Source organism: Delphinus delphis, chromosome X, assembly GCF_949987515.2.
Source record: "Delphinus delphis chromosome X, mDelDel1.2, whole genome shotgun sequence".
Lineage (NCBI taxonomy): Eukaryota > Metazoa > Chordata > Mammalia > Artiodactyla > Delphinidae > Delphinus > Delphinus delphis.
The window spans coordinates 69,336,251-69,912,966 of NC_082704.1; the positions used below are offsets into that span (position 1 = coordinate 69,336,251).

General features: G+C 40.1%; 3 protein-coding genes and 2 pseudogenes across 11 annotated transcripts in view; 3 read left to right on the forward strand and 2 right to left on the reverse strand.

Moving 5' to 3' along the window:
* The window catches only part of AWAT2 (acyl-CoA wax alcohol acyltransferase 2), a 16,081-nt gene extending 1,699 nt beyond the window's left edge, over positions 1-14,382 (forward strand). The window contains 8 exon segments of the mRNA XM_060002047.1: positions 11,851-11,958; positions 12,324-12,394; positions 12,635-12,839; positions 13,059-13,233; positions 13,816-13,964; positions 13,967-14,014; positions 14,232-14,324; positions 14,327-14,382. Of these exon segments, the coding sequence (XP_059858030.1) occupies positions 11,851-11,958; positions 12,324-12,394; positions 12,635-12,839; positions 13,059-13,233; positions 13,816-13,964; positions 13,967-14,014; positions 14,232-14,324; positions 14,327-14,382 (905 nt within the window).
* A 5,249-nt stretch (positions 14,383-19,631) lies between these two features.
* On the reverse strand, positions 19,632-385,555 carry EDA (ectodysplasin A). 9 transcript variants are annotated; one of them, XM_060001674.1, is made up of 8 exons: positions 384,995-385,555; positions 116,533-116,638; positions 32,379-32,402; positions 26,656-26,835; positions 25,635-25,669; positions 24,658-24,709; positions 21,680-21,795; positions 19,632-19,883 (listed from the first exon to the last, which is right to left on the reverse strand). In XM_060001674.1, the coding sequence occupies exons 1-8, from the start codon at positions 385,388-385,390 to the stop codon at positions 19,632-19,634; spliced, it is 1,161 nt and encodes a 386-aa protein (XP_059857657.1). In that variant the 5' UTR covers positions 385,391-385,555. The 9 variants fall into 9 exon arrangements, with proteins under 9 accessions (XP_059857657.1, XP_059857656.1, XP_059857658.1 ...); XM_060001673.1 differs by having other exon boundaries at positions 21,674-21,795; XM_060001675.1 differs by having other exon boundaries at positions 21,716-21,804.
* On the forward strand, positions 45,193-45,935 carry LOC132418421 (general transcription factor IIF subunit 2 pseudogene; annotated as a pseudogene).
* Positions 385,556-473,905: 88,350 nt separating the features above from the next.
* On the forward strand, positions 473,906-474,565 carry LOC132418392 (THO complex subunit 7 homolog pseudogene; annotated as a pseudogene).
* Positions 474,566-499,088: 24,523 nt separating this feature from the next.
* NALF2 (NALCN channel auxiliary factor 2) lies at positions 499,089-526,257 on the reverse strand. Its single transcript, XM_060002880.1, has 3 exons — positions 525,351-526,257; positions 501,476-501,647; positions 499,089-501,071 (listed from the first exon to the last, which is right to left on the reverse strand). The coding sequence occupies exons 1-3, from the start codon at positions 526,209-526,211 to the stop codon at positions 500,686-500,688; spliced, it is 1,419 nt and encodes a 472-aa protein (XP_059858863.1). The 5' UTR covers positions 526,212-526,257; the 3' UTR covers positions 499,089-500,685.
* Positions 526,258-576,716: the final 50,459 nt, after the last annotated feature.

Consider the following 576,716-nt stretch of genomic DNA (forward strand, 5'->3'; position numbering starts at 1 on the left):
CTGCTCTCTCCCTCCATGCAGCCCAGGCCTTGGGGCCCTCTCCTCAGTGAGAGCTGAGTTCCCTTTCTTGAGCTCTTGTCCTATCTCCACAGACTTGCCTCATTACCACTGCCTCCCCTCACTGCCACCATGTTCCCATGAGAGAGAAGAGTCCCCAAGGCCTAGGAGCTGACACTGCGTTGAGGGAGAAGTATGACCATTATGGACGGCCAGCCCAGGCCAGGCCCACGTTGGGGCCTGGAGCCTTTAGACTGGTAGTTCCCCTTCCTCAGTCTTGTCCAGAATGTTGCTCCTCAGAGGTAACCACTGTTAATAGTTTGTGTGTATGTAGCCAGAGATTATGGATATAAAAATATATATATTTCACCACATGCATGCGTGTGCATGCACATACACATATAGCCAAGGGGCAGAAAAATATGGATGTTAAAAACACAGTCTTGGGCTTCCCTGGTGGCGCAGTGGTTGAGAGTCCACCTGCCGATGCAAGGGACACGGGTTCGTGCCCTGATCCGGGAAGATCCCACATGCCGCGGAGGGGCGAGGCCCGTGAGCCATGGCTGCTGAGCCTGCGTGTCCGGAGCCTGTGCTCCGCAATGGGAGAGGCCACAACAGTGAGAGGCCCGTGTACCACAAAAAACAAAAAAAACCAAACAAAAAAACCCAACACAGTCTTTGAGCCAGACTGCCTGTGTTCAAATTCCAGCTCTACTCCTTACTATCTGTGTTCCTTTAGCAGGTTATTGATTTTCTCTGAATCTTGTTTTCTTCATTTGTAAAATGAAGTGTGAGTGTATTAATTGGGCTGGCCCATGTACGCTGTGTAACCAAGTAATGTGGAGATCTCAGCAGCTTAACTCAACAAATGCTTATTTCTTGCTCATGTTAAACACCCAACACAGGTTGGTGGGAATCTCTGCTCTCTGTGGACACAAATGTTCAGGCTGATGGAGGCCCCGCCAAATTGTGAGGCTGCAAAATGCAGCTTCAGAGATGACCACCAAGTTGGCAGGAAAGGGAACAGAGGCCTCATGCACACTCCTTTCTGCCACCAGCAGAACGGCAGGTGTAAACAACAATGAGCCTTATTCTGAACCTCATTAATTATGAGGTTGAGATCTTTTCATGTATTTATCAGCAATTAGTATTTCTTTTTCTGTTAAGGGCCCATTCATGACCTTTGTCCATTTTTCTATTAAATTTCAGTTGACTCTTAGAGGACAAATAAGAAATAAATGAAGAAGGAAGAGTGTTCAGGGCAGAGACCGGGCAACAGCTGACAAGGCTGGGATGAGGGGAGAGCATAAAGCATTCAAGAAGTAGCCAGTGGTTAAGTGGGATGAGGGGGTAAGAGGCACAGAACTGACGCTCAATACATAGTGAATGAATGAATGGGAGAGAGAAGACAGAGGAGACTGGCAAAAGAGGCAGGGGACAGATGGTGTAGGCCATTGTCAACCATGGAAAAGTGTTTGGACTTTTTCCATGTGGAGCCATAACTGGGCTGGGCACAGGGCAACAGCATCAGATTGGTGTTTTTGAGAGATCACTACAGTTATTTCTGGGTAGCAAACTGATTTTTTTTAATTAATTAATTTTTTTACATCTTTATTGGAGTATAATTGCTCTACAATGGTGTGCTGGCTTCTGCGCCACAACAAAGTGAATCAGCTATACATAAACACACGTTCCCATATCTCCTCCCTCCTGTGTCTCCCTCCTTCCCACCCTCCCCATCCCACCCCTCCAGGCGGTCAGAAAGCACTGAGCTGATCTCCCTGTGCCACGCGGCTGCCTCCCACCAGCCATCAACTTCACGTCCGGTAGTGTATACATGTCCATGCCTCTCTCTCGCCCTGTCACAGCCCACCCCTCCCCCTCCCCATATCCCCAAGTCCATTCCCTAGTAGGTCTGTGTCTTTATTCCTGTCTTACCCCTAGGCTCCTCATGATATTTTTTTTCTTAAATTCCATACATATGTGTTAGCATACGGTATTTGTCCATCTCTTTCCGTCTTACTTCACTCTGTATGACAGACTCTAGGTCCATCCACCTCATTACAAATAGCTCAATTTCGTTTCTGTTTATGGCTGAGTAATATTCCATTGTATATATGTTCCACATCTTCTTTATCCATTCAACCAATGATGGACACTTAGGTTGTTTCCATCTCTGGGCTATTGTAAATAGAGCTGCAATGAACATTTTGGTACATGACTCTTTTTGAATTATGGTTTTCTCAGGGTATATGCCCAGTAGTGGGATTGCTGGGTTATATGGTAGTTCTATTTGTAGTTTGTTAAGGAACCTCCATACTGTTCTCCATAGTGGCTGTACCAATTCACATTCCCACCAGCAGTGCAAGAGTGTTGTCTTTTCTCCATACCCTCTCCAGCATTTATTGTTTCTAGATTTTTTGATGATGGCCATTCTGATTGGTGTGAGATGATATCTCATTGTAGTTTTGATTCACATTTCTCTAATGATTAATGATGTTGAGCATTCTTTCATGTGTTTGTTGGCAGTCTGTATATTTTCCTTGGAGAAATGTCTGTTTAGGTCTTCTGCCCATTTTTGGATTGAGTTGTTTGTTTTTTTGTTATTGAGCTGCATGAGCTGCTTATAAATTTTGGAGATTAATCCTTTGTCAGTTGCTTCATTTGAAAATATTTTCTCCCATTCTGAGGGCTGTCTTTTGGTCTTGTTTATGGTTTCTTTGCTGTGTAAAAGTTTCGACGTTTCATTAGGTCCCAATTGTTTATTTTTGTTTTTATTTCCATTTCTCTAGGAGGTGGGTCAAAAAGGATCTTGCTGTGATTTATGTCATAGAGTGTTCTGCCTATGTTTTCCTCTAAGAGTTTGAAAGTTTCTGCCCTTACATTTAGGTCGTTAATCCATTTTGAGCTTATTTTTGTGTATGGTGTTAGGGAGTGATCTAATCTCGTACTTTTACATATACCTGTCCAGTTTTCCCAGCAACACTTATTGAAGAGGGCTGTCCTTTCTCAACTGTACGTTCCTGCCTCCTTTATCAAAGATAAGGTGACCATATGTGCGTGGGTTTATCTCTGGGCTTTCTATCCTGTTCCATTGATCTATCTTTTTGTTTTTGTGCCAGTACCATACTGCCTTGATTACTGTAGCTTTGTAGTATAGTCTGAAGTCAGGAAGCCTGATTCCTCCAGCTCCATTTTTCGTTCTCAAGATTGCTTTGGCTATTCGGGGTCTTTTGTGTTTCCATACAAATTGTGAAATTTTTTGTTCTAGTTCTCTGAAAAATGCCAGTGGTAGTTTGATAGGGATTGCATTGAATCTGTAGATTGCTTTGGGTAGTAGAGTCATTTTCACAATGTTGATTCTCCCAATCCAAGAACATGGTATATCTCTCCATCTATTTGTATCATCTTTAATTTCTTTCATCAGTGTCTTATAATTTTCTGCATACAGGTCTTTTGTCTCCTTAGGTAGGTTTATTCCTAGATATTTTATTCTTTTTGTTGCAATGGTAAATGGGAGTGCTTTCTTGATTTCACTTTCAGATTTTTCATCATTAGTGTATAGGAATGCCAGAAATTTCTGTGCATTAGTTTTGTATCCTGCTACTTTACCAAATTCATTGATTAGCTCTAGTAGTTTTCTGGTAGCATCTTTAGGATTCTCTATGTATAGTATCATGTCACCTGCAAAGAGTGACAGCTTTACTTCTTCTCTTCCGATTTGGATTCATTTTATTTCTTTTTCTTCTCTGATTGCTGTAGCTAAAACTTCCAAAACTTTGTTGAATAAGAGTGGTGAGAGTGGGCAACCTTGTCTTGTTCCTGATCTTAGTGGAAATGCTTTCAGTTTTTCACCATTGAGGACGATGTTGGCTGTGGGTTTGTCATATATGGCCTTTATTATGTTGAGGAAAGTTCTCTCTATGCCTACTTTCTGCAGGGTTTCTATCATAAATGGGTGTTGAATTTTTTCAAAAGCTTTTTCTGCATCTATTGATATGATCATATGGTTTTTCTCCTTCAATTTGTTAATATGGTGTATCACGTTGATTGATTTGCGTATATTGAAGAATCCTTGCATTCCTGGAATAAACACCACTTGATCATGGTGTATCATCCTTTTAATGTGCTGTTGGATTCTGTTTGCTAGTATTTTGTTGAGGATTTTTGCATCTATGTTCATCAGTGTTATTGGCCTGTAGTTTTCTTTCCTTGTGACATCCTTGTCTGGTTTTGTTATCAGGGTGATGGTGGCCTCATAGAATGAGTTTGGGAGTGTTCCTCCCTCTGCTATATTTTGGAAGAGTTTGAGAAGGATAGGTGTTATTTCTTCTCTAAATGTTTGATAGAATTTGCCTGTGAAGCCATCTGGTCCTGAGCTTTGTTTGTTGGAAGATTTTAATCACAGTTTCATTTTCAGTGCTTGTGATTGGTCTGTTCATATTTTCTATTTCTTTCTGGTTCAGTCTTGGCAGGTTGTGCATTTCGAAGAATTTATCCATTTCTTCCAGGTTGTCCATTTTATTGGCATAGAGTTGCTTGTAGTAATCTCTCATGATCTTTTGTATTTCTGCAGTGTCAGTTGTTACTTCTTTTTCATTTCTAATTCTATTGATTTGGGTATTATCCCTTTTTTTCTTGATGAGTCTGGCTAATGGTTTATCAATTTTGTTTATCTTCTCAGAGAACTAGCTTTTAGTTTTATTAATCTTTGTTATCATTTCCTTCATTTCTTTTTCATTTATTTCTGATCTGATCTTTATGATTTCTTTTCTTCTGCTAACTTTGGGATTTTTTTGTTCTTCTTTCTCTAATTCCTTTAGGTGCAAGGTTAGGTTGTTTATTCGAGATGTTTCCTGTTTCTTAAGGTGGGATTGTATTGCTATAAACTTCCATCTTAGAACTGCTTTTGCTGCATCCCATAGGTTTTGGGTTGTCGTGTCTCCATTGTCATTTGTTTCTAGGTATTTTTTATTTCCCCTTTGATTTCTTCAGTGATCACTTCATTATTAAGTAGTGTATTGTTTAGCCTTCATGTGTTTGTATTTTTTTACAGATCTTTCCTGTAATTGATATCTAGTCTCATAGCGTTGTGGTCAGAAAAGGTACTTGATACAATTTCAATTTTCTTCAATTTACCAAGGCTTGATTTGTGACCCAAGATATGATATATCCTGGAGAATGTTCCATGGGCACTTGAAAAAAAAGTGTATTCTGTTGTTTTTGGATGGAATGTCCTATAAATATCAATTAAGTCCATCTTGTTTAACGTATCATTTAAAGCTTGTGATTCCTTATTTATTTTCATTTTGCATGATCTGTCCATTGGTGAAAGTGGGGCTATGAATGTGTTACTGTCGATTTCCCCCTTTTATGGCTGTTAGCATTTGCCTTATGTATTGAGGTGCTCCTATTTTGGGTGCATAAATACTTACAATTGTTATATCTTCTTCTTGGATCGATCCCTTGATCATTATGTAGTGTCCTTCTCTGTCTCTTCTAATAGTCTTTATTTTAAAGTCTCTTTTGTCTGATATGAGAATTGCTACTCCAGCTTTCCTTTGGTTTCCATTTGCATGGAATATCTTTTTCCATCCCCTTACTTTCAGTCTGTATGTGTCTCTAGTTCTGAAGTGGGTTTCTTGTAGACAGCATATATATGGGTCTTGCTTTTGTATCCATTCAGCCAACCTGTGTCTTTTGCCGGAAGCATTTAGTCCGTTTACATTTAAGGTAATTATCGATATGTATGTTCCTATTCTCATTTTCTTAATTGTTTTGGGTTTGTTATTGTAGGTCTTTTCCTTCTCTTGTGTTTCCTGCCTAGAGCAGTTCCTTTAGCATTTGTTTTAAAGCTTGTTTGGTGGTGCTGAACTCTTTCAGCTTTTGCTTGTCTGTAAAGGTTTTAATTTCTCCATCAAACTGAATGATATCCTTGCTGGGTAGAGTAATCTTGGTTGCAGGTTTTTCTCCTTCATCACTTTACATATGTCTTGCCAGTCCCTTCTGGCTTGCAGAGTTTCTGCTGAAAGATCAGCTGTTAACCTTATGGGGATTCCCTTGTGTGTTATTTGTTGTTTTTCCCTTGCTGCTTTTAATCTGTTTTCTTTGTAGTTAATTTTTGACAGTTTGATTAATATGTGTCTTGGCGTATTTCTCCTTGGATTTACCCTGTATGGGACTCTGTGCTTCCTGGACTTGATTAACTATTTCCTTCCCCATATTAGGGAAGTTTTCAACTATAATCTCTTCAAATATTTTCTCAGTCCCTTTCTTTTTCTCTTCTTCTTCTAGGACCCCTATAATTCGAATGTTGGTGCATTTAATGTTGTCCCAGAAGTCTCTGAGACTGTCCTCAGTTCTTTTCTTTCTTTTTTCTTTATTCTGCTCTGCAGTAGTTATTTCCACTATTTTATCTTCCAGGTCACTTATCCGTTTTTCTTCCAGGTCACTTATCCGTTTTTCAGTTATTCTGGTATTGATCCCATCTAGAGTATTTTAAATTTCATTTATTGTGTTGTTCATCCTTGCTTGTTTCATCTTTAGTTCTTCTAGGTCCTTGTGAAATGATTCTTGCATTTTGTCTATTCTATTTCCAAGATTTTGGAACATCTTTACTATCGTTATTCTGGATTCTTTTTCAGGTAGACTGCGTATTTCCTCTTCATTTGTTACATCTGGTGGGTTTTTATCTTGCTCCTTCATCTGCTGTGTGTTTTTCTGTCTTCTCATTTTGCTTATCTTACTGTGTTTGGGGTCTCCTTTTGGTAGGCTGCAGGTTCGTAGTTCCCGTTGTCTTTGGTGTCTGTCCCCAGTGGCTAAAGTTGGTTCAGTGTGTTGTGTAGGCTTCCTGGTGGAGGGGACTAGTGCCTGTGTTCTGGTGGATGAGGCTGGATCTTGTCTTTCCAGTGGGCAGGTCCACATCTGGTGGTGTGTTTTGGGGTGTCTGTGGACTTATGATTTAGGCAGCCTCTCTGCTAATGGGTTGTGTTGTGTTCCTGTCTTGCTAGTTGTTTGGTATAGGGTGTCCAGCACTGTAGCTTGCTGGTCGTTGAGTGAAGCTGGGTGCTGGTGTTGAGATGGAGGTCTCTGGGAGATTTTCGCCATTTGATATTATGTGGAGCTGGGAGGTCTCTTGTGGACCTGTGTCCAGAAGTTGGCTCTCCCACCTCAGAGGCACAGCACTGACTCCTGGCTACAGCACCAAGAGCCTTTCATCCACACGACTCAGAATAAAAGGGAGAAAAAGCAGAAAGGAACAAAGAAAGGAAGAAAGAAAGAAAGAAAGAAAGAAAGACGAAAGGAAGAAAGAAAGAAAGGAAGAAAGAAGGAGGGAGGGAGGAAGGAAGGAAGGGAGGGAGGGAAGGAAAGAAAGAAAGAAAGAAAGAAGATAAATTAAAATAAGATAAAATAAAATAAAGTTATTAAAATAAAAAATAATTATTAAAAAACAAAATTTTTTTAAAAAAGAAAGAAAGAAAAAAAGAAAATGGACAGATAGAACCCTAGGACAAATGGTGAGAGCAAAGCTATACAGACAAAATCTCACACAGAAGCATGCACTAACACACTCACAAAAAGAGGAAAAGGGAAAAAATCATAAATCTTGCTCTCAAAGTCCACCTCCTTAATTTGGTATGATTCATTGTCTATTCATATATTCCACAGATGCAGGGTACATCAAGTTGATTGTGGAGCTTTAGTCCGCTGTTCCTGAGGCTGGTGGGAGAGATTGCCCTTTCTCTTCTTTGTTGTCACAGCTCCCGGGGCTCAGCTTTGGATTTGGCCCTGCCTCTGCGTGTAGGTCGTCGAAGGGCGTTTGTTTTTCGCTCAGACAGGACGGGGTTAAAGCAGCCGCTGATTCGGGGGCTCTGGCTCACTCAGACCTGGGGGAGGGAGGGGCATGGAGTGCGGGGCGAGCCTGCGGCGGCAGAGGCCAGCGTGACGTTGCACCAGCCTGAGGTGCGCCGTGCGTTCTCCCGGGGAAGTTGTCCCTGGATCCCGGGACCGTGGCAGTGGCGGGCTGCACAGGCTCCCCGGAAGGTGGGTGTGGATAGTGACCTGTGCTCGCACACAGGATTCTTGGTGGTGGCAGCAGCAGCCTTAGCGTCTCATGCCCGTCTCTGGGGTCCACGCTTTTAGCCTTGGCTCGCGCCCGTCTCTGGAACTCCTTTAAGCAGCGTTCTTAATCCCCTCTCCTTGAGCACTAGGAAACAAAGAGGGAAGAAAAAGTCTCTTGCCTCTTCGGCAGGTCCAGACTTTTCCCCGGACTCCCTCCCGGCTAGCTGTGGTGCACTAGCCCCCTTCAGGCTGTGTTCACACAGCCAACCTCAGTCCTTTCCCTGGGATCTGACCTCCGAAGCCCGAGCCTCAGCTCCCAGCCCCTGCCCGTCCCGGCGGGTGAGCAGACAAGCCTCTTGGGCTGGTGAGTGCAGGTTGGCAACGATCCTCTGTGCAGGAATCTCTCCGCTTTGCGCTCTGCACCCCTGTTGCTGCGCTCTCCTCCGTGGCTCCGAAGCTTCCCCCCACTCCACCCCCGTCTCCGTCAGTGAAGGGTCTTCCTAGTGTGTGGAAACCTTTCCTCCTTCACAGCTCCCTCCCACTGGTGCAGGTCCCGTCCCTATTCTTTTGTCTCTGTTTATTCTTTTTTCTTTTGCCCTACCCAGGTACCTGGGGAGTTTCTTGCCTTTTGCACGGTCTGAGGTCTTCTTCCAGCGTTCAGTAGGTGTTCTGTAGGAGCTGTTCCACATGTAGATGTATTTCTGATATATTTGTGGGGAGGAAGGTGATCTCCTTACTCTTCCGCCATCTTCCCCTTGTCCCACAAACTGATTATAGGATGCGGCTGTCGCTCTAGTTCAGGTCAGAGATTGTGGTGATTTCAGCCAGCTCAGAAGTAATTGTGAAGGGGAGAAGAGCAGAGATTCAAGAAATTGGAGTAGAATTAGAAGGACTTGATGATCAGAAGATGTGGGAGAGAGAAAGAGAGGAGGCGAGACTGAGAGTTCAGGTGTATGTGTGAGTTGGACGAGGGGCAGATGGAGCAGAGAAGGAGAGTGGCTGAAAGAGGGGTGAGGACGGAGAAGTGTCCCCGAGGCCTCTTTAATAGAGCTCGACTTTGGGCTGTATGGAGAGGTAACCTGGAGCAGGCAGAAGAGCGCTGGGCCTGGGCTCCCAGGAGGTGACAGTTGCAGGGTTTGTCCCTCAGAGCCTTCCCAGCTCTTCACCCTACGAGTTTGCAATGGAATCGTATCCGTTTGGACCCTAATGGCCTTGAGAGAAGACCCTCGCACGTAGTCTGTGAGAAAGATAAGGTGGAAGCTTATCCCCACTTGGCTGGTGAAGCTCAACGGCTTGTCTGTGGTCACACTCATGCTAAGGGGCAGATCCAGGATTTGTGTCACCACAGGGCACCCCTCCTGAGGCCACACTGCCTCCCAAGATGTCCCCAACTCTGTCTGGGTTCAAGCAAAACCTGAAAGATACATGGAACAAATCCATGCGTCCCTTTATTTCTTGAAAAAGTCAAGTCCCAACTTTGTTCCTTTTTATGGCTGAGTAATATTCCATTGTACATATGTACTACACATCTTCTTTATCCATTCCTCTGTCAATGGACATTTAGGTTGCTTCCATGTCTTGGCTATTGTAAATAGAGCTGCAATGAACATTGGGGTGCATGTATCCTTTCAGACCATGTTTTTCTCTGCATATATGCCCAGGAGTAGGGTTACTGGATCAAATGGCAGTTCTATTTTTAGTTTTTTAAGTAATCTCCATACTGTTCTCCATACTGTCCTATGTACTGTACTGTACAGTCTCTGTACTGTAAATCGGTACATAGTGGTTGTACGAATTTACTTTCCCACCAGCAGTGTAGGGGGGTTCATTTTCTCCACACCCTGTCCAGCATTTATTGTTTGTATATATTTTGATGATGGCCCTTCTGAGTGGTGGGAGGTGATACCTCATTGTAGCTTTGATTTGCATTTCTCTAATAATTAGCGGACTTGAGCATCTTTTCATGTGCTTTTTGGCCATCTGTATGTCTTCTTTGGAGAAATGTCTAGGTCTTCTGTACATTTTTTGATTGGGATAATTGCTTCATTTTAAATTTCTTTAGTTATCTCTTAGATATCTATCAGTTGTCACTAATTCATACCCAAACTCTCCACAAACACATCAAGAATCTGGAAGTCTCGTCTGCTCCACCCCCACCGTTTTTAAAATTTCCTTGAGGACCTCGCTGCTGGAGCCCAGCATCCTCCTGTTACAGTCCGATCTCATGCATCGCTGTCACCTCCAGGGCCCGTGAGGCACCTTGGGTACACAATCTAAGAAGGTATTCATTCTCAGGGTTGCACAAGTGTTGGATCAGTACTTGCCTGACCCTGAGAGTGAATGTCTCCTTGAATTTTGTGCCCTAGGCGCCTTGCTCTCCTCACCTTAGTCCTGGCCCTGCTCACTTCCATCTTTTGTTGGATTTCTTTACCTGAATCCCATACCATCCTGTTTTGCTTTATACTCCCTCATTATGGTGAGCACATCCTCCAGCTGTTTCCTGAGAAAGGAACATGGGAGACAAACTCTCTGAGACTATATGTCTGAGATTGTCTTTATTCTCCCTTCATACTTGATTAATAATTTGGCTGCATATAGAATATCTTAGCTGTGTCCAGTGTAAGTATCTGAGTTTAGTGTCTCTTTGGTTCATTTTTTCAAGAATTATCCTCCCATCACCCAGCTGTGTAGCGGAGGGAAAGGGGTCTGGGGTTTTAACTACTTCTTTGATAGACTTTCAATCAAGCCCTGTGCCCCACATCTGCTTTTTGTGACATCTGGTTGTTCCAAATTCTGCGTCTTTCCTAGATTCTCCAGCGGAAACAGGCTTGCTCTTGTGCGCATACCCCTTGCAGGTAACTACATTTCAACTTTCTGGTTCTCAGTTAATCCCTCTTCCGTCCGCTGTCCAGCACGCAAACATTTTGCTGCTAGCTCTCACCCACAGTTAGCGTCTCTCTGATTCTCCTTTTCCTTGCAGAATCTCTATCTTTTAAAACATCCTTGTGGTAATTTTCATGAGGCTCCAGCAAGGAGTCACGATAAAAACGTGTGTTTATTCTGCCACATTCAGTTAGGAGTATTTTCTGTCTTTTCTAAACTTTCTTTTGACCCACTTTCTCTCACACAGTCTTATTCACAGCTGTTTTAAAAACTGAGTCCAGTAAGAATCCTGAGCATGGCTCCCTGTGACTCATCTCCATGAAGTCTGTCCTAACTACTCTAACCTACATTGTTCCTGCCTTGTTGGAGCTTAACATGGTCCATACCTTATTCTAGCCCAGCGTGGGTTCTCCTTTGTTTCTTGTTTGCCAACTCGTGTGCTCCAAACCTGGCTGAAGTTGGGTATCCTCTTTCTCTGGTGTTCCCTCCACTGATGCCTTGCAGAGATGTGGAGAGGGAAATGTGAGTTGGAGGAAGACTATTCCTGGCTCTGTCTTTCCAGGACTCCCAACCTTTGGTGGCCAAATCAGCGTGACCCACCGCTGGCTCCCTGTCACTGAATGCAGCCCAGAGTGGTGCTGGAGCAGGTCCTGGGGGGAGAGGGCTAACTGCATCGAGCAAAGTGGGGGAGGAAAACACCTTGCCTTCTAGACCTAAAACAGGTTCCCAAGGCCGGAGCGGGGATGCTGGTGCCACAGGCATGCAGGCCATGTGCTGGGTGAGGAGGTAAGAGTGTCGCGTGAGCCTGGCTGAGGGGGTGTGTGACCTTGGGGTGGACAGAGCCCCAGAGGGCGGGCAAGTGTGAGGGACTGTTCACAGTTCATTGACTCTGGCCTGGGCTTCCTCCAGTAAGCACTGTGATCCTTGTCAATCTCTACCTGGTAGTGTTCACACCATACTGGCCTGTCACTGTGCTGCTCACATGGCTGGCTTTTGACTGGAAGATCCCTGAGCGAGGTGAGGGCCCTGCGAGGGCTGTGTTGCCACCCGCCACATGCTCTTTCTTTCTCTTCTTATACTGTGGCCAATTCCGGGCAGTCCTTCAGCCTGACCTTGTCTGGGCTGGAGAAGGTGAGGGAAGGGGTCTTTTCAAGGCACCAGCGAGGCCCAGATAGGAACTGGAGTAGGCTAGGGGAGGGGCGGCTAGTACAGGAGAGAGCTAGGCCTGTCCTAAACTGGCCCAGATGTTCATTCCCAGCCTGGGTGTTACTTAAGAGGGCAGGAAACAGCAGGGGGTGAGGGCACCCTGAGGCAGGCCTTAAAGGGCTCTGAAGGAGACAACGGAGGTGGCCCAAGCTCAGCTACACTGGCTGTGTTCTCAGGTGGCTGCCGGTTTACCTGCGTAAGGCACTGGTGCCTGTGGAAACAGTACTGTGATTACTTCCCACTCAAGGTGAGGAGCTGCAGATCTCCACTTGGGCCCCAGGCCCAGCCCCGACTCCAGTGGCAGTGGCTGGGTCAGGGTAGGGCATCATTCACATCGAGGCCCATGGGGATGACGCTCCCCGGAGCTGTGTATTATCCTACCGGCATGGCCAGCCAGACACGACAGCCCTTTCCTTTCTAGGTCTCTGGCCAGAAGAGGCGTCCTCTACCCTGGCTATACCCCTCTTGACTCCACGTTCCTCCACAGCTTTTGAAGACTCACAATCTCTCCCCTAGCCTCAACTACATCCTCGCCTGCCATCCTCATGGGCTCATGTCCCACTCATGCTTTGGCCACTTTGCCACAGAGAAGTCAGGCTTCTCCAAGATCCTTCCTGGCATCACTCCTTATGTCCTCACACTGGGGGCCTTTTTCTGGGGGCCTTTCCTCAGAGAATATGTCATGTCTACAGGTGAGTTGGCTCCTAGGATGTAAAGCCAAAGAAATAAATGGCTCCCCCAGAAAGAGGTGTTGGGTGAGTGGGTGAGAACAAGGCCAATTCTGATTCCCTCTGGTCTGAAAAGCTACCATAGGTTCAGCTGCCTTATGTGAGGCTCTTTGAAGAGGTAGGGAGGAAAGTTAGCAGGTTTGGGAGATTACCAATGATCTTTTGTTTTTTTCTGCCCACCAGGGGCCTGCTCTGTGAGCCAGTCCTCCATGGACTTCCTGCTTACCCGTAGAGGCACAGGCAACATGCTGATCGTGGTGGTCAGTGGCCTGGCTGAGTGCAGATACAGCCTGCCAGGATCTGCCACCTTGGTCTTGAAGAACCTCACCGGCTTTGTACGCACGGCCCTTCGGCATGGGTAAGGACACTTCTGGTCCTGACTGGGGAGAGGGGTTCCAAAAGCCCAGTGGGGAAGGAGGAAGAGGTTTTGAGGAAATGATATATAAAGAGGGAGGGGGAAAGCCGCTTCTGTGGTGGAGTAGAGCCTGGGTCACGTTCTAGAGGCATTTCTGCTTCTGAAGAAAGGCCAGCAGGCCAACTGGAACCTGATCTGCCTCAGACTAGCATCTCATCTGGACCAGTCCCTTTGTGAAAGGTGACTGGCTGCAACCCTATCTCAGAGAAAGCCAAAATTACCGTGTGGGCTGAAGGGAAGAAACCGCAAATAAATGGTCCTTGGGTCTTAGCTTCCAGTGTTTCAGACCTTGTGGGTTTACAGGAGGGTCTGGGACTCGCTTCCCTTAGCTTGCTGCTACTTTGCCCCCAGAGGCAGCTTGGGGTGGACCACGAGGCCCTCCCACCTAGCCTGGACCTGGGCCCAGCTGGGTTAGGGGCTGAGGAGCTTACAGGGAGACCCAGGGACCACTAGTGGTCAGCGTGTCTGGCTTTCAGCAGGGTCCCTACCTTTCTGGCCATCAGAGATCATGCTTTTCCTCTGCAGGGTGGCTCTAATCCTTGCCTATGCCTTTGGGGAGACAGAACTCTACATAAAGCAGATTTTCACTCCCGGGGGCTTCGTTAATCGCTTCCAAAAGTGGTTCCAGAGTATGGTACACATCTACCCTTGTGCCTTCTACGGGCATGGCTTCATTGGAACTCCTGGGGCCTTCTGCCCTACGCTCGGCCTGTAACCACCATTGGTGAGTTGGCCCTTGTGCTGGCGGCCTCATCTGGTACACAGGATCCAGTTCCAAGGCTGAACCTTGGCTCTGGCCATGTCCAGAGGCAGGTCACTGGCCAGGATGAGCGCTGGGGTGGGGGAAGCGTGGGGAGAACCCGGGCTCGAGGGCTGAGGCCTGTTCTGAAGAGTGAGCCATCCTGATGCTTTCCCTTTCCCTTCTCCGTCTCCCCTGGCAGTTGGGAAGCCTCTACCACTGCCCAAGATTGAGAACCCGAGCAAGGAGACGGTGGTAAAATACCATGTGGTCTATATCGATGCCCTGCACAAACTGGCCAGCACAAGACCAAGTTTGGCTTCGCAGAGACCCAGGAGCTGGTGCTAACTTGACAGACATCCCCCCGAGGTCTCTCAGCCTGGTTGGAAGGAGCGAAACAGGTGAACAGGAGGACAAAAGTCCTGATTCGGCCAGTCCTCACTGTGACAGGTACGTGCGTGTGGGTGCCTGTTGGGCTGTTTTCTGGATCCCTCTTCCTCCATTTCTCTCCTTCTAGCTCTTCTCTGCCTTTTCCTCGGCGTTACAAGGAGACGGCCCCAAAGCCAGGGAAGGCCCTAGGGGAGAGGGGTCCTGAAAGCTCCCTCACACATGCCCACTCAGCATCAGCACTGAGGAAAACAAGGCACAGAACAAAAAGCCCACCTTCTGATACTGCCTGGCCCCACCCAGCCTGTTCTGAGGGCCTAGTATCCCTGCACTTGTCTCTTCTTCTCCAGCTCTTAAGCAGCCCCATCTTCTGGCATCAAGGCTCCTCCAGGACTGGCGGCCTTGAGGTCCAGTAGGCTTTGAGTTTAGGCCCCTCCACCTTCATGCCCTGTGACTTGGATCAGTCTTCTCTGAGCCTGTTTCCTCATCTGTAAAATGGGACAAATAGTCCCTCCCCTGCTTACCTCAAAGGCTGGCGGGATGATGATATCGAATGTGATTGAACTTTGTAAACTGGAGAGCTACACAAAATTATTCTCCACCAACCATTTTGCCCACTTCCTGTCCCTGAGCAAGCAATGCCCTAAACTTCATGGCATCTCAATGTTTAAAAGAAAGTTTATCCAATTAAAAAAACATTCTAATCTATTCTTATTTTTTAAAGTTTGTCTTTTGATTTTATTTTTTGGCCGTGCAGCACATGGGATCTTAGTTCCCCAACCGGGGATTGAACCCGTGCCCCCTGCGTTGGAAGCATGGGGAATTAACCACTGGACTGCCAAGGAAATCCCTAATCTATTTTTTAAAAAAGATAGTTTACAGTGTAGGATCTTGTCAACAGTTGTTTGAAAGTTTAAGTAACCTTTCTAGTTGGGTGACCTTGGGGGAGCTACTTAAACTCTTTAATGTTGGTCCCCTCATCTGCAAAATGGGACGATACATCATGGGGAGCTGGAGGCAGGATCTACCAAAGCTGTTTTAGGCTGAGGCCTGAAGAATGTTATAGATGCTGTGGTCTCAAGCTGAGGGTGACTCCCTGCTGTGTCTCTGCCTCAGGACAATGTTCCTTTTTGCAGGACCTCTAGCCTATCAGACATGCGGTTACAGGAAAAGACCTAGGTGATGGGGATGGGTGCGTGTGAGCTGGGGCGCAGAGAAGATGCGGGATGTTCTGACAGGAAATTCAGACCACCTTCCTCCTGCTGCCCCTTCTGAAATGGGTGCCTCGGTCCTTCCCCAAGCTCATGTGTGGTGTCAAAGAAACACCTAGTGGGAATTCCTTCACGGTCCAGTGGTTAGGATTCTGGGCTTTCCCTGCTGAGGGTACAGGTTCAATCCTGGTCGGGGAACTAAGATCCCCCAAGCCACAGGGCACGGCCAACCGCCAGGACCACCACCAGAACAACAGCAAAAAAAAAGAAGCAGCACCTAGCAGGTAGGAAGTGCTTAAGCTATCTTAAGAACAAGGGGAAAAAGCTTTATTTGCAAAGAATAAACCATTAATTTACACAAACTTACATCCCAGTTTATATACATTATGTATAGTTTATATACACAGTATCTCACACTGAATGCTGACCCCCAAAGCAGCACTGGGCCTGCTTCAGGCCATCCTCACCACAAAGCCCACCCCCACACTCCAGCTGGAAGCTTTTTGACTAAAGAAATGACATACCCCAACTCTACTTGGAGAGCCCTGAAAAGAATTACCAAAAAAAAAAAAAAAAAAAAACCTCCAGTTCCATCTTTGTGCTCACATGGCCTAGGGAAGCCTCCAGGCAGGGACGGCGCCTGAGGCAGCGCCAGAGTGGCCTCAGGACTCCGTGGCGTTGGGCCCATCTGGAGCCTTCCATCCAGAGGCAGAAGCTGGGAGAGTGCCCTGGGGAAGGAAGCACTCTGACCAAAGCTGTGGCTATGCTTTCCCCGCCTGGCCGGGCTCCTGATGGGGGCCAAGAACTTCCAGCCTCGAGTCTGTGGGTGGTAGAAATAAGGGGGTTGTGTGGGACATGGACTGTTCCCCCCTCACCCTGCTGAGCCTGGAGGTTGGGGCTCCTTCACCTCGGGCTGCTCGCCTTCCATCTCTGGGCCTCAGTTTCCACATGAGTAACATGGGGTAGAACGTAGGTTGGGCTAGACTCCCTCTAAGGGCCTCTCAAACTCTGTTTCTCTGAATCTATTTGCATCCACCACAAGTTACATAAAACACACATACTCACACGTGGCTCAAAGTCTTTGTTCACCTTCAGGGTCCCTAGCCCTTTACTGCTCATCAAAAGAAATTTGGCTCAGGGTGGATGAAGGGGGAAATAAGGCAAAGACAACATTTTCTGAGGAACCAGTAGCTGAACAGCCCTCCATAGCTGCCTTTTGTGTCAGCTTTGGCTGCTGAAGCCGAAGCAGCTGGCAAAGCCCCCGCCATGCAATTCTCCTTCAAACCTCTGTCGTCCACTTGCTCACAAATGCCCTCATCCCATTCTCTATGCTAGCTTTGGCCTTCTGGAAAAGCCACATCTGTGTAATTCCAAGGTGGGAATCTAGTTCCACATTCTCTCAAGAGTAACCTGCTTCAATAACCTTGCAGCAATAGGGCTACTTCTTGCTTCCCTCATCACCCCTCTCCCTCCAGGGTTCCTTTTGAGGGGTGGCAATGAATAAAGGAGTCCTGTGCGAATCCTACTTCCCCTCTAATCCCCTCCGTATCCGGAGAATAGGGTGGATGTCAGAATGTTCCTTTAGGGGAACAGTTAAGAAGCCTTTTCCTTCCTTCATCTCACACCCTTTTGGCTTTAGAAGCAGACCTCTCTCAGGTCTTCCCTGCATCCCTGAGAGATCCTGGTAGTACAGAGGTCTTTGTGGTATGGCAGAAAGAGATAAGGAGTCACTTAGTAGCTGCAGGAAGTGGCTAGTTCCTATAACCTGGCTGAAGGGTAACCAGAGGAGGTCCTTGTCCACAGTTGGGGCTCCATACACAGTGGTTGGTTGGTTTATTGGGTGGATGAAAGAACATGAGGGGCATCCATTCTGTGGGTACTGGAGGCTTCCTGCTTGGACATGGTACCAAGGGGATTCTTCTGAACACAAGAGCTCTAAGGCTGATGGGTATTTTCCAAAGAAATTGCCTACTCTTTTGCCCCAGAGCCCCTGGCAGCCAAGAGAAGAGGCGTTACCATCAAGGAATGAAAACTAGCCTCTTTGGGTTTCTCCCTAGGTCCCTCAAGGATTTGAGCTCCATATTACCATTTTTATTGGTTCTCTCTAGATTCCAAATTCAACACAATGCTGGGGCAGAACAGAATAGCTTTGTAATCAGACCTGGTTGAAAGCCCCAGGTTTGTGACTTAAGCTGGTCAAAGCACTTAACCTCTCTGAGCCTCGTCTAAACAATGGGATTGGTAATATTATCAAAGGAGATACGAGAGAAAGCACTTTACAGACTTTAAGGAGACGTTCTCATCAGATCCTGCTATAACTGAGGACTGTCTAAGGCACTTTCTAGGAGCTAGGGCCAAACACATGCCTCAAGTTTGCCTCAGCTGGGATGGCCAGGCTATCACTAGCAACCAGACGATGGTGGCGTAGCTCACCCCCTCTAGCCCTGACCCTTGAAGGGTCAAGCAGTGTACTTGCTTAGAAAGGGAAGGCACAGCAGAGAGATGAGTACCTCTTGTTCTTGGTGGATTTCAGCTGCCTGAAGGAGCTTATTCCCTCTCTCCTCAAAAGGAAACGTTTCAGGAGTAAGAGTAGCAGATTCTACAAGACTGGCCCTCCCAGCTTTGGGTTAGACTCAGCACCTAGACTGGGCCCAGGCAGTTAGAAATAAGGCCCTTGAATGATCTTGTCATATGATTCGATGGGAAGCTTGGGGTTGTGGAGGCAGGTGTCTTTGGGCCTGACTAGAGGGCAGAGCCCTGCCCCGTGCCTAGACGCTGCCTCCTGCTGAGCCTGGATTCAGGGGAGCAGCCCTGGAGTCTATGGTGACTCTGCTGTGCTGTGGTTTTCCGGAGCCAGAGAGAAGAAAGGGGAATGTGGTTAGTAGGGCATCAGCTGCTGTCCTTTCGGACAAGGCCTGGGCTAATGACCACTTGGGTTGCAACACACTTGAAGAAAACCCTGTCCTAGCCTCAGCTCTTACCCTTTCCAGGTCAGGTAGAAAAGCTCTGTCTTGCCGAGGCCCAGGGTCAGTCTAGGGTTTGGGAATGTTAGCAGGCTAGCCTGGCAGCTGCCTAAATATTAGAATTTGAAGGAACTTCTGGAGGTCATCCAGTCCAACCCTTTGCCCCCAGACACGACTCGACTAGATGAATATTTGTGTTGCTTAATAAATGGAAAATTTTCTTTGTGCCCAGGTAATCTAAAGAGTATCCCAGACTCACATAAACCCAGGTCCCAGGATAGGCACCTGTCTCAGACAGAGGTAGGCTCTGGGGAGGAAGAAAACGGAGGTTCTCGCCAGGTTGGGAAGGGGACAATTGCGGGGGGACCCAAGGAGTCTTCTGAGCTTGGAGCACAGCTGTAAACAAAGTGAAAGACATGTGGCCCCAAGCACGGCCTCTGTTTCTTATGCAGGCAGGTTTCTGGCCATGCCCTGCAATTGCTCCAAGGAAAAGCAAACCTCCTGTCCTCAAAGCCCTGCCAGCCGCCGGGACGCGGCTCAGTGAGAGTGGGAAAACCATCTGGCAGGTTTCTCCCCTGGGCTCTGCCACAAGCACCTGCCTTTCCGTCCCTGCCCCTCTCTTTAGGTTGCAATGCTCCCCTCCTGCCCCGCCCCCGCCCCGCCCTTCGGGGTCAGAGGCTTGCCCCACAGTCTGGGCTGCACCTTTGCTAATTCTCGCCTGCTGCCTGAGCCCCTCACTTTAGTGCAACAAAATGACACCCGGGACCTCGAGGTTGAAGAGTCATGCCGGAAGCAGTCAACACGGAGCCAAGGAGGAAGGTTCTGCTTCATGTCCTGTTCACTCAAGGTCATTCTGGAAAGTCAAGCAGACCTTGTCATCCTGAAGTCACCGGGGAATAAATAGCACTAGGGCATTTTTCTCTGTGGCTGCTACACCCACACACCTCACTCCACAGCAGCACTTAGGTTCTGGAAGTCCCGGCTCCCTAACCTGGGGTAGGAGCACGGGCAGGGGCAAAACGGGATTGGGGGGGGGGAAATCTAGGATGCAGGGGCCTCGCCCAGCCTGATGGCCCCGAAGAAGGTGGTGTGCTTGCTCATGTTGATGGAGATGTCGGCGTGCACCATCTTCACGGCGATCTTCTGCCGCGCTTTGAGAAGGCAGACGCCCGCCGTGTAACACGTGTTGTAGTTGGTTTTGCCTGTCTCGATGCTGCGGGTGCACTGCAGGAAGGGCTTCTCGTCCACCACCACCTCATAGCTGGCAAAGTCAGTGAAGTTGATGTAGTATACCTGGGGGAGAGGCAACGAGAAGGGATTGGGGGCGAGCGGAAGGAGAGGGTGGGCCCTCCCCGGTGACCAGCAGACGCGACCTGCTCACGCGAGCTGCCACTGCACCTCTTGAAGGCACGCTAGCCGGCCAGCAGGACGGGCGGGGCGACAGGCTTATTCGCTGTCCTGCCTCCCCTCGACTGGGCTCAGGGGGTTAAGCAAACCTCTTTCAACAGCACACGGGTGGGAGACTCTGCAAGAGCCAGAACCATGCCTCATTCACCCCTTTACCTCCCCCAGCGCCCCCTCCCTGCCCCCTGCCCTCCAGCACAGTTCTCGGCACACATTAGGTGCTGGATCAGTGCTACAGACACAAACAAAGGCGAATCAATTTCCAATTTCCAGCCCCAGGGACCATTTGTAGATAAACTTAGCAGTTACTGATTCCCCAGAGAGGGCACAGGAACAATCTGCGAGTTCTTCAGTTCTCTCCGCTTACACCCTGCTCCCCTGCGGCTGAATTTCTCTCACTGATTCTCCCAGTGCCCCTTGGCGCTCTCGTCTGATGATTGAGGAAACAGATGCAGAGGGATGGAGAACTATCCATCACAAATGAGATAAAGAATGTGGAAGGGCAAAACTAACTTCGTGGCCAGAAGGAAGTGCTAAGCTGTGTTCAGTGGCATGATGTCCAGGGCATTTCCCCAGTTTGCGTGGGGTACAAGGCCTGAGGCCACTCCCAGTTCTATACCAGGCCCAGAAAATTAATTTTTCTCTTCTTCACTACCCTTATCCTTCACACCCCACTCCCAGCTTTGATCCCCACCCCCACCAAATGGCACTTAGGACGTTGGGATCATACCCCTGGGGACTGGGACACTCATCTGTTGCCCTAACTCACTTTGTGGAAGGCTGTTCCCACCACAGCCTGTTCAGGAGGCTGCAGTGTATTCAGACGCCATACAGTTTCTTGGGTCAGGACCCAAGCTGTGCCAAGATGCTCAGTAGGCTCAGCAAATGCTCGTGAACCCACCTTCTCCGGCCACTCTCCTGGGAGACCCTTCTGCCGGCTCCAGCGTCCTTCTGTCCATCCACCTGCTTGCTGCCCGCCCCTCAGAAGCCCCGGCCTCAAGGCTCGCCCACCGCTCGCTCTGAGGAGCCACCCCATTGGAGACAAACAACAGGGGTGGAAGTGGATGGGCATTGGTTGACCTGGGGAGTGGGCCCTGGGCCAGGACGAGGACAAAAACAGAGGGCGAAAAGGGCTTGGAGAACGACAGCAGGGGGAAGGCAAGAATGACAGAGAAGCAGAAAGGTAGAGAAACAAATGGGAGAAAGAAGAAGGAAAGACAGAAATCTTTTTGAGGTGGAGAGAAGGTCCGGAGGGGCACTCTCAGTCTTCATTATAAAGCCAGTAGTGTGGGAGGAAGGGGTCCTCAGCAGCCCTGGAACTGACTTGCAAAGAATATATACTAAGGCAGAGTTCAAGTTTGGCAGTAGAACCAAACAACTCAGTGGGGAAACTAGGGCCTGGGGCTCCGTAGGAGGGAATCAGATGGCAGGGCGTGGGATGGGCCTCTTTTCAGTTTTTCAGTCATATCTGGCTAGGAAAAAACCCCAGACAGCCCCCTCTCTCTTTCCTCCCTCTTTTCAACTCCCTCCCAGTGCGCCCTCCCCGCTCCCCTCCCTCCCTCGCCAAAGCAGGACGTTAGCCATTGGCTGGGCTGGGCTGGCTCCACAGTGCCCCCCTGTGGCCTGCACGAGATCTGCATTCTGGATATAAGAAGAGTTAGGCCTGAGACCGTACTCACTTCTACCTGACTATAGATGAAGTAGGTGCCGTCCACCAGTACCTCCAACTCCCCACTGCGGGGGTGTAGCTTAAACACCTTGGGGTTCATGGTGATCCGAGACCAATCATTGAGCACTCCACCTGAAAGATCTCAGTATGAGAGAAGGGCAGTCACTCAGTACATGTCAGAACTATCTGGGCAATAAACACAAGAAATATCAAGCCATACACAACCCCCAGCCCCATCCCAATACAACCTGGATAGCCCAGGATGCCAAGCTTTAAGAACAGCATCTGGAAGCAGAGAAAGCAGTCTGTTTGTAAAGTGGCAGCTAGGCCTGCCTCAGGCCCGTGGGGTCTGCCTGTCCTTCTTCTTCTCTCCTTTCCTGACCCCTCTGTCTGGAACGATATTTAACCAACATCTTCTAGCTGGAATTGGGGGGGAGGTAAGAAGAGGGCGGGCACGCTGCCCTATTTTCTTTGTTGTTCTGGGGCCTGCACAGGCAAAATCCAGACACTGAGGGGCAGGCTAGGTCTTATTATTCCATTTCATCTCACCAGCTATAGCTCCTGAATCCCTCTCCTGTCTTATAGGTTCATGGGTTTTCTCCTTGTCCTTAAGAGATTCCTTTCTATAGTACCTCCACACCCACTCCTTTCTGGAAAGCCTCGCTGGGCCCCCAGGAAACCACTCAGCCCAAGGAACTGTCTACCCGGAGAACCTTAGGGATCAGGTGTGAGTCAGACTTCATGGCAGCCGGAGCAAGTGACCACCAGTAATAAAGCCCTGTAGGGGAGAGGGATCCTTACGAGAGTGAGGGATAGACCGCAACGCAGCACTAGAACCAACCAAAGGGATGGAGAGGGTGTCTGGGCACTGAGGCACCCCAGCAAAGCATGTCTCTCAGTAATACACCATATGGGGTGGAGGGTCAGTCACTCCACCTTGGCTGGACGGTGGGGGCTGGCATGTGAGGGAGGAGGAAAAGCTTCCCTTTCCATCCTGCAGCAAGGGGGATGTTCCTTCCCACCTCAAGAGGAGGGAGTCCAGGCCTAAGGAGCCTTCTAGCCTCAAAACCATCCATTCTTCATTCACGAAAATATGTTTTGAAAGTCCATCCTTGGCTAGTCTCAGGAGGTCTGCCTTTCTGAGGTGTAAGGAAACTGGCCTTCTAGAAAAGGTGCCCGTCTTCCCTTAAGGTGATAAGCAGATGGGATAGGAGTTTGGAGGAGATGCCCTGGCTCTGCCCCTCACGGAGGACCGCTCTGCATGGTATCTTGCTACCCCTGATGCCCTCACTCTTTATTTTAAATTTTAATTTATTTAGTTTCGGCTGTGTTGGGTCTTTGTTGCTGCGCGCGAGCTTTCTCTAGTTGCGGCGAGCGGGGGCTACTCTTTTTTGTGTTGCGGTGCGTGGGCTTCTCATTGCGGTGGCTTCTCTTGTTGCGGAGCACAGGCTCTAGGCACACAGGCTTCAGCAGTTGTGGCGCACGGGCTTAGTTGCTCCACAGCATGTGGGATCTTCCCGGACCAGGGCTCGAACCCGTGTCCCCTGCATTGGCAGGTGGATTTTTAATCACTGAGCCACCAGGGAAGCCCTGATGCTCTCACTCTTGCTTCTGTTGGAACTAAAGATCAGCATATACTACTAGGGATTGGCCCAGAAGGGTTGGAACCAGTCTTGTTATGTGGTGGGAGCAAAATCAGTAGCTTCTGGCATAACATTGAGGCCACCCATCGAGACACCCAAACAAATCTATTTCCTGCCTGTCTCACCCTTCTCTGGACAGATGGTGATCATGGCCCATCCAGGGCCTTGGGGCCCAAGGTACTTGGTCCCAGCAGGACTGCTTAGGTTTTGGTGCCATTCTGTTCCTACTTATATTTCTGAGGTGATTGAGTCAGGCATTCTGGTGGCACTCCAGGATGTAGCCAAGCCCGATCATTAAGGAAGCAGAGCACAGCCAGTTCAGGACTGACTGGGCTCTTAGAAGCTGTCCCCATGCAGCAGGTTTCTGAACCTTCATTTACTGTTTCTGTACTCACAGCCCCTCCCAGTAAGCGTCTGGCATCTTGGCTGGCTTGCTGCTTCCCGAGGCTCCTGGGGGTTCACGCATTTTAGGCTTTGTGCACCCTGGGGACCGGACATTATTTCAAAGCGCCGTTCTTTAATGAACGTTCATGTCTCTTTGAGGAAGAAAATGAAGCTAATCATTCAGTGGAGTATACACACACATCTCTGAAGTGGCATAGTGCGGTGGAGAGAGTCAAACAGATGTGGTTTTGAATCCCAGCTCCTACACTTAACGGAAACCTTGGGCCAGTTAATTAACTTCTCTGAGCTTCAGTTTCTGTCTCTGTAAAAAGGAGCTAATGCCTACCTTTGTCGTGAGGATCAAATCAAATCAAAGACAAAGAAAGTATGTTGAAAACTCTAAAGTACCATACAGATATAAGGCAGTAGATTTAGTATGGTGTTGTCCAATTTGTCTGGCACTCTGTTTCCCCACCTTTTAAATGCAGGGATTACACTAAATTAGGGTTTCTAACCTCCTGAAATCCACCCCCCTTTTTCATAGACACTAGCATCTCAACATGCCCCCCACTTCCCTGAGAGAAATGCCTCCTCCACCCATTTTCTGTGTAGACCCATCAGACAAGAAGATTCGATTTTATGTCGTTCTACTTTCTCTAATTTGTATTGTGAAAATGGTGATAAAACTACACATATCCCCAAGGGTGACTCTGATTCAGCCTCCACCTCGCAAGAATCCCTGGTTTAGACAATGTCTCAAGTCCCTTTCAGCTTCCTCATCAGCGATTCTAAATGCAATTTGTAGCAACCTTAGGGCAAGCAATTACTCAGGACAGCCAGCAGAGGGCAAAATGGAGTAGAGAATGGCCCCTAATGTCAAGGGTACCTCAGGGGCCTGGGAGGAACAAGGCTGGGGGTAAGGGGAGGAGAAACTCTCCTTAGGGAGAGAGCCTACTTTGACTCTTACCATTCTTGACTTGGATTGCTGACCCTTGGCCCTGTAGATGCACCACGGCTGGCTGGGAGGATAAGAAGGACAGAGAGAGTAGTCACTGTGAGAAATGGCTGCTTGCTCAGCCACCAGTTGCCAGGATTCCACCTCTGGTTTCTAGTCTTCATTTGTATCCCAATTCTGATCCCTCTCCCCTTTCTTGGGATGCGAGTGGCCACATTTCTACTAGAGGGTAATATGATTTTGTAGCTCTGCCACTTCATAGCTGTGTGACCTCGGCCAAATGTTATGCCTCTGAGCCTCATTTCGCTAACTGTGAAATGGGGATCATGAGAATCTCTGTCTGACCTCTCTCACAGGGATGTCTGAAGATCAACTGAGGTGATGAATATAAAATGCCCTGCAAGCCGTCAAGCACCGTGCAACTGTGTAGATTGATCGCCGTGACCAAACAGCTGTAGTGAGGGAGGCTGAGATGAGACAAGGCGAGGCGGCGGAACCTGCCAGTAGAGACGGATCAGGAAGCTCAGAGACTAGGGAGGAGTCCTTCAGGCCGTGAAGGCAGAAGTCTAGGCTGGGCTTGACCCAGAGCTGGTTGGCTGATTTTCAAGGACATACTCTTAAACTTCTAAGCTGCTGATGTCAGGTGGTCTGAGGGCCGACAAGGTGTCTGGGGTGGCCGGGGAGGCAGAGATCCAGGTGAATAGGCCTGACTGGCAGCTGACTATTGGGTTTGGCAATGGTGACCCTCTGTCTCCTGGGGAATGGGGAAAAATGGCCATGACAAGACTCAGTTCCCTTGCTAAAGGCAGGCCCTGGGGCAAAGCTTTTCTATTCATAGAGATGGAGGAGGCTGTGAATGAAGAACCTCAGAACCTCCAGGGTCTCCTCACAAGATAAAGCCTCAGCAAATTGAGTAGGGAGCAAACTCAAGGGTGGCTCTAGCCTGTGGTCTTCCCTCCTCTCCAGCAAGAGAGCAATTCCCAGCCAACCTGGTTTTCTCGAGTTCCAGCTTTATCAGCAGCACCTGCAAAATAGGACAGGCCAGTCAGAGGGCGTCTCTTTCTACTTCCTTTACTCCTCACCTAGGCAGCCAGTGGCACTGAGCTTTTGCTCCCTGTAGTGAAGCCCTGTCTGAGTGTTATTTTCCAGGGCTCAGAAATGGAGGGAGAGTCAGGGTGTGATGCAGGGCACTGGGGTAGGAGAGGACACTCCTTCCTTCTCTTACTTGCTCCCGACCTGCATCTTCAGTGGGCCTAGCAACCAGCAGGGAAACTGGCCTCTCACCAACGCTGGTCTAAGGGAAGTACCACCGAGCACCTATGGAGACAGAGAAGAGTGTTTTCCTGCCACCACGTGACCCCGAGACGACGGTGCTCGCTTCTTTAACCTTTTGCTCCCTTTCTATTAATTTCCTTCACAGAGCGCATTGCCATTTGTAAATACCTTGCTTCTTTACTTGTCTCTCTCCTCCTGTAGGACATAAATTCCACGAGAACAGGGACCACTTATCAATATATCTCTTGCACATAGAAAGTGCTCAATTAATATTTGTGGAAAGATTGGATGGGAAAAAAAACCCTAACTGCATCTCTTGGGGCCACGGTGACACGGATTAGCCCTGTTTGAACTATGAGTCAAAGAATCTGAGTCTTGTGGCAGTAAAGACCCAGAGAAATCAGCCGTAAAGACTCCATTTCTGTAAAGCCCCAAGATACAAGAGGGGAATAGGAGAAGGAAATAACAACTGACCTAAGCCCAGGTAGTCTGACTCCTGTCAACTTCAATTAGGCAGGTTTGGATCTGGATCTATATCTTTTGGATGCCCTTCTGGGCCCAAAGGGAAAGATGCAAAGAGATTAAATGCTCTTCAAATGGGCAATGTGGTGGGGGGAAGGATATAGTGCACACCAGTGTACACCACCATTTGAAAATGCTCTTGGGATCACCCACTCTTGCTCTATTAGAGAACTTTTAAGGAGCCTAGGAGGGTGGAGAGATGGAAGAACTCACCAGAAGGTCCCTGGAGACCAGGGGGTCCTTGAGGACCAGGAGGACCTGGAGGGCCAGGTGGTCCCATAACAGTTGTTCCTGGAATTCCAGGAATCCCTGGAATCCCTGGGGGTCCTTGGGGTCCTGGAGGTCCTGGAGGTCCTGGGGGGCCATTGGGCCCAGGAGGTCCTGCCTTCTTTCCTGAAAGACAAGATTAGGTATTACATTTGTAGTTATTGACTGAGAATGTACTGTCAGGAGTTCCTCAGCCTTCTAATGACACAAAGTCGGCCCTCTGGGAGTTCCTGCTCTTAAAGAGGTGGATACTTTTATCATACGTCATACACACACACACACACACACACACACACACACACACACACACACTCCCTACCCTGTTTCATGAATAATCATTTACAGGTTGGGTTTGCAGATATAATGGCCCTCAAGGAGCTCAGTCTAGTGGGGAAACAGACACAGTCACACGATAGTAGAAGTGCTGCATTAGTGGTAGGGACAAAATGCTGGAGAGGTCAGGGAAGGCTTCAAAAAGGAGGTTACAGTTCGGCTAAGTCCAAAGGATCAGAATTGCCAAGTGGCTAGACCTATGGGTCACTTTTTAGAATTGAGAACTGGGCTATTGTTGAAGAGTGTGGCTTTCACATTTATTGTCCAGGCCTGACCTTAGGAAGAATATTGGCTCCAGGAAGGTTTCCTATAGGAGTCGGGATGTACAGGGACTTGGGCTTGGGATGGAGGTGGGAATGTGGGATTGGAAGGAGTCTGGGAGATGAGAGGTGGGGGAGGGGAGGGCGAGGGAGGGAAGGGGGGGGAGAGAGAGAGAGTGAGAGAGAGACAGAGAGGGCTCGAGCACCATAAGGAAAGAAGGGGCAGTGGAGAGCACAGAGCTGAGCTGAGGAGGAAGCAGCAGGCAGGTTTTTGCTTTCTCAGCTGACCCCTCTAAACCCTAGTTTTAAAGATCTCTGGGAAAGGAAATTCTTCAAACTCCCTTGGTAACATGTTCCAATGTTTATTACTCCCTCACTGTTAGGAAGTTCTTCTGTATATTGAACTGAAATTCCTCCTGTGGCAGTTTAAGCTCTTCTTCTATTGTTTGTATAGATAGAGAAGAATAGCTACCATCATGCACACAATAACCCTCATGTGCTCAAAGACGTTAAGTCATCTATCAACCTCTATTTTTATAGGCTAAATAATCTGGCTTCCCAAAGTCTTTTCTCAGAGGCCCTATTCTTGAATGTATTATTAATCAAGCCACCAGATCCTCCCCGTTTCCTCCTCGCTATCCTTTCAGAGCAGTCTCAGCCTTCTTATTCCATATTCCAGTCCTTCCCACATCCCCGCCAGAATGTAGCTATGTTAACAGAGTCATAACTGTGGTTTTGAACCAAACCCTCCAGTTCCTCCTGTTTAACCTCCTCTGCTCCATGCAGTCCAATTCAAGCACTGCAGGTGGTCACAGGTGGGTGACTGCTTCCTCCCTTCCCCGCTTTTTCACAATCTTGTGGAAGTCTCAGGAATGGGAGCCTTTCCCCAGACTCCATCATGGTGTCTTCACCTGTGATTCTTTCTTCCTTTTTAAATATAACCCTGTCAAGTCTCATTTAAATACCTCCTTCCTGACTCTGCCTCCTGGCTCCCTGGGCTCTCAGGGAGGAGAATCCTGTTCTGATTTATCAGGTCCTCTTTTAAGAAGAATGCCGCGTGCTCAAGAAACCCAGTCCTCATGGCAATGCCACTCAAGAGGTCACTTGTCCATGTCTAACCACATCTGCATTTGCAATGAAACAACAGGGTCATTGCGGGGCCCCTTCCCCAGGGAGGAAAGTAAGGAAGGTCCATAGAGCTTCTCTCTCACGGAGAGACAGGAGTCTTAGCGTTTTCCCTGCACTTAGCAGCAGAAGACTGAATCTGCCCAGTTTCGAGATCTAGCAAATTTTAAGATGCCGAACAGGAAAGCCATCTCCCTTCAGATTTGGGCAGCTTCCAAGTCAGGCTTATTCAGCGCCCAAGTTTCAATTCCGGCTAGTGTAGTGGAGAGAACAAGGAATCTGTAGTCAGGAGATAAGGCTGTAAGCCTCAGCTCTGCCACGGATGTATACTTCGGGTAAATCCCTTCCTCTCCTTGAGCCTTAGTTTCTCCATTGGTAAAACGAGGAGCTTGGCCTCAATGATTTCTCTAAGTTTCCTCCCAAGACTGAGGTTCCATAAGGAGGATTGACGTACCCCTGGCAGTCAGGAAACTTCCCTAGCCTGGTTATAAAGTCTGCTTCTCTCTCATTCTTCTCTGAGTGGCACAGACACAGGGGATGGTGCATAGTAGGCTGTCCTCTGTCCCAGAATGTCCAGGCCTAACAGTGATTTTTGAGCTAGAGGGGCTTCTGTGGGTAGTGTGAACTTTAGTGTCAAGATTGTGAGTCTCCTGTGATTGTTAATGTAATTTTGGAAGAATTAGAGCCAGAAACTCCTGCAGTGAAAGTGAATAATGGTTGCAGTGTAAACAGAGAATGTTCACTTATGAAAATGCTAGAAGGCATCTGAGAACAAGCTCCTGCTGGGATCTAGTTCTGCAGCTGGTCCTCTTTGCTCCTCTGCAACCAGGTTTAAGTAACTGTGCTTGTCATCCTTGCATCCTTACAGAAAGTTGGCCCACAGAGGAGCATGTACAAAATGGCCCCTGGACCAAGAAGATGACTTTAGAGGACTGTATTCCTTCTCTGGATTTCCTTACTCTAACAGAGTACCCCACGATACAAAAGCCCAGAGACTTTTGTACTTATCAAGTTACCCTGTGTAGTCTTAGATGCAAGAATACACACGTTCTTTTAGAGAAGCTCAAATTGTTGAAAGAATGAACTAAAAGCAAGAGATGGGGGTGGAGGGAGAGAGAGAGAGAGAGAGGGAGAGAAAGTTATGGGAGGGGGAAAATTCCATTAAAGGATGGAAATTAAATGAACAACTCAATTACCTCTTCAGGCATGTGTCTATTCACTGTGTCCATGGAAATCAGTATTAAATGGCTTCTAAATCGCTTTCAGCCAAGGCAAATGTTTAAAGCCTATGTGCATTCTCTTCCCAATAGTGGCCCACATACAAGGTAGCAGTGCTGGGCAGTGATCCAAGTCACTACCAGAGGCACTGGGATCTCTTGAGTTTGTAATTTCAGAGCTTCTCGCCTAGAAAGCTGCCTTCCATTACCACCAGCAAGTGTGTTCTCTCGGTGCTCACCCCTTGGATGACACTTCAAATGGGTGCTGCTCCCCACCACACACATGCCCTATATTTGGGTAAATCACTAGCCTACTTGCTGTTCCCCCAGACATGACATGTTCTTTCATGCCTCTGAGAGATTTCAGTATGTAGTTTTCTTTGCTGGAATATTCTTCCCCTTCTTTTTGCCTCATCCTTCAAAGTCTAGGTTAGATAATGTTTTCTCTGAGATGTGGGACCAAGCATGGGAAGCTCATGCTTCTATAATTGCACTTTTTAAAATACTGTACTTCAATTATTTGTGTGTGTTTCCATGACTCCAACTATACCGGGAGATTTTGGAGGGCAGTAACCATTTTTCTTCATCTCTGTATCTCTCTTCCTGACAATTACAAGATGCTTATTCACTGTCTAGTGAATGAGTGAGTGGAAAAAAAAACTTAGTAGCTGTCATTAGAAAGTGCTCTCAAGTCTACCTATTAAGAAAGAAAGGAAGGGGACTTCCCTGGTGGTGCAGTGGTTAAGAATCCACCTGCCAGTGCAAGGGACACAGGTTCGATCCCTGGTCCGGGAAGATCCCACATGCCATGGAGCAACTAAGCCAGTGCACCACAACTACTGAGCCCGCATGCCACAACTACTGAAGCCTGCGTGTCACAGCTACTGAAGCCCGCATGCCTAGAGCCCATGCTCTGCAACAAGAGAAGCCACTGCAATAAGAGGTACACGCACTGCAACGAAGAATAGCCCCCGCTCGCTGCAATTAGAGAAAGCCTGCGTGCAGCAACGAAGACCCAATGCAGCCAGAAATAAATAAATAAATAAATAAATAAATAAATTTATTAAAAAAAAGCAAGAAATAAAGGAAGTCATCCCTGGGCTTGTGCTAGGAGCAGAGAGTGTCCTTGTCCAGGCCAGGGGAGCTTTCTAGGTTTGTTAAAATTTCTGTCTTAAAGGGATGTGATAAGAACAGAAAACTACACACTTGAAAGTCAAATTTGGGCTTCCCTGGTGGCGCAGTGTTTAAGAATCCGCCTGCCAATACAGGGGACATGGCTTCGAACCCTGGTCCGGGAAGTTCCCACATGCCGCGGAGCAACTAAGCCCCGTGCGCCACAACTACTGAGCCTGCGCTCTAGATCCTGCAAGCCACAACTACTGAAGCCCGCGTGCCTAGAGCCCATGCTCTGCAACAAGAGAAGCCACCGCAATGAGAAACCCGTGCACCGCAACGAAGAGTAGCCCCCACTCGCTGCAACTAGAGAAAGCCCGTGCGCAGCAACAAAGACCCAACACAGCTAAAAATAAATAAATAAATTTATTTTTTAAAAAAGTCACATTTACTTTCTTAAAAGACAGAATAGCTTGGTGAATGCCCAGGCTCCACAAAGAAAGGTTTCCTCACTGACTCCAGTTCTCTGGCTATTTTCCAATTTTGCTCAGCTCAGGTCCTTAGGGGCCAGGCCATTCTTCAGCTTCTTTACAACAGGGACACAGGTTTCCCATGTGGTCCACGGCATCTCAAGCCACCAGAGTACCCTAGTACTCAGAGAAGTGGCAGGAGGCAGCTGAAGCCAGTCTTTCGGGCCTAGTCTGGGATTGATAATCTACTCTGTAAAGCTCCGGAAATGTTAACAGACAGAATCATTTCGCTTAGAGCATTTTAATGAAAACTCATGAATTTCACTCTATTTTCCTCCCAGGTCAGAACACAGAAAAAAATAGGTACTTAAAATACTCGTTTCGTGGTTGGTTCTTTTAGTCCTAAGGAGTGGACCACATTCCCTGGTCCTGTCTTTTGGAACGTGTTCTGTCTTTGGTTTCTCCTCTTCAGGCAGGCAAGCACTTGTACAAACTCGTGGGCCATTCCCATTGCAAGTACACTGGAGACTTACAGACCCAACAACGGCACAATGGATCCACTCAACTAGGAGGTTCTTGGAAAAGACTAAATGATCAGGGTACTACGACAGCTGAGGTTTTTCCATCACAGAGAAAATGATATTGAAACCCCAGAGCAAGAAATACCTTCCCTGACTCTCTGAGAAATAGGAGAGGGATAGCTTTTAGGCCAAAAAATAGGGTACTGACATCTCTCAAGAGGTAGTATACCTAGTCCCTACAAGCAGTCTCAGGACTTCATTCATACCTGGCCACTGATTTGATAAAGGAGGGGGAAAAAAGGAGAAAGGAGAAGGGCAGGGGAAAGAGTAAGGAAGAATGAAGGAAAGAGATGTAAAATGAATTGTATGGAAGAGGGAACAAGGAAGAAAAGCAAAAACAACTTTCACATGTTGCTAGGAAGCAATTCTATCTTTCATGGATCATCACTGAAAAATGATATATATTTCTTATTCCTTGGAAGCTACAATACTCAAGAAGATCACACATGATTGAGTAAAATAATGGACATCCAGCATTGAACGAATATAAAAATCCTTCTCCCTTGATTTTTTCTTCTAATTTTAGAAAAGACATGACAGCAATTTTACAAAATCAGGAGCTTGACTTACCCTTTTTCTTGTTTTTAACTGGACCTGTTAAAAAGAGAAAATGGAAAACTAAGTCACTGGAAATTAACATAAAGTGTTTATTCTTCAAGACAGTCACAGGAGGAATCCCCAAGACACTGCAAATTTGAGGGAGCCCCATGCTAAGGGTCAGGTTATTGGCAAGGTATCGCCCAACTATCAAACCTCCCCAATCTGTCTCTGACTGTTGTAACAATAAAGTTACAAGGAAGATTCTTCCCTAGGAAGAAAAATATTTCAGGCTTAGTCTTTGGAGTGAGGGAATGGGTACTTCGCCATAAAGATGAAATGCCCAGAAATGCAGAACTCAACAACCTTAGGACGGCATTCCATTAATTATGCAAGTCCTGAGATTGAAGAGTCACGCATTCAGGTCAGGAAGTGATGTGAAGTCTCATGTGTTGAAGCTGGAAGGAGAAAAGGGTCATTTTCATGGAAGGAGCAGAGCAGCGGCAGTTTACTTTTTAGTCACTTCCTTATCGTTATTCAAATCGTTAGTTATTAAAACAGTGCAACCATAATACATTCATCTGGGGGCCACATGCATTCCCACTGTAATTTAACATAAGTTAACAGACACTTTAAAAGAAGTGCCAACAGTTTCATTGACAATGAAATCACAAGCATTTTCTGGGGAATTACTTCTAAAGAAAACATTTCTAATCAGTTGAGGGCACTCAGAAAACCCAAGGCTTTTCTCATATAGTTAGGTAACAATCACTCCTCAGACATACACAATTTAGGTGTCTCCCAGACATGCAGGCATGTTTTTCCCTACTGGGGACTCAATTCACTTCATTCTGTAGGTGGATTTGATTTTCTTTAGGCGCACATATTTAAAAATCTGTTCCAAACTCCCATGAAGACCCTACTGGACAACAATAAACCCCTGTCAGTGCCCTCAGGAGCTCACAAAAAGACCAGCATTTGTATACTGTTTTTTTTGCGGTATGCGGGCCTCTCACTGTTGTGGCCTCACCCGTTGCGGAGCACAGGCTCCGGACGCGCAGGCCCAAGCGGCCATGGCTCACGGGCCCAGCCGCTCCGCGGCATGTGGGATCTTCCCGGATCGGGGCACGAACCCGTGTTCTCTGCATCAGCAGGCAGACTCTCAACCACTGCGCCACCAGGGAAGCCCCTGTATACTCTTTTATAGACTAAAAAATCTATTTCCATTTATCATCTCATTTTATTCTTGCAACAAGCTTGGAATGGTCTTTACCTATAAGAGCAGGCTCTATCAAAGATTCTGTCTGAGCAGACTTCAATCAGAAGTCAGTAAAGTCTCTAACTTGGAGGGCTGCCAGCGTGGCCATCAGAGCTTGCACAGGTCCCTTGAAAACCAATGTCTGTGTAGACTTCCCTGGCAAAGTAATTTCACGTGCAACAGTAGGTATTATTATGCGCAGGGGATGTTTATGGTTGGGTTAAGCAACCTGCTGCACTTAAGGTCATGATCCTCCACTCTTTTATCCTCATTTTTTTCTCTCTTTCTCTCCTCCCAGTTCTTGGTCTTCTTTCTTTACTGCCGATCTTGTATGTTTTTAACAACATTGAGAGCTCCTGAGAATGTACACAGAGGTTCTGGCAAGGAAGCACAGCTACACAGATACTACTGACTAAGAGACAGCCTGAGAAGGGCCACCTCCTTGAACCAGAAAGCTGTCTGGGGAAGGATTTACACAGAAAGGCCTACAACCCCATCAACCAGCTACCAGCCAACCAGTCAGCCACCTCAGCCTGGGAAAGCAGTGAGATGACAGCCATTGCAGCCACTGGCCTCACAGACAGATTGTGTTAGCCCTGGCCAAGTTGCTGACCATTTCAGCTGGTTAAAGGGTAAGTACTATTACATCAGACTTCAAAGCAGGCTTTGAGGAAATCAGACGATCACCATGCACCTAGTCCTTATTGAGCACACCTAGGGAAGGCACAGTAAATAATGAAACACAACTCTATCCTCAGAGAACTTACAGTTGAATAGGAAAGTACTAAAGGGGGGAGACTTAAGGAATTATACTGGCTAGTTGAGGAAAAATAAATTCCTGGAGGAAGTCTGACCTATATCTACAAGGGAAGTTTGACCTATATCTACAAGGGAAAAGAGGGAAAGGGAAGTTAAACATTTTTCGTTAACTTTTATGAGATGGATGGACCTAGAGTCTGTCATACAGAGTGAAGTAAGTCAGAAAGAGGAAAACAAATACCATATGCTAACACATATATATGGAGTCTAAACAGAAAATGGTTCTGATGAACCTAGGGGCAGGACAGGAATAAAAACGCAAACGTAGATAATGGACTTGAGGACACGGGGAGGGGAAAGGGTAAGCTGGGATGAAGTGAGAGAGTGGCATGGACATATATACACTACCAAATGTAAAATAGATAGCTAGTGGGAATCAGCCGTATAGCACAGGGAGATCAGCTCAGTGGTTTGTGACCACCTAGAGGGGTGGGTTAGGGAGGGTGCGTGGGAGGGAGCTGCAAGAGGGCAGAGGTGTGGGAACATATGTATATGTGTAAATGATTCACTTTTTTATAAAGCAGAAACTAACACACCATTGTAAAGCAATTATACTGCAATAAAGATGTTAAAAAAATTTTGTTAACTTTTATTATTTTTATACCAGAAATACTACTCATTATACATACTTAAATGCATGCACACCTACATACATAGAAAAGGGGAGCAAAAAGAAAAAAAATAGCTTAAAAAAACTACTCACAAATAACCACTATTAACATTTTCTGCATATCTAGAAATTTCCTATGCATATAAATATGTATTTTTACAAAATGTGATCAAATAAAAATGTTGTTTGATAACTTTCTTCTATGTCAATAGCTACATTTCTACATTATCATTTTAAATTTGGATACAACAGCATTATATAGGTAGTTCTTTATATTTTTTTCTAGTTCTTTCATGATTTCATTTTTCATATTTAAATCTTTAATTAATCTGGTATAGATTTGGTATACAGCGGGAGGCAAGGAGCTAACTAAAATTTTTATCTTTATTTTCCAAAATGGCCATGCCATGAAGAGTGCTGAGAATAACAGGGGCTCAAAGCCCTATCTTCCACTTCTTCTTGTGTCACAGAAGGGCTCCCAGGGAGCTTCCATCTATTCGGTGGACATTTGGCATATCCCTCAGAAAAAAATGAGGATGAAAAAATATGGACAAGATTATCCTTAAATTGTATCGCACTTCCCATAGGGGCTAGTGAGTACATCATCTCAGCAGTATAGGAATTCTAGCTCCCTGGTATTTTCTCTCTAGAAGATGGAAAACCACCATGGCCAGTAAATAATTCTTATGAGTTTCAGCATGGTCCTCTAAGCCCTGGTTCTATATCCGCCATTCTCATTTCTTTTGCTTGAGGCCATTGTGGTTTCCCGTCTTCTAGAGAGAAAATATCAGGGAGCTAGAACTCTCCCATATTAGATATGAGCATCTTGACCAGAGCAAAAGCAGTAACATCTGCTGAGTTCTATAACATTTTAGATACATTGATTTATTTTCTCTATATGCTTCAGAACCTTTTTCATACCTACTCAGGGCACTACCACTGTCACATGTCTGTTTCCGTGGTAACAGGCTACATTTTTCTATCATTCTAATACCCTCTATTTGTAATCATCATGCTTTCTGCAGGCAAACCCCACAAATACATCAGGGTGGGACAGATGTGCAGTCCCTGGGACTGCTTTTATAGTAGTAAATTTGAGATCTGACAGGTTTTGATCTATGTGGCCAGGCTGTTTGCTATCTGATATTAAGAAAAGGGGTCTTGTAATAGCATCAGGGCCATGGAAGCCAGCAGCAGTCCTAGTCTGAGTCTGGTCCTGACTCAGTCACAAACTGACAATAAGGCAAGTAGGCCATTTTCTTCTGATTCTTCATCTTCTAAATTAGGGAATACTTTGTACACTTTGTCTCTATTCAAGCCTAGGGTTCTGATGAAGATAAATGACACCATAACTAAAGCTAACATTTATTGAATATATATGAGCCATGCACTGTGCTAGATGCTTTACATATCTCATTTAGGTCTTAAACAATCCAGCAAAGTAGTTATTATTATGCTTATTTTATAGATGAAGAGATGGATTAAATTGCACAAAGCCACACAGCCTGTAAATATTTTCAGGTAAGCTGAAACTTCAGAAAGATTCATGTTTTTCTAGATGTGTTTTGAAAATTAAAAAATAAATGTATATACTTCCAATTTCTGGCTTCATGTGTCAAGCGCTTGAAAGCCATCACTCCCATACTCACAATAAGAAAAAAGCTGAGCAAACTTAAAATCACTTCTTAGATCCATCAGAGAACTGAGGTCACAAGGCAAACTGCTGTTCTGTAATATGGAGAGACAGACCGGTGGATATGGAGACTCATAGCAGACTGGGTGAAGAAGCCTGAAGCTGAAGCCAGTATCAGTAAGACTTTAAAACTGTAATTGACAAATTGCTAGATGCTCAGTGTGGACTAGCTCAAGGGCTAAAAATCCCCAGTGGGCCCAGCCTTAGGGGGTTCTCCACACGTTCATGCATTTTACCTTCAAGAGCGCTACCAGGTTCTCACAGTGAAGATGGGAGAAAAATTCTCTTGTCCTTCTAGTAAGGGGAGAGGAAAAGCAGCCATTTTGAAATATATCCAGACCTCTCTATTCTCTTTAACAAGGCCTGCCCTCAAGGAAAACTTTTATCAGAGCCTAACTGACTGGGGTTTTACCAGAGCTGAACTGACCTGGGGGATAGGAAATACCCAACTCAGGCACACTAAAAGATTGAGAATTAATCATAAGACTCATGAATGCTTCCATTCTACCCACACTTTATCACCACATTAACAGCACTCCTGTATAACGGCATTACAGCTAAAAACACTGCCAGAGCTTTATTTACAATAGCCAGGACATGAAATCAACTTAAGTGCCCATCAACAGATAAATGGATAAAGAAGAGGTGGCACATATATACAATGGAATATTACTCAGCCATAAAAAGAAACTAAATTGAGTTATTTGTAGTGAGGTGGATGGACCTAGAGTCTGTCATACAGAGTGAAGTAAGTCAGAAAGAGAAAAACAAATACCGTATGCTAACACATGTATATGGAATCCAAAAAAAGAAAAGAAAAGGTTCTGAAGAACCTAGGGGCAGGACTGGAATAAAGACGCAAATGTAGAGAGAATGGACTTGAGGACACGGGGAGGGGTAAGGGTAAGTTGGGATGAAGTGAGAGAGTGGCATGGACATATATACACCAACAAATGTAAAACAGATAGCTAGTGGGAAGCAGCCGCATAGCACAGGGAGATTAGTTCAGTGATTTGTGACCACCTAGAGGGGTGGGATAGGGAGGATGGGAGGGAAACGCAAGAGGGAGGAGATATGGGGACATATGTATATATATAGCTGATTCACTTTGTTATAAAGCAGAAACTAACACACCATTATAAAGCAATTATACTCCATTAAAGATGTTAAACAAACAAAAACAAACAAACAAAAACACTGCAAGTCTCAGACCCTACTTAAGAAGTTTCCAGGGACATCCAAAGACCACATGAAGAGACTAAGACAAGAACTATGGAGACAATTTTAGCCTCTGACACCACATTTACAGCAAACAGTAAACACAGCTTAACTCTTAGATGAGCATAAAACCTTACATTACTGGCCTACCTACCTCAGTTACTTTTACCCAGTATATCATGTCTAGTTTTCAGCCAAAAATTACAAGGCATATTAAAAGGCTAGAAATACAGTCTGGAGAGATAAACCAAGCATCAGAACCAGACTCAGAAATGAAAGAGGAGATATTACAGCTGATACCTCAGAAACACAAAAGGATCTTAAGAGACTACAATTACGTGCCAACAATTTGGACAACCTAGAAGAAATGAGTGAATTCCTAGAAACATACAACGTATTAAGACTGAATAATGATAAAATAGAAAATCTGAACAGACCGATTACTAGAAGGAAATTAAATCAGTAATCAAAAACCTCCCAACAAACAAAAGTCCAGGAACAGAAGGCTTAACTGGTGAATTCTACCAAACATTCAAAGATAATTGAATTAATAGCTATCCTTCTCAAACTCTTCCAAAAATTTGAAGAGGAAGGAACTCTCCCAAACTCATTTTACGAGGCAAGCATTACCCTGATATCCAAGTCACATGAGGATGCCATAAGAAAAAAAAAAACAAGACAATATTCCTTATGAACATAGATGCAAAAGTCCTCAACAAAATAATAGGAAACCAGTCAACAATACATTAAAAAGATCATATACACTATGATCAAGTGAGAATTATTCCAGGAATGCAAGGATGATTCAACATTTGCAAGTCAGTCAATGTGATATGCCACATTACCAAAATGAGCAATAAAAACCATATGATCATCTCAATAGATGAAGAAAAAAATTTTGACAAAATTCAACATCCATTCATGATAAAACTCTCAAAAAGTGTGTTACCTCAACTTAATAAAGGCCATATTAGCTGACAAGTTAGCTGACAAGTCCACAGCTAACTTCATACTCAATGGTGAAAAGCTGGAAGCTTTTCCTCTAAAATCAGGAAAAAGACAAGGATGCCCACTCTTGCTACTTTTATTCAACACAGTATTGGAAGTCCTAGCCACAGTAATTAGGCAAAATAAATAAATAAATAAAAGGCATCCAAATTGGAAAGGAAGAAGCAGCACTATCACTATTTGTACATGATATGATATTATATATAGAAAACCCTGAAGACTCCATCAAAAAACTCTTAGAGCTAATAAAGTTGCGGGATACAAAAATCAATACACAAAAATCACTTCTGTTTCTATACACTAATAATGAACTATCAGAAAGAGAAATTTAGAAAACAATTCCATTTAAAATTGCACTAAAAAGAATAAAATACCTAAAAATAAGTTAAAACAAGGAGGTGGTGACTCACTCAGAAGGCTCAGATGGTGGTTAGCATTTTTCAGCAATAAAGTATTTTTTCATTTAAAAAAACCCAAGGAGGGCTTCCCTGGTGGCGCAGTGGTTGAGAGTCCGCCTGCCGATGCAGGGGACGTGGGTTCCTGCCCCGGCCCGGGAGGATCCCACGTGCTGCAGAGCGGCTGGGCCCGTGAGCCATGGCCGCTGGGGCTGTGCATCTGGAGCCTGTGCTCCACAACGGGAGAGGCTGCAACAGTGAGAAGGCCGCATACCACAAAAATAAACAAACAAACCCAAGGAGGTGAAAGACCTGTATGTTGAAAACTAAAAGACATTAATGAAAGAAAATGAAGACACAAATAAATGGAAAGAGATTCCGTGCTCATGGATTGGAAGAATTAATATTGTTAAAATGTCCATACCGCCCAAAGAAATATAAGATTCAGTGCAATCCTTATCACAATTTCAATGGCATTTTTTCCACAGAAATAGGACAAGCAACCTCAAAATTTGTATGGAACCATAAAAGACTCCAAATAGCCAAAGCAATGTTGAGAAAGAAGAAAAAAGCTGGAGGCATCGTACTCCCTGATTTCAAACTATATTGCAAAATTATAGTAATTAAAACAGTATGGTATTGCATAACAATGGACACATAGCTCAATGGAACAGAATAGAGAGCCTAGAAATAAACCCACACATATGTGGTCAATTAATTTATGACAATGGAGCCAAGAATACGCAATGGGAAAAGGATAGTCTCTTCAATAAATAGTGTTGGTATAATTGAACAATCACATGCAAAAGAATGAAACCAGAGCACTATCTTACATCATACACAAAAATTAATTCAAAATGGATTAAAGACTTGAAAGCCTGAAACCATAAAACTCCTAGAAGAAAACATAGGTAGTAAGCTACTTGACATAAGTCTTGGTGACAATTTTTTGAATCTGACACCAAAAGAAAATGAAACAAAAGCAAAAATAAACAAGTGGGACTACATCAAACTAAAAAGCTGCTACACAGCAAAGGAAACCATCAACAAAATGAAAAGGCAGCCTATTGAATGGGAGAAAATATTTTCAAGTCATATATTTGATAAGGGCTAACATCCAAAATATATGAAGAACTCATCCAACTCAATGGCAAAATACCCAAACAACCCAATTTAAAAATGGGCAGGACATCTGAATAGGCATTTTTTTCCAAAGACATCCAGATGGCCAAGCAGTGCATGAAAAGATGCTTTACATCATTTATCATCAGGGAAATGTAAATCAAAACCACAATGAAATACCACCTCACACTTGTTAGAATGGCTATTATCAAAAAGACAAGAAATAACAGGTGTTGGCGAGGATGTGGAGAAAAGGGAACATTTGTGCACTGTTGATGGGAATATAAATTGGTGCAGCCACCATGGAAAAGAGTATGGAGGTCCCTCAAGAGATTAAAAATAGAACTACCAATTAATCCAGCAATTCCACTCCTGGCTATTTATCTGAAGAAAAAGAAAACACTAACATATATATATATATATACACACACACACACACCCATGTTCATTGGAGCATTACTGATGATAGCCAAGATGTGGAAACAACCTAAATGTCCATCAATAGATGAATGGATAAAGAAGATGTGGTATAACATATACAATGGAATATTACTCAGCCATAAAAAAGAATGGAATCTTGTCAGTTTCAACAACATAGATGGACCTTGAGGGCATTATTCTAAGTGAAATAAGTCAGACAGAGAAAGTCAAATACCATGTGTATGATCTCTCTTATATGCAGAATTTAAAAAGGTAGATAGATAAACAAACAAACAAACCAAGCTCACAGATACAGAGAACAGACTGGTGGCTGCCAGAGGTGAGGGTTGGGGGGTGGGAGAAATGGGTGAACTTTTTTAAAGTTTAAATACATTGAATTAAAAGATAAAAAGTTGGCTATCAAAAAAAACCCAACGCACTATAAAAGAATGCCTTTGATGGTAAAGAATTAGTGAGCTTGAAGATGTCAACAGAAACTTTATACATGAAATGCAAAGATTGAAAAAAAAGAATGAAAAAGATGGAACAGAATGTCCAAAGATTGTGGTACAATTACAAATGAGGTTATATACACGTAATGGGAATACCAGAAGAAGAAAGAGAGGAAGGAACAAAGGAAATATCTGAAGTAATATCAAATAAGAGTTTTCTAAAAGTAATGACAGACACCAAACTTCAGATACAGGAAGCTCAGAGAATATCAAGTAGGACAAATACCAAAAAGTTGACCCCTAGGCATATCATATTCAAACTGCAGAAAATCAAAGACAAAGAGACAATCTTTAAAGAAGCTAGAGGGGGGTAAAAGGATAAAAATTACATTGGTTTCTCTTCAGAAAACATTCAAGCAAGAAGAGGGTGCAGTGAAATATTTAAAGTGTTAAAAGAAAAAAACACCAAGCTAGGATTCTGTATCCAGCAAAATTATTCTTCAAAAATGAAGTTGAAATAAAGACTTTCTCAGACAAACAAAAATTGATTGAATTTGTTGCCAGGAGACCTGCCTTATAAAAAATGTTAAAAGAAGTTCTTCAGAAAAGGAAAATGATATAGGTCAGAAACTTGGATCTACATAAAGAAAGGACGAGCATTAGAGAAGGAATTCATGAAAGTAAAATCAAATCTTTTATTTTACTTATTCTTAATTGATTTAATAGATAATAGTTTACTTAAAATAATAATAGCAAAGATGTATTCAGTGATTATAGCTTATGGATAAGTAAAACAAATAACAGCAATGCTATAAGGGATGGGGGGAGGAATTGGGAATACTCTGCTATAAGGTACTTGCACTACCTCTGAAGTGGTATAATGTTATTTGAAAGCAAAGTTGAATAAGTCATAAATGTGTATTTCAAACTCTAGGGCAACCACTAAAAATTTTTAAAAGTATAACTGATATAAGAGAGGAAAGAAAATGGAATCATATAAAATGCTTGATTAAAACCAGAGAAGGCAGAAAGAGTGGAAGACAGAAAAAGAAACAAAGAAATGGACAATGAATAGAAAACAGTTACAAATATAGTAGATATTAATCCAACTATGTCAATAATCACTTTAAATGTGAATGGTATAAATACACCAATTAAAAGACAGAAACTGCCAGAGTGGATAAAAAAGCAATAACCAACTATATGTTATCTGTAAGAAACACACTTTAAATATAAAGATAAAGGTAGATTAAAAGTAAAGGAATGGTGAAAGATATACCATACTAACACTAATCAAAAGCAAGCTAATTTCAGACAAAGCTGACTTCAGAGGAAGGAAAATGATCAGGAAGGAAGAGAGGCATTATATAGTGATAGAGGTGTCAATTCTCCAAGACATAAGATCCTTTAATGTGTATGTGGCTAACAACAGAGTGTCACAAAATTGAGGCAAAATCTGATGAACCCACGATTATAGAGACTTCAACATCCCTGAATCAGTAATTGAAATATCCAGCAGGCATAAAATCAGTAAGGATATATTGAGCTGAATAGCACCATCAATCAACTAGATCTAATTGACATTTATAAAATACTTCATCCAACAATAGCAGGATATACAGTCTTCTCAAGTTCACATGGAATATTCACTAAGATAAACATTATGTGTCATAAAACATACCTTAGCAAATTTAAAAGCATAGGTATCATACAAACTATATACTCACATTACAATGGAATTAAAATAGAAATCAATAACAGAAAGTAGCTGGAAAATCATATATATTACAACAGGAAAAAGATCTAAATGATTTTGGAAAATATTTAATCTAAGCTTCCACTTCAGGAAACTAGAAAAAGAAGAGCAAATTAAATTCATAGTAAGCCCAAGAGAAGAAACAATTAGAATCAGAGCAAATATAATTGAAATTGAAAACAGGAAAGCAATAGAAAAAAAATCAATGAAACGAAAAGCTGGTTCTTTGAAAAGATGAATAAAATTGATAAACCCTTACCCAGGCTAACCAAGAAAGGGAGTGAGAAGACACAGATTACTAATATCAGAAATAAAAGAAGGGCCATTACTACTGATCTCATGTACATTAAAAGGATAATAAAATAATATTATGAATAAAACAAATCTGCCCACAAATTTGATAACTTAGATGAAATTGGCTAATTATGTGAAAGATACAATCTATCAAAACTCATATATATATATGAGAAGAAATATATAATCTGTATATATAATATGTAAAGGATAACTTGTTTATATATTAAAGAAATTGACTATATAATCTGAATAGGCCTATAAAGAAATTGAATCAACAGTTAATAACCTTCTAAAATAGAAAGTACCAGGCCCAGATGGTTTCACTGGTGAATTTTACCAAACATTTAGGGAAGAAATTATACCAATTGTCTACAACCTCTTGCAGAAAACAGAAGCAGATGGAACACTTCCTCACTCATTCCATGAAACTAGCAGTACCCTAATGCCAAAGCCAAAGACATTATAAGAAAGGAAAACTACAGACCAACATCTCATTGAAAATAGTTGCAAAAACCCTCAACAAAATATTAGCAAGTCAAATTCAACAATGTTAAAAGAATTATACACCGCGACCAAGTGGAATTTATTCCTGGTGCACAAGGCTGATTCAATATTCAAAAATAAATTAACTTAATCCATCATAGAGCAACAGGCTTAAGAAGAAAAATCATATGATTGTATCAATAGATGCAGAAAAATCATTTGACAGAATCCAAGATCCATTCATGATAATAGCTCTCATCACACTGGAGCTCCTAGCTAAGGCAATAAGGTAAGACAAGAAAAGAAAAGGCATACAGATTGGGAAGAAAGAAATAAAACTGTCTTTGTTTGCAGATGACATGATTTTCTATGTGAAAAATACCAGAGCGTTGACCAAAAAGCTCCTGGAACTAATAAGCAAATATAATAAGGCTGTGAGATACAAGCCCAATATACAAAAGTCAATTATTTTCCTATACTAACAACGAATGACTGGAATTTGAAATAAAAAAAAAACACTTTAGCACCAAAAAAAGGAGAAATATTTATGCATAAATCAAACAGAATATGTACAAGATCTATATGAGGAAAACTCTGATGAAAGAAATAAAAGCCTAAATAAATGGAATGATATTCTGTGTTCATGGATAGGAAGACTCAGTATTGTTAAATGTCATTTCTTTTTAACTTGATCTATAGACTCAATGTAACCCCAAGTAAAACTCCCAGCAAGTTATTTTGTGGATACAAAAACCTCTGATTCTATATTTTATATGGAAAGGAAAAAGACTCACAATATTTAACACAATATTGAAGAATAAGAACAAAGTTGGAGGGCTAAAACTACCTCATTCAAAATTTAGCATAAAGCTATGGCAACCAAGATAGTGTGGTATTGGTGGAATAATAGACATATAGATTAATGGACCAGAATAGGGAGCCCAGAAATAGACCCAAACAAATATAGTCAACTGATTTTTGACAAAGGAGCAAAGGCAATCTAATGGAGAAAGAATAGTTTTTTCGACAAATGGTGTTGGAACAAGTGGACATGCCCATGCAAAAAAGAATCTAGACACTGTCCTTATAACTTCCACAAAAATAAACTCAAAATGGATCACAGAACTCAATGTAAAACAGAAAACTCTAAAATTCCTAGAAGGCCCCCGGGCTCCCAGCATCTGAGCAGGTGGACCCCGGCTCTTCACAATCAGCTCCCGGCCAGGGCTTGCCCTGTGCTCTGGTCCCTTGCCCCGTAGCCCCCCAGCTCCTGGGGCCGCTGCTGTGGCCTGCACGCCTCCGTTGATGACAGACCCATGGAGGAAAGAGGGGAACTCAGCCTGACCGGCGCCAAACAGAACACCAGAGTGTGGCTGGTGAAGGTTCCTAAATATTTGTCACAGCAATGGGCTAAAGGTCCTGGAAGAGGTGAAGTTGGGAAACTGTGGATTGCCAAAAATCAAGGAAGGATGGAGGTGTCATTTACTTTGAATGAGGCCCTTGCAAATATTCATGATATTGGCGGAAAATCAGCTTCAGGCAGTGCTCCTAGAGTACATATATTTGTCTTGCAAAGTGTTGGGGGACAGGCATTAACAGTGTCTAATAAGAGCTCATCGGATAAGCTTTCACTGGAAGGAATAGTGGTACAAAGAGTTGAATGTTGACCCACTGCGAGTGAAAAGTACATGAGATTAAAGAGATTACAAATAGAAGAATCTTCCAAACCTGTAAGGCTATTACAGCAACTGAACAAAGCTGTGACAACCAATTACAAACCTGTTGTTAATCATCAGTACAATATTGAATATGAAAGGAAAAAGAAAGATGGAAAACGAGCTCGAGCTGATAACACATTTTAGACATGCTGTTTTCAGCTTTTGAGAAACATCAATATTATAATCTTAAGGACTTGGTGGACATCACAAAACAGCCTGTGTCGTACCTGAAGGAAATCTTAAAAGAAATTGGTATTCAAAATGTAAAAGGGCTCCACAAAAACACATGAGAGCTGAAGCCAGAGTACAGACATTATCAAGGAGGAGAAAAGAATGATTAAGCACATTCAAAGCCTGCCTGCTAACAGAACAACTAAAGTGTGATGAGATAAGCAAATGGCCTTGATACGTGAATCCTTGAGCACCATCTGTTACAGGGGGAAAATGAATGGTACTTTAATTTCTCTAGGTAAATTTTTAAAACAATACTTCTTTTTCTTTTTAACAGTTGAAATGAAATTTTATTATTTTTTAAATTAAATTTTATTTTTTTTATACAGCAGGTTCTTATTAGTCATCCATTTTATACACCTCAGTGTATACATGTCAAACCCAATCTCCCAATTCATCAACTGCCACCCTCACCCCATGCTGCTTTCCCCCCTTGGTGTCCATGTGTTTTTTCTCTACTACTGTGTCTCAATTTCTGCTCTGGAAACCGGTTCATCTGTACCATTTTCTAGGTTCCACATATATGCGTTAATATACGATATTTGTTTTTCTCTTTCTGACTTACTTCACTCTGTAAGAGAGTCTCTAGATGCATCCATGTCTCTACAAATGACCCAATTTCGTTCCTTTGTATGGCTGAGTAATATTCCATTGTATATATGTACCACATCTTCTTTATCCATTCATCTGTCGATGGGCATTTAGGTTGCTTCCACGACCTGGCTATTGTAAATAGTGCTGCAATGAACATTGGGGTGCATGTGCCTTTTTGAATTATGGTTTTCTCTGGGTATATGCCCAGTAGTGGGATTGCTGGGGCGTATGACAGTTCTATTATTAGTTTTTTAAGGAACCTCCATACTGTTCTCCATAGTGGCTGTATCAGTTTACATTCCCACCAACAGTGCAAGAGGGCTCTCTTTTCTCCACACCCACATTTGTTCTTTGTAGATTTCCTGATGATGCCCATTCTAACTGGTGTGAGGTGATACCTCACTGTAGTTTTGATTTGCATTTCTCTAATAATTAGTGATGTTGAGCAGCTTTTCATGTGCTTCTTGGCCATCTGTATGTCTTCTTTGGAGGAATGTCTATTCAGGTCTTCTGCCCATTTTTGGATTGGGTTGTTTGTTTTTTTTAATATTGAGCGGCAGGAGCTGATTATATATCCTGGAGATTAAATCCTTTATCCAATGATTCATTTGCAAATATTTTCTCCCATTCTGAGAGTTGTCTTTTCATCTTGTTTATGGTTTCCTTTGCTGTGCAAAAGCTTTTAAGTTTCATTAGGTCCCATTTGTTTATTTTTGTTTTTACTTCCATTACTCTAGGAGGTGGATCAAAAAATATCTTACTGTGATTTATGTCAAAGAGTGTTCTTCCTATGTTTTCCTCTAAGAGTTTTATAGTGCCCGGACTTACATTTAAGTCTCTAATCCATTTTGAGTTTATTTTTGTGTATGATGTTAGGGAGTGTTCTAATTTCATTCTTTTACATGTAGCTGTCCAGTTTTCCCAGCACCACTTATTGAAGAGACTGTCTTTTCTCCATTGTATATCCTTGCCTCCTTTGTCATAGATTAGTTGACCACAGGTGCGTGGGTTTATCTCTGGGCTTTCTATCTTGTTCCATTGATCTATATTTCTGTTTTTGTGCCAGTACCATATTGTCTTGTTTGCTGTAGTTTTGTAGTATGCTCTGAAGCCAGGGAGTCTGATTCCTTCAGCTCCGTTATTTTCCTTCAGGACTGCTTTGGCTATTTGGGGTCTTCTGTTTCTCCATACAAATTTTAAGATTTTTTGTTCTAGTTCTATAAAAACTGCCATTGGTAATTTGATAGGGATTGCATTGAATCTGTATATTGCTCTGGGTAGTATAGTCATTTACAATATTTATTCTTCCAGTAGAGGAACATGGTATATCTCTCCATCTGTTTGTATCATCTTTAATTTCTTTCATCAGTGTGTTATAGTTTTCTGCATACAGGTCTTTTGTCTCCTTAGGTAGGTTTATTCCTAGGTATTTTATTTTTTTATTGCAATGGTAAATGGGAGAGTTTCCTTAATTTCTCTTGCAGATGTTTCATCATTAGTGTATAGGAATGCAAGAGATTTCTGTGCATTAATTTTGTATCCTGCAACTTTATCAAATTCATTGATTACCTCTAGTAGTTTTCTGGTGGCATCTTTAGGATTCTCTATGTATAGTATCATGTCATCTGCAAACAGCGACAGTTTTACTTCTTCTTTTCCAGTTTGTATTCCTTTCCTTTCTTTCTCTTCTCTGATTGCCGTGGATAGGACTTCCAAAACTATGTTGAATAATAGTGGTGAGAGTTGATGTCCTTGTCTTGTTCCTGATCTTAGAGGAAATGCTTTCAGTTTTTCAGCATTGAGAATGATGTTTGCTGTGGGTTTGTCATATATGGCCTTTATTATGTTGAGGTAGGTTCCCTCTATGCCCACTTTCTGGAGAGTTTTTATCATAAATGGGTGTTGAATTTTGTCAAAAGCTTTTTCTGCATCTATTGAGATGATCATATGGTTTTTCTCCTTCAGTTTGTTAATATGGTGTATCACACTGATTGATTTGCATATATTGAAGAATCCTTGCATCTCTGAGATAAATCCCACTTGATCTTGGTGTATGATCCTTTTAATGTGTTGTTGGTTTCTGTTTGCTAGTATTTTGTTGAGGATTTTTGTATCTATATTCATCAGTGATATTGGTCTGTAATTTTCTTTTTTTGTAGTATCTCTGTCTGCTTTTGGTATCAGCGTGATGGTGGTCTCACAGAATGAGTTTGGGAGTTTTCCTTCCTCTGCAAATTTTTGGAAGAGTTTGAGAAGGATGGGTGTTAGCTCTTCTCTAAATGTTTTTTTTCCTTAATAGATTTATTTATTTTTACCTGCGTTGGGTCTTCATTTCTGCTTGCGGGCTTTCTCTAGTTGAGGCAAGCGGGAGCTGCTCTTCACTGTAGTGTGCGGGCTTCTCATTGGGGTGGCTTCTCTTGTTGCGGAGCACAGGCTCTAGGCACGTGGGCTTCAGTAGTTGTGGCACACGGGCTCAGTAGTTGTGGCTTGTGTGCTGTAGAGCACAGGCTCAGTAGTTGTTGTGGTGCACGGGCTAAGTTGCTCCGCGGCATGTGGGATCTTCCTGAACCAGGGCTCAAACCCGTGTCTCCTTCTTTAGCAGGCAGATTCTTAACCACTGCGCCACCAGGGAAGTCCCAAAGATTGCATCTCTTCTCTAAATGTTTGATAGAATTCACCTGTGAAACCTCTGGTCCTGGAGTTTTGTTTGTTGGAAGATTTTTTTTTTTTTTTGCGGTACATGGGCCTCTCACTGTTGTGGCCTCTCCTGATGTGGAACACAGGCTCTGGATGTGCAGGCTCAGTAGCCATGGCTCATGGGCCCAGCTGCTCCATGGCATGCAGGATCCTCCCAGAGCGGGGCACGAACCTGTGTCCCCTGCATCGGCAGGCGGACACTCAACCACTGCGCCACCAGGGAAGACCTTGTTTGAAGATTTTTAATCACAGTCAATTTCATTACTTGTGATTGGTCTGTTCATATTTTCTATTTCTTCCTGATTCAGTCTTGGAAGGTTATGCCTTTCTAAGAATTTGTCCATTTCTTCCAGGTTGTCCATTTTATCAGCATAGAGTTGCTTGTAGTAGTCTCTTAGGGTGCTTTGTATTTCTGCGGTGTCTGTTTTAACTTGTCCTTTTTCATTTCTAATTTTATTAAAACAGTAATTCTTGTATAGTTGTTTAAGTGATTTTTGAGGAAAAAGAACACATTTATTTATAGACTTAACTTGTATTAAACCAGATTACTCATGATGGGCTTAGGGGTTGGGGTTGAAGAAGGTTTTTCTTTTTAAATATTAACTTTTAAAATGTAAAATTAGGAAATGGGGCTTCCCTGGTGCTGCAGTGGTTGAAAGTCCGCCTGCCGATGCAGGGGACACGGGTTCGTGCCCCGGTCCGGGAAGATTCCACATGCCGTGGAGCGGCTAGGCCCGTGAGCCATGACTACTGAGCCTGTGTGTCTGAAGCCTTTGCTCCACAATGGGAGAGGCTACAACAGTGAGAGGCCCGAGTACCGCAAAAAAAAAAAAAAAAAAAATTAGGAAATGTTTTCTAAATGAGGACTCCCTGTCCTTTTTCTCTCTGAGGAATTGAGGTAATACAGATTCAAAGTGAATGGCATAGCAGGAAAAAAGTAGTCAACTACAGAAACTCTCAAAAGGAATGAAAAAGCCAAAGTTCCTTATTCTTGAAACAAAACACAAAACAAAACAAAAAACCTCCTAGAAAATAACATATGAAAAAAATCTACCTGACCTTGGGTTTGGCAGTAGATTTTCAGGTAAAGCTCCCAAAGCACAATCCATGAAAGAAAAAAATTGTTAATCCTGGACTTCATTAAAATTAAACAATTCTGCTCTGAGAAAGATACTGTTAAGTAAATGAAAACACAAGCCACAGACTGGGAGAGATTATTTGCAAAACACATATCTGGTAAAGGACTGGTATCCAGTATATAAAAAGAAGACTTAAAACTCAACAATCAGAAAACGAATAATCCAATTAAGAAATGGGCAAAAGATTGAAACAGACACCTCACCAAAGAAGATATATAGATTAAAAATAAGCATATGATGCTCAACATCATATGTCATTAGGGAAATGCAAATTAAGCATGAGCTAGCACTACACACCTACTAGAATCGCTAAAATCCAAAATACTGACAACACTAATTGCTGGCAAGGATGCAGGGCAACAGGAACTCTCATTCATTGTGGGTGGGAATGCAAAATAGTATAGGCACATTGAAAGAAAGTTTGGCAGTTTCTTACAAAGCTAAAAATAGTCTAACCATACAATCCAGTAATCATACTCCTAGGTTTGCCCAAATTTGTTGAAAACTTATATTCAAACAAAACCCTGCATATGAATGTTTATAGCAGCTTCATTCATGATTGCCAAAAATGGGAAGCAATTAAAATATCATTCAATAGGTGAATGGATAGGGGCTTCCCCGGTGGCACAGTGGTTGAGAATCTGCCTGCCAATGCAGGGGACACGGGTTCGAGCCCTGGTCTGGGAGGATCCCACATGTCGTGGAGCAACTAGGCCCATGAGCCACAGCTACTGAGCGTGCGCGTCTGGAGCCTGTGCTCCGCAACGGGGGGGCCGCGACAGTGAGAGGCCCGCGCACCGCGATGAAGAGTGGCCCACGCTCGCCACAACTGGAGAAAGCCCTCGCACAGAAACGAAGACCCAACACAGCCAAAAATAAATATATAAATTTAATAAAAAGAAAAAAATAGGTGAATGGATAAACAAACTGGTCCATCGTACAATGGAATATTATTCAGCAGTCAATAGAAATAAGCTATCAAACCACACAAGGACATGGAGGAACTTTAAATGCATATTGCTAAGTAAAAGAGGCCAGTCTGTGAAGGCTACATACTGCATGATTCCAACTGTGTGACATTCTGGAAAAGGCAAAACTGTGGAGACAGTAAAAAGATAAGTGGTTGCAAAGGGTTGGGGGAGAGAGAGTATATGGGGACTATTTCTGCTCAATTTTCCTATAAACCTAAAACTGCTCTAAAACATAGTCTATTAACTATGAAAATAAATTTATAAAACATCCACTAGTTTAAAAGCAACACCAAACTGCATATAGTTCAACATAGACCTCTAAGCCCTGGCTCTATATCCACTATGCCCCCTCCCTACCCTCTTCCATACACCTCTTGCCTCTGTACCTTCCTTCATGCCATACCCTCTGCCTAAAGTGCCCTTCTTCAGTCCATCTTTTTCTCAGTGCCTACTCATTCTTTAAGACTCAGCTCAGGCCACAATTCCTTTGTGTTCCCCTAATAAACTATTGCACCCATCAAATTATAATTTTCTGATTATGTGATTGTTCAATTTACTAAATTTTTAACTCCTTGAGGGCAAGGGCTATGCCTTATTCATCTCTGTATCTCCAGCACATAAAGCATATCTTTTATAGTAAGTGCTCAGTACAATGTTTGTTGAATGAATAATTGAACAACTGAAGGAAGTGGACAAAGATTCTTCTGACTCCAAGTTCATTGTACTTTCTACTGAATCATAGTCATGCTAAGAATACCAATAACAGCATCAAAAATTGCCAGTCAATTTACAGAGTTGTTTTGCAGACTAAATAAGTGAAAGTGATGTGCTCATAGTAGGTACTCAATAAACGTTAATTTAATTTGTTCTTTCGTTATATAGGTAGTAGGCTCCCCACTTTCATGCTTCCCTCCCTTTATATAGAGAGCTACACCAGAGAACTGGACATGGCCAAGATTTCTACAGTGATAAGCAATAAGGAGGAAAGTAAGGACAATGGCTGGCAGATGAGGATTGGTAATTTTTATTAAGAAAAAAAAAAAAAGAAAAACAACCTTCAACATACTCTGTATCTTCAAATCTTATAACCTTAAGAGCTTACTTCATGTTCTATCTCACGCCATAAGAATTGTAAACAGAGAGAATGCACAAATACATGTGGCAAGTTCAATACATTTGAAGAAGATGGAAGCCATTAGCTTCAAAGAAGAGTGAGAATTTTGAATGAGCACCACATGGAATGCCCATGTTCAGAGCCCAGATTACAGTTCCAACATCTGCTCTAAGCATGACAAAAAGCCAAGAAAAGGTAGGGCTGTGCAAATTGATTCCCACCCCACCCCATCACATCCCAATCTCTAAAGTATTTCCGATGTGAGAAGGCTTGCATTCTTCATCCAAGGATTTCCTCTCTAGCCTTTGCAGCAGAGGCTCATGCTTGAGGCCTCAGGCTCCACAAAGCAATTGACTCCATGAGTTAAGTTATGATCAGCTGTGAAACTTTTCTGGCTCAGTTCTGGTTTGGTTTGGGAAAGACTCAAAAATATTGTCAAGAATATCAAAATATTACTGTGGTTCAGGCAACACTAAAACAGTCACACTAACTGCTGACATTTTAGATGCCTAATGGTCTCTCAAAGTTCCATGAAGTATAGATTCCTTCATGTCACCAGAGATGTTCCCAAAGTGACAAACGTATGTTTTTGGTAAAGAAATATTTTGCGACATCAAGTCTTTGTCACTTTCATGGTTAGGATGAAAATGCCAGGTCCAAGAGCAGCAGTCTGTGAGGAGGATTGTAAAGATAAATGGAATGGATTGTGTCGTCTAGTGCAGTGTTTTTACACTACGTTCCAGACAGTACCAGGGTCCGGTGTGATATTAACAGATGTCCTCAGGAAAAGGATGCTTTGATCAAAAAGAGTTTGGGAAAAAATAGGGTTAAGGAACAATAAACAGATTTCTTCACTGAAGACTTCTCAAATCTTTTAATACACGAACGAGAAATGTGACTCTCCAGAATGCAATATGAAATGCAGCATTTCCCAAACCTATTTGGCCAGAGAACGTTTTTCGAAAAAGACCTATCTATCTCTTGTTGAATTAATGTTCTGGATTATACTGTTTGGTAAATACTAAAATTGTGGAAAGAGCTTGAGCTTTGTTATTCTTTCATAACTGGGCTGGAATTCTAGTTCTAACATTCAATGCCTGTGTGATCTTGGGCAAGTTACTTCACTTCTTTGAATTTTTTCATTTATGAAAACTGGGACAATTATATCTACCTCAAAAGAAATGTCAGGAGGATTAAGTGAGATAATGCACAGTACTTAGCACAATGCCTGGAATGTATAGGTACTCAAGAAATAGCTATAATCATCACATTCATTTCTCATCACCATTATTATCAAGCCACATCTGTGCCTGACAGGCGTACCAAACAGCTTCAAAATAGGTCGGGCCTGAGGACACAAATGGCTATATTTCTGACTGCTTTGGGAACTGAGTGTAAGAAGAGAACTGGACTAGTTGCCTGGAGATATAGCTCCATGACTTATTTGCTGTCTGACATTGGGCAAAGCACTTCACCTGTTTGCATTTCTCTCTCCTTCTGCCAAATATAGGAATGGACTAGGTGACCTCTTACTCTAAAATCCTGTGAACCTCAGCTCTAAAATGCTGTATAAGAGATTTATAAATTTATTGTTGAAGAAATCTGTGATACAGGTTAAATCCAATTATAAAGTATGGTCCTGTATAACAAAGCTATTTTTATGATCCAGCAGATGGCTGGCAGAAACAGTGCTTTGCCAATCTGGTTACAATGAACTCTGTATAGTGAATAATTCTAACAATTGCTTTCTCTGATCCTTGACCCCATAATCGTCACGCTCTAACATTGCTCTAATCAACTAAAGAACTTGATTATGTGTTGTTTTCTTTGTAGATACAGAGAGGGGAGCCGAGTTAAGCTAAGCTATAGAATTTCTAGCTGAGACGTTTATGTCCAATTTCATTATTTTAGAGCCGAGGAAACAGGACAGGAGAGGTTAAGTAACTTGTCAGGGGTCACACAGCCAGTAAGTAGCAGAGCTTTGAATGGGTGTTTGGACTAAATGATTCATCATCTAAGAACTTAGACATATCACTGCAAACTCTCATTCAGACCATATATTAAAATGTTAAATGAAACCAGAAATAGCTATTATAGAAACTCTACTGTTTATGCTTCCCAACCAAGTAAGATGTGTGCTTGTCATTACCCTTTATCCCTGCATTCAAGCCCTCTTCATAGGATGGCCCCTCTAATTGCATGGTGCATGGTGACACAACTTAAAGCATGATAACCTTTGCTGCAGAGCTTCAATTAAAGTTTTTTTAATGTCTAAATACATTACACCCTTAGTTACCTTTGGATACATGCACAGTTCCTTCCACAAAGGCCTCTATTAGTCAAGTATGTCTTTTTCATTTTGAAACCACATGGCTGAAAAAAAATTTTTAAACTAGGTTAACAGAGAAATCTTACTATGAATAGCAAAGGTTAGCCTTCAGGCTCTTGCTTTTCTCTACTTATATACTCTCTCATGAGTATATTTATTTCCAGGGCTTCAACACTTATGGAGAATCATACTTCCTAAATCACAGCCCATGTCTCCAACTACCATTGTGACATTGCCTCTTGAACACATTCCTGTTTCTTGGAACTCACATGCTTCAGATTGAACTCATCTTCTAAGTTAGTGGTTCTCAAATCTGGCTGTACATTGAAATCACCTGGGAAACTTCAAAAACCCTCAATGCCTGGACCCCACCCCTAGAGATTCTGATGCAACTGGTTTGGAGCTGGACACGGACATGAGAATTTTGAAAAGCGCCTGGGGTGATTCTAATGTGTGGCCAAGCTTGAGAATCAGTGCTCTAGGTAAAGCCTTGAGTGCCATTTCCTTCATTTCTGTTAACGGTAGCACCATTCTCCTCTTCACTTGGGCTTGAAATCTGGGGCATTCAACCTTCAGCTCTGGGGATAAATGAGATAGAAACAGAATCAAATTTTTGAAAGTGTGAGGTGCTAAGAAAATGCAAGAAATTGTTGTATGCAGTATGCACATGAATCATATGGATTGCTTTAGCAGTTGAGATGTGTTAACTCATTAAACATGTTAAAGGTTATACTGACAATTTATCATCCTAACCTTTTCGTTTGGCAAAGCAGAGGAATGAGAGAGAATCTGATCTGGTGGCATGACATAAATCATCAGAGCTATCCTATCCTCCTGTGGGCAGGTCAACCTCATCAATGGGCCCAGATGGCTGGTGCCATGTGCTATCCCCAGAAGTAATTTTGTCAGCGTTGCTAAGGGTGGGCGGGTGGTCCTCTGGTTCTCTTTCACTGGGGAGGAGTGCAGCCGTGACAGCTGACCAGCCAAACCACACATAGCAGTTACATTGAGAACCACACGTATGCAACATGGCTCTTGACTGTGTCCCAGAATAGTCCGAGATGGCTAGATGCTGTCCTGCTGTGCATATACTGTCCCTTTAATCAGAGACAAGGCTCAACCTGAGTCACATTGGATTCTTCTTATAACAGGACAAACTGGGAACTTCCAATGCTCAGTTTGTGTACACTCTCTGGTCATTTACATTAGTACCTGCCCTAGGATGGAAGTGCTGCTCAATACTTTAATTTAGGAAGAGCCAATTCAATTTTATTTTTTTCCCAAAAAGGGTATACCTATCTGGCTTCACCTGAGGTTATCCTTCAACATGGAAAATGTGAGCTTGCTTTTCTATTTTCAGTATTGCCACCCCAATTGTGCATGCCATGTTCTACACATTGTATTCTGCAGAACTTTATTCCAGGAAATACATTTTCCTTTGCAGGGATATTGGATACATTATTGTAAGCCACAGAATTGCATTCAAGCTCCAGCTCCACCACTTACTAAGTGCTGTAATGACACAGAGAAAATTGCTTCATCCCTGAGTGCACCCTCATTTGTAAAATGGGGATACTACTACTTACCTTAGAGAGTTTTAAGGATTATAAAAGATAACATAAATAACATGTACAAGACATTCTTTAGGCACACAATAAATATAAGTTCGTTGCAAAATTTCATAAGCATATAAATTTAATTCATCCCCAAACCAAGAAAACAGAAAGCTCAAATAACCAAGACTTTAATCTAAAAAAATTAGTGTTCAGAGTGAAAATCCTAAGGCACAGCAACATTATGAAATGGTGTTGAAGGATTCAGCTTCCTGTAGAAAGTTCTTTTCTTTTCAGTTAATTCTTTCAATTATATTCAACTCATAAATGTTGTTTGAACACAAGATGTTTAACACTATATTTGTACTACATGAAACAGACAATATAAGACCTGGCCACCTTGGTGATCTCTCAAATTTGTCTTATCTTTTCGATCAACTATCTTGGGTTTTCTAGCTATAGAATCATATCTGTAAAAATAATGATAGCTTGTATAATTGCTCAATAGTTAACACTTCTTATTTCAGTTTCTTGCCTCATTGCATTGGCTACCACTTCAAGAATAATGTTGAAGGGAATTCCCTGGCGGTCCAGTGGTTAGGATTCCATGCTTCTACTGCAGGGGGCCCGGGTGCAATCCCTGGTTGGGGAACTAAGAATCCAAAGCTGTGTGGTGTGGCCAAATACATAAATAAATTAATTTTAAAAAGAGAATTAAAAAAAAGAATAATTTGAACATCAGAAGTTATAATGAGCATCTTTGATTTGATTTGATTTTGGCAGGAAAGTCTCTAATATATTTGCCAGTAAGTACTATGCTATTTCTTATAAAGCACAAGAAATTCTTTATCATATTAAATAATACCCCTTTATTTTATTTTATTCCTAGTTTACTAAGAATTATCAGAAAACGGTGTTAAATTTTTATCAAATCTATCTGAACTGATCATATAACATATCCTTTGAGCCAATGATGTAATGTGATATTAAGAGATTTCCTATTATTGAACCATCTTTGCTTTCCTAAGACAAACCCTACTTGGTCATGACATGTTATACTTTAAATATTTTGCAGGGTTTGATTTGGTAGTAGTTTATTTAGGATTTTTTTATGTGAGACAACTTTAGTTTTCTTTTTGGTGCTGCTTTTTGGAAGGGTTTGTTATCAAGGTTATACCAATTTCATTAACTGTATTTGAGAAGTATTCCTTCTCTTTGTTTACTTTGCAGGTTTATAGAGCAAGGGAAGTATCAGTGCTATAATATCTTGATTTGGGCCTAACTCCTTTTATTCCCTAAGATGTCATTGGGTGGTTTTTCTCCGTGGTGGAAAAAAATGTACAATAGCTTTCATTTAAAACATTTACAGCTACTCCTGGTTTGTAGCACTTGCTGAGGGACAACTGATATATAGTCTCAGTTTTTTTGTAACAGCTTACCCAACACACTAACTTAGAAAAAAGTCTATTGATCTCTTCTTACCTGTTTTCTGTGTATTTTCATTTCAGGTACCAATGTCATTGCCTTTAGAGGGAAAGATGAGAGATATGTGGAAGGAAGAAGGAGATGGATTGGCTCAAGGAGCATGAGAAATGAAGTCTGGGAGGTTTTCTCTGGGAAGGTTTGCTTTATGGTAGAGATGAGCTTAAATTGATCTTTGGAGGAGGGCTAGTTGCCAGCCAAGATGACTAATTGAGGAGTTGGAGAAATAAATATAATTTCAGTATGTATCACCATCAATTCATATTTGCAGAATAATTGGCACGCCTTCACTTTTTAACACACAACTGTAACTGAAACACAGTTTTTTTTGGAAAGGATTCTATTCTTATTTTTTGTAAAAAACATCTTTATTGGAGTATAACTGCTTTACAATGGTGTGTTACTTTGTTTTATAACAAAGTGAATCATTTATACATATACATATGTCCCCACATCTCTCACGTCTTGCATCTCCCTCCCTCCCACTTTCCCTATTCCACTCCTCTAGGTGATCACAAACCACCAAGCTGATCTCCCTGTGCTATGCGGCTGCTTCCCACTAGCTATCTATTTTACATTTGGTAGTATATATAAGTCCATGCCACTCTCTCACTTTGTCCCAGCTTTCCCTTCCCCCAGCCGTATCCATAAGTCCATTCTCTAGTAGGTCTGCGTCTTTATTTCCACCTTGCCCCTAGGTTCTTCATAACCATTTTTTTTCTTCTTTTTTTTAGATTCCATATATATGTGTCAACATATGGTATTTACTTTTCTCTTTCTGACTTACTTCACTCTGTATGACAGACTCTAGGTCCATCCACCTCACTACAAATAACTCAATTTTGTTTCCTTTTATGGCTGAGTAATATTCCATTGTATATATGTGCCACCTCTTCTTTATCCATTCATCTGTTGATGGACACTTAGGTTGCTTCCACGTCCTGGCTATTGTAAATAGAGCTGCCATGAACATTTTGGTACATGACTCTTTTTGAATTATGATTTTCTCTGGGTATATGTCCAGTAGTGGGATTGCTGGGGAGTATGGTAGTTCTATTTTTAGTTTTTTAAGGAAACTCCATACTGTTCTCCATAGTGGCTGTATCAATTTACATTCCCACCAACAGTGCAAGAGGGTTCCCTTTTCTCCACACCCTCTCCAGCATTTACTGTTTGTAGATTTTTTGATTATGGTCATTCTGACCAGTGTGAGATGATATCTCATTGTAGTTTTGATTTGCATTTCTCTAATGATTAATGATGTTGAGCATTCTTTCATGTGCTTCTTGGCAAGCTGTATATTTTCTTTGGAGAAACGTCTATTTAGGTCTTCTGCCCATTTTTCGATTGGGTTGTTTGTTTTTTTGATATTGAGCTGCATGAGCTGCTTATAAATTTGGGAGATTAATCCTTTGTCAGCTGCTTCATTTGCAAATATTTTCTTCCATTCAGAGGGTTGTCTTTTCGTCTTCTTTATGGTTTCCTTTGCTGTGCAAAAGCTTTGAAGTCTCATTAGGTCCCATTTGTTTATTTTTGTTTTTATTTCCATTTCTCTAGGAGGTGGGTCAAAAAGGATCTTGCTGTGATTTCTGTCAGAGTGTTCTGCCTATGTTTTTCTCTAAGAGTTTGATAGTGTCTGGCCTTATATTTAGGTCTTTAATCCATTCTGAGTTTATTTTTGTGTATGGTGTTAGGGAGTTTTATAATTTCATTCTTTTACATGTAGCTGTCCAGTTTTCCCAGCACCACATATTGAAGTGGCTGTCTTTTCTCCACTGTATATTCCTGCATCCTTTATCAAAGATAAGGTGACCATATGTGCGTTGGTTTATCTCTGAGCTTTCTATCCTGTTCCATTGAGATATATTTTGGTTTTTGTACCATACTGTCTTGATAACTGTAGCTTTGTAGTATAGTCTGAAGTCAGGAAGCCTGATTCCTACAGCTCCGTTTTTCTTTCTGAACATTGCTTTGGCTATTCGGGGTCTTTTGTGTTTCCATACAAGTTGTGAGATTTTCTAGTTGTACTTCTGTCAAACATGCCAGATTATGTATAAATGAAACATGTAGATTGCTTTGGGTAGTAGAGTCATTTTCACAATGTTGATTCTTCCAATCCAAGAAAATGGTATATCTCTCCATCTATTTGTATCATCTTTAATTTCTTTAATCAGTGTGTTATAATTTTCTGCATACAGGTCTTTTGTCTCCTTAGGTAGGTTTATTCCTAGGTATTTTATTCTTTTTGTTGCAATGGTAAATGGGAGTGTTTTCTTAAATTCACTTTCAGATTTTTCATCATTAGTGCATAGGAATGCAAGAGATTTCTGTGCATTACTTTTGTATCCCGCTACTTAACAAAATTCATTGATTAGCTCTAGTAGTTTTCTGGTGGCATCTTTAGGATTCTCTATGAATAGTATCATGCCATCTGCAAACAGTGACAGCTTTACTTCTTCTTTTCCGATTTGGATTCTTTTATTTCCTTTTCTTCTCTGATTGCTGTGGCTAAAACTTCCAGAACTATGTTGAATAAGAGTGGTGAGAGTGGGCAACCTTGTCTTGTCCTGATCTTAGTGGAAATGGTTTCAGTTTTTCACCATTGAGCATGATGTTGGCTGTGGGTTTGTCATATATGGCCTTTATTATGTTGAGGAAAGTCCCCTCTAACCCTACTCTATGCAGGGTTTTTATCATAAATGGGTGTTGAATTTTGTCGAAAGCTTTCTCTGCATCTATTGAGATGATCATATGGTTTTTCTCCTTCAATTTGTTAATATGGTTTATCACATTAATTGATTTGTGTATATTGAAGAATCGTTGCATTCCTGGGATAAACCCCACTTGATCATGGTGTAGGATCCTTTTAATGTGATGTTGGATTCTGTTTGTTAGTATTTTGTTGAGGATTTTTGCATGTATGTTCATCAGTCATATTGGCCTGTAGTTTTCTTTCTTTGTGACATCCTTGTCTGGTTTTGGTATCAAGGTGATGGTGGCCTCGCAGAATGAGTTTGGGAGTGTCCTACCTCTGCTATATTTTGCAAGAGTTTGAGAAGGATAGGTGTTAGCTCTTCTCTAAACGTTTGATAGAATTCGCCTGTGAAGCCATGTGGTCCTGGGCTTTTGTTTGTTGGAAGATTTTTAATCACAGTTTCAATTTCAGTGCTTGTGATTGGCCTGCTCATATTGCTATTTCTTCCTGGTTCAGTCTCAGAAGGTTGTGCATTTCTAAGAATTTGTCCATTTCTTTCAGGTTGTCCATTTTATTGGCATATAGTTGCTTGTAATAATCTCTCATGATCCTTTGTATTTCTGCAGTAACAGTTGTTACTTCTTTTTCATTTCTAATTCTATTGATTTGAGTCTTCTCCCTTTTATTCTTAATGACTCCGGCTAATCGTTGATCAATCTTGTTTATCTTCTCGAAGAACTAGCATTTAGTTTTACTGATCTTTGCTTTCGTTTCCTTCATTTCTTTCTCATTTATTTCTGATGTGATCTTTATGATTTCTTTCCTTCTACTAACTTTGGGGTTTCTTTTGTTCTTCTTTCTCTAATTGCTTTAGGTGTAAGGTTAGGTTGTTTATTTGAGATGTTTCTTGTTTCTTAAGGTAGGATTGTATGGTTATAAACTTCCCTCTTAGAACTGCTTTTGCTGCATCCCATAGGTTTTGGGTCGTCGTGTTTGCATTGCCATTTGTTTCTAGGTATTTTGTGATTTCCTCTTTGATTTGTTCAGTGATCTCTTGGTTATTCAGTAGTGTATTGTTGAGCCTCCATGTGTTTGTATTTTTTACAGATTTTCCTGTAATTGATATCTAGTCTTATAGCATTGTGGTCAGAAAAGATACTTGATATGATTTCAGTTTTCCTAAATTAATGAAGGCTCGATTTGTGACCCAAGATATGATCTAACCTGGAGAACATTCCCTGAGCACTTGAGAAGAATGTGTATTCTGTTGTTTTTGGATGGAATGTCCTATAAATATCAAGTAAGTCCATCTTGTTTAATGTATCATTTAAAGCTTGTGTTTCCCTATTTATTTTCATTTTGGATGATCTGTCCATTGGTGAAAGTGGGGTGTTAATGTCCCCTACTACGATCGTGTTACTGTCAATTTCCCCTCTTATGGCTATTAGCATTTGCCTTATGTATTGAGGTGCTCCTATGTTGGGTGCATAAATATTTACAATTTTTATGTCTTCTCCTTGGACTGATCCCTTGATCATTATTATGTAGTGTCCTTTCTTGTCTCTTGTGATAGCCTTTATTTTAAAGTCTATTTTGTCTGTGATGAGACTCGCTACACTAGCTTTCTTTTGATTTCCATTTGCATGGAATATCTTTTTCTATCCTCTCACTTTCAATCTGTATGTGTCCTTAGGTCTGAGGTGGGTCTCTTATAGACAGCATATATATGTGTCTTGTTTTTGTATCCATTCAGCCAGTCTATGTCTTTTGGTTGGAGCATTTAATCCATTTACATTTAAGGTGATTATCGGTATGTATGTTCCTATTACCATTTTCTTAGATGTTTTGGGTTGGTTATTGTAGGTCTTTTCTTTCTTTTGTTTTTCCTGCCTAGACAAGTTTCTTTAGCATTTGTTGTAAAGCTGGTTTTGTGGTGCTGAACTCTCTCAGCTTTTGCTTTTCTGTAAAGGATTTAATTTCTCCATGAAATCTGAATGAGAACCTTGCTGGGTAGAGTAATCTTGGTTGTAGGTTTTTCTCCTTCATCACTTTAAATATGTCCTGCCAGTCTCTTCCGGCTTGCAGAGTTTCTGCCAAAAGATCAGCTGTTAACCTTATGGGGATTCCCTTGTGTGTTATTTGTTGTTTTGCCCTTGCTGCTTTTAATATGTTTTCTTTGCATTTAATTTTTGACAGTTTGATTAATATGTGTCTTGGCATGTTTCTCCTTGGATTTATCCTGTATGGGACTTTCTGTGCTTCCTGGAGTTGATTAACTATTTCCTTTCCCATATTAAGGAAGTTTTCAACTATAATCTCTTCAAATATTTTCTCTGTCTCTTTATTTTTCTCTTCTTCCTCTGGGACCCGTATAATTCGCATGTTGGTGTGTTTAGTGTTGTCCCAGAGGTCTCTGAGACTGTCCTCAATTCTTTTCAATCTTTTACCTTTATTCTGCTCTGCAGTAGTTATTTCCACTATTTTATCTTCCAGGTCACTTATCCGTTCTTCTGCCTCAGTTATTCAGCTATTGATCCCTTCTAGAGAATTTTTAATTTCATTTATTGTGTTGTTCATCAGTGTTTGTTTGCTCTTTAGTTCTTCTAGGTCCTTGTTAAACGTTTCTTGTATTTTCTCCATTCTGTTTACAAGATTTTGGATCATCTTTACTATCATTATTCTGAATTCTTTTTCAGGTAGACTGCATATTTCATCTTCATTTGTTAGGTCTGGTGGGTTTTTGCCCTGCTCCTTCATCTGCTGTGTGTTTTTCTGTCTTCTCATTTTGCTTAACTTACTGTGTTTTGGGTCTCCTTTTCGCAGGCTGCAGGTTCGTGGTTCCCGTTGTTTTTGGTGTCTGTCCCCAGTGGCTAAGTTTGGTTCAGTGGGTTGCATAGGCTTCCTGGTGGAGGGGACTAGTGCCTGTGTTCTGGTGGATGAGGCTGGATCTTGTCTTTCTGGTGGGCAGGTCCACATCTGATGGTGTGTTTTGGGTTGTTTGTGGCCTTATTACGGTTTTAGGCAGCCTCTCTGCTAATGGACGGGGTTGTGTTCCTGTCTTGCCAAATGTTTGGCATAGGGTGTCCAGCACTGTAGGTTGCTAGTTGTTGAGTGGAGCTGGGTCTTGGCGTTGAGATGGAGATCTCTGAGAGATTTTCGCTGTTTGATATTATGTGGAGCTGGGAGGTCTCTTGTAGACCAGTGCCCTGAACTTGGCTCTCCTACCCAAGAGGCAGAGCCTTGACGCCTGGCTGGAGCACCAAGAGCCTGTCATCCACACAGCTCAGAATAAAAGGGAGAAAAAAGAGAAAGAAAGAAGAAGATACAATAAAATAAAATAGAATAAAATAAAGTAAAATAAAATAGTTATTAAAATAAAAAATAACTCTTAAAAATTATTTTTAAAAAGTAATGAAAATATTAAAAAAGAAAGAACAGAGCAACCAAACCAAGAAACAAATCCACCAATAATAACAATTGCTAAAAACTATACTAAGAAAAAAAAAAAACAAAACGGACAGACAGAACCCTAGGACAAATGGTAAAAGCAAAGCTATACAGACAATATCACACACAGAAGCATGCACATACACACTCACAAAAAGAGAAAAAGGGAAAAAATATATATCGTTGCTCCCAAAGTCCACCTCCTCAATTTGGGATGATTCGTTGTCTATTCAGGTATTCCACAGATGCAGGGTACATCAAGTTGATTGTGGGGATTTAATCCACTGCTCCTGAGGCTTCTGGGAGAAATTTCTCTTTCTCTTCTTTGTTCACATAGCTCCTGGGGTTCAGCTTTGTATTTGGACCCACCTCTGTGTGTAGGTCGCCTCAGGTGCCTGTTCTTCGCTCAGACAGGACGGGGTTAATGAAGCAGCTGATTTGGGGCTTCTGGCTCACTCAGGCCAGGGGCAGGGAGGGGTACGGAGTGCGGGACGAGCCTGTAGCAGCAGAGGCCAGCCTGACGTTGCACCAGCCTGAGGCACTGTGTGTTCTCCCGGGGAAGTTGTCCCTGGATCATGGGACCCTGGCAGTGGTGGGCTGCACAGACTCCCGAGAGGGGAGGTGTGGATAGTGACCTGTGCTTGCACACAGGCTTCTTGGTGGCGGCAGCAGCAGCCTTAGCGTCTCATGCCCGTCTCTGGGTCCGCATTGATAGCCGCGCCTCGCGCCCGTCTCTGGAGCTCCTTTAAGTGGTGCTCTTAATCCCCCCTCCTCGCGCACCAGGAAACAAAGAGGCAAGAAAAAGTCTCTTGCCTTTTCGGCAGCTCCAGACTTTTTACCGGATTCCCTCCCGGCTAGGTGTGGCGCACTAGCCCCCTTCAGCCTGTTTTCATGCAGCCAACCCCACTCTCCCTGCGATCCGACTGAAGCCCGAGCCGCAGCTCCCAGCCCCCGTCCGCCCCCGCGGGTGAGCGGACAAGCCTCTCGGGCTGGTGAGTGCCGGTCGCACCGATCCTCTGTGCGGAAATCTGTCCGCTTTGCCCTCTGCACCCCTGTTGCTGCGCTCTCCTCTGTGGCTCCGAAGCTTCCCGCCCGTCCACTCCCCCATCTTGGCCCACGAAGGTGCTTCCTAGTGTGTGGAAACTTTTCCTCCTTCACAGCTTCCTCCCACTGGTGCAGGTCCTGCCCCTGTTCTTTTGTCTCTGTTTTTCTTTTTGCCCTACCCAAGTACGTGGGGAGTTTCTTGCCTTTTGGGAGGTCTGAGGTCTTCTGCCAGCGTTCAGTAGGTGTTCTGTAGGAGTTGTTCCACATGTAGATGTATTTCTGATGTATTTGTGGGGAGGAAGGTGATCTCCATGTTTTACTCTTCTGCCATCTTGAAGCTTCCACGAAACAGACTTCTTCTGGGAATGTAGTGATTAAACTTACAAATTACAGATGCTGAGCTCTGATGATAAGTACCTTATATTTCCTTGTGATGCTGTTTGTGGAAAGTTCTTTGCCTTTTGTCTAGGAAAGTAGCTCTTTGTAGCTTCTTACCTTAGGATGCTCACTTTCTGTATAGACACAAACAGAAGCAAAGAGCACACTAGAACATGTGGGCTGTGACTCAAAGGCCTGGTTATAGGTGTCATAAATTTCAATTATTCCTAATTATTTGAGAAGTCAGTGCTCAGGAGCTGCCCTACAACTGGAACAGGAATAACCTGGAAAGCCCATTCTCCTGAGCAAGTTTGGATTGCTTCAAACTGCATCTTTCTAACTGGTCCACTCTTTTCCTCTACCCTTTCCTTCTCTAGCAATGTTCCCACTTGCCTAATTTGCTGAGAGCATCTGGGTCAGTAACTTTCCTTGAGCACTTAAGTTTATTTCTTCTGAGCTCCAGGGCTGTTATAAAACGCTTGTTGAAATCTAGGCTGTGATTCAGTGGGGTCCGATACGGAGCCTAGATTTAGCATCTGGAAAACCCCAAATTTCACCCTTTTATACCCAAATCTGTCACACTATAAAAAAACAACTGGATGGAAGTGTTTTTGCTCTGTGAGGACTCTGTTCCTTCTGGCCTAGTTGTTGCCCCTTCTGTATTTGAGGAATGAGTCTAACAAAAAACTGTAACAAATTAGATTTGCCTTTTTATAGAAATTCATAAAAAGTTGAACACATTATTTAAGAAAACTATTTTTAAACAAAGCCCTTCCCTCCATTTTACCCTAGCAGTCTACTGCTCGCTCTTCCCATTCCAATGAATGAGGTCATGCTTTATGGGAGACATCTGCTTCTGAGGATATTACTATCCTGAGCACAGAACATGACTTCATTAGAGGGAACAGTGGACCAGAGAGATTCAACAGGAGACTTACATATGTGACAGCAAAAATAAAAAGAGCCAACTGAGTTTCTCCTCAAGTCTCTAGCCTTCAGGATAGACCGAAGATCTGGTGATTTCACTCTCATATGATTTCCTTTTGCTTTAAAATCATGAACTATGTATGAAAACTTCCAGAAAACTGTAACTCATAGCAACACCACCTGTATTTGTAAATAGAAAAGCTGTCTTCTCTCAAGGGATTGGCTGGATTACATTCTGGGAAGAGACCAGGTGTTTGAAACTTTGGGGTTGCTACTGAATGCACACCCACACAGAGTAAACTCTGTTTCAAAGAAGCATTGTTTCAAACAGTGCTGCAGATATATACGATGTCATCTTTCAGTTCTGAAAAGCAAATTCAGAACATTAGCAGGGATTCTGGCTTTCCAGGAAGATGATTTCCAGAGCAGTTTTATAAGATTTTTGACATATGTTGTTTATAACCTTAATTTAAAAAATGAGCAAGTCCAATAAATCTGTTACCTACTTAACCAAGCTCTGGTCCAGTTGCATCTGTTCCCATTTTATTTGATACTGTGAATAAGTTTCAATAGACAGCTAAATATTTTGGTGTTATTCATAGTCTTATGTTCCTATTGACTAAGACTTTTCAAAGAAAACTCTTAAAATCACTAGCATTTAAAAGGCAATAATTGCTAGTTTAATTTACTTTGCTTGTAAGGACTCATGATGTAGCTGGAATCACAGAAGTGGAAGGGAATGTTAAGAGATCATGTGGCTAGGTCCCCTTTGACCTAGGAGGGGTAGGAGTTTGAAACATTATGGATGGCTAGTTTGCAACATGTTGCTGTAATCTGCTTTAACCCTGAATCCCACCCAGGGTCAATAAATTCTTCCTGATATATAATGGAAGTTGCTCTTGCTATCATTTACACATATTGTCTATTGTTTAGTTCATTCCACAAATGGAGAACAACTTGTCTGAGTCTTCAAAATAACTCACCGTGGAATAGAAAACAGCCATGAAATGTCTCCCTTTCTTTGGTCTCATATACTCTAGCTCCTTTCTCCTCTCTTTCTAAGATCCAACTTCTTTTTAGTCATATGGATTTCTCTTTTCCAGAATTTCTTTAATTTAATAATGATTTTCTGACTGTCTGCCATATGCAAGGTATGGTGCTAAGTGTTTCAGACAAAGTGGGTCTCATAACTGGCTGTGTCTGAAGAATTGTCTGGAGAGAATTTTAGAAATACAGAGTTTAAGAAATCTGGGGCTTCCCTGGTGGCACAGTGGTTGAGAGTCCGCCTGCCAATGCAGGGGACACGGGTTCGTGCCCCGGTCCGGGAGGATGCCACATGCCGTGGAGTGGCTGGGCCTGTGAGCCATGGCCACTAAGCCTGCGCGTCCGGAGCCTGTGCTCTGCAATGGCAGAGGCCGCAACAGTGAGAGGCCTGCGTACTGCAAAAAAAAAAAATCTGGGCCTCATCTCAGATCTACTAAATAAAATCTGGGGGTAGAGCGAGGGAATCTGTATTTCAAAAGCAAGCCCTAGATGATTCTTATGTAGTCAGCCTGGCACCAGTCCAAGGATTAGAATTTAAGAACAAGAGCTTTAGGGTTGGCACAATAAGGTCATCTAGTGGGGTGCTCATGGTACAGAGATGACAAGAACAGAAATGATTACAGAGAACAGCAGATAAGTTAGAAAAGTGCCACCCCCTTTCCATATCATTTTACAAAGTGAATTTGCAATTATTTTTTGACTTAATCTTTCCATTAACTGTGGGTGGGTGGCAGTAGGTCCATTTTACAAGGAATACAATAGAAACTCAAGGAAGAGAAGATCACTTGTCTAGTATCCCACAGTCAAAGGCAGAATCAAGACTCAAACTTGGGTTATTTGATGCCAAATCTTTCATTTTTGCCACTTGTTACAACTTTCTTTGTAACAGTCTTGGAAAGCAATAGATATTGGGTTCAAAGCAGGGAAAAAAATGATAGTTCAATAAGAAACAAACATCCAGTGGTGGCAATATGATAAAAATCACACAAAGGCAGATATCACATCAGCATCACATTAGGGAGCTTTAAAATATGAAATCCATTCCTATACGAAGTGTTTCCTGTCCCTTCAATGAATGGCAGAAGATGAATCAAGGTCAGGAATTCCTAAACCTCTACCTGGTGGCAAAGACCCATACAGAATCTGTATTTCCTGCTATTCTACCTGGCAGCATAAGGCAGCCCAGTTAGGTGATTTCTTCCTCTGTAGGCACCAGGAGGGATGAAGTGAAGAGTCCACCAGCACCGGCTGTCCAGAGAACAGGCAAGGGAAAACACTCTTTGCCCTACAGTTCTGGCATTCCTGGCCTTCTACCTAATGACACTGGGTGGGCCATAGAAGCACCTTCTGCTCCCATAGGTGGCAACAGTGGAGACCAAGCAGGAGCTGAAATTGAGCTAGATCATGAAGCAGACCAGAGTAGCACTGTAAGCCCTCAGAAAATGAAATTGTTGTTGAAATTATAGCTCACAGTAGTAGGCCAAAATGAACACATTACACCTAACCAGGCATGATACCTGCTAAAATAGAAGATTTAAATAGGACCAAGAGTCTTCTCATATAACATCCAAGGATATAATAAAATAACTCATCATACCAAAACCCATAAACATCACAATATGAGTGAGAAAAGAAAATCAACTGATATAATACTGAGATGAATCAGATTGTTGAAACTGTCTGACACAGGTTTTAAATCAGCCACCATAAAGTTGTCTCAACAATTAATTACAAATTCCTTTGAAACAAATGAAAAAAACAAAAAACCTCAGCAAAGAAAAGTTATAAAAAAGAATGAAATGGGAATTATAAAACTAAAAATTAAAATAACTAAAATAAGAACCTTACTCTTTTAAAGAGGCTCAACAGTAGAGTGGAGATGACAGAAGATAGCAACAATGAATTTGAGGACAGATGAGTAGAGTTTATTCAATCTGCACACAGTTTATTCAATCTGACCAATGCATTGATAAGAGTGAAGAGAGCCTCAAGGACCTGTAGAACAACAAAATGGCTAAAGTTAATATCAATGGAGGCCCAGAAGGAGAGGAGAAAGAGTGGAACTGAAAATGTATTCAAACATATAATGGCTGACAACTCCCCATATCTTGGTGAAAGATTTAAACATACTGATTCAACAAACTGAATGAACATCAAGTAAGATATATCCAAAGACACCCACACCAATAAACATCATAATTAAACTTCTGAAAACTAAAAACAATGAAATTATTTTGAAAGCAACTAGAGAGAATCAAAGCATTACCTTTAAAGGAACACAGATCAGAGGGTAAACAAATTTCCTATCTGAAAGCATGGAGGTTAGAAGGATGTGGCGCAACATTATTTATATACTGAAAGAAAAGAACTGTTAACCATGGGTTCTATATCCAGCAAACCTAACATAACCTTTCAGTCTGTGTGTGTCTAAATCTTCAGTGAGTCTCTTGTAAGCATCATATATATGGGTATTATTTGTGTATCCATTCAGCCACTCTTTTGATTGCAGCATTTAGTCCATTTACATTCAAAGTAATTATTGATAGGTATGTACTAATTGCCATTTTGTTAATTGTTTTTGTAGTTCTTTTTTATTCATTTTTTCTTCTTTTGCTGTCTTCTCTTGTGATTTGATGACTATCTTTAGTGTTATATTTGGATTCCTTTCTTTTTTTGTGTATCTATCATAGATTTTTGGTTTGTGGTTATCATGAGGTTTATATATATGTATACACAATCTATATGTATATGTGATTTAAAAAAATTATTGGAGTATAGTTGATTTACAATGTGTTAATTTCAGGTGTACAGCAAAGTGAATCAGTTATACAAATACATATATCCACTCTTTTTTAGATTCTTTTCCCATATAGGCCATTACAGAGTATCAAGTAGTTCCCTGTGCTATACAGTAGGTCCTTATTATTTTTATACATAGTAGTGTGCATATGTCAATCCCAATCTCCCAATTTATCCACCCCCTTACCCCCTGGTAACTATAAGTTTGTTTTCTACATCTGTGACTCTATTTTTGCTTTGTAAATAAGTTCATTTGTACCCTTTTTTTGGATTCCATATACAAGCAATATTATATGATATTTGTCTTTCTCTGTCTGACTTACTTCACTCAGTATGACCATCTCTAGGACCAGCCATGTTGCTGCAAAAGGCATTATTTTGTTCTTTTTTATGGCAGAGTAATATTCCATTGTATGTATGTACCACATTTTCTTTATCCATTCCTCTGTTGATGGACATTTAGGTTGCTTCTGTGTCCTAGCTATTGTAAACAGTGCTGCAATGAACATTGGAGTGCATGTATCTTTTTGAATTATGTTTTTTCTCTGATATAAGTGAATATTTTAAGTTGCTGATCTCTTAAATTCAAATGCATTTTTACTCTCCCCACCCCCCTTTATTGTTTTTAGCATCATATTTTACGTCTTTTTGTTCTGTGTTTCCCTTAACTACATATTGGGGATATAGAAGATTTTACTACTTTTGTCTTTTAACCTTTCTACTAGCTTTATATATGGTTGTTTAGTACCTTTACTGTATATTTGCCCTTACTCATGAGACTTTTACTTTTGTAATTTTCATATTTCTAGTTATGGCCTTTTCTTTATTGCTTAGAGAAGTCCCTTTAACATTTCTTGTAAAGATGGTTTGGTTGGTGCTAAAGTCTTTTAGCTTTTGCTTGTCTGTAAAACTTTTGATCTCTCTATCAAATCTGAATGAAAGCCTTGCCAGGTAGAGTATTCTTGGTTGTAGGTTTTTTTTTTTTTGGGGGGGGGTACATGGGCCTCTCACTGTTGTGGCCTCTCCCGTTGCAGAGCACAGGCTCCGGACGCGCAGGCTCAGCGGCCACAGCTCACGAGCCTAGCCGCTCCGTGGCATGTGGGATCTTCCCAGACCGGGGCACGAACCCGTGTCCCCTGCATCGGCAGGCGGACTCTCAACCATTGAGCCACCAGGGAAGCCCGGTTGTAGGTTTTTACCTTTCATCACTTTAAATATATTGTGCCATCCCCCTGTGGTCTGCTGAAAAGTTAGCTGTTAGCCTTATGGGAGTTCCCTTGTATGTAACTTGTTGCTTTTCCCTTGCTGCCTTTAATATTCTCTATCATTTTGGCCACTTTAATTACAATGTGTCTTGGTGTGGAAAGAGGTGTGGACCTCTTTCGGTTCTTCCTGTTTGGGACTTTCTGTGCTTCTTGGACTTGGATGTATGTTTCTTTTCCCAGATTAAGGATATTTTCAGTTAATATTTCTTCAGATATGTTCTCTGCCCCTTTCTCTCTTCTCCTTCTGTGACCCTTACAATGAGAATGTTAGTATGCTTGATGCTGTACCAGAGGTCTCTTAATCTGTCCCCATTTCTTTTTATTCTTTTTTGTTTTTCTGCTCAGCTTCAGTGATTTCCACTACTCTGTCTTCCAAGTCTCTGATCTGTTCCTCTGTATCATCTAATCTAATGTTGATTCCTTCCAGTGTATTTTTTATTTGTTATTGTATTCTTCATCTCTGTTTGGTCTTTTTTTATATTTCTAAGTCTTCATTAAAAGCTTCTAACTTCTTGCTTTGTTCATCCAACTTTCTCCAGAGTTCTTTAAACATCTTTATGATCATTACCTTGAACACTTTACTGAGTAGATTGCTTATCTCCACTTCACTTAGTACTTCGTTGGGGATTTTATCTTCTTCCTTCTTTTGGAGCATATTCCTCTGTTGCTTCATTTAGTCTAATTTGCTGTTTTTATTTCTATGTATTCAGTATGTTGGTTACATTTCTCAGCCTTGGAGAAATGGCCTTGTGTAGGAGCTGTCCTTTCCGTCCCAGCAGTGCACTCCCCTCTGGTCACCAGAACTATCTGCTCTGTGGGTGTTTCCTATGTGGGCTGCATGAGTACTTCTTTTATGGGGGGATGACTACTGTGGGTGTCTGGTAGGTGTGGCTGGCATCCAGTCTGGTAAATTTTTAGTTTCTGCCTTGTGCAGAGGCGGCTGGCTGCTGGTTGGTTGGGCAAGGTCATGAGGTGGCTGGCTATGGAGCCCTGTGGGTTTCATGGCTAGTGCTGGCCCAGTAGTGGGTGGAGCCTGGATCCAGGGTGGGTGTTTGTGGAGCTGGGGATCTCAGATGTAGTGCCAGCCTGCTGGTGGGTGGGACCAGTTCCTGACATGGCCCATGTGGTCTGGGGTGTCCCAAACTTGGTATTGGCCACTTTTAGTCAACATAGTATTGGAAGTCCTAGACGTAGCAGTCAGAAAAGAAAAAGAAATAAAAGGAATCCAAATTGGACAGGAAGAAGAAAAACTGTCCCTATTTGAAGATGACATAATACTATACATAGAAAATCCTACAGACACCACCAAAAAACTACTAGAACTCATCAGTGAATTCAGTAAAGTTGCACAATACAAAATTAACATACAGAAATCTGTAGCATTTCTATACACCAACAATGAACCATTAGAAACATAAATTAAGAAAACAATGCAATTTACAATCACATCAAAAAGAATACAATACATACACATAAATTTAACTAAGGAGGTAGAAGACCTATACTCGAAAGCTGTAAGACACTGATGAAAGAAACTGAAGGCAACACAAACAGATGGAAAGATATACCGTGTTCATGGACTGGAAGAATTAATAGTGTTAAAATGATCATACTACACAAGGCAATCTACAGATTCAATGCAATCCCTCTCAAAATACCAATGGCATTTTTCACAGAACTAAAACAAATAAGTTTAAAATTTGTATGGAAACACAAAAGACCCCAAATAGCCAAAACAATCTTGAGAAAGAAGAACAGAAGACAAGGAAAAAGCTCTAACAAAATCCTCCACTCTGAGCCCGAGTACCAGGAAAGGAGCAATCTAAGAAAGAAAAATTTTAGATAATAACCTCTTTACTCCAGACAAACACTACAGAAAAATACCTACAGCCCCACCCTCCACCACACCATCGAAGTCCAAGTGGAACCCTAGAATTTTTCCCTCACGAAGTTATAACAAGGTGCCCCAGACCCCTGCTCATGTGGTGTCAGAGAATGTCTAATAGGGAGCTGGAGCTTTCATCCCTGCCAGCAGGTAACTAGACTCCCCACCTGCAGGGTCAGAAGAGACTGAGCATGTGGTAAGTTGGAACTCCCATCCCTGCCCAGAAGTAACGAGAAGCCCCTTCGCTCTCAGGTGTGAAAGGATGGGACCTGCACTTCTACTTCTACCTTGCAGTAATGAGGTGGCAACCCCCTCTTCCCCTGACAGAACAGTGTCACAAAAACACAGTTAAAGAAGACGGTTAAAATAAAATCCACAGCATTAAAACAAAATGCAAAATGTCATGGTTTCAATGAAAAAAAACCAATCGTCATACCAAAAACCAAGAATAAATATCTCAAACTGAATAAAAAATGATATTCAACTGAAGTCAACAGTGAGATGGTAGAGATGATAGGACTTTATGATAAAGATTTTTAAAGTAGCCATCTTAAGAATGCTTCAATGAGTAATTATAAACATGCTTGAAACAAATGAAAAAATTGGAAGCCTCACAAAGAAATAAAGTCTCAGCAAAGAAACGGAAGCTATAAAGGGGAACCAAATGGTAATATATGAAGTGAAAAAGGAAAGGTGAAATAAAAGGCTCAGGTGATGGGCTCAACAGAAGTCACATCAAATCATACTTCTGAAAACTAAAGACAAAGGAAAAACATTTGCAGTCAGTAAAAAATTGAAAATTTTCCTATGGGGGAAAAACAATTCAAACGGCAGTGGATTTCTTATAAGAAACAAGGAGGGCCAGAAGGAAGTGATGCAACATTTTTCAAGTGCTGAAAGAAGAGAACTGTCAAACACTGAGTCCTATATCCAGTGAAAATATTGTTCAGGAATTAAAGGGAAATCAATACATCTCAGATGAAGGAAAACTAACAGAGTTTGTCACCAGCATACCTAACCTAAAATAATGGCTAAAGGAAGTTCTGAAAGAGAAAGGAGGTGATAAAAGAAGGAATCTTGGAACATCAGGAAGGAAGAAAGACAAAAGAAAAGAGTAAAAATAAGGTAAAAATACAATAGACTTTGTCCTCTTGAATTTTCTGAATTACCTTTGAAAATTGAATCAAAAGTTATAACAGTGTCTTATAAGGTTCACATTATATGCCAAGGAATATTTAAGACAATTATATTATATATGGCGGGGTGGGGAGAGTAAAGGGACTTCAAGAGAGGTAAGGTTTCTACAGTTTACTGGTAGAATGTCAAGACCAGTAGACTGATAAGTTATGTACACATAATGTAATGTCAAGAGCAACCACTAAACAATCTACACAAAGAGATATATTCAAATGCACTATTAAAATGGAATCCTAATAACTGTCAAGCACCCCAGAGGAAAGCAGAAAAAAAGTAAGACAAAAATCAGAGAAAAAAGAGAAAACAGAAAATAATGGCAGATTTAATCCTCAACATATCAATAAATACCTTAAATGTAAATCACCTAAATGCACCAATTAAAAGACAGATTCGCAGAGTGGATTGAAAAACATGACTCCCTAGAAATTATCATACTAAGTGAAGTAAGTCAGATAGAGAAAGACAAATATAATATTATATTACTTATATGTGGAATCTAAAAAAATGCTGCAAATGAACTTATTTACAAAAGAGAAACAGACTCACAGACATAGAGAACAGACTTGTGGATTGGGAGTTTGTGATTAAAAGATACACACTATTGGGAGAAGGGGAAGATGGCGGAACAGTAACACGTGGAGATCACCTTCCTCCCTACAGATACACCAGAAATACATCTACATGTGGAACAACTCCTAAAGAACACCTACTGAACGCTGGCAGAAGACCTCAGACCTCCCAAAAGGCAAGAAACTCCCTACGTACCTGGGTAGGATAAAAGAAAAAAGAATAAACAGAGACAAAAGAATAGGGATGGGACCTGCACCAGTGGGAGGGAGCTGTGAAGGAGGAAAGGTTTCCACACACTAGGAAGCCCCTTCACGGGCAGAGATGGCAGGTGGCGGAGGGGGTAAGATTCGGAGCCGCGGAGGAGAGCACAGCAACAGAGGTGCAGAGGGCAAAGCGGAGATATTCCCGCACAGAGGGTCGGTGCCGACCGGCACTCACCAGCCCAAGAGGCTTGTCTGCTCACCCGCCGGGGCAGGCGGGGCTGGGAGCTGAGGCTCGGGCTTCGGTCAGAGCACAGGGAGAAGACTGGGGTTGGCGGTCTGAACACAGCCTGCAGCGGGTTAGTGCACCATGGCTAGCCGGGAGGGAGTCCGGGGAAAAGTCTGGACCTGCCGGAGAGGCAAGAGACTTTTTCTTCCCTCTTTGTTTCCTGGCGCGCCAGGAGAGGAGATTAAGAGTGTTGTTTAAAGGAGCTCCAGAGATGGGCGTGAGCTGCGGCTAACAGCGCGGACCACAGAGACGGGCATGAGATACTAAGGCTGCTGCTGACGCCACGAAGCCTGTGTGCGAGCACAGGTCACTATCCACACCTGCATTCCGGGGAGCCTGTGCAGCCTGCCACTGCCAGGGTCCCAGGATCGAGGGACAAATTTCCTGGGGGATTGCATGGCGCGCCTCAGGCTGTGCAACGTCTTGCTGGCCTCTGCCGCCGCAGGCTTGCTCTGCATCTGCACCCCTCCCTCCCCCCGGCCTGAGTGAGCCAGAGCCCCAGAAGCAGCTGCTCCTTTAACCCCGTCTTATCTGAGCGAAGAACAGACGCCCTCCGGCGACCTACATGCAGAGCCGGGGCCAAATCCAAAGTTGAGCCCCGGGAGCCGTGTGAACAAAGAAGAGAAAGGGAAATCTCTCCCAGCAGCCTCAGAAGCAGCGGATTAAGTCTTCACAATCAACTTGATGTACCCTGCATCTGTGGAATACATGAATATACAACGAGTCAACCCAAACCAAGGAGGAGGACTTTGAGAGAAAGATTTCTTTTTTCCCCTTTTCCTCTTTTTGTGAGTGTGTATGCTTCTGTGTGAGATTTTGTCAGTATAGGTTTGTTTTCACCATTTGTCCTAGGGTTCTATCCATCGTTTTTTGTTTTTTTCCTTAAAAAAATTTTTTTTCCTAAAAATTTTTTATTTTGAAAACTTTATTTTATTTTACCTTGCTTTATTTTTTTATCCTCTTTCTTTCTTCCTTCCTTCCTTTCTCTCTCTCTCTCTCTCTCTCTTTCTCTTTCTTTCTTTCCCTTTCTCTCTCTCTCTCTCATTCTTTCTACTTTTTCTCCCGTTTATTCTGAGCTGTGTGGGTGAAAGGCTCTTGGTGCTGCAGCCAGGAGTCAGTGCTGTGCCTCTGAGGTAGGAGAGCCAACTTCAGGACAGTGGTCCACAAGAGACCTCCCAGCCCCACATAATATCGAATGGCAAAAATCTCCCAGAGATCTCCATCTCAACACCAAGATCCAGCTTCACTCAATGACCAGCAAGCTACAGTGCTGGACACGCTATGCCAAAGAACTAGCAAGACAGGAATACAACACCACCCATTAGCAGAGAGGCTGCCTAAAATCATAAGTCCACAAAAACTCCAAAACACACCACCAGACGTGGACCTGCCCACCAGAAAGACAAGATCCAGCCTCATACACCAGAACACAGGTACTAGTCCCCTCCACCAGGAAGCCAACACAACCCACTGAACCAACTTTAGCCACTGGGGACAGATAACAAAAACAACGGGAACTACGAACCTGCAGCCTGCAAAAAGGAGACCCGAAACACAGTAAGATAAGCAAAATGAGAAGACAGAAAAACACACAGCAGATAAAGGAGCAAGATAAAAACAGACCAGTCGTAACAAATGAAGAGGAAATAGGCAGTCTACCTGAAAAAGAATTCAGAATAATAATAGTACAGATGATCCAAAATCTTGGAAATAGAACAGACAAAATGCAAGAAACATTTAACAAGGACCTAAAAGAACTAAAGATGAAACAACCAACGATGAACAATACAATAAATGAAATTAAAAATACTGTAGATGAAAAGATATACAGACTGCCAACAAACACATGAAAGAATGCTCAACATCATTAATCATTATAGAAATGCAAGTCAAAAGTACAATGAGATATCATCTCACACCAGTCAGAATGGCCATCATCAAAAAATCTAGAAACAATAAATGCTGGAGAGGGTGTGGAGAAAAGGGAACACTCTTGCATTGCTGGTGGGAATGTGAATTGGTTCAGCCACTATGGAGAACAGTATGGAGGTTCCTTAAAAAACTACAAATAGAACTACCATACGACCCAGCAATCCCACTACTGGGCATATACCCTGAGAAAACCAAAATTCAAAAAGAGTCATGTACCAAAATGTTCATTGCAGCTCTATTTACAATAGCCCGGAGATGGAAACAACCTAAGTGCCCATCATCGGATGAATGGATAAAGAAGATGTGGCACATATATACAATGGAATATAACTCAGCCATAAAAAGAAACGAAATTGAGCTATTTGTAATGAGGTGGATGGACCTAGAGTCTGTCATACAGAGTGAAGTAAGTCAGAAAGAGAAAGACAAACAGTGTATGCTAACACATATATATGGAATTTAAGAAAAAAAAATGTCATGAAGAACCTAGGGGTAAGACAGGAATAAAGACACAGACCTACTGCAGAAAGGACTTGAGGATATGGGGAGCGGGAAGGGTGAGCTGTGACAAAGCGAGAGAGAGGCATGGACATATATACACTAACAAACATAAGGTACATAGCTAGTGGGAAGCAGCCGTATAGCACAGGGATATCAGCTCGGTGCTTTGTGACCGCCTGGAGGGGTGGGATAGGGAGGGTGGGCGGGAGGGAGAGGCAAGAGGGAAGAGATATGGGAACATATATATATGTATAACTGATTCACTTTGTTATAAAGCAGAAACTAACACACCATTGTAAAGCAATTATACCCCAGTAAAGATGTTAAAACAAAAACACTCTAGATGGGATCAACGGCAGAATAACTGAGGCAGAAGAATGGATAAGTGATCTCGACGATAAAATAGTGGAAATAACTACTGCAGAGCAGAATAAAGAAAAAAGAATGAAAAGAACTGAGGACAGTCTTAGAGACCTCTGGGACAACATTAAACACACCAACATTCGAATTATAAGGGTTCTAGAAGAAGAAGAGAAAAATAAAGGGACTGAGAAAATATTTGAAGAGATTACAGTTGAAAACTTCTCTTATATTGGAAAAGAAATAGTTAATCAAGTCCAGGAAGCACAGAGAGTCCCATACAGGATAAATCCAAGGAGAAACACGCCAAGACACATATTAATCAACCTGTCAAAAATTAAATACAGGACTTCCCTGGTGGCGCAGTGGTTGAGCGTCCGCCTGCCGATGCAGGGGATGTGGGTTTGTTCCCCAGTCCGGGAAGATACCACATGCTGCGGAGCAGCTGGGCCCGTGGCCCATGGCCGCTGAGCCTGCGCCTCTGTAGCCTGTGCTCCACAATGGGAGAAGCCACAACAGTGAGAGGCCTGCATAGCGCAAAAACAAAAACAAAAACAAAAAACAAAAAAAACTTAAATACAAAGAAATCATTAAAAGCAGCAAGGGAAAAACAACAAATAACACACAAGGGAATCCCCATAAGGATAACAGCTGATCTTTCAGCAGAAACGCTGCAAGCCAGAAGGGACTGGCAGGGCATATTTAAAGTGATGAAGGAGAAAAATCTACAACCAAGATAACTCTACCCAGCAAGGATGTCATTCAGATTTGATGGAGAAATTAAAACCTTTACAGACAAGCAAAAGCTGAGAGTTCAGCACCACCAAACCAGCTCTACAACAAATGCTAAAGGAACTTGTGTACGCAAGAAATACAAGAGAAGGAAAAGACCTACAATAACAAACCCAAAACAATTAAAAAAAATGGGAATAGGAACATACAAATCGATAATTACCTTAAATGTAAATGGATTAAATGCTCCCATCAAATGACACAGACTGGCTGAATGGATACGAAAACAAGACCCATATATATGCGGTCTACAAGAGACCCACTTTAGACCTAGAGACCCATACAGACTGAAAGTAAGGGGATAAAGATATTCCATGCAAATGGAAAGCAAAAAAAAGCTGGAGTAGCAATTCTCATATCAGACAAAAGAGTCTTTAAAATAAAGACTATTAGAAGAGATAAAGAAGGACACTACATAATGATCAAGGGATCAAACCAAGAAGAAGATATAACAATTGTAAATATTTACGCACCCAGCATAGGAGCTCCTCAGTACATAAGGCAAATACTAACAGCCATAAAAGGGGAAATTGACAGTAACACATTCATAGTAGGGGACTTTAACACCTCACTTTCACCAATGGAGAGATCATCCAAAATGAAAATATATAAGGAAACACAAGCTTTAAATGATACATTACACAAGATGGACTTAATTGATATTTATAGGACATTCCATCCAAAAACAACAGAATACATATTTTTCTCAAGTGTTCATGGAACATTCTCCAGGATAGATCATATCTTGGGTACAAATCAAACTTGGTAAATTTAAGAAAACTGAAATTCTATCAAGTATCTTTTCCGACCACAACACTATGAGACTAGATATCAATTACAGGAAAAGATCTGTAAAACATACAAACACATGGAGGCTAAACAATACACTACTTAATAACGAAGTGATGACTGAAGAAATGAAAAGGAAATCCAAAAATTCTTGGAAACAAATGACAATGGAGACACAACGACCCAAAACCTATGGGAGGCAGCAAAAGCAGTTCTAAGGGGGAAGTTTATAGCAATACAATCCTATCTTAAGAAACAGGAAACATCTCGAATAAGCAACCTAACTTTGCACCTAATGCAATTAGAGAAAGAAGAACAAAAAAACCCCAAAGTTAGCAGAAGGAAAGGAATCATAAACAACCAATCAGAAATAAATGAAAAAGAAATGAAGGAAACGATATCATAGATCAATAAAAGTAAAAGCTGGTTCCTTGAAAAGATAAACAAAATTGATAAACCATTAGCCAGAGTCATCAGAAAAATAAGGGAGGACACTCATATCAACAGAATTAGAAATGAAAAAGGAGAAGTAACAACTGACACTGCAGAAATACAAAGGATCATGAGAGATTACTACAAGCAAAGCTATGCCAATAAGATGGACAACCTGGAAGAAATGGACAAATTCTTCGAAATGCACAATCTGGCAAGACTGAATCAGGAAGAAATAGAAAATATGAACAGACCAATCACAAGCACTGAAATTGAAACTGTGATTATAAATCTTCCAACAAAGAAAAGCCCAGGACCAGACGGCTTCACAGGCAAATTCTATCAAACATTTAGAGAAGAGCTAACACCTATCCTTCTCAAACACTTCCAAAATGTGGCAGAGGGAGGAACACTCCCAAATTCATTCTACGAGGCCACCATCACCCTGATACCAAAACGAGACAAGGATGTAACAAAGAGAGAAAACTACCGACCAATATCACTGATGAACATACATGCAAAAATCCTCAACAAAATACTAGGAGACAGAATCCAACAGATCATTAAAAGGATCATACACCATGATCAAGTGGTGTTTATTCCAGGAATGCAAGGATTCTTCAATATACGGAAATCAATCAATGTGATACACCATATTAACAAATTGAAGGAGTAAAACCATATGATCATCTCAATAGTTGCAGAGAAAGCTTTCGGCTTCAACACCCATTTATGATAAAAACTCTGCAGAAAGTAGGCATAGAGGGAACTTTCCTCAACATAATACAGGCCATGTATGACAAACCCACAGCCAACATCGTCCTCAATGGTGAAAAACTGAAAGCATTTCCACTAAGATTAGGAACAAGACAAGTTTGCTCACTCTCACCACTCTTATTCATCATAGTTTTGCAAGTTTTAGCCACAGCAATCAGAGAAGAAAAGGAAATAAAAGGAATCCAAACCGGAAAAGAAGAAGTAAAGCTGTCACTCTTTGCAGATGACATGATACTATACATAGAGAATCCTAAAGATGCTACCAGAAAACTACTAGAGCTAATCAATGAATTTGGTAAAGTAGTAGGATAGAAAATTAATGCACAGAAGTCTCTGGCATTCCTATATACTAATAATGAAAAATCTGAAAGTGAAATTAAGAAAACACTCCCATTTACCATTGCAACAAAAAGAATAAAATATCTAGGAATAAACCTACCTAAGGAAAGAAAAGACCTTTATGGAGAAAATTATAAGACACTGATGAAAGAAATTAAAGATGATACACATATTTGGAGAGATATACCATGTTCTTGGATTGGAAGAATCAACATTGTGAAAATGACTCTACTACCCAAAGCAATATACAGATTCAATGCAATCGCTATCAAACTACCAATGGCATTTTTCAGAGAACTAGAACTAAACATTACACAATTTGTATGGAAAGACAAAAGACCCCGAATAGCCAAAACAATTTTGAGAACAAAAAACGGAGCTGGAGCAATCAGGCTCACTGACTTCAGACTATACTGCAAAGCTACAGTAATCAAGATAGTATGGTACTGGCACAAAAACAGAAAGATATATCAATGGAACAGGACAGAAAGCCCAGAGATAAACCCATGCACATATGGTCACCTTATCTTTGATAAAGGAGGCAGGAATGTACAGTGGAGAAAGGACAGCCTCTTCAATAAGTGGTGCTGGGAAAACTGGACAGGTACATGTATGAGTATGAGATTAGATCACTCCATAACACCATACACAAAAATAATCTCAAAATGGATTAAAGACCTTAATATAAGGATAGAAACTATCAAACTCTTAGAGGAAAACATAGGCAGAACACTCTATGACATAAATCACAGCAAGATCCTTTTTGACCCACCTCCTAGAGAAATGGAAATAAAAAGAAAAATAAGCAAATGGGACCTAATGAAACTTCAATGCTTTTGCAAAGCAAAGGAAACCATAAACAAGACCAAAAGACAACCCTCAGAATGGGAGAAAATATTTGCAAATGAAGCAACTGACAAAGGATTAATCTCCAAAATTTATAAGCAGCTCATGCAGCTCAATAACAAAAAAACAAACAACCCAATCGAAAAATGGGCAGAAGACCTAAATAGACATTTCTGCAAAGAAGATATACAGATTGCCAACAAACATATGAAAGAATGCTCAACATCATTAATCATTAGAGAAATGCAAATCAAAACTACAATGAGATATCATCTCACACCAGTCAGAATGGCCATCATCAAAAAATCTAGAAACAATAAATGCTGGAGAGGGTGTGGAGAAAAGGGAACACTCTTGCACTGCTGTTGGGAATGTGAATTGGTACAGCCACTATGGAGAACAGTATGGAGGTTCCTTAACAAACTACAAATAGAACTACTATATGACCCAGCAATCCCACTACTGGCCATATACCCAGAGAAAACCATAATTCAAAAAGAGTCATGTACCAAAATATTCATTGCAGCTCTATTTACAATAGTCAGGAGATGGAAACAACCTAAGTGTCTATCATCGGATGAATGGATAAAGAAGATGTGGCACATATATGGAATGGAATATTACTCAGCCATAAAAAGAAATGAAATTGAATTATTTGTAGTGAGGTGGATGGACCTAGAGTCTGTCATACAGAGTGAAGTAAGTCAGAAAGAGAAAGACAAATACCGTATGCTAACACATATATATGGAATCTAAGAAAAAAAATGTCATGAAGAACCTAGGGATAAGATGAGAATAAAGACGCAGACCTACTAGAGAATGGACTTGAGGATATGGGGTTGGGGAAGGGTAAGCTGTGACAAAGTGAGAGAGTGGCATGGACATATATACACTACCAAACGTAAAATAGATAGCTAGTGGGAAGCAGCCGCATAGCACAGGGAGAACAGCTCGGTGCTTTGTGACCACCTGGATGTGTGGGATAGGGAGGGTGGGAGGGAGGGAGACGCAAGAGGGAGGAGATACGGGAACATATGTATATGTATATGTATAACTGACTCACTTTGTTATAAAGCAGAAACTAACACACCATTGTAAAGCAATTATACTCCAATAAAGATGTAAAAAAAAAAAAGATACACACTATTATATATAAAATAAACAACAAGGACCGACTGTATAGCACAGAGAAATACATTAAGTACCTTTTAATAATCTATAATGAAAAATAATCTGAAAATAATATATATTACTGAATCATTTTGCTGTACATCTGAAATATTGTAAATCAACTATACTTCAATTAAAAAAACACATGATTCAACTACAGCTGTCTACAAGAAACTCACTTTAAATATGACAAGAATACACAGAAATGTAATTGAATTTCGCATTGTGATCTTGTAGTCCTAGAGTTTGCTAAACTCATGTATTAGTTCTAAGATTATTTTTTGGTAGATACCCTGGGAGTTTCTAAATAGATGATTATATCATCTGCAAACAGAAATAGTTTTATTTCTTTTTTCTGATCAGTAGGACTTTTTGGCAAGAAAAAAAACTTCCAGTACTACGTTGCATAAAAATGGTGAGAACATATATATATATTCTTGTCTTCTTCCAATTTAGGAGTAAAACATTCATCCTTGTACCATAAAGCATGATGTTAGGTGTAGCTTTTTTGTAGATGCTTTTGATCAATTTGAGGAAGTGCCCCTCTTTTTTGCAGAGGGTTTGAATCATGAATGCATGTTGGATTTTGTGAAGTATTTTTTTCAGTGTCAATTGATATAATCATATAATTTTTCTTGTTTAGCCTGTCAATATGTGGGGCTAAATGTATTGATTTCTGAATGTTGAACAAGCCTTAAATAATGGCTGGAAGAAATCCCACTTAGTCATGGTGCTTAACTGTTTTATACATCATGGCATTTGATTTGCTAATATTTTGTTGAGGATTTTTGCATTTAATTTGATGAGAGATATTGGTCTTTAGGTTTCCTTTTTAGTGTTGTTTTGTCTGGTTTTTGTATTAAGGTGATAGTGGTCTCATAAAATAAGTTGGGAAATGATTCTGTATCTCCTATTTTCTGAAAGAGATTGTGTAAAATTGGTGCTAATTCTTAAAATATGTGGTAGTTATTCAGTGAAACCATCTGGACTTGGAGATTTCTTGATGGGGAGATTTTAATTACATTGAGCTCTATGTATTTTTAAACTTCCTTTGAGACTTCATCTTAGACCTGTGGATTATTTTGAGGCATGCTATTTAATTTCTAAGTATTTGGAGACTTTCCTGTTGTTTTTTTCTGTTATTCATTTCTAGTTTGATTCCATTATGATCAGAGAACATACTCTATTATTACGTTTCTCTTAAATTTGATGAGGCTTATTCCATGGCCCCGGATAGATTTTTATCTTGATAAATGTTCCATGGGTGCTTACAAAATGTGTACTCTGGTGTTGTTGGGAGTAGGGCTCTATATACATCAATTATGTTTTGTGGGTTCATCGTGTTGTTCAGTTCTTCTATATAGTTGTTGATTTTCCATCCAGTAGTTCTATCAATTGTTGCAAGTTGTTGAAGTCCCCAATTATATTTGTAGATATTTCTATTTCTTCTTTGTTTCATGTATTTTGACTCTCTGTTGTTTGGTGTGTACACATTTAGGATCGTTAGGTCACCCTGATGGATTTTTCCTTTATCATATCCATGTTCCTTCTGTCTCCAGTAGTTTTCTTTGCTTGGAATTGCATGTTATCTTATATTCACATACCACTCTTGCTTCTTTTTCATTAATTTTTGCATGGTGTATTCTTTTGCATTCTTACTTTCAACCTGCCTATTTTGTTGTATTTGAAATGAGTTTTTTGTAGACAGCATATAGTTGGGTGATATTTTATAATCCACTCTGTTAATCCCTGTCTTTTAATTGGTATATTTAGACCATTTACACTTAATGTAATTAGTGATCTATTAGTACTTAAGTCTGCCATTTTACACTTTGTTTTCTGTTTGTTTCCTGTGCTTATAATTCCCTTTTTCTCTTTCCTGCCTTATTGTGGGTAATTTGAAGATTTATAAAGGATTCTGTCTTTATGTTTTTGAGTATTTCATTCAGTATAGTGGTTCTTAGTGGTTGCTCTACGTAACTTACATACGTAAGTTATGACAGTCTACTGGTGTCAGTGATTTAGCACTTCAAGTGAAGTGTAGAAACTTTACTTCTCTTTAGGTCCATTTACGCTCCTCAGTTTTTTTTTAAAAAAAAGTTCTATGGAGATATAATTCATATGTCATACAATATATCCATTTAATATGTACAATTCAATGGTTCTTAGACTTCTGCAAACATCACCACAATCAATTTTAGAACATTTTCATCATCCCGAAAAGAAATCCTGTACCCTTTAGCAGTTCACCTCTAATTTCTGTCCAAGTCTCCCCACCCCCAAGAAACCACTAATTTACTTTCTGTCTTTATGGATTTGCCTATTCTGGGCATTTCATATAAACTGAATAAAAAAATATGTTACTGGCTTCTTTCACTTAGCATATTTTCAGGATTCATCCATGCTGTACAACACAACAGTAGTATTTCCAAATAATGCTCCATTGTATTAATGTGCCACAGTTTATTTATCCACCCAACAGGTGATGGATACTTGGGTTGTTTCCAGTTTTTGGCCATTATACATGATGCTGTTATGAACATTGATGTACAAGTCTTTGCTTGAATATCTGTTTGAAGTTTTTGGTTATATACTTGGGAGCAGAAGTGTTGGTTCATATGGTAACTGTATGTTTAGCATTTTGAGGAACTGCCAGATTGTATTTTTCCAAAAGGGCTGCATCATTTTACATTCTCACCAGCAGTGTATGATAGTTCCAAATTCTCCATGTCCTTGTCAACTCTTGTTATATCATCTATCTTGTTGAGTAGTCACCCTAGTGGGTGTGAAATTGTATCTCACCCTGGTTTTGAGCTACATATCCCCAATGGCTAATAATTTTGAGTATCCTCTCCACTTTTTCAATATAAGTACGTCTTAATAGTCTTAAGTATTTCCTGTACATACAGGAAATTGGACACTATATCAGATGGTGTTATAATTTTTGCTTCAACTATCAGAAATGATTTAAGAAGCTCATGAGAACAAACACAGCCTATGGTATTTACCCCTATTTTCACCATTGTAGTGTAGTTCTTTCCTTTCTGAAGTTCCAAGCCTTCAGCTGTTATCATTTCTGTTTATAGAACTTCTTTTAGCCCATCATTAAGTATAGGTTTGCTAGCAACAACAAATACTCTTCGTCTGAAAATTCCTTTGTTTTCCCCTAACTTCTGAAGGGATTCTCTTGATGTAGATCTGTGGTTGACATTTTTCTTTCAGCATTTGAAAAATGTTGTACCATTTCCTCCTGGCTGCTATGCTTTCAAATATGAAATCTGTTGACAGTTGAATTGGTGTTTCTCTATAAGTAATAACTTTTTTTTTTCTTGGCTCTTCTCAAGATTTTTTCATTATCTTTAGTTTTCATAAGTCTATGTTGTGTCTTGGCATGGATTTATTATATTTGGGCTTCACTCAGCTTCTTGAATCTGTAGCTTTATTTATTTTGCCAAATTTGGGAAGTTTTCAGCCATTATTTCTTTTTTTTAAATTAAAACATTGTGGTAAAATACACATAACATAAAATTTACCATTTTAACCATTTTAAGTGTACAGTTCAGTAGTGTTAAATACCTCCACATTGTTGTGCAATCTCCAAAACTCTTTCCATCTTGCAAAACAAAAACTTTATAACTATGAAACAACAACTCCCCATTCCCTTCTAACCCCAGCTCCTGTCAGTCATCATTATTCTTTTTCTCTCTATGAATTTGACTACTCTCAATACCTCATATAAGTGGAACCATACAGTATTTGTCTTTTTGTGACTGGCCTATTTCACTTAGTATAATGTCCTCAAGATTCATCCCTGTCGGAGCATGTGTCAGAATTTCTTTCCTTTTTAAGTCAGCCATTATTTCTTCAAGTCCTCTTTCAGTACTTCTTTCTCTCTGCTTTCCTTTTGGACACTGATGATATGAATGCTGGATCTTTTGTTACTGTCCCACAGATTGCCTGAGGCTCTGTTCTTTTTTTCCAGTCTATTTTCTCTCTGTTGTTCAGATTGAGTAAATTCTGCTGCTCTGACCTCAAGTTCACTGATTCTATCTTCTGTTATCTCCACTCTCTTATTGAGCCCATCCACTAAGTTTATTTCGTTTATTGTATTTTTCAGTTCTATAATTTCTATTTGCTTATTTTTTATGTAACTTTTTCATCTTTGCTGAGATTTTACATGTCTTTATTTGTTTTGAGAGAATCTGTAATTACTTTTTGGATCATTTTTATTATGGATGCTTCATAATTCTTGTCAGATAAAATCTGATTCATCACAGCGTTGGTGTCTATTCTCATTCATGAATGATTTTTGGCTGTAAACTGGAGCTTTTTGTATACTACACTGTGACACTCTGGAACCTATTTATTCTTCTTTTTAAAGCAGGCAGTCCCTGTAATGACGTATACTGTGAGGGCTGGATACTTGTGTATGTTCCTGCTGCATCCCACTGACACGACCCTGGCAAAAGTGGGGCATTGAGTCATACTTCCTTATTGCAAATGGGTAGAGTGGAAGTTCAGCTACCTCCTTGGCTCTGCTGACACTATCCCAGTGAAAGTGGCACACTGACCCACAGGGCTCTCTGGCTTCTGTTATTTTTGAATGGGACTGTAAGCTCAGCTCCCCGGTGGGCCCTGCTGACACCAGGGGAAGGGGGGAGTAGCAAAGAACCAACTACCTCCACCTTTTACCACCTTGTTAAGCCTCACTCATGCTGACTGGGGGTGGAGGCTCAGTTCCACACTGTGCCACACTGATACCAGGGGAGGGGGGATAAGTGTGCTGACCAACCCTGCCTGACACTGCCTCTTTCAGTCTCATTGCTGCCAGGTGGGTGTGGAGGTTCAGCTTCCCACTGGACCTCCCTGACACAAGGGTGGGGGGAAAAGTGGAGTGCTTACTAGCCCTGACATGTATCCTTCTGCTCAGTCTTTTTGATGTGGAGGGAGTGGAAGCTCAGCCTCCCTGTTGGACCCCACTGACATGGAGATGGAGATGAAGTCCAGTGATGACTAGCCCTGCACTGCACCAAGTTGTTAAGTCTCCTTGCTTCTGGGTGAGTGTGGCAACTTAGGTTGCTACTGTACTGGGCTGACACTACTTTGGAAGGAGCATAAGAGCACTGTCTCTTTCTGCCAAATGATGGATTAGGACTGCCTGCTCAGTTCTGTCAACACTACCCCAGCAGTGGAATAGGAGCATACCACTTTTTTTTTTTTGTGGCAAGGAACGGAGTGGAAGATTAACTTCTCACTAGGCTCCATTGAAGCTGTGGGGCAGTTGGGAGGGTGCATTTTTTCTTTTCCATTAGTGTTTTGTTGGAGTAGGGCAGGTATTGCCAAAAAGGCTTTCTGTTGTTAGGTGATCCTTTCTCTATTTCCTTTAAGTGTGAGGTTCAGGCTTTTCTTAGAGCTCTTTTTGTCTGTGCCTGTTGGCAGTTATGGCTTGGAGGCTTCTGCAGTGCCTTGTCTGGGATATACAGGAGGCAAAAAGGAAACCAAAGGAGCCCACTGCTGTACTGTTTCTTAAGTTCTGAGGCATTCTGCCTTGCTCTTTCCACCTTTCAGTCTTATTTGTTGTGTTATGTTCAGGAGTTTTGGGTTGAAAGAGGGAGGACCTAGAAGAAATGGAGTTTCTTCACCTTGGCAATAATGTAAGTCCTCTTAAATTCTTTTTTAAGAAAAAAATCGGCAGAGCACACAACATCCTCAAAAATGGATTTTTTAATATCTAAGGGGATTTCTGATAGCAGTAATGATTTAAGGAATAAACCACAGTGAAAGAGTATCTGGGAAAACTTAAAGAGGTGGAGATTTACTAGGTTTGGAAAGCCATGCAAAATACCTTTCCTAATTTCACTGGAACTTTGTGGAATATTAAACTGATTACTCTTGGTGTGGCCCAAGTTCTCTTTCTTTTTTTTTTTTTTTTCCTGCGGTACGCGGGTCTCTCACTGTTGTGGCCTCTCCCGTTGCGGAGCACAGGCTCCGGACGCGCAGGCTCAGTGGCCATGGCTCACGGGCCCAGCTGCTCCGCAGCATGTGGAATCTTCCCAGACTGGGGCACGAACCCGTGTCCCCTGCATCGGCAGGTGGACTCTCAACCACTGCGCCATCAGGGAAGCCCCCAAGTTCTCCTTCTATACAATGATCCTTTGTGGGTTTGTAAAGCTCTTTGTGTTTTGCGGGGGAAAAGATGTGAGTGGCAGGGAAACTTTGGCTCCTTGTATATATAAAACAAGATATGACATTCACAGTTACTGTTAAGTAAAATTAAAACGGTGGTAGAAGTAGGGTCCCATAGGAGGTTGCAATAGCAGCTGCTTTAAGTCTCAAAAGTAATGGCAGCAACATTTTTCTATACTCACGTTTCCAACTCTAAGTACTAGTGACTTTTACTTGTTGGGATTCTTGCTATAAAGGATACAATTTAAAATTCATCATTTCAGAAGAGGCCCATATCTTCATTTTACAACTCCTGTCTTAGATGCCATTTTCTGGTCCTTAAACACTCCTCTCCCCCCAAAATCAGTACGCTTCAGATGCTGCTGCATTACTAGTACCACAGTGATTACAGCATTGGATATTACAGGGAAAAAGCAAGTGTCTGAGCCCGCTAAGTCACTTGGAGGCAGCACAGTTGAAAGAACTTTGGAGTCAAAAAGACCTTGGAGATCAATTCTTGCATTTGACACTAACTAGCTGTATGGCTTTGGGAAAATTACATAATCTTTTTGAGCTACAGTTTGTTCATCTGTAAAATGGGAATAATGCCCAATTTACAAGATTGTTGTGAAAATTCAATGACATAATGCACATAAAGTGAGGGCCCAAAGTTGGTGCTCAACAACTCTGAAAAAGCTTCTAGAGAACATGACCAATCTGACAGTTATATCTATATTCATCTAATATTTCTCCCGTTTGACCATGCTTCTGTTTCCTGCTTCTCCCATGACTTAAATTCAATCTCTGTGCTTATGTATGCTACAGCTTATGGGACAAAGAGCCATAATTCATTTAGAACAGACAAGATTGATATGCTCATTTTACCCTGATATTTATAATTACTTAATATCTCTAGTCTCCAGAGTAGAAGCCCAAGATGCTCGAAGAAAGGAAAAAAACAATAAAAACTTAAAAAAATTTCAATGCAACCTGAATATTTCATGCTCAATTCTCTTCTATTTTATAGTACAGATTTGTTTCTATAGTACAAGATTGTTTTTCTGGTGTAGAAATGGGAGAATTGAACTTAAATTTTGAGTTTTAATGGTATATTAATGATACTGTACCTCACTGGCAATAATGTCCAACATTCTATCCAACCAACCTAAAAGGATTTAGTGGTAAAGAGAGATGGACATCACCAAAACAGCAGTTTGCTGGTGGGTCTACATCGTGTGGCTTTACTAAGATTTTAAACTTTCATTCAAAAAATTCAGTTTTAGGGCTTTCCTGGTGGCACAGTGGTTGAGAGTCTGCCTGCCGATGCAGGGGACACGGGTTCGTGCCCCGATCCAGGAAGATCCCACATGCCACGGAGCGGCTGGGCCCGTGAGCCATGGCCGTTGAGCCTGCGCGTCCGGAGCCTGTGCTCCACAACGGGAGAGGCCACAACACAACAGTGAGAGGCCCATGTACCGCAAAAAAAAAAAAAAAAAATTCAGTTTTAGCTTTTTCCACCCAGAGACAGTAAGGCAAGCTGATGCCCTGTAACCCCAGTGGAATGCTTATGGCTAGAAAAACCTTCCAGCCAAGCAGCTCTAAAGAAAGCCCAGCCTGCTCAAGATTCAGGCAAAAGAAGATCAATATGAATACTTTAAGATTAGGTCTAGAAACATCAAAAAGGCAAAATGAACACCTGCCCAGAGGAGCAAACTAAGACAAGGAAGACTTTATTTTTGTTCTTATTTTTCTCACCACCAGTAACTTCTGCTCAAATTATTTAACATTCCTGAGGTTGATGTAAAATATGCATGTAAAAGGAAAATAACCTCTATTTCATGTGCAGGGATGATATGAAGATTAGAATGCCTAGCACAGGGCTGGAAACATAGTAGGGATGCAATAATTTTTATGCAATAATTTCAACTCTGCTTAAAATTAATATAATTTCACAGCTGAAAGTCATCCAAGTTTTTTTTCTTTAAATGTGTAAGAGTTTTATTCTGGCAGAAATTTGATCTCATAAAGAAATCAGCTCAGACAAGTTCTTTTGCTGAGCTTTTCTGTAACTAAGCTCATCAGAAAAAGTACATATTGCAAGAGACTAACAGCTAACGTCATAGTTAAGTGTTACAGGATATTTACTATAGTAGGTCTTTGAAGGCAAAATTCAGTCAATTATTGAGACACCTATAGGTTGGTTACATGTTAAGGCACAGATATATCTATACAACTATAATCTCACTCTATTTCTGGCAACAACAAGACAGGAAGGATCAGTCCTTACAGAATGGTGAAGGAGAGTAAATACTGACTCCTTGTCTCGTGGTTTAGACAACCAGTTCTGCAGAAAAACTAAGATGGTAAAGGTAGATTACCATTGTCAAAAACGCTACGAAGACCTAAAATCATAGTAAAAACAGAGATACTTGTACTGTGACCGAATATCAAATCACATGGGGAGTCAAAACATATCCTGGATTTTTCTTTTCTAAGTTGTAACAAAAGCAATTAAAAAAATGAGGAACACAAATGACAAAAGAAAAAATAGATAAATCGGACTTCATAAAAATTAAAAACTTCTGTGCTATGAATGATACCAACAAGAAAGTAAAAAGACTACCCACAGAATGGGAGAAAATATTTGCAAATGATATAACTTATGAGAATTGAATCCAGAATATATAAAAAGTCAGTATTAAAAAGTCAACCCACTTGAAAAATGGGCAAAGTATCGGTATAGACATTTCTCCAAAGATGATATACAAATAGCCAATAAGCACATGAAAAGATGCTCAACATCACTAATTATTGGAGAAATGCAAATCAAAACCACAATGAGGCATCGCCTCACACTGGTCAGAATGACTATCATCAAAAAGTCTACAAATAATAAATGCTGGAGAGGGTGTGGAGAGAGGGAACCCTCCTACACTGTTGGTGGGAATGTAAATTGGTGCAGCCACTATGGAAAACAATATGGAGGTTCCTTAAAAAATTAAAAATAGAGCTACCATATGATCCAGCAATCCCACTCCTGGGTATATATCTGGAAAAAATGAAAACTCTGATTCGAAAAGATACAAGTACCCCAATGTTCATAGCAGCACTATTTACAATAGCCAAGATATGGAAACAACCCAAGTGCCCATCGACAGATGATTAGCTTAAGAAGATGTCACACACACACAATCTAATAATACTCAGCCATAAGAAAGAATGAAATATTGCCATTTGCAGCAACATGGATGGACCTAGAGAATATTATACTTAGTGAAGTAAGTCAGACAAAGACAAATATTATATCACTTATATGTGGAATCTGAAAAATAATATAAATGAATCTATACAGAAACAGATTCACAGACATAGAAAACAAACTTATGGTTAACAAAGGGGAAAGGGGGGAGGGATAAATTAGGAGTATGAGATCAACAAACTACGTAAACTGGATAAGGAACAAGGATTTACTGCTTAGTACAGGGACTTCCTTGGAGGTCCAGTGGTTAAGACTCTGTGCTTCCACTGCAGGGGGCACAGGTTGGATCCCTGGTCGGAGAACTAAGACCCTACATGCCACGCAGCACGGCCAAAAAATAAAAAAGTAAATACTGTTTAGCACAGAAAGCTATATTCAATATCTTGTAATAAACTATAATGGAAAATAACTTGAAAAATATATATAACTGAATCACTTTGCTGTATACCTGAAAGTAAAACAATTTTGTAAATCAACTATAATTTAAAAAAAAAAAACAGTGAGAGATCACCTCACACCCACTATAGATGGCTATAAACAAAAAGGCAGATAATAACAAGTGTTGATGAGGATATAGAGAAATTGGAACCCTAATATACTCTAGTGGGAGTATAAAATGGTGCAGCTGCTTTGGAAAACAGTCTGAAGGTTCTTAAAAGCTAAAACATTGAGTTACCACTTGACCCAGAAATTCTACTTCTGGGTATGTACTTAAGAAAGCTGAAAACACATTTTCATTAAAAACGTGTGCGTGGATGCTCATAGCAGCATTATTCATAACAACCCAGAGTGTAATCAACTCAAGTGTCCATCAACTGATGAATGGATAAAATATGGTATATCCACGCAATGGAATATTATTCATCCATAAAAGGAATGAAGTACTGATATATGATTCAACATGGATGAACTTTGAAGTCACTATGCTAATTGAAACAAGCCAGATACAAAAGGACAAATATTCCATTTATATGAGGTACCTAGAGTTGTCAAATTCACAGAGACAGAAAAAATAGTGGTTACCAGGTACTGGTGGGAGTGGAGAAGGGGGAGTAGTAGTTTAATGAATACAGAGTTTCTCTTTGAGAGGATGAAAAAGTTTTGGAAATACAGAATGGTGATGGTTGCACAACATTGTTAATGTACTTTATGCCACTGAATTGTATCCTTAAAAATGGTTAGGGGTTTCCCTGGTGGCGCAGTGGTTGAGAGTCTGCCTGCCGATGCAGGGGACACGGGTTCGTGCCCCGGTCCGGGAGGATCCCACATGACGTGGAGCGGCTAGGCCCGTGAGCCATGGCCGCTTAGCCTGCGCGTCTGGAGCCTGTGCTCCGCAATGGGAGAGGCCACAACAGTGAGAGGCCTGCGTACCGCAAAAAAAAAAAAGTTAAGATGGTAAATTATATGTTATATATATTTTACCACAATAAAAAAGGAATGAAGTCTTTATACATGCTACAAAATGGATGAACTTTGCAAACATTATGCTAAGAGAAAGTCGAACACAAAGGACCACATACTTTATGAGTCCACTGATATGAAATGTCCATAACAGGTATATCTATTGAGATAGAAAGTGGATTAGTGGTTGCCTAGGGCTGAGAGAGGGCATGGAGGAGTTGGGGAATGACAGCTAAGGGTTTCTTTTGTGGTGTTAAAAATGTTCTAAAATTGATTTTGGCGGTTGTTGTGCAACTTTGTGAACATTTTAAAAACTACCTGGTTGTACACGTTAAATGGATGAATTATATAGTATGTGAATTATATCTCAATTTAAGCTGCTTTTTAAAAAATGAGGATTATAACAGTCAATGATTAGTGAACAATGTATTACTTAGGTGCGTTGGGATTTTGCTATGAACGTTATCATATGTAATATATGTATATTACTATGTTTAGCTATTTTAATAAATGTTCTATTTTAATTTTTTAAAAAGATAAAAGTGAGCTACTATCATTTTCTCAAATAAATTCCATCTGTGTCTAAAGGCTGGCAGTTTTGACTATACTGATAAAGGTCAAAGTACCTTGTCACTATATCTGCAAACTACAAAAGAAGCCAACAGGAAATGAATGTTCTTCTGAACATTGGAATTGCAAATAAAATCACATCTTAAGAACCTCATATTTACATGGTGTTTAATTTACAAAGCACTTTCTGATATATTTCTGATGTACTGATCCTGTTAATATCCTTGTGAGGTGATCAGGATGGGTGTTAGGCCATCACTTTCCCTTGCCCAAGAAATTAAACAGAGGTTTGATCCACCCAAGTCCCATAGCTTGTTAGTGGCTGAACTAGATCTGAATACTAAATCTAGTTTCAACCAATGCTCTGCCTAATCTACCATTCTATTCAATAAACTAGATCACACAGTGCTCCATAAACAGGAAGCATTTCTATATAGCAAAAGCAAATTAAAAATGTGAAAAATATATAAATAGGCCATTAACATAAAGAACTCTCACAAGTTGTCCATTTGTGTTTCTAACTCCAATTTATCTTTTTGTGATCTCTGAACAAGTGCACTATTTTATGTGCACTTACGGCTTTTAAACAAGGCATGAATAGCATAAGACAAACTCAGACAGGGTTTCGGGCACATGGGTTCTAGGTAATAATTTTGTTGTTAAGCATTTTCTGAACATGTGCATTGTATTACTTTGGAATTAGACCTAGACATGGTCTCTTACTTCACGGAACTGCCAATGTAATGGGAGGAGGCGGCAAGACAAAACCAAGTAAGTGACCAATAAAGAAACGAATAAATTTGAATTGAAGAGTAAAGAGAGTCAGGTTAGAAGAAAAATGATAATGCGCTGGAGGGTAGATAGGATGGCTCTGAACAATGACAGAGAGAATTTCAGAAAAGTCTTGATTGGAATGCCTAGTTCAAGCCTGCCATTTCACTGTAAAAGGGAGAGGAAAGAGATCCTAATCAGCACAGCAGTAGGAGTGCAGTTTGCATTTATTTTTCTCATGCAGGTCTCAACAAATGCAAGGACTGGAATTATACAGAATATGATTTAAAAATTCATTGGTATGTTTCCTAAGAATATGATGTTGAATGAATTTATTTCATTGAATGGACAACGAGGAAAAATGTCAAATTATTTGATGTTTGTTCCAAGAAATGCATCCAAAATCTTTGAACTTGTCAATCAATAATGTGAAGAAAGAAGATAGCTTCTGTAATCTCCATGGCACTTAGCCTAACCTAGGGGAAAAAAAAACCCCTTATTCCTTTATCAATGATTTTTATATAGTGCCTTAGGCAATCTGGAAAGAATATTTTCAAGATCACACACATAATCCAACTAAGTCTGACCTTTGGATTCTTTTTCCCCCTTATAACTACCTCCATTAAACTGTTTCCTAAGAATAGAGAGAAATCTATGATTAAAGAAAAATGGATTCATCTTGTTTTCTCCAGATCATTACATGCCTATCAGAATCCTGCTTCATAGCCACTGGGAGAAATGATCAGGTACTTTGTTGGAGATCGATACACTGAAACAGTGATTCTTAGTTCTCGTTTTACAATATCCCACTGGGACTCTGACGTTTTTTCCAGGGGTATTAGGAAATTCTTGAAACATTAATTTCAGTTCACTTTAGCTTTTAGTATAAATATATGCCAAATGGCACTTCTCTGGGGGAGGAGAAGGAGTCTTGGCCAGGAGAAGAAATCCAAAATCCAGCTAACAATAGAGTATTGTAACTCCAGGGGTGGGAATTGCAGCTTTAGCTCTCTGCTTGGCACGGACATCAAGCCATGACCCTCCATTGCTTCTCTGGTGTCAGAGAAAGGGAAAAAGAAGAGGCATAACTTTGACGCTCACATTTTAAAACCTTAAAAACACATATATCTAGAAATTCTATAATACTTAATTGTTAATAGTGGCTACGTCTGGGAACTGAGGTGTGGTGTTACTTTCCCTGTGTTACATCATAAATTCCTCTAATGCTTTAACTTGATTTTAGAAGGAGCACGTATTGCTCTTGTACTCATTAAAACTTTCAACTGAGGTTTCAGAAGCCAAAAATAAAATAAATCAGAATTATTAAGCCAAAAAAGACAAACTAAATAGCTTTAATTCTGAAAACAGCTGGTTATAATATAAAGACTAGTGCTACAGAATTCTTATACCACCAGTGTCCAATAGAAATGTAAGCCACAAATTTGAGCCACATATATAATTTAAAATTTCTATTAGCCATTTTACAAAAGTAAAAAAAAAAAACAGGTGAAATTAATGTTACACTTTAACTCAATATATCCAAAATATTGCTTTTTTGAGTACTAAGTCTGAAATCTGCTAGGTATTTTACATTTACAGTATATCTTAATTCACATTGGCTATGTGTATCTTTATTTATTTAGTTTTTAAAAACAATGTAATAAGCACCTGGGAACTAATCACCCAAAACAAAAGCTAGGACTTTGTAAACAACATACATCTGATTACATGTTTCCTTCTTATTCTCATTTCCCTACCTCTTTCCTCCATCCTTTATCCCAAACCTTGTGTTCATCATTTCCTCAATCTCCTTCTCATATAATTGCATCACGTTGATATGAACTCCTAAAAGAGAATTAGCTGTTTATAACTTCATATAAAAATTATTAGGCTGTGTTTAATATTTTGGGAATTACTTTTTTTTCAGTATTCAATTAGGTTTGTCATTATTATAGGCCCAAGGTGACTTGTTTCTTAATTGCATTTAATACATACACGGGTTTTTCAATTTTTTCCGGTTTTATTGAGGTATAATTGACCTATAACATTGTATTCAGTTAAGGTGTACAATACAATGATTTGATATATGTATAAAGTATGAAATAATTACCACAATGTTTAGTAAACATCCATCTCCACAATTACAATTTTTCTTCTTGTGATGAGAACTTTTAAGATCTACTCTTAGCAATTTTCAAATACACAACACAACACAACATTGTTAACTATAGTCACTATGCTGTGCATTAAATCCCCAGGATTTATTTATCTTGTAACTGGAAGTTTGTACCTCTTGACCACCTTCACCCATTTTCCCCACTACCTAGCCATGGCCTCTGGCCAATCTCTTCTCTGTTTCTTTGAATTTGGTTTTCTTAGATTCCAAATATGAGTGAGATTATACAGTACTTGTCTTTCTCTGTCTGACTCATTTCACTTAGCATAATGCCCTCAAGGTCCATCCATGCTGCTGCAAATGGCAAGATTTCTTTCTATTTTATGGCTGAATAATATTCCATTATATATACATATATGTGTGTGTGTGTGTGTATACACATACATATATACACCACATTTTCTTTCTTCATTCATCCGTTGCTGGACACTTACGTTGTTTCTATGTCTTGGCTATTGTAAACAGTGCTGCTGTAAATATGGGGGTGCAGATAGCTCTTCGAGATAGGGATTTCGTTTCCTTTGGATATATACCTAGAACATATATAGGTTTTTTTGTGACAACTTCAACATAAGGAACTTACTTTTTATAAGCTTAAAATACATTGGTAAGATTCATCCATACCTCTAAGTGTTGCTAGAGTTCATTGGTTTGACTGCTGTCTAATATTTCATTGTATGAGTATATCACAGTTTATCCATACACTATCTTGTTGATGGGCATTTAGGTTGTTATATTTTTGTCTGCATATTCTTGTCTAAATCTACTATTGTATACACGTAACAGTTTCTTTTGGGTAGAGATCTAGGAATTCACAATTCTTACCGAAATGAAACAGCTATATAGCGGATGAGGGAGCAGGCAGACAGAGATCAGCCAGAGAGAGTTCCAGTATGGGTTAGAACCAGTAGGAAGAGCAACTGGTAGGGATGGTGTTGCTCGTGGAGGCCCCAGAAACGTTGTGAGTGGCAGTTGGTTCTAGTTTTCCAGTCTTACTTTGCTCTACTGGGCTGCACCATGTGCAGTTAAAGCTTTGAACAGTAGCAGTGAGTAAAGCCAGGCCCTACTGATAAAGGTTCCCATACAAATTTTGGCAATGCCAACACATCTAGAGAACTTGGGTCCTGTGTTCCCAAACTCTCCACCCTTGTCCGGTTCTTGGTGGTCAGTCTCTTTCCTCTGCATCCCTTAAATTGTCTTTCTGCACTGGGCTATGTGCAGGTATATACTGGAGGTACTGGCGAGGTAAGACAAAAACTTGACTTTTGGTGTATATGAAAGCATTCTCTGAGAGTGGGGGAAAGATGGAAAATTCTAAAATAGAGTTATTTTTCTGTCCTAGACTGCATTAAATTCATCCCTATGAGCACAGTAAAAAATAACCTCTAGGAGTTAGGGCTTAGCATAGCTGGTTCTAATGGAAAAACATGAATCTGGGATTGGTAGCTGGATCAGCTACAAGGGACTGATTCTGAAGGAAGAGGGGCTGAGGAATTTATATAAAGTTAGGAATGAGAAACAGCAGTAGGAAGTTTAAGGCCTAAGCCAGGGGCCTGGTAATGAAGAAAGGGGGAATTACACAGGTGCATATGGGGATACAGAACTCAGATTTGCTCAGGACTTTACATTTTGAAAAGCGCTTTTCAAATCACACTATATTTAATCCTCGCAGTAATCCAGTGAAGTAGGTATTACCATTATGCCACTTTATAGGAACTGAGGCTGAAAGATTAATATGCATGTTCACAAAGTTTCATAGCAAGTAAGTAGCAGACCTGCAACTTGAACCCAGGTCCCTAAACACAAAACCAAGGACTGTTTTATTGCTCCAGTGATTTACAGCTCAGGTATTAAAGTGTGTTGCTAATGCTTTGCTGCTAAGTACTGAAGTAATGATTTACTTAAATAAAAACTGGAATAGATTTAATGGTGTTTCTGTAATAGTGCCACTCTCATTTGCATTCTGATAGGTTTTCTTGAGCAGGAAAGAAAGGAACCTAGTTATAGCCAGCATGCTAGAAAAATGCGTAGAACTCCAGGGACCCCAGGAAGGGAGTCTCGCATGTCTATTCAAGCTCTGAATTACGCTGATAAAAGGTCAAGATCCGCCACACTATATACCACAGTAGTCAGAGAAGTAATCTAATTTGGTGAATGAAAGGTGAAATAATAAATATATACAATGTAATTTTTATTTCTTCATTTTTGTTTAACTTTGAGAATGGAACATTGTGTACATTGCCCAAAATTGCCCTTTGAAGAAGCTGTTTGTGCAGGAATAGAACTGGAAAGGACCCACAAGTTGCTCTCTCATGAACAAATTTTTATAACAACTCCTTCCCTCAATCTCTCAATGACTTACCAAGTATTTGTTATTATATACAACTCCTGTGGCTTCACAGATATGTGTATTGTCCACTGCCTGTCTCTTAAGATCTTTCTAATGCAGTTTTCTCGATTCAAAGAGGGGAATGCTTTAGCATGGACCTGTAGTATGTTTTCTTTCAATCTGCAAACATTCATTAACTACTTGACTGTTTGCTTGTCCTAGCTAGTTGCCATGCTGAGGTAGAAGGAATCCCTAACCTCTTGTGACTTATCATCTAGCTGGGAAGATGAGAGAAGTACATGAAAGAGATCTAGAAAATGTAAGTGTTTCAAGCATGTACATGGAAGAATGTAAACTAAGGAGATAAAGCTATCTGGCTGGAGGTTCATTAAAGCCATGAAGCTTTAGAACTGGATCCTGAAAGGATGGATAAGGATTAGAAGGAAGTAAGAAGGTAGTCCAGGAAGGGGATTGATTTAGTAAAATCAAGAGGCCGTAACCAGCAAGATCTGGTGAAAAAGGTAAGACCACTTACATTGCTGCTATGGTTGCCACCATGCCAATGTTATACGATACACTAAGCATAAGTAGACCTTTCATTTTCTTGGAATTCCCTATTTCTTTGAAATCCCCAAACCAATAAACTCTTATAAACTATGTTGCTTTATGTGTTCAACTTTTATGAGAAGTAACAATTCATATCTGTACATCACTGTATAGTTTATATAATATCTGCATATACATCATTTTGTTTGACCCTTACAGCAATCCTGTGTAATGACATGGAGGCTGACTTGCTACAAGTTAGAGGACCAGCAAGTGCAGAGCTCAGGACGTCAGTCCAGATCAGATTCAGTCCAATCATTAACATTTACATGTTGTTTTGACCAATAATTGATATTCATAAATGATATTCTTTTTTTTTTTTTTTTGCGGTACGCGGGCCTCTCACTGTTGTGGCCTCTCCCGTTGCGAAGCAGAGGCTCTGGACGCGCAGGCTCAGCAGCCATGACTCATGGGCCCAGCCGCTCTGCGGCATGTGGGATCTTCCCGGACCGGGGCACGAACCCATGTCTCCTGCATTGGCAGGTGGACTCTCAACGACTGCGCCACCAGGGAAGCCCATAAATGATATTCTTAAGGTCCTAAGATTCTGATGTATATCTTGCATCAGGAATTATTAAATTATGCCTTGGGTCATTTTTTTATGTTTAGCATATTTGGTTGTTATTCAAGATTTTTTAAACTCGTATGCAATATTTTAGAACATATAATCTTTAAGATGGCTACTAGTAGAGTTGGTTGAATACTGTCCTTCAGATTTCTTTTCAATTACAATGCTATACAGTCCTCACTTGGCGGCTTCATGCACAGTGAACACCTCACTTACTTGGCACCACATAAGAGGTTCCACAGAAGTGAGTTTTCTGGGTAACTAAAGCTTACTCCACTGACAGCAAACTTTGAGATCTGGCAGAAAACTTTCTAATATATTTTGAGACTTCCCCGTCTTGTCATGTTAGAGTTGTCTATTACAGGATAAGCATCACTATGAAAATCCCCTATTGGACCATACAGTGAGGTGCTCAGTGTCTTACCAAGGCATACAGGGAAGTTTGAACCCCTACATTAATAGTCCCAAGTGACTTCACTTTTCTGGTTATTCCGTTTTTAGAATTCTTATTTTCTTCATGCTGCTAACTGTGCCTTCTTAGGGTATCAGTTTTCTCACATCTGGTAGACCCCTTTTCCCATTCTCATTGGTCATCAGACAACTAAACTCAGTACATCAGTAAGTAACCTTTATTTTATTTTTTGTGGTACGCGGGCCTCTCACTGTTGTGGCCTCTCCCGTTGTGGAGCACAGGCTCCGGACGCGCAGGCTCAGCGGCCATGGCTCGCGGGCCCAGCCGCCCCGCGGCACGTGCGATCTTCCCGGACCGGGGCACGAACCCGTGTCCCCTGCATCGGCAGGCGGACTCTCAACCACTGCGTCACCAGGGAGGCCCAGTAACCTTTATTTTATATACAATGCTAAACCAAAAGGCTTAGTGAGGTTGTTGCCACCCTTCTCTCACAGGTGTAGAGTAAGAGGCCTCAGTGGATTGAGATTTTGTTCCCAGATCATTGGGTTTCATTATCTCTCCTTTTGGGGTTTTAGGTTGTGTTCTGGATTTTGGAGGTTGCTAAATAAAAGAGCTCTGACTTATCAGGGTATATTGAGAATAATTATATTTTGTTTACAAAACTCACATTGTGTATATTTCTCCAAGATGGACAAAAGCAGATGTAACTTAAACTATCAGTAGTAATAGCAGCTTGTGATATCCAATTTTTAATTCTTAATTCATTGGTGGGAGAAGAAAAAGAGCACTCTTAAGACAAACCTTATTGAAAACAAATACTCTACCTGAATCTTTAACACAGCTTTATATTTTTCTAAGTGCTTTAGCATGTATTATCTCTTTGATCATCACAATCCTGTGAAATAAACAGGATAGCTTCTTCTCTCAACTATAAAAGTGGCTAAGAGATTGTGATATTTGATAAAAAGCATTCTCATTTTTCTACCCCAAACTTGAGAAATAGATGGATTAGTACTATTCTCATTTTACAGTTGACACTAATAATTACTAACTATTGAGTATCTGTAAGTGCCAGCATTGAGTTAGGCATTTTACTTTATCTTTAGTCCTTTTAGCATTAAAGGAAGGAAGTATTATTACTATATTTAGGTCATGAGAAAACTTAGGTTATATGACTTGACCAAGGCCACAAAGCTAAAAGTAGTAGAGCTAGAATTTGAAATTAGGTCTCTGTGATTTTAAATTTTAAATCAGGTATATGTGGCTTTAAATTCTATGCTCTTTCCTTACCCCAAGCTATCTGAGAGAGAGAAACCAAGGGTCAGAAAGGTTGCATCTTGATATCAATAGAGTATTTCTTTCTTGTATATATGATTTCTTCCAGGCACCTGGAGCTTTACTGTACTACGTTTGGGTTTTGTTTCTGATAGCTTCTGGATTTTGCATACTATGCTAGGGGGTAGGAAGAACAGATTATATTCAAACCGCTGAACTGAAACTTGAAAACAACCTCTGAGATAAAATATTTGTACCACAAATATACTCCCTTCTCCTTTAAATAGGTGACAATGTAAACATGTGCTTTTAAAGAGCTTTGGAGATGACTTGCAAAGATAATGTACTATTATGGATCAATGACTTTATGACTCCGGTAAGAAATTTGTTGCTTCTTTTGAACAAAATAGAGATTTAAATGTGTGACCTGAAATATAAAATTTCATCTTTGGAAGCTATGCAATTCATACTTTAAAATTTGATCATTTCAGTGTAGTCTTTTTTTAAAGAGTGATGAAACATATCTGAAATTCGAGGAATCAAATTGCTGTATTTACAATAACTGAACATCCTCTCAGCAGATACCATGAAGCTATCATGAGAAACACATTCTTTTTCCACTTCCTTTTTAAGAAATCATATTTCTAAACAGATTAGGATCAAAACATAGTGAATTACCAAGTCAATCTTCTTCCCGCTCTTCTGGCATAATGTAAGATAATGATGAGCTGAATTTCATTTATAAAGATGACACTACTAACTTTCTGGCAGCAGGCCAGGCCCATGAGTTGTTTTGCTATAGGGAGAATAGATCTGCACAAAGTCACCTTCTTCCTAGTATACCACTTGCCAAATAGCACAGATTGGTTAGACCCCTGAGTTGGGGTATATAGAACTGCAGTGAGGCTACACCCTAAACAACTGACCTAATGCATCACAGTACTAAGTTCATTAAAGGGGGTGTATACTGGAAGCAGTGGTAAAATGCAGCTAAGATTCATAAGCCCACAGCAAAGCATCCTTGGTATGTCACCATTTCAAAAATAGCTTTCACTAAAGTTCTCAACATGTTAATGGCATGGGATCTATGTCTTCTAAGTCAGTTTGAAGTCCTCAACAAGAAAGAGAGTAGGATCGGATCAGTCACTGTTTCTAAATTACACTGAGGGTCTAAATGGTGCTACTTTGCACCAGAGATTAGGAAGTAGAAGATCAGGAAAATTAAAACTGCTACCAAAGTTAAGAACAATCATACATGTCTTACCTTTAGTAAACAAGGAAGAATTATATTTGCCTTGCTAATATTTACTTCTCAAGTGTATGGAGGGTAGGGGAGAGATGCAGTAAGATGGGTAAGATGCCAAAATAATTTGGGATTAAAATACCATTGATCAAATGCTTGAGTGAGCATTGGAAAGCCCTGAGGTGGTTCTGGGCTCTAGTCACACTTTCTCTGCTCAAAGGTTCTGGCTTTCCTCAGTCCTTCCTCCAAGTCTCCTATGTTACATATCAGGTTTCCTAAGCCAAGAGGAGAGCCAAAAAATGCAGGGGATTGGTTAGCTTTGCACCTGCTGCTTCCTTTGTCAGAAATGCACCTTCTACTTTTCTTCATCAAAGTCTCATTCATCCTCCAAAATCCAATTCAAATGTCACTTCATTCATTCATATATGCATGCCTAGTATGTGCCAGCCATTGTGCACTTCTCCTTGGAGATGTATTTAATATATTTGGCCATTCTGTGGCCCCTTTCCCTGTGCTTCCACTGCAATCTTATCAAACCTCCATATAAGTACTTATCGCCTCTGGAAAGTATTTATAAGGTTCTCTCTTATGAAAACAATGTGCTTCCAGAACTAAGGAACCTTATCTTACCCATTTGTGTATCCCTGGGTGCAATATAATACAGTGCCTTGCACATAGTAGATGGTTAATAAATCTCTAGCTATTCTCTCCCTCCCTTTCATTTATATTTGCTATTTTCTACTTACTCTTGTGACTTGATTCTCAATCCTTCGGCCCCTATTACTTTACTCAGACTTCCCTGACCAGTGTTGCCAACAACAAACTTCTTACTGAATTCAATGGATGGACAAGACACACTTCTTCCATTAGGCTTGCTAAATTGGTAAAATGTAAGCCTAGAGCTGCTAGTAGCTATTTCTGCCACCTTATAGGGAGAACCTGCCTGAAGAATAAGGCCAATATAAAGGGAAGCAGAACTGAGAAAGTCCTGATGACATCATTTGAGCTCCAAGATGAAGCCATGTTTTAAGACAACTTTGTCAGAGACTTTATAGTTAGAAATGAGCCAATAAATCCTATGCCCTCTTTAAAACAAAACAAAACCAGAAAACAAAAAAAACCCCCTTAATCCAGTTTAGGCCAGCTATCTGTCACCTGTAACTGAGAGAGTCTTAACATAGCTCATGATCTCCATATCTATATTTCCAGACCAGATATTCTTCCTGAGCTTCAGATACATATCTCCAACTGTTTATAGGTTTTCTCCTCTTGAATTGCCCATAGGGACCTGACACTTGACCTGTCTAAAAACACTCATTTTCCTACTCGGATCATTATCGCAGTAAATAGTACAGCACCTTGCCAGAAACCTGGGTGGCTTCCTTGGCTCCTCTTTTTCTCCCCTCAGTCAAATTTTTAATTTTTTAATTAAAAATTAAAATTTTTTCACTTAATTTTTTCTACCTACTAACTAAATCTGTCTACGTCAGTCTCCATTGCAGCTATGTTAATCTAGCCACCGCCATCTCTTATGTGTATCATTGCATCAGCCTTCTAACTGCCTTCTTTGTCTCCCTCATGCCCCTTCCAGTCCATTTTTCTCCCCAGTTTATACAATTTTTCCTGTTACATTTAAAAAATAAATTACAGTAGCACAAGCTTACTGTAACAAGTCAAACAATTCAGAACTGTACAAACAATCACTAAACAGTTCTCGCTTTCCTATCCAACCTCCTTCTACCTGAGGTAATCATTAATTCACTTGGTGCCTCTGCTTCCCACCACTGTTTCTACGTAATTATATATCTATAGCTATAACTATATAGTTATAAACATTCTTAGGGTTTAAAAATCTTTGTCTCTTTTTTTACATCTTTATTGGAATATAATTGCTTTGCAACATTGTGTTAGTTTCTGCTGCACAACAAAGTGAATCAGCTATATGTATACATATATCCCCATATCCCCTCCCTTTTGAGCCTCCCTCCCACCCTCCCTATCCCACCCCTCTAGGTCGTCACAAAGCATTGAGCTGATCTCCTTGCTGATGGCCCACTAGCCATCCATTTTATATTTGGTAGCGTATATACATCAATGCTACTCTCTCACTTTGTCCCAGCTTCCCCTCCCTCCCTGTGTCCTCAAGTCTGTTCTCTACATCTGTGTCTTTATTCCTGCCCTGCTACTAGGTTCATCAGTACCGTTTTTTTTTAGATTCCATATATATGCATTAGCATATGGTATTGGTTTTTCTCTTTCTGACTTACTTCACTCTGTATGACACTCTCTAGGTCCATCCACTTCATTACAAATAACTCAACTTCGTTCCTTTTTATGGCTGAGTAATATTCCATTGTATATATGTGCCACATCTTCTTCATCCATTCATCTGTCGATGTACATTTAGGTTGCTTCCATGTCCTGGCTATTGTAAATAGTGCTGCAATGAACACTGTGGTGCATGTATCTTTTTGACCTATGGTTTTCTCAGGATATATGCCCAGTAGTGGGATTGCTGGGTCATATGGTAAAAATCTTTCCCTTTTCAATGAAAATGTGATAGTATTATACATATTACTCTGAAACTTGCAGCAAAAGAATATGCCTATTCTTTCAGATGCATCTATAAAACTCTAACTCATTCCTTTTAATACCTGTATAATATTCAATATTATGGCTATGTCACAATTTAGTCAATCAACCTTTTCCTTATTCATAGAGATTAGGGTTATCCCTCTCTTGCCACTAAAACAGTGCTATAATAAACATCCTTATATATATTTGACCTATGTAGTATTGTTATACATGTAGGATAAATTCCCAAAACTGTATCAAAGGTATTCTAATGTTTAATTTTACTAGAAAGTTGGATTAATATCCAAAAATGGGTGAAACAACTTATATTCTCAAATGTGATACATCACATTAACAGAATGAAAGATAAAAATCATATGATCATCTCTAAAGATGCAGAAAGCATTTGACAAAAGTCAACATCTTTTCTGATAAAAAAACTCTTCACAAATTAGGTATAGAAGGAATGCATCTCAACTTAATAAGGGCCATATACAACAAGCCCACAGCTAAAATCATATTTAACAGTGAAAAGTTGAAAGCCTTTCCTCTAAGATCAGGAACAAGATAGGATGGCCATTCTCAACGCAGTACTTGAAGTCCTATAGTCAGAGCAATTAGGCAAGAAAAAGAAATAAAAGACATCCAAATTGTAAAGAAAAAAGAAAAATTGATTCTGTTTGCAGATGGTATGTTCCTATATATAGAAAACCCTAGACTCCACCAAAAACCTGTTAGAAATAATAAACGAGTTCAGTAAAGTTGCAGGATACAAAATAAAAATACAAAAATCAATTGTGTTTCTACACACTAACAAGGAATTATCCAAAAAAAGAAATCAAGACAAAGATCCCATTTACAATAGCATCAAAAAGAATGAAATACTTACGAATAAATTTAGCCAAGGAAGTGAAATAGCTGTACACTAAAAAGTACAAAACACTGATGAAAGAAATTGAAAAAGACACACAAAAAATGGATTAGAAGAATTGGTATTGTTAAAATGTCCATATTACCCAAATCCATTTTTAGATTCAATACAATCCCTATCAAAACTCCAATGACATTTTCCACAGAAATAGAAAAAAACAATCATAAAATTTATATGGAACCACAAAAGACCCCAAATAGCCCAAGCAATCTTAAGCAAAAAGAACAAAGCTGGAGGCACTACATGTACTGATTTCAAAGTACATTACAAATTTATAGTACTCAAAACAGTATGGGCCTGGCAAAAAAGAAGGCATATACACCAATGGAACAGAATAGAGAGCTCGGAAATAAATCCACGCATTTATGGGCTATTGATTTTCGACAAGGGTGCCAAGAGCACAGAAGGGAGAAAGAATAGTCTCTTCAATAAGTGGTGCTGGGAAAACTGGACATCACATGCAGAAGAATGAAATTGGACCCTTATCTCATAGCATATACAACAAAACCCCTCAAACTGGATTAAAGACTTAAATACAGATGTGGAATTGTAAAACTACTAGAAGAAAATACAGGGGAAAAACTTCTTGACATTGGTCTGGGCAATGAGTTTTTGGATATGACCTCAAAACCACAGGCAGAGCTTCCCTAGTGGCGCAGAGGTTAAGAATCCGCCTGCCAATGCAGGGGACAAAGGTGTGAGCCCTAGTCCGGGAAGATCCCACATGCTGCGGAGCAACTAAGCCCGTGAGCCACAACTACTGAGCCTGTATTCTAGAGCCCACGAGGCACAACTACTGAGCCCGTGTGCTACAACTACTGAGGTCCACGCACCTAGGGCCTGTGCTCTGCAACAAGAGAAGCTACCGCAATGAGAAGGCCAGGCACAGGAATGAAGACCCAATGAAGCCAAAAATAAATAAATAAAAAAAATAAATTTATTAAAAAAAAACCCACAGGCAACAAAAACAAGACAAGTGGGATAGCATCAAACTAAAATCTTCCGCACAAAAAAGGAAACAATCAACAGAGTGAAGACACCACCTATAGAATGGGAGAAAATATTTGCAAACCACATATTTGATAAGGGGTTAGTATCCAAAATATGTAAGGAATTCAAACAACCCAACAGCAAATACATACATACATACACACATACATACATACATACATACCTGATTAAAATATGGGCACAGGATCTGAATAGATGGTTTTCTAATGAAGACATACAAATAGCTAACTGATATATGAGAAGATGCTCAACATTTATTATCAAGGAAATGTAAGTCAAAAATCACAATGAGATGTCACCTCATATCTGTTAGGATGGCTATTATCAAAAGGACAAGAGACAACAAGTGTTGATGAGGGTGGGGAGAAAAGGGACCCCTTGTACATTGTTGACAGGAATGTAAATCAGTATAGCCATTATGCAAAACAGAGTGCATGTTCCTCAAAAATTAAAAATAGAAATGCCATATGATCCAGCAATCCTACTTCTGAGTGTATATATAAAGGAAATGAAATTAGTATCTTGAAGAGATATCTGTACTCTCATATTCATTGCAGCATTACTCTCAATAGCCAAGATATGGAAACAATGTAAGTATCCATCAACAGATGAATGAAGAAAGAAAATGTGATAAACACACACACACACACACACACACAGAAGAGGTGGTTGCCAGGAGCTTGGGGGTAGAGGAAATGGTGGGGGGGGGGGTTGTTGATCAAATGGTACAAAGATTCAGTTACGCAGGTGAGTAAGTTCTGAAGAGCGAATGCATAGCATGGTGACTATAGTTAATAATACTCTATTCTATACCTGAAATTTGCTACGAGACTAGGTGTTCTCACCACAAAAAAAGGGGAATTATGTCAGGTGATGGAAATGTTAATTAGCTTGATTGTGGTAACTATTTCACAATGTATATGTGTATCAAAATATCACATCGTTGAGGGCAGACAGCAGAAACAAGAAGAACTAACTTAATAACCAACAGGGAGGGAAGCCAGCCCCACCCATCAACAGTCAAGCGGATTAAAGTTTTACTGAGCTCTGCCCACCACAGCAACAGTCAGCTCTACCCAGCACCAGTCCCTCACATCAGGAAACTTACACAAGCCTCTTAGATAGCCTCATCCACCAGAGGGCAGACAGCAGAAGCAAGAAGAACTACAATCCGGCAGCCTGTGGAACAAAAACCACATTCACAGAAAGATAGACAAGATGAAAAGGCAGAGGGCTCCAGAGTGTTGTGCTGTAGGTACTTAAGCTGTTGGCTTCCATGACCAGTAGGCAACCTTGGGGAATGCACAGCTGAAATCAACAATCCTCTTCAAGTCTACACACATGGTAAACCCACAAAACCTTTAATTTTGTCTTGTGAACAAGCCCTTGACACTCCATCTGTTCTCAAAACGATTTTCATCTCTCTCATTTGATAATAGCACAGTGATGGCTCACTAAAAAGCAGTAAATACAAGAGCAGTACTAGAATGAGGGCACTTCTTAACTCTAGTTAATATTTGTATAGGCAGAAGTCTGTTTCTCTGAGATCATAGTCTTTCATTTTCATCTGTATCAACTTAATGCTGGCTAAGTCTTATTCCATTATTATTTTTAAGAAACGAAGGACAAAGGATATATTTCAATCTTATTTGTTTTTTCCCTTTACTCTTTTATTATACCAAAAATGAATACTAAGTTTTTCTTGATCTGTCCAAAGGTAAAGAAAACTACAAAGAAGAGATACTGAAAAAAGAGACACATATACACAGCCAGCCAGCCAGAGTAAGAGAGTGACATGGAAGTGTACAGATGTGATCATTTCTTGTGATGAGGTAGGCCATAACTTGAGGCTTGGAGTCTTCTTTCTATGGGCTTCGATAGTATCTGTGAGTACAAAAAAGGACAGTCTGTCTGAAAGAGAGTACCTCTGTAGACATTAGAGTGGTTATTCATAAATTAATGAATATGAGTGCCTAAAATGCCTCGGAGACCATGCTACTATGTTCATTTTCCAGACAGAATTTACTAATAGCTGCTAACTTCTGAAGCTTTTGCATACATTAACACTTTTGATTATTATAATGACTGCATTAGGTAAGCAAGCCTAATTATTCCCATTTATAGCTAAGGAAACTGAGGCTCAGAGGGATGTCACTCCTCTAAGGTCACATGCCTGATAAGGTGGCAGTAACATCAGGATCAGGATCCAGAAATTGTGACTCAATCTAATACCTTTTCTATTACACAATGCTGCACTTTTATTTTTATTCTCTTACTAGGACAGAAATATGGGGGGATGGTAGGTATGGAGAGATATTAATATTGTGCTTGATTTCTAAAAATGCTCCTACAGAAGAGAACAGATGGTTTTACAATAATATTTATAAAATATGGACACTATCTCTGTGGAAATTCTGGATTCACTTATCTGCTTCTAAGACCTCCTGACCCTCTGAATATATTCTACATTTCATTCTAACTAGAAAATTACGTTCTGCAGATTTCTGGAGTACCCAGCAAGAGATGTTTAAGCAAGCCACCTAGAACTATTATTATTTCAGAAACATATCACAAAGATGGATCTCAGCAGGAAATCCTGGCACAGATTTTTGTAACTGTCGTGACTCACAACACCTTCAATGAAGGGATCATGCTTTCCTTGCAGAACAACAATAAGCGAAAGGCCTCATATAATTAGCAAAAATGAACTTAAAGCTGATATCAATTACTTTTGGCCAACTCAAAACAGGAGCAGTAAATTTAAGATAGAGATGTAGTAAAGAAAAAGATCTCACGCATTTTCTTTAAGTTATAAAGTGCCACGATTTATACTGGAGGAAAACTAACCCTGTGTTTGGGACTCCCGCTTCCTAGTCAATGCCTTCATTTATAGAGTGATCCAAAGGAATAAAATGAGATGAATCCAATCATTTCTTGAATGGTGGGTCAGAAAGATTGGGTATGACCTGGATATAGCCACTGACATTTTTTTAAGGCAAGATCGACTGTGTGTTATGGTTGCCAAAGGGGAAATGTGGGGGGAGGGATAAATTAGGAATTTGGGAGTAACATATACACACTACTATGTATACATAACATAGATAAAAGACAAGGACTTACTGTATAGCACAGGGAACTATACTGAATTTTTTTTTTTTTTTAGGTACGCGGGCCTCTCACTGTTGTGGCCTCTCCCGTTGCAGAGCACAGGCTCCGGACGCGCAGGCTCAGCGGCCATGGCTCACGGGCCCAGCCACTCCGCGGCATGTGGGATCTTCCCGGACCAGGGCACGAACCCGTGTCCCCTGCATCGGCAGGCGGACTCTCAACCACTGCGCCACCAGGGAAGCCCTATACTGAATATTTTGTAATAACCTATATGGGAAAAGAATCTGCAAAAGAGTATATACATATGTGTGTATAAATATTATTTATATATGTATATAAATATCACATATATATATATAAAACTAGATCACTTTGCTGTACACCTGAAACTAACACAACATTGTAAATCAACTATACCTCAATAAAATATAAATTAAAAAAAGGTAGACTATGTCTATGTTATGCCCCTAAGCAACTAGTTTAGCAGTCTGGTGAAAACAGGAAAACAGTCTGATTTATTCTTGGTGAACCTATGCAGGCTCTTAAGGATCCCGACGTCCCTTGCTTTTCCTAAGTGTAAATGAACCATTTGTTAAGACTTTTTTTCTCCCACAGGGATTAGTGAAGATCATCAAGCTTAATGCCTATAGTTCCTAGACAGAAAAAAATCTAGACTCCTTCCACCCCCTGTCCATTTTCTTGTTTGGTTATTCATTTAACAAATGTTTGAGTGTCTTCTATGTACTGTGTAAGGTAAAACTCTAGGACTCAACTTCACCCTACCTTTGCTTAATTTTTACCTGTTGCCAATAAATGTATCTGCTCCCTCCTTAAAATGTAAGCTTCTCTGAGGGTCTTATTCATCTTTATACTTCTGGTAGTGCCTAGAAGTCTTGTTAAATGACAATAAAATAAAGTTTTGAGAAGTGAAATTAAAGGATAGTAACATCAAAAATTATACAAGGAATTAGAACTGATTTTCCTGCTCTCTTTTTAAACTTATCTCTATTTTTGACCTTTGAAAAATGTTTTCTTCCTGAAATCCCTGTCAGGCTCTTAAATGTTCAAGGTAAATGACTTTTTTTTTTTTGATATTTGTGATGCAAACCTGAGCTGCATAGGTAAATTTTTTTTAAAATAAATTTATTTATTTATTTTTGGCTGTGTTGGGTCTTCATTGCTGCACACGGTCTTTCTCTAGTGGTGAGCGGGGGCTACTCTTCGTTGCAGTGTGCGGGCTTCTCATCGCTGTGGCTTCTCTTTTTGCGGAGCAGGGGCTCTAGGTGTGCAGGCTTCAGTAGTTGTGGCTCGTGGGCTCTAGAGCACAGGCTCAGTAGTTGTGGCACACGGGCTTAGTTGCTCCGCGGCATGTGGGATCTTCCCAGACCCGGGCTCGAACCCGTGTACCCTGCATTGGCAGGCGGATTCTTAACCACTGCGCCACCAGGGAAGTCCCTGGATAGCTAACTTTTTATTATAATATATCAAGTAACTTGTGGATTTAGAAACAACACCTAATAGGCTTTTTTTTTGTCCTTAACTCACCCCCCTCTGATTTACCTATCCCATCCAACCTCTTACTCTGTTCATATGGTTTACAGACTGACTCACTTCTTCAATGAGAAGTTCTTTATTCTTTTAAGAGTCAGCTCATTGTCTTGAGACACGTTGTCTTGATATACGGTGTAGATTTATATACCCAGCTGCCTCTTTAACATATATACTTAGTGCCTAGTAGACACCTCAAACTTAGCATGCCTAACTGAATTCTTGATTCCTTCTTTACATCCCTTTACATTCCTCTTCTCCTGTTTCTCCGTCTCAGAAATGGCAAATCCACTAGTCTAGTTCCTTAGGTTCAAAACTGTGGGGTCGTCCTTGGTTTTCTCTTTCATACCCCTTATCTAGTGAACCTCCAAATCTTGTCAGCTATTCCTTCAAAGATCTGCCCACAATCTGACCACTCCTCCCCACCCACCCCCATTGCCTCCATCCTGGTCTAAACTACAATCATCTCTCACCTGGGTTATTGTTACACTCCACTACACATCTTTCTGCTTCTGTTCTTTCTCCCTACAGTAGCCAGAGGGATTCTCTTACAACATAAGTCAGGCCCTGTCATGCCTCTGCTCAAAATTCTCCAATGGTTCCCCATCTCATGCAGGGTGAAGGTCAGAGTCCTTAGCTTGGCCTACAACAAGGCTCTAAGTTTGATTTTCCCCCCTCTGATCTCATCTGCTTCCTTCTCCTTCTTGCTCACTCTGCTCCCAGCCACACTGATCTTTCTGGAACATATCAAGCATTCTTCTACTTCAGAGCATTTGTATTTACTGCTTCTTCTCTCCTTCTTTCCCTGCACCCGGTCCAGATATTCACATGGCTCACACCTTCATTTCATTCAGGTCTCTTCTCAGATGTTCCCTTATTAGAGGGACCTTCCCTGATCACCTTACAGCACACTTCATCACGTTCTCTCCCTCTTGCCCTGGTATATTTTTCTCCACAACACTTACCACCACCAATTTTGTTTATTATCTGTCTCTTTACACTGGAAGTTAAGCTTTTTGAGGGCAACAAGAAATATTTATTGAGGGTCTACTATGCGCCGGGTCCTTTCCTGGGCAATGAGGATGTAAAAGTAAATAAACACGATTATCCTTATGGCATTTTCATTCTAGTATTATAGAAACTGCTGTATTTTCTCAGTAAATATTTGAAGAATGTTTTGAATAAATATACCATACACTCAGCAGAGTAAGAGGAATGGTTCAAAAGTAAAGGAGATTTGGATTGGCTTGTCACCCTCTAAATCACTGGAGCACCCACCACATCTAAAGAAGTGGTGCTATAGCCTCCCAGGTGAAAGGTTGGAAATCTAATCAAATCCCAGAACCCCCAAGCATTCTATTCTCCTAACTCTAAGGGGCTCTTGGATTCCTCCCTGCTATACTGTTTAAAGAAAATATCTGGGATTGTATGAGAAGTTAGGCACTGGCACACAGTGACTAGTGTCTAGTGACTGACAAGAGTATCAGACCAGGAGGAAATTAGATAAGAAGTACTAAAAATTAATGATATGCTTTGGCCTTCAACAGAGGGAAAAACTATTTTGTATCAAAACAGAATAAACACTGTAAGGAAAATCAATAGCAGAGATGCTAGTAGCCAGATCCAGATAAAGTGGTTTGGGAAAGTGAAGGAAGCTGCCTTCTTTACGAGAAAACTTGGAAGGCCAGATGAAGACGTAAACTTTAGAAGCTATTGGACCTCCCCTGTGGAGAGGAAGGGAAGACCATGCCCACTACAGAAGGTGATATTGCTCTTACCACCTCTCTTTTCTCTTCCTTAGCAATCAGGGAATATGAAAGATTTTGTGGTACTGGGAATAGTTCAGGGGAAGAGTCAAAGGTGGAAAGACCCACATGCATCAAAGAGTAAGATGATAAGGAGAGGAAAGGGACCTTGATTCTCAGTTCTCAGTTTCTACATAGCTTTCTGAAGACTTCCAGGAAACTGGCAGCAAGCAGTATATGAATAATGGGTGCCTATTACTTCATGGACCACATTTCCTAGGCTTGAACTTGGTCATGAATTGTATGCAAAGTATCTGCTCTAGAGAATGGCCCCGCTGGTCCATTTCTCAATTGAAGGGCTCAAAGCTGCCACCTCCATTGACTAAAAACAGCCTACTTATTTCTGACTCTCTTTTATTACAGGTCCTTCTTCTGAGCTCTTTTTCAGACTTCATCCAGTTTTACCTCTTTTTGTTCCAAATGACAAAGTCCTGGCCCCATTGCTTCAATTGCTCATGCGGTCTGGAACTGCTTCCATCGCTGGCCCTTACTTACACTGACAAATGTCAGCTTTAAAAAAATCTGATTTTCACCTTCATAAAGTCATATTGCTTTGTAACCCTCCAGAACATATATCTTTGGCAGATTTAGCCAGCCACGTGCTGTCTTTGAATCCAGATGGCTTTACAACAGCCCATAGCTATGCATTCTACAAACTCCTACTCTAAAGAGGTAGCATTCTGTCAACTGACAGAATGATGTTAAAATAGAGCGATTCAAAGACCCTGCCCAGGAGCTAGCTCAACATTTTGTTATGCCCCACAAAATGCATTGTTAGTTAACTCAAATCTGTTTCACCTTCAATAGGGATGGTTTTCAGGGCACATCATAACCCAGCTGAAGGGGCAATCAACATTACCAACTTACATTACAAACACCAACAATTTGCTAGATACTAGGCTAGATTCTGGAGCTTTACAAAGAGAAATGAATCCCTGCCCTCAAGGAACTTACAGATGAGTTCTAGAGGCATGGTAGCTGACACCAACAGTGACATAATTATCACTGGATTTAACATATCATGTAAGTGCCACCATGGCACAGTACTCTGTCATTCCAAGAATAGGACTGAATCCTCTTGGTGGCCTTAGTTGATATAGGATGTCCCCAGGAGAGATGAAGTCCTTATGGAGGGTGATCTTGAGAGGTACAAATGCTACCATGGCTATCAGACATACTGTGAAAGGACTAAAGGTACTGGGGTTGGAGGAGACAGGATCCTTGTACAGTCAATTCTATGTCAAAAGAGTAGGTTAGGTAGGTTAAGCTAGAAAAACCTTCTGTGACCTTGCGTCTGTGGAAAATATAGGAGATGGTGAAGTACACTTGAAAAGGTAGTTCTCAGAATGGTACTCTCATCAACTGATATGTGATAAAGGATCACCCAAATAGACTTACCATCTGCTCCTTCACTGCTTTTACTTCTTTTATTGCGGCGAACACGCCTACTCTCCTCTTCAGAGTATGACTTTTCTTCAGGGATGAAGAAATTCAGAAGGGCCACCTGAAAAATAACAAGTAGATAAGTCAAAGGTTGACCCCAGTCAACTATAGCCAACATAAAAAACTGGCTTTCTGTAGACAGTCTACCTTCACCTTAAATTCAGAGTGTTTAAGATGAATGGATAAAGATGTAGTGTGTATATATATATACATATACTATATATATGGAATGGAATATACAATGGAATATTAATCATAAAAAATGAAACGTTGCCATTTGCAGAAACATGGATGGACATAGAGATTATCATACTAAGTGAAGTAAGCTAGACAAAGATAAATATCATATAATATTGCTTATATGTGGAATATAAAAAAAAGATACAAATGAACTTATTTACAAACCAGAAATAGACCCACAGACATAGAAAACAAATTTATGGTTACCAAAGGGGAAAGAGGGGGAGGGATAAATTAGGAGTTTGGGATTAACATATACTCACTACTGTGTATAGAATAGGTAAACAACACGGACCTACTGTATAGCACAGAGAACTATAAATATCTTTTAATAACCTATAAGGGAAAAGAGTTTGAAAACGAATATGTATATATATATTTTTCCATCTGAATCACTGTGCTGTACACCTGAAACTAACACAACATTGTAAATCAACTATACTTCCAATAAAAAAAATTCAGAGTGTCTAAATCCTGAGCCCATCCTCCCCTCCACTGCACAAATTCTTTTATTTTTAATAACATTATTATCCCAAAAATGTAGGCATGAAATTTTGGTTAATCTCTTCTGCCCCCCTCTCATCTGCCCCAAATACCTAATGAGTAATCATTCAGTCCTACTTGTCAGCATAGTTCTGGGGTTCAGAGAGCCCAGTCATAGATTTTTAAGTTCCCTTATATACTACTGATGTCTGCCCAGAATTAGACTTGGGCTTGCTACTCCCTCTTGAACTTCATTATTATACATCCATGATTTTTCCACATTTCTATTTATGCTGAACTTTTGGCTTGTTCCCAGAATGCTGTGTATCCAATTATGATTGGATGGTACCATTTATGCCAACGCTCTTCTGGGAGTTAATAATAATAAAGCACACAATTATTCTCTCCCTTTCCTAGATCCCAACAGAACGCTTACAGCATTTTGGTACTTAGTCCTCTACTGTCAAATGATGGTCTCTCATAATAATACAACATATTTCATATGTGAATGGGCCTGGTATCACTAGTGGTAATTACAGCTTAAATATATACTTGCTGAATTGAATCATAATTTTTCAGCATGAGTGCTTACTTGTGGTTAAAAAAATGTGCCTGAGGTAAACAGTGGACAGAGTAGTAGGACTGAAAGTGATTCCAAACCCGACTCTGCCACTTATAGCTGTGTAACCTTGGGCAAGGTCCTTAAGCTTTAATTTCCTCATCTGTAAATAGGGACAATAATAGTACTTTGCTCATAAAGTAGCTGGGTTTGCACAGTACCCAGCATGTAATATGCACTCAATAAATGTTAGCTATTATTGTAATTAAAATTAATATTAAAAATAGACTGGTTAGATAGTTTGGAGGTTAAAAAGAAGAAATGAATCTGCATTTTCACCCTATTGTTGGTTCAAAAAATAAACAATTCCAGAATATCCTCATGTCTGTTGCATCTGTGATTAACTGGAAAAAAGATGGGTAGAACTCAAGTAAGCCTTAACATTCTACACAAACTTTCTTAAAAATCCTGTAATTTACTGTTTATGTAAAACAATTATACCCAATAGCCTTAATATACAAAATTAGCATCTTATAGAATATATTCATGTATTAAATACATAATTAACAATCTCCAACTTGCCATAGGGTTGTATTTAAAAATATTTAGGTTGAATCACATGAAACTGCCATTTTAGTATGTCAAAAATGGTTGAATATCAGCAATTTCACATGGTTCAACTGAGCAGTGTTTTTGTCACTTGACTGGAATGTAAAATGCACTTTCCCGTAGAATCAACGTAATAAAGTCTGGCTAGGTTTCCAGATAAAGCCCATAGAAAGTTACTTAACCCACAATATAAATAAGCTATCATACTAGTAATAATATAATACCAAACTGCTATTTACACTAAAATCTCAATCATTTGCAACTATAGAAGAACAAGTAATTCTGGATAGAAGAGTTTTCATGATAAATTTGAGTGCTTAAACTCACGTCAGCTATTTTGGATAGAAATTAAGTCTACAATATATGATTTCACTCAGGGTTTACTGAATATGTAAGACTATTTGCCTGTACATTAAATGGCACCAGTCCACTATGGTTTTCAGGGTTTTTTAAAGTTACACTTAACATTACAGAGCAATACATGCTTTGTTAGAGAGAAGCATAAAGTTCTCTGGGAGGAAGAGGGAAAGTACCTAATACAGACTGGGAGTGGAAAAGGCTTTTTGGAGGAGGTGCTACCTCTGTGAGTCCTGAAGGATATTGAGGATTTAGTGATGAATGAGAAAATGAAAAGGAATTCCAGGCAAAGGGAGCATTGTGCTTCAAGGTTCAGAGGAAATAGACAGAGAAGCAGTTTTTGGAAATACAAGTAGCATAAAGTAAGTGGTAGGAGTTGGAGAGGAATGGTAAGGAATGAGTCAAGAGACATTAAACAAAGGCCAGATCATGTTAAGGAGTTAAGATTTTACCCTGTAGCAGGGGGGGTCCTCTGAAGGATTTTCTCCCTTTGTAAATTATGTACTTTATGAAAATTTTAGCTAAAATTTACATACAATAAAGTGCACACATTTTAAGCATACAGTTTGAAAAATACACACCTTTGTAACCACCACCCAAATCAAGATATGGAACAATTCCATCACCCCAGAATTTTCCCTTGTGTCCCTTCCAGTCATTCTTCAGTGCTACTCCAACCTCAGGCAGCCACTGTTCTGATTCTATCACCATAGCTTAGTTTTCCCCATTCTAGAACCTCACATAAATGGGATCATACAATATGTTTATATGATTTTTGTGTTGCTTCTTTCCCTCAGCACAATGTCTGTGAGACTCATCCACGTTGTTGTGAGTATCAGTAGTTCATTCCTTTTTCTTCCTGAGTAGTATTTAATTGTATGGATATACTATAACTTATTAATGCATTTGCCTTTTGAGGGACATTTGGGTTATTTCCAGTTTGGGGCTATTATGAATAAAGCTGATATGAGTATGAGGCTTTGAGGGGATATATGTCTTCATTTTTCTTGGGTAAACACCTAGGAGTGGAACCTCTGGGCTATATGGTAACTATTTACTGTAAGGGAACTGTCAAACTATTTTCCAGTGACTGTACCTTTTCCTACTCCCACTGGTAATGTGTGAGCAATCCACTGCTCTGCATTTTCACTACGTTTGGTGTTGTCAATTTTTCATTTTAGCCATGCTTGTGATGTGAAGGAGTTTTTCATTGTGGTTGGCTTTTGAGTTCTTAAACTTCTTTTTAATGCTTTTTCGGTCTCTTACCTTGCTGTCAACTATCATATTTCACTTCATCTACTTATAACATTTTTCCAGTCTCTTCAAATTTGCTGCTTATAACCTCCTATAGGCTTGACATCTCACATCTCATTAAAACTAATTAGAATCATGTACAAACAGAATAAATAGGCAATCAGTGGGTTTTTGAATGGCTTTTCCAATAAGTAAGATGCATATACTCTGGCGGCTGAGAGGCCATTTGTTTACTGCTTATTCTTGGCTGTGGTCTGGATAAGTGAGTCAGAAAACTCAGTTTTACATAGGTATGTTATTATAGTATAATGCTATTTCTAGCGGAAAGGAATTTTGAAGCACAAATGGAGAACCTCCCTACCATCACCAACCAGAATTCCAGAATTTTCTTTATACTCTTTGTGTTCCTTCATGGGCTCAGCTCCTATGGGGATTCTTCGCACGGTCACCAGCACCTTCCTGTGTCCTGGCAGCAGCAGTAGGAGAATGTGCTCACATGTTAATTGTTCCAAAAGGTCTGATGGGAGCTTATGAGAACTCAGGCTCCCAGAAGAGGAGAGCTGAGGGAGAAACCAACTCCTGCAGATGGAAGAAACAACTCCAGCTTCCATGGGTAGTAGGAGTAGCTTAAAGTCCTTTCAGAGAGGCTGTTGATGAGTATGGGACATTCATAAGTCAAGTGTACATTAGAAGGGGACTGCCTGTATATGAAAATGCTTTGAACAGAACATAGTTTCTATTTTCTCATTGAAAAAACACAAAACACTGCTTAAACTGAAAGAGGATCCCTACTCACAATGATCTTATTTGTCTCAATTAGAGATAGGAGGGAAAACTAACCTTTGTGTAGTATAACGGTAAAGACAAAAATCAGTGACTGGGGGAGACCTTCAAGATGGTGGAGGAGTAAGACGTGGAGATCACCTTCCTTCCCACAGGTACATCAGAAATACATCCACATGTGGAACAACTCCTACAGAACACCTACTGAATGCTGGCAGAAGACTTCAGACTTCCCACAAGATATACATATTTTTTTCCTTTTTCTCTTTTTGTGAGTTTGTATGTGTTTGCTTCTTTGTGTGATTTTGTCTGAAGAGCTTTGCTTTTACCATTTGTCCTAGGGTTCCGTCTGACCATTTTTTTCTCCTTTTTAAAAAATTACTTAAAATTATTACTTATTTTTAATAATTTATTTTTTATTTTAATAACTTTACCTTATTTTATTTTTTTCTTTCTTTCCTTCTTTTTTTTATCCCTTTTCTTCTGAGCCGTGTGGATGACAGGCTGTTGGTGCTCCGGCCGGTGTCAGGCCTGTGCCTCTGAGGTGGAAGAGCTGAGTTCAGGACATTGGTCCATCAGAGACCTCCTGGCTCCACGTAATATCAAAAAGCGAAAGTTCTCCAAGAGATGGAGATGGTCAATGCTAAGACCCAGCTCCACCCAACGACCAGCAAGCTATAGTGCTGGACACCCTATGCCAAACAACTAGCAAGACAGGAACACAACCCCACCTATCAGCAGAGAGGCTGCCTAAAATCATAATAAGGTCACAGGCACCCCACAACACACCACAAGACGCGGTCCTGCCCATCAGAAAGAAAAGATCTAGCTTTATCCACCAGAACACAGGCACCAGTCCCCTCCACCAGGAAGCCTACACAACCCACTGAACCAACCATACACACTGGGGGCAGACACCAAAAACAACAGGAAACTATGAACCTGAAGCCTGTGAAAAGGAGACCACAAACACAGTAAGTCAAGCAAAGTGAGAAGACAGAGAAACACACAGCAGATGAAAGAGCAAGGTACAAACCCATCAGACCAAACAAATGAAGAGGAAAGAGGCAGTCTACCTGAAAAAGAATTCAGAGTAAGGATAGTAAAGATGATACGAACTCTTGGAAATAGACTGGAGAAAATACAAGGGAAGTTTAACAAGGACATAGAAGAACTAAAGAGCAAACAAACAATGATGAACAACACAATAAATGAAATTAAAATTTCTCTAGAAGGAATCAATAGCAGAATAACTGAGGCAGAAGACGGATAAGTGACCTGGAAGATAAAATAGTGGAAGTAACTACTGCAGAGCAGAATAAAGAAAAAAGAATGAAAAGAATTGAGGACACTCTTAGAGACCTCTGGGACAACATTAAATGCACCAACACTCGAATTATAGGGGTCCCAGAAGAAGAAGAGAAAAAAAAAGGGACTGAGAAAATATTTGAAGAGATTATAGTTGAAAATTTCCCTAATATGGGAAAGGAAATAGTTAATCAAGTCCAGGAAGCACAGAGAGTCCCATACAGGATAAATCCAAGGAGAAACATGCCAAGACACATACTAAACAAACTATGAAAAATTAAATACAAACAAAAAATATTAAAAGCAGCAACGGAAAAACAACAAATAACATACAGGGAATCCCCATAAGGCTAACAGCTGATCTTTCAGCAAAAATTCTGCAAGCCAGAAGGGAGTGGCAGGAAATATTTAAAGCGATGAAAGGGAAAACCTGCAACCAAGATTACTCTACTCAGCAAGGAACTCATGCAGAATCGACAGAGAAATTAAAAACTTTACAGACAAGTAAAAGCTAAGAGAATTCAGCACCACCAAACCAGCTTTACAACAAATGCTAAAGGAACTTCTCTGGACAGGAAACACAAGAGAAGGAAAAGGAGGACTTCCCTGGTGGTGCAGTGGTTATGAGTCCACCTGCCAGTGCAGGGGACATGGGTCTGAGCCCTGGTCCAGGGAGATCCCACATGGCGTGGAGCAAATAAGCCCATGCACCACAACTATTGAGCCTGCGCTATAGAGCCTGTGAGCCACAACTACAGAAGCTCGAGGGCCTAGGGACCATACTCCACAGCAAGAGAAGGAACCACAATGAGGAGACTGTGCACTGAATCAAGAGTAGCCCCCACTCACCATCAATAGAGAAAGCCGGCATGCAGCAACAAAGACCCAATGCAGCCAAAAAAATAAATAAATAAATATTTTTAAGAAGAGAAGGAAAAGACCTACAATAACAAACCCAAAACAATTAAGAAAATAGTAATAAGAACATATATATCCATAATTACCTTAAATGTAAATGGATTGAATACTGCAACCAAAAGACATAGACTGGCTGAATGCATACAAAAACAAGGCCCATATATATGCTGTCTACAAGAGACCCACTTCAGACTTACGGTCACATACAGACTCAAACTGAGGGGATGGAAAAAGATATTCCATGCAAATGGAAATCAAAAGAAAGCTGGAGTAGCAATTCTCATATCAGACAAAATAGATTTTAAAATAAAGACAATTACGAGAGACAAAGAAGGACATTACATGATGATCAAGAGATCAATCCAAGAAGAAGACATAAAAATTGTAAATATTTATGCACTCAACATAGGAGCACCTCAATACATAAGGCAAATGCTAACAGCCATAAAAGGGGAAATTGACAGTAACAGAATCATAGTAGGGGACTTTAACACCTCACTTTCACCAATGGACAGATCATCCAAAATGAAAATAAATAAGGAAACACAAGCTTTAAATGATACATTAAACAAGATGGACTTAATTGATATTTATAGGACATTCCATTCAAAACCAACAGAATACACATTCTTCTCAACTGCTCATGGAACATTCTCCAGGATAGATCATATCTTGGGTCACAAATAAAGCCTTGGTAAATTTAAGAAAATTGAAATCGTATCAAGTATCTTTTCCGACCAAAACGCTATGAAACTAGAAATCAATTACAGGACAAAATCTGTAAAAATCACAAACACAGAGAGGAACCAAGATGGCGGAGTAGAAGGATGTGCTCACACTCCCTCTTGCGATAACACCAGAATCACAACTAGCTGCTGGACAGTCATCGACAGTAAGACACTGGAACTCACCAAATAAGATACCCCACATCCAAAGACAAAGGAGAAGCCACAATAAGACGGTAGGAGGGGTGCAATCACAGTAAAATCAATTCCCGTAACTGCTGGTTGGGTGACTCACAGACTGGAGAACACATACCACAGAAGTCCACCCACTGGAGTGAAGGTTCTGAGCCCCACGTCAGGTTTCCCAACCTGGGGGTCTGGCAACGGGAGGAGTAATTTGTAGAGAATCAGACTTTGAAGCCTAGTGGGAATTGATTGCAGGACTTTGGAAGGACTGAGGGAAACAGAGACTCCATTCTTGGAGGGCACACACAAAGTAATGTGTGTGTCGGGACACAGGGGAAGGAGCAGTGACGCCACAGGAGGCTGAACCAGACCTACCTGCTAGTGTTGAAGAGTCTCCTGCAGAGGTGGGGGCTGGCTGTGGCTCACTGTCGGGAAAATGAAACTGGCAGCAGAAGTTCTGCAAAGTACTCCTTGGCGTGAGCCCTCCCAGAGGCTGTCATTAGCCCCAACAAAGAGCCCAGGTAGGCTGCAGTGTCGGGTCGGCTCAGGCCAAACAACCAACAGGGAGGGAACCCAGCCCCACCCATCAACAGTCAAGCTGATTAAAGTTTTACTGAGCTCTACCCACCAGAGCAATAGTCAGTTCTACCCACCACCAGTCCCTCACATCAGGAAACTTACATAAGCCTCTTAGACAGCCTCATCCACCAGAGGGCAGACAGCAGAAGCAAGAAGAACTACAATCCGGCAGCCTGTGTAACAAAAACCACATTCACAGAAAGACAGAGAAGATGAAAAGGCAGAGGGCTATGTACCAGACGAAGGAACATGATAAAACCCCAGAAAAACAACTAAATGAAGTGGAGATAGGCAACCTTCTAGAAAAAGAATTCAGAATAATGATAGTGAAGATGATCCAGGACCTGGGAAAAAGAATGGAGGCAAAGATCGAGAAGATGCAAAAAATGTTTAACAAAGACCTAGAAGAATTAAAGAACAAACAAACAGAGATGAACAATACAATAACTGAAACGAAAACTACAATAGAAGGAATTAATAGCATAATAACTGAGGCAGAAGAACAGATAAATGACCTGGAAGACAGAATGGTGGAATTCACTGCTGCGGAAGAGAATAAAGAAAAACGAATGAAAAGAAATGAAGACAGCCTAAGAGACTTCTGGGACAACATTAAATGCAACAACATATGCCTTATAGGGGTCCCAGAAGGAGAAAAGAGAGAAAGGACTAGAGAAAATATTTGAAGAGATTATAGTCAAAAACTTTCCTAACATGGGAAAGGAAATAGCCACCCAAGTCCAGGAAGCATAGCGAGTCCCATACAGGAGAAACCTAAGGAGAAACACGCCGAGACACATAAGTAATCAAATAGGCAAAAATTAAAGACAAAGAAAAATTATTGAAAACAGCAAGTGAAAAACGACAAATAACATACAAGGGAACTCCCATAAGGTTAACAGCTGATTTCTCAGCAGAAACTCTACAAGCCAGAAGGGAGTGGCATGATATACTTAAAGCGATGAAAGGGAAGAACCTACAACCAAGATTACTCTACCCGACAAGGATCTCATTCAGATTCGATGGAGAAATCAAAAGCTTTACAGACGAGCAAAAGCTAAGAGCATTCAGCACCACCAAACCAGCTCTACAACAAATGCTAAAGGAACTTCTCTGAGTGGGAAACACAAGAGAAGAAAAGGACCTACAAAAACAAACCCAAAACAATTAAGAAAATGGTCATAGGAACATACATATCGATAATTACCTTAATGTGAATGGACTGACTGCTCCAACCAAAAGACACAGGCTTGCTGAATGGATACAAAAACAAGACCCATATATATGCTGTCTACAGGAGACCCACTTCAGACCTAGGGACACATACAGACTGAAAGTAAGGGGATGGAAAAAGATATTCCATGCAAGTGGAAATCAAAAGAAAGCTGGAGTAGCTATACTCATATCAGATAAAATAGACTTTAAAATAAAGAATGTTACAAGAGACAAGGAAGGACACTACATAATGATCAAGGGACCAATCCAAGAAGAAGATATAACAATTATAAATATATATGCACCCAACATAGGAGCACCTCAATATATAAGGCAACTGCTAACAGCTATAAAAGAGGAAATCGACAGTAACACAATAATAGTGGGGGACTTTAACACCTCACTTACACCAATGGACAGATCATCCAAAATGAAAATAAATAAGGAAAGAGAAGCTTTAAATGACACAATTGACCAGATAGATTTAATTGATATTTATAGGACATTCCATCTAAAAACAGCAGATTTCCGTGTGCACTTTCTTCTCAAGTGCACACGGAACATTCTCAAGGATAGATCACATCTTGGGTCACAAATCAAGCCTCAGTAAATTTAAGAAAATTGAAATCACATCAAGCATCTTTTCTGACCACAGCGTTCTGAGATTAGAAATGACTTACAGGGAAAAAACCTTAAAAAACACAAACACATGGAGGGTAAACAATACGCTATTAAATAACCAAGAGATCACTGAAGAAATCAAAGAGGACATCAAAAAATACCTAGAGACAAATGACAATGAAAACACGATGACCCAAAACCTTTGGGATGCAGCAAAAGCACTTCTAAGAGGGAAGTTTATACAATAAACTTACAATACAAGCCTACCTCAAGAAACAGGAAAATTCTGAAATAAACAATCTCACCTTACACCTAAAGGAAGTAGAGAAAGAAGAACAAACAAAACACAAAGTTAGCAGAAAGAAAGAAATCATAAAGATTAGAGCAGAAATAAATCAAAAAGGAACAAAGAAAACAATAGAGCAAAGATCAATAAAACTAAAATCTGGTTCTTTGAGAAGATAAACAAAATTGATAAACTATTAGGCAGACTCATTAAGAAAAAGAGCAAGGGGACTCAAATCAATAAAATTAGAAATGAAAAAGAAGAAGTTACAACAGACAACGCAGAAATACAAACCATCATAAGAGACTACTGCAAGCAACTCTGTGCCAATAAAATGGACAATCTGGAAGAAATGGACAAATTTTTAGAAAGGTATAACCTTCGAAGACTGAACCAGGAAAGAATAGAAAATATGAACAGACCAATCACAAGTAATGAAATTGAAACTGTGATTAAAAATCTTCCAAACAACAAAAGCCCAACACCAGATGGCTTCACAGGTGAATTCTATCAAACATGTAGAGAGGAGCTAACAGCCATGCTTCTCAAATTCTTCCAAAAAATGCAGAGGAAGGAACACTCCCAAACTCTTTCTATGAGGCCACCATCACCCTGATACCAAAAACAGGCAAAGATACTACAAAAAAAGGAAATTACAGTCCAAGATCACTGATGAATATAGATGCAAAAATCCTCAACAAAATACTAGCAAACAGGATCCAACAAGACATTAAAAGGATCATACACCATGATTAACTGGGATTTATCCCAGGGATACAAGGATTCTTCAATATACACAAATCAATCAATGTGATAACCATATTAACGAACTGAACAATAAAAACCATATGATCATCTCAAGAGATGCAGAAAAAGCTTTTGACAAAATTCAACACCCATTTATGATAAAAACTCTCCAGATAGTGGGCATAGAGGGAACCTAGCTCAACATAATAAAAGCCATAAACGACAAACCCAAAGCAAACATCATTCTCAATGGTGAAAAACTGAAAGCATTTCCTCTAAGATCAGGAACGAGACAAGGATGTGCACTCTCACAACTATTATTCAACATAGTATTCAAAGTTCTAGCCACAGCAATCTGAGAAGAAAAAGAAATAAAAGGAATTGAAATCAGAAAAGAAGTAAAGCTGTCACTGTTTGCAGATGACATGATACTATACATAGAGAATCCTAAAGATGCTACCAGAAAACTACTAGAGCTAATCAATGAATTTGGTAAAGTAGCAGGATACAAAATTAATGCACAGAAATCTCTTGCATTCCTATACACTAATGATGAAAAATCTGAAAGTGAAATTAAGGAAACAGTCCCATTTACCATTGCAACAAAAAGAATAAAATACCCAGGAGTAAACGTAGCTAAGGAGACAAAGACCTGTATGCAGAAAACTATAAGACACTGATGAAAGAAATTAAAAATGATACGAACAGATGGAGAGATATACCATGTTCTTGGATTGGAGGAATCAACATAGTGAAAATGACTATACTACCTAAAGAAATCTACAGATTCAATGCAATCCTTATCAAACTAACAATGGCACAAAGTAGAACAAAAAATTTCACAATTTGTATGGAAACACAAAAGACCCCGAATAGCCAAAGCAATCTTGAGAAAGAAAAACGGAGCTGGAGGAATCAGGCTCCCTACCTTCAGACTATACTACAAAGCTACAGTAATCAAGACAGTATGGTACTGGCACAAAAACAGAAATACAGATTAATGCAACAGGATAGAAAGCCCACAGATAAACCCACGCACATACGGTCACCTTATTTTTGATAAAGGAGGCAAGAATATATGATGGAGGAAGCACAGCCTCTTCCCTAAGTGGTGCTGGTGAAACTGGACAGCTACTTATAAAAGAATGAAATTAGAACACTTCCTAACACCATACACAAAAATAAACTCAAAATGGGTTAAAGATCTAAATGTAAGTCTAGACACTATAAAACTCTTAGAGGAAAACATTGGCAGATCACACTGTATGACATACATCACAGCAAGATCATTTTTGACACACCTCCTAGAGAAATGGAAATAAAAACAAAAATAAACAAATGGGAACTAATGAAACTTAAAAGCTTTTGCACAGCAAAGGAAACCATAAACAAGACTACAAGAGAACCCTCAGAATGGGAGAAAATATTTGCAAATAAAGCAACTGACAAAGGATTAATCTCCCAAATTTACAAGCAGCTCATGCAGCTCAATATCAAAATAACAAACAACCCAATCCAAAAATGGGCAGAAGATAAGACCTAAATAGACATTTCTCCAAAGAAGATATACAGATTGCCAACAAACACATGAAAGAATGCTCAACATCAGTAATCATTAGAGAAATGCAAATCAGAACTACAATGAGATATCACCTCACACCAGTCAGAATGGCCATCATGAAAAAAATCTGCAAACAATAAATGCTGGAGAGGGTGTGGAGAAAAGGGAACCCTCTTGCACTGTTGGTGGGAATGTAAATTTATACAGCTACTATGGAGGTTCCTTAAAAAACTAAAAATAGAACTACCATACGACCCAGCAATCCCACTACTGGGCACATACCCTGGGAAAACCATAATTAAAAAAGAGTCATGTACCACAGTGTTCACTGCATCTCTATTTACAATAGCCAGGGCATGGAAGCAACCTAAGTGTCCATCTACAGATGAATGGATAAAGAAGAAACGAAATTGAGTTATTTGTAGTGAGGTGGATGGACCTAGAGTCTGTCATACAGAGTGAAATAAGTCAGAAAGAGAAAAACAAACACCATATGCTAACATATATATATGGAATCTAAAAAAAAAAAGGTTCTGAAGAACTAAGCGGCAAGACAGGAGTAAACACGCAGTAAACACGCAGTAAACATGGTAAGCTGGGACGAAGTGAGAGAGTGCCATGGACTTATATATACTACCAAATGTAAAATAGATAGCTAGTGGGAAGCAGCTGCATAGCACAGGGAGGTCACCTCGGTGCTTTGTGACTACCTAGAGGGGTTGGAGTGGGAGGGTGGGAGGGAGATGCAAGAAGGAGGAGATATGGGGATATATGTATACGTATAGCTGATTCACTTTGTTATAAAGCAGAAACTAACACACCATTGGAAAGCAATTATACTCCAATAAGTAGGTTAAATATAAATAAACGAACAATCAAACAAATAAATAATAAAATCATTTAAGGAAAAAAAATCAGTGGCTGCTGGGACTTCCCTGGTGGTCCAGTGGATAAGACTCTTCGCTCCCCATGCAGGGGGCCCAGGTTCGATCCCTGGTTGGAACTAGATTCCACATGCTGCAACTAAGAGTTTGCATGGAGCAACTAAGAAGTCCATATGCCACAACTACGAAGTCACATGCCGCAACTATGAACCCACATGCTGCAAGTAAAAGATCCCACGTGTCACAGCTAAGACCTGGCGCAGCCAATTTTAATAATAATTATTATTATTAGTAGTAGTAGTAGTATAATAATTAAAATAACTATTAAAAAAACAGTGGCTGCTCACAGAAAATCTCTGGAATTCTAGCTTGAGTGTTGCATTCATTAGCATGGCCTCCAGAGGCAAGCTGCAGAATATGAAGGAAACAGCTTTCTCTCTTCAAATATTCCTTACCTATTGCACAAGGGAAAAGGCATCAGGAATGTTGGCTACAGCCAGGCATTTTGCTCAAGGGGAAAAAAATCTAATTCTTTACACTTTATTAACTGATTACACCGTTGTTTCCTATGGTAAAATTACATGGTAAACAGCACCTGCAGATGACAGGGTTGTAAGCTGGAAAAAATTCATTAATAGTGAGACATAAGGGATACATCCATTATTTCTAAAGAATCTCCAGATATTGCTACAAAAATATTTTTTGTCTAATATCTCAACCGGCAAAATTATTGGCCACTTTTGTTTCATTTTACCATGACATAGAATAAATTTGATTCATTTTATATTTCATGGTAATGCATGTGATTGTATTAGATGATCCATAGGAAATTACTCATAAGATTTTTGAGGGTAGAGGCCACATTTTGTCCCTTTTTGTAACCCTACTGCCTAGCTCTGTACCTAGCCATAGTAGGCCCCTAATAAGTATCTATCTGTCAAAAGAACTATAGATAGATAGAACTATCAGTAATCCATTGTGTAAAGCCAGGATTTTATTTGACTTGAATTAGACCACATTTCCTAGGATCAACCATGGCTAGGTAGACTAAGGACATGTAACAATACTGGCAGTAATCAAATCAAATAGATCTTAAGAGTGTGAGATTCTGAAGGTCAGTGGCTCTCAAACTTTGGTGTGCATCAGAGTCAGTAGGCATGAGTGTTAAAATATAGAATTCCCGGCCTTCGCTTCCTCAAAGTTAGATTGAGTAAGCTGAAGTGAGACATGAGAATCTGGCTTTTCAACTAGCTCACTATGGGATTCTGATGCAGGTAGCTCTGGAAACACATTTTGAGAAACTGCTATATTATTCATTCCTCAACTGATTCATTATCTGGAGACTAAAAAGATGAAGTCCTCTTTTGCCACTGGTAAAATAGGGCTCTCACATAGATAGTGGTTTTTTTGCCTTTTATTCTGTCACTCCTGGAGTTAATCTGTTTATAGAAATTGGAACTTCATCTCCCTCAAGAGGAAGCATACCAGGTTTTCTAATATTGGCAATTCACCTGCTTTTTTAAAAAAAAGATTTCTCTTTCAATGTTCTTGAATAAATCTATTTTTTCTTATTGCAATCACTACCACCACATCAGCAATCAGCTGGGACCTTCAAATAAAATAAAATAAAAACATTTACACCCTGGGATATTTAACAAAATCTCCAAGTGATTCCACCACAGCAATATGTGAGCATCCCAGTACCAATAAGTGAAGTAGGGTTGCCCAAATTAGTTTGAAGGGTATGTCATGGATATAAAATGAATATAGGAGCTGGCATTGAATATACGTTCAATCTTAAAGGAACTCTTAATTTCATATGCTTTGATTTTCAACAAAAGATCTGGAGAGGGTCACTCAGGTGTGTATGCTGAACAAACACTGAGTATTTACCACATAGAGGGCAGTGAACACTATTTTAACACACACGAACAACATCCAAATAATCCTGAGTTGCTTTGCCGTGCCTGATACCACTACATAGCAGGAGGTAGTAAGGTTTTAAAAGCAGTGTGACAAGAAGGGAAGCACAGTATGTGCTGTTGCCAAATGGAGTGTGCCAGCTCCTGAAAGAGAGCAAACAAGAACACTCAACACTGATCACAGCATCCCATTGGAGCTGCCACCACTGGGGTCAGGGTAGAGGTGGCAGCAATCAGCCCAAATGCCAAAGGAAATTGGCAACCTGGACATCTCTGGTGTGAATGCTGGGGATTACTATCCCCTACTGTAAATATATCTGATGATGACTGAAATTATATAGTAAATTAAACATGGAAACTAAAGAGAAGAAACATTTTTCACATAGAGCTAAAAGCAGTCACTGGATTCTGCTCTCTAGGACATTTGACTTAAAAATTACTGCCCAACAATGCAAGTGACTGCAAAGTAGAAAGCAAAATAAAAAAGAATAGTATCTTAGAATGGAGCCCATATTTCTGCAGAGCTGGAACACCCGGCTTGGGGTATCTTCTCTCCGCCGTCACGGAACTGCCCCGGAGCCCAAGGGGAGGGTGGCCTCACTGAGGCTGCCGGCTCTAGAGGGTCCCCAGCGGCCAAAGCCGCGACAGTCGTGGGGACGGCGGGCTGGTACAATTATAGATACATCAGAAATACAACTACATGTGGAACAACTCCTACAGAACACCCACTAAACGCTGGCAGAAGACCTCACACCTCCCAAAAGGCAAGAAACTCCCCACGTACCTGGGTAGGGCAAAAGAAAAAAGAATAAACAGAGACAAAAGAATAGGGACGGGACCTGCACCAGTGGGAGGGAGCTGTGAAGGAGGAAAGGTTGCCACACACTAGGAAGTCCCTTCGTGGGTGGAGACTGCAGTTAGCAGGGGGGAAAGCTTCGGAGCCACGGAGGAGAGCACAGCAACAGGGGTGCGGAGAGCAAAGCGGAGAGATTCCCACACAGAGGATCAGTGCCGACCAGCACTCACCAGCCCAAGAGGCTTGTCTGCTCACCCGCCGGGGCGGGCAGGGCTGGGAGCTGAGGCTCGGGCTTCAGTGGCAGTCCAGGGAGAGGACTGGGGTTGGTGGCGTGAACACAGCCTGCAGGGGGTTAGTGCACCACAGCTAGCCGGGAGGGAGTCCAGGGAAAAGTCTGGACCTGCCGAAGAGGCAAGAGACTTTTTCTTCTCTCTTTGTTTCCTGGTGCACGAGGAGAGGGGATTAAGAGTGCTGCTTAAATGAGCTCCAGAGACGGGCGCGAGCTGTGGCTATCAGTGCGGACCCCAGAGACGGGCATGAGACGCTAAGGCTGCTGCTGCCGCCAACAAGAAGCATGTGTGCGAGCACAGGTCACTATCCACAACTCCTCTCCAAGGAGCCTGTGCAGCCCGCCAATGCCAGAGTCCCGTGATCCAGGGACAACCTCGCCGGGAGCATGCACGGCGCGCCTCAGGCTGGTGCAATGTCACGCCCGCCTCTGCTGCCGCAGGCTCGCCCCGCACTCCGTGCCCCTCACTCCTCCCAAGCCTGAGTGAACCAGAGCCCCCGAAGCAGCTGGTCCTTTAATCCCGTCCTGTCTAAGCGAAGAACAGATGCCCTCAGGCGACCTACACCCAGAGGTGGGGCCAAATCCAAAGCTGAACCCCAGGAGTTGTGCGAACAAAGAAGAGAAAGGAAAATTTCTCCCAGCAGCCTCAGGAGCAGTGGATTAAATCTCCACAATCAACTTGATGTACCCTGCATCACTGGAATACCTGAATAGAAAACGAATCATCCCAAATTGAGGAGGTGGACTTTAAGAGCAAGATATATTATTTTCTCCCCTTTTCCTCTTTTTGTGAGTGTGTATGTGTATGCTTCTGTATGAGATTTTGTCTGTATAGATTTGCTTTCACCATTTGTCCTAGTGTTCTGTCCATCCATTTGTTTTTGTTTGTTTCTCCATTTGTTTTTAGTATATTTTACTTAAAAAATAAACTTTTTTTCTTAATAATTCTTTTATATTTTTAATTTTAATAACTTTATTTTATTTTATCTTACTTTATTTTATTTTATTTTATCCTTTCTTTTTCTCTCCCTCTCTCTCGCTCCCCTTCCTTCCTTCCTTCCTTCCTTCCTTCCTTCTTTCCTTCTTTTCTTCTTTCCTTCTTTCTTTCTTTCTTTCTTTCTACTTTTTCTCCCTTTTATTCTGAGCCATGTACATGAAAGCCTCTTGGTGCTGCAGCCAGGAGTCAGTGCTGTGCCTCTGAGGTGGGAGAGCCTACTTCAGGACACTGGTCCACAAGAGACCTCCCAGCTCCACGTAATAACAAATGGCGAAAATCTCCAAGAGATCTCCATCTCAATACCAACACCCAGCTTCACTCAACGACCAGCAAGCTACAGTACTGGACACGCTATGCCAAACAACTAGCAAGACAGGAACACAACCCCACCCATTAGCAGAGAGGCTGCCTAAAACCATAATAAGGCCACAGACACCCCAAAACACACCACCAGACATGGACCTGCCCACCAGAAAGACAAGATCCAGCCTCATCTGCCAGAACACAAGCACTAGTCCCCTGCACCAAGAAGCCTACACAACCCACTGCACCAACCTTAGCCACTGGGGGCAGACACCAAAAACAACGGGAACTAAGACACTGCAGCCTGCGAAAAAGAGACCCCAAACACAGTAAGATGAGCAAAATGAGAAGACAGAGAAACACACAGCAGATGAAGGAGCAAGATATAAACTCACCAGACCTAACAAATGAAGAGGAAATAGGCAGTCTACCTGAAAAAGAATTCAGAATAATGATAGTAAGGATGATCCGAAATCTTGGAAATAGAATGGACAAAATGCAAGAAACATTTAACAAGGACCTAGAAGAACTAAAGGTGAAACAAGCAACGATGAATAACACAATAAATGAAATTAAAAACACTCTAGAAGGGACCAATAGCAGAATAACTGAGGCAGAAGAACGGATAAGTGACCTGGAAGATAAAATGGTGGAAATAATTACTGCAGAGCAGAATAATGAAAAAGGAATGAAAAGAACTGAGGACAGTCTCAGAGACCTCTGCGACGACATTAAACACACCAACATTCGAATTATAGGGGTCCCAGGAGAAGAAGAGAAAAAGAAAGGGACTGAGAAAATATTTCAAGAGATTATAGTTGAAAACTTCCCTAATATGGGAAAGGAAACAGTTAATCAAGTACAGGAAGCACAGAGAGTCCCATACAGGATAAATCTGAGGAGAAACATGCCAAGACACATATTAATCAAACAATCAAAAATTAAATACACAGAAAACAAATTAAAAGCAGCAAGGGGACTTCCCTGGTGGCGCAGTGGTTGAGAGTCCGCCTGCCGAGGCAGGGGACATGGGTTCGTGCCCCGGTCCGGGAGGATCCCACATGCCGTGGAGTGGCTGGGCCCATGAGCCATGGCCGCTGAGCCCCTGCATCCGGAGCCTGTGCTCTGCGACGGGAGAGGCCACAACAGTGAGAGGCCCGCGTACCGCAAAAAAAAAAAAAAAAAAGCAGCAAGGGAAAAACAACAAATAACACACAAGGGAATCTCCATAAGGTTAACAGCTGATCTTTCAGCAGAAACTCTGCAAGCCAGTAGGGAGTGGCAGGACATATTTAAAGTGATGAAGGAGAAAAACCTACAACCAAGATTGCTCTACCCAGCAAGGATCTCATTCAGATTTGAAGGAGAAATTAAAACCTTTACAGACAAGCAAAAGCTGAGAGAGTTCAGCACCACCAAACCAGCTTTACAACAAATGCTAAAGGAACTTCTCTAGGCAAGAAACACAAGAGAAGGAAAAGACCTAGAATAACAAACAATTAAGAAAATGGCAATAGGAACATACATATCGATAATTACCTTAAATGTAAGTGCATTAAATGCTCCCACTGAAAGACAGAGACTGGCTGAACGGATACAAAAACAAGACCCATATATATGCTGTCTACAAGAGACCCACTTCAGACCTAGGGACACATACAGACTGAAAGTGAGGGGATGGAAAAATATATTCCATGCAAATGGAAATCAAAAGAAAGCTGGAGTACCAATTCTCATATCAGACAAAATAGACTTTAAAATAAAGACTATTAGAAGAGATAAAGAAGGACACTACATAATGATCAAGGGATCGAACCAAGAAGAAGATATAACAATTGTAAATATTTATGCACCCCACATAGAAGCACCTCAGTACATAAGGCAGATACTAACAGCCATAAAAGGGGAAATCGAGAGTAATACATTCATAGTAGGAGACGTTAACACCCCACTTTCACCAATGGACAGATCATCAAAAATGAAAATAAATAAGGAAACAGAAGTTTTAAATGATACATTAAACAAGATGAACTTAATTGATCTTTATAGGACATTCCATCCAACAACAGCAGAATACACATTTTTCTCAAGTGCTCATGGAACATTCTCCAGGATAGATCATATCTTGGGTCACAAATCTAGCCTTGGTAAATTTAAGAAAATTGAAATTGCATCATGTATCTTTTCCTACCACAATGCTATGAGACTAGATATCAATTACAGGAAAAGATCTGTAAAAAATACAAACACATGGAGGCTAAACAATACACTGCTTAATAAAGAAGTGATCACTTAAGAAGTCAAAGACGAAATCAAAAAATACCTAGAAACAAATGAAATGGAGACATGATGACCCAAAACCTATGGGATGCAGCAAAAGCAGTTCTAAGAGGGAAGTTTATAGCAATACAATCCTACCTTAAGAAACAAGACATATCTCGAATAAACAACCTAACCTTGCACCTAAAGCAATTAGAGAAGGAAGAACAAAAAACCCCCAAAGTTAGCAGAAGGAAAGAAATCATAAATATCAGATCAGAAATAAATGAAAAAGAAATGAAGGAAATGATAGTAAAGATCAATAAAACTAAAAGTCGGTTCTTTGAGAAGATAAACAAAATTGATAAACCATTACCCAGACTCATCAAGAATAAAAGGGAGAAGAGTCAAATGAATAGAATTAGAAATGAAAAAAGAGAAGTAACAATTGACACTGCAGAAATACAGAAGATCATGAGAGATTACTACAAGCAACTCTATGCCAATAAAATGAACAACCTGGAAGAAATGGACAAATTCTTAGAAATGCACAACCTGCCAAGACAGAATCAGGAAGAAATAGAAAACATGAACAGACCAATCACAAGCACTGAAATTGAAACTGTGATTAAAAATCTACCAACAAACAAAAGCCCAGGACCAGATGGCTTCACAGGAGAATTCTATCAAACATTTAGAGAAGAGCTAACACCTATCCTTCTCAAGCTCTTCCAAAGTATAGCAGAGGGAGGAACACTCCCAAACTCATTCTACGAGGCCACCAGAGAAAGATGTCACAAAGAAAGAAAACTACAGGCCAATATCACTGATGAACATAGATGCAAAAATCCTCAAAAAAATACTAGCAAACAGAATCCAGCACATTGAAAGGATCATACACGATGATCAAGTGGTGTTTATTCCAGGAATGCAAGGATTCTTCAATATATGCAAATCAATCAACGTGATACACCATATTAACAAATAGAAGGAGAAAAACCATATGATCATCTCAAGAGTTGCAGAGAAAGCTTTTGACAGAATTCAACACCCATTTATGATAAAAACCCTGGAGAAAGTATGCATAGAGGGAACTTTCCTCAACATAATGAAGGCCATATATCACAAACCCACAGCCAACATTGTCCTCAATGGTGAAAAACTGAAAGCATTTCCACTAAGATCAGGAACAAGACAAGGTTGCCCACTCTCACCACTCCTATTCAACATAGTTTTGGAAGTTTTAGCCACAGCAATCAGAGAAGAACAGGAAATAAAAGGAATCCAAATTGGAAAAGAAGAAGTAAAGCTGTCATTGTTTGCAGATGACATGATACTATACATAGAGAATCCTAAAGATGCTACCAGAAAACTACTAGAGCTAATCAATGAATTTGGTAAAGTAGCAGGATACCAAATTAATGCACATAAATCGTTGGCCGTCTTATACACTAATGATGAAAAATTTGAAAGTAAAATTAAGAAAACACTTCCATTTACCATTGCAACAAGAAGAATAAAATATCTCGGAATAAACCTACCTAAGGAGGCAAAAAATTAATGCACAGGGCTTCCCTGGTGGCGCAGTGGTTGAGAGTCCGCCTGCCAATGCAGGGGACACGGGTTCGTACCCCGGTCTGGGAAGATCCCACATGCCATGGAGCGGCTGGGCCCGTGAGCCATGGCTGCTGACCCTGCGCGTCCGGAGCCTGTGCTCCGCAATGGGAGAGGCCACAACAGTGAGAGGCCCGCGTACCGCAAAAACAAAAGAAAACAAAACAAATCAAAACAAAACAAAATTAATGCACAGAAATCTCTGGCATTCCTATACACTATTGATGAAAAATCTGATAGTGAAATCAAGAAAACACTCCCATTTACCATTGCAAGAAAAAGAATAAAATATCTAGGAATAAACCTACCTAAGGAGACAAAAGACCTGTATGCAGAAAATTATAAGACACTGATGAAAGAAATTAAAGATGATACAAATAGATGGAGAGATATACCATGTTCTTGGATTGGAAGAATCAACATTGTGAAAATGACTCTACTACTCAAAGCAATCTACAGATTCAATGCAATCCCTACCAAACTACCAGTGGCATTTTTCACAGAGCTAGAACAAAAACATTCACAATTTGTATGGAAACACAAAAGAGCCCGAATAGCAAAAGCAATCTTGAGAACGAAAAATGGAGCTGGAGGAATCAGGCTCCCTGACTTCACATTATACTACAAAGCTACAGTAACCAAGACAGTATGGTACAGGCACAAAAACAGAAAGATAGATCAATGGAACAAGATAGAAAGCCCAGAGATAAACCCATGCACATATGGTCACCTTATCTTTGATAAAGGAGGCAGGAATGTACAGTGGAGAAAGGACAGCCTCTTAAATGAGTGGTGCTGGGAAAACTGGACAGGTACATATAAAAGTATGAGATTATATCACTCCCTAACACCATACACAAAAATAAGTTCAAAATGGATTAAAGACCTAAATGTAAGGTGAGAAACTATCAAACTCTTAGAGGAAAACATAGGCAGAACACTATGACATAAATCACAGCAAGGTCCTTTTTGACCCACTTCCTAGAGAAATGGAAATAAAAACAAAAATAAACAAATGGGAACTAATGAAACTTTGAATCTTTTGCACAGCAAAGGAAACCATAAACAAGACCAAAAGACAACCCTTAGAATGGGAGAAAATATTTGCAAAGAAAGCAATTGACAAAGGATTAATCTCCAAAATTTACATGCAGCTCAACAACAAAAAACCAAAAAACCCAATCCGAAAATGGGCAGAAGACCTAAATAGACATTTCTCCAAAGAAGACATACAGATTGCCAAGAAACGCATGAAAGAATGCTCAACATCATTAATCATTAGAGAAATTCAAATCAAAACTACAATCAGATATCACCTCACACCAGTCAGAATGGCCATCATCAAAAAATCTAGAAATAATAAATGCTGGAGAGGGTGTGGAGAAAAGGGAACCCTCTTGCACTGCTGGTGGGAATGTGAATTGGTACAGCCACTATGGAGAACTGTATGGAGGTTCCTTAAAAAACTACAAATAGAACTACCATATGACCCAGCAATCCCACTACTGGGCATATACCCTGAGAAAACCATAATTCAAAGAGTCATGTACCAAAATGTTCATCGCAGCTCTATTTACAATAGCCAGGAGATGGAAACAACCTAAATGTCCATCATTGGATGAATGGATAAAGAAGATATGGCACATATATACAATGGAATATTACTCACCCATAAAAAGAAACGAAATTGATGTACTTGGAATGATGTGGATGGACCTAGAAACTGTCATACAGAGTGAAGTAAGGCAGAAAGAGAAAGATAAATACCATATGCTAACACATATATATGGAATTCAAGAAAAAAAGTCATGAAGAACCTAGGGGTAAGACAGGAATAAAGACACAGACCTATTAGAGAATGGACTTGAGGATATGGGGAGGGGGAAGGGTAAGCTGTGACAAAGTGAGAGAGTGGCATGGACATATATACACTACCAAACGTAAAGTGGATAGCTAGTGGGAAGCAGCTGCATAGCGCAGGGAGATCAGCTTGGTGCTTTGTGACTGCCTGGAGGGGTGGGATGGGGAGGGTGGGAGGGAGGGAGATGCAAGAGGGAAGAGATATGGGAACATATGTGTATGTAGAGCTGATTCACTTTGTTATAAAGCAGAAACTAACACAGCATTGTAAAGCAATTATACTCCAATAAAGATGTAAAAAAAAAAAAAAGAAAAGGGAACACTCTTGCACTGCTGGTGGGAATGTGAATTCGTACAGCCACTATGGAGAACAGTATGGAGGTTCCTTAAAAATCTACAAATAGAACTACCATATGACCCAGCAATCCCACTACTGGGCATATACGCTGAGAAAACCATAATTCACAAATAGTCATGTACCAAAATGTTCACTGCAGCTCTATTTACAATAGCCAGGACATGGAAGCAACCTAAGTGTCCATCATCAGATGAATCGATAAAGAAGATGTGGCACATATATACAATGGAATATTACTCAGCCATAAAATAAACGAAATTTAGTTATTTGTAGTGAGGTGGATGGACCTAGTGTCTGTCATACAGAGTGAAGTAAGTCAGAAAGAGAAAGACAAATACCGTATGCTAACACATATATATGGAATCTAAGGAAAAAAATGTGTTGAAGAACCTAGGGGTAAGACGGGAATAAAGACACAGTCCTACTATAGCATGAACTTGGGGATATGGGGAGGGGGAAGTGTAAGCTGTGACAAAGTGAGAGAGTGGCATGGACATATATACACTAACAAACGTAAAATAGATAGCTAGTGGGAAGTAGCTGCATAGCATAGGGAGATCAACTCGGTGCTTTGTGACCACCTAGAGGGGTGGGATAGGGAGTGTGGGAGGGAGGGAGAGGCAAGAGGGAAGAGATATGGGAACATATGTATATGTATAACTTATTCACTTTGTTATAAAATAGAAACTAACACACCATTGTAAAGCAATTATACTCCAATAAAGATGTAAAAAACATAAAGTACAATTATAATTAAAAAAAAAGAGTAGTATCTTTTTTTGAAGAGATTGCCATAGTGTGGCAATGGAAAATTATACTAAAGACCTGTTCAGTCTCTGGCTTTTCTCACCTCCCATTTTTAGGCTCTAAAGATTATTTAACACATCAAATAATGCCTTATATATTTTTAATACAAAATTTTCTTTCCCCCATTGGTAGTAAACTCCTCAAAGTAGCTATACTTGTAGGTTCAGAGCCTGTGTGGACTTGTCCTCTGGATAAGATGAAATCAAAGATGAGTTATTTTAAATATAATACTACTAATGCAAAGGGGGAAAATGGACTCCTGCTCTGATCATGTGTTTCCTAGGTTTGGCCCTATTCCTAACATTCAGAACAGAGCTGAAGAACAGACTATTATGGAATTGATTCTCATCAATGGACAATGCAAGTTGTGTCTAGCTTTTGTATGACTTTGAAATTCACACCTGCCAAAGATGGCACATCTACTTCGTTGAACTCTTTTATTGTCAGAGTTGGAGTCATGCTTAATGTGAAATAGCAAGAGAGGACCACCACTACTGAGATTCTGTAAGTCAGCTAGTCTATGAGCATTAAAACAATGTTCACTGCTGACATGTGCAGAGATGCAAAGACAGAATATGCAAAGCATATTCGGTATGGTGAGCTTTATGGCATACCCATAAGCAGGACTGGCATAAGAAATACTCTAAAGGATGCACTGAACCATAGCTTCAAATAACATGACATAGTTGTGGGCTGCTTGGGAAAACAGCAGCCGAGACCAGCTTGGAATGCAATAGTACAGAATTTGGAAACTTTCTGAGCAAAGTCTTTTTTTAGCTGAACACAAGTTGAACACAGAAATACAGACAGTGACAGGCTCTACAAATAGCAGCTGCAGCCACAAATCAAAAAGCAGTGTGTATGTATGTCATATAGAAAGGACTTTTGGTTGAAGATTTAGTCTTTGCTCCCTACAAGTGTGGGTGAAATCAGAAGTGACATGTTTGAATAAGAAGGAAAGCAAAATATATTGGATGTGACTGCCTTCCCTTGGGAGAATCTGCTTATTTAATATGTATAATGATTCCCCATACTCCTAAAGTGAAAGGCACTTAGACACATAAGGAGAAAAACATACACTTCCACTTGTAATATCTGGAAATCACTTAAGGCTATCATTTGTGAATAGGATCAGTTTATACATTAGAATGTACCTATAGAACTTATTATATAAGCGCCAGGATAAAACCATCTCAGCCAATACTGAGCTTGGGATTCAGAAAATATTAGCTTTAATACATTCTCTTAATTATGAATTCTTAAATGGCTCTTGAAAATTTTATAACAATGTTGCAATTTATCTTTACAAAACTGGACTAACGTAGGATAGAGGCACATTATGACTAAAAGGAGACTGCCTGTGCAAGTGTGAACTAGGATTTTTTCCCTTGTCCAAAATTTCACTATGAAATCGCTTCTCATTCCCAGTGGAGACCTAAACGTCATAAACTACCTCTAAATCATGTTGTCCACAACATTCAAGATCAAGTATGGAGGAAGGGTAAGAGTGAGGTAGCTAGTGAAAAGAGAGTTGTAACGGTCCGAACTTGAGGGGGAGGGGAATAGGACACAGGTAAGGAGCAAATTAAGAAACAGATGGCTATCATTTCTAAGAGGGCAAAAATGTTCTAACCATTGTGGAAAAACTAAGCTGTGAGAAGGATTTTAGGGAAAGATGAATCATATTCTGTTTAAGCTGATGCTGAAATACGTTTTATACAAAAGTTCAACTATTATAGGTAGGACTCATAATGAAAGAAAGGCTAGAAACAATGATCCAAACATACCCATGGGGTTGGGCAGATACCAAGGATATGAACATAGGTATGTGGCCAGTGGACCATTAATCTAGGACTGGCTCACAAGAATTTGAGTACAGTAAGCGAATCTCAAAGGGAAAAGTTCAGGCAGGATAGGGTGTAAGTACTGTAAAACTGAATTCAATACAAGTATGTTAGGGGCAAGGAGGTAATCAGTGGTCACAATCAGCAGAGATTCAGCCTGCAATAAATATGCGTGAAGCACAAACCTGAGGATTGGGGAAAAAAGGAAAGGACTGGGACACAAGTCCAGAACTTTAAACAATGTAAAACTCAATCACCAAGGGCAGAAAAGGACTGGTAATAAAACTGCAAGGCCAGGAAGACCATTGCACTGTGAGATTAGATAAATCTAAAGTTGTAATGCTGTCCTTAGATAACTTGTCATTTTAGTACCTCCTATATCCAAGTGTGGACAGGGCCTCGCTAGAAGTAAATACAAAACTGGTCATGTGACATAATGGTAGACCAATACTGCTTCAGTAGCTGTAAAACTGAGGGAAAAAAACAAAAAAATTTAAAATATGGATGTTGATTAGAATTCAGCATTAGGGTGTTTCTATGAAAATCTTCTTTTCTCAGAGGAAAATTCCTGACTCTTGCTTACGATCATGACAGTGAGTGAAGGAAACCTCATGCTGAGTATTGTCTCATAAATCACTTCTACAGCATCTCAACAGAGCTACCCACTCAAAAAGAAATTAGGATAAAATATAAACAAATGAAATGAAGTATAGCAAAATACTCTATTCATTAAAGTAAATTTTATGCATATCCATTAACTGTTAGTTTAGGGACTAAAGTCTTTTTTCCATGGAGCAATGGAGAATTAGATTTCATTGCTATCTACTGGTCTCTCTCACAGAGCTTTAACCCCAGTGAGTCCTCTAATTTCTATTAATGGGTAAACAATACAGGCCTGTACAATTTAGAGCTAATTGCTCCTAATTACAAGTATCTCCTCAATCATTAAAAGCTTATAAACTTTAAAATTTGACAAGCACATAGACATCTGGATCAAGGTGGCTGACTGACCAAACAATTTTAGCTCCTCTCTTTCCCATGATCCTATTAAGCAAGTAAAAAAATGATATAATGAAAAGACTAAAAGGGGGAATCAGCAGTAAAGAGATTTCAATATATTTCAGAAGGACAGAAAGTGGATAGTATGTTGACTGATAAAGAAGGGCCGAGAAAGTGACAGAGGGGGCTTACAGCCTGGAGGATGCTGATCTGCCCTGTAGGACCACAGAGAAATCTGAAACTTGGAAATGGCAAGTAAGGGAAAGGGTGAGAATGAAATGTGAGAAATTCACTGAAAGCGTGTGTACTGAATAATCATCTCCTGCCCCAGAGTATAGATACCCTAGTATTCAGGCATTTATCCTTAAGACAAAAAAAAAAAAAAAATTTAAATCAGAACATTCTTCTCTAAAGATATTGTCATCTAAGAACAATTGAACAATTGAAGTATCTAGTATGGGCATTTGCTCTGGGAAGCAAAGACATCCACATTCTGGGATTTAGAGGTCCCCCCCTAACATAATGGCTCTGTGTACATGGGTGGGGCTTACAGGCTTCATATTTGGAGCATCCAGCCATTTTGCTCAACCCCTAGACACATTATGATATTTCAGAACATCAAAGATTAAAAAATAAGAAACCGAAAGCTCCCAGAGATAAAAAACATTAACAGTTAAAGGAAGAAGAATTGGAATAGATTGGTAACCTCAACAGCAATTTGAGAGTGCAATTTTCGAACGCCCATTTCCTGAGTGTTCGAAAAAACAATGGAGAAATGCCTTCAAGGCTCTTAGGGAAACTTATTTCGAACCTACAGTTTTATTTGTAGCCAACTATAAATTGAACATGATAGTTAAAAAAAAAAGACATTTCCAGATTGCAAAGGTTCAAATTTCACCTCTCACCCCTTTCTTAGGAAGTTCCTTAGGCATATACTTCAGCAAAATGAGAAAGACAAATAAGTAAAGAAAGACAGAGATACACACTGGATTCTGGAAACAGTGAACTTAAAACTAGAGACTAACAGGGGAGACCTTCAAGATGGCAGAGGAGTAAGACGTAGAGATCACCGTCCTCCCCACAAATACATCAGAAATACATCTACATGTGGAACAACTCTTACAGAACACCTACTGAATGCTGGCAGAAGACTTTAGACTTCCCAAAAGGCAAGAAACTCCCCATGTACCTGGGTAGAGCAAAAGAAAAAATAGAGACAAAAGAATAGGGATGGGACCTGCACCAGTGGGAGGGAGCTGAGAAGGAGGAAAAGTTTCCACAAACTAGGAAACTCCTTCACTGGCGGAGACCGGGGTGGGTGGGCGGGCGGGAATTTCGGAGACACGGAGGAGAGCTCAGCAACAAGGGTATAGAGGGCAAAGCAGAGAGGTTTCCTCACAGATGATCGGTGTCAACCAGCACTCACCAACCTGAGGGGCTTGTCTGCTCACCTGCTGGGACGGGTGGGGGCTGGGAGCTGAGGCTGGGGAGTCAGAGGTCAGATCCCAGGGAGAGGACTGGGGTTGGCTGCATGAACACAGCCTGAAGGGGTCTAGTGCACGACAGCTAGCCAGGAGGGAGTACGGGAAAAAGTCTGGACCTGCCTAAGAGGCAAGAGACCATTGTTTCGGGGTGCATGAGGAGAGGGGATTCAGAGCACTGTCTAAACGAACTGCAGACAGGCATGGGCTGCAGCTATCAGTGTGGACACCAGAGACAGGCATGGAATGCTAAGGCTGCTGCTGCAGCCACCAAGAAGCCTGTGTGCAAGCACAGGTCACTATCCACACCTCCCCTCCCGGGAGCCTGTGCAGCCCACCACTGCCAGGGTTCCGATATCCAGGGACAACTTCCCTGGGAGAACACATGGCATGCCTCAGGCTGGTGCAATGTCATGTTGGCCTCTGCCGCCAAAGGACTTGCCCCGAATTCCACACCCCTCCCTCCCCCCGGCCTGAGTGTGCCAGAGCCCCCTAATCAGCTGCTCCTTTAACCCTGTCCTGTCTGAGCGAAGAACAGATGCCCTCAGGCGACCTACACCCAGAGGTGGGGCCAAATCCAAAGCTGAACCCCAGGAGTTGTGCGAACAAAGAAGAGAAAGGAAAATTTCTCCCAACAGCCTCAGGAACAGCAGATTAAATCTCCACAATCAACTTGATGTACCCTGTATCTGTGGAATACCTGAATAAAAAACGAAACATCCCAAAATTGAGGCAGTGGACTTTGGGAGCAATTGTAGACATGGGGTTTGCTTTCAGCATCCAATTTGTTTCCTGTTTTACGATTATCTTAATTTAGTATTTAGAGTTCATTATCATTGGTAGATTTGTTTATTGATTTGGTTGCTCTCTTCCTCCAATTTCTTTGTAGATATATATACATATATATATATTTTTTCGTTTTTATCTTTAGGTGAATGTGTATGTGTTTGCTTCTTTGTGTGATTTTGTCTGCACAGCTTTGCTTTTACCATTTGTCCTAGGGTTCTGTTCTTTTCTTTTTTTTTAGTGTAGTTTTTAGCACTTGTTATCATGAGTGGATTTGTTTTTTAGTTTGCTTGCTCTCGTTTTTCTTTGTATCCTTTTTTTTAAACTTTTTTGTTTTTGATAATTATATTTTATTATAATTATTTTATTTATTTATTTATTTATTTATTTATGTCTCCCTTTTCTTCTGAGCCGTGTGGCTGACAGGGTCTTTGTGCTCCGGCCGGGTGTCAGGCCTGTGCCTCTGAGGTGGGAGAGCTGATTTCAGGACATTGGTCCACCAGAGACCTCCCGGTTCCATGTAATATCAAACAGCAAAAGCTCTCCCAGAAATCTCCATCTCAATGCTAAGACCGAGCTACACTCAATGACCAGCAATCCACAGTGCTGGAAACCCTACGCCAAACAACTAGCAAGACAGGAACACAACCCCATGCATTAGCAGACAGGCTGTCTAAAATCATAATAAGGTCACAGACACTGCAAAACACACCACCAGATGCAATCCTGTCCAACAGAAAGACAAAATCCAGCCTCATCCACCAGAACACAAGCACTAGTCCCATCCACCAAGAAGCCCACACAACCCACTGAACCAACCTTACCCACTGGGGGCAGACACCAAAAACAATGGGAACTACAAAGCTGTAGCCTGTGAAAAGGAGACCCAAACACAGTAAATTAAGCAAAATGAGAAGACAGAGAAACATACAGCAGATGAAGGAGCAAGGTAAAAACCAACCAGACCAAACAAATGAAGAGGAAATAGGCAGTCTACCTGAAAAAGAATTCAGAGTAAGGATAGTAAAGATGATACAAACTCTTGGAAATAGAATGGAAAAAATACAAGGGAAGTTTAACAAGGATGTAGAAGAACTAAAGAGCAAACAAACAATGATGAACAACACAATAAATGAAATTAAAAATTCTCCAGAAGGGATCAATAGCAGAATAACTGAGGCAGAAGAACGGATAAGTGACCTGGAAGACAAAGTAGTGGAAATAACTACTGCAGAGCAGAATAATGAAAAAAGAATGAAAAGAATTGAGGACACTCTTAGAGACCTCTGGGACAAGATTAAATGTAACAACATTTGAATTATAGGGGTCCCAGGAGAAGAAGAGAAAAAGAAAGGGACTGAGAAATTATCAGAAGGGATTATACTTGAAAATTTCCCTAATGGGAAAGGAAACAGTAAATCAAGTCCAGGAAGCACAGAGAGTCCCATACAGGATAAATCAAAGGAGAAACATGCCAAGACACATATTAATCAAATTAACAAAAATTAAAAACAGAGACAAAATATTAAAAGCAGCAAGGGACATTTAGAGAAGAGCTATCACCTATCCTTCTCAAACTCTTCCAAAATATAGCAGAGGGAGGAACACTCCCCAACTCATTCTACGAGGCCACCATCACCCAGATACCAAAACCAGACAAGGATGTCACAAAGAAAGAAAACTACAGGCCAATATCACTGATGAACGTAGATGCAAAAATCCTCAACAAAATACTAGCAAACAGATTCCAACAGCACATTAAACGGATCATACACCATGATCAAGTGGGGTTTAGTCCACGAATGCAAGGATTCTTCAGTATACGCAAATCAATCAACGTGATACACCATATTAACAAATTGAAGGAGAAAAACCATATGATCATCTCAATAGATGCAGAGAAAGCTTTTGACAAAATTCAACACCCATTTATGATAAAAACCCTGCAGAAAGTAGGCATAGAGGGAACTTTCCTCAACATAATAAAGGCTGTATATATATATAAAAAAAACCAGAATACACTTTCTTCTCAAGTGCTCATGGAACATATTCCAGGATAGATCATATCTTGGGTCACAAATCAAGCCTTGGTAAATTTAAGAAAATTGAAATTGTATCAAGTATCTTTTCTGACCACAATGCTAAGACACTATATATCAATTACAGGGAAAATCTGTAAAAAAAATACAAACAAATAGAGGCTAAACAGTACACTACTTAATAACCAAGAGATCACTGGAGAAATGAAAGAGGAAATCAAAAAATACCTAGAATCAAATAACAATGAAAACACGACGACCCAAAACCTCTGGGATGCAGCAAAAGCATTCTAAGAGGGAAGTTTATAGCAATACAATCCTACCTCAAGAAACGAAAAACATCTCAAAGAAACAACCTAACCTCACAACTAAAGCAATTAGAGAAAGAAGATTAAAAAAACCCCATGTAAGCAGAAGGAAAGAAATCGTAAAGATCAGATCAGAAATAAATGAAAAAGAAATGAAGGAAACAATAGCAAAGATCAATTAAATTAAAAGCTGGTTCTTTCAGAAGATAAACAAAACTGATAAACCATTAGCCAGACTCATCAAGAAAAAAAGGGAGAGGACTCAAATCAATAGAACTAGAAATGAAAAAGGAGAAGTACCAACTCACACTGCAGAAATACAAAGGATCATGAGAGGTTACTACAAGCAACTATATGCCAATAAAATGGACAATCTGGAAGAAATGGGCAAATTCTTAGAAAAGCACAACCTTCCGAGACTGAACCAGGAAGAAATACAAAACATAAACAGACCAATTGCAAGAACTGAAATTGAAACTGTGATTAAAAATCTTCCAACAAACAAAAGCCCAGGATCAGATAGCTTCACAGGCAAATTCTATCAAACGTTTAGAGAAGACCTAACATTTATCTCTCTCAAACTCTTCCAAAATATAGCAGAGTGAGGAACACTTCCAAACTCATTCTACGAGGCCATCATCACCCTGATACCAAAACCAGACAATGATGTCACCAAGAAATAAAACTACAGGCCAATACCGTTGAAGAACATAGATGCAAAAATCCTCAACAAAATACTAGCAAACAGAAACCAACATCACATTAAAAGGATCATACACCATGATTAAGTGCAGTTTATCCCAGGAATGCAAGAATTCTTCAATATATGCAAATCAATCAATGTGATAAAACATATTAACAAATTGAAGGAGAGAAAACATATGATTATCTCAATAGAGGTAGAAAAAGCTTTCAACAAAATTCAACACCCATTTATGATAAAAACCCCGCAGAAAGTAGGCATAGAGGGAACTTACCTCAACATAATAAAGGCCATATATGACAAACCCACAGCCAACATCATTCTCATGGTGAAAAAATGAAACCATATCCTCTAAGACCAGGAACAGGACAAGGTTTTCCACTCTCACCACTATTATTCAACACAGTATTGAAAGTTTTAGCCACAGCAACCAGAGAAGAAAAAGAAATAAAAGGAAACCAAATCGCAAAAGAAGAAGTAAAGCTGTCACTCTTTGCAGATGACATGAAACTATACATAGAGAATCCTAAGATGCTACCGGAAAACTACTCGAGATAATGAATTTGGTAAAGTAGCAGGATACAAAAGTAATGCACAGAAATACCTTGCATTCCTATATACTAATGATGAAAAATCTGAAATAGAAATTAAGGAAACACTCCCATTGCAACAAAAAGAATAAAATACCTAGGAATAAACCTACCTAAGGAGAAAAAAGATCTGTATGCAGAAAACTATAAGACACTGATGAAAGAAATTAAAGATGATACAAACAGAGGGAGAGATATACCACATTCTTGGATTAGAAGAATCAACATTGTGAAAATGACTATACTACCCAAAGCAATCTACAGATTCAATGCAATCACTATCAAACTACCAATGGCATTTTTCACAGAACTAGAACAAAAAATTCCACAATTTGTATGGAAACACAAAAGACCCCGAATAGCCAAAGCAATCTTGAGAAAGAAAAACGGAGCTTGAGGAATCAGGCTCCCGGACTTCAGACTACAGTACAAGGTACAGTAATCTAGACAGTGTGGTACTGGCACAGAAACAGAAAATAAAGATCCATGGAACAGGATTGAAAGCCCAGAGATAAACCGACGTACATACGGTCATCTTATTTTTGATAAAGGAGGCAAGAATATACAATGGAGAAAGGACAGCCTCTTCAATAACTGGTGCTGGGAAAACTGGACAGCTACATGGAAAAGAACGAAATTAGAACATTTCTTAACACCATACACAAAAGTAAACTCAAAATGGAAAAAAAAACCTAAATGTAAGGCCAGACGCTATAAAACTGTTAGAGGAAAATATAGGAAGAACACTGTATGACATACGTCACAGCAAGATCGTTTTTGACCCACCTCCTACAGAAATGGAAATAAAAACAAAAATAAAGAAATGGGACCTAATGAAACTTAAAAGCTTTTGCACAGCAAAGGAAACCATAAACAAGACGAAAGACAACCCTCAGAATGGGAGGAAATATTTGCAAATGAAGCAACTGACAAAGGATTAATCTCTAAACTTTACAAGCAGCTCATGCAGCTCAATATTAAAAAAATACCCCAATCCAAAAATGGGTAGAAGACCTAAGTAGACATTTCTCCAAAGAAGATATATAGATTGCCAACAAACACATGAAAGGATGCTCTACATCACTAATCATTAGAGAAATTCAAATCAAAACTACAGTGAGCTATCACCTCATACCAGTCAGATTGGACATCATCAAAAAATCCACAAACAATAAATGCTGGAGACGGTGTGGAGAAAAGGGAACCCTCTTTCACTGTTGGTGGGAATGTAGATTAATAGAGCCACTATGGAGAACAGTATGGAGGTTCCTTAAAAAACTACAAATAGAACTACCATATGACCCAGCAATCCCACTACTGGGCATATACCCTGAGAAAACCATAATTCAAAGAGTCATGTATCAAAATGTTCATTGCAGCTCTATTTACAATAGCCCGGAGATGGAAACAACCTAAGTGTCCATCATCGGATGAATGGATAAAGAAGATGTGGCACATATATACAATGGAATATTATTCAGCCATAAAAATAAACGAAATTGAGCTATTTGTAATGAGGTGGATGGACCTAGAGTCTGTCATACAGAGTGAAGTAAGTCAGAAAGAGAAAGACAAATACCGTATGCTAACACATATATTTGGAATTTAAGAAAAAAAAATGTCATGAAGAACCTAGGGGTAAGACAGGAATAAAGACACAGACCTACTAGAGAATGGACTTGAGGATATAGGGAGGGGGAAGGGTAAGCTGTGACAAAGCAAGAGAGTGGCATGGATATATGTACACTACCAAATGTAAAATAGATAGCTAGTGGGAAGCAGCCACATAGCACAGGGAGATCAGCTCGGTGGTTTGTGACAAACTAGAGGGGTGGGATAGGGCGGGTGAGAGGGAGGGATTCACAAGAGGGGAGAGATATGGGAACATATGTATATGTATAACTGATTCACTCTGTTATAAAGCAGAAACTAACACACCGTTGTAAAGCAGTTATACTCCAATAAAGACGTAAAAAAAACAACAACTAAAAACTAAAAATAGAACTACCATACTACCCAGCAATCCCACTACTGGGTTATACCCTGAGAAAACCATAATTCAAAAAGAGTCATGTACCACAATGTTCATTGCAGCACTATTTACAATAGCCAGGACATGGAAGCAACCTAAGTGCCCATTGACCAATGTTGGATAAAGAAGATGTGGCACACATATACAATGGAATATTACCTAGTCATAAGAAGAAACGAAATTGAGTTATTTGTAGTGAGGTGGATGGACCTAGAGTCTGTCATACAGAGTTAAGTAAGTCTGAGAGAAAAACAAATACCATTTGCTAACACATATATATGGTATAAAAAAAAATGATTTTGAAGAACCTAGGGGCAGGACAGGAATAAAGAGGCAGACGCAGAGAATGGACTTGAGGACACAGGGAGCAGGACGGGTAGGCTTGGAGAAAGTGAGAGTGGCATGGACTTATATGTAGTACCAAATGTAAAATAGGTAGCTAGTGGGAAGCAGCCACATAGCACAGGGAGATCACCTCGGTGCTTTGTGACCACCTAGATGGGTGGGATAGGAAGTGTAGGAGGGAGACGCAAGAGGGAAGAGATACGGTGATATAGGTATATGTATAGCTGATTCACTTTGTTATAAAGCAAAAACTAACATACCATTGTAAAGCAAGTATACTCCAATAAAGATGTTAACAAAATAAATTTAAAAATACCCCACAAAACAAAAAAAAACTAGAGACTAATAAAAGTAAGACCAAGGATGACAGCTACACAACAGGCCTAAGGAGCATTCATTCAGAATGGAAGTAAGGAGGCCTCCAGGAGGGAAGAATCCAGAAAATAAGAGGAGGGAGGTGCTCAAGATACTACTCACCTTTTAGAAATTAGAGAAGCTGTGGATGCTGCAGATAATGTGGTAAAAAATAAAGGCAATTTAAAAATCCAGAAAAAATAAAACATCATATGGATTAAGAAATGTTAAATCTCTCATAACCCTTGACAGAAAAGAGGAAAATTTTAAATAGCCACAATAGTATAAACACTGCATACTGATTTTCAACTTTCACAAGTAACCAATTACAAAAGCACAGGATAACTTAATTATAGAGATACTTAATTATAGATAAAGAACAAAACATATATGTTACCCCTCTTGGCAATGTGAAAAGTAAAAGTACAAATGGCAAGAATTAGTAGATAGAAAAGATGAGAGATAAAGGGAAGAACTAATGGCTTCATCTTACAAATAAGAGTTAAATACTGTCCACAGTTTATGGAACAAGAAATAAAGGTCTAAGTATATTTCTCTAACAAACAAACAGAGGGACTAAAAGGCACGGTAACTACATTAGGACGAGAGGTAGAATAATTGAGGTAAAGACTCATTTATCACTGTAGAAAATTAATAAAGTCTAAAAGAGGTAAATCAAGTAGTACAGCTGTATATATGGAGGCAATCACAGAAGAACTAAACAAACAGTTAATAGAGTTAAAAGTAATAATCTCAGAGGACTGGAACTGGGAGTACAGAGGGTTAGAACAGTGAAATGTTGCTTACATTATAAGCCTTTATGTACAAAGTTCATATTTTTAAAAACCACATGCATGTACTACGTGGCTACTCCAAAACCAACCAGGAAGTTTGAAACAGGAAACTTTTGCCACTACTAAACTCAAACCAGCCTCTGAGACTCCTCACCTGAAAAAGAGTGCTGGCAAGGGGCCATCTAAGCATAGCTCCTGTCTCTCATTCCATCTGTCTCTTTCCCCCAACCCCTGCCCCAAAGCCTATGTTCCTTCTCTCAACACGAACTATAGATTAAGTTACAACCAGCTTCATTCTCGGCCACGAAGATTACTTTTGTTTTATAGGGATACAATAAACTGTACATATTTAAGGGTACAACTTAAGTTTTGACATATGTATGTACATATGTATACCTGTGAAACCATCATCACAATCAAAAGAATGAAGATATCCACCCGCCCCCTCCCCCAGATTTTCCCCATACCCCTTGGTATTCCCTTCCCACTAAGCCACATCTCTGATGCCCCTGTTCATTCCCAGGCAACCACTGATAAGCTTTCTGGCACTATTGACTAGTTTTCATCTTCTAGAATTTTATATAAATAGAATCATACAATGTGTACTTTTTTGGAGGTCTGATTTCTTTCACTCAGCTTAATTATTTTAAGATGCATCCATGTAATAACATATATCAAATATATATCAGCAGTTCATTCCTTTTTATTGATAAGTAGTATTCCACGGTATGGATGTAACAGAATTTGTTTATGCATTCACCTGCTCATGGACATCATGGGTTGTTTCCAGTTTTTAGTTACTACAAATAAAACTGTTACATACATTGGTGTGCAAGTCTTCGTATGGACATATGCTTTCCTTTCTCATAGGACATCAGAGTGGAACTCTTTGTTTTCTTATAAGCATATGTTATAAGAAACTATCAAACTGTTTTCTAAAGTGAATGTGCCATTTTATATTCCCACCAACAATGTATGAAGAGTTGCAGTTTCTCACATCCTCATCAAAATTTGGTATGGTCAGTCTTTTTAAGTTTAGTTATTCTAATATGTGTGTAGTACCCTTTCACTGTGGTTTTAATCTGCTTATCCCGAATGACTAATGATGTTGGGCATCTTTTCATATATCTTCTTTGAAATATGTGTTCATATCTTTCACCCATTAAAAAGATTGAGTCGTCATTAGTTTTAGAATTGAGTCTGATAGTTTTAGAATTTACATTTAAGTCTATGACCCATTTTGACTTATTTTTTTGTAGAGTGTGAGATATTAATCAAGGTTTTTAAAAATAATGATGTCCAAATGTTCCAGCATGATTATAATTAGAAAGACTATCTATGCTTTCTCCACTGAATTGCTTTACACCTTTGTTAAAGATTAATTGACCATATATGTGCGGGTCTATTTCTGGACTCAGTATTCTGCTCCTTGATCTACCATCTATCGTCATATGAAAAACACTGTGTCTTGATAACTGCTGGTTTCTAATGAGCTTTGAGATCAGGTAGTCCTCCAAGTTTGTTTTTTTCCAAAGTTGTTTTGTTTCAAAGTCCTTTGCCTTTCCAAAAAAGTTTAGAATCGAAGTGTCAATTTCTACAAATAAAAATAGGATAGATGAAGTTGGGGAAAACTGACATCTTAACATTATTTCATATATTTGATGCCATTATGAAATATATATTTTTAAAGTGTCAATTTCTGATTGTTTATTGCTGGTATACATGAATATAATTGATTTTTCAAATAGTAAGTCTGTGTCCTGTGAACTTGTTATATTCACTTACTAGTTTCTAGTGGTTGTTTTGTAGATTTTGTATGATTTTCTACAAAGATGATCACATTGCATATAAAGACAGTTGAATTTTCTTTCAAAACTGGTTGCTTGTTATTTTTTTCTTTCCTTATTGCACTGGTTAGAACCTCCAGCACAGTGCTGACTAGAAATGATGTGAGTAAACATCCTTACCTTGTTCTTAATCTTAGAAGGAAAGCATTCATTCTTTCACCATAAAGTATGATGTTAGCTCTAGGGTTTTTGAGGAAGGTCCCCTCTACTCCTAGTTTTTTGAGAATTTTTATCATGGATTTGTATTGGATTTTGGTAACCATTTTATCTGCATTGATTGATATGATGATACGATTTTCCTTCCTGAGTCTTTTAATAGGGTTAATCACATTGATTTTCCCCCCATTTAAAAAAAATTAAAGTGTAACTGACATACAAGTTGAAAACTACCCAGTGGAAATCTGGTTCTATATTCAGAGGCCTCAACTAAAACATTAGGAGAGGAGCTCAAGATCTTGTTCAGGTGGGCAGACATTCGTGAATGGACATTTTCCTGTCTGTCTGGCGTATCATCCATCCATCCATTCACCCATCCATCTATCCATCCACTGTTTGCTAGGCACTTGTTCTAGTCAAAGAGTGTGCAAGGCACTGGAGATATAATGAACCTTGTAGACCTTGTTCTTCTGAGGCTTACAATCTACCTAGTGAGGAAATAAACAGCTAATCACATTCATGGGATGAATGCCACAGTAAGGTCATGGAGGAAAGTCAATGAAATCATAGAGGAGGGAGTTATTCTGCTTGGGGTAAGGAAGCTGGGGCGGATGCCTTTTGAGCTGGCATTTGAAAAGTAAGCAGGAGATTTCTAGACTGAGATGAGTGAGAAGGGCATTCCAGAGAAGTGGCTATAATTAGGGCAGTGCTTTAGAAAATTTTCCATACTTCCAATGCCTTCCCTACTCATTTTAGAGAAGTTTTGCATTCTTTTACTATATATACATATATATATATATATATATATATATATATATATATATCCAATATATATTTGTTTAAATATAATGAAGTGCTTTTCTATAAACGAGAGTAGAATCTATGCTCCAGGAAGACACATGTTGGACCCTGGCAGATCACTGCCAGTTTGTGAGGCCTAGCTCTGTGTGAAGGAGCTGAGGGTCACTGGTAAACAATCAGAAACTAGGAGCAGCTTCTTGGAGTAGTCGTCTAACCTCAATCATGCCAATCAAACATTAGGCATGCAATTAGGCAAACATACAAGCTTTGAAGCTAGAGTATTTCTAAGGACCTAAATTACCATTTGCTCACTCTCTGATTACCCCAGCTCCATGATGAGCCAAGCTCTACCTAGCACTGACAAAAAATAGCAAGAATGCTTTTAGTTGCTTTAAACAAGTCTTCAAATTTCTTTGGCAAATCAAGTCAGCAGTACAGTGTCTTGCTGGGGTCTTCAGTTGACATTGAACTGGGGTTGTGCAGAGCCCAGTTCTAAGAAATAAATAATGTGATGAATTATGTTAGTACTGAGATCTCTGAGCACCCGACAGTCACAATTTTTGACTTGTACTAATAGTATCTGTTGAAATAGTAATCAGAGACCTCATCTCTCATCAGCTGATACCTAGATGTATGGAAAGTGTTGCCATATCCTGCTTGAGAGTTGATCAGAAATGTTTTGCATTACTTCTTGCCAATAAAGGTCAAATTCTGTTAAAACACATACCTTTAACATATAATGGAAGGTTTTGTAGAATGAAGAAACTTCAAAGTGTAAGTTGGTGGCACATTTATTTCCAGCAGCATTCAGTACAATAGAGCTCAAGATAACCAAAGATTTGAATCACCAAGGAGTTTCCTTTTTGTAAAGAATATTAGGCTACCAAAACTTTTCTGAGTTCCTACTGTAGCATTTTTCAACTATTTAAAAATTTAATCTATGCCCACTTTAATAAGTGTTTAATACTTTATGTAGTTCCTGTTTCTGATGGCAACCAGTTTCCCAAGGAAGTATCCCTGATTTACAATTATCTGCTGTGTATCTGCACCAGCTAAATAGAATTAATCAGACTACTTTTTATACTAGACAGTTATTTTGATTGATTTTTGGAAACAAAAATGATAAGCATCCTCTTCATTCCAAAAATCATTGCCACAGTGTTTACATGGTTTATACCATGTGTTTACACAGTTATCACCACCTTGTACTTCAGCTACTCCCCAAAGATTAAGCAGTTATCTGAATAAATTTGCTCAAACGGTTCTAAATCTACCCACCCAGTGCAACACAAAAAACCCCTGCATTTCCATAAAACTCCAACTCATTCATTTAATAAACACTTATTGATAAAATACTGTGGAATGCAAGATACTATGCAATGTAATAGGGATACAAATAAAGTAAGATATGGCCTTTGCTTTCTACATAGTCACTGGTTAGCATGACGGATCTTTTTTTTTTTTTGATTTGGGCAATAAGAATTTATTTTAAAAATCCTTTGTACAACTTTACCACATTATGGTTCTGTGAAGGTATTTCGAGATTTTGTAGTTATAGTATGAATAAGCTAAAATGGGAGAGGAAATATTCTCATATAGCATGATGGACCTTAACCAGGGCCAAGTATCAGAATTACTTGGAGAGTCTTTCCAAAATTGACCTGGGCAGTGCTGAGACCACCACCTAGGGAAGAAAGATCTGAAGTGCCTTCTGAAGGTTTGGTAGTTTGATAAATAGAAATAGAACTAAAGGGGCATCCTAGGTAGAGGGAATAGCATGTATAAACCTATTAAAGCATGCTACTTAGCTCTAAATTTTCTTATCTACAAAATGGGATAATAATCACCTCATGGGATTGTTACGGGAATGAAATGAGAACACGTATGAAAGTGCCTGGTGTATTGTAGATGTTCAATCAACATTGTGTTCTTTGCCCTAACATTTAAAATAAAATTGATTTAAGAAATTAATTTTTCCTCCTCCCCGTGTCCTCAAGTCCTTTCTCTATGTCTGCATCTTTATTCCTGTCCTGCCCCTAGGTTCATCAGAACCATTTTTTTTTATATTCCATATATATGTGTTAGCATATGGTATTTGTTTTCCTCTTTCTGACTTACTTCACTCTGTATAACAGTCTCTAGGTCCATCCACCTCATTACAAATAACTCAATTTCGTTTCTTTTTATGGCTGAGTAATATTCCATTGTATATATGTGCCACATCTTCTTTATCCATTCATCTGTTGATGGAAACTTAGTTTGCTTCCATGTCCTGGCTATTGTAAATAGTGCTGCAATGAAAACTGTGGTACATGACTCTTTTTTTTTTTTTTTTTTTGCGGTACGCGGGCCTCTCACTGTTGTGGCCTCTCCCGTTGCAGAGCACAGTCTCCGGACGCGCAGGCCCAGTGGCCATGGCTCACGGGCCCAGCCACTCCGCGGCATGTGGGATCTTCCTGGACCAGGGCATGAACCCATGTCCCCTGCATCGGCAGGTGGACTCTCAACCACTGTGCCACCAGGGAAGCCCCGTGACTCTTTTTGAATTATGGTTTTCTCAGGGTATATACCCAGTAGTGGGATTGCTGGGTCATATGGTAGTTCTATTTTTGGTTTTTTAAGGAGCCTCCATACTGTTCTCCATCGTAGCTGTATCAATTTACATATTATTCAGCCATAAAAAGAAACGAAATTGAGTTATTTTTAGTGAGGTGGATGGACCTAGAGTCTGTTATACAGAGTGAAGTAAGTCAGAAAGAGAAAGACAAATACTGTATGCTGACACATATATATGGAATCTAAAAAAAAAAAAAAAAGGTTCTGACGAACCTAGGGGCAGGACAGGAATAAAGACGCAGACGTAGAGAATGGACTTGAGGACACGGGGAGCGGGAAGGGTACGCTGGGACGGAGTGAGAGAGTAGCATTGACGTATATACACTACCAAATATAAAATAGATAGCTAGTGGGAAGCAGCTGCATCGCACAGGGAGATCAGGTCGGTGCTTTGTGACCACCTAGAGGGGTGGGATAGGGAGGGTGGGAGGGAGACGCAAGAGGGAGGGCATATGGGGATATATGTATACATATAGTTGATTCACTTTGTTATACAGCAGAAATTAATACAACACTGTAAAGCAATTATACTCCAATAAAGATGTTTAAAAAATAAATAAATAAAATCAGAAAAAAAAGAAATTAATTTTTCCACCAAGTGTGACCCTGAAGAAATGACACATAGAATGGATAAGATGTAATCACGATTAAAAGGGGAAAGACAAGTTTGCAGCTTGGAAGAGATAGGGGCAACATGGCAGTACTGGCTGGGCATAACCAGAGAGGGAGGCTAAGTTAGGGTTACAGGGTAATCAAAATCAGATGCATCTAAGAGTTTTAGAAGAAATTATATATCTGCGAGTCATACTGTGATGGGAAAATGAACTAAAGTCACTCTGGTTAGCTGGTCCTAAAGCGAGAAATTATGCTTCATATGTATTCTGAGTACATTTTAGTCTTTCCTGCTACTATTTCCATGTTCAGGAGGCGAGGATAAAAAGTAGAGTGTGTGTGTGTGTGTGTGTGTGTGTGGGCGCACGCACGTGTGTGCGTGGGCGCGTGTGTGGTAATGGTAGTGAGGGAAGGGAGAATAAAGGGAAGCTCTGGATATATCCAGAAATACAATTATCTTATAGGCATCTTGCTTACCAATAAAACTCCTCTACTTTCGGCACAGTTATCACATTGGATTGATTCTCTGCCACCAGTAACTTAACACTCACTTTAGCAGATGCTTCCTTTGCCTATGTTGTAGCTAATTAATACAGAAGCACAAAATCTACACATTTATAAAATGGTAGTAGCTTGAATTTTAAACACTTTTTTCCAATATTAATAAAGCCTAACATTTTATAAGCATTTGTTCCCTCAATTCCAATAAAGGGAGAATTGGTCAGTAAAACAGAAACTATTGTTTAAAACATTCATAGATTGTAACCAATCAAAAGTGGGTAAGTTTGTCACTAGTGAAATGCAAATTAAAGCAACAATTAGGTACAACTACACACCAATTTGAAAAGATAAAAATTTTAAAAAGGGGGCTTCCCTGGTGGCGCAGTGGTTGAGAGTCCGCCTGCTGATGCAGGGGACATGGGTTCGTGCTCCGGTCCGGGAAGATACCACATGCCGCAGAGTGGCTGGGCCCGTGAGCCATGGCCGCTGAGCCTGCGCGTCCGGAGCCTGTGCTCCACAACGGGAGAGGCCACAGCAGTGAGAGGCCCGCATACCGCAAAAACACACAAAACACACACACACACAAATAAATAAATAAATAAAAAGAACTGACAATACCAGTTGCGGGCAAGGATGCAAAGCAATAGGGACTCTCGTTCATTGCCAGTGAGAAGGCAAAATGGTACAGCTGCTTTAGAAGACAGTTTAGAAGTTTCTTACAAAGCTCTTAACATACAACACAGCAACTGCACTGCTAAAGATTTACCCAACTGATTTCAAACTTATTTTCACACAAAAAGTAGCATTCAGATATTTATAGCAGCTTTGTTCACAATCACAAAACACTAGAAAAAAATCAAGATTTCCTTCAATACATAAATGGATAAACAAACTTTATACATACATATAGTGGAATACTATTCCGTGATAAAAAAAGGAATAAGCTATTAAGCCACACAAAGATGTGGATGAATCTAAAATATATATTGCTAAGTGAAAGAAACCAGTTGGAAAGGCTACATACTGCATGATTCCGTTTATATAACACTTTGGAAAAGACGAAACTATAGAGATCTTAGGTAAGTAAATGACTAGTGGTTGGTTGCCAGAGGTTTGAGGAGGAGGCAAGGCTGAATACGTGAAGCACAGGTTTTTTGTTTGTTTGTTTTTGTTTTTAAGGGTGTGAAACTATTTTGTATGACACTGTAATGGTAGATGCATGACACTATGCATTTTTCAAAACCCCTAGGACCTTACAGCACAAAGAGTGAATCTTATGTATGCAAAAGTAAAAAAGTCATTTAAGAAGTCATCAGGAGATTGATCTCAGGATGGAATGGAGAATGTGACAAAAAACTAATTATATTACATAGGTATGAAACAATCTCACTGAAGGGCGTGGGGAGAAAAAGAGCTGACCTAAGTAACTTTGGAAATCAGTAGCTTTGTCAGACTAAGGACAAAAGGAAATATAGATAAGCATGTACTCCATTTGATAAAGTTGTCCCCATGGAGGTGTGGGTTAACAATTCTGAAACCACTGTTGGGTACTGGAATTGGATGATGAAGTGGATGGTGGATGGGAGTGGGAGGTTATAGGCAAGCAGGAGAGAAGGCTAGAATAACCCATATGGTAATGGATTAGAGTTGGAGACATCAGTATGAACTCACGTTTAGCTTAATATAGGTAAAAATGGTTACGTATAGAAATGTTTATAGATATGTGCGTAAATACTGGCTAGTATATACACGTTTCTTTCTTCTGTCAGCTGAGAAGTCCTAGAAATAATGACACCTCAGTAGGAACAAGCACTCAGATCTTGTTTTTTAACACCATTTTTCAGTAAGAAGAACCAGAGATCCTTGGAGAATTGGTTAATGACAGGACTGCCAGAAGTAGGAAATATACATATGAGCCTTTAGCATCTTGTAGTTCCATAAAGAAATATTTAGTAAAAGTCCACATGGATGGTGGCACGTCAGATGGACATAGGAGCCAACTGAAAGAGCTCTCGGTAGCCAAAGCTTGAACAGTTTGAGCAACAAAATAAAGTAGTATTAGGGCTTCCCTGGTGGCACAGTGGTTAAGAATCCGCCTGTCAATGCAGGGGACACGGGTTCGAGCCCTGGTCCCAGAAGATGCCACATGCCGCGGAACAACTAAGCCCGTGCGCCACAACTACTGAGCCCGCGTGCTGCAACTACTAAAGCCCACCCGCCTAGAGCCCGTGCTCTGCAACGAGAGAAGCCACCGCAGTGAGAAGCCTGTGCACTGCAACAAAAAGTAGCCCCTGCTCAGCAAAACTAGAGAAAGCCCATGTGCAGCAATGAAGACCCAACACAGCCAAAAATAAATGAATAAAATAATTAAAAAAATAATTAAGTAGTATTAGGATATTACCCAAAGTATAAAATAAATATCCTTATGTCTATATTTATATAAACTAATGATGAAGCAAACAAATAGCTGGGTGACAAATCGACCATATACAAGATTCCCAAATAATTTATGTAGATCTTTCACCCTCAAGAAGGTGGATCATAACTCTCCACTCCTTAAGCTGGGCTGCACACCATGACTTTCAAAGGGTACCGCATGAAAAGGGGGAAAGTAATAATTTTACAGTGGAGAAACCCAGTGAACACAAGCTCAGCCAGGTGACCAAGATTAACATCAACGGTGATGTCATGTTAATAGTATCTACCTTTAATATAAGTTGAGAAGGGTATTTTATCTCTGTGGTCTTCCTCCAAACCTTATAACCCCAATCTAATCATGAGAAAAACATCAGACAAACTCCAGTTGAGGGAGATTCTACAAAATAGCTGACCAGTGCCCCTCAAAACTGTTAAGGTCATTGAAAACAAGGGAAGTCTGAGAAATTGCCATTGGCAAGAGAAGACTCATGGTGTACATTATGACATCCTGTATGGGACCTTGTAAGAGAAAAAGGACATTAGATAGAAACTAAGGAAATGTGTATAAACTATGAATTTTAGTTAATAGTAACATATTGGTATTAGTTCATCTGTTGTGACAAATGTACCATACTAATGTAATAGGGGATACTGGGATACAGTATACAGGAAATCTGTACTATCTTTGCAATGTTTCTGTAAATCTAAAGCTACTTTAAAATAGAAAGTTTATTTTAAAAACTTTATTTAAAATACTGCATTAAGGGACTTCCCTAGTGGTCCAGAGGTTAGGACTCTGCTCTTCCAGTGCAGGGGGCACGGGTTGGATCCCTGGTCAGGGAACTAAGATCCTACATGCCGCAGCGTGACCAAAAAGTAAAAAATAAAATAAAATAAATAAAATAAAATATTGCATTAAGATATTATTTATCTAGGAAAAAACTGGACAAATATATAACCTAAAATAAACAGAAGACCTTGTCAAAGCAACGGGTGAAGAAGAAGGAAAAGATATTTCCAGAGTGGGATCACCCTACGAAGATTCCCAGCACAAAGGAAAAGAAGGAGAAAAGTATGCATACAAAAAAAGCTGCTTTCACTGCAGTGACATGCAAAATCTCACCTGGCAAGGTTAAATAGCAGTGCTCTGGAATGTCATGATAGCACAATAGGAATTAGCCAAAGAACTTAGCCTGCAGTTACCCACAGACTAATTTGTTTTCTGAAGAACCACATTCCAAAGTTTACACAAATCATGAAGCCTACAAAGATTTATTTTGTGTCTGTTTTTTTCTTTCAGATAATGATAAAATTGAACTTTATTAAGACATGGAATACAATTTGAAAGTTCGTTATTTGAGATTCCAAACAAAAACACTATGACTTCTGATTTGTTTACAATTCCAAGCAGAATCCAAGATTTTCTCACCTCCAGATTTGATCTTTACCAGTGAATTCACGGTACGTCCAAAAAGAAGGGCTCTTCTATGGCTACTATTAGAATTGAACTTTGAAAGAACCACCAGCACCAATACAGACAAAATTGTGTAGACCTGTGTACTACACTGGACTTGAAGTAACCATAATAAAATGGAAAAAGCAAGGCCGTTGGAGAGGGTGAGGAGAGGCAGGAGCTCAATGGCATCAGATGATTATTTCACATCACATATACTTGTTAATCTGGATGAGACTAGGGTTGTAAGTGTCTGCGACTGTCTCCTTGAGAAACAAGTTGGCAGTCTTATGGTTCTGAGTTTCCCTGAAATATTTATTCTATTATTCCTTTGGGTAATTATAGCTTATTAGCCCTAGTTACATTCTCATGTTGCATAGTAAATTATTCTCGTCTCTCCTTGGTGTTTTCACCCTTCAGACAGTTGTGTTCCCACCCCTTTCCCCCTTAGTCATCACTCAGCTAAATTGTAGAGATAAAATTCTTTTAATCTTTTCTCATAAATCAATCCCTCTGGCCCCTTAATCATTTCTTTTTTTTTTTTTCCCTTAATCATTTCTGTTACTCTTCTCTGAACTCTCTCCAATTAATCTATATCTTTTCAGTTAATGAGTTTTGAGAAGCTGAAGAGCCCAGGTGTGATCCTAGTTATGTTTGGTGTCTATGTATTTGTAAATGCACCCAAGGGTCTTTTGTAATAGGGACCAAAAAATGTAATAAATTAACAGTGGCTTTTTTGCTTTTTATAGTACTCAGAAATGGTTAATTATCTTTCAGCTATGGGTTTTTATCATCAATGGCCATTTTTCAAGTTCAACTTCTGTTAGACTATTATAGTCCTGCTGTTAACCAGTCACAAATACTTCAAGTATCTGTCAAAAATAAATCTATTTAGATTGACTCCAACCAGTTATTTTCAAAAGAACCTTATGTTTAATTCTTCCAGAGATTATTTTGCAAGCCAGTCTGTGTATACAGACACCACCAGAGTTGAGTGCCTTCATTGAAGAAAACTAAGATGAAGTTTAGAGATGGTTTTGAAAAAATGGAAAGGAAATTAACCTACTGGACTGCTAAAGGAATGAAGGTTATTTTTGTAGGAAAAAGGTAATACTTTTAGAGAACTGTCACTTCATGGTAAAAGCAGACTATTTCAGAATAATGATTTCTTTCCAGAGAGTTCAACTTACCTTCCACTTTCAATAGGTATTCAGCTCCCTTTAGCAGAAGTGATGGGTTAGTCTACTCTTAATTTCAGGAAGTAATTCAGTTTGGGGGTAATTCATCCCCATGAGTACTTACCATCGTTAATTCCCTTCCATTTCCTTCCTGCTGACATTTCTTTGCCTTTTTTAGTGTAGTTACACCCACAAGAAGGTATATAGTTAGTTAACAGATGGTTACTAAGCCTCTACATTGTGCAAAAATTTTAAATTACCAGAGGTTACAGAAGACGATATATATGAAAAGAGAACCTCAAAATACATTTCATATTTGCATAGGGGTTGGTGCTCTTTTGGGGGTAGTAAAACACAGGCATATAAAAACCTGACACTGACTTAAAACATTGCATCAAAAATGCTATTATTAAAAAATAGAAAACTAAAGTGGCAGGGGAATTAGGAGTAAAGGAGTGATTAGCATAAAATAGAGTTAATCTGGGATGACTTGATGGAGAAAATGAAAGTGAAATTAGATAATTTTCCTCCTCTGGCATGTAGTTTCTTTTTTTTTCTTTTTCTTTTTTGGCGGTACGCGGGCTTCTCACTGTTGTGGCCTCTCCCGTTGCGGAGCGCAGGCTCAGCGGCCATGGCTCATGGGCCCAGCCACTCCGCGGCATGTGGGATCCTCCCAGACCGGGGCACGAACCCGTGTCCCCTGCATTGGCAGGCGGACTCTCAACCACTGCACCACCAGGAAAGCCCTGGCATGTAGTTTCTGATGAGAAAATGTGTACAAACAATAGCTAAAGGAAGGTTTGAGGATTATCTGTGGATCATATTTATCCATGATATGATATTCCTTTGCCTATTAGCACAAACACTAGAAATTGGGCTTTATAAGCTTACTGTGGTTCTGAAATATTCTTTTAGTTTGGAGTTCAAACACCTTAATCTATATGAGATCAAATATACAAATGGAAATATAGCCCAGTGGGGAAAAGGCAACACATTTTCTGTAAGTAGAAATCATATCTTGATTCATTTACAAGAGTTCTTTGAGGAGGCAAATAAGGATGTGGCCATTGGGAAACCAATGGATGCCATTTACTTGGGTTTTCAATACTTTTTTTTCAAGATCATACACCAAAGATTGCATAAAAATATAAATGAGTTCACACAGAAGTTGTGGGAGGACAACTTTAAGGATATTAAACAAAGGGGACTGCTTTAGAAAAAATGTAAATGATGAGCACTCTCCAGATCTGTACTGACTCTGATGACCATCATTTATTGAGTTCTCATTATGCACCAGGCACCATTCTAGGTATTTTCACAAAGTGCTTCTCAAAATTTTTCTATGAAAGTAGGCTTAAGAGCAGAAGAGATTAACGCTACTAATGTCTGGGAGTATGTACTAAAATAGAAAATTCCTTTGGTTTATCTTATAAATTCACATAAACTTTGTACTCTACTTCATAATGAATATGTTTTACTAGAAAAATAATGCTTTAAACTATTTACCATTAATTAAAACAGTCACAGAAGGAAAATGGTGCATGTTTATCCTATAACCTTTCTGTAATCCCAGACTTGTATGTCTGATCTCATTTAATTCTCACATTAGCTTCCTGAAGTAGTTGTTATTCCCATTTTGTAGATGTGGAACTTGGGTCTCAGAAAGATTATTAAACTCAGGTGTATCTGCCTTCAAAGTCTACTTATGGGATCGTACATCACTTGAGATTGAAGAATTAACTAATTAGAAAAGATGATGAAGACTCTCTTGCCCAACAACTTTATTTTACTCACAGGAAAACTGAGGCCAAAAGAGGAGATATGACAAGGAAGCCACACAAGTTAGAACTGAGATCAGAATCTAAGTCGTCACTTTATCTGCCCTCCCCCAACCCAGCCAGGTAAGGTGCTACTATTATGAGCACCCATCACGACTACACTTCTCCAGCACTCAGCAAAGTGACAAGTGCAGAGTAGGCACTCAGAAAATAGTTGTTACATGTATATACACTTGCTGTAATGCTCTTTTTACTCATTACACCACACAGTCTATTTTAACATTTTTGCTAGTGATCTGGAAGAGTGTGGGTTTAAGACTGTAGATGACTCAAAGTTCCCTCCATATAAGATGCTTTAACAACAGGGAAATATTACAAAAAGAAAGACCTAACAAGACTCATGAGAGGGTATAAAAGGTAAAATTTCCCATTAGGGTGAGTAGAGTAACATATTTAGGAGGAAGAAGAATAATTTGAATCATGTAAGATGACAGTCACTGAGCTTCTACTTTTAACACAGAAGTGATATTTAAGAGCCCCGTAAACTATTCCATGAAGACGTTGCTAAGACATCATTCAGAAAAGTCACTAGAAAGGCAAAAGTAACTTTCTTCCTCTTATGCAATGAAACCTACTGATGGAGTATGGTAGGAACGTAAAAGAGATTAGCAGGAAGCTGGAAAATGTTTAATGGACATCTACAGGAAAAATTAATTAAGGTGATGGGAACATTAGGTATTATGTGAAGAGGCAAGAGACAGGATTCACCCATCTGGGAGTAACAGTAGTGCTGATATTTAAAAGTAACATATAGAGATGCTCTGGATTTGGATCCAGAAAACCTATATTTAAGCTATAGTTTTATTACTTTCTAGCCAGGTAATGTTGGGAAGGTCACTTATCTTTTCTGAGTCTCAGAGTCTCAGTCTCCTCTTCTAAAATGTCTGAGTAGATACACTGCAGGATGGTTCCACTGCTGGTAATAACCAAGTAAGCTCCTGTCAGACCAACCCTCCTGCAGATAGGTTGGTTTACAAGTGTAAATTCTGGATAAAATAGAAAACGGAAACCACCTGAAAGCACTGGGGAATAAAATAAAAAGCAGGTAGATGGCAGATATGGGGAGTATTGATATTTAAAAAGAGAGAAATGGAGTGAGCTTCCCATTTTGAAAAATGGTTTTTAGCACCTTATGGGGTGGTTACAACTCATATGGCTTGAAGAACTAGAGGACCAAGTTCAAGGGCAACCACAGCCACTGGGAAATGAGACGAAATCCTGCAAAGGAGAGAGACAGAGGGGTACCCTGAATTCTGCTTAATAATTCTCTCTGAATCTCTTACAGACCCCTGAATTGTATATGTGCAGAGCAGACTACAAACAGCCCAGCAAAACCTAAAAGTATGGGACTTAGGCTTGAGCTATATCTCATTGCAGAGGAGATAGGGTTTACAGTTTGAATTCAGCCAAGTTAAATGCTTACTTAAAAAAAAAATACTCTTGTAGAGGAACATAACAGAATCCAAAGCCTCTATAATGTAATCTTCCCTAATATCCAGCATACAATCCAAAATTATTTAACATATTATAAAAACTAGAAAATGTGATCCATTCTCAAGAGAAAAGACAATCAAAAGAGACCAACTCTGAAATGATACACACATTTGAAATCAGGAAACAAGATTTTTAAAGCAGCTATTTTAACTATGCTTTGGGATATAAAGGAAAATATACTTGTCATGAATGAAGATAGAAAATCTCAACAAAGAAATAGTAACATATAAAAAATAACCAAATGACAATTGCAAAACAGAAAAATTCAACAGCTGAAATAAAAATTCACTCTATGCACTTAACAGCAGTCAATGAAAATGACAAAATAGTCAGTGATCTTGATGATAGACTCAGAAAAATTGTCCAATCTGAACAATATAGAGAAAAAAGATTGGAAAAAATAAGCAGAGCCTCACTGACCTGTGAGATACCAAATAGCCTAACATATATGTAATTGAAATCCTAGGAGAGGAGAGAAAATTGAGGGAGAAAAAATTTGAAGAAATGGTCACAATTTTCACAAATTTGGGCAGATATAAATTTATAGATTTAAAGATTCAAGAGTACAGTAAACCCCTAGCAAGATTCTCTCTCTCGCGCGCTCTCTCACACACACACATGCATACACACAAACTACCTAGGCACATCATAGACAACCTGCTGAAAAAACAAAGTTAAAACTAATGCCATCTGGGCCCTGAACCAAGATGGCGCAGTAGAAGGAGGTGCTCTCACTCCTTGTGAGAAAACCAGAATCACAACTAACTGCTGAACAATCATCAACAGGAAGACACTGGAACTCACCAAGAAAGATACCCCACATCGAAAGACAAAGGAGAGGCCACAGTGAGACAGTAGGAGGGGCGCAATCACAATAAAATCTAATACCATAACTGTGCGGTGGGTGACTCACAAACTGGAGAACACGTATACCACAGAAGTCTACCCACTGGAGTGAAGATTCTGAGACCCACGTCAGGCTTCCAAACCTGGGGGTCTGGCAGTGGGAGGAGGAATTCCTAGAGAATCAGACTTTGAAGGCTGGCCGGATTTGATTGCAGGACTCTGACAGGACTGGGGGAAACAGAGACTCCACTCTTGCAGGGCACACACAAAGTAGTGTGTGCATCGGGACCCAGGGGAAGGAGCCGTGACCCCATAGGAGACTGAATCAGACCTACCTGCTAGTGTTGGAGGGTCTCCGGAAGAGGCGGGAGGCAGCTGTGGATCACCAAGGGACAAGGACACTGGCAGTAGAAGTTCACCGTGGCGTGAGCCCTCCCAGAGTCCGCTATTAGCCCCACCAAAGAGCACTGGTAGGCTCCAGTGTTGGGTTGCCTCACGCCAAACAACCAACAAGGAGGGAAACTAGCCCCACCCATTAGCAGACAAGTGGAATAAAGTTTTACTGACATCTGCCAACCAGAGCAACAGCCAGCTCTACCCTCCACCAGTCCCTCATATCAGGAAACTTACACAAGCCTATTAGATAGCCTCATCCACAAGAGGGCAGATAGCAGAAGCAAGAAGAACTGCAGCCTGTGGAACAAAAACCACATTCACAGAAAGACAGACAAGATGAAAAGGCAGAGGGCTATGTACCAGATGAAGGAACAAGATAAAACCCCAGAAAAACAACTAAATGAAGTGGAGATAGGCAACCTTCTAGAAAAAGAATTCAGAATAATGATAGTGAAGATGATCCAGGACCTCGGAAAAAGAATGGAGGCAAAAATCAAGAAGATGCAAAAAATATTTTAAAAAGATGTAGAAGAATTAAAGAACAAACAAACAGAGATGAACAATACAATAAGTGAAATGAAAATGACACTACAAGGAATCAGTAGCAAAATAACTGAGGCAGAAGAAAGGATAAGTGACCTGGAAGACAGAATGGTGGAACTGACTGCTGCAGAACAGAATTAAAAAAAAGAATGAAAACAAATGAAGACAGCCTAAGAGACCTATGGGACAACATTAAACACAACAACATTCGCATCATAGGGGTCCCAGAAGGAGAATAGAGAGAGAAAGGACTCAAGAAAATATTTGAAGAGATTATAGTTGAAAAGTTCCCTAACATGGGACAGGAAATAGCCACCCAAGTCCAGGAAGCACAGCGAGTCCCAGACAGGATAAACACAAAGAAAAACACGCCAAGACAAATAGTAATCAAATTGGTAAATTAAAGACAAAGAAAAATTATTGAAAGCAGCAAGTGAAAAACGACAAATAACATACAAGGGAACTCCCATAAGGTTAACAGCTGATTTCTCAGCAGAAACTCTACAAGTCAGAAGGGAGTGGCATGATATACTTAAAGTGATGAAAGGGAAGAACCTACAACCAAGATTACTCTATCCGACAAGGATCTCATTCAGATTCGATGGAGAAATCAAAAGCTTTACAGACAAGCAAAAGCTAAGACCATGCAGCACCACCAAACCAGCTCTACAACAAATGCTAAAGGAACTTCTTTAAGTGGGAATCACAAGAGAAGAAAAGGACCTACAAAAACAAATGCAAAACAATTAAGAAAATGGTCATAGGAATACACATATCAATAATTACCTTAAACATAAATGGATTAAATGCTCCAACCAAAAGACACAGGGTTGCTGAATGGATACAAAAAACAAGACTCATATATATGCTGTCTACAAGAGACACACCTCAGACCTAGGGACACATAGAGACTGCAAGTGAGGGGATGGAGAACGATATTCCATGAAAATGGAAATCAAAAGGAACACAGAGTAGCAATACTCATATCAAATAAAATAGACTTTAAAATAAAGAATGTTACAAGAGACAAGGAAGGACACTACATAACGATCAAGGGACCAATCCAAGAAGATGTAACAATTATAAATATATATGCACACCACATAGAAGCACCACAATATGTAAGGCAACTGCTAACAGCTATAAAAGAGGAAATTGACAGTAACACAAAAACAGTGGGGGACCTTAACACCTCACTTACACCAATGGACAGATCATCCAAAATGAAAATAAAAAAGGAAACAGAAGCCTTAAATGACAAAATTGACCAGATAGATTTAATTGATATTTATAGGACCGTTCACCCAAAAACAGCAGATTACACTTTCTTCTCACGTGCGCACGGAACATTCTCCAGGATAGATCACATCTTGAGTCACAAATCTAGCCTCAGTAAATTTAAGAAAACTGAAATTATACCAAGCATCTTTTCTGACCACAACGTTATGAGGTTAGAAATGAATTACAGGGGAAAAAAACGTAAAAAACACAAACACATGGAAGCAAAACAATATGCTACTAAATAACCAAGAGATCACTGAATAAATCAAAAAGGAAATTTAAAAATACCTAGATACAAATGGCAATGAAAACACAATGATCCAAAACGTATGGGATGCAGCAAAAGCAGTTCTAAGAGGGAAGTTTATAGCTATATAAGCCTACCTCACGAAACAAGAAAAATCTCAAATAAACAATCTAACCTTACACCTAAAGGAACTAGAGAAAGAACAACAAACAAAACCCAAAGTTAGCAGAAGGAAAGGAAACATAAAGATCAGGGCAGAAATAAATGAAATAGAAAGAAAGCAATAGCAAAGATCAATAAAATTAAAAGCTGGTTCTTTGAGAAGATAAACAAAATTGATAAACCATTAGCCAGAGTCATCAAGAAAAAGAGGGAGAGGACTCAAATTAATAAAATTAGAAATGGAAAGGGAGATGTTACAACAGGCACTGCAGAAATACAAAGCATCTTAAGAGACTACTTGTCCAATAAAATGGACAACCTGGAAGAAATGGACACATTCTTAGAAAGGTATAACCTTCCAAGACTGAACCAGGAAGAAATAGAAAATATGAACAGACCAATCAGAAGTAATGAAATTGAAACTGTGATTAAGAATCTTCCAACAAACAAAAGTTCAGGAGCAGATGGCTTCACAGGTGAATTCTATCAAACATTTAGAGAAGAGCTAACACCCATCCTTCTCAAACTCTTACAAAAAATTGCAGAGGAAGGAACAGTCCCAAACTCATTCTATGAGGCCACCATCACCCTGATACCAAAACCAGACAAAGATACTACAAAAAACAGAAAATTACAGACCAATAGCGCTCATGAATATAGATGCAAAAATCCTCGACAAAATACTAGCAAAGAGAATCCAACACACATTAAAAAGATCATACACCATGATCTACTGGGATTTGTCCCAGGGATGCAAGCATTCTTCAATATATGTAAATCAATCAATGCGATACACCATATTAAGAAATTGAAGAATAAAACCCATATGATCATCTCAACAGATGCAGAAAAAGCTTTTGACAAAATTCAACACCCATTTATGATAAAAACTCTCCAGAAAGTGGGCATAGAGGGAACCTACCTCAACATAATTAAGGCCATATACAAAAAACCCACAGCAAACATCATTCTCAACGGTGAAAAACTGAAAGCATTTCCTCTAAGATCAGGAACAAGACAAGGTTGCCCACTCTCACCACTATTATTCAACATAGTTTTGGAAGTCCTAGCCATGGCAATCAGAGAAGAAAAAGAAATAAAATAAAACAAATTGGAAAAGAAGAAGTAAAACTGTCACTGTTTGCAGATGACATAATACTATACTTAGAGAATCCTAAAGATGCCACCAGAAGACTACTAGAGTTAATCAATGAATTTGGTGAAGTTGCAGGGTACAAAATTAATGAACAGAAATCTCTTGCATTCCTATACACTAATGATGAAATATCTGAAAGAGAAATTAAGGAAACACTCCCATTTACCACTGCAACAAAAAGAATAAAATACCTAGGAATAAACCTACCTAGAGAGACAGGAGACCTGCATACAGAAAACTATAGAACACTGATGAAAGAAATTAAAGATGGTACCAAGAGATGGAGAGATATACCATGTTCTTGGATTGGAAGAATCAATCTTGCGAAAATGACTATACTACCCAAAGCAATCTACAGATTCAATGGAATCCCTAACAAATTACCCGTGGCATTTTTTACGGAATTAGAAGAAAAAATCGTAAAATTTGTATAGACACACAAAAGACCCCGAATAGCCAAAGCAGTCTTGAGGGAAAAAAATGGATTTGGAGGAATCAGACACCCTGACTTCAGACTATACCACAAAGCTACAGTAATCAAGGCAATGTGGTATTGGCACAAAAACGGAAACATAGATCAATGGAACAAGATAGAAAGCCCAGAGATAAACCCACGCACCTATGGTCAACTAATCTATGACAAAGAAGGCAAGGATATACAATGGAGAAAAGACAGCCTCTTCATAAGTGGTGCTGGGAAAACTGGGCAGCTACATGTAAAAGAATGAAATTAAAACACTCCCTAACACCATACACAAAAATAAACTCAAAATGGATTAGAGACCTATATGTAAGACCAGACACTATAAAACTCTTAGAGGAAAACATAGGAAGAACACTCTGACATAAATCACAGCAAGATCAGTTTTGATCTACCTCCTAGAGTAATGGAAATATAAACAAAAATAAACAAATGGGACCTAATGAAACTTAAAAGCTTTTGCACAGCAAAGGAAACCATAAACAAGATGAAAAGACAACCCTCAGGATGGGAGAATATATTTGCAAATGAATCAACGGACAAAGGATTAATCTCCAAAATATATAAACAGCTCATGTAGCTCGATATTAAAAAAACAAACAACCCAATCCAAAAATTGGCAGAAGACCTAAATAGACATGTCTCCAAAGAAGACATACAGAGGCCAAGAAGCACATGAAAAGCTGCTCAACATCACTAATTATTAGAGAAATGCAAGTCAAAACTACAATGAGGTATCAACTGACACCAGTTAGAATGGGCATCATCAGAAAATCTACAAACAACAAATGCTACAGAGGGTGTGGAGAAAAGGGAACCCTCTTGCACTGTTGGTGGGAATGTAAATTGATACAGCCACTGTGGAGAACAGTATGGAGGTTCCTTAAAAAACTAAACATAGAATTACCATATGATCCAGCATTCCCACTAGTGGGCGTATACCAAGAGAAAACCATAATTCAAAAAGACACATGCACCCCAATGTTCATTGCAGCACTATTTACAATAGCCAGGTCATGGAAGCAACCTAAATACCCAGTGACAGATGAATGGATAAAGAAGGTGCGGTACATATATACAATGGAATATTACTCAGCCATAGAAAGGAATGAAATTGGGTCATTTGTTTAGACGTGGATGGACCTAGAGACTGTCATACAGAGTGAAGTAAGTCAGAAAGAGAAAAACGAATATATGTGGAACCTAGAAAAATGGTAAAGATGAACCAGTTTGCAGGGCAGAATTTGAGACACAGATGTAGAGGACAAATGTATGGACACTAAGGGGAGAAAGCGACGGGGTGGGCGTGGTGGTGTGATGAATTGGGCGATTAGGGTTGAAATGTATACACTGATGTGTATAAAATTGATGACTAATAAGAATATGCTGTATAAAAAATAAATAAAATAAAATTCAAAACTTCAAAATTTTTTTTCTAAAAAAAAAAAACGAATGCCATCTACATCACAAGCACTTTCTAAAAGGAACTAAGATAATGGGTATGAAACTGCCTAGCACATGGGCAATAACTGGCACATAGCTCAATACTGTTGAACTACTCACCTGAGAGAGATATGCAACAATACTAAACATTTGTGCCAAATAAGATACATTCTACTTAACCCAAGGCTTGTGAATTTATTATCATTATTATACTAAAAATGATTTATACTGACAATAGAAGTGTGCTTAGAAAAGGTTCAAGAGAAGTTATATACATTTGTAGACAAGAGGTAATCCATAGTGGTTTAATAGGGGATTCTAGAATGCTTGCACTGTATCCTTAATCTTCTCAGGTAATATTCTAAATTACAGAACAGTGCTTGATACATCTCTAAGATAGAATACTTTACTGTATTGATGGTGGAGACACTTCTACAAAATAATTATCGACTTATTCCTTTAAAAGTGTAGTTGTGACTTTTTTTCCTCAAACACATACATACAAAAGACAAGAGCAAGCACATTTATAGTTTGTTTTGATGACACAAACAATCTTTTGTACAAATCAGCAGGGTTCTGATTATCACTATGAGTTTGTTACTAATTTAGTGTATCTTTAAGTTGGTATATGGGAAGGAAAGAAAGGAGGAAAGATATGAGAAGAGGGAAAATATTCAGGGAAAAAAAGTTTTATAGAGATCTGTAACATGGCTTTCGGAATGACTGAGTTTCCCCTTAAAAATTACGATAGAAGCAGTTGTTCACAAAGAAAACTGCTAATACAGACAGTATCATAGGACCTCAGAGTTGGGACTTTAGAACTCATCTTGTGTAAATTTTCTTCCAATGAAAGAATTATCTTACCAGTCCAAAAGATAGTCATCTAGTTTCTGCTTGAGTTCCTATATTGACAGAGAGGGAGCTCACTACCTTACTAGACAGACCATTGCAATGTTAAATAGGTAAAACTGTTAGAAAATTTGTCTTAAGCTAAGCTAAAATCTTCCTTCCTATACTTCCTCCAATTGGTCTCAATTGTTTCCTCATTCTTCTAATTTCTCCTACGTACAACAGTTTTTCAAATATTTAAAGACCACTACCATGTCCAACTAAAGTCTCATTCTCCAGACTGAAAAAAAAAAGACCAAAATTATTCTTCATTGGACATGTTTTCCAGACTCTAAGTAAATCATCCTCCAGATGCAATATTTTCCAATGATTCTTGAAGAATGGTACCCAGACTTGGTTAACACCAGACTAGCCAATGAAGAGTAGAGTTGACCCTTTGCATGGGTCCACTCGTACATGGGATTTTTTCAATAAATGCATACTACGGTACTACACCATCCATGGTTGGTTGAATCCACAGATGTGGAACCGCGGATACAAAGGGCCAACTGTAAAGTTATATGTGGATCTTTGGCTCCATGGAGGGTCGGCACCTCTAACCCCTGTGTTGATCAAGAGTTAACTGTACATGGCAACTGTGACTTTAATCTTGTTGGCTAAAATTGAAGCCTTTCTTAATCCTCTGAGTCCTGATTTTGTCATGCACATATTAGCTATTGATTCTAGCTTTATGTGATCCAAAAATTTAATATGTATACCTTCTATATCTTTGTCCAAGTTATTGATAAAATGTCAAAAAGGATAGAGCTCTACAGTAAGCCATCGCATAATAATCTCAAGGTTGAAATCATTAACATGGAGCTCAACTAACTATAAATTCCCCTAACTGCTATTAAACTTCTCTTATGCCCTCTTTTTCACAAAGATAACACAAGATATAGGGTTAATTGTCTTACTGGATCCCTATTTTATGATGTCTTTCCTTTAAAGTCTAATTTTGCAATACTATCAAGAAATGACACATAAATATTCTTTTCTTAGCAAAACAACTTGGAGATCTTGATGACCATTATTTTCTTTACTGAATGTCTGATAAACTTCAGACTTTAATAAACTATTTGATTGAAAATCAACTTTAGAATTATGCTGGGAATAATTGTTAGATTTCCAGATGCATAGTTTCAGCAAATCACTCCCACCACCACCACTCCCACCACCCCCCTTTTGAGAAAATCAGAGCGTTTATTTGTCCATCTCTAGTCTTATGAAACTTGCCCTCTATGATGCCTCAAAAACTGGTAATAGTAGTTTTGTGATTACTTCTGCAGATGTTTTCAGTGCCCATAGATCCAGTTTTTCTGGGACTGGAGACTTAAACTACTCAAAGGGAATAGATGCATATTTTCCAATTTTTCATCTACCTTGAGATTCAAATTCCTTCTTAACCATGTTCCATCCACGTTTTTTTTTTTTTGTTTGAACATCATTCCCATTGACAGAGAAGTCTGAGTGAATAGTTCTGTCAGCTGTTACTTTTCATAGCATGCCAAGCAGGCCTAGCTCTTGGCCTTGTACTTGCTCTAAATAAAACTAAATATATGCACACATTTAGGGGTCTTTAGCATATTTTACAAGGCTCTGGCCTTCCTGACACTGTTCTTAAAATTGCCTTTCTCTGCAATGTGTACTTGGATCTATGCTCTTCCAATTATCATGTCACATCTGATCTTATCCAAGAACTTCCTCCATACTGTTTTCCACAGTAGCTGCACCAATTTACATTCCCACCAACAGTGTACAAGTGCTCCCTTTCTTTTACATCCTTGCCAACATTTGTTCCAAGGATGTATTGTACAACGTGGGGAATATAGGCAATATTTTGTAACAACCATAAATGGAAAGTAACCTTTAAAAATTGTATAGGGCTTCCCTGGTGGCGCAGTGGTTGAGAATCTGCCTGCCAATGCAGGGGATATGGGTTCGAGCCCTGGTCTGGGAAGATCCCACATGCCGCGGAGCAAGTGGGCCCGTGAGCCACAACTACTGAGCCTGTGCATCTGGAGCCTGTGCTCCGCAACAAGAGAGGCCGCGATAGTGAGAAGCCCGCGCACCACGATGAAGAGTGGCCCCTGCTTGCCACAACTAGAGAAAGCCCTCGCACAGAAACGAAGACCCAACACAGCCATAAATAAAGAAATTAATTAATTAATTTTTAAAAATTGAATAAAAAAAGAAAAAAAAGAACCTTCTGTGTGGTCACACAGATCAATGGTGCTGTGTAGGAACTAGGGAAGGGAGAATGCCCTTTTGGGTGGGGTTTCAAACTACAGGCTGGCCTCTGTATCCACGGGTTCCACATCCATAGATTTAACCAACCACGGATCAAAAAATATATGAAAAAACAAATTCCAGAGAGTTCTAAAAAGCGAAAGTTGAATTTGCTATCTGCTGGCAACTACATACCATTTACATTGTATTAGGTATTATAAGTAAGCTAGAGATGATTTGAAGTATATAGGAGGGTGTGCCTAGGTTATATAAAAATACTAAGCTATTTTATATAAGGGACTTGAGCATTGTGGATTTCACTACTAGAGGGGGTCCTAAAACCAATCCCCTGTGGATACCGAAGGATGACTGTATACATTCTTCTCTACAAATTGTGATGTATGTTCTTGTAGCTTCTGGAGTGAGCACTATTACTAGCTATATGTCATGTCCCTTCCGGTGTGTGTCCCTTTTGTTGCATTGAGGCATAATGAAGGTTGAGCATGACTGTTTTAGGTATTTCTTTCCCTTCTTTATTGCCCAGAAATTGGGAGTTTCTGATTTTGAGAATCTCTCATCATTTAAAAAAATGTAGTATGTCACGACAATGGGGACATATGTATCTTTTATTCCCCTAATTTTTGAAATATGATTTTCTAAAGCCTATAATAGATGTGGGACCATAAACAACATTTCCTTCCTTCATTACTACAAATTCTAAGATGAGAAATTCACTTTATCCCAAGATTCCTATCACCACTATGTTACCAGCCAGCTCTTCCTTCCCGTTCAGAATTATGACCACAGTAGCAATTCCTTGCTTGAATTATTCTACAACCTGAGAAATGGAAGTGTTATCAAGGCAACAATTTTAACTTTGCCATATACTTACTGAATACCTTCTATGTTCTCAGCTATGTGTTGTAATACAGAAATGACAAGACATAATTAGCTAAAAGTACTTCTTTTTTCTTCTACATAAATGCTGTAGAACTCATACTCTAGCAATCTGTGGGATTTGTTTTTTCCCCCAGTAAGCCTGACTTCACGGTACTGCTGTCAATTTGCATCGATGATTGGGAATACAGACAGAACCTCTGTAATATCATCCCATCATCCTGGCTCTCAGGAGGGAACAACAGAAAGACATTCTGAATGCCACAGCATTCCATGTCACCATTCCCAATTTGACAGCTTCACAAAATCCCATTTGAATGGCAGACGTGTCAGTATGATATCCAGAGAAGAGAAGAGGAAGGCAGACACTTGAAAATTTAACTTTGGGAAAGTACTTTAACACCATCACTTCAATGTGATATTTTAAAAATTGCCTTAAAAGAATGGAATTACCCTGCTTCTATGTGTCTTTGTGCTCAAAAGATACCCCCCCACTGTTTGTGAGTTGGGGTAGCCCTTCTTCAGGGTAGAAAGGAGTAGGCCCTTTTTATGCGAATAAAAGTATAAATGTACATTTGTGCTCTGTAGGACATCAAGCAGGAGACTGTGAGGATGGCACACTGTATGAAATGTTTTGAGTCCAGGCAATCTTCAAAAAACAGTGCACAATAAAAAAAAAAGGAAAGAATGAGTCGAAAGGAAAGTGGATAGTTAGTTACGAGAGAAATTTGTTGTGAGAAAGGGGCACTTTAAGAGTTTCAAGAGTGGGTGATCAGAGAAATATTGCCATTAGAACTAAGAAGGTAGTTGAGGGTTGCTGGGGTGTAGTCTATACTCAAAGATAAACAGAGAGCCATAAAGGACCTTGTTTCAATAACTAGGCAGAGTTCAGCCAGAAGACTCTATCTAGGCTGGTGGTAGAAGCAAATACAAGAACTAAGATAACACTATTGGCCTCAGTTCAGTCAATAAATATTTATTGAGTGTTCTATGTGCCATGTATTATGTTAGTCATACGACATATACAGACTTATACCCGTGAATCAGACAGACTGGGTAGTCTCCTCCTTCATGTAGTTTACAGTCTGGTGAAGTCAAGAGAAAAGAAAAAACACTTGGGCTGGGAATGGTGAAGATGGGTGAACACTAGCAGAAAGGGGCAGACTCAGTAAAACTGATCCAGGCAAGAACAGGTTCTAACATTATACTGTGTACATCTGATTTTCCAACTACCATAATTCATATTTTGAAATTCCTCACATGGTAGCAGTCTCTGAAATTTTCAATGACTGAGTGTTAGCTATTGAAAATGGATGCCAAGAATAAAATAGTCCAGAAAGCCCAAAGAAGAGACTGACCTTAAGCCCAGTGAAGTGGCACAAAAAATGACCAGTAGACAAACTTGTGAGCTTCATTTGGAAATTTCTGGATTTTAAGCACTTTTTTTAAATTTCAGAAGAGGAACCAGACAGTTGAATTAGTAGTTGGTTCCGTTTCTCAAAAAATGTTTTTGATAGTAATATACAAGTATAAAGTATATATGTATAAAGGCTTAAGTATAAGGTCTTATATTCCTAGTGTTTGGAAGAGAGGGTAAAGGCAAGAAAAGATAATGGGTAGCTGAATAATACACCTAGTTGCTTAAGTCCACTTCTCCCCAACCGTCTTAGCCAGTGCCCCCTTTGTCAAGCAGTTGGCTGGTCCTTTCATTTAACCTTTGATTATCCCTGTCAAGGGTAAAGCATGTCCTGCAAAAGGAAGCCTCTTCTTGCAGTGCTGCTTCAAAGCAGGAAAATAAATGTTTAGGAGATTTGTTTTCATCTCCTCAAAATGTATGCTATGGGGTGGGTGGTGGTGGTGAGGGAGTGTAAAGAAAGTTTAGAAGAGAAAATGTAAAAGTTAGTGCCATTGGTTTTAGCGTGTAGGATACAAAACTCCAAGAACCATGCCTCCTGAAGCAAATTACTTTGGACTGCGTTCACCATGTAAGCATTTAATAAACATTTCTTAATGGGAAAAATTCAAAGGATATATAACAAAAGAGCAAAGACGTGGGCTCAACCAGCCCCCCTTTTATTAATGAATATAAGTTAAAACATTTAGAAGGGGCTAGATTAGATGATCTCAGAAGACACTTTCATCTTTGAATATAAGTAGTTTGGTTCAGAGAATTCAAATGGCTAGATGCATACGTAGAAGTAGCATGCCAACAAAGTATTCTATTTGATCCTGGAAGAATATGAATAGACAAAAATGAAGTAATACCCTAGGAGATTGTGAGTTGACTGAGTTTTTCTTGTTAACACATCTTATAATTGCACATTTATCTGAGTTAAGAGGGACTTAAAAATAACACCCAGGGGCTTCCCTGGTGGCGCAGTGGTTGAGAGTCCGCCTGCCAATGCAGGGGACACGGGTTCGTGCCCCGGTCTGGGAAGATCCCACGTGCTGCGGAGTGGCTGGGCCCGTAAGCCATGGCCGCTGAGCCTGCGAGTCCGGAGCCTGTGCTCCGCAACGGGAGAGGCCACAACAGTGAGAGGCCTGCGTACTGCAAAAACAAACAAACAAACAAAAAAAACACCCAGAATAGAATGACCTCAATCTCTTCCAAAGGAACATAGAAAGCTGATCTTGAAGGTACAACAATTATTTAAAACTGATTCAGAGGGGCTTCCCTGGTGGTCCAGTGGTTAAGACTTCGCCTTCCAATGCAGGGGGTGTGGGTTTGATCCCTGGTCCAGGAGCTGGAATCCCACATGCCCCACGGCCAAAAAACCAAAACATAAAACAGAAGCAATATTGTAACAATTTCAATAAAAGACTTTAAAATTGGTTCACATCAAAAAAACCCATAAAAGATAAAACAAAATAAAATAGATTCAGAACAAAACAATAAAACTACTTATGAATTAAATTTAACTAAGGAGGTGAAAGATCTCTATTCTTAAAACTATAGGACATTGATGAAAGAAATTGAAGAAGACACAAATAAATGGAAAAGTATCCTGTGTATATGGATTGGAAGAACTAATATTGTTGAAATATCAACACCATCAAAAGTCATCTATAGATTCAATGCAAACCCCATCAAGACTCCAATGGCATTTTTTTATGGAAATAGAGAAAAAAACACTCCTAAAGTTTATATGGAGCCACAAAAGACCCCAAATAGCCAAAGAGATCATGAGAAAGAAGAACAAAGTAGTGGCATCACACTTCCTGATTTCAAGCTATACTCTACAGCTATAGTCATCAAAACAGTATGGTACTGGCATAAAAACAGACAAATAGACCAATGGAACAGGATTGAGAGTCTAGAAATAAACCCAAGCATATATGGTCAACTATTATTTAACCAGGGAGCCAGGAAGACTCAATGGGGAAAAGATAGTCTTCAATAAATGGTGGTAGGATAATTGGATATTTATATGTAAAATAATGAAACTGGAGCCATATCTTAACACCAGTCACAAAAATAAACTCAAAATGGGTTTCAGACTTAAATGTAAGACCTGAAACCATGAAACTCCTAGAAGAAAACAGGAACAAAGCTCCTTGATATGGGTCTTGGTAATGATTACTTGGATACAACACATAAAGCACAAGCAACAAAATAAAAAAATAAACAAGTAGGACTACATCAAACTAGATAGCTTCTGCACAGCAAAAAAAAGCCATCAACAAAGTGAAAAGAAAACCTACAGAATGGGGAAAACATTTGCAAACCACATATCTGATAAGGGGTTAAATATCCAAAATATATGAAGAAACCATACAACTCAATACCACTCCCACAAAAAATAGCCCAATTAAAAAAATGGGCAAAGGACCTGAATACACATTTCTCCAAAGAAGATATATGAAAGGCCAAGAGGTATATAAAAAGATGCTCAACATCACTAGTCATTAGGGAAATGTAAAATAAAACCACAATGAGATATCACCTCACATCTGTTAGAATGACCATCATCAAAAAAACAAGAAGACTCACAGACATAGAGAACAGACTTGTAGTTGCCAAGGGGGAGGGGTGTGGGGGAGGTATGGAATGAGAGTTTGGGATTAGCAGTTGCAAACTATTATGTATAGAATGGATAAACAACAAGGTCCTACTGTATAGCACAGGGGAAAAGAATATGAAACAGAATGTATATATATTATGTATAACTGAATCACTTTGCTGTACAGCTGAAATTAACACAACATTGTAAATCAACTATACTTCAATAAAATAAATTTTCAAAAAAGACAGATAACAAATGCTGGCATGGATGTGAAGAAAAGGGAACCCTTGTGCACTGTTGATGTGATTGTTAATTAGTACAGCCACTATGGAAAACAGTACGGAGGATCCTCAAAAAATTAAAAATACAATTGCGATATGATCCAGCAATTCCACATCTGAGAATATATATAAAGGAAACAAAAACACTAACTTGAAAAGATATCTGCACCCTCATGTTCATAGCAGCATTATTTACAATAGCCAAGACATGGAAACAACTTAAATGTCGATCAATAAATGAATGTATAAAGAAGTTGTGGTGTATATATACAATGGAATATTAGCCATAAAAACAAGGAAATACTACCATTTGTGACAACATGGACGGAAATTAAAGGCATTATGCTAAGTGAAATAAGTCAGAGAAAGACAAATACTGTATGATCTCGTATATGTGGGTATGTGGGATCTAAAACAAAAACAAAAACAAAACAAAACAAAAAAAACAAAACTCCTAGATAAAAAGACCAGACTTGTGGTTACCAAATGCTGAGGGGAAATTGGAGGAAGGTTGTCAAAAGGTACATATATATCTTAGTTATAAGATAAATAGTTATATATCTTGGTTGTAAGATAAATAAGTACTAGGCATGTAATATACAACACGATGACTATAGGTAACACTGCTGTATAATATATTTGAAAGTTGCTGACAGTAAATCTTATGAGTTCTCCCCAGAAGGAGAAAAATATTTTTGTTTTCTTTTTTCTTTCTTTTCTATATGAGAAGATGGATGTTAGCTGAACCTATTGATAATCATTTCACAATACATGTAAATCAAACCATCATGCTATATGCCTTAATCTTACACAGTGGTGTATGTCAATTATTTCTCAATAAACTGGGGGAAAAATTGATTCAGAACCATAAATGATTGCTAGCCCCATGGGAAAAGATGCCTCCTCAGCAAAAGGGAAATTGCCAAGTTTCTCAGCAGGGTCTTAAATTACCAGCTCCAGTAATTACTGGATTTTACTCCAAGATCCTGCAATGGTAACTTACTGGGCAAAGTGATGGCTAATATTGACATTCCTTCAGAGTAAAATAAAAATAAACCTAGAAATGTAGATGAAATCCTTTAAAGAAGCAATTAAAACATCAAGAGTTGTTAAACCGCCAGATCAAATAACTCTGAATATCAAACAGAATTTTTTTTAATGTTATAGCTTTAGAGGAAAAGGAAATCTGCCTTTGCCCCAACATGCAATATTTAAAATTGGGAGCAGCTTATTTTTTCATTACAGACTGTTCTCCATGGTTCAGCATGTGGTTTGTCTCCAGCAGGAATGAATCAGGGAAGGGGTCAGATGAACAAAAGCAAAGAGGAAGACAAAGAATCAATAGTCAAACCTCTTCGGAACGAGCATGATGCTTTGTGTTCCTGAGGGAAGCTATAAAGTAAAATGTGTGTCTCCAAAGAGCTTTGTCAATCAGGGAGCCTCCAAAGTTCCATGTACAGAGTGTTTGCAAATTCCGTTTGGCCAGATTCTGCTCCAAGGGAGGGAGATTAGAGAAATAAAGGCTGAATAAAGGTGTCACCCATGAAATGGAGAGAAGAGGATATGTCTATAACCAAACAGAGATGATTTATGTGTGAATTCTCAGTTCTCTATTTGGAATATTGCAAGTCAGAATTCAGCTCTGGCAAATACTAGTATTATGTACCACCTGCAAGTTGAGGGTAGAGTTTTACAGCCTTTTAATGCCCTGGTCAAATAAAAACGAAACAGTTTCAGCTTTGAGATCACATCTAATTTCATTTCAACATACAATGTGTTATACACCTACTACGTGCTAGGTATTATTGGCAGCAGAGTGATGGATAAGAAATCATTTCTCCCTCCAAGAGGTGGTCTAGCAGAGGAGAGAGGACATATATGAAGAACTACAGTATAGGAAGAATGTTTGAGTAGAAATTTAAAAGGTGCTGGGGTATCATGGAAAGCATCTCACTTCTTTCTTTCCATTGGGATCCTGTGTACGAGCTGAGCTCCCACTTCTCTTCTTCCATCATTCATAGTGGTTCATCAACTCCACCTTACAATCACGTTCTCTCATGGACCAAAAATGCCCCTTTAAATCTTTCTTCCTTCCCCTCTCTTTTGCCCAGTTACTTCAAGATAACCTCTCTCTCAGTAAATTTGTTCTATTTGTGAACCCCAAATGACCATAATCATGGCTGGATAGTTGTAAGAGCACTGTTAGTAGGATACCTGTATCAAGGAAAAGGAAAGCCATCTTTTCTGAAGTGAAATTACACATAAAACCTATGCCATCAACTTCCAATGTCCATTGAAAGTACCCAGAAGTGCTCTTCAGAAACAATCTCCCAAAGCCTCCATCTATCTCCTCAACCTGTAGTTAACTCTGCTATTCTCATGCTTTAGCATTCAAGGTGCTACTTCTTACTCAATTATATTTTTGCTTTAATTACTAGTACTGAGACAGCACTCTTGCACATGATTTATGAACTGCATGTACAATATTTCAACCATATCACAGGTTAAATCCAATTTTGTGGGCTAATCTGGGATCTTCCCCACCATAATATCATTATTTTTTTACAAGAAAACATGCAATTGCCCAACAACCTACCTAAAAATGATCTTTTAGAATAAAATCATCCCATAAACTGAGGGTTTACTTGTGAAGCTGTGCATAGGAACCCTCTGAGTGCTTAACAAATGGGGTCTAGCAAAGTTACTTCTCAAGAAACTGCTAAGTATATCTCATTTTCCAATTGACTTGTAGTATAGTACTGGAAAAAAATTCAACCTAGAAACATTTTTTGTCTCTAAATATAATAATACCACACTGCCTTCCCAGTATAGGCTCATTCAACTATAAGCTGGAAACTATAGATCACAGCTAAGCAGCAGACAGAAAAGAGGGTGATGGGGAAGTTATTTCTTACTCTTGCTAAAATAATTTCTCTAGGCTCTAGAATTTCACTTGGAAGGCCACTCAGTAATAGAACCAGATCTCCAGTGAATGCTCATTTCACCACACCACACTGATTGACCAAAAATAACTTTTATATGACAAATACATTCCTACTGAAGAACTGCCATGACAACCAAACCACTGGCTTGTGTGATTAGACTATAGAGAACTGATGAATTACATATGCCACATACAATACACAACTGCCATACAGACACTTTGTGGGGTTGAGTTTGCAGCCAAGATATTAAGAATAAGGCAAGTGGGGGTTCTATGCATCGAGCATTGGGCTAAGCATGTTACATGGATTAACTCATTTAATAGTCATAGCAGCCTTCCTTGTGTGACTAGCATTTTATGTATGAAGAAACTGAAAATTATTTGAGGACACAGGGCGGAAAGGGGAAGCTGGGACGAAGTGAGAGTAGCATTGACACATACACACTACCAAATGTAAAATGGATGGCTAGTGGGAAGCTGCTGCATAGCACAGGGAGATCAGCTTGATGCTTTGTGACCACTAGAGGGGTGGGATAGGGAGGGTGGGAGGGAGATACCAGAGGGAGGGCATATGGGGATATATGGATACATATAGCTGATTCACTTTGTTATACAGCAGAAACTAACACAACATTGTAATGCAATTATACTCCAATAAAGATATAAAAAAAAGAAACTGAGGCACAGAGCACTGAAGTAACTTGTCCAAAGTCACACAGTTGGTCAGTGGTGGAGTCTGGATTTGAATCCAGGAAGTCTGTGTTAAACGAATGAGATCTTAACCACCATGCTATGCAATAATGCTGTTGCTGCTCATAACAAGGATGATAATAATAAAAGTAATGATGGCAAAAAATGCTAATATAACATTGACTATTCAAATCACTGTTCTAAGTACTTTCCACATCTCAACTCATTTAATCCTCACAACAGTCCTATGAGGTAGGTACCATTATCACTCCCATTTATCAAATGAGAAAAGTTTAGCACAGAGAGGTTTAATGACTTATCTAAGGTCACATCACTAGGAAGTAAATGACATGCAATTCAAATGCAGGCAGTCTGGCTCTATTATAACACACTACCTCTGTAACAAAGATAGGTGGGGTGTAATAGACAAAAGTAGTAGGCTAGGAATTTAGAAAAAGAATTCAGGACCAATTATTTCCTAGCTCTGAAATCTTACAACATATGTTACCTCTCTTAACCTCACTTCTTTTATCTATAAAATAGAGAGTAATTTTAAACTCACAGATATAGTGTAAAGATTAAACAAGAATGTATGGGAAACTATTTTGGAGAATGTAAAGTGCTATATAATTGTATGGAATTAATGAATAGAGTACATAGGAACAGTTAAGAAATTTTATGTGTATATATGTAAACTGTAATAATTGGAACATCAAATACTCAGAAATTATGACTTCCCTCCTATTAGCACATGGTTTCTTAGAATTTTAGGCCACACTACTCGAAATAATGTATTTCTGACAATCTCTCAGGTCTGCTAAACAGATCTGAGGTCTGCACTTAGGCAAAGGACAGTTCACTACCAAACAAAGACGGCTGCAAACGGCAAACTGGAGCAATGGTAAAGCCACGGATGGTTGCTACGATTAATATGAACCAGTTGATGAGGCCACTGCAGCAAATCTAGCCCACCAGATGTCCCCACATTGTGTGTCTTTCACAGAACTAGTTCTATCCCTGTGAATGAGCAGTAGTGCTGGAGAAGAATAGAAGTGGTTCTCAAATATTTCCCTCCAATACATTCCTCTGTGGCTTGCTCAAAGGTATGCTCTCACAAAAGAACCATCCACTAGAGCTCAACACTTCTATTCCCACTACACAATATCTCTTCTTCAGGACCATACTTAATAACAGAGGAAAAGGTTTTTTGGCCTGAGGCAACCCAGCACTGGAAGCTACAGGCTCTCTGGTGGGGCTACTGGTGGACTCTGGGAGGGCTCATGCCAAGGAGTGCTTCCCAGACTTCTGCTGCCAGTGTCCTTCTCTCCATGACGAGCCACAGATGCCCCCTGCCTCTGCAGGAGACCCTGCAACACTAGCAGCCGTGTGGATGACAGAGTCCTGGTGCTCTGGCCGGGTGTCAGGCTTGTGCCTCTGAGAGGGGAGAGCAGAGTTCAGGACATTGGTCCACAAGAGACCTCGCAGCTCCACATAATATCAACTGGCGGAAATCTCCCAGAGATCTCCATCTCAATGCCAAGACCCAGCTCCAATCAATGATGAGCAAACTACAGTGCTGGACACCCCAAGCCAAACAACTAGCAAGACAGAAAGACAACACCACCGACTAGCAGAAAGGCTGCCTAAAATCAAAATAAGGTCACAGACACATGAAAACACACCACTGGATGCAGAATTGCCCACCAAAAAGACAAGATCCAGCCTCATCCACCAGAACACAGGCACTAGTCCCCTCCACCAAGAAGCCTACACAACCCACTGAACCAACCGTACCCACTGGGGGCAGACACCAAAAACAACGGGAACTACGAACATGCAGCCTGCAGAAAGGAGACCCTCGAAACACAGAAAGTTAAGCAAAATGCAAAGACAGAGAAACAAACAGCAGATGAAGGAGCAAGGTAAAAACCCACAAGACCAAACAAATGAAGAGGAAATAGGCAGTCTACCTGAAAAACAAATCAGGTAATGATAGTAAAAATGATCAAAAATCTTGGAAATAAAATGGAGAAAATACAAGAAACGTTTAACAAGGACCTACAAGAACTAAAGAGCAAACAAACAATGATGAACAACACAATAAATGAAATTAAAAACTTTCTAGAAGGAATCAATAGCAGAATAACTGAGGCAGAAGACGGATAAGTGACCTGGAAGATAAAATAGTGGAAATAACTACTGCAGAGCAGAATAAAGAAAAAAGAAGGAAAAGTATTGATGACAGTCTCACAGACCTCTAGGACAACATTAAAAGCACCAACATTCGAATTATAGGGGTCCCAGAAGAAGAAGAGAAAAAGAAAGGGACTGAGAAAATATTTGAAGAGATTATAGTTGAAAAATTCCCTAATATGGGAAAGGAAATAGTTAATCAAGTCCAGGAAGCACAGAGAGTCCCATATAGGATAAATCCAAGGAGAAACATGCCAAGACATATATTAATCAAACTATCAAAAATTAAATACAAAGAAAAAATATTAAAAGCAGCAAGGGAAAGCCCACAAATAACATACAAGGGAATCCCCACATAAGGTTAACAGCTGATCTTTCAGCAGAAACTGCAAGCCAGAAGGGAGTGGCAGGACATATTTAAAGTGATGAAAGGGAAAAACCTACAACAAACATTACTCTACCCAGCAAGGATCTCATTCAGATTTGATGGAGAAATTAAAACCTTTACAGACAAGCAAAAGCTAAGAGAACTCAGCACCACCAAACCAGCTTTACAACAAATACTAAAGGAACTTCTCTGGGCAGGAAACACAAGAGAAGGAAAAGACCTACAATAACAAACCCAAAACAATTAATAAAATGGCAATAGGAGCATACATATCAATAATTACCTTAAATGTAAATGGATTAAATGCTCCAACCAAAAGACACAGACTGGCAGGATGGATACAAAAACAAGACCCATATATATGCTGTCTACAAGAGACCCACTTCAGACCAAGGGACACATACAGACTGAAAGTGAGGGGATGGAAAAAGACATTCCATGCAAATGGAAATTGAAAGAAAGCTGGAATAGCAGTTCTCCTATCAGACAAAATTGACTTTAAAACAAAGACTATTACAAGAGACAAGAAGAACACTACATAATGATCATGAGATCAATCCAAGAAGAAGATATAACGATTGGAAATATTTATGCACCCAACATAGGAGAACCCCAATACATAAGGCAAATGCTAACAGACATAAAAGGGGAAATCCACAGTAACACAATCATAGTAGGGGACTTTAACACCCCACATTCAACAATGGACAGATCATCCAAAATGAAAATAAAAAAGGAAACACAAGTTTTAAGTGATACATTAAAAAGATGGACTTAGGGACTTCCCTGGTGGCGCAGTGGTTAAGACTCTGGGCTCCCAACGCAGGAGGCCCAGGTTCGCTCCCTGGTCAGGGAACTAGATCCCACATGCATGCCGCAAATAAGAGTTTGCATGCCATAACTAAGGACCCTGCCTGCTGCAACCAAGACCTGGTGCAACCAAATAAATAAGTAAATATTTTTTTTAAAAAAGATGGACTTAATTGATATTTATAGGACTTTCCATCAAAAAACAACAGAATACACTTTCTTCTCAAGTGCTCATGGAACATCAAGGATAGATCATATCTTGGGTCACAAATCAAGCCTCAATAAATTTAAGAAAATTGAAATCATATCAAGTATCTTTTCCGAACACAATGCTATAAGATTAGATATCAATTACAGGGAAAATCTGTAAAAAAAATACAAACACATAGAGGCTAAACAATACACTAATTAATAATGAAGGGATCACAGAACAACTCAAAGAGGAAATCAAAAAATACCTAGAAACAAATGACAATGAAAACACGACAACACAAAGCCTATGGGATACATCAAAAGCAGTTCTAAGAAGGAAGTTTATAGCAATACAATCCTACCATAAGAAACAAGAAACATCTCAAATAAACAACCTAACCTTATATCTAAAGCAATTAGAGAAATAAGAACACAAAACCCCCAGTGTAAGCAGAAGGAAAGAAATGATAAAGATCAGATCAGAAATAAATGAAAAAGAAATGAAGGAAACAATAGCAAAGGTCAATAAAACTAAAAGCTGGTTCTTTGAGAAGATAAACAAAATTGATAAACCATTAGTCACACTCATCAAGAAAAAAGGGAGAGGACTCAAATCAATAGAATTAGAAAAGAAAAAGGAGAAGTACCAACTGACACTGCAGAAATACAAAGGATCATGAGCGGTTACTACAAGCAACTATATGCGAATAAAATGGACAACCTGGAAGAAATCGACAAATTCTTAGAAAAGCACAACCTTCTGAGACTGAACCAGGAAGAAATAGAAAATATAAAGAGACCAATTACAAGTACTGAAAATGAAACTGTGATTAAAAATCTTCCAACAAACAAAAGCCCGGGATCAGATGGCTTCACAGGCGAATTCTATCAAACATTTAGAGAAGAGTTAACACCCATCCTTCTCAAACCCTTCCAAAATATACCAGAGGAAGGAACACTTCCAAACTCATTCTACAAGGCCACCATCACCCTGATACCAAAACCAGACAAAGATGTCACAAAGAAAGAAAACTAAGGACAATATCACTGATGAACGTAGATGCAAAACTCCTCAACAAAATACTAGCAAAGAGAATCCAACAGCACGGTAAAAGGATCATATAACAGGATCAAGTGGGGTTTATCCTAAGAATGCAGGGATTCTTCAATATATGCAAATAAATCAATGTGATACACCATATTAACAAGTTGAAGAAGAAAAACCATATGATCATCTCAATAGATGCAGAATAAGCTTTTGACAACATTCAACACCCATTTATGATTAAAAAAACCCTCCAGAAAGTAGACTTACAGGGAACTTACCACAACATAATAAAGGCCATATATGACAAACCCACAGCCAACATCATTCTCAATGGTGAAAAACTGAAACCATTCCCTCTAAGATCAGGAACAAGACAAGGTTGTCCACTCTCACCACTAATGTTCAACATAGTTTTGGAAGTTTTAGCCACAGCAATCAGAGAAAAAAAAGAAATAAAAGGAATCCAAATCATAAAAGAAGAAGTAAAGCTGTCACTGTTTGCAGCTGACATGATACCATACATGGAGAATTCTAAAGATGCTACCAGAAAACTACTAGAGCTAATCAATGAATTTGGTAAAGTAGTGGGATACAAAAGTAATGCATAGAAATCTCTTACATTCCTATACACTAATAATGAAAAATCTGAAGAGAAATTAAGGAAACACTCCCATTTACCACTGCAACAAAAAGAATAAAATACCGAGGAATAAACCTACCTAAGGAGACAAAAGACCTGTATGCAGAAAACTATAAGACACTGATGAAAGAAATTAAAAATGATACGAACAGATGGAGAGATATACCCTGTTTTTGGATTGGATGAATCAACATTGTGAAAATGACTATACTACCTAAAGCAATCTACAGATTCAATGCAATCCCTTTCAAACTACCACTGGCATTTTTCACAGAACTAGAACAAAAAATTTCACAATTTGTATGGAAACATAAAAGACCCTGAATAGCCAAAGCAGTCTTGAGAAAGGAGAACAGAGCTGGAGGAATCAGGCTCCCTGACTTCAGACTATACTACAAAGCTACAGTAATCAAGACAGTATGGTACTGGAACAAAAACAGAAACATCAATCAATGGAACAGGATAGAAAGCCCAGAGATAAACCCACACACATATGGTCACCTTATTTTTGATAAAGGAGGCAAAAATATACAATGGAGAAAAGACAGCCTCTTCAATTAGTGTTGCTGGAAAAACTGGACAGCTACATGGAAAAGAATGAAATTAGAACACTCCCTAACACCATACACAAAAATAAACTCAAAATGGATTAAATACCTAAATGCAAGGCCAGACAGTATAAAACTCTTAGAGGAAAACATAGGCAGAACACTCTATGACATAAATCACAGCAAGATCCTTTTTGACCCACGTCCTACAGAAATGGAAATTAAAACCAAAATAAAGAAATGGGACCTAATGAAACTTAAAAGCTTTTTCACAGCAAAGGAAACCATAAACAAGACGAAACGACAACCTTCAAAGTGGGAGAAAATATTTGCAAATGAAGCAACTGACAAAGGACTAATCTCCAAAATTTACAAGCAGCTCATGCAGCTCAATATCAAAAAAATAAACAACCCAATCCAAAAATGGGCAGAAGACCTAAATAGACATTCCTCCAAAGAAGATATAGAGATTGCCAACAAACACATGAAATGATGCTCAACATCACAAATCATTAGACAAACGCAAATCAAAACTACACAGAGGTATCACCTCAAACCAGTCAGAAAGGCCATCATCAAAAAATCTACAAGCAGTAAATGCTGGAGTGGGTGTGGGGAAAAGGGAACCCTCTTGCACTGTTGGTGGGAATGTAAATTGATACAGCCACTATGGAGAACAGTATGGAGGTTCCTTAGAAAACTAAAAATAGAACTACCATGCGACCCAGCAATCCCACTACTGGGCATATACCCTGAGAAAACCATAATTCAAAAAGAGTTATGTACCACAATGTTCACTGCAGCACTATTTACAATAGCCAGGTCATGGAAGCAACCTAAGTGTCCTTTGACAGATGAATGGATAAAGAAGATGTGGCACATGTATACGATGGAATATTATTCAGCCATAAAAGGAAACCAGTTGAGTTATTTGTAGTGAGGTGGATGGACCTAGAGACTGTTATACAGAATGAAGTAAGTCAGAATGAGAAAAACAAATACCATATGCTAACATGTATATATGGAATCTAAAAAAAAAAATGTTCATGAAGAATCTAGGGGCAGGACGGGAATAAAGACGCAGACCTACTAGAGAATGGACTTGAGGACAGAGGGAGGGAGAAGGGTAAGCTGGGACAAAGTGAGAGTGGCATGGACATATATACACTACCAAACGTAAAATAGATAGCTAGTGGGAAGCAGCCGCATAGCACAGGGAGTTCAGCTCGGTGCTTTGTGACCACCTGGAAGGGTGGGATAGGGAGGGTGGGAGGGAGGGAGATGCAACAGGGAAGAGATATGGGATATATGTATATGTATAGCTGATTCACTTTGTTATAAAGCAGAAACTAACACACCATTGTAAAGCAATTATACTCCAATAAGATGTTAGAAAAGTAATAATAATAGAGGAAAACACTTAAAAATCATAGTAAGAGTGGCAGCCACTAAAGTACACGGGTGCAAATGTCTGCGGAAAGCCTTAATAATTGCAAAGAGAAGAAAGCAAGAGAACTCTGTTTCTGTCAGAGCCTGGCTCCAGATACATCAGACATCATAATGGCACTTGTTATTCCGACTGCTGAAAATAAGAACGGGGAAAGGCTGATGATGAATGTGAATTGTCACTCTGGGAAGGAAACTTGTTCAATAGGTACAGCAAAAGCAGGGCAGTTCCAATTTTATTGTTTTCAGTAAAAAAATATTTAAGGATATAACACTACTCAGTTTTGTTTTATATACCTAAGATTTTTAATATAAATATATTAAAAAATCGGGAAGAAATTGTCTCCCATAGTACACTAGAACATTTTTTAGAGGGTGAGAAATTTTTGTTCAAATAAACTATTAAACAGAAACTAAAATTTTAAAACATAAAATGTGGAACTTTATATTAAATATTTTTTGAACCACACCCACTTTATACACACACACACACACACACATAAAATGGAAAAGTCCAGTTGAAATGACTTCAATAGGGGAAGGACTAGAGCCATGTAGCCAAACCCCACCCCCCCCAAATCAGGAATTTCTAGAATACTGTTTGAAAAAGAAATTGCTGCTCTATTATCTCATGTTGTCCACATTGTTTATTAAATAATATGATCCTGTGCTTATTTTCACCCCAACATTCATGTCCAGTCTGAGAACATGCCAGTCCAATTTAATCTATGTTCCTACCTCCTGGAGAGTCAAAATCATTAAGGCTGTGGTACCACACATATCTGCTTGGAAGACGTGGATTTAATTTTTTTTGTACCTCAATGGCACAGGCATCTATACTGTCTTAGTGCCTTCCAGTGTTTCCGTCTATACTAAGTGGGCAATAGGATCGAGCTCTGACACATCGCAGTAGAGGCAATAAGGGATGAATCCCTGCCCTCTAATGTCTTCACAGGGGATGACTTAACCAGATGAGTCCTTTAGTAATCTGCAGGGAAAGAGAGGGGCAGCATGGGGGCTATGTTACCCCAAGGGACTCATGTGAAGAAAGGCTTTTTGTCATTAAACACCTATCTCTCAAGAAGCAAATAACTGGGGATTTAGAGACAGTAAAGTGTTCTCTGGTCCACTGAGGTAACTAACTGACCATTGAGAACAAATAGTTTCTGCCAGTAATTTAAGTAAAATTAAACCCCTCAAGGATTAAATGGAAGAGTACACCTAACTTTAATAAATCTTTGAAAGCTCAGATCCTGCACTTTATAACTCAAATTTTCTCTTATTTCTCTCTTGAGATTTCATTCTCAAAAGGCAGAGTGGAGAAGATTTACAAGTGAAGAAAAGGTACATTTGCATTCAGAATTTTCTTTCCTATCAGGTTCTGAGGTTTGAACTTAATTACCTCGGGCTAAAGGAAGAACAATTGGGCAGTTTTTACAACACCAGTTCAATGTTGATATTTATTGTCTTGGAAGGGGTAGGGGTATGAATGAGAGTGGAGAAGAGGGATGCATATATATATCAAGGTTTCTAGAATCCTTGACTTCCTGCTGTAAGGAATAAGGACAGGTAAACAGAAACGGGAGAAGCAGAGGTTTATGCTAATCTTCTTTCTTTACCTCAGATCTCAGAAGGTAGAAAAAAGCTGAGGCCGCTTTGATTTTAGTCCTTTGTCTAACCAGGCTAGGACAAGTTCATTTACCTTGAAAAAAAATCCAGTTATTTCAAAGCAAGGATGAAAAATGTACATATAAAATGAAAAAGTGATAAGAAATTAAGCAGAAAATTCCTTAATTTTTTTCTTTTCCAAAGGTGAGCTGTAGAGGGTAGAAAGTATAGGAAAATAAAAGTAACATTGTAAAAACAACTATACCCCAATTTAAAAAAAAGTAAACATAGTTTTGAAAACAACTAATTATATATTTTTGTCAAGTCTATCACAAATAGTCAGGGGAGAGAGAGAGAGAGAGAGAGAGGTTAAAGGCAACATGGTATGGTGGAAAGGGCATGGAACTTGGAGCCAGGAGACCTGATTTCTAGTCCTGCCTCTGCCATTAACTCCATGTGGCTTGCCATAGGCAAGTGTTGTAACCTCCCTGTGCCCCAGTCTCCACCCACTGCAAAATGAGGGGACCATACTAAAGTTTCTAAATTCCCTTCTAACTATAATATTTCAAAATGTGTGAAATAATATCGTATATGTTATGGGTTGAATTGTGCCTCCCTTCCCTCCCCCGCAAATTCATGTGTTGAAGCCCTAAACCCCTCTAGTACCTCAGAATGTGACTTTACTTGGAGATAGGGTCTTTAAAGGGGCAATTAAATTAAAATAAGGCTGTCAGCATAGGCCAAAATCCAATATGACTGGTGTCCTTATAAAAAGAGGAGATTATGACACATAGAGAGACACTAGGGATGAGTGCACAGAGAAAAGACCATGTGAAACGGCAGCAAGAAGGTGGCCATCCACATTAATACAATGGAATATTACTCAGCCATAAAAAGAAATGAAATTGAGTTGTTTTTAGTGAGATGGATGGACCTAGAGTCAGTCATACAGAGTGAAGGAAGTCAGAAGGAGAAAAACAAATACCATATGCTAACACATATATATGAAATCTAAAAAAAAAAAAAAAAAGGTTCTGATGAACCTAGGGGCAGGACAGGAATAAAGACGCAAATGTAGAGAATGGACTTGAGCACACGGGGAAGGGGAAGGGGAAGCTGGGACAAAGTGAGAGAGTGGCATGGACATATATACACTACCAAATGTAAAAGAGATAGCTAGTGGGAAGCAGCCGCATAGCACAGGGAGATCAGCTCTGTGTTTGTGACCACCTAGAGGGGTGGGATAGGGAGGGTGGGCGGGAGATGCAAGATGGAGGTGATATGGGGATATATGTATACATATAGCTGATTCTCTTTGTTATACAGCAGAAACTAACACACCATTGTAAAGGAATTATACTCCAATAAAGATGTTAAAAAAAAAAAAGAAGGTGGCCGTCTCCAAGCCAAGGAGAGAGACCTCAAAAAAACCCATGTGGCTGACACCTTGATCTCAGACTTCCAGTCTCTAAAACTGTAAGAATATTAACCTCTGTTTTTAAGCAACCCAGTTTGTAGTAGCTTGTATAGCAGCCCTAGCAAACTAACACACTGCATCATTTGAGTAAAAACTCAAGTAATTTATTCCAAAAGGAATAAACTTCTACATCTCAGGTAATGAATTGTAAAGGGTGATTTTGCTGGAGGTTCAAATTTCTTAGCTCCTCATCCCAGAACTTGTAGGTTTCCCAAACTAGACACAGAACAAATGATAATTGCCATTGTGGAAGGTTGTAGCCTATAAAGTCAAGTGTCAAGGGGACAGAAACCTTAGAGTACAATGAAGAGAAACCAGGGTGAGAACAGTTTATCATAACAACATTTTATTTTTACTCTTTTACCGAACTTACAATGAAAATGGCATTTATTTTTGGCTTCAAGATAGTGTTAATGTGTCTAAAATCAGGGTTTGATACCTTGGTCTGCCAGTCGGCTTGTTCTTCAATGGCTATACTGGGGCAGGAAGATGATGATAGGGCTTGTGCATCAGTGTGTCTCTGTGTGTGTAAGTCAGAGAGGGCTACAAAGAGAGGGTGGGTGGAGGATATGGAAGGTTCAGTCCAAATCCACTCTCACCACTGAAAACTAAACTTAAGGTACCCCCAACAAAATAGGGGTGGCAGTAGAATAGATTTTATCTACTGGAAACTACTCTTACCACTAGCTTAGCCAGATAATTGAACCTCAAAGTGGCTGGCTAACCACATTCAGAATAATTCCACAAAAACAGAATTCCACAGGAATATAGTCAATAACTCCATAATATCTTTGTATGGTGACATATCATAACTAGACTTACCGTGGTGATCATTTTGAAATCTATATGTGACTTCTAAAGGTCTCCATCAGGCAAAATAACAAACAAAATGGCAAAGCAATAGAGATAGAGGCAACTTATTATTTCTGTTTATTCTCTATTTATTTGGAAGATAAACTGATGAGAAGTAAAGCAGCAGCATAGGATGGAAGAAAGGACTTTTTAGAGTCAGTAGACTAGGGTTCTTGAATCAACTCTGCATCATAAACTAGCTGTATGATTTTGAATGAGTTACTTAACCTATCTTGGATTCAGTTTTCTTATCTGTACAATGGGGGTGTGGTGGGTTGAACAGTAGCCCCCAAAAGAGTCCTAACCCCTGGAACAAGAGAATATGGCCTTATTTGGAGAAAGGGTCTTTACAGATATAATTAAGAATCTTGAGATTAGATCATCTTGGATTTAGGGTGGGTTCCCCAAATCTAATGACAGGTATTTTTATAGAAAAAAGGCAGAGGGAGATTTGAGACAATCAAACACAGATAAGAAAGTGATGCGAAGACAGATGTAGAGATTGGAATGATGGGTCTACAAGCCAAGGAATGCCAAGAATTGCCTGTAGCCACCAGAGGCTAAGAGAGAGGCATGGAACAGATACTCTCTCAGAGCCTCCAGAAAGAGCCAAACCTGCTAACATCTTGATTTTGGACTTCTAATCTCCTGAAGTATGAGAAAATAAGTTTTTGTTATTTTAAGCCACCAAGTTTATGGTAATTTGTTATGACAGGCTTAGGAAAATACACTTGGGTGAGTATGGATCAGGTGTAAAGGTCCAGGCAGGTAACATAAATGACTGAAATGGGCTGCTACATGAAACACAAGTGTAAGTGTAATAATTAATAGAAATGAAACAAGCATCTTAGTGTCAGAGAGACCTATCATTACTACTGGGGAATGCAGACCCAGTATTGCCAGAGGGTTTAGATTTCAAGGAAAATTTAAAGTTCAATCTTTTATACGAAATCTCTCTATTTAAAAAAAAAAAGAAGGGGGCTTCCCTGGTGGCGCAGTGGTTGAGAGTCCGCCTGCCAATGCAGGGGACATGGGTTCGTGCCCCGGTCCGGGAAGATCCCACATGCCACGGAGCAGCTGGGCCTGTGAGCCATGGCCGCTGAGCCTGCGCCCCGCAATGGGAGAGGCCACAACAGTGAGAGGCCCGCGTACCGCCAAAAAAAAAAAAAAAAAGTAAACTAATTTTAATTTTTAAAACACTATGTGTCAAACAAACTAAATTTGAGGGCTAAATATTAGATGGTCTTTAATGATCTTATGGCTTTGGTCTTCTATGTTTCAATTGGTTCATCCTAGCATTGTAATACGTTATGAGAGCTGGAAAATTTTTTGTTCACTAGCATTGTTGGGACAATAGTAGCTGTGATCAGAGCATAAGTATGACATTTTTGTCAGTTCATGTGTAAAAGAGAAGTCGTGGTAAACACTTCTTTTCTGGGATTATTTAAAATTGATGGGTCAGAAACTTTTCCCATTAAAACACACCACAGGAAGTGTGATATATAGCTGCATCATTTCCATTTACTAAAAGCCTTATTGGGTATGAACAAAAATTGAAAGAGAATGTAATATTAATTTATATTTGGCAAAAGACATTTATACCTGAATCTATCCTGTTCAGCAGAAAATGCATTTAAAAACTCAGTTAACTTTCTGTATACTCATATTTGCAAGTACTTATCCAAGAAGCATACATGTGGCTTATACTTGCAAATGAAAAAGTTAAACCCATTCTGAAAATGTGAAATGCACCCTCCAAGACTTTGTTGTGAAACAGTATCTTATTAAGTTCATTATCAGACTGTACTCAAAAGAAACGTGAATATTTAACTTGCTTAAAGTTTAGCTTCTGAAGACCACCACACACAAATTTTTCCTCCCTCACCTTTTCTAACAACCCATACACCTTGTGCACTCACTTTGAATTAAATAAAAGGGAAGAGAATGCCTAGACAGGTCAATGAGGAAAGAACAGTCTTTTGAAAAAATGGTACTGGGGGACTTCCCTGGCGGTCCTTGAACAGTTTCAAAAGAACAGTCTTTTGAAAAAATGGTACTGGGGGGCTTCCCCTGCAGTGGAAGCTCAATTTGGAGCTTCCACTGCAGGGGCCGTGGGTTCGATTGCTGATTGGGGAACTAAGATCCTGGCATGCCATGTAGCGCGGCCGAAAAAAAAAAAAAAAGAAGAGATATTGGGACAACTGAATATCCACATGCAAAAGAATGAAGTTGGACCCCTATGTCATACAATAAACAAAAATTAACTCGAAGTAGATCAGAGACCTAAATGAAAGAGCTATATATAAAACTGCTAAAACAAAACAGAAATAACTCTTCATGACTTTGGGCTAGGGATGGATTTTTAGATACAATACTAAAAGCACAAACAACAGCAAAAAGAGAGATAAATTAGACTTCGTCAGAAGTAAAATCTTTTGTGCATCAAGAACACAATAAGAAAGTAAACTGAAAACCCACAGAATGGGAGAAAATATTTACAGTCACATACTTGATAGGGGGCTTGTATCCAAAATATACAAAGTACTTTTACAAATCAGTAATAAAAAACACGAAATTAAAGATTGGACAAAGGATCTGAGTAGATGTTTCTCCAAAGAATATACACAAACAGCCAATAAAAGCACATGAAAAGATGCTGAATATCACTAATCATTAGGGAGATGCAAATCAAAACTACAATGAGATACCACTTCAGATCCATTAGGTTAACTATTATTAAAACAAAACGAAACAAAAGAAGAAAATAACAACTGTTGGCAAAGATGTGGAGAAATTGGATATTAATACATGCATGTTTATATCAATATTATTCATAATAGCCAAAAGGTGAAAGCAATCATCAGTGGATGAATGGATAAACAAATGTGGTATATATATATATAAGGGAATATTATTCAGCTTTAAAAAGGAAGGATATTTTGATATATGCTACATTAATGAACTTTGAAGACAGTATGCAAAGTGAAATAAACCAGTCGCAAAAGGACAAATATTTTAAGGTTCCATTAATATGAGGTACATAGAGTAGTCAAATATAGAGAGACAGAAAGTAGAACTGTAATTGTCAAGGGCTGAGGTGAAGGAGGACAGAGAGTTAGTGTTTAATGGGTATAGAGTTTCAGTTTGGGAAGGTGAAAAAGTTCTGGAGATGGGTAGTGGTGATGGGTGTACAACAATGTGAACGTACTTACTGTACTTTAAAGTCTCAGAACTATTTAAAAAGGTTAAAATAGTAACTTTTATGTTGTATATATTTTGCCATAATAAAAAAGACAAGTAAACCAATTAAAATTGGGCAAAGGATTTGAACAGATGTTTCTTCAAAGATATACAAGGAGCAAATGTGCACCTGAAATGATGCTTAACATCATTAGTCATTAGGAAAATGCAAGTCAAAACCACAAGGAGGTATCACTTTACACCCATTAGGATAGCTTTAATAGAAAAGAGAGAAAAAAATAAATCTTGGTGATGATGTGGAGAAATTAGAATCTTCAAACATTGCTGGTGGGAAAGGAAGATGTTGCAACCACTTTGGAAAACAGCTTGACAGTTCCTCAAAAAGTTAAACATAGAGCAATCACAAAAACCAGAAATTCTACTCCTAGATATATACCCAAGAAAATTGAAAACAGATATTCAAACAAAAACTTGTACACAAATGTTCATAGCATCACTATTCACAACAGCCAAAAGGTGAAAACAACCCAGATGTCTATCAACTAATGAATGGATAAACAAAAGGTGGAATGCCCATACACTGGATTATTTTTAGGCAATACAATTGAATGAAGTACTGATACATGCTATGACCTGGATAAACCTTGAAGATACTATGCTAAATGAAAGAAGCCAATCACAAAAGACAACATTTTATATGATTCCATTTATAGGAAATATCCAGAACAGGCAAATCTACTGAATAGATTAATGGTTGCCTACAGTTGGGGGGAGGGAGGTGTGGGAATGTGGAATGACAACTAATAGGCACGGAGTTTCCTGTTGGGGAGATAAAAATGTTTTAAAATTAGATTTTAGTGATGGCTGCACAACTCAGTGAACATACAAAAAAACAATGAACAGTATACTTTTAATGGATGAATTATTTCTCAATTCTGAAAGAGCAAAGAGAAAATTCATGTATGTATCTCTCAACTTAGCATTTTTTGAATTTATTCTGTTTCAAATATTAAGTATAACAGCTAAGGCCAAGAAATTATCTCAGCAAAGATGTCACTTTGCAATTAGTTATTCCTCACCACAGCTACCATTATCTTTACTACCATATATAAACAATTTACTTTGACACTGTAAGTTCTGTGGTCAAGTTATATTGAAGTAAAATAAATGTGAAACAGTCATGATTCTTTAAGATTAGCCAAGCAAAGTACAGAAACGCAAGCCTTCAACAGAAGTAGTTCTATATAATTTCACAATGCCTGTGGCAAAAATTTAAATCTTTAATTATACTAAGTGAAATAGTGAACATAAAGATGACTGTCATTTTTTAAGATGATGATTGTTTATGTCAATATCTATTGCCCTACAGACAAGTCTGCCATCAATCAAAGATTATGAGATGTGCACACACACACACACACACACACACACAGAGAGAGAAGAAAACAACCCATTGTTAAGAGACAAAACAATTAATAGAACCAGGCTCTGACAGGGAATTTAAAACAATTACAATAAATATGTTAAAGACTTTACTGAAAAAGGTGGACAGCATGCAAAGACACATGGGTAATTTCAGCAAAGATGGAAACTATAAGAACGAATGAAATTGATATGTAATTTAAAACACAGTAAAATATCTGTCCTACAATATGTTGAGATAAATTCCTTCTATAAATAGTTTGAGAGTCTTTATCACAAAAGGGTGGTAAATTTTGTGAAATGCTTTCTTTCCATCTATTGAGAGGATCATGTTGATTTTTATCCTTCATTTTGTTAGTGTGGTGGATCACATTAATTGATTTGGGTATGTTAAATCATCTTTTCATTCCAGGGATAAATCTTACTTGGTCATGATGTATGATCCTTTTAATGTGCTATTGAATTTGGTTTGTTAGTATTTTGTTGAGGATTTTTGCATCTATGATTAAGTCCTAGAGATCTGTGAAACCTGTGTCTATAGTTAATAATACTGTATTGTGCACTTAAACATTTAAGAGGGTAGATCTCTTGGTAAGTGTCTTACCACAATCGAAAAAGGAAATATTTTTTCACCTTTGTAAATTAACCTATCTTACCATAGTATTAAAATTGTATGTAAAATTTTAAATGATATCTCAGGCATTAAGAAAAAAACCCCATAGTAACAGAAATGAAGAATGCCTTTAACTGACCCATCAGTGAACTTGAAGATAAATCAGTAGTAATTGCACATAGAGAAAAAAAGACAAACCAGAATGGAGCATCCAAGAGCTGAGGGACAATATCAAATGGTCTTTTATATGTGTAACTGGTATCAAGACTAAAAAGAGAGAGAATTGGGCAAAAGAAATAATTTTTTAAAATAATGGGGACTCCCCTGGTGGTCCAGTGGGTAAGACTCCACACTCCAATGCAGGGTGGTGGGTTCAATCCCTATTCGGGGAACTAGATCCTGCATGCATGCCACAGCTAAGAGTTTGCATGCCGCAACTAAGACCCAGCACAGCCTAAATAAATAAATATTTTTAAAAAGATGTTAAATAAAAATAATGGCTGACATTTTTGGAAAAATAATAAAAGAAAATTTATCACACATCCAAGAAGTTTGGAAAGTGCCAAGCAGGATAAATACCATTTAAAAACACATAAACATATCATATTAAAACTGTTTAAAATCACAAATAAAGAGAAAATCTTGAAGGCAGCCAGAGGAAAAAGACACAATCCTAGAGAAATCAAAGATAATAATTACAGCTTAGTTCTCCTTTGAAACTGTGTTAAGCCAGAAGTGACATCTTTAAAGTGCTGAAAGAAACAAACAAAAAGAAAAAACCGTCATCTAGAAGTTTATGCCCAACAAAGCATATCTTTCAAAATTAAGGTGAAATAATAAATTTTTAGACAATAAAAACTTAAAGAAGTAATTACAAGAAGACCTGCACTACACTCGATGTTAAAAAAATTCTCAGGCAGAGGTATATGCTCAGACAGTAACCCAGATACACGAAGAAATGAAGATCTCTGAAAATGGTTAAAATGAAGGTCAACATAAAGGATATATTTTTTCCTATTTTAAAATATTGTAAAAGATCAACTGTCTAAAGCAGAAATAGATGGGTTCCGGTTTCAGATCAAATACTGTAACTATACTGCTGGAGGAATCATTTCAAATAACTTGAAATTGACATTCGTGTTTAAGAGTACTTTGTTACATTTTCACAGCTGAGCTTTGCAACCAGTGTCAGGCTTTATGAAACAACATTATGTATCTAACTAAAACAAATTTTTTTAAAAAAGGTATTTAACAGTAATCAGACACATCCATGCATCAATTAAAACTGATTTCCATATGGTATTTGCTTTTCTCTTTCTGACTTGTTTCACTCTGTATGACAGACTCTAGGTCCCTCCACCTCACTACAAATAACTCAATTTCATTTCTTTTTATGGCTGAGTAATATTCCATTGTATACATGTGCCACATCTTCTTGGGACAGAGTGAGAGAGTGGCATGGACATATATACACTACCAAATATAAAATAGCTAGTGGGAAGCAGCCGCATAGCACAGGGAGATCAGCTTGGTGCTTTGTGACCACCTAGAGGGGTGGGATAGGGAGGGTGGGAGGGAGGGAGACACAAGAGGGAAGAGATATGGGGATATATGTATCTGTATACCTGACTCACTTTGTTATAAAGCAGAAACTAACACAACACTGTAAAGCAATTATACTCCAATAAAGATGTTAAAAAAACCAAAAAAAAAACTGATTTCCATAGCTGATTTATATATTATCTAGTTTTTTTAAAAATTGCAATCAGCATCCCAACATCTTTTTAAAAGAACAATGATCAAAGATTAAAGAAACAGACAAAATAATAATATAATAAATTACAGCATGTAATATATCCAATGGGAATTGCCAAATCAACATTATTTTCCATTGGGGGGTTATAATATTTCTGGTTTCATCTATCTTTTCTGTTGTTATTCTTTTTTTTTTTTTTTTTTTTTTGCGGTACGCGGGCCTCTCACTGTTGTGGCCTATCCCGTTGCGGAGCACAGGCTCTGGACGCGCAGGCTCAGCGGCCATGGCTCACGGGCCCAGCTGCTCCGCGGCATGTGGGATCTTCCCAGACTGGGGCACAAACCCGTGTCCCCTGCATCAGCAGGCAGACTCTCAACCACTGCACCACCAGGGAATCCCCTGTTTTTATTCTTTTCTTTGCTTGATAAATGGGGCTCATTCTCAGAGCCAGCTTGCTGGAACCCTCATATGAAAAGCTCACTTGTTCCTTTTTTACTTCCAAGAACACTCGGGAACACATGGTCCCCAATAGCCTGGGCTAGGAGTTTTTATGTAAGTGAAATGCACATAGATGAGTACACACAGACACACACACACACACACACACACACACACACACACACACACACAGAAAATCACACTCTGTAAATATATTTTCCCCCAAAGAAATGGCTCCCATTTCCTGAGACATTCCTTACAGAGTGATAAGCTTCTTTGAAAGAGGATTTGGGGGCAAGGGCTGGCCTGGGGTGCTCTCTGGATTTCATGAAGAGGAACACTGAAAATGTCTCACTACCCTGAAAAATGGAGTTGGAGAGTCAGTCAGGACAGCTATCCTCTTGTGCCTGTCACTGGGATGACTGCACTGCACCATAATTTATCACCATGGATAATCCTCTGTTCTGAGAACTGAAGGTGGTGACGGCACCAGAAAAATGATTGTGAGGAGTAAAAGAAAAATAAAAGAAATTCTGTGCACAGAACCGAGATTTCCTTAAAACATCAAGTTGGTAATTAAACTAGAAATATGTGGAGTACACAGTCACGTTTCTCTATGTAAGCTGACCAACAAACAAATGCTAGAGTGGGTTTCCTGATTGCTATTTGAGGAAATATGTCAACTATTATCATCTAGATCCAGGGAAACTACTTACTATTTTGAATAAAATAGAGAAACCTATTCTTTTGCACAGAGTAACCTGCAAAAGTAATTAGGAAAAACACATTTTGAAGACTGCTTAGTTGATCAAATACTTCCAAAATTACTTATTTCTGGCTAAACACTACTTGGTACTCTACAAAGCCTTAGAAGGGCCATGGTTCCCTCTTCTTCTTCTTATCAGAAACAAAATCACCTCCCCTCACTCCCAATAAAAAAATTAAATCAAAGGAATCCCAATTTGATTCCTACTAACTCATCATGAAGAAGACTGGGAGTCACTGGCCACCAACCTCTAGATGGGGCTTTCATGGAGCCCTGAAGTCTGCAAAATCGAGAACCTGAGACGAGTGCCTGTTGCCCACATGGCCAATACAGATGTGGTTCCCGATTATCCAGTCTCCCTAAGGGTTTCTGGAGTGCATCTGCTCCCCATGGGGCAATGGTGTGGGGATGGTGGCAGTAGCCAGCCAAAGGCAATGTTGGTTGTAGGGCACTGCAATCTCCCAATCTGAGAACTTCTAGTCCTAATGCGGCTCTGACATTGGAGACAACATTCACTGGGAATGGATGACTGGTTTAAATATGAAAATGGAAGAGTTGGCTGGGACATTGGAGACATGTGGGCTTGGAAGAGATGTATCATAATTAATATCAAGTTCCTCTGAGGAGATGCTTTCTAGGTAGCCATGGAATTACTTATTTTTGAGAAATGCAGGCCATGCTTGCTAAGTGGAAGAGGGGAAAAGGTTATATCTTTTACATTAAAAAAGTGCTGAGGCATTTTAGTAACCACTTTGACATGATGATACCATTATTGCATATTCCTAGCATTAAAGGTGTTACTGACTATCAACACTGATTTTGCACAGTCAGTGTACATTTCCACTGAAGTAACCTGTAAGTTACTTTAAGGCAATGGACACCTCTACTAGGTAATGGGCAGGGGATGTTTCTAAGTACTTGGAGTTCACTGAAATAAATAGGTGATCAACACTTCTACTGGAAAGACTGGGATGCTTCTGTCTCCTGTGGCCCCTTCATTTCAAAGTAAATTGGAACTTTAACTAGAGTTCAACCTACTCACCTGACTCATACCTTCTTAGACCTGTTTATTCCTAGACAGACCCTGGAGAACGTTAATTAAGGCAGTCCTGAATGCATACTGGCTGCTGGGATGCTCTGCACAGTATTGCAGAGCTGGCTGGAGTAAGATCTCTGAGCAATATCAGAATGTGTAGAGCAAGTGATCAACCTTTACATGCTTAGACTGTGCAGCCACATGTCATGCTGTGGTCATGAGGGAAGGACCCTTTATGCCTTGGTAATTACTGCCCTTCTTGCCTCAATCTGCTCAGGATGCAATGCCTATATGGCTTGGGAGAACTCCAAATGGTATATTAAGGGTTTTAAAAAATGAATAGATGCTGAGTTAGCTTTAAGGAGAAACAACTGCATCAATGCCAAAGAAAAAGACCCTCAGGCATCATGGCTGTGAAATGGAGAAAGCTGAAAAACTATATTTGGGGGGTGCCCAAATGCAAGAATCTGGTAGAGGCATACAGCTAAGCAACTGTAGCAAAAGGGCTAAAAGGGAGCCCAGGTGTGCTGGTGGGGATAACTCATCCTTCCTTGCCTCAGTTTCCAGATGTATAAAAGGGAAAAAGAGAAGTTTCCAGAATTAGCCAAACAAGTGGAAAGACGTTAGTGAAGATTTAATATTGTAAAAATATCCATGCTATTCAAAGCAATCTACAGAATCAATGAAATTCCTATCAAAATTCCAATGGCATTATTTTTACAGAAATTTAAAAAAAGAATCCTAAAATACATAAAAAACAGCAAAGGACCCCAAACAGCCATAGCAATATTGAGACAGAAGAATAAACATGAATGCATCACATTTCCTGATTTCACAAACAATATATTACAAGGCTACAGTAATTAAAACAGCATGATACTTGTATAAAAACAGACATATAGACCAATGGAACAGAATAGAGAGCCCAGAAATAAACCCATACATATATGGTCAACTCATCTTCAACAAAGGTGCCAAGAATACACAATGGGGAAAGGATAGTCTCTTCAAAAAATGGTGCTGCCACTCAGAATGGCCATCATCAAAAAATCTACAAAGAGTAAATGCTGGAGAGGGTGTGGAGAAAAGGGAACCCTCTTGCACTGTTGGTGGGAATGTAAATTGATACAGCCACTACGGAGAACTGTATGGAGGTTCCTTAGAAAACTGAAAATAGAACCACCATACGACCCAGCAATCCCACTACTGGGCATATACCCTGAGAAAACCATAATTCAAAAAGAGTCATGTACCACAATATTCATTGCAGCTCTATTTACAATAGCCAGGACGTGGAAGCAACCTAAGTGTCCATCGACAGATGAATGGAAAAAGAAGATGTGGCACATATATACAATGGAATATTACTCAGCCATAAAAGGAAACAAAATTGAGTTATTTGTAGTGAGGTGGATGGACCTAGAGTCTGTCACACAGAGTCAAGTAAGTCAGAAAGAGAAAAACAAATACGTATACTAATACATATATATGGAATCTAAAAATTAAAAAATGTATCTGACGAACCTAGGGGCAGGACAGGAATAAAGACGCAGATGTAGAGAATGGACTTGAGGACACGGGGAGGGGGAAGGGTAAGCTGGAATGAAGTGAGAGAGTGGCATGGACATATATATACTACCCAATGTAAAATCGATAGCTAGTGGGAAGCAACCGCATAACACAGGGAGATCAGCTCGGTGCTTTGTGACCACCCAGAGGGGTGGAATAGGGAGGGTGGGAGGGAGATGCAAGAGGAAGGAGATATGAGGATATATGTATATGTATAGCTGATTCACTTTGTTATAAAGCAGAAACTAACACACCATTGTAAAGCAATTATACTCCAATAAAGGTGTTAAAAAAACGGTTCTGGCAAAACTGGATGAAATTGGATCCTTATCTTACAACTGTACACAAAAATAAACTAAAAATGGATTAAGGACTTAAATGTAAGATGAGAAACTGTAAAAGTTTTCTAGAAGAAAATATAGGGGGAAATCTTAAAGACACTGGCCTAAAGCAATGCTTTCACAGATACACCACCAAAACCACAAGCAACAAAAGCAAAATAGACAAGTGGGACTATATCAAGCTAAATGGCTTCTGCACAGCAATGGAAACAATAGAGTGAAAAGCAACCTATGGAATGGGAGAAAGTATTTGCAATCATATATTTTGTAAGGAATTAGTATTCATAATATACAAGGAATTCCTACAATGCAATAGCAAAAACACAAAAGACCCAAATTTTAAATGGGCAATGGACTTGAATAGACATTTCTGAAACAAGACATACAAATGATCAACAGGTATATGAAAAGATGCCTGACATCACTTATCATCAGGGAAATGTAAATCAAAACCAAAGTAAGATGTCACCTCACACTTGTTAGGATGTCTATTATTAAACAAAACAAAAGAAGAAATAAGTGTTGACGAGGTTGTGGAGAAATTGGAACCCTGTACACTGTTGGTGGGCATGTAAAATGGTGCAACTGCTATGGAAAACAGTATGGAGGTGCCCCCCAAAATTAAAAATGAAACTACCATCTGATCCAGTAATCCTAGTTCTGGGTAGATATCTGAAAGAATTAAAATCAGGATCTTGAAGAGATATCTGCACACCCATGTTTATTGCAGCATTATTATAGCCAAGATGTGGAAACAACCTAAATGTCCATCAACAAAAGAATAGGTAAAGAAAATATGGTATATACACACAATGGAATATTATCCTGCCATAAAAAAGAAATTCTGCCATATGTGACAACATGGATAAACCTGGAGGACTTTATGCTAAGTGAAATAAGCCAATTACAGAAGGACAAATACTGCACAATTCCACTTATATGAGATATCTAAAATAGTAAACACATACAAGCAGGGAATAAAATGGTGGTTGTTGGGTTCTGGGGGAAGGGGGAAGTTAGGGTTGCTTTTAAACAGGTATAAAGTTTCCATTAGGCAAGATGACTAATTTCTAGAAATCTGCTGTATATCATTGTGCCTACAGTTAACAGACTTAAAATTTTGTTAAGAGGGTAGATCACACATTAAGTGGTCTTACCACAATTAAAAAAAATAGGTAGTCAAAAATACATAGTGAAAGCATTATAGAAGTGTGTTGACCTGTTAATGATATATATAATATATATACATAACCTTATGTGTGTATATACATATACAAAACAGCTCCAGTTTTTGTGATGTTTTGGTGTCAGCTTCTGAAAATTTGTAAATTTTTGTAATTTCTTTTCTCATTCTAAATAAATGTTTACTTTTATACCCCCCAAAAGTTTATAAACTAATTGGGTAACTCAGACATGTAAACAATTAATAACGATTTTACAGATGCAAAGATGGAAGTGTGGGGATTTTCCTGGCAGTCCAGTGGTTAAGACACTGAGCTTCCACTACAAGGAGCATGGGTTCAATCCCTGATTGGAGAACTAAGATCCCACCTGCTGTGAGGTATGGCCAAAAGAAAAAAAAAAAGATGGAAGTGTGTATGGGATGAAGTGGGTGCACAGACGACAGAGTAGTGGTTAGGAAAAGCTTCAGCTTGGAAATAGTACTTGCTCAGAGCCTTTACGGGGTGAAATGGCAGGGTAGGGAAGGGCATTCCAATTATAAAGAGCAGTGTGTGCAAAGGCATGGAGGAATGAAACCACATTATTCATCCAGGGAACTCTAATTCAATGTGGCTAGAGAATACAAATGGAATCTTCCATAGACGGGGACCAGATAACCAAAGGCTTTGTGTGCCATCCTAGAGACCAGATTTTTTTTTAGTTGAAATATAGTTGATGTACAATATTATATTAGTTTCAGGTGTACTACATAATGATTTTCCATTTGCATACATTATAAAATGAACACCATGATAAGTCTAGTAACCATGTCCCCATACTAAGTTATTAGAGTATTACTGACCATACTCCTTATGCTGTATATCACATACCCATGACTTATTTATTATACAACTGGAGGATTTTACCTCGTAATCACTTTCACCTATTTTTCCCACCCCCCTCCCTTCTGGCAACCACTTGTTTGTTCTTTATGTTTGACCCCATTTTCATTTTGTTTTGCTTGTTTGTTTTGCTTTTTAGAGTCCACATATAAGTGACATCAGGCAGTATTTGTTATACTTAGCATAATATCCCCTAGATCCATCCATGTTGTTGCAAATGACAAGATTTCGTTTTTTAATGCTGAGTAATATTCCATTGTATATATATACCACATCTTCTTTATCCATTTGACTATTGATGAACACATAGGTTGCTTCCGTATCTGGGCTATGGTAAATAATGTTGCAATGAACATTGGAGTAAATACATCTTTCCGAATTAGTGTTTTTGTTTTCTTTGTATATATACCTGAAAGTGGACTCACCGGATCATGTGGCAGTTCTATTTATAATTTTGTGAGGAACTGCCATACTGTTTTCCATAATGACCACATCAATTTACATTCCCACCAACAGTGAACGAGGGTCCTCTTTTCTGTTATTTGTTGTCTTTTTAATGATAGCCATTCTGACATGCGTGAGGTGGTCCCTCTTTGTGGTTTTGATTTGCATTCCTCTAATAATTAGCAACATGGAGCATCTTTTCATGTGACTGATAGCCATCTGTATGTCTTGTTTGGAAAAATGTCTATTCAGGTCTTCTGCCCATTTTTTTTTTTTTTGCGGTACGCGGGCCTCTCACTGTTGTGGCCTCTCCCGTTGCGGAGCACAGGCTCCGGACACGCAGGCCCAGCGGCCACAGCTCACGGGCCCAGCCGCTCCGTGGCATGTGGGATCCCCCCGGACCGGGGCACGAACCCGTGTCCCCTGCATCGGCAGGCAGACTCTCAACCACTGCGCCACCAGGGAAGACCTACCTTAAACTCTTAACTGGGTAGATTGCTTATATCCAATCTGTTTATTTCTTTTTCAGAGGTTTAGTTTTGTTCCTTCGTTTGGAATATATTCTTCTGTCTCCTCATTTTACCTAATTCTCTGTGTTTATTTCTATATATTAGGTAGGCAGGTTACATTTTATGATCCTGGAGAATTGGCCTTATGTAGGAGATATCCTATGGGGCCCAGCAACACACTCCTCTCTGGTCACCAGAGGTATATGCTCTAGGGGTGCCCCCATGTGGACTGTGAGGGCCTTTCTGTTGTGGTGGGGTCAACTACTGTGGGCAGGCTTTTAGGTGGGGCTGGCCTCTGGCCCAGTTTGCTGCTAGGTCCTGCTTCAGTGCAGTGGCTGCTGGCATGCTGATGGGGAGAACTGGGTCTCATGGTGGCTGGCTGACGGACCAGTGGGGGCCAGCTAAAGATTTTATCATTTAAGCAATGAGAGTCATGGAAGTATTTTAGGCAGGAATAACATGATACCCCCACAATGACAATATGAAAGATGTATTAGAAAGGCAGATGAGACTGTAGGCAGGGAAAAAGTTAATCTTGATGAAATAGGAAGCTGAAATAAGCTAAGCCAGTAGCAGTAAGAATGGGCATAGAGCATTGACTCCAGAGATGTCATAGGGCTAGACTGCATAGGACCTGCTTTCTGATTGGAATAAATTAGTCAGAGAAAGGGAAGAGCTATGGGTGACTCTTAGGTTTCTGGGTTGGATAAGCAGCCTCTGAAGCAAAGAGAATTTCAGAAGATGACACGGATTCAAGCCTTTCCTACTCCTTTGGAGGTACCCTTTGAAGCAGATCAACTCTACTAACAAGACACAGCAGTGTTGTTCACTACTGTCTTGTCCTTCAGAACATAAGGCCACATCCATGTGTGTGGAACCAACAGACCAATGCACCAGCCATCTGTTTTCTAGAATTGTCTTAACAACCAATGGGACTCATCACATGATGGATTCAGCCACAGCAATTAATATTGATTAGAAAGATGGCAAAAATGAGCAGTTTGGCCATGCCTGTCATGGATCAGTATGCAGATCAAATATAGATATGGCCTCAATCACACCCTCACATCATTAATCATCATCCACTGCAAATTGTGAACATATTTACAAGCAAAAAATGAAAAATACACATGTTTTAAAGTTGTGTGTCATGTCCCAGTAGATCTGCCTATATAAATTTGTCTTTGCACAGGTTGTCTCTTTAAGAAACTGGCATTGCAGCATTCTCTACCAGTTCTTACCAACAGGTATCTTTACAAAGGTCAGTGTATTGCTACAACTACCTAACAACTACCTGTACAATTACAACTACCTAATTCTTCATTCATTCATTTCTTTAGCGCTAGAAAAGTATTTTTTTAAAAAGATCCCTAACATCAAGGACCTTTGGCTAGCTTTCAAATTAAGACACTCACCTATGGCAAACTAAACAGTGAAAGAGTTAAACAATACTACCAGAAAATTTATATATTAGGTGTCAAATGAGAGCTAAAGACAGGAAGTACTAGGAGTTCACAGGAGGGAGAAATCCTCATGGGCTTGAGAGGTAATAGTACGTTTCATGGAGGAGGTGGAAATTGCTGTGGGACTTGAATAATGGGAAAGATTTGGGTAGGAAGTGAGGATAGCATACAAAATTTTGGTGGTATGAGTAAAACACTGGGGAAGCAAGTGGAACGAACATGGTATGTTTCAGGACAATCACGCTTGGCTAGTAAATACACTACAAAAGCAGTGAGATACAGCTACCCTTTCATATCACAAATACTTAAGATATTTTAAAGTGTCAATAGGATATTCAAAGGCTTAAATCAATTTAGCAGTGCGAGAAGAAAATGTCTCAAATCAAAGGCAAGATTCCCAAAGCTTTACATCATCATTGTTCACAAAGTAACTATGCCTTTGAAAAAATGACAGAAACAATTGCTGTTCTCCTTGGATTTCAGAACTTCAGTATAAGAAAGGATAAAAATATGTCCATATTTAGATGTCTATAAGTGAAGGTTAGTGTATTTTCATATTTCACCAAGTTCCTGACACATTTAAAGTACCTAGATGGCAAAAGAAAGTGTGTGGGCCCCTCTCCCAGAAGGATGTACTAGTTTCATTTACTATACATAAAATGATCTTTTCTATCTACTCTGTATGTGCATGCGACTTTTATTTTCCTAAAGGGTCAGGAGGGTAGAAAAAAAGACAAATTCAAAGAATGAGTGCTGGAACAGGAAAAAGCATACATAGGAATTCAGTATACAAACAGGAAATATGTGTGTGTGTGCACGCATGAACATGTGTACACATGCTTACACTTTTTCTCTTGCACTGTCTTTTCTCCTCTATCACTCTCACTTTCTCTTTTTGACTTACTTTCTTTAGCTCAATTCAATCAACATATATATTAGGACTCTGTGTGCATTATATCATGCTATATTATGTTATGTGTTAAAGAGAGTATGAAAAGAATCCCTATCCTTCAGTGGATTATAAACTAAATCATACTTAATATTTAAATCACAATATAACATAATAGAGGAAATGCCAAAACGAGTGCCACTGACAAATTGAAATAGGAAGTGAGTTCAACAGTCTTTTGGAAGAAAGTGAAATCACTGTGGACTTGGAGTCACATATGATAGCTTCACCAAGGTAACATTTGAGCATCTAGATTCTAAATCATACTCAGTTGTACCTAAAGATCATATATGGAACATTTGTTTAAAATGCAGATTTCCCATCCCCAGAAAGTCTAATCTAGTAAGTCCAGAGCAGGGCCCAGAGGTCTGCATATTTAATAATTTCAGATGATTCCAATGAAGGTGTTCCTCAGAATACACTGTGAAACATTAACAGCTTGAAGAATAAATAGAATTTGAATAGGCTTGATAGACATTCTAGATGAGGGATGAAACTGGGATTCCGTGGGTGTCAGTAAAGTAAGTGAGGTTGCTGGAAGCAAAGTAGTGGGCAAAATGGTAGAATATAAAGCTAAAAAAGGCAGTGGGGGGACTTTCCTGGTGGTCCAGGGGTTAAGAATCCGCCTTCCAACGCAGGGGACGCGTGTTCGATCCCTGGTCAGGGAACTAAGATCCCACGTGCCGGGGATGGCGGTGTGGGGCAACTAAGCCTTCGCACCACAACTACTGAGCCCACATGCTCTGGAGCCCACGCACCACGACTAGAGAGCCTGTGCGCTGCAACTATTGAGCCCGTGTGCTCTGGAGCCTGCATACCACAACCAGAGAGAAGCCTTCATGTCACAACTAGAGAAGCCTATGTGCCACACTGAAGAGCCCGTGCGCCACAGCGAAAGATCCCATATGCTGCAACGAAGATCCTGCATGCTGCAACTAAGACCTGATGCGGCCTAAATAACTAAAAGGGAGCGGGGGGCTTCCCTGGTGGTGCAGTGGTTGGGAGTCCGCCTGCCAATGCAGGGGACACGGGTTCGTGCCCCGGTCCGGGAAGGTCCCACATGCCGAGGAGCGGCTGGGCCCGTGAGCCATGGCCGCTGAGCCTGCGCGTCCGGAGCCTGTGCTCTGCAATGGGAGAGGCCACAGCGGTGAGAGGCCTGCGTACCGCAAAAAAAAAAAAAAAAAAAAAAAAAAGGGAGCGGGAAGAAAAATTATGAAGTAGCTCAACTGTCGTGCGAGAAAGTTTACATGTGACCCTTTAAATGGTGTAGAGCTAATGAAGGTTTATCTAGTAGGACCTTTTAGTAAGGGGAATTGACTACACTGATCCATGCATGCTTACAATAATGCCAATGCCAAAAGAACAACCCTGGACTGTAGGGCTCCCAAAGGCTTGTCAGTAGACCAATGTGCGATCACAATCAAATTTCAACTGGCCTGAGTTAAAATGAAAATAATCAAGACAATGTGGTGAGCTACAATTATTTACTTTTTTTTGGTGTTAACATGTCCTCTTATGCTTAATATATTAAATGTCCTTTGCAAAATATAAACTGGCAGTTGAGCATATGAAAAGATATTCAACATCATTAGCCATTAGGAAAATGTAAAATTAAAATTACTATGAATATTCAACCATACACCTATTAAAATGGCTAAAATTAGAAAAAGTAGTGACAGTACCAAGTGATGGCAAAGATGTGGACAAAGTGGTACTCTCATACATTGCTGGTGGAAAACAGTTTGGCAGTTTGCTACAAAGCAAAACATACACTTACCATATAAACCAGCAATCATACTCTTAGGTATTTATCCCAGAGACATGAAAACTTATGTTCACACAAAAACTTGTACATGCATGTTTATAGTAGCTCTATTCATAATCACCAAAACCCAGAAACAAACAAACATCCTTTGGTGTGTGTAGATAAACTGTGGTATATCCATACCAAAGAATACTATTCAGCAAAAATGGAATGAGCTATTGATATAAGCAAAAAATAGATGAATCCCAAAGGCATTATACTGAATGAAAGAAGCCAGTCTCGGAAGACTACATGCTGTATTTATGCATTTACATATATTTATATAATATTCTCGAAAAGACAAAACTAGAGTGACAGAACAGATCAGTGATTGCTAGGGATAAGTGGAGAGAGATGAGTTATGACTACAAATAAGTAGTACAAAAGAGTTTTTTGGGGGCTTCCCTGGTGGCACAGTGGTTGAGAGTCCGCCTGCCGATGCAGGGGACATGGGTTCATGCCCCGGTCCGGGAAGATCCCACATGCCACGGAGCGGCTGGGCCCGTGAGCCATGGCCGCTGAGCCTGCGCGTCCGGAGCCTGTGCTCCGCAACGGGAGAGGCCACAACAGTGAGAGGCCCGCGTACCGCAAAAAAATAAAATAAAATAAAAGGTTAAAAAAAGAAAGAGTTTTTTTGAGGGAATGGAACTGTTCTGTATCTTGATTATGGTGATAGGTAAATTAATCTATACATGTATTAAAACTCATTGAATGGTCCAACCCCTCCCTACAAGAAAATTTTACTGTATGTTAATTTAAAAAAATTAAATAGTATGCATTCATTCATCAGTTCCCCCAATATTTTGTAAATCATGCTTGTCCAACTGTCTGGTATGTCTGGCATAAGTCACTGAGGGGCAGATGTCTTTCAGAACCTTGCTCATTGGTGCTAGAAATGTACTTGTGTACTAAAAAGAGAAAGAACTCACATATGCAGCTGAGGACTTTTGTGCTCAAAGAAGAACCTAGAACAGCTCACTCTATAAGGATGGAGATGGAGCTCTACTTACAAATGTTCATGGTGAGCAAACACATGCAAGCACCTCACGGACTTAAAACCGTTCAGAAGAAAACAAGCTTCCTATCTAGATTTTAGTGGCTAGAAAGCAAAAGAATGAGCTGAGGAAACTTGTTTGGCCTTATCTAACAAGGGTAATACTGTAGTTGCCAAATGAGCAGACTGCATTGTTAGATGTGGATGGCATTATGTTTGTTTTTTTCCATAAGTGTCATAAGATACTAAGAACAGATGATACTGATAAAGACTATGATGTTTTAAAGGCAAAAAAAAAAAAGAAATGTTACTCCTGTCTTGGATGTTGCAATAAGCACCAATAACTCTTATCACAATCCTGAGTTCCACTTCATTCTTCCAAATTCCATACACGTGACTTAGGAATGGAAGGCTGATTCTCATATCAATCAAAACTCAGAGGTACCCAGTCCTCTTACTCTCATCAGCACCTGAACAAGCTACTTTAGTCTCTGCCACTCTCACATACTCAAAACTTTCTGCATTCTTCCTTCAATTTTGCAGTGAAGATTATAGGTCAAAATGAGGGAGCAATAACATTTGGGGCTGGTATCAATGGGTTCCAAAGCACTCTTTTTGCCTGGAATCTGAAGAGATCAAGATTTCCTTTCAGTACATTCAAGCAATTAATTAGACAAATGTTTCTGAGAACCTTCCGGATGCCCAGAATCTCCCAAATATTCTTGAGAGTCATATATTTAGTAAAATGGGGACAAACCTATATTCCTGTTCTCAACATTAACAAGTCAAGCGGGGGCAGGGGAATCACATTTTTGTTGTTTTCTAACATGGCAGTCCCTTCTCAACTTTTTAATTTTTCTTTCTGGTGACTGATGGAATTAACACAAACAATAACATTAAGAAAAAGTGGAACTTTCATGAATTATTTTTCCCTTTAGCCCTCTGTTTTCAAGAAAAGCTGCTCATTTAAATACTGTTTATTTGAAAACCTCTTCATTGAGCCTAGCTATTAATAAAGCAGACCATGTTTGAATTTCACAGACCTCGTCTCCTATATTAGTTATCTATTGCTGCTCAACCAATGACTTCAAAACTTGTGTCCTAAAACAACAAACATTTATTATCACATACAGTTTCTGGGTTCCAAAATTCAGGAGCAGCTTAGCTAAGTAGTTCTGGCCTTGGGGTCCCTTTAAGGTTACAATCAAGACGTCAGCTGGGGCTGCAGTCATCTGAAGACCTAACTGGGGCTGAAGGATTCTTCTAAGATGGTGTACTCACATGGCTATTGGCAGAAAGCCTCAGCTGTTTGCTGGCTATTCATAGGAAACCTCAATTCTAGGCGCTCCATGGAATGCTTGAATACCCTCATGCCATGGCACTGGTTTCCTCCAGTCCAAAAGGGAGCAAGGTGGAAGTCTCAATGTTTTTTATGACCTCACCTTGAAAGTCACACTCCATCATTTCTACAATGTCCTCACAGATCAGCTCTATTCCTTGTGTGAAGGAACAAAAACAAATGCATTAATATACCAGGAAATAGGGCTAAATAGGGGCCATCTTGGAAGCTGGCTAATACTACTCCAGACCAAGAAAAGAGTTTTATAACTTCTCAAACTAAATAATATAATATCAAGGCCAAAGGCTATCCAATTAACCCTGGCAAAAGAAGACTAACACGGATACGACACCTAAGGTTGCTAATTGTTCTTTCTCATTAGTGTGTCAAGTATTTGACAGATAAAGCCTTGTACAGGTAAGGTTGATGCTATAATTAGGCACCAGGAGACAAAAGCATGTCAAAGAGAAAAGTGAAGAATACGTATCCTGAAAATCCACAAATGAGCAGAGACCAATTTCACTGGTTTTCCAATTAGCCAAATGTATGAAAAATGTATACAAAAATGACAGATCTCTGTGTTAAAAAGACCATCACTAAAACCAACAGTAACAAAACTAGATGTGAAAGGTTATCCACAATTAAATGGTCATATAAGCAAAGTCTCTGTTTCAAATTAAAGGGGTAAACTGAAAATGTATTTTCCTATTCAACTGTGTTTGAACTAGAGCTACTCTAATATATGAACATGCTTGAGTATATCTGGAGTTTCTGGAAAAATAACTATAGGTGAATATGCTCTGCATGCTATTTTATGAGACCCATGAAAAGCCAAGTTTATGAGGTTACCAACTGGTGATAATTAGTTATTTTCCTTTCCCTCATTTCCTTCTCAACTCATCAAGACTTTAATTACACATTCCATGAGAATCAAATTTAGGCCTGAAGAGGAGAAATGTACTTATTCTGAGGTCACTCCTGGGAAACAATGAGTGGAACTAGGCTGTAGCTGATGCCAATTATGTCAGGTGGCAGTGGGAAAGAACTCACTGGTCATCATTACAGCAGGTTTCATCATCCTCATTTCATGCCATTTTTATATAGGATTGTATGAATTGTGCTTGTGGGACTTGGGAGACAAAAGCAGATGTGGAGTGTTCTAAGCAAATGTCTGCAAAGGGAAAATATATGCAAGTGGTGGCCAAAGTTTGCAGAGATCCAGCCTAAAACCTTTGAGAGATGGGGCCCCACACTACAGAATTTGTTCTGCTGCTTCTAGGAGGTCTGGGCTTGTGACAGTTAGGTAGGCTGATACATTTTTTCCAATGTACCTTAAAGCTGAGGTATAAGGGATAGGCACACAACACTTAAAGAGTACTGGGTGGTTCTGCCAAAGCAGAGAAAACTCACCAGGATTGGGAGCATAACTCTGCACCAGAAACTCAAACACCTTGATTTCTATTAGAAGATCAACACAACAGCAGACTTAGGAAAGCTCCTTTATTTCCTGGCACTTATATAAAAGAGGCTAATCAAAAGTCCATTTGAATTTTTCAGAAGTCAGAAAATAGTGGTACTAATCAATAAGTTTTTTCAGAGTCTATCTTTCAAAGACATGAGAATATTTGAGGTTTTCTCATCCTCTCTTCAAATTTTCCATCTTGACTGGGCCAAAACCGGACCAGAGATCTGTTCTTGGTGCCTAAGAACCATAAAAGGCTAGGTTAAAAATTCACTATAAATTACATTTCTTTCTCATTTTATTTTATTCTCCCCCCTCATTTTTAAGGGTATTATCTCATTTATACTCTGCTTCATTTTAATGAAGTCTTCATAATCCCACTCCATATGTATGATACTTTTTGGCTTACAAAGTATTTATCTGAGGTAAGGAAGGCAAGTCTCATCATCCCCATTTTACAGATAAGGCAACTGACTTCCCAGCTAATAGAGAGCAAAGTCAGGATGGAAAAATAATGATCCATTAACTCCAAATCTAGTGTTCTTTCCACTCTACTGCACTGACTGAGAAATATTTTATATAATAAAATAAAAGGTATAGTGAATATCTCTCAAGAGGGAAATGGTCAAATAGAAGAGAATGAAGACAACCTATTTAAAATTCAAGTGTCTGTGAAAGTGTTAAATTAGCGAAGTTGGACTGTTGAAGGATTGCCAGGATGGTGTGAAGAGATTTTATCTTAATTTTTTAGAGGAAATTATATTATTTTTGTTCATTTAGTTTTATCAAATGTATTTTACTACTCCATAAGCTCCTTTAAGGCACTTTTCTCATTATATGTATCTTTGTATCCCTCACCTTACAATCTCCACCCTTGAACAAGATAGATGCTTAGTAAACAAGCTGTTCAAAGAAATTAATTCATCTACATAGGGATGGTAAAAAATTTTTTCTTCTTCTCATAGTCAGAGAAGCAGAATAACAAGACTGAAAGAATCTTGTGGAAAACCTGTTCTTTTCATTGCCTTTAGGTGGGATTACACTCAGCACAGTCCAGACTAAAAAGCAATCATCTAGGTCTCTTGTTACTATGAGCTCTCATGGGTAAGAGATGCTACAGCTCTTTTTGTCACAAATTCATTGCTTTTAAAACTGTCATTTCCAAAAGTTGATTTCTATAATTCTATAATTTACTATAATTTAGATTCCTTAATTCTTATTCAGCTTCCAATGGAGACAATAAAGTAGAATTATTCTACCTGAGAAAGAAAATGAGTTTCCTTAGTGTCTCTACACTAATACTGTATCCCAGCTCTCCTAAACCTCTCCAAATACTCCATGTTCAAGACAAAATTTGGAGCACAAATCTTGGCATGCTAACAAGGATTTTTGAAATTCCTATTGCTGTTTTTTAGCGCTATTATCCACAGTAATAAGGCTAATCCATTGACATTTCTTGTAGTCAACTAGACTCCTAACATACATTATTTGTTTTTATTTGGAAAATAATACAAACATGTTAAAATTCAGGAAAAACTAGCTGAGCCCACCATGTCTGTAGAAAATTCCTTTTATTGTGCATATATATATATATATATATATATATATATATATATATATACACATTTCACCATAGCATACACACCTTTCTCACTTATCCTAACAAAAATATCTATGTTTTGGCATAATATTCCTGCTATCTACAATAACTGTAAAATACTATATTGAATTTAATAAAACAATCCATGTTATTGTTTTTCCTATTTTTGGACATCTTAGGTTATTTTCTACATTTTTTTTGACAATGTTTCACTCGTTTTGTTCATTCATTCATTTATTTAACAAATATTTATTGGGTTCCACCATATGCCAGGCACTGTTCTATGTTCTGGACACACTAAGGTAAACAAGATAAGCAGGAACCCTGCTTTCATTCTAGTACAGGAAGACTGACAGAAAATAAACAAGGAAATTAATTAAACATGATAATTTCTATGAGGGAAATAAGCAGAAATGAATAGGTTTGTTCTGAGGAGGTATTCTGTGAGCCAAGACCTATAAGAGGAGTGATCTCTCCCACCAGTCATGAATAAGCTTGGTAAAGAGTTTTCCAGGCAGGAAGATCATGTGCAAAGCCTGAATTAGGAACAAGCTTGGCGAGTTTAAGGAAAAGAGAGAAAAGGCCAGTGTGACTGGAGCATAGTTAAATTCAGAGGAGCATAGCACCCCATGAGATTCTAGAGGCAGATGGGAACCTAGAGTTGACACTAGGGAGGTTGAAAATTATTCCAACTGCAGAGAGTAGCTACTGAAAAATTTTAGGCAAGGGATAGATAAGTAAACACAGCAGATTAAATTTTATCATATCTCCCTTGTTTTTTTTATAATACTTGTTAACATACTGCAGCAGAGTTTGGGAAACATTGATATAGAGGGTTGGCACATTCTAACACTGAAATACTAGTTTTAGGCTCATAACCAGTTAGATCACATGTTGCTCCCCAACCCTAGCTAATAATGCCATTCTTCAACTAATTCATCATCTGACTGATGAACTCTTCTTGATGCCAGAGTTGACTTCCCCTCATAGAGTTCTTTGTCAGTAGCAAATATTCGTGGGATACTCTCTAAAAAGTAAAGGGAAAACTTACATAGATGGTCATGAAGAGCATACAGACAACTGAGTATTGAACAGAATATCTTCAAAAGGAAATACATACTATTCTTCTGACTAGGCAAAGGAATAAATGCATATTGTGATGTGACAAGTTAAAGCCAAGTAGCCTAGTACTTTTAGGCAAAGGGTGCATGATCTTTGTCTCAATTAGTTAGGTGATGCCATGTGATAAAATGAGCATATAGGATTTCAGGAGCTTCCTGGATGAATGAATGGAAGAGGCTGGGGTATTTAGGGTAGTAAGTTCCAAGCCCAAGTTTTAGTTTTTGGAAAGGTTCAACAGTGGATGTAGATTTAAAAGATGAAGGGGATAAATAGATCCATTCACTAAGAGGGGTGGACAGATGATGAATAGAAGCAAAAGGAAATGAACATGTCTGAAGTGGCCTGGTGAGTAGCTTTGAGGCCATTTGGACCTAATCTCTATAAACGAAAAGTAACTTTCTGCCTGTTTGTACCCATACTATTGAAAACAGCTGGATAGAAATTCAACAATTTAACAAAATTGATATAGTCTGACTTAAAATATAGGCCAGGATGCATCTCATTTAAAATGTTGATGTACAACACATGGAATATAGCCAATATTTTATAATAACTATAAATGGAGTATAACCTGTAAAAATTGTGAGTCACTATATTGCACACCTGTACCTTTTATAATATTATACATCAACTATACTTTAATAAAAAAATAAAATGCTGACTAGTTGGATTCATAAATTTACATTTTGTGTATCTGTCATAATATGGATAGGAGGGGGTTTCTAAATATTTACAATATAGGACAATTTTTTTATTGTGGAGACTCAAGAAATTAGACGAAGAAAATGCCATTTTTAAATGAACAAATCTGGATTGGCAAACACTAAAAGCAAATGAGAATTTTGAGAATCTGAAAGTTAGTCTAAAAAGAATAATCATTTAATGGCCAAACATGAGAGACAGGCAGTTTTGAGGGAAAATGAAAGAGATGTACGATGTGAAGATCATTTGGTAGTTGACTGGAAAAGTAGTATGCTCTTTCAAGGGCAACTGATGTGTAAGGAATGTTTGATCACCCAAAGTGCAAGAGAGCATCCTCTACTAGAGTAGATAAAACAGAGTTCCACTAAGAGGTTTACTGAAAGGGAAACCCTATCTTTTACCATAAAGTAGACTCTGAAGTTCAACATGAGGAGATACGTGGCTATCAAAGGCTATCCTCGGGCTTCTCTGGTGGCGCAGTGGTTGAGGGTCTGCCTGCTGATGCAGGGGACGCGGGTTCGTGCCCTGGTCCGGGAGGATTCCACATGCCGCAGAGCGGCTGGGCCCGTGAGCCATGGCCGCTGAGCCTGCGCGTCCGGAGCCTGTGCTCTGCAACGGGAGAGGCCACAACAGTGAGAGGCCCGCATACCGCAAAAAAGAAAAAAAAAAAAAAAAGAAAAAGGCTATCCTCCTTACAGTGTTGAGATACTACAGCAGAGAAAGCAAACAGTGATTTCAAAGAGGAGCCCCAAAGGAATCCAACATCTGTTTAATGTCTGAATGTGTCACCATTGTTAAGCTCTAAAATAAAAAGGTCAGCTTAAACATGAAATAGTAAGATCAGATTGGGATCTGTTCCTGAGTTCTCAGGTCCCCTTGAAAGCTTAATTCGAAGAACAACATATGGAATTCACACAGCACTGGGTTCTACCAAAGCACATTTCAACAGGGTAAGGTGCCATAGACACAATTCCCTTTGATGACCCCTTTGTTTTCAAAAATCGGCATTTCCTGGTGAGTGGGTATCTCCATGACTATTCATAAATCACAAGGGCAGGCACTTTGAATTGTAGCAATTGACTTTCAATTGAGCTACTTGTCACACAGACAACTCTCTGTAGCATGTCATAGAGTGAGTAGAAACAGGGATTTATTCGTATGTGCCTTGTGGAATAGAAAGAGAAACATGGTCTTTTAAAAAGCTGTGTTACAATTATAAAAAATTATTACAACTCCATTTTTTAAATTGTTTTCTATGAGGCTTCATTTGATTCTGGTTTGTGAGTCTCTTAAGCAGTGCCAGATAGTTCAGCTAGTCTTTAACACAATGAAAAGTCATCATCCCATGGAACAATGAAAACAAAAGGATCTGGGACAAAAACAAGAAGATAGGTTTTGTGTCAGTGACACAGGGTTGTGTTGCAGCACCATGGACTGACTAGAAATAAGGAATGGAGAATTGGAGTGGGCCATAAATCTGATTGTAGTCTTTGATTCAACTGTGCACACTTACCTTTAGACTGTTATCCAGACTTTATTTTTCCAGTTTGCTGATGAGGTATATCAGACACATTATCAAACTTGCTAAAGAAAAGATGGCAGGTATCCAATTAGAGCACTAAGAAAATAGCTTATCTAGCCAGTTAATTTTGGAGGGTATTCTAAAACAGAATTTTCCAAACTGTGCTCTGAGAAAAACTAGTGTCTCATAAGATACTAATAGTTGACATATAATAAAAGAACTCCTCATCAAGGAAGTTTGAAAATAATGGGTAAAATAAAGGTAAACAACAGGTATTTTTACTGTTTTTAATATGTTAATGTGGTGTTCTCCAAACTTCTTTGGCTATGAGATCATCTATTCCTTTCAAGCAAATTATTCATATCTTATGTTACACTGGGGTTTAGGACCCCAGTTTGAGTAAAGCTACTCTACATATGTATGCATTCAAGGCCTCAGAATATTTCACCGAAGGCTGGCATTTAGGAAACAAATACCCAGTTAGCCACCTGATCATTTCTGCAAGCTTACTGTCCTACTCAGTATTTTAAGCAAAATTTCCATGGGATACACAAAAGATACACTATCAGTTGTCATACTTTTAATATTTTTAGTGGTTAAAATTCACTTATGATGTTACACAAGTATTACTTTTCCCTAAATTCATTTCTTCCTTCCTTTCTTTTTGATTTTCAAAGGCAATCTTACATGGCAGTTATGCAAATAATTTTTATGAAACTTTAATATTTTGAGGTTTTTGCATAATTGGGTTATTTTTGTCAGCTTCTAGGATTTCTCATACTTGGAGCTAACAGCCACAATTACAACATATACAACATGTGGCTAAGTTGCCTAATAAATCATTACCTCATCAGCAGCCAGTATTTTGGAATTTAGAAGAAAACCACAAATTTTGCTGAATACTGCTTTGTGGCTTTCAAAGGATTAGAATTCAAGGCTCATATTAGCAGGTGTGTACATGAACAGCTTTTTGTCTTTGGGAGGAAACAAGGAGCCATTCTGGCTTTGAATAATTCACTTAAAATTGAAGTAAATTCAAGAAGTCATTTATTGATAGAAACCATTTTGTCCAAGGCAATTTATGCCATATCACTCAAGAAAAATATTTTTAAGATAAATAGGAAAAAAATGTATTGGGAAGAAGCAAAATGAAAAGATAGGAATAAAGAACACAGAGGTAATAGGAGCAGGAAGTCTAGGACTAATAGGAAAATATGCATCTTACTGTCAGTAAAAAACTGATCAAAACGTCTGCCCAAAATACATTAGGTCATACTGTCGAATATAGAAAATAAAGTAGTGGCAAACTATAACACACGGTCATTGCAAACTGAAATGTTTTGATAAAAAGATGTACTTTTGGAGAATTTATGAAAAGAGAAATGTGGCTTGATGCTAGTAGCACCCACATATAACATATTTAAACATATTTAAAGATATAATGACATTATCTTCAAGGATCATTAAAATTAAGAGGAGAAACTGAAAGAAACAGGACTAGTGAGCACTGTAGTAAGGACAGGCCAAGGCAAGGAGGTGTAGCTTCACTAGACCCTGGGGAAGAAAGTGCCATAAAGATCATTTCCATAGTGGTTTGACAAGCAGGTGCTACTATAATGTATCAGGTGTTTCTATTTCTGATTCCATCAGTTAAGTAATTAAGTTATGGCAAATCACTGGATAAAGCCCAAGTAAGCAAGCACTCACATACACCTTTGCAAACAACCATCTGTTATGGTCATGATTTATTCTTAAATATAGCACACAAAATTTTAATTGCAATAACATTTGTTCCCATGAATGTTTGAATTCTTGCATTTACATTTTAGAAAACCTATCATCGAAAGCAGTGTCAGAAAATAGATCACTTTTTGACACATAATAAAAATTGAAAAATTATCAATCCTGGACATCCAAATACCTGATTTTGGGTGGTGGAGAAGGGCAGAATATCTCAGAGCAAGGACCTTCGAGCCCCAGAACAGTGTTAACATAACACAAAACCCAACCTGTGAGAGAGGGTCTTCTTCTATCCACATAACAAAGATTGACCAAGTTCTTACTTTATGTTATGCAAGGTGCGGTGCTGGGAACTAGGGATTTACCTATGAATAAGAAGACAAGGTTCGTGCCTTCATGGGGCTTATATTTGAGCAGAGAAAGACAGAAAAAAGCAAGCAAGGAAATTACAGAGTATAATCATTTCTCTGAAGGAAATAAACATGGTGATATGATAGAGAGTAATGGGGGATGGTGATGTAGGGGTAGGGATGGAATTTTAAATAGAATGGTCTGGGAAGGCGTTTCTAAAGTGATGGCATTTGAGCTGAGATATGAGTGATAAAAATGGCACTGTTATTTGAAGCTCTATCTAGGGGAAGAATACTCTAGGCAGAGCAAACAGAAAGAGCTAAAGAGAACACTGGCTGTCAGTGAATAACATGGTATAACAATCTAAAAAGGTAAAGAAGACTTTCATTGATGGGTTAATGAAAATTTTGATATAACAGGTAACATGGCTACCATTCAATGCCTTTCCATCTTTAACTGAATCACAGAAGGATGTTATGTGGTGCTCCAAGGACAATGGTGCTTCAAGGACAAAAGATGACCCTGTCTGAAAAAGTTTCAGCGTTACAACCCCTACCGGATGCTTAATCTCCCTCCTCACCATGTTGAGATGGTTACGAAATTCCTGAGCCCACCTGGGCGGTGCCCACCTGGGCAACGGGACCTGTCCCAAATAAGGCAACGCATATGCCCTGCCCCACTCCCACCCTATAGAAGGAAGGTATATGTGCCTCGACCAATCCATAAACAAAATTTCCACCTCGGACCATTCTTTTGTTTTCTGGCTATAAAAACTGATCATTGCACATGTTCGGGCTCTACTCTCCCAGACTACTAGGAAGTCGGCCCGCTGTTCTGGCAGCAACGCTTTCCTCTAATAAATTCTATCTTCTTTACATTCTGCCTTGTGTCTGGAAATTCTTTTCCAACCCGTGCTCGGACCACAACATGTTAGAACTCATTTACCCTAATTTCCCACACAGTGTATTGCACACAGATAGTCAATGCTCTACTGCTTAAACACCTTCAGTGTTCAGGGCATCCCACTAAATTGTGAGGCATCTCAGATACTAGGAAGTTTTTTCTTAATCTGAACTGAAATTGGCTTTTTGTCAATCTCTCACTGACTCTATCTAATTCTGCCCTTTCAAATATTCAAAGGCAAGTAGTATATTTCCCCACAGTGCTCTGCTCTAGGACAGTGGTCCTTCAACCACTGTTTAGAGATTGCAGATCATCTAGATATTATGATTCCTCTGGACACACTATAGTTTTTTTGTAAATAAGTATAGTTGATTTATAATATACTATATTAGTTTCAGGTATGCATAATGATTCAATATTTCCATTTAAAATTATTACAAAATAATGGTTATACTTCCCTTTGTTACTTACCTATTTTATACATAGTAGTTTGTATCTCTTAATCCCATACCTCTATCTTGCCCCTCCCCCATCCCTCTCCGTAATGGTAACCACTAGTTTGTTCTCTATACCTATGAATCTGTTTCTGTTTTGTTATATACATTCGTTTTATTTTTTAGATTCCACACATAAGTGATAATATAGAGTATCTGAATTTGTCTGATCTCCACTGAGCATAATAATCTCTAGGGCCATCCACATTGTTGCAAGTGGCAGAATTTCATTCTTTTTTATTACTGAGTAATATACCACATCTTTTTGATCCATTCATCTGTTGATAAACACTACTGTAAATAATGCTGCTATGAACAGTGGGGTCCATGTAGCTTTTCAAATTAGTATTTTCATTTTCTTTGGATATATATGAGCCAGTAGAATTTCTGGATCATATGGTAATTCTATTTTTAATTTTTTGAGGAACCTCCATACTGTTTTCCATAGTGGCTACACCAATTTACAATCCCACCAACAGTGTACTAGGGTTCCCTTTTCTCCACATCCTTGCCAACATTTGTTATTTGTGTTCTTTTTGATGATAGCTATTTTGACAGATGTGAAGCGATATCTCATTGTGGGTTTGGTTTTTTTTGTTTTTTTTTTTTTTTTACTGTATGCGGGCCTCTCACTGTTGTGGCCTCTCCCGTTGTGGAGCACAGGCTCCGGACGCGCAGGCCCAGCGGCCATGGCTCACGGGCCCAGCCACTCCGCGGCATGTGGGATCTTCCCGGACTGGGGCACGAACCCGTGTCCCCTGCATTGGCAGGCGGAATCTCAACCACTGTGCCACCAGGGAAGCCCCCTCATTGTGGTTTTGATTTGCATTTCTCTGATGATTAGTGATGTTGAGCATTTTTTCATGTGCCCGTTGGCCACCTGTATATCTTCTTTGGAAAAATATCTATTCAGGTCGTTGGCCCATTTTTTAATTGGGTTGTTTGTTTTTTGATATTGAATTGTTTATATATTTCGGATATTAACCCCTTATTGGTCATATCATTTGCAAATACTTTTTCCCATTCAGTAGGTTATCTTTTCAATTTGTCTATGGTTTCCTTTGCTGTGCAAAGGCTTTAAGTTTAATTAGGTCCCATTTGTTTACTTTTGCTTTTATTTCTTTTGCCTTAAGAGACCGATCCAAAAAATATTGCTATGGTTTATGTCAAAGAGGGTTCTGCCCATGTTCTCTTCTAGGAACTTTATGGTTTCAGGTCTTACATTTAGGTCTCTAATCCATTTTGAGTTTATTTTTGTATATGGTGTGAGGGAATGTTCTAATGTCATTCTTTTATATGTAGCTGTTCAGTTTTCCCAGCACCTCTTATTGAAGAGACTGGCTTTTCTCCATTGTAATTCTTGCCTCCTTTATTGTAGATTAATTGACCCTAACTGCATGGGTTTATTTCTGGGCTCTTTATTCTGTTCAACTGACCTATGTGTCTGTTTTTGTGCCAGTACCATGCTGTTTTGATACCAAAACCAGTCAAAGACACTACAAAAAAAGAAAATCACAGGCCAATAACTCTGACAAATATAGATGCAAAAATCCTCAACAAAATATTTTCAAATCAAATTCAACAATATATAAAGAGAATCAAACACCATGATCAAGTGGGATTTATTCCAGGGATGCAAGGATTATTCAATATTTGCAAATCAATCAATGTGATACACCACATTAACAAAAAGGAAGGATAAAAAGCAAATGATCATCTCAATAGACACACACAAAAAAGCATTTGACAAAATTCGACATCCATTCATGATAAAAATGCTCATCAAAGATGGTATAGAGGGAACATATCTGAAAGTAATAAAGGCCATTTATGACAAACCCACACCTAACACCTAACATCATACTCAATGGTGAAAAGCTGAAAGCCTTTCCTCTAAAATCAGGAACAAGACAAGGATGCCCACTTTTGTCACTTCTATTTAACATAGTATTAGAAGTCCTAGCCACAGCAATCAGAGAAGAAAAAGAAATAAAAGGCATCTAAATTGGAAGGAAAGAAGTAAAACTGTCACTATTTGCAGATGACATGATATTGTATATAGAAAACCCTGAAGTCTCCATCAAAAAACTATTAGAACTAATAAATGAATGAATTCAGTAAAGTTGTAGGATATAAGATTAATATACAGATATCTGTTGCTTTTCTATACAGTAAAAATGAACTATCAGAAAGAGAAAGCAAGGAAACAATCTTGTTTAAAATTGCATCAAAAAGAATAATATACTTAGGAATAAACTTAATCAAGGAGGTGTAAGACCTATATGCTGAAAACTATAAACATTGATGAAGGAATTTGAAAATGAAACAAAGAAATGGAAAGATATTCTATGCTTTAAGATTGGAAGAGTTAATATTGTTAAAATGTCCATACTACCCAAAGCAATCTACAGATATAATGCAACCCCTATCAAAATGCTCATGACATTTTTCATAGAGCTAGAACAAAGAAATTTATATGGAACCACAAAAGACCCCAAACTGCCAAAGCAATTTTGAGGAAAAAAATGGACATGCTATAGTTTCTTGGTAAATTATTTTAAAGCCATACTGCCTCTAGACACACCTACAAATTTTGTAAGGTAAGGACTTGGGCCCCAACTCTCAAAAACAGAATTGTAGCACTTTCACTAAGTATGTTCAACAATCATCTGTTGATCACTTGATATATGCAGAGCATGATGTTAGGTGCTAGGAAGATTTAAGATTGAATTAAAAATGGTCCTTCTCTCAAGAAACTTGCACTCTAGTGGGAGCAAGAGTCATGGACTTAGTGCCCTAAAATGAGTATAGATACATTTGTCTTGCAAATGGTCTAGGCACCACTGCCATGCTACCTAATTTTATTAACCACTTGCTGGAATATCAGACTTCCATCTGTATGCTTACTCCTATCTTTACATACACACACACACACGTCAGAATTGTGTCACTAAAATTTGAAGTGTTGTCAATTCCGTACTAATTTTAAAGTTAAGCTAATGAAGAGTAATTACCAAATTAATAAATTCAGTTTCCTTTTAAATTATTAGTGAGACTAATCACTTAAGATGTATTTTACTCCTTCATTACAGAATGTAACATAAATTATACTGGATGAATCTGGATCACTGTTGTGAAATCTGAGAGACATGGTATTTGAACACAATTTTGGAAATTGAAACACTACCATTACTGATAGCTACTCATGGCTTTATTAAAAGCAGAACATTTGAAATAGACTCTTTCTTTCTCTCTGTGTATGTGTGTGTGTGTGATGCTAACGGTGATTAATAAGGTACTTTTCAGAACCGGTCTGTACAAGCAAGTTAGAGGAGGCTGATGAAGGAGGGTTAAGTATAGCTAGAAAGCATTGCAAATATTTTGACATAAGGAACCAGATCTTTTATATTTCATTTATTCCCAGTCTTTTTGAATGGAAATAGTCTCTGAGGTAGTTCTAAATCAGGGAAATAAAGAAATGGGTGTTTGAAATTTAGTTTGATTATTTTGTTTGAAAAGAAATTTCTATACAGCATAAGTTGTTGCCTAACAGCATAAGTATGTGGGTATACATGTACACACTTCTCTGGATTAATCACGTACTGTACTGTGATGTCTTTTACTAGAAAAGCAATTTTTATGAGCAAAATGTAGCAACATGCTAATGTCTTTTTTTCTTTTTTTACTTTCATGGACCTGCACAAGCAAAAAGAAACTTTGTAATTTAGAGGGACAAGTTGTATACATTATCATGTCAAAGGGAGAGAATGCAAGGGATATTTGTAGAATACTAATCACCACCAGCCTGGGAAACTCCTTTAGTACAGAGCTTCTATTCTCAAGTAGCCAGATGTTTTTATCCACGCCTGAAAGCACAGATGGTGTACAGCTGTCAAACAGCTGTCTTTGTTGAAGCTCTTTAAAAGAAAATTTCAGCAGCTATTAAATGGAAAGAAATTTTCCTAAAGGTTGAGAGAAAAGGGAAACAGGAATATACCATTGAAAATTAACTTGAAAGTTGAGAGTAATAAAAAAGTGGTTTTGTGCTCTCAAAGAAGCTGTATATTTCTAATATTTATGTTGCTTCCTTCCCTTTTCTCCCTCAATAAATATTTATGTTTGTGCCAGGCACTATACTAGGAGCTGGGGATTCAAAGATAAATGAGGTAGTACCTGATCTCTAGGACTTCAGAGTTTATTAGAGGAGATAGTTATAAAATTAAACAAGTGCAATACCATATAATATATTCTATAGTAGCAAAAAATATTATATCTAGTGATAGTGCAAAGGAAGGAGTGGCCAGTATGCTTGGGCTGTCAAAGAAGGCCTCACAGAGTGGAGATTCATGAGCTGAGTCTTGAAAACAGTAGATGTTAGTTAAGTTTAGTGTCAGGGTGTTTATTCCAGGCAGAGGACTAGCATGTACAAAGGTACTTAAAGCAACATTGCCCACTCAATAGTTAGACAGGGATGGAGAATAACTGTGTCTTAGAGAATGATGGGAGAAAAGACTGATGAGGCTGGCAAGGGTTATATCAAGGTGAATGCATGAAGCAGTGGTCATGAGAAAAGTGGTAAAGGTTTGCAATGGCAGCCACTGCCAACAGGAGAGGGGAATAATTAAGGATCCATACAGGATCGCTAAATGGTGCGCAAAGGGCCCAGTTGTCTTTGCAAACCATAATTTTATAGCATTAGCAATCTCCACGGTTGTGTCATTTGCTCCAGTAGCATTCAACCATTATGATAAGAGGAACCCACAGTTCCATAATCTGGAGAATAAGACCATTAGAAATGAAAATTGAATCTTAATTAGAAATATATCAAATACTCTCCCAAAAGTAATTCAAATTTTAAAAATAATTTTAAGAGTACTGAAAGTTCTAAGTACTTAAGCTCAAAATGAATAAATTAGACTAAAGGAGGCAGGGTATCTATTTGTGCCTTTGTTTTGCTTTGTACATCTCAAAGTACTTTAATACGGTTGTTCTCAATTTATTCCCTTCTTCGTGAGGAAGATAGTAAAGGTATTATCCATATAATTATTATTGCCAGCACCATATGCATACTTCTAATATGGCAATTACCATACCAGATTGCAATTGCAGACATATATGTAACCCACCATTATTGTGAGCTCTTTACAGGGACTATGCCCCACTCAGCTTTGTACCCTCAGCAACTTGTTCAATATCTATCTTATAGAAGACACTTAAAAACCTTTAGTTGGATGGATCAATTTATAGAACAAATGGTTTCCCCAAGACAGCACAACTAGTTTGTGTTATAGAATGCAGTCCACTGACGCAGACCAGAGGTCTCAGTTTCTGTGAGGCAATATTTGGCTTTACTTTAAGATAGATAAAGACATGGAAGCAACCTAAATGTCCATCGACAGAGAAATGGATAAAGAAGATGTGATATATAGATATATACAGATACACACACACAAACACACACACAAACACACAATGGACTATTACTCAGCCATAAAAAAGAATGAAATAATGCCATTTGCAGCAACATGGATGGACCTAGAGATTATCATACTAAGTGAAGTAAGTCAGATAAAGACAAATATCATATGATATCACTCATGTGTGGAAGCTAACTTTTTAAAAATAATATAAGTGAACTTATTTACAAAACAGAAACATAATCACAGATTTCAAAAACAAACTTGTGGTTACCAAAGGGGAAACGTGGGGCAGGGGATAAATTAGGAGCTTGGGATTGACATACACACGCTATTATATATAAAATAAATAACCAACAAGAACCTACTGTATAGCACAGGGAATTCTGCTCAATATTCTGTAATAACCTATATGGGAAAATAATCTGAAAAAGAATAAATATGTGTATATGTATAACTGAATCACTATGCTGTACACCCGAAACTAACACAATATTGTAAATCAACTATAAAATAAAATTTTAAAAATAATCCTTTAGAAATAAAACCATGTATTTTCAAAATAAAGTACAAAATTAATGCTATATATGACTCCTAAAAATAGAAATTACATAGTGGAAGGGAAATAAATATCACTATTACATTCTAATTTTCAGTATAATGGCAAAAAGGAGGCAGATGAATTGACAAGAAGAAATCTGAGATTATTAATATCAATACCTTAAAAACACTAGTAGTAAAAAAAAATTAAACATGTTTTCCTTTTCACTCTAGTGTTGTTTAGCTGGCAGGCTTCTTCTTTGCCTTCTACTGATGGCAATGGAATTTGTTTTTAGAGATGAAAATTATAATAGAGTCTGATTCCATTTTTGATGTATAACCAATGATAGCTTTCAAGCCCCACCCCTCTTTTCTTTCCCTTTTTTGCCCTGCATCAGGGCAAGCTGATAAGAAAGGCCTGGGCACTCCTTCTCATAGTGCTGACAAGTAAGTTCAAACCATGCAAGTCACAGCCAGCATAGTAAACCCTACCACCTAACCACCATAAAAACCAAAGCCACTTGCCTTTCCCTTCACTCAAGCCATTTCAGACCAGCTGGGAAGCCAGCTCTACTGTCTCCCAGAAAACCTCATTATGTCATTAATAAACCTTTTCATAGCCTCTTAGTACATGTATGGCATCATCAGACATCAACATTTTTGGCGGGGGGGATTGATTCCACCACTTGCAGGGCAACTACAACACAATCGGCACTGTGAGTAGGATGTTGAAGCAAGAGCCATCACCACCTGGGGGTCTTCATTCTCTTGCTTTTGGTTTGCCGTTTGCTGGCTAGGGTACACTTTGAGCTGTGCTGCTGCCTGCTGGCCAGCTTGTGCTATGAGCTGTGCTGCGCTATACTGTATTTGCCAAGTCTTACTGAGCCTCTGCTATGGATTTAACCAACTTAATTCAGAAGTTTCAATAAATGACATTTAAGGATCAGAGTATGGGATTGGGGCCCTCATTAAAGAATCCCTGGGTTGTGTGTATTAGCAGGGGCCTATTTGTGTGTTTCATATTGAATCACATGTTTTGATTCTAGCATAAGGCATGGCTGATGCTAGGCTCAGGAAAATGACTGTTATCCTATGACTGTTGGGTCTATCTGTTAACGAGGCCTTGGTCCTCATTTTATAGAGTGTTCAGGGGAAAGACTGTATCCTGTACAATATATGGGTCCATTGGGTGGTTGGTTATATGACAAATAGTAGTTACCATGTGGCATGCTGAAGTCCACACTCTTAAAAATCAGATGGCTCACGAGAACCCTATGAAATGCCTTTGCTACTACTGCTGCTTACATTACAAAAAATGATCCTGAGCCTCAGGGTTATAGAAAGACACCCATGGCACCCAGTGGCTGCTTATGAAAAGCAGCCTTGAATGCTTTACTACCATCCATTTTAAAGGTCCAGAATATACCATCACCTTATTGGACAACTGTAAAAAGGACCAACAAAGACTCTGGGTTCATTTGAGTGCCATGGCTTGTCAACATGCCAAGAGGATAAGTCAAACTTGACTTAAGCCCATGGTTCTTAAACTCAATCAAGCAACAATCACCATGGGAGATTAACCTTAATCCTGAGGGTACTGAATTGGGACTCTCTGCAGGAAGAAACTTATAAATATGAGCAGGGTAGAGAGAACATCCTTCCATCAAAGTATGTCCAGTAACCACAAAAACAAAAAGAAAAACCTTGATGGAGAGAAAGGATATGAAAACTAAAGCAGAGGTCCATTATTTTGCCCCAATTAGAAATCCAAAAATTACTAAACAATTTTATGTATTAGAAAGATAAACAGGGTGCCAACTGGCTTTTACTCTACAATATAGATTCTAAATTAATTTTAACATTTACCACGATGCACCAGCTGGCCAATCTTCATGGTCTCCAGTTATAATTATACTTGAAGATTCCACTAAATTTAAACAAGGTACCCCTTATACTTTTAGGGAAATTACCAAACACAAAATAGAGGACAAACAGGTATGCCTCACCTTAACAAGTGGAACTATTGCCTTGCCTAAATTCCCCAAAGTCATAGTGCTCATTGACCTAAAATATCCCATAATGGGCATTGATGCTCTGACTCAAAGAGTAATAGGTTGAAATAAAATTAAGCATTTGGCACTCACTATAAGCTTGACAAATGGTACCCCAAGGACCTCCCTTCCACATACACAGTTAAAATAGTTAATATGGCCCAATATGATTAAAACAAAGCCTACTGAAGAAAGAGAACATTATTCCCACAATCTTCCCCTTGAACAGCCAAATTTGGCCAATGCCTAAATCTGATAAAAATGAGTGACATCTAACAGTGGATTACCGCCCTTAATGTCATGGTACTCCTGATTAAGACCCCCATACCCAATAATATTTAAATTACTGACTCCAATCAACAATTGGAAAATATTTTGTTTTCATAGATTTGGTTAATATTCAGTTAATATTCAATAACCTCTCAGCTGCATTTTGCCTTCACCTTCAAATTGATACAATACATATTCACCTGGCTACTCAGGGGGCATACCTCAACAGCCCAGTTATCAAACACAGTATTTGCCAGCAAGATCTAACTGCATCCAACTTTTTCCAGAAGTGCAGGTATGATATTACACACCTGAGAATCTTAGGGTAGGGGCTGGTCATGCCAGAATGACCAACCATATCACGTAGGATGGGGACTTTGGGTCATGCAGTACCAGTTGACCTAAAGACTGAGTTCAGCTACATGGGCAATCAATCAATCAATCAATCATGTCTACATAATGAAGCCTCAATAAGTAGTCTGGACATCAAGCCTTGTTTTAGCTTCCTGGATTGGCAATACTCTGTGTGTAACTGGGAGCGTTACTCATCCTAAGGACAGTGGAAGCTTCATGTTTGGAATCCTCCCTGACTCTGCTCTATGGGTCTCTTCCTTTGGTTGGTTATAATTTGTAACCTTTCCCTGTAATAAATCACATACAATAAATATACAAATAATAAAAATAATAAAATTAACAAAATACGGATGAGAAAAAAGAGGAAGCCAAAATACAACTCTAAGGTCAGTACAGTTGCTGTCACTGGTTAAACAATTTGGTTTGGTGCATCGTGTCAAGACAGTGATTTATATTTGCATAAAGTCTCATAATTTACAGAGTATTTTTTATCATAAAAATTTTACTTATAATCGTATTTACCCCTTATATCTACTTGTAGAGGAAGTATTTTTCCTAGCCCCATTCTATACCTGAGGAAATTTAAGTTCAGAGATAGTGAGTGATTTATTTAAGGTTCCTGGTAGTACCAGGGATGGGAAGCCAAGTCTTCTGATTAAATTTCACATTAATTATACTAACACACTCGGGTTTTCTCCTGCCCCTGCTTCTATCTTTAAATGATATCTCTGAGTATTCCTTTTTTTTCTTTTAAACATCTTTATTGGAGTATAATTGCTTTACAATGGTGTGTTAGTTTCTGCTTTATTACAAAGTGAATCAGCTATATATATACATATATCCCCATATCTCCTCCCTCTTGCGTCTCCCTCCCACCCTCCCTATCCCACCCCTCTAGAGTCTGTCATACAGAGTGAAGTAAGTCAGAAAGAGAAAAACAAATACCGTATGCTAACACATATATATGGAATCTTAAAAAAAAAATGGTTCTGAAGAACCTAGGGGCAGGACGGGAATAAACTTTGAGTATTCCTTTTTAATAATCAGATGGGTGGAAACTGATAGCTCTGATTCAATGCATGACAGGAACCTATTTCCCGATCTATTCAATAAAGGAAGTAGACCAGATGGTCTCTAAGGTACTGTTATACATTGAAAGTGAATGGCATTAGAAGTGGTTGCTACGTGGTCACACACAGGATCTGGTCTAGGAAATAACTCCCCAATTTGTCTTTAGATGATCTGCTCTAAATGGGAGAATTGTGGTAGCAGAAGCAAAGACTAAGAAATCAATTTCCTCTCGTCTGTGCTCCAAAATCTGAAATCATTATTTGTGTTTTTGACACACGGTAACAGGTATCTAGTGTGCCCTCCTCCAGTATTCCATATCCTGCCCAGTAACCAGAGATGAATTCAATTCTAATTATCTTCATAATGCTTTCCCAGACCATGCTAGTCCACAGCCATTTCTTCTTTCTCTCACTTCCATCAGTACTCACCCATTCCACTCATTTTAGCTCTTACTCATATACAGCACTGTTTTTCTTATTTAGCAGTATCTCATACAATAGCTGGTCAAAAAATACATGTTGTACTTTGCCTACTTAGTGGATCGAATCCTCTTAAGATAATATGTGTCGGAGTTTTAATTCTCCTTATCTATAGAATTTTCTTCCTAGTTCCCATTCATAACTGCATGCCATTCATTACTCAGTCACATTTCCAACTATTGTTTACTCTTCTTAATTGGTTGAGGTGTGGAAGGCATATAACCATACAACTTCTCCGTAAAAACGCTGGTTAAACATAAGCAATACAATATAAATTACATCGTTCTGTTTTCATAAAGTCCAAAGCAAGCTGCATTTAACCAGCACTTAACCAAGTTCTCAACATGACCTATGAGCCCTGGTATGGTTTAGTCTCTACCTACTCTTTAAGCCTCTTCTTGCTTCATTCTCTCCCTCTTCCTCTCTCTGCTCCAGCTATACCTGAATCCTTGAATCCTTTCATCTGTTCAGACTTGCCATGCTCCCTCCAGCACAGCACTTTGTACATCTCATTCCTTCTGCTTGGAATTCTCTTACCAGTTCCCTCCTCTATCTAACTAACTCCTACTCTTCCTGCAGATCTCTGCCTTATCATCGCTCCCTCAGGAAAGCTTCCCTCATTGTCACGACTGAGTTAAGGCATCCTATCATATGCATTCATGCCATCATATTTCTTTCTTTTGTAGCATGTAACACAGCTGTAAAATTTACATTTATTGGTGATTTCTGATATCTCTCTCTCCCACTAAATCACTGTAAGCTCCACAAGTGTGGGATTCCTTGTCTTTTTGGCCCCCCCACACCACCGTATCTCCAAATCATAGCACAGTGCCCTGCATTTTCTAAGTCCTCAACAAATACTTGTTGGATGAATAAACATGTACTTCCAACGAAATACAAATGGGCCTTAGCTTTGTTGATAATCCCAATATTAAATACTCTCTCCTGCTCACAGAACCAGTCAATACTATTCATTTAGGAAATACTGTCACCACAGGCATGCCCTAACATTGATAATAAATGATCCTTCTCCATTATACAAAGAGAAAAACTGAAGTCTAGAGTGATTAGGTGACTTCTTCAAGGCAGAACAAGGTTTAAAATTCAGATATCTTGATTACTTATCCAGTGTTCCTTCTACTACATCACAAAAAGTAGATGGTACAAGAAGAAAATCATGGATTATCAATTCAGGTAACCTGGCCTTGAATTGTTTTATTTACTATGGGACAATGGGTAAAATACTTAACTTATCGAAGCCTGTTTCGGTCAATATATTGAGGATAATATCTATCACATGGGTTTTTTTGTGAGAATGAGAAAAAATACAAAGAGCCACCAGCATCATGCCTGGAACATGGTAGGTAGTCAATACATGGTAGATATGCTATAACCTAAATCTCAGTTTGTCCATCTTAAAATTCAAGCTTTTGTGCATTGTGTTTTCCTATATCAGAGCATATTATACACCAAGGCAAACACATGCATATAAATAATTTAGAACACCTATTTGTCATTTATATAGTTTTTAGTCCTTTTACACATACAGCATGTCCTGATCAGTCTGGAGTTAGAGTACAAGCAGGGACCACAGTTGCTTACTTTCAACCAGCATCTAGGGCACATGGTTGCTTAATTAAACCATTTTGTGTTGGTGCTGAGTTTAATAGCACAATGTGTTGTTAATTGCTGCAGTGAGTTTGACTTTACCCCAAGAGGCAAACCAACATGGAAGCTCCTACCTGGGAAATAGTAAAAAGTTTTTTTAGTTTAGTGTAGCTTTGTCTCACCTTTCTAAGAAGAGAGGGCAGAAAGTTAAAGAAATTTATCCTGGAAAGAAATTTTGAAAAATAGAAGATAAGATGCACCCAGTTTTAAAAATAGCCAGTGGCTCAATGCAACAATATATGTCTAGTTGATAATAAAGAAGGTTAACTTCATTCATACCTAGTAACACATTTAACAGATATTTGAGTACCTTCTCTGTGTCAAGCACTGTAGATTCAGTAGTAAGCAAAATCAGACATGATTCCTTTGAATGCAGTGGGGGAGACTGACTACACCTAACTACCCAAGGCCCCTCCAGAGGCAGAAAAGGCCAGAGAGTTTCTTAATTTCAAGGTTGCCGAAGCTCCTACACTTCCTGTGGCTCTGATATAGAACAGAATTTGACATAAAGTAAGTTGGTCCAGGACATATCTCAGGAGAATTAGTTAGGATGTTTCAGAAAGCCCTTGTTAAAGAAATCCTCACCTCCAAGCAGTTCCAGAACAGACAGCCAAAGATCACTAGGGTGATGAGATAGAAAGCTCTGAAAAACCAGGAGCAGAAATAAGGAGCTAGGTTCTAGTCTTGGGCCACTTTATGACTCTAGGCAAGTTAGTTACCACTGATCCTCAGTTTCCTCATCTATTAGATAATATTCCAGCTCAAACAATAACAACAATATCAATAACAAAGATTCCATAACAACATTATAATGCGCAGCAGGGTATTCTAGATTTCTATACCAATTTGGTAGATACTTACTGTAAACTTTTAAACCATTCTACATAGTATTAAAAACTACACATTTATTTTCGTAATAAATATTAATTAAATTATTTTTATAAAATCCAAAGTTTAGAAGTGATACTTAGAGACCATTTAGTTACATGAAGGTCATTGCCACTAGCCAATCATGTTAGATGATTGCCTATCCTAATTCATAAGGCTTTTCTCAGGAGTGAGATTCAGCCATCTCCTTTGGTTGACCAATAAAGTAATTAATAAACCTCATTACTGAGCATTTCTTCCTCACATGTAACCTAAAACTCCCAAAATAGTTTAAGCCTGTTTCTTTTAGCTTTGTCCTTGGGAGAGAAGGAGAATTGGTGGTTGACATTCTCTTGTAATAATACCTCGTAGATATGGAGACAATGATTAAATAACAACCTCAGCCTTCTCAGCAAACTAAATAACTCTTTGCTTCCAACTCTGATTTCTATGATGCTTTGAGTTGTACATCTCAAAAATATAATCAGAAATCTTGTCTATTTTACATAAATTAAATATTAAAAAGTAAAGCACATCCTCTCTCAAATAAAAGTTAGAATAGTGATGATTAAGAGCAACATAATTCAATGATGTTAGGTATCATGCATGGTAGGTGAACCATTTTTCTAAAACAAGTTTTGAAAAAAGTCACCCTTTGAATAATCTTTTTCAAACGTTAAAAAGCCAAAGTGCATTTTAATACTGAGAGTTCACAGAAAGGTTGGTATGGATTCATCTCAGAAATCTTAGTGTCTATATCAGCTATATATAACTATTTCAGTCACCCACAAAAATGTTAACATACCTAAGGGAAAAAACAGCAACTACTGAATCTTCTCTTTGATCACTTAGGTTTCCTTGCTTTGGGTTTTTAATATAGGTGGTTTGTTCTCAATCATGTAGAAACTTCTATTTGTAGGCCTAGCACCTGTCTACAAGATATCATGATAGTCAGGGATAGAATAAAGAACTCAAAACAATTTAAACACAGTGTGGCCAGGTAGGTGTTAGACCAAAGGCAAGGTTTCTGACATTGCAAAGGTTTTTTTATTTAGTATTCTATGCCCTTTATGAATGATATTCTTTTTTATTTCAATGAATTTAGGTGAAACTGAGAAAACCAGCACAGATATTGCCAGACAGTCATTGGCAAGTGCTTGTTATAGACTGACAGTGAGTTTAAATAGGCCCAACATTTGCAGTCATAAAAGTTGTTCCAAATATCTCTGGGAAGTGACTTGCCTAAGGTCATACAGTTGGTTAGTTGCAAGCTAGGGTGTCCTCCTGACTCTAAATTCAATCTAATACTCTTAAAAAAACTTTTTAATGTTTAAAATTTATAAAACATCACAAAGGGTGTTTTATACCACACCAAAACATCACCCATATCCCTATCAACTTAAGAAATAAAACAGTTGAATTCCTATTGTGTGCGTCATCCATGACCACCCTGCCCTTCTTTGCCCCAAAGTTAAATGCCATCTTGAAGTTCCTGTTTACCATTTTCATGCCTTCCTTTGTACACTTCTAAGTAAATATATATATATATATACACACACAAATATATGTGTACATATATATATATTTCTAAGTAATATATAGAATTATTTGGGATATTTTTAAACTTTATATAAACTGTTGCATTATATACATATATTATTCTGCAACTTGCTTTTTTTGTTCAGCACCTTTTGTGATGTTCATCTATATTGATTCATGTAGCTCTAGTTCATTCATTTTCTTCTACTGTGTAGTATTCCACTGTGTAAATATACTCTATTTATCCATTCTCCTGCTCACTGAGATTTAAGTTGTCTCTAATTTCTTGCTATTATAAATAATGTTCCTTTAAAAATACAGTTGATGGGGGCTTCCCTGGTGGCGCAGTGGTTGACAGTCCGCCTGCCGATGCAGGGGACGTGGGTTCGTGCCCCGGTCTGGGAGGATCCCATATGCCGCGGAGCGGCTAGGCCCATGAGCCATGGCCGCTGAGCCTGCGCGTCTGGAGCCTGTGCTCCGCAACGGGAGAGGCCACAACAGTGAGAGGCCCGCGTACCGCAAAATAAATAAATAAATAAAAATAAAAATACAGTTGACCCTTGAACAATGCAGGGGTTAGGGGCACCTCCTCGGATACAAGCAACCACAGATTGTATTGTACTTTAGTATGTATTGATATTTAATGGAAAAAATCCGTGTATAAGTGGACCCATGCAGTTCAAACCCATGTGTTCAAGGGTCAGGTGTATATTCATGTGCATGTCTTTGCACTTATCATGAAAGAATCTCTCCAGGAATTCACCTAGAAGTAGAAGTGCTGGGTCATAGGTTATACACATATTCAACTTTAATAAATATTTCCATACTGTTCTCCAAAAGGGTTGACCGATTTACTCTCCCTCCAGCAGCGTAGAAAATGTCTCAGTGTTCTATATCCTGGCCAAAACATGGTAACTTTTGCAAATTTGATGGCGTGAAATGTTAACTTGGTGTTAACTTGTATTTTCCTGATTACTAGTAAGAATGATCATACACGCTTTCTCTTAATAATACAGGTTTTCTCTTCTGTGAACTGCCTATTCAAACCATTTTCTTCTATTTTTGTTTTTATTTTTTTAATTATCATACATTAAAATTAATCTTTTTTGATGGACAGTTTCATAAATTCTAATACATGTATAGATTTGTGTAACCATCACCATAATCTGATACAGAACAGTTCCATCACTCCCAAAACACCTTCTCAGGCTACCCATTTGTACTCACATCCTCCCCCACTCCAACCCCTGGCAACCACTGATCTGTTCTCCATCACTATGGTCAAACCAGTTTTCCTTTTCTTTTTTTCTTAAATTTGTTTATTTTTTATTTATTTATTTTTGGCTGCGTTGGGTCTTTGTTGCTGCATGTGGGCTTTCTCTAGTTGGAGCGAGCGGGGGCTACTCTTCGTTGCGGTGCACGGGCTTCTCATTGCAGTGGCTTCTCTTGCTGTGGAGCACGGGCTCTAGGTGCATGGGCTTCAGTAGTTGTGACGTGGGCTCTAGAGCACAGGCTCAGTAGTTGTGCCACACAAGCTCAGTTGCTCCACGGCATGTGGGATCTTCCCGAACCAGGAATCGAACTGGTGTCCCCTGCACTGGCAGGTGGATTCTTAACCATTGCACCACCAGGGAAGTCCCGGTCAAACCATTTTTCTAATGGGTGTCTTTTATTTTTAACTGATTTGAGAAATTCTTTATGTATTCTGGGTAACAATCCTTTGTTGCATGTGTCACAAGTATCTTTTCTCAGTTTGTAGGCTATCTTTTCACATTATAGTGGTGTCTTTTGATGAACAAAAATTTAAAATTTTAATGTGTCACATTTATCAACTTTTTATGTTATAGTTGATCACTGGTTTATCTCAAGAATTTCCCTACTCCAAGGTCATAAATACATTTTCCTATATTTTTATCTAATTTTCTTGAAGTATTGTTTTAATGCACTGCAGTTTTAATTGCACTGAAGTTATTTGTTTCAAAGAATGTTCTGAACGCAGGAAACACTCTTCATTCTACTGAGGTGTCAGGCTCTGCTCTGCCAACAAGGGACAGATCATAAAAGCGGCTAAACAAGGCACTCTCTGGATCTAATTTGGAACTATGCATGACCTTTTAAGTGATAAAAAAGAGTCTCCACAATACTCTCAGGTGCAACATGGTTCTGGCATTGGTAAATGTGCAGAGGTCATGGAAAGTATGAGACTTTATGAATCTCTTTAAGAGTAACTTCTCAGGGCTTCCCTGGTGGTGCAGTGGTTGGGAATCCGCCTGCCGATGCAGGGGACGCGGGTTCGTGCCCTGGTCCTGGAAGATCCCACATGCCGCGGAGCGGCTGGGCCCGTGAGCCATGGCCACTAAGCCTGCGCGTCCAGAGCCTGTGCTCCGCAACAGGAGAAGCCACAACAGTGAGAGGCTCACGTACCACAAAAAAAAAAAAAAAAAAAAATAAGGAAGAGTAACTTCTCAAATATGCTTTGCTTCAAGGAACAGCAAAAGTTTGATACCAAATGAATTCTATCAACAAAATTTACTTTCCTAAAAAGTACAGAAATTCCCTAATATTTTAAATTAAAAATATGTAGTGAGGAATGGATTAAGGTGGTTAATATCATAACATACTGTATCGGTAGAACTTCAGACACTGCTTTTCCTTTGTGTAATTTTCTCAATTCCTTTCCATTATTGACCAGCCTCTAGCCTCTCTTAGAACACTGAACTTTTCTCCATGCCTGGGAACCCACTGATTCCACAGACAGCACCACGAACTTTTTTGATTTGTTATGATGTCTTTTGGTGCTTAACAACAATATTACAGTCTACCAGAGATCTTTCCACATCAAGTAGTGTAGCTTAATAACTGCTAGTGAGATATCAGGTTGTTTTTAATGATTCAGAGAATAGTAATAAAAATAAAATATACACGTTCTTTGGCCCAGAACTTGCACTTCTGGGAATTTATCCTGAGGAAATAATTAAGGATTTACACCAAGATATAGCTACAATTATGTTTACTGCACCATTGTTTGTAAGATGAGAAACTTGGAAACAATTCTGATATCTAACAGGAATGAGTTATTAAATATGTCAGGGCACATCCATTTGATAGAATACTAAGTAGCCCCCTTTTGAGCTTCAGAGTTTCACATCCAACTGTCTACTCAACAGTTCCACCTGTCTATCCAAGGGTGAGCTTCTGATCATCCCCTCACAAACCTAGTCCTTATTTCAGAGTTGGGTTTTCTGTTACTTGTAGCCAAAAAGATCTTAACTGATGATATGGTGTGGTAAGCTGCAGACTACAGAATAAAACTTTTATCAGAGGGTTTCTGCCATCTTAATTGGATTCCCTTTCAAAATACAGGTATGTCTTTCCTTTATGGACCAGATGTAGCCCTGAAAAGTTGAGTTAATCAAATTTTTATAAAATTAGAATTTGCCTATTGGCATACATTATAATTTCATACAATGCAGTTTTCATTGATGACTGACCTTCAAATGGATACCACCTTTATTGTCTGCATCTTATCCCTCTTGTGGTGGTTAAGAAGATAGATTTTTAGAGTCTGGTTTCCTGAGATCAAGTCCCAATTCTGTCACTTACAAGCTGGGTACCTTAGACACATTACCTTTGTGTACCTCATTATTTTTTTACTTAAAAACTGTAACAATATAGCTCCCATAAAATGGGGTTTTGTGAAAATTAAGGCTTTAATACAAATAAAGCACTTAAAAAGGGCTTGGCACCAATAAGCATTTAATTTTGTTACTATTCTATTATTTTTACCTCCAGAACGTCCCAAATTATTTCTAAATTCTATCCAGTTCTTAGATGTAAATACAGAATCCATAATTAAATTTCCAATTTTGTAAATTGAAGCTTTGTTTTTATTTTTTTATTTTTTATTTATTTTATTGCGGTATGCGGGCCTCTCACTGTTGTGGCCTCTCCCGTTGCGGAGCACAGGCTCCGGACACGCAGGCTCAGCAGCCATGGCTCACGGGCCCAGCCGCTCCACGGCATGTGGGATCTTCCCGGACCGGGGCACGAACCCGCGTCCCCTGCATCAGCAGGCGGACTCTCAACCACTGCGCCACCAGGGAAGCCCGAAGCTTTGCTTTTAAAAAATGATTGTTTTATAGTTTTTGAAGCTGGGTGATATATACATACGGGGGAGTCCATTTTACTAGTCTATCTGTGTATATGTCTGAATTTTCCATAATACAAAGTAAAAAGGCTTAAAGGAAGCACTCTTCCCTGTCATAAATTAAGTATAAGCATATGTACCCTTCAAAGGGCAATATTTTATTCAAATGAAAATCAAAGGGGCTTCCCTAGTGGTGCAGTGGTTAAGAATCCACCTGCCAATGCAGAGGACAGGGGTTCGAGCCCTGGTCTGGGAAGATCCCACATGCCACAGAGCAACTAAGCACGTGCGCCACAACTACTGAGCCTGCGCTCTAGAGCCCGCAAGCCACAACTACTGAGCCCACGTGCCACAACTACTGAAGGCCGCGTGTTTAAAGCCCGTGTTCCGCAACAAGAGAAGCCACCACAGTAAGAAGCCTGCACACCACAACAAAGAGTAGCCCCCGCTTGCATCAACTAGAAAAAGCCCACGTGCAGCAAGGAAAACCCAACACAGCCAAAAATAAATAAATAACTAAATTTATTTTAAAAAGAAATGAAAATCAAAGCGCTGTATTTCACTTACTATACTACTTCAATTGCCTGTTTGGGGGTGGGGGTGGTGGTATGTGTGCACAAATTTAGAGCATTTGCTAAGTAAATAAGCAACAAGAAAATTCCTGGCTGCCAAAATTTATAATTCATCCAAGAAATTCTTTGAGGCACCCTGGACTACAGGTGGACAGTTGGCACCAATGGTATATTTAAATATTATACTGTAGAGCAGACCATCTAGAAGCTTTGCTCCACTTACTCCAAGAAGACAGTCAGACACTGGTTCATGTTTAACATATTATTCAATAACATCACACAAATTTGAGAACAACAACAACAAAAGTTGGTTGCCAAGTGATTCATCCTTTGTTCTGCTGTACTTTCAGGCCCAAACAGTTTTGCTAAATATACAAGGCATGCTACACATATTAAGGGACTCCTGGCAGCAAGCTATTTCAGTCATTAAGTTGATCATGCACTGGATATGCTGTCTTGATTAATGTGCTATCAACAGAACTAGGATTAAATAAACTATGTAGCTAAGCAACTTACTGGGCAAAAGTACGATCTGAGCACCCCCCACCCACCACCCCGTCTCTCTCTGTGTGTCTCTTGCTCACGTTCTCTCTCCCTCTCTCTCTCTCTCTCCCCCCCCCCCCCACACACACCCCTTAACAAAGAGGACATAAAAATGCCTTCTCATGGCACCCCTTCTCAAAGAGGGCTTAAAATTCCTTCTCCTATTGACTTCCTAGGTTTCCTTTATATATTTTCACCAAACTTGTGTGAATACTCCTGAATCAGAGCTATTAGGGTTTGTTAAGGATTGGATAGTTGAGTAAAGCAGCCATGAGACTGATAATCAAAAAGTGCTCAAGATGCTCAAGATGGGCTAATTGAATAAGCCTAGAGAAACATCTTCTAAAGGGCTCTAAAATAAGCCTGGGAATCAGTAACCTTATGTTCAAGCTAGCAACATTAATACGTTATTTTAACACTTACCAAATTACAAAGCATTTTTCTGCTTCGATTTCCCCTCTTCATTTAGGAAAGCTTTGCCATCAGCCCCTTGATATGTTAAACTATTTTAACAGATCACCTATTTTCTGAGTCTATAACAAGAGACTATATAACTGCAACCTGAAAAGTAGATAGTCTTATAAGAGAATGAATACAGAAAAGGAGGGAAAAAAGGATAAGGAGGGATGCAAAAGGAACATTTTTAAAAAGCAGAAGGAAAGCTAGGTTGAAACAGTATTACCAAGATCAATGAATAGTTTTGAGAAGGTATATCAAATATGGCAAAAAGATCAAGAATGAGGACTGAGTAAAGGCCAATGGGTTTGGGAATTTAGCCTGGAATCACACTGACACTGGTTTTAATATAATGGTGAGAGTGGATGAGAGCTATACCATAAGGTTATTAAGGAAGGAGGGTAGAGAGGAAACGGGATAGCCAGTCCAGAGCATTCATTTGGAATGAATTTGCCCCAAGAAATCTGAGATGACTTCTTCACCCAATATCTCTGTTAATTTTCATAAATCCTTTCATTTGGTCATGCTGCTGCTACCTCTGGTTCTGCTCAGAAGTAAGATCAGATTGTGTTCCCCACCATGGCCCACGAAACATCTCTTTCATTCAGACTGTTCTAAGATTTTCATCTCCTCCAGGAAACCATCCTTATTTTGTCCAATGAAAACTATTTCATTGCTTTGCTTAAACTTTTAACTCCAATGACATTACTGTACTCTCCCCAGGCCCCACTATGTTAAATTTTAACTGAACTTATTTCTGACATATAATGATGTTAATTCCTTATTCTATAATTCTTTATTGATCTACAGATACATTTATACTTCATACCTAGCAAAGTAAGACTCAGATTCTGAAGAATATGACTACTTCTATGACCTGGTGAATGATCCACAGAAAATAATTTGTTGATGGGGCCTCAATTCATTATATACAAGAAGTAATTCTGCAGTACAAGTGAAGGAAGGAGAAAATATCCCATATCAGTTACTCAAAACTCTTTTCATTTCAAGTGTATGTACATGTTGTTTTGGTCCAGTAATAGTCTGAGAGTTCAGACAGGTTATATTTTAGATGTTATGTCAAGTCTTCCACTCCTGGGTTGGTTTCAAAGATCTTTTCTTTTTGACAACAGAGAAACCAGGCATTGTATGCTTTATTGGCTTGCTCCCTAGCCTAGGCCTGTAATTTCTTACAATATATTTAAAACTATATTACTGGGACAATTCAATTAACAAATCTTCCAGGAATAAAGCTCCTCTACAATAAAATTGGCTCTGTTTAAAATAAGCACCACTTCATAATCACACAAAGCAGCACTAGTATGCCTCATAGTCAAACACAGTTGCTAACCTACACATTTGTGTGGCCATAGAAGAGCAAATTAACTTCTGGGCAAAGCTCCTTAAACCCTCCCCTTCCCTTCAGTCCAAGGCTCCTTAATGGCTGTTTAATGTTTTCTATCACATTTAATGTTATTTGTCTACACACAATTGAAAGTAGACAAAACTGTTCAAGGGCCAAGAAATCAAATTTTTTGTGTGACTGACTCACCTTTCTATTCCTCCCCACCCCGCCCCTCCCCCATTCCCATCTTGGTGGTGCTTCTAATTTGTCATCTTTTTTCCCTTATCAAAAAAAGGGTAAGATCTTGATAGAAGCTTTCCACATCTTTAGCCAACACAGCCTGTATTCAGTTCCCTTAGTGGAAAACAAACCAGGGAGTGACTTGGCTGTAGCTGCTTCTGGGAACAAAATGAGCACTGAAGATTTTTCTAAGATTTAGCACCTGCCTTATCCTCCAAAGCCTTTTCCCTGAAAATTCCCTCCCTAATCCAATCCTGTCTTAAGAGCTCCCCATTCTGTGATATTCCAAGATATATATTTTACATGTCTGGGACATCATGTTTATTGTTATTTAATGTTTTGATACTATACTTATCTTTTCTGGTATTTTTACCATTTATCACAAGGCTTTTGATAATCAACTATGACAATAAATTGTCTTCTCTTTTTTAATCATCGAGCTTCTGTCTAACAGATGTAATTGGGCATCTTGGATACTGGTCATACAGGTATGCTTCGTTTTAAGCAACTATAGGTTTATTAGACCACTTCAGAAAGTCATACAAAGCAATGTACTAGAAATTCCTCTAATTAGCAAACTCCACTAAGATATTCAAAACATGATTAACTTCAACTTCATGAGAATACCTCTATAGCAGCAGCTGGCAAATTTCTTCTGTAAAGGGCCAGATGGTAAATATTTGGGGCTTTGCGAGTCATATAGTGTCTTTCACAACTACTCAACTCTGCCATTGCACTGTGAAAGTAGTCATAAACAATATGTAAATGAATGAGCATGGTGGTGTTCCAATAAAACCTTATTTACAGACAGATAATAATAAGTGTTGGCGAGAGTGTGGAGAAATTGGAGCCCTTGTAAACTACTGGTGGTAATGTAAAGCAGTGCAGCCACCTTGGAAAACTATCTGGCAGTTTCTCAAAAGGTTAAGCACAGAGTTGACATATAATCCAGTAATTCTACTCCTAGGTAAATATACAAGAGAAGCAAATATTTAAGTCTACACAAGAACTTGTACACAAATTTTCTTAGAAGCATTATTGCTAATAGCCCAAAGACGGAAACAACCCAAATGTTCATGAACTGATGAGTAAATAAAATGTGTTGCTTTCATACAATGGACTGTTCTTCAGCCATAGAAAGAAATTATGTACTGATACATACTACAACATGGGTGAACCTTGCAAACACATGCTAAGTGACAGAAGTCAGCCGCAAAGGACCATGAATTGTATGATTTCGTTTATATGAAATCTCCATCATCGACAAATTCATAGAAATAGAAGGTAGAATAGTGGTTGTCAGGGGCTGGGGGCATTAGGGGGAATGGGGAGTGACTACTAGTGGGTATGGGGTTTCTTCTTGGGGTGATGAAAATGTTCTAAAATTGATTGTGATAATGGGTTGCACAACACTGTGAGTATACTAAAAATCATTGAACCATAAATTTAAATGAGTGAACTATAACTCAATAAAGCTGCTATTTAAAAAACATTGATTTACAAAAATAAGCAGTGGTTTGGATATGGCATGAGAACCACAGTTTGCCAACCCCTACTCTATAAGGATACAGATGTAAAAAACCTCTTGGAGATACTCTTTACATTACATACATAAAACTTTTATGTACATATACAGGATTTCACCTGCATATGCTCTATTAATGTTTGTGTCTTCCATCATAAATGCATTTATATACACAAATACACATATACATAAACATATATAGGTAGCTTAATATATATTTTTTGTTAAGACCAGTAGCCACAAGTTTTGTTTCTGTCTTTAAATCACAAACACTAAAGTGACTGATAAAGTCCTCAGAGAAAATTTTGGTGTTCCATGCTTTGTCAGTTCTTGGTAGTCAAGTTGCACCATGGCCATGAAACCTTCTCTGCTGCTTCACAACATATTCATGAGTAACGAAAATGACATCAGAGAAGGAGAGAATTCACAGAGATAGAAAATAGAAGGTATTCATGTATTAGGTAGAGCAGAGGTCAGAAAACTATGGTCAATCAGTCACTGCCTGTTTTAAACTCGTTACTGATGGGAAATTCATATAACATAAAATTTACCATTTTAAAGTGCACAATTCAGTGGCATTTAGTACATTCACAGTGTCATGCAACCATCACTTTTATCCACTTCTGAAATATTTTTATCACCCCCAAAGGAGACCCCACACCTTATTAAGCAGCCATGCCCCAATCCTGTCTCCCCACAGTTCCTAGCAACCACTAATTTGCTTTCTGCCTTTATGAATTTATCTCTTCTGGGTATTGCATATAAATCAAATAATATAATACATGGCCTTTTGTGTCTGGCTTCTTTCACTTGGCATAATGCTTTGGAGGTTCATTCTATTTTACGGCTGAATAATATTCCTTTGTATGGACACACCATTATTTAATTATCCATTCATCCACTGATAGACATTTGGGTTGTTTCCACCTTTTGGCTATTGCAAATAGCAATTCTATGAACATTTGTGTAACAGTATTTGACTATCTGTTTTCAACTCTTTTGGGTATATACCTAGGAGTAGAATTGTTGGGTCATATGGTAACCCTATGGTTAACTTTCTGAGGAGCTGCTAAACTGTTTTCCACAGTGGCTGTACCATTTTACCCTCTAACCAGCAACATACGAGGGTTCCAGTGCCTCCAGATCGTCATCAACATTTATTATTTTCCATTTTTCTTAAATTATAGCCATGCTAGTGAGGTACAAAGTGATTTTGACTTGCATTTCCCTAATGACTAATAATGTTCAACATCTTTTCACGTGTTGTTGGCCATTTGTATATACTCTTCGGGGAAATGTTGCTGCTTGTTTTTGTAAATGCAGTTTTATAGGAACACAGCTATGTTTATTTACTTATGTATTGTCTATGGCTACTTATGCACTGAACAGACTTGAGTAGTTGTTACAGAGACCAGATGGCTCAACAAAGCCCAAAATATTTACTATCTGGTCCTTTACAGAAGCGTTTACCTACTCCGAGGTAGAAGCTTCGACTAAAAAATTGTAGGAAGTGTTTTTACTGCACCATTGTAAAGGTTCATGGGTCATTCACTGGTTTGCTCAATTTCATCACTAAGAAAACTTGGAGTGGCAAGATTCAAGCTCACACTGGAGGTTGCCTTAACAGCCAATTCAAAAGTAAAGGGAGCTAGAGAGCCAGACCTCTTATACTTTGTTAAACTAATGATTATTGTACTTAACTGCCAGCATAAAAATCCAATGAACGCTTCAACTGTCAAAACCATAGCATGTAATCATGGTTTACCACAGATATTTTAGAAGGTTTACTTAGCAAGCTCTTCAAGAAAGGAAAATGAAGGGGCACTCAAAAGCCAGAACTGTCTAAATAGATTATGGGGGAGGCATTTAACAAGTTTCCCTGGCATTCCGACTCTTAAACCTTTAGTGGTATGGGTTTCAGATCACTATTTATCACTGTTTAGGAGTCTGGCTCACCTCCTGCTTCTGGTTATTCTTTCCTCAATCAATAATATTGATAGCAAAACCATACATCCTTTCATTTATCTGTAGCTATAAAGATTCTCGCTTTGGCTTACCAGCTTGAGTTCAAATGTTTTATGAAAGTCCCAACTGTATTTAGGGGAGCCTCTACTTGTCAGCATTTCTAAAATCCCAGCATATTAACTTTGACTTTTTTATTACACTACTATAATCAAATGTAAATAAAACTCGGAAAAACTTATACATTTGAGATTATACAAAAGGTTTGAATTAAAAGATAAACCTCAGAAACTCAACTACATACGATCATTATATAGGTTTGACAAGAATAGGAATTTAGACTGTTACAAAAAACCAGCAGTGTCTCTTATGACAGGAATCATAAATCACACAAAGAGGAATCAATCTACAAGAATGCTTATTTACTGGAGGCCCATGTAAAATTCATTCCCTAAACAAGAAAAGGTATAAGCTTGTTTTTATAGGCTACATATTCAATATTTACATGTATTTTTAGCAATTTTTTTCTCAAATGCTAATTTATCTTCAATGTCATAAAACTATGTCGTATGGAAATGGCTTTCCCTTAACTTGGGGACAATTTCACAAAACGTCTTTCTCCATAAAACTCATTTAGCATCACAAGTAAAATAATGTAGTCTAGCTCGGTTCATGGCTCTGGTCATACCACATGACATACAGGAAAGTGACAGGGGCCACTTGAAGATCATAGTGAAAAGGATACAGTCAGAGATGAAAAAGGACTATCAGAGAGATTAAAGAAATAAATTCTTTGAGTCACTACTAACCTAGAAGATATTAGTCTTTTATTCACAAATTGGCTTATGAAACACATGGGTTAGATGTACTAAATTCACTGATGGTAACTCCTGGCCCCAAAATGACAAACTATATATAATTACATCAATTAGGGTCTCATTCACCCAATATTTTAAAAGAAACATAGGTGAGAAATCAAAATTACCATTTATAAAAGTACAACTTACCATGATTTATGGCTATTATACCAAAGGTCTGAGAAGCTGTCAACAAAATACCTACCCACCCATCCCCAACATTCATTAGAGATCTGTACAGAACCACACATTAGCAAGTTTATAAAAACTTGTCTAAAACAGAATAAAAAGAAAGTATTGCTGGGACTTCCCTGGTGGTCCAGTGGGTGGGACTCTGTGCTCCCAATGCAGGGGGCCCGGGTTCGATCTGGGGAACTCCATCCCGAACCTATGCCACAACTAGGAGCCCACAAGCTGCAACTAAAGAGCCCGCATGTTGCAACGAGGATCCTGCGTGCCACAACTAAGACCCGTTGCAGCCTAAATAAATAAATAAATATTTTAAAAAAGAAACCATTGTCATAAGACATTGGAGAAAAGGTTTATAGGTTTTGTAAAGGAAAATAATCCCTGACTAAAAGCATTTGAATTTTTTGAGGAAAATAATAAGTTAGCCAAAGGATAATAATAAATATTTAGACCTTGAATGGTTTTAAGAATATATTCCACAGAATTCTAGGATACAGAGGTACTTCAGGGGTTCTGCCAATATTTAATATGAAAATCATTGAAATATTTTTGGTTATTTTAAAAGCTATAGAAAAAAATGTTACATACCATATCTATATACCTATGTTGAAGGCCACCTATTCTTTAACTTGTTTTAGCAAGTCAACTAATATTTGTTCAAACCTCAGAATAAATCTTGTCTTGCCATTTTTGTGCATTTATTTAAATTTATTTGGATGGGTTTACGATTAGGAAGGTCACTCCCTTCCTCTTAGGGATCTACATTTCTGCTCATATAAAATTTTATTTTATTTTTATTTATTTAATTTTTAAAAATTTTTTGGGCTGCACTGCGTGGCATGTGGGATCTGAGTGCCCTGAGCAGAGACTGAACCCATGCCCCCTGCATTGGAAGTGCGGAGTCTGAACCACTGGTTGCCAGGGAAGTCCCTGCTCATATAAAATAAAAAATTAACATCTTTATTGGAGTATAATTGCTTTACAGTGTTGTGTTAGCTTCTGCTGTATAACAAAGTGAATCAGCTACATGCATACGTATATCCCCTCCCTCTTGCATCTCCCTCCCATCCTCCTTATCCCACCCCTCTAGGTGGTCGCAAAGCACCAAGCTGATCTCCCTGTGCCATGCAGCTGCTTCCCACTAGCTATCTATTTTACATTTGGTAGTGTATATATATGTCAATGCTACTCTCTTACTTCGTCCCAGCTTACTCTTGCCCCTCCCCGTGTCCATGTGTCTAAGATTGCCTGGCATCAAATTGAGCTTGTGCACATCTGTTCAATGTACATCTTTGCCATGTTATAAGAGTCTGTTGTAAAATAACAAGTGAAGATGTAATATACTGCATTACCATTTATGCACTTATTTGAGTTTAGGCGTGTTTCTCTTATACTTTTGTTAAAGAATATGAGCACTTGTCAGAAGATGATTCAACTTCAAAATAAAAGTTTCCTACTACTCTTCTTTTAAGCTTCAAGATCAGTTAATTAAATAATAATCTATGGTTACAAGATGAGCTATTAAAATTTGATGGCAGTTAGAGTTATTTATCTGTATGAATTAGGATTTTATCCATAATATGCATCAAAACCAACATAAAGAATACAACAAATGTTGAGACAGATATAGGATGTAACTAACCATCTATAATGTCCTTTTTTCAAATTTTGGTGTTCATTAAAGCAGTGCTATTCTAATTTATTGACTTTATAACAAATGATAAAAATTGAGCTTATAAAATAAATTATACCAATTAGGTGATTTTTTAATACAAATAATGGGATAAATTTGGTGAGTGGTGACATAAATAACTTACAATGTGATGTGTTCTATGTTAACTATATAAGCCAAAAAAGAAACGTGGGAATATTTCTAGAAGACATCAAATCTGTGTGATGTCAACTCTCTGCGATGTCTTTAAAACTTTAAAGAGTTTTTTTGAAAATACTGGGAATTTTCAAGAAAAGCAAAAAGAAGGATATTATTCTTCTCTGTCATACTATGATATAAATATTTTAGACACAATGTGGAATATTATAATGTATCTCTGAGTTTACATCTTAAGATGTAATAGAAATAGAGAAATGATTGAAGGGATTAGTTTGGGTACACAAGGGAAAGTTGCTATATGATGATAATAATAGATTAAAAGGATGAGTGAGGTCTCTTTAGTTTTGAAAGATGATGACTAAAATGGGATATTATCATGGTGAGACCATAACATGAATAGCATGGGAGAGGTGAACCCAAACATGTCTGTCAAAAATACTGGAACAAATGAATTCTGTTTGAAATTTCCAGGATTTGAGTTTAGAAAATGTTAACAAAAACAGAAGGAACACTTTCCATGGTGGGCAGTAAACTTAAGAGAATCTTCAAAGATGGTTTAGAATATAAATATAAATGATGTTTATAAAACGTCAGATTCATGGATAATGGAGTCATTTTACTGGGAGAACTAGGATGCATGGAGCTTATCCAAAACACAGGAGGTTGGGGACAGCAGAAGCAATCATGCCATTCTACAACACATTCCTTAACACACCTTTCTGTTCAACATAGAATAATAATTTGAGGAGTGTCTTGCAGAGGGAAAAAGGTTTCCAGTATACTTGAGTAGGCAGGATTGGAACCACGATGATTAGGTTGATCTCCCTATTACATTTTTATATTTAACCTTTCAAATATGATATGTCTAAAGAACTTGAGGTTGTGCAAGTTCAGGGAACTCTCTGGAGTCAGACATTTCTCTAAGCTACCAGTAGAAATTATAAATTTAAACCATTATGACAGCTTCACTTCTGGTCAAGATAGAGTAACAGCCTGAAACAGCCACAGCAAAGCAATAAAGCTTTTTAAAAGACAAAATATATAGAACAAGGGTTTACAAGACCCTGGACATCAGAAAACAAAAGAGAATGATCCATGAGAGACTGGAAATAAATGAAGTAAGTGCATTGATTGTCCCAGCTTAGTGCTACGAGAGAAGAAGCACCCAGGTGTAGGTTGGCAGACTCTCTAAGTTGAGGAGACAGAGCTGAATGTCTGAGAAGACCAAGGTATCTTATTCTTAATCACAGGATAGTGTACCAAAGAGAAGAGAGCAGCACAGAAAGAAAATCCTAGAGGTCTGTTAAAGATTCCCACTTGAGTATTCATCAGAATACTGATCAGTGCCAGTGCATGAATGTGAGAAAACTACCCAAGACAGGGGGGAAACATCCAAATAGATTAGAAGGAATAGCACCCAGTGATCATGCAGCGCCCAGGAATAATGTCTGCTGGTGGAAAACCCCATACTTATGAGTCATTGAGTAGAGTAACCACTAAGGATTGGGGAATAATTAGTACTAGAGAGACTGAGCTCTTCTCTGTACTCCACTAACTAATCTTAAAAGCAATACCAGAAAGGATTAAACTGTTTTTTAAAAACTTAACTGCCTCCCAGAACAGAGCTAAAGAATATTAATGGAATACAAAAATATCCAGCACCCACAAGACTAAAAACTTTTGTACATCCAAGGACAAAATTCTCATATCAAGAGAATGAAAGGACAGCCCACAGAATGGGGGAAAACATTTGCAAACCATATCTATGATAAAGGATTAATATCTAAAATATATTAAAAATTTCTACAACTTGACATACAAAAAAAATTCAATGAAAAATGGGCAAAGGACTAGAATAGATATTTCTCCAAAGATAATATACAAATGGCCAATAAACACATGAAGATGCTCAACATCACTAATCATTAGGGAAATGCAAATCAAAATACAAGACTTCACAATACATTTCACACCCATTAGGGTGGCTATTATTATTTTTTTTAAAAAAAGGGAAAATAACAAGTGTTGGTGAAGATATGGAGAAATTGGAATCCTTGTGCATTAATGGTGGGAATATAACATGGTGCAGTGACTGTGGAAGACAGTGTGGCAGTTCCTCAAAAAATTAAACACAGAATTACCATAAGATTCAGCAGTTTCACTCCCAGATATACAAAGCAGGGACTCAAATAGACACTTGTACGCCAATGTTCATAGCAACGTTAATCACAAAAGTCAAAAGGTGGAAACAACCCAAATGTCCATCAACACATGAATGGACAAACAAAATGTGTTATTTTGACACAGTGGAATATTATTCAGTTGTAAAAAGAAATGAAATTCTGATACATGCTACAACATGGATAAACCTTGAAAACATTATGCTAAGTGAAAGAAGCCAGTCACAAGGGACCATGTATTGTATAATTCCATTTACATGAAATGTCCAAATCTATAGGGATAGAAAATAGATTAGTGGTTGCCAGGGGCTGGGGAAAGTGGAAAATGGGGAGTGACTGTTTAATGGCTAAAGGGTTTATTTTGGGGGTGCTGAAAATGTTCTGAAGTTAGATAGTGGTGATTGTTGTACAACACTGTGAATATACTAAATGCCACTGAGTTGTACACTTTAAAATGGTTAACATGGTGAATTTTATGTTACGTGAATTTTACCTCAATAAAAAAAAATTAACAAATTGAAGCTACCCTTCTATAAAATGAATTATACACCATGACCAAGTAGGTCTTATTCCAGGTATGCAAGGCTGGTACAACATTTGAAAATCAATTAATATGTTTGATTATATGATTAATACACTAATCCATCATAACAGGATAAATAAGAACATCATTATGATCATATCAACTGATACATAAAAAACATCTGACAAAATCCAACATCCGTTCATGAAAAAAGTCTCAGAAAAACTCTCAGAAATTAGGAATAGAGAGGAAGTTCCTCAACTTGATAAAGAGCATCTACAAAATGACTACAGCTAACGTCATACTATGTGGCATTGACAGTGTGATATGTACACAGACCAACAGAACAGAGAACCCATAAATTGGCCTACAAAAAAATATGCCCGGGCTTCCCTGGTGGTGCAGTGGTTAAGAATCCACCTGCCAATGCAGGGGACATGGGTTCAAGCCCTGGTCTAGGAAGATCCCACATGTCACGGAGCAACTAAGCCTGTGCACCACAACTACTGAGCCTGCGCTCCAGAGCTCGCGAGCCACAACGACTGAAGCCCACACACCTAGAGCCTGTGCTCCGCAACCAGAGAAGCCCCTGCTTGCCGCAACTAGAGAAAGCCCCCACACGGCAGCAAAGACCCAATGCAGCCAAAAATAAAATAAAATATTTAAAAAAGCTTTAAAAAATATGCCGAATTTATTTTTTAACAGCTTTATTGAGGTGTAATTCACATACCATAAAATTCACCCTTTTGAGAATTCCCTGGCGGTTCAGTGGTTAGGACTCCACACTTTCACTGCCCAGGGCCCAGATTCAATCTCTGGTCAGGGAACTAATAAGACCCCACAAGCCACATGGCGCAGCCAAAAAAAAAATTCAACCTTTTATGTGCATAATTCAGTGGTAGTTGGTATATTCAGAGTTGTGCATCCATCACCAGTATCTAATTTTGGAATATTTTTGTCACTCCAAAAAGAAATCTCATGCCCTAATACAGTCATTTCCCACTCTCTTCTCATATTAGCCACGCAACCACTAATGTACTTTCTGTTTTTATGGACGTTCCTATTCTGAACATTTCATATAAATTGAATAATACAATATGTGGCCTTTTACACCTAGCTTCTTTCAGTTATCACGTTTTCAAGGTTCATGCAAGTTGTAGCATGTACAAATACTTACTTTTTATGGTGCAACTGATTTTTGACAAAGAAGGAAAAACAGTTCAATGGAGCAAGTATAGTTTTTTCAACAAATAATGCTGGAGCAATTGAACATCCATAGACTTTTAAAAAATCCATCTTGAATTAAACTTCATCCTTATACAAAATTAAGTCAACATGGATTGCTATCTTAAGTGTAATATGTAAAACTACAAAACTTATAGGAAAAAAAACATAGAGGCAAATCTTCAGAACCTAGGACTAGGTAAAAAGGTCTTAGGGTTTGCACCAAAAGCATGATCCATTTTTTAAAGAAGTGGTAAAATTGGACTCCATCCAAATTAAACCTTTTGCTCATCAAATACCCCCTTAAAAGGATGAAAAGATAAGCTACAGACTGGGAGAAAATATTTGCAAACCACAGAACCAACAAAAGAGTAGTATGTTGAACATATAAAGAGCTCTCAAGATGTAATGGTTTACAAAAAATCCAATTAGAAAATGGAAAAAATGACATGAAGAGAGAGATATTTCACCCAAGAGGATACACAGATGGCAATAAGCACATCAAAAGATGTTCCACCTCATTAGCCATTAGGAAAATGCAACTTCAAATCACAAATGAAATATCACTATACACCTATCTAAGTGGCTAAAATAAAAATCAGTGACATCACCAAATGCTGGCAAGGATGTGGAAAAACTGGATCACTCATATGTTGCTGGTGGGAATGGAAAATAATACAATTAGCTTGGATAACAACTTGGCTGTTTTTTATAAAACAAAATATACAACTACCAGACAACCCAGCAATTGCACTCTTGATCAATTATCCCAGAGATATGAAAACTTATGCTCACATAAAAACCTATATAAAAATGTTCATATCAGGTTAATTCATTATAACCCCAAACTGAAGACAGACCAGATGTTCTTCAACATGTGAATGGTTAAACTGTAGCAATGAAAAGAACAAATTACTGATACACACAACACCTTGGAACTGTGATGAATGAAAAAGCCAATCTCAAGGATATATACTTTATGATTCCTTTTTTTTTTCTTTTTTTTTTTTGTGGTACGCGGGCCTCCCACCGCTGCGGCTTTTCCCTCCCACCGCTGCGGCCTTTCCCGTTCCTGGAGCACAGGCTCCAGATGCACAGACTCAGCGGCCATGGCTCACGGGCCCAGCTGCTCCACGGCATGTGGGATCCTCCCAGACCAGGGCACGAACCCGTGTCCCCTGCATCAGCAGGCAGACCCCCAACCACTGCGCCACCAGGGAAGCCCTATGATTCCTTTTATGTAACATTTTAGAAATGAGAAAATTATAGAGATGGAGAATAGATTAGTGGTTGCCATGAGTTAGGTATAGGGCAGGGGGAGTGGGTGTGGCTAATAAAATAGCAACAGGAGGGATTCTCATGGTAATGAATTTTTTTCTGTAATTTTACCATATCAATGCTAATATCTGGTTGTTATATTGTATTATAGCTTTACAAGATGTTACCATTGGGGGAAACTGGGTAAATGGTATACAGGATCTCTCTGTAATATTTCTTACACATGCATTACAATCTACTATCACCTCAAAATAAAAAGTTTACAGTAAGTACAGTTCCAAGAGTGCATTCGTAAGTCCAATTTGTTTGTAAGTCCAACAAAGTTAGCCTAAGTACCCAACTAACACAATTGGCTATATAGTACTGTACTTTCATAGGTTTGTAATAGTTTTCACACAAATAATACATTAAAAACAAACAAACACAAAAAATAAAGATAACATTTTTAATCTTACAGTACAGTACCTGGAGTACTGTACAGCAGTACAGTTCCACAGCTGGCATACAGGGGCTGGCATCGAGTGAACAGGCAAGAAGAGTTACTGACTGGAGGAGGGAGAGGAGGTGGGAGATGGTAGAGCTGAAGGATTGTCAGCAATCGGAGGTGGAGGGCAAACTGCAATTTCACTCATGGCTGACATTGATGGAATGCACGCTCGCGTCTTTGAAAGTTCACAACTTGAAGGTTCGTACGTAGGGAAATTACTGTATTTTGATTTTTAAACAGAAGAGGAAATTAAGACTTTCTCAGAGATACAAAAGCTGAGAGAATTCATCACCAGCATACCTAAAGTACAAGAAATGTTACAGCATATCCTTCAAGAAAAAGTAAAATGACAACAGAGAGAAACATGGATCTATTCAAAGGAATAAAGAGCAACAGGTATGGTAACTACCTGTGTAAAAACAAGGTTTTTTTCTAATTGTGTATAAACCCTAAAGAAATCCTATAGTAATAAAACAGAATTATAGCTGTTAACCTAACAAATGCAATAGAATCATAACAATATTCATTTAATCCAAAAGAAAGCAGAAAAATAAGGAAAAGAGGACAAAGAATAGATGGGAGAAACAGAAAACAAATGACAAGATGACAGACTTAAACCTAACCATATCAATGATCATATTAAATGTAAATGGTCTAAACACCTCAATTAAAAGGTAGAGACTATCACACTGGATTAAAAAAGCAATACTCAACTATATGCTGCCTACAAGAAGTATACTTTAAATATAAACACACAAGAAGGTTAAAAGTAAAAGGCTGAAAAAAGATATACCATGCTTTCATCAATCAAAAGAAAGTCAGAGCATTTATATTAATCATACAAAGTAGATTTCAGACCAATGGATATAGTCAGGGACAAAGAAGGTCATTTTACAGCAATAAAGGGATCAATTCATAAAGAGGACAACAATTCAAAATATTTATGCACCTAATGACAGAGCTTCACAATACATAAACAAAAAAGTGAACTGCAAGGAGAAATAGACAAATCACAATTACACTCAGAGATGTCATTACTCCCTCTTCAATAATTGACAGGATAAGTAGACAGAAAATCAGTAAAGGAACAGAATACTTTGCAAAATTTATCAACCAAGGTGAATTAATTGATATTTATAGAATACTTCGCTAAGCATTTGAAGAGCACTCATTCTTTTCATCTGCACATGGAACCAAGATGGACTATATTCTGGGCCATAAAATAAGTCTCAATAAATTTAAAAGTATTCAAGTCACAAGAAATATTATCTCACCACAGTGAAATTAAAATAGAAATCAACAGAAATATGTCTGGAAAATCATAAAGTATTTGGAAATTAAATAATGTACTTCTAACTATTCCATTGGTCAAGGAAGAAATCAAAAGGAAAATTAGCAAAAAATTTTGAGCTGAATGATGATGAATATACAATACATCAGAATCAATAATTTGGGGAAAATTTATAGCACTAATGGCTATATTTGAAAATAACAAGAAAGTTCTCAAGTCAATGACCTCAGCATCTTACATTAAATAAGTAGTAAAAGAAAAACAAATTAAATGCACATAAGAAGAAATGTTTGTAAAAAATAACAATTTGATTCTAAAATTTATAAGGAAATATAAAGCACCTAGAATAGTCAGAACAATTTTGAAAAAGAACAATGCTGGAAGACTTACACTACTTTGGGACTTAATATAAAGCTGCAGTAATCAAGACAGTTTGTAACTGTGTGAAGATAGACAAAATGATCAATTAAACATCATAGAGTCCAGAAATAGACCTGCTCTTATACTGTCAATTGATTTTCAACAAAGGTGCCAAAGCAATACATTGGGGGGAAAAAACTGTTTATTTAACAAATAGTGCAGAAACAAGTAGATATCCATATGCAAAAAATAAATAAATATACCTTGACTGTTACCACACACTATATACAAAATTAAGTCAATATGAATCATAGAACTAAATGTAAGAGCTAAAACTATAAAACTTCCAGACAAAAACATAGGAGAAAATCTCTGTGTCCTTGAGTTTACCAAAGATTTCTAACTATGATGTAAACCCAAAAATTATAAAAGGGAAAAATAATTAAATTAGATTTAACCAACATTAAAAATGTTTGCACAGGCTTCCCTGGTGGCGCAGTGGTTGAGAGTCCGCCTGCCGATGCAGGGGACACGGGTTCGTGCCCCGGTCCGGGAGGATCCCACATGCCGTGGAGCAGCTGGGCCCGTGAGCCATGGCCGCTGAGCCTGCGCGTCCGGAACCTGTGCTCTGCAACGGGAGAGGCCACGACAGTGAGAGGCCCGCATACCACAAAAAAAAACAAAAACAAAAACAAAAACAAAAAAATGTTTGCACACACAAAAACGTTTGCCCTTCAGAAGATCCCATTGTGAAAGTGTAAAAGCAAGCCACAGACTGGGAGAAATATTTGCAAAATATGTATCTGACAGAGGACTTGTATCTAGAATATATAAGGAACTCTTACAATTAGATAATAAGACGACAAAGAACTTAATAAAAAATAGGCAAAATACTTAAACAGACACTTCACTAAGCACATGAAAAGGTGTTTAATATCATTAGTCATCAAAGAAATGCATATTAAAACCACTATGAGAACATTATACACTCACCAGAAATTGCTACGATTAAAAAACCTCACTATACCAAGTCTTGGAAAGGATGTAGAACAATTGAAACTCATACTTTGCTAGTGGTGGTGAAAACTTTGGACTTTTGGCAGTTTCTAAAAAGGTAACATATACCACTATATGTCCCAGAAATTCCACTATCTATTTATCCAAAAGAAATAAAAGCATAGGTATACACTTGTACACAAATGTTCATAGGCAGCTTTATTTGTAATAGCTAAAAAGTGAAAACAAGTCAAATATCTATCAGTTGAAGGGAAAAACAAATTGTTATATATATGATGTAATACTGCTCCACAGTAAAAGAGGAATGAACTATTTATACACACAACATGGATGAATACAAAAATAATTATGCGGAGTGGAAGAAGCCAGATAAAGAATTCATATTGTCTGAATCCATTTATAGAAAATTTTAGAATCTGAAAACTAATCTGTAGTGACAGGGAGTAAATTAGTAGTTGCCTGGGAGAGGAGAAGGTGAATGGGGAGAGAATGGAGGGAACACAAAAGGGCACCAGGAAATTATTGGAGGTAATAGATATGTTCATTATCTTGATTGTGGTGATGGGTATATGCATCAAATTGTAGACTTTAAATGTGCTTTCTTGCATGTCAATTATACCTCAGTAAAAGTGTGGAAATTATATAGCATAGTTAACACAATTACAATTTTATTCACAATTATGTTACTACTTTTAAGGATTTCTAAGTGTTTAAGGTCAAGTCCCAAGAAAAGCCAGCTCTTTCTAGACAAAGTCCAGGAAAATGGCAGACTAGCAAGATAGAAAACCTTTAGACCATCATCTCCCTACTCCACCCAAACAACAGATAAAACTGTGGCTGTACTCACATCACCTTCAACAAAGGCCAAGTAGGAAACCTAGATTTCCACTCTAACCCAGCTGTAAAGAGTTGCCCCTACTACCCCCCACTGGGGAGGTGTCAAAAGACTGAGTGGGGAGTTGGAACATTCATCCTTTTATGGCAGTAATGAGGTTTCCCCAACCCCCTTTGGTGTCAGTAGGTAAACCTGGACTTCCAGCCTTACCTAATGGTAAGAAGGCACTCCTCACCCTCCCTGCCAGGGTGGTGTCACTGAAGGCCTAGTGGGAAGCCTGAACCCCCACCTCCACGTAGCAGTAATGAAGCATCTTCTGCCTGTCAAGGAAGGTTGAGTGGGGAACCTAGACATCCACGTCTGCATGATGGGAACCAGGCAGTGCCCCACTTCTCCCACAGGTGCAATGTCAGAGGAGGCCTGCTAAAACAGATTTAAATGAGAGGCAGAACTTACAGCATAATATCCCAAATGTCATGGATTCAGTTAAGAGCCACTAGTCATACTAAGAATCAGGAAAACCTCAACTGGAAAAAGAAAACACAATCAACAGACACCGATACTGAGATGACAAGAGATTAGAATGATCTGACCAGAATTTTAAATCAGCTATCATAACATTCTTCAAGGACCAATTACGGACACAACTGAAACAAATTAAAAAAAATAGGAAGTCTTGGCAAAGAAAACGAATATATAAAGAACTGAATGTAAATTTCAGAACTGAAAAAAACAATAACCAAATTAAAAACTCAATGGATGGGCTCAACAGCAGAAGGGAGAAAACAGAGGAAAGAATCACTGCCTTGGAAATAGAACAATAAAATGGGCACAAGTTTAAGCAAAGTATGGTACATCCATACAGGGAATACTACTCAACAATAAAAAGGAACAAACTATTGATACAGGCAACAACTTGGATGTATATCAAGAGTATTATGCTCCATGAAAAAAAGTCAATCTCAAAAGGTTACATTCTGTATGTTTTCTTTTATATAATATTATTAAAATGACAAAGTTTTAGAGATGGAAAACAGATTAGCGGTTGCCAGGGGTTAAGGATGGTGATGGATGGGAGGGGTTGACTTTGACTTCAAAGGGGTAGGTAGCAAGAGGGAGATCTTTGTGGTGATGGAATAGTGCTATATCTTGATTGGTTATACAAGTCTTCACATGTGGTAAAATGACATAGAGCTATATACACACACTGTACTCATCTCAGTCTCCTGGTTTTGATACTCTACTCTAGTTATGTAAAATGTAACCATTGGGGAAAACTGGATGAAGGGGAAAATCAGACTTCTTTATTATTTTTGCAACTTCGTGTGAACTTTTAAAAATATTTTAATAATTTATATTGAAATTTATATTATATTAATTTTAAATATATTACATTGAAATTTATATTAAATTATGTCATTAACAATAAATTATTATTTTAACACAAAATGTTTAAAAAAGAAAAAATAAAATCTACATTGGAAGCAACTAGAAGCATAATTCAACAAACTTGAATGATGCTTATGAATGATGGGTAAGATTCTGCAGGCTACAGAGACATCCTAAAGTGGGAAAACAGAAGTATTATACTTTAGTCATCCACACTACACAGTACTGAGTTTTTGGCTACCAAAGAGAAGTATAACTGAGGTTTACACTAATTCAACTATAGGTTACTCACCACTAGAGAATGGTCATTTTCAAATCAGGAAACATTGTCTTTTGGATAACAAGGTAGATAGAACAATCCTGGTACAAGGTAGGCTATCAAATATATTTGTGGAATGGATGAATGGGTAATCCAGTTTCCTTCTTATCTATGTCACTGTTGTTACAACTCTCACAACCTTTAAAAACTTCTTTTGAGGAGGGGTCCGAAGGGAGAGCAGAATTCTGGCTGTTTGGAGATAAATGATTGCTCCTTTCCTTAGGGTAGAGTGCTAGAATTTTGTTTCCTCCAGAACTGAAATGGTTAAAAACCATTGTTCCAAAGCACCCATTTCTAACTGTTACGTGGTACCATGACTATGACAATTTGATTTGGGGATCTTATCCAAATCATTTTATGCTAAAGTGACTTCAAATTAATTTTGGTTTGGGAATTTCATGCTAACCATTGATACGATTATAAATACCTTGGGATGCTACTCTAGATGACAAGATGTCAGAGTGATTGAGATGCCATCCAGAGAAATGTTATTCCTTGGAAAAACACAATGACCTCAGCTCCAGCCATTTACAAGAGTTCCTTCATTAAAATACAGGAGAAGAGATTATCTGATAAAGGTTTTATTTGGGTAGCATCCATAAAGAAAGTAAGGGGAAAAAAACAGGAAGTATTTTTCAAAAATACAACAAAAACAAAGAAAAACTAACAGCTTTTTTTGGTGTCCTCTTATTATGTAATTAATACCTTAATAGGGAAGGTTCTCAAGAGTAAGGAATGAATAGGGGTGGTAGTGGTGGAAGAAAGTTAAAATAAAGAAGGATAAGCAGAGACCTATTAATAGGGCTCAATTCTAGACCAAGGTAGTGGCAGAGAGGAATGACAAGGAGGGATATAAATTTTCTTTTGCTCTAATCTCATTATCCCCTTCTCAGTTCAAAAAATGTCCCTTATGCCCACCTCTCCCTTTCTGACTAGCTAGTTGCTTGTCCCTATTATATTTATGAATACTTAATCAAGATTTATTATAGCAGATAAATATTAGTCTGGTTTTCTAAAGGAAAGTTCGAGGCAGTTGAGAGATAAAAATGCAATTTAAGTCTAAAGCCTTGAATCTCATTGGTTTATTTTAAATCTTACATCTGATACTTACTCATCGTCATATTTTTTTTTTTTAGTCAGAGGGCACTGACGCTAACTAATGCATCAGACAGAGAACTCCTAACCATGCTGCTCTGGGGAAACTGGCGTAACGTCCCTCAAATATCAGGGGCTGGACTCAGTGCTGACAAGCGCTATACTGAGTGAAAGCCTCTCTGGAGCTAGGTTCAAAGATAACACATCAAGCCACTAATTGTTTTTATTCAGTAAGTAAGGCTATTAATAATTTACTTTCATTATACTGCCAAAGTTGAGGTCACGTAAGGGAGCAGTTGCAACATTCTGTAGGCATAATTCATAGCTTTCCATTCAATCTAGACACTTCATTGGATTGTCATATTTTCAAACTGATAAACTGATGATCTTTAGAGAGCATACCACTTGCTCCTTTCAGAAAACATTTTTCATTCACCAGTAAACATCTCAATAAAAAAATCCGAATGCCCACCAAATGTATATTCCTATGATAGATACTTAGACAAAAAGCAAAAAAAAAAAAAAAAAAGGGTGGTTGGGGGGAACAAATGTCTCTCCTTCTGAAAGGTGTCTAAAATGGATATACTGACATGGTCACATGCAAAGCAGGGAAACTATTAAAGCCTAAGGGCTTCTAGGAAATCTCCCTCACTCTCGTTGATGCCTGGATGCCCTGCCCATTTCTAGAAAATACGTTCATGCCTTAAATGCACTCTTGTAAGGGCATCAGGAATTGTATTCTACCAATCATCTTTGTGACTCATACCTTTGGTCATGAGTTCCAAAGAGCATCAAAACAAACACTTTCGGGCTTCCCTGGTGGCGCAGTGGTTGAGAGTCCGCCTGCCGATGCAGGGGACACGGGCTCATGCCCCGGTCCGGTTAGATCCCACATGCCACGGAGCGGCTAGGCCCGTGGGCCATGGCCGCTGAGCCTGCGCGTCCGGAGCCTATGCTCCGCAACGGGAGAGGCCACAGCAGTGAGAGGCCCGCGTACCGCAAAAAACAAAACAAAACAAAACAAAAACAAAACAAACAAACAAAAAAACCCACTTTCTACCAAAGCCCAATTCAGAGCCATAAGATGCTAGTGTCACAGCTTTATTTTCCATAGACCACAGCTAACCCAAAATCATTTCTATTTTTCTGGGCACAAGGTGATATGCAGGTACCTATAGCTAATGATAAAAGTAGCTTCTTTGTCCCAAACTACCTATGCAAAGAAATAAACACTTTCCCTTCCCAACAGTATGAAGAATACAATCTTACCTACCAACATTTGAAAGGTCAAGAGTTTTAGCTATTGACCTTACTGAGTTCTAATGATATCAATTTTTATTAATTTCACCCTTCAGCAAAGTGTAAAGGGAAATCACCTTTCCTCTTCCTTCTCCATCGTTTCCACCCAGTCAGGTTGCTTAATAAATGTGCTGATTAGTCACTGATTATCCATCATCTTAAAAACTAATTTGAAAAGTAGATTTGGAAAAACATCATTTCTGTTTGGAGGTAGACTGGGGTGCTCATGAACCCTGGGCTATCCACAGTCCACACATCTGAATTATGCATACAGTGTACCAAGTGTCACAAAAATGCTTTATTCAGCCAGCTGGAGACACAGATTTCACGCTGAGGAGTGCAGTGCTTCCTACAGGAACAATGCCCCTGTGGATAGTCAATAAATCTTTATTAAAAGCCTTCCTCACAGAGGGGAAAAGGGAGAGACAAGTGAACAAAGGGAAGGCTGGTTGGAAGTTTCTGTGACTGTTTTAGGAAGGAACACTTATTGCAGACAAAAGGGAATGTCTGCAACCTTTCCAGCAGAGGGGAGTGGGGACTGAGAGAAGGAGTGATAAGTCATTTTGGAATAAAGCAGATTGGGCAGTCATTCCAAACCTTTGGCAACTAGATTGCTATTCACCAAAAATTCACAACCTCTTGTTTGTAAAGCATTATTACATTTCCCTGTTGCCACCAAGAGCATCTGTTTTTTTTAAAAAAATTAAGGGTCATGGGTTACATACTAAATATACATACTGATAACCTCACCTTTCTAGGTAACTTACCCAGCACCTTCAACTACCCAGAATTAGCCAATAACATAGAAGACAGCCAAAAATATACATTCTAAAAATAATCAAGCATTAAGATTTATGTTCTTCACTCATAAAAACATAGCATAGTATAACATTAGGATTAGGTTTTCATAAGAGGATTCCCTATTCCTCATTCAATGTATAGTCACTCTTAAAGTTGTATCTAAAAGCAACAAACATATTTATCTGGTTTCCAGAGGTAAAAATGACTAGGAGTAGGGGAGCTGCCAAATACATGAAGTAGTAACAGCTGACAGCAGTTTTAAAAAAAAAGCAGATATGAAAATTTTAAAACATTGCAGTCTGGGGACATTTAGTGTATGGGGCAAACAGTTCTATTCATATCAAATGTCCCCACTGGAACAATTATAGTAAAGCAAAGCCAAAATCTGAGATTCATAATGATGGAAAAACTCTAACCTTGTCCTGATTTTGTCATCTGGTAATATTACACCAACAGCTCCAAGCAGAAAGCCTTCTTGAGGCAGTGTGATACAGTGGGGGGAAAACAAATCACTTTCTAGTTACATAGCTTTAGAGGTATCAGTTAATCACTAAGTCTCAGATATCTTATCTGTAAAACATGGATATGTACTACTTCCCTCACAAGACTGTCATTAAGACAAAATAAGATACTGTATGTAAAGTACTTTATAAAATATAAAGTGCTAAATAAATGATAGCTTTCCATTTTCTTTGTTCTGCTTGCTCTGAAATATGACTATAAAATTCCATAGTGGTAATCTTTCCTTTTTCATAACTTTCTGTGCTTTCTAGTTTAACACCTCTCTCTTCCCCTCATATTTGCAATGGATTATGGTACCATCATTCTAGGTGGACCTGAACCCTGCACGCATCTTTGATTCCTCCCTTGCCATTCATAGCTAAGCAGTGACCCTCTCCACCTTCTTAATCCCTCTCATAGCTTTCCCTTCCTTTCCATTCCCTCCAATACATCTTTGTCCAGACCCTTAGAGCTCATCTCTAACTGGTTCTCCTATATGTAGTTTCCCCCCACTCATTTGAGCTTTTCTATACCTGCTCTAAATACAGCTTTCTGTATGTCATTCCCTGGATCAAAAGCTTTCACTGGCTTCCCAGTGCCCTCAGGATAAAATCCAAACTCACCAAACAGGCATCTACAAAAACCCATGGGAGGAATTTCTCACAGGTCTCAAGAAAATTGTGCCTCGGGACTTCCCTAGTGGTACAGTGGTTAAGAATCCGCCTGCCAATGCAGGGAACACGGGTTCGAGCCCTGGTCCAGGAAGATCCCTCATACCACGGAGCAACTAAGCCCATGCGCCACAACTACTGAGCCTGCGCTCTAGAGGCCACAAGCCACAACTACTGAAGCCCACACACCTAGAGCCCATGCTCTGCAACAAGAGAAGCCACTGCAATAAGAAGCCCGTGCACCGCAACAAAGAGTAGCCCCTACTCAACGCAATTAGAGAAAGCCCGCACACGCAACGAAGACCCAACACAGCCATAAAGAAATAAATTTATTTTAAAGAAGAAAATTGTGCCTCTTCTCAGAAATTGGTTCGTTTTTACCTCATGGACACCTAAAAATCTTTTTTTTTTTTTTTGGCTGTGTTGGGTCTTCGTTGCTGTGCACAGGCTTTCTCGCTAGTTGTGGGGAGTGGGACTACTCTTCGGTGGGGTGCGCCGGCTTCTCTTTGTGACACCTGCAAATCTTACTTCCCTCCTTGAGCTATCTCCTTAGATACTCAGAGCCAAACTTAACAGCAAGGCTATAAAGTTCCCAGTGCTGGATACTTTGTATAAACCTTACCCTGGCCTCATTTTAGTTTCTTATATTTATTTTCCCTTTGTACTCATTTCTCTGCCAATTTGCTCATCCTGTTATTGATTAATTTCTCGGTAAACCAACTCAAATCCTTGTTAGAATCAGGCAGTATATAAAATGATACTGTGAGACTAAAGAAAATACATGCATATGAACAGAGGTGGAAAAGAGGCTGGATAGCAAGAGAGGGAACAGGATGAGGATGAGAATGAGGCTCTTCACTGACGTGAAGACCGGTATTAGTTCAACTGTAAAGAAAATAGAGAGAGCCCTTTGGGGAACATTTACTATGAGAATTTGTCATGACCTAACATGGAAACAAATGAAGCATTTATAATAACAAATCTGTTCCTGACAACATTTCTGAAAATAGAAAGTTCTATTGCTAACCTTTGTCTTAAGATATTTTACCAAACAAAAAAAATTAAATGAAGTCAAAGCTAAGCAGAATATTATGATGACTTACATTTGTACTGCTTTGCTGCTTACAAAGCCCTTTCACATACAGTATCTCATTGGAACCATTCTGGACTATTCTTTTCTCTGTTGTAGAAGCCATTCACACTGGTAAGAAGCTGTTGCAAGCAGCATTCTCCATATCTGGGTCTTTAAAGATGTGGTATTTGCTGTAATAGAGATTCATATGGTATGTTGTTTGCCCCTCTCTTAATCCTCCTCTGCTTGCATTTTACCTTCTTCTCTAAATCACCACACTCTACTATGCCAATGTCAGTCTGATCTCTTTACCCATTCTTATGTTGAGCCTCCTTTCAGAAATCTGATCCAACCCCCCTTCTTTCTCCCTATGCCCAGCCCCAAAAGAACACTCTCCCACTTCTTTGCATGCCTGGGCCACTCCCTCTCTAACCTCCACCTTTCCAAGAAGGCACTTGTTTTTGAAGCATTTCAGCTATGAAGACCACCCACCATGGGGCTTGCTTATTGTTCTCATTCCATACTGTACCGCACCAACTTGTATCTTTAGATTGTAAGCTCCTCAGAGAAAGGATTTTCCTCTTTGTTTAGTGCAATCAACCTATTGTAAAGAACTGTGTATACTTATAGACTACCACTAATGCGGTTCTTCCTGGGTTTCACTGGAATTATCCACTGAGTCATGTGACTTCACCTGGGCATCATTTTCCGTCTCCTGAATTATTCGGGGCCCTCTTCCAAATTTTTTAAAGAAAAAAATCAGCACTTTCTGCTTCCAAGAGTGCTGTCAGCTACACATTCGAAGGTACATGCTTCTTCCTGCTTTATTCTATTTCTTACAGATAACAGTATCAAATTTAAAACCTTCCAAGAGGCTGCTACAAAGGTAAAACACAAAGCCATTTTCCTTCTGACTAACCTACAGATAATCTTCTTCATTCCTGCTGTACAGAAAAAAATTACACTGGTTCATTTGGAATCGAGTATATTCTAGCTATCATTAGTTACAATGCTGTATCAATGGAATGATGCTGGCTAAAAAAGTAAAGTCATTGATTTCCCTAGAACAAGCAGAGGGTAAAGAAACCTTAAGATACACAGAGTTACTGAATAATAAATCCCAGTCTTCAATTAATGCAAATATTTAATTACTTGAAGTAAACTTTAAAAATCATAATGCATTCGAGGATAAACAGATCAGATGGTACATAAATTCTTGTGTGAAACCAAGAATCAGATATAATCCAAAATCCTAACCTCAGAAATTGGATTCATAAGTATCAATATGGAAAGGAAAAGACGAGATTTCTTATTTATTTATTGAACAAACCTGTCTCAAAATTTGTACTAAAGAATTTTCTCAAAAAATATTCCCTGATTATAAATGCTGTTCCCAGGTCTAAGCAACAGTAAAAAGACCCAAACGTAGGCAACAGAAGAGGGAGAAGCAAGCACACTAAGATAATCCATAAACTATGATTGTCAAACCAGTTCTTTCTTCTTTCTCTAGGAAAATCTAGTCCATGTCATTGAAGCATTTCATCCAAGACCCCTATTTCATCCAATTCATGGGCAATAGTCTTCCCTTCTATCCCACTAGAACTTCTGTCTTATGCTCAATTATCTGGATGAATCAGAACATCTAACCCTTGCTCTTTGTGTATACAGACAAAGATGGACACCTTCTAAACTCTGTACCTGACATTTGCAAGTAGTCTTAAAGGAAAGTTCCAAAGAAGAGCGTATGGTAGTAGTAGAATTGGAGGGATACAAACATGAATTATTCTAGCATCCAAAGTACATTTCTGTATTAACCGTACCTCTGAGTGATAACAAAAATGAAGACAAATTGCTTGAAAATGATGACTCCATAGCCAAAAGATAAGTTCATATCTGTAGCTACATAAAGAGTATATTCCATAGAGAAACAGAGCCCATATTGAGATCTTTGCACAAAGAATGTTAAACTTCTTTTATCAATACCTGGAATTGTAAACATATCAGGACAGGTCTCGGAGATTCCACCACCACTGCCCCTTAGTAAGGATTTCAGAAATGTGTGTCTAAAAAAATAAAATACGATATGACAGGTAAAGTCAAGATGATTAAAATTTGGATTATTAAAATGATATCTTGACTATCTACAATGGGTTTAGTATGAAAGTGCAGCTTCTGTTCACAATGCTTTGCAGTGTCCCTCCAGGCAGAATTAAATGTGTAATATTTTCTTCGTTATGAAAACATTGCTGTTAAGCAGTTAACATAGTATCTGCTGGGATGAAGTTAGAATATCTTTTCAGTTATAAAGAAAGAGGTATGGACTATAGTAAGTCTTTAATGTATACCAGATGATAATCTTTTACTTCCTAAAAGAAATACATTGGGTTAAGATGATTTAACACTGAATACTCAGGATCATACAAGCAATACTATTTTGAAAAGAGAGATTTCAGTGAATGCTCAACCTTGGAGTTCAGCTGGCTAAACAAATGTTAACTGTGGGCTATCATACGTGACCAACCAAGGTTGGTTTCCATCCCCTTTAATTACTAAATTATTTGCCGCACACCCTTTAAATAGTAAAGAGACATAGCTTAACTAGTTTCTTCTAAGTCCAGCAGGATCTTCCAGGACTTTCTCACAGGCTACATTCAGAAAAATGAGAAAATCAAAAGGACCAGGAGACTAACAAACACTGGGAAAGAGAAAAGGGACTAATGCTAAATACAGGTAAGAGTTCATCACTAATTGATCTTCCCTCAACCAATCCTCCCATTTCTTTGGTTTGAGTAGAAATTTTTCTTCTAATTGGCATGTTGCTAGAAATCACATTCCCAACCCATAGAAACAGAAAGTAAGAGAGCTCACCTCATGCTATGGTAAATTAGCAACTGATCACAACCTAGCAGTAAAGAGGAAAGGTTATAAAAGCAAACCCCTCACATCTCTTCCCCAGTTGAATTCTCTTCTTCCCTCCACAAAGCAGACACAAAACCAGATATTTGTATTATAAACTAGCTGTTACTGAATCAAGGCCAGAAAAAATAAACATTCGCTTGTATAGGTTTACATGGTAATGTAGTCCACTGTAGTCAATGCAACAAAGCACCATAACTATAAAGCGTCCAGGAGGGGATGGAAAGATCTTTGTCTTTGTAATAGGATTTTACTTGAATAAAAGGAAAAATGACCTGTGAAAGTCCTAAACACAGAAATGACTAAGAAGGAGGTTACAGAATTTCATTCCCAGGGGCTCTTTATTTATTTTTAAAATTTATTTACTTGTTTTATTTATTTTTGGCTGTGTTGGGTCTTTGTTGCTATGCGCGGGCTTTCTCTAGTTGCAGTGAGCAGGGGGCTACTCTTTGTTGTGGTGCACGGGCTTCTCATTGCGGTGGCTTCTCTTGTTGCAGAGTACGGGCTCTAGGCGCACGGGCTTCAGGAGTTGTGGCTCAGTGGGCTCTAAAGCGCAGGCTCAGTAGTTGTGGCGCATGGGCTTAGTTGCTCCGTGGCATGTGGGATCTTCCTGGACCAGGGCTCGAACCCGTGTCTCCCCTGCATTGGCAGGCAGATCCTTAACCACTGCGCCAAGGGCCCTTTAAAAATAAGATATTCATCTTTCAAGAAAGGTTTAGGTAGAGTTGAACCTAGAAGAAGGAAGAGGGAAGAGACCTCTCCAAACCCATGCAGTGCTATAACACTAAAAGGGGCCTAAAATAACATAAAAGAGAATAACATAAAATAAAATAACATAACATAAATAAAATAAAATAAAATTTCTCCAGGCTAAAAAAAATAAAATAAAAAGGGTCTCAATTTCAGTGCATTCCACAAATGGAATAAGATAAATGTGCCACTTATAATTACTAACGTGATCCATCCACAGATCCTGACTTTTGCTATTTGATGCCCACCAAGCACCACTTGGTAGTTCTTCTAATATATAAAGAATGCAATTATCTTTTGGCTGGGAATACTTGGAACAAAATGGGAGGGAGGAGGAAAAGTCCTGGTTAATAGGAACAAATTACACATTACATATGCTATAAAGTCTTTAGAGTCACTTCTTTAAGAAAAAGATAAATTATATAAGAGAAAGGGTTTTTTACTTCATCCATTCTTCTGACAGAAGTGATAGCCCCTTCCCCTCCAAAAAAAAAGACAAAGGGAGAAAGAAAGAGAGAAAGAAGGAAAAGAAAGGAAGGGAAGGGAAGGAAAAGAAAGGAAAAGGAGAAAGAAAGAAAGGAAGGAAGCAAGCAAGGAAGGAAGCAAGGAAAAGGGAGGGAGGGAGGGAGGGAGGAAGGAAGGAAAAGGGAGGGAGGGAGGGAGGGAGGGAAGGAGAAAGGAAGAAAACAGAAACCTCAGTGAGAGGAATAGTTTCTAATAGGACACATTATTTAGCTTTTGAAAAACAGTGGTTTTCAGGGACTAATATCCTATTAGACCTTATGTCAACAGGGATTTATCTACATTGCTTGTATATAGTTCAGTGTTCTTAGAGAATCTAGGGATTCTTCACCTGTCTCTGTGCTTCAAGAGGTCTGTATCAGCTCCTGTCCTGCAGCCAGGAAAAGACTAATCAAGGCATAGCAGGCACCTCTGGTCCTACTTCAGAGCCACTCTAAACCTGTGTCTTTCTCTGTCCTGCCTACTCTACCCAATGACCTAGTATCCTAGGCCAGTCTTACATTCACTGATTAGCCTCCCATCCAAGTGCTTACTTATTTTAGCTTATACAACAAACTAATATGGGTACTGTTTCAAGCACTTTACAAATATCAACACATTTAATCAACAACACAACCTTATGAGGGAAGTTCTATTATCCTCACTATACAGATTATAAAAACTTAGATTTGGAGAAGGTTAATTAACTGACCCAAAGACCATGCTGCAAGTAAGTGGTGGAGCAGTGATTAGAACCCAGGCAGCTCAAGAGACCATGCTTATAACCACTATACTGTGCTATCTTCACAAAGGAGACAAATGATGGTTGTTGGCTTACCAATTATCCTCGATTCCCTGCTTTTCCTTTTTTTAAATGTGCAATAATGTTAAAGCTATAATTCTTTAAAGGCAGCCATCATTACCATTCCTAACTTTGTTTACACGATGCATACTTACAACATAACACATAACAGGGCTTTTTAGCACAGCCCTTAGCAATAAAGCTTTGCACACTCTTGGGGATGGGCAGGAATAGAACTTTGCAAATCATCTTATTTCTTGTCCCTTTATCTAATCAACTCTCTTTTATAAACAGAAGGGTGTGGTTTTCATTCCCAACTATTTTTCTATTATAGGTTTAACAGGTGTTTCTCTAGATCCTATTAGCCTGAGGGCTAAAATCGAGGTATCTGGATCACATTGAAGGCAACAAGAAACATCAAGTCCCTCCCCTCAAATCCTAGAAGTCTAGGTTTTCTCATTTTCTCCTGGGCCAAGCAGGATCTCATCTGTATCTGCTAACTGCTCCCCCCAACCACAGGGTGAGCTAAGCAACTTCCCACCTTCAGTCTCCTCCAAGGGGCTACTTCTTACACTTGCCCTCCTTACCAGCATGGCAGCTGTTGCATTGACTGCTGTTAGCCTGTCAGTTCCAGGGCTCTGCCAGTCTCATTTGGCCTTCTACTTTTCCAAATCAGTGTCTCCCCCAATAATCCTAACCACCACCCTCCTACATTTTGAGCTACCCAGTTACTAAAACTAGAAAGAGAAGACAGTCTTTTTTTTTTTTAATTTAATTTTATTTATTTATGTTTTACTGCACTGGGTCTTCATTGCTGCGCGCAACCGTTTTCTAGTTGCGGTGAACGGGGGCTACTCTTTGTTGCGATGCACGGGCTTCTCATTGCGGTGGCTTCTCTTGTTTTGGAGCATGGGCTCCAGGCACGCGGGCTTCTGTAGTTGCGGCACGTGGGCTCAGTAGGTGTGGCTCACGGGATCTAGAGCACAGGCTCAATAGTTGTGGCGCACTGGCTTAGCTGATCTGTGGCATGTGGGATCTTCCCAAACCAGGGATCAAACCCGTGTCCCCTGCATTTAGCAGGCGGATTCTTAACCACTGCGCCACCAGGGAATCCCTGAGAAGACAGTCTTAATTCTTTCCGTTCCTCTACCTCCATATCCAATCCAGCAGCAAGCCCTGTTGGCTCTATCTTCATTCATAACCCAAATCCTTCCATTTTTCTCATTCTCCATTGTTACCACCCTAACTAGTCTCCCTGCTTCCACTTGACCTCCTACAATCTATTGTCCACTCTGCAGACAGTAACTCTGCTAAAGCACAATCTGCTCAGTTGCACTCCTCCTTAAAATCCTCCAATGGCCTCCCACTGTGCTCAGAATAAAATCCACTTTCCTTACCATGGCCTATAAATGCCACTCTGAATGATCTGGCCTCTGCTGACATCTCACTCCACTCATGTTTTTCCTTTGGTTCCTAAGAAAGGCCACATTCTGCCTAATCTCAGGACTTATGAACTCGTCTTTTCCTTCACCTGGAACACTCTCTCTCCTAGCTCTTTTTCTAACTAAATCCACCTCATCTATAAGTCTCAGTTTAAATGCTATCTCCTCAGAGGTCTTCTAACCATCCTATCATAAATATCCTTACCATTGTTATTATCTTTATCTTACTACCCTGTTTATTTCTTTCCTCATATTTGTTACCATCTGACAATTTTTAAGCTATTTTTGAAATTTACTGCCCCTCCCTCCCCAGTACAGCTGCAAGCTCGAAGAGAGTAGGGACTATTTCTTTTTTTTAAAATTTATTTATTTATTTATTTATTTTTGGCTGTGTTGGGTCTTTGTTTCTGTGCGAGGGCTTTCTCTAGTTGCAGCAAGCGGGGGCCACTCTTCATCGTGGTGCACGGGCCTCTCACTATCACAGCCTCTCTTGTTGTGGAGCACAGGCTCCAGACGCGCAGGCTCAGTAGTTGTGGCTCACGGGCCTAGTTGCTCTGCGGCATGTGGGATCTTCCCAGACCAGGGCTCGAACCCGTGTCCCCTGCATTGGCAGGCAGATTCTCAACCACTGCACCACCAGGGAAGCCCTGGGACTATTTCTATTCATCACTGTAGCTCCAGTGCCTAGACCCTCAGAGCATGTTTTTGGGAGTGAGGAAACAGCTGCCCATTGCAGTGCATGGAGGAGCCTCTGCTAGTGTTAGACCTCTTACTGAATCTTGGGCCTTCCTGAGGTCGCACTCCAGAGTGCAGTAATGGACATCAATTTCCTTCCACTTGTGGCCTCAGCAGTACCAAGTATTTCCCCTCACTCCATTTCTAGAAGCTAGGAAAATATGGTGGCTACATTTCTTCCCACCATCCAGAAGCTAGTGCCTCTATTCAACTTCTTTCTTCTGGTACCAAGAGAGGGGAGAAGAATTCCCTTTTGCCTGAGAAAACCTTCATCTTTTCCTATCTGCATACCCTTGCAGGAGTTAAGACTTCTCTCCTCTCACTCCAAAACACCTTTGCTTCCACTGCAAGCCAGGTTTTATATGCCCAAGACTCTAATTTGTACCCACTTTTCTGCTCTGGAAAAGAGTCCACTGGAAGTCACAGAAGATGTTTTTGTGGGCTTGAAAAAAATCAAATCATAATAGAAGCCTGTAGAACTCCACCATTTCCCTTAATGAAATTACATCCAAGAAGAAAACTATATGTAGGAAAACAGAAGTTCGGGTTGGTAGGGGTGGTTAAACTTCAGACAGTCGTAATCTCTATGTAGAAAATCTCCCTAAATTACCAACCTTAAGACTATCTGGGTATGATTTCACTAATGGAGCCGGCCAGTTTCCTTAAAAGGCCTACTTACAACATTTCCATGGCAACCTGGAGCAAACATGACTTCTTGCTTAGTGTTTGCATAAAGGAGAGGCAGCTACAATGCAAACAATGGGAGAGAGAGAACAAGAAAAAGAGAGAGACTAGAGACAGAATGAGAGGGGAGGCAGAGAACGGAAGAGACAGAAAATGAGAGAGAACAAGAGACAGAATGAAAGCAAGAGAATGAGAGAAAAGATAGAATGAGGTGGGGGAAGAAAGGAAGGAGGGAGGGAGGAGTGGAGGATCTTGGTTTTCAGAATTTAGCTTTTATGGCTGAACGTTTTGGGGGCAGTCGATATTTTGGAACACTGATGAGATAAGTCAACTCCATTAGTGAGGCTTTTAGTATTTTATTTGTGGGGTCTCTTCCTTCTTAATGAGCAAAGAATAGACTGCTTTGACGCTCCAGAGCGCAAGAGAGCCAAAGTAAAAAGATTTTGGAGCTCAAAGCCATGTATTTGTTTTTTTTTTCCTTTGTGATAGTTCTGATTAAAGGTTAGTTAATGGAAGACAGGAGGCAGAATCATTAGCTGGCAAGATCACCAATCTCAAATAGTATTAACTATAAGAACTGCTGTTCTGATCTATTAGTGCAGTGGCTTCCAAACCTTTCTATCAAAGGTAATTTCGTTCTATTTTCCCCCAAAGGACACCATTTTTGAAAGGTTTAATCTCCTAGAAAAATGGCATTTATTAATTAATCATTCTTTGGATTTTATCAATTGAAAACATATAGCTACCCATCAGAACTGTGATCAGTGTGAGATAATGAGTGTTATCACAAGTTGACAGAATTCCAAGGCAAAGCATAGAAACTGGACATGCTAATTAGCATGTGAAAACTGCTCTGCAATCCCCATTCCTGCCCTTCACAGACTCCAGATGAATTCAGTGTGATCTAAACAATCCCATATAGGTCTTCAGTGAAAAAAAAAATAAGTGATAGGGAAATACATCTTTCTATTTATTGAAAAATTATCCAAAAGTCCAAATCAGAGAGCAAGAGGAGCTAGCTGCAGGGTTGGCGCTATCTGGACACCACTTTAGGCAGACAGACAGGAAAAAAATATGTGCTCTAGAGTAGGCAGACCTGGGGTGGGGGGAAGGGGAGTGACTGCCAAATTCTATGACAAGAATATACCAGCTTGTACCCTTAGGCAAGTTATTAAGTTTCAAGTTTTTTTATCAGAAAATGGGGATGATATCACCTACTTTAAAACACCATTATGAGAATCAGATGAGATGTATATAAAGCTCCCAGCGACACTACTCCCCCCAACCCCCGATCCTTATTACTCTAAACCACAATATCTTTTTCCTTAGCCTCTAACATACCCTTTTCTCAAAGATAACCTGCAGGCTGGTAAAACCAATGGGTGGATACCATTCAGGAGTCCAGGTGAACTGGACCATAGTCCATAGTACTTCTCTAGCTTCTTGTGTTCTTTCACCAAAGTCTTATCTAACATGTAATCTTTAATTACCTGTTTCCCCTGTTGATCTTCTATGTACAAAAATATGCTGGAGTATCTTTACAACATTGCCTTTAAGAGTTCATGCAGTACAGACATGCATTAGATAGCAGTGCTCTGACCAAAGATTACAGTAATAATTCTAATGATAAGCCTTACGGGAGGCACAGGGTTTCAGAGTCAGACACCCTGGGTAGAATTCCATATCTACCCTGTTTTGCTATATAATCTTGGAAAAGATGATTCATCTTTTTTAGCCTCAGTTTCCTCTTCTGTAAAACTGGAATATAGTATCTACTTCCTAATGTTTCTGTAAGGATTAAATGAGATAATACATGTAAATGGTGTAGCACAATGCCTGGCACACAGATATTCAATAACAGGTTGTCAGTTTTATTATAATATCATCTTGGTATGATAAAGAATATTACAGTATATCACCAATGCACTGTTCTCCTGACAGAGCATATCATTCATACAAGGAAGGCTTGAGGGCTCAAAGCAGGGTACGAAGTTAACAGGAAGTATCTACTTGCTTTCTTCATCAAATATTACTGATACCACATCACTTGTGCCCAGGTAAGTAATTAAAATTCTCTTATAACACCAGAATAAGATTCTGGGAACATTATATAACAGTCTCTAAATCTGGTGTCCCATTAAATGTCTCCATCTCACGTAGCATGAAGTTTAAGTTCATTGATTCAGACCAGATGGAAATGCAATACATTTCCAAAATTAGCCACCTTAACTATTGCCAGGTCTTTATAATATATAAACAGCCATGGATATTCTGCTAATGCCTGGGAACTGAACACATCCACCTAGCTAGGGTGAATTACTTTAAGACTTAATGTGAGCAGTTAACTCTATCTTTGGTTATACCTCAATTTTTTAAAATCACACAATTTGGGCTTTCCTGGTGGCACAGTGGTTAAGAATCTGCCTCCCAATGCAGGAGACACGGGTTAGAGCCCTGGTCTGGAAAGATCTCACATGCCATGGAGCAACTAAGTCCATGTGCCACAATTACTGATCCTGTGCTCTAGAGCCCGCACACCACAACTACTTAAGCCCACGTGCTCTAAGGCCCACATGCCACAACTACTGAGCCTGCGTGCTGCAACTACTGAAGCCCATGTGCCTAGAGCCTGTGCTCTGTAACAAGAGAAGCCAACACAATGAGAAGCCCATGCACCGCAACAAAGAGTAGTCCCCGCTCACCACAACTAGAGAAAGCCCATGCACAGCAACAAAAATCCAGCACAGCCAAAAGAAAAAAAAAGTAAAGGAAGTTATCATAACAAGCCATCAAATATGGAATCTAACTAAATAGATATAAATTATTTTTTAAGAAAAGGAGAACAGCCAAACAAAAACTCTAGAGTTGAAAAGTACAATAATGTGAAGTGAAAAATTCACTAGAGGGGCTCAATAATAGATTTGACTGGCAGAAGAAAGAATCAGTGAACTTGAGGAAAGAGGAGCAGATTATGCAATCCAAAGAACAGAGAGAATGAAGAAAAATGAACAAAGCCTCAGAGCAATGCAGGGCTCCATTAAAAACACCAACATATACGTTTCTCTCAGAAGAAGAGAGAAAAAAGGGGCAGAAAAAGTATTTGAAGAAATAATGACTGAATACTTCCCAAATTTGGTGAAAAACATTAACCTCCACACACATGAATTCAAGTTCAACTCTAAGATAAACATAAGAGATCCAAACCCAAGCAAATCATAGCAAAAATGCTGAAAGACAAAGTTAAAACGTTAAAAGTGGCAAGAGAAAAACAACTCATCACATCCAAGGGAACCCAATAAATTTAACAGCTGAAGTCCCATCAAAGAAGTGGAGGCCAAAAGACATTAGGATATTTTCAAAGTGATGAAAGAAAAGAAAAACTGTCAACAAAGAACCTTCTATCCAGAAAAACTATCTTTCAAAACTGAAGGTGAAATAAAGACATTCCCAGAAAACACACTGAAAGAATTCATTGCTAGCAGACCTGCCTTATAAAAAACACTAAAAGAAGTTATTCAAGATGAAGAAAGTGCCCCCTGATGGTGATTTGATCCCACAAGAAAAAAACACAGAGCACTGGTAAAGGTAATTATATGATTATAAATGATAATAAAGTATACATTTTTCTCCTTTAACTAATTTAATTGTATGAAACAACATGTATATTATTCAATTGTTGGGAATATAACATATAGAAATATAATAAATTTGACAATAACGTCACCAGAAAGGTAGTCAAGAACAAGCTGTATTGAAGTAAGGAAATGACACCAGATGGTAATTTAATCTATAGGAAAAAATGAAGTGAACCAGAATGGTAGTAGGAAGCTTAATATAACAAATTCGATAAACATATACTTGCTCTCTTTTATTTTTTCTGTTTTTTAAGCAATATAAATTATATAAGGTATAAATATAATAATGGGTTGTTGGGTTTGTAACATATATAGATGTAGTATGTAAAATAACAATAGCACAGAAGGGGATATGGGTGAAGTGTCTATATCTCACAGGAATTAAATTAGTAAAAATGGATTATGGTAAATTAAGATGTATATGGTAAGCTCTAGAGTAACAAATGGGAAAGTTAACTCAAAAATAGTGAAAAATTCATAAAAGTAATTAAAATGTTATACTAGAAAATATCCATTTAATGTAAAAGAAAGCATCAAAGGACAAACAGAGGGGAAAGAAACAAGACATACAGAAAACAAAAAGTAAAGTGATAGGTGTAAATCCAACTACACCAATAAAATTAAATATGAATGGTTTAAACAATCCACTCAAAAGTCAGAGATTGTCAGATTGTATTAAAAATAAGATTCAAGTAAATGCTGCCTAGAGAGCGTACATATACTTTAGATTCAAAGTTATAAATTAATTAAAAATAGAAGAATGGGGACTTCCCTGGTAGTGCAGTGGCTAAGAATCTGCCTGCCAGTGCAGGGGACATGGGTTCAATCACTGGTCCAGGAAGATCCCACATGCCACGGAGCAACTAAGCCCATGCACCACAACTACTGAGCCTGCACTCTAGAGCCTGTGTGCCACAACAACTGAGCCCATGCACCACAACTACTGAAGCCCACGTGCTCTAGGGCCCGTGTGCCACAACTACTGAGCCTGCGTGCTGCAACTACTGAAGCCCATGCGCATAGAGCCTGTGCTCCGCAACAAGAGAAGCCATCACAATGAGAAGCCCACGCACCACAACAAAGAGTAGCCCCCACTCGCCACAACTAGAGAAAGCCCACGTGCAGCAATGAAGACGCAATGCAGCCAAAAATTTTTTTAATAAATAATTAAATAATTAAAAAGCAATGACAAAATTTAAAAAAATAAAAGAATGGAAAACAATATATCATGCAAATAGCAACCAAAGAAAGTTTAAGTGGCTATATTAATATCAAACAAAATAAACTTTAGAACAAAAAATTTACATTGCTAGAGATAAACATGGATATTATATAACAATAAAAGGGCCAATCCATCAGGAAGACATAATTATAAACCATCTGTGTACCTAAAAAAAGGGCCCCTAAATACATGAAGCAAAATCTGACAGAATTAAAGGGAGAAATAGACAATTCATCAATAATAGCCAACCTCAATACCCCATTTTCAATAATTATTAAAACAACTAGGCAGAAGATCAACAAGGATATAGAAGGATAGAGAATAATTGAACAAAACTATAAACCAAATAAACCTTAACAGGCAGAATATACATTCTTCTCAAGAGTACACGGGACATCTCTAGGTTAGACTATATATTAGGCCATAAAATAAGCCTCAATAAATTTAAAAGGACATGTATCATACAAAGTATGTTCTCTGACTACAATGGAATGAAATTAGAAATCAATAGAGAAGTAAATTTGGGAAAGGCACAAATATGTGGACACTAAAAATACACTTCTTTTAACCCATGGGGCAATAAAGAAATCACAACGGAAATTACAGAATTTTGAAATGTATAAAAATGAAAACACAGCATATCAAAACTTATGGGATGCAGCTAAAACAATGCTTAGAGGGAAATTTATAGCTGTAAGTGCCTACATTAAAAAAGATCTCAAATCAATAACCTTCTACCTTAAGACACTAGAAACAGAAGAGTAAACTAAACCCAAAGCAAGCAGAAGAAAGGAAACAGTAAAAATTAGAATGGAGATTAATGAGGTAGTGAATAGAGAAAATCAAAGGAGAATAAACAATAGAGAAAATCAATAAAACCAAAAGTTGGTTATTTGAAAAGATCTAAAAAATTGAGAACCTTTAGCTAGACTAACAACGCAAAACAAAGACAATAATCAAATTAGTAGAATCTGGAAAGAAATGAGGGACACCACTACTGACCTTGTAGAAATGAAAAATAGAATTTCTAGAGATTAAAAATATATCTAAAATGAAAATACTGGATGGGACTAACAAGAGATTAGACACTGCAGGAAAAGATATATAAACTAAAAGACTAAGCAATAAAAACCATCCAAATAAAGCACAGAAAGAAAAATGACTAAAAATAAAAGAAATGAACAGATCATGGGGCTCCCAGAAGGAGATAAAGGCAGAAAAAACAATGGCCAAAAATTTACCAATTTACTAAAAATGATAAGCTTTAAAATTCAAGAAGGTCAATAAATCTCAAGCAGGCTGAAACACAAAGAGAACCACACTAACGCATCCATAATCTAAGTCCTTTAAACTAGTGATAAAGAAAAAAATGCTAAAAAGCATCCAAATTAAAGGCATATTATATAGAGGAAGAAATGTAAGAATGATCACAGACATCTCATCAGAAACTACACTATTTAGAAGAAAGTAGAGTGACATCTCTAAAGAGATGAAAGAAAAATCTGTCAACCTGGAATTTTTTACCCAGTGAAACTGTCTTTCAAAATTGAGTGCTAAATAAAGACTTTTTCAGGCAAACAAAAGCTGAGAGAATCCATCACCAGCAGATCTACACTATAAGAAATTTTAAATGAAGATTTTCAGGCAAAGAAAAATGATACCAGAAGCAAACTTCGATTTATATAAAGGAATAGAGTGCCATAGGCTTTCCCTGGTGGCGCAGTGGTTGAGAGTCCGCCTGCTCATGCAGGGGACATGGGTTCGTGCCCCGGTCTGGGAAGATCCCACATGCTGTGGAGTGGCTAGGCCTGTGAGCCATGGCCGCTGAGCCTGCGCGTCTGGAGCCTGTGCTCCACAACGGGAGAGGCCACAACAGTGAGAGGCCCATGTACTGCCAAAAAAAAAAAGAAAAAAAGAAAAAAAAAAAAAGAATGCCATAAATGGTAAATATAAAAGACATTTTATCATTCAAAAAAGAAAACTCCTTAAAAGATAAATGACTGTTTAAAGCAAAAATAATAACAATGCATTGCAAGGTTTATAGCACACATAGACGTAAAATGTATGTATAACAACAATAGCACAAAGGATGGGAGGGGCAAAATAAGAGTATATATTTGTATGGTTCTTACACTATATGTGAAGTAACAATATTATTTTGAGGAAGACTGTAATAAGTGCAACCATCAAAAACAAAGACATATAGCTAATAAGCCAAGAGTAGAGATAAGTGAACTCATAAAAATTCAACTCCTCCAAAAGAAGGCAGGAAGAGAAGGAAAAAGGAATTAGAGAACAGATGGAACAAAATGGAATCCAAATAGCAAAATCGTAGATTCAAACCCAAATATAGCCACAATTACAAATATAGCTAAAAATTATCTAAACATTCAAATTAAAAGCCTTATATTGTCAGGTTGGATTTAAAAAGCACAAGCAAACTATTTGCTGCTTGAAATATAAATAGTTTACAAATGAAAGGACAAGTTCCAGTTGGAGCTCAAATGAAGTAAGCTCACTATAGCCTATCTCTCCTGTTAATACTACTAAAAATGATGGACAAAACACAAAAATTAAGTGCCTGAAGACTGAAAAGTAACCAAAAGCAGGTAGATTGTGAAAGGGAGTTAAAACTTAGAGAAGTAGCCTGCATCAAAGTGATGTCCCATATTTTTTTTCTCCTGCAGATTTTCTGAGGGTGGATCCCAGTTGTGGAACTGCACAGCAGAGCAGTGGCATGATTGGTGAAAGTTCCAGTAGGAATCCTGTATTACAGGGCAGAGTAACCGAAAAAAGGACTACTAGGAGCCAAAGAGTGTGGGGGTAATTCTGTTGGGTTTTTGTTTGGTTTTTTTCTAGCAGTTTGCTCAGTCGTGGAGTTGTTTGACAGTGGTGACTTGTGTGAACAGCTAAAAAGCCAAGAGACACCATGTCTTTCTGGCCAGAGGAACCAGGAAAGAGGGTATCTGTTGCCTCAGGAATGGGCTAATGAAGGATATTCTATACAGGAGAGAGCTGGAGAAAAGGATCCTCTAATTCTGCGAATGAACCCACACGAGTCCTGTACTCATCTTTAAGCTGTGCATGTGCAGGAAAGACCCAAAGGATCACAACGAAAGCTTTCAAGAATGAACTAAGATATAAACTACCACCCAACACTCAGACAAACACCTGAGGGGCACAAGCATGGAACAGAAATAAAACAGTAAACTAATGACTTGGAAAACTAAACTGAAATTAGAACTCCAATCCACAGAAGGCAGGACAGAACTCGTGGTCTGAACCTATCCTGGTTAAGTATCTTCCAAAAATTCATCTAGAGGATTATAGTGTGACCCACCGTTTATACAATATAACATTCACAATGTTTAGGATACAATCCAAAATTACTCAACATACAAAGAACCAGGAAATGTGACCAATTCCCAAGGGAAAAGCCAATCAAAAGATACCATACCCTATATGATCCAGATGTTGGAATTATCAAACACTTGAAAGCAGCTTATGGGAAACAGATCCTAAGATGACCTCCCAATCATTTCTTGCCTCATGGTAGCCATGGCTTTACGTAATCCTCTCCCTTTGAGTCCAGGCAGGATCTGTGACTTGATTCTAAGCAATAGAATATGGCAAAGGTGATGGGACACTACTCCCTCAATTCTATAGCAAAAGTAATGAGATATCACTTCGGTGACTATGTTGTGTTATCTAAGACTCTATCTTAGCAGACTACAGAGAGAGATTCTTTGCTAGCCTTGAAGATGCAAGTTGTTATGATGTGAACTACCTATGGAGAGGGCCATGTGGGAGAGAACTGAAGACTGCAAGGAGCTGAATTCTGCCAACAACCATGTAACTTGGAAGAGGACCCCAAACTCCAAATGAGAATGTAGCTCAGGTGACACCTTGATTACAGCCTTGTGAGACCATGAACAGCTAGGCCATGCCCAGACTGCTGATCCACAAAAACTGGGAGTGCATGTTGTTTTAAGCTGCTAAGTGTGTGGCAATTTGTTATGAAGCAATAGAAAACTAATATACAGCTATTAAAATTATGCTCCAAGCAGTAAAGGTAAATACACTTTAAATGAATAGAAAGATAGTAGTTTCAGCAGAAAAAATTTGAAACTATAAGAAAAAGATGCAAATTCTAGAACTGAATAATATAAGATCTCAAATTTTTAAAAATTGACTGGATGGACTCAATAGTACAATGCAAATGACAGAGAAGTCAGTGAACTTTTAGATCAACAGAAATTATCCAGTAAGAGAGACAGAGAGGAAAAAATGTAGAGAAAAAATTAACAAATGCTCAGAGACCTGTGGAACAACATCTAAAGTTCTAACATTCATGTCATTGGAATCTCAGAAGACGAAGAGAAAGAAATGGGTACAGAAAATATATTTGAAGAAATAATGATTGAAAACTTCTCAGATTTGGTGAAGGCATGTTTATAAGATTCAAGAAGTTCAGCTAACACAAACAAAATAAACTCAAAGAAAACTATGCCTAGGCACATCATAACCAAAATGCTGAATAAAAAGACTTTAAAAAAATCTTGAAATCAGTTTTCTTAAATTACATATTACATACAGGAGAAGAAAGATTCAAAAAACCACGGATTTCTCACAAAAAAACCCATGGGGGTCAGAAGACCATAGAAAATCATATTTAACATACTAAACAAATAGAACTGTGAACCAATGACTTCTATGTACAGTGAAATAATCTTCAAAAATAAAGGTGAAATAAAGACATTTTCATATGAGTGAAAACTAAGAGAATTCATCATCACCAGCTGATCTGCTCTAAAGGAAATTCTTCTAGGTGACAGAAAATGGTATTAGAGGGAATTTTAGCTCTTCAAGAGTGATAGAATAGCAACAGAAATAGTAAATACCTGATAACTATTAAAACTTACACTCAAGTTCTTTAATCTGTAAGACTATTAGAAGCAAACTCATAATATGGCGTGTGGAATTTTCAGAGTATGGAAATGTAATATATATAACAATGATAAAGGTAAAGTGGAACAGGGTAAACAAATACATATGGTTGTAAGGCATCTATATTATACCTGAAGGGGTACAATATTAACTCAAAGTAGACAATGCAATATTAGCTATGTGAATTGTCAATCATATAACAAGCACCAAAATACAAATATAAGATAAAACAAAAACACCAACAGATAAATTAAAATGGACTATTAAAAACACTCTAATATTCCAAAAGAAAGCAGAAAATGGGAAACAAAGGAACAAAGAATAGGGGGGAAATCAGAAAACAAATAATAAATGTAGAAATCCAGCCATACCAGTAATTACATTGAATATAAATTGTCTAAATATACCTAACAAAAGACAGAGATTGCCAAACTGGTTTAAGAAAAATACATGTTGCCTCAAGAAACCCACTTTAAATGTAAAGATATATTTAAGTTAAAAACGAAAAGAAGGAAAATTATATACCATGTAAACTCTAATTCAAATAAAGCTGAAGTAGCTATATTAAAATAAGACAAAGTGGACTTCAGAAGAAGGAATATTACCAGGGATAAATAAAGACATTATGTAGTGATAAAATGATCAGTTCATCAAGAAGTCATAACAATCCTGAATACGTATGCAGTTAACAACAGAGCTTCAGAGTACATGAAGCAAAAAGTGATAAAACTGAAAAGGATAAATAGGGGAAATGAGAATTATACTGGGAGATTTTAACACTCTTTTCTCAGCAATCAATAAAACACGTAGACAGAAAATCAGTAAGGATGTAGAACTGCTCAACTCTATTAACCAATTTTACCTAACTGACATTTATAGAACACTCTACCCAGCAAGACCAGGTTACACAATCTTTTTACAAGCGCACAAGAAGTATGCACCAAGTTAGACCACATTCTGGTCCCTAAAACAAACCTCAAAAAGTTTATTTTTTAAAATCGTGGTTAAAAAAAAAACACACACAACATAAATGTTAAATCTTAACCATCTTTAAGTGTATAGCTGTGTACTATTAAGTATGTTCACAAGGATGTGCAACAGATCTACAGAACTTTTTCATCTTACAAATCTGAAACTCTCCATTTATACCCATTAAACAACAACTCCCCTTTTTTTCCTCCCCCCCAGCCCCTGGTAATCACTATTGTATTTTCTGTTTTTAGAAATTTGACTACTTTAGATACACTTTATAAGTGGAATCATACAGTATTTGCCCTTTTATGACTGGCTTATTCCACTTAGTATAATGTCCTTAAGGTCCATCAATCCTGTAGCAGGTGACAGTAAGATTTCCTTGCTTTTTTTTTAAAGATGCTGGCTCAGCTAAATGGATTTGTAGTTATATTACATGATCCAGATTCCAAACACATTTGAGCAATGAGTCCAAATCAATGAGATTATTAATGAATGTAATAATACATTAATCAATGTAAATTCCCATGTTTACATTTCAACAATAACACCACCAACACCACTACCAACAATAACTATAACAAGAGCTGCCTTTATTGGACACTTACTCTGTACTAGGTCCTCTGCTAATAATTTTATATGCTCAATTCCCTCAACACTTCTATAAAATAGGTACTTGATTATTAGGAACTCTATTTTATAAACATGAAAACCAAAGCTTACAGAGTAATATCTTCAGTGTCATACAGATGATAAATACCTGCATTGAGATTCAAATCTAGCTGGTCTGCTTCCAATGCTAATGCTAATGCTAATGCTTCTCAGAAAATCAGTTGAACAAATGAATACAGCATGATGAAATCCTCAGGTAACTGCAGCTCTAAGACGTTCAGCTTATCACCATTTTACCATAAGCATAGGGGCTATAAAGCCAACACAATCTTATGTGCCATGGGGTTTTCCTTAGTTTTTAGGCTGAATGATAGTCCACTGTACGTATATACCAAATTTTGTTTATCCATTTATCCATCAATGGAAATCTGGGTAGCTTCCACCTGTTAGCTGTTGTGAATAGTGCTGCTATGAACATGGGTGTTTAAATATCTCTTCAAGACCCTGCTTTCGATTCTTTTCACTATATATGGAAAAGGGACAATACTGGATCTTATGGTAGTTCTATTTTCAATTTTCTGAGGAAACTCCATGCTGTTTTCCATAGTGGTTGCACTGTTTTCCATAGTGGTTGCACTATTTTACAATACCACCAACAGTGCACAAGCATTCCAATTTCTCCACAGCTTCACCAATACTTACTATTTTTTTTATAGTAGCCATTCTAACAGGTGTGACAAAATGTTTTTCAGGAAATGAAATCATATACAGGATGTTCACTAACCACAATGGAATTAAACAGAAATTAATAACATAACGATATGCAGGAAACATCCTCAAAATGTCTGCCTGGAAATCAAACAAACATCTAAATAATCCATGAGACAAAGGAGAATTCTCAAAGAACTTTTAAAATATTTTGAACTTAATAAAAATTCAACATATCAAAATTTATGGGATGTAGTTAAAAATAGTGTGGACAGGGAAAATTACATCATTAAATGCTTATGTTAGAAGAGAACAAAAGACTAAACTTAGTAATCTAAGCTCGCAACATAAATCACTAGAGAAAGCAAATTAAACCCAAGGCAAGAAGAAGAAACAATATAAATAGGAGAAGAAATCAATGAAATGGTCTGTTTATTTTCTGTTTTTAATCAAACCAAAAGGTGGTCCTTTCAAAAGATCAATAAAATTGATAAACTTATAGCCAGACACACCAAGGGAACAAGAGAGAAGACACAAATTACCAATATTAGAAATAAAAGGGGGGCATCACTATTGACCCCACAAACATTAAAAAGATAATAAAGGAATACTACAAATAACTCTATGCATATAAATTTGACAACTTAGACAAAGTGGACCAATTCCTTGAAAAACATAAATTATTAAAGCTCACTGAAGAAAAATAGATAACCCAAAGAGTTGAACATGTACTTTAAAAATTGATTTATTCTTAAAAATCTTTCAACAAGAAATATCTCCAAACCCAGATGTTTTTCACTCGTGAATCCTACCAAACATTTAAGGAAGAAATAATACCAATTTCACACAAACTTCCAGGAAATACAAGAGAAGGGACAACTTCTCAACTCATTTTATATGAGGCTAGTATTATCCTAATACCAAAGCCAAAAAAAACATTACAAGAAAGTAAATACAGAAAAATAATCTCTTATGAACATAGATATAAAAATATTCAATAAAATATTTTAAAATTCATCAACATAATTCATCATAGCAACAAAATAAAGGAAAAGCAGATGATCTTGCCAATAGATACAAAAGATTTTTGACAAAACTCAACATCTATTCTTGATAAAAATCTTTAAGCAAACTAGGAGTAGAAGAAAACTTCTTCAGCTTGATAGAGCATTTATATAAGAATCTAGAGATACCAAGATACTTAAGTGATTTAATGTTTTCTTCATAACACCAAGACCAGCATAGGATTTTAAAAGCAAGAAGATAATGCTACCACTTCTACTCACACCTTAGCAGACATTTCATAGTAGTAATACGCTTGCTGTCTCAAACCTCAGAAGCTCATTCTTACAGCCTTGTCTTGGTAAATGACACTGCCTCTGTCTGAAAGGCCCTTTCTTCTCTTTTCAACTAAGTCATACCCCCTCATGCTTGAACACCTTCCTCAAGACTTCTCTCCTGGGCTTCCCTGGTGGTGCAGTGGTTAAGAATCCACCTGCCAATGCAGGGGACACAGGTTCAAACCCCAGTCCAAGAAGATCCCACATTCTGTGGAGGAACGAAGCCAATGTGCCACAACTACTGAGCCTGCGCACCACAACTACTGAAGCCCGCATGCCTAAAGCCCATGTTCCGCAACAAGAGAAGGCACCGCAATGAGAAGCCCGTGTACCACAACAAAGAGTAGCCCAAGCTTGCCGCAACTAGAGAAAGCCTGCGTGCAGCAATGAAGACCTAATGCAGCCAAAAATAAATAAAATAAATAAATTTAAGAAAAAAGAACACAATTACAAACCTTTTTTTTTTTTGTGGTACACGGGCCTCTCACTGTTGTGGCCTCTCCCGTTTTGGAACACAGGCTCCGGACGTGCAAGATCAGTGGCCATGGCTCACGAGCCCAGCCGCTCCGCAGCATGTGGGATCTTCCCGGACCGGGGTACGAACCCGTGTCCCCTGCATCAGCAGGCGGACTCTCAACCATTGCACCACCAGGGAAGCCCTACAAATCTTTATTTAAAAAAAAAAACAACTCATCTCCGCCAGGATGGATTCACTGATTGATTAATTAACTTGCTCATTCAGAACTGTTTATCGGAGATTGGTTCAAGATGGCAGAGTAGAAGGACGTGCACTCACACCCTCTTGCAAGAGCACTGGAATCACAACTAACTGCTGAACAATCATCGACAGGAAGACATTGGAACTCACCAAAAAAGATACCCCCATCCAAAGACAGGAGAAGCAGCAATGAGATGGTAGGAGGGGCGCAAAAACAATAAAATCAAATCACATCACTGCTGGGTGGGTGACTCACAAACTGGAGAACACTTATACCACAGAAGTCCACCCACTGGAGTGAACGTTCTGAGCCCCATGTCAGGCTTCCCAACCTGGGGGTCCAGCAATGGGAGGAGGAATTCCTAAAGAATCTGACTTTGAAGGCTAGTGGGATTTGATTACAGGACCTCAACAGGACTGGGGGAAACAGAGACTCCACTCTTGGAGGTCACACACAAAGCAGTGTGCACACTGGGACCCAGGGGAAGGAGCAGTGACCCCATACGAGACTGAACCAGACCTACCTGCTAATATTGGTGGGTCTCCTGCAGAGGTGGAGGGTGGCTGTGGCTCATCCTGGGAATAAGGACACTGGCAGCAGAAGTTCTGGGAAGTACTCCTTGGTGTGAACCCTCCCAGAGTTGATATTAGCCCCGCCAAAGAGCCAGGTAGGCTCCAGTGCTGGGTTACCTCAGGCCAAACAACCAACAGGGAAGGAACCCAGACCCACCCCTCAGCAGACAAGCAGATTAAAGTTTTACTGAGCTCTGCCCACCAGAGCAACACCCAGCTCTATCCACCACCAGTCCCTCCCATCAGAAAGCTTGCACAAGCCTCTTAGATAGCACCATCCACCAGACGGCAGACAGCACAATTAAGAATAACAATTCTGCAGCCATGGAAGGAAAACCACATTCACAGAAAGATAGACAAGATGAAAAGGCAGAGGACTTTGTACCAGATGAAGGAACAAGATAAAGCCCCAGAAAAACAACTACATGAAGTGGAGATAGGCAACCTTCCAGAAAAAGAATTCAGAATAATGATAGTGAAGATGATCCATGACCTCAGAAAAAGAATGGAGGCAAAGATCGAGAAGATACAAGAAATGTTTAACACAGACCTAGAAGAATTAAAGAACAAACACCTAGAAGAATTAAAGAACAAACAGAGATGAATAAAACAATAACTGAACTGAAAAATACACTAGAAGGAATCAATAGCAGAATAACTGAGGCAGAAGAACGGATAAGCGACCTGGAAGACAGAATGGTGGAATACACTGCCGAGGAACAGAATAAAGAAACAAGAATGAAAGAAATGAAGACAGTCTAAGAGACCTATGGGACAACATTAAACGCAACAACATTAGCATTATAGGGTTCCCAGAAAGAGAAGAGAGAGAGAAAGGACCCAAGAAAGTATTTGAGGAGATTAGGAAGACCATAGAGTCCCAGGCAGGATAAACCCAAGGAGAAACACGCTGAAACACATAGTAATCAAATTGAAAAAAAATTAAAGACAAACTATTCAAAGCAACGAGGGAAAAACGACAAATAACATACAAGGGAACACCCATAAGGTTAACAGCTGATTTCTTAGCAGAAGCTCTACAAGCCAGAAGGGAGTGGCACAATATGTTTAAAGTGATGAAAGGGAAGAACCTATAGCCAAGATTACTCTACCTGGCAAAGAACTCATTAAGATTCCAGACAAGCAAAAGCTAAGAGAATTCAGCACCAACAAACCAGCTCTACAACAAATGCTAAAGGAACTTCTCTAAGTGGGAAACACAAGAGAAGAAAAGGACCTACAAAAACAAACCTATAACAATTAAGAAATGGTAATAGGAACATACATATCAATAATTACCTTAAACGTGAATGGATTAAATGCTCTAACCAAAAGACACAGGCTCGCTGAATGGATACAGAACCAAGACCCATATATGTGCTGTGTACAAGAGACCCACTTCAGACCTAGGGACACATACAAACTGAAAGTGAGGGGTTGGAAAAAGATATTCCATGCAAATGGAAATCAAAAGAAAGCTGGAGTAACAATACTTGTATCAGATAAAATAGACTTTAAAATAAAGAATGTTACAAGAGACAAAGAAGGACACTACATAATGATCAAGGGATCCATCCAAAAAGAAGATATAACAATTATAAATATATATGCACCCAATATAGGAGCACCTCAATACATAAGGCAACTGCTTACAGCTATAAAAGAGGAAATCGACAGTAACACAATAATAGTGGGGGACTTTAACATCTCACTTACACCAATGGACAGATCATTCAGACAGAAATTAATAAGCTACAGTAATCGCGACAATATGGTACTGGCACAAAAACAGAAACATAAATCAATGGAACAAGTTAGAAAGCCCAGAGATAAACCCACGCACCTATGGTCAACTAATCTATGACAAAGGAGGCAAGGCTATACAATGGAGAAAAGACAGTCTCTTCAATAAGTGTTGCTGGGAAAACTGGACAGCTACATGTAAAAGAATGAAATTAGAACACTCGCTAACACCATACAGAAAAATAAACTGAAAATGTATTAGGGACCTAAATGTAAGACTGGACACTATAAAACTCTTACAGGAAAACATAGGAAGAACACTCTTTGCCATTAATCACAGCAAGATCTTTTTTGATCCACCTCCTAGAGTAATGGAAATAAAAACAAAAATAAACAAATGGAATCTAATGAAACTTAAAAGTTTTTGCAAAGCAAACTACAAACAAGATGAAAAGACAACCCTCAGAATAGGAGAAAATATTTGCAAACGAATCAACGGACAAAGGATTAATCTCCAAAATATATAAACAACTCATGCAGCTCAATATTAAAAAAAACAAACAACCCAAACCAAAAATGGGCAGAAGACCTAAATAGACATTTCTCCAAAGAAGATAGAAAGTTGACCAAGAAGTACATGAAAAGCTGCTCAACACCACTAATTATTAGAGAAATGCAAATCAAAACTATGATGAGGTATCATCTCACACCAGTTAGAATGGGCATCATCAGAAAATCTACAAACAACAAACGCTGCAGAGGGTGTGGCAAAAAGGGAACCCTCTTGCACCGTTGGTGGGAATGTAAATTGATACAGTCACTACAGAGAACAGTATGGAGGTTCCTTAAAAAAACTAAAAATACAATTACCATATGATCCAGCAACCCCACTACTGGGCCTCTACCCAGAGAAAACCATAATTCAAAAAGACACATGCACCCCAATGTTCAGTGCAGCACTATTTACAATAGCCAGGTCATGGAAGCAACCTAAATGCCCATCAACAGATGAATGGATAAAGAAGATGTGGTACATATATACAATGGAATATTACTCAGCCCTAGAAAGGAACAAAATTGGGTCATTTGTTGAGACGTGGATGGATCTAGAGACTCTCATACAGAGTGAAGTAAGTCAGAAAGAGAAAAACAAATATCGTATATTTACGCATATATGTGGAACCTAGAAAAATGGTACAGATGAACCAGTTTGCATGGCAGAAATAGAGACACAGATGTAGATAAGAAACACAGGGACACCAGGGGGGGAAGTGGAGGAGGGGATGAATTGGGAGATTTTGATTGACATATATACACTAATATGTATAAAATAGATAACTAATAAGAACCTGCTATGTAAAAGATAAATAAAATTCAAAAAAAATATTTATCAAGCACCTAATACATCTAAGTACTGTGGATATGGCAGGAAACAAAACAAAATCTTCACCCTCAAAGAACTCTGTCATTGTAAGGGGAGAACATACAATAAATAAATAAATAAATGAAAACTATGTAAAGTGGTAGATAAATGATATGAAGAAGAGCAAAGCAAGAGAAGATGTCAAACAAAGATGGTAGGCAGAAGAGTTTTGTGTGCTATAAAGGGTAGTCTGGGAAGGATATCTGTGATTTGAGGAAAGACCTAAAAGAAGTTAGGAAGCAAAGTGTACAGTGCATATCTGTGAAGGGGGAGACATTCCAAACAGAGGGATCAGAACGTGCAACAGCCCCAAGGCATGCTTGGCATGTTTGGTACTAAGAGTAAGGGGTGGAAGTGATAGAAAATGTGGTCAAAGAGGTAACTCTGTATGAAATGTTAAGGACTGTTGAGATAAAAAGCCAATGGGAGTAGGAGGGTGACATGATTTGACTTATGTTTTTAAAGGATCATTATGGCTGCTGTGTGGAGATTAAAATTAAGTAGAGGAGCAAGGATGGAAGCAAAAGACCAGTTAGGAAACTACAGAAATAATCTATTTCAGAGCTGATGTTGGTTTATATCAGGGGGGTAGCACTGGAGAAGAATTAGTTTAGATATATTTAGAATGTTGAGATGATAGAATTGCAAAGGGATTTGCTGTGGGATGTGAGAGAAAGAGGAGAACTAGGGTATAACTGTTGGAGCAATGTCATTTTGTAGGCAAGAGGAGATGAAATCTGGAACACAGGTGAACGGGTTGGCTTTAGATAAAAGCATGGACAGTTCATCTATAGTAACAAGAGAGAAGATAGAGAAAACAGGTACAGATGCACGTAGGTGAGTAGGTGTGGGAGTAATAACTTTTGGAGTTTGGCAACTGATTGCTTTTTCTTTTCTCAGTGAAAGGAGAAATTTGGAATTGAGGGTGAAGAGGAGAGATATGATGGAGAATTAAGGAGAGAAAAGAGGCCAGGGAATAGTCATCCAAGGATATCCACTCTGACCAAACTCACCCCGATCCAGTTACTCACTTCACCAAATCCTAAACACCTACACATCAACTTCTACACAGCTGTATTCATTTTACTTAGTTGATATATGTCCTTCTGTGCTCTATATTTGCTCTGGCTCCTTCATTAAAACCTTACCAATGGGGTACTCTATATGTGCAGTTTACTAGGAAGACAATAAGAGATACAAACTACCCATTTATTTATGGGGAGAAATCTCCAAATAGTATAGATGTGTCCTATCTGCTACCTCTGTCACACCTCTTGGATCTGGACTCTACTCTCCATCCCTACTGCCCTAGCTCAGGCCTTCATCATTTCTCACTTGGACTACTGTACCAGCCTCCTAACTACCTTTCCTCACACCTCTCTCCAGTCCATTCTCCACACCACTGCCAATACACAGAATTTATGCAACTCCCCTGCTTAATCTCCATTATTATCCCTGTTCATTTACTTTTCAAGGACCTGTCAAATTTCCAGTTGAATCTGTCACTCCATCCCCTTTTCGTGCTTCACATCCTACACCCTAGCAATGCCAAATTACATTTAATGCCTGAATACATCAAACCTTTCAATTATCCTGTGCCCTTGCACATCCTGTTTCCTCTACCTGAAATGCACATCTGCTCTTTCTCTACCAGATATTTTCACTAATCATTAGAGACTTAGCTCAAATGTCACCTTCTCAGTGGCAACACAAGCAGAGGTAACTTCACGTCTGTGCTCACATGCATCCCCTATAGCATTCATCTTATTATCAAAAATATTTAGGTATTGAACTTCCCCACTAGCTCTATTACTCTTCTTTTATCACAAGCATTTAGCACAGTGCCCAACACATAGTACATAAACAAATATTTTACAAATGAGTTTATTATAGAAGTGAATAGATTACAAACAGCAAAAGACAAAAATATAAATAGACTAAAACACAAATAAAAATTCTTTAACGTACCCAAACAAGATATATTTCTATGAAGTGTTTTAGAAATAGGAAAAAAGAAAACAGAAAAATCTCACCAATCTTAAAGAAGCAAATTTAATTTTTGACAAAGATGGTAAAGTGAGACCTGACAGGGTAATGCACAACACAGCAAACACCCTCTCTTTTCACCAAGTAGTCACAGCAACAGATGGAACAGGCTTTTACTCTGAAGTGTTTTTAAGGCAAATCTGTAGATTTCTGCTCAGAATAGTAGAAATGTCCAAGTTACTGTGTACACACAACGAAGAATAAATGCTGTCATTGTGTGACTTTGTAGTTTATAAAGCACTTGCACTTGTATTATCTCATTTAATTCCCACAACAACCCTGTCAGGTAAGTATTACTGTCTTCCTTTTACAGATGAGGAAACTGCGGCTCAGAGAATCCATAATCCAAGACAACAGTCAGTAAGAGAATAAGAGGCACAGCTTGGGTTCTAGTTCAGGTGTGCTTGACTATAAGTCTATTGTTCACTATGCAGGCTAAGTGATATTTTCATGGCTTCCCAACAAGTACACTAAAATGAAACCAATAAATTGTTGACATGGTTTTTGTGTTTTCCACCTTTTTTTTCTCTTGGTTCTTCAGTCTGACTATTTTCTACTGACCTATCTTCCAGTTGACCAATCTTCTCTTGAGCTGTATCTAATCCACTGTTAAGCTCATCTATTAAAATCTTAATTTTAGTCATTATAATGTTCAGTTCCAGAATTTCCTTTCTTTCATATGGAATCTAGTTCTCTGCTGAAATTCTCCATCTTGTCAAGTATTATGAACATATTAAGCACAGTTAAGTCTGAGCCTCCTAACTCCAAATCTCAGCCACATGTCAAGGCCTTTCTATTCTCTGTTTTTCCTCACAGTCCTATGACCTGATGTTACAGGTTGAATTGTGTCCCCCAAAATACACATGTTGAATTCCTAACCCCTATTACCTCAGAATATTACCTTATTTGGAGATAGTCTTTACAGAAATAATCAAGTTAAAATTAGGTCATTAGGGTGGGCCCTAATCCAATATGACTGGTATCCTTATAAAAGGGGGAGAATTTGGACAAACAGATACACATAGAATGAAGGCAATATGAAGAGACATTGGGGAAAGATAGCCATCTACAAGCCAAAGAGAGAGACCTGGAGCAGATCCTTTTCTCACAGCCTTTAAAAGGAAACACCCTGCCAATATCCTGATATTTTACTTCTAGCATCCAAAACTATGAAACAATGAATTTCTGTTGATTAGGCACCCAATCTGTGGTACTCTGTTATGGCAGCCCTAGCAAACTCATACTGGTAAGCCTAGTAATTTTTGATTAAATGCCAGACATTGCATGTTAAAAGTTAGAGGAGGGGCTTCTCTGGTGGCGCAGTGGTTGAGAGTCCGCCTGCCGATGCAGGGGACACGGGTTCGTGCCCCAGTCCGGGAAGATCCCACATGCCGCAGAGTGGCTGGGCCCGTGAGCCATGGCCGCTGAGCCTGCGCATCTGGAGCCTGTGCTCCACAACAGGAGAGGCCACAACAGTGAGAGGCCCGCGTACCACAAAAAAAAAAAAAAAAGGTTAGAGGAGCTCTGGATGATATTACCTTCCTCCAGAGAACATTTACTTTTATTTCTGCCGGGTGATGAAGGACAAATCACCTTAATACTGCCTGAGGTTTAGCTGATTCAAAGCCCTGCTTTAGTCTTTGTGAGGAATGGTATTTTTTCTAGTTCATCCTTACTCCTGGAGTTTAGCCCTTTGGGGATCCCAACTGAAAACCTTGGGTAATTACCAGGGTCCCTCCTCTTTGGCAGTCTCTAAACTCCAATTTCTGTCTCTCCAGCATTGTGAAATTGCTGAAAGCTCTGCTTAACTACTCAGATTTGTATCTGGCACTTTCTGCTTAACTTCTCAACTTCTTTGCCCTGTACCACTTACAAATCAGCAAATGACACAAGAGAAAAAGTAGCATAAAATATTGGACTAAATTCATTGTACTTTCTTTTTCTCTGGTATCTTGGACCTTCAAGTCCTGATTACTATGGTAGCCCTGAACTCTAATTTTTGTCTCTATAGCCCTGTGAGACTGCTGAAACCTCTGCTCAGCTTCTCTGTCTCTTAGTTACTATTTTCAGTTTGGCTTCTCAGTGTCTCTACCCATACCACTTACATTGGCAAATGCCTTAAAGGGAATTGTAGCACAGAATGTTGGGCACACCTCAATACATCTCTCCTCTCCGGGATTTTGATCCCTACTTCCTTTGATAGCTCTCTGATGCTTTCAAATAAGTATATTGTAATTTTATGCAGTTTTTCTAGCCCTTCCTAGTTAGTCTGATACAAGTTAGTCTGTCAAAGCCATAAACAGAAGTCCTCACAGCCATGGTTTCTAATTCCACTGGCATGCCTGCCTTGGTTCATTCATTCGTTCTTTCCAGGATGTATTGAGCACATGTGATGTGCCAATAACTCTGCAAGACTCTGGGAAAACAAAATGTTCTTGTCTTTCAGAAATTCACAATGGAATCACTGGGGGTAAGATCACAAAGAAGACCACAAATACAAGTGGTAAAAATATAATGCTCAAGTGTTTAGAGGTGTGTAGAAGATGTTACATGGGAGAAATGGAAGTAACTACCTTTGTCTGATGCAGAGGTCAGAAAATGATCACAGAATAAAGACATTTAAGGTAAATCAAGAATATGCCAGGTGAATAAGGAGTCAGAGAGAGAGAAGAAATGCACTTCAAGAGGAGATAACATTATATGAGTAAAGGTATGACAGTAAGCATGGGAAATTATGAATAGTTTGCTACTGTTGGAACTAGATGAGGGAAAGAATGAGTTCTGATTGTGGAGGGCTCTGTCTCTGTCCAAAAACGTATTGTTCACATAGTTAATGGGTAACGAATGTCATTCCCAGAGATTCATGTTCAGTCAGATTTCTGGAGAATTTAACAACAGAAATTTAAGACTTCTCCAGCCAATGGCTTGTAAATTCAAAGGCAGCATTATCATGCTTACTAAGTAATGTAGTAGAATTGCTAAGCAATAAAGTCAAGTCTTTGAGTCAGCTGCCTAGTTTATGGGGAAAGGAAATAAAACTTTTAAAACACTGAAATAGATACTGTGTGGTCAAGAACTAAAATGATTCAAGTCTCATTTCCTGAGCTTATAAGGTCAGTTATCGATTACAAAGTTCAACAAGCAACAACAAGAGTTCTAATTTTTCAGAGGCTTTTTGTCCACTTTTGCCCTCAATGACATTGCCTTCAAAAAGCAATCTATCAGGGCTTCCCTGGTGGCGCAGTGGTTGAGAGTCCGCCTGCCGATGCAGGGGACGTGGGTTCGTGCCCCAGTCTGGGAAGATCCCACATGCCACGGAGCGGCTGGGCCTGTGAGCCATGGCCGTTGAGCCTGCGCATCCAGAGCCTGTGCTCTGCAATGGGAGAGGCCACAACAGTGAGAGGCCTGCGTACCGCAAAAAAAAAAAAAAAAAAAAAAAAAAAAAGCAATCTATCAAACGCCTACTTACTTGTGAGACGAATATCCATAAGTCTAATAGGATCTCTCCCTTTTGTGGATTTAAAAATCTAAGATGCCAGACAACACAGATAACTATCCCACAAAGATACCAAGACAGCACTATAAAAACACTGAACATCTACATAAACTGACAAGAAGAAGTGTTTACATGATCTATGCCTCAGGGAGCTGTCACTTCTGTGACGCTCAGGTCAGCAGAGTTTAATGAAGGAGAAGAGAATTCTAGCTCTCTCAGGCTGACAGCAGAGAAAGGGTTTGGCAGACAAAGGAGAGGGCATTATTCCAGACACATGGTACAATGTGGAAGCAGTCTAAGCAAGAGAAGCCTGCACAAAGAAGAAGCCAGAATATGTCTCTCTAAGAAAAGCAAAGTTATGTATTGCACTAAAGGAAGAGATGATGAAAAAGCAGTGGGCCATAAAGCCCAGAGAGGGGTCATCTGCAGTTCAGGCACAAGGGCTCTTTCCCTTTTATCTATATTTCTGCTGGCAAGTTACAATTCTATAATTGAACAATAAGCATCCCCAGCCACCGTGAATCAATCCTTTATTCCTCCAAAGAACTCAAGAACACTCTACAAGCATATAAACAAACGACATCTAGGAATCAACTCACCAATGAAACATCACTGAGAAAGCATAGTACCTAGCCACGGCACACCACCATTTCATGATAGCAAGAAGGAAAAAACTAAACCTTGTGCCATTTCATTTAGATTTCTGATGCCAGAATCTAAATTACCCGTTAGAATTTGTCCATAATGCCAATGTTAGCCCTCAAAAACAATCTAGAACATTCAAAGGTTAGAGTTATCAAGACCCTAGTTCCAATCATCTCCAAAAGACTAAAAACAATCTGGATACCTATTCTCCCTAGGGGAGGAGGTGAAGAGATTAAAAAAAAAAAAAAAACTCGACGGAGGGAAGCAGCAAAGGTTGAATCCCTGAAGAAAACTCACATCCTTAAGATTACTGCCCAGAAGTAATGAACTACAGCAGAAAAATTTCAAACACATTCCAACATGCCTTTAATTAAGATAGTTTTGGGAGGTTCCAGAATTATAGCTATCAAACATGAAACCTAAAGAATTTACTAAGATTAAAAAGATTACCAACTTTAACTCAGAGGAAAAACACACTGGAAGAAACAGGTTAGTTAGAACACACTGGTAATGATGTCACTTTGCTGACCTTCAGACAACTGCTACATCACTTTAGGTACAATCAGTGATAAAACACCTGAATGACAATGGGTTGGGCATTGTACAAAATATAAAATTCAATATGATTCTTGCCCAGAGAGTTCAAATCAAGCATCTGATAAATTTCATTTTTCACTAGAAAAGTATGCTGATGTACTATAACCATTAACTTATTTTAAAATATAACAATAAATACAGGTAGGATATATGATAATATGAAATGTCTAACAAGCCAGAATTTTTGTAGCATGTAGAAGCAAGCTGGGTACCCACATGAGTATGTATTTTGAAATATTTATGGATGGTTAACAAGAAAGGCTAATTTAACACCTACACAGCAATTGCATGGAGACAGAGCTGTGAAATATTTGCATTTACTACTCAGTAGGAGGACCATCACCAGCACTGGCATAAGAATGCCAGTCGAAATTAAATTAGATGAAATTTCACAATTTCAAAGATACGCAATCTCCTTCCCTGAGAACTTTAATTTACATAAGCTGACTGGAAGTCACTCAAAAATGAAATTCCAACTATAAAATTACAAAAGAGAAAAGGATAGGTATCAAAAGAGGTAGCTATAAAAAGTTATGTATACTCTCAGATTTTTTTTAATGTACAATAACAACGGTAATAGCATTTATTCTGTACTTTGTGTCAAGAGCTATGCTACCTGCCTAATATGTATTATATCTTATTATTAATAGTAGTATTGTTTCCATTCTATAGATAAAAAAATGGAAGCTCAGAGGTTAAAAAAGCAATCCCAAATCACACATCTAGGAAAAGGTAGAGGAGAGGTTCAAACACAAGTCTGTCTGACTCTCAAGTTGGTATACATCAGTCTACTGATGTAACAAAGGAGACATAACCAATGATAATTACAAAAGAGTGCCATGTACCTGTAAAACACTAAAAAATCCAAGGTTCAGAATGACATGAGCCTTAGAGGGAGGTATAGTCCAAGGATAACAAACAGGGATTTCAAACTGCCATCAACAATAAGAAGAAATGTAATGTTAGGTTACAAAGAGAAAACAAACAAACAAACAAAAAACAATTCCTACTTTATTTCCATGTATCCTCAGTTAAGAAAAGTTAGGACACGAAAGGGTACAACAAACATTAGAAAGAAACTAAAAACAGAGACACAAGAACAGGTCAAGAAGTACTTGTCCTAGAATAATCACATTCCAGGATAATCACATTCCAGGATACTGGAAAGACCTTGGGCTAAGATTTCCAAACTGCTGTCTAGACAAAATTGTGAATAAAGAGAGAGGGACAGAAGTCTGGAGGGAGGCAAACGTACTTTTGATTTTCAAAAAGAAGAAAGTAATGTTTGCAAGCTGGTGAATTTAATCTAAATTCTAAGCAAGTTGTATAAAACACATTATTAAACTTCTGTTTAATAGGAAAACTTCTGGTCTGGGCAGTATGGTGTTTTTCCCTGCTGGGAATGGCACAAGAAACAACTGAAGGAGAAATCTAAAGGGTGGTAAGAAGCTGAGCTGTTTTGGGACCCTATAAATGGAGGAACAGCACAACAACAGGATATTTTGCATCCCCACATCCAACAAAGAAAGGCCACCCAGACCTGGTATTTCTAGATCCTCCATCCTAACAAAAAAAAGTCAGCCCAGGTAGGCTCATTGCTCTCCAGTGTCAAACAGAAGTCTCTGACAACATTAGGCAAGCCCAACATTATTAGTACAGAGGATCAACTGGGAGCTAGAGGGGTGCTGGTCCCAACTCCAACATGTAGGGAGAGGGAGGTTGTTTCCACACCAAAAATTCTCCAACACCAGCAAGGTGTCCAAGAATTAAACTCAATTCGGCCATTATCTACCTGGAGATAGCATCAGATTCCACAGGTTAAGAGTTCAGTCTCACAAACTGCCCCTTCTCCCCAACTTCAGACACCAGTCACACATCCAGGTTGTCACCTGTGTTTCTGAATGCCCACCTATAGATTGGAGGTTCCAACAGCCCTCTCCTTGGGCTTGACTAATTTGCTACCGTAGCTCACAGAACTCAAGAAAAATATTTTACTTACTAGATTACCAGTTTGTTATAAAAGGATTTAACTCAGAAAATCCAGATGAAAGAGATGCATAAGGCAAGGTATGGGGAAAGGGTACAGAGCTTCCATACCCTCTCCGAGCATGCAACTCTCTCCAAATCTCCATGTGTTCACCAATTCAGAGGCTCTCTGACCCACTACTTTTGGGGTTTTATTGTGGCTTTGTTACAATAGGCACGATTGATTAAATCATTGGCCATTGGTGATTGATTCAACCTCCAGCCCTTCTCCTATCCCTGGAAATCATAGGATGGGACTGAAAGTTCCAACACCCTAAGCTCTAATCAAGGTTGATTCCCCTGGCAACCAGCCCCCATCCTTAGGTGCTTTCCAAAAGTTACCTCATTAACAGAAACACAGTAGTGGTGGAAAAGAGGTTGTTATGAACAATTAGACACCCATTTCACCTTATTGCTCTGAAGTGATTTCAGGATCTGAGGACAAAGACCAAATTTTATAACAAAAGATGCTCCCATTGCTCTTATCACTCAGGAAATTCCAAGGGTTTTGGGAGTGTGAGCCAGGAACAATGGATGAAGACCAAATATATATGAGAAATATATTTTAGTCATCTGAATGACCAAATATATATTTCTTTTAAATCACAATATCACAGAAGCCTAGCTGGAAATAAGTAGCCAGGGGAAGTACTCTCCTTCCCCCCAGGCCTGAGATGCCTTGCCCACCCAGAGATACCAAGGCTGTCAGGCAGAGCATATAAGAGAGACCCAGCTACAGCAGAAAGCCGGTCTGGGAAGCCTCTTTATCCCTATGGGTCCCAAACTCTCCACCCCTACCCAAAGACAATGGGAGGGACGATGGAATGAGAAATGGGACTCAAGTCACAAAAAACATCCCAGTTCCAGGAAGCTTCTTTGTCTCACAGACCCAACATTCTCCTCCCCTGTGCAGTGACTTTGGACCAGTGTGGGGGTAGGGGGGACACTGATGAAGAATCCCACTGTGCCCCTCCTTCACTCAGAGACATCCAGTGACAGGCCTGGGGAAATCCTTTCTGCCCCTTAAGGCATCATCAGCAAGGACCAGTAGAAGTCCCAGCAGCACCAGATAAACCAAGCAAACTAAAATGATACCACAAAGTCTACAAAAAGCAAACGTCATTGGAACCACAGCCTACATGCTAAACCTAAACAATGTGCTATCTGCTAAAATAAAAGATTTAAATAGAACCCAGAGTCTCCTAATATAGTAGATACACATCCATGATACAGTCAAAAATCACCCATCATACCAAGAAAATAACAACTTGAAGGGGAAAAGACAATCAATTGAGGCCAGCACAAGGATGAATCAGATGTTGGCATTATTTCACAAGATTTTAAAGCAGACATCAAAAAAAATGCTTCAAAAATCAATTACAAATTCTCTTAAAACAAAGGAAAACAGAAAAGCCTCAGCATGGAAATAGAAATAGGAAGCTGAGTGAACTCCAAACAGGATAAACTTAAAAGAAATCCATTCCATGACACATCATAACTAAAATTTTGAAAGTTAAACACCAGAAAAAATCTTGAAAAGAGAAAGAAAGAAATGACATGTTACCTATATGGAAACACCAATTCAAAACGCCAAGCATTTCTATTCTGAAACCATGGAGGCTAGTAGAAAGTGTCACAATACTTTTCAAGTTCTGAAAGAAAACAACTGTCAACCATAGATTCTATATCAGGTGGAATTATCCTTTGAAAGTGAAAAGGAAATAAACACATTCTCAAATAAGGAAAAACTAAAACAATTTATTGCTAGCAGACCTACCCTGAAAGACTGGCCAAAAGAAGTTCTTCAAACACAAAGGAAATGATAAAGGAAGTAAACTTGGAACATCAGGAAGGAGAAAGGAACAACAGAAAGAGCAGAAATATAGGTAACACAATAGATTATTCTTTTTCTCATGAATTGCATAAATCTTATTTGATGATTGAAACAAAAATTATAACACCATCTGATACTCAGGACAATGGTATTTAAATGTGGGGAAGGTAAGGAGACCTAAATGTAAGTGAAGTTTTCACTCGAAGTGGTAAAATGTTACTGGTAGACTTACAAGTCACATGTGTATATGATAATACCCAAGGGCAACTACTAAAAAAGAGATGCACTCAAAGACACTATAAATAAATCAAGCTGAAATGCTCAAGTAACCCATGAGAAGTCAAGAAAACAGAAACAGAAGAATGAGAACCACAGAAAACAACAGATAAAATGAATAATGAAATGGCGGACTTTTATTAAAATGGTGGTACCATATATATGCATATATATATAATCTTAAATGTAAATGGTCTAAATATACCAATCAAATCAAAAAACAAACAACCCAATCAAAAAATGGGCAGAAGACCTGAATAGGCATTTTTCCAAAGAAGATATACAGATGGCTAACAGGCACATGAAAAGATCCTCAACATTGCTAATTATTAGAGAAATGCAAATCAAAACAACAATGAAATATCACCTCACACCTGTCAGAATGGCTATCATCAAAAAGACCACAAATAACAAATATTGGTGAGGATGTGGAGAAAAGGGAACACTTGTGCACTGTTGGTGTGACTATAAATTGATGCAGCCACTACAGAAAACAGTATGGAGGCTCCTTAAAAAAACTAAAAATAACCACATGATCCAGCACTAGGTATATATCCAGAAAAAAGAAAAACACTAATTCAAAAAGATACATGCATAGCAGCACTATTTACAATAGCCAAGATATGGAAGCAACCCAAGTGTCCATAAACAGACAAATGGATAAAAAAGATGTGAGATATATATATATTACTCAGCCATGAAAAGAATGAAATTCTGCCACTTGCAGCAATGTGAATAGACCTAGAGAATATTAGGCTTGGTGAAATAAGTCAGACTTAGAAAGACAAATACTGTATACTATTGCTCATATATGAAACCTAAAAAAATAATACAAACAAATGTATATAGCAAAACAAAAATAGATTCACAAATATAGACAACAAACTAGTGGTTCCCAGAGGGGAGAGGAAAGGGGGGAGGGGCAAGTTAGGGGTATGGGATTAAGAGATACAAACTACTATGTATAAAATAAACAACAAGGATATATTGTATAGCACAGGGAAGTATAGCCATTATCTTGTAATAACATTTAATGGAGTATAATCTGTAAAAATACTGATCACTATGCTGTACAGCTGAAACCAATATAATATTGTAAATCAACTAGGCTTCAATTTAAAAAATTATACCAAAAGATAGAGATTTACTGAGTGAATAAAAAGACATGACCCAACTATATATTCTTTACAAAAAAACCTCACTTTGGACTCAATAATACAGGTAAGTTAAAGTAGAATTACTGAAAAAGATATACCATACAAACATTACTTTACAAAAAAGCAAGAATGACTATATTAATATCAGATAAAGTAGACTGCAGAGCAAAGAAAATTACTACAAACAAACAGGTATATTACATAATGATAAAGGATCAGTCCACCAGGAATATATAGCAATTCTAAATGTGTGTACAACAAACAACAGAACCTTACAACGCATGAAACAAAAACTGATAGAACTAAGTGTAGTAATAGAAAATCAAGGATTACAGTTAGGGCCTTAAGCATCCTGCCTCCAGCAACGGATAGAACCACAAGAGAGAAAATTAACAATGATAGAAAAGATCAGAAAAACACAACCAACTGGATCTAATTTCTATATATAAAACTCTCTACTTAACTAAACAGCAGAACACACATTTTTTTTCAAGTATTCATGCAACAGTCTATAAAACAAACCTCAACAAACTTAAAAGAATTAAAATCATACAGTGTGTTATCTGATCATAATGGAATAAAACTAGAAATCAAAAAAAAATACAAACGGAAATCTCTAAATACATAGAAGTTAGAAAACACAGTTCTACATAATCCATGAGTGAAAGAGGAAGCATCAAAGGAAATAAAAAATACATAGAACTGAGTGAAAATGAAGATACAACATAGCAAAATATCTGGGATGCAGCTAAAGTAGTACTGAGAGGCAAACTTGTAGCACTAAAAGCCATCATTAGAAATAAGGTCTCAAATCAATAACCTATGTTCCTACCTCAAGAAACTAGGAAAAGGAGAGCAAAATACACCCAGGGGAAGCAGAAGAAAGGAAATAAAGATAAGAGCAGAAATCAATAAAATTGAAAATAGAAAAACAAAATAGAAAATTGATGAAGCAAAAATCTGGTTGGGAAAAAAACCCAGTAAAATTGGCAAAACTCTAGCAAGAATGACAAAAATAAAACTAGAGAAGACACAAATTACCAATATCAATAATGAAACTAAATCCTACAGCCATTAAAAACACAATGAAGAAATATTACAAATAACTCTATGGTCATAAATTTGACAACTGAGAAGAAGTGGGCCAATTCCTCAAAAACCACAAACAGCTGAGCCTCAACCAAAATGAAATAGACAATCTGAATACCCTTATAACCAACAGAAAAATTCAATTTGTAATTTAAAATTTCCTGAAAAAGAAATCTCTAGCCTCAGCTGGATTCACTGGAGAATTCTACCAAGCATTTAAGTAAGAATTAATGCTAATTTTACAAAATCTCTTTCAAATAGAAGGAGGAGGTGATACTACCCAATTCACTTCATGAAGCCAATATTGCTTTCATACCAAAACCAGACAAAATACAAAAAAAGAAAGAAAACTAAGACCAAATACTGCTTATGAACTTAGATGCAAAACTCATAAAAATATTAACAAATTGAATTCAACAATATATAAAAAGAATTGTTCACCATGACCAAGTAGGGTTTATTCCAACGACACAAGGCATTTTCAACATTCAAAAAGCAATCAATGTAATCCATCATAATGAAAAAGCTGAAGAAGAAAAATCATATGATTATATCAATTGATGCAGAAAGAGTATTTGACAAAATCCAACACTCATTCAGGGGGAAAAAAGCTCTCAGTAATTTGGAATAAAGGTACCTCAACTTGAAAAAAAGCATCTACAAAAACTCTACAGCTAACATAATACTTAACGGTGAAAGACTGAATTTTGTCCCTAAGATAGAAACATGGCAAGAATATCTGCTCTCGATACCCTAATTGGCATGTAGATTAGAAGAGAGAAATAAAATTAGCTCTATTTCAGATGCTATGTATGTGTAGAAAATCCCAATGAAACCATAGAAATACTCTTAGAAGATATAAGTGAGTTCACAAAGGTTCACAGCATAGAAGATCAACACACAAATATTCAATTGCTTGTCTAAATACTAACAATGAACATGCAGAAACCAAAATTAAAAACAATACCACTTATAATTGCTCTGAAGAATATGGAATACTTAGGTATATACTTAATAAAACATGTACAGGATGCATAACTTTGAAAATTACAAAATGATGATAAAAGAAATCAAAGACATAAATAGATGGAGAGATACTGTGTTCATGGAATAGAAGATATACATTAAACATGTCAATTCTCTCCATATTGATCCACAGGTTTATTGTAATTCCTATCAAAATCTCAGCAAGAATTTTTGCAGACATAGGCAAACTTACTCTAAAAGTTATATGGAAAAGCACAGGCATTAGAATAGCTAGAACAATCTTGGAAAAGAACAAAAAAGTGGGAGGAATCACTCTACCACATATTAAGCGTTAATATATAGCTATCATAATCAAAACAGTGTGCTGTTGCTGGAGGAATAAACATATAGATCTATGTAAAAGAACAGAGAACCCATAAATAGGAACACATAAATATGTTCAACTGATTTTTGACAAAGATTCAACAACAATTCAATGGAGGAAGCATAGTGTTTTTAACAAGTGGTGCTGGAACAATGAATATTCATAGGTGAGAAAAGTAACCTTGACCTAATCCTTACATCTTATATACAAGTTAACTCAAAATAGATCATGGACTTAAATATAAAAGCAAAATTATAAAAATTTTAGAAAAGAACATAGGAAAGGTCTTTGGGACCTAGAGCTAGGCAAAGAGTTCTCAGACATGACACCAAAAGCATGATCCTTTCCATAATAAGAAAGATTGGTAAATTGAACCTCACCAAAATTAGAAACTTTTGCTCTATGAAAGCCTATGTAATCAAATAAAAAGACAAGCTTACAGAATAGGAGAAAATATTTGCAAGCCACATATTTGAAAAGGGACTTATATTTAGAATATATAAGGAATTCTCTAAACTCAACAGTATTTGTTTAAAAAGCAAATAATTCTATTAGATAATGGAAAAAGACATGAAAAGGCATTTAACAAAGAGGATATAAAGATGGCAAATAAGTACATTAACAGATATCCAATACCATTAGCTATTAGGAAAAAGAAAATTAAAACCACATTAAGATATCAGTATACTATCCAAATAGCTAAAATTAAAAATAGTGCAACACCAAAAGCTGGCAAGGATGTGAATAAACAGGATCACATATTCCTTGCTGGTGGGACTGTAAAATAATGCAGCCACTCTGGAAAACAGTTTGGCACTTTCTTTTAAAAAACCTAAACATACAATTACCATATCACCTAGCAACTGCACTCCTGGACATTTATCCCAGAAAAAATGAAAACTTATGTTCATATAAAAACCTGTTCATGGATGCTCATAGCAGCTTTATTTGTGGCTGCCAAAAGTTGGAATCAGCCTTGATGCTCTCCAATAGGTGAATGGTTATACAAACTATGGTACATCCATGCCATGGAATGCTAGTCAGAGGCAGATACAGGCTTTGTTGGACTTGAAGTATGTATAAATTGCAAGATTCTCTTTAAGAAAAATAATACAAAATTATAAATACAAAATTAGCTACAGGGCCTTGGAAGGGGTCCCTGCAAGTGAGGGGCCTTGGAACTTAATCTTCATTACCTTTATAGTAAATCTACCTCTTAGTCACTGTTGTAGCCCCAGTTCCTAGCACTGCTCCTTAAGCATGTAGGTGTTCAATAAAAATTTATTGAATGAATGAATGAACAATAATGTAGTAGCATAAAAAAGGCTAGTATCACCTGAAGCTACAATAACAGACATATATCCAGATGAAGAATGCGATCATCAGGCCTGGTCAGACCACATCTAGAATATTTCTCCTGCTTCAACAATAGGAAACAAAAGCCTTCTTTGACCCCAAAAGCCTGGATTGAAAACCATGTGCTATGTCTTTCCTGTATTGCAGCCTTATCACCTTGTTTTGTACTACCCATTCCCATGTCTGTAACTCACACTAGATTTTAAGTTCCATGAAGTCAGGGACTATGTCTGTCTATTTCACTGTTACATTCCTAAATGCTGGCACAGTATCTAACACACAGAAGGCATTCAGTAAATATCTGTGTAATGAAGGATAATTCAGAGAATGTCCAAACAAGAGTAGCCTAGGTAGTGAAGAAATTTAATACCATGTTTCTCATTCAAACACTTGTTATATGAGATACATTCAAATATAAGATATAGTCCATGCCCTCAAGGAGTTCACAACTCAGAGATGTGTGAAAATACAGCTTCAAAATTATGACCATAACACACAGTGTGGAAAGTGCAACAAAGTAACATAGGAACAGTTGAAAGAAGATATTTAGCCGGGAGGGGGGTTGGAGGGGTGGGGGACAATTCAGGAGGACATGGTGATTTCTGTCTTCCACCTGAATGGCTATCAAGTGGAAGACAGTTTATGACTCCATAGAGGGGAGGGACAGAAGTAGCTGACTGCTGACTGCACTATTAAATGAAAAAGGTTTTTATAACAACTAGGTCGGCTTGCAAATGGCATGGGTTGGCTCCAGTGAGGGCAAGTTCCCCATTACTGACACATTTCAAGCCTAGGATGATGACCACTTGGTAGAGGTATTGTTGAAGTGATGAACAGAGGAGATGAGGACTTGAGCTGGATAACCTTTGTGTCCATTCTAATTCAGAAATTCTCTGATACTTTTGGCCTATGCTTTAGAGAGAGGGAAAATAATTGATCTTTTCATACAAGAATCCTATACTAAATATACCTGTCCAGCTATGTCTTAAGTAAAAGATCAATACTTAACAGAAATTATGTCTCCATGTAGTACATGTTAATCTTTAATCTCATCCTCCAAATCCTTTGTTTTGTGGTAGTTTGAAATAGTTCTGTCTACCACAACATATACAAGATGAAGTGAAAAGGTTCTTTGAAGTCACATCTGCATCACAATAGAGCTAATGACAAGCTTCCCAATTTTTCTGGACATGACTAGGAAGAGGTTCCTCCATTCCCTATTGGAATCAGCCATATTAGAGGCAGCACTTGCATTCTCAGATGTCTTCAGAAAACCTATACATTTTTTCCTCCCTCATTCTCACCCTGATTATGGAACAGTGAACCTGAGGCTGGTTTATTAAATACTTTAAAACCGGTTGTTGTTTTCTCAAAACAGATTTAACACATTTGTTCCACCTGCTCAATTATGCTCCCGATTACTTTCTTGTGCTTTCACTGAAATTTTTAATTCATCCCTCAAAGACTATGCTCCGCAAATAAACTCTGAAACACTGCTCCATTTAAGTGTTGCTCAAAAGAGTAAAGGTTGTGTGGGGGTGACAACAATGGGAGCAAGAGAAAGGTGAATGTGTTTGTCATGTCCTCTGGTAAGCAAATTGACTAACGTCAACCCCTTTCCAATCAAAGGGATTAGGGAAATAGCGATGGGGGAAATATGGGGGAGTGGGAGAGGGGGAGAAGGTAACAAGTTTGACAATCACCCCTCTGTTTTCTCTGGCTGCTTAAGTATCCTGACTAAACAACAGCTCTTCCACACACATGCCAAAATCAATCAGATCTCCAGAGGATGGTTTAAGTGGGCTGAAGTGAAGTATGGACCAAATGACACACTACTAGAAAACACTTTGTAAATTAAGTGCTAAACATACATCATCAATAATAATTCCACCTAACTCCTCCCAGTCAAACTTTATTCTCTTCCATGTCATCCAGCTCTCTGACATAATACCTCTAGTTATACCCTTCTACTTAATCACATCTTTTTGCTTTCTCACTGTTAAGTAAACTTCATGAAGACAAAACCAGCAACAGCTAATGTTTTTTGAATGCTTATACCATTACACTGACACATACTCCTCCATCTGGTCTTTACAACAATCCCCTAAAATAGATACTATAAAATTCGTTTTACAGAAGAGAAAACTGAAGCTAAACAAAATTTAAGTAATTTGGCAAACTTCATACAGCTAGTAAGCAGCAGAGCCAGGCTGTTTGATTCCAAAGCACTTGCTTTCCTTAGATTCCTCATACTCAGAGCACTTGAGAACTAGTACTAATTAACTAGTAGAGATTAAAAACAACTATGACTTGAATGCTTTCTCACATTGATGACGGATTTCTCTAAATAGTCTGTGACACATTTCTGCTTAAATTTTAAACAATCCACATAATTTTTCATTCCTTGTGTGCTTCCTAACTTGGCTCTTCTCTTATGTCAAGTAAACTTTATTTTGTTCTCCTTACCTTTTTTCTACTTATTTCTTGTTCATGCTTCTCCAAATGCCTAAATAAATTCTCACTGTTCTATCAGAAAAAGTTGAGACAAAATCATGATTTAAAGAAGGCCTCTAAAATTATTACAATAAATATTTAACTGTATTAAATATATAAGCACTAGATCAGGAACTATGAAGGTTAAAAAAGATGAAAACTCAACTAGCCCCTGATCTCAAGAAGATTATAATTTAGTAGGAGACATAAAACACTTATACATGTAACCACAATTTATACAATTTATATGTTAGGTCTGAAGAGTAGTTTAAAGCACTAGAAACGTTAAGTGGAGAGAGAGAGGACTTTCTGTATGGGGTGATTGGGAAACTAGGGAACACTGTAAGTACTCTTATCCTCACTTTATAGATAAGGAAATCGAGGTACAGAGTATAGTCTAGGGAGTTGAGGTTTTCAAAGGCAAAAAACCGCAAATATTTGCAAATGACAGTCCTTCTATATACTACAATGAGTAAGCATTTACATCCTAAAATCATTAATGTAACAAAATAATTCTGGTATCATCTAAAGTGGGTAAAAAGAGGTTCAATCCCTAGTGCTTCCCTCCTATTCTCCAAGATTTCTCCTTTAAAAGTCTGACCTGAATCATCCAAGGACTAGTAAAGATGTCTAAATTCCAATCAAAACTGATCCTCTCTTCATTCTGCAATTTCTTTTTCCTTTAACAATATTGTTCAGGTCAGCTATAGGTCGGCTGCTCTGACTCCTGCAGTCTTTACCCACAGGCTATGCTGCCCTCTCCTTTCGACCTAGAGGGCAGAGAAAGAGTACAGAACTGAGAAGGCAACAGGAGTATCATTCCTTTTGCTTGGGAAAGAAAGCCTTTTGTCACCTAGGCTTCAGATAATGACTAGTTTCACAATTCCATTCGAAGTCAATGGTCTATAAACTAGTCCATCTAAGATTTGAACAGCAAATGTGGAAAATGTTGGTGCTTATAAGTTAACCAAATGTAGGTATATACGTATAAAAATAAACGGTTTAATACGCAGTTACAAATGCCATTTCATTTGTCCAGTAAATCAGTCTCTAAGCAAACAGATTACCAATGAAACCAGTATAAAGAGATTCAGAGCTGAAAAAAATAATTCTTGAATCAGTGGTTCAGAACTATGATTTCAGAAATGCCTCTTGTCTCAAAAACGGTTTCTTTGATCCGGCCACAAGTTCATGACATGGCTGCTGAAAAGAAAAGCCCAGAGCAATCTTAGTCTATACTAGGAGAAGTCTAATGACTGGATTAAAGAAAGGCACAATTCCACTATACTCTGAGCCAGACAAATAATCTCTAAAGTATGAGGTCCAGTTCTTTGTGCTCCATTTTAAAGGAGAAGTAAACACCTAAGAGTAGGTTCCAAATAGTGTTTCCAGTATAATGAAAATCCTGCAAATCATTCATACAAGGAAGGAATGAAAAAACTGGGAATGTTTAGCATAAGTTAAAATTAAGAGAAATCATAAAACCTATGGGGGGCTTCCCTGGTGGTGCAGTGGTTGAGAGTCCGCCTGCCGATGCGGGGACACGGGTTCGTGCCCCGGCCCGGGAGGATTCCACATGCCGCTGAGCCATGGCCGCTGAGCCTGCGCGTCCGGAGCCTGTGCTCCGCAACGGGAGAGGCCACAGCAGTGAGAGGCCCGCGCACCGCAAAAAAAAAAAAAAATGTAAAATTGGATCAGAGATACAGTTCTTTACCTGAATACTGTATACCATGATTTGAAAGGAATTTTGATAATTTTTATAACTGTATGAAATTATCATAAAGTTCATTAGAAGATCATAATTGTTGCTTAAAAATGTTAGTTATCTTAGAGATAGCACTCCCCTTCAAGAAGAGAGAAATTATCTCTATGGAGATTTGATGGGAAAATGAAATAACAACTGAGATGAGAAAAAGATGAAAATAATACAGAGCATGATAATTTATTATATAGGATCTCAGTTGTGCTTAAAGACTAAGCTATGGTTATTAATATTAAACTATCATTGTTTCACACGATTACATTCAGAAGTTGATGTGTTATCATTTTGGTTCTATGGCAGGCAGACAGCACAGAAAAATATATTTTCAGACTTTAAAAGAGAAGTCACCTCTAGTGTTTTCTTTATTAAGTTAGACCTGGTAACCAAAGAATAATGCAGTAAAATTGGGGTCAGCATAATGTTGTGGAAGAAAAGGATATGAGCCTTTCATGAAAGTCTACCATGAATAGGTATTGTGCTAGAGATTTTACATGTTATTTCATCTAATCTTAAAGTCAAATCTGTGAGGCAAGCCTCATCACCCCATTTTGTAATGAGGCAACTGAGTCCCCAAGATGTTAAGAAACAAGTACCCAAGAACACACTGCCAGCGAGACCATTATATAGAGGTTACTTAGCCACCTTCTAATTATTAATTTGATGTTTCCCTTCTCAAAAGGCTATTTATATTGTTTGAAAAGATGAGCAAAATTGACAAACCTTTAGCTAGACTGATGAAGCAAAAAATAAAAAAGACTGCTAAAATCAGGAATGAAATAGGGGACAATACTACTGACTGTAAAGATATATAAAGGATTATAAAGGAATACTATGAACAGCTGTATGTATACAAATTAGATAACTTAGCTGAAATGGTCAAATACCTAATAAGAAAAAAACTACCAAAATTGACTGAAGAAGAAATTGAAAACCCGAATATAACTATAACAAGTAAAGAAATTAAGTTAGTACTGAAAAAACAACTCACAAAAGAAGCCTAGGCTCAGATAGCTTTACCAGAGAATTCTAATAAACATTTAGAGGACAATTAACACCCACCCTTCACAAACTCTTCCATGAAATAGAAGAGCAAGGAACACTTCCCCACTTATTCTATGAGGTCAGTATTACCCTGATGCCAAAACCAGACAAAGACATCACAAGACAAGAAAACTATAGACCAATATCTCATGAATGTAGGCATGAAATTCCCAACCAGATACTAGCAAACTGAATCCAGCAACATAGAGAAAGGATTATACACCATGGCCAACTGGGATTTATCCCAGGAATTCAGGTTTAACATCAGAAAATCAATGAAATACACCATATGAATAAAGGGAAAAATAAATATTTCAAAAGACATAAAAACATGTTGACAAAATTCAACACCCTTTCATAATGAAAACATTCAACAAATTAGGAATAGAAGGGAACTTCCTCAACTGGATAAAAGGTATCAAGGAAAGACCCAGAGTTAATATTGTACTAAATGGTGAGACGAGACAAGCCAAGGTTGTCTGACCTCAAGACTTCTTCTCAGTATTGTACTGGAGGTTCTAGCTATGAAATTAGGCAATATAAAGAAATAAAAAGGATCCATATTGGAAATGAAGAAGTAAAACTATCTCAACCTGCAAATGACATGATATTTTATAAGGAAATCGTAAGGAATCCACAAAAAAACTATTAGAGCTAATAAATGAGTTCAGCAAGTTTGTAGGATGCAAAGTCAATATAAAAAAATTAGTTGTATGTCTATACTTGTAACAAACAATTGGAAATGAAATTTTAAAATAATTTCACTTCCAATAGCATCAAAAACAAAATAAAAACAAATAAATAATCCTATTTAAACATGGGCAAAGGAACTGAAATAGACATTTTTTCAAAGAAGATATACAAATGGCCAACAGATACAGGAAAAGGTGTACGACATCATTAATCATCAGGGAAATGCAAATCAAAACCACAAAGAAATATCCCCTTACACTTATTAGAATGGCTATTATTGTTACCAAGGCTGTTGCCCAGAATCATATCCCTGCCCCTCACTCGAATAGTAACCAATTACTCCTATCTGTTTCAGGAGGAAGCTGCAAAGAGAAAAAAACAAGAACTGGTTAGAACCAACTAGGCCCAAGATGGTGGAAGATCTGACTTCCAGTAGCTCTTGAGCCTCATTATAGGCTCATTGTAATATTTCAGCTAAATGGGATACCCAGCTGTGCCACGACAGTTGACTGATTGCCATGACAACAATCAGAAAAGCCCATACAAGGACTGAAAAGGACAGTTGCATCAGTTCCGGGTCCAAATCACCCCCCTGTTCTCAGATAAGTCATGAATATATATATTCCTCCTACTTTTTTCAATTCCCTCCCTTTTACCTTGACCCTCCTATATATTTCGTGTCTCCACCCAAATTGGGTTGAGAAGTTGATTTATGAACTAGGTTCTCGCTTCTCCATTCTTTGGCCATTGAATAAAGCTTGTGCTGTTCCAGTCTCAGCATCAATTTTGTTATTGGCTGCATGAATTCAATTGGAAAAACAACCTCCCTGGCTGAGACAGGGGCTCTTGGCCCAGGCTGGGACCCTGCATGGGGTCAACCAATTCAGTAACATTATCAAAAAGACAAGAGATAAACAAGTGCTGGTGAGGATGTGGAGAAAAGGGAACACTTCTGCACTATTGGTGGGAACATAAATTAGTATAGCCACTATGAAAAACAATATGGAGGTTCCTCAAAAAATTAAAAACAGAACTACCATATGATCCAGCAATCCCACAATATCCAAAGGAAATGAAATCACTATCTCAAAGAGATATCTGAACCCCCATGTTCATAGCAGCATTATTCACAATAGCCAAGACATGGAAACAACCTAAGTATCCTTCAATGGATGAATGGATAAAGAAAATGTGATAATTATATATATGTGTGTATATATATATATATATATATATATAATATAATATTATTCAGCCATAAAAAAGAAGGAAATCCTGCCATTTGTGACAATATAGATAAACTTGAAGGTAATTATCCTAAGTGAAATAAATCAGACAGAGAAAGATAAATACCCTAAGATCTCACTTATATGTAGAATCTGAAAAAAATCCTGAACTCGTAGAAACAGAGAGTAGATTGGTGGTTGCAAGGGGAGCTGGGGGTGGGGGGAACAGGTGGTGGGGAATAGGTGGAGGTAGTCATAGTCAAAGGGTACAAACTTCCAGTTATAAGATGAATAAGTTCTGGGTATCTAATGAATAGCATAGTGGCTCTAGTCAACAATACTACATTGTATACTTGAAACTTGCCAAGAGAATAAATCTTAAAAGTTCTTAACAGACGCACCCAAAAAAGGGAAACTATGTGAAGTAATGGATGTGTTTTACTAACCTTTCTGTGGTAGTCATTTTGTGATATATACATATATCAAGTCATAAGTTGTATACCTTAAAATCACACGATGTTATATGTCAATTATATTGCAATAAAGGTGGAAAAACATAATCCCTATGAAAATCCCAACCAGAATCTTTGCAGAAATTGGATAGGCTAATCTTAAAATTCATATGGAGATTCAAGGGACATATAATAGCCAAAATAATCTTGAAAAAGAACAAAGTTAGAGGACTCACACTTCCTGATTTCAAAACTTACTACAAAGCTACAAAGTTATTAAGACAGTGTGGTACTGGCATAAGGATAGACATATTTATCAGCAGGACTGGCCTAAGGATAGACATATACATCAATGGAGGATAACTGAGAATCCAGAAATAAACCCTTACATTTACAATCAACTGATTTTTCACAAGGGTGCCAAGACAACTTTATTCAATGGGGGGAAATAATAGTCTATAAACAAATGGTGCTTGGACAACTGCATGTCCATGTGCAAAAGAATGAAGCTGGACCCCTTCTTCATACCATACAGGAATATTAACTCAAAATGGATCACAGTTTTCAGTGTAAGAGCTAAAACTATAAAATCCTTAGAAGAAAATATTGGAGTACATACTCGTGAACTTGGGTTAGGCAATAATTTCCTAGTAACAACACCAATAGAACAAACAACAAATGAAAAAATAAATAGGACATTATCAAAATGAAAACATTTTATGCTGCAAAGGACACCATTAAGAAAGTGAAAAAAGGGCTTCCCCAGTGGCGCAGTGATTGAGAGTCCACCTGCTGATGCAGGGGACATGGGTTCGGGCCCCGGTCCAGGAAGATCCCACATGCTGCGGAGCGGCTAGACCGGTGAGCCATGGCCGCTGAGCCTGCGCGTCCGGAGCCTGTGCTCCGCAACAGGAGAGGCCACAACAGTGAGAGGCCAGCGTACCACAAAAAAAAAAAAAAAAAAAAGTGAAAAAAAAAACAACCCACAAAACTGGAGGCAATATTTGCAAGTCATACATATATCTGATAAGGAACACATATCCAGACTATATAAAGAACTCCTACAACTCAATAGGCAAAGGATGTGCACAAAGATTTCTACAAAGGACATATACAATTAGCCAGTAAACACATAAAGGAGATGCTCAATATTGCTAATCTTTTTTTTTTAGTTTTTGAATTTTATTTTATTTATTTTTTTATACAGCAGGTTCTTATTAGTCATCAATTTTATACACATCAGTGTATACACATCAATCCCAATCGCTCAATTCATCACACCACAATCCCGAGCCCCCTGCAGCTTTCCCCCCTTGGTGTCCATACGTTTGGTTCTCTACAACTGTGTCTCAACTTCTGCCCTGCAAACCGGTTATCTGTACCATTTGTCTAGGTTCCACATACATGCATAAATATACGATACATGTTTTTCTCTTTCTGGTTTACTTCACTCTGTATGACAGTCTCTAGATCCATCCACGTCTCAACAAATGACCCAATTTCGTTGCTTTTTAGGGCTGAGTAATATTCCATTGTATATATGTACCATATCTTCCTTATCCATTCATCTGTCAATGGGCATTTAGGTTGCTTCCATAACCTGGCTATTGTAAATAGTGCTGCAGTGAACATTGGGGTGCATGTGTCTTTTTGATTTATGGTTTTCTCTGGGTATATGCCCAGTAGTGGGATTGCTGGATCATATGGTAATTCTATTTTTAGTTTTTTAAGGAACCTCCATACTGTTCTCCATAGTGGCTGTATCAATTTACATCCCCAGCAACAGTGCAAGAGGGTTCCCTTTTCTCCACACCCTCTGCAGCATTTGTTCTTTGTAGATTTTCTGATGATGCCCATTCTAATTGGTGTGAGGTGATACCTCATTGTAGTTTGGATTTTCATTTTTCTAATGATTAGTGATGTTGAGCAGCTTTTCATGTGCTTCTTGGCCATCTGTATGTCTCCTTTGGAGAAATGTCTATTTAGGTCTTCTGCCCATTTTTGGATTAGGTTGTTTGTTTCTTTAATATTGAGCTTCATGAGCTGTTTATACATTTTGGAGATTAATCCTTTGTCAATTGATTCATTTGCAAATATTTTCTCCCATTCTGAGGGTTGTCTTTTCATTTTGTTTATGGTTTCCTTTACTATGCAAAAGTTTTGAAGTTTCATTAGGTCCCAATTGTTTATTTTTGTTTTTATTTCCATTACTCTAGGAGGTGGATCAAAAAAGATCTTGCTGTGATTAATGGCAAAGAGTGTTCTTCCTATGTTTTCCTGTAAGAGTTTTATAGTGTCCGGTCTTACATTTAGGTCTCTAATACATTTTCAGTTTATTTTTCTGTATGGTGTTAGCGAGTGTTCTAATTTCATTCTTTTACATGTAGCTGTCCAGTTTTCCCAGCAACACTTATTGAAGAGACTGTCTTTTCTCCATTGTATAGCCTTGCCTCCTTTGTCATAGATTAGTTGACCATAGGTGCGTGGGTTTATCTCTGGGCTTTCTAACTTGTTCCATTGATCTATGTTTCTGTTTTTGTGCCAGTACCATATTGTCTCGATTACTGTAGCTTTGTAGTATAGTCTGAAGTCAGGGTGTCTGATTCCTCCAGCTCCGTTTTTTTCCCTCAAAACTGCTTTGGCTATTCGGGGTCTTTTGTGTCTCCATACAAGTTTTAAGATTTTTTATTCTAGTTCCATAAAAAATGCCACGGGTAATTTGATAGGGATTGCATTGAATCTGTAGATTGCTTTGGGTAGTATAGTCATTTTCCCAAGATTGATTTTTCCAACCCAGGAACATGGTATATCTCTCCACCTCTTGGCACCATCTTTAATTTCTTTCATCAGTGCCTTATACTTTTCTGCAGACAGGTCTTCTGTCTCCCTAGGTAGGTTTATTCCTAGGTATTTTATTCTTTTTGCTGCAGTGATAAATGGGAGTGTTTCCTTAATTTCTCTTTCAGATTTTTCATCATTAGTGTATAGGAATGCAAGAGATTTCTGTGTATTAATTTTGTGTCCTGCAACTTTACCAAATTCATTGACTAGCTCAAGTAGTTTCATGGTGGCATCTTGAGGATCTCTAAGTATAATACCATGTCATCTGCAAACAGTGACAGTTTTACTTCTGCTTTTCCAACTTGTATTTTTTTATTTCTTTTTCTTCTCTGATTGCCATGGCTAGAACTTCCAAAACTATGTTGAGTAATAGTGGTGACAGTGGACATCCTTGTCTTGTTCCTGACCTTAGAGGAAATGCTTTCAGTTTTTCACCATTGAGAATGATGTTTGCTGTGGATTTGTTGTATATGGCCTGTATTATTTTGAGGTAGGTTACCTCTATGCCCACTTTCTGGAGAGTTTTTATCATAAATGGGTGTTGAATTTTGTCAAAAGCTTTTTCTGCATCTATTGAGATGATCATATGGTTTTTCTTCTTCAATTTGTTAATATGGTGTATCACATTGATTGATTTGTGTATATTGAGGAATCCTTACATCCCTGGGATAAATCCCACTTGATAATGGTGTAAGATCCTTTTAATGTGTTGTTGGATTCTCTTTGCTAGTATTTTCTTGAGGATTTTTGCATCTACATTCATCAATGTTATTGGTCTATAATTTTCTTTTTTTGCAGTATCTTTGTCTGGTTTTGGTATCAGGGTGATGGTGGCCTCATAGAATGAGTTTGGGAGTGTTCCTTCCTCTGCAATTTTTTGGAAGAGTTTGAGGATGGGTGTTAGCTCTTCTCTAAATGTTTGATAGAATTCACCTGTGACGCCATCTGGTATTGGGCTTTTGTTGGTTGGAAGATTTTTAATCACAGTTTCAATTTCATTACTTGTGATTGGTCTGTTCATATTTTCTACTTCTTCCTGGTTCAGTCTTGGAAAGTTATACCTTTCTAAAAATTTGTCCATTTCTTCCAGGTTGTCCATTTTATTAGCATAGAGTTGCTTGCAGTAGTCTCTTAGGATGCTTTGTATTTCTGGGTTGTCTATTGTAACTTCTCATTTTTCATTTCTAATTTTATTGATTTGAGTTCTCTCCCTCTTTTTCTTGAAGAGTTTGGCTAATGGTTAATCAATTTTGTTTATCTTCTCAAAGAACCAGCTCTTACTTTTATTGATCTTTGCTATTGTTTTCTTTGTTTCTATTTCATTTACTTCTGCTCTAATCTTTATGATTTCTTTCCTTCTGCTAACTTTGGGTTTTGTTTGTTCTTCTTTCTCTAGTTCCTTTAGGTGTAAGGGTAAATTGTTTATTTGAGATTTTTCTTGTTTCTTGAGGTAGGCTTGTATTGCTAAAAACTTCCCTCTTAGAACTACTTTTGATGCATCCCATAGGTTTTGGGTCATCATATTTTCATTGTCATTAGTCTCTAGGTATTTTTTGATGTCCTCTTTGATTTCTTCAGTGATCTCTTAGTTATTTAACAACGTATTCTTTAGCCTCCATGTGTTTGTGTTTTTTAGGTTTTTACCGTGTAATTCATTTCTAATCACATAGCGTTGTGGTCAGAGGAGATTCTTGATATGATTTCAATTATCTTAAATTTACTGAGGCTTGATTTGTAACCCATAATGTGATCTATCCTGGAGAATGTTCCATGTGCACGTGAGAAGAAAGTGTAATCTGCTGTTTTGGGATGGAATATCCTATAAATATCAATTAAATCTATCTGGTCTATTGTGTCATTTAAAGCTTCTGTTTCCTTATTTATTTTCATTTTGGATGATCTGTCCATTGGTGTAAGTGAGGTGTTAAGGTCCCCCACTATTATTGTGTTACTGTCGATTTCCTCTTTTAGAGCTGTAAGCAGTTGCCTTAGGTATTGAGATGCTCCTATGTTGAGTGCATATATATTTATAATTGTTATATCTTCTTCTTGGATTGATCCCTTGAACATTATGTAGTGTCCTTCCTTGTCTCTTGTAACATTCTTTATTTTAAAGTCTATTTTATTTGATATGAGTATTGCTACTCCAGCTCTGTTTTGATTTCCATTTGCATGGAATATCTTTTTCCATCCCCTCACTTGCAGTCTCTATGTGTCCCTCGGTCTGAAGTGTGTCTCTTGTAGACAGCATATATATGGGTCTTGTTTTTGTATCCATTCAGCAATCCTGTGTCTTTTGGTTGGAGCATTTAGTCCATTCATGTTTAGTGTAATTATCGATATGTATGTTCCTATGATCATTTTCTTAGTTGTTTTGGGTTTGTTTTTGTAGGTCCTTTTCTTCTCTTGTGTTTACCACTTAGAGAAGTTCCTTTAGCATTTGTTTTAGAGCTGGTTTGGTGGTGCTGAATTCTCTTACCTTTTGCTTGTCTGTAATGCTTTTATTTCTCCATCGAATCTGAATGAGATCCTTGCCAGGTACAGTAATCTTGGTTATAGGTTCTTCCTTTTCAGCACTTAAAGTATATCATGCCACTCCCATCAGGCTTGTAGAGTTTCTGCTGGGAAATCAGCTGTTAACCTTTTGGGATTTCCCTTGTATGTTATTTGTTGGTTTTCCCTTGCTGCTTTCAACAATTTTTCTTTGTCTTTAATTTACCAATTTGATTACTATTTGTCTCGGCGTGTTTCTCCTTGGGTTTATCCTATATGGGACTCACTGCGCTTCCTGGACCTGGGTGGCTATTTCCTTTCCCATGTTAGGGAACTTTTCAATTATAATCTCTTCAAATATTTTCTTGAGCCCTTTCTCTCTCTCTTCTCCTTCTGGGATCCCTATAATGCGAATGTTGTTGCATTTAATGTTGTCCCAGAGGTCTCTTAGGCTGTCTTCATTTCTTTTCATTCTTTTTTTTTCATTCTGTTCCGCAGCAGTGAATTCCAGCATTCTGTCTTCCGTTCTTCTGCCTCAGTTATTCTGCTATTAATTCCTTCCAGTGTAGTTTTCATTTCATGTATTGTATTGTTCATCTCTGTTTGTTCTCTAATTCTTCTAGGTTTTTGTTAAACATTTCTTGCATCTTCTCGATCTTTGCCTCCATTTTTTTCCAAGGTTCCGGATTATCTTCACTATCATTATTCTGAATTCTTTTTCTGGAAGGTTGCCTATCTCCACTTCATTTAGTTGTTTTTCTGGGGTTTTATCTTGTTCCTTCATCTGGTACATAGCTCTCTGCCTTTTCATCTTGTCTATCTTTCTGTAAATGTGGTTTTCCTTCCACAGGCTGCAGGACTGTAGTTCCTTTTGCTTCTGCTGTCTGCCCTCTGGTGGATTAGGCTATCTAAGAGGCTTGTGTAAGTTTCCTGATGTGAGGGACTGGTGGATGGTAGTGCTGACTGTTGCTCTGGTGGGCAGAGCTCAGTAAAACTTTAATCCGCTTGACTGCTAATGGGTGGGGCTGGGTTCCCTCCCTGTTGGTTGTTTGGCCTGAAGCAATCCAACACTGGAGCCTACCTGGGCTCTTTGGTGGGGTTAATGACAAACTCTGGGAAGGCTCACGCTAAGGAGTACTTCCCAGAACTTCTACTGCCAGTGTCCTTGTCCCCACAGTGAGCCACAGCCACCCCCGGCCTCTGCAGGAGACCCTCTAACACTAGCAGGTAGGTCTGGTTCAGTCTCCCCTGGGGTCACTGCTCCTTCCCCTGGGTCCCAATGTGCACACTACTTTGTGTGTTCCCTCCAAGAGTGGCATCTCTGTTTCCCCCAGTCCTGTCAAAGTACTCCAGTCAAATCCCACTAGGCTTCAAAGTCTGATTTTCTAGGAATTACTCCTCCCGTTGCCGGACCCCCAGTTTGGGAAGCCTGACGTGGGGCTCAGAACCTTCACTCCAGTGGGTGGACTTCTGTGGTATAAGTGTTCTCCAGTCTGTGAGTCACCCACCCAGCAGTTATGGGATTCGATTTTACTGTGATTGCGTCCCTCCTACCATCTCATTGAGGCTTCTCCTTTGTCTTTGGATGTGGGTATCTTTTTTGGTGAGTTCCAGTGTCTTCCTGGCGATGATGGTCCAGCAGCTAGTTGTGATTCTGGTGTTCTCACGAGAGCGAATGAGAGCACGTCCTTCTACTCTGCCATACATTTATGATGAGGACAGGGCTGAACAAGGCTCCTCATCTCTGATCCAGCTGGTGTCCTCACATAGATTTTTCATAGTTGGTTGAATATTGCTAATCTTTAGGGAAATGTAAATAAAACCACAATTGAAATACCACTTCAGATTTATTAGGACGGATATAATAATAAAGACAGATAATAACAAGTGTTAGCAAGGATGTTGAAAAACTGGAACCCTCATATGTTCCTTGTTGCAATATAAAATGGTGCAGTCACTTTAAAAAAGTCTGGCAGCCCCTCAAATAGTTAAACATAGAGTTACCATATGACCCAGAGATTCCACTCCTAGGTATATACTCAAGAGAACTGAAAACAAATGTCCACACAAAAACATGTACATAAATGTTCATAGCGGCATTATTCATAATAGCCAAAAAGTGGAAACAACCCAAATGTCCATCTACTGATGAATGGATAAACAAAATGTAAAAACCATACAATGGAATATTCTTTAACCATAAACAGAATGAAATACTGATTCATGCTACAACATGAATGACCTTGAAAATATTATGCTAAGTGAAAAAGACAATACTTAAAAAACACACATTATATGATTCCATTTATATGAAATGTCCAGAATAGTCCAATCTATAGAGACAGGAAGTAGATTAATGATTCTAGGGATTGGAGGAGAGGAAAGATTAGGGAGAAATGGGGGAGTCACTCGTTATGGATACAGGGCTTCTTATTGTGACTCTAAAGTTGATTTTGATAATAGTTGCACTATTCTGTGAATATACGAAAAATCATTGAATTGTACACTTTGACTGAGTGAAGTATATGGTATGTGAATTTTATCTTAATAAGTCTGTTGTTTAACATAAAAGCAGGGGTGAGTGAAACTGCTGGGACTTTGGCTTGGATTAAGGCAGGGCACCAAACTATACTAGTGGCCGCTATATTCTTTACCGCCATGCACTTGTGAGAAAAGAAATACCATTTCACTTAAGAATGTTCTTGATGAAGCGGTAGAAATTATATGTTATTTATGTTAATATGCATTGGGTTTGTTATTGTGATTTTTAAATAAATTAATAAAATTTTCAAGACTATAGAAATTATAAGAAACTTGTAATGCCACATAACATACTACATTTATATAACACACCACATCCTTCTGAACTGACTTTAGTTTGGTTAGGTAGCTTGTAGAGGTTAAAAACTCTTCATCTGTGTTAGCAATAATTAAAAATCCTCTTCTGCCTTTCTCAAGAGGTACAATATACCCAAATGTATTTGGGTGAGGGTGCTAGAAACCCATTTATTTTATTCTTAAAAATGAAGAAAGTTCTTTCTAAAACATGTTGCTTAAGGTCTTAATTTTTGAAATCTGTTGCACTATATCTTGAATTGTACAATATGTTGCAATATGGTCTAATATGCTAGTTCTAGATGTCATAGTTAATACAAATTTTTAAATGATTCTTCCAAATTACCAGGTCCTAAATCTATTCATTCAAATATTTATTGTACTTGTTTCTATATCCTAAAGGCCCAGATATTATCAGCTAATAAAATACAATATTTGAATAAATGTTCCCATGAAATCATTTGCTGTAATCTTGTTACAACACAAAAGATATTTGCTAACTGGCTCCAAGGGACAATAAAAAATTAGTTGAATAATTTAGTTCAAATATAAAAGCTGTTAGGTATTGCAGTACTTTTAAAATTAAATATTAGTTTCCTCCATTATTCAGAAACACATCAGTCACTGAATAAATGAGCAAAGCTAAACAAGTGGCATTCCTTATCAAATAAACACTAACATGATTGAGCATACAGCATTTCAATCAGTCAACATCTGTTCTATAATCGTATTTCCTATGTTATAAATGTAGTGTGAATGAACAATTCATTTTTATGGATTTACTGCCTCTTGCTGCTTCACCATTGTATTTCAATTCTAGTTAGAGGGACTTGAACAGGAAAGAATACACTGAATGCAGAAAAACTTGATTATCCATAACCTCTCAGGAATGAGTTAGCCAAGCTGTCCAGCTAGTTAAGAGTTTAAACATACTTCAGAAACAAACTATTTTTAATTTAATCTGTTGACTAGAAACTAAACACAATACTCACTGCTTATCTTCATAAGCATAATAAGGTGGATGATCACAATTTAATCATTTTTTGATGAATTTGGGCCATTAATATGAACAACAATTACTGCACTGTATTATAATGCACTGATGCCCTCAAGGCTTATTTAAGCAATATAGGGCTATTAGTCCCACATTGCTGTGAGTCCTTGGCCTGTTTTTGTTTTTTCTGTCCCTACCCTTATAATCAGCTGTCCTTCCCTCCTACTATCGTCTATGAGCCTTTCTAACATTTCTAAATTGCTTCTCCACAGCTGTTGGCTGGGAAATCCAATAATCATGATTTAAGCATAATGACAAGTAAATGAATTATGAGTACGGATTTGAGGAGCTTACTCTATAAAGTGTATGAGCTTAAGTGTATGGATTTTGTGACACATACTTTATCTATACAAAGCCTTTTTTCTCCATCCTAGTTCTTAGGTGAGGTTACTAGACCACTGAATTCCAGCTGTGTGATACACAGCTGTATCACACAGCTGGGGAGGTTTGATAAAACCTCCTTTACCATCAGAACAATTTATGATCTAGTACAAAGTCTTTAGGCAATTAAAACAAGTTTGATTAAGACAAATCTACTTCTTCGGCAACTGCAGATAAAAAAGTATAGTCTTTCCAAGCTGGAACACTCAGAATAACCTAAGAAACAAATTGCATAGAGATTAAATACTTTGGAAGCATGACTTAGAAATCTGAAAATTCATATAAAACTAAGTATATAAATAGTAGAACAAATTCAATTCAGTTTTAATCAGTAAACGTTTAGTGAACATCTAATGTTCAAGGCATTATACTAGACACCACAGAGGATATAATAATGAGTAATACACAGTCTGTGCTTTCAGAACTTAATATCTAATAAGGAAGACTGAATACAAATGAGTAAGACGAAAGGCAAAGAAAGGTAAGGGATGTAAGAAAAACATAAACACGATATCATGGGAGTTCAAAGCAATGAGAGATTAAATTTAGTATGCAGAGAAGAATCAGAAAATCACAAAGCGTTCCATGGAATAAATGACATTCATGATGAGCCTTACAGGCTGTGTGGGTTCTTAAGAGAGTAGAAGAGGCAGCAATAGTAGGCGTCTGGGGCTGAGGAAACTGCAATCATCCATTCCACAAATATTTACTGAGAGTTTATCATGTGTCAGGTACTGTTGTAGTTACTGTGCATAGAGCAGTAAACAAAACAGACAAAAATCCCTGCCCTCAAGGAGCTAATATTACAGTGGTGGGAGGATGGAATAAACAAAAATAGTAACAGTAATAACAACAATAACAGCTAACACATTAGCTCACTTAACATGTCAGGCACTAAGTGCCTAACATATAAATTCCTTTCAGCTTCAAAACATCTCTGTGAAGTGGATTACTATTGTCTCTATTTTACAGATAGAAAACTGAAAGCAGAGGTTAAATAAACTACCCAAAAGCACATAGGAGAAATGGAAGCATGATTCAAACCTGGGGTGTCCAAGCTATGACTCTGTTTTCTTAATCATTATGCTACAGCAAATAAGCATGGTCTGTAACATGTTATTGATGTAAACACTACATTCAAGGAACAGTAGGCCAATTTATCTGGAACGCATAAGGGAATAGTGGAGGATAGAGCTAAAGAAATAGGTTGGGCTCATACCATGGAGGGCCTTGAGTACAAGACAGGAGTCTGCCTGCTGAATTAAGTGCAATTAGAAGCCATTGAAGATAGTCATATAAATAGTGCCTCACTCTATAAAGGATGAACTGGAGTGAGGAGAGAGGCCAGGAGAGGAGTCCAGATTTACCACTGAACATTTATTAAGACTATTGACACAGCACAAGTGAAAAGTAATTAAGGAATAGAATACAATATGATATGATATGATATAATATAATACAAAATAATATAAATTATAGGATTTCTAAGAAACAAGAGATAAAACATACAAACAGTAATTTTAAAACTCATTCTTTCCAGTTCAGGGCAAAACCTTGCAGTCATTCTTGACTCCTCTGTTTCCTCTCACATCTCATATCCAATCAATAGCAAATCCAGAATCCAACAATCTTTCACCACTTTCACTACCACTACCCTAGGCCAGGCCATCATTAACTCTCTCCTGGCTTACTGCAATAGCTTCCTTCCTTACTCCCTGCGTCTACCCTTGCCCCACTACAGTCTAGCCTCAACCCAGCTGCCAGAGTTATCCTGCTAAAAAAAAAAAAAAGGCAAGTCAGCTTGCTCCTTTGCACAAAACCCTCTGATGGCTTCCCATTTCACTCCCAATAAAAAGCGAAAATCTTTACAATGGCCTACACAGCCTGCATGATTTGGTCCTCTTCCCTCATGTCTCTAACCTCTCCTCCTACTACTCTTCCTTTTACTCACTCTACGTCAGTCAGACTGCCACTTTGCTATTTCTGGAACATTTATGTTCTCCCCCATCTCAGGGTCTTTACACTTGCTAGTCCTGCCTGGAATGTTCTACTTGTCTCTTCTCATATCTGCCTGGCTCTATCCTGAACTCCTTCAAATCGCTATTCAAATGTCACCTTCTAAAGTTAGCGTTCCTGGAGTATACCATTTAAAATTGTGGGCACATACAACTCTGCCACCATATTCCCTATCCAACTTCCCTAATTTTTATCCATATAACTTTTTGTTATCTGACATTCTATATATTTTACTTATCTACTTGTGTGTCTTCTTCCACTGCAGTATCAGCTCTAAGACGGCCAGGATTTTTGTCTGTTGTGTTCGCTGTTATATCCTCAGTGCCTTAAATAGGGTCTGGCACATGGTAGTTCTCAATAAACATTTATTGAATGAATGAATTCAGGAATAACAAGGGGAAAGACACAAGGGACACTGAAGAATCAGAATTTATATAAGAAGGCAACTGATGGAATGGATGAAGCAAGGAAGGAAAAGGAATCAAAATGCCTTCATGGTGTCCAGACTCCAGGAATGGAAGTAGCATTAGCAGAAATAGAATAGTTAGGGGAAACTGACTGGAGAGGTAAAATTAATTCACTTTTAGACATGATGAGTATATGGTATGAACACTAATGAGAGATCAAGCGATGCAAGCCTGGAGCTTAAGAAAGAGGTCGGGGTAAAGACATAGGTTTGGGGATTATTAATATAGACATAATATTGTTAGAGCAAATAGGACAGAACCTTGGGAAAAGCTACATGGCGGGGGAGTGGGGGTCGTTCCAAGGAAGAAAATCAGTCAGGGAGGTAGAAAGAGAACCAAAATAATGCCATGTCATCAAGCCAAGAGAGGAAAGAATTACAAAAAGGTGATGGTAAATTAGTATTAAATATTGGAAGAGGAGTCAAGAGGCTTCTTAGAACAAGCAGGTTGATTTGGCAATTAGGAAGCCATTGGTGACCTTTGAGGGAGGTGTTCCATTGAAGTGGCAGGGGCAGAAACCAAATTCCAAGGCAATTTAGAAAGGTACAGTTCTTTCAATAGGCTTAACAGAATAAAAGCACTCATACCCTTTTGCTTAATAATCCGATTCCTTGGAATTTTTCTTAAAAAATGGTTCAACAAAAGAATAAAAGTAAACAAATACATGAATGCAGGAAGATGTACATTTCATTGTTGTAATTATAAAAATTTGTAAACTATTTGAAATGTCCAACCAAAGGAAAAGTTTAGTAATGTATGATATAGTAAAACAATAAAATACTTGTTAAATATTATAAAGAATATGAAAAAAGGGTATGATATGTTACATAGAAAAAAATTTAATTTAAATTTAATTTTAAATTTAATTTAAAATGTATGCCATCCATTCATCTGACATTTAATTATGGAGCCCCTCCTAATGTGATATACACATACTAGATATACAGTGGCAGACAAAACCGACAGGACTTTTACTCGCATAAGACTTACAGTCTGTGATTAAAACTGTGAGAAAAAGTATACATGTATGCAAACAGAGAAAAGTATACCCTCAAATGACAAAAGCTGTATGTTATGATGACAGGATTATGGCTTTTCTCCTCAATATATTTGAAGAAAAATAACTCTTTCCAATAAATAAAGAGAAAAGTAAATCTTTATAGCAATGAAAGACGAGAGGTGACTTGACAGGTTAGCAGGGTTTGAAGAAATGTTTTCCAGAATTGGGAACCTGAGCATGTGCCAAGACAAAGGAGATAGCACAGAGTCAGAGCTTGAAAATTCACGTATCTTTCTTACTGCAACAGCTAATTTAACATATCCATTCTGAGAGCTCTTCAAATTCCTTGGAGGATGGACTTTGAATAGCCTAGAATAGCTGTCCTAGGGCTGACATTTAAACATGTCTCTTGTGAACACTAATAAAGATCCCACCCTCCATTTTAAAAAAGCTTGATTCGGACAATAAATTTCATAGTAAAAGTACTGAATATGGAGGAAACAGTTACTGAACATTATTAGCTCTCAGGAATTGCCTCAGACTACAGAATGTATACACCTCATTCCAATAACTTTGCTTCTAAATGATTTTTTTTAATAGAGCAAAAATTGGCTGGGAGTGGGATATGTTTTTATTACCACTTAAAAGGAAAATAATTTAATGGAAGTGTGGGATAGCACATTTAATACGCTGACCTCTCAGTTCCTTAACCTCCTAATCTTCAATGACTCTCCTCCATTCCATGTCAGCCACCCATTCCCCACACCTTGTTATCATCACTCATTAACACTCCTCCAAAATCACTAATTCAAATATGACATTATCTGACCACAACCTTCCAGGTTTCTGGTTCAATTACTTCCACTATCCCTATTCTTTCAGTTCATCAAGATTTCGAGTTCACTGATCCCTCCTCCTCTATTTTCTCCCTATTCATCAGAATTTTCTTCACTTCTTTCCTTATCCAGCTTAAGTTCTGAAACTGATCAGGACTCTGTTGGGCCCTCCTGGGCACAAAGGCCTTACCGGGTGCCCCATTTCTTATTTGCAGGATAAAGGCCTTAGCCTCCTAGACTTTCCCTGAGTACCAAAGGGCAGGTTCAAACAGTTACTAATCAGGGAAGTAAGGGAATGCAAAAACAAAGGAGGAGCAATCAAGAAACAATAGTGCAGCAGCCATTAAAGCAGGATCCTGGTTCCTGCTCAAGGGATATACATCTTTGAGTTCTTCTGCAAGAACAACTTTTTCAAATTTTCTCCATCCTCCACCCAGGTGGTAACTTCAGGCTAAGCACAAGATTCCTGGAACACCACCTTGTTACCTCACCACCAACCAATCAGAAGAAAGTCGCACGCCCTGCAGCCCTCACCCCAAATCTTCTCCCCCAAAACCATTGGGGGGTTCGGGTTTTTTCGAGCACAAGCCACCCGTTCTCTGGGTTGGCCCTGCAGTATACCTTTCTCTGCTCCAAACTCCGAAATTTCCGTTTGTTTGGCCTCACTGTGCATCGGGCGCACAAACTTGCATTCAGTAACAGTTCCATGGTGCGTCGCTGCAGTAACACTATTGCTAAAACCACAAATCTCCTGACTCTGATGTTGTTGTTGACAAGGATAATGATGTTTTTGTACTCATCTAGCCAAAGTCCAACCATTGATCACTCCTACCATCTACTTTCTCTGTGCCAGTATCCAGTGGCCAAGTATGGGGCAAATCACACAACAGGCAGATGGGTTTCAATACATAAAATCAAAATCACTACCTACAGCAGGGCCCTGAACACTGCTTACCAATCTTGTTGTGTTTCTCTGGTCAATATGCTCTTTTTCACTCTCCATCACAACTTTTTCAAATTTTCTCCACTCTCCTCAAAGCTCCAGTGCGCTATCCCCCAGCATTACCCCTTTTCAGAAAATAAGAAACAGACTTTCTTCTTTCCTAGAAGAAACAGACTGTTATCTCCTTAAGGCTGGCACATAGCAGGTACTCAAATATATGATAAATGGAGGGGGAAAAAGGATAAAACATGAAAAGAAGAAAAACTTGGCATGGTAACCTTAAACATAGCACTTCCTTTTCTGTAAGCCTCAGTTTTCTCATTATAAAAAAGAGGTAGATATATAACATTATTTAAGTGGCCCCCAGGTCTAAATGCTATGGTAATAAAATTTAGGCTCACATGTCAGGACCTATTATGAGTACAACCTGTCCAGAGAAAGATTTTCTCAAAAGTGCACAAGCGCAGGACTTCCTTGGCGGTCTACTGGTTAAGACTTCGCCCTTCCACTGCAGGGGGCGTGGGTTTGATCCCTGGTCGGGGAACTAAGATCCCACTTGCCACGTGGCACAGCCAGAAAAAAAGTGCACAAGCAGTAGCCAGGAAATACCATCTTATCCCAGTTGGGGTAGGTGCTATAATTCACTATTCCATAAATATTTACAATTGGCCCTTGAACGATATGGGTTTGGACGGAGTAGGTCCACTTATATCGGGATCTTTTTTCAAAAGTAAATACTACAGTACTACACCATCCTTGGACATAGAGGGCCAACTATAAATTCTACTCAGATTTTCGAATGAGCAGAGGGTCAGCCCCCCTAATGCCCGTGTTGTTCAAGGGTCTACTGTACTGAATAACTTCTATGTGTAAAGATTTACAGGGGAAAGTAAAGGCTGTGTAAGACCTAGTCTATGCCTTCATGGAGCTTTCAATCTACAAGGGGAAGAAAGACTGTATATAAATATCTCTATTAGGTGACATGTGCAGCTCCTTTTAAAAAGACTAGTGATTAATGACCTAGCAATTCTTATTACTTCCCAATCAACTGTGAAAAACTCTGATGGCTTCCAAAAAACTGTCACTTCCTAAGATATGATTTAACAACATGCATTTCTTGAAAGTCCTGAAAGCCACATTTAGGAGTGGGTGAGTAGAGAAATGTGGAGTTAGTCCTGACTTATTAAAATGTTTTTCAAATTTCAAGACATTCTATACTTGTTAAAATGTTTTTCAATGGAAGAAACACCTTGGAAACATTTATTAAACCTATCTCTGCACAAATTTTATGGTCAGTGGAATGATTTTGAATGTATCAGCTTGCCGAAAAAAGAGAAGGAAGGAAAAAGAAAAATAGGTACTGACGTATCCATGCCTAGGGTTCTAAACTTGACCATGCATTAGAAACACCTAGGGAATTTTTTTTTCCTTTTTTTTTTTTTTTGGCCACGCCACGCAGCATGCGGGATCTTAGTTCCCTGACCAGGGCTCGAACCCGAGCCCCCTGCATTGGGAACAGGGAGTCTTAACTACTGGACCACCAGGGAAGTCCCTCCCTAGGGAATTTTTTTAAATACATAGTCCTGTCCCTCATCCCCACCCCAGCCCTACTCAGAGGGTTTGAGCCCAGAAATTTGCATCTTCAAAGCTCCTCAGGAGACTCTGATGCACTGCCAGGTTTGAGAACCAAGGTCAGATCATTTAGATCATTCACTACCCCCAACCCCACAAGAATTTCTGTATCACAGAATAGCAAAATAACTCACTGATTTATTGCTAAAAATAGATTTCCTGAGGTTAGCAGGTTACTTTTAAATAAAATTTACTATACAATTGGGTTGTACTTTAAGTGACTTACGCACAGTTTATAATGCATTGGCGTCCCTTGCATATACAATACTTATGTCCATTTTCTAAGACTTGGAGCATAATTTTTAATTACTTTAAATGATTAGAGATTTATAGTTCCTATCACTTTGCTTTTATGCCACATTGTTGGTTATTGCTATGATTTATTTGACGCGGAGACTCTGGTCAGGTACACAGCCCCCAATTATAATCTTGTTCCTGTAGGATAATATGATCCATTTATGACACAGTTTCCAGGAACATCATGGTGGTAAAAAATCAGGGCCTGCCTGTACAAGTGTAGCTCAGTTTTCACAAAAGGTATGTTCCTGAAAAGTGGTATAAACTGAATTTCTATCAGTCAAGTCATTTAGAAGCTACCAAGGATTTGCTTAACATAAAAGGAACTCTTTGGTAAAGAAAGGAATAATTTTAGAAATTTAAAGCTTATTTTATTTGCTCTGAAATTTTCAATTTAATACATGGAAAGATATTAAAACAGGGCACACTAATGTTTAAGTAAAAGCTAGTCCAGGCTACAGTACAAATGGTATTTCTCTTGAATATCAAACTGCAGATCATATACTTTGGAGCCAAAAGCTCACTGAATCTCCAGTCCAAGGAGGTTATCTTTTGTAGTGTTAGTGCATTAATCTAGCAAAGAATGTGGATGGCAAGTCTGTTTCTTTGTACTCTAAGATTTAAAGGGATCAGAGCACAGACAAATGCTCACACAATGTTCCTGTGAGTAAGTGAAAATGGCAGGTGTGAGGGTCCTCCTTTTACAGAATCAGAAATATAAGCACAGGTTGATCTGTGTAGCTTAAATGGTGAGGACTTCTGAACTGCAGACGGTAAACTAAATATATGAACCAACTGAATAACAAAAATTATTTGCTCTAAAGAATGCTGCTCAAACAAGCCATTTCCTAGGACAGAGACGGAAAGATTGTCAGAAAAGCCATGCCAAAGTACTTTGTAAACTCTTAAATACTATGCAAATATAGGAAGCAAAGTTCTCAGTAGAGAGTGAGGATGGGGGTAGTGGTGTTGGGGGTTTAGGGAGAGACAATATATGAAAAAGTATCTAGAAAAGGGAGGGAGGAAATGGACTGGGAGGGTAACGTTAACAGTCTAACTTGAGCTCTGTCGTCACGAATTTAAGGTGAGACCAGGTCATGTGTTTTTCTGTAGCTTCTTTAACTGCATGGGTACAAGCACCAAGTAGGGAGTTACTAGGAGTGAGATTTTACCAAGTGCACAAAAAGAAGTGAGAGGAGGAAAGGGAGTTAAGGGTATATGCATGTCAGAGGCCTGAATTAGAGTGGTGGCACTAGAAATAGAAAAGGATAAGACTGAGATATCCCCTGAAGATCAGATTAATACGATTTAGCTAAGGAGCATAAGAGGCTCAAAAATGCCTCAACATAGGTTTAAGTCAGGCAATGGCATCTGAACACTTGCTGGGCACAGAGTACTGCACAGGTGAGATTTTAGAGCTCAGCTGTAGTCTAAATTTCCTCAGGTAGGTCAGAGCTACCTGAGATGCACAGACAAGGCATATACCTGGCAAACAGTGGGCTAGGGAAATTAGGAGAGGAAGGCAAAAGTAATTTTGCCTAAATTGGCAATAGGTTTGATGGTGGTGTAGGGAGCAGAATTTGCCACCCCAAAGTCTCTTCGGAATATTAATTATTTTCAGTGGGTTATTTTCTAAGAAACAGCAGAAGTGAAAAACTGAAAACAAAGTAGGAGTTAGCCTTTTGTAAGAAACATTTACATTTGTAAGGGAAATCTCCACTTACAAGGTTATCTCCCTGGCAGTTCCAGGAAGAGGAGGACCACCAAATCTCTAGAAACTCTTATCAATGGAGAAAGCAGGACTTAAGTTTGCATCACAATCACCCTTGTTTGCTGTGCTTTTCCTGGTAACCTCCCATAACTTACTCTCCCCACCTTCAACATTTTCTTTAGCTGAGGATGGTATTTAAGGTGAGGGCTTTGGCCATTTTGGTGAGTTATCTGTTTGCCTAGGTCTCTCCCATGTGTCCACTGAAGAAAAATGCACGACATAAAAGTTGTGAGGTACATTTTATTTGGGGACTTTACTGAGGACTATAAACAGCCTCTCAGATAGCTCTGAGGAACTGTTCCGAAGAAGTAAGGGAGGAGCCAGGATGTATAGGAGTTTTTGCTGAAAACAAAAACAAAAACATGTAATCGAACATCAAAAGATGACTGCTAATCACAAAAACAAGACACTCAAGTTAATGATTTTAGTGCTTTTCTAGGTATGGGAAGATGCAAGAGTCTGGGCTCATTGAAATTATTCCTTTGATATGCATCTTTACTATCTAGGGCCAGTATCCTGTTTTTCTCCATCTGAATTCCCCTCAAGGCACACCGTGGGGGTAGCTGGGGGCGTGCAGACTGCAGTGGCTGCTGGCTTGATGCGGACAACATTCATTGTTTGCTGGAATGGCAGGCAACATTCTCTGTTTACAGAAATGGCAGGCAACATTTTTTTTTGTCCGCACATGTATACATGTTATTAAACTTTGATTTTCTCCTGTGAATATGTCTCATGTCAATTTTAATTCTTAGACCAGCCAGAAGAACCTAGAAGGGTAGAGGAAAATTTCTTCTTCCCCGACAGTGGGCAAAGAGGTCAGTGGACAGTGGAGGAGACTATCACCTAGCAATGAGATGGAGAGGCAGAATGGACTCCTAGGACAGGATCAGTAATGAAGACTGGAATCATGGGTCAGGGAACAAGTATTTTATTGTGTGTGATTATGCTTGTTTTCTCTCACCCCCCTAAACTTTGCAGCATAATTTAAATCACAAAGAGCAATATATGCTCTAGTGATGTAAATAATGGTGAACCGTCTTAAGATATCCCACAGGCATACACATACAACTGGAATGAATTCAGACACATGAGGAAAGTATGTGGTCAAAAAATTTTCAAATTTATCCAAAAGTGGTCACTAAAGGTAGGTATTACCATGCTAACAAGGAAACAGTGCAGAACAGAAGACAAAACTGGGGTGTCTGAACACCTGGCTGCTAGTCCAAGTTGAGCAATCTGAGTTTCACTTTCATCATCTGTAAAAGAAGGTAAATGACACCCTCCCTACACAATCATAAGGTCTGTGCATAGGAATGTAAGATTCTTGAGGGCAGGGGCCTTTACTGTCTTGTTTGATACTGTATATCTAGCACTTAACCTGGCACATAGCAGGTGCTTATGAATATTTGTTAAGTGAATGAGTATAGGAGAGTGATTTTATATCTGAGAATTCTACACAAATCTCAAGTATGGATTTTTCTTCTTAACAATAATTCATATGAAATGAAAGCTGTTTCTATGATTATAACAATATAAAATTCTCTAACATTTTGATATAACATCTTTAAGCACTATATCTTATTTCTTTCTTATGAGATAGCTACGGACTGGCAGTAGCTCAGCAAGGACAGTTGGAAAGTTTAAGCAGTTAATTCTAAAATTATTTCCTGGACCAGCTCCATGGAGGCCAGAGGCAAAAGGTCAAAGACAAGAATGATGAACTTTTTCAACAGTGAACCTACTTTCTATTGAGAATATTTAAGCTGGAAGCCTGCTAAAGAAAAAGGCAAGAGGAAGGACTGTGGAGTCACATATAAAATATATTGAGAAGTTTAAAAGCTCTTTTCGTTACCTGCACCAAAAACATCTCCCTGCTGTCCCTAATGAGCCCTTTACCTTTTGTACTTTCCCTTTACCTCCAGTCAATATCATGTACTATAATTTCTGTCTTCTCTGGTCCATCAGTCTTTTACATGTATAGTTATATATTAATTTTAATAAATTTTTACATTTAACTTAATTTTAGTATTTAAAAATTGTACCTTTAGGGCTTCCCTGGTGGCGCAGTGGTTGAGAGTCCGCCTGCCGATGCATGGGACACGGGTTCGTGCCCCGGTCCGGGAAGATCCCACATGCCGCGGAGCGGCTGGGCCTGTGAACCATGGCCGCTGAGCCTGCGTGTCCAGAGCCTGTGCTCCGCAACGGGAGAGGCCACAACAGTGAGAGGCCCACGTGCCGCAAAAAAAAAAAAAAAAAAATTGTACCTTTACACTGTATATATTACCCCTCAAATTCTCTGTTGAATGAATAAATGGATGAACTTCATCAAGACTCCAGTATAGGGCTTCCCTGGTGGAGCAGTGGTTGAGAGTCTGCCTGCCGATGCAGGGGACACGGGTTCATGCCCCAGTCCGGTAAGATCCCACATGCCGCGGAGCAGCTGGGCCCATGAGCCATGGCCGCTGAGCCTGCGCGCCCGGAGCCTGTGCTCCGCAAGGGAAGAGGCCACAACAGTGAGAGGCCCGCGTACCGCAAAGGAAAAAAAAAAAAAGACACCAGTATGTTGAGCCTGTTCTCACCTCTTCCTGTCTTCTTTTCCCTCCCTATCCAGTATATTCAATGGCCTACCATTATAATCACTTCCTCAGTGTCCTTGCCTTTCTCACCTGGCCAGTAAACTAGTCTGGCAAATCCTTGATCCTGGATAAATTCAACTATTGGTAAATAGTTCTGGATTTGCACCTGAGCAGCTGCATGTTTACAGAAGAAATCACACAATCCTACTGACAGGTTGCACTTTAATTCATTATCACAGACCTCAAACAATACTAAATGCTGCCTGTTTGAAATCTACTACCTTTCTCAATTAAGCTTATTTTCCAGGACAATTATTTTACATCTTTTTTTCTCTCCTCAAACCTCTCCTACCATTCTCCTCTGCCTTCTATCCAATGATCTTGCCCCATACTTCATTGAAAAAAGTACCTTCAGAGGTGGGCATGTCCCCTCTTCCCACCACTAAATTTATCAGCAGATCTCCATCTGAGCACATTTTCTCCTTTTTCCTGTTATAGTAGATAAAGTTCTCTCTCTCTCAAAGGCTAAACCCTCCACTTGTACTACGTATCCCATTCTTCTCCCCATGCCACCTTCACCGCCTTGGTTATCCCACATCATCAATCTCTCCTTCTCTGTAAATTAATCTCAGACACTAACGTAAAAATCCAAACTCCTTGTCCCCACCAACCTCCCATTTACTCACAGTATGCTCTAGTCCCACTGGTATCCTCTTGTACCTGAACATGCCAAACTCTTTCCTGTCTTAGGAGTTTACAGAATCCAAACTCTGCTGCTAACTTTGGTCAGGAAGACATGGACCTTCCTGCCTTTACAACCTCATCTTGCATGACTTTCCACCTTACTCACTATGTCCAGGTCACACTGCTCCTTTTTCAGTTCTGTCAACATTCCAAGATCTTCCTTGCTTTACAACCTCCACCCAAGCTTTCTTACTACCCTATTGGAGGTATGGGACCCTCCAATCCTCTTCTCATGCTATATCTCAGTGTCAATGCTACCTCTTCAGCGAGGCCTTTTCCGTTCACTCTAATTAAAGAAGGTCCTCCCCTGTTATTCTCTCACGGTACACTTCATGGCTCTTTGTAAACATACACTTACTTATATACTGATTGTCTCTGCCATTAGACTATAATTTACATCAGGGCCGGGACACTATCTATTTTGTTTACTGTCATATACCCAGCATTTAATACACAATACCTTATATAAACTAGTAACTCAAACACATCTTTGAAAGGAATGAATGAATAAACATTCATCATTTCCTTTTGAACTTGCCAATAACCTATGCAATAAGGAGAGTCACACAGCAGGTAGTAAAACCAAAGTCTTCTTACTCCAAATCCAATGTTCTTGTATTACACTACCTCATCAAATAGGGAGTGTTCTTTGTTTTATGAACACAAATACCATAATAAACTCATTAAGTCACATTTCCTATAAAGATGTGGCAACCTCAACTCCACATCTTTGACTTTAAGAATTTCTCTGAGGTAAGCACTACTCTTTCCTCACCCTCGGGGGTGGGGGGGGGTGAAGACTGTATTTCATGTAGTACAAGGAGACAAAGGAAACAGGTTTGGGTATTCACTTGCTTATTTCATAGCATGTAACATGATTCTACTGGGAAGCTTGCTATATAAAGAAATAATAGCCCTACCTTATAAATCTGTCAGTAAGTAGGTTCCCAGTATCTAGTCCCCAGATAGATATTAGAATTGCATTGCTTAGACAAGTTAATCGAGTTACCAGTTTCCTATTGACCCTGACAACTGGACTAAATAGACAAGACAGGATATAATTTACAAAGCCTCACATTTATATGCACTAAAAATTTACTGAAACCATTTCAGGAACTATCGTATGCAGTATCTAATATTCTATTGCATAAGAATTCAAAATATGACTCTTTGTGTTGTCATATGTGTTTTGATGCATTTTATACAAAAAAGTAATAGCTATTATTTGTTGAGAGCATACTATGTACTAGGCATTATTACAGGCACAGGGGATACAGTGGAAAAGAAATAGTTCTTGCTCACGTTGAAACTTACATATTTTAGCTTCCTCAGGTTCTTCACTAGGTTTTAGATTTTCCCCAATAACATTTTTACTAAGGTTGAAAACAGAAGGAGAAAGACATTTATTAAGGGTATCCACAATTCTGACACCAGAGTGTATGGGTTCTTTCTCCAAACCAAGCAATTTTCTGACACCACCTGGGTGCCCTATAATTTAACTCAATTCTAACACTATACTTGGAGAAAACATCAGATGCCACACGTTAAGGGCTCAGTCCTATAAGACTGTGCCCTGCACCCCTTTCAGAGGCCAATTATAAGTTCAGGTTCCCACCTGTACTTCTAACCCTAACAGCTATACATTGGCGATTCCAAGGACCTCCTCCTTGGGTTAGATTAATATCCTACATTGGCTCACAGAACTCAGAGAAACATTTCACTTACTAGATTATCATTTTTGTTTGTTTGTGAGTTTTTTCTTTTCTTTTGTTTTATTTTATTTATTTATTTATTTTTGGCCACATTGGATCTTTGTTGTTGCGTGTGGGCTTTCTCTAGTTGCAGCCAGCGGGGGCTGCTCTTCGTTGTGGTGCACAGGCTTCTCATTGCGGTGGCTTCTCTTGTTGCACAACATGGGCTCTAGGTACATGGACTTCAGTAGTTGCAGCACGCTGGCTCAGTAGTTGTGGCACATGGGCCGTAGGGCACACGGGCTTCAGTAGTTGTGGCACACGGGCTCAGTAGTTGTGGCACACAGGCTTAGTTGCTCCGTGGCATGTGGGATCTTCCCAGACCAGGGCTCGAACCCGTGTCCCCTGCACTGGAATGTGGATTCTTAACCGCTGCACCACCAGGGAAGCCCTGTTTTCTTTTTTAAAAATATTAAAGTATATAGCTCAGGAACAGCCAGATGGAAGAGATTTATAGGGCAAAGAGCTTCCTTGCCCTCTTTGAGACACTCTCAGAATCTCCAATCTGGAAGTTCTCTGAACCCTGTCCTTTTTGGGGTTTTATGGAGACTTCATTACATGGTCATGGCTGATTAAATCATTAGCCATTGGTGATTGAACTTAATCTCCAGCCCCTCTCCCTTCCTAGGAGGCATGGAGGTGGGCCTGAAAGTGCCAATCTTCTAATCACTTGGTTGGCCCCACTGATAACCAGCCCCCATCCTTAGGTTACCTAGGGGCTTTCCAAAAGTCACCTCATTGACATAACAAAAGATACCTGATTGGCTCAACATTTAGGAAATTCCAACGGTTTTAGGAGCTGTGTGCCAGAAAGGAGGTGAAGATCAAATACATATTTCTTTTGATAAATCCCAATATCACAATATCTTCAATAATTCTGTATATGTCTAGCTTTCACCTCCCACTGCCATCTTCCAATTTCACGTAAGAGAACAGGCTTTGGAATCAGGGCTAGATTTCAGTCCCGGCTATGTCACTTATTAGCTTTGTGGCCACAGGTAAGTTAACCTCTCAGAACTTCAGTTTCTTCTTCTGTGTGGTCTTCATGCTGCAGCCACAGTACTATTTACTATTTCAAAACTCAAATTTGATCAAGTCCCTGCCTTACCTAAAAACCCTTCAACAGTTTTTCCCATTACCCTCAAAATGGCGACCAAAGTTCTCCCTCCTCAAGGCTTCCAAAGGCCCTGCACAGTCTCCTGTCTGCCTACCTCTCTGACCTCTTCTCATACCATGTTACCTCTTACCTTCTCTCATCCAGCTACTCTGACCTTCTTTCAGTCTCTTACATTAGGGTTACCAGACTTAGCAAATAAAAATACACAATGCTCAGTTAAATATGAATTTTTGATAAACATCAACTTTTTTTAGTAGAAGTATGTCCTCAATATTATATGATATATTGTAATTTCTACTAAAAAATTATTCAGTTTACCTGAAATTCAAAGTTAACTGAGCACTCAGTGTTTTATCTGCAATTCTACTTAAATGTGCCATCTCCCTCCTATCCCAGGGCCTTTGCACATGTTCTTTTGGCTCCCTGAGATGCTCTTTCCTCACCCTCCTACTGACAGAGCTGGTACAAGGAATACATGAAGCAAGATTTATAAAATGTCTATCACAGTACTTAGCACAAAGAAAATACTCAACAAATAGTATAAGTAATAATCCAAAGCTTTCTACTCATGGCTTATCTTTTATACTATACGAATTTTGGCAGCATCTACATTTTGTCATTTTAAATAAGTCATTCTCAATGCTCTTGGGTTTTTTACAAGACAGCTGGTAAATAGCAATACAGATACATAACATATAGTATTTCCCTTACCAAGTACTTTAACATATGTGATTTCAATTTGGTCTTCACAATAATTCTGTAACATAAGTAAACATTCGTAGTATGATGAAGGAATAACCAAGTAACTTCTAACTCACAAAACTGATAAATAGTAAAATCAGTAATCAAACCTAGGCCATCTAGTCTCAAAAACTAAAATTTTGCAGTTACATGGTATTGCCTCCCCACCCATTATCAGTCTGTGGCAGATCTATACTACTACGACTACTAACAGCAATAATAACAGTAGTCAACAGTAATAACCACAACAGCTAACACTTATTGAACACTTTCTGTGAACTTTTCTAAGGGCTTTGCATGTGTTATTTTATTCTCATAACTACCTTATGAGGTAGATAGCCTGTTATTATTCCCACTTCTCATATAAACTTTAAGCCTAGGTTTCCTTAAGTAACTTGTTCAAGGTCACAAAGCTAGTGTCAGAACAAGGATTCAAAGCCATGCAGTTCAGCTCTGAAGTCTGAGCTCTTGTCCTCTCACAGTCCACATGGAAAGCACCCACGGAAGTCCTGCCATAACTCTTTCTACACCATTATCAATGCACGTGCATACATCTGAGCAACAGCCTATCTTTCTATGAAGATGGCACCAATCCCAGCTCTGCTATTTACTGTCTGTTATTTAATCTCTCGGAGCTTGTTTCCTCATCTGTAAAATGGGGATATCTACTTTGCAGGGAAATTGTGAAGACTAAATTAGAATATATGTAAATCTCTTAGTCCAATGGTTGGCACTTAGCACATGGTAGACCCTCTAATCCCCCTGACAGGCCTGGTATTAGTGCAGAGTAGTTACAGAATCATGGTGATACTGATTTTGTTCCTTTCAGACCTAAGAAGCTGCCTGCCAGATGCCTGCTTTCCCCCTCCGCTTTACCATAAACCCCTCATTTTCTCCTTTGACATCCTAGGAACAGTGTTCATCTAGCCTTTATCTCTGGGTGCCAGATATAAGGGAGCCAGTCTCCACAATTTAGGAGTAGGGAAGATGGCTGTGCTTTCTTGTGTGTCCCCCAGTTGAGAGCCATTCAACTCATGGTAACTCCATACCGACACCAACCTGTGGCTTGTATCTGAAGAGAGATCCACCCAATTAGAGTACCTGTTTAATATTCACCATTTAATTTATTCATAGGAGTTATGCAATTAATATGAATATTTTAAATAACTATCATTTCTCCCACACTTTTTTTTTTTTTGTGGTACGCAGGCCTCTCACTGCTGTGGCCCCTCTCGCTGCAGAGCACAGGCTCTGGACGCGCAGGCCCAGCGTCCATGGCTCACGGGCCCAGCCGCTCCGCGGCATGTGGGATCCTCCCGGACCGGGGCATGACCCCGCGTCCCCTGCATCGGCAGGCAGACTCCCAACCACTGCGCCACCAGGGAAGCCCTCTCACACACTTTTTGCCAGGCAGTATGCTGAATGTTTTACATATATTATTTCATTGAATTCTTCAAAAGTCTTCTGAAAGAAGTTATTGCTTATTTATTCAACAGTGAATATTATGGATTATAAATTAATTATTGATTGACTGTTCTAAATACAAAGAATATAATAATAAACAAAAGGGACTAAAATTTCTGCCCTCATGGAGTTTACTTTCTACTGTGGGGAGATATCAGAATGCTTGAGTAACCCACTGATTATCACCTAGTAAGTAACAAAGCCAAGATTCAAAAGCAGATCTATAAATGAAATAGAACGCCTAGAAATAAATCCTCGCATATAGAGTCAACTGATTTTTGACAAGGGTGCCAAAACCATCCTGGGGAAAGGACAGTCTTTTTAACAAATGGAAAACTGGGGGCTTCCCTGATGGCACAGTGGTTAAGAATCCACCTGCCAATGCTGGGGACATGGGCTTGAGCCCTGGTCCGGGAAGATCCCACATGCCATGAAACAACTAAGCCTGCGCACCACAACTACTGAGCCTGTGCTCTAGAGCCCGTGGGCCACAACTACTGAGCCTGTGCGCCTCAACTACTGAAGCCTGCGCACCTAGAGCCCACGCTCCACAACAAGAGAAACCACTGCAATGAGGAGCCCACACACCGCAACAAAGAGCAGCTCCCACTCGCCACAACTAGAGAAAGCCCGTGTGCAGCAACGGAGACCCAATGCAGCCAAAAATAAATTTAAAAATAAAATAAATTTATAAGAAAAAAATGGAAAACTGGATATCCATATACAAAATAATGAAGTTAGACACTTACTTTATAGCGTATAGAAAAAATTAACTCAAAATGGAGCAAAGGCCTAAGTGTAAGAGCTAAAACTATAAAACTTTTAGATGAAAACACAGGAGAAAAGTTTCATGACATTGGATTTGGCAATGATTTCTTGGCTATGACACCAGAAGCATTGTCAACAAAAGAAAAAGATAAATAAATTAGACTACATCAAAATTAAAAACTGCTCATAAAAGGACACTAAAAACAGAATAAGGCAATCCACAGAATGGGAAAAAATATTTGCAAATCATATATCTGATTATAGGAGTTAATATCCAAAATATATAAAGAATTCTTACAACTAACAAGCAAAAACACCAAAAAACCAATTAAAAAATGACCAAAGAACTTGAATAGACATTTCTCCAAAGAAGATATTACAAGTGACCAAGAAGCACAAGAGATGATGGCTCAATGTGCCACTAATAATTAAGGAAATGCAAATCGAAACCATGAGGAGATACCACTTCACACACATTAGAATGACTACTGTCAAAAAAAAAGAAAGAAAAAGAAAGTAACAAGTGTTGGCAAAGATATAGAGAAATTGGAGCCCTTGTGCACTGGGGGTAGGAATATAAAATAGTGCAGCTGCTAGGGAAAAAATTAAAAATAGAATTACCATATGATCCAGCATTTCCACTTCTGGGTATATACCCAAAAGGATTAAAAGCAGGGACTCAAATAAATATTTGTACACCTATATTCATAGCAGCATTATTCACAATAGCCTAGAGATGGAAGCAATCTAAGTGTCTATCAGTGGATGAACAAACAAATGTAGTATATACATACAACAGAATATTATTCAGCCTTAAAAAGGAATAAAATTTTGATGCATACTACAACAAGGATGAACCTTGAGGACAATATGCTAAGTGAAATAAGCCAGTCACAAAGGGACAAATACTGTATGACTCCACTGATATGAGGTATCTAAAGTAGTCAAACTCACAGAAACAAAGTAGAACGATGGTTGTCTGGGAGGAGGGGACAATGGGGAGCTATTGTTTAATGGGTCCAAAGTTTCAATTTGCGGGGATGAAGACATTCTGGAAGTGAATAGTGATGATGGTTGCACATTGTGAATGCACTTAATGCCACTGGATTGTATACCTAAAATTGGTCAGAATGGTAAATTTTATGTTATGTGTATTTTACTACAATAAAAAAATAAACAAAAAAGCAGATCTACGACTCTTCTACCTATATCTTATCTACTATAGTACCATGCCCAGTAGTTGCTGCTTAGACTTAGTCCAGAGAACTTTCGGTTCAGTACATTCAGGTTCAAATGTAAAATTGTGGTGAAGCCATAAAAAGCACACAGAGCACTTGGCATCACCACAATACTATTTGTGAAAATCATTTACTTCGTTATCAAGCCCCAATGCATTACTGAAAACCAATTTTAAATGAGCCAGGCTGAATAAAAATCCTTATTGCAAATAGAAAAATAGCTAACTCAACTATAAATGATTATCAGAAGTTGTTTTTAAAACAATTCCCTCAAACTGGGGTTAAAACCTGTTACATGAGTTTCCTAATCTAGCAAACAGTCATATTACAAATACTGAACTATTCATGAACTTCTCTTGCTTGTAAGCCACAGACCCATCAGATGGAAACACTGGCTGTTTCTGGTACATCATGATTATTTTTTGTCTTCTCTCCTTTTTTGTTTAATTCATTGGCAAACTGTCAACATTTTTTGGTGGTGGGGAGGGAGAACAACAGTATTTCTTAAATTAAGAATCAAAAGTGAAATAGTTTTCAGAAAAAAAAGTGCTTTTTGGTTTGTATTGATTTTGGGAAGGGGAGGCAGAACCTAAAGTACTAAGACAATAGAAATATTTTTTAAGCTAAATCCCATGTGATAGCTGTAACCATCATATTACAGGCAAATGTTGTCTAACGTTGGAAATGTGCCACTTTACACTATTGGTAGCCTTTTTTCATTACCACCATCACCACCACCACCACAACCACTACCAAATTTCATCTAATCAAGACTGACCAAGATTTTCCCCCTTTGCTTTTTCACCGTCTCTTTAGTACAGCACAATGATAATTAAAATAACACTACTACTACTACTGCTAGCTAACATTTAGTGAGCACTTACTATATGCCAGGCACTGTGCTATAAGGTTGAAATGCATTTCCTCTTTGATTCCCATAAAAGCTTTATAGAGTAGGTATCTTATTATTTTTTATTTTATACATGAGGAAATGGAGAAGAGTAGTAGGAGATTAGTAGTAAATGGCAGAGCTGGGATTCAAATCCTGCCAAGCCCATGTACCTAAGTACCATGTAGACTACCTCCCCACAATACTCCACTTAGAATGAAAAAATCTTTTTACAACACTATGTTCCAACCTCAGTCTTCAGATTTTATATCCACGAATCCATTACAGAATTCAAGCTCATTAATTAAGCAGCCAGAAACAGTGTAACTCATCTATCTATCTGATATGGGTCTTTCCCAAAGCAGCTGGCTCACCACTCCTTTAGCCCAGATCCTAGGAGCAACTCAAGAGTCTGTTCTCTAATTCCTTCTTTTCTTTGACTCCACGCCAGAAAAAGTGCTCAGTTCTCTGAAGACTGAAACCTCCCATGTGTTAATGGAAGGCAATGAGAAAACAAAGTTCTACATATAGAATTGCCCCTTAGTCAATCATTTCCTAGTTTATTTCTTCTCTATGTTGAAGTACACCTGTAGACTACTTGGCATGCATAATTTCTGCACTTTTGTATACTGTATGTTCTTTATACTTTTTCATCCCATCCACATTGAATATTCTTGAGCGACCATTTGTCACTAATGCTTTAGAATTGACCTGCTTTAAGGCAGAGGGCCTGGACAAGACAGTCTCTTCAAATTCTCCTCGGTTCTACTATTGCGTGATATCCCAGGGCAATGCTAAAAAATTGCTGATTGAAAAGTTTGTTTGTCCCATCCTTCCAGTCCCTTGTCCCACATGTAACAATGCCACAACCTTGTAACAGCCTACTAAAGCAAAATGGAAAAAGTGAGATGGTATGTCTGACAGAGCACAGTTCATCTTCTTTCGTTCACCTCACACAAGCCCAGGTCCCACCAAGAACAGAATCCTCTTAATAAATGAATAGCTATGGTAACAAAAAGCTACAGTCTCAAAAGAGAACAATTTCCCTGAGCATTATTCTGCCCGGGGATGAACATTATTTTGCCTAGGAATTCATAATAAAGTATCACACTCTCATTCTTTCCTTCAAAAGTTTGAGCAACAACAACAAAACAAGTCTGTGCAACTGTGTGTACAACATCATTCTAGGTGCTAAAGATCTTAAGTCATATAAGACAGGGTTTAGTAGAAAAGGCAGATTGATTAAATAACATTCATAGTGTACGGTATATTATAGTTAAGTGCAGTGACAGGACTAAGCCTAGAATTCTATGAGAACACAAAAGAGCATCTATTTTAGACTTGGCAAAAAGTAATCAGGGAAAACTTTTTGGAGTAGGTGACATTTAAACTGAGGTTCGGGGGAAAAAGGTAGAAGTTAAACTAAACTGGAGTGAGGGTGGCATTTGAGGCAGTAAGAAATGAGAGGAGAGATTGAAGAACCATTAAAGGGAGACTCTATGGGACTTGGCGTTATAATTTGGGTGGGGAAAGAGTGAGAGGAGGAATTTAGAACACACATTTCTGGCTTGGATAAATAAATGGACAATAGTGCTACTCACTGAGATAGTAAACAGGGGAGGAGGAGCAAGTTTGGGATGGAAAGAAGATACATGCAGTTTGGGATAAGCTGATTTTATTTTTTTTAAGATTTATTTATTATTTTATTTACTTATTTTTTTGGTTGCGTCAGGTCTTAGTTACGACACGTGGGATCTTTGTTGAGGCATGCGAGCTCTTCATTGCAGCACGCAGGTTTCTCTCTAGTTGTGGCACACAGGTTTTCTCTCTCTAGTTGTGGTGTGCGGGCTCCAGGGCGCGTGGGCTCTGTGGTTGTGGCGTGTGGGTTCCAGAGCGCATGGGCTCTGTAGTTTGCAGCACACAGACTCTCTAGTTGAGGCACAGGAGCTCAGTAGTTGTGGCGCACGGGTCTAGTTGCCAAGCGGCATGTGGGATGTTAGTTCCCCGACCAGGGACCGAACCCACATCCCCTGCATTGTAAGGCGATCCTTTACCACTGGACCGCCAGGAAGTCCTGGATAAGCTGATTTTAAACTGCCTTTGGGAACCAAAAGGAATTACAGAAGAAATTATACTGGAGCTCAGTGGGCATGGAGTAAAAACAAAACGGTATGGACTGCAATCTTGATTTCAAAGTCATTCCCACTTAGATGGTGGTAATTAGAGCCATGATTTTTAAAGAGGTCACGCTGGGAGAATGTATAGAATAACAAGAGAAAAAGGGCCAAGAATGGAGACCTAGGGCTTCCCTGGTGGCGCAGTGGTCGAGAATCTGCCTGCCAATGCAGGGTACACGGGTTCAAGCCCTGGTCTGGGAAGATCCCACATGCCGTGGAGCAACTAGGCCCGTGAGCCACAACTACTGAGCCTGCGCGTCTGGAGCCTGTGCTCCGCAACAAGAGAGGCCGTGATAATGAGAGGTCCGCACACCGCGATGAAGAGTGGCCCCCGCTTGCTGCAACTAGAGAAAGTCCTCGCACAGAAACGAAGACCCAACACAGCCCAAAAAAATTAATTAATTAATTAATTAAAAATTAAAAAAAAACAAGAATGGAGACCTAGGGAATGTCAACATTTTTTAAAGAGATTAGCAGAAAAGAGGATCTTCTAAAAGAACCTGAGAAAGAACAGCTAGAGAGGTAGGAAAACAAACAAGAAAGCCCACTGCCATAGAAACAGAAGAGAGAGTTTAAAGAATAAAAGACTACATGACTTCGCTGGTGGTCCAGTGGCTAAGACTCCGTGCTCCCAATGCAGAGGGCCACAGTTTGATCCCTGGTCAGGAAACTAGATCCCACATGCTTCAACTAAGAGTCTGCATGCCACGACTAAAGATCCTGAATGCCACAACTAAAGATCCTGCATGCCGCAGCTAAAGATACTGCATTCCACAATGAAGACCCAGCACAGCCAATTAAATAAATAAATAAATATTTAAAAAGAAAAAAAAAGACACAGAGAATGGGAAGGGATATTTGCAAATCACATCTCTGATAAGGGTTCAGTATCTAGAAAACATCAGAAACTCCTACAATTCAACAATAAAAAGACATATAATGCAATTTAGAATGGGCAAAGGATTTGAATAGATATTTCTCCAAAGAAGATATACAAATGACCAATAAGCATATGAAAAGATGCTCAATGTCCTTAGTCTTTAGGGAAATGCAAATCAAAATAACAATTAGATACCACTTCACACCCATTAGGATGGATATAATCAAAAAGACAAGTTTTGGTAAGGATGTGAAGAAATTGGAATTCTCTCTCACACACTGATAATGAGAATGTAAAATGGTTCAGTAACTGTGGAAAACAGTTTGGCAGTTCTGCAAAAAGTTAAACATAAAATTATCATATGACCCAGCAATTTCACTGTTAGGTATAGACTCAAAAGAAGTGAAAACAGGTATTCAAACAAAAACTTGTACACTATTGTTCACAGCAGCATTATTCGTTATTATAATGAATAATTATAATAATTATTCATTATTATTCCATTTCGTGGAAACGATCCAAATGTCCCTCAGTGGATGAATGGATAAACAAAAGTGGTATGTTGTTACAGTGGACTATTATTCAGCCATAAAAAGGAATGACGTATCAATACAAGCTACAATAAGGATGAACATTGAAAATATTATGTTAGGGGCTTCCCTGGTGGCGCAGTGGTTGAGAGTCCGCCTGCCAATGCAGGGGACACGGGTTCGTGCCCCGGTCCGGGAAGATCCCACATGCTGTGGAGCGGCTGGGCCCGTGAACCATGGTCGCTGAGCCTGCGCGTCCGGAGCCTGTGCTCCGCAACGGGAGAGGCCACAACAGTGAGAGGCCTGCATACCACAAAAAAAAAAAAAGAAAATATTATGTTAAGTGAAAGAGGCCAGATACATATGAGTCCATTTATATGAACTATCTACAACAGGCAAATCCATAGAGACAGAAACTAGATTAGTGTTTGATAGGGCCCAGGGGGAGGGGGAACGGATAATGAACAGGGCTTCTTTTTGAGGATATGAAAAGATTCTGGAATTAGATAGTGGTAACGGTTACACAATTCTGTGACTATACTTTAAAACCAATAAATTGTACACTTTAAAAGGGTGAATTTTATGGTATGTGAATTATAACTCAATTACAAAATTTTAAAACAAAACTTTACATTCAATAAATATTCACTGAGGAACATTAATAAATGAAATATCTCTATCTTATCACCAGTAAATTCAAAATGTCAAATGACTTTCTCTACTTATAATTAAAAAATTTTTTAAATAACAAATAAAAAAGAGAATAAAGGTTTGGACAATATCAAACATGACAGAAAGTGAAACATGATTACAAGAACCCCATTAAATTTTGCAATGTAGGGTGGGATAGGGAGGGTGGAAGGGAGGGAGACGCAAGAGGGAAGAGATATGGGAACATATGTATATGTATAACTGGTTCACTTTGTTATAAAGCAGAAACTAACACCCATTGTAAAGCAATTATACTCCAATAAAGATGTAAAAAAAAAAAAAAGAGAATTTTGCAATGTGGAGGTCATTAGTGACCTTAGGAAAAATAGATTCAGTGATGAGGAGGGCACAAAAACCTAAACATAGGAAAATGAAGAATCAATGACTTTTACAACAGCCAGGACACAGAAGCAACCTAAATGTCCATCGACAGATGAATGGATAAAGAAGATGTGGTACATATATACAATGGAATATTAGCCATAAAATGGAACGAAATTGGGTCATTTGTAGAGACAAAGGGACATAGAGACTGTCATACAGAGTGAAGTAAGCCAGAAAGAGAAAAACAAATATCGTATATTAACGCATATGTATGGAATCTAGAAAAATGGTAGAGATGAACCTATTTGCAAAGCAGAAATAGAGACACAGATGTAGAGAACAAACGTCTGGACACCAGGGCAGGAAAGGGGGTGGTGGGATGAATTGGGAGATTGGGATTGACATATATACACCATTAGGTATAAAAGAGATAACTAATGAGGACCTGCTCTATAGCACAAGAAACTCTACTTGGTGCTCTAAATGGGAAGGAAATCCAAAAAGGAGGGGATATGTGTATACACATGGCTGGTTTACTTCACTGTGCAGCAGGAGCTAGCACAACATTGTAAAGCAACTATACCCCAATTTAAAAAAAAGAATCAATGACTTGTTAACATGTAGACAGAAAGTTTATTCCATTCCTTTCAGAAGCTTGACTATTAAGAGAAATGAGAAACAGAGTAGTTTTGGTGAGATGTTGGATCAAAGAAAGTTCTTCCCTACCAAGGCGAGATGTGAACATGATTATATACTAAGAAGAAAAAGGCATTTGAGAGCGTTCAAAGATACAGGAGGGAAAGAAAATGACTGATATAGAACGGATCATTGAAAAAGTGGGAGGGAGAGGATCCAAAGCCTAGGTGAAAGGACTGGTCTTGGACCAAAGGAACATACTTTCTCTATGGAGATAGGAAAATAAGAGTGGGTGCAAATGGAGTTCAGCCTGTATGTATTCCAGTGAGTGAGGGGAATAGAACACCTACAGTTTTGGGGGCTTTGTCAAGGCAGGGAGAACTAGGGACAAGGAGTCAAGAGACTTGAGGGTGATTCCAAGAGGGTGATTGGAGTGATAGGTAAAAGGATCTAGAGAGGTAAGATAAAAAGTCAAGCCAGGTCCAAGAGAGAATGTAAGCTAGTTGACCTTACATCATGTGGCCACCGCTCTTCAGTTTTATTGGGGTAATAAAAAAGAAAGACCAGATCCTTTTGGCTTCTTTTGTGGAATACAGGCACCGGATTTCCCATACCACCAAAACTATCCAATAATGGAGACGGACTACTCCAAAAGGAAACTGCAGTACTATTAAGAAAAGGAAATGGAACCTGGGTAGCCAATAAATAACAAATGAATCATAATTTCATATCATATGGTGGCATACTATCACAAGAACTGTTGTTAGACAATATATAGACCAAATAAGCAAGGTCAACGGGCTCTAAGCTTCTACCCAAACACACCCTCCACTCTACTATCTCTAAGTCTTTGTTCATGCTGTTCCCTCTGCTCACAATGCTCATTTGCAATTTCAGCTTCTCTCTAATGTCAGGGACTTATTTTATCTTTCTATCTCCTACGATGCCATGTAGAGTGTCTGGCATGTCATAAATGCTGATTTGAGGTCAGATGAAATAGAAGAAAAATCACTAAGGGCTAAGTGATCAGGAAAGGCTTCACAGGAAAGAAATTTAAGCCTGTCCTTAAAGATGAGGAGTATTCTACCATCAAAAAGAGAATTTTAACAGGAGCGATGATACAAGTGACAATGAAAGTAGGAATATGCAGTAAGAAAACCAATCTATATATAACTGGTGGTTTCTATTATGAATAGTAGATAATGCTGGCAAACCAACATTGATGTGGGTCTTGAATGGCTAGCTAAAGCATTTGGACTATATTTATTATGCCAGTGATTCTCAAGGGGAGGAACAGGGTAAGAAGAAGGGGGAGGGGGAGCAATGGGGATTCAATTTAGCTGCAGTGATAAAATTGCTAGTGTTAGAAGAGATCTTATAGGTCACCAACTTCAATTTCCAACATTCTACAGGTAAGGAAATTGATAGCCAGAAAGGTGAAGTGACCTACCTAAGGTGACCCAACTTAACTAGGGAAGAACAACTAGACTCATACCTGGGACCAGAACCCCTGCCTCCCAATTTCCAGTCTAGTTCTCCTTCTACCACATACAGAAAGAAACTATCACATGGCCAGGCTGAAAGAAAGCATTTGCAAATATAAAAAAGAAGTACAAATAAAAGCATGTAACTTGAAGAATCGCAATGCCATCAACAATTCTTGTGAATTTTTGTCAACAGATGGGGCAAATACATGGACTATATAAGGTAACAATCAGAATAAAAGTTTTACACAATCAAGGAGACAAAAAGACATTTATCAATAAGCTCTCTAAATAATAACCGGACAGTTTTATATTTTTTACATATATTTGTATTTGATCCTCAGAAAAACATCGTGAAGGAGATAGGGAAAGTATTACCTTTCCCATTTTATAAATAAGGAAATTGGCTAAATGAAGAGCCAGAATTCATCCCAGTACTCTTTCCACAAGTTCCCGGACAATACAAATCTCTAAAACTGACCAAAACATGCATGAGGCAACTCTGGTTTCGAAGGTGGAAGCAAGACTTTGTGAATGAGTAGATAAAGGCAGGGGCTGAGGAGAAAATGAGTTAATTGAAAGTGTGAAAGAGTACTTTATGAAATAGTAGTACTACTTGGTCTTATGTTTTTATCCGTACGAACCGAGTAATTATTTGTTTAATTAAATAATTTAATGGCACAAATTTCAATCTATATATACATTGTCTGTGGTTGGTTATGTCATTATCCTCAGGTCACAAACCATATGCTTTGTGAGTCCTGCTAAAAGATGGGAAAAACTCTGAAATTTCTTTTACTGGCATGATGTCAAAAGGCAAAATTATATTAACTACACAGCTGTGATATATAACACAACGTTTCCCAATGAATAGAATTCTAGTGTTTAATAGTTAAATGCATACACACACAAACACAATCATTCTCTTGCTCTCTCTCTCTCTCTCTCTCTCTCTCTCACGTACACAAATACACACACATTCGTACACTCACAACAGGTGCACACGCACCTAACCACAACTCTGGCTTTTCCCTAGGCCTTTATTACTGGAAACACTGGTATATTTCGTGTTATACAAGATATGGAGAGCCCTTGCCTTAAGTGCTTACCCATATTTACACATTAAATGAGATATTGTTAAAAATACAAACAAGGTCAAGGTTAGGGAACTCTGATATATGATGGAGAAGGGCCTTTGACTTGAAAGAAAAATACGGTATGGAGCCTCCCATGACCTGGCAAATCAGTTAGAATCTGAAGGCCAAGAAATTGAGGTACCTTTACTAGTATGTGGGGGAAATTAATTCCAAAGCCATTGTAAAGGCAAAAACTTGCTGGGTTGAGGAAATCAAGAAGTACATAGCAGGTCAAAGTGGAATATGAATGCCTGCTATATGGAAGGCTTTTAAAGATGTGAAGGAAGGAAAGGAACTACAGGTGGAGGCTCTAGGGTCCAATATGCCTTCTGTGAGGGTGTTTAACCTTAAGCAGGGCTCTAAAAGAAAAGAAGCCTTAGTGACAGACCCCATTAAAAACCACCCGATCCTTAAGGTAGCATGATATTCCCCTCAATAAATGAGTACAACTGTGTTTTAGAGTCCAATATTAGGGAGAATGTTTTAATATGTTAAGATTTACTTTCATATTTAACTAAAGGAGTACAGATCAGTATTGTAGAAGATACAAAGAAGTATAACACTCAGTCTCTGCCTTCGAAAACCTTCCCATCTATTTGAGGGAACAAGATAACCTACAACATAATGTAGTGTCAAATGAGGGGTTTAGAGAAGTGCTGAGATGGGTAGGCAAGGAAGAATTCACTTTAGTGGTAAGGTTTAAGTTGAGCTGTGAAGACCTGAAGGGATCGGAGAGGCAGGTTGGAAGAAAGGACATTCTACTTTGGGGAATGGGTAAACAAAGGCCAGAATGTGAGAGACCTATGAATGGACCAGTCTAGATGGAACAGGATTCAGATGCAGAGTAGCAAGAAGAGTGGCAGAGCAGCTCAAGCCCGAATACAGAGGGGCTTAGAATGCCAGGTTAAGAAGTTTGAAGAGTGGCAGTATGGAGACACAAAAGATTTCTGAGGAGGGGGTGACATGACAAAGTGGCACTTGAAGAAAAGTAATCTTGCTGAGGTGTGCATATGGAGTACAGAATAAAGCAACTCTCAACTGGACAACCACTGCAGGAGTGAGGTAATAAGGAACTGAGGCAGAATCACAAATTTTCTTGGTTGGGAGGGACCTTGAAGATCATCTATGCCAAACACAACCAGAGTAGTTGCAGAGTAACTGGAAAGAAAGGGAGTAATCAAGAGATATCATGAACAGTATAAATCAACTCCACAGAGTATGAATCAACTTAGCAATTGATTGCCAAATATGAGTAGCAAGAGAAAAAGGGAAGTGAATAAAAAAGCCTCCAAAGTTTCATGCCTGAATGATTGAGAGAATGAAACTGGGGTTTAATTTTGTAAAATTCAGTGTGCTGGGGTGGGGGGTGCAGAGAGGGGAAGAATGGAGATGAGTCCAGTTTAAGTTATTGAATTTGAGATGTCAGCTGGAAAGCCAAGCAGAAACAAACTGCACCAAAAGGAATTGTTTAACATCATTAAGAACAACGTAGGTTTGTACTCCTTGGTTGACTCTGTTAGCTAAATCATCTTTAAGGAATAGAATCCCCACTAGCAATGTGTCTTGTACATAATACGAACTCAGTGTAGGCGTGGTTGAGTCAAGGGAACTCATGAACTATGCCCCTCTTCTTTCTTCCTCTCGGTCTGACTAACCATGACAAGTGTTAAGAACCTTCTTCCACAAAAAAACCCCCCAAAAAACACCTTCAATTTCCCCAGACTAAGCATTTAGACTACACAGCAAAAGTGCTTTAGAAGCATGTAATGCTTCTAGGCACAGAGCCATGTGGATTGATCCAAAACCTTACAAATGTTCAAGCTATTGCTGCCCCTGTAGACCACTGGCATGGCAGGATGAAACGAATAACAACCCACAAACCACAAAATAAAATTCAGAAGTAGTCTTTTGAAAATCAATTTCATTATGGCTGTTTAGTTTCAATACCTGCTGTATGCCATCGCTCCAATAAAAATTACTCTTCATCACTGAAGTGCAGGCCCATTGACAGGTGGATGTGCATGGGGAAGTTTACTCAGCAGCCTATAATTTTAAAGTAATTTCAGCAGCTAGCAGCAGGGGAGTCCCCATGAAGCCATAGGAGACAAGGAACCACCCTCCTCCCTTGGCTATTCCAAGCACACAGGACTATTATCTGGCTGAGGAATTGGCAACTGAGATCCCTCTCTTCCCCCAAAGACACAGAGTTTATGAATTGATTTCCCAAATGGTATTCTACAGAGAGATGTTCATTAAGCATTCACTATCACCCAAGCTCATGGTCCAGTAGTCTTCAAAGGTAGTATCACAGATAAAGACCTAATGATCTATAACATGGGAGCTGAAGTTAGTCACAGGGAACCAAATGTTATCTCCTTTATACTCTTTCCTTCATTTCTTCCTTTACAGCCTTAGTTCTCAAGTGAAATGAGCATCAGCATCACCCGAGAAGCCTTTTATCCAAACAGTAAATGCTCATGGTCCCACTCTAAAAATTCTGATGACATATGTCTGAGTGTGGTCAGGGACATGTGCATTTTGAAAAGGTTCCCTAGGTAAGACTAAGATGCACTCTTGGTTAAGAACCACTGCAATAGATGATCTGTATAATATATTTTAACCCTACAATTCTGGAAAAGATTCTTAGTAGAACTTGGGAATAGCTAGCTATTTCAGACAGAGTGAGTAAGAGAAAGAGAAACAGAGACAGAGGTCATTCTGTGCCAAGATTCCTGATTACTGTATGCCCACCTTAATGCAAGTAGCCATTGGGCCCATATGCACTCTGGCTTCTAACCATACCAAGCCATGCACAATTCCATGAGTCAAGGATTCTCACCCTAGAGTGCACACCAGAATCACTTATAGAGCTTTAGCTTTTTAAAATTACACATGACCAAATCCCCACCCCTGGAGCTCCTTACCGAGTTGATTCTGGGTTGGTGTCCTGGACACATCGATTAGGGGGAGATAGATCTCAGGGTAATTGGGGTGAACAGTCTTGAACATTCTCTTCCTCTAAAGATAGGTAACAGAAACAACCAATACCTCTTACACACTTATTGACCATATTCTATGTGCCTTACACTTTTTAAAATAACAGCTTTATTGAGATGTAATTCATATGCCATAGAATTTACCCATTTGAAGTGATTTTTAGTAACTTTACCAAATTATATAAGCATGCTATCTCTTCCATCGTTTCCTTTCCTTTCAGTTCCACTGCAACCACCCTGACTGTGGTAAATCAGTTTTAGAATATTTTCATCCCTCCAACAAGCTCCCTCAATAAGCTCTCTCATGCTTATATTCACTTAATCCCCATTTCCTCCACCAGGTATCCACAAACTTAATTTCTGTCTCTACATATTTGCCTATTCTGGACATGTCACATAAATGGAATCATACATTATGTTTTTTTGTGGCTGGCTTCTTTCACTTAGTGTAATATTTTTGAGGTTCATCCATGTTGTAGCATGTATCTGTACTACATTCCTTTTTACAGTTGAATAATATTCCATTGTAGAGAATATTATGCCTCATTTTGTTTACCCATTAGACATTTGAGTTGATCCACTTTTTGGCTATCATGAATAATGCTGCTAGGAACACTTGTGTAGAGGTTTTTGTGTGAACATGTGTTTTCAATTATCTTTGTTATACACCTAGGAGTAGAATTGCTGGGTCATGAGGTAACTTATTATCTATGTTCACTTATTGAGGAACTTCCAAACTGTTTTCCAAAACAGTTGCATCATTTTACATTTCCACCAGCAGTGTATAAAGGTTTCCACTTCTCAACACCTCTACTTCTTATTGTCTTTTTCATTATAGCCATTCTAGTGAATGTGAAATGGTAACTCCATTGTGGTATTTTTTTAAAAAATTTTTAATTGAGTTATAATTGACATACAACATTGTATTAGTTTCAGCTGTACAACATAATGATTTAATATTTGTATATACGGTGAATTGATCACCACAGTAAGTCGAGCTAACATCTGTCACCATACATAGTTACAGAAATTTTTTTCTTGTGATGAGAACTTTTAAGATCTACTCTCTTAGCAACTTTCAAATATGTAACACAGTATTATGAACTGTAATTGCCATGCTGTACATTACATCCCCCATGACCTATTTAGTTTATAACTGGAAGATTGTATCTTTTGACTGTCTTCATCTATTTCACCCACACCCACCCTCTGCCTCTGGCACCCGCCAATCTTTTCTCAGTATCTTTGAGCTTGTTTTTGTTTGGATTCTACATATCAGTGAGATCACAACGTATTTATCTTCATTCTGGTTTTTTTGGTTTTTTGTTTTTCATTCTGGTTTTAATTTGCACTTTCCTGATGGACAATGATGTTGAGCATCTTTTCATGTATTTTTTATTTAGTCATTTGAATATCTTTTGTGCTGAAATATTTGTTTCTTTTGCCCATTTTTTAAATTTGGATTACCTTCTTATTATTGTATTCTAAGAGTCCTTTGTAAATTCTGGATACAAATTCTTCATTGAATATTTGTTTTGCAAACATTTTCTCCTAGTCTGTCACATTTATGTACTAATGTTTCTTTTGAAAAACAGAAGTTTTTATATTTTGATGAGGTCCAGTATATCAATTTCTGTCTTTTTTGGACTGTGTTTTCAGTGTTGTACCTAAGAAATCCTTGTCGAGTCCAAAGTCTAAAAGATTTTCTCCTATATTTTCCTCTAAAAGTTTTATTGTTTTGGCACTTACCTTTGAGCCTATCATACATTTTGAATTAATTTGGGGGTACAGTGCATAGTGAGGGTCTAAGATGATCTTTTTGCACGTGGATGTCCAAATGTCCCAGGACCATTTGTTGAACAGAGTATCTTTTCTCCCAGTGAAATCTTTGTACACTTGTCAAAAATCAATTGACCATAAATGTAAGGGTTGTTTGTAAACAAATAATTCTATTCCATTGATCTATATGCCTATCCTTATGCCAGTACCACACTGTCTTGATAACTGTAGCTTTACAGAAGCTGAGTTTTCTGTTCCCTGAATATGCCATGTTATCTCTCACTTCCAAGTCTTTGCACATGTTAATCCTGCCTAAAACAGTCTTATCATAGATAAATCTTACTTAATTTTTCAGGTCTAAGCTCAGAAATGCTTTGTCCAGAAATCATTGCTTGATTTCAAAAGTCTGGGTCAAGTACTCCTCCTTCATGCTCCAGATCTTATGATTAACGTTACCATTGCATTATTATATTGTATTATAATTGCCTGTTCACTTGACTGTAAACTCTATGATAGCAAAAATCCTCTCTAACAAGTTCAACAGTTGCCTCTTCACTGCTTTGTACAGTGCCTGATACATAGGAGATGATCAATACCTATTGAAGGAATGATTAACCGATTCTGCTTCTAGTAATGGAAGACTAAGTAATTCAGACCAAATTTCCTGCTGAAAACAATAAGAAAACAGGGATAAAATATAAATAATACATATATTTAAAGGCATCCAAGTTTTAACAAAGCAATGAAGTATTATGGAGCCAAGATTCAGGATAAAAGGAAAACTCAGAGAGGCTGTTTTTCTCCCCAGATCATTGGCTCATCACAGAAGAGTCAGCTTAGAGACAGCAGAGCTTTTGATAGGCTCATGGAGCTAAAATAGCAAAAATAGGAATTCAGGGCCCATCATGAGGGGGAACCATAGAAAAATCCTCAGATGTTCGGTTCCAACTGAGAAAGGAAAGATACTTAAAGGAAGTCTAAAATTAAGGACAGCTTCAAATTATCTCAGTCTCAAATTGGATTAAGGTAATATGGGATTATTACTACCCATAACCACCTGCCAGAAGTGAACATAAATCCTTTCTGGATAAAAATGAAAACAACTGAGGCCTCGAACCATCTCTACTATAGTTTTTCATATAAAGTGTCTGCCACTCAACTAAAACTAACCAGGCATTTGAGGAAACAAGGAAAAGTTATAGACCATCAAGAGAAACAATAGACAACAGAAATATACCTTAGCTTCCCTGGTGGCACAGTGGTTGAGAGTCCGCCTGCCAATGCAGGGGACACGGGTTCGTGCCCCGGTCCAGGAAGATCCCACATGCCATGGAGCGGCTGGGCCCATGAGCCATGGCCGCTGAGCCTGCGCATCTGGAGCCTGTGCTCCGCAACGGGAGATGCCACAACAGTGAGAGGTCCACGTACCACAAAAAAAAAAAAGAAAGAAATATACCTTAAAGGATTGAGATAATAGAGTTGCCAATGATGAATTTCAAATTCTTATGCTTAGTAAGTTCAAAAAGAGAAACGACTAAATTATAAATTATGGCAAAGAAATGAACAGTATTTTTTAAAAGAACCAAATGGAAATTCTAGAAATAAAAAATATATGTGAGAAGTGAAATTAAGAGTTCAGTGGGTGAGTTTAACAGATTAGACAAAGCTAATGAATCAATGAATTGGAAGGTAAGTCAGAAGAAAATATGCAGAATGAAATACAGAGAAAAGAAAGGATGGAATTTAGAAAAAAATTGTTTAAGAGAAATCAGAGACACAGAGAAAATTTCTTAAAGAGATTGTAACTGAATCTTAAAAAGAGTAAAAAGAGAATAAAGCAGGAACAACATTTGAAGAGATAATAACTGAGAATGTTTCAAACTGACAAAAAACAATAAAGCCACAAATCCAAGTTCTTTGAACCCCAATGAAGATAAATATAAAGAAAATCAATCACACTTAAGCATGTCATGGTAAAATGACTAAAACCCAAAGATAAATAGAAACATCAAAAGCAGCATGAGAAAAAGGGCACATTACCTTCAAAGAGGCAAATATAAAATTTTCAGCTGATTTCCCAAAAGAAATAATAGCAGCCAGTAAGAAATGACAGGGTATCTTCAAAATTTTGAAAGAAAAATAACTGCTAACCTAGAATTCTATACCCAGTAAAAATGTCATTCAAAAATGAAGGTGAAATAAAGACATACTTTCAGACAAACAAACAAACAAACAAAATCAACAGCAGAAACACATAAAAAAAGAATGTTAAAGGGTGTTATTAGGCAGAAGGAAATTATCCCAGACAGAAGCTTGGGAAGAAAAGAAGGAATGAAGAGTAAGGAAAAGGGTAGACATAGGGGGAATCTAAATGAATACTGACTATAAAACAATAACAACAATGTTATGTGCAGTTTAAATTATATAGATAATTAAATTACAAAAGAACAATAGCATATAGCTAGCAGGGAGTAAATAAGGCCTTTTCACTGTATAGGAAGAGGTCAAAGAACTAATTTATCAGAGTATAAGTCAAGAATGCATGTTGTGCGGCTCCCCTGGTGGCGCAGTGGTTGACAGTCCGCCTGCTGATGCAGGGCACACAGGTTCGTGCCCTGGTCCGGGAGGATCCCACATGCTGCGGAGTGGCTGGGCCCGTGAGCCATGGCCGCTGAGCCTGCGTGTCCAGGGCCTGTGCTCCACAACGGGAGAGGCCACAGCAGTGAGAGGCTCGCGTACCACAAAAAAAAAAAAAAAAAAAGAATGCATGCTGTAATCTTTACTAAGCCAATAGTAAAAGAATGTATATCTACAAAGCTAACAAAAGATTTTAAAAAGTAAGTAAAAAAATCCAAAATAATGCAATAAGGAGAGAAAAGGTTCATAGAACAGGCAGGATAAATAGAATGCAAACAGTGTGTGGCATATTTAAAGACAACATATAATTAATTCCACTAAATGAAAATTGATTAAATGTGCCAGTTAAAAGAGACAGACTGAATTAAAAGAGGAAATTATGTCTGTTTACAAGAGATGCATTTAAAATATACATAAAGGTTAAATATTTTAAAGATGGAAGATATATCATGTAAATGGTACCCAAAAGAAAGAAGCAATATTAATATCAAACAATGTAGACTTTAAGGTAATATGCATTACTAGAGATAAACAGGGACATTTCATAATAATAAAAGGTTCAATTCAACAGGAAGATATAACAGTACTAAATTTGTATGCACCTAATAACATGATCTCTAAATATATGAATCAAAAATTACCAGAACTAAAAGAAGACATGGATAAATACATAATTATCATGAGAAATTTTTATTTCATGTATTTGGTTTAATGGATTAAAATAGAAAAGCATCAGGAAAACATATCAGCTGAACCTGATTAAATTTTTTTAAAATCTCAGAAAATTCTCTTCCATCTACTCTTATGAGTTTTCTCAACTTTTATATCATGAGAGATTTTTAACACAAATATCTCAGCAACTGATAGAACAGGTAGACAAATGCTTGATACATTTTGATACATGTTTGACACTACAGGACATATATTCTTTCAACTACACACAGAGCATTTATAAAAACTGACGATATACTGGGCCATGAAGTTCCCATGAATAGCAAATACTTTAAATCATACAGAGGTGTCCTCTAACCACAGTGGAATTAAGCTGAAAATCAATAACAAAAAGATTTCCATGTTTGGAAGTCAATAAATAAACTTAAAAAGACTAAAGAAGAAACCACAATGGAAATCAGAAAATATTTTTGGTACTGAATAATGAAAATACAGTATATCAAAACTTATATGACATGCTAAAACTATGCTTAGAGAAAAATTTATATTCTAAAATGCATATGTTAGAAAAGAAGAATGATGAAGGCATCTTCTCAAGAAATTAGAGTTTTTTAAACCAGCAAATTAAAGCCAAAGAAAGTAGAAATAAGAAAATTTAAAAGATAATAGCAGAAATTAATGAAATAGAAATCAAACAATCCATAGTGTGAATCAACTAATAAAACAATAAATTCCTGGAAGACTAACCAAGAAAAAAAGAGAGCATACACTAATAATCAATAACAGGAATGAAAAGGGGAAAACACTACAGATCATACAGATTAGAGGTTAATGGATTAAACACAGTATAGTACACAAACTACCAATACACATATCAACTTGCATGGATCTCAAGGGCATTATACTGAGTGAAAAAAAGCCAACCTCAAAATGTTAACATACTGTATGATTCCATTTATATAATATTCTCAAAATGACAAAATTATAGAGATGGGAGAAGAGATTAGTTGTCAGGGGTTAGAAATAATAGGGAGTGGGAGATGTGAATAGAAGGGACAGCACAAAGGATATCTCTGCAGTGCTGAAACAGTTCTGTATTTGGCAATGATGGCTACAAAAATCTATATGTGATAAAATGATAGAACTATACACATACTTTATATCTACATAAATTTCCTGGTTTTTATATTGTACTATAGTTACATTAGATTTAACCAAAGGGGGAAACTGGCTAAAGGATCCACATGATCTCTTTGTAACACCACTGTAAGAGTCCTCTGAATCTATAATTAGTTTAAAGCACAGTTTTTAAAACAGGTAATGATAACCACAATGAGAAAAGACTTCACACCTATTAGGATAGTTATTTTCAGAAATATATAAAACAAGTGTTGGTGAGGATGTGGAGAAATTGGAACACATGTTGGTAGGGTATGGAATAAACTGTGCATTGCTTGTGGGAATATAAAATAGTGCAGCCACTGTGGAAAACAATTTGACAGCTCTTCAAAAAAATTAAACAGAATTACCATATGATCCACCAATTTCACACAAAAGAACTAAAAGCAGGGACACATATACTTGAACACCAATATTCATAGCAATATTATTCACAAATGCCAAAAGACACAAACAACCAAAATGTCCATCAACAAATGAACAGATAAACAAAATACAGTGTACACACACACACACACATACACACAGTGGAATATTATTCAGCCATTGAAAAGGAATAAAATTCTGATACATACTACAACATTGATGAAATAGCACAGACACAAAAGAAGAAATATTGTATGATTCCACTTATATGAGGTATCTAAGATGGGCAGAGTCAAAGAGACAAAGTAGAATAGAGGCTACCAGTGGCCACAGGTAGGGGGAAATAGGGATTTACTGTTTAATGGGTATGGATTTTCTGTTTGGGAGGATTGAAAGAGTTCTGAAAATAGAGAGTGATGATGGGTACACAATATTATGAGTGTACTCTATACCATTGAACTGTATAGTTAAAAATGGTTATAATGGTAAGTTTCATGTTATGTATATTTTACCATAATTAAACAGAAGATAAGCAAGGATATCATGAAACTCTTTATGTGAATAAATTTAAAATTTTTGCTAAATAAATTTCTAGAACACAAAACTTACCAAAACTGAATAAAATCAGAAAATCTGAAAATCTTATGTCTATTAAGATAGCAAATCTAGAGTTTAAAATCTCCCCTTCCTCCACCCAAAAAATTCCAGGCCCAGATGCTTCAGTACATTTGAGGAAGAAATATTACTAATATTACATAAACTCATACAGACAAAACATAAAAAACACTTTCAACTAATTTTACAAGAACATTTTGACCTTGTCCAAACCTGATGAGGAAGGACAATTACATGTTAATCTCAATCATGTATATAGATGCAAAGATCCTAAATGAAGTTTTAGCAAACCAACTCAGCAATATATAAAATAAATAATACATTACATTTAGGACAACTGAAGAAAAGCTGGGAAAAAGAAAAACAAGCAAACTTGAATACTGAGGCAATCTTAAGCATCTCTTTATGTTGATGATATAGTTTTATAAGGAAAAAAAATATTCAGATGATCAGAAATATATACAACTAAATGAAATCAAGAAAAAGAAATAACTATGCATTTCAAACAGAATTATGATATTATATATCAATGCTTAGAATGGACCTAAGGTAAGTGCTGAATGTAGCGAAAAATAGGACATAATGTAGACTGTCACCCACTGCAAATGTTTGCAAATGGATATTCTTTAAACAAACAGGATTATTACAGGTGATTCTATATGAATGTCAAAGGCTTAATTTCTAGGCTTTGCATTTTGTATATGAGAAGAAATATGACAACCTGAGTTAATTATAAAATAAACTGAAAGTTCTAAATAAATAAAACATCAAGACTAAGTATGGTTTATCCCACAAGTGCAAAGTTGGTTTAACACCACATTAAAAGAATAAAGGGAAAAACTCATATAATTAATCTCAACAGATGCAGGAAAACCATCTGATATAATGCTATATCCATTCATGATTAAAACAAAACTCTCAGTAAACCAGGACTAAAAAAGAACTTTTAAATTGATAAAGAACTAGAAAAAACTTAAACAAAAAACTACAGCAAACATTATACCTAAAGGTGAAATGTTAAACACTTTTACCTCTTAGATTGGGAATGGGACAAAGATGCCTGCTATTACTATTTCTATTCAACACAGTTCTGAAGGTTCAAGACAGTGCAATAAGGTAAGAAAAACATGTTTAAGTACACATATTGGAAAGGAAAAAATAAAAAAACTTGTCATTTTTCACAAACAGTGTGATAGTGTATGTAGAAAATCCACAAGACCTACAGATAATTTATTGGGATTAATAAATGAGTTCAGGGCTTCCCTGGTGGTGCAGTGGTTGAGAGTCTGCCTGCCGATGCAGGGGACACGGGCTCGTGCCCTGGTCCAGGAAGATCCCACATGCCACGGAGCGGCTGGGCCCATGAGCCATGGCCACTGAGCCTGCGCGTCCGGAGCCTGCGCTCCGCAACGGGAGAGACCACAACAGTGAGAGGCCCGCGTACCACAAAAAAAAAAAAAAAAAAAAAAAAAGAGTTCAGCACAATGCTGCATACAAAGTCAATATATAAACTATATTTCTAAGCATCAGCCAGAAGCAATTTAAAAATGAGATTTCAAAATGATATGGTCCCAGGTTGGTTTTCCTGTGGAGCAGACTGGGAGACATAGATTATCAAGCATGACTTTTATTAGGAAGTGCTTTTGGGATCAACATATGTGTAAGAGGAAAAAAGCAATCCCAAAAAGACCCTAGCCAAATTCATAGGTAGCTCTGGAGCTGGTATGGCCCTTCAAAAGTTTCTGGATTTGGGGAGGAAGGGGCAAGCCTTTATACCTCCTCATTAATCAGGCACTGACTGGAGGCAGGATGCCCTAGAAGGAAGCATCTCCTTGGGTGAGACAATTTTCTTCCACCAAGACATGAATTGAGGAAATGGACCACAGCATCAACTGCAGATAACATTTTAAATGGCTTCAAAAATATCAAATACCTTGGAATAAATCTAATGAAAGGTGTACAAGAGTTCTACATACAAAACTATAAAATATTACCAAGAAAAATTAAAGACCTAAATGAATGGAGATATATACAATATTCACAGACTGGAAGAATCAATATTATAAAGATATAAGTTCTCCCTAAACTGATTTTTAGATTCAATCCAATCAAAACAAAATCCCAGGAGGGTTTTTTCCCTTAATTTTATTTTACTCTGGTTAGAACACTTAACAGGCGACCTACCCTCTTAACAAAATTTTAAGTGTACAATACATTATTGTTGACTATATATATGTTCTACAGCAGATCTCTAGAACTTAAATTGCTTAAGTGAAATTTAATGCCTGTTGATTAGTAACTCCACATTTTCTCTCCCCACCCCCAGCCCTAGGAAACCACCATTCCACTCTTTGATTCTATAAACTTGACTACTTTAGATACCTCATATAAGTGGAATCATGCAGTATTTGCCTTTCTGTTTCTGGCTTATTTCACTTAGCATAACATCCTCAAGGTTCATCCATGTTGTCACATGTGGCAGAATTTCCTTCATTTTTAATGCTGAATAGTATTCTATTGTATGTATATACCACATTTTCTATATCCATTTATGTATCAGTGGACATTTCTATTGTTTCCACATCTTAGCTATTGTGAATAATGCTGTAATGTACATGGAAGTGCAGATATCATTTTGAGATCCTGATTTCAAAGCTTTTGAATAAGCATCCAGAATTAATATTTCTGAATTGCATGGTAGTTCTGTTTTTAATTTTTTGAGGAACCTCCATACTGTTTTACACAGTGGCTGCACCACTTTACATGCCCCCCAATAGTATACAAGGGTTACAATTTTTCCATATGCTTACCAACAACATCTTTTGTTTTTGTTTTTGTTTTTTGATCATTGTTATCCTGACAGGTGTAAGGTAATATCTCAGTGTGGTTCTGATATGCATTTTCCTGATGATAAGTGATGCTGAGCATTTTTTCATATATGTGTTGAACATTTATATGTCTTCTTTGGAGAAATAATCTATTCAAGTCTTTATCCCATCTTTCAATCAAGTTATTGAGACTTGTTTTTTGCTATTGAGTTGTAGGAGTTCCTTATATATTTCGGAGATTAACCCCTTCTCAGATATATGGTTTGCAAATATTTTCTCCCATTCTATAGGTTGCCTTTTCCCTCTGTGGACTGTTTCCTTTGCTGTACATAAGCTTTGTAGCTTGATGTAGTCCCACTTGTTTATGTATGGTTTTGTCACCTGTGCTTTTGGTGTTATACCCATGAAATCATTGCCAAGATCAGTCTTATGAAGCTTCCCCTGATGTTTTCTTCTAGAAGTCTTACAGCTTCAGGTCTTATGTTTAAGTTTTTAATTCAGTTTGAGTTGATTTTTGTGAATAAGGTTCCAATTTCATTCTTTTGCATGTGAATATCTAGTTTTTCCAACATTATTTGTTGAAGAGACTATTCCCCACTGTATTCTTGGCACTCTTTTCAAAGATCAGTTGACTGTATATGTATGGATTTATTTCTAGGCTCCCTGTTCTGTTCAATTGGTCTATATGCCTGTCTTTATGCCAGCATCACACTGTTTTGATTATCATAGCTTTGTAATATAGTTTGATATCAGGAGTGGGATGCTTCCTGCTTTGTTCCTCTTTCTCAAGATTGCTTCAGATATTTGGGGTCTTTTGTGGTTCCATACAAATTTTAGAATTGTTTGTTCTATTTCTTTGAAAAATGCCATTGGAACTTTGATAGGGATTTCACTGAATATGTACATTGCTTTGGGTAGTATGGACATTTAAACTATATTAATTCTTCCAATTCATGAACATGGAATGTTTTTCCATTTGTTTGTATCTTCTTTAATTTCTTTCATCAATGTTTTGTAGTTTTCAATATATGTCTTTTGCCTCCTTAGTTAAGTTTATTCCTACATATGATATTCTTCTTCATGCTATTATAAATGGGATTGTTTTCCTAATTCCTTTTCAGAGAGTTTGTTAGTATATAGAAATGCAAGTGACTTTTGTACATTGATTTTGTATCCTGCAACCTTACTGAATTTGTTTATCAGTCCGTGTCATCTGCAAACAGGGACAATTTAACTTCTTCCTTTCTGATTTGGATGCCTTTTACTTTTTCTTGCTTAATTGCTCAAGCAACAACGTCTACTATATCTGTTCTATATCGGTGAATAGAACAGATGAGAGTGGCATCCTTGCCTTGTTCCTCATCTTAGAAAAAGAGCTTTCAGTTTTTCACCATTGAGTATGATGTTACCTGTGGGCTTTTCCTATATAGCCTTTATTATGTTGAGGTACTTTCTTATTATTTCTGGTTTGTTGAGAGTTTTTATCATGAAAGAGTGTTGAATTTTGTCAAATGCTTTTTCTGCATCTATTCAGTTAATGTAGTTTATCACATCAATTGACTTTCATATGTCGAACCATCCTTACATCCAGGAATAAATCCCATTTGGTCATAGAATATGATCCTTTTAATACGCTGTTGTATTCAGTTTGTTAGTATTTTGTTGAGGATTTCTACAGCTGTATTCATCAGGGATATTGGCCTGGATATTGGTAGCTTTCTTTTCTTTTGGTGTGTTTGTCTTACTTTGGTATCAGGGTAATGCAGATCTCATAAAGGGAGTTTGGAAGTGCTCCTCCTCTTCAATTTTTTTGGAGGAGTTTGAGAAATGTTGGTGCTATTTCTTCTTTATATGTTTGGTAGAATTCACCAGTGGAGCCATCTGGTCCTGTGATTTTCTTTGTTGGGAGGTTTTTGATTACTAATTCAATCTCCATACTAGTTATAGGTGTGTTCAGACTTTCTAATTCTTCCTGATTTAGTCTTGGTATGTTGTATGTTTCTAGCAATTTGTTGACATACAATTAATTGTTCACAGTAGTCTCTTATGATCCTTATATCTTTGCCATCAGTCTTAATGTCTTTTCTTTCATTACTGATTTTGAGTCCTCTTTTTTGTATTTAATCTAGCTAAGGGTTTATCAGTTTTGTTTATCTTCTCAAAAATCCAATTCTTAGTTTTGTTGATTTTTCTATCTTCTATTTTGTTTATTTCTGCTCTAATCTTTGTCATTTCCTTCCTTCTTCTAACTTTGGACATTGTTCTTCTTTTCCTAGCTCCTTGAAGTATAAAGCTAGGTTGTTTATATGAGATTGTTCTTCTTTTTAAACGTAGACATTTATTGCTATTAACTTCCCTCTTGGTACTGCTTTTGCTACATCCCATAAGTTTTGGTATATTGTATTTTTGTTTTTGTTTGTCTCAAGGTATTTTCTAATTTCCTTTTTGATTTCTTCTTTGACCCAATGGTTGTTAAAGAGTGTAGTGTTTAATTTCCACATATTTGTGAATTTTCCAGTTTTCCTTTGGCTGTTGATTTCTAGTTTCATTCCACTGTGTTCAGAAAAGATACCTGGTGTGATTTTAATCTTTCTAAATTTGTGAAGAGCTGTTTTGTGATCTAACATATTATCTTTCCTGGAGAAAGATATGTATGCTTGCAAAGGATGTGCATTGTGCTGCTGTTGGATGGAATGTTCTGTATATTTTTGTTAGGTCCATTCACTCTATACTGTTGTTGAAGTACTCTGTTTCCTTATTGTTCCTCTGTGTAGATGGTCTATCCATTACTGAAAGTGGGGTATTGAAGTCTCCCATATAATTGTATTACTGTCTATTTCTCCCTTTGATTCTGTCAACGTTTGTTTTACATATTTAGGTTCTTTGATATTGGTGCATATATATTTATAATTGTTATATCTTCCTGTTGGATTGACCCTTTTATGATTATATAATGTCCTGTGTCTCATCTGAGTTTTTGACTTAAAGTCTATTTTGTCTGATATAAGTATAGCCACCCCTGCTCTCTTTTGGTTACCATTTGCATAGACTATCTTTTTCCATTCTTTCACTTTCAGCCTATCTGTGTCCTTAAAACTAAAGTGAGTTTCTTGTAGAAAGTATATAGTTGGGTCTTGCTTTTATCTTTTTAGCCACTCTATGTCTTTGACTGAGGGAGATTTATCTATTTACATTTAAAGTAATTATTGATAGGGAAGGATTTACTATTGCCATTTTGTTGTTTCCTGTTAGTCTTGAGAGTCTTTTGATTGTATTTCCTCTCTTGCTGTCTTTCTTTGTGTTTTGTTGATTTTTTTGTATTGATAAGCTTTGATTCTTTTCTTTTTCTTTTTTGTAACTTCTATAGGTATTTTTTGTGGTTACCTTGGGATTTAAAATATCTTGTAACAGTCTATTTTAATCTGATAAGAACTCAAGTTAAACTGTATACAAAAACTCTACATTCTAGCTTCTTCCCCATACACACTGTTATTTTTCCCACATTTTACATCTATTTATATTGTGTCTTTTAACATATTTTTATAGTTACTTTTAATACTTCTGTCATTTAACTTTTATGCTAGAAATAAAAGTGACTTATCCACTACCATTACAGTAATATAGTATTCTGTATGTGTCTATATATTTATCTTTACCAACAAGTTTCATACTTTCTTATACTATCATGTAGCTGTTTAATATCCTTTCATCTCAAGTTGATATACTCCCTTTAGCATTTCATGTAAGGCAGGTCTAGTGGTGATGAACTTCCTCAACTTTTATTTGTCTGGGAATATCTTTATCTGTCCTTACTTTTGACAGGTATAGTATTCTTGGTTGGCAGGGTTTTTTTTTTTTCCCATCAGCACTTTGATATATCACCCCACTCCCTTCTGGCCTGCAAGGTTTCTACTGAAAAATTTGCTGATAGTCTTTTGGGGGTTCCCTTGTATATGAAAAGTTCCTTTTCTCTGGCTAGTTTCAGATTTTCTCTTTGTCTTTAACTTTTGACAATTTAATTATAATATGTCTTAGTGTGGACTTGTCTGGGTTTATTTATTTAGCAGTGTCCTTTAGGCTTCTTGAATCTGGTTGTCAATTTCCCTCTCAAGATTTGGATTGTTTCCAGCCATTAATTTTTTTGAATAAGCTTTCTAGTTTTCCCTCTCTTCTCCTTTTGAGATTCCCCTACTGCCCCTATTGGTCCACTTGATGGTGTCCCTTAAGCTTTTTCACTCTTTTTCATTCTTTTTTCTTTTTGTTCCTCTGACTGAATTATTTCCAGTGACATTAGTTCACTGATACTTTGTCTTGCTTTATCTAGTCTGCTGTTGTATCCCTCTCATGAGTTTTTCAGTTCGATTAGTGCTCTTTAGCTCCATGATTTCTGTTTGGCAGTTTTCAAATATTTTCTATATCTTTGTTGAAATTCTCACTTTGTTCATGCATTGTTCTATTGATCTTGGTGAGCATCTTTATAACACTTACTTTGAATTCTCTGTCAGATAAATCTCATAACTGTTTCATTAGGGTCAGTTTCTGGAGACTTAATGTGTTCCTTTATTTGGAACTTCTTTGCTGATTTTTCATCTTCCTTTACTCTCTATGTTGGTGTCTGCATATTACACAAAGCAAGTACCTCTCCCAGTCTTCATGGACTGACTAGCCTTGCACTGGAGAAGATCTCCACCAGTTAGCCTAGTCAGAGATTCTGAGGGCCTCTAACAACTCTTTCCCTCCCCAGGGAGAAGCAAGAAGCTTTGGTTTCTTTCTACTCAATCTGTGCTGAAGTGGGGGAGCTATGGCATTTACCAGTCCAAAATGCCATTTCCATTCTCTTCCACATGGCTGGACTGTGCTGGATGCATCAGAGCTCCAAGCCTGGCAAGACAGACGCCAGTTCTTTGGGCAGTCCCAGAGAAATTTTGGCACTGAATGCACAGATCTACTCTTCCATCTCCAGGAATAAGTTGAAAGCTGGAATGTTTCATCCACTCACTCTATACTGAGCAGGGGGGAGGATATATGGTATCTACCAGCCCCAACCATTGTCTTGTTCTCCCCCAGGAGGCTAGAATGTGCTGGATCACTTAAAGCTCCTAGACTGGCAAGTCAGATGCCAGTTCTCTGGGCAGCCCTGGAGAAGTTGGAGCACTAGATGCACAGATAAACTCTTTCCTTCCCCAGTGGAATGTTGAGAGCTAGGATTTTTTGTCTTCTTGCTCTGTGCTCAGCAGGAGGAAAGATCTATGGTGTCTACAAGCCCAAGCCACCATCTCTGTTCTCCCCTAGGGAGATCCATCAGATTTCTAAGACTGGCAGGACAGAAACCATTCCTCAGAAAACTTGGGGTGCTAGATGTGTGAATCAATCCCTTCCCTCCCTAGGAGAAGCTGGAAGCTAGGGGCTCTCTTCCTTATCATATGGTGCTGTGGTGGTGGCAGGGACTCTGGTGAGAGGTTGTCTCAAATCTCCCTACTGGCTTCAGTGTGTCTGGTTTCATGTTTTCCCTGGGTACAGGAGCCTTTCAGTTAGTTCCTGGATTTCTCACAAAGGGAATTTGTCCATGAATTGTTGCTGAATTGGTGTGTTTATGGGGGAAAGGATGGTCCAGGACTTCTTAATCCACCATCTTGCTGATGATATTCTCTTAAGAATTACATTTTTTTTTTGGTCAGATGTGACTAGCTGATTCTGAAACAGATACAGAAAGGCAAAGGGCCAAGAACATCCAAGATACTTTTAAAGAAGAGGAACAAGGTAGAAGGATATCAAGAGCTTATTATAAAGTCCAATAATTAAGACTATGGTATTTGTGCAATGACAAATAAACTCATAGGGGTCTTCCCTGGTGGCACAGTGGTTAAGAATCCACCTGCCAATGCAGGGGACATGGGTTTGATCCCTGGTCTGAGAAGATCCCACATACTGCGGAGCAACTAAGCCCATGTGCCACAACTACTAAGCCTTCACTCTAGAGCTCGCGAGCCACAACTACTGAGCCCGCATTCCACAACTACTAAAGCCTGTGTGCCTAGAGCCTGTGCTCCGCAACAAGAGAAGCCACCACAATGAGAAGCACACTCGCCGCAACTACAGAAAGCCCACGTGCAGCAACAAAGCCCCAAACGCAGCCAAAAATAAATAAATAAATTTATTTTTAAAATAGACTAATAGAACAGAACAAACAATTCAGAAACAATCTGACACATACGTAGACACTTGGTTTATGACAAAGGTGACACAATAGAGAAATGGGGAGGAAAAGACATTCCCTATAATAAATGGCATTGGGTTGAATATCTATATGGAAAAGACAAAACTTGGTCGCTGTATCTCATCATACACAAAAATCAACTTCAGGTGGACTGCAGATTTAAATGTGAATGGCAAAAGCATAAAGCTTCTAGATGATAATATGGGAGAATATCTAAATGCTCTCAAGGTAGGAAAATACTTCTTAAATGGAACACAAAAAACCCTAGCCATAAAGGAAAATACTGAAAAACTAGACACATTAAAATTTAAAACTTCTGTTCATCAATGGATACTATAAAGAGATTTGGGAAGGGTTTGCAACCAAAAAATTCAAAAGTGGTTCATAGCCAGAGTACATAAAAAATTCCTACAAATCTATAAGAAAAGAATAAACAACCCAATAAAAATGTGCAAAAGACTTGTATAGGCACTTCACAAAAGATAACCAAATAGATAATAAACATATGAAAAGAAGTACAACTGCATTAGTCTTCTGAGAAATGCCAGTTAAAATCACAATGTGATATTACTACAAACCCACCCACCAGAATGGCTATAATTTAACGAGTGATAATAACAAGTATTATCAAGGATGTAGAACAGCTAGAATTCTCATACATTGCCAGTGGGAATATAAATTGGTTCAATCACTGAGAAAAGTTGTCATTATCCATAAATTTGAAAATATGCATTCCCTACGACCCAGAAATTCCAATCCTAGGTATATACCCAACAGAAATTCAAGTACACATAACCAAAAGACATGTATAATAATATTCATAGTACTGTTATTTATAATAACCCCAAACAATCCAAATATTCATTATCAGTAGAATGAATAAACTGTGGTATATTCAAACAAGGGAATAATATACAAAAATACAAATAAAAAACTACAGCTGCATGTAACATCATGGATATCAAAAAACATAACATCGAGCAAAAAAAGAAAGCTCCCCCCCAAAATACATACTATGTGATTTCATTTATATCAAGTTCAAAATGGGCAAAACTAATCATGTTAGACATCAGGACAGTCATTCACTTTGGAGGAGGATGGTATAGTGATATGGTGGGGGTTTTGAGATGCTATTTCTATTTCTTGACCTGAGTTCTGGTAACATTACTGTATTCATTTTACAGTAATTCATCCAGTTGTACAATTATGATTTGTGACCTCTTCTGTATGTATGTTACACTTCAATAGAAAAGTGGGGGGAAAAGAAATGAAGAGCTAAGTGATGGGTATTTATAGACTAGTCAGATAAAACTGGTCCTCTATGAGGGTCACCCTGCAGGCAACGCAAGTGGTTTCTCTTGGTCATGTTCTTGGGGATTAAAGGGCTTCAGAAGTTCTCTAGTATAAAGAGATCTTCTCTATAACGTAATCACAGATAAACTACAAGTTATTTTTCACAAGATCTAAGAGAGAAAGAAAGATGAGACCTACATGCAAATAAAACAAAACATCAAATAATACATTACAAAAAACTCTTTGCACCATCATAGAGGTAATGTGGTTAGGGCTTTTCTCCATTTTACTATCTAATGATTCTAGAAACCAGTGAGACATTGCCAGTGGAACTATCTACTCACCTAAGCACAGTTAACAATTCACAGGCTTAGCAAGGCCTGAGGAAAACAGGCCTGTTACAAATGTCTTTGTTTTACATGAACATCTCTAAAGGCCCCAAATAATAATTCAAGCCAACAAGTGTTTAAGTACCCTAACTATAATCAGCACTGTGTACCACGTATTGTGGAAAAAGACAAAAAGGAAGGCAGATTTCCAAGGAGCTCTAATATAAAGACACAAGTTTTATTAAACACAATAACAGCAATAACTGGAGAATGATTCCAAGACAGGATATGGTGGGTGGGTTGCAGGAGTAGAATCGGTAAGAGAGAAAATGGGATAGGTATAATGCAGCCAGTTGATCAAAAGCCTTGAATGTCACACTGAAAAAATCTAGATTTAAACCTATAGAAAATGATCTTATCTGGATCCCACTCCCCTAAAAAATTCTTGGATTTAGCGATTCCCAGTCATTTTCTTGATCAACAGGCCTTAATAATTAACATCAAATCTAGATATACTAATGTCCTATCTAGTTAAACCAGAGATGTTTTGTGCAAAGTTAACGTTGACTTCTATGACATCACCTCAAATAATTAGAGACATATTCCAAATATTGCTAACAGTCCCCAATAAACCCTTATAAGTCTACACAAACATATTTTTCTAAACACTTAAACCTTAGAGTTTCAGTTACAGTATCTCTTGGGGAAATCATCTGAATGAGACACTACCTTTATTTGCCTCCCCCACAAAATAATCTTTCAAGCATTAAAAGATATCTAATACTTAATATAGTGGCTGACTCATAGCAGGCTTTCTATTTATTGAACTAGATTGTTAAATTACACCAGTCTATTAACCTTACTCATCTCTCTCATGGTTTAGTAGACTTTGATCATCACCCTCTCTCAACCTATCTCTCCAGAGTGAAAAAACAACTAGAAAGTCCCTCCAACCTTTTGATCAATTTAATTTGTTTTCTGGGGATTTGTATCAGCTGTTAAGTTTTTCTTGATGAGCAGCCACCAGAATTACCTATATGATTGTGAATGCAAATCCACTTTTGGTCTTTTATATGGAAAAGATAAGAGTTTTGTTTCATCATTGTTTTCAACACCCTTCCTGATAATGCTCACCATATTCTCGGCTTTGAGGACCAAAATCACAACTGGGCCAACTTCTTCACAGACAGATAAACAGTGATTTTTATTTTAATCTTTTTTACTCTAACAATAATATTGTGTATTGTCTAACTCAGAGACTGATGAGATGTATTTAGCTCCTGAGATCATCTCCAATGAGTATCCAGATAAACCTACAGATACTCAGCTACTCCAGCTGAAGGAGACAGGTATGATTCCAGAAGGTCCAAAGTGACCCTTTCATTTTTTATCATGAGCAACTGTGCCCCCACTGGGAAGGCTTTTCTAATAAGTCCCTAGGAGAACTTTGCTGATCTCTCTGCTATGCATCCTGACTGCCCTAATTTCCTTCTGTATTCTGTTTTTAAAGTTTTTAAATTGAGGGATGACATACATACATCTTCAGTGACTTCTAGATCCCCTTCTTGAATCATAACTGAGCCCATCATCTCATAAGCATGAATAGGTTTGCATGACCTTATACAATGAAGCGCCCCTGACTATTCTGCCCACTTGGTCTCATGAGATCTTCCAGCAATTTATTCTCATCAGTTTGCCTTCACTCCTTGCAGATAAACTGGTGAGAAACCTGAATGTTCTGCTCATTGAAGGGTGTATATTTTTATCTTTTTTCCTCTCCGTCTAAGGGCTGCTGTAACAGCAGCTGTTTGTGTTGAAAACTAAAATATAAAAATATGACCTACGTGGCCAAATCCCACAGGCTGTTTACTTCCTTATTTATGAATCAGATTCTGTCAGCACAACTTAGAATCCTGACTGTCAGCAATACTGCAATTAAATGTCCTTGCAAAGCCAGCAGAGGGTGCACCAGGGCACTGTAAATTTTACCCAAGATGTAGCCATACTAATTTAATAGCCAATCAATGTTTCCTTTTTTTTTTTTCTTTTCTTGGTATACTAACACCCTCAAGAAAACTTATGTTGAATCTGGGCTAAAATTCCTTCAAAGCATACTCTAATTCTCCTGAAAGTGAAGTTCAGGAAGAATAAGGAATACATGGTTAAATATAGTCTGGCCAAAATGTAGGTAGAGAAGAAGAAAATGATGCAGATCGGAGCCCTCTCCTTTGCAAAAATTCCATAGCTCTACCCAGCTACCAGACAAAAGGCTCCAGGAAGTAGTATATTATAGGGGAATGGGCACTGAACTCAGAGTAAAGAGACCAACTTCCATTCTAATTTTGATCAGAGTTGTATGACCTTGGACAAGTCATTTCCCCCATAGGAACTATGTGTTCTCCAAGGGGAATGATCAAATGGATTCATGGCCCCTCATAACTCTAAAAAACTCTGACTCCAATTGATGTCAGCAAATGCAAAAAGCCAGTGTGCTTGTTATTACTTCTCCAAAAGATTAAAACGGAAAAAATAAAGGACAGAAGATAAGGCGCTGTATTTAAACCTAGACAGAACTATTTGAAGCACCACGCAAAGGCAACTAAATGCCATTACAGACCCTATGAGAATCCCACACCATCACAGGAGCCCCAGAATACAGCTGTTCTACTAATCCTCAGCCTACAAACAGGGGTCTGTCCATTCTGAATGCCAAAAGGCCTTGCCACCATTTGACTAAGGAAGTTCAATTCCTTCATCTTTTCACAGAAAACCAATGTTCAGCTGCTAAGTATTTCTACTGGGCATAGTCGCGGGGCAGGGGCGAGGGTTTGTTGTTGGGAGGTGGATAGATAAAGGGAACCAGAATCCTAGTTAATTATCATTTAGCTACTGTGTTTAAAGTTTCAAGTATGAGAAGCATGTCTACTGATTCTCTTCTTTGATAAGCTGTTATATAAGTTGAAGTGTGCTAGCAAAACATTTTAAGGCTCAGGACAACCTTTCAACGCAAAATGTAGAAACTGTGTCCGCCCTAATATTAAAGCATTATCATGACACCAACTTTGGATGGGTGGTCAAAGTAGCACGAATAATGTTTACAGAGTATGACAATGACTCTGGATGTGGTAATAAATATAGAAGGCCTGGGTCACTCACCTCAAGGAACTTATTTGTATAACTTGCCCTCTTCCCCAAGAGGAACAAATTGACTGTTATTCTTTAACCACCTCAAAAGGATCCTTGGCTGCTTCTCTTAAGTTTTACGTGAGACAAAATAATGGCAAACAAGAGAATACTTAGTTTTAGGGCACTAAATTTCCTTAAATAAAGAACTAGAAAAAGTAGAAAACAAACACCAAAGCTAACAGTTTGCTAACCAGGGCACAAACACCATAAAGATTGTATTAAAAAACAAAAGAAACAAACAAACCAAAACTAACAAACAAAAAAACTGGGAGACTATTCTTGAGTCATTATTCCATCAGTAGATTCCTGCTCACAAGCAAGCAGGAGTGAAGACACTTCACACCAACCCTCCCCACCCCACTCCCCAAAAAAGAGTCAGAACCGGCATGCAAAGGGTGAGTTTTATTCCAAAGATTTTTTAAATTACTGTTTCAAAAGTTGTCTAGCAAGACGGCATATTTCTACCAGAATTCCTCAGGGGCGCTGATCCTCACTAGAACACCGAGGACAATCCGTCTCAAATTGCAGGTAAGTGTGAACAAGCCCACGATCTGGTCAGTGCACCAGCACCCCGGCGCAGAAAACACGGTTCAAAGTTGTTTCAACGGGCGTGGAGCAGTTATTACAGCTGTTTACAGCTCCAACTCCAAAAGAGAGCCTGCTAGTGCTGGCATGAGCTCTGGACACGAAAAAACAAGCACCGCGGGCGCAGAATCTCACCGGGAGCAAAAGGGCCAGGCTGCTGCCGTTAGTCAGCCTGGGGGGCAGCGCCCGCACCTTCGCGCCGCGGCCCGGCCGGGAGCGCCGCCAACTTTTCCCGAGGCAGCCGGAGCTGGGGGCGGCGGGCGCCGGCCAGAGTTCCCAAGTCCGGAGGTCCTGAGAGAGTCAGGGTGAGCTGGGCCAGGGACCGAGGACAACCTGCCCCGGGGCGACCTCTCCCCAGCTTGTCCGCCCCCTCCCCGATCCCGCCGTCGAACTCGGCTCGAGGTGGCAAAGTCCTCCCCAGGCCCCCGCCCTGCGCACATGGGGAGGGGGCCCTGCCCCTCCAGAGTGACTCACCTGGTGCCCGTCCTGGGCGTCTGGGGGGAGCGTAGCTTCTCCCCGTTCCAGCAGCTGCTGCTGCGGGGATGGCTGCCCGAAGTGGCGGGTGATGGAACCGTCGGGGTCGAGTCCACCGGGGCTGCTCAGGGTGCCCGAGGTGCCGAGGTTACCGGGACCGCCAAGGCTGGACTCGGCTCCCCGCTCCCGCCGCAACTCGGAGCGCAACTCTAGGTAGCAGCACAACGTCAGCAGGTGGAGGGCCAGCGAGAGGCCAAAAAAACCCAGGAAGAGCCGGCAGCTGTTCCCTTCGCCAGCCCGGGCAGGGGCCCCGCGACAACCGCAGCCCTGGCTCCCGCGCTCCCTCGGCGCTGCCGCGGGCTGGAGTTCCCTGCGCTCCACCTCGGGGTAGCCCATGGCCTCCGGAGACACCCACTCTCTGAGGCCCGGGAGCCGCCGCGTCTGCCTCAGCCCTTCGCGACCCCTGACAGGCGGCTACTGTCCTGCCATCGGCTGGGGACTGCAGGGACCCGTTCCTGCGCGACGGAGGCTGGGCGGGACCGAGCAGGGAGCAGCCGCAAGTGCAGCTCCACTCCGAGGGGTGGAAAAGGGAGGAGGAGGGGCGGGAGAGACGGGCGGCTCGGCCCCGCGGAGGGAATGAGGGAGGAGGCCCCGGCCGACCCCGCCCCGTGCCTCAAGCGGCTGCCGGGACGCCCAACCACCGAGCCCGCCAAGCCTTGGCGCCCCGCCCCATGCCGTTCCACCCGGGGCCTCCAGCTGCGGGGCGGGGTCTGGGGGCGTGTGGGTTCGCCTCTGCCCCGTGGCCCCACCCAGCTCTTCTCTCTCACCCCGTTCCAGTTGGTGACTGTGGCTGTCGTTCATCCCTGGACTCCGCCCCAATTTAACCCTTGAGCGCCAGTATGGGGTCGGGGGCGGGGAAGGGGGGAAGAGGAGGGAAGGAGGGGGAGGCTGAGAAGAATTGGGGAACCTGGGAAGGAAAGTAGAGCAAAGAAAAGGAGGCGGAAACTAGTATTAATAGAAATGTTTGCAATTAACTGCAGTTGTTAATAACATCATCCAGTACTTATCTGTTGCTTTCAATCTTCAAAGCGTTTAACAGACGTTAAACTAATTAAAACAGTTTTGGGTTTGAAATGAAACCATGCCTGCTGGGTTTGCAATCCAATGGCGCGCCAAAAGAAAAGGAGACCCAGTAGCCTGAGAGCCAAAGGGAGTGAGAATGAGGTGGGACTGAGACAGTCCCACTCCTGGAGTGAGTCTGGGGCCTCAATCTAAGTGACATCTGTGCCAGGTGGAACTGAAGTGATGCTGCCTCACGCAGGATAAAACAGTCCCCTAGGATTTCTTGGTATATTAATTAATTCAAAGTATTGATCCCTTTACATGTAGAAATTGCTGTACGAGAGAATCTACAGCCAGTGTAGTTTTCTTCTTCCACCGCAGCAGGAGTTTTGAGTGGAGAACAAGTGCCTTCAATGAGCAAATGGGGAAACTGAGGGCCAGAATAAGGTGGATTTTTACATGGGTGGTCCACAGAATGGCCAGACAGTATTGGCATCTCTATTTGCAGGCAACTGTTCTAGTCTCTCCACCCCTCTCCTCCTCTCCCTGGAGTAGTCCCTGGGGGAAGTTCAACAACTCAGCCAAATGTTCCAGATGGACACTGCTGCAACTGCAGCATCTTCAACCCTCTGAAAAGGGTTCAGAGCAAAACAACAAACAAAAAATGTGGCAAATGTCAGAACAATAGACCCTGAAATGAACGATGGAAAGGATTAGTTGAGTCGAAATTAACAAGAGTTACTAGTCCGAGATTATAGAGAGCTAAATGACCATAGCAGGGGAAATATGTATGCTTCTTGGTCACTATGCACTCTCATTCCCATGTTATGAATAATTAGCAGTTTTATTGACTTGAAAAGGGTAGGCCTAAGACCTAGGCTGGTGAAAAAGGAGAAAAATAGGGGGAAATAGAAAAGAAGAGAAACAACAAAACAAAAACAAAGCATATGGTGGGGAGGTCAGTCCAAAGATTACAGAGGTCATAAACCTTAAATATATTAGCCACAGGCAATTTTTCTTTCAGACACTTTGGGAATGGCCTCAGTGCTTCAGAAACATCTTTGTGTCTCCTCATTAGCCCTTACGTATGAACTATAAAGTTTGCAAAGAATATCATCATCATGCAAATAAGAAAATAAAAAGGGGCACTTAGCTAATCTCAAATTCTGCTTATTCAGTCAAGGAATTCTAGATGCTGGCTGGAGGAACTGCCAGGCTGATTTAACTTAATTATCACAGCCCAGGATTATTAGAAAGAATGCTAGACTAGGAGTCAGTAGACCTGACCCTGCCACTGGTTTGCTGGGTCATTCTGAGAAAGTCACTGCTTTTGAGGACCTTAGTTTCTCCAACTGTAAAATGAGGAGTTTGAACTTAAACAGCTATAATATTGTGTTTTATCTGTGTTATCACTGACTATTTTGACTTGGTTGCATAAAGGGTTCAAAGAGGCTGCCTCTTCTTCCCCTAAAGTGAAAAGGGAATAAATAACAGCCACTCCTGGGAGTGGTGGTGGTGCTCAGGGGACTTACTAGTCTCAGCTTACCATGTTCTACCAGGCTTTTCACAGCTTGACTGAAGACCCTGGGTTGCACCATTGCCTTCAGAAGTCCTGCAAATTGCATTTGATCTGGGACCTCACTTTGGTTCCCAAGAGGAAGAACATATGGCTTAATATGAAGTAGAAACATTGGAATGGGGTAATCCAGTGAGGAATGTACATGGTTAGATGTTTTTTTTGTTGTTGTTGTTTTTTATAAATTTATTTATTTATTTTTGGCTGCGTTTGGGTCTTCGTTGCTGTGCACGGGCTTTCCTCCAGTTGCAGTGAGCAGGGGGCTACTCTTCGTTGCGGCGCGCAGTCCTATCGTGGTGGCTTCTAGGCACGCGGGCTCAGTAGTTGTGGCGCGGGCTCTAGAGCACAGGTTTCAGCAGTTGTGGCACTCAGGCTTAGCTGTTCTGCAGCATGTGGGATCTTCCCGGACCAGGGCTTGAACCCGTGACCCCTGCATTGGCAGGCGGATTCCCAACCACTGCGCCACCGGGGAAGCCCTACATGGTTAGTTTTAAAAAGTATTTTGAAGTGTTAATTCAGTTCGCTTCTATGCTTCCATAAGTATCCCATCCTCTACAACACAGGTCTCAAAATGACAGCCTGCAGGTTACATCCAGCCAACAGATGTGTTGTGTTTGGTGCAGTGTTGGCTAAAATTTTGGATAAAAATAATAATTGCCAGGATCCAGAAATCAGGAGATTTCACCAAAAAAATCCCTATTTCTTTAAAGTATGCTAACACTGGATCCACATTCCCATATGGCTACAGTCAGCTAGAATTGCCCCCTTGAGACAAGCATGAGCAATCAAGTTCCACAGTCATCCCCACCTTCTTCCTTTAGTCTCCATTACTGTCCTTGTTACCCATTTCCCTTATCTGTCTGGCCCCATGTACTCTAGGAGACAAGATATCAGCTCCTTAGCATGACCTATAAACTGCCCTTCCAACCTCACCTTCTGCCACCCTACAAGGAACCCATACTCCCACAATCCTAAAGTCACTGACACTTCTCACACTTATGTGTGTTTGCACAAGCTGGTTTCTTTGCCAGGAATGCCCCGACCTTGGAAAACTGATAAATTCTTCAAGAATCAAATCATGTGTTCCCGCAACTCCTTCCAAACAGATTTCCCTTTTTGCTTTCACTGCACCCTGAACATATCTCAATGATATCTCTGACCACATCGTATTTGTATTTATTTGCAGGCTTTCTTACCATTAACCTGTGAACAACGTGATAGTAAAAATCATGTCCTTTCCATTTTGGTAGTCCCAGTACAAAGCATAGCATCTACCACATAGTAGATAACAGTATTGTTTGTCAAATGAATGGGGCATGACATCTGCTATGGTAACCTGGACTGCCTGGAATTCCAAAAATGGTACTGAGCAAAAGGATGCCTGTCAGTACCACTTATGAAGCATGTACTGTGTGCAGAGCTGTATAACACACTATCGAAAGAAATAAAGGAAATAGAACCAGTTGTGCAATTATCCCCTTATTTGTGCCACTGTTGGAGTTGTGGATAATCCAGAAATTCAAATATAATTGGTTTGTAATACCTCACTGGCTTTCTGTCCCATCAAATTTCCCCTCCTAATTTTATTTGCCTGGTCCTAATATTAAAAAAAGTATTAGTTGACAATATATGAAGAATAAATGTTCAAAATAAGTTGACAGCCTCTGAACACCCACCAACTGGGCAGAAGATGCTAAGGAGTTGGGCAGGGACTGGTTTTTAAATACCTCTTAGCTCTGTTTAATCCACAGAACAAATCACTGACATAGAGATCACAGAGTTGACTCTCTGACCCACTTAGTGACAAGCAGATAGTTGGGAGGAACATGGGCTTAGGACTTAAGATCCTCACTTACCAGCTGTGTGACTTAGGACAAGTGATTTTTGCCCGTCTTAAAGAGCCTCAGTTTTCTCATCTGTAAAATGGAGATGACAACATATGTTTTGTGAGATAACTGTGCTGAAATGGGATGCTAGATGTCAAAATGTCTGGCACATAATAAATGCACAGTAAACGTTAGTCTCTGCTAAGAGACTTCCATCAAAAAGAGATGAGAGGAAAAACATGTAACAGTTCTCAAGAATACGGCAGAAATGCAGAAGAGCATCTACATACTTTGCCCTTGCCAAATGCCTGCCCCCATTTTGTGTTCTTAAAGTTTGACATAGACCCCTATGGAAGTTCCCACCACCCTCTTACCAACTCTTGACTCCAACTTGTATCCAACTTCCTCCTCTCCGTTTCCACTTGATGTCTAGTAGACATCTTAAACTCAATATGACCAAAACCAAAGTTCTTCTCCAAACGTGTTTATCCCTTGGTCTTCTGTGTCTCAGCAAATGGCAACTTCATCTTCTCATTGCTCAAGACAAAATCTTTGAAGTCATCCTTGAATCCTCTCTTTTTCGAATACCCCACATCCAATCTGTCAGTGAATCCTGTCAGTTCTGCCTTTAAAATATACCCAGAACCTGACCACTTCTTACCACCACCTAGTGACCAGCCTAGTCCAAGCACCCATGCTCTCTCACTGGATTACTACTTTAGCCTCCTCCATGCTTTTTACTTTTGTCCTTGCCACTCTGCAGTCTATTCCCTACCCTACCCTAGTCAGAGGCTTTCTGTTAAAATGTCAAGTCAGATCCTATCACTCTGCCCCAAATCCTCCAATGGCTCCCTTTTTCTTTCAGAGTCTTTACCTTGGCCTACAAGGCCCTACATGATCTGATTGTTGGCCACCTCCTGGGCTCCTCTCCTACTACTATTCTCTTTGCCCTCTACTCCAGACACGTTGACCCCTTTGCTGTTCCTTGAACTTGAAAAGCATGCCCCCACTTAAGAGTCTTTTAACCTACACTTCCTTTTGCCTGGAATGCTATTCTCCCAGCTAACTGCATGGCTTCTCCCTCGCTTCTTCCGGGTCTCTTCTTAGATGTCACCTTATCAGAGAACCTTTCCCTGGCCAATTTCCCATCACTCTCTATCCCCTCCCTTGGTTGTGTTTTTCTTCTTAGCACTTATCATCGTCTGACGTATTATCTATGTGTTTGTTTATTGTGTGTCTCCCCTGCAACCACAATTAGAATATCAGTTCCAGGAGGGCAGATATTTTTGTCTGTTTTTGTTCACTGTTTTATCTACCAGAGGAAGAGCAGTACCTGGCACACAACAGACTCTCAATAAATATTTGTTGATGGAATGGTTGAATTCCTCCCTGGTAGAGTAAGAGGAGGAGAAAGGAGGACTGGTGAGATGGGTTAGTGGATAGGCAAGGACTTTTCTTCCAGCATAGTAAAGCAGGAAGGAACAGCTCTTTCATTTTACATGAGGCATCTCCGCCAGAGAAAGAGACACAAAGGGCCACACAGCTAATTAAAGGAGGGGATCAGGAAGGAAAGGAAAATTGGTTGAACATCTATCTCCTATGCGCCAGCCTTTCTCATTAACTTCTGTGTGATGTTAGTATTATGAACATTTCACAGATGAGGAAACTGAGGCATTTAACAGACAGGTCAAATGACTAGCTCAAATTTGCATAGCAACTAAATGGCAGAGTCTGAATTTGAATCCAGGTCTGAATGGCTCAAAAATTCCATACTCCATTCTAAGCCTTATCTCCCACCAACTACTGGCAGATAGATTCAAAATTCAAAATTCTAGCTTTATAGAGCTAGACACGCAGAGACCGTGAGATTCTTGGGGTGGCAGAGTTATAAACCAGATGGAAGTCAGAGTTTCTTCTCCCACCAGGCTGGCTGCGCAGCCACCACCCTTTTGCTCCAACTCAAAGACCACTGTGCTTACTGATTAGATGAATGTGCTTAAATCTGGTTCCCAATCAGGTAACCTTTCTGTACAGTAAGCCTTAATAACTTCCCATGGACTATAGAATAATAACATAACTCCTTAGCCCGACATCCAAAGCCCTTCAGTTTGGACCTAAACTACCATTCCAGCTGTGCTGTTGCTAGGCCTTGACAAAATTCGGTCTGCATTGTCTCTCATTGTCCAGGAACAAACCCTACACCCCTGCCTCTTTGCCTTTTGCTGACATTACTCCCCTTCCTCCTTCCAATATCCTGTCCCTTCCCCTTTGCCTATTTAAAATCAGCACATTCTTCAAGGCCCAGCTCAAGTTCCCCTCCCCCACCCACCCCTGCCTGCCCACAGTGCTCTCCACGGGCACATTCTGTCTATACAACTCCTCTGGCATTTAGAATATGCCACTCACAATTGCTAATTCTTCCCCCATTCTGTGTGAGGGTCTCATTTCCCCCAGATTACAGCTGATGCTCTTCAAAGGGTAAGACCTCGTCTCAAACCCCTGCAGGGCTTACCTTGAGCAAGTGCTTACCCAATCTTTGTTAATGGATTAAAGATTTTGCAGAGATGAATTTTAAGCAGAGTTTTGAAGGCAGAAGGGGTCTGGGTTTGATGGAGACAACTGTTCTAGATGGAAGGCAAGGTAAAATAAAATGCTGAGCACATTTAATATTTAGAAAAAAAAAGTAAAACACACACTGAAGAAGGGAAAGAGCAGCAGACCTCTAACGTGATGGAGGAAATGACTGTAGCCATGACTGGCATAGAAATGTTTGCAGAAATCCACGAAGCAATGATAAGGTGATAAACATTCCTCTTGCTGTAAGGGAGCAAGATGGCACAACATTAACATGGAGTATTCATTTTTGCAATAAAGTCTTTGGCTACTCATAGGGTGGCTGAGCATGTGGGGAGGCTCTCACTTCATGAGAGGAATTTTTCATTCAAAAATAGAAGATCCTGTTGCTGGCAAAATGTCATTTACATCTATGTCCCCTGCAATTTGTGTCAGTCCCACCATTCAGACCACCAAGAAGCCTAGAAATAAACTGCATATTCCACAGAGCCATTGATACATGGCACATCAGGACCACTGTGAGATCACGGATTCATTTTTGGCAGAGTAGGGCTTTAAGAGAATCTTTGGCAGTGTCTTTACAGGTTCTCACATCCTCCAAACACCTATTTGTGGTAGATAGAGTGGCCATTTGCCTTCATTTAAGAGGGGAGGAAACTGAAGCCCATAGAGATAGAGTGACTTTTCCAAGGTAATACCGTCAGGGTACCTGACTTTTAGCCTAGGGTTCCTTTTCTTATTAAACTTTCATATTTGTTCATCACACTTATGTTTGCCTGGTTGATCTGGCCAAAGAGTTTATTGACTCTGCCCATAATATACATTTCCTGAGAATGAGAGTTAGGGAATTCAGATCCTTAAATCTGATCTGGGCTCAGACCCAGAGGGTCAGGCATTTTGGGAATTGGATCTTGGCTCTGTGATAAGCAATCTGTGACAGGACTTGGAAGACTCTGGAGCTATAATAACTTTCCCAAACTTGCCCCAGCTCCCCCCACCCCACCCTCCCACCCACTAGATTATATTGAGGGAATACTGTTGGCTTTCAGTGGTTGAACTATCATATTCATTCAACAAATACAAATACTTAGTGTCTGCTATGTGCCAGGCACCATTCTAAGTGCTGCGGATACACCAGTGGAAAAAACAACTAATACAATCTACAGTTAATACAATCTACTATCGACTGAAAAAAAAGCCACAACCTAAAAGTTGTGAGTTATGTTTTATTTTGGGTCCTTACTGAGCACTATAGAAAGCCTCTCAGAGAGCTCTGAGGAATTTTCCAAAGAGGTAAAGGAGGAGCCAGGATATATAGGTGCTTTTGACTAGAAAAAAAAAAAACATGTAGTGGAACATCAAAAGATGACTGCTAATCACACAAAACAGACATCTCAAGTTAATGATTTTAGTGCTTTTCTAGGTATGGGAAGATGTAGAGCCTGGGCTTATTGAAATTATTCCTTTGATATGCATCTTAACTATCTAGGGCCAGTTTCCTGTTTTCTTCCATCTTGAATTCTCCTCAGGGTACACCCTCCGGGGCAACTGCAGCGGCTGATGGCTTGATGGCAGGTGACTGTTTACTGAAATGGCAGAGGCATCATTTTTTGTCTGCCCTACAATTATTGTTTTGAAAAATAAGAAGTTTGTCTTTCACAAATACAGTTTAACAGCAAAGTGCCTTTAAATGGCCTTATCCCTCCTCCCACTACACTTCTGAGCTAGGCCAGACTCACAGGAACACTCCTAGGTTTGGGGAAGGGCCGTATCCTAAGAGTTTCAGGGTCTGCAAAAGTTAAACAAATGTACAGATTTCCCCAATTCAAAGGCTTTCCTCTAAATAACTCAGGAAAACTAGCAAATGCAGCCCTGAGCTAAGAAATGCTAAGGAAATGGCCTATTGTTAGAATTTAAGCATCCCTCTTACCTGCTTAGCACTTACTGAATAAAAGTCCAGGAATCTATGGGTAATAGTCTGGCTCCTGGAAGGACAGGAAGCATGGAAGCCTATGTCCAAGGTGAAGAGTCAGGGCCTGAAGATAAGCTCTGGTTCAACTTGAGTCTTAGGGCATCAATGTCTGATACATATTTGCGTGTGTGTGTGTGTGTGTGTGTGTGTGTGTGCGTGTGCGTGTGCGTGTGTGTGTGTGTGTATTATATATATATGAAAAGAGTAAGAGAAGGTATGGCAGAACGCTTTGTAAAATGGAATGTGCTATGCAAATATAAGATATTAAGATAATAGCTACCTTGTATTGAGTACCTACCATGTGCCAGGCACTAAGCTAGGCAAATTTAGATATATTTATCTCACTTAATCTTCAGGAACTGTTACCAAACCATATTCAGGTCTCCTTGCCCGTGCACAGTAAAGCCTATCTATTGACACCACATTGTGGTGAAGGAAAGTGCAGTGTTTATTGCAGGGCACAAAACAAGGAGTCTAGGGCAGCTCATGCTCAAAACACCCAAACTTGCCATGGGTTTCAGCAAAGCATTTTTAAAGGCAAGGTAAGAGAGGGGCATCCCAGGGTGTGTGATCAGCTCATGCACAGTTCTCTAATTGGTTGATAGTGAGGTAACCGGGCTATGTCACAGGGGTTGACATTATCAATCCTTAGGCTCCAGAAGGCCTGGGGGCCATGTGCTCATGGTCATCAAGTAGTTAACATCTTCCATTTGGTGGAGATTTTAACATTTGTAAAACAACTCAGAAAATGAGCATCAGGTACTATTATCTAGGTTCTTCAGAGAGGAGCTAAAGCAGAGGATACAGGGGAGGGGTCTGTCCCAGGAAGGCCCCATAGGTTCCTGCTTAATTAGAGAACAACTTTTTGAGGTAAATTGCTCATTTTCCTACAGGTTAAAAAAAAAACAAAAAACAGTCCCAAAGAAAAGTGAAGTAACGTGCCTAACACCCCCCAGCTAGTAAATTGGTAGTGCTAAGATTCAAATACGGTCTGTCCTAATTGAAAAGCCCACACTGTATCCATTATGCCATGATGAACAACTTATTTTGCACACACAGGAACCCAAGAAATAAGGAGTCTTCTGTAATTTTCAAGCTGAAATCTATTAGATGTTAGATGGTGGTACCCTTTCTTCACCCCAATATGATCTTACAGTCTAATGGGAAGGTATAATACCAAAGCGAAATCAAATGAGGTCTTGAAAATAACAAAACCAAATAAGAAAATTCTAGCAGTAGGAAATATAGACCCAGGAGATTATATGAGATACAGCCAAGGAGAAATGGTGGTGTGTCTGGTGGCAGAGGGGATCTTCAAAGTGTTATTGCAAAAGAATATTCTCAGCAAAAACTTCCCAGAAGGCAATGTATTGATTCTTTCATTTGTCCAGTAACTTCATTCATTTATCCCTCCACTTTTCAAAGAGTTATTGAGCACTGGCTGTAGGCACACATAGATCACAGAACTTCGATGAACTGTGGGAACTAAGGAATGAATACTCAGGAGGCCGAATCCAGCAGGCTACAGGCCTGTGGCAGTCGTGACCACCAACTTAACACTTCTTTTCATACAAGTTCAATTCAATTAATGTAGGAATTTCATTTTTCTTGTAGGAACCTATCTCCAATTAACTCTAGGAGTACAAATTTTGCTTCCATCAACTTACTCCTTTGTGAGGAGTCTGGAAGCTAAGCTTTACCTGGCAATAGAAAGTGGGATCCACAGAAAATGGAGTTGAGACCAAACCCGTGCTTAAAGGAAAGGAGCTGCCCTTAGGAATGTGTCAAATTGCTTGGGAAAGAAGACTGATCTCTGAGGGGGAAGGAGGTGGCAGCCCAGAGAAGTTGCCTAAGTGTCACTACTGCCCACCAGAACTTACACACTTGGGCCTGTTACTGAACTGAACTTGGGTCTGCTCACCCACCACACAGCAAAGCCAATTTTCTGACACTGGGTTGTGGTGAAGCAAAGTACCACATTTATTACGTTTATTTGCAGGGCACCAAGCAAGGAGTATGGGTGGCTCATGTTCAAAAGACCTGAATTCCCCAATGGACTTCAGCAAAGAGTTTTTAAAGGCAACATCTGGGGTAAGGACTGCACGGTTCATGATTGGTTAGTAGTGAGGTAACAGGATGATGTTTCAGGAATCTTAATCATCTGGGCTGCCTGTGGTCAGCATGTAGCGGAAACTGTGCAACTCAGATTGGGACTTGAACCCATGGTCTTTTAATTGAGATCACACACCTGGTCTCAGGACTTAATAAAACTCAAGTTCTTGATGTATCATCACAGAAAGAATTCAGTGAGAGACAAAGTGGTAGGTAAGAAGTGGATTTACTTAGACAGAAACACACTCCACAGACAGAGTGTGGGCCATCTCAGAAGGTGAGAGGCCCTGAAATATGGCGTGGTTAGTTTTTATGGGCTGGGTGATTTCATAGGCTAATGAGTGGGGGGATTATTCCAACTATTTCAGGAAAGGGGTGGGGATTTCCAGGAATTGGGCCACTGCCCACGTTTTGTCCTTTTATGGTTAGCCTCAGAACTGTCATGGTGATGGTGGGTGTGTCATTTAGATGTTAATGTATTACAATGAGTGTATAATGAGGCTCAAGTTCCACTGGAAATCAAGAATCTTCCACCATCTTGGACCTAGTTGATTCTAACCAGTTTTTGTCATGTCCTATGGCTATGTCATTCCTTTAAAGGTTTTGCCCTTCCCCCTTCTATCCTGTTTCATAGTCACCCTCCTTCATCTGGGTGGGGGGGGGTCTTAGTTTCTGCATATGCGTAAAATTTTTATGTATATTCCTTGAGCAGGAACTACGATTCTGTTTTATCACTGAACTATTATTATTACTTTTCTTGCTTAACTGCTTTTCCTTTGTTTCTGCATTCCCTCACTTCCCTAATTAATAACTGCATGTTCCTGCTCTTTGGAACTCAGGGAAGGCCTAGGAAACTAAAGCCTTTCTCTACAAACAAGAAACGGGGGACATGGAGGGCCTTTTGTACTCGAGAAGGCCCTGCAGGGTCCTTTTTGGTTTCAATCTCCTCTTTTCTTTGATACTTCTCAATCTTGAGGGGAACAGGGGAGGGGCAAGAAAGGGAATAAAGTTTTGGATAGAGAGGTTAATCATAAACTCAGCAGGGGAACTTGGTTTTAGGGGGGACTTGGTTTCCCCTAAGGCCCCAAAGGCCTTAGCCTTGCAAAAACAGGTGGGACACCGTTAGTTTAGCAGAGCTCCACTTTGTTTAACCCCCAGAGTTTCTAAAGTCACAGTCATTTTCTTTCTTAGCCTCTACAGCTGACTTAAAGAGGTCAGAACTAGAAGGCCCTTTGGAGACCACCTAGTCCAACCCATCCATTTTTCAGAAGAAACTGAAGCCCAGAAAGGCCAACAAGCATGCCCATCAGGTTAATGAATTAACTAGACTAGAGCCAATTGCCCGTCCTTCCTTTCTCCCCCAAGCCACTAGCTTATGTATCCATACCTGACCATCTTAAGGCATTTTCAAAGCACATGAATTACTTCCATTTTACTTCTTCTGAGCCAAAAGCATGAGACAGGAAATTGACTAGAAATCACTGGCCTTGCTTCTGACTCTTAGGCTTATTCCCTACGAACACCCAATAATTTTCCTGGTTTGTACTTTGCCTTGAGGTATTCCTCCATTTTCTCATTCCTGTATTCAACCGAGTGCAAATACTAATCTTACCTTGACTGTTTCAGAATTCCACCACCAAAAAAGGCTCTGTGCAACTATCTTTATTATTTAATTAGTAACATATTTTTTTGAAGAAGCAGCTGCCAAGCTGTGCTTAAATACACTCTTAAAATTTTGAAATTTGAGGGAGAAATGAGAAGTTTCTAGTATAAATGGTTTCTACACAAAACTGCCCTTTTGGAAAGGTTGAAACCCACTGACAAAGTACCACTTAACTTATGAGAAGCCCCAACATCTGAGGGGGTGATCAGACCTATTCTGGACAAGCCAGGGAGCTTCTTTCTGCAGATTCTGATGGGTCCAAAAACTTACTGCCAAAGTAAATTGCTTCTTCCAAAAATGTCTTTCGGGGAAGCTGGAGAACAGAATTCTGAGACAAGCTGGCTGGAGTTAACATTGGTTACATTTATAACTAATATAGTTGCTGTTTTGATTTTCTTTTTAAAGTTAATTTTATTTATTTATTTATTTATTTATTTATTAGTTTTTGCAGTACGGGGGCCTCTCACTGTTGTAGCCTCTCCCGTTGCGGAGCACAGGCTCCGGACGTGCAGGCTCAGCGGCCATGGCTCACGGGCCCAGCAGCTCCGCAGCATGTGGGATCTTCCCGGACCGGGGCACGAACCCGTGTTCCCTGCATCGGCAGGCGGACTCTCAACCACTGTGCCACCAGGGAAGCCCTATTTATTTTTTTATGCAGCAGGTTCTTATTAGTTATATATTTTATACATATTAGTGTATATATGTCAATTCTTCTCCTTAAAAAGAAAAAGTTAAATCAAAAATATTACGGTGAACAGAGCTGAATCAATTCAGTTCAGAGAAAATGACCCATTTGGTCCTGTAAGCCCCTGTGGAAAGGCAAGCTACGATCATTTTTTAAAGGTAAAATCATGACTCTCATGCAAATATAAAAGGAACACATGTCAAAATTGTAGTTAATTCATTAATTAATGAGGGAAGCAGTAAGATGTTACAACCAGTTCAAAGGAGAATTCAAAGGACATAGATTCCCATAGGCAATTAGGAATGCTGCAGTGAATTTTCAAATAGATGCAAAACTGGTCAGTATCCATGGGACAGTAACCAAGTGCATTACACCAGGCAAAATTCATTCGCATTTCTATGAATAAGAATATTTTAGTTTTCCACAATTTATAGAGTTGTTAAATAGCTCAAAGCCAATGAAAGGCACGTAACACAGAAGAGTACACAAGTCAGGGCATCCAATAATCTTTTTTGCCCGTTCAAAGTCTCACAAATTTCCTTGACACTAGAAAGAACCGTTGCAATCAGACTGCTTTAAGGTCAGCAAGCTCCATAACCCGTGGGGGCCCAGGTCAGGAGGCAGCCAGGGGGATGGCCTAAGAAAACCCTTGGACGTGTAACTTGACACTTAAAAGAAAATTAGCAATGCCGAATGTGGATTAGAGAAACCCACAGTGGCTTTTCCAAAGCCTTAGGAGTTAGAAAATCTGACAAGTAGAGAGATCCACCCATGAGACTGAAAGCAGCTGGTGATGGCCTGAGAAGGTCTGTGTAAAGGAAAACACATGTCTCCCTTTGCTACTCTATCTTGCAGAGCCCAGCTCAGGACATCTGGTTGAAATACAACACCTTGATTCTTGCCTGGCAACAAAGTACAAGTAAATACAATCCCCATGAGCAGGCCCACTGGGAAACTTCAGGAACACATTAGCGAGGATTGTGAAGAATTCTGCCAACTTTTCTAGCACTTCACATATTGTGTAACCGATTTTCTATCAAGTGCCTGTACACCTTTGGGTTTTATGTATGCCTGAAAATGAGTAGAGGTCCAGAAATCAAAAGCGAGCCAGAGTCTTTTCATTGGTGCTTTTCTCCATTCTTCAGCAGTACTCATCAACTTGCCTTTTTCCTCATCCCTTCAATGACCAGCTTGGAGATAACTGGCATCTTGGCATCCCTTATGTTGTGTGGAAGAGCAATGGCATGGGATAACCTGAATGCTTTTATAGTTGCCCCTTTCCCCTTCATCCCTCTCCAGCAACAACCCACACCATTAGGAAGCTGGAAAAGGCATGAAACAGACAATTCATACACACACAAAAATAGAGGGGAAATAAAAGCACTGGACTAGGATTCAAGAGCCACCCACAACTAATCCCCGATCTAAGATTCCTTCTGGATCTTAGATGGTGTGATTTAACACATTCAACCATGCTGGTACTAAAGAACAATAACCATTTTATACATATTAAAGTTGCAAATATTATCAAATGCAATGTTGGTTTGGCTTGGAAGGAGAGGATGGAAAGATGTCCTCAACACTGCTTCAGCAGAAGGATAAATTAGGACAATTTTTTTGAAAGGCAATTTGGCAATACATATCAGAAGTCGTAAAAAATATTCATGTTCTTTCACATAGTAATTCCACTCGTGGCAATTTGTCGTTAAGGTAATCATTCAAAAGCAGGAAATAACTATATATGCAAATACATTTTACATGTCATTATGCATAATCTCAAAAAAACTGGTAATAGCTAAATGTCCAACAAAATCAGAGTAGTTAAGTGATTTAAGATGCATTAAAAAAAAAGACACATAGGGCTTCCCTGGTGGCACAGTGGTTGAGAGTCCGCCTGCCGATGCAGGGGACACGGGTTCGTGCCCCGGTCCGGGAAGATCCCACATGCCGCGGAGCAGCTGGGCCCGTGAGCCGTGGCCGCTGAGCCTGTGCGTCCGGAGCCTGTGCTCCGCAACGGGAGAGGTCACAACAGTGAGAGGCCCACGCACCGCAAAAAACAAAAACAAAAACAAACAAAAAAAAAGACACATAGATTGAATGGAATATTATGTGGGCAATAAACATCATAATTCTGAGGACTGCGATAAACATAGAAAAGCCTAAATACAATAACATTAAGAGGTTGAGGCAAAAATGGAACACATAATTGTATAGACATTTTCAATGTAACTCTATAAAAATGTATCTCCAGAAACAATTGTTTAATGATGGGATTACAGATGAATCTAATTTCTTTTTTCCTTTTATAAAGTACAGTTTCTAAAATAATTTAAAAATAATGTTAAAGCAAATAAATAAATGAAACAAGTGCTGGCCTAACACCTAGGAGCCTGATATTAGAATCTCTTCTCTCACTGAGCTGCCCTTTGAGATCTACCAGCCATCTGCTTCTAATGCTGGAGGAGGAAAAGGGAGAAAAAAGGGGTGTCGCTGAAGGAGAGGTACCCAAGAAAATGTGCCTGAGACAGCCAGAAGATTTATTGCTGCTGAATGCCTCTGCTTACTGTGCTGAAGAAGTTGAACATTTCAATGGATTAGGTTTCTCAGTGTCTCCATTTAAACTTGTTTAACAATAGAAAATATTTATTTTCAGCAACTATGAAAATAAATATTTCTTTACCAGAGGACTTAATACTTACTTTTTATTTATTCAGTGTTTATCTGAATAGATGTTATAACAAAAATAAAGGACATTTAAAAGTCATAACATTTCCATCATGTGAACAGTTTCCCTTTCTGAATATTACCTTCAGTGAGCATTAATGACTTTTACGTATTGCAATTACGGAATACATGCCATTTTGAATTCTATGTTTTCTCTTACCATTGAACTGCAAGCATGTTTTCATTTCTATAGTCTTCACACTTATTTTAATGACTGCATAGTATTCCTTATTGATCATTTGTTAAACCTTGTCCCTAGTGTTGATCATTCTAGGTTGTTTTCAAATTTTTGCTAGTCTCCATTCCATTCTGATGAAAAGGAAAGAAGCTCTTTTGAGGAGGATTGTCTAATTGATTAAGCTAAAAGCCTTCCAACCCTTTTTTGAAAGCCTGTACTTGGCTTTCCAACATTCTAGACCAGGGATTGTCCATGAAGATGACTCTCAGAGAGTGGGTAGCCAACATGCAGATTTGGGAGAGTGCTGGCAGCTGGAACAAAGTTGCTGCTGGTTTTGCCCTGTTCTGTCTCTGGCTAAATAGGGGAAAGTCCCTCCCACGGGATAGATCAGAAGGAAAGCATTAAGCTTGTTTTCCTGGGCTGGACAGGCATTTAGGTAGACCTAAGTTCACATGCTAGATCTAGCTCTTACCAGCTGTGTAATTGGCACACCTCTTTTTTTTTTTCTGCCGCACCGCGTGGCTTGTGGGATCTTAGTTCTCCCACCAGGGACTGAACCTGGACCCTTGGCAGTGAGAGCATGGAGTCCTAACCACTGGACCATCAGGGAGTCCCTGGCACACCTCTCTTAAACTGGGCCTCAACCCCTCATGTGTAAATGAGAAACTGGACTCAATGATATTGGAGGTCCTGCCTAATTCTGATATGCTATGACTAGTTATCCATTGGTCTGCTCTGCAATCTCGTTGACTTCCTGTTTAACCAATTCAAACATTATTCATTTCCCAAAGCCCCTGATCCAGTTTTGTCTCCCTCACTCTCAGGCAATAACCTTGACCTCACCTTCTACTTGACTGAGACTCTCTAGTCATCTTCCAGCATGAGCTATTTCAACTTCTTCCCTTACCCAGTCTCTTCTCTCCAATGTTAGAGAAAGAAATTTTTCTCATTCTCTGCTTTTAATCCCAACCCCTCCTACTTCTATAGAGACTGTGCTCCATTAATTATATCCTGTCAACAACATTTAAAATTTCTCCCTCTCTTCTGCTTCCTTCCTCTGTCTATAACCATTCTCAGATATTTCTCTAAATATCCTCCCTGGAGCCAGTCACCACTTCAAAATTTTGTCTTTCCCTATCCCTTTGCCACCAAAGTAAAAACTGGTCATTCATACACATGTTTGTATTTCCTCTTCAAGGTCACCAATAACAGTCTAATGGCACTTATTCCCTTAAATTATTCTCCTCTGTTAACTACTACTTCTCTTGGTTTTGCTGGAAACTCTTCTCCCACTTCTGATAGTAGGTTATTTTGAAACATACTGTTAAGTGAGGAAGTAGGATATAAGATTAAATGCATACTAGTTAAAAGATGTACATGAAAGCTTAGGAGGAAGAAATACTTACAAATGATAAAATGGTTGATTTAGGTGGTTAGATTTCTTCTTTTCTACTTTCAAAATGTCCTGTAGTATGGTTATATTACTTTTATAACTAAAAGTAGTTTTTAACAGAAAAACAAAATAAATATGTGCGCTATCCTCAATTCTACCCTTGGTCTTCTCTGTCCTTTCTTGCCTCTCTTTCTCCCTTGGTGATGTCATCTATTCCTATGCATTCAATCATACCCTCAATGACAATAACTCCCATATCTATATCTTTAGTCCCTGCTGATCACTTGGATTTCTAGCCACCTGCTGGAAAGTACCATCTGGAGGGACTTGTTACAATTTTAAATTCAAAACCATCTCTTCTATCTGAGATGTTAGTAAAAAAAACCCTTAACATATCCATAACATTGGCCATCTCTTCACTCTCCAAAGATAACAGGTAGGTCCTTTTCACCCTAAGGTAAGCCACAATTCTTTAACTGTATAACTGCAACTTCCAGTTGGCCTTTCCACTTTCTTCCTCATTCTGTTCATATACCTGTGTGTATGATCTGCTTAAAATATGAAGCAGATTATGGTACTCCCTTCCATAAAACTCTCTAATGATTTCCATCTCAATCAGAATAAAATCCAAAGTCTTTACCATTGTTTATAGGGCACTACATAATCTTGACCTTAGCTGCATCTCTGAGCTCATCTCCTCCTGGTGATGTCCTCTGCTTGAACTGTCTTCTTTCTGTACCCCTTCCCCCAAACCCCCTACAACTTCTCGCTTGCTTAGAGGCTGACACATGCTGTTCCCTCTGCCTTGACTGCCATTTAGTCTCCCTCAACCCTCCACTCCCATCTTTCTACATGAGAGAATATAGCTACTTCCTTCTCATCCTTCAGCTCTCAGCCTCACATTATCTCCTATAGAGTCCTCCCCAGATCACTCTGTCAAAAGGAGGCCCATCCATGTTATTCTGTATTACAACACCCTGTTTCCTTCAGAGCACTTCTCAAAATTTGTAGTTTCAGTGATTTATTTGTGTTTTGGTTTACTGTCTGTCTCCTTCTCTGGACTATAAGTTCTATGAGGGTGGAGACCATTTTTATTTTGTCCATTGCTATATAACCCAGAGCCTGGAACTGTGCTTGTCATGTAGTAGACCCTCAATAAATACATGTTAAATAATTGATTGAATGAATGACATTATGATTATGATCTTTTTCCTGAATGTTTGTTAAGTACATAAAATGTGCCAGACACTTTTACATAAATTATATCTTTGAATTCTTCTGGAGGTGTTTTAAGCAGAGGTGTTTAATTTTTTATTTATTTTTATAAATTTAATTAATTAATTTAATTAATTAATTAAGTTATTTATTTATTGGCTGCACTGGGTCTTCATTGCTGTGCACGGGCTTTCTCTAGTTGTGATGAGTGGGGACTACTCTTCATTGCAGTGTGTGGGCTTCTCGTTGTGGTGGCTTCTCTTGTTGCAGAGCACAGGCTCTAGGCACGTGGGGTTCAGTAGCTGCAGCACGTGGGCTCAGTAGCTGTGGCTCACAGGCTTAGTTGCTCCATGGCATGTGGGCTCTTCATGGACCAGGGATTGAACTCATGTCTTCTGCATTGGCAGGTGGATTCTTAACCACTGGACCACCAGGGAAGTCCAAACAGAGGTGTTTTAAAATTAAACATTTAAAAATTTAATTTTGAGACAATCATAGATTCACATGCACTTGTAAAAACAATACAGAGATCCCATTTACCCTTCACCCAGTTTCCTCCAATGGCAACGTCCTGCAAAAGTATAGTACACTACTGCAACCTTGATATTGACATTGATATGATCCCCCAAATTTATACAGATATCCCAGTTTTACGTGGACTCAGTTGTGTGTGTGCATGCCTATTTACTTCTATGCAATTTCATCACATGTTTAGGATCTTGTATCCACCACCAAAGTCAAGGTACAGAACAGTTCCATCATTACATCCATCTTTCATGTCAGCCCTTTAAAACCATACGTACTATCCTCCCACGCCTGCCCTCCCGCAACCCATCTCAAACCCCTGGCAACCACAAATCTGTTCTCCACCTCTATAGTTTTGTCATTTCAAGAATATTATAGAAAAGGAATAAGACAGTGTATACCTTTGTGGGGTTAGCTTTTCATTCAGGATAATTACACGGAGATTTATCCAAGTTGTTGTGTGTATCAATAGTTCATTCTTTTTTATTGCTGAGTAGTATTCCATGATATAGATTACCAGTTTGTTTAATCATTCACATGAATGCTCTCTGGGTTGTTGAAGGTTATCTGGGTTGTTTCCAGATTTTTTCTGTTAGGAATAAAGCTGCTATGAGCCCTGTATGAACATGTATACAGGGTTTTTTTAAATAGAGATATAACTGACATGTAACATGTATAGTTTTAGGTATATAACATAATGATTTGATATATGTATGTATTTCAAAATTATACCACAGTGAATAAGCAAATTTCAGAAGCCTGGGAAATCCAAGATCAAGGTGTCAGCAGATTTGGTGTCCGGACTGACTTTGAAACTGTATGAGGAGCCGCCAGATTCTGTCATCACTTACACAGTGCCTTATAAACAGTTCTCAACTGACCAAGAAAGAACTGCTTGCTTTATGGATGGCAGCTGTAAGCAGGACTTCTCAAACTTTCATGTTTATATGGATAACTCCAATCACCAGGGGATCTTGTTAAAATGCAAATTGAGATTCAATGGCAGAGTAGAAGGACGTGTTCTCACTCCCTCTTGCGAAAACACCGGAATCACAACTAACTGCTGAACAATCATCAAAAGGAAGACACTGGAACTCACCAAAAAAGATACCCCACATCCAAATACAAAGGAGAAGCCACAATGAGATACTAGGCGGGGCGCAATCACAATAAAATCAAATCCCATAACTGTTGGGTGGTGACTCACAAACTGGAGAACACTTATACCACAGAAGTCCACCCACTGGAGTGAAGGTTCTGAGCCACACATCAGGCTTCCGAACCTGGGGGTCTGGCAACAAGAGGAGGAATTTGTAGACAATCAGACTTTGAAGGCTAGCAGAATTTGATTGCAGGACTTTGACAGGACTGGGGTAAACAGAGACTCCACTCCTGGAGGACACACACAAAGCAGTGTGTGCATCAGGGGAAGGAACAGGGACCCCACAGGAGACTGAACCAGACTTACCTGGTAGTGTTGGAGGGTCTCCTGCAGAGGTGGTGGGTGGCTCTGTCTCACCATGAGGACAAGGACACTGGCAGCAGAAGTTCCGGGAAGTACTCCTTGGCATGAGCCCTCCCAGAGTCCAACATTAGCCCCACCAAATAGCCCAGGTAGGCTCCAGGGTTGGGTCACCTCAGGCCAAACAACCAAAAGGGAGGGAACTCAGCCCCACCCATCAGCAGACAAGCAGACTAAAGTTTTACTGAGCTCTGCCCACAAGAGAAACAGTTAGCTTTACCATCACCCCCATCAGGAAACATCCACAATCCTCTTAGATAGCCTCATCCACGAGAGGGCAGACAGCAGAAGCAAGAAGAACTACAATCCTGCAGCCTGTGGAATAAAAACCACATTCACAGAAAGATAGACAAGATGAAAAGGCAGAGGGCTATGTACCAGATGAAGGAACAAGATAAAACCCCAGAAAAACAACTAAATGGAGAGGAGATAGGCAACCTTCCAGAAAAACAATTCAGAATAATGATAGTGAAAATGATCCAGGACCTCAGAAAAAGAATGGAGGCAAAGATCAAGAAGATGCAAGAAATGTTTAACAAAGACCTAGAAGAGTTAAAGAACAAACAAACAGAGATGAACAATACAATAACTGAAATGAAAACTACACTAGAAGGAATCAATAGCAGAATAACTGAGGCAGAAGAACAGATAAAGGACCTGGAAGACAGAATGATGGAATTCACTGCTGCAAAAACGAATCAAAAAGAAAAAAGAAAGAAAAGAAATGAAGACAGCCTAAGAGACCTCTGGGACACCATTAAACACAACATTCGCATTATAGGGGTCCCAGAAGAGAAAGAGAGAGAAAAAGGACCTGAGAAAATATTTGAAGAGATTATAGTCGAAAACTTCTCTCACATGGGAAAGGAAATAGTCACCCAAGTCCTGGAAGTGCAGAGAGTCCCAGGCAGGATAAACCCAAGGAGAAACATGCTGAGACACATAGTAATCAAATTGGCAAAAAATAAAGACAAAGGAAAATTATTGAAAGCAGCAAGGGAAAAACGACAAATAACATACAAGTGAACTCCCATAAGGTTAACAGCTGATTTCTCAGCAGAAACTCTACAAGCCAGATGGGAGTGGCATGATATACTTAAAGTGATGAAAGGGAAGAACCTACAACCAAGATTACTCTACCCGACAAGGATCTCATTCAGATTCGATGGAGAAATCAAAAGCTTTACAGACAAGCAAAAGCTAAGAGCATTCAGCACCACCAAACCAGCTCTACAACAAGTGCTAAAGGAAACTCTCTAAGTGGGAAACAAAGGGAAGAAAAGGACCTACAAAAACAAACCCATAACAATTAAGAAAATGGTCATAGGAACATACATATCAATAATTACCTTAAACGTGAATGGATTGAAAGCTCCAACCAAAAGACACAGGCTTGCTGAATGGTTACAAACACAAGACCCATATATATGCTGTCTACAAGAGACACACTTCAGACCTAGGACACATACAGACTAAAAGTGAGGAGATGGAAAAAGATATTCCATGCAAATGGAAATCAAAACAAAGCTGGAGTAGCAATACTCATAACAGATAAAATAGACTTTAAAATAAAGAATGTTACAAGAGACAAGGTAAGATACTACATAATGATCAAGGGATCAATCCAAGAAGATATAACAATTATAAATATATACGCACCCAACATAGGAGCACCTCAACACATAAGGCAACTACTAACAGCTATAAAAGAAGAAATTGACAGTAGCACAATAATAGTGGAGGACTTTAACACCCCACTTACACCAATGGACAGATCATCAAAACAGAAAATTAATAAGGAAACACAAGCTTTAAATGACACAATAGACAAGATAGATTTAATTGATATTTATAGGACATTCCATCCAAAAAGAGCAGATTACACTTTCTTCTCAAGTGTGCATGGAACATTCTCTAGAATAGATCACATCTTGGGTCACAAATCAAGCCTCAGTAAATTTAAGAAAATTGAAATCATATCAAGCATCTTTTCTGACCACAACGTTATGAGATCAGAAATGAATTACAGGGAAAAAAACGTAAAAGACACAAACACATGGAAGCTAAACAATACACTACTAAATAACCAAGAGATCACTGAAGAAATCAAAGAGGAAATTAAAAAATACCTAGAGACAAATGACAATGAAAACACGACGATCCAAAACGTATGGGCTGCAGCAAAAGCAGTTCTAAGTGGGAAGTTTATAGCTATACAAGCCTACCTCAAGAAACAAGAAAAATCCCAAATAAACAATGTAACGTTACACCTAAAGGAACTAGAGAAAGAAGAACAAACAAAACCCGAAGTTAGTAGAAGGAAATAAGTCACAAAGATCAGAGCAGAAATAAGTGAAATAGAAACAAAGAAAACAATAGCAAAGATTAATAAAACTAAAAGTTGGTTCTTTGAGAAGATAAAAAAAATTGATAAACCATTTGCCAGACTCATCAAGAAACAGAGGGAGAGGACTCAAATCAATAAAATTAGAAATGAAAAAGGAGAAGTTACAACAGACACCACAGAAATATGTAGCATCCTAATAGACTACTACAAGAAACTCTATGCCAATAAAATGGACGACCTGGAACAAAAGGACAAATTCATAGAAAGGTATAATATTCCAAGATTGAACCAGGAAGAAATAGAAAATATAAAGAGACCAATCACAAGTAATGGAATTGAAACTGTGATTAAGAATCTTCCAACAAACAAAAGTTCAGGACCAGATGGCTTCACAGGTGAATTCTATCAAACATTTAGAGAAGAGCGGACACCCACCCTTCTCAAACTCTTCCAAAAAATTTCAGAGGAAGGAACACTCCCAAACTCATTCTATGTGGCCACCATCACCCTGATACCAAAACCAGACAAACGTACTACAAGAAAAGAAAATTACAGACGAATATCACTGATGAATATAGATGCAAAAATCCTAAACGAAACACTTAGCAAACAGAATCCAACAACACATTAAAAGGATCATACACCAAGATCAAGTGGGATTTATCCTAGAGATGCAAGGATTCTTCAATATATGCAAATCATTCAATGTGATACACCATATTAACAGATTGAAGAATAAAAACCATATGATCATATCAATAGATGCAGAAAAAGCTTTTGACAAAATTCAACACCCATGTATGATAAAAGCTCTCCATAAAGTGAGCAGAGGGAACCTACCTCAAAGTAATAAAGGCCATATATGACAAACCCACAGGAAACATCATTCTCAATGGTGAAAAACTGAAAGCATTTCCCCTAAGATCAGGAACAAGACAAAGTTGCCCACTCTCACCACTATTATTCAACATAGTTTGGGAAGTCCTAGCCACACCAACCAGAGAAGAAAAAGAAATAAAAGGAATACAAATTGGAAAAGGAGAAGTAAAAGTGTCATTGTTTGCAGATGATATGATACTCTACATAGAGAATCCTAAAGATGCCTCCAGAAAACTACTAGAGGTAGTCAATGAATTTGGTAAAGTTGAGGATACAAAATTAATGCACAGACATCTCTTTCATTCCCATACACTGATGATGAAAAATCTGAAAGAGAAATTAAGGAAACACTCCAAAATACCATTGCAACAAAAAGAATTAAATACCTAGGAATAAACCTACCTAGGGAGAAAAAAGACCTGTATGCAGAAAACTATAAGACACTGATGAAAGAAATTAAAGATGGTACCAACAGATGGAGAGATATACCATGTTCCTGGATTGGAAGAACCAGTATTGTGAAAATGACTATACTATCCAAAGCAATCTACAGATTCAATGCAATTCCTATCAAATTACTAATGGCATTTTTTACAGAACTAGAACAAAAGATCTTAAAATTTGTATGGAGACAAAAAAGACCCCGAATAGCCAAAGCGGTCTTGAGGGAAAAAAACGGAGCTGGAGGAATCAGACTCACTGACTTCAGGCTATACTACAAAGCTACAGTAATCAAGACAATATGGTACTGACACAAAAACAGAGATATAGATCAATGGAACAAGGTAGAAAGCCCAGAGATAAACCCAGTCAACTATAGTCAACTAATCCATGACAAAGGAGGCAAGGATATACAAAAGAGAAAAGACAGTCTCTTCAATAAGTGGTGTTGGGAAAACTGGACAGCTACATGTAAAAGAATGAAATTAGAACATTCCCTAACACCATACACAAAAATAAACTCAAAATGGGTTAGAGACCTAAATATAAGACCAGACACTATAAATCTCTTAGAGGAAAACATGGGAAGAACACTCTATGACATAAATCACAGCAAGATCCTTTTTGACCCACCTCCTAGCAAAATGGAAATAAAAACAAAAAGAAACAAATGGGACCTAATGAAACTTAAAAGCTTTTGCACTGCAAAGGAAAACATAAACAAGACGAAAAGACAACCCTCAGAATGGGAGAAAATATTTGCAAATGAGTCAACAGACAAAGGATTAATCTCCAAAATATATAAACAACTCATGCAGCTCAATATTAAAAAACAAACAACCCAATCCCAAAATGGGCAGATGACCTAAATAGACATTTCTCCAAAGAAGACATAGAGATTGCCAACAAACACATGAAAGGATGCTCAGCATCACTAATTATTAGAGAAATGCAAATCAAAACTACAATGAGGTATCACCTGACACCAGTTAGAATGGGCATCATCAGAAAATCTACAAACAAGAAATGCTGGAGAAGGTGTGGAGAAAAGGGAACACTCTTGCACTGTTGGTGGGAATGTAAATTGATACAGCCACTATGGAGAACAGTATGGAGGTTCCTTCAAAACTAAAAATAGAACTGCCATATGACCCAGCAATCCCACTACTGGGCATATACCCTGAGAAAACCATAATTCAAAAAGACACAAGCACCCCAATGTTCAATGCAGCTCTATTTACAATAGCCAGGTCATGGAAGCAACCTAAATGCCCACTGACAGATGAATGGATAAAGAAGGTATGGTACATATCCACAATGGAATATTACTCAGCCATAAAAAAGGAACGAAATTGGGTCATTTGTAGAGACGTGGATAGATGCAGAGACTCTCGTACAGAATGAAGTAAGTCAGAAAGAGAAAAACAAATATCATATATATATATATTTTTTAAATTAATTAATTTATTTATTTATTTTTGGCTGTGTTGGGTCTTCGTTTCTGTGCGAGGGCTTCCTCTAGTTGTGGCAAGCAGGGGTCACTCTTCACCGCGGTGCGCGGGCCTCTCACTGTCACGGCCTCTCTTGTTGCAGAGCACAGGCTCCAGACGCGCAGGCTCAGTAGTTGTGGCTCACGGGCCTAGTTGCTCCACGGCATGTGGGATCTTCCCAGACCAGGGCTCGAACCCGTGTTCCCTGCATTAGCAGGCAGATTCTCAACCACTGCACCACCAGGGAAGCCCAACAAATATCATATATTAACGCATGTATGTGGAACCTAGAAAAGTGGTACAGATGAACCTGTTTGCAGGGCAGAAATTGAGACACAGATGTAGAGAACAAACGTATGGACACCAAGAGGGGAAAGTGGCTGACCTGGTTGTGGTGGTGTGATGAATTGGGTGATTGGGATTGACATGTATACACTGATGTGTATAAAATGGATGACTAATAAGAACCTGCTGTATAAAGATATAAATAAAATAAAATTCAAAAAACAAATAAACAAAAAATTATAACACAGTAAGTTTAGCTACCACCCATCACCTCACATAGTTACATTTTTCTTCTTGTGATGAGAACTTTTAAGATGTACTCTCTTAGCAACTTTTAAATATACAGTACAATATTGTTAAGTATAGTCATCATATCATTTACAGGTTTTGGTGTGAATATAAATTTTCATTTCTCTTGGAGAGAAATTGCCCAGCAGTCCAATTGCTGGGGCATATGGTGGTTACATGTTTAGTTTTATAAGAAAGTGTCAAACTGTTTTCCAGAGTGGCTGTACTGTTTTACATTCCCACTAGCAATGTATGAGTGATCCAGTTTCTCTGTATCCTCACTAGTTTTTGGTTTTGTCACTATTTTTTTTTTTAATTTTAGCCATTCTGATCGGTATGTAGTGATGTCTTGTGCCCACAACCTAGAGCAAAATTGCTCTAATAGCTAGTGATATTGACATCTTTTCATGAGATTTTTGCCATCTGTATATCTTCTTGGTATCTTTTACCCATTTTCTAATTAGATTTTTTTTCACTAAGTTTTGAGAGTTCTTTATATATTCTAGACACAAGTCCTTTTTTCAAGTATGCGGTTTGCAAATATTTTCTCCCAGTTTGTAGCTTGTCTTTTTATTCTCTTAACATAATCTTTCACAGAGCAAAAGTTTCTTTAACCTTGATAGATTCCAATTTATCAAAAAAATTTTTATGGATGATGCATCCAGTGTAAAGGTTAAGAACTCTGACTAGTTCTATATCCTGGAGGTTTTCTGTATTCTTTTCTTCTAAACTTTTTATAGGTTTACATTTTACACTTAAGTCTGTGATCCAGCTTCAGTTAATTTTGTATAAGGTGTGAGGTTTAGATAGAGGTTCATTTTTCTGTCTATGGATGTTCATTTACTCCAGCAATATTTGTTGAAAAGTCTGTGCTTTCTAAATTGAATTGGTTTTCCACCTTTGTCAAAAATCAATGTGGTTCTATTTCTAGGTTCTTTATTCTGTTCTATCAATCTATGTGTCTATCCTTCTTCCAATATGACACTGTTTTGATTGCCACAGCTATATGGTATACCTTAATAATGGGTAGAGTGATTCCTCCCACTTTATTCTTCTTTTTCAAGGTTGCTTTAGTTAATATAGGTCTGGTGTCTTTCCATTTAAATTTTAGATTAAGCTTGTCTAAATCTGCAAAAAAGCTTTCTGGGATAATCTAATTTAACAGCTATATTGAGATATAATTGACATATAATAAAATTGCACATATTAAAAGTATACAGTTTAATAAGATTTGACATATATACACACCACCACAATTAAGATATTGAACATATGTATCACCCTCCAAAGCTTCCTCATGCTCCTTTGTAAATCCCTCCACCTTTGGCCTTGTCTCAAGGCAACTGATCTGATTTCTGTCATTATACATTAGTCTGCATGTCTTAGAATTTTATATAAAAGTAATCACATGGAATAATTTATTCCTTTTTAATGCTGAATGGTGTCCTATTGTATGGACATATCACAGTGTGTTTAACCATACCCTAATTGAGGGATATTTGAGTTGTTTCCAGTTTTTCACCAATACAAATAAAGCTGCTATGAACATTCATGTTCAAGTATTTATTTTGACACATGCTTTAATTTCTCATGGGTAAAACCTAAGAGTAGTATGGCTAGATCATATAGCAAATGTATTTTTAACTATGTAAGAACCTGCTAAACTGTTTTCCAAAATGGTTGTACCATGTACATTCGCATCAGCAATGTATGAGAGTTCCAGTTCCTCCACAACCTTGTCAACTTTTGGTATGGTCAAAATTTAAATTTTAGGGCTTCCCTGGTGGCATAGTGGTTGAGAGTCCACCTGCCGATGTAGGGGACACGGGTTCGTGCCCTGGTCTGGGAAGATCCCACATGCCGTGGAGTGGCTGGGCCCGTGAGCCATGGCCGCTGGGCCTGCACGTCCGGAGCCTGTGCTCCACAACGGGAGAGGCCACAGCAGTGAGAGGCCCGCGTGCAGAAAAAAAAAAAAAAATTTAAATTTTAGCCAATCTGATAGTGTATATCTCATTGCAGTTTTATTTATATTTCCCCCAATATAATGATGTTGAGCATCTTTTCATGTTCTTATTTGCCATCTATGTATCTTTTTTGGTGAAATGTCTCTTCATACCTTTTGCCCATTTTTAAATTGGGTTGTTTGTGCTCTTGGTGATAAGTTTCAACAGTTCTTTATATATTCTGGTACAAGTCTTTTATCAGATATATGCTTTGCATGTATATTCTTGCATTCTATGGGTTGTCTACCCATTTTCTTTACTGTGTCTTTGAAGAACACAAATTTTTCATTTTTATGAAGTCCAATTTATCTATTTTTTATGGATTGTGATTGTGGTGTCATGTCTAAGAAATTTGTTACCTAACCCAAGTTCACAAACTTTTTCCTGTTTTCTCCTAGAAGTTTTATATTTAGGTCTATGATATTCTATCTAAAAGTATTACATTTAGGTCTATGATCCATTTTAAGCTAATTTTTTTACAGGTGAAAGGTATGGATGGAAGTTCTTTTTTCACATACAGTATCCATCCAATTTTTCTAACATCATTTATTGAGAAGATTATTATATCTCCACTGAACTGCCTATTTGCCTTTGTTAAAAAGCAATTGTCCATATACTTGTAAGTCTGAACTTTATATTTCGTTCATTGATCTATTTATCTGTTTTGCATCAATATCATGATATCTATATTACTGTAACTTTAAATCTTGAAATCAGGTGATACTAGCCCTCTAATGTTGTTCTTCTTCAAAGTTGTTTTTAGCTATTCTTTGTCCTTTGCATTTCCATATGAAGTTTAGAATCAACTTGTCAATTTCTATAAAAGATCCTGCAGGGGTTTTGGTTGGGATTGCATTTGAATCTATAGATCAATTTAGGGAGAGTTGACACAATAATAATGTTAAGACTTCTGTTGCATAAACATGATATAACTCCCCAGTTTTTCTGGGTCTTCCTCAGTTTCTCACAGCAATATTCTGTAGTTTTCAATGTTCAAATCTTTCACAACTTTTGTCAGACTCATACCTAAATATTTTGGATTAGTTATCACTAAGTATTTTATTGCTATTTTAAATGATATTGCTTTCTTAATTTTGATTATCAATTTTTTTTCATTGCTGGTATGTAGAAACACAATTTTTATATATCGATCTTGTATCCTGCAATCTTGATATACATACTTAATGGTTCAAGGAGATTTTCTGAAAATCCCATCAGATTTTCTACTTAGGTGATTATGTCTGTGAATAAGGACGATTTTACTCCTTTTCCAATTTGATGTCTTTTATTTCTTTGTCTTGTCTGATTGCACTGACTAGAATGTCCAATATAATGTTGAATAGAAGGGTAAAAGTAGACATTCCTTTTCCTAATCCTCATCTTTCACCAATAAGTATGATACTAACTGTAGGCTTTTTGTGGTAGCTTTTCATCAAGTTGAGGGAGGTTCCCTTACCTTCCTACTTTGCTGAAAATTTGTTATCAGAAATGGACATTGAATTTTGTCAAGTGTTTTCTGCATTTGTTAAGATGATTGTACGGTTTTCCCTTTTTAGTTTGTTAATGTAGTGAATTACATTGACTGATTTTCCAATGTTAAACCATCTCTGCATTCCTGGGATAATCTCTACTCATCTTGGTGTTTTATTATCCTTTTATATATTGCTGGATTCAATTTGCTGAAATTTTGTTAAGAAAATTTTGTATCAAGGTAATGCTGACCTCATAGAAAATATTTTGTTATCAGTTGTTATGAGTTGGGAAATAGTCCCTCCTCTTCATTCTTTAGGAAGAGTTAGTATAGAATTGGTATTGCTTCTTCCTGAAATTTTTGGTGGAATTAATTCATCAGTGAACTCATTTGGGGCCTGACATTTTTTGTGGGAAGGGTTTTTTTTTTTTCTGAAGAATCTTTTCTCCTTTTTAAGTAAGTTTGCTTTGTAAGATATTTTTCTTCTTTCCTGAGAAGACTTTTTGATTTTGTTTTATTTCAAAATAGTTTATTTTTCATGTGTTTTACTAATATCATTAAAATACTATATAGTCCATTTATTTATTTTTAATTGAAATATACTTGAGACAATATTATGTTAGTTTCTAAATAATGATGCATACTACATAGTGATGTGACATTTGCATACATTATGAAATGTCACCACTATAAGTCAAATAACCATATGTTCCCATACAAAGTTATTACAATATTATTGACCATACTCCTTATGCTGTATAGTATGACCCCATGGCTTATTTTTTTAGTGACTGGATGTTTATACCTCTGAATCCTCATCACCTATTTTGCCACCCGAACAAACTTTCTGTCCAGCCCAATATATATTGCAGTGTCTTTATCCATTCATCTGTTTTTGTTTTTTAAATATTTATTTATTCATTTATTTATTTTTGGCTGCATCTGGTCTTAGTTGCGGCACACAGGATCTTTCGTTGCAGTGTGTGGGCTTCTCTCTAGTTGTGGCAGATGGGCTCCAGAGCATGTGGGCTCTGTAATTGTGGCATGCGGGCTCAGTAGTTGCGGTGCACAGGCTTAGCTGTTCTGCTGCATGTGGGATCTTAGTTCCCTGACCAGGGATCAAACCCATGCCCCCTGCATTGGAAGGCAGATTCTCAACCACTGGACCACCAGGGAAGTCCCTCCATTCATCTGTTGATGGACACTAAAGTTCCTTCCAAATCTTGGCTATTGTAAATAATGCTGCAATGAACATTGGAGTGCATATATCTTTTCAGCTTAGTGTCTTTTTTTTCTTCAGTCCAATACCCAGAAGTCAAATTCCTGGATCATACGGTAATTCTATTTTTAATTTTTTTAAGAACTTCATATTGTTTTCCTTAGTGGCTACACCAATTTACATCCCCACGAATGGTGCCTGAGGGTTCTCTTTTCTCCAGTTCCTCACCAACACTTGTTATTTTTTGTCGTTTTATGATAGTATTCTGAAAGATGTGAGGTGGTACCTCATTGTGGTTTTGATTTGCATTTCCCTGATGATTAGTAATGTTGAACATGTTTTCATGTGTCTGTTAGCCCTCTATAGGTCTTCTTTGGCAAAATGTCTATTCATGTTCTCTATTTTTTAACTGGGTTGTTTGTTTTTCTGATGTTGAGTTGTACGTGTTCTTTTTACATTTTAGATATTAACCCTTTACCAGATATATCATTTGCAAATATATTCTCACGTTCAGCAGATGGTCTTTTTGTTTTATGGGTGGTTTTCTTTGCTGTCCAAAAGCTTTTTAGTTTGATTTAGTCCCATCTGCTTATATTTGCTCTTGCTTCTTGCCTGAAGAGACATAGCCAAAAATATATTGCTAAGACCAATGTCAAAGGATGTACTGCCTACATTTTCTTCCAGGAATTTTATGGTTTCAGGTCTTACATTTTAGTGTTTAGTCTATTTTGAATTTATTTTTGTATATATGGTGTGACAAAGTAGTCCACTTTGATTATTTTGCATGTAGCTGTCCAGTTTTCCCAACACCATTTATCAAAGAGGCTGTCTTTCCCCAGTATATTCTTCCCTCCTTTGTCATTGATTAATTGGCCATGTAAGTGGGTTTATTTCTGGGCTCTCTATTCTGTTCCATTGATGTATGTATCTGTTTATGTGCCAGTACCATACTGTTCTGATTACTGTAACTTTGTAGTATAGTTTGAAATCAGGGAGTGTGGTGCCTTCAGCTTTGCTCTTCTTTCTCAAGATTGCTTTGACTATTCGGGGTCTTTGTGCCTCCATACAAATTTTGGAATTATTTGTTCAAATTCTGTGAAAAATGCCTTTGGTATTTTGATAGGGATTGATTGAATCTGTAGATTGCCTTGAGGAGTATGGTCATTTTAAAAATACTAATTTTTCCAATTCTTGAGCATAGTATATCTCTCCATTTATTTGTGTCATCTTCAATTTCATTCATCAAAATCTTATAGTTTTCAGAGTACGTCTTTACTTCTTTGGTTAGATTTATTCTGAGGTATTTTAATATTTTTGATGTAATTGTAATGGGATTGTTTTCTTAATTTCTCTTTCTGAAAGTTCCTTATTAAGGTGTACAAATGTAACAGATTTCTGTATATTAATTTTGTATCATGCAACTTTACTGAATACATTGATTAGTTCTAATAGTTTTTTTAGTAGTATCTTTCAATATATGGTATTATGTCATCTGCAAGCAGTGACCATTTTAAATCTTTTCAAATTTGGATTCCTTTTATTTCTTTTTCTTCTCTGATTGCTGTGGCTAGGATTTCCAATATGATGTTGAATAAAAGTGACAAGAATGGGCATCCTTGTCTTGTTCCTGACTTAGAGGAAATGTTTTCATGTTTTCACTTTGTAGTATAATATTGGATCCGAGTTTGTCATATTTGGCATTTGTTATGTTAAGGTAAATTCTCTCTATACCAGCTTTGTTGAGAGATTTTTTAAATCATAAATACATGTGGAATTTTGTCAAAAGCTTTTTCTGCATCTATGGAAATGATAATATAATTTTTATTTTTCAATATATTAATATGGTGTATCACATTGATTGATTGGTGGATATTAAAACATCCTTGCAGCCATGGGATAACCCTACTTGATCATGGTGTACAATCCTTTTAATATATTGTTGAATTCAGTTTGCTAATATTTTGTTGAGGATTTTTGGATGTATGTTCATTGGTGATAATGGTCTGTAATTTTCTTTTCTTGTGGCATCTCTGACTGGTTTTTGTATCAGGGAGACGCTGGCCTTGTAGAATGATTTCAAAAGTGTTCCTTCCTCTTCAATTTTTTGGAATAGTTTAAGAAGAATAGGTGTTAACTTAAAAAAAATATTTGGTAGAATTCACCTGTGGAGCCATCTGGTCCTGTAGTTTGTTTGTTGGGAGTTCTTTTTATTACTGATTCAATTTCATTACTGGTAATTGTTCTGTTAATATTTTGTTTCTTCCTGAGTCATACTTGGGGGATTGTACTTTTCTAGGAATTTGTCCATTTCTTCTAGGTTGCCCATTTTATTGATGTATAATTCTTCATAGTAATCTCTTATGATGCTTTGTATTTCTGTCATATCTGTTGTCACTTCTCTTTCATTTCTGATTTTATTTATTTGGGCCCTTTTTCTATTTTTTGTGATGAGTCTGGCTAAAGGTTTATCAATTTTTTTCATCTTTTCAAAGAATCAGCTCTGTTTTATTGATATTTTCTATTTTTTTTAGTCTTTATTTCTCTTATTTCCCTTTGATCATTTTTTTTTTCTACTAACAGGTTTTGTTTGTTCTTCTTTTTCTTGTTCCTTTAGGTGTGATATTAGATTGTTTGAGATTTTTCTTGTTTCCTGAGGTAGGCTTGCATCCCTATGAACTTCCCTCTTAGAATTGTTTTTGCTGTGTCCTATAGGTTTTGAACCATTGTGTTTCTAGTTTCACTTGTCTCCATGTATTTTTTAATTCCCTCTTTGCATTCTTCAGTGATCCATTGACTGTTGAATAACATGTTGTTCAGACTCCACGTGTTTGTGTTTCTTGCAGTTTTTTTTCCTGTAGTTGATTTCTAGCCTTATATCTTTATGGCCATAAAACATGCTTCATATGATTTCAATCTTCAAATTTATTGAGACTTGTTTTGTAGCCTAGTGTGTTATCTATCCTGGAGAATGTTCCAGGTGCACTTAAAAAGAATGTGTATTCTACTACTTTTGGGTGTAATGTTCTATGTATATATTTATTAAGTCTATCTAGTCTAATGTGTCCTTGAAGGCAAGGGTTTCCTTGGTAATTTTCTGTTTGGGTGATATGTATATTGATGTAAATGTGGTGTTAAAGTTCCCTTCTGTTATTTTGTTACAGTCAGTTTCTCCCTTTATGTTTTTTAATATTTGCTTTATGTAATAGTTGCTCATGTTGGGTGCATATATGTTTACAACTGTTATATCTTCTTGTTGGATTGGTCCCTTTAGCATCATGTAATCTTCTTTGTCGCATGTTAGTCTTTGTTTTAAAGTCTATTTTGCCTGATATAGGTATTGCTGTCCTGGCTTTCTTTTCATTTCCATTTGCATGGAATACCTTTTTCCATCTCTTCACTCTGTGTGTGTCTTTAGATTGGAAGTGAGTATCTTGTAGGCAGCATATATATGGGTCTTTTTTTTAATCCATTCAGCAACATATTTTAAGGTGATGATCTCTTAAGTTCAAACACATTCTAACAACCCTACAGTTTTACTCCTCCCCTCCATGTTTAATGTTTTTGACATCATATTTTACAACTTTCTGTTTTGTGTATCATTTAACTATGTATTATGGATATAGATAATTTTACTACATTTGTCTTTTAACTTTCCTACTAGTTTTATATGTGGTTGATCTACTACCAGTACTGTATGTTTTCCTTCACCAGTGAGGTTTTTCCTTTCATAATTTTCTTATTTCTATTTGTGGCCTTTTCTCTTCTGTTTAGGGTAGTCCCTTTAACATTTCTTATAAAGCTGGTTTAGTGATGCTGAACCCATTTATGTCTTGCTTTTCTGTAAAAATCTTTATCTGTCTTCCAAATCCGAATGATAGCTTTTCCAGGTAGAATATTCTTGGTTGTAGGTTTTTTCCTTTCATCATTTTGAATATATTGTGCCACTCTCTTCAGGCCTGCAAAGTTTCTCCTAAAAAGTAAGCTGCTAGTCTTATGGGAGTTCTTGAATGTAGTTATAAGTTGCTTTTCTCTTGCTGCTTTTTAGATTGCTTCTTTATCTTTTACCATTTTAATTGTAATGTATCTTGGTATGGACTCCTTTGAGTTCATTTTGTTTAGAACTCTCTGTGCTTCCTGAACTTGGATGTCTTTTTCCTTCCAAAGGTTAGGGAAGTTTTCAGCTATTATTTCTTCAAATAAGTCTCTGTCCCTTTTTCTCTCTCTTCTCCTTCTGCAACCTCTATGATGCAAATATTAGTATGTGTGATGATGCCTCAGAGGTCTCTTAAACTGTCCTTTTTAAAATTCTTTTATGTTTTGTCTGCTTAGTTCGGGTGACTTCCACTACTTTGTCTTCTGGTTCACTGATTTGTTTCTGTTGAAACAGAATCAAGGAATCAATCTACAGTTGATTCCTTCTAGTGTATTTTTTATTTTAGTTATTGTGTTCTTCAGCTATGTTTGGTTCTTCTTTATATTTTCTAACTCTTTGTTGAAATTCTCACTGTGTTCATCCAATCTTCTCCTGAGTTCAGTGTGCATCTTTATGATCATTACCTCGAACTCTTTATGAGTAGATTTCTTACCTCTACTTCATTTACTCCTGTTTCCATGGTTTTGTTTTGTTCCTTCATTTGGAACATATTCCTCTGTCTCCTCATTTTGCCTTTTTTTTTTTGGTATTTTTGTCTATGTATTATGTAGGTCAGTGACATTTCCTGATTTTGAAAAAGTGGCCTTATGTCAAAGATGTCCTATGAGGTCCAGCAGCATGTTCCCTTCTTTCCACCAAAACTATATGCTTTAGGGGTGCCCCCATGTGGGCTGTGTGAGCCTTGCTTTTATGGTGGTGCTGACTACCATGGACATGCTGGTGGGTAGCACTGGACCTCAGCATGGTTGGCTGTGAGCTCTTGGCTTTTGCAGTGGCTGTGGCCCTGCTGGAGTGTGAGGTAGGCTTCCAATGTGGTTTGCCACATGTCCTGTGGAGACATGGGACTGGTGCTGGCCTGCTGGAGGTTGGGTCCAGATCCCTGTGCAACTGTCTGCATGGCCTGGGGTCTTGGGGTTGGTGCCAGCCTGCTGGTGGGCAGGCAATATCCTAGCACTGATAGGCTAGAGGGAAGATTCCAAAATGGTGTTTGCTAGTGCTGGTGTTATCATGGTAGAACACTCTCCAAAATGACTGCCACCAGTGTTTCTGTCCCCAGGGGAAGTCCCAATTGCCTCCTGCCTCTCTGGGAGGCTCTCTAAGATCAGTAAGTGGGTCTGATCCAGGTTCCTTTCAAACTACTGCCTCTGCACTGGGACTTGGAGCATGTGAGATTTTGTATACGCCCTTTAAGAGCAGAGTCTCTGTTTTCTACAGCTCTCTTCCTCTCCCAAACCTAAGCCCTGCTAGTATTCAAAGTCAGACATTCTGGGGGCTCATTTTCCTGGTGTGGAACCCTAGGACTGGGGAGCTCAATGTTGGGTTCAGAACCCTCGCTTCTTGTGGAGGCCCTTTACATTTGTGATATTCCTCTTGTTTGTGGGTTGCTGACCTGGAGGTGTGGTTACTGACTATATTGCATCTCTGCCCCCCTATTTGTCTTGTTGTGTTTCCTTTTTTATGTCTTTACTCATAGAAAATTTTTTTCTGCTAGTTTTCAGGTTGTTCTCACAGATAGTTGCTCTGCAAGTTGGTGCGTCCATGGGAGGAGGTGAGTTCAGGGTCTTCATACTCCATCTTCTTGTCCACCTCTCCTCGCTGGGAAGGTTTGTAACTATCAATTTAATTTAATTAATATAGGGCTATTCAGGTTATCTAATTTACCTTATATGAGCTTTAGTAGTTTGTTTCTTTCAAAGAATTTGTGTTTCATTTAAATTGTCAAATTTATGGGTATATAGTTGTTCATAATATTCCACTATCATTTTAATATTTGGTGAACTTGTAGTAATTTCACCTCTTTCATTTCTGGTATTAGTAATGCATGGCTTCTGTCTGTTTTCCTGGTTAGCCTGGCTAGAGGTTTAATTTTATTGATCTTTTTGAAGGATGAGATTTTGGTTTTATTGATTTTTCTCTACTCTCCCCCTCTTTCCTGTCATTAACTTGTACTCTGATCATTATTATATTCCTGTCTGCTGCTTATTTTGGGTTTAATTTGCTCTTCTTTTTCTAGTTTCTTAAGGTTGAAGCTGAGGTCATTGACTTTAGACTTTTGTACTTTTCTAATATAGCTGTTTTATTACCATAAATTTCCCACTTCGTACTGCTCTAGCAGCATCCCAGAAATTTTGTTATGTTTTGTTTTCCTTTTCATTAAGATTAAAATGTTTTAATTAACATAAGATTTTTCTTTGGCTCATGGGTTATTTGGAAAAGTGCTATTTTGTTTTCAAATATTGGGAGATTTTCCAGATATATTTTTGCTATTGATTTCAAATTTAATTCCATTAAAAGAATACATACTTTGTATGAATTGAATCCTTTTAATTTTCTTAAGGTTTCTTTTATTGCCTTGAATATAGTAAATATATATATATATATATATTTTTGTGGTATGTGGGCCTCTCACTGTTGTGGCCTCTCCAGTTGCAGAGCACAGGCTCCAGACGCACAGGCTCAGCGGCCATGGCTCACAGGCCTAGCCACTCCGCGGCATGTGGGGTCTTCCCAGACCAGGGCACAAACCCGTGTCCCCTGCATCGGCAGGCGGACTCTCAACCACTGCGCCACCAGGGAAGCCCTAGTAAATCTTGATGAATATTCCATGTACACTTTAAAAGAATTTGTATTCTTCTGTCATTGGGTGCAGTGTTCCAGAAATGTTAATTAGAACAAGTTGCATGATGGTGCTGTTCAAATCCATAAACTTACTAATTTTTTTTGTCCAAATGTTGAGAGAAGTGTATTGAAATCTCCAATCAAAATTAAGAATTTGTCTATTTGTTCTTGTGGTTCTATCAGTTTTCACTTCATGTATATTTTTTTACCTCTTTATTGGAGTATAATTGCTTTACAATGGTGTGCTAGTTTCTGCTTTATAACAAAGTAAATCAGTTATACAACTTCATGTATTTTGAAGCTCTTTTATTAGACGTATAAACATTTAGGAATATTATTTCCTCCTGATGAAATGAACCCTGTATCGCTATGAAATGAACTTCTTTATTCCTAGTAATATCTTTTGCTATGTAATCTATTTTATCTGATATAAATAGCCATACCAGATTCCTATTGACTAGGTTTACCATGGTATATTTTTTCCATCCTTTTGCTTTTAACCACTTTGTATCATTATATTTAATGTGTGTTTCTTATCAGCAGCAAATATAGTTGGGTATTGCTTTTTCTTTAACATCTTTATTGGAGTATAATTGCTTTAAAATGTTGTGTTTGTTTCTGCTGTATAACAAAGTGAATCAGCTATATGTATACATATATCTCCATATCCATTCCCCCTTGCTTCTCCCTTCCAGCCTCCCTATCCCACCACTCTAGGTGGTCACAAAGCATAGCGCTGATCTCCCTGTGCTATGCAGCTGCTTCCCACGAGCTATCTATTTTACATTTGGTAGTGTATATATGTCAGTGCCACTATCTCACTTCATCCCAGCTTAGCGATCCCCCTGCCATGTCCTCAAGTCCGTTCTCTACGTCTGCATCTTTATTCCTGTCCTGACCCTAGGCTCTTCAGAACCATATATACATATATATATTTACATTCCTTATATATGTGTTAGCATATGGTATTCGTTTTCTCTTTCTGACTTATTTCACTCTGTATGACAGACACTAGGCCCATCCACCTCACTACAAAAAACTCAATTTTGTTTCTTTTCATGGCTGAGTAACATTCCATTGTATATATGTGACACATATTCTTTACTCATTCATCTGTCGATGGACACTTAGGTTGCTTCCATGTCCTGGCTATTGTAAACAGAGCTGCAGTGAAGATTGTGGTACATGTCCCTTTTTGAATTATGGTTTTCTCAGAGTACATGCCCAGTAGTGGGATTGCTGGGTCCTATGGTAGTTCTATTTGTAGTTTTTAAAGGAACCTCCATACTGTACTCCATAGTGGCTATATCAATTTACATTCCCACCAACAGTGCAAGAGGGTTCCCTTTTCTCCATACCCTCTCCAGCATTTACTGTTTGTAGATTTTTGATGATGGCCATTCTGACCAGTGTAAGGTGATACCTCACTGTAGTTTTGATTTGCATTTCTCTAACGATTAGTGATGTTGAGCAACCTTTCATGTGTTTGTTGGCAATCTCTGTATCTTCTTTGGAGGAATATCTATTTAGGTCTTCTGCCCATTTCTGGATTGGGTTGTTTGCTTCTTTGATATTGAGCTGCATGAGCTGCTTGTAAAGTTTGGAGATTAATCTTTTGTCAGTTGCTTCATTTGCAAATATTTTCTCCCATTCTGAGGGTTGTCTCTTCATCTTGTTTATGGTTTCCTTTGCTGTGTGAAAGCTTTTAAGCTTCATTAGGTCCCATTTGTTTCTTTTTGTTTTTATTTCCATTTCGCTAGGAGGTGGGTCAAAAAGGATCTTGCTGTGATTTATGTCATAGAGTGTTCTGCCTCTGTTTTCCTCTAAGAGTTTTACATTGTCTGGCCTTACGTTTAGGTCTTTAAACCATTTTGAGTCTATTTTTCTATATAGTGTTAGGGTGTGTTCCAATTTCATTCTTTTACATGTAGCTGTCCTGTTTTTGCAGCACCACTAATTGAAGAGGCTGTCTTTTCTCCATTGTATATTCTTGCCTCCTTTATCAAAAATAAGGTGACCATATGTGCGTGGGTTTATCTCTGGGCTTTCTATCCTGTTCCATTGATCTATATTTCTGTTTTTGTGCCAATAAAATACTGTCTTGGTTACTGTAGCGTTGTAGTATAGTCTGAAGTCTGGAAGCCTGATTCTTCCAGCTCCGTTTTTCTTTCTCAAGTTTGCTTTGGCTATTTGGGGTCTTTTGTGTTTCCATACAAATTGTGAAAGTTTTTGTTCTAGCTCTGTGAAAAATGCCAGTGGTAGTCTGATAGGGATGGCCTTGAATGTGTAGATTGCTTTGGGTAGTAGAGTCATTTTCACAATGTTGATTCTTACAATCCAAGCACATGGTATATCTCTCCATCTGTTTGTAACATCGTTCAATTCTTTCATCACAGTCTTATAGGTTTCTGCATACAGGTCGTTTGTCTCCTTAGGTAGGTTTATTCCTGAGTATTTTATTATTTTTGTTGCAGTGGTAAATGGAAGTGTTTCCTTAATTTCGCTTTCAGATTTTTCATCCTTAGTGTATAGGAATGCAAGAGATTTCTGTGCATTAATTTTGTATCCTGTTACTTTACCAAATTCATTGATTAGCTCTAGTAGTTTTCTGGTGTCATTTTTAGCATTCTCTATGTATAGTATCATGTCATCTGCAAACAGTGATAGTTTTACTTCTTCTTTTCCAATTTGTATTCCTTTTATTTCTTTTTCTTCTCTGATTGCCGTGGCTAAAACTTCCAAAACTATGTTGAATAATAGTGGGGAGAGTGGGCACCCTTGTGTTTTTCCTGATCTTAGAGGAAATGGTTTCAGTTTTTCACCATTGAGAAAGATGTTTGCTATGGGTTTGTCATATATGACCTTTGTTATGTTGAGGAAAGTTCCCTCTATGCCTACTTCCTGCAGAGATTTTAAGATAAATGAGTGTTGAATTTTGTCAAAAGCTTTTTCTGCATCTATTGACATGATCATATGGTTTCTGTCCTTTGATTTGTTAATATGGTGTATCACATTGATTGAATTGAGTATATTGAAGAATCCCTGCATTCCTGGGATAAACCCCATGTGATCATGATATATGATCCTTTCAATGTGCTGTTGGATTCTGTTTGCTAGTATTTTCTTGAGGATTTTTACATCTATATTCATCAGAGATATTGGCCTGTAGTTTTTCTTTTTTACAACATCTTTGTCTGGTTTTCGTATCAGGGTGATGGTGGCCTCGTAGAATGAGTTTGGGGGTGTTCCTCCCTCTGTTATATTTTCTAAGAGTTTGAGAAGGATAGGTGTTAGCTCTTTTTGAAATGTTTGATAGAATTCATCTGTGAAGCCATCTGGTCCTGGGCTTTTGTTTGTTGGAAGATTTTAAATCACATTTTAAATTTCATTACTTGTGATTGGTCTGTTCATATTTTCTATTTCTTCCTGGTTCAGCCTTGGCAGGGTATACCTTTCTAACAATTTGTCCATTTCTTCAGGTTGTCTACTTTTTTGGCATAGAGTTGCTTGTAGTAGTCTCTTAGGAGGCTTTGTATTTCTGTGGTGTCTGTTGTAACTTCTCCTTTTTCATTTCTAATTTTATTGATTTGAGTCCTCTCCCTCTTTTTCTTGATGAGTCTGGCTAATGGTTTATCAATTTTGTTTATCTTCTCAAAGAACCAGCTTTTAGTTTTATTGATCTTTGCTATTGTGTTCTTTGTTTCTACTTCATTTGTTTCTGCTCTGATCTTTATGATTTCTTTCCTTCTGCTAACTTTGGGTTTTGTTTGTTCTTCTTTCCCTAGTTCCTTTAGGTGTAAGGTTAGATTGTATATTTCAGATTTTTCTTGTTTCTTGAGGTAGGCTTGTATAGCTATAAACTTCCCTCTTAGAACTGCTTTTGCTGCATCCCATACGTTTTGGATCATTGTGTTTTCATTGCCATTTGTCTCTAGGTATTTTTTAATTTCCTCTTTGATTTCTTCAGTGATCTCTTGGTTATTTAGTAACGTATTGTTTAGCCTCCATGTATTTGTGTTTTTTACGTTTTATTCCCTGTAATTCATTTCTAATCTCGTAGCATTGTGGTCAGAGAAGATGCTTGTGACCCAAGATGTGATCCAGCATGGAGAATGTTCCATGCACACTCGGGAAGAAAGTGTAATCTGCTGTTTTGGGATGGAATGTCCTATAAATATCAATTAAATCTATCTTGTCTATTGTGTCATTTAAAGCTTGTGTTTCCTTATTAATTTTCTGTTTGGATGATCTGTCCATTGGTGTAAGTGAGGCGTTAAAGTCCCCCACTATTATTGTGTTACTGTCGATTTCTTCTTTTATAGCTGTTGCAGTTGCCTTATGTATTGAGGTGCTCCTATGTTGGGTGCATATATATTTATAATTGTTATATCTTCTTCTTGAATGGATCTCTTGATCATTATGTAGTGTCTTTCCTTGTCTCTTGTAACTTTCTTTATTTTAAAGTCTATTTATCTGAAATGAGTATTGCTACTTAAGCTTTGTTTTGATTTCCATTTGTATGGAATATCTTTTTCCATCCCCTCACCTGCAGTCTCTATGTGTCCCTAGATCTAAGTCGGTTTGTTGTAGACAGCACATATATGGGTCTTGTTTTTGTAGCCATTCAGCAAGCCTGTGCCTTTTGGTTGGAGGAGTTAATCCATTCACTTTTAAGGTTATTATCGATACGTATGTTCCTATGACCATTTTCTTAGTAGTTTTGGGTTTGGTTTTGTAGGTCCTCTTCTCCTGTGTTTCTCACTTACAGAAATTCCTTTAGCATTTGTTGTAGAGCTGGTTTGGTGGTGCTGAATGCTCTTAGCTTTTGCTTGTCTGTAAAACTTTTGATTCCTCCATGTAGTCTGAATGAGATTCTTGCTGGGTATAGTAATCGTGGTTGTAGGTCCTTCCCTTTCATCACTTTAAGTATTTCATGCCACTCCCTTCTGGCTTGTAGAGTTTCTGCTGAGAAATCAGCTGTTAACCTTATGGGAGTTCCCTTGTATGTTATTTGTCATTTTTTCCTTTCTGCTTTCAATAATTTTTCTTTCTCTTTAATTTTTGTCAATTTGATTACGATGTGTCTCAGCATGTTTCTCCTTGGGTTTATCCTGCCTGAGACTCTCTATGCTTCCTGCACTTGGGTGGCTATTTCCTTTCCCATGTTAGGGAAATTTTCGACTATAATCTCTTCAAATACTTTCTCAGGTCCTTTCTCTCTCTCTTCTCCTTCTGGGACCCCTATAATGTGAATGTTGTTGCATTTAAGTTGTCCCACAGGTCTCTTAGGCTGTCTTCATTTCTTTTCATTCTTTTTTCTTTATTCTGTTCTGCAGCAATAAATTCCACCATTCTGTCTTCCAGGTCACTTATCCGTTCTTCTGCCTCAGTTATTCTGCTATTAATTCCTTCCAGTGTAGTTTTCATTTCACTTATTGTATTGTTCATCTCTGTTTGTTCTTTAATTCTTTTAGGTCTTTGTTAAACATTTCTTGCATCTTCTTGAGATCTTTGCCTCCATTCTTTTTCCTACATCTGGACCATCTTCACTATCATTATTCTGAATTCTTTTTCTGGAAAGTTGTTTATCTCCAGTTCATTTAGTTGTTTTTCTTGGGTTTTATCTTGTTTCTTCATCGGGTACATAGCCCTCTGCCTTTTCATCTTGTCTATATTTCTGTGAATGTGGTTTTTGTTCCACAGGGTGCAGGATTGTAGTTCCTCTTGCTTCTGCTGTCTTCTCTCTGGTGGTTTTAGCTATCTAAGAGGCTTGTGTAAGTTTCCTGATAGGAGGGACTGGTGGTGAGTAGAGCTGACTGTTTCTCTGGTGGGCAGAGCTCAGTAAAACGAATCCGCTTGACTGTTGATAGGTGGGGCTGGGTTCCCTCCCTGTTGGTTGTTTGGCTTGAGTTGACCCAACACTGCATCCTACCTTGGCTCTTTGGTGGGGCTAATCACAGACTCTGGGATGGCTCACACCAAGGAGTACTTCCCAGAACTTCTGCTGCCAGTGTCCTTGTCCTCATGGTGAGCCACAGCCATCACCCCCTCTGCAGGAGACCCTCCAACACTCGCAGGTAAGTCTGGTTCAGTCTCCCCTGGGGTCACTGCTCCTCCTCCTGGGTCCCGATGTGCACACTACTTTGTGTGTGCCGTCCAAGATTGGAGTTTCTGTTTCCCCCAGTCCTTTTGAAGTCCTGCAATCAAATCTCATTAGGCTTCAAAGTCTGATTCTCTAGGAATTCCTCCTCCCGTTTCCAGACCCCCAGGTTGGAAAGCCTGACGTGGGGCTCAGAACCTTCACTCCAGTGTGTGGACTTCTGTGGTAAAAGTGTTCTCCAGTTTGTGAGTCACCCACACAGCAGTTATGGGATTTGATTTTAATGTGATTGTGCGCCTCTTACCATCTCATTGTGGCTTCTCCTTTGTCTTTGGATGTAGGGTATCTTTTTTGGTGTGTTCCAGTGTCTTCCTGTCGATGATTGTCCAGCAGTTAGTTGTGATTCTGGTGTTCTCACAAGAGGGAGTGAGAGCACGTCCTTATACTCCAGCATCTTTGGATTGTTTTCTTAATTTCTTTTTTGAATAGATCTTTGCTAGTGTATAGAAATGCAACCAATTTTTGTATGTTAGTTTTGTATACTGTATCTTTGTTGAATTTGTTTGTTGCTTCTAACAGTTTTTTGGTGGAGTCTTTAGGGTTTTCTATGTTTAAGATCATGTCATCTGCAAAAATAGAAATTCAACTTCTTCCTTTACAGTTTGAATGCTTTCAGATTCAGTGCAATCCCTATCAAAATTCCCTTGGTATTTTTCCCAAAAATAAAAAAAATTCCAAAAGTTTGGATGAAACCACAAAAGACCATGGATAGCCAAAGCAGTCTTGAAAAAAGACAAAGATGAAGGCATCACACTTCTTATTTTTAATTATGCTACAAAGCTATACTAATCAAAACAGTATGGTACTGGCATACAAAGAGACACATAGACCAATGGAACAGAATTGAGAGCCCGGAAATAAACCCACACATATATGGTGGACTAAACTTTGACAGGGGTGGCAATAATGCACAGTAGGGAAGGATCATCTCTTCAATAAATGGGGTTGGGAAAACTGGTTTCCCACATACATAGAAATGCAATTGGACCCTTACCTTACACCATACACGAAAATTAACTAAAATTGATTAAGGACTTAAATATAATCCCTGAAACTATAAGACTCCAAGAAGAAAACATTAGGGAAAGTCTCCTTTACAAGGGTCTTGCCTGTGATTCCTTGATAGTGATATCAAAAGCACAAGTAATCAATCAGTCAATCAGTCAATCAATCAATCAGTCCATCAATACAGAAGGACTACATCAAACTAAAAATCTTCTGCACAGTGAAATAAACAAAATTAAAAAGTAGTGTACAGGGACTTCTCTGGTGGTGTAGGGGTTAAGAATCCACCTGCCAATGCCAGCTACCCAGGTTTGAGCCCTGGTCCGGGAAGATCCCATGTTCCATGGAGCAATTAAGCCCGTGCACCACAGCTACTGAGCCTGCGCTCAAGAGTCCACAAACCACAGGTACTGAGTCCATGTGCCACAACTACTGAAGCCCGCATGCCTAGAGCCCGTGATGTAACAATAGAAGCAATGGCAATGAGATGCCCACGCACTGCAACAAAGAGTAGCCCCTGCCCACAGCAACTAGAGAAAGCCCATGTGCAGCAACGAAGACCCAACACAGCCAAAAATAAATAAATAAATTTATTTTTAAAAAGGCAATGTACAGAATAAGAGAAGATATTTGCAAACCATATATGTGACAAGGGGTTAATATCAAGACATATAAGGAACTCCTATAACTCAATAGCAATAATAATGTTGATGATAATAAAAATGATTAAAAAATGGGTAAAGGACCTGAATAGACATTTCTCCAAAGAAGACATACAAATGACCAAAATGTATATGAAAAGGTGCTCAGCATCACTAATCACCAGGAAAATGTAAATCAATGAGATATCACCTCACACTTGTCAGAATGGCTATTGTCAGAAAGACAATCAGTAATAAGTATTGGTAAGGATGTGGAGAAAAGGGAACCCTCATACACTGTTGGTGGGAATGTAACTTGTCACAGTTATTAAGGAAAGCAGCATAGATGTTCTTTGAGAATTTAAAAATAGAATTACCATATGATTGAATAATCCAGCTCCTGGATATATATCCGAAGGAAATAAAATCACTCCCTTAAAGAGAAATTTGCCCTTATATGTTTATTGAAGCACTATAGCCAAGAGATAGAAACAATATGTCTGTCAAAGGATGAACCGATAAACAAAATGTGACACACAGACACACACACACACACACACACACACACACACACACACACATATATATAATGGAATATCATTCAGCCATAAAAAGAAAGAAATTGTGTCATTATGCAACAACGTGGATGAGCCTGGAGGACATTATGCTAAGTGAAATAAGCCAGACAGGGAAAAATACTATATGAGCTCACTTACATGTGGAATCTAAAAAAGTCAAACTCATAAAGGCAGAGAGTAGAATGGTGTTTGGCAGGAACTGGGGAGAGGGGGAAATGGGGAGACGTTGGTCAAAGGGTAAAATGTTTCAGTTATAAGATGAATATGTTCAAGACATCTAATATACAGCATGGTGACTATAGTTAATAAAAATGTATTGTACACTTGAAATCTGCTAAGAGAATAAACGTAAGTGTTCTCACCACCAAAAGAAAAGGTAACTTGATTGTGGTAATCATTTCACAGTGTATACATATATTAAATCATCACATTGTACAACTTAAATCTACACAATTTATATTTGTCAACAAAATCTGTTAAGAGGATAGATCTCATGTTGTGTTCTTAACAAATTAAAAATTTAAAAAAGAAATATGAGCCCTAAAAGGTAGAAAAACTAATTAGAATAACTAATAACTAATCATAAAAATTAAGGATTTCAAACATGTAATAAAGAAAGGCAGTTTAGAAAAAAATTAACATTAATAAATAGTAATCACAATTGGGTTTTGCTATTTTATCCAATCTGACATTCTCTGACTTTTAATTGGGGTATTTTAACTATTTATATATAATGTAATTAGGTGATATAGTTAGGATTACATCTATCATCTGGCTGTTTTCTATTTGTTCCATCTAGTTTTTGTTCCTTGTTTCCTGCCTTCTTTTGGATTAGTACATTAAATTTTTCCATTTTACCTCCTTTGAGAGGTTATTAGCTATAATACTTTGTTTTGTTGTGTTACTGGTTGTTTTATACACCTTTAACTTTTCACAATCTACCTTTAAAGGATGTTATACCACCTCACAGATACTATAAGAACCTTAAAATAGTATATTTTTATCTCTCCCTCCTTGACTTTTGCATTATTGTCACACATATTGTTTATAGGTATAAATCCCACAATACACTTATTATTTTTGTTTAAAAACTCAATTGTCTTTAAATAGAATTAAGTAATAAGGAAAACATTATATATTAATTCAAGTATTTACCATTTCTGGTGCTACTTATTTCTTTTTTTTCATTCGATATTTCCGTTTCGTATCATTTTTCTTCGTTGTAAAGGACTTTCTTTAACATTTTTTATAGTTCACAAGCATCTTAGATAGCCTCATCCACCAGAGGGCAGACAGTAGAAGTAAGAAGAATGAATATCCTGCAGCCTGTGGAATAAAAACCACATTCACAGAAAGACAGACAAGATGAAAAGGCAGAGGGCTATGTACCAGATGAAGGAACAAGATAAAACCCCAGAAAAACAACTAAATGAAATGGAGATAGGCAACCTTCCAGAAAAACAATTCAGAATAATGATAGTGAAGATAATACAGGACCTCAGAAAAAGAATAGAGGCAAAGATCGAGAAGATGCAAGAAATGTTTAACAAAGACCTAGAAGAATTAAGGAAAAAACAAACAGACATAAACAATACTGAATAACTGAAATGAAAAATACATAAGAAGGATAAAGCAGAAACTAACACACAACTGTAAAGTAATTATACTATAATATAGATGTTAAAAAATACACTAAAAGGAAAAAATAGCAGAATAACTGAGGCAGAAGAACGATAAGTGACCTGGAAGACAGAATGGTGGAATTCACTGCTGTGGAACAGAATAAAGAAAAAAGAATGAAAAGAAATGAAGACAGCCTAAGAGACCTGTGGGACAACTTAAATGCAACAACATTCACATTATAGGGGTCCCAGAAGGAGAAGAGAGAGAGAAAGGACCTGAGAAAGTATTTGAAGAGATTATAGTCGAAAATTTCCCTAACATGGGAAAGGAAATAGCCACCCGAGTGCAGGAAGCATAGAGAGTCTCAGGCAGGATAAACCCAAGGAGAAACATGCTGAGACACATCAAATCAAATTGACAAAAATTAAAGAGAAAGAAAAATTATTGAAAGCAGAAAGGAAAAAATGACAAATAACATACAAGGGAACTCCCATAAGGTTAACAGCTGATTTCTCAGCAGAAACTCTACAAGCCAGATGGGAGTGGCATGATATATTTAAAGTGATGAAAGGGAAGACCCTACAACCAAGATTACTCTACCTGGCAAGGATGTCATTCAGGTTCAACGGAAAAATCAAAAGCTTTACAGACAAGCAAAAGCTAAGAGCATTCAGCACCACCACACCAGCTCTACAACAAATGCTAAAGGAACTTCTTTAAGTGGGAAACAGAAGATAAGGAAAGGACCTACCGAATCAAACCCATAACAATTAAGAAAATGGTAATAGGAATATACATATCGATAACTACCTTAAATGTGAATGGATTAAATGCTCCAACCAAAAGACACAGGCTCGCTGAATGGATACAGAAACAAGACCCATATATATGCTATCTACAGGAGACATAAAGAATGTTACAAGAGACAAGGAAGGACAGTACATAATGATCAAGGGATCAATCAAAGAAGAAGATATAACACTTATAAATATATATGCACCCAACATAGGAGCACTACACTACATAAGGCAACTGCTAACAGCTCTAAAACACAAAATCGACAGTAACACAACAATAGTGGGGGAATTTAACACCTCACTTATGCCAATGGACAGATCATGTAAACAGAAAATTAATAAGGAAACACAAGCTTTAAATGACACAGTAGACATGATAGATTTAATTGATATTTATAGGATATTCCACCTAAAAACAGCAGGTTACACTTTCTTCTCAAGTGCACACAGAACATTCTCAAGGATAGGACACATCTTAGGTCACAAATCAAGCCTCAGTAAATTTAAGAAAATTGAAATCATATCAGGCATCTTTTCTGACCACAATGCTATGAGATTAGAAATCAATTACAGGGAAAAAATGTAAAAAACACAAATGCATTGAAGTTAAACCATACATTACTAAATAATCAAGAGATCACTGAAGAAATCAAAGAGGAAATAAAAAAATATGTAGAGACAGAAGTAGAGAAAGAAGAACAAACAAAACCCGAAGTTAGTAGAAGGAAATAAGTCACAAAGATCAGAGCAGAAATAAGTGAAATAGAAACAAAGAAAACAATAGCAAAGATTAATAAAACTAAAAGTTGGTTCCTTGAGAAGATAAAAAAAATTGATAAACCATTTGCCAGACTCATCAAGAAACAGAGGGAGAGGACTCAAATCAATAAAATTAGAAATGAAAAAGGAGAAGTTACAACAGACACCACAGAAATATGTAGCATCCTAATAGACTACTACAAGAAACTCTATGCCAATAAAATGGATGACCTGGAACAAAAGGACAAATTCATAGAAAGGTATAATATTCCAAGATTGAACCAGGAAGAAATAGAAAATATAAAGAGACCAATCACAAGTAATGGAATTGAAACTGTGATTAAGAATCTTCCAACAAACAAAAGCCCAGGACCAGATGGCTTCACAGGTGAATTCTATCAAACATTTAGAGAAGAGCGAACACCAATCCTTCTCAAATTCTTCCAAAAATTTGCAGAGGAAGGAACACTCCCATACACATTCTATGTGGCCACCATCACCCTGAGACCAAAACCGGACAAACATACTACAAAAAAAGAAAATTACAGACGAATATCACTGATGAATATAGATGCAAAAATCCTCAATGAAATACTAGCAAACAGAATCCAACAACACATTAAAAGGATCATACACCATGATCAAGTGGGATTTATCCCAGGGGTGCAAGGATTCTTCAATATATGCAAATCATTCAATGTGATACACCATATTAACAAATTGAAGAATGAAAACCATATGATCATATGAATAGATGGAGAAAAACTTTTGACAAAATTCAGTACCCATGCATGATAAAAACTCTCCAGAAAGTGGCATAGAGGGAACCTACCTCAACATAATAAAGGCCATATATAACAAACGCACAGCAAACATCATTCTCAATGGTGAAAAACTGAATGCATTTCCTCCAAGATCAGGAACTAGACATTGATGTCCACTCTTGCCACTATTATTCAACATAATTTTGGAAGTCCTGGCCATGGCAATCAGAGAAGAAAAGGAAATAAAAGGAATACAAATTGGAAAAGTAGAAGTAAAACTGTAACTGTTCGTGGCTTCCCTGGTGGCGCAGTGGTTGTGAGTCCGCCTGCCGATGCAGGGGACGCGGGTTCGTGCCCCGGTCTGGGAAGATCCCACATGCTGTGGAGCGGCTGGGCCCGTGAGCTGTGGCCGCTGAGCCTGTGCATCCGGAGCCTGTGCTCTGCAGCAGGAGAGGCCACAACAGTGAGAGGCCCGTGTACCACAAAAAAAAAAAAAAACAACTGTAACTGTTTGCAGATGACATGATACTCCACATAGAAAATCCTAAAGATGCCACCAGAAAACTATTAGTGCTAATCAATGAATTTGGTAAAGTTGAGGATACAAAATTAATGCACTGAAATCTCTTGCATTCCTATACACTAAGGATGAAAAATATGAAAGAGAAATTAAGGAAACATTCCCATTTACAATTGCAACGAAAAGAATAAAATACCTAGGAATAAACCTACCTAAGGAGACAAAAGACCTGTATGCAGAAAACTTTAAGACACTCATGAAAGAAATTAAAGATGATACAAACAGATGGAGAGATACACCATGTTTTTCGACTGGAAAAATCAACATTGTGAGATGACTATATTATCCAAAGCAATCTACAGTCAGTGGAATCCCTATCAAATTAGCAATGGCGTTCTTCACAAAACTAGAATAAAAAATTTTACAATCTGTATGGAAACACAAAAGACCCCGAATAGCCAAAGGAATCTTGAGAAAGAAAAACAGAGCTGGAAGAATCAGGCTCCCTGGCTTCAGACTATACTACAAAGCTACAGTAATCAAGACAGTATGGTACTGGCACAAAAACAGAAAGATAGATCAATGGAACAGGATAGAAAGCCCAGAGATAAACCCACACACATATGGTCACCTTATCTTTGATAAAGGAGGCAGGAATGTACAGTGGAGAAAGTACAGCCTCTTCAATAAGTGGTGCTGGGAAAACTGGACAGGTACATGTAAAAGTATGAGATTAGATCACTCCCTAACACCATACACAAAAATAAGCTCAAAATGGATTAAAGATCTAAATGCAAGGCCAGACACTATAAAACTCTTAGAGGAAAACATAGGCAGAACACTCTATGACATAAATCACAGCAAGATCCTTTTTGACCCACCTCCTAGAAAAATGGAAATAAAAACAAAAATAAACAAATGGGACCTAATGAAACTTCAAAGCTTTTGCACAGCAAAGGAAACCTTAAACCAGACCAAAAGACAACCCTCAGAATGGGGGAAAATATTTGCAAAAGAAGAAATTGACAAAGGATTAATCTCCAAAATTTATAAGCAGCTCATGCAGCTCAATAACAAAAAAACAAACAACCCAACCCAAAAATGGGCAGAAGACCTAAATAAACATTTCTCCAAAGAAGATATACAGACGGCCAACAAACACATGAAAGAATGCTCAACATCATTAATCATTAGAGAAATGCAAATCAAAACTACAGTGAGATATCATCTCACGCCAGTCAGAATGGCCATCATCAAAATATCTAGAAACAATAAATGCTGGAGAGGGTGTGGACAAAAGGTAACCCTCTTGCACTGTTGTTGGGAATGTAAATTGATACAGCCACTGTGGAGAACAGTATGGAGGTTCCTTAAAAAACTACAAATAGAATTACCATATGACCTAGCAATCCCACTACTGGCCATATACCCTGAGAAAACCATAATTCAAAAAGAGTCATGTACCAATATGTTCATTGCAGCTCTATTTACAATAGCTTGGAGATGGAAACAACCTAAGTGTCCATCATCGGATGAAGGTATAAAGAAGATGTGGCACATATGTACAATGGAATATTACTCAGCCATAAAAAGAAACGAAATTGAGGTATTTGTAGTGAGGTGGAAGGACCTAGAGTCTGTCATACAGAGTGAAGTAAGTCAGAAAGAGAAAGAAAAATACCATATGCTAACACATATATATGGAATTTAAGAAAAAAAATGTCATGAAGAACCTAGGGGTAAGACAGGAATAAAGACACGGACCTACTAGAGAATGGACTTGAGGATATGGGGAGGGGGAAGGGTGAGTTGTGACAAAGCAAGAGAGATGCATGGACATATACACACGATCAAATGTAAAATAGATAGCTAGTGGGAAGCAGCTGCATAGCACAGGGAGATCAGCTCGGTGTTTTGTGAGCACCTGGAGGGGTGGGATAGGGAGGGTGGGAGGGAGGGAGACGCAAGAGGGAAGAGATATAGGAACATATGTATATGTATAACTGATTTACTTTGTTATAAAGCAGAAACTAACACCCCATTGAAAAGCAATTATACTCCAATAAAGATGTAAAAAAAAAAAAGACAGTATGGTACTGGCACAAAAACAGAAATATACATCAGTGGAACAGGCTAGAAAACCCAGAGATCAACCCATGCACCTATGGTCAACTAATCTATGACAAAGGAGGCAAGGATGTACAATGGAGAACAGACACTCTCTTCAGTAAGTGGTGCTGGGAAAACTGGACAGCTACATGTAAAAGAATGAAATTAGAACACTCCCTAACACCATACACAAAAATAAACTCAAAATGGATTCGACACCTAAATGTAAGACCAGACACTATAAAACTCTTAGAGGAAAACATAGGAAGAACACTCTTTGACATAAATCACAGCAAGATGTTTTTTGACCCACCTCCTAGAGAAATGGAAATAAAAACAAAAGTAAACAAATGGGACCTAATGAAACTTACAAGCTTTTGCACAGCAAAGGAAAACATAAGATGAAAAGACAACCCTCAGAATGGGAGAAAATATTTGCAAACGAATCAATGGACAAAGGATTAATCTCCAAAATATATAAACAGCTCATGTAGCTCGATATTAAAAAAACAAACAACCCAATCCAAAAATGGGCAGAAGCCCTAAATAGACATTTCTCCAAAGAAGACATACAGATGGCCAAGAAGCACATGAAAAGCTGCTCAACATCACTAATTATTAGAGAAATGCAAATCAAAACTACAATGAGGTATCACCTCACACCAGTTAGAATAGGCATCATCAGAAAATCTACAAACAACAAATGCTGGAGAGGGTGTGGAAAAAAGGGAGCCCTCCTGCACTGTTGGCGGAAATGTAAATTGATACAGCCACTATGGAGAACAGTATGAAGATTCCTTATAAAACTAAAAATAGAATTACCATATGATCCAGCAATCCCACTACTGGGCATATACCCAGAGAAAACCATAATTCAAAAAGACACATGCACCCCAATGTTCATTGCAGCAGTATTACAATAGCCAGGTGATGGAAGCAACATAAATCCCCATTGACAGACGAATGGATAAAGAAGGTGTGGTACATATATACAATGGAAGATTACTCACCCATAAAAAGGAATGAAATTGGTCGTTTGTAGAGACGAGGATGGATCTAGAGACTGTCATACAGAGTGAAGTAGGTCAGAAAGAGAAAAAGAAATATCGTATATTAACGCATATATGTGGAACCTAGAAAAGTGGTATAGGTGAACCAATTTGCAGGGCAGAAATAGAGAGACAGATGTAGAGAACACATGTACGGATGCCAAGGGGGGAAAGTGGCGGGGGAGTGGTGGTGGTGTGATGAATTGGGAGATTGGGATTGACATGTATACACTAATGTGTTTAAAATGGATAACTAATAAGAACCTGCTGTATAATAAACTAAAATTAAGTTTAAAAAAAACATTTCTTATAGTCCAGTTCTGCTGGTGCTGAATTAGTTTGGCTCTTGTACGTCTGAGAATTCTCTATTTCATCTTCATTTTTGAAAGATATTTCCATTGGGCAAAGATTTCTAGATTGAGAGGTGTTTTTTTTCTTTTAGTCTTTTAAAGATGTTGCTCCACTATCTACTTGTTTGCATTTTTATGATAACAAGTCGGTTCTCATTCTCTGTTCTTTTGAATATAATGTGTCTTTTTCCCTCTGGGTGCTGTTAACATTTTCCTCAGCACTTAATTTGTTTATTTCCCCCCTCTGGTTGTTTTTAAGTGAGTTAATTATGATGTGTCTTGGCTTAGTTTTCTTCATATTTCTTGAAGTTCTTTGAGCTTCTTATTCTGTCGGTTTATATTTTTCATCAAATTTCGAAAATTTTGGCTATCATTTTTTCAAATATCTTTCTGTACCCCTCCCCCCTTATGATTTCAGGGACTCCAATTACACGTGTTTTAAATTGCTTAAAGTTGTCCCACAGTTCACTGATGCTCTTTTGACTCTTTAAAATCCTCTTCTCTATGTTTAATTTTGGATATTTTCTATTGCTATCCTTTCAGTTTCGCTGATCTTTTTTTGTGCCAAGTCCAATTTGTTGTTACCCCCATTCAGTGTATTTTTCATCTCACAGATTGTAGTTTTCAACTCTTAAAGTTCAATTAGGGTTTATTTTACATTTTCTATATCAGTAATTAATTCTTTAAACATATTTAATACAGTTATAATAAACGTTTTCATATGCACTTCTTTGCTAATTGTAACATCTGTGCCAGTTCAGGGTCAGTTTCAGTTGACTGATCATTTATCCTCATTATGGTTTGTGTTTTCCTGCTTGTTTGCATGCCCAATAAGCTTTGATTGGATGCCAGGTATTGTTAATTTCACCTTCTTGTGTGCTAGATATTTTTGTATTCTTATAAATCTTGAAGTTTACTCTGGGATACAGTTATGTTACTTGGAAAAACTTAGACCCTTAAAGGTCTTGCTTTTATGATTTGCTTTGTGAGTCTGGAATAGTACTCAGTCTAAGGCTAATTATTTCCCATTACTGAGATAAGACCTTCCTGAGTACTCTATTGAATGCCTTGTGAATTATGAGTTATTCCATTCTGGCTGGTGGGAACAGGCACTATTCTTGGCCCCATATGAATGTTACACTCCCTTTAATCCTTTTTTATAGGTTTTTCCCTGGCTTTGGGTAGTTTCCTCACATGCATGCACTGATCAGTACTCTGCTGAATACTCAAGGGAGAACCTCTTCAAGATCTTCCAGGGTCTCTTTTTGTGCAACTCTGTTCTCTTCAGTACTCTGACCTATGAACCCTAGCCACTTTAGTCTCCCTGGACTGTCAGCTCCATCTCCTCAACTTGAAGTGTGCTGGGATCCACCTGGACTTCCCCTCATTGTGTCATGACCTGAAAATTCTCTTCTAGCAGTAAGCTGGCAACCTTAGGGCTCATTTATTGTTTTTTCCATTTCTCAGGGATCACTATTGTTCATTGTTTAATAGCTAGTGTCTTGAAAACCCTAGTTTTGTATATTTTGTCTGGATTTTTTAAGGGCAGTGATGTTTCAAGTGGAAGGGTAAATTCGTTACCTCTTACTCCATCTTGGCTGGAAGCAGAAGTATTATGTTATTTAATATTTTTTATACAAGAGCTCTATTGAGATATAATTCACTTACCATACAACTTATCTATTTAAAGTGTACAAATCAATGGTTTTTAGTATATCACAGAGCTGTGCAACCATTACCTTTATCAATTTTAGAACATTTTCACCATGCCAAAAAGAAATATCCTACCCATTAGCAATCACTCTGCATTTCCCCCCACTCCCTCCCCAGCCCTAGACAACCATTAATCTACTTTCTGTCTCTATAAATGTGCTTATTCTGGTCATTTCATATAATTGATCATATACAATAAGTGGTCTTTTGTGACTAGTTCTTTACATGGTATAATATTTTCAAGATTCATCTGTGTTGTAGCATGTATCCGTACTTCATTATTTTTTATTGCCAAATAACTTTCCATTGCATGGATATACCTATTATTTATTAATTCATCAACTGATGAACAGTTGGGTTGTTTTTACTTTTGGGCTATTATGAATAATGCCGCCATGAGTATTCATTTGCAAATTTTTGTGTGGTCATGTGCTTTCATTTCTCTTGGGTATATACCTAGAAATGGAATTATTGGGTCACTTGGTAACTCTGTGCTAACCTTTTGAGACTATCTTATTTAAGTTTAATTCTCAAAATTCTGTAAGGATGGCATTATCATCTCTGTTATACAGAGGAGGCATGGAAATTTAACCAGTTTAAGTAATTTGTTCAAAGTCATTGCTACCAGAAAGAATTCAAAACCAGATTTTCTTGGGAAATAGTCACTCTCATTTATTGTTGTCAAGAGACTAAATTGGTACAATTGTTTTGGAGAACAATTTGGCAATACATTTTAAAATGTGCACACCTATGACCCAGCAGTTTCACATCTAGGAATTTACCCAACACAAATACTATGTCTTCTACCAGAATATGTGCAGTAAGATGTTTATTGTAAATTAATTATAATAAAAACAATTCAAACAAATAAATGATCATCAATAGGGGACTGTACATCCATACAATGGAATACTATATAACCATTAAAAAGAATGTGATAGATTCTTGATGATAGAGAAAATGCTCAATAAATAGGAAGCAAAAAGTCAAATAGCAGGATCATATGTACAACATCGATCCCATTTGTGAGGGAAAACAATAAAAGCGTATATGCATATATATGTCCAGAAAATTACTATAACACAAGAAAAAAATATTACTTATATGTGAGAAATGGGAATGAGAGGTGAATACTTTTATTTTTCACTTTATGCTTCTCTGTGTTGTTCTAGTTGTTGGTCATGTGTTTGTATGACTTCTATAAATTTAAGAAGTTATTTAACAATACCAGGTATTCTGACTCCAAAATCCAGTGCTCTTTCTCGTACATCATAAATATATTTACATCTTTGTATCTACCACCAAGGTCCAGCACTCTGCCTTCCATATAATAAGCACTGAGATAATTGTTGGGAAGCATTCAGAAAGAGAACGGACTTGTTCTCCTTAAGAAAAGACAAATTGGTGCCACAAAGCAGGTTGTAAATATGGTTGAGAAACTTCTCAGGAAAGAAAACTCATTCCATTGTAACAGAAATTAATAAGAGAGGGATTAGAGTAAGTGGTTACCAGAGCAAGCTCTTCCTGGTTGGAAGGAACCCTTCACTTGAGAAGAGCTGATGAGGCAAGCACTGCTGCCTCCATTATCTTTGTTTTCATTTAGCTTCAATCATCAGGCAATGAGCAAGCCAACTAGAAGCATTTCTAGGAGTCAGTGTCATAACCAAAGCAACAGGCTTGTTGGGACCTTGACAGGGAGAGAGGAAAGAGTAAAGTGGCAGGCAGCGATGGGGAGAAGGGAACCTCTAGGGTACAGGGCACAACCTGAAGAAGGGAGTTGACCAAAAGTCCAAGTTGCAGGGTCCAAGGTGAAACCGCACTCCTCCAATGGGACTCGAACCCAACAGCACTTCAGTTGGGACTTGAACCCACAATCCCTGACTTAGGAGGGGACTCAAACTTACCGTCTTTTGATTGAAACCACACACTAGGTCTCAGGACTTAGTGAAGCTCAGGTTCTTTTGTCTCAGTGCAGAAAGAATTCAGCAAGAGGCATAGTGTGAGCTTATTAGCACAGGACACTTGTGAGACATACAAAGGGGCAGGAAAGGGAGCACAGAAGGGAGTCCCGGAAACAAAGGGGGCTATATTTTTATAATCAAAGAAAAAGAGGGGAGGGAAGAAGACCACTTTCTTCCTCATTCTTGTGTAGATGTCAAGGCTTACATCATTAGTTCTTCCTTTGACTATATATGGTCTAACCAGGACTGTCATGGCTCTGTTTAAATCATATATATATTAGCAGAAGGGTGGTAATTCATCTCAGATTTTGGTATAATGTCCCTTTTCACCTAGTTTCTTTTGGCTTTTGCCTATATTCCTGTATTAGCTACATGCAAAAATGCTACTCTTCAAGGACCATTAACCCCCTGACTTCATGCAACAAGATTCAGACCCCATATCTACTGTCTTATACTTTAACTTGTAAATAGGTAGATTGTTGCTTGGTTACTGGATTCTTTTCTTGAGTGGTCATTAGCTTACAACAGTCTCCCAAACTCTCTTAAAATTCCCTTTCTATCTTTAATCTCCGAGTGGGATTTCTAAACTAACTATTTAATTATCCTACTCTATCCCTATCAAAGAGGATGGGGTTAATTCAGGTCTTATTTGCACTGGTTTTGAGAGCGAATTTGGAATCTCATGACCAGGAACAGTAGTATTTGCATAGTGGTGATAATCACAGAAATTTGTGTGGAAATGTCTGGATTCCAGGGATTGATCTGGTTTGAAGAGGATTCAAGTCCACAGCTGGAGAATCACGACATGATCCAGTTCCCCTTTTAACTAGGCAAGGTCTAGTCTGATGTGTGTATGTAGGGGGTAGTTCAAGCTAGCAACTGCCATAGAAGCCACTAGAAGTTCCAGGAAATATAGGGTCTCTCTTATTTACTGCTCTATCCCCAGTGCCTAGAATAAGTCTTGACAAGGTATCTATTCCATAAATATGTGCAAAATGAATTAGCCCAGGCAGCAGGCTAATTCTGAACTTCAGCCACAAGTGAGAAGACGCCCCTGATATGTTTTCAAGCTTGGCAGGAGCTAGGTGAGGCTTACCATGAAGGCTAAAGGGTTTCAGTTCCTACAAATGGGCAAGTCTCTAGCAGGCAGAAACTGACAGCTAGAGCTACAAAGTCTCCTTTAAACATATCTCAGGGTTTCCCTGGTGGTGCAGTGGTTAAGAATCTGCCTGCCGATGCAGGGGACATAGGTTCAAGCTCTGGTCCAGGAAGATCCCACATGCTGTGGAGCAACTAAGCCCGTGCACCACAACTACTGAGCCTGCACTCCAGAGCCCACAAACCACAACTACTGAAGCCCACGAGCCACAATTACTGAAGCCCGCGCGCCTAGAGCCCGTGCTCCGCAACAAGAGAAGCCACTGCAATGAGAAGCCCGCGTACCGCAATGAAGAGTAGCCTCTGCTTGCTGCGGCTAGAGAAAGCCCGTGCACAGCAACAAAGACCCAACGCAGCCAAAAATAATAAATAAATAAAATAAATAAATTTATTAAAAAAAAAAACAAAGCTCAGATGCTACCTCCTCAGGCAGGCCTTCTCTGACACAATAGCTAAAATGTCCCTCAACACTCACCAAGTCTTTATCCCTTTACTCTGTTTTAGTTTCTTTGCCATCTGAAAAAATGTGAGGTGCTTGTCTACGGGTTCAGTGTCTGTGTCCCTCCACTAGAATATAAATGCCACAAAAGTTGGGACTTTGTCTTATTCATCTCTGTATTTCTGACACCTAGAACAGTGCTGGACACACAACAGGTATTCAATAAATATTTGTTGAAACTCAGGCTGGAGGAACAAATCCAATAAAGAATTAAGAGTGAATGTAAGAACCACTTCCCACTTTTTCTCAGAGGACAAAGAAAAGCTCAAGCTTAATTTACACAGTGATTATATAATTGAGCTTAATGACACACGTATGAGTTTATTCTTGTGTTTCCATTTCTTTCAATTGTACTCTAGCCAGTACCTAACTTTCTCTTATATATTTCTTATAGTGAGTAGATATTTTCTATTTTAACAGTTTCTTTTGAACCTGAAAATCTGCCAGTGCTAACCTATGATTACCTCTAGCTGTGCAAGAAGAAAGTGATGTCTCTTGTCTATAGTCAAATCTAGGCTAGCATAATCCTAAAAACAGTATTTCTCAAGGGAGTTCTAAAGATCTCTGACATCAGAATTACTTTTCAAAAATGCATATTACTGGGCCTCATTCTAGAATCATCAAATCATGGTCTGGGGGAGAACCAGGAACCTACATTTTAAGCAAGCTATTCACATGATTCTTGTCAAGAACTGTGAAGGGTATGAGATTTTACTCTACTTGCAATGTTAACAAGCTTGCCTGTCATGGTTTCATGGATTCTGGCAGAAGACAGAAATTCCTGGGTCAGAGTCAAGAGTTGTTATTGTTGTTGTTATTATTATTATTATTAGATTATATGGTTCTTATCATTACTACTCAGCAGTACCACTTGCCAGAGTGTTAGCATCTGTGTCAGTTTCCCATGCCCTAATTCTCGCAGATGACATGAAGAGGGCTAAGTGATGCAAACACATGCAGTGGGTTGTGTTACAGAAGAACACCAAGCTTAGGGAAGCTGAATCTTATATAATGGGCAATAAGCATGCCTGAGCTTTAGGAGGAGAGATTATCTTTATTATACAGGGGAGAAATAAACTTGTCTTTTGTTCTGGAGGGATATACTATCTCTATCTTCCAAGAATTTTCACTGTGCAATCACCCTTTAAAAGTCAGTGCCTCTACTCACAACACATGCAGAGACCTATGGAGAATTATTTTCCAATAATTTTGATGTCCACTGAAGTTTGGGAATCATTGCCCTAGAAAGATTAAGCCATTATCTTCAGGGCTACCTTTGTACCAAGCCTGTTAGGTTCTGGCAAATATTCTACCCCTGTTTGCTCCTGCCAGCTTGACACAGTCTCTCTCTTCTAGCCATGCTTCCACAGGTCATGCTATTTCCTTCAAGGTAACCTTTTGCTCTGGAAAATAGACCCACAAGCTGGCTCAGAGGCACTGGGTGCTCCTACTAAAGGATCTGTTTGAAGAAGTAGGAAAGTACTTAGAAGGAAAGCACATAACAGTGAGAAAAGGGCTTAGGCATTTATTTGTTAACTAAACAAATATTTATTGAGCACCTACTGTGTCCTAGCACTGTGCTAGATGCTGGTGCTATTAAAGTTCACTCATTTGACACATATTTTGGAAGTGTCTGTTGTGTGCTAAGTACAAGTTAGAGTAAACTTTAAAGAAATAAAGCGACCTGCCATTCCCCTCAAGAAGGTTTATAAAGGAGATAGCTGACAGCCGTGTAAAAAAAAAAATTGTGCAATGGTGTGATAAACGCTACAATTGAAGTAATGTACAAAGTGCATGGGTGACACTGAGAAGAGAATAGCCAATTCTACTGGAAGAGAATAAAGGAGGAGAGGGCAGGGCAAGGCATGGTAGGGAAGGGAAGGGCAGGGAAAGCTTCACCACACGGAAGATGATTGCACTGAATCTTGAAGTATATGTAGGAGTCTTTCAGGTGGACAGGGATTCCAATCAGAAGGAAGAACGGGGCACAAAAACATAGAGGCACGGAAGAGAATGGTGTGTTCAGGAAACTTCAAGTAGTTTGGTATGGGTGGAATGTGAGGTGTGAAGGGAAAAATGAAAAGATGATACTTACAGGGTAGGTAAGGGCTAGACTGGGCAGGGCCTTATCTTCTGTGCTGAGAAAGCTGGGTGTATCCTAGTGGCAATGGGGCCTCGCTGAAGGGCAAAGCAGCAACTGTAAAATTAGATTTGCACTTTAGTAAAAAACAGCAGGAGAAAAAATGATGAAGGGGGTTTACCAAGTAGGTTTGGCAGAAGGTAGTGAGAGTGGTCCATGGAGAGAACAGCATGTGAAAAGGGACAGAGGTGTGAAAGTATATGGTGTGCTTGGGGAACAGCAAGTCGCTTGCTCAGGATGTTGGTGTATGGAGGGTAATGAGACAGTCATAAGGCTACAAAGGCAGATGATGAAGGGCATTGTAGGGATGCAATGTCATGAGGTAGTTTAAGAGCATGGACTCTGGAGCCACATTACCAGCAGTTGAATCCCATTTCTCCCATTTACTAACTGTATGGCCTTAGGGAAATTATGGGACCTCCTTGCCTCAGTTTCCTCATATGCAAAATGAGCATAATTACAACAACTACCTCAAAGATTTGAAGATGAAATCATTCAATATGTAAAAATCAATTAGAATGCTCTCAGCATTAGGAAGTACCATATAAATGTTAGCTCCTCTTATTATTGTAGACCATGTTAATAAGTTTGAACTTAATTTTCTTTTCTTTTCTTTTTTTTTTCTTTTTTCAATTGGGAGTTCTCTGATGGCCTTTGAATGGAGAGGGTATACACAAATTGGTGCTTTAGAGAAATTGACTCAGTGACAGTGTGGGGAGGATGGCCTCCATGGGAAAGAAACTAGAGGCATGAAATTGTGTTAGGAGAATATTGCAGAAATCCAGGAGAAAGAGGAGGGCTTGACTAAAGCCAGTGACAATAAGATAGAGAAGAAGGGACACACGTGAGAAAGAATTTGGAGGCAAATTGACAGAACTAGGAAGAGTTGGGTAAGGGCGATGAAGCAAAGGAAGGTTCACACTCAGGGGTCCCAGGTCAGCTCCATGTTTGGGTATGCCCTGCCAACTTATGTCCTCCCTTCCTGGTTCTAGATGCAGTGACTTCCCAACTCTGTTATATTTTCTTGCTTTCCTAAAAGTCCAGCCTCAGGCCCTTCAGCACAAACAAGATTTTAAAAAAAATACCATCTCTGATTCACTTTGTTATAAAGCAGAAACTAACACACCATTGTAAAGCAATTATACCCCAATAAAGATGTTAAAAAAAAATACCATCTGAGATTTCCTGCGAAAGCTGATAGAATAAAGCTGACCTACAGACTCTTAATCCACTACTACTGCTGCCAAATACCTAACAAAGTGAACAAAACTAAATCATAATAAAAAAATACTAACAATTTGAATAACAGCAAACAAAGAGTAAAACTTCAAACTATAAATGGCCAAAAGTGACAGCCAAGGATGGAAATTGAAGACCTTGGGACAGTGTTACAAGGTTCCTAACTCTGTTCCCACCCCCAGAAGCAGCACTTAGGGAAAAAGGCAAGTCAACAAAATCCTGTAAGATATCACTAAACCCCACCAATTTGGAGACTAGTCAACAGGGGTTTGGAATGGGCAGGTGATGGGGGAGGGGTTGAAGAACAGAGCATTTGGGGAAGAGTCCAGAGAATACCTCCAGGAGGAGAGTCCCAACATATTATTGCAGGATCTTAGCCAAGGCAGGGGGTGCTGTCAGAGCTTGTCATTTTATGGAGGTTCCTTACTTCCCCATTTCTTAGGAGTATTGAACCAAAGCTTTGGGCGTGGAATATACCCCTGGCAGGTAGAAATGGGCCATGTATGGATATTTAATAAGGCATCACAAGACAGAGATCAGAGTCAGGTCCCTCAGCAAGAGAGGCAGAGCTTTAGTTACAGAATAATGGATTGAACAGAACATTCTGCTTTCAAACAAGGCCTTGGAAAGGAATATGAAAAGATCATAGATATGCTGGGAAGGGTGTCGTGGAGAATTCAACCAAATTATATCAAAACAAATAGAAGCTCTGGCCAGACCTGGCCATGTTAAGCATTAGCAAGGGGAAAAGAAATGGCACGGCTACCATGCCAACATACCACCACAACCAGAGGAGAAAAGAGAAGAAATATAGTATGCAAACAAGAGATTAAATCCATATGGAGCAGCAATTGCAGTCTTGGGCATTTATCCCAGAGAAATGAAAACTTATATTCACACAAAAACCTGTGCACAAATGTACCCTAGCAGCTTTCCTCTTAATAGCCCCAAACTAGAAAAAACCCAGATATACTTCAACAGGCGAATGCTTAAACAAACTGTGGTACATCCATACCATGGAATACTACTTAGCAATAAAAGGAACAGACTGTTGATACAATAACTTGGATAGATATTCGGGAAACTATGCTGAGTGAAAAAAGCCAATCCCCTTCCTTAGTGAGGTGAGAAGGTGTGGTTAAAAAGGCAACACAAGGGATCCTTGTGGTGTTGGAACTATTTTCTATCCTGACTACCATGATGGATACACAAACCTACACATGATAAATTGCATAGAGGTAAATACACACACACACACAAATGAGCAGAAGTAAAACTGGAGAAATCTGAATCAAATAGATGAACTGTGTCAATGTCAGTATCCTGGTTGTGATTTGTACTATCATTTGCAAGATGTTGCCTTTGGGAGAAACTAGATGAAGAGTACACAGTGTCTCCCTGTATTATTTCTTTTTTTAAAAAATTAACTTATTTATTTCTATATTTTTTAGCATCTCTATTGGAGTATAATTGCTTTACAATGGTGTGTTAGTTTCTGCTTTATAACAAAGTGAATCAGTTATACATATACACATATCCTCATATCTCTTCCCTTTTGCATCTCCCTCCCTCCCACCCTCCCTATCCCACCCCTCTAGGTGGTCACAAAGCACCGAGCTGATCTCCCTGTGCTATGCGGCTGCTTCCCACTATCTATCTATTTTACGTTTGGTAGTGTATATATGTCCATGCCACTCTCACTTTGTCCCAGCTTACCCTTCCCCCTCTCCATATCCTCAAGTCCATTCTCTAGTAGGTCTGCGTCTTTATTCCCGTCTTGCCCCTAGGTTCTTCATGGCCATTTTTTGGTTTGTTTTTTAGATTCCATATATATGTGTTAGCATACGCTATTTGTTTTTCTCTTTCTGACTTACTTCACTCTGTATGACGGACTCTAGGTCCATCCACCTCACTATAAATAACTCAGTTTCGTTTCTTTTTATGGCTGAGTAATATTCCATCGTATACATGTGTAGGTTTTTCCCCTTCATCACTTTAAATATGTCCTGCCACTCCCTTCTGGCTTGCAGAGTTTCTGCTGAAAGATCAGCTGTTAACCTTATGCAGATTCCCTTGTGTGTTATTTGCTGTTTTTCCATTGCTGCTTTTAATATTTTTTATTTGTATTTAATTTTTGATAGTTTAACTAATATGTGTCTTGGTGTGTTTCTCCTTGGATTTATCCTGTATGGGACTCCCTGTGCTTCCTGGACTTCATTAACTATTTCCTTTCCCATGTTAGGGAAGTTTTCAACTATAATCTCTTCGAATATTTTCTCAGGCCCTTTCTTTTTCTCTTCTTCTTCTGGGACCCCTATAATTAGAATGTTGGTGTGTTTAATGTTGTCCCAGAGGTCTCTGAGACTCTCCTCAATTCTTTACATTTTTTTTTCCTTATTCTGTTCTGCAGTAGTTATTTCCACTATTGAATCTTCCAGGTCACTTATCCGTTCTTCTGCCTCAGTTATTCTGCTTTGATCCCTTCTAGAGATTTTTTTTTTTTTTTGCGGTACACGGACCTCTCACCATTGTGGTCTCTCCCATTGCAGAGCACAGGCTCCAGACGCGCAGGCTCAGCGGCCATGGCTCACGGGCCCAGCCACCCCGTGGCATGTGAGATCCTCCCGGACCGGGGCACGAACCCTTGTCCCCTGCATCGGCAGGCGGATTCTCAACCACTGCGCCACTAAGGAAGCCCTAGAGAATTTTAAATTTCATTTATTGTGTTGTTCATCACTTTTTGCTTGCTCTTTAGTTCTTCTAGGTCCTTGTTAAACGTTTCCTGTATTTTCTCCATTCTATTTCCAAGATTTTGGATCAACTTTACTATCACTATTCTGAATTCTTTTTCAAGTAGACTGCCTATTTCCTCTTCATTTGTTAGGTCTGGTGGGTTTTTACCTTGCTCCTTCATCTGCTGTGTGTTTCTCTGTCTTCTCATTTTGCTTAACTTACTGTGTTTGGGGTCTCCTTTTCATAGGCTGCAGGTTTGTAGTTCCCGTTGTTTTTGGTGTCTGTCCCCAGTGGCTAACATTGGTTCAGTGGGTTGTGTAGGCTTCCTGGTGGAGGGGACTAGTGCCTGTGTTCTGGTGTATGAGGCTGGATCTTGTCTTTCTGGTGGGCAGGTCCACATCTGGTGGTGTGTTTTGGGGTGTCTGTGGCCTTATTATGATTTAGGGAGCCTCTCTGCTAATGTGTGGGGTTGTGTTCCTGTCTTGCTAGTTGTTTGGCATAGGGTGTCTGGCACTGTAGCTTGCTGGTCGTTGAGTGGAGCTGGGTCTTGGTGTTGAGATGGAGATCTCTGGGAGATTTTCGCTGTTTGATATTATGTGTAGCTGCGAGGTCTGTTGTGGACCAGTGTCCTGAAGTTGGCTCTCCCACCTCAGAGGCACAGCCCTGATGCCTGGCTGGAGCACCAAGAGCCTGTCATCCCCATGACACAGAATACAAGGGAGAAAAAGAAAGAAAGAAAGAAAGGAAGGAAGGAAGGAAGGAAGAAATAAATAAATAAAATAAAGTTATTAAAATAAATAATTATTAAAATTTTTTTAAAGTAATTAAAATAAAAGAAAGAAAGAAGAGAGCAAGAAAGCCAAAAAACAAATCCACCAATGATAACAAGAGCTAAAAACTATACTACAAAAACAAAAACAAACAGACAGAAAGAACCCTAGGACAAATGGTAAAAGCAAAGCTATACAGACAAAGTCACACACAGAAGCATACACATACACATTCACAAAAAGAGAAAAAGGGAAAAAAGTATATATATTGTTGCTCCCAAAATCCACCTCCTCAATTTTGGGATGATTCGTTGTCTCTTCAGGTATTCTACAGATGCAGGGTACATCAAGTTGATTGTGGAGATTTAATCCGCTGCTCCTGAGGCTGCTGGGAGAGATTTCCCTTTCTCTTCTTTGTTCGCACAGTTCCTGGGGTTCAGCTTTGGATTTGGACCCGCCTCTGTGTGTAGGTCGCCTGAGGGCGTCTGTTCTTCGCTCAGACAGGATGGGGTTAAAGGCGCCGCTGATTCGGGGGCTCTGGCTCACTCAGGCCAGGGGGAGGGAGGGGCACGGAGTGTGGGGCGGGCCTTCGGCGGCAGAGGCCGACATGACGTTGCACCAGCCTGAGGTGCGCCGTGCGTTCTCCTGGGGAAGTTGTCCCTGGATCCCGGGACCCTGGCAGTGGCGAGCTGCACAGCCTCCTGGGAGGGGAGGTGTGGATAGTGACCTGTGCTTGCATACAGGCTCCTTGGTGGCGGCAGCAGCAGTCCTTAGCGTCTCATGCCTGTCTCTGGGGTCTGCGCTGTTAGCCGCGGCTCGCGCCCGTCTCTGGAGCTCCTTTAAGCAGCGCTCTTAATCTCCTCTCCTCGCGCACCATGAAACAAAGAGGGAAGAAAAAGTCTCTTGCCTCTTCGGAAGGTCCAGACTTTTCCCCGGACTCCCTCCCAGCTAGCCGTGGTGCACTAACCCCTTCAGGCTGTGTTCACGCCACCAACCCCAGTCCTCTCCCTGGGATCTGACCTCCGAAGCCGGAGCCTCAGCTCCCAGCCCCCGCCCGCCCCAGCGGGTGAGCAGACAAGCCTCTCGGGCTGGTGAGTGCTGGTCGGCACCGATCCCCTGTGCGGGAATCTCTCTGCTTTGCCCTCCGCACCCCTGTTGCTGCACTCTCCTCCATGGCTCTGAAGCTTCCCCCCCTGCCACCCGCAGTCTCCGCCCGCGAAGAGGCTTGTACTGTGTGGAAACCTTTATGCTTTCACAGCTCCCTCCCACTGGTGCAGGTCCCGTCCCTATTCTTTTTTCTCTGCTTTTTCTTTTTTCTGTTGCCCTACCCAGGTACGTGGGGAGTTTCTTGCCTTTTGGGAGGTCTGAGGTCTTCTGCCAGTGTTCAGTAGGTGTTCTGTAGGAGTTGTTCCACATGTAGATGTATTTGTGGGGAGGAAGGTGATCTCCACGTCTTACTCTTCCGCCGTATTGAAGCTCCTCCCCTCTTCCTGTATTATTTCTTACAATTGCATGTGAAGCTACAATGATCTTAATAAAAAGTTTAATTAAAATAAAAATATATGAAAGAAAACACAACCCAAGGAAAACAAGAAAATTCTGAGTAGTTCACATGTTAGAACCCCCCAAAACATGAATTCAATAAATAAGAACTCAGGGCTTCCCTGGTGGCACAGTGGTAGAGAGTCCGCCTGCCAATGCAGGGGACACGGGTTCGTGCCCCGGTCCTGGAAGATCCCACATGCCGCGGAGCGGCTGGGCCTGTGAGTCATGGCTGCTGAGCCTGCACATCCGGAGCCTGTGCTCCGCAACGGGAGAGGCCACAGCAGTAAGAGGCCCGCGTACCTCATAAACAAATAAATAAATAAGAACTAAAAGACAAGATAATAAACAATAAAAAGAGGATATGGCAGAATTAAAGAAACATAGTAAGAACCAGAATAATAACTATTTCAGAACTAATAAATTAATTGGAAACAGTGTGTCTCAAAATAGCCATGACTGAAAATAGAATCACTGACTTGGAAGGAAGTATTGTGATAATCATAGTGAATCAAAGCTAAAGGATAAAGGTATTAATTCAATCATAGACAGGATAATAGTCATGGAAAATGATGACAATCTAACTAGGTTAGTTAGGGTTCCTAAAGTCTATGGAGAATTCAACAAATTGTGCAGAAAAGCTACTTAGGAATATAATAGAGAAAACTTTCCCTGAAATGAAAGAAGAACCAAATCTGTAGACAGAAAGGACATACTGTGCTCCAGAAAAAATTTATAAGTGTGAGTGATATCGAGACTTATCGTAAGTAAGCTTTTGAATATCAAGGATAAAAAAAAAACCCTATTCTTCAGGTGTATAGACAGAAAAAAGTAGCATATTTATATGAAGGAAAAATCAGCCTGGCTCAGACTTCACAGCAATATTCAATACCGAAAGACAATGAATGAAGCAGGTCTATAAAGTGTTGTGACAAAGTTTAAGTGAGACTCAAAGACATCATACCCAGCCAACTACTTTTTCAAATAAAAAGTCAATAGGCAGAACTCAGTGAGTACAGCATTCATAGAACCCTCTATGAAAGCCAGCCAACCAAGAGAAAAATCAAATTAAAAAATCTGGGAATAGATAAGCCATGGTAAAAGAGTACAGGTAGGGGAATTCCCTGGCAGTCCAGTGGTTAGGACTGCACTTTCACTGCCGTGGGCCCAGGTTAAATCGCTGGTGGGGAACTAAGATCCTACAAGCCGTGCGGCGTGGCCAAAAAAAAAATTATATACATTCCCTAAATAACTGGGCACAGCCAAAAAATATATATTTATACTACATATATATTCCCTAAATAACTGGGGCGATGCTGGTGGCAAAGCAGCATATAGCTGTTAACAACACTGACAGAGTAATGTTATAACTAATAAAAATCTGGAGGTTGGGGGAGAGGAGATGAGAGAAAGTATAACGGTGATAATCTTATCTTCCATAGTGTGGAGTCAATATCTCTTGACGTGAAAAAATATTTATCCAAAGGTTAGCAATTCCTTTGGTTTCATTTTAGTCTTCTGTTAAATTCAAGTAAAATTAGATTGAATACTTTTTAATAAAACTGCCCTGCACACTATGATCCTATTTTCATAAAATCTTTTTTATCTAACCATCCATCCATCTCTTTTCTGCGTATGTGCATAGATGTCTGAAATGATGTTCACTAAATATTAACACTGATTATTTTTGGATGGTGGAATTCGGGGTGATCTGCTTTTTTATTTGTATAAAAACAGTAACATCATTCTTTTTTCAGAAGAAAGTAAACTGTATTTGTTCTTTGGTTGTACTAGATTCAAATTTTATCTGACATGGTATGACATGAATGGACCATACCAGAAACTTGTATATTTTTACTTCATCAGAAATGTTGTTTATGATGTGGAATGACATTTCTCTATTGTAGGAGAATATGTATTGGTCAATTAAATATGCAATTAGCACCCACTATGGTTCCAATTCTATGTTAGGGCCCAGAGGAGAAATATGGCTTCCTCCCTTGAAAGAAATTTCAATTCAGTTGAAGAGACAAGATTCATATTAGGGAGAAGTTTCTCACCAAACATAGATATGTCAAAATAAGTGAAAACAGCTCCACAGTTTAAAAAAAACCAAACAAATGTCAAATGGGTATTTATATGGCAAGAATTATTCTACGTATAGGTGATACAAAGATGAATAAAGTTCTTTCTCTGTACTCAAGTAAGTTAAAATTCAGCTGGGGAGACAAAGTATAAATACATGATTTTATTTTTTAATTTATTTTTTAAACATGTTTATTGGAGTATAATTGCTTAACAATGGTGTGTTAGTTTCTGCTTTATAACAAAGTGAATCAGCTATACATATACATATATCCCCATATCTCCTCCCTCTTGCGTCTCTCTCCCTCCCACCCCTCTAGGTGGTCACAAAGCACCGACCTGATCTCCCTGTGCTATGCTGCTGCTTCCCACTAGCTATCGATTTTACATTTGGTAGTATATATAAGTCCATGCCACTTTCTCACTTCGTCCCAGCTTACCCTTCCCCCTCCCCGTGTTCTCAAGTCCATTCTCTACGTCTGCGTCTTTTTTCCTGTCCTGCCACTAGGTTCTTCAGAACCATTTTTTTTTTTTTAGATTCCATATATGTGTGTTAGCATACGGTATTTGTTTTTCTCTTTCTGACTTACTTCACTCTGTATGACTGACTCTAGGCCCATCCACCTCACTACAAATAACTCAATTTTGTTTCCTTTTATGGCTGAGTAATATTCCATTGTATATATGTGCCACATCTTCTTTATCCATTCATCTGTCAGTGGACACTTAGGTTGCTTCCATGTCCTGGCTACTGTAAATAGAGCTGCAATGAACATTTGGTACATGACTCTTTTTGAATTATGGTTTTCTCAGGGTATATGCCCAGTAGTGGGATTGCTGGGTCGTATGGTAGTTCTATTTGTAGTTTGTTAAGGAACCTCCATACTGTTCTCCATAGTGGCTGTATTAATTTACATTCCCACCAACAGTGCAAGAGGGTTCCCTTTACTCCACATCCTCTCCAGCATTTATTGTTTGTAGATTTTTTGATGGTGGCCATTCTGACTGGTGTGAGGTGATATCTCATTGTAGTTTTGATTTGCATTTCTCTAGTGATTAGTGATGTTGAGCATCCTTTCATGTGTTTGTTGGCAGTCTGTATATCTTCTCTGGAGAAATGTCTATTTAGGTATTCTGCCCATTTTTGGATTGGGTTGTTTGTTTTTTTGATATTGAGCTGCATGAGCTGCTTGTAAATTTTGGAGATTGATCCTTTGGCAGTTGCTTCATTTGCAAATATTTTCTCCCATTCGGAGGGTTGTCTTTTCATCTTGTTTATGGTTTCCTTTGCTGTGCAAAAGCTTTGAAGTTTCATTAGGTCCCATTTGTTTATTTTTGTTTTTATTTCCACTTCTCTAGGAGGTGGGTCAAAAAGGATCTTGCTGTGATTTATGTCATAGAGTGTTCTGCCTATGTTTTCCTCTAAGAGTTTTATAGTGTCTGGCCTTACATTTAGGTCTTTAATCCATTTTGAGTTTATTTTTGTGTATGGTGTTATTATAACTTGATAATTTTAAGGTACAAGTATGCCAGTGGTACAATGGGAACAAACAATTAAATAAAAAAATGTAGTTAGGGAGGGATAGATTGAGAGTTTGGGATTAGCAGATGCAAATTATTGTATATAGGATGGATAAACAACAAGGTCCTATTGTATAATACAGGGAACTATATTCAATAGCCTGTGATAAACTATAATGGAAAAGAATATGAAAAAGAGTGTGTATATATATGTATAACTAAATCACTTTGCTGTACAGCAGAAATTAACACATTGTTAATCAAATATATTTCAATAAAATAAATTTAAAAAATAGGCAGGATAGCAAGTTGAAAGAAAATGTGATTAATACTGAATCAGTAAAGAGAGAAATAGATGAATTAGACATGGCTTGTGTTTAATTCTGCAAATGGTTCTGTGCCAGCCTCCTCTTCCTGTTTCCAACATTTTATACCAAGTCACTGAGACTTCGCCTAATGTCATCCTCCAACATGACCATGTTTCTTTGATAGTTCAGCTTGGCAAACATTTGAGGCCCTCTGTGTGCCAAGCTCTGTGCCAGAGATCCAAAAACACATAAATAATACACAGTTCCTTCCTCAAAGAAGGGGAAAAGGGAGACAACTAACATTTGTCAAATGCCCACTTGTGCCAGGCAGTGTGCTAGATTTTTTATGTTATCTCATTTAATCCTCGCGACAACCCTATGAGATAAATAAAGTTATCCTTTTACAAAAGGAAACACTAAAGCTCAGAGAAGTTAAGTAACTAGAGCTGGACATTTCTTGAATGGAGGGTGACAAAATATTTTCTGTATCTAGTGAGATGATTGCATTTTCTCCTTTCAACTGTTAATCTGGCAAATTGAATTGAATGACTTTTTTAATATTAAAAGTGCCATATATTCTGGGGAAAAACCAAACTTAGTCTTAAGGTTTTATAATTTTATTGATTGTTGGATTGAGTTTGCCAATATTTGCATCTATGTTTATAAGTGAGATTGGCTTCTAATTGTATTTACTTTGTCAAGTATTATGGGCTGACATGGTCATCTGTTGAAGCCCTATCCCGCAGTACCTCAGAATGTGACCGTACTTGGAGATAGGGCTTGCAGAAGGATGATGAAATTAAGATAAGGCCAGTAGGGTGGGCCCTAATCTAATCTCACTTGTCCTTATAGGAAGAGGAAATTTAGACACACAAGGAGAAATCTAAACTCACAAAAGGGGGCACTTGTGCACAGAGGAAGGACACAGTGTGACATAGGTCATCTAGAAGCCAAGGAGAGAGGCCCCAGAAGAAACTAAGCTTGTGGACACCTTGATTTTGGACTAATAGCCTCCAGAACTGTGAGAAAAGAAATTTCTGTCATTTAAATAAAAAAAAGTCACTGGCTGGAAGTCACACAGCTAATAAGTAGCGGGGTAGATACTTGAATCTGTAGCTGTACTCAGGGCAGTGGCTACCTAATGGGAAGAACAGGCATTTATAACTCACAGTTCTGTTCAAGGAGACCTGCCATAAAGGGTATGAACAAAATACTCCAAGTGCTTGGAGGAATCCAAAAAGACTTCCCCAAAGTGTCTCATTTTTGAGGAATAAGGGTGGAGCTGGGGCTGAGGAATGTTCTAGAAGACAGTAGAGAATGTATTCCTAAGAATACACAGCTACTATAATGTCCTTAAAATAATTATTTGAAAAATTTGACCCCTCTCCACCAGGAATCTGAGCTGGAAAAAAGTAAATGTAGTTTTATTAGCTATATTTTATCCATTGTCATTAAAAATATAATTAGCTGCAATTATTATAAGGTTCTGGCTATCTTCTCACCCCTCCACATCTCTCCTCCATGCAATAGCCTTGTTGCATTTTTTTCTCAAACTAAGGTCTTGAAATATTAATTTATACCTTGATCTCCCCTGAGAATGTAGCCAGGGGATATTAATCCCAGAGACTGGACAAGAAGAATGAGGAGTTTTTTGTGTCAGGTCACCCTGACACCTGTCATCCTAGCTGGGACTTTCTTTCAGTGGCCAATCACTCCTTACCTCTGGGTCTATAGAAAACTGAAGATATGTCTCATTCAGAGAAGTGACCAAAGGAAAGTGTTACTACCTTCAACTCCCGGAAGACGTTCCCCCGCTTCCCAGCCCTCTGCAGTAGAACTTTCCTGAGTGTTTTGAGATCTCCAGGTGTCACTTTTCTTTTCCTCCAAATTCTGAAAAGTTCCCAAGACAAACATATCCATTCACCCACCCAGCCATCCACTCACTCATCCAAGGGCACAGTCACATCCATCCACCAACCCACCCACCAAATGTTCATTGAGAAATTATCATGTGCTCGGTATAATGCCAGATATCTGGGATAGAGGTAAGAAACAGGCTCTACTCTAGAGTGACCAACAGTCCCAGATTGCACAGCCCTTGGTGGGGGGCTCCCAGGATATGATATTCTCAGTGCTAAAACCAGGAAAGCCCTGGGCAAACCAGGATGAGTTGGCCACCCTACGCTTCTCTCAGTGGAATGGGAATACAGGTAACTATGATCAAACCAAAAGGACAGTGTTTTATTCATCACTAACTCCAGTGTACAAAGGAACCTCTAGCACTTAATGAGGATGAAATATCAGTTGACTGATCAACTGCATGAATGACTGACAAAAGTGCTGTAAGAGGATGCTTTGGGGAGGTAGATTCATTCATTCAACAAATACTTATCAAAGGCCTGCTATGTTGACAGGCACAGTGCTGATCACTAGAGATACAATGATGAGTAAAACCAGATATGGTCCCTGCCCTTATGGTGCTTACAGTATAAGAAAAAAATAGACATTCGAATACTTACAACAAAAACAGTGGATACTTTGGGACCACATCGCAGGAGAACTTCTCCCAGTCTATTGATCAGGTAAGACTTTCCTGGAGGAAGTAATATTTAAACTGAGACTTCAAGGATGAGTAGGAAAGAAGAAGGTGGGTAGGGAGTGGGAGAAAGTTAAATGATGGGAAGATATGGTTGTAACAGCAACCCCAACTTCCTCCTCTGGGGTTTCGTTTTTCCCATGGCATTATTTCACTTTAATACTCTCAACACCTACTTCTCTTTAGATATTCCACGCAGGGGTCATGTCCTCTATGAGGGCTCTCCATCCCCTTTCAGATTGATTTGACCATTCCGTCTGGGGCTGTCCAGCTACATGTTCACCAGACCCTGTTTTCAAATCTCCTCCTCAGCATAACACTGGACTGATCTCTCAGCCCTCCTGCATCTAGATGGGGCCACATGACCACATGCTGTGTCACTTCTGCCACAAAATGGTTATGAGAAGGTTATTTTCTCCACTCTGCCTCTCTCTCCCTATATGCCAGCTAGGTGGTGCTTAGTGGTCTTTAGTGGAGGATTGAACAGACCTGGATCTCTAAATGACTTTGTGGAGTAGAGCCTCCCTTCACAAGCTGAACCACAGTAAACTTGAACATGAGCAAGAAATACATTTTTGTGTGTTAAGTCCCTTATATTTGGGAGTTCATATGTTACAGCAACTAGCCTTACTTCCTGTAACTATTACACCATTCTCTACCCTGATCATATTTATATCTCTGAACCATTTAAAATAATGCAATGCACTTACTTGTCTATAGGAATGTCTCATCTACTAGAATCTAAGTTCCTTGATGTGTCTTAGTCCTCTTTGAGTCCTCACACCTAGCACAGTGCCTAGCACATGCAAGTACTTAACTATTTGATGAATGAATGAATAAATGAATGCATGGTGCCCAACCCTCTGGGGGGTTTCCACTCTGCCTTTAAAAATCAGGCCCACAATGGACAAAAGTCCCATTTTCTAGTTTTTCTTAGTGTAGCTTCCATTCTCTAAAGGGATTTTACTAAATCCTAAGAGAAAACAGAAAATAATTATAGTAACAGCAGAGTCAGGTTTCTACACCACAGGTTTTGAATTTCACAATCCCAGTAAAAGCAGTGAAACGTTTTCTTTACAGAAATGAAATTATGCCATTTGCAGCAACATGGATGGATCTGGAAATTATCATACTAAGTGAAGTAAGTCAGACAGAGAAAGACAAATATCATGTGATATCACTTATATGTGGAATCTAAAAAAAAATGATACAAATGAAGTTCTTTACAAAACAGAGACGGACTCACAGACTTTTCACAGACTTTGAAAACAAACTTATGTTTATGAAAGAGGAAATGGGAGGGATAAATTAGGAGCTTGGGATTAACAGATACACACTACTATATATAAAATAGATAAACAATAAGGACATACTGTATAGCACAGAGAACTATATTGAATATCTTGTAATAAAGTATAATGGAAAGGAACCTGAAAAAGAATATATATATATATATATATATATATGAATCACTTTGCTGTACACCTGAAACTAACACATTGCAAATCAACTATACTTCAATTAAAAAAATGAAAAAATTTTTTACAGAGACCCCAAATGCTCTCTCTTTAGATAGATTTACTGTTTAGGCCAGTAGTTCTAATAACTTTTCCCCTGCCCTCACACCTTTCTCATGTACAACACACTCCGATCAATAATGACTCTTTACATCCAGGGAACTGAGATGCGCTGATGAGCTGATGTGACTGGGCCAGCAGCTTCACCTGGTTTTCCTTTCCCCCGACCTCGCACCCTGCCTGTTGCTTAGTCATGAGGCCCTCTAGATATCTCAGCCCCCAAACTCTCTCACCTCTGCCTCCCCATTTCCAACTATCAGCTGCTAAAAACCTCACTCTGCTGCTTCAAATTTCCCAGGCCTTGAAAGGGTTCACACTTTCAATTCTGGTGTTTGGCCTGCAGCGATTACCTGTTTCTTAGCCAGTTAGCTGGAGAGGAATGATTGCATCCTTGAGTCTCCAGAACTGGCCCTAGAGCCTTCTCTAAGGGTTCAGGTGAGCTCTCTTTATCACTCACTCCCCTCCACCACACAATACCCAGAACAGTCCTGCAGTGAGCATTAGAACCAATACAGAGGTTTGTGGGGTTTTTTTTTGTGTGTGTGTGTGAGAATAGAAAGAGGAGGGGTGCAGTGTAAGTAAGAGGCAGACACAAAACAAGCTTTGAGCAGTTGCTGTGTGAGAAAGAGTATGCTAGATTGTGCTGAATATGCTTGTATGATTTTCAAGTTTTTGTAAGGGCAAGCAGCTCTTTATTCTGTGTTCAGTGGGCCAGTAAACACAGCATAAGCGAAGGTAAAAAAAATAGAACCAGATCCCAATAAACAGACCCTTACTGCATGCTAGTGCCTTAGAGTTAAATCTGGACATTGCCTGTGCTCTGAGAATGAAAGAGCCATGCTTTCTTTCAGCATGGAGCCCCGAATTTGGGATTTACTCCATTGGTTCAACACAGTGAAGTCTGTGGCTGAGTGAACAATCATGTAGTCTATGTGGAATTCCTAGGGGCTAGTTTTAGTTCCTGGCATACAGTACATACTCAGTCGGTGACTGATCACTGAATAAGTTCTCAGCAAATATTCATTCTCTCATGAAGACCATGTCCTTTAGGAGTGGAGAGTTGCCAATTCACAATTAGTTGCCAATTCATGATTCATGAGATCCTATCCTCACCCCCCAAGGGTTCAGACGGTGAGGGAGAAGTGAAAGAAGGGAGGAAAAGCCTAGGTCAGCATGATAGACATAAGGCACATGTACTATAACTCCTCTTGCCGTCATCCATGGCAGACATTGATAATCAATCATAGCATTCCACCACTGAGTCCATTTGCACCCTGACTCCTTCTTAACACATCACTCTAAGTAGTCCCTACCATTCAGTGGGAGTGCAGCATGAAATGTATTTAGCACCTGAATCTAGGCTCCCTCGGTTATGAAGTGAGCCATGAATACAGATCTAAAAGGAAAGTAAGACACTTATATAGTAAATCAGAAAATCTTCCCTGAGCATATCATCACTTTTGCTTTTTCATACTCATGGCTAAGATTTATTACAGGAATTTATTAAGGATATTAAGATTTATTAAGGACGCACAGCTGGATCATAAGGGAAAAAGACCTAAGTGGAATATGGAGGATTCCATGTGCAAAGGCCATGACTTTTTCTGTTTTTGAAATTTTCAACATGCTCTTTACTCTTCTTGAAATGAAATTTTCCTCCCCTGTCTTTCTGGTGAATTCCTAGTTATCCTTCATGATTTAGCTCAAGCTTCACCTCCTTTCTGAAGCCTTGTGTCTCTTTTTCTCCATCCCAAAGAAGGTTTGTTATCTCTAGCCAATTCTTCTCAGTCTATTTTGATTTCCTTCGGCAATGGTTATTATGTATTTACCACGAGGTAGAGTCTGGGCTCCCATTCCTCACCTTATTCCTTAAAGACTGGGGTTCCTAGGGGTTTTGTCCTCAGCTCCTCTCCTCATTCCCCTCTAGGCTCTCTCCATGGGCCATCCTATTCACTCCCATGGCTCCAGGGAGCAGCCCTGGTCAGTTGACGCCACACCTCTCTCTTGCCTGATCCTCCGTTCTGCATATCCACAAATCTGTTTGGATGTTTTACAGAAACTTTAAAATCAACATGTCCCAAACTCAACGAACTATTTTCTTCCACCCTGCACCTGTGCCCTATCCCAGCGCATGGCATTGCTGTCCACGCAGGTGACTAGAAATCTGGGAACTCTGACTCCTTCCTCCTCGTTGGTGCCCACATCTGATCAATCACAAAGCAAATCCCGACGATCCTACCATCCGCAACTCTCTGGCATTGCTCTAACTTGCTCCATTCCCACTGCCATCACCCTATCTGGATTACCACATGCTCTCATCTGGATCCCTGCATGGGACTCCCAACAGGTCCCCTTGCATCCAATTCTTGCTTTCTTCCAATCTGTTCCTTATAAAACTGTGAGAAGGATTTTGTAAACGTAGATATGATGTGCCACTCTTGAAAACTCTTCAATAGCTTCCTATTTCCCTGGAAGTAAAGTCAAAACATGGCTTTGAATATGGACCAATGTGATCAGGCTGCTGCCTCTGTCTCTTGCCTCCTCCTCCATGCTCACCACCTGCCAGCCCCCTCCTCACACTCCACGCTCCTGCGACACTAAAGTCCTTTCAATTCGTCCAGAATGGATGCCATTCCCTCTGCTTGGAAAATTCCTTCTCCACCTCACCGAATTTCTACTTATCGTTTAGGCCTCAGCTTAGATATCACCCCTTCTGGAGTATCATCCCCTCTGGAAGGCCTCTCCTTTTTTTATTGAAGTGTAGTTGATTTACAATGTTGTGTTAGTTTCTGGTGTACAGCAAAGTGACTCAGTTATACATATATATATATATATTCTTTTCCATTATGGTTTATCACAGGATATTGAATATAGTTCCTTGTGCTGTACAATAGGACCTTGTTGTTTATCCATTCTATATATAATAGTTTGCATCCACTAGTCCCATACTGGGAGGCCTCTCTTGAGGACACCTACCCACTGAGTCTACTGCCCCTTCATCTGCTCCTCCAAAACTTTGTGCTTTCTTCTAATGGCACCTTCACACTAAACTTGAATCACTCGTTTGCTTGTCTGACCCCTCCACCAGCCTGTGAGCTCCCTTGAGGCCAGAGACTAGGACTGTCTTATTCTCACTTGTAAGCCTAGTGCTTAACACAGTACCTGGTCCATAGTAGATGCTCAGTAAGTATTGGCTGACCACATGAGTGGCTGGAATCCAGTAGAGAAATCTCCTCTAGACTGGGCAGAAATTTGGAAGGCTGATAAACAAACCCCCTTTGAAGTAGTGCTTCTCTATAAATGGGCTTGTTTCTAATTGTTAATGTATGACTGGCAAGAGATTGACTGGAAGCAGAACAACAGGTGAGAAACAAATGGTTCCCTTGTGTGTGTAGAGCAAGGAATGGGTCAGGAAACAATGAAAGAAGCAGGACTGAATTAGCTAAAACAGAAGATTGGCATGAAATAGCCTGCAGGAAGCTGGAGAGCAGGCAAGGAAGGAAAAGACTGAGTGATTGGTGAGCTAAGAATAACCACCAGAACAGGTTATGGTGCTTTATATTTTATAAAGCCCTTCACATATCCTGTTCTCCAAATCCTCACAACAACCCGTTAATATAGCTATTATGATATGAGTTATGATGATATGAGTTATTACCATTATGATATGAGTTATTAATATAACTATTATTAATATGAGTTCTATTATTAATGTAACTTCCTTCTCAATTTTAGCACAAGAAGAAACTGAGGCTCAGAAGATTAGAGTAACCTGGCAAAGCCATGTAGCAATCTAATGAGAAAGCCAGGACTCCAAGTGCACGAACTGCCGTACCTGTACTACGCCCTAGAGCATCTTGGGGCAGGGAGATTTAGGGCAACTGAGATAGCCATTCTATTAGAGGCAGTTCAGGGATTCCTGACCACCTGCACACAACTCGCATCTGTGTCAGGGGCCCTTCTCGGTGGGGTCTTAACACCTTAGGATTCCTAGTATCACACTCGGAATGCTGCATTGGAATCAGATTTTTCTCTCTCCCCTGCTATTATTGATATAATATCTCCAACACAGAAGCCATGGCACAGAGTGGGCTACTGGGCTATGTCTAAGGAGTAGGTACTAACAGGAAGGAACTGAATCAGAAAGGTAGGGTATGGGACTCAGGCAGGGGCAGGAAGCTCCAGGCCAGCAATTATCCAATCTTTCCAGAGAAACAAAATATTAAGCCCCTTTAGGGCCTGCTCCAGCGAGGCCCAGATCCACACAGCCAAAGGAGGGGAATCTCTCATAAGAATGCTAAAATTCCCATGCCACTGGGTGCTCAGGGTCCTGCAATCGCCATTCAAACGAATAACAGACAGCAAACAGACCATAAACACACACAGAAAAGACACAAACAAAATCCGTGAAGCTTGAATGGCTTCATTTCTCAGGCAGGAGGGAACCAGGCAGAGGGCTTGAGGGGAATTAAAGGAGAAAACACCTTGGAGTGTGTGGAAGGCTGAATAATGGTCCCCAAAATTATCCACGTTGGAATCCCCTGAACCTGTGAATGCTAGCTTATATGGCAGAAAAGGATATTGCAGCTGTGGTTAATATAAGGATCTTGAGGTAGGGAGATTATCCTGGATTGTCTGAGTGGGCCCTAAATGCAATCACATGTGTCCTTATAAGAGGGAGTCAGATATAACATTGACGAGGCGATATGACCAAGGCAGCAGAGATTGGAGTGATGCAGCTACAATCCAAGGAATGCTGGCAACCACCAGAAGTTGGAAGAGGAAAGGACTGGATTCACCCCCTAGAGCCTCCAGAGGGAGCGTGGCCCTACTGACACCTTGAGTTCAGCCCAGGGAGACTGATTTTGGACTTCTGACCTACAGAACTGTAAAAAAATGTGTTTTTTAAAAAAAGTATTTATTTATTTGGCTGTGCTGGGTGTTAGTTGCGGCATGCAGGATCTAGTTCCCTGACCGGGGATTGAACCTGGGTCCCTGCATTGGGAGCATGGAGTCTTAACCACTGGACCACCAGGGAAGTCCCCCAAATGTGTGTTGTTTTAAGCCACCAAGTTTGTGGTAATTTGTTACAGCAGCCATAGGAAATTTATACAGAGTACAAAAAATATTCAGGCAGTTTTATTTATTACAGATGCCCGTCACCGACGTAGATTGTACACACTCAAGAGAGATGCCCAGCCTCTTTCTACTACCTTCTCACCTGCCCATTAGGTAAGAAATCTGGGGTGCTATGTCTGTCCTTTGTTCCAGAAAGACAGAGAGTATACAAATCTGGTGAGTTTTCTTTTCAGAAATGCTTCAGAAGCAAGATTTGGGTTGGGTGGGACCCGACTGGGCAAGGCTTAGGTGAAAGTGGGCAGGTGGAATCTGGACTAATTGACAGGCTTATTATTCAAGCAACAACCAAGACTAGTCCATAGCACATGGTAGGCCTGGAGGTTGAAGAGAGAAATGGGCATTTGAGATCTCTAGGGGAAGCCAATTTTCATTAAAGAGGGCCAGCTGTAAAAGTCGTGTGTCGGGGATTCAAGTTCCAGGTATTAGAACATCTGAGCAAAGAGACCAGCCACTGGGGGCTTGGAGTTAGAAAGTCAGAGCAAAACTGGTGATAAAGCAGACTCCATGCCGTACCTTCTCTTCCCTCTGCTAAGGTCAAGACAGGTCCCTCATGATGAGGTTGGAGCAGAGCCTACAAATAACAAACAAAACTAGTGAACACCACATAGCACTTACTGTGGGCCAGGCATTGTGCTAAAGTTGTTCACATGTGTTAACTCCTTTAATCCTCACCACTACCCTATGATGTAGGTACCATTGTTTGTATTTCAAAATAAGGGAAGTGAGGTTTTGAGTATGTAATAAGATCACACACTCAGTAAGTGGAGGAGATAATTTTTTTTATTGAAGTATAGCTGATTTACAATGTAATTTCTGCTGTACAGCAGAGATTCAGTTACACATATATATACATTCTTTTTATATTCTTTTCATTATGGTTTATCACAGGATGTTGAATATAGTTCCCTGTGCTATACAGTAGGACCTTGTTATTTATCCATTCTATATATACTAGTTTGCATCTGCTAAACCCAAACTCCCACTCCAGCCTTCCCCCCAAGCCCCCTCCCCCAATCCCCCTCCCCCTTGGCAACCACATGTCTCTTCTCTATGTCTATGAGAGGAAGAGACAAAATTTAACCTGGAATTTGAAGTCAGGGCTGCCCGGATTCAGGGCCTACTTGCCAATAGCTCTTAATCCCAGCTGCAGCTTGGGAGCCGTGTTTTTCTTTTGGCCACACCGCACAGCATGCGGGATCTTAGTTCCCTGAGCAAGGGATCGAACCTGCATCCCCTACCATTAAGAAGTGCAGAGCCTTAACCACTGGACCGCCAGGGAAGTCCCAGGTTGCGAGCTTTAAAAAATACCCCTGCCTGGCTTCCATCTCCAGAGATTCTGCCTTAATGGCTTAGGCGTGTGGCCTGGGCATCAATTAATAAAATCTCCCCATGTGATTCTAATAGCAGCCAGAGTTGACAACCACGAACTAGGCTTTATTGACTCTTGAATGACTGATAGCTCCTCCTTCAGTTTATTACAGAAGTATGTGCTTGTTATTGAAATAAATCTCTTATGTATGGAATTTCAAGCCAAGTTGGGAGACATAATAACTATACTGATGATGAGAATGGTAATAGCTGTTTACAGTTGTATAGGCTTTGTCATTTACAAAGGGCTTTCTTATACATTCTCTTCCACTTAATCCTCAAAACAACCCTGTGAATTAACGATCTTTAGCTCCATTTTACAGATTACCAAACTGAGGCTCAGAGGTTCATAAACCTGCCCAAAAGATCACACAGTAAGCAGCAGAACTTTGGTCTTCTTATTTCAAATTCCCTACTCTCTTGCTTCCAGCACAGTTACAACCTGCCCAGGTCACATATTTGCAGACAATAACTGCATACATCTCCCTAACTCACCCCTTCCTTTCTATGCCTGCAGCCTCACCTCCAGCCTTAGCCTTCTTTCACCTTGGCAACATCATTTTGTAGGAATTCCCATCTCTGGCACCAGGTCTTTCTGTTCAATTTTCAAGGTCATGGTTCAGTTTGCCACCTATCAACTTTATTTTTTCCTTTGTAAAGGCATAAATGACATCAACACAAATCAAAAGAAAAGAAAAAATAATTCATTGATCATCCTGCCACCCCATGAGTCACCTGTTTTCATTTTTATGCTCCCCTTTCCAGGGCTTGGCCGTATGCATACATCATTTTTACATACTTATAATCACGGCATAGATGCAATTTCATCTGCTTGTGTCACTTAGCATTATATCATAATCATTTGCTGTGTTGCTACAGTGTCTTTATAATTGTCATTTTAATGGCCACATAATATTCCATTGAGTGGATGTGCCATCATTTACTTAAGTATTTCCAATTTTTCACCATTACAGATGATGCTGTAATAAACATCTCTGCACAAAGAACTTTTTTCTTCTTTTGGGTGGTTTCCTAAGCTGTCTACCATGTTAAATACACCTCTTCTTCTCATTCAGTCATCCATTCATCCAACCTTTCATTCAGTCTGCAGACATTGTCAGGCATCAGGGCACATGCTCAGAACAATCAGACGAGGGCCCTGTGCTCGGTCTGGTGGTAAGACAAGCACCTCAGCAAATATTTTGTGATATTATGCTAAAAGTGCTATGAGTCCAGTCCAAATTCTGTCTCTTTCTCCTGGGGTGGCTTCTCCATTGTTCTCTTACTGGGACTTTGTCTCCTTCCTGGAAGCTCCAGCTAACCTCATTTCTCCAATCTCTTTTTTCTTCCTTGCCTCTTGGTGTCCCTAACTCAAAGTTCCCATCCTTTGAGCAATCTGTCCCAACTCGACCCTGGAATGTGGACTCCTCAAAACACACAAGTTTTCTCTCTTCATCCAAACATCTCTGACCGCCACCTCCTCTTAAGAAGCCTTCCCAAAGGCTACCAAGTATGGCCCTTAGGCCAAATTGGGCCTGCAGTTTTGCTGTGTGTGTTGGGTGCAGTGTTTGGATTGGCGTGCCTGTGGGCTGGGCATGCCTTTCTGCTTTCCCCTGGGTCATCACTCCCTACTGCCTCAGATTAGGTCAGCTCCACTCAGGAACTTTCCCTGCCTGGCCTGAACTGGCAAGGCAAACTAGGCTCCCCTCAACTAAACCTGGAACTTTCAGTATCTTCCCTCACTTCCATGCCCCTCTACTGTAGGAATTTAATTTCTCCTATTTTCCAACCTTTACACATGTTGCTCTTTTGTTAATGTATGTCCACTTGCTTCATTCATTTATTCAGTCAGTCAATTGGTCACTTAAGGAATCCTTACTGAACACCTATATTGTATCAAGTCCCCTGTGGGATGCTGGATGTAGAGAAATGAATGACTAGTGATCTTTTCACGGGTAGAACTCGTGGTCCAGTGTACACTTGGCCTTCATGGATTTTGATTATAAACTCCATTCAAGGAAGAATTGAAGGCAAAAGATCCAGTTGGTTAAAATACTTTATGTAGGGTCTTGCATAGGAAATGACTTAGTGCTCTTTGATGATGACTTTGCCAAAGTGAAGGGTATTCAAGGACCATTCTACTTCATCATATCATGCCCCACTGGCATTTAGCTTTGCACCAGCTACTGACAAAATTCATATTCCTTCCAGGATAAAACTGGTCACCTGGAAGAGACTGGATAATTATCTTAAGATTTCTCATTGGTAATAACCTTATCCTTTCCTCTTATGTGGTCCCTGCCTTTGTATAAACAAGCTTCTGTTTTGTTCATACGCTGCCAGACTTTTGCATAAGTACAGGTCGTAGGGCCTGAGTGTGAGAGAGCCCAGACCCTCCTGCCTTCTAAGGATCACAGTGGAGATGTCCCCTTACCCAGACAAGAGGAAAAATAGGGGAGCAAAGAAGAAAGGCAGTCGTGATCATACATGGCTTGTCCATGGCATTTGACCCTTGTTGTGAAAAATTCTCTTGACCTGCTCTTATTTTCTGTGTATCTGCCTCAGTGCTTGCTCTGGGTTATCCTACCTCTGGGGTTTTCCTTTACCATTTTCTCTGATAGTCTTTCTTTCTCTGCCCATATTAAAATAAATTTAGTAACAGTTTTATTGAGATATAATTCACACACCATATAGCTCACCCATTTAAAGTATGCCATTCAGTGGTTTTTTTAACCAGTCAGAATGGCCATCATCAAAAAATCTAGAAACAATAAATGCTGGAGAGGGTGTGGACAAAAGGGAACACTCTTGCACTGCTGGTGGGAATGTGAATTGGTTCAGCCACTGTGGAGAACAGTATGGAGGTTCCTTAAAAAACTACAAATAGAACTACCATATGACCCAGCAATCCCACTACTGGGCATATACCCTGAGAAAACCAAAATTCAAAAAGAGTCATGTACCAAAATGTTCATTGCAGCTCTATTTACAATAGCCCGGAGATGGAAACAACCTAAGTGCCCATCATCGGATGAATGGATAAAGAAGATGTGGCACATATATACGATGGAATATTACTCAGCCATAAAAAGAAACGAAATTGAGCTATTTGTAATGAGGTGGATAGACCTAGAGTCTGTCATACAGAGTGAAGTAAGTCAGAAAGAAAAAGACAAATACTGTATGCTAACACATATATATGGAATTTAAGGAAAAAAATGTCATGAAGAACCTAGGGGTAAGACAGGAATAAAGACACAGACCTACTGGAGAACGGACTTGAGGATATGGGGAGGGGGAAGGGTGAGCTGTGACAGGGCGAGAGAGAGGCATGGACATATATACGCTAACAAACGTAATGTAGATAGCTAGTGGGAAGCAGCCGCATGGCACAGGGATATCGGCTCGGTGCTTTGTGACCACCTGGAGGGGTGGGATAGGGAGGGTGGGAGGGAGGGAGACGCAAGAGGGAAGAGATATGGGAACATATGTATATGTATAACTGATTCACTTTGTTATAAAGCAGAAACTAACACACCATTGTAAAGCAATTATACCCCAATAAAGATGTTAAAAAAAATAAAGTATGCCATTCAGTGGTTTTTAATGTAAACACCAAGTTGTGTAACTTTCACCACTGTCTATTTCAGAACACTTTCATTATCCTCAAAAGAAACTCCATACCCCTTAGCCACCACCCCCAATTTCTCAATCCTCACCAGCCCTAGGAAACACCTAATCTACTTTGTCTCTCTGGATTTGCCTATTCCAGACATTTCATATAAATGGAATTATGTGAAAAACAATATGTGGCTTTTTGTGTCTGGCTTCTTTCCCTTAGCATAGTTGTCAAAGTTTGTGTCACTACTTCATTCTTTCTCTAACTGAACAATATTGCATTGTATGCATAGGCCGCAATTGGTTTATCCATCCATCCATTGATGGACGTTTCAGTTGTTTCCAACTTTTGACTGTTGTGAATAGTGCTGCTAGGAACACTTGTGTACAAGTTGTTGTGTGGACATATGTTTTCATTTCTCTTGAGTATACACCTAGGAGAAGAATTGCTGGGTCAAATGGTAACTCCATGTTTAACCTTTTGAAGAATTACCAGACTGTCTTCCAAAGGGCCTCTGTCTACCTTTTAATGTTGCTTTTCCTCTTCTCCTTTTCACTGTTGCTGATATTTTCTACATTTCCATTTCTAGCTCAGATTTCAATCCTGTGCTGACTGTTAAGATCTCCACTTGAACATCCCATAGGCTCTTCAACTTAACATTTCAAAATGGAACTCATCATCTCCTCCCTGCCCCACACTGTGTTCCCTCTTCCTCTCGTGTTGCCTATCCCAGTGTGTGTTACCATCATCTACACAGCTACCCAGACACCAGACATATACTAGATGCCTCTTCTCCCTCATTCTCCACAACCAACTCATCACCAAGTTTTAAAGGTTCTGTTTTCTCAATAACTGTCCAATCCACCTTCTCCTCTTCATCTCCATTTGCCAGTGCTCCAGTTGAGGTCCCATCTTGTCCAAAATAGTAATCTTTCCTCTAACCTCTAATTTCAGTATCCCTCCATCCTAAAATATCACTGCTAATGTGATAAGCCACTTTCCTGCTCAAAATTATTCAGACTATAGGATTAAATTTACCTTTTTTGCCTGATATGGTAACAGGTAAAGCTCCAGCAGTACTGAATTAGGTATGCTCTCCCATACCTCTGTGGTTTGCAGTACTGTTTCCTCTGTCTTGAAGACTCTCCCCATGCTTGTCCACTGAACAAATTCCTACTCATCCTTCAGAGCCCAGATTAAATGCTACCTCCTCTGTAAAGCCCTCCCTGAATTCCTCAAGTAGACTCTGGCTTCACTTTCTCCATATTACCACTGAACTTACGCATATATACCCTTACTAGAGACTTCATTGTAAATGATGTTTCCTTAACTCTCTTCTTTTTTAGACTTCAAGATATTCGAGGGCAGGGGGACTGTATAATTTCATCTCTGAATACCCAGTCCCTAGCAGAGTATCCAGTGTCTGGCAGAAGGATACACACACACACATACATACATACACACTGAAATAAGGAAAAAAGAAAGTATGTTTTATTGATTTTATCGACTCTTTGACCACCTGCTCTGGGCCAAGAATGTTAAACACTTGGCATATTATCTCATTTAATCCTTGCAGCATTCCCTACTTGGTATCTCTAACTTAAAAATGAGAAAACTGGGGCTCTTTGAGATTTGGGAACATGCACATTCACATTTATCTTCAAGGTAGAGGCAAAGGTGAAAAAGAGTAAAGAACTGAAACTCCCTAGGGGATAGTCTTTCCTCAAAAGGGCCCCAACCTGAATCCTCATCAGCTCTATCATTCATTCAGGCCCAAAGCCCTCAAATAGTGTTCTATCTACAGACCACAGACATGTACATCCCCTTTCCATGAGGGGAATGTCCGGAAAGGACCTTAATCTCATAGAAATGGTACCTCTTGATCTACCTCGGTTTCATCTTCTCATCCCAAGACCCCAAGTGGCCGATCACAGCCACCTCCATTCCTCCTGTTTGGGAGCTTGATCATCTTCCTAGCTGTCTTGACCTGTCTGTGGCCAAATGCCTTTTCACCTGAACTGATCTGAGATCAGATGGGAGTTTGCAAAAGAAATCTTTTTCAGAAATTGAGGGGAGGAGTTCGGGGAGCGCGCGGAGCGCAGGTCCCGCGGCGGCGGCGGCGGCGGCGGCGGCGGCGGCGACGGCGGCGGCGGCGCAGCGCGACGCGACGCAGCTCAGGCGACGGAGCGGGCGGCCGCGTGCGCCGCCGCGTGCGCCTCCGCCTCCTCCGCCATTGCTGTTTACCCAGCTGCATTGTGGGAGTTTGACCTCCACCACCGCCAACCGCCGCCTCCGCTTGCGCCGTCGCCGCCGCCGCTTGCGCCGTCGCCGCCGCCGCTCACGCCGTCGCCGCTGCCGCTCACGCCATGACCGACGACGAAGTCATACGGAAGCGTCTCCTAATCGACGGAGAGGGTGCTGGAGATGATGAGAGAATTAATCTGCTAGTGAAAAGTTTCATTAAATGGTGCTACTCTGGAGCCCAGGAAGAGGGGTACAGCCAGTACCAACAAATGCTGAGCACACTGTCCCAATGTGAACTTTCAATGGGCAAAACTTTGCTGGTATATAATATGAATCTCAAAGAAGTGGAAAATTATGAAAAAACTTACAAAGAAATAGAAGGTAACATTGCTGGAGCACATGAAAAAATTGCTGAGTTCAAAAAGCAAATTCTTCAAGCAAAACAAATACGAAAAAATCGCCAAGAATATGATGCATTGGCAAAAGCGATCCAGCGTCATCCAGACAGGCATGAGACATTAAAGGAAATAGAGGCTCTGGGAAAAGAATTAGAGCATCTTTCACGTGTTAAACAAAGTGTTGAAGATAAGCTAGAATTGAGAAGAAAACAGTTTCACGTTCTTTTTACTACCATCCGCGAACTTCAGCAAGCACTGGAAAATGATGAAAAGCTCTCAGAGGTAGAAGCAGCTCAAGAAACAAGCATGGGAACTGATCCTAAACCATAGACTAACTCATCATTCACCATTCCCAAGAATACTGAAGTAGCAACATGATCTTAGTGTGTTCAGAATTTGTTGTGTTCTTGAGACAATTAAAGTTTTGGCAGTGAACTACGTTGCTGTTAAATTTTAATTCACAGTTCATTCATATTGCTTCACACAAAGGGAGATGACTTCATTATATGTTTGTTTTTATTGAAATGCCTTTTTTTTTTTTGCAGTGCGCGGGCCTCTCACTGTTGTGGCCTCTCCCGTTGCGGAGCTCCAGACACGCAGGCTCAGCGGCCATGGCTCACGGGCCCAGCCGCTCCGTGGCATGTGGGATCTTCCCGGACCAGGGCAGGAACCCATGTCCCCTTCATCGGCAGGCGGATTCTCAACCACTGCGCCACCAGGGAAGCCCTGAAATGCCTTTTTTATACTTAAAAGTTAGGAAGCAACATCCAAAAATGTTTAATGAAGTATTTTCAAGCCAGATATGTTAGTGCTCATTGGTATTCTAGGTAGTTTTTAACTGGTAACATTGATTTGCTCACAAAATAAGTGGAAGATAGTGAGAAGGTGGCATTTCTAGGATTTACCTGAGAAAATTAGTAAATTTCTGGAAATCATGACCACTTTTGAAAATGAAGTCCATGAATAGGCTCTCAGGAGGGCCGTGAACTTGGTGAAATTATGTACAAAATGTTTGTGGTGTATGCTTATTGTGGGAGAGGTTCCATGATATTAAGAATCACTGATATCAGAGGTAATTACAAGATGCAAAGTAAAATCAATATGCAAAACTTTCTAGAAAAAAAAAAGAAATTGAGGGGAACACACAAATTTTTAAAAATTCCAGAACCCTAGAAATAAATGAGTTTATAGAAGACATTCCTTTTCCTAATGGAACTCAGATCTTTCCACTGATGGGCTTGGCTGGCACAGTTTATAGGGCACTCAATCCTATTCCTAGTCTTGGCCTCAATCCTGTCTCAACCACGCTACTCAGACTCATTGCCTGGAAAGTTTGGGTTGGTGCCATCATTAGGGCTGATGGGATTCTCCATCCTTCCCAGAACCTGCTTTGTTAATTTAGCTTTGGACAGGGGGTGAGGTGGGAACATTTCCAGATTATCTCCTGGTCCTAGGAAACTTTATACTTGTCCTGAGTAGCTCTGCTGGCCCCTGAGAGAACTACCCTGGTTCCTGGTCCCATGTATGAAGAAAGCACTTATCTAGCCCTCAAGAGGCCTTTCTTGCACTTCAGGGGGCCTTGCAGGGGTTTCTGTAACTCCTCTTAGAGACCTCTATGGCTTTAGTCTCTGAAAAGCCTACCTTCACCCCGTCCTGTTTCTCTTGGTCCCTTTTGGTTTTCCTGAAGCATATCTAGGGTAGACACCTCTTGGGGTGGTGATTTGGCTCACAGCAACATGCTTGTGATAGTCACTGCTGATTGTCTAGCCAATAGCTATTTCCTCACTTTTTTTTTTTTGCTAACAGATGGAAATATGTTGGGTCCTTGGTGGTGAATTAACCAATCCCAGAACTCCATATTCCTAGACATGATATTGGTAAAACAATGAATTTTCCTCCTAGCTTAAGTCACTTCTGATGTGTTTTCGATTAATTGCAGCTGAAAGCATCTCTGGGCATGCCCCAATTCACAGGCCTAATAGTCAAGTCTGCCCTGTGCTATATGACCCTGTCTTCCCTCCATCACTTATTGTTCCAGGGTTTAAAAATTTGTTCCAAGTTGGTCCAATCAACTTCACTCTCTGGGGAGTTTGATAATGGGATACTCAAAGCAACAAAGCTTGGGTGCCAGTCATTGGAGCTGAGTCTCATGAGTGGCAGTGCTCTTGTGAGGAAGGGTCACAAACTTATACTGTTTAGGTCTACAGAGACGTCCTGGTTTCTTCCCCTTCTGAGGGCAACTCTTCCTTTTGTTGCTTGCAACCAAAGAGCCCTAGATAATGACATCTAACCGATTAGAACTACTTCTACCCTTTTGTGACACACAGCTGTTATTCTAGGCCTGAAATTACAAATTGCTTTCATTTCCGTGTCAATACTGCCTAGAGTGCTCAGTTTAAGATGGATTTTGAGGTTGAGTCAGCACTGAAGTTGGGGTGCAGTGACCAATTAGTAATGTCCACCATAGGCACAGGAATGGGTATAAGGCACTATATACAATCGTCCCTCTGTATCCATGAGGAATTGGTTTCAGGACCCCCATGAATAGCAAAATCCGTGGATGCTCAAGTTTCTTATATAAAATGGCATAGTATTTGCATATAACCTATGCACATCCTCCCATATACTTTAAATCATCTCTAGATTACTTATAATACCTAATACAATATAAATACTATGAAAATAGTTGTAAATACAATGTAAATGCTATGGAAATAGTTGCCAGAGCAAGGCAAATTCAAGTTTTGCCTTTTGGAACTTTCTGAAAAATTAAAAATATATATTTTCAATCTATGGTTGGTTGAATCCTCAGATGCAGTATCTGCCAACATGGAGGGCCAGCTGTATTTGCAGTGGTTAAGTGGCACCAAGTATTTGCAGACCTTATCTAGGCTAACACCTGGGGCTGTTCTCTCTAGGGGCCTATGTGGCTTCTTTCTGAAGCCCGTCCATCTGCCCAGTTCACTAACACAACTTTGTGACCTTGGCCACATCACTTTCTTTCTCTGAGCTCCAGTTCTGTAAGTGTAAAATTAAGAGGTTGGATCAGATGATCACGAGGTCCTTTCTAGTCCTATGACTCAGGTCAGGCCCCTTCAAAGGTCAGTAGAAGACTCTCTGTCTCTTCTTATTTCAAAACTCACTCCCCTCCCCCTATTACAGCACTCACTGAGTTTCAGTGTCTCGCCTGAGAAATGCCTCCAGTTCTAGTCTGTTGGCAGAGGAGAGAGGATTGGCAGGTCTCGAGCCCAATGAATCATCAGGCCTTTCCCAGTTCAGGTTATAATCTCCACCTACTTCCCCAGGGTTTCTCTGATGATTCATTCAGGTGCCCCTCTCCTATCCTTGGGAATGACCTTCCAGAATTTTATCTCTCCAGTTTTGCAGTAGAAAAATACTTCACATGCTGAGTTATGGTAATAGACCATCTTCATAAACAGTAAAAGGGTGATTCTCTCCTGCCCTCCCTCCTCTGCCCCACCTCCATCATCCACACCATGTCCCACCCTAATCAGGCCTTCACCCCACCCCTTGGCTGCCATTGCACCTCCCCTTCCTCTCTCCCTCCAGACACAGTTCTGCATTCCTGAGGATTTATTCTCTTATATGCCAACTGCCTGTACCTCTCTCTTTTCCCTACATTAGGCTCTGGCCTTTGGTGGCAACCCAGCCTTTACCTTCTCCCCACCCTGCCACCCGGCTCCAGCCTCATTGCCCCCCTTGAGGGCCTCTCCCGCTGCAGCTGTTGCAGTCTGAAGAAGCACAACAAAAAAAATTACCACATGTATTAAAGTGAAGCTCTTGTTGGACAACTGCAGATTTCCCTGGGCAGGATTTCAGTTCGATGTTCTCAGGGTTCCTACGCAGCCTGAGTTTCTGCCCAGACCTGCCCCACCCCCACCCCAGATGTCTGGGTCTGTAGGGAACCAGAGCCCTGGCCTGTCCCAGAGGACCAACACTCCAGAATTTCCTTGTCCACAAGTCAGGGGCCAAAGGAACAGAGAGGGCAGGGGAAAGTCAGCCAAATGGGCCAGGGAGCAGGCAGCTTGCCCTGTAGAGGAGTTTAAGTCAGAACTGGGGGCCTGACGGCAGGGAGCCAAGCTTCGCCTCACTGAAGCAGAAACCAATCTTGCAAATAAACACATAAACAGATTACCAGTGAGTCAGTAAGGGCTGCTAAAGGGGTTGGAGAGTTGAGCTGTCCCCAGCCCCACTCCCCGGCACTTCTCCCAAAGCTTAGGCCCCTGCTTTGCCCAGGAGGGCATGGAAGAGGGATTGGGTCTCCAAAAGCATAGGCCCCACCCAGCTTCTCAGTTGCTGAGGGAAGCCCTGAGCTTGGCCAGGCCCGGGCCTCTCTCCACTGTTGCCCCCTTTCTCCCTGCCTTCTCCTCTCGGGATCCCACTCCAACTTTTTTGTCTTCTCAAGCTTGGACTCCTGCTCATCTCGCTTGTGTGCACTTCTGCTATCTCTTGCCAGTCTTTCCCTGCTCCCAGCCACTTTCCCAATCGCCCTCAAGCACATTTCCCACTATGCGCCTCCCTCTCTGGGTCTCCTTTCCAAATATCCACCGTGAGCCTTGAAAATGGCCCCAGGGAACGCTCACTTTACCTCCTCTCCCTACGCTTACTCTTTCAGAAGCCCAGGCAATTTCAGTTTGGGCCTCAGTCTGTCCCAGGATGCTGAGACCCCTGTCCAGCCTCCACAAGCTTACTTAAGGGATGTTGACATGCTATGGTACAGAACTGCGGTGTGCAGGCTCTGAGCCTCAGAGAGACTTTCCCAGCCTGGACCTTTCTGCCACTCCCATCACAACCACTAGGGAATGGCACCAAGTCTTCAGGTGCCCAAGGAGGGCCCAAGGGGATTTTGATAACAGATCAGAAAGCATGCCTCCATTTGGCCAGAGGGAGGGCATACTGCCCTTGGGCTAGGCTGTAAGTTCCATAGCTCTATCTGTGCTGTTCCTTCATCCTCAAGGCCTAGGTGTCTGGCACATAGGAGGCACTTAACAAATAGCTGGGAAAATGCGTGCATACGTATCTAAAAGAATAAAGCTTATAGCAACAAACTTCTAGGGCATGGGATGGTGCTTCCTCATAGGACTAAAACCCCAAGCAGACTAAAACAATACCTATTTATTAGCTCACAGTTCTGTAGGTCAGAAGTTAGGATGGGTTCTACTGGGTTCTCTGCTCAGAGTCTCATAAGACGATCAAGTTTTCAGTTCACTTAGGCTCTTATCTGGAAGCTTGAGTAAGAATCCATTTCCACGTTGATTTAGGTTTTTGGCAGAATCCACTTCTTTGCGGCTGTAGGCCCTGTTTCCTTGCTGGCTGTCAGTTGGGGGCCCTCACTGCTCTGACAGAGGTTACTAGCATTTCTTCTCATGTGCCCCCTCTGTCTTCAAACGAGCAACAATGTGTCAACTCTGACTTCTCCTTCTGCCTTCTCTTCGGCCACCAGCTGGAGAAAGTTCTCCGCTTTTAAGGGTTCCTGTGATTAAATTAGGCACATCTAGAAAAAACTCTTTTTTATTATGGTAAAATATACGTAACATAAAATATACCATTTTAACCATTTTAAGTGTACAACTCAGTATCATTGAGTACATTTGTATTGTTGTGCACCCATCACCACTAATCATCTGCAAAACCCCAAACTGAAACTCTATATCAATTAAACAATAATCCATTCCTTCCTCCTCCAGCCCCTGGAAACCACTATTCTACTTTCTTTCTCTATGAATTTGACTATTCTAGGTACCTCATATAAATGAAATTATGCAATACTTTTTCGTGTGTGACTGGCTTATTTCACGTAGCATAATGTCTTCAAGATTTATCCATGTTGTAGCATGTATCAGAATTTCCTTCCTTTTTAAGGCTGAATGATCTTCCACTCAATCTCCCATTTTTTAAGGTCAACTAGGCTATATAACATAACACAAGCATGGGAGTAATATCTTATCACACTTACAGGTTCTGAGAATGAGGACATGAAATCCTGGGGGCCATTCTTAGAAATTCCACCTACCACAGCCTCCAGTTCAGGGATGTTGAGTATTGCTGTCTTCTACCCAGAGCAAACAGATCAGTGTGTGTAGTAGTCAGAACATGCATTGGACCTGGTGAAAGTGGATGGTGTGGGGAATGGGCTGAGAGATCCAGTGAGGAAGGGCACTAATATTTATTGAATGCCCACTCACTATGTGCTAGGTGCTGATAGGTGCTTTTACATGCATTATTTCATTTAACCCTCACAACACCCATGAGAAATATACATTACAGACTCCATTTGACAGATGAGGAAACAGGCTCAGTGTGTTTAAATGATTCTCCCAAAGTCTCACAACCAGTAAGAGGAAACACGTGCCTGACACCAAAGTCCATGCTCTTTCCACTATACATACCACCTTCCAATACTTGAAGTGAGATTGGTCAAACCTATGAGGGCATGATCAGATGGCTCTTGCCCCCACTCCTCTCCCACCTTGCCCACCTGTAGTGGAACAGTATTTGTGCATGCTGGAAGCACAGCAGAAGGTGACTGTTAAGGACTGAATGTTGTGTCTCCCCGAAATTCATATGTTGAAGGCTTAACCACAAATGCAACTGTATTTGGAGGTAGAGCCTGTGTAGAGGTAATAAAGGTTAAATGAGGTCATAAGGGTGGGGCCCTGATCACACAGGCTGGTGTCCTTATAAGAAGAGGAGATGACCCCAGAACTCTTTCTTTCCTTTCTCCCTCCCACCCCTCTCTCTTCCATGTGAGGCCATAGTGAGAAGGGCAGCTGTCTGCAAGCCAGAAAGAGAGCCCTTTCCAGGAACCAAATCTGCTGGCACCTTGATCTTGGACTTCCCAGCTTCCAGAACTGTGAGAAAATAAATATCTGTTGTTTAAGCCACTCAGTCTGTGGTATTCTTTTATGGTAGCCTGAGTAGAGTGAGACAGTGACCGTGATATTCAGTGGCAAGATCGAAATAAAGCTCCCAGCCCACTTGTGCAATCCCACTCTATGTCTTTGACCTTTCTGGTATACACTGAGAGCCAGCCTTGGTGTCTTCCCGGCCCTGGCTCTGGGGCCAAGAAGGAAGGGGGAAGGAGCCAGTTTCTGAGCCTCAGGTTGGCTTGATGCAGCTGCCTGTGAACTAGATAGGGCTGTTCATGCAGCTGGGGCCCTGGGTGCGAGGCCACCTCCCCGGGCAGGGCCAGGAAGGCTGCAAGAGGAATTAGCTCCAGCTGAAAATCTGCAGCAAGAAGCAGGGCAAGTGCATGGTACCATCAATGTGCAATTCATTTGTGACTGCAAACAGCATATTTGGGATGTGACAGCAGACTGCAGGGTCAAGCAGCCAGCAGAGCTGGATTGGTTTGGAGGCAGTTCAAGACTCTAAACTGAAAAACCACATTTTTTGGGAAAGACCATGAGCATCTGTTTCAACCCCAAGATTGGCCCCTCCCCACTGATGTTGCTGATCTCTTTTGTCAGAGTGTATAAGTCTCAACTGTGGCCCCTAGAAGAAAAGCTCCCAGTTGTTCAATGGCATCTCACCCTCGGGGCTCTACCTTAGTTATCTTTTGCTGGGTAACAAATTACCACAAACTTAGTGGCTTAAAACAACAACAAATTTATTATCTCATGGCTTCTATGCATCAGAAATCTGGGCAAAGCTTAGCTGAGTCATCTGCTCAGGGTTTCACTAGGTTGAAATCAAGGTGTCCACAAGGCTGCAATCTCCTCTAAAGCTTGGAATTCTCTACCAAGCTCACTAGTTGTTGGCAGAATTTAGTTCCTTGTGATTGTAGGACTTAAGTCTCCATTTTCTTGCTGGCTGTTGGCTGGGGATTACTCTCAGCTCCTAGAGGCCACCCTCGGGTCCTTACTACATGGCCCTTTTCATAGGCAGTTCATAACACGGTGTTTTACTTCTACAAGGCCAAAAAAGAGCATCTGCTTGGCCCTCTCTGTCTCTGTCTCTCCCTCTCTCATTTTTAACTGTTTACTTGGAAATAGTTATAAAATTGCAGGAAGTTGTAAATATAGTACAGAGAAGTCCCATGTATCCTTATCCAGTGTTCCTCAGTGGTTACAGCTTAAATAATTATAGTACAATGTCCAATCCAGGCAACTGACATTGGTGTGACGTATGCATATAGTTCTACGCCATTTTATCGCATGTACAAATTTGTGTAAACACCATTGCAGTCAAGATTCAGCACTATTTTATCACTTCAAAAGTCTCCCTCCTACTATTCCTTTATGGTCACGCCCACCCCTTTCCCTCCCACCATCTCTAACTCCTGGTAACTATTAATCTGCTCCCCAACTATAATTTTGTCATTTTGAGAATGTTATACAACAAACAGTATGTGACCTTTTGAGACTGGCTTTTTTTTCACTCAGCATAATACCCTTATGATCCATCTAAGCTTTTGCATGTATCTATTGTTTGTCCCTTTTTATTGCTGAGTAGTATTCCATGGTCTGGATGTACCACAGTTTGTTTAACCACTCACCTGTGAGGGACATCTTGGTTGTTTTCAGTTCTGGCTATTACAAATGAAGCTGTTATGAACAATTATGTGCAGATTTTTGTGTCAACATAGGTTTTCATTTTCTTGGAATAAATATAAGAGTACAATTGCTGGGTTACTTGGTAAGCATATGTATAGTTTTTAAACAAACTACCATACTCTTTTCGAAAGTGACTACATTATCTTACATTTCTATCAATACCAGCAGTATATGAGTGATCCAGTTTCTCACCTCTTCACCAGCATTTGGTGTTGTCACTTTTTAAAAAGTTGTTGTTGTTGTTGTTTATTTTAGCCTTTTGGATAGGTGGCTTTAATTAGCAATTCCCTAATGGCTACTGATGTTGAATGTTTTTTCATGTGCTTATTTACTATCTGCATATTCTCTTCATGGAAACATCTCTTCATACCTTTTGCTTATTTTCTGATTGGATGGTTTTTTACCATTGAGTTTTGAGAGTTCTTTATACATTCTAGATACCTGTCCTTTATCAGATACATGGTTGCAAAGATTTTCTCCCAGTCTGTAGCTTTCTTTTCTTTTTCTTAACAAGATCTTTAACAGAGCAAAAGTTTTTAATTTTGATGACATCAATTTTATTATTTTTTTTCTTTTATGGATCAGGCTTTTCATGTCAAATCTAAAAACACTTCACCAATTCCTAGGTCCCAAAGATTTTCTCCTATGTTTTCTTCTAAACGTTTTATAGTTTTACATTTTATATTTATATCTATGATCCACTTTGAGTAAATTTTTATGTAAGGTACAAAGTTTACATCAAGTTTAATTTTTGGGGGGGCTATGGATATCCAAATGCAGCAGCATTGTTTGTTGAAAACACTTCTTGTCTCCTTTAAGGGCTCACCTGATTCAGTCAGCACTCAGAATCATCTTCCTTTTGATTAACTCAAAGTCAACTGATTATGGACCTTAATAACATCTGGAACATCCTTTTTAAAATATAGTCCCACCTACACTCAAGGGGAGGGGATTACATGGATCACTAGCGGGGAGGAGTCATCCTACAAATCTGTCTATCGCATGCTAGGAACATCCATTCACACTGATTTTTTTCTCCCCCTGGGTTTGAGAAAGACCTAGCCTTAGTGTCTTGTCTAGGTGAGGTTTGGCTGGTTTGAAAAGTTCTAGAGGGAGCTGAAGGTAGGTAAGGGTGCATGTGTGATGCCAGGACCCAAGAAAAATATGATTTGGCTGTTCCTTCCCAGAGTTAATGCTGGGTGCTTTCACTCTGCACTAAACAGCTATGACGGTGAGGCGAAGCATGGGATGGGAGAAGGGCACTATTACATGAACCTTTTCTTTGAAAATAGAGCTCGGATTAGCCAACTCAGAGCAGAAGCTTTTCCTAGGTCCAATTAACGTAGGAAATGCCCACTCTCTTGCAATCTATTTTCTTTTTTTTTTTACATCTTTATTGGAGTATAATTGCTTTACAATGGTGTGTTAGTTTCTGCTTTATAACAAAGTGAATCAGTTATACATATACATATGTTCCCATATCTCTTCCCTCTTGCGTCTAACTTTTACCAGAGTCAGTATTCTGTCTCTGCTCTATTCAGCTAATAAGCGTTCTAGTCAGATAATTGTCAGTGTTTGGGGCCCAAAGGTGAAACTTCTTTTAGCTGTGACTTCTTTTAGCCATGGGACTCCTTTTGTCCCTCTGCCCTTCTCTTGGAGACATCTACCACATCTCTTCTGCCTGAAAGAATCAGGTCTGAAGAAGGGAATGCCCAATGGGAGCCTTGTGGTAAAAGACTCAACAGCCTCTCTGAAACTGCAGACCAGCCACTACTGTAGAGGGACTAGGTTGACTCTCTGACCTTTGAATGCAAGGCGATGTGGTGAAATCAGGTCACAATGGTGTTCTTTCAAGCTGGGGCCCACCAGGAAATTGTAAGGAGTAAGTGGCCAAGAAGGTTGAGAAAAATTCAAGAAAAAAGATGCATTGAGAAATGTAAGGGGAAGGCCATTAGAAGAGACCCACCTGAAATGAGTGGGATCCAAAGCCTGTTTGTTTATTAGTCCTTCATGAAGCCAAAAACAAACAAACAAACAAACAAAGCAAAACTTAAAGCAAGAAGAGTGAGAAGGATCACAGAAGTCTCATCTGGTCACATTCTTTTATTCTCTCCCATACTGCTCTGGACTTTCTTCCTTACCAAGCCCATCATTCTCAATGTGAATGGCATCCCTGGAGCTGAGCAGTGTGTCAACTCTGATTCCAATGTGGGCTCTGCAAATGTCACTCTAAGGTAAGCAAACTCCCCTACACGCTCAACCTCTTCTCAGAGTGCACCCTGTACCTCCTGCACTAACTCCTGAAACCAGGCTCTTTGTGGGCACAGTGCTTTCTCTACAACTCAGCTCCTCCTCCCACATCCCACCAGCACATTGCCTCCAAGTAGGGTCAGCATCACCTAAATCCCTGCAGCTGCTTCCTGACCACTGGCCCCCACTATTGCGTAAAGCCTCTTCCTCCTTCAATACTCTTTCCATCTGATATTATCACCCTCTATCCTCCTCCCTCTACCATCGCTGTTATCCAGTCTCCCACATTCTTAGAGTGTTTTGATTCTCTCTGGTTTATATATTCCTTCCTCATTCCAACTCCTGTTGTCACACTGGCTGATTTCAAAATCCATGTAGATGATTCTACCTGTTTATGTAGCCCAGTGGTTCTCAACTTGCATTCACTTGGAAAACTTAAAAAATACTGATGCCTGGGACCAACCCAAACCAATTGAATCTGAATGTCTGTGGATGTGGCTTTAGCACAGTTTTTTTTTTTTTTTTAGCCCCCAGGTGATTCTAGTGTGCCAGGATTGCAGTGAAGATTAAGATTTCCGTTGCAAGCCAGGATTGAGGACTACTGCTCTGGCCTCACAGATCCTTGATATCCTCAATTCTAATGACTTTCATTTCCACTACAGTTCAGAAAGCAATTTCATGGTCATATCCTGACCTTGGCATCACCTGGAATCTCACTACCTCTGAATTCTGTCATCCCAAGTGTCCCACTACAATCTTGCAGCTCTCACACTTCCCTACTCCCATACCTCTTCCATCTCATTACAACTTCTGACCCTTAAACCCACCATTCTCCTAGTTTATTAGCAGTCCCCCATCCTTGCTTCTTTCCCTACACATACTGGCTTCCATGACTGATCATTCTCACCAGTATAACTTCACTACCCAAGCTCTCTTTTTTTAAAAAAAATTATTTATTTTATTATTTATTTATTTATTTAGGCTGTGTTGGATCTTTTGTTGCTGTGCACGGGCTTTCTCTAGTTGCGGTGAGCAGGGGCTACTCTTCGTTGCAGTGCACGGGCTTCTCACTGCGATGGCCTCTCTTGTTGCGGAGCACGGGCTCTAGGCACATGGGCTTCAGTAGCTGTGGCACACAGGCTCTAGAGCACAGGCTCAGTAGTTGTGGCGTATGGGCTTAGCTGCTCCGCAGCATGTGGGATCTTCCCAGACCAGGGCTTGAACCCGTGTCCCCTGCATTGGCAGGCGGATTCCCAACCACTGCGCCACCAAGGAAGCCCTACCCAAGCTCTCTTGCCTATCTATTACACTTACCTTACAAATCCCAAACCCTGATTCAACTGGAAAATCTGCCTCATCTGTTCTTCTGCCAGAACTTCTGGAGAAGAATTGGATGCCAGTCAAATGGGTACCACTACAAATGTGTGAGTTCTAATTTTAGTTGTTTTCTGAACACTGTTGATCCTTTGATTTCTATTCAACTCTCTCTCCCATTTCCCTTGGCCACAATTCTAAACCTTTGTCCCTTTTTTGAATAGAGGCCATAGGTATGAGCTCCCCTTCCAGAACTACAAGCTTTTGTGCATCTCCTGGTGTCCTTTTCTCTTTCCTTTTGCTCTCAGAGGAGTGTTCCTTTTCCTGAACAAGGCTAATTCTTCTTTCCGTGTTCTGGATCCAATCATCATGCCTCCTTCTTTATTGACTCTTCAATCTCTGCTGGCTTCTTCCCTTGAGACTACACACACACACACACACACACACACACACACACACACACACACACACACACCATCTCTCTCATCTTCTAAAAACTCTCTCTTGAGCTTGTATTTTCCTTCAGCTACTACCTTCATGTGTTTGGTCTCAGCTAAGCTTCTTGAAAGAGCGGTCTAATTCACGGTCTCCATTTCCTCACCTCTCAGTTACTTCTCAAACCACAGCTACCAGGCTTCTGCTACTATGCTAACTGCATGGGCAACAGTCAGGGCAGAAGCCACAGGGACATTTGCAATCTTTCTTTGATTGGAACTCTTCTCTATACCATCTGTGTTAACTACTTCTGCCTTTTGAAAACCTACCTTGGGTCTCATGATTCTCCCCTACCATGGCTCACCTCCTACCTCACTGACTAACTGCTTCTTCTCAGTCTTCATTGCTGCATCATCCATATTCTATTTTAATTGAAGTATAGTTGATTTACAATGTTATGCTAGTTTCAGGTGTACAGCAAAGTGGATTCAGTTCTATATATATGTGTGTGTGTGTGTGTGTGTGTGTGTGTATATATATATATTCTTTTTCAGATTCTCTTCTATTATAGGTTATTATAAGACATTGAATATAGTTCCCTGTGTTATAAGTACTTGTTGTTTATCTATTTTATACATAATAGTGTGTATCTGTTAATCCCAAACTCCTAATTTATCCCCCCATCCATAGTCTTTTATATGTATTTTAAAATTTGGCAGATTTGAAGGTCCTGTCCTTAATCCTCATTGCCTCTCTCTATACCTTCTCCCTAGCTAGCTTCATACCAAGGAGTCCTCAAACTCTCAGTCCAGTCAAGCCCCTTGGCTGAGCTCTAGACCTATATATCCAATTGTCTACTGGATCTCGCTTCTCCCTCCTCCTAGTATTTTATATGTCCCAAACAAGCTCTTTACTTTCCTGAATCCTCTTCCATCAAACTATGAAACCAGAGCCCATTGTTTCTCACCTTTATTGGTGACGGTATTATCCATTAAATCTCTCACAACAGAAACCCTGGTGTAGCTATCTAGACTGTCCTCTCTCCCTCAATGCTCACATCCAATTAAACATCAAGTCCTATCGATTCTACTTCCTAAATAGCTGTCCAATGTGTCTACTGCTCTCCGCTGCTACCGTCTTCATTCAGGTCTTTGTATCTCGCCATAACTAGTGATACAGCTTCCTAACTTGTCCCTTTGTCTATAGCCTTGGTCCTCAGTGATTGCTTCACCCAGCAGCCAGAGCGATTAGATATTCAGTAAAGTTTTGTTGAATGAATGGAGGTCCAAATTCTCTCCAAAGTGATATACAAAGCCTATTCCTACTTTCCAGCCTCATTTCCTCTCTTGCAATTTAGGTTCTAGCTAGTGAGTGCAAGAACAGATCTCACCACAGGACTTCTGATTCCGAGTTTGAGTGCTCTTTCAACTACAGCCCAGCTGCTTCCCTTTCAGCCTTGGAAGTCCTAAAAAACCCTCTACTTCAGAGCATTTGGATACAGTCCCAACTGGAGGCAAGAGGACAGACAATATATGTCCCCTTGTCACTTCCTGTGAGGGAATGTTATGATGTTAGACATTCAAGGGAAGGAAGGAGGTAGATTCTGTCGAGGTGTAAAGCATGGAAGAATTCAGACCATAATTACTACATTCATTAACTCATTCACATTCATTTATTCAACAGACATTTACTTTGTGCCAGGCTCTGAGGGTATGATGTGGGTTCTCCTGCCTTCAGGAGTATTGATGGACATGATGGGAAGTTTTTGACATAGTGGGAAGCACAAGGGGATGAGCCAGTGGAGCATGACCTTGGTGGTGGTGGGGAGTGAGCACCTCCCATGTCGAGGGGAGAATGGCCAAAGGGCTGCTCCAGGATGTGTCCTGGCCCACTGCAGTACCACGACAGTGTGACATCATGAGATGGCGGGCAGAGAGGGAGTCATGAGTGTGGAGCAAAACATTACTGTTTTAGCGCCTCAATCCTTGCTGTGACCACCTCTTAGAGCAACAATGACCCCCATCTCCCTGGATACCTTGGATGTGGCCAAGTCAACCTTCCGAGATAGGCGGCAGCATCAACTTCCCTGGGGAGGTGTTATTGTATGGAATGGAGCATGTCCACCGAGGGACAATTTGCCCAGAATTCTCAGTCTGAGTTTCCTCCTATAAGCCTCTAGCTCTTCACTGGTGACTCACTCAGGTGTCCCCCAAGGAGGGTCTTTTATCCAGAGTTTTAGAACTTCTTGGACAGTGTTTGAAAAACCATTTTATATACCAGACAACTGCTGCCAACATCGTTGGTGGAGAAGGGTTGGCCCATCACACAGTCACTGGCCTGGGAGGACTAGGGCAGGCAGCGGGGATTGAGGCTGCAAAGCTTAGCGGGTGGAGGAATGTCTGCACTGTGACCCTCTGCTTTCTCCTCAGGGGTCTGAGCCAGACCCCTAGGCTGGTCTCCTCTGTGCCCCTCCCCTCGGCCCCCACCCTTTCTGGGCATGGCTGTACCAGACCCAGAAGACACCGCCCCAGGGGCTCATAACCTGAGCGAGACAGTCCAATTACCTTCAATTTATGGAGCTCAATTGGAGTGAGTTCAGAAAAGAGCAACCTGAACAATTAAGGGACCAGAGGGCTCAGCTTCTGGGGCAAGATAAAAGGCAGGAGGTCTGAGGCAGCAGTAGTGGTTTCAGGGGGAGTGGTGACTAAGGGGGAGGGCCCACAGGAATGTCTGCCAGCAAGTGAGCATTGAAGGGGTCCAACACCTGGGAGGAAGGGGGTGGAACGAGTAGGAAAAAGACAAGGGCTGCGAGTCCCCAGGAAGGGTAGGCAAAAAGCTCAGAGCTCAGATCCAGCCTTTGGGAGTCAAGCCATGTTGAGCAAGTAATAAATTTCAGCTTTCCTAGCCCAGGCTCTGGCTTGAGGGACTCTCAGGCTGCCCCAGAAAACAGAGCAAGCAGGAGGGTGATGCCTCTGACAGAAAGAAGCCTAGACCTGGGGCCTGTTGAACACTCAGGCCCCATAAGAAAGTCATATGGTGGAGAAGATGGTGGTTTGCTAGGCTGGTTGAGCTCCAAAGTATCCTGGAGCCAGGATCTGTTCTAGCCATGTTAAGATCCCATAGGGAAGGATGCTCTTAATCCAACTCAATTCTTAAATCAGATTTTGTATTCAATACTTAAGAGGTATAGTGGGCATGGCCTAGTACTGGTTGACAGGGGCCCCTGCTTCTGGACCAGACTCTGCTCCTGCCAGGCTGTGTGACCTTAGGTAAGTCTTTTCCTTACTCTTGGTCTGTTTCCTTTTCTGCCAAACAAGGAGACCCTTCTAAGGCAGCTGAACCCTCCCCCTTTTCATGAAATCTTAACAGAACCGTACTAAATAAAACAGATCAAAGCAGTGCTCTGTGAATAGAAATGTGTTTACTGAGTTCAAATTTATCTCATTTGCCTTAGTAGAAAGTAAATCAAGCAGAATTATGGGGCGATTTTGATCAAATTAGTGATTTGAAATGAAGGGTTATGGCTCTTGGTTGCTGTCTGATAGCTACCAACACATCCAATGTTTGCAGAACATCCGAAGCTCATCTCTAAAGCCCGAGGCCTCCACAGAACTCTGGGCAAAAGCCATCACCTCAGTTATCTCTCCAGATTCTCTCCAGTTATCTCTCCAGATTCAGTTATCTCTCCAGATTCTTTCCAACTCAGACTTTTTCAGAATCTATACTGTGAGTCTCTAGAAGGCAGGTGCTCTGTCTCCTTTACTTTGCTTTCCCTGTACCTCAGGACCTTTACACCAGTCCAGGGCTTCACACAGACTTTTAAAAAACAAAAAGGAAAAAGAAAGAAGTCTGTTGGATCAAATTGGGGACCTTTGGTCAGGTAAAGGAAGGGGGCCTTGGTAAGGAGGGTGCCCTACTCAGATGTAGGCGCTCTGCTCCCTCCCAGATGACTGGGAGAAACGCTTTCGGAGAAGGAGGGTTTAAGTCCTGGTCTTCTGGTGCATTTCTCTTGCCAACCCCTTTTCACTTCAGCCGAAATCCCCAGAAGGCTTCACCTCTAGGTGCCAAGGAGGCAGCCCAAACCTGGACTTCGTAGAGGTCTAGTAAAGCCAAGCAGACCAGAGTAGACCAGGTGGCCTGGGCAGGAAGGAGCAGAGTGAAACTGACTTAATTACACTTGGACGTGGATGACTGTGGTGTGGTAGTGACTTCTCCAAGTAGTTTACTAAGCAATGGTGCACTCCATCTGAAGAGGGAAGATTCTGTTCCAGCAGGCAATGGGGGTCCAGTAATGTCAGAACTGCTGAATTTTTAAGAAGATAGAAATCTGGATTTTATGTGAACTCTCCCTAATCTATATACAATAAAAATAGTAATAGCAACAGCAAGCATGTCTATAGCACTTACTACATGTCAGGCACTGTTCTAGGTGCTTTAGACATCCTAACTCAATATTCGCTGTAACTCTACGAGGTAGAGGACTATTGTGTAGCTCCATTTCACAGATGAGCAAAGTGAGGCACAGAGAGTTTAAGTAACCTTCCCAGAGTCACACAGAACAAGTGGCACAGTCAGGATGCAAACCCGGGCCATGCTCTTAATGACTATACTCTTACTGAACTTTTGTTTAACACTCTTATTAAACCTCTTATCGAGGAAACTGAAGTCAAATTTAAGCACTGCACAGACCAACACTGCCAAGCCAGACAAAATGCTTTTGGAAGCCTCCGGTTGGAGACCTCAGCTTTAGAGGCTACCTGGCAAGAAGCTGGCTCTTGCTCTGTTGATCCTGCAAACCTCAATATTGACTGAGTTGCCCTGCCATCATTCAGACCCAGGCAGGGTGTCAGCACAGCCCAGGATCCAGGTGAAAGCCCTTTCCTCTGTTTCACTAACGCTACCTGTGTTTTCAACTGCTCTTGAGAACAGAGTGATGGTACAGGGCCTGGGCCAGTTGGCTTACCTTTGGGTCCTAAACAGGTCACCAAACTGTGGGTGAGAGGGTGCTGGCACTGCTCTTGGAGTTGGAATCTCGGCTTCTAGTCCTGGCCTTTTGCTCTGCGTTTTATTTATGGTTTTCTTTCTCTGGTTTTTTTGGTGGTGGGGGCGAAGGTGGGGCTTTTAGCCTCTCTGAGCCTCAGTTTCTTCATCTGTAAACTCAAACTGATAGTCCCTATTGCACAGGGTTATGGTGAGGAGCACCAGACACTGTGTGTACATGTGCATAGCAAATGGAAGAGGATATTCTTAGCAGTAGAGCTTGTTTGGGGGACAGGAAGCTGTCATTTCCCCGGGGAAGCTACCCTGAGATGGAGTCAGGGAAGATGAGCTGTCTCCTCTTATCCCACCCTTCTCAGGGTTATGTTTTTGATCCCAAGTTCTTTCTTCTATCAGGCCACTCCTAAGACCATGAATGAGCCATATCTAACTCTGGGCACGGATTTCAAGGGCGCAAGCAGCCTGAAATTAACCATCAGTGCTTTATTTGCCAATACATCTGCCTTTGCCAATTTTCCTGTTCACTTGTATGCTTTTCCATGTTAATTTCCATGTTTATGTGCTGGGTTCAACAAGGCTAAATTCAGTATAGGAGTCTAGCTACCTATAGTCTTAGCATCTGTGAATATTGTTACTCAAGAAAAAACTGCTGAAAGTGAGACTCAGCATCACAGAGAAACCTGGTCATGCATGTCATCAACCACTTTGTGAAAGGATGGTGTGCCTTTGATGAGTAAAAGCCTCATGGACCAGCAGGAGGGGCATAAAGGCGTGGGCAACGTGGATGGGAAAGGGGACAGGGAGTTGGCAGGAGAGCAAAACAGATCCAGGGGACAGGGGAGACAAAGGGAGGAGGCAAAGGAATAAACATGGATATGCTCCCATGTTCTAGGGGAGGCAGGTGCTGTGTTCTCTGCATACCTCCAGCTGTGACAGTGTGATCATGAGTTAACACTGTTCAAACAGATGCCTATGGAGCCCTGTACAGAGTCCCACAGAGCCTCCCACTGTGTTCACTTCCCCTTCCAGCTCCTCTTCTACTCGGGGCACCCGACCAGCGGTAGGCCTTTTACTCTAAATGTAAGTTGAGGAGAGGCTAAAATAGTGAGGTCAGTGGAGGGTCTTGAATGCCAGCTTCCCATTTTTCCAAACAATGGGAGCCATTACAGGGGCAAGATGTCAGGCCGGTGGTCCAGGAGGCTCCTGGTCCTGTGCAAGGAAGTCTGGGCTGCAAGGGCAGGAGGCTGGAGGCAGGGAGGCCTGTTGGGAGGTAATGAGGAACTGGGCAGGCAACAGCAGTGAGGATGGAGGGATCAGTTTAGGATATAGAATGCGCATAGAGATATCAGATACCTGGGCTAACAGCAGTGGAGTAGAAGCGACCAAAGGAGGAGTCCCAGATGACTGGCTTCTTGTTTGCTCCAGGGGCCGAGAGGAAAAGCAGAGCTGTTAACACAAAAGGGGAATTGGCCCCTTCATGGCTGGGGCCCCTTCTCACCAAAAGGCTATCCCTGAGTCCCTGACATCCCTTTAGCTCGGGCCTGGCTGCACCGGGTGGCCGAGCGGCTCAGGGCGGCGGCCGCGGGAGCTCTCTCTCGTCCCTGGGGTCCAGGGAGGCCTGAGGCCTGAATGGGCTGAAAAGGGAGGGCGCCCCTGGACCCCACCCACCCCTGCGCTCCGCCCGACCTCACTTTGGCCTGGCGGGTCGGAAAGCCAAGGAGAGCCACAGGGGGAGGAAAGCGGGTCCCACTAGCTGGGGTGGGGGCGGGGACGGGAAGGGCCTGGACGCGGGGCAGCGCGGAGGAGGGAGAACGAGGCGGACTAGGAAGAGCCCACGGGGCAGGCGCCGACGGACCCCCGCGCCAAGGCCCGGTTCGGCTGTTGCGCCTCCGCCTCCCTGGCGCCTCCTGCCCGGGTAGGAGGAGCCACAGCGCCACCCAGCGGCCGGTGGCGGGGAACGGCAGTCAGGGCTCTTGCGTGGTCCCAGAAGAGTGAGGGAGTTGAGTGGACCAGGTACGCGGAGGAAGGCTTAGAGGGTAGCGAGTGCGAAGGTGGGGCACATAGTGGTTGATGGACTCTTAAACCAGACCCTACGTTCGCTTCGCCCACCAATCCATATGGCACGTGGCACTAGATGACTCTTCCTCCGGGTCAGCTGATAATACTCCTCTTAAGCTCAACCATCTTCCATGGCTTCCCATGGGCCTCGCTGTAAAGCTCAAATTTCCCACCTTGACCTTCAGGACCTTCCATGTTTTGACCTCAGGCTGTCTTTCAGGCTTCATCTTTTGCCACCCACTCCACGCATCCGACCACCACTCACTCCTGCCCAAATGAACCACTGATCCGCATCCACATCCATTCACTTAGTGAAACTTTACTAAGGCACTGGGGAAACAGGGAGCAGACAGAAAGCGCTTGTCTACTCAGAGCTTACATTCAAGTGAAGAGAGAGGCAATGAACAAGAAAGACGATGTGTAAACAAGATCGTTTCAAATAGTTACCAGCACTAGATCATATAGAAACAAGTGGTATGATAGAGCATCTGCAGGCAGGAAGGGCACTACCATACCCAGAATAGTCAGGAAAGGACTTTCGGAGAAAGTGGCATGTAAGCTGACATCTGATAATAAGAAGGGGTCAGTCTTGCAAAAATCTAGGGGAAGAACATTTCAGGCTGAGGAAGGGCAGGTACAAAGGTCTTGAGACAGGAGTCAGCTGAGTGTATCAGAGGAAAAGAAATAAGGCCGGGTGGCTGAAGGAAACTAAAGGGAGTGTACTGGGCGATTGGAGGTAGGCAAGTGACAGGTCATGTAGGGCCCTGTGGGCCATGGTAAGGGGTTTGGATTTTGTTCCGATTAAGCTGGGAAACTATTGGAGGGTTTTGGCAGGGGAGAGACATGATCTGATTTGCATTTTTGAAAGATCACTGTGGGTGGACTGTGTGTGTGTGTGTGTGTGTGTGTGTGTGTATGCAAAATTGGAAGCAGGGAGACCAGTTAGAGTGCCATTGCAGTGGTCCAGGAGAGAGCTGATGGTGGCCTGGTCTACGTGGTGACAATGGAGGTGGGAGAAATTGTCAGACTCTAGAGGTATTTTGGAGTAATTTCTGTTCATGTGTCCAAAACATCTAAGAATGTTTTTGGAGGGAAGGAAAAGCAAGGATTATGAATTCCTCCTCTGTGCTAAGAACTGTGCTCAACGCTATCACATATACTACTTCGTTTAAGTTAATTTATTTAATTTTTATAACGACATCTAACCCTATCCTTTTATGTTAGAGATAAGTACATTAACCCCAAAAGGAAACGGGACTTTATGAAAGGCAAAGCCGTCATAGCACCAAATAATTCACTATTTTGAGTCCTACATGTAAGTCCCTTCCCCCCCATTTCACAGCCTAATACAGTTTATCCAAACCCATTATGCTAAGGTCTTTTTCAGCCTCTTGTTAATTGCTAGTATTACACAATGCAAATATATTTCAGAGTGAAACTGAAGGTCTCGAAAAAGATATAGGGTTTCATGAAGTCAATGAAAGTGACGTAGAAGACCATCTCTAACGTCATGTGGAGTCATTCATAAATGGAATTTGGCAGAGAGAGACCAGTTACCACCAGCAGAAGAGAAAATTGACTTGGGTAATGACAGGATCAAGGCTTCAAAGAGAATGATTCAACTCTCAAAGGATCACACGAGGTCCTTGGGATAATTGAAGAAGCTCTCTAATTTTGGAAAAATAAAACAAAACTCTGTTTATGATTGCGTGGCAAAAGTCAATATTGTGTTGTCATGCACGTCAGTCAGGAAAATTGTTATCCCCCAATGCTTGATTCATTCTTTGTTCATTCTAAGAATTAGTGCATATGTGCAATTATTTACACATTTTAAATTTAAACAAAAATGTTTTCACCTTTCCAATTTTATTTTCCAAGATAAAGTCCCAGTCAAACCCTTCCCTCCTTTTCCCCCACTCTATTGTGAAATGTTGGTCCCCACTTCAAATGGACTCATTGTAAGTGGCCTTTTTCTAGCACCACTTATCTGAGAATAACAAGGACTTCACATAGCCCCAGCCATCGCTTCATCCCGTGATTGGCAAGCCTGGCTGCACGTTAGAATCTCCTGTGGAGTCTGTTAAACAATACTGAAGCTGGGATCCCAACCTGTGCTAATTCAATCCAAATCTCTGCTGGTGGGACCAGAGCGGAAACTCTCCAGGTGATTCTGTTGCATGGCCAGGGGTGTGAGTCACTGCCGCCGCCCCTCCTGCACATGCTGAGGCTGGAAGAGACTGAGGCTGCCTGCAGCTGGACTGCCCTGAAGGGAGAGCACCAGGGCCTAGGCCCAGCGCGTGAAGGGGTCGCTCAGAGGAGCAACTGCAGGGCAAAATCCAGGAGTCAAAGGGCAACGTGTGGCTGGTAGGGTCACTTCCTTGGCACAGCCATTGTGCCCTTTACTCCCTTAGCACTGTGGGTATATAGCCTCCTCCAGTCCCTTGCCTCTCTTTCCTACGCTCAAGGCCAAGAGAGCCTGGCTCCCTCATGGACATGTGGTGAGACAAAAACTTGAACATTATAGTAAGCATATGATGGTTGCTGAACACATGACATCATGTTATCTTGTGGATCTATAACGTGTCTGTATTTTATTGCTATTCCCAGCACCCAGCATAGTGCTTGACTTATAGTAATTGCTTGATAGGTATGTTTTGAATGAGTGAATAAGCCAAATACAGGCAGGATGTGGTAAGTACCATGATTAAGGTACAAAGTATTACAGAAGTACTGAAGAGGACAAGGGGGTGTTCAGCTTGGGAGAGGGGGAATGTGCAAGTCTTCACAGCAGAGGTGGCATTTGAACTGGACTCTGAAAGGCAGTGATGGACAGAGATGGAGAGAGGACATCCCGGGAAAAAGAAACCATGTGAGCCAAGGGCAGGAGGTGAGAAGGTGCAGAGCTCATTCAGTGAAAGGTGGGATGGGAGTGTGTGACAGCCTCAGACTGGTAGGATGGGATCAGAATCCAAAGAGCCTTGAAAGTCATGCTGGGAAGTTTACACTCGATTCTACAGGCAATGTGGAACCATCTGATGTTTTTGCTCACGGGTGTAATATGTTCCCTTTGGGAAGATTAGATGTGTGCTTTACGGCAGCAGTTCTTTCACAAAAATATTTATGGCGTGCCTCCTAAGTGCCGAAGTGTGCAGTGCTGGGGAAGATGGATCGAAATTGGAGTAATTGAAGAAGAGATTAGTTGTGGGGTATTGTAGTAGTCCAGGCAAAAGCTGCTGAGAGTCTGAAGCGGCTGAGAGGGAGCGGGTGGAAAGGAGGGGAAGGAGTTGACGCATGTTACACAGGGAGAATTGACGGAACTTGGTGACTGTTTTAGGTGGAGGTCAAGGAAAGAGAAGAAAGACCGGGTGACCGATGACAATAATAATGATCAATAGTTGAGCGGCTCCTTCATGCCAGCTGTTGTGCGAAGCGCTTTATGTCCATCATCTAAGTCTCACAATAACCCTCTTGCTAGATGAGGACACTAAGGCTCAAGAAAGTCAGGGAACTCACGCCAAGTCGTGAACTCATACACTCGGGCTCCAGAGACCACGCCCTAAACTCCGTGCTCTGCTGCTTTCTGGGGAGTTGAGGGACTTGGGTTTTCTCCGTGAAGGAATTCAGCAGCTCAGTGAGGACACCAGATCCCCTCCCAACTAACTCATGCTCTCCCCTCTCCTGGGTATGTGAGAAGGTGGCAGTGGTGGAGGGCTCTGTCTGTCACCTCTCCTGTGCTCCCCAAGCGCCTTCCTGCCTGGGATAGGAAGATGGGCCTGGTGAGGCAGAGTGCAAGAGATGAGACTGGGAGACTAGAAGCAAAGGCCGTGACGAAGGTGAAAAACTGCTAATCCCCAGGCCATGTGGGGCCTGCAGACATATTTAGCCCACACAGAGGTATATGGGATTTTTTTAGACTTGAGCCAACATTTTGAAATTAGAGGTTTCACGTAAAATTCTCGAGTCCTGATGTCCCTTGAAGAATGAGAAGACCTGGCAACGCTGGGCCCACATTCCCACAAGTCAACCCTGGGCTTGAGCTGCCCCTGTAGACATCCACACCCTGCACTTGTCACCACTTCCAGCCTTGGCGTCCATACTTCAGCCAGCCCAGCCCACTTCCTTCACTCACACTTATCTGCCTGATCCCTGCAGGGGGTTGAATTTGTATTTCCTTCTCTAGAATGGCCTACTACAGAGTTTCCCCTTTTTTTCTGAGACTTGAGCCAACAAGCGGTGGCACAGAGGTTCAGCATCCTCTGGTCCCGCCTCCTCCCCAAGCCATAGACTTTTTCCTTGGGCAATTTTTGACACCACAGAACAAAACCAAGAAGGGAAGGTTATCATCAAGTCTTACCATTTATTTCTTTATGGGGTTAAACAAGAGCAGAGAGGCTTCTGCCCCACAGTGCAACAAAACAGAAAGCGGTACACATACAGAGACTCTCACCGAAACACAGAGGCAGGGGAAGGGCGACAACTGAACCATAGCCAGGTGAGGGAGGAAGGGACAGGGACTACTAGGAATCCAGCTTGGAGACTCAGTCATAGGAACTAGTGCAAGAAAGTCCTACTCATGAAGCACAGTGTAGAAAATGGCGTAAGAAAGCTGCCCAGCTCTGCTGCCTGTGACGAACGGCAGGGGCAGCTGGAGGGGTGGTGGAAGATCTGGGCAGTGGGGTGGATGGGGACAGTCAAATGACTTCGAGGTGGAGTGAGGTGCCCCTTTCCCCTGCCACTGGGCAAGGCCCTGGGCTGGTCTGAGCCAGGGGTCTCCTGGGCACTTGGTGAGGGGGAAGAGGGGATGGGAGTCTCCAAGGGTCCATTCCCTGGGGTCCTAAGGTCCCCCTTTACTTCCCGGTCCCTTTGTCCCTCCTGAGGATGCAGGAGTTACAAGGCAATACATAGAGTCTCTCACATCTACAGAAGCATCTCTGGAAAGGAGCCAGCACCTCTTCCCCTCCCCAGCTGAAAAGAGCACTCTAGGGATGGGGTATGTGGCTAGGCCTGAAATGCTGAAGGCCAAACATGGAGTGTGTGGGCAGGGCACAGGGCTGGGCAGGGGGAGGGGAACACGCTGTGAGAAATGAGAAAACTGGCAGGGAAGGACTCCCTGGCCTCACAAAGCCTATTTGGGGACCCAGCTGAGGCCCTTGAATGATTCCCTCTCTACTAGTGAGGTTTCCCATTTATCCCCCAGCCAGCTGATTCCAGCTGTTCCCTCCCCCTCCCCCTTTTGGTTTCCCCTAATGCAGCTCCAGGCCCACCCCTCCCCTTAACTCACTGGCATTGCAGCCCAGGACACAGGCCCTTCTGGCACTGAAAGCCGCTTGGCCTGTCCCAGGAACACAGTTGTGGCTTCCTTTCTCGTCTGCTCCTATTGGCTTGTAGATGTCCCAGGCCATGTGGCCTCCCACCCCTAGGAGATCAGCACAAGGCTAATGGCCCCCAAGGGGCTCTCCAGGCCTCTTCTCTCGTGCAGCTCTCTAGCCTGACTAAACACTTCAAGTCTCTCAACCAAGGGACCACAGCACATCGTCTTTATTTAGCAGGTCCTCTTGCCAGTTTCTGGACTTTCTCCAGCTAGGGGCACGGGTGGCTGGATTAGGGGACCTGCTACAGGGTGAGGAGCAGTGTAGTGGTTCCACAATTGGGATAGTAACCCATGGGGTCAGGGATGAGAAGGGATGAATACTCTTTGGTAGGCTGGGGACGGGGACAGGCTGGGGATGGGGGAGGCTCATCTCTGGAAAGCTCTGGGGCAACGCCACCAGGGTTTCCGTCATGGAGGCCTGGGCTAGGACGAGTTGGGGGAGTCTGGGGACCCAGGCCAGGCCTGACCCTCTTGGGCTTAAGTCCCTCCTCCCCATGGAGATCAGAAATGGAAACGTCTTTGGCCCCAAGGCCAAGATCTCCAGGGCAAGAGTGGCCCTTGGGAGTATGTGCACCTTCTGTAAGATATGGCCCTTCAGACAGCGGCAGTCTGACCATGTGCCCTCAGCCTTCTGTTTCAAGGCCCAAGAACCCAGTCCCTGTGCGCCTTCTCCAGAGGGCTCCTTACGCAACCCTTTCTGATTTGGGGACGTGTCCTCGAGCCTGCCTCAACACTGATCATCTGCCTCCCCAAAGCCAGGTGGTGACAGCCCATTTAGCCATCTCTCTAAGCCCTCTGCCCACCTCTCTCCTCTCCTCTCCCTCTTCCCTATCTCCGCTCTCTCCCGCCACTCATTCTGCACCCCCTTCCTATACCTCATGGCCTAGGGTGCTGGGGCACAGCTTAACTGGGGCCCTGACCTAGCCGCAACTGCGTACACCTCACGTCCCAGCTGGGCCCTTCCCTGTGGCGGCCCCACATGGGACAAGGTGCGCTGGAGCGGGAGGAGGGCCGCTGCGTCGTCTGCCGTTGCCTGCAGGGGTGTGGGCAGGAGGAATTAAGGATCGTGGCAACAAAAGGAATGCGGAGGGGGGAAAGAGCTTCTCCCCTCTGTGCCCCCCAACATTCCCTGAAGAGCCAAGGCTGGGTGAGAAGCCTCCTTCCTTGGGGTCAGGGCTCTCAGTGGTGGTGGGCATTTCCACCCCCCACTACCCCCTTTTTTTTTGGCTAAGCCCCATAGATGGGGGCCTGGGAGGGGGGCACCTGCTGCTCCTGCCTTTTTCTCCTGGATGAGTTTTGCAGCTCCCTGGGGCCCTCTGGCGGTTCTGTTGGAGCTGCTTTTGGAGTGGGGGTTGGTAGGGGGCGATGTGTGATTGCCCCATTTCCCCCACCCCCCACCTGGTCCTACACCTCCCATGGGAGGGGCCCCCGCCCCCTCCCCCTGGGGGGGGCGCTGGAGCTGATGTCGGTGTGTGGTGGAGGTCTGATCTCCCTCCTTGCTGTCACTCTTCCCGAGTCAGGCCCTCGTCTAGGGCAGGCAGTGCCTCCAGGCCCGGTCCCCCACCACCCTGGCCGCTGGAGAAGGACACCATGGTATGGAGGAGCATGAGAACGAGGACGTAGAGCCGGATCCTGCTGGGACTGAGGCGGGAGCCCCCAGAGACCGGCAGCAGGGAGGGATTGTGGCTGAGGTGGCCTGGGGGGTCGTGGCGGGGGTGGTAGTGGGGGTACTGTTGGTGGTAGTGGTGGAAGTAAGAGTGGTGGAATTGCTGGTGGTGGGTTTTAGGGGCTTCAGACTCCTTGAACTTCTTCTTCTCCGACTCACAGGAGATCCACTGCACGTCACAGCACTTGGTTTCCGGCCGCTTTGGCGAAGTATCCAGCAACCCTGCCAATGGATAAGCAAGGCGGGGTGGGGTGCTAAGGGGGCTGCTGGCTATGTCTTTCTGAGAGAGGTGATTGTCAAAGCTGGGGCTGCTCTGGTAGTCCTGCCCAAGACTCTTCCCCCTGCCCCTTAGCATCGTCCCTTTCTGGACACATCTTCCAGGGACCCCAGACAGTTTTTCTGGGGTAACTCCCTGGCCAGGTATGTTTTGGATACAGATGGCCACTCTGCTCTCTCCCCCTATTCCACTTTGCCCCATCCCAACCTGGGGCCTCACTACCTACTCCTGCAGCCACTAACCTTCTCCTGACCCAACTTCCCTGTTGCCCTCCCTGCTCCCACAGCCCCGACCTGGTGCCTGCTCTGGGCCCCTGGCCTCCTCCCTCCTCCCAGGGCCCTGCCTTTACCTGTACAGATAAAGCCAGGGAGCCCTCCGTACACCATTTCCTCATTGTCAGGGAGGATAAAGGGGCACCGGGTCTGCACCTCCAGGCAGTATTGCTTGCAGGGCACCCAGCGCTGGCATTCCTGCTGGGTCACGCTGAAGTATTCTGAGCACAGCCAGGCCTTGTAGACAGCCTGTAGGGAGAGGAAAAAGCATCAGCCCAGGCGCCAGCCCCTTTCCGCTTCAGAGGAGAGGGATGAGGAGGGGTGTACCTGTACTCTATAGGGGGAGGGCACGGTGTGCTCACCAACCCACCCTCAGGATCCAGGGGGTGGGGAAGAAGGGTTTGGGTCAAGACCACTACCTCCGACCCTAAAATCTCCCATTTCATAGCCAGAACTCCCAAGTCCCCAATCCGCAGTCATCCAAGACTTTGAATTTGTTCATTGGTAAAATCACAAAATGACTCCTATATCAGAGCTGGAAGAGGCCCATCCAACCATACCATTTTATAGCTGGTCCCGCGAGATGTCCTGACTTGTCTGAGGTCACCTATATTGAGGTAAATTTCACTTCCATTCAATTCAGCAAACATTTCTTTGGCTGATGGTGTTAAGTTTCTAAACTCAAGAAGAGAGATGGAGAGGATAATCTTTGCTTTACCTCATTAGGGTGTTGTGTAGATCAAATAATATGACACATATGAAAATGTTTTGTAAATTCTATAGTGCAATACAAATGTGAGGGGTTATTTTTAATAAAAACAGGAATCTGCCTTACCAAGCACCACATGTGCCTTCAAGCTCTACTTAACCCGTGCTCTGTCCTGTTGGCGTCCGCCCTGGAGTGGAGCAGACACCACATTTCATTTGGAAACTTTGCTTGGCCGTTTCACTTCGTGGGTATACTTCCTGCCCCTCATCTAGCCCATTTCCACCAGGCACTTGGTCCTGGCTAAGAAAGGTTCCCTGCTCTATACTCTTTGGCTATCATCAAGACCAGAGTTCCTCAACGGCAACACTACTGACATTTTGGACTGGATGATTCTTTGTAGTGGGGGCTGTCCTGTGCATTATAGAATATTGAGAAGCATTTCTTGCCTCTACCCAGTAGTTGCCAGTCGCATCCTCCCCCTCCTCATTGTGACAACCAAGAAATGTCTCTGGCCATTGCCAAATATCCCCTGGGTGGGGGGCAAAATCATCTCCCATTGAGAACCAGTGATCTAACTCCTTGCTACTGAAAGTGTGGACCTGGACCAGCAGCATCACCATCACTTGGAGCTTGTGAAAAGTGCATAATCTCAGGCCCTGCCCCAGACTTGACAAGTCACACCTGCATTTTAACAGGATGCCCAGAGCCCTGCCCACATCCATTCTTCGTATTTTCAGGGGCACCTTCCCATAGTTGCTCCTTGTAGCGATGGTTCTCCGACTTCAGTGTGCCTCAGAATCCCCTGGGACACTTGTTAAAAAGGCAGATGCCCCCCTCCAATTCAGCTTCAAGAGGACTGAGGTGGGCTCAGGAATCTGCCTTTGGAACAAGGGTCCAGGTCATTCTGCGGCCAGAGGCCTTTCAACCACACTCTGAGCAACGTGGTCAGAGCTTCTTACACAGATTTTAAACATTTACACTCAAATACAAATAACTCCACGGTGAACATGGACTTGGGCAATGTAATCCCACACTGGCCTTTTCCAAAGTGGGGGCAGGGGCGTGGTGATGGGTGGTAGTGGGTTGTGGTGCAAGTTACCCCCCTGAGGAACACAGATGTGATACCTCACTGGCTTCTCAAATTTAACATGCTCTAAATCTTAAAATTCAGTTCTTGTTTTTACTCCAAATCTGCCCACGCCCCTGAGTCTTGACCACTTCGGTTAAGTGCCATGACCATCGACCTGGGTATTCAATCCAGAAACTTAGGTGTCAGCCATCACTCCTCTCTTTGCCAGCATCCCCACACGCAGTTCATCAGCAAGGCATGCCAATTCTCCCTCTACTTTCACGACTCTGTGCAGGCACTGTCATTTGTCACCTGGACAACAGTCTCCTATGTGGCCTCCCCACCTCCACCCTTGCTCTTTCCAATGCACTGTTTACACAGGAGTAAGAGCAATCTCAAAATGACATTCAATCACGTTACTCCCTTGCTTCAAACCCTTCAATGCATTTAGAATAAAACCCAAACTTTCGACCACAGACTTCAAACCCCTGCATAACTTGGCCCCTGTCTGTCTCTCCAACCTCATTTTCTCCCTCTCCCATACGGCTCATAATGCTCCACACGCTGAGGTTTTCTTTCTTTTCCTTGAACATGCCCTACTTCTTCCCACCTTGGGGCCTTGGCACACACTGTTCTCTTGGCCTGATATGCTCTTCCCCTGCCCCCCACCACTTTTGGCCTGGCTAGGTCCTTCTCAACTTTGAAGCCTCAGTTCAAAAGTCACCCTCAGAGAGGGTCTCCCTGACCACTCTAGTTAGAGAATGCCCCCTCATTATTCTTTTTCTTAAATGTTTCTTCACCACAAGTATGAGTTTGTCTGCATCCTTGTTTTGTTTTTCTCTGTCAACCTCACTAAAACGTAAGACACATAAAAGCAGACGTGGGTCGGTCTTATTGACCATATTGAGTACTCATCACAATATATGTAAAAAAACAAGTCTTGTTGATGGAATGAACCAGATGAGTAAATGAGGACATGTCCCTACTCTCAAAGAAATTTCAGTTTCATGGATAGACAGATCTCACTTGAAATGATGGCACATTTTCTATATTATAAGAGAAGTTAAACCACGGGCCACTGGAGTGAAGCAAATAGAAAAGCCAGAAAAGATTTCAGTGAGGTTATGAGTTGAGCTGGGGGAGTTCCCTGGTGGTCCAGCGGTTAGGAATCCACCTTCCAATGCAGGGGCGGTAGGTTCGATTCCTGGTCAGGGAACTAAGATCCCACATGCTGTGGGGCAACTAAGCCTGAGGGCCACAACTACCAAGCCCACGTGCTCTGGAGCCCACGCGCCACAACTAGAGAGAAGCCTGCATGTTGCAACGAAGAGCCCGCACACCACAACGAAAGATCCCGCGTGCCACAACTAAGACCCGAGACAGCCAAAAATAAATAAATAAATATTTTTAAAAAAAGAGTTGAGTTGGGACTCAAGGTAGAATTTTAGATGGCATGGGCAGAGATGAGACAAAAGGGCATTCTGGACTGAGGCAACAGCTTAAGCAAAGGTACAGATGTGAGCACATCATGGTGTGCTAAAAGAATGGAGAACGGTTTCATATGAATGAAGTGCAAAGGATACCAATCTCCCGTGGATGGACACTTAAGTTATTTCCAGGTTTCCACTATCACAAACAATGCTTTGGTGAGCGAGCAGGTCTGTACACACCTCTCTTGAACACTTGTGTTACATTTTATTTATATAAACTCAAGAGTGAAATTATTGGGATAAAAGGTATGTGCAATGGAGTGAGAAGGGAGTGGAAGGAGGTGGAAAGGAACAAGTAAAGGTAAGAGGCAGGGGAAGAGGGAGCTACAGGGGTAGGAGAGGGGCTCAGGGGTTGGATAGAGTGGCAGTGGAGTCCAGGGGCACAAGGGAGGAGGGGAGGAAGAAAGAGAGGGTAAGAGAGTAGGGAGTTGGAAGGTAAGAAATGGTGGTTATAGCGGGGGTAGGAAAAAACAGCACTGGGGAGGAAGCAGGGGAATAAGAGATGGAGGGTGTAAGGGAGGTAAAGAGGTACAGTGAGGGTGAGAGAAGATGAAGGGTAAGAAAGAGTAGGGGATAACAGGGTGGGGGACAGGAGACGTGGAAGATGGGCTGTGAAGAGGAGGGGTAAGAAAGACGGAGGAAGAAAGAGGAGGGTTCAAGAGCCAGCAGGGGAATAAAGGGGGGTAAAGAAGATGGGAACAGAGGAAGGCCAAGATAAGAAAGAGGGATAAGACAACAGAAGGAGATGGGGGAGACAGAAAGAAAAGTAAGACAGGAAACAAAAGGATATCCCTAACGCTAAGGGCCCCAGTACCCTGGAGACTCCCCCCCCTCCATCTTGTGGGTCCCAGGGCGCCAAGAGGCAGCTCTGTCCACAGCCTCTGCCCCAACCTCTGCAGCCTGGACCCAGAGTCCACCCCCACCCTCACCCTGAATTGTGTGGAACAGCCCAGTCCTCCACTGCTGGGGTTCAGAGGCCCCTGCGCGATTCTCCCTGGGCTCTTTCGGTTTAATATTCCTGCTCCCAGGTGAGGCTGCAGTGGAGGGCCAGCTCTCCTCCCAGGCAACTGCAATTAGCCTAATAGCAGGCGCTGGTGGCCGGGCACTCCCCGCCTCTGCTCTGGGAGAGAGAGAGGGAGTTGAGGGAGGCGGGGCTGGGAGAGGGGTGGCCTGACAGTGGGAGGGAGGCCTTTCTCCTTAGCTAGACGACCCTCCCTCAGGCCCCAGGCCCCAGAGTCACCATGGCGAGCAGGTTGCCTGAGGAGGACACCAGGCCTGTGGGAGGCAAGACAGGAAAAGGCAAGGAACTAGTGAGAGGAATGGAGGAAGTAGAGTGACACGGGGCTGAGAGGTAATCCAATTCCTTAGCCCCACATATGGCCAGCTGAGGTCATTGCTGGCCCATGTACTTTAAAAAGGGGCTGGGGTCCTTCTCAAATGAAAAGTCTGGCTCTCAGGGCTACCACCTGGACAGCAAGCCTGCCTTAGTCTCCGTAGCCCTTTTCCCTAGGCAGGCCTAAGTCACTTGCCCCATCTCATCAGTGTTAGGACTGAGCCAGAGGGGACCGGGTTGCTTGGGCAGTTGCAGGGGATGTGGGCACTCATCCACAAGGATGGGGAAGAGCCAGGAGAGCTGTGGGGCTTGCTGGAGGCGGGGCATGCAGAGCAAAGGAAGAAATGTCTCAGAACCAGACAACAGTCAATTGGGAGACCCTCGGAGGTCTTTTGCTCTAGTTCCTCAATTCTGGCTGCATATTAGAATCATTCAGAGAGTCTTTTTTTTTTTCCCCAGGTATCCTGCTATTTTCTTTTTAACTAGTTTTTTAACATCTTTATTGAAGTATAATTGCTTTACAATGGTGTGTTAGTTTCTGCTTTATAACAAAGCGAATCAGTTATACATATACATATGTTCCCATATCTCTGCCCTCTTGCATCTCCCTCCCTCCCACCCTCCCTATCCCACCCCTCTAGGTGGTCACAAAGCACCGAGTTGATCTCCCTGTGCTATGCGGCTGCTTCCCACTAGCTATCTATTTTACATTTGGTAGTGCATATATGTCCATGCCACTCTCTCAGTTCATCCCAGCTTACCCTTCCCCCTCCCCATATCCTCAAGTCCATTCTCTAGTAGGTCTGTGTCTTTATTCCTGTCTTACCCTTAGGTTCTTCATGACATTTTTTTCTTAAATTCCATATATATGTGTTAGCATACGGTATTTATTTTTCTCTTTCTGACTTACTTCACTCTGTATGACAGACTCTAGGTCCATCCACCTCACTACAAATAGCTCAATTTCGTTTCTTTTTATGGCTGAGTAATATTCCATTGTATATATGTGCCACATCTTCTTTATCCATTCATCCGATGATGGACACTTAGGTTGCTTCCATATCCTGGCTATTGTAAATAGAGCTGCAATGAACATTGTGGTCCGTGACTCTTTTTGAATTATGGTTTTCAGAGAGTCTTTTAAAAATGCTTCTGCTTGGCCCACATTGCACTCCAGATCAAGTCAGTCAGAATCCTTGTGGGTGGGGCCCACACATCTAGAGTTTTTCAAAACACCTCAGTTAATTTTAATATGCAGAGAACTTAGCCCTGCTTCATTTTATAGCTGAGGAAACTGAGGCCCAGAAAAGGTGGGGGGGAAGGACTCTTCTACAGTCACATAAAGTATGGCAGAGGGAGGAACTTGAAACCCAGTTTCTCGACTCTAACTCCAGGGTTCTTCCTACTGGACCATCCTACCAGTGACTGCATTCCAAACTCAGGGGGCAGGACACATTAGCGTGGGGAGGGGAGGAGAGCTGAGGAGAACCAGGCCTGCTCTTGGCTTTCAGGCTCTTCAAACTCCAGCCCTGGCAGGAAAGCCTTCTTCATCATGCCCTGTCCTCTGAGCTTAACCATCCTGGACCCTCAAGGTAGCAGCAGATGATGGGTGGGGTGAAAAGCCTTGACCTGACAGTGCCCTTCTTTCCCTACAGAATCCCCTTCCCCACCTCCAGCAGGCCACCGCTGGGCTCAATCAAGTTCTGGCTGCTACAGCCAAGTTGCTATGGGAACTGGGAGGGGAAGGAAGCAGGGAGTAACTAGAGGGAACACCAATTAACCCAAAAAGGAAGCTGAGAAGGCTATCCCACCCCTCCTCCCGGCTGGGCTGTTAAACCACTCTTTTTTTTGTTTTTGTATAATGTCTTTTTTTAAAAAAATATTTACTGGGGCTTCCCTGGTGGCACAGTGGTTGAGAGTCCGCCTGCCGATGCAGGGGACACGGGTTCATGCCCCGGTCCGGGAAGATCACACATGCCGCGGAGCGGCTGGGCCCGTGAGCCATGGCTGCTGAGCTTGCGCGTCCGGAGCCTGTGCTCCGCAACGGGAGAGGCCACAGCAGTGAGAGGCCCGCGTACCGCAAAAAAAAAAAAAAAATTACTGATTGATTTTGCCTGCATCAGGTCTTAGTTACGGCACGCGGGATCTTTAGTTGCAGTATGTGGGCTTCTTAGTTGCAGCATGCCTGCGGGATCTAGTTCCCCGACCAGGGATCGAACCCGGGCCTCCTGCACTGGGAGCAGGGCGTCTTACCCACTGGACCACTAGGGAAGTCCCTTAAACCACTCTTGAAATGGGAGCAGGTAAGACGAGGGGTATCCCCACCCATCCTGGGCTCTGCAGCTGCTAGTTTAGGGAGGAGTGGGAGGACCTGGAGAGCCTTACCTTCCTGCTCCCTGACTTGCAGCCCTGGCGGGCATTCTCATCCCTATGCTCCTCTGGGAAGAAGCATGTGACTTCTCCTGGCCCCCAGGGTGCTACGGGAATGCATACAAGTGTGTACCTACAAACACAGCCCACAGCCAAGACTCAGGGCCAGAGGGTTTAGGAAGAGGAGGCCATCCTGGGCTCCTCGGTTAGGGGGCGGGAAAACCCTCCAGAGAGGAGAGCTTCAGTTCCTGCCAACCAGGAAGTCGGCAGTTTCCTTCTTGGATTCCAGCTTGCTTCCCTCCCTAGGGCCTATTTCCCCATGCAAATCCTCCCTACAGACCTCTTCATGGCTCTTTGCTTTCCTAATGCACTCCTGGGACACTTGGCCAGGAGCTGCAGCTGCAGAGACCGTGGAGGCAGAGTGGCAATCTGGGCTGGGCTTGGGAATGAAACCCACTGTCCACAGCACATACATAACCACCCTGCCCCTGGAATTCACCTAGGTGGAAACTGAGGCTCAGAAAAGGGATTTGGTTCAGCCAAGTCAGAAACATGCGAGAAATCAACTATAAAGCCAGGATTAGAAGGGAGGTACTCTGGTGACTAATCCCATGTCTCTTTGTGCTGCATCCATCAATACACAGAGCATTGTGTGAAGGACCTCCTTGGGCAGGTCTGAAAAGAGCCGCACGCTCCTATTCCTGATTCTGGGCTTTCAGAAGGTTGGGTCAGAACAGGGTAAGGTCAAGGTCAATCTCTCCAACCCAGGGGAGGGAGATCTTGGACATATCTCTGGGAGTAGTTCCTTGGGATTGGCAGAGTCAGACTGAGATGAGAGGCATTACAGGGCAAATGCAGGTGGATGACATGGCTTTACTTTAAGTGGCTGTAAAAATAAGCAACAGCTTTCCTGCTGCTGAGAATGAGCAGTCATGAGTCAGAGTGGCCTGGCCTGGCCTGGCCTGGAGGAAAGGCGGGGGAGATGGCTTGAAAGGTGGATAAGAACCCAGAGCTACTGCAGTTCCAGAGGGTCCAGTCACCTCCAAGCCTCTTAGGCCACCTGCTCCAAGGCCAGGGGCAGCCTGGTTAGTGGAGAAGTGGTGTCCCTAGTGCAGGAGCAGTTCTCTGAAGGAGCCTAGATGACCCATATCAATCAGGTGAGCAGAGGAGGCAGGTTCATGACCACTCGAGAATAGGAAGGACTGTGAGAATCACAACTCCACCTCCCTATCTGCTGTTGGAATTTCCACTCCAACGTCACTGCCACAAGCTATCCAGCTACTGACTGCACACCTCTTGTCACAGGGCGCACGCTCTCTCCTAGGGCAGCCCGTATCTTCAGACAAGTCTCGCAGTTAAAGAAGTTCTTTCTCCTTCTGAGCTGAGATAATGCCTCTCTGTGGCATTGCTCGTGGCTCCTCCTAGCTCTTCTGGGACCATAAACTTCCTGTCCCCATGCCAGCCCTGCAGTAGGTATTTGTAAACTTCCCTGAATCAGGTCAGGTCTTCCCATTCATTTTTTCCTGCAATGATCAATTTCTGAACATGTTCAAGTGCCTGGCACTGTGCTGGGGAACTACATATGACAGAGATAGGGAAGACAAGATTGCTATCTTTAAGGAGCAGGAGAGACAACCTTGTGCATCAATCATTAGAAGTCACTGTGATAAACAGTATGTACTTGGTGCAATGATAGCATAAAGGGAGGAAGGATCAATGGTGTTTTGAGGGCTGAAGCACAGGAAAATACCTCCATGTGGGAGAGGCTAGAGTTGGGGCTTGGAAAAAATGAGTAGAAGTTCACTGGGTGGAATAGGGCAGGAATAAGTGCACTTAAAGCAAAGGAATAAGTAGGTATAAAGGCCTGGAGGTGTGAAACAGTGCCGGCTTCAGGCACTGTCGGTAGTTTAGCATAGTTAGAGGGTACAAAGGGGGCCATGATGGGAGATGAGGCTACGGAGGAAGGCCATGCCCATATTATGATATGTTCTGCATGCTGAGGAGGAGCCAGGCTTCATCCTATAGGCAATGGACAGCCTTTAGTGGATTTTAAATAACTGCTTTTTAAAAGATTGCTTATCACTTTTAAGTCAGTGATAAGTTAGTCTTATCACTGACTAACTTTTCAGATTTATGTTCTGAAAGTGTGGATGATGGAGCACAGGCATCAAGGCTGGAGGTAGGGAGGCCAGTTAGGAGCCTATTGCAACAATCTGAATGAGAGGTGATGGGGATACCAGGTTTCTGGCTTGGGTGGCAGGATGAATAGTAGTTTCATTCATTAAAGAAGGGAAACCAGGAGGAGGAGTAGATTTGGGGGTGAAGAAGATGAATTCAGTTTTTGGTCATGCTGACTTTGAAATATAGGTCAGTATATACTAGGCTAGGTAGAAATGTCAAGGAGGCAGCTGGACACAATGGTCTGAGCTCAGAAGGAGGGTCTGGGCTAGAAATAAAGGTTTGGGAGTCATCAAGGGTTAAGGAGTTAATCATCAGGAACATAGTAGGACTATACTTTCCCACACCCTTTGACATTAGGTATGGCCATAAGACTTACTTTGGCCAATGAAATGTGAGTTGAAGTGACATGGATCCCTTCTGGGGAGAAGCTTTAAGAGCTGGAGTACGATTTGCCTCCGCTGCTGACTGTGGAAGTGGTGTTGAAATGGACCTTTTGCTAGCCTGGGTCTCTTGGTGACTATCATGAACAGATGCTCCCTGCTGACCTATTTTGGACATGTATTATGAGCAAGAAATAACTGTTTGTCGTGTTAAGCCTCTGATATTTGGGAATTGTTTGCTACTACAGCGTAACCTGGCTCACTCTGACTGATAAAGTAATAGTGGAAGCCAAGGATATTGCCTAGGGAAAATTAACGCACAGAGAAAAGGACCAACAATGGATCCCTGGAAAACACTAACGTTTAAGGGGCAGGTAGAAGAAGGGAATCTGATGAAGATGGGGGAGTGGTTTAAGAGCTTGGAGAAGAAACAGAAGAGAGTGGCATTCTATAAATTAGGGGAGGAGAGTTTCAAAGAATAAGAGTGGTCAGCAGATGCGGACATGCTGGCAGTCTCATCATGGTGAGATCAGTTTCAGTGGAGCAGTGGGGGCAGAAACCAAATTGAAGCCAATTTAAAAGGGAATGTGAGGGAAGAAAAATTGAGAGAGCTATGTGTAGACTACTCTTCCAAGAAGCCAAACTAGTTTTTCAACTATTTTTTGGGATGTGGTTTCCAGTTCTCTGTTCTACCCTGGTTGTTCCTATTCAGACAAGTTCCTATTTTTCTATGTCCCTTGCAACTGAATGCAACCCCCAGACAGAGTTTATTAACACAGAGTCAAGGAGAAGTATCAGCCCTCCTATCCTAGAAGCTCTGTTTCTGTTACTGCAGCCTAAGACCACATTTGCTCTCTGGGAGACTGTATTGTATTCTTTTGGTAATTCAGTGGAGATGGAGAGGGGAATTTCTGCCTGGAGTGTGGGATCAAAGACACAGCCTAGATCAAAGTCCCTGGAAGGAGCTCAAGCCTTCTGGCAAGACATCTGAATGAATTAAACATCCTTGAGACGGTAGGCTCCCTGAGGACAGGGACTGTGTCTTATCTGTGTAGTTCCCTTAGGACTCCACATGGAATTAGGTATACAGAGGAGATGCCTGCTAAGTACTTGAAATCCAAGCACTTGTAAACCAAGCCTCCAGCAACTAGCCCAGACTGGAGTAAGGTGGAGATCTCCAAGAAAAGGGTGAAAGTAATGGCTTATGTAATGTGTTGCATGAATCTTACAGCTTTGATGGAGAAATTGGGGATGCATTAGCAAAAAAACAAAAAAGAAAAAAATCATAGAAAACTAAGCAAATAGAAAAAAGAGAGGCAATTATTAACTCCAGGAAAACAAGTTGGCCAAGGAAGAAAATGTAATCACAGTATTCTACATGACTCAGCTGTGAACAATATTTATAATCCTTATAATGTAAATATGGAATACTGTTAACACCAGAAATTGTGATATGACAATATTGGATATATGAGGGGAGTGCACATACGGTGCTGCTGGTAGTAAGAGAGCTAAATCCCACTCTAAAAAAATAAAAAGGCAGTACATATTTAAATCAGAAAAAAAAAATAAAGAAATGACAGTATTGGTATATCATTTAGGGATGTGGAGGTAAATATTAGAAGAAACAGCTAAGAGGTTTAGAAGTATTTGACTATGAAGAGTGAAGCTTAGGGTTGGAGCAGAGGGCTTCTGTTTTAATTATAAGCAATGAGCTCTATATTTATCATTTAAAAGATATTACATTACATATCATTTAAAAGACAGATGCTACAAGAATATGTATCTATATATGGAATAGATATACATATGTGTATACATGTATATATATGTAGATGTGTGTATCTTTGTGTGCACAAAGATATTTCAAACAGAAAAGTCAAGAAATAGCAGTATTGGCACACCATTAAAAATGTGACAATAAATATCAGAAGAAAAAGCTAACAGAGCTTCAAGTGTTTAACTCTGAAGGGTGACTATATATATGTAGCTTATATGTCTTTTAAAATTATGAACATATATTACTTTGATAAAATGAAAATAAAATAAATATATAAACTGATATGCAGCCATGAACCTCAAAAACAACAAAACAAAATCCCTAAGACTTGACCTGACCAAGCTTGCCAGACTCAGCCAAAAAACCCCAGGCCCTATTGCCCAGTCATGGATCGTCTACTTCATCACCACTGTCTGGGGCATGGGCTTAGGTCAGGTCAGCTTAACAGGCCAGCGGAATTAATGAGTGGCCCCATAGCCAAAGAGAACTCATATGAGAGGAGGGGAACTTTGAGGGCCTCTGTGCCCAACAGCTGTGCAGGCCACCCACCATAGAAATGGTGCCAGTGTGACATGACAACCATGGCTTCATTTGAGTTGCACACAAATGTGTTTGGCATAAAATCCCGCTGCCCCCTCCCAGGGGGCACACACTGTTAGTCTGGGCCCAGGCCCAGGTAGAAATCTCCAGCTCCCTGCAGGGATCATTGTGAAACCAGCTCCTTGCCCCTACCTTACCTCTGTCCCCAAACACAGTACCTTGCTAAACAGATGAGAGGCTGGGGAGAGACCTAATAAAAGGACCTGTTAGTTGTGCTTGGTCTCTGGGGGTGAGGTAAATCAAGGCTTTGGAGTCCTTCCATCTCTGGCTCTTCCCTCCCCTACCTGAGCATATCTCTGTGCCCTCATTCACTAGAATCTCTCCAGTTGCCTTCTGGCTCCTAACCTTCCACCTCCACACTAGACACTTCACCTGCTGCTCCCAAATTACCTTTCCCTTCTCCTAAGGGAAAGTGTTGTCAATCTCAATTGAGTATTAAGCAGTCATTTAGATTAAACACATCTAATTAAGGTGACAATAATTATAGCTACCATTTTTTAGGTGCTTAACATACGCCAGGCTCTGTTCTAAGCAGCTGACCTTTATTAACTCATTGAATCCTCACAACCACCCCCTGAGATGGAGAAACATTTACAGGTGAGGACAGGAAGGACCAGAGTTAAAATAGCTTGTCCAGGACTTTCCTGGTGGCACAGTGGTTAAGAATTCGTCTGCCAATGCAGGGGACATGGGTTCGAGCCCTGGTCCGGGAAGATCCCACATGCCGTGTAGCAACTAAGTCTGTGCGCCACAACTACTGAGCCTGCGCGCTACAACTACTGAGCCCACACACCACAACAACTGAAGCCTGTGCACTTTAGGGCACGCATGCTGCAACTACTGAGGCTGCATGCTGCAACTACTGAAACCCATGTGCCTAGAGCCTGTGCTCCGCAACAAGAGAAGCCCCTGCAATGAGAAGCCCGTGCACCGCAACGAAGAGTAGCCCCCACTCGCCACAACTGGAGAAAGCCCACGTGCAGCAACGAAAACCCAATGCAGCCAAAAATAAATTTAATTAAAAAAAAAAGCTCGTCCAAGGCCACACAGCCAATAATAATATATGGTGGCTACCATTTCCCGAGCACTTTCCATCTCACAGGCACTGTGCTCTTAAGAGATTAGCATGTTATATGTCATTGAAGCCTAATAATGACCCTATTTCTTAGTTTTGAATTCAAAGAAAATGAGGTTCCAAGAGAGATGAAAGGTCTCAACAACTGTTTTATGGAGAAGACAGATTTCAAGCTGGAATGTGAAGTCAAGTTTACCTGGGCTTCAGTTCCCAAGCTTATACACCATATTGCCCCTAGGATGGTCCCTCCATTTCACTATCACCATTGAAGTAATTAGCTTGTTACTTAAACGAATCTTTTTGATGGAATTTCAAGTCAAGTTGGGGAGAGATTTCTAGGACTGGATGGGAGAGTGATTTTCTAAAATCAGTGTATTCAGCTCACTCCCAATATGAGTAAAGTTTTCTTTGTAAGGGAGTGTCAGGGGAAGAATACTTGGGTACTAGGGGCTACAAATGACCACTTCCATTCCCCCATCAAAGCACTCCCTTTCCTCTTTCCTCTAAATGCATGCATGTGTGCATGCATGGGAGCACAAACACACACACACCCTGGGAGTGTTGAAAAGAGGCAACTGTTCCTGCTCTGATCTTTGGCAACCTGTGATGGGAAGGCAGCTCTCTCCTTGTACAAAGGTCTTCTTGCCTTTGGACATGAGTTCTCCTGTTCTAGGTCTTGTCACGTAGGGGCTCCTGGAACTGCCTTGCCCTGGAAGACTCCAATACTAGAGTCCATTCCTTCAGAAAGGTTTCAGGGCAGCCACAACACTCTACCTAATTGCTCCTTCTCCCCAGCTTGCTCCATAAATGTTCTTCATCAAAAAGCCTTTGCTCCAGTCAGGTGGAGAGTTAGCCAGAGCTGGGTTCAGATTCTGGCTCTGCCACTAACTGGCTGTATGAACTTGGACAAGTCATCTGTAAGGAGGTAGGGACTCAGTCACTAATTTGCTATGTGACTGTAAGCAAAGTACTCTCCCTCTCTGAGTCTCAATTTGGATCCAAGAAGATGGTCCCTAGGGAGGCAGCATGCATGGGGAGAAGACAGGCTCAAACATCTTTAACCTCAAACATTCCTGTGGTCAAATCCCAGGTTTGCTGTCACCAGTTATGAAAACTCAAACAAGTTACTAAATTCCCTGATCTATACTTTCCTTATCTGCAAAATGGAGATAATAAAAGCACATATCCATAACCTTTCTGTAAATGATGTCTGTAAAGCAACTAGCACAAAGCTTTACCTATAGTAAAATTACACTGGTACAGATTGGGTACCCTGGATTTGACCTGGATTCAAATCCTAGCTCCAACTCTTATTAGCTGGATGACCTTGAGCCAGTTACTTAACCTCTCTGAGCCTGTTTTCTCCTAAGTAAAATGGGGATAAATATACATACACTTCACAGGACAGATGTAAGAATTAAGTGAGATAAAGTATATAAAAAGTGCCTGGGATAATTCCTTTCCTTCCCATGCCCTCCTTTCAAGCTGTAAGATGCAAATAATAAATGGAAAAAAAACACAACTGCCACAAATGTAATCAGAAAAAATCATTAATACATACAAATCAATAATAAAAACACAAGACATGGACAGACAATTCATAAAACAGGCAATAACAAATGACCCATAAACAAGAAAAGCAAAATCTGACCTAAGGAATGCAAATTACAAGCCAAGGCTATAACACTTTTCAGCTACAAATTAGTAAAGTTTAAAAAATATGATAATCAATATTAGACAAGGGTGGTAAATTAGTCTCACATTTTTGGTGAGGGTATAAACTAGAAGCAGCCTTCTGGAAAGAAATTTGGTAAGAAAGAAATTTGTATGTCAAAAGCCTTAGAAAGGTTAATACTCTTTGATTCTGTAAGACTAGTTCCAAATGTTCGTCCTGAAGAGTTAATGTATATGCTTCCATTTGTATGCAAAACAAGGGAAAGAAAAAGTCATTTTGTGTGCAAATGTTGATGTAAGCTCAGAGAGGGATGGAAGGATACACACCAAATCGTTAACATCAGTGACCTCAGGGCAGTGGGACTGTGGGGGGAGGGAACATGAAGATTACTAAGTGGAATACAGAGGTTTCTTTATAAACCTCTGTATTGTTAGATTTGGTACAATGAAGGTGCATTATTCTGTGATTTAAGAAACTCAGCAAAGCAGAGAAATAAGAAAAAAATGATTGAGATACTATTTATTAAAAAAAAGGAATCACAGATCTGACAAAGATTTATGGACAAAGATATCCATCACAGCTTTATTTACAATAGTAAAAGTTTAAAGTAAATATCCAACAATAGGGTACTAGGTAACTAAATTGCACTAAATTCATGGGATGGGATATTGCATGCTCATCAGGAATGATGTTTGTGGGAATTCCCTGGCGGTCCAGTGGTTAGAACTCCATGCTTTCACTACCAAGGGCCCAGGTTCAATCCCTGCTAGGGGAACTAATTCTGCAAGCCATGCGGCACAGACAAATAAGAGGTTTGTGAATATCTAATTACATGGAAAGATATTCAGTATAACTTTAGCAATAAGTTAAAAAGAGCAGGGTAAAAAACCTGGATGATTTCAACTATGTAAAAATATATAGTCACATCTATTAGGGCGGCTATTATCAAAAAAAAAAAAGGAAAAGTATAAATGTTGATGAGAATGTGGAGAAATTGGAACCCTGTGCATTCATTGCTCATAAGAATATAAAATGGTGCAGCGCTGTAGAGAACACTATGGAGGTTCCTCAGAAAGTTAAATATAGAATTACCACGTGATCCAGCAAGTCCATATCCGGGTCTCTAACCAAAAGAATTGAAAGCAGGGATTCAAACAGATACTTGTATACCAATGTTCATAACAACATTATTCACAATGGCCAAAATGTGGAAGGAAATGAAAATATAGGTCCACACAAAAACCTGTCTATGAACGTTCATAGCAGCTTTATTCATAATTGTTCAAAGGTGGAACCAACCCAAGTGTCCATAGAGATGAATGACTTTAAAAAATGTGGTACATCCAGACAATGGAATATTATTCAACCATAAAAAAGAATGAAGTACTGATACATGCCACAACATGGATGAACCTTGAAAACATTATGTTTAATGAAATAAGCCAGACATGAAAGGACAAAAAGTGTATGATTCCACTTATATGAATTACTCAGAATAGTCAAATTCATAGAGATGGGAAATAGAATAGAGGTTACCAGGGGCTGGGGGGAGGGAGGAATGGAGAGTTATTGTTTAATGGGTAAAGAGTTTCTGTTTAGGAGAATAAAAACATTTTAGGGATGAATAGTGGAGATGGTTGTACAACATTGCAAATATACTTAATGCCACTGAATTGTACACCTAAAAATGGTTAGAACGGTAAATTTGATGTTATGTATATTTTACCACAATAAAAAACTATGCTACAAAAAGACATATTAGGAGGAAATACACTATAACATTAAGAGCATCTCTGGGACCTTTTTCCTGTTATATTTCTATTTTCCAAAATTTCTCAGAGACCACCTTTTTGGCAATTGGAAAAAAAGGTATTTTTAAAAGATTCTGAGTCTCTAATAGCTCTGAAAGATTAACCTGGTTGGAAGTTTTAGTTGAGTTCGACACTGAGCAGATATGCTCACCTTTCACACATCAGCCAGGTAGCCATGCTATCTGCTGAAAACCAAATACAAAGACAGGAAACAATGGTAACACTCACCACCACCACTCGTCCTTCTCCAGGCAGAGCTTGGTGAGTTGGCACTTCCTTCTACCTCCAAGAGAAGCCTCGCCATCCCAGGCCAGGGCTCACCAAAAGCCTGGCATGGGAACTGGGTGTCCAAAGGCCAAGCCAGGCCTTCACAGGCTCTGGGGTGATAAGGTCTGATGGTTTCCCCTCCCAGCTCTCCCAGCAGCTGCTGGGCAGGGCTCAGGCCTGCACTAGGTCTGTCTAGGAGACCTACTCCTCTCCTGCCCCGGTTGATCCTTCCGGCAGATTGGGGCTGAGAATCTAACAGATACCCTCCTTCCAGGCAAGAGGAGCCCAGCTCCTCCCATCTCCGTGGTAGAGCCTGTAGAAAAAGGAGGGAGCAAACACCTCCTTTCCTCACGCCCATCCTCTGTCACAGTCTCAAGAGGATACTGGTGATTATCATTGGGGCTCAAGGACAAGAGACTGGGGTATTGAACAAGGAGGATGTTGGTGGGTCCCCACTTTGGATCTGAGCTACTCCAGGGGGTCCCTACAAGTTGCCAGTAGGTGCTGCTGGATTTCCCTTGCAGTTCATCAGCTTCTCACTCCAGCCTCTCAAGAGCCAGCTGGGCATTGCCTCTGACAGCTGGGGGAGTTTATTAAGATTTTCTTCATACATGTCTGCACTGGGGAAAGAACAGACAGACCTGGGTTTGTGTGGCAGTCCTCCCACCTTTTAGCTATGTGTCCTGGATGGGTCGGCCACGTTCCTTCACTGAACCTCAGTTGTCACATTTGTAAAAAGGAAATAATGAGAGTACCTGCCTGCTAGGATGACTATCAGGATTAAATGAGTTCATGGACACACATAAAGCCCCTGGCATCTCCCAGGCACTTGGAGGCTGGCAGTTTTCTTTTCCCCTTTCCCTTTGTTCTTTGGCACCAGCCTGCCTTCACCTTCTGGCCCAGAGACTTGTGGCTCAGGTTCCAGCTCCTTTTTCCAGAATCCATTCAAACAGGAGCTTTGGTCCTGGCAGCTCCTGTCACTCCATGGTAACCCCTTCCTTCACCAGGACCAGCTGCAACTCACCTGGTGCCCTTGCTCTCCTCTCTAAGCATGGCTGCCTGGCTCGAGGTATCAAAAATTCAGGCTTTTCTGAACACCCTCATATACCCAGGGAGAAAAGTCTGGTCCAGCATCCCTGCACACACCCTGGTCTGTGCGCCTGTAACCACAGGAACACAACATACCTATTCCCCAGAGGCCTCCCGACTCAGCATTGGAGAATGGTGCTCCTGGAGGCCCACGTTTGTCTAAAGCCCCCTCAGAAGCTGCCCCTGGTTTTCCAGCAAACACCTGCAGCTGGAATCCACATGTGGCTGAGACGTGAGCTGGGGATGGGGGAGTAGGGGTGGGGGCAGGTCTGATGCCCAGTCTGCAAGGGCACAGGGCAGATAAACAGCCTCACAGGGTGGGAACATAAAAGAATTGCCCATAAAAGAACTGCCCCGAGGGAGAAGTTTTTCTAGGGCAAACTCCCACCCTCGAGCCTAAGGTGTCATCCTACATATGCACCCACACACCGAAGAGTGGGTGTGCCCTTTCCCTGAGACACCGATGCCTGGGGAGGAGACCAACATGCACCCACATGGCTTAGAGGCACCCTCTCATGCTTGTAATGTGTTCGGAGATCCCTGACTCTCCTTTAACCTCAGCCGCACCCACTGTCTTCCCTTTCCTCACCCTTACCTCCACTGTGTTCAGCAGACTCTTCCAGTCAGACCATGAGAGTGGGTGGAAGGCTGCTGGGCTCCCTTCCTCCACTTAACTCCCCTCCGCCCCCACCTTCAGGAGATACCAGTTTATCCTTCATGGAGGTTCCCGTTGCTATGGTGACTATAGTAGTCAGGCACCAGCCTGTGGGAAGGATGGGAAGTCGCCATGAAGAAGATTGTGCCTTGTGTGTGTGTCTATGTGTCTAAGCATGTGTGCATTCACACACACACACACGTCCACACTGAGTGGGGAGGACAGAAGGCAGGAAGGAGAAAAAGAGCAGAGAGGGATAAAGGGGACAGGAGAAGAGGGGACCAGAAGATGAAAGGGGGGCAGGAGGAGGGATGGGGATCAGAGAGGCGAAGTGTGAGAGGGGTGCGAGGGATGCGAGGGGTGAGGGGGCATGCAGGAGACAAGGGCAAGAGGTGCAGTGCCGGGACGGGGGTTAGGGATGAGGCCAGAAGATGGTCAGGACGCGGGGTAAAGGTTGGTGGAGTATGAGGTAGAGGTGAGAGATGAGGGGAGTGGAGCTGGATGGGAGATGGGAGAGGGCTGACAGTTAGAAGGGAGCAGGAAGGGGCGTGGGGGGAAGGGGAGGGGTGGGAGCAGGTGGGGGTAACTGTGGGGAGAAGTGGGCGTTGGAGGAGTGAGGTGTGGGTGCGGTTTGGTAAGGGTCTAGCAGAAGGTTGGGAAGGTTGTGGGGTCATTGGTATGTGGGGGTGTTGGCTGTGGGCCAAAATTGGGAGGAATATGGGGATTGGTAGTGGGGTGGGTCAGGGTAGGGGTGAGGGGATCCGGAGAGCTGTGGGCAGCATGGGGCCACTTTCCCACTCTCACGTTTAAGCCCCTATACCCTGTCTGAGCTACAAACATTGCCTTTTCCGTCCCCGGCCCTTCCCAGAAGCCCGGTGCTCACGTTCATGGCCAGTGAGCTTCGGTGGATCTGGACGCCCCTCCTCAGGAGAGCCTTTGCCATGGTCCTGGGAGGCTGCTTCTTGACTGCCTCCCCCTTCCTCCACCCCCTAATGGGGACAAGGGTACTCTCTCTGCCCTCACGAACCCTGGGTCAGGGAGGCTGACTGTGGGGCACTGCTCCGTGCCTGAAAGCTTGGGTGACAACAGGGACCACTTGCCAACTTGGGGCTCCTGCCCTTTGCCCAGTGCCCCGAGCTTCCTGCTCTCAGTACCAGCGTTAGCCTGGGAATCCTGCTTGGCAGGAAAACTGTGGCAGGTGGGAGGAGAGAGGAAGGCAGTGAGGCAGAAACAGCTGCCAGCCGGAGTGGAGGAAGAGGTCCCCAACGGGTAAGGGCAGAAGGCGAGGTGCTGGCTCTGGCAGCCCCCTCCCCTGGGTGTGGGTGTTAGGCATCCTTCCCTGGCCTTGCCTATCCAATGCTGCTGTTGAGGCGGCAGGCTCTGCTCACTGGCCTGAACTCTGAGCTGACACCGACCTCAGAGGTCAGCTGATCCAACCCGCTCTAGACTCTGGAGCCAGAGTCATCTCCACAGCATTTCCCCCAGGGCTCTGTCTGAATCAGGCTAGACCTTTCCCCTGGGAGCAGGAACTCACCTCCTCTCAAGGCACTCTGTTCCCTCTTTGGAAGGAAAAAACTGTTAACTGAACAACTCTGATATGCCAGGCCTAGGTACTGTGCAGACTTCTCATTAATAATGAGCTCACAGGGCTGTTCTGATGAATTACCTCCATTTTACAGATGAGAAAAGTGAGGCTGAGAGAGCTGAAGTCCCTAGCTCAAGGTCACACAGGTAATACATAAAAAAGCTGGGCTTGAACCCAGGACTTTCTAACCATGAAGTCCCTCTGGGGTTAAGCAGGACATGCCTCTTGTTTTGCATCCTGACAACTCTTCTGAGGTCTGAAGTTGGAGACCACACCTTCCTGAGTCTCCTCTTCTTCAGGTGAAACAGCTCCTTCAACTCTGTCCAGGAGAACTTGAGTTTTAGCCTCCTCCTAAACTGCTCAGTGTGAGACCCAGAACCAAACACACAGTATACCAGGTGGGTGTGGGCCAGTCCCGAAGATAACAGAACTATCGCATCCTTCCTTGGCACTAACCTTTATGGTTGTGGCCCTATGGCTAGTGAGAACTGAGAACTGGCCTTCTATCCCTTCTTGGATCAGAGCTATGAGAGAAGAGGCCAGGGTTTTGTTCCCATCTCCACCACTGCCCCCCCCACACCCCATCAGACTATCCTCAATTTAGAGTAGGGAAGGGGCAGAGGTGGAGGAAGAGGCAATCAGAACCAGGTGGGGTGTGGCAGGGCTGGGAGATGGAGAGGGCTGGGGGAGTGAGGGGGTGGTCCAGTAACCACAGGCAGGGCCAGAAGGGCTAAGCAGAGCAGGAGGCAAGGGCTGAGGGGATGCGTGCACAGGGAGGTAAGGGAGGGGTGGAGCGGGGCCCCAGGGGTTGGGAGAGGCCAGCGTGGGAACGGGCACTGGCCTCCCTAAGTTATCATCGCCCTGCTGTGTGAGAGGAAGTCAGTCACACATTAAGGAAATGTCACAGCTGGTACTAAATTGGGAGGTGTCACAGGCAGCATTGAGGACAGGTATGATGTGTGGGGCCCTGTGTGGCCCGAAACAGGGGCAGATGTTGCAAAGGGAGAGAACAGGGTTTCTGGGGCTGCCCGGGAAAGATCTAACTGAAATACTGGGGACAGGCCCCCGGGGATGGGGGTCACCTGGCCTTGGAGCAAAGGCTCCAGGTTTGGTTTCCAGCAGCAGAGGAAGCCACCTCACCCTAGCCTGGGGCGGTGTGCTCTCCACCCTGGAGAAGCTTGGAGGATGTGGCATTATCTCCAAGGGATCCCATTTTGGGGAGGGGCTGGACAGCAGGGCTTGAAACTGGGGGGCAGGCTTGGGGATCTGCAAAAAAGGCCTGGGATAGAGGTGGGGCACTGGGGTGAAGACAGAGGGGCTGCAGGAAGGAGGAGAGCAGGGCTGTCTTTTCCTGTAGGGCCTATAATACAGCTGGAATCCAGAGGCCTGTGGGTATAGGCCTCAGTGAAGGGAGAGCATGTTGGAGAGGGTGGGAAAGACAGGAAGAAAGCTGTGGAGCTGACACTGCCCTTCTCCCCAGCACAGCAGGCAGCAAGAGAGCAGGCGGAGTTCACTTGAGAGGGAGAGAGAGAGTGAGAGTGTGAAAGCGGCAAGGAGACAAAGGAGGGCAGGGAGGGCCCTGGCCATTGCAAACCTGATGAGAGGCCATGGCCAAAGCGTGAGCTTAGCATCGACGCCATGTGGGTTGGAGTCCTGGCACTTCTGCTCCTTAGCCGACTGGCCTTCGGGCAAACTGCTTGAGCCCCCTGCACCTCAGTTTCCCCATCTGTAAAATGGGGCCCATGATGCTGGTATTACCAGCCTCCCCAGGCAGTTGTGATCTCATAATACACGTGAAAGAGGCTACAAACCCTAAGCAGGACATCACTGCCAGGTGTTCTGTTATTCTTACAAAATACTATCAGCTACCTTTTCCCACTTCAATCTCACAGAAGACTCAGGATGTGGGCAGAGCCAGGATTATTATCCTTGTTTTACGAATGAGGAAACAAAAGCTTAGAGAAGTGAAGTGATGTGCCCAAGGTCACACTACGAACAAGTGGTAGAGATGATCAGGCCTCCTGAATCCAAGATATCAGTCGTCTTTCTCCTCCAACAAACTGCTTGGTAAAAATAATCAACATGAGGGATTATCATTCAGTGCCGGATCAGACAGAGCCTGAAGCCAACTATGACCTGGAGAAAACCCCACGGGAAAGTTGTAGCATGGTCTCTTTTTCATCCTGGAGATTGTGGGAAAGAAAAAGTCGGGGCCACGGGGTTGGAGGGAAGGCCACAAAAGGCAGACATCCTTTATTCCGTCTGCTAGTGGCCCGTGTCCCTCTGCTCGCACTGACATCAAGGGTGTGTGTCTCTATCTCTATATGACAAAATGTGTCCTTTTTCATGTGACAGTACTTCTGCCTGTGTGTCTCTGACATCCTGGGGAGATGTGCATATGTATGACACCTTGTCTGCTTCTGTGGCACCGTTTGTGGGTGTTGACGACCTCTCTCTACCTCTGTGTGACTTTGCCCGGGGTGGTGGTGGTGCTGTTTGGCAGTGTGTGTATGTCTATCTGTCTGTACACCTTTAAGAAGTGGAATATCTCATTTGGTAGTGTGAGTGAGGCAGTGAGTCAGCTGAGGCTGAGGGAGGCGGGAGGGAGACTGCTAGGTTACGAGAACAGGAAAAAGGAGAACGAGAAAGTGAAGTCAGGAGCAAGGAGCTACCCGTTTCCTCCCCAACCCCCTGCCCAAATCCCTAAGGAGCCCACCAAGAGCGTGGAACTGAGCAGAAGTCCGCAGGGGTCACGTCAGATGGAAAGGGGCACTTTCTGTCCCTCCCCAAAGCCTCGGAGGGAGACAAGCTAGGCTATGAGACAACTGTCTCCCTCTCCAGCTCTCAGCCCCCAGCTTGAGGATGGGTGAGACCAGCACCCCACCTGGTCTCCTCTTCACTTGACCCTTTGACCTTGCTGTTCTCTTTCCTCTCAGAGGCAGGCCACCTGGCCAGGCTGCACAAACAGAGCAGTAGCACCACGTCCCAAATGTTTACAGCCCCCATACACCCACTGTCCAGAACGACCCTGCTCAGGGTCAAGAAGTTTCTCAACACTCAGCTCTGCCCTAGGCAGGCCCATTCTGCAGGGGCCCCGCCTCTCCTCTGGATGCCCGTCCCCAACAGCCAGTAAGCCAGCTTTCCCTCCACTGCCACCCCAGGGCACTGGGAAAGCACTGGAACTTCTGTAGTGCACCAGCATCCAGTAGTCCTCCCACAAGCTGCTGTGCCCTGCTCCCAGCTCCTTCTCTTGTCAGGGGAGAGGAGCTGGCAGGTACCCTCCTTGGGAGAAAACAGGCACCCTGGGGCTCCACCTGCTTAGACTCTGACTAGCCACCTCAGGTCATATAAGGTCAACAGTGTGCTGTGCCCCATAACCAGGTGCCCCTCCTCTCACCCACTGGCAGGGGCCAAAGGGTCAGGGTTAGGTTGCCAAATAGTCTTCCCCCACCTCTGGCCTTCCCCCTGCACCAGCCAGTCCCAGGACTTTCCATTCCAGCCAAAGAAAGGAAAGGGGCACCGCTAGGTGAGGACGGGGGCTGGGGGAGCCAGAGCCCTCTTTCCATCCCTTTGCCAACCGGGGGAGCCCCCGGACCCCTCCCTCCTCATGCGGGGGGCGGGGCGCGAGAAAGCCCCAGTCAGATGGTGCCCAAAGCCAGAATCAATAGAAGTTGGCCAGGTGGTTACCTGACTTGAATCCCTGAGGCCCTGCTTCCCGGGAGGGTCCCAAGGTAGCACTACCCGTGCCCCACTGAGAACGGTGGGGGTGATGGGGGGAGGTGAGGTGGGTAGAGGGGGAAACCTCCTTTTTTCTCCCGGTCCCACGGCCACGGCTCCCGCCGCCGAAGCGGCAGCCGTTGTGGCCGCGGACGCCAGTCCCTACCTTACAGCCTTTCGTGCAGGACCGGATTGAGTACTCTTCTGCCTGTAAGTATTTATGCAGCACGAGGTCGAACTCGTCATATTTTTCCTGAGCATGTCGGTCGAGCCGCTGGTACGCCTCGATACAGTTGCTACACACCTCCCAGGCCCCGGAGCCCGGGCTAGCCACCAGGGCCAGCAGGTCCCCCAGCAGGGTGTCCAGGCTGCAGTCCAGGCTGTCGGGGCGGTCCATGCCCAGCAGCAAGTCCCAGACCGTGTAGGTGTCGCAAAAGGAAAGAGTGAAGTTCCGAAAGTGGCCTTTGAGCAAGTTTTTTTTGGCGGTGGGGAACTCGGCCGGGGCACGGGAAGGGGAGTCGGGGGGCCGTAGAGGGGGCGCTGGGGTGGTCGGTTCGAAAAGTCTCTGCAAAGATTGCAATTTGGTGCAAGCTGCGTCCAGCCCCGTGGGTTCTGGGACGCCGCCGCAGTCCGGCCCGGGACCGGCGGCGGGGGCGGCTTTGGTCAGGTTGCTGTATCGCGGGCCGCAGGTGCCTGGGGGCGCGCTGGGCTGGTCGGGCGGCTGCGGCGGCGGCGGCGGCAGCACCGCGCGAGGAGGCACCGGCTGCAGCTCCCGGCCGGCCCCCCAGGGCGGCCGCATGGCGCTGCTCAGCTCCCTGGCCCGGGGCCGGGCCCCCGCGCACAGCCACAGATGGTCAGCGAGCAGCACGGTGAAGAAGAGCAGGGACGCCAGGGACAGTCGCCATCGCTGCGCCCGCTCGGAGTCGGCGCAAGGTTTGTCGCTCGGCCTGGGAGCCCAGCAGCAGCAGCAGCAGATAGTCAGCGCGGCGGCGTCTTTCCCGGGCCACATCCAAGCGCCCCTGAACATATTTCAGGGGGGGTCCGGGCTGGAGGGAAAAGGCGGGCGCGAGGCCGGACGGCCGTCTCGGGCTGGCGGGCGGGCAAGCCGGCTGCGCGCCGCTCCGCGCTCCTCGGCGCCGTCCAGGCTCTACCTCGGGGGCTGCATGGCGAGGCAGGCCGGCCGGCCCGGGGCCCCGCTCAGGCCGGAGTGGCGGGGCGCTCTCGCGCCGTCCCCGCGCCCCTCCCGCGCTCCCTCGCTCGCCGCCCGGGCGCGGCCGCCCGGCCCGCTAGGCGCTGCCCGGCGTCCCGGCGGGGGGCGGTGCGGGGCACTGGGGCGGTGGCGGCTGCGGCGGCGGCGCCGCACTCCTCATAGTGTCGGGCCGCTCAGCTGCCCCGGGCTCAGCGCCACTTCACTCCGCGCCGGCTGCCGCCCGGCTAGCACTCCGCTCCGGCCGTCTCGGCTCGGCGCAGCTGTGCGCCCCTCAGCGCCGCCGTGCGGGCCCGGCCGCCGCGCTCCGCTCCGCTCCGCTCGCCCCGCGCCGCGCTGCTCAGCTCCCGCCCGCCCGTCCGCCCGCCCGCCGGCCGCCCGCTCTGCGCCGCTCCCAGCCTCGCTCGCGCCCTCCTAGGCCCGCCGGCCGGCCCTCTGTTCGGCCCTTCGGGCTTCGCTCGCGCTCCGGCCGTTGGCCGGGGCCGGTCCCGGGCCAGCTCCGCTCCGGCTCCGCGCCCGCCGCTCCCGGAGTTCCGGCTCGGGCGGGCCACCTGGCTCCCGGCGGCGCCACAGGCGCCGGACGCCGACGCGGGGCTTTACTTAGTGCGCCTCTCGCTTCCGCCTCGCGTTCGCACCGCTGTGGCGGCCGCCGAGCGGCACGGCCCCTTGGCTCCCGCTGGCCATGCCCCCTCAGTCTGTCGCCATCTTCCGCTGTGCAGAGAACACCTTGAGAGCCCGTGTGCGAGTGTGTTTGGGGGGGACTGGGGGCGGAGAAAGAGCCACGAAGAGGAGGAGGGAGCGGGACTGGGGCCCCGACTGCGCCTGCGCCTCAGGACTCCCCCCCCACCCCCCCCCCCAGCCGGCCGCAGCCTGTGCTGTTTGGGGATGTTTCCAGTCCACCCCCAACTCCATTCACTTCAGCGCCTCCGTTCATCCGCCCGCTCCCCGCGTGTACTGGCCGCACGCTGAGTCCCAGGCCCGGCGCTCCCCCTCCCCCGGTGACCCGGGAGCCCGCCTCCCTCCCCGAAGCAGCCGGTCGCTCCCCCTGAGGGCTAGGGGACTTCTGAGGGTGATTGTTAGAGGCAGAAGGAGGCACCTCTGTAGCGTCTCGCTGCCACCCTGGGTCGCCGCCCCCGTCCCCGTGACTAGGCGACGCTGGAGCCGGCTGCGGATCGGACCAGTCCAGTGTCCCTAACTCCGCTGTCGCCCTCACTGTCCTGCCCCAGGCCAAGGCGGCCCCTGGTGCTGAAGGACAGCTCCCGGCTTAGCTGCTGCAGAGGACAGAGCTTAGAGAGAGTCCTGGAGGGGGCAAGACAGTGGGCTAAGATGGGTAGTAGCGATGGGGTGTCGTTTCTGCCCTTAGTAAGATTTCCACCAGCCTCTCCCCTGTCCTAGCTTCCTGGCTCCCCCTACAGGCTGCTGAGAATAGCTGAGCGAGAGTTAGGGAAGCTGCGCCGCCAGGATGGAACCATGTGCTTGGGGCCCTCACAGAGTCACATGGCACTAGGAACTCAGACGTACAAACGTCCTGCTGCACCACTAACCTTGTTTGGATTCCACCAAATCTCAGACTGATCCGATCGCTTGTTTCCTTTTCTCGTTCCCTCCCACCCCAGTAACTCCCACCTCTAATTTTTGTTAATATTAAGAATACCAACAATAAAGTAGCCTTTGTTGAGCACTTACTAGGTGCTAGATACTGCTCTAGGCACTTTACATTCATTATTTCATTTAATCTTCACAACAGTCTAATTACGTAGGCACTGCTGTTATCTTCATTTACATATGAGGAAGCTGAGGTTTAGGGTGGTTAGGTTGCCTAAAGTCACACAGCTAGTAACCAATGAGGCCAAGAGAGAAACGCAGGTAGTCTGGCTCTAGAGCTTCCCACACTCCAGTCAAGCCCTGGGAAGATGAATGGGTGGAAGATAGTCCTGCCTTCTAGGAAATTGTAGTCTTTATGAGGAATATACAGATGAGGCACATATGTTGGCTACTGGGAGAACTCGTGGACTGGAGACTTGGGTTCAGGTAATAGTTCTACCACTGCACATCCTTTGTGCCCTTGAGAGAGTCCTTTCTCTCTCTGAGTCTCGGTTTTCCCCCGAGTAACACGAGGGGATGCCCAGGGCTGTATGAGATGGGTGGGCATTGTTAGCATTACTCAGAGGTGGGCTGGGGTGGGTGCACGAAAGCTCTCTGGAAGAAGGAGAATTTGAGCTGGTTCCTAAAGAAGTAGCAGAATTTGAGTGGGTGGGTGGGTGGGAAGGGCATTTCAGGTAATAGGAATGCAGGTGAAAAGTTTCAGGGATGAGGAGGAGCTTTGTATGGTTGCAAAGTCACGAGTGTGACAGTTTGGCTGTATTGGTGGTGAGAATTTGTGGGGAAGAGTAGAGGGATTTGAGACAAGGGACAAAACTGTCAGGCATTTGGGAGGCTTATTCATTATATTCCAAGCACTACGCTGGGGACTAGGTAGGAGCCTGAGGTGGATCAGACATGGCGCTGCCCTTCAGATGCTCACAATTGAATTAGGGAGGCAGATATTTTAGAGAAGGAATTGTAACCCAGTATAGTAAGGATGATATGCAAGGGAGGAGAGGTCTCCCTCCATAGAGAGAGGGACTGATCAACTCTGCCAGCGTCCCTCAGAGATGATTTTGCACATAGCCAACTGAGTTGGGGGCATTCATTCATTCATTTATTTAGCAAACATCTACTGAGGACCTGTTATGTTCCAGACACTGTACTAGGCATCAGAGATATAGACATGAGTGAAATACATGTCTTGGGCTGCGGGAGTTTAGTCGAAGTCTTAAGGAATGAGTAAGAATTGGTTAGACAGATGGGAGAGAAGGTGGTGTGTGAAGGATGTCCCAGGCAGAGGGAATGTCATGTGTAAAGTCCCAGGAGCAAAGCCAAGAATGGCATGCTCAGAAACCTGCGAAGTAGTTCATTGTGACTACGTGTGAAATGGGAGCACTGCCAAAAATGAGGCTGACGATTTGGCAGGAGCCAAGTCATGAAGGGCCCCGGGTGCCATGCTAAGTAGTTTGGACTTTATCCCAAGGGTACTAAGAGCCATGGGAGAGGTTGAAAGGTTTTCAGCGGGAGGTGACACAATCAGATTTGTATTTTTAGAAGATTGATTTGGCTTCAGGGATAGAGATTGTGTTGGGTGGGGCAGAGGGTGGGTCCGGGGGACTCCAGGCAGGGAAACTGGTTAGGAGACTGGTTAGTAGTCCAGGTAAGAGTTGTTGAGGGCTGAACAAGGCCAGCAGCAGCAGGGGAGGAGAGAAGAAATGCACATGGGAGGGAAATAACAGGGGTAGAACTGAAAGAACCTAGGACGGGCCTAGATGTAAGGAATCAAGTAGAGACAGGGCCTGAAGAAGGAGGATGAAACTAAAGGGTTCAAATTAGTGACATGGGCACGACTGCCCCTGTGCACCTAGGAACCGTCTTTCCAGAGCCATTCTTTGTTTAGTCCTTGGAGGGTTCAGTGTTCTGTTTAACAAAGAATGCTAATCACCTACAGATACTTAGTTCACAGCTTATTGGCAGGACCACAATGATTGACACCCTTGATTGCCAATGAAAGAGCAGCCTGCCAGGCCTAGGCTATCAGCTCTGAGCACCTCTGGAGCTTTCTGTGAGAAGTCACTCAGGCAAGACTCCCTCCCTTCTCCCCAGCACAGACAGGGTGAAAAAGTGTCTCACAAAGGTCCATTTATCACAGGAGCACAATATAACAATAACTTACCCACACAGTACCCACTGTGCACAAAGGAGAAGTGGTAGCACACCAGGGATCAGAGGAAGTTCTCCTTCTCCCGCTCTAGATGACACAAGAAATTGGGATGGGGGAAGGGAAGGCACTGGCCTCTAATTGGGCCCCTGGAACAGAATAGCCAGGTGGGGAGGGGGCTGCTTCTCCCCAGAGCTGGTGGGCCCTGACCAGCCTTCTTCCCAGCCCTTTCTCTCTACCTGCTCCCAGGTCAGCAGGGGCTAAAGCCAGAGGGTAAAGGTGGGTCACTTCTGAGGGGACCCAGACTGCCCAAGAAGAGTGAGAGTGCTCTCAAACCAGGCAGCGGGGAAGGCAAGTTGGAGTAGAGGGAGGGAAAGGGTTTTTCCACAGTGAAATTCCGACAATTAGGCAGAAGTAAAAGTGGGATCCATTTAAAGAGACCAATGTGGTGACACAGGGAGCCTTCTGTTAAGCTCAGATCTTAAAAGGTCATGGGCAAAAGATGGAAATGAGAGCCCGTAATTAAGGGTGAATTTACATACCCGTAGGAAGAGTGTCAGGATGGCTAAAGCACAGCTTGAGCTGAAGCTTGTCAGGTTTTGCCTGATCCCACCCTCTGTCCCTTTCCTCCCTCCATAGTTGGAGTAATTTTCCTCCCACCTGCAGGCTATACCTGTCCTAAGGCGGGAAGGGTTGAAGTCATCCCACCCTGCACGCTAGAACTCAGGATCAAGTAGTCCCTTTGCCACAGGTCTGAGTCTGATCTCAGGTTTCCACTGAGGCCGTCTCCTTGTTCAGTTCTGATCCCTGGCCTTGTCTCATGTTCTGTGTCTGAGTCCCCCAGTCAGAGACCCGGCCTGACCACCAGTCGCCTGTCAAGGCCTAGGCCCAGTCATGCTCTTTTAGTACACCATCTAGGGAGAGAGTCCTGAGCCCAAGCCCCGACCCAGTGGCTGAGGCCTGATGTCTTACTGATGGACTCCTCTGATCCTGCTGCCCACTTGTATTTATAAATGTTTAGATGCCTCTAGTCATGTTTGCCCTCCATTTGGATCCCCGGTTTTCCTATATTATAACCCTATGTCAGTTAGGTGTGCTTTGGGCTGCAAATAATAGACAACTCTACAACCACAGCTTAAATAGATAGATGTGTCTTTGTCTTATGCAACAAAAGTTCCCTGAGTACGTGGTCCAGGGATGGAAGAGCAGTTCAACAATGCCATCAAGACCCTGGCTTATCATCTCCACCATCCTTAGGCTCAGCTTTCATCTATTTGCTTTTTGCCTCATGTTCACAAGATGGCTGCTGCAGCTCTGGGCCTCCTGTCTGTATTATAGACAGAAAGAAGGGGAAACAGCCACAGGGCAAGATGGCTAAGGACAATGGACCTTCTAGAGAGGCTTTGCTTTTTTAGTCAGAATGGAACACTTTCCCCAGTGATATCTACCTGCATCTCTTTGACTAGAACTGTGTCATATGGACACTCCTAGCTACAGAGGAAGCTGGGAAATCCAATACTTTTAGCTGGCACATTGCTGCTCCGAGCGAAGTTGGGATTCTGTAAGTGAGCAAGAAAGAGAAATCCTTACTAAGCAGGCAACTGGAAGCATCTGCCGTGAACCCCAACCACCAGCTGGTTGCCTGGACTACATTTCCTGCAGATACTGGGCTTTGACTGCTGGACTTGACTTCCTCACAGCAACTACAGCTGGTTTGTTCCACTAGCACAGGATAGAAGAGAACTGCCTGGTTTAACAACAGCACATGTGAAAAAGACCTTGATTTGATTGTAAAGTCAATGTGAGCCAACAGAGTGATGATGCTGCCAAAAGAGGTAATTCGATTTTAGGCTGCATTAATAGAAGTATAGAACCAGAACAAGAGAAAAGATGGTTCTGCCCTTCTCTACACTTGTCACATCCCACCTGGAGCACTGTGCTCCATCCTGGACATCCCATTTAAATAAGGATACAATGACAAAGTGCAAGGTGTTCGAAGGTGAGTCACTAGGCTGGTGCATCAGCAGCCACATCATGTGAGGAACACTTGAAAGACCTGGGCTTATTTGGTCTAGAGGTAAACAGGCCTAGAGAAGGAAGGGTCAGAAGTAATTATTCAAGTTAGGGTTCAGAGCCAGGGATATTACAGCAAGCAGGGTAGTATCAAGTGATTAAGTGGGAGAGAGAATCAATAACAATAAAAACAAACATTTATATAGTGCTTGGTATGTACCAGGTACTGTTCTAAGCATTTAAATGTATTAAGTCACTTAATCCTCTAAGACAACGAGATAGGAACTGTTATTGTCTCCATTTTTCCAGATGAAGACAGACAGGTTAAGTCACTTGCCTAAGGTCACACAGCAAGTGGCTGAATTTGAACACAGGTGTTCATGCTCACCTTACCTCCTCTTGGAAGAGGGCTGGCGATTCTGGGTAATTGCCTAGATTTGACCACCAGAGAGCATTTGCAGCTTGCTTGATTGTTCAGCTGTGGTGAGTAAGTTGGCACAGATGGGGCAGAGAGATATAGGGCCCCATTTTAAGACCTCTAACTCAGGGGATTCCTCTTAGATACTTTGATACCTTCTCAGTCCAAACCAAGAGAAGTAAATGTCCACATCTTAGCCCACCTTGGGCTTTCCCTCTCTTCCAATTTCTAGTGTGAGGAATCCAACCTCAATCCTAGGTTATTGACAGAGTGACCTCACCCTAGACTCTTCCACTCTAGGCTGAAAAGGTAGAGATGGTCAGCCACCTCTGGGGTCACCACTACCCTAGGGCCTGCAGCTCTTGTGGCTGCTACCAACCCAGGCCAAGAGAGCTGGTTTTCTGGCCACCAGGCCCAGAGTCTGATAACTCCTCAAAGATACTAGGACTAAGTCCACCCTGACCCACATTTCCCAAAGTCATCAGTTCACTCCCACAGTGTAAGCCTCACTTCCACCCTCCCACTGATTTTCACATTACTATCAGAGTAGTGATAGTACTACTATCCAATCCATCCCTCCAGTTTTTCTCCATCTTCCCGAGTCTTCCACCAGAGCCCTCTTGACCAGCTGCTCCCTAATCAGCATTCTCAACTTCTTTTACCTAACAGAAACCTAGTTCTACCCAGAGGGCTCTGTTTCCCCTGCTGCCTTCTATGTGAAGGCTGCTTGTTGTCTTGTCCAGTATTTTAGGGTCAGGAGGTAGGGTAGGTGTCTTCCTTGCTCCCCACTACTACTTCTAGACCATTTGTTTTCCTCCCTCTTGCAAAAACTACAGCTCTTTTGAGACTCACATCATGTTGATATATCACTCAATCCTGTTCATTGCTGTCACGTACAGACCTCCTGGTCATAGCCTCCATAGTGAGTTGAAGTCCTAACCCCCATTACCTGTGAAGGTGACCTTATTTGGAAATAGGACCTTTGTAAATGTAATAAAGTTACGAGAAGGTCATACTGGATTAGGGTGGGTCCCTGACTGGTGTCCTTATAAGACAAGGGAAATTTGGACACAGAGGCAGGCAAAGAGGGAAGACGGATGGCCGTGTGGTGACAGAGGCAGATAGTGGAGTGATGGGTCTACAGCGCAAGTCAAAGGATGCCAAGGATTGTTGACAATCACCAGAAACTAGAAGAGGTGCATGGGATAGATCCCCCTTAGGGCCCCTAGAAGGAATCAACTCTTCTAACACCCTGATTTAGCACTTCTGGCCTCCAGAACTATTAGAGAATAAATTTCTGTTGTTTTAAGCAAACCATTTTGTGGTAGATGCTCTTTGTTGAACTGCTCTTCCATCCCTGGACCACGTACTCAGGGAACTTTTGTTGCATAAGACAAAGACACATCTATCTATTTAAGCTGTGGTTGTAGAGTTGTCTATTATTTGCAGCCCAAAGCACACCTAACTGACATAGGGTTATAATATAGGAAAACCGGGGATCCAAATGGAGGGCAAACATGACTAGAGGCATCTAAACATTTATACACATTTTGTTAGAGCAGCCCTAGGAAATGAATACATGCTCTTTCTCAATGAAGACTTTGGTTTCTGTCTCACTGGCTTTCATTCTCCCCACTGCAAGTCCTGCCATCATCCTAAGAGACTTCAGTGTCCATGTCAACGATTCAGCCATTGCTTGGACCTCCTGCTTCCTAAACATCCTCATCTCTTTCACTCCACCTGAGCCACCTACCTCCATTGTCACAAACTGGATCTGCTCCACTATAAATCAGCAATCTCAACTGAGCCCTCAATACTGTTTCATAATCCTACTAGGTACTAAATTGTTTTAGTGTCTCTCACTCTCCAGAATGACAATTTCAAATCTTCTCCACTCTTTTCTTAAACTTCCAACCCCCGTGTCTCCTCTCTGTCTCTCCCATAGCAGATGACTATGAGAGATAACCTCATCATTTACTTTATCAAAAGATTGAAGCATCAGGCAGGGCCTCTACTTCCCACATTACCTCATCAACATCCTCTGTAGGACTTTCCTCCTGTAATGGTGGGGGAGGTGTCTCTTTTTCTCAGAGGGCCATTCCTTCCACTGGTGTTTTTAGCCTATCCCCTCCCTCCTTCTCACACTACTAACAATACCTTTTCTCTCCTATGTATTCAACCTCTTTCTCTCAACTGCACCCTTATCAGTAGCAGGTAAAACAGTCTCTACCATCTTAAAAATAATGTCACCCTCAACTCCACACCCTCATGCAATTATCAGTCATTCTTCTCCCCTGCCAGAATAAACTCAAAAGAGTTGTCTACATTAACTCCTCAGTCTACTCCAAACATGCTTCCTCCCCATCACTACCCTGAAAGTGCTTTCACTTAGGTCACCAATGACCTTCATGCCATTAAATTCAAAGAATTCTTTCAATCATTATCTTACTTGGCATCTCAGTGGTATTTGACATTATTGACTGCTTCCTCTTTATTGAGACACTTTCTTCCATTAGCCTCTTTGTTCTTCTCCTACCTCTCTGAGAATGCCTTATTGGTTTCCTTTGGGGGCTCATTTTTCTCTAACTGGCTTTTCAATGTTGGAGTTCCTCAAATCTGCATTATATTCTCCCCTTATACTCTTTCACTAGGAAATCTTGTCTATGATCATGTTATGTATCCCATATTTATATCTCTACTGAGATGACTGAAACACAACTCAAGTTCAATACACCCAAGACCAAACCTAGGATCTCCTCCTTGAGATCTGGTTCTTTACCAGTGTCCCCTTTTTTTCAGTGAATGGAATCTCCAACTACCCAGTTATGCAATTCAGAAACCTAGGAGTTATTCTCAGCAATCCCTCTCCCTCATATCCAATCCATCACTAAGTTCTGTTTTACCTCTTAAAAGTTTCTTAGTCCATCCACATCTTTCCAATGACACTGCCAGCCACCACCCTTGTCTACTTTGCTGTCATCTCTCATTTTATCTATTACAGTAGACTGTTCTCCACATATCCATGCTGCCTTCTCTCCAACCCAGAGTGATGTTTTCAAAAGTTAAATCTGCTTGTGTTATCATCTTGTATAACAATCCTCCAATAATTTCCTATGACTCCTAAAAGAATAAAGAACTATTAATATGGCCTATGAGATCCTGTAAGATCTTGTCAAACTTACATCTCTAGCCTCAGCTCACATCACTTTCTCCCTCATGCTCTATGCTCCAGCCATGCTGGCCTTCTTTTAGTTCCAAATATACCATTCATTGTTGGCCACAGGGCCTTTGCACATGCTTTTTCCACTTACTGGAACACTCTCTCCACTTCCCACCTCCATCTGTTTTGCTTGGCTAATCCTACTTAATACTCAGATCTTAGCTCTAGCATTACTTCCTCAAGGAAGGTTTCCTAGACCAGTCCATCTAGGATAGGTCAGGTTCCTTTGTTATATCTCTCAAAGAAATGTCTTCCTTTCTTCACAGTACTTATCTCAGTTGGGCTTCACCCTTATTTGTGTGATTCCTTGGTTTATTACTGTCTCAACCACTACACTCCAAACTTCATCAGAGCAGGAGCCATGTCTGTTTTTGTTTCTCCCTGTTTATCTAGCAGCAAGTATAGTGCTTAATACATAGATGGTCAGTATTTGTTGGATGAATGAATGCATGAATGAATGAGTAAGCAAGTGGATGAATAGACACTTCAAGTGAAACCATCCCCTCCCCATTATAGGGATGTGGCTTTGCTCTAACAGATCTGCTAGCATGACTGTGTTTTAATACCAAACATGAACCACACAATGTAGAAACAGAGGGTCTTTCCCTCATAGTTGCCTCCGGAGGTACTAAATTCTCCTCAGTGAAGGTATCTAAGCAGAAATTGAATGACTTTCTTGTAGTTAAATACCGATAAGAAGAACTTTTTGCCATCCAAGGTTTTATGATTCTAGGGTTTGGTACACAGAAAGGGTAGCTTGAACAAAGAGGATTCAGACACCCTCTGGGATAGAAAAATGGAAAGACATGGAAGAAACCACTTTAGGATCCTAGCCCCATTGACACCACATTCATTTCCTTCCCTCTCCAAAGAAGTTCTCTTCTAGTCCATATTTGGGAGGACCAGCATTTTTTCTACATTGAGGATTGCTATGGGCGGTGGTTAGAGATTCTTTAACTTCCAAGTCTCTCCCAGTTCTGTCATTCGCTGGCAACCTTGCTTCCAATTTTCAACTTTCCTGCTTAAATTTAAAGCTATTTCCTCTTGCTTCTCCTAGTAAGAATGGAAGTACACTGCCCCAGCTATATCCAGAGTTCTTAATAAAGGTTATTGTTTTGGGCTGGATATAAGTCCCCACATTTCACAGTACAGAGAATTGAGGTGCCATCTGTTATACTGTATGTGGGCTACTCTTGTTATTCGGATGTTAAGGGCCTTGTAAGGTTGAGCTGTTGTTAGACTGTAGGGGTCAAAGCCATGCCTCTCAGTGTAGGGGACTGGCTCTCACCTTAACTGTGGGTTAATAAATGGTATCAATCATAATCTTGAGGATCACCTGAGAAAGAAGTATATTTGTCAGAGAGGGAACCAGGGCTGAGGAGGAGGTCTCTAGGACATCTGGGAATCAGGTTTCTGTAATATTGGCTGGGAGGGAACCTAGCCCTCAAATACTTCCTCACTGAAATTGCAGGTGAGAGGTGACCACCCTGTGAACACAGGCCAGGGACAGAGAGGGAAGGGGCCAGGCCTCTGACCCTTTGGAGCCTGGATGTAGTACAGACAGTGTGTCAGTCCCAGAGAAGGGTTAGCCATGGTTGGCTCAGAGATGTTGCTGTGGAAGCTGAGCTGTTTGGGTTTCTGTCATTGCCCCATGCTTCCCCCAGAGTGCTTCAGGAAGCTCTTTGTGCAAATGCTTCCTGCTGCCTCTGCCATGCCCAGGAAAAACCAAAGATTGGCTTCGTTGCCCTCACAGGCCAGAGTGTTAAAAAGAGAGTGTCACATGCCTGGAGCTGGATATGTGGCAGTAGAGTCAATGAGAAAGAGGCAGAGCCCTACCATGGGGCCCACTATAAGGGTCCTGGGAGTGAGAACTTCCCTCCTGCATACCCTCCTTCCCAAGGTCTTCTTTGCTCCAGTCTGAGAGACTCCATGTTCTGTTTTGCTAAAGGATTGACAGTGGTAAGTAAGGTCAGAGTGAGACCTAGGGCCCTAAGGAGAAAGGGGAGATGTAATAGACCAGCATTGGGAGGCAACCACAGCCTCTTCCCCATGGAGATTCTCTTTTCAGTGCAATGGGTGTCCCATAATGAGGGAAGTGGTTTCTTTATTCACTGGGTAGTTTCTCATGGGTCAACAAGAGACCTATCTATAGAGACAGAAGTAGATTTTCCAGTTGGCATTGGGCAGATGGGGTCTGTCCAGCACTGCTCTTTAGATCCTCTCTGGAGCCAGCCCCCTAGGCTGGGCAAGGCCTTGGTCAAAAGGCTCCTGGTCTGGGATCTGGTATAGATTGCTTGTGAAGGCCAGAAAGCCCCTCTTTGCAGCTTCCTGCCTCATCAAGCCATAGGGAGCTGCCTAGTGAAGGTGATGAAAGGCAGGACCAGGGGGCAAGGAAGGGCCTCCATCCTCCACAACTCAATACCAAGTTACTGTCTGCCTCACCTTCTGCCACCGGCAGAGCTGAATATAGAAGGGAACTGAGTGGAGGTCGTAAAGCAGCGGAACTGGGCTGAGCAGTAGAGTCCAAGTTACCCTGGATGCTGGTCCATCCGTGATCTGGAACTCTGATGGAAGGAAGACCTGGGTTTCCTAGACTTGGGCTTCTCCCTCAGTCCCTCCCACAACCTGCTCCTGTACCGCTTCTGGCTAGGGGCCCACACCCTGGCATATGCTGCACTTTGGCTCTGTAGCTGTCCTGTCCCCTGGAGGGTCTGTGATTCTCCTCCTTAGTTTTGGGGCATGGTACAGTGATCTAAAAGTTGCCTCTTTCAGCTGGCCTTGTGGTCTCTAGTCTATGGCTCGCACCCTCTTTGGGAAGCAGCACTTTGGTAGTAAAAACAGTACAGACACTGGAGTCAGGCAGGCCTGGTTTTGCCTCCCAGCCCAGCACAAGCCATCAGAGCCTATCAGTTTCCCTATCAGCAAAATGGGAAAAATAGCTACTTCATAAGGTTGTTGTGTAGATAAAATGTCATGATGGCTCTAAAGTGTCTGCTACATGGCCCTTAGTATGTATTAGTCCACCCTGAACTGTTCCTTGTAGGACAAGGTAGGCGTTCCCTTTTCGTCTCTCATGGTGTCTTTATTCTGTTGCTTGAGACACATTCCCTAGCAGGTTATTAAGTCTGGTTCTCAGCTAACAAGAAATTCTCAGAGGGAACAATTTCTGTGTATAGCAGAGACTTGTGGGCTGGGTGCTTGTCTTCATGCCCCTCAGGACAAACATCCTCCGAGATCCAGAGAAAGGGAGTCTCTGTGCCCTTGCTGCTCAGGTATGAGTGGGACAAATGTGTGTGAGGGAGTGTTAGGGGGAAGTGATTCCCACCCTCAGGATAATGAATGCAGAGGGAGAAAGCCCCACAGACCTTCTAGTGGCTATCTCAGAAAGGAGTCAGGAGATAGAGCCCAACATCTTCATTCTCAATCTCCTCAATCTGGGAACTTTGGAAGATGGAAGCTTTGCCATTTTATGTTCATTCCACTGTAACAATTCACCAAACCTAGTACGTGCAACGTGTTGCTTTTGTTACTTCTGTTTTGCCTTGGTGGTAGTCGACAGAGCTCTCTACCTGAGGGTTTTCTTTGGATTTATTTTGGAGGGAGTGCCAGGATGACTTTATCTCACCCTTTAGCCAGCCCAAAGGAGAGTTGTGCCGCACCTAAAAGGATGCGTGCCAATGGCAGCTTTACAGAGGAAAGGAAAGGAGGCTGAATCCCTAGGTCTTCAGGAAGGAAGCCAGTGGATCTCTTGGAGTTGGTGTGAACTTCACACATGGTCTGGGAGCTTAGGAGGAAAAGCAGGTGAGGCTTCTGCAAGGTATCCCTCAGGGAAGCTCAGCGCTTTCAAAGGTTGATCTAAACTCACATCTGGGCCTGTTTGTTGTATCAGCTATGTGGCCTCTTGAGTGGATGCCCTTTGAGGCTCTGATATGTCAGTTATCAGTCTCTCTCTTCCTGTTCTGAAGTCTGAGCTCAGCTCTAGACTATTCCAATAAGGACCTATTTTTCAAGGAGTGCTTCTGGCTTTCAGCTCATTTGTGGGATGTGGATGACCAATGTCTTCTGAGTTTAGTAACTAATTAAGACTCACCCTCTTCCCCAAGAAATCACTGATGATTCACCTTTTTGGTGTACCCAAGGGGAGGGTGAAACTCTTCTCAGAGTCCCTAAATTGCCTTCGTATAATATCTGGGTACCTTAAATTTATGGACCATAAAAGTAAAAAGGTGGCTTTTCCAAGCCAGAGAAACCAACGTGGTAGACATGGAGAAAAGCCATTGCTACAGTGATCTGGGGGTGAAGTTGAGACAGCTGTTCTGAGCAGGAGTTCTTCTAGGCTGGCACAGCTCAGGCTAGAATATCAAAAGTGGGATAATGTTTCTATGTGAGAGTCAGTTAGGGAGGGAAAGATTTCTGTGCACAGACATAGTAAGGACTGAACTAAATTATATGCGAAGAACTGTCTTCCTCCTTTACTATGCTTTGAACTTCTCTACTGTGGTATTTTGGGTCCCCAAGCCTGTTCTAGTGTTCTGGAGCCTTTCATCTTCTCTGACTTCTCTGGCTGCTCTTTGGACCGCCTCCACCCTCTACACTGGGTTTCATATGATTTGGGCTTCAGGGAGGTGATGCTGCCTAGGACTGAGCTGCCTCGGATTGAGCTGACCCAGCATGACTCTGTGCACAGGAGCAAACAGATTCTAACCCAGGAGTTCTGAGTCTAGGCTAAGGGTTCTGTAAATTAGCCTCTGCTGCCCACCCCCCCCATGGTAACTGAGGTTACTTTTTCTCACCTGAGGTGACTTGTGAAAAAAGGCTGTCAGACCTCCAAATTACTGGCCACTTTCCCCAGCCCCTTATAGCTACCTCGACCCTCTCTGCAGTGCTGCCATGAACATATCTCTCTCTTGGGACAGGGGAAAGACACGACTTGGTCAAGTCCTGAGACTGGTAAGATTCAGGCCATCACTGAGAGGGGCTGCTGCCCACTTTGGCCTGTATCCAGGACACCCCCCCCCCACATCAGGGCTCTTTTAAGGATGTGGGGAGTGAATGGAGAAAGAAGGTGTTCAAGACACTGGGAATGGGATACTTTCTCTCAGAGCATGCTCAGTCTCAAAGTCACCAGCCTGAAGGCCCCTAAGATCCCTGAGCACCCATCTCAAAGTCTAAGAGCATGAGCCTTCCCAAGTATGCCTTGAAGTTAACTCAGGAGCCATGACTTAGCTTCTATCGTTCTTTGCCAGGTAGCTCTGGCAGGGCAGACATGGCCCAGAGCCCAGCTGGCCCACCTTTCACCCTCTGGGCTCTGCACACCTTTGGACATTAGGGCGTGGATGGAAGAGGAAGCAGGCTCTTGATCTGATGCAAAAGATGTAGGCTTCTCTGTGGACCTCGGAAACGTCCCATTGCTCTCAGAGAGAGTACTACTCTACCTACTGAGCCAGAAAATGAGTTCAAGGCCAAGCCTGACCACCCAGACAAGTTTGGGGGGTTTATGCCTCTCTGATTATGAGCTGGCAGAGTAAGGATACCAGTGGCATCCCACCTCCCAGCTTAAGAATTAGGTGGGGAGAGGGCTCCTAGAAATAGATCTAGCAACTTTCATCCTGGGCTCTAAGGCCATCCCTCAGCATGCTGGGAAACCGCTGCTCATTTTCACTTCTGGCTCCTTCCTTCAGATATTCCTTATATAAATCCTTCCTGTATCCAAGACCCCTACCCCATCCCAGAGGCAGAGCTTGACCTATCTAGGGGCAAAGTTAGAAATCTGAAGTCATAATAATAAAGACCTCTAGATGCTTTATATGTATTAGTTCATTAATCCTCATAAAAACCTTGTGAAAGAGGGATCATAATTCTTTTTTACAGATGCATAAACCAAGGCTCAGAGAGGTGAGATTGCCAGAGTCTCACAGACAGGTCGTGGAGGACTATCTGGCTTTTAAGCCAGGATTCTTATAGAATATCACTCTGCCACCTTTTGTTATTTTAGATCCCTTCCTCTTCCTTACTCTTTATATCCTACTAAATGCCAAATTTATAGATTCTACTTTATAAATAGCTTCTATGTCTGCTCCCTCCCCTCTTCCTTTCTCTCCCTCCTCTCTTCCTTTCTCTTGTCTCCTATATTCTCTCTTGTAATTGAAATAAAATTTGCATACAGTGAAATGCACATATCTCAAATGTTATAACTCAGTGAGTTTTTATGAATGTGTACATTGTATTTTTACCACTTTAAATCAAAATATAAAACATTTTTATCACACTTGAAAGTTCTCTCATTTGCACTTTCAGTTAATCCTTGGCCCCCATAGGCAACCATGGATATATTTTCTGTTAGTATTCTAAAATTTCATATAATGGAATAACACAGTATACACTTTTTAGGATTCTACTTATTTTGATCATATAATGTTTTTATATTCTACATGTTGTGTGTATCAGATATTGATACTTTACGCCCCCCCTTTTTTTGGTAACAGCTTTATTGAGCTATAATTCACATACTATACAGTTTACCCATAGAAGTGTTCACTGGTTTTTAGTATATTCACAGTCATGCAACCATCACCACATCGATATTAGGACATTTTCATTAATCCAAAAAGAAACTCCAAACCCCTTTGCCATCACCCTTCAGCTCCCCCCACCCCTGCCCTCAGCCCTAAACAACCATTAATCTATTCTGTACCTCTATAGATTTGCCTATTATGAATATTTCATACAAATGGAATAATATGTTTTTATTGTGACTGACATCTTTCACTTAGCATAATGTTTTCAAGGCTCATTCATGTTTAGCATGTATCAGTAAGTACTTCATTTCTTTTGATGGCCAAATAATATTTCATTGTATGGATATACATTTTGTTCATCCTTTCTTCAACTGATGGACATTGGGTTTGTTCCCACCCTTTGGCTAACATGAATAATGCTGCTATGAATATGCATGTACAAGTCTTTGTGTGGACATGTTTTCATTTTTCTTGTTTCATATGGTTACCCCATGTTTACATTTAGAGTAACTGCCAAACTGGGAATGTCTTAATTTTTCCTTCATTGTTGAAAAATAGTTTTGCCATATATGTTTCTTGGTTGATAATTTTTATTTCTTTCAGCACTTTGAATATGTCATCCCCACTGCCTTATAGTCTTCATTGTTGTTGATTAGAAGTTAGCTGCTAATCTTATTAGGGCCCCTAGCATGTGATGATATGTTTTTCTCTTGCTGCTTTCAAGATTTTCTCCTTGTCTTTGTCATTCAACATTTTGACTATGATGTATCTTGGTGTGGCTCTCTTTGTCTTTATTGTACTTGGAGTTTATCAAGCTTTTCAGTGTGTGAGTTAATGTTTTTCATCAAATTTGGGAATTTTTCAGTCATTACCTCTTTGAGTATTTTTCTGTGCTTTTCTCTCTGTCCTTTCCTTCTGGTACTCCCATTACCTGTATGTTGCTGTATTTAATGATGTCTCACACTTCTCTGAGGCTCTGTTAGTTTTTTCTTCTTCCTTTTTTCTCTCTGTTTTTCAGATTGTATAATCTCTAATGATTTATCTTCAAGTTCACAGATTTTTTTCTACCAGCTCTAAACCCCTCTAGTGAATTTTAAAGTTCCATTTATTATATTTTTAGCTCCAGGATTTCCATTTGGTTCTCTTAAAAAATAATTCCTATCTCTTTATTGATATTTTCTATTTGATGAGACATTGCCATCATAGCTTACTTTACTTTTTAAATCTTAGTTTCCTTTAGTTCTTTGAACATATCTATCATAGCTGTTTTAAAATCTGTCTACTAAGTCTGACATCTGTGCTTCTCTACAGGCAGTTCATACTGCCTACTTTATTTCCTGTTTATGGGTCACACTTTCCTGTTGTTTGCACATCTTGTAATTTTTTTGAAAACTGAATATTTTAGATAATATATTGTAGCAACCCTGGGTACTGATTCCCCTGGTCCCTTGGGGGCTTGTTTTTATTGTTGTTTGCTTGTTTTCTTGGTTATGGTTTAGTGACTTGGCTGGACTATTTCAGTGATATCTGTTTCACCCACAGTATGCTGCCTATTCTGTCACTCCTCAGAGGCACAGCCTTGGGCAAGTGCATAGTCTCCTTGAATGCCTGGGCTGGTCTTCCTCTGGTATCCCACCCAGTTGTTAGCCTCAACTAATTGCTAGCCGATTTGTCTGTTGTTTGTAATGATGGCCTGGGGGTATGAATCACTCCATGGTCTAATCTGATTAAAGTAGATTCCCTTTGTAGAAGCAGAGTGTTAACCAAGGTTTGGGGCTGCTCAGATCCCACATAGGCTCTGTGTCTTTCTGTTAAACTTCTAGGTGGTATACCATTTTGCTTGTTGCTTTGAGTATTCTGGAGCTACTAACCTCCTTTTAATTGTTCACCATCAAGGTCTCCATTGTTTTGAACAACACTCTCAGGCATGAACTTCCCCACACTCTATTCCAAATAATGTCAGTTCCTTTGAAGAGGGCTACAGAGCTCTCTGTTTAAAAAAATTTTTTTTCTTTCAGTTTTAGTGAGATATAATTGACATGCAGCACTATATAAGTTTAAGGTATACAACATAACGATTTGATTTACATGCATCATAAAATTATCACCACAATAAGTTTAGTGAACATTCATCACCTCATATAGATACAAAAATAAGAAATAAAAAAAGATGTTTTACTTGTGATTAGAACTGTTAGGATTAACAACTTTCAACTATAATATACAGCAGTGCTAATTATATTTATCATATTGTACACTACATCCCTAGTACTTATTTATCTTATAACTAGGAGTTTGTACCTTTGGACTGCCTTTATCCAATTTCCTGTCTCCCCACTCCCTGCCTCTGGTAACCACAAATCTGATCTCTTTTTCTATGAGTTTGTTTGTTTGTTTTTGAAGTATAATTGACCTACAACATTGTTTGTTCCTGTTATGCAGCATAGTTATTTGATTTTTCTGTACATTTCAAAATGATCACCATGATAAATCTAGTTACCATATATCATTATACAAAGATATTACATATTTATTGACTATATTCCCACACTATATATTTCATACCTGTGACTCATTTATTTTGCATTTGGAAGTTTGTACCTCTTAATCTCCCTCACTTTTTTCTCTCCTCTTCTCACTGCCCTCCCCTCTAGCAACCACCAGTTTGTTCTCTGAATCTATGACTCTGTCTCTGTTTTGTTATGTTTGTTCATTTGTTTTGTTTTTTAGATTCCACATATAAGTGAAATCATGCAGTATTTGTCTTTGTCTGATTTATTTAACTTAGCATAATACCCTTTAGGTCCATCCATGTTGTTGCAAATGGCAAGATTTCATTTTTTTGTGACTGAGTAATATTCCATTGTGTGTATATCTACCTATCTATTTATCTATCTCACATCTTTATCCATTCATCTATTGATGGGCACTTAGGTTGCTTCCCATATCTTGGCTATTATAAATAATGCTGTAATGAGCATAGGGGTGCGTATATCTTTTCTAATTAGTGGTTTCATTTTCTTCAGATAAATACCCAGGAATGGAATTGCTGGATTGTATGGTAGTTATATTTTTAATTTTTTGAGGAACCTTCATACTATTTTCCATGGTGGCTGCACCAATTTACATTCCCACAAACAGTGTATGAAGGTTCCCTTTTCTCCACATTCTTGCCAACATTTGTTATTTGTTGTCTTTTTGATGACAGCCATTCTGACAGGTATGACATGATATCTCATTGTGGTTTTTTGGTGTCGTTGTTTTTGTTTTTTTTGTGGTATGCGGGCCTCTCACTGTTGTGCCCTCTCCCGTTGTGGAGCACAGGCTCTGGACACGCAGGCTCAGCGGCCATGGCTCACGGGCCCAGCCGCTCCGCGGCATGTGGGATCTTCCCGGACCGGGGCACGAACCCGTGTCCCCTGCATCGGCAGGCGGACTCTCAACCACTGCGCCACCAGGGAAGCCCCTCATTGCGGTTTTGATTTGCACTTCCCTGATGATTAATGATGTTGAGCATCTTTTCATGTGCCTGTTGGCTAGCTATATGAATTCTTTGGGTTTTTTTCCTTTGCATTTTTTTAAAAAAATGTATAGTTTATTTTTTAAAAAATGTATTTATTTTATTTTTATGGCTGTGTCGGGTCTTAGTTGCGGCACATGGGATCTTCGTTGTGGCATGTGGGATCTTTCATTGTGGTGCGTGGGCAAGCTTCTCTCTAGTGGCATGCAGGCTTAGTTGCCCCGTGGCATGTGGGATCTTAATTCCCCAACAAGGGATCAAACCCACGTCCTCTGCATTGGAAGACAGATTCTTAACCACCAGACCACCAGGGAAGTCCCCCTATGAATTCTTTGGAAAAATATCTATTCAGGTCTTCTGTCCATTTTTTAATTAGGTTGTTTGCTTCTTTGACATTGAGTTGTTGTATGAGTTCTTTGTGTATTTTGGATATTAACCCCTTATCAGATTTATCATTTGAAATGATTTTCTCCCATTCAGTAGGTGGCCTTTTCATTTTGTTGATAGTTTTCTTCACTGTGCAAAAGCTTTTTAGTTTGATATAGTCCCATTTGTTTATTTTTGCTTTTGTTTCCCTCCCCTGAGGAGACATATGCCCCAAAATATTACTAAGACCAGTGTCAAAGAGCATACTGCCTATGTTTTCTTCTAGAAGTTTTATGGTTTCAGGTCTTACAGTTAAGTCCTTAATCCATTTTGAGTTTATTTTTGTGCATAGTGTGAGAGAGTAGTCCAGTTTGATTCTTTTGCATTTAGCTGTCCAGTTTTCCCAACACCATTTATTGAAGAGGCTGTCTTTTCCCAATTGTATATTCTTGACTGCTTTGTTGTAGATTAATTGCCCATGTAAGTGTGAGTTCTCTGTTCTTATGGTCTGTCTCTCTCTTGGGCAGAAACTCTGTGCCCTTATACAGGAGTTGGGGGAGTGGGCAGTGGCCTGATTCTTCTGCTACTGTGACACTACTACTCTATGAGCAGGGCTCACAGCTGAGACAGTAGTCACTTTTGAACTTGCCCCTTTACCCCGTAAACAAGCTGGAACAAGGGCATTTGAGACCGAACTTTCTCAGCCTGTCATGCCTGGAGTCAAGCTTCTACCTTATCAATGGAGATTGGGTTGGGGAAAGGAGACTGGTCCTCTTGGCAGTGTTTGCCCAAAGTAGAGCTTCTGAAATATGAATCTTGGAGGAATGAGAGATGCTGTTGGCTTGCCCCTCCAAAGGTGAAACCATAGTGCCAGACTGGGAGCTAGATGAAGAGAGAGGCTTGTCTTCTTGGACACACATGACTGGTGTAGGAGCTGGGGTGTTGATAAGGAAGTGTGTCATGACTCAAAGGCCACAGACTCTGTCACACCTTTTTTCGAATAGATGTTTCTCCATTTGGTGTATATCTTTAGAACAGTTTCCAGAGACTTTAAATGGTTGTTTTAAAAATAATTTTCATCATTGAGATTGTTGTTTCTCTGGGGAGACGGCTCACAGCATTCCTCACACTGCAATTCTGGAAGTTAATATCCTTTATTCCTTTTTATTGCTGAATAATATTCCATAATATTATCATGTACCCTCTACCCAGTTTCTCCCAAGGGTGACAGCTTGCTAAACTATAGTACAACATCATAACCATGGTATTAACATTGTTATAACCCACCAATTTTATTCAGCTTTCCTCAGTTTTGCTTGTATTCATGTGTGTGTGTGTCTGTCTGTCTGTCTCTCTGTCTGTATGTGTATGTGTTTAATTCTATGCCGTTTTATCACACATGTAGGTTCATGTATCCACCTCCAAAGTTAAGACATGGAACAGTTCCTTTACCATGAGGATCTCTTATGTTTCCCTTTTATAAACATACCCACCACCCTTCTACCTCCATGCCTCTCCCTAATTCCTGGTGACCACTAATCTGTTTTTTAACTCAATAATTTCATCATTTCAAAAGTGCTATATAGGGCTTCCCTGGTGGCACAGTGGTTGAGAGTCCGCCTGCTGATGCAGGGGACACGGGTTCGTGCCCCGGTCTGGGAAGATCCCACATGCCGCGGAGCGGCTGGGCCCCGTGAGCCATGGCTGCTGAGCCTGCACGTCCGGAGCCTGTGCTCCACAACGGGAGAGGCCACAGTGGTGAGAGGCCCACATACCGCAAAAAAATAAATAAATAAATAAAAGTGCTATATAGATGGAATCCTACAGTAAGTAACCTGCAGGGTTAACTTTCTTTTCACTCAACATAATTCCTGCAGATTTATCTAAGTAGTTGTTTTTATCAATAGTTTGTTTCTTTTTATTGTTCCACAATATGGGTGTACCACAGTCTGTTTACCCATTCACCTGACGAAGGATATCTAGATTGTTTCTAGTTTTGGGCTACTATGATATTATGAACATTTGTGTACAGGTTTTTGTGTAAACATAAGTTTTCATTTCTCTTGGATTAATGCCCAAGAGTGCAATTGCTGGGTCATGTGGTCATTGTATGCTTAATTTAAGAAAGAAACTACCAGTCTACTTTCCAGGGTGGTTTAACTATTTTACATTTCCATCAGCAATATATGAGTGATCCAGTTTCTCTGCATCCTTGCTAGCATTTGGTGTTGTCACTATTTTTTATTTTAGCCATTCTGATAGGTATGTTGTAATAACTCACTATGGTTTTAATTACCATTTCTCTAATGATGTGCTTATTTGCCCTTGTATACAACCTTTAGTAAAATGTCTATTCATGTTTGTTGCACATGTTCTAATTGGATGGTTTGCTTTTTTAATTATCGAGTTTTGAGAGTTCTTTATACATTCTAGATAGGAATCCTTTGTTGGATATGTGCTTTGCAAATAACATTCCCAGTCTTTGATTTTTAATCCTCTTAAAAGTCTTATGCAGAGCAATAATTTTTAATTTTAATGAAATTCAATTTATCAACTTTTCCTTTTATATACTGGGCTTTTGGTGTTTATTCGTGATGTGCCTTGGTTTGGATTTTTTGGGTTTATACTTTGTGGTGTTCACTCAGCTCCTTGCATGGGTAAATTTATGTATTTTACCAATTTTAGGAAGTCTCAAACATTACTTTTTTAAATACTCTTTCAGTTGCATTCTCATTCTCTTCTCATTTTGGGACTGTGATGAAAAGAATGTTGGATTTTTGTTATCGTTTCTCAGTACCTGAGATTCTCTTCATTTTGTTTTTAATCCTTTTTGTCTCTGTTTTTCAGATATGGTAAATTCTACTGACCAGTGCTCAAATTTACTGATTTTATCCTCTGTCATCTCCACTCTACTATTGAGCCTATGAGGCAAGTTTTAAATTTCTGTATTGTATTTTCCAGTTCCATAATTTCCAGTTTTTTGTAACTTCCATTTATTTTCTGGGATTTTTAATTTTTTTGTGTGGTACGCGGGCCTCTCACTGTTGTGGCCTCTCCCGTTGCGGAGCATGGGCTCCGGACGCGCAGGCTCAGTGGCCATGGCTCACAGGCCCAGCTGCTCTGCGGCATGTGGGATCCTCCCGGACCGGGGCACGAACCCACGTCCCCTGCATTGGCAGGCGGACTCTCAACCACTGCACCACCAGGGAAACCCGATTTTCTATTTTTTAACTTGTTTGCAGTGAATGTGTAACTGCTTGTTGAAGCATTTTTATGATGGCTGTTTTATGATCCTTGACAGATAGTTCTGACATCTGATTCATCTTGGTGTTGGTGTTATTTGATTGTTTTTTCTCTTCACATTGTGATTTTTCTGGCTCTGATTCTTTTTATGAAGATCCAGATGATTTTTTATTGTATCTTGAACATTTTGGCTATTATGTTGAAAGACTCTGGGTCCTATTTAAATCTTTTATTTTAGCAGGCAGTTCATCCTGTTTAGGTATAGCACACTGGTCGTGGCCTGCTTTTGTAGGCTCTGGTTCCAATGATAATTTAATTTTCATAGCCTTTGCTATTCTCTCTTCATCTGCTTGGTTTATCTGGTGCTGCTTGGGTTCCCATTGTTCTCTGATGGAGCGGAAACTCTTTTCCCAGTTCAGGCTGCCTAATGCATATATTATAGGTGGGAAAAGGGATTTTCTACTCACAGGGAAGAAGAATGCTTCCTGGTCCAAGCCACCTGTGGTCCCTCTTGCCACTGGCCTTGCTTCTCACCTATTTTGGAGGGAAGTCTCTGGCTCTGTGGGAGAGGGGGATTGCTTTCTGGTCAGGTGCTTCTTGTGGCAAGATTGCCCCCCCCATCTGTCGGAGACTGAGTGGTTTCAGGCACAGACAGCTTGTTGCAATGGGATTTTCCTTGTTGGTACCTCTGAGCGGCCATGTTTCATGTCCCTGGTTGGAGCAGAGGAGTCTCAGGCCCATGGGTACAAATAAGTTTCCAGGTCTAGGTCATTTGTTATGGTGGGGTACCCCTTGCTGATGCTGTCTGGCCACATATTGTCTCTCTGTGGGGGAGGAGATTCTTGGACCTGGTGTGGAAGGAGAAGCTTGCTCTGGCCACTTATTGCCAGAGTTGATCCCCATTAATCCCCTTGCCAGTGCTGCTAAGATCACTTGGGGTTGTTACTGGGGCTCTCATTCCATCTGGGAAAGAAATGAACCTACCTGGCTTCCTTGTATTGCTAGGTTGGGGGTCAGTTATGATAGGCCTGGGTCAATGTCTGTTGAGTAGGAGATCATTAGGTGCCCTGCTGATGTGCCTTTCTTCAAGTCCTTGGCTCTCTAAACATTTCACTGTCCTCTTTCCACCTTTCATAGTTCTCTTTTTATTGCCTCACGTGTTGTTTCTAGGATTACTAATTGCAGCAAAGAGAACAGGGATGAATTAGTTTACATCATCATGTCTGGTGTCATGGAAATCTAGGTAACTTTTAAAGAGAACCAAATACATTTTTCAGAATGAAAAATGTAATTGTTAATTTAAAATATTCAATGGATAGGTTAAATAGCAGGTTAGACAAATAAAGAGACCTTTAGTGATCAGAAAAGTAGATCTGAAGAAATTGTTCAGAATGCAGCAGAGAGAGAGAAAGTGATAGGAATTATAAGTGAGAAATTAAAAGATATGGATGATAGAATGAGAAAATCTAACATAAATCTAGTTGCATTTCTAGATGGAGAGAATGCAGAAAATGAGAGAGAAACAAAATTCAAAGAAAAATTGCTAATTTCCCTTTATTGATGAAAGACATGGATACTTAGATTCGGTAATTACAACAAATCCCAGGCAGAACAAATACAAAGAAAGCTATGTAGAGACACATTGTGGTAAAAAGGTAGAGAATGTCTGAAAAGGGACCAAACAGAAATAAGGAATTATTTCCAAAGGAATGACTATTAAACTGAGAGAAGATTTCTCAAAAGCAACAAAGTCAGAAGATAGAGGGATAATACTTTCAAAGTGTCAAGGGAAAATATCTGTCAATCTAGAATATTCATCTTTGAAAAGCTAATATTGATGAATAAGTGCTAAATAAAGACTTTTTCAGATATGTAAAATCAGATGCTCACTAAAGGATCTTCTCAAACAAATTTCCAGAAAAAAGAATGAGATGAAAAAAAGAATAATGAGCAAAGAAACTTAGATAAATATAAACAACTATTACCTATGTGAAACAATGTAGTGACTGAGTTGGGGAGTTTTGAAAAGGGTGGGATTAAATTACTGGACAACAATAAGCTGAGGGGGTGATCAACATTAAAGCATTAGAAGATCCTTGTGTCATCTGGGAGAAAGGTAGAGATACTGATTGAATTTAGACTTGGTTCATTTCAGTATGAATACTGAAATTTAAGTGTAACTACTAAAAGAATAGAAATGGAGCATACAACATACCATCCAGTAGAGGGAAAAATTGAGCAAGAAAACCTCAATTACTTGTAAATAAGACAGAAAAGGAGAAAAAAGAAGGATAAAAAAGAGTAAATATAAAACATTAAATTAGATGGTATGAATAAATAAAAAGTATGTCAGTGATCAAAACAAATGTAATTAGCTGAAATCCACCAAAGTACTGAAATTTCAAATTGATAATTATTTTTTTTCAAAATCCGGTTGTATATTGTTACAAAGACATACCTAAAACATAAAGACCATATACTCTGGTCACAGTGCAATTAAGTTAGAAGTCAATAGTGAAAAAGTAACTTTAAAAATATAATTTTTTAACATGTTTATTGTAGTATAATTGCTTTACAGTGGTGTGTTAGTTTCTGCTTTATAACAAAATGAATCAGTTATACATATACATATGTCCCCATATCTCTTCCCTCTTTCATCTCCCTCCCTCCCACCATCCCTATCCCACCCCTTTAGGTGGTCACAAAGCACCGAGCTGATCTCCCTGTGCTATGCAGCTGCTTCCCACTAGCTATCTATTTTACATTTGGTCGTGTGTATATTTCCATGACACTCTCTCACTTCATCCCAGCTTACCCTTCCCCCTCCCTGTATCCTCAAGTCCATTCTCTACATCTGCACCTTTATTGCTGTCCTGCCCCTAGGTTCTTCAGAACCATTAAAAAATATATAGAAATTTTAAAAAAGATGATGTTTGATTAACTCATGGATCAAAGAAGGAGCCATAATGTAAATTAGAATATATTTATAACTGAATGGTAATAAAAATACCTCACATCAGAATCTGCAGAATTCAGCAAAGGAATAGTGTACTTAGAGACAGATTTATAGCCTAAAGTACCTTTATACAGAAATAAGAAAGAATGAGCATTTATACATTAAGTGCCCAACTTAGGAAATTAGAAAGGAAAAAATGAAATAAAGCCAAAGAAAGTAGAAGGAAGGAAATAACAAAGATAAGAGCAGGAATTAATAAAATTGAAAATGAAGCTATAATAGGATTTAACTACCAAATTGATAATTGAAAAGATTAGTTCTTTGGAAATAGATAAACCTTTGACAATGCCAGTCAATTAATAAAGAAATAAGGGGGAAAAAAATGAAAGAAGGAGGACTTCCCTTGTGGTCCAGGGGTTGAGAGTTTGTCTTGCAATACAAAGGATGCCTGGTTGGGGAACTAAGATCCCACATGCTGCAGGGCAACTAAGTCCATGCCCCGCAACTACAGAGCCCATGTTCTCTGGAACACGAGCGCCACAACTAGAGAGAAGCCCACACACCACAACAAAAGATCCTGTGTGCCGAAACAAAGACTTGACACAGCCAAAAATTAAATAAATATTTTTTAAATGAAAGAAGATTCACAACTAGAAATACAGAAAACATTAAAAATAATGTTATTACCATGATCTATTTTATTACAATAATCTGAAATCTTAAACAAAATGGACAATATCCTGGGCAAATATAACTTAACAAAAATGACTGCAGAAGAAATAGAAAACCTGAATAGACCTATAAGCCTTAAAGCAATGAGTCAAAGGTAGAATTCTACCATATTCCTCACTCCAAATCTCACAACCCAGATGATTTCAGAGGTGGGTTCTCTCCACATTCAAGAAACAGATGAATCCAATCTCACACAAAACTTGTTCAGGGAATAGAAAAATAAGAAAAATTCTCTCCCAGTTCATTTTTTGGGGCTTTATAACCTTGGTAACAAAATTGACAAGAACATTAAAAAAATGGAAAAATAATAGGTCAATCTCTCATATGATCATAACAAAAATCCTATACAAAATATTAGTATCTCTTTGGAGAAAATGTTAAAACTTTGTTGAAAAATATTAAAGAGATCTAAATGAATAGAGAGGTATGCCATATTCATGGATAGAAACACACAACATTGTAAATGTCTGTGATCTCCCAAATTAATCTATAAATCCAATACAATTCCAGTCAGAATCCCAACCAGGTTTTTCTTGGTGTAACTTAAAAAGTTGATTATAAATGTTATGTCAAAAAGCAAAGGGCCAAGATTAGCAATAATCCTTTAAGATAGGTAGGTTTTGTGCCTATTTCATATATGAGAAAACTGAAGCACAGAATGGTTAAGTAATTTGGTCAGGGTCACATAGCCAGTAAGCAGCAGGACCAGAACTTAAACCCAGGAAATTTGGCTCCAGATTCCACACTTTTAAAATCCACACTAGGGAATTCCCTGGCGGTCCAGTGGTTAGGACTCTGCACTTTCACTGTTGAGGGTGCAAGTTCAAGCCCTGATCGGGGAACTAAGTTACTGCAAGCCACGCAGCCAATAAATAAATAAATAAATAAATAATTTTTTAAAAAGAAAAAAAATCCACACTAGATAATTTTGAAGAACAGTTTGGGGGGGTTCACTCTGCCTCATATTAAGACTGACATAGAGCTATAGTGATTTAGAGAGTGGTATTGGTACAAGAGAAGACAAAGTGGCCAATGGAACAGAATAGAGAATCTAGAAATAGATACAAAAGACCAGTCCTAACAAGGAAGCTGTAATTAAAATTCATTCATTCAACAGATGTTTATGAAGCATCAACTATGTGGTAGGCACTAGAAATATAGCAATGAATAAGAGACAAGTCTCCTCTCTCATGGAGTTTACATTTTAGTGGAGGAAGACAGAAAATAAATATGTAAAGCTATAGAATATCCTAAGTAGTTTGCCATAGTGAAGTGGGTGCTATTGTGGCAGCAGGAAACAGTGAAATCAGCAGAAGCCCATGAGACCTGTGGAACATATTGCTGTAGGTAATGTTGAGGCAGTGGGAGGAGTGGTTAATAATTTCAGAGATCTGGCATGGGGCCAGTAGTAGCTTCTCTATTTTAGATTAGGATTGGCTGGGCAGGTGGGGCAGGAGGAGAGCCAGGCCAGGTTCCCTAAATGTTCAGCACCCCCATCGTGATGAGCAGTGTTTGGCAACAGAGATGCTTCCTTCAGGGTGTCGTTGGCAGCCTGGACCTTTCCCAAGGCATTGACCGAGTGGTGACAGGTAGTGCAGGGAAGTGACAGCAATGGCATTCTCATTATTGAGGCCATGGGATTCTGGGTGAAGCATAATGGTCATACAGGACATTTGGGTCAGCCTTTGAATGAAGGCGCTAGGATATCATGTGGTACAAGCAGGGGAGCGTCCTGTTAGATTTAGATATGAAGCCACCAAACGTCCCTGTGGATTATATTCAGAATTTCTACTGTCCACAGAAATGAACTTCTGGAATAGCATTGTGGCAAGAATTTCTTTTCGTTCTTTTTTAAGACTTGGAGATAATTTTTAAAAATTGAGGTATAGTTGATTTACAATGTTGTGTTAGTTTCAGGTGTACAGCACAGTGATTCAGTTATATATATATATATATTTTTTTCAGATTCTTTTCCATTATAGGCTATTACAAGATATTGAATATAGTTCCCTGTGCTATACAGTAGGTCTTTGTTGTTTATCTATTTTATATATAGTAGTGTGTATCTGTTAATCCCAATTCCCAATTTATCCCCCAACCTTCATAAGGTTCACAACCCCTTCATAACCATAAATTTGTTGTCTATGTCTGTGAGTCTGTTTTATAAATAAGTTTATTTGTGTAATTTTTTTACATTCAACATATAAGTGATATCATATATTTGTCTTTCTCTGTCTGACTTACTTCACTTAGTATGATAATCTCAAGGTCCATCCATGTTGCTGCAAATGACATTCTTTTTTATGGCTGAGTTATATTCTATTGTGTATATGTACCACATCTTCTTTATCCATTCCTCTGTCGATGGACATCTAGGTTGCTTCCATGTCCTGGCTATTGTGAATAGTGTGGCAGGAATTTCAACCATACTGACCTCTTTGTTTTTTCAAACATACTTTATCATTTTTACCTCAAGGCCTTTGTTCTTGCTGTAATAATCTTCTTTCATACATCTTCGGTATTTCAACTCAAATATCTCCTCTTTAAGATAGGCCTTCTCTGACTACCCTATGTAAAGTGAACCCTCAGTCACTCTCTATCACATCCCATTGCTTAATAATCTTCTTAACACTTACCACTATCTAAAGTTATCTTGTGTATTTGTTTACTAGTTTACTTTTCTATTTTCTACTCATATGTAACCTCTGGGAAGAGAGAAACCACTTCTTTTTGGATCACTGCTTTATCCCCATATAGTAAATGCTCAATAAATATTTGTTGAGGAAAGAAGGAAATGTATCTGCCAGGGGAGCAAAAGATAACTTGTTCTAGTGGAACAAGAATTTGAAGCCCTCTCAGTTGATCCTTTGGATAGATTTCAGCCTAATGTCCGTTCTTGATTGTTGCCATTAGCTGAAACCAGAAAGCAAGGCCTCAAAGCTTTCTGGTCATAGAATTTACCAGGGTGAACCTGTAACATTGCCTCCACAACTCTGGTTTCTGAGAGAGGGCATTTCTCCCCATCCCCCCTCATCTCCACCACCTCCATTCCCTGCTTGTGGTTCTGGTTGTCTGGCTGCCTAGGAAGACATCATACTTCTGGCATGAACTGAATTTCTCTTTTTCCTTAGGTGTTTTCAATTGCCATGATTTAAAAACTATGTAATGTGATTAACACTTTTAATGATTTGTCTTGATGGGATGATTGTTTATTATGTAAAACTGGGCAAAGGGGCAACTGAGTTCCATTAGTCCTTTTTTTACATTGAATATTTCATTAAATACATTTTATTTCTTCCTCTTTCTTTTCTTTTCTTCTTTCTTTCTTTTCTTTCTCAGTATTGTGTTTGTAGTAACAAAATGGTAAGATTATATGTAAAATCTAAACTACATGCTCTGGAAACATTTTTTTCACATGCATTTGGCTTAAAAGGGTAGGTGTATGAATATTTTCTGAATACAATACAGCCAAAATTTTTGTAAATCCATTTATTTTCCATTTTCATATTTGTGCTATATAGCCAAATAACATTTTAGATAAAATTGATTGACTCAATATAAACTGTTAGTGCATACTGATTGTATGTAAAAACCTTATATATGACAAGTTAAAAAAAAAGAAAAACAGTGATGTTCTATGGTGTGAATGGTAGAGGATTGAGAAAGGGGATGCTCAAGGTAATTTTTGTAATAGGTAGTGTTGACTATTGCAAGTCACTGTTTTGAATACTTTGTATTAATTCATCTAAATGTTGAACAATCCTATGAAGTACGTACTATTGTTATCATTGTCATTTTACATGTGGGGGAATGGTAGCATAGACATATCAAGTTACTTGTCAAATGTCACACAGTTGGGAAATGGTGGAGCTAGAATTTGATCCCAGGCAGTCTGACCCCAGAGACCTTTCTCTAAGCCACTGCACTGGTAGTCTTCATTGCTAATAGTTCTCCTTCCCACTTGGGATAATTGCCTTCAGCTGGAGACAGACGCTCAGGGGAGAAAGTAATGGGAACTTGGATCCTCCAGGGCCAAAGAAGTCTCCAACCCTCGGAAGTCTCTGTTTCAATGAATGTGTGTGGGAGGTGTATGTATTAATGCATATATACATATTTATGCAAGCTCATTTATTTATTTAATTTTTTTTTGCGGTATGCGGGCCTCTCACTGTTGTGGCCTCTCCCGTTGCGGAGCACAGGCTCCGGACGTGCAGGCTCAGCGGCCATGGCTCACGGGCCCAGCCGCTCCGCGGCATGTGGGATCTTCCCGGACCGGGGCACGAACCCGTGTCCCCTGCATCGGCAGGTGGACTCTCAACCACTACACCACAAGGGAAGCCCACAAACTCATTTATTAATCCCTGCCTCAGTAGCTACTTATACATCAATAATATAGATTAGAAAATGTAATGGTGAAAAAATTCAATTGCCAATAGCAATAGCAAGCATAGAATGCCTAGGAATATAAATTTTACAAAAGTTTAAGACATGTATATGAAAAGTATAAATACCTAGGAATATAAATTTAACAAAAAAGTGCAAGACGCATATGAAGAAAAGTGTAAAATTCTACGGAGAAATATAAAAGACTTTGATAAATAGTGAAACATACCTTGTTCTTAGATAGGAAGATGCAATATTGTAAGAGTTGCCCATTCTCTCATAATTAAACTATACATTCTCCCAATGAAAATTCCAAGAGTCTTGAGGGTTGTTTTGATTTTTTTTGAAATTTAAAAAATTATTCTAAAGTTTATCAGGAAGAATAAATATTAAGGAGTTGCAAGGAAATTCTGATAAATAAAACTAAGGGAGGATTTACCCAACCAGATACTAAAATTTATTACAAAGTTACAATAATTAAGATACTGTAGCATTATCCTAGGAATAGAGAGATACATCAGTGGAATCAAAATAGAAAATCCAGGGAGGAGATTCAGGAGGGCAGAAGAGTAAGACATGGAGATCACCTTCCTCTCCACAAATACATCAGAAATACATCTACAGGTGGAACAACTCCAACAGAACACCTACGGAACCCCAGCAGAAGACCTCAGACCTTCCAAAAGCCGTGTGCATGACAGGCTCTTGGTGCTTCAGCCAGGCATCAGGGCTGTGCCTCAGAGGTGGGAGAGCCAAGTTCAGGACATTGGTCCACAAGAGACCTCCCTGCTCCACGTAATATCAAATGGCAAAAATCTCCCAGAGATCTCCATCTCAATGCCAAGACCCAGCTCCACTCAATGACCAGCAAGCCAGACACCAGTGCCAGACACCCTATGCCAAACAACTAGTAAGGCTGGAACACAATGCCACCCATTAGCAGAGAGGCTGCCTAAAATCATAATAAGTCCACAGACACCCCAAAACACACCACCAGACGTGGACCTGCCCACCAGAAAGACAAGATCCAGCCTCATCCACCAGAACACAGGCACTAGTCCCCTCCACCAGGAAGCCTACACAACCCACTGAACCAACCTTAGCCACTGGGGACAGACACCAATAACAATGGGAACTACGAACCTGCAGCCTGAGAAAAGGAGACCACAAACACAGTAAGTTAAGCAATATAAGAAGACAGAAACACACAGCACATGAAGGAGCAAGGTAAAAAACAACCAGACCTAACAAATGAAGATGAAATATGCAGTCTACCTGAAAAAGAATTCAGAATAATGATAGTAAAGATGACCCAAAATCTTGAAAATAGAATGGAGAAAATACAAGAAACGTTTAACAAGGACCTAGAAGAACGAAAGAGCAAACAAACAGTGATGAACAACACAGTATATGAAATTAAAAATTCTCTAGAAGGATCAATAGCAGAATAACAGAGGTAGAAGAACGGATAAGTGACCTGGAAGATAAAATAGTGGAAATAACTACTGCAGAGCAGAATAAAGAAAAAAGAATGAAAAGAATTGAGGGCAGTCTCAGAGATCTCTGGGACAACACTAAATGCACCAACATTCGAATTATAGGGATCCCAGAAGAAGAAGAGAAAATAAAGGGACTGAGAAAATATTTGAAGAGATTATAGTTGAAAAATTCTGTAATATGGAAAAGGAAATAATCAAGTCCAGGAAGTACAGAGAGTCCCATACAGGATAAATCCAAGGAGAAACACATCAAGACACATATTAGTCAAATTATCAAAAATTAAATACAAAGAAAAAATACTAAACAGCAAGAGAAAAACAACAAATAACATACAAGGGAATCCCCATAAAGTTAACAGCTGATCATTCAGCAGAAACTCTGCAAGCCAGAAGGGAGTGGCAGGATATATTTAAAGTGAAGGGGAAACACCTACAATCAAGATTACTCTAGCCAGCAAGGAACTCATTCAGATTTTGACAGACAAATTAAAATCTTTACAGAAAAATAAAAGCTAAGAGAATTCAGCACCACCAAACCAGCTTTACAACAAATGCTAAAGGAACTTGTTTAGGCAAGGAACACAAGAGAAGGAAAAGACCAACAATAACAAACCCAAAACAATTAAGAAAATGGTAATAGGAACATATATATCGATAATTACCTTAAATGTAAATGGATTAAATACTCCAACCAAAAGACATAGACTGGCAGAATGGATACAAATAAAAGGCCCATATATATGCTGTGTACAAGAGACCCACTTCAGACCTAGGGACACATACAGACTGAAAATGAGTGGATGGGAAAAGATATTCCATGCAAATGGAAATCAAAAGAAAACTGGAGTAGCAAATCTCATAACAGACAAAATAGACTTTAAAAGAAAGACTATTACAAGAGAAAAAGGACACTACATAATGATCAAGGGACCAAACCAAGAAGAAGGTATAACAATTGTAAATATTTATGCACCCAACATAGGAGCAGCTCAATACATAAGGCAAATGCTAGCAGCCATAAAAGGGGAAATCGACAGTAACACTATCATTGTAGGGGACGTTAACACCCCACTTTCACCAATGGACAGATCATCCAAAATGAAAATAAATAAGGAAACACAAGCTTAAAATGATATATTGAACAAGATGGACTTAATTGATATTTATAGGACATTCCATCCAAAAACAAACAGAATACACTTTCTCCTCAAGTGCTCATGGAACATTCTCCAAGATAGATCATATCTTGGGTCACAAATCAAGCCTTGGTAAATTTAAGAAAATTGAAATCTTATCAAGTATCTTTTCCAAGCACAATGCTATGAGAGTGGATATCAGTTAGAGGAAAAAATCTTTAAAAAATACAAACACATGGAGGCTAAACAGTACACTACTTAATAACCAAGAGATCACTGAAGAAATCAAAGAGGATATCAAAAGATACCTAGAAACAAATGACAATGAAAACACAATGACCCAAAACCTATGGGATGCAGCAAAAGCAGTTCTAAGAGGGAAGTTTATAGCAATACAATCCTACCTTAAGAAACAATAAACATCTCAAATAAACAATCTAACATTAAACCTAAAGCAATTAGAGAAAGAAGAACAAAAAAACCCCAAAGTTCACAGAAGGAAAGAAATCATAAAGATCAGATAAGAAATAAATGAAGAAGAAATGAAGGAAACAATAGCAAAGATCAATAAAACTGATAGCTGGTTTTTTACAAGATAAACAAAATTGATAAACCATTAGCCAGACTCATCAAGAAAAAAATGGAGAAGACTCAAATCAATAGAATTAGAAATAAAAAAGGAGAAGTAACAACTGACACTGCAGAAATACAAAGGATCATGAGAGATTACTACAAGCAACAATATGCCAATAAAATGGACAACACGGAAGAAATGGACAAATTCTTAGAAATGCACAACCTTCTGATACTGAACCAGGAAGAAATAGAAAATATGAACAGACCAATCACAAGCACTGAAATTGAAAATGTCATTAAAAATCTTCCAACAAACAGAAGCTCAGGACCCGATGGCTTCACAGGCGAATTCTGTACAACATTTAGAGAAGAGCTAACACCCATCCTTCTCAAATCCTTCCAAAATATAGCAGAGGAAGCAACACTTCCATACTCATTCTACGAGGCCACCATCACCCTGATACCAAAACCAGACAAAGGTGTCACAAAGAAAGAAAACTACAGGCCAAAATCACTGAACATAGATGCAAAAATCCTGAACAAAATACTAGCAAACAGAATCCAAAAGCACATTAAAAGGATCATACACCATGATCAAGTGGGGTTTATCCCAGGAATACAAGGCTACTTCAGTATATGCAAATTAATAAATGTGATACACCATATTAACAAACTGAAGGAGAAAAACCATATGATCATCTCAATAGATGCAGAAAAAGCTTTTGACAAAATTCAACACCCATTTATGATAAAATCCCGCCAGAAAGTAGGCATAGAGGGAACCTTCCTCAACATAATAAAGGCCATATATGACAAACCCACAGCCAACATCATTCTCAATGGTGAAAAACTGAAACCATTTCCACTAACATCAGGAACAAGACAAGGTTGTCCACTCTCACCACTATTATTCAACTTAGTTTTGGAAGTTTTAGCCACAGCAATCAGAGAAGGAAAATAAATAAAAGGAATCCAAATCATAAAAGAAGAAGTAAAGCTGTCACTGTTTGCAGATGACATGATACTATATATTGAGAATCCTAAAGATGCTACCAGAAAACTACTAGAGCTAATCAATGAATTTGGTGAAGTAGCAGGATACAAAATTAATGCACAAAAATCTCTGGCATTCCTATACACTAATGATGAAAAATCTGAAAGAGGAATTAAGGGAACACTCCCATTTACCATTGCAAGAAAAAGAATAAAATATCTAGGAATAAACCTACCTAAGGAGACAAAAGACCTGTATGCAGAAAATTATAAGACACTGATGAAAGAAATTAAAGATGATACAAATAGATGGAGAGATATACCATGTTCTTGGATTGGAAGAATCAACATTGTGAAAATGACTCTACTACCCAAAGCAATCTACAGGTTCAATGCAATCCCTATCAAACTACCAGTGTCATTTTTCACAGAACTGGAACAAAAAATTTCACAATTTGTATGGAAACACAAAAGACCCCGAATAGCCAAAGTAAACTTGAGAAAGAAAAACGGAGCTGGAGGAATCAGGCTCCGTGACTTCAGACTATACTACAAAGCTACAGTAATCAAGACAGTATGGTACTGGCAGAAAAACAGAAATATGGATCAATGGAACAGGATAGAAAGCCCAGAGACAAACCCACGCACATATGGTCACCTTATCTTTGATAAAGGAGGCAAGACTATTCAGTGGAGAAAAGACAGCCTCTTCAATAAGTGGTGCTGGTGACACAGGACAGCTGCACATGGAAGAATGAAATTAGAACACTCCCTAACACCATACACAAAAATAAACTCAAAATGGATTAAAGACCTAAATGTAAGACCAGACACCATCAAACTCTTAGAGGAAAACATAGGCAGAACACTCTATGACATAAATCACAGCAAGATCCTTTCAGACCCACCTCCTAGAGAAATGGAATAAAAATCAAAAATAAACAAATGGGACCTAATGAAACTTAAAAGCTTTTGCACAGCCAAGAAACCATAAACAAGATGAAAAGACAACCCTCATAATGGGAGAAAATATTTGTAAATGAAGCAACTGACAAAGGATTAGTCTCCAAAACATACAAGCAACTCATACAGCACAATATCAAAAAAACAAACAACCCAATCCAAAAATGGGCAGAAGACCTAAATAGACATTTCTCCAAAGAAGATATACAGATTGCCACAAACATATGAAAGAATGCTCAACACCATTAATCATCAGAGAAATGCAAATCAAAACTACAATGAGATATCATCTCACACTGGTCAGAATGGTCATCATCAAAAAATCTACAAACAGTAAATGCTGGAGAGGGTGTGGAGAAAAGGGAACCCTCTTGCACTGTTGGTGGGAATGTAAATTGATACAGCCACTGTGTAAAACAGTATGGAAGTTCCTTTAAAAAGCTAAAAATAGAACTACCATATGACCCAGCAATCCCACTACTGGGCATATACCCTGAGAAAACCATAATTCAAAAGCGTCATGTACCACAATGTTCATTGCAGTTCTATTTACAATAGCCAGGACATGGAAGCAATCTAAGTGTCCATCAACAGATGAATGGATAAAGAAGATGTGGCACATATATACAATGGAATATTACTCAGCCATAAAAAGGAACTAAATTATTTGTAGTGAGGTGGATGGACCTAGAATCTGTCTTACAGAGTGAAGTACGTCAGTAATAGAAAAATAATTTCCATATGCTAACACATATATATGCAGTCTAAAAAAAAAAAAGGTCATGAAGAACCTAGGGGCAGGATGGGAATAAAGACACAGACCTACTAGAGAATGGACTTGAAGATATGGGGAGGTGGAAGGGTAAGATGGGACAAAGTGAGATAGTGGCATGGACATATATACACTACCAAATATAAAATAGATAACTAGTGCAAAGCAGCCGCATAGCACAGGGAAATCAGCTCGGTGCTTTGTGACCATCTAGAGGGGTGGGATAGGGAGCGTCGGAGAGAGGGAAACGCAAGAGGGTAGAGATATGGGGATATATGTATATGTATAACTGATTCACTTTGTTTTAAAGCAGAAACTAACACACTATTGTAAAGCAATTATACTCCAATAAAAATGTTAAATTAAAAAAAAAGATTTTCCACCTCACTCATAGAGAAATGCAAATTAAAATTCATACTGAGAAATGTATCCATATTGATTAAGTAATTGTAACAAATGCACCCCACCAATGCAAAACATTACTGTTAAGGAAAACTATATGCAGGGGTGGAAAGAGGGTTGGGTATGTGGAACTCACTGTACTATCTGCTCAATTATTCTGTACATGTAAAACTGTAATAATATAATAAATTCTGTTGATTATTATTATTATTTTTTTTGTGGTACGCGGGCCTCTCACCGTTGTGGCCTCTCCCATTGCGGAGCCCAGGCTCCGGACGCGCAGGCTCAGCAGCCATGGCTCACGGGCCCAGCCGCTCTGCGACATGTGGGATCCTCCCGGACCGGGGCACGAACCTGCGTCCCCTGCATTGGCAGGCGGACTCTCAACCACTGCACCACCAGGGAAGCCCTGTTGATTATTTTTAATCATAAAAAGAAAACAAAATAGAAAATCCGGAAAAAGCCAAGTGTGGAATTTATTGTGTTATAAAAGTCACAGCAGGGGCTTCCCAGGTGGCACAGTGGTTGAGAGTTCGCCTGCCGATGCAGGGGACACGGGTTCATGCCCCGATCCGGGAAGAGCCCACATGCCACGCAGCGGCTGGGCCCATGAGCCATGGCCGCTGAGCCTGCACGTCCGGAGCCTGTGCTCCACAGCGGGAGAGGCCACAACAGTGAGAGACCCGCGTACCGCAAAAAAAAAAAAAAAAAAAAAAAAAAAAGTCACAGCAGTTTACTAGGGAAAAGAAATATTCAATAAACGCTATTGGGACTACTAGCTAATTATTTAGAAAATAGAGATGGATTAGTGCCTAACTCTTTATACCATACAAATTTGGGGTATAAAAATAAAATTTGAAAAAAAATGAAACCATAAACCCAGTAGAAGGAAACATGAGGGAACATTTCTATAATCTCAAGGTAGCAGAAGCCTTTTCAAGCATGATATGAAATGAACAAAGCATAAAGGGAAGATCGACAGATTTGACTACATAAAAATGAAAAATTTCCATGCAGCAGAAAGTGCCATAAAGAAGATTGAAAGGCAATGACAAATTGGAAAAAAGCACATGTGACAGACAACGGTTAATTTCCTTCATCTAACAACCTATTAAAGAGATAAATATTCCAGTAGAAAAATGGGCAAAGACACGAACAGGAAAATCATGCAAGAAAAATATCCATGGGCAAAAAAACTGTGAAAAGCTGTTTAACATCACCTTTAATCAAAAGAATGTAAATAAGAACCACAGTAAGATGGACTATGTCACCTTTTGGTTTATCAAATATTTAAAAACAGACTTCATTTTTTCAGAAAAGTTTCAAATCTACAGAATAATTGAGAAGATATTACAGAGATTCCTATAAATTCTGCACCTGGTTTTCCTTATCATTAACATATTACATAAGTACGGAACTTTTTAAAAAAATTAATGAACCAATACATTAACCAAAGTCCAAAGTTTCTTCAGAGTTCCTTAGTTTTTACCTAATGTCCTTTTTCTGTTTCAGGGTCCCAGCTGGGATCCCACATTACAGGTAGTTGTCACGTCTCCTTAGGCTTCTCTTGGCTGTGGTAGGTTTTCAGACTTTCCTTGAGAATTCTGGAGTACTGGTCAGGTATTCTGTAGGATGTCCCACTATTGGAATTTGTCTGACGTTTTTCTTAGACAGGAGATAAGATAAAACTAGAGTTATGGATTGTTGGGAGGAAGAGCACACTTTAAGTACCATTTTCATCACATCATATCAAGGATACATACTATCAGCATGATTTTTATCTGTTGATGTTGACCTTCCTGAGGTGGTGTTTATCAGGTGGTGTTTATCTCCACTGTAAACTTACTCTTTTGCTCTCCTTTCTCTACTGCAGTGGTCCCCAGGGACCGGTTTCAGGGAAGACAATTTTTCCACAGACTGGAGTTGGGGGGATGGTTTGAGTTGATTCAAGCACATTATATTTATTGTGCACTTTATTTCTAGTTATATTACATTGTAATATATAATGAAATAATTATACAACTCACCATAATGCAGAATCAGCGGGAGCCCTGAGCTTGTTTTCCTGCAACTAGATGGTCCCATCTGGGGGTGCTGGGAGACAATGACACCCGAAGTGTGTTGCTTATGTCCAGTCTACTCTGTAATCTCGTTTCGGTTGCTGTCACTGCAGAAAACCCTGCTTCACAAAGATACGATGTTGGAAATGGAAGCAGGCTTTTCAGTGCTTTTGTGGCAATCTCAGGATATTCTGCCTTGACTTTAATCCAGAACATATGGAGATTTGAAGTTGTCTCAAACACACTTTTAAGGCCACCATCATTTGTGATCTTAAGCAGTCGATCCTCTTCTAGTACGGGCAAAGTCGATTCACCTGGCTTATTCACAAATGGGTTGCGGATTCATTCCTTCCCAGTTCAGGGGTCCTTTGTGGTTGGGAAGTAATGCTCAAACTCTTTGTTTTTTACTTTAAAAAATTATTTATTTATTTTTTGGCTGTGTTGGGTCTTCTTTGCTGCCTGGGCTTTCTCTTGTGGCGAGCGGGGGCTACTCTTCGTTGTGGTGTGCAGGCTTCATATAGAGGTGGCTTCTCTTGTTGTGGAACATGGACTCTAGGTGCCCAGGCTTCAGTACTTCTGGCACACAGGCTCATTAGTTGTGGTGCACGGGCTTAGCTGCTCTGCGGCATGTGGGATCTTACTGGACCAGGGATCAAACTCGTGTCCCCTGCATTGGCAGGCAGATTCCTAACCACTGCCCTACCAAGGACGTCCCCTCAAACTCTTTTGAAAGCTGAGATAGGTGATCACTTACCAGCTGGGAGAAAGAGGGCCCTGGCTCAGTCTCTTTCAAAATCTCTGCGAATGTTTTTTTTTTTTTTTAAAGATGTTGGGGATAGGAGTTAATTAATTAATTAATTAATTTTTGTTGTGTTGGGTCTTCGTTTCTGTGCGAGGGCTTTCTCTAGTTGTGGCAAGCGGGGGCCACTCTTCATCGCGGTGCGTGGGCCTCTCACTGCTGTGGCCTCTCCCGCTGCGGAGCACAGGCTCCAGACGCGCAGGCTCAGCGGCCATGGCTCACGGGCCCAGCCGCTCCGTGGCATGTGGGATCTTCCCAGACCGGGGCACGAACCCGTGTCCCCTGCATCGGCAGGTGGACTCTCAACCACTGCGCCACCAGGGAAGCCCGCCACCTTCTTTTTTTATGTTTATTTATTTAATTTATTTTTAACAGATACAGACTATTTACTATACATAAAATAGATAAGCAACAAAGGTTTACTGTATAGCACAGGTAATTGTACTCAATATCCTGTAATAAACTATAATGGAATATAATCTGCAAAAAAACTGAATCACTGTGCAGTACACCTGAAACTAACACAATATTGTAAGTCAACTATAATAATAAACTTCTGTCAAAAAAAAAAGAAAATAGCTGGATTCTCATATCCACTTTTGCATTCACTCTGTTGCGATTTGTGTTTGCGTTGAAAAATATGAAGAAAATACAGCCTCACTCAGATATGTACTTGGAAAAAGGAGAATTTTAATAGACTTTTCAGATAGTATGGATATACTTCTTTAATTTCACACCAAAATTTTCGAGTAGTAGTTTCTTAAAGATTAGTTATTATGTGAAATCTGGAACTATATCAATGAAATTTTATACTCCATTTCATCAAAACCCATTGGTCTATCTTGCACTTTGAACCGATTGTTTACGCAAGCATGATTTTGTAACATTGTGCATTGGCCATGCAGAAAAATTGACTTGCTGAGTTAAGCAGATCTTTCTTTCTTTCTTTTTTTTTAAACATCTTTATTGGAGTATAATTGCTTAACAATGGTGTGTTAGTTTCTGCTTCATAACAGAGTGAACCAGCTATATATATATACATATATCTCCTCCCTCTTGCGTCTCCCTCCCACCCTCCCTTTCCCACCCCTCTAGGTGGTCACAAAGCACCAAGCTGATCTCCCTATGCTGTTCAGCTGCTTCCCACTAGCTATCTATTTTACATTTGGTAGTATATATAAGTCCATGCCACTCTCTCACTTCGTCCCAGCTTACACATCTCCCTCCCCATGTCCTCAAGTCCATTCTCTATGTCTGCATCTTTATTGCTGTCCTGCCCCTAGGTTCTTCAGAACCATTTTTGTTTAGATTCTATATATATGTGTTAGCATACAGTATTTATTTTTCTCTTTCTTACTTACTTCACTCTGTATGACAGACTCTAGGTTCATCCACCTCATTACAAATAACTCAATTTTGTTTCTTTTTATGGCTGAGTAATATTCCATTGTATATATGTGCCACATCTTCTTTATCCATTCATCTGTCGATGGACACTTAGATTGCTTCCATGTCCTGGCTATTGTAAATAGAGCTACAATGAACATTGTGCTACATGACTCTTTCTGAATTATGGTTTTCTCAGGGTACATGCCTGGAAGTGGGATTGCTGGGTCATATGAAAGTTCTATTTTTAGTTTTTTAAGGAACCTCCATACTGTTTTCCATAGTGGCTGTATCAATTTACATTCCCACCAACAGTGCAAGAGGGTTCCCTTTACTCCACACCCTCTCCAGCATTTCTTGTTTGTAGATGTTTTGATGATGGCCATTCTGACAGATGTGAGATGATATCTCATTGTAGTTTTTTTTTAGACATTTTTTCCAGCTTTATTGAGATGTAATTGACATATAACGTTGTGTAAGTTTCAAGGGTACAACATGAAGATTTGATAATATGTATAGATTGCAAGATCATTATCACAATAAGTTTAGTTAACTTATCCATCACCTTACATAGTTACCTTTTGTTTTTTTGTTTTTTGTTTTTTATTTTGAATATTTAATAGATTTTATTGAAAATATGTTTTCCAGGAATACATAGGTATAAAACCAATTAATTAAAATTTTAATATTGTTTATTATATATGATCTGTGCTTGCTTGTATGACTGCTAATTTCTGGTAATTAAATTCAATGTGTATGTGTTGAGACTACCCAGTTTCGAGCATGGTTTATGCAGTGATTCCCAGACTCTGGGTAATATTTCTTATAAAATTGTGGAATCTAACCTAGGGTTGCCTTCTGTTTATTTTTATTTTATTTTTTTTAACATCTTTATTGGGGTAAAATTGCTTTACAATGGTGTGTTAGTTTCTGCTTTATAACAAAGTGAATCAGTTATACATATACATATGTTCCCATATCTCTTCCCTCTTGCGTCTCCCTCCCTCCCACCCTCCCTATCCCACCCCTCCAAGCTGTCACAAAGCACCGAGCCAATATCCCTGTGCCATGCGGCTGCTTCCCACTAGCTATCTACCTTACTACGTTTGTTAGTGTGTATATGTCCATGACTCTCTCTCGCCCTGTCACAGCTCACCCTTCCCCCTCCCCATAACCTCAAGTCTGTTCTCTAGTAGGTCTGCGTCTTTATTCCTGCCTTACCCCTAGGTTCTTCATGACATTTTTTTTCTTAAATTCCATATATATGTGTTAGCATACGGTATTTGTCTTTTTCTTTCTGACTTACTTCACTCTGTATGACAGACTCCAGGTCCATCCACCTCAATACAAATATCTCAATTTCATTTCTTTTTAAAGCTGAGTAATATTCCATTGTATATATGTGCCACATCTTCTTTATCCATTCATCTGATTGTAGACACTTAGGTGGCTTTCATGTCCTGGCTATTGTAAATAGAGCTGCAATGAACATTTGGTACATGACTCTTTTTGAATTATGGTTTTCTCAGGGTATATGCCCAGTAGTGGGATTGCTGGGTAATATGGTAGTTCTATTTGTAGTTTTTTTCTTATAATGTTTTATAGTTTTCTATGCAAAGGCCTTGCATATCTTCTATATATCTATTATAGGCATTTGATTATTTTTAACATCTTTATTGGGGTATAATTGCTTTAAAATGGTGTGTTAGTTTCTGCTTTATAACAAAGTGAATCAGTTATACATATACATATGTTCCCATATCTCTTCCCTCTTGCGTCTCCCTCCCTCCCACCCTCCCTATCCCACCCCTCCAGGCGGACACAAAGCACTGAGCCGATATCCCTGTGCAATGCGGCTGCTTCCCACTAGCTATCTACCTTACGTTTGGTAGTGTATATATGTCCATGCCTCTCTCTCACTTTGTCACAGCTCACCCTTCTCCCTCCCCATATCCTCAAGTCCGTTCTCCAGTAGGTCTGTGTCTTTATTCCTGTCTTACCCCTAGGTTCTTCATGACATTTTTTTTTCTTAAATTCCATATATATGTGTTAGCATACGGTATTTGTCTTTCTCTTTCTGACTTACTTCACTCTGTATGACAGACTCTAGGTCTATCCACCTCATTACAAATAGCTCAATTTTATTTCTTTTTATGGCTGTGTAATATTCCATTGTATATATGTGCCACATCTTCTTTATCCATTCATCTGATGATGGGCACTTAGGTTGTTTCCATCTCCGGGCTATTGTAAATAGAGCTGCAGTGAACATTTTGGTACATGACTCTTTTTGAATTATGGTTTTCTCAGGGTATATGCCCAGTAGTGGGATTGCTGGGTAATATGGTAGTTCTATTTGTAGTTTTTTAAGGAACCTCCATACTGTTCTCCACAGTGGCTGTACCAATTCACATTCCCACCAGCAGTGCAAGAGGGTTCCCTTTTTGCCACACCCTGTCCAGCATTAATTGTTTCTAGATTTTTTGATGATGGCCATTCTGACTGGTGTGAGATGATATCTCATTGTAGTTTTGATTTGCATTTCTCTAATGATTAATGTTGTTGAGCATTCTTTTATGTGTTTGTTGGCAGTCTGTATATCTTCTTTGGAGAAATGTCTATTTAGGTCTTCTGCCCATTTTTGGATTGGGTTGTTTGTTTTTTTGTTATTGAGCTGCATGAGCTGCTTGTAAATTTTGGAAATTAATCCTTTGTCAGTTGCTTCATTTGCAAATATTTTCTCCCATTCTGAGGGTTGTCTTTTGGTCTTGTTTATGGTTTCCTTTGCTGTGCAAAAGCTTTGAAGTTTCATTAGGTCCCATTTGTTTATTTTTTTTAATTTCAATTTCTCTAGGAGGTGGGTCAAAAAGGATCTTGCTGTGATTTATGTCATAGAGTGTTCTGCCTATGTTTTTCTCTAAGAGTTTGATGGTGTCTGGCCTTACATTTAGGTCTTTAATCCATTTTGAGTTTATTTTTGTGTATGGTGTTAGGAAGTGTTCTAATTTCATTCTTTAAATATACGTGTTCAGTTTTCCAAGCACCACTTATTGAAGAGGCTGTCTTTTCTCCACTGTATATTCTTGCCTCCTTTATCAAAGATAAGGTGACCATATGTGCGTGGGATTATCTCTGGGCTTTCTATCCTGTTCCATTGATTTATCTTTCTGTTTTTGTGCCCGTACCATACTATCTTGATTACTGTAGATTTGTAGTATAGTCTGAAGTCAGGGGGCCTGATTTGTCCAGCTCTATTTTTCGTTCTCAAGATTACTTTGGTTATTCGGGGTCCTTTGTGTTTCCATACAAATTGTGAAATTTCTTGTTCTAGTTCTGTGAAAAATGCCAGTGGTAGTTTGATAGGGATTGCATTGAATCTGTAGATTGCTTTGGGTAGTAGAGTCATTTTCACAATGTTGATTCTTCCAATCCAAGAACATGGTATATCACTCCATCTATTTGTATCATCTTTAATTTCTTTCATCAGTGTCTTATAATTTTCTGCATACAGGTCTTTTGTCTCCTTAGGTAGGTTTATTCCTAGATATTTTATTCTTTTCTTGCAATGGTAAATGAGAGTGTTTTCTTAATTTCACTTTCAGATTTTTCATCATTAGTGTATAGGAATGCAAGAGATTTCTGTGCATTAATTTTGTATCCTGCTACTTTACCAGATTCATTGAATAGCTCTAGTAGTTTTCTGGTAGCATATTTAGGATTCTCTGTGTAGAATATCATGTCATCTGCAAACAGTGACAGCTTTACTTGTTCTTTTCCGATTTGGATTCATTTTATTTCTTTTCTTCTCTGATTGTTGTGGCTAAAACTTCCAAAACTATGTTGAATAATAGTGGTGCGAGTGGGCAACCTTGTCTTGTTCCTGATCTTAGTGGAAATGGTTTCAGTTTTTCACCATTGAGGACGATGTTGGCTGTGGGTTTGTCATATATGTCCTTTATTATGTTGAGGAAAGATCCCTCTATGCCTACTTTCTGCAGGATTTCTATCATAAATGGGTGTTGGATTTTGTCAAAGGCTTTCTCTGCATCTATTGAGATGATCATATGGTTTTTCTCCTTCAATTTGTTAATATAATGTATCACGTTGATTGATTTGTATGTATTGAAGAATCCTTGCATTCCTGGAATAAACCCACTTGATCATGGTGTATGATTCATTTAATGTGCTGTTGGATTCTGTTTGCTAGTATTTTGTTGAGAACTTTTGCATCTATGTTCATCAGTGATAGTGGCCTGTAGTTTGCTTTCTTTGTGACATCTTTGTCTGGTTTTGGTGTCAGGTTGATGGTGGCCTCGTAGAATGAGTTTCAGAGTGTTTCTCCCTTTGCTATATTTTGGAAGAGTTTGAGAAGGATAGGTGTTAGCTCTTCTCTAAATGTTTGATAGAATTTGCCTGTGAAGCCATTTGGTCCTGGGCTTTTGTTTGTTGGAAGATTTTTCATCACAGTTTCAATTTCACTGCTTGTGATTGCTCTGTTCATATTTTCTATTTCTTCCTGGTTCAGTGTTGGTAGGTTGTGCATTTCTAGGAATTTGTCCATTTCTTCCAGGTTGTCCATTTTATTGGCATAGAGTTGCTTGTAGTAATCTCTCCTGATTCTTTGTGTTTCTGCAGTGTCAGTTGTTACTTCTCCTTTTTCATTTCTAATTCTATTGATTTGAGTGTTCTCCATTTTTTTCTTGATAAGTCTGGCTAATGGTTTATCAATTTTGTTTATCTTCTCAAAGAACCGGATTTCAGTTTTATTGATCTTTGCTATCCTTTCCTTCATGTCTTTTTCATTTATTTCTGCTGTGATCTTTATGATTTCTTTCCTTCTGTTAACTTTGGGGTTTTTTTGTTCTTCTTTCTTTATTGCTTTAGGTGTAAGATTAGGTTGTTTATTTGAGATATTTCTTGTTTCTTGAGGTAGGATAGTATTTCTATAAACTTCCCTCCTAGAACTGCTTTTTCTGCATCCCATAATTTTTGTGTAGTCGTGTTTTCATTGTCATTTGTTTCTATGTATCTTTTGATTTCCTCTCTGATTTCTTCAGTGATCTCTTGGTTATTTAGTAGTTTATTGTTTAGCCTCCATGTGTTTATATTTTTTACAGATTTTTTCCTTTAATTAATATCTAGTCTCATAGCATTGTGGTTGGAAAAGATACTTGATATGATTTCAATTTTCTTAAATTTACCAAGGGTTGATTTGTGACCCAAGATATGATCTATCCTGGAGAATGTTCTGTAAGCACTTGAGAAGAAAGTGTTTTCTGTTTTTTTAGATGGAATGTCCTATAAATATCAATTAAGTCCATCTTGTTTAATGTGTAATTTACAGCTTGTGTTTCCTTATTTATGTTCATTTTGGATGATCTGTCCATTGGTGAAAGTGAGGTGTTACAGTTCCCTACTATGATTGTGTTACTGTCAATTTCCCCTTTTATGGCTGTTAGCATGTGCCTTATGTATTGAGGTGCTCCTACGTTGGGTGCATAAATATTTACAATCGTTATATTTTCTTCTTGGATTGATCCCTTGATCATTATGTAGTGTCCTTCTCAGTCTCTTCTAATAGTCTTTCTTTTAAAGTCTATTTTGTCTGATATGAGAATTGCTACTCCAGTTTTCTTTTTATTTCTATTTGCATGGAATATCTTTTTCCATCCGTTCACTTTCAGTCATATGTTTCCCTAGGTCTGAAGTGGGTCTCTTGTAGACAGCATATATACAGGTCTTGTTTTTGTTTCCATTCAGCTAGTCTGTGTCTTTTGGTTGGAGCATTTAATCAATTTTCTTTTAAGATAGTTATTGATATGTGTGTTCCTATTACCATTTTCTTAATTGTTCATATGGTTTGAACAATTGTTCATATGATCATATGGTTTTTAGGTTTGTTATTTTAGGTCTTTTCCTTCTCTTCTCTTTCCTGCCTAGAGAAATTCGTTTATCATTTTTGCAAAGCTGGTTTGGTAGTGCTGAATTTTCTTAGCTTTTGATTGTAAAGATTTTAATTTCTCCATCAAATCTGAATGAGATCCTTGCTGGGTAGAGTAATCTTGGTTGTAGGTTTTTCTGTTCCATCACTTTAAATATGTCCTGCTCCTCCCTTCTGCCTTGCGGAGTTTCTGCTGAAGGATCAGCTGTTAACCTTATGAAGATTCCTTTGTTTGTTATTTGTTGTTTTTACCTTGCTGCTTTTACTATTCTTTCTTTGTATTTAATTTTTGATAGTTTGATTAATATGTGTCTTGGCATGTTTCTCCTTGGATGTATTCTGTATGGGACTCTCTGAACTTCCTGGACTTGACTGACTATTTCCTTTCCCATATTAGGGAAGTTTTCAACTATAATCTCTTCAAATATTTTCTCAGTCCCCTTCTTTTTCTCTTCTTCTTCTGAGACCCCTATAATTCGAATGTTGGTGTGTTTAATGTTGTCCCAGAAGTCTCTGAGACTCTCCTCTATTCTTTTCATTCTTTTTTCTTTATTCTGCTCTGTGGTAGTTATTTCCACTATTTTATCTTCCAGGTCACTTATCCGTTCTTCTGCCTCAGTTATTCTGCTATTGATTACTTCTAGAGAATTTTTAATTTCATTTATTTTGTTGTTCATCATTGTTTGTTTGCTCTTTAGTTCTTCTAGGTCCTTGTTAAACATTTCTTGTTTTTTCTCCATTCTATTTCCAATATTTTGCATCATCTTTAGTATCATTACTCTGAATTCTTTTTCAGGAAGACTGCCTGTTTCCTCTTCATTTGTTAGGTCTGGTGGGTTTTTATCTTGCTCCTTCATCTGCTGTGTGTTTTTCTGTCTTCTCATTTTGCTTATCTTACTGTGTTTGGGGTCTCCATTTTGCAGGCTGCAGGTTCGTAGTTCCCATTGTTTTTGGTGTCTGCCCCTGGTGGGTAAGGTTGGTTCAGTTGGTTGTGTAGGCTTCCTGGTGGAGGGGTCTGGTGACTGTGTTTTGGTGGATGAGGCTGGTTCTTATCTTTCTTTTGGGCAGGACCGCATCCAGTGGTGTGTTTTGGTGTGTCTGTGATCTTTTTATGATTTTCGGCAGCCTCTCTGCTGATGGGTGGGTTTGTGTTCCTCTCTGGCTAGTTGTTTGGCATAGGGTATCCAGTGCAGTAGTTTGCTGGTCGTTGAGTGGAGCTGTGTCTTAGTGTTGAGATGGAGATCTCAGGGAGAGCTTTTGCCATTTTATATTATGTGGAGCCGAGAGGTCTCTGGTGGACCAATGTCCTGAACTCGGCTCTCCCCACTCAGAGCCACAGGTCTGACACCTGGCTGGAGCACCAAGCACACGACTCAGAAGAAAAGGGAGAAAAAAAGAAAGAAGGAAAGAAAAAGAAAACAAAACAGAATAAAATAAAGCTATTAAAATTAAAAAAATTAAGGTAAATAAGAATTATAAGGTAGTAAAAAAAAGAAAGAAAAGAAAAAAGAAAGAAGAGAGCAAAAAAAGCAAAAAACAAATCCACCAATGATAAGTGCTAAAAACTATATGAAGATAAAAGAACAAAAAGGGACAGGCAGAACCCTAGAATAAATGGTAAAAGCAAAGCTATACAGGCAAAATCACCCAAAGAAGCATATACATACACCCTCAAAAAAAGAGAAAAAGGGGAAGAAATATATCTATATATATATATAAAAAAAGAGAGCAAACAAATCAGTAAACAAGTCTACCAATGATAATAGCCTCTAAGTACAAAAGTAAGATAAACATAAAACCAGAAACAAATTAGATGCAGAAAGTAAACCCCAAGTCTACAGTTGCTCCCAAAATCCACCGCCTCAGTTTTGGGATGATTCATTGTCTATTCAGGTATTCCAGAGATGCAGGGTACATCAAGTTGATTGTGGAGTTTTAATCCAACTCTCCTGAGGCTGCTGGGAGAAATTTCCCTTCCTCTTCTTTGTTCTCACAGCTCCTGGGGTTCAGCTTTGGATTTGGCCCTGCCTCTGTATGTAGGTCATCTGTGGGCGTCTTTTGTTTGCTCAGATAGCACAGGGTTAAAGTAGCAGCTGATTCAGGAGCTCTGGCTTACTCAGACCAGAGGGATGGAGGGGTACAGAATGCGGGGCGAACCTGCAGTGGCAGAGGCCAGTGTGACGTTGCTCCAGCCTGAGGTGCTGTGTTCTCCTGGGGAAGTTGTCCCTGGATCACAGGACCCTGGCAGTGGCAGACTGCACAGGCTCCCAGGAGTGGAGGTGTGGATAGTGACGTGTGCTTACACACAGGCATCTTGGTGGCTGTAGCAGTAGCCTTAACGTTTCATTCCCGTCTTTGTGGTCCACACTGATAGCTGCAGCTCGCGCCCATCTCTGGATCTCGTTTAGGCGGTGCTCTGAATCCCCTCTCCTCATGCACTACAGAACAGTGGTCTCTTGCCTCTTTGGCATGTCCATGCTTTTTCCTGGACTCCCTCCCGGCTAGCTGCATGCCACCTTTTGAACTGCAACCTCTCCTAAAAGTTCACAAGAAATGTCCTTAGCAGCGGGCAGGATCAACCCTTCACCAACAGTAAAGTGCTTCTTAGCTTTAGCAATATGGTTAGCTGCTAAGAATGATGCTCTTAGTGCAGACATATTTGATGAAGTGGTGGTCTTCAA

Bases quoted from the DNA above. Each gene is read 5' to 3' on its own strand.
- NALF2 (XM_060002880.1), bottom strand. From the start codon at position 526,211: ATGTTCAGGGGCGCTTGGATGTGGCCCGGGAAAGACGCCGCCGCGCTG. The intron at 501,648-525,350 runs GTAGGGACTGGC...CTCTCCCTACAG, and splicing joins CCTGCACGAAAGGCTGTAAG to GCTGTCTACAAGGCCTGGCT. The intron at 501,072-501,475 runs GTAAAGGCAGGG...ATCCATTGGCAG, and splicing joins CCCTGGCTTTATCTGTACAG to GGTTGCTGGATACTTCGCCA.
- EDA (XM_060001671.1), bottom strand. From the start codon at position 385,390: ATGGGCTACCCCGAGGTGGAGCGCAGGGAACTCCAGCCCGCGGCAGCG. The intron at 116,639-384,994 runs GTGAGTCACTCT...GTTATTTTTCAG, and splicing joins ACGCCCAGGACGGGCACCAG to GTGGCCCTTCTGAATTTCTT. The intron at 24,710-25,634 runs GTTGGCTGGGAA...TTATCCTCCCAG, and splicing joins CTGGAACTCGAGAAAACCAG to CCAGCCGTGGTGCATCTACA.